A 576,716-nucleotide genomic window follows, 5' to 3' on the forward strand; every position below is an offset into this window, starting at 1 on the left:
ATTGATAATGGAACACTCGTTTGAATAATGGAAGTATTCCTATAGACAACAATAACAATAATGTTCAGTATGTGGACATTAATCAATATGAAAATGGTCAAAATGTATCTAACAATGATGGTTCATATTATAATGGAAATCAAGACATGAATCAGAATTCACAAGTGAATGACAATATCCTTCTTGTGCAATTTAATGCTATGCTATTCAAATCTTATGATTCAACATAGAACACACAAGTGGAACAACCAGCCAATGAGGAATTCTCTTTTCCATTTAGTTAGGATCTATATATTCAACTAGAAGAGATGTTTGTCTTTTAAAATGATAATCAAAATACATACAATATGTGGAGTCGAAAAGAGCCTATGACAGATGGAATTCCTCCAGCACTACAACCAGCTCCTCTTGATTTGAGAGCGAGTAATAATCTAGTACTAACTAGGCCCCCATATGGAGGACATCAAAATTAGAATCAGGGAAATGTACCAACAATCTTGAAAAATCCTACCTAGTCTACTGAAAAGTATAGTGCGGTGGAAGATTTGAAACAAACAAAGGCCAACATGTCCATGTTTGACATGTTTCAAAATTGTCCTCATTAACAAGAAGCACTAGTGAAAATTTTGGACCATACAAAGGTACCCCATAATATGAATATTGTTCCTCAAGAGATAGTATGTCAACAAGTCAATGCTTCAGAGACAATGCCAACTATGTTTAAAGACAAGGTTGAGGTGCCATAATTTTTTCTTAGCATCAGGATATATGGGAATGCATCATACAGTGATAGCTCTTCAAATGGTGGAGGTTTGTCTTCTTCTCCACTAGGAATGATCAAAGTCCAAAGAAGGAAACAATACATAAAAGGTCAAGGATGGACTTCCATAGTCATCTATCCAAAACCCAAAGTGGAGGAAATTACAAAATTGAATGGGGAAATTCAGGACAAAAAAGAAAAACATATGCCTCTTGTATCAAGGACTAAGAATGAAAAATCATCAAGTCCACCCTGTGAAAGACTACATTGGATCCCCAAGAAACAATCCTTTTTGGCCCAAGTGAAAGAAAAGCTATGGACAAATAAGCATAAGGTTAGAAAGCCCAAATAAGATCTAATCTAGACACTTTTCTTTGATGGTTCCAAATGTAAATTGAGAGCCGGTGCAGGCATTCAGTTAATCAACCTTAAAGGTAAGTATTTCTATGTAGCATATTGATTGTAGTTTAGATGTACTAATGATGTTACAGAGTACAAGCATTGATCTGAGGACTTCTTTTTGCATTGGAGAAAGGAATCACAACTCTCATTGTCGAGTGAGATTCTTTGTTAGTTATTAGACAAGTAAAATTTGTATACTCTTGCAATGATAGAAGGTTTCTTGCTTACATGAAAAGAGTATGGGATCTAATGGATTTTGAAGCATTCAACATAAAGTCCATTCCAAGGAGGAAAAAAATGGTAGAAGATGCTCTTGCTATTTCAGCTAGTGCATTACAACTAGTTGAAAGAACTAAATTGAAAAGATTCTCAGTGGAATTAGTTGTTGTCCCTTCCATCCCAGACAATATTACAAACTTCCAAGTTTTTTAGGATGATCAAAATATACTCAAATTTATCATGTGCAATGGCCACTTTAAAGAGCAAGAGATTGATGACACTCCAGAAGACAAACCTGAGGATGATGAAGTTGAACATGCAGATGGGATCCTGAACTTAAAAACCAATAGTATTTCTAAGAGAATGGTTAAGTTGGAACACATTTTTTATCATGATGAATCAATGCTTTATAGAAGAATGGTCAAAGAAAAGGGGATTGAGGAATTTGATTCATACAACTTAGTTACTGATGAAGATCCTAGAATGGTAAGGGTCAGAAAAGTATGTAATGCACAATAAAGGGAAGATATGCTCAAATTGCTCATTGAATATAAGAATTCCATTGCTTGGAGTTATTAAGAGCTCAAAACATATGATCCTGTGATCATTACACATGATATTCCTTTAAAACCAGATGCCAAATCCTTCAGTCAGAGGAAAAGACCAGTTAATCCCATTATTGAGCCCTCGATAATGAAGGAAGTTAACAAATTTCTTGATGCCAAGATCATCTTTCCCATTCACCATTCTACGTGCGTGGCTAATTTGGTTCTTGTGTGAAAAAAGACTGTAGAGATTCATCTTTGTGTGGATTTTCATAACTTAAACCTTGCATCTCAAAAGGACAACTATCCCTTGCCCTCATTTGATGAGGTTTTGCAAATTGTTAATGGTTCCAAGATGGTGTCTTTCTTAGATGGATATTTGGGATATAATTAGGTAATGGTTGATGAAGAGGATAGGCTAAAGATGACTTTCAGACTAAATGGGGAACCTTTTCTTTTAGAAGAATGCATTTTGGGCTGATTAATGTAGGGGCTACATTTCAATGAGCCATGGATGAAGCTTTTAAGGGATTAATAAACAAATGTATAGTCATCAACATGGATGATTTAGCTATCTTTTCAAAGGATCAAAGCACTCACATTGCTGATCTAAGACAAGTATTCAATAGATGTCATAAATATGATATATCACTCAATCCCAAGAAATGTTAGTTTGGGGTTACTAAAGGAAAGCTGCTAGGTCATATTATTTCTAAAGCTAGAATCTCCATTGATCCTCCTAAAATTGAAGCCATTCCGAAGTTGTCACATCCTCACAGTCAAAAAGAACTTAAATCATTCTTTGGGAAGATAAATTTTGTGTGAAAATTTGTAAGTAGATTTGTTGAGATAGTTTGTCCCCTTAATGATTTACTCAAAAAGGAAGCAAAAACAAAATGGATTCCAGAGATTAAGAAATCCTTTGAGGATATCAAAGTGGCCATTTCCATGACCCCAATACTAGTGAGTTTGGATTATGGGCTACCTTTCAAAATATATTCTTTTGCTTCAGAAAATTCATGTGTTAGGATTCTTACATAGAAGAAAGATAAGGAAGATGAAAATTCCATTGCCTTTATGAGTTACCCTTTGAAAAATGCTGAGTTAAATTATTCCAACCTTGATAAATAGTCTTTTTCTTTAATCAAAGTGGTAAAGAAATTTTTCCATTACATACTGAGGAGCAAGGTATCTGTGATTGTGCCTAATCCCATGGTTAAGACATTATTAATGCAAAATGAACTTGGTGAAAGATGAGGAAAATGGATGGCAATACTTCAAGAATTTTATTTAGAGATTCAATCCATGAAGCTAGTAAGAGGCCAAGGATTATCAAAACTGATAGCAAATAATCAAATTGAGGATGAAATGAAATTCATATTTGATGGTGAAGTAGATGTGGAAGATTAGAAGAAGATTGTAGTATCTCGAGTTGATATTGACTAGGGTTTATTAATAAATGTTTGGTACCATGATATTGTTTGCTATTTTTTACAATATCAGTACCCTAATTGGATGAATAGTTCACAGCATAGGGGACTCAAAATTAAGTGCAAATCCTATATGCTACATGATAAAAAATTATACAAAGGAACTATGAAGGGATTTACCTAAAGTGCTTGGGATGCAAAGAAGTAAAAGAAGTTTTAGAAAAATTTCATGATAAGTATGGTATAGGGCATGGTTTAGTAGAAGCTATTGCTCATATGATTTTAAGATCAGGTTATTTCTAGCCCATGATCTCCAAGGATACTTTTGAACATGTTCATACTTTCCATATTTTTTAGACTAGAGCTAATAGAGCAAGACATCCTATAATGCCATTACAAATAGTGTTCAAGGTACACCCCTTCGCAAAGTGGGGGCTAGATTTCATTGGTCCAGTGAACCCATTGTCATCAACTAGACATACTTTTGTTCTCATAGCTACTGATTACTATACACATTGGACAGAAGTTGAGACTTTCAGAAATTGCATAGCTAAGGTGGTTACAAACTTCTTGGAAGAACACATTGTTACCAGATTTAGGATGCCATTCTTTCTAAAGTGTGATAATGGATAAGCCTTTACATCAATATTTCTTACTCAATGGACACTAGAAAATCAAGTTATTATTAAGTTCTCTTCAAACTATTATCCACAAGGAAATGGTGTAGTTGAATCTACAAATAAGAACTTGATCATGGTAATAAGATGTTTGTTGAAGGAAAATCCTAGGGATTGGCACACTCAACTCAAATATGCGCTATGGATAGACTAAGTTAGAGTCAAGAAAACTTTGGGGACATCTCCATATTTTCTCATCTATGGACAAGAGCTAGTATTCCCGTTTAATCTTAGGATTCCTATTTTTAAATTCATGAGTGGGTATGCTGAAGATGCTAACAGAGTACAAATTGGGTTAATGAATCTTTTGGAGATGAATGAAAAACAAATAGCTGCTTTGGAGCATATGGATAAACATTAGGCTATCATGAAATGATGGTTTGACAAGAGGGCCATGATAAAGTCTTTTAGAATATTTGACCTTGTTCCACTCTAGGAAACAGAAAAAGAAAAGTCAGGCAGCCACACTAAGTTTTAACTCTTATGGATTCATCCTTATTAAATTGCAAAAATTCTAGGAGAAAATAATTTTAGGCTAAGTTCCTTATAGGGGGAATTGGTGATGCAGTGCAAGGTAGGGGAATCCCCAAAGGAGATGTCCTAGCCCCCAACTATAAAACCACATAGTAGAAACACAACAACAAGGAGCAATAATGCAAGATCTGATACCAAACTACAAAAATTTGTTCATAAAAGATAACTAATTACATGCAATATGCCCAACTATAAGGCCTTCTGGGTTAGGGCCAGATACAAGAAGTGAATTACAAAATCAATTATGCAAGATCCTAAAAGATCCAACTTACAACCAATCTTAGCTAGTCCAGACACACAATTGGATAAGAACACTAAGAAGAATCCACACTTGTACCCACAGGTCCACCTAGCGATCCTCTAGTTCTCAATCCACAACCCTAGCTCTTCAAAATTTGCATATACTGCTTTTCCAAAAAACTCCCCACCAAAAAGACTCAACAAGACCTTTATTTATACTTTCCAAAATGACTAACAAAACATTCTAGAACATGCAAAATAGGAAGGCCGACCCAAAAATGGTCAGGACACATCCCAAGAAAAGATCTTAAAATAAATATTGTGATCAAAATAAATCTCACAAGTTGGCTCACAGAAATCACATCCAAATGCTAATACTCAGCATAAATAGGAAATCTTGGCACACACTGGATAACTTGGTAGCAACTAGAACTTGGTAACAATTGGAACTCGGTAAAAACTAGAACTCGATAGCCACTAGAACTTAGTAGCAACTAGAACTTGATAACAACTGGAAACTGGAACTCTAGGTAACTTAGTAGCAACTGGAACTTGGTAATAACTTAAAATTGGAACTCGGTAACAATATGTAGGATTGCAAGAAAGCCTATCTTAGGTGTTTTCAAACCAAGTTTTAAGGTAGCAAGGGATAGTCCAAACCCTACTAGTTCAAATAGAAGAGTCTTCTCGAATGAATTGCTAAGATCGTTGTTTGGCATGAGAGTTTCTAAAAGGTTCTTAAAAGAGGAACACATGAGATGTTCACTAAAGATTGAATCTAAGAAATGACACCAATGTCTTGGCCACACAATCTAAGCTTGATCAGGGTACAAAATGAAAATAAAAAGAAAAGGTGTTGAGAATGAAAGATTCTACAAAGTTTTAGAAAAGTAATATGACTATAGGGATATGCACTCTAAATGAGCTATCAAGTATCAAAAAAATTACTTCATAGAAGAATAAAATGGTGACATTTTTAACTAAGTGAAGCAAGTATTTAGAAGATTACCCAGAACTTCAAATGAAAAGTGACAACCTGTTAAGAGCCCTCATAACTAATTCTCTCATCTAGTTAGACAAGGGATTAATAAACAACTATAATGAAGATTCCCAATGAATGGACCAAAAAGGGTGGAAGATTGTTTCCAAGTTGTCAATTTTTTTGATAGATTACATCCTGAGATGTCAAAGGAAATGGATACACGAAACACACACTAAACTTGGAGATTTGAGATTCTGATGTTTTGATTGAAAAGTGACTTGAAATACGCTTGGAATATTTAGGATTTAGTTGGTGTTTGACACATATTAGAGAAATATTTGTTGATGAAGAAATGCCTTTGTCATTATTAATGAAAAATGAACTTGGTGAAAGATGAGGAAGATGGATGGCAATCCTTCAAGAATTTAGAGATTCAATCCATGAAGCTAGTAAGAGGCCAAGGATTATCAAAACTAATAGCAGATAATCAAATCAAGGATGAAATGAAATTCAGATTTAATGGTGAAGTAGATGTGGAAGATTAGAAGAATATTGTAGTATCTCAAGTTGATATTGACCAGGGTATAATAATAGATATTTGATACCATGATATTGTTTACTATTTTTTACAAAATTAGTACCCCAATTGGATGAATAGTTCAGAACACAGAGGACTCAAAATGAAGTGTGAATCCTATATGCTACATAATAGAAAATTATACAAAAGGAACTATGAAGGAGTTTACGTAAAGTGCTTGGGACGTGAAGAAGTAAAAGAAGTTTTAGAACAATTTCATGATAAGTATGGTATAGAGCATGGTTTAGTAGAAGCTTCTACTCATATGATTTTAAGATCAGGTTATTTCTAGCCCATGATCTCCAAGGATACTTTTGAACATGTTCGTACTTTCCATATTTTCCAGACTAGTGCTAATAGAGAAAGACATCCTACAATGCCATTACAAACAGTGTTCGAGGTACGCCCATTCAGAAAGTGGGGGCTAGATTTCATTGGTCTAGTAAACACACCATCATCAACTAGACATACTTTTGTTCTCATAGCTACTAATTACTATACACATTGGACAAAAGCTGAGACTTTCAGAAATTGCATGGCTAAGGTGGTTATAGACTTCTTGGAAGAACACAGTGTTACCAGATTTGGGATGCCATTCTTTCTAGTGTGCAATAATGGATCAGCCTTTGCATCAATATTTCTTACTCAATGGACACTAGAAAATCAAGTTACTATTAAGTTCTCTTCAAACTATTGTCCACAAGGAAATTTTGTTGCCAAATCTACAAATAAGAGCTTGATCATGGTAATAAGATGTTTGTTGAAGGAAAATCCTAGGGATTGGCACACTCAACTCAAATATGTACTATGGATAGACTAAGTTAGAGTGAAGAACACTTCGAGGACATCTCCATATTTTCTCATCTATGGACAAAAACTAGTATTCCCATTTAACCTCAGGATTCCTATTTTGAAATTCATGAGTGGGTACGCTAAAGATGCTAATAGGGTACAAATTAGGTTAATGAACCTTTTGGAGATGGATATAAAATGGATAGCTGCTTTGGAGCATATGGCTAAACATTAGGCTATCATGAAAAGATGGTTTGACAAGAGGGCCATGATAAAGTCTTTTAGAATATCTGACTTTGTTCCACTCTAGGACAAGGCAAAAGAAAATTTAGGCAACCACACTAAGTTTTAATGCTTGTGGATTGGTCCTTATTAGATTGTGGAAATTCTAGGAGAAAATATTTTAGGATGAGTTTCTTAAAGGGGGAATTGGTTCTATTTCTAGTCAATAGAAAATTTCTAAAGCATTACTTTGAAGCCTAACACACACAAAAATAAATAAATAAAATTCATTTTCTACAAGTGTGTTTATTTCTGCAAGTGTGTTTCTTTTTGGTTGCATGTTTTCTTTTAGTTGTGTGTTTATTTTTAAATATGCATTAGTCCAGGGGTTAGGTGCCTTCAAGATTTTTTCTTGACATATTTCATTAAACCACTTTTTTGGTTTTGAATTTTTTGGAAGAGGTATTTCTTTGTCAAAATTTTTTAATGGTTTTGTTTCTTATACCAATTGAGGAATGGATGTTACTTATAGTAATAGTGGGGACTTTTAGTCTTGAATTCAAAATTGCAAATTGACAAGTTTTCAACACTTTACAAATTTAAAGATCGACTATCTTAGGCATTTTCAAACCAAGGTTGAAGGTAGCATGGGATAGTCCAAACCCTACCGATTCAAACAAAAGAGTCTTCTCGAAGGAATTACTGAGATCATTATTTGGCGTGAGAGTTTCTAAAAGGTTCTTAAAAGCGGAACACATGGGATGTTCACTAAATATTGAATCTGAGAAACAACACCAATGTCTTGGTCACATAGTCTAAGCTTAATCAGGGTTTAAAAGGAAAACAAAAAGAAAAGGTTTTAAGAATGAAAGATTGTACAAAGTTTTAGAAAAGTAATATGACTATAGGGATATGCACTCTAAATGAGCTATCAAGTATCAAAACAATTGCTTCATAGAAGAATCAAATGGCGACATTATGAACTAAGTGAAGCAAGTATTTAGAAGATTACCTAGGACTTCAAATGAAAAGTGACAACTAGTTAAGAGCACTCAAAACTAATTCTCTCATCTGGATGGACAAGGGATTGATAAACAACTATCATGAAGATTCCCAATGAATGGACCGAAAAGGGTGGAAGATTATTCTAAGTTGTCAATTTTTTTTGATAGATCGCATCTTGAGATGTTGAAGGAAATGGATACATAGAACACACACTGAACATGGAGATTTGAGATTCTAAAGTTTTGACTAAAAAGTGACTCGAAATAAACTTGGAGTATTCAGGATTCAGTTGGTGTTTGACACATATTAGAGAAATGTTTGTTGATGAAGAAATGCCTTTGTCATTTCTCCCTTTTTTCGGGGCTAATTGTTGTGGTTTCACAACACATGTCCCATTTTACCTAGAAATGGGGAACCCCTACTTTATTTTTTATCTTTTTAGACTACTAGTCTGGGGTCTGAGTTTTTTAAGGGTTTTTCCTAGGGTTTTTACCTAATTCAAGATCTTTACCTAGAAACCCAAAACCCTAGAAACTAAGTTCTAGAGTGGAAAATATCAAATTTTTCTAAAGAAAGAAATGTGCACTAGCACACTTAGCGCACCTCGCCAGGTGTGCTAGTGTGCCAAACCAAATTTTAGAGCACTTCACTATGGCAAGTGCATAGCTACCCACCTCCAAGAGGTGTGCTAAGCCCCAAGTCTATAAAACCCGAGGCCACCACCTCTTCCTCCATCATTTTTCTCTTCATTCTTGTTGCATCACATCACTACACCTCTTGAGTTGCCCATCTCCGCCCAACCACCCTTGCACCTACACACAAAGCACACAAAAAACTAAAGAACACCAAAGTAAAAGGTGTGCAGTTGTGCATTAACAAAGAAAGAAAAAAACATAAAACTAAAAAAATAAGCCTGCACTTTAAATAAGGTGCATAACTGAACACCTTATGCTAATCAAAAAAGCTTTTAAGGGATTAAAGGGTGTGCACTTGGCATACCCCAAAAGGTACTCGAAATACACACCCCCTTTGTTTATAAATTTCCTTTGTAAATTTTGGTTGTGCAACTAAGACACCCATTAGGTGTGCCAGATGCACACTTTGATTCTTAAAGGAAGCACACCTAGTGTACATTTGAGGTGGTTTAGGTTTGCTCTTTTTGCATTTTAGACTTAAAAATAGGTTTTTAAATCATTTTCATTAATTAGGGTTTCTATTTTTTGTGTCATCATTATGATTTGTATTAATCAATTTTTATTTGACTCTAAACTAATAGATGTTGATTTTGTGTAGATTCAATGGCTTGTTCATCATCCTTCCTTGCTACAAAGATTGTCCTAAAACCTATTATTTTCAAGTTCTAAGGTGTTCCAGAAAAGTCACACTTCCAAGATGATTATTCAGAGATCCAAGACACTAAACTTGGTCATACAGTCTGGAACACATACTTAGTGTTGTGCAACAAACTCACAGAAAGGTCCCCATTGATATTTTCTCTTATATGACCAGGACTAGTCAATGCAACATCACACCCAATATTGGTATAGTCCTTAGAATTAATCATAACACTAGTGGAGGATAGGGTCATAAAGAGTATAACTGGAGAGATTATGCTAGATCTCTAACCTATGAACAAAGAGAAGGTATTTCATCTTCCAAGAGCAGATCAATATATTAGATTAACCTATCACCAGGCAAAAAGATGGTATAGGGAACATGTAGAGGAAGTGTTTGAAATCATCTAGTCCTCATATCTCATTAAGAAGACTCCTATGTGACATAAAATAGGAAAAGTGGACATGAAAAGGGGTTATATGAAAGAGGATATTGGATATACTATAATACTTTTGAGTAGAATCATGGGGTTACTGGCATCAGGACACCTGAACATATGGATGGTGCACTTTATTGGGACTATCAAAACAACAAAGATGCCGATTGATTGGGCCTCCATTCTTTGTGAAAACTTGGATGAGCAGCTAGTGACAGTTAAGAACAACTGCAAGTTCTACATGAAATCCTATTTGGTGTACCTGATAGTGGCAAGGGCAATAAACTATCCAAGAATATTTAAAAAGGGAAATATGTAAGATGTAAATGCATGGTCATATATAGTATATCCCTAGTTGGTGAAGAAAAACCTTCTAGAGAACAAGGAATATAGGATAGTTAATGATGCTTTTATTTTTGCAATTATCTAGTTCATTGAAGGGGATTATGCGAAGAGGATGTCAGATGAGGCAGCGACAAAGATTTTAGAAGTTAGTGCCTATTACATCCAATATAGAACATTCACTTATTTGATGGTAGCAAGTACCACTATTAATCCCAAGAAGCTCCCTAGGTATCCATGTGACTGACTTATATTACTCGAGATCACTTGAAAACTCTTGTCTGCATATGATAGAGTTAGGAAGTAGCATAAGATAACTAGGTGTGGCCTATTACTATCACAGTGTTTAGTGTGGTCTGGAGATAGGATATTCCATCTTTTGAGCCTAAGTGGGATCAATATCCTTTGGATGAATATAAGTCTCCTCAGCCCTATTTTGATAACATTGGAAGAGTGTAGTACTTAGCAAGAAAAACATTCCAACATGAAGATGCAATTGAGGAACATTGGATGAACACACTAGATGACTACAATCTCCATATATGGGATTATTGTAGGATGACTCTATTTAGCAAGTAGTGTTTTGGAGATAAAGATTCCTTTAAAGGTAGTGCAACAAGATACTGAGGATGTCCTTGATCAATTGTATAATAGAGACAAGATTTTTGATTGACCTATTATGAATGTAGAGATTGATAAGGAAGAAAACTTAGACATCAATCATAGGGCTAGGAATTCCATCAAATTGACTAAGGATTAGATCAAAAGAGCTTTCAAACTAGATTGAATTCCTCAAGTGGTACTCTTCTATGATACAACCTACCCAGCAAAAGGTAGAGGAGCTAAGGTAACAGTGCCTACTTTTATAGCTTAGTCCCTAGTGAGGCCAAAAATAGTACACCAACTTGATAGAGAAGTTGGATATTATAGGGCTTAGAAGGGTAAAGGAAAGAGGAAGAGAACTTCACCTCAACAAGATAAGCTAGAACAAGGAATAGAGAATGTAGAAGTTGTGCAAGCCCAGTATAATTGTTAAGTATCACCAGTAGATCAAGGGCAAGGAGGAAGCAAGACACAAGTACAAGAAGTGTCTCCCCCTCAATATGAGGTGCAAACCTCCCCACCAAATCCTAAAATAAGAAAGATCAAGACTCCAATCAAGAGGAGACAAAAGGTGATCAAAATTTTTTTTTCCTTCTCCATCAGTCTCAAAAGTCATTCTAGAAGAGGAAGAAGAGGATGACAAAGACAAAGAAGATAACCTTCCTTTGAATTGAAGAACTCATTTTGCTAGAGAAATAGAGTTAGAGTGGAGAAGAAGCTCAACCATTACTCTATCATCCATTTTGAGTAGCCCATTTAGTCCATAACTTTCGAGAATGAGATGCAAAAATGGATTGATGAACAAGAGATTGAATGGACTGATGTTTTCAGATGTCAGATTTTGATTTCATGTTGGTTGGCACTAAACTAGTGGGAGATAAGATAAGGGATAATCGAACTAATCAACCTCAATAAGAGGATTGGAATCAGTTACCATCTCAACCACAAGGACCCAAAGTTGCTCCATCATTGCCAAATCAAGTTACATTTTTTGTGGATAAAGGTTCAGTTACTCCCCTCCCTTATAGAAATGAAGAAGAATAGGTTCATGTGGAATGAGAAGAAGAGACACAAAAAATACCCATCAATGAAGTGTCTAAGGAAGGGAAAATGTATGAAGAACCTTAGCAGACTTCCCATGACATAGAGGTCAGAACTATGGACTCTACAGATATAGAAACTCCTAATGTGGATCTCTCACAAAAGGAGAAGACTCCAAAGAGGAATGGTAAGGGGAAGAGCATAGCAGAACAAAATCCTTCATTTTCAAAAGGAAAATCTTCGATGGAACATATTTTGAGATGGTTGAGAAAGGAGATGATTAGAATTAAAAGGAATTGATATGATTCTAAGGAAGAAGGAATGAATGAATTTATTGAAGTTCTCAGGAAACCTAGGTCACCACTGAAAGATGCATGGACAAGGACCATGTTGAAGTGTGTGTGTGAAGTATGAGGCTACATTTTGCATATACATTCTTGGCGTCCACTGTGGGCCTAAGAAAAAAAATAGTTTTCTAGCCTCATTTATTTCATTTTGTATCATTTTTATTATTCCATCCATACTATTCTATACAAATTCTTGAATTTTTGCATGAGAAATTTCATTTTCACATGAATATTTGAAGGGTTTGGCACGTGTCTGAAAACTTTCTCGCACAAAAAATTGCTCGATTGTGCAATTCTTCACGTAGCATCTCATTTTCTTGGACGGGTTGGTGAAAGATTTCATGTGGTCCTGCGCAAGATTTCATGCAAAATTTTGAAACAACAAGGTTCATTTTGTTATTTTTAGCATGCTATTTGTTATCTTTTACTGACATGTTTTCCTCTGAAACATTATTGTTCTATTTTTCTGGTTTTCTAGAGCTTAATGGTTGTCTTCAAGACATTTGATGAAGATTCCTTTACATAAACCATTAAAAAATGAACTGACTATTTGTTGCAGGATGATTTTCAAAGATATTTCTTGTCGAAGATCAAATCTTAAAACCCACAAAACAATGTGTTTTCTTTTCTTCTTTCAAACCATAATCTAATTAGGGCTTGTGAACTTCCTAGGTGTAAGATAGAAGAATAATCGATTATGCTCTTCACCACTTGGAGGTCATGACCAAGGGTGAATTAGAAACCTAGATGCTTCTAAAAGATGACATTCTGAAGAAGTCAAGTAGCTTAGTGGTTCTCTATTGCTAATTCTTTTCTATGATGAGATGATGGTTTCCTTTCAAGGGAATCAAAATCTTTAGGAAGAATAAGTCTAGATTGATTAAGCTAAGTCAGTAATTAACCTATTCTGCATGTTTGGGTGAGAAAGTAAGGCAGAGGATTATGCTCTTTCCCCTTGAGGGAAATCAAAAACTTTGACCATTGCATTCAAACCACTAGTCCAAGTCAATCCTTTAGAGGGCCTACTAGAGTAATCCAACCTCTAGGAATGAACCAGGTGAGCACACTCCTTTCATTGGAGATTCCAACTCACTATAATCAAGATGCTTTGTAGAGTGAAAGACTACAAAGTCAGATTAATTTCTTTCCCTTGATTCTTGATATCACTTATCAAGGGGAAGCTTTTTCTGTTGCACTGGTTGGTGTTGGCCCCAATCTTGTTAAGCAAGTGTGCACACTCTTAGATGCTAGTGTAGGCCGTTGGTCTCAACTCTTCTTGTGGAGCTACTAGGGATTCATTCAAATGGAAGCTAAGTAAAAACCTCTTAGTTAGAAGCTACCCGGTTCACCTTCAAAAGGAAGCATAATCTTTGTACAAGAAGGGGGAAGAATCTCTCTTGTAGAACTCACCATAGGCATGCCACTAGATGTTGGAAGGTGGTATACACACTTTTCCCATGCCACAAGGGTGCTCATTTAGTGTATACTATTGAGTCCTTTGAATATACCAAAAACATGACTGCCCTCTAGGGGGTGACAAGGTTGTGTGAGGTACATGCATGTGCATAAGATGTAGGACAAAAGTTTTTCCTTCTCTACCATTTTATGTTTCTAGGGATAACACATGTTTTTTATCAAGTCATAAAATGTCCAAACCTATCTAAAACAAAAAAAAAGGTCAAGACTCCCCTATCCCTCTGAGTTGCTTTGCCCTCAGTTGGATTGTATTCGATAACTACTTGCTTCCTGCGTCCTGTTGAAAACAATTTGTCTTGTTTGAAATCCAACATCACTTTCACAAATCTAAAAAATCAACCATGCAATTTGTCTATTATCTATCAAATAAACCTACAATCTATCTAAAACTATCCAAAACTATTGAAAATATCTTTGAAATCCAACTCTATTGTTAGCCTGGTTTGGAATTTCACGCGCAATCTTGCAACATTTTGTGCGAGTAGTCACATCTTCACGAGGTCCTATCTAGTTCCGCATGTGAGAACTTGCATATGCCCATGTGAGATCTTGCCAAGTGTCTTTGTTTAATCTATCACTTCTTTGTGTAACCTATAGCAACTCTTCGTGCGAGTTTAAATTGTTTTTCTAATATTTTGCATCACCCAGTGTACTTCCTCACATGCCTCATAGAGAATAGTCAAATCAGCTCATTTGAGAAATCTATGATCTAAATCTAGTCTATTTTCTACCTCTATTTTTCTCTTCTCTATCTATAAATAGTCCCCAAATAGTGGCATTTAGCTTAACTGAAGATTTGTGATCTGTACTTTGACTAGTCTCATCCTTTAGTTATCTTGATTTTCATTCTTTAGTGCTTGTCATACTCTGTGTTATGATAGTCATAATATTTAGTTGTCCTAGCCTTCAAATCAAACTATTCATTCCTTACTATATATCACTCTTATCTTGTCCTATTGAGACTAAGTTCTAGTGTGGTCCTTGTCCAGGTTCTTGCTTCTTGTCCTTGTCTATGACTGTCACAACAAGGAGCGACAATGTGTTTTATCCTTTTAGACTTAGGTGAGGTCATGTTAGGGGTTGTAATCATAGTAGAGGTCACCTTACTTTTTTTACATGGTCTATATCTAGTTCATCTAGTTAGGCATCTTCATGATCTCCCTCACTCGTCAGGTCACCTTGAGTCTAGCAAACATTTTCCATAAACTTGCAACAAACTAGGAACCCTCTATATCAAGTAGATCCCAAGACTAGTAAAGGTCCCATATGCCCAAAAAAAATGTTGGACTTCCTTTTCAAGGCACCTTTCAAATCACAACATACTAAAACTGAACACGTTCCCGCAATGACTAATCGTGAACCTGAACATGGTAGTCACAACAGACATCAAGAACCACTTATGAATGAGAAAGAGAAAGACCATGACACCGATGAGGAATAGGAAGAGGTTGAAATACTTCCTAAACACATAGAAAAATGTTGAAGAGACAAAAAATTTCAAAAGGTCATGGGAATTCTACTCAACGAAGAGAAAGAAAGGTACTTTCTCCAACTTGCCCAAGAGGGAACTAAGCTACCCTCTCATTTCAATGTGGAAACCATCATCACACCTGAAGAGGAAACTGAGACTTCCAAACTCCAAAAACAACTAAAAATTATGCAATACCAGCTATCTTAGATGATGCAAGAAAAGGACAAGCCTACTAAAACATACACCTTAGATGCTCTTTGTCCATTTCCATTTGACAAGAGCATAAACATGCCTCCTTTCCCATGAGGAGTAGAAATACTTAAGTACAACAAGTACTTTGGCACTACTGACCCCCAAGATCACTTACAAGAATTTGGTTCCTTGTCCATGGAGTTTATGAATGACCAGATATATCTTATACATTTATTCCCTAGAAGTCTAGGTGGTCAAGCATTGGAGTGGTTCTCACACTTGCCTCCTGGTATCAAAAATTTTGATGAAATTGCTAACTTGTTTGTACAGTAGTATTCTCATAAAATTCAACACCCTATCAATATTTGAGATCTATGTAACCTTAAGTAGAAATTTGGGGAACCTTTCCTTATATTCCTCCAATGGTGGAGACAATTTTACAGTAAGTATTCATGCAAAATTCCAGAAATGGAAAAACTTGATATTTTCACTAATAATCTCCTACCTAATTTTGGGTATAGAGTCCAACTTAAAGGTCCATGTACCTTTGAAGACATGATCATATAGGCTATCCACATAGTGGAATTTATGGTCAAGAAGGGTGAACTTATTCTTCAAAAGGACACAAAACAAGGTTCCACCTCCAACAAGGATAAAACCAAATATGTCAACAACAACTAAGAAATTGTACATGATGGGGTTGTTGACAATGTCACTCCCAAACCTACTAAGGAAACATTTAATCTCACAGATGGTCTCAATGCAACCAAAAATGTTGAGAAGCATCCTCCTAACAATAAGACATCTAGGAAAAAACTGAGAAACTCATGGGCCACATGCCCTAAGTGAGAGTATACACCCCTGGGTGAACCTTTGGATGTGGTTTACAAAACATTGTTACAACACAAGCTTATTTCACCACTAGAAAACCCTCACTCCTATGATCCATAGCCACACCCACCATGGTGGAATGAAACCTCATTATGTGAGTATCACCAAAAAAAGGGTCACAAAACTAGCAACCGCATAAACTTGCACCACAAAGTCTAGGACATGATTGATACTGGTGAACTTGTGGTAGATGGACATAACAAGAACTCAGATCAAAAGGCCATCAAAGAGCCTTTCTTAGCTTATGAAAAAGGAGAGAGTTCAAAACCAAAGCCCAATGACAAGGTCAGCTATGCATATTCCAATGATGACAATGTGATCAACATGGTTGAACCTGTGGATTCTGAATACTGTGACATCATTACCATTAAGGGCAAAAAAGATAACAATAAACCCAAGACACCATTTGTGTTGAGGGGCCCTACTTCCAACACAAAAGATAACACATCTTCACAACACTATGCTAATGTTGTTACTTGCTCTCACACCAAGTTTGTGCTCAAAGGCCCTACGCCTTCGACTCTTGATCCTAAATGACATAAGGAAAAAACCCTTGTTGGTCCTTCTGGAAAAGGTGCAAAACTCACAACAAATTCAACAACAACTAGTTATAGTGTTCTTGATCAATTGAAATGAACTAATGCTCAAATCTCCATCTTTGAGCTACTTAAAATCTTGCCTACTCATAGGCATATTTTGGACAAAGCCCTCACCGAGGCAAACATTCCTCAAGATCTTGATCTTGAGCAATTTAAATCCATGGTGGGTCACCTATCCTCACCTTATTTTATGTCCTTCTCTAAGGAGGATGATAACTCACTGAGTCACCTAAAAAATTAACCTCTATACATCAAGGTCAAGATACATTAGACACATGTTCATCAGGTACTCATCGATAATGGCACTCGCTTAAAAATTGTCTCTATTTCTTTGCTTAGACAATTGAATTATTCTAAGGACTCTATTGATCCTGGACACAAGATCACTATCAAAGCATATGATGAAGTTGAACAAAAGTCTCTAGGTCTTGTGGTCTTACCCATTCGCGTTGGTCCTATAGAAAGCGATGTCACTTGTCAAGTGCTCAACATTCCCTTGGCCTATAACATTCTACTAGGATGGCCATGGATACATGAGATGAATTTTGTGCCATCCACATATCACTAATGTGTAAAATTCCCATTTCATGGCTCTGAGGTCACTATTCCTACCACTACTAGCTATACCTACAATATGCTCAAAGCTGCTGAAAATTTTGTCCCTGCTTATAGGGAGTCCACTGATTATCATGAAAATAAGTTAAAACAAATCGAGAAGTCATTCAAACTCAAAGAAACTAGCATGGGAGAGTACCATATTGAACCAATGATGTCATTAACATTTCTTCTAGAGTCTCCTCATCAATATGGGAGACCCTCAAAGGCAAAGAAACCATTTGTGGTGATGCCTCAAACCAAATAAAATGGCACTTTTGTCAAGGCTACAGTTCCCCTAAAGGATGAAAATGAAAACAGAGCCATTGTTGCATGGCTTTATAGAGAAGAAACTCTAGTAGACTTAATAGAGCAAGCTCAAGAAATCACTCCTCAGAAATATTGGCTTGGTCTTAGGCTCATGAAGTAGTTCAGCTACAAGGGAACTAGCCCTATTGGGTGCAATAACAATGACCTAATTAATCCCATCAAGGCAATAGCTCAAAGAAACAATGATACAACTAGATTAGGCTTTAAGAAAGTTCCCTTCCATTTGGGAGATAAAAAATTTATACTAGAACCTAAGAATTCATCTAGAAATGAGTCACAAGCTGAGTCAGATACTCAAGAGAAACAATCTAATGACAAGGATCCCTATCCTTATCCTATTCCTCATGATCTTGCTAAATTCTTTGCTAAGCCAGATGACTTTGTACCACGTATTAGCACTATGGATGATACTAGTGATTCTTCTGAGGACAATACTGATCAACCCAAAGATCACTCAGAAAAGCGAGAGTCTAGTCAGTCATTGCATATTGACTACCTGTGTAACAACCTAGATGATGAAGGCGAGTATGTCCCTATCACTGTTGGGGAGTTCTATAGTCTCTCACCATGCAGCACTGATTCTAAGTAATATGAGTTTGACTCTCTTTGAGAAGTGACTACTAATAAAGACTTTGACCAAGTTCATGTCTATGAAAAGAAAATCAAAGTGGGTGAAACGTCTAGGGTTAGGTTGGATGGGTCTAATCCAACTGGTGTCCTAGAGTCATCAATTGCTAATGTTAGTACTCAAAGACATTCGAACACACTTGTGGACAAAGTCGTCGCAGGTCTCAAATTTTTGGTCCAAGCACTTAATTACTATATTGTGAATGCAATCAAACCCATCACTACTCTTTCACTCACACATCCTGAGCTTATAGACTAGAACCCTAATGCATCTAGTGAAGTCCCCACATTCTAGAATGACTATGCTCTTGCCTACTACCTAAACACTATCAAACCTATAAAATCTTCCACCAATGAATATAGCATCAACATGACTGAAGCTGACATCAAATATCTTAGTCATACAATTAAAATGAAAAAATGAAAAAGGTCTAATGGTGAAAACCACATTGTGGTAGTGTTAGAACCCAAAAAATTAAAAACAAAAGACGTATCCAAGGGTGAAAACCTCTCTGAGGCACCCATGAATGAGATTTTTGATGCACTTCCAAGTCACTTTCAAGAGAGATCATCAACATTGATCAAGCTGACATAGCCAATCAACTTGAGTATAGAAGAACATCGTCATATGATACATCTGGCACAGTCACTATTGCTTGAAGAAAAGGAAGAGTTCATTGCCTTTTGTCAAGAAAAGAAGATAATTTTTTCTTGGACATATTCTTACATGCCAAGACTAGATCCTAATCTTACCATGCATTACTTGTCTATCCCATCGGGCATCAAACCAATTAAACAAAAACTTTAGAAAATGCATCCTCATGTTGCATTGCTCATCAAAGAAAAACTAGAGAAACTTTTGAAAGCAAGATTCATCCATGCAATTGATTATGCTGAATGGATATCCAACATTGTTCCAGTCTTTAAGCATGATAAATCTATTAGAGTTTGTACTAACTTCTATGATCTCAACTTGGCATGTCCTAAGGATGATTTTCCACTTCCCAACATTGATATGATAGTGGACATGATGGTAGGCTATGAGATTTACTCACTAATGGATGGGTTTTATGGTTACAATCAAATAAAATTGCGCCAGAAGATTAGGAGAAGACTACTTTTACATGTGCATGGGGAACTTTTTGTTGGAATGTAATGCTATTTGGCTTCAAAAATGTTTGTGTGACCTATCAGAGAGAAATAACTACAATCTTCCATGACATGCTGCATAAGACCATGGAGAATTACGTAGATGATACCTTGGTTAAAAGGACAAAATACAATACTCATCTGCAAGATTTGGGACTCATCATAGATTATATGGAAAAATTTAGTCTTTGACTGAATCCTAAGAAATGTGGATTTGGTGTCACATCAGGAAAGTTACTGGGGTACATCGTATCTGCAAAAGGAATTGAGGTGGATCTAGAGAAAGTCTAAGTAATTAAGGATGTCTCCACCTCAAAACATCAGCCAGATGAAAGGTCTACAAGGAAGACTCCAATCTATTCATAGGTTCATCTCATAGTTGGTAGATAGATCACAACCCTTCACAAAGACTTTACATAATGGTGTGAAATTTAACTAGAGTTAGGATTGTGAGCAAATCTTAACATAGATCAAACAATATCTTGCCAATCCACCAATCTTGATGCTTCCTATTGATGGAAAGCCTTTGATTTTGTACATTTCAACAACTGAAACATCTCTAGGAATTCTATTAGCTCAAGAGGAAAATGATAACAAGGAGAGAGCTATTTACTACTTGAGTCACACACTAATATCTTATGAGAGAAACTACAACATCATTGGGAAAGCTTTCTTGGTAGTTGTCTTTGCTTCCTAGAAGTTGAGACACTACATGCTTGCTCACACTATGTGGCTTGTGGCTAAAATAGATCCACTAAAGTACTTGCTCAGTAAGGCAGCTGTCACAGGAAGATTGGCTAAGTGGGTTATGATACTCAGCGAGTTTGACATTCAATATGTTGAATGCAAAGCTATCAAGGGATAGTCAATTTCAGATCAGCTAGTAGATGCACCTATGTAGAGTCTCCTACCAATGAAGATTTATTTCCCTAATGAATCAATTCTAACACTCACACACCAAATGTGGGTGATGTTCTTCGATGGGCCCTTCAGACAAAAGGGATCTAGTGCTAGATTACTCTTCATAACACCATAGAGATATTCATTGCCCAAAGCATACAATATTTTGTTCCCTTGTATAAAGAACATTGCTGAATACAAGGCTTTGATCAATGGCATGAAAATTATAGTTGAATGGAGAGTGGATTAGTTAGACATCTTTGTGGACTCTTAGCTTGTAATCAACTAGGTTAATGATGTGTATCAAACAAAGGATGAGAAATTAGTTCCTTACAAATGCATGGTTGATGACTTGAAGAAGTAGTTTGCACACATCACCTTCTAGTAGCTTCCTCAAGTAGATAATAAAGTGGTTGATGCTATGGCTACTTTTGCCTCCTTGCTATAGATGCCTAAAAATGATCTTCGACATGAGTTCTTGGTGGAAGTGTTACACTACCCAACCTACGACACCCCTGATTCTAGGATGATTTGTTCTATTGTAGGACAAGATTCACCCTGCTACCATCACATCTATTCCTATCTTCGTAATCAAACCATTTCGAAAGGTCTATCCTGGAATGAGAAATGTTACCTCATCCATAATGCTTCATGATATGTCATTATTGCTAATGACCTATATAGGAGAAGTCTTGACGAAACACTCCTTAGGTGTTTAGAACCCAAAGAGTCCAAATATGCATTAATTAATGTTTATGAGGGCATTTGCAGATCCCACTCAAATGGCTTGACACTAGCTTGCAAATTCATTATAGCTGGTTACTATTGGCCTAAAATGGAGCAAGAAGTAATCAAGAATGCTAGGTCCTACAAGTAGTGTTAGCTCCATGGGAATCTAATCCATGCTCTAGCTAGGGAGCTGATTCCCTCTACTACAAGATGACCATTTCAACAATGGGCCTTTGACTTGGTGGGTCATATTCACCCAACCTCTTCTAATGGACATAAGTTCATTATCATAGCTACAGACTACTTCACAAATTGGGTAGAGGCAGTACCTCTCATAGTCGCTAATGGAAAAACTATAGCTCTTTTATCACAAACTACATCATCTATAGGTATGGTGTACCATCCTCAATCATTATTGAAAATGGAGGATAGTTCAAAAATAAAGACCTCAAGGAACTATGAAAACAATTCAAAATCACACAACATTGGTCTTCTATCTATTACCCCTAGGGTAATGGCCAAGCTGAGGCATCTAATAAGGCAATCCTCAAGATCCTTCATCACATAGTCACCAAATTTGGGAGAGACTAGCACCTTTAGATTAATCTCACCTTGTGGGTGTATAAGACAAGCATCAGGACTCCAATGGGTACAATGCCCTTTGCTTTGGTTTATGGAGCGGATGTTGTGCTCCCAATAGAGGTTGAGATTCCTACCTTGAGAATCTCTATGAAGGGCCTTATTACTGGTGAAGATTATAGGATAGCTTAGCTTCAAGAGCTAGTGTTACTAGATGAATGTTGAAAGTGGTGTGTGATCATCTCTGAGCTTATCAACAAAAAATGTCAAAAAGCTACAATCAGAAAGTTAGGCCACGTGACTTCTAGCTGGGTGATCTCATCCTGAGAGAGAACCCTAAGAATCAACAATAGCAAGTCCAAAAAGGGAAGTGTGAACCAAATTAGCTTGGTCCTTACATCATTACTGCAATGTATGGATCCAGTGCTTACCAGCTTTCCACAATTAAGGGAGAAGTGCTCAAGGAACCTATCAACACTCTCCACCTGAAGTGGTTTTACAGTTGATCTGATCTTAGTAGCTCTTTGTACATATCTATACATCCTAGAAAAATCCTAAAACAATTGTTACCCTTGTGAAAACCTATCAATAGGCACCTTGGTAACACAAAAAAATTGAAAAATCCAAAAAAAATCCAAAAAAAATCAAAAAAGAGAAAAATACAAAAAATTGAAAAAACAATAAAAAGTACCATTAGTGAAAACCTAGAAATAGGCATCATGGTAGCAAAAAAAGAGAAGCTCTACCAAGAAGGTGAAAACTTAGTAAATAAGTGCCTCTTATTCCCACTGCTCCATCTTGTAGTGAATCTTCTGGCTCTTTGTATAGTTTCTTTACTACTTTTCCTGCTTTCCACTCATGTATCCATGGATTGAGTCCTATCACAGCTTGAGGGCGTTCCCCTTTAGTGTCACTCTTGCTTGAGATTCTCCCCATAGAATCTCTTACATGATAGTCACCAGTGGTCATCATTTCATCTTCCTACTATCACTAGTGTCACTCTTTTCAAGATTCTCCTTATAGAATCTCTTTTGCAACAGTCACCAGTTGTTTCAACTGTGTCTGACTACTATTGCTCGGGTCACATTTCTAGATTCCTTTATGGAAGATCTCTTTTGCATCAATCACTAGTCATCTTGGCTATGTCTATCTACTATCACTTGGTCCTTTTAAGTTCTTCACTTTGAAGATACCTCTTTGACCTCATATCACCGGTTGTGTTGGCTGCATCTATCTACTATTGTCATGCTAGTAAAGAGATTTCTTTCAAAGATGTTCTGGACACTGACACTTGACATCAATCCCAAAAACACTGAAGTCAAAATGACATACTTTTTTGAATATGTTGAGTATTTTCTTTGTTTGTTTCACTTTTCCTTTCATCTTGTCTCCTCAAGCAACTCAATGATGTAATTTCTAACTAGAGAAGTAATGATAGGGGGCATGATCTTTTCTTTTCTTTTTGTCTATGGTTTAGTTCCAATTAGTTGACATATTCCTATAAGAGAGGTGTCCACTATAAGAGCCTCCATCTTATATTGGATGGCTGGGTATACCTTGACTCCTTTTATACGAATACATCAATAACATTGGTTCTTCTCCTTGTCTGTTGGAGTGAACTCTTCATGCTATGGTACATATTGATACTCATCTTGTTAAGTGAATGTATGGGTCATTGCGAGTATATCTGGTATAGTTCTATCTTAGGTTACAAACATAAGGGTCATTGCAAACAAAATAAATACTAAGTGCTTAGCATAAGATGGATCTCTTATGTGTTTGGTGTGTCTGCCATGCAAGCAACATACTGGTCATCCTAGCATTTATGCTCTGATGCTTATGTTAACTTGCTACAATAAAAGGGACAAATGTTCTGGTCATTCTGGCTTCTTGTACCTCAAATACTTAGATTTAATCTTGAAAAACTTACAACATATGTTGTCTTCATATTCCCATGGTTGCAATGGCAGTACGAATTATATAACATATGGGATTTTGTCCTATGCTCAGTGATGACAAATTGTCGAGACTTGATAACAAAACCTAGGATTGCATTTAACATAGTCTTGCATTCCATACTTCACTTGCATGAGCACACGATTCAATTACAACTAAGTTTCCATCCTTCATGATGGAGGATGGTGAATTTCTTCAAATGTACAGGATTCTCCATGGCCCTACAAGCATTTGGTTCTTTGGTTCGTATTCACATGCTCCTCGAGGGGATACCTATCACTGTCAATCAAAAACATGGAACACTATGTGAGATGTCAATCCATTTACCTATGCATATCATTCATAATTCCATAAATCCATCTCATTACATAATCAAGTTACATCACATCAAAAATACATTCATGCAACCATTACATCATGTTTTGCATCTCATAATCATCATATAAACATCTCATGTACATCAAACACAAAGACAGACAATGACAATGAAATGAACACAATGAAACTTAGCTCCAAAATCTCATATATATATATATATATATATATCCCTAAGAATGTGTTGGTACAAAAAATAACCACTATTGATCAAAAATGATATAAAATGGTGCTGGCATACCCATCAATACATAGCCAGAATCAAAATTGGTGCTAAGCATATCATGTGACTAGCTGTGGCCCACACCATCACCTCCAGTAGGAGGAGGAGGAGGCGGCGGCATGTCTAGTCTCATTGGGCACCACTATCAAGTATGCTACAAAATAGTAGGCCACTCGGGCCATCTATAATTAGACCTCATCCTACAACATCTCTTCCCTCTGCTTAGCAGGCTACACTCGATCTTGTAACCTTTGAATCTCTTGATCTTCCTTAGAGATCTATGCATCCCTAACAACCACCTATATCTATAGCTCTCCAATCTATCGAGAGGCCTGGCGAATCTACTCTTTATCATTGTAGGGCATCTTGAAGTCCTATGGTAGGCTGCTACTACATCTCCTTGTCCATCATCTCAGATGCTTGCTCTATAGGTGCCTGCTCCTCCACCCTTGACCTCTATCATAGCCTTTGCTCTCTACCACTAACACCAACACCTAGATCCAACCCCATTTGGTATTGGGGGATCTACACTTGTCTGACCCTCTATCGAACCTTTGGTAGTGGACCCTAGGATGCTTGTTGCTGGGGTGCTTGCTACTACTATGCTAGCTTCTATACTGGTCCCTTTACTAGTGCCTATTGGGTAGATAGTGTTGCTCCCCCCAGAGGATCTGTGAAGTGTGGGAACGGGTGACTAATGAAATATGCCTGATATGCCGATAACACCCCTACATCTGATACCTCTAGAAGGTAATCCTACTATGCCACAACTAGATTATGCACATCAATCATAGATCTCCCAACATCTAATCTCATTGGCCATCCTTGTGTCAGGTCCTAGGCTACCCTCACATAGGCACAATACTTCTGGGAGATATCTTACTGCCTCCACACCTCTATGATAGCAAACCACTCAATGAACTATGTGGTCCTGCCCACTAGCAGTCACAAGTAGAGCATCCAACCTAGTTACCTGGGAGTGTCATCCCAATCCTTTATCTCTCGCCAGGGCCACTATACAATGGAGACTAGGTTATCTAGATAGGCCCTCCAATGATCTATCATACCCAGGCTAGCTTGGGTAATTTGGCCCCTATATTTCCATATGTATGGCTCTATAGGCTCGTAGGCATCCTAAAAAATGGGTCGTGTAATAGGTAGGTGCTCCCATGCCCAGATCTGAAGAACATAGACTCTAGTGGCAATGCTCTTCTGCTCATGATAAATGATCTCATGCATCTTGTAGAACATATGTGCCAGTATACACTGGTCCCATTTGAACCACTCAGGAGAATCAAGCATCCGCTGTAGCATGATCCCCCATCTACACTCTAACCCATGCTATCCTCTATTTGGTACTAGGAATAAATTGATAAATATGGCCAAAAACTAAAGCCAACCTATGTGTCTGACCATATGTATGAATGAGCTCATCCCATGTGATGGCTCACCCAATCACAAGCTATCTTTGGAAGATGGCACACAAAGCCTTTGTACCTACCCAAGGCACCGTGTCATAGACCACTCTCGGCCCATGGAAGGGGATCCATAGAATCTTGTAGATGTCCTCAGGGGTGAAGGTCATCTCTCCTTGGGGTAGGTGGAAGGTGTTTGTCTCCAAATGGAAATGCTCCACCAAAGCTGTCAATAAGCGATGATTCACTAGGACTATTGGGATTCGACATAGAGAATTGAGACCTAATCTGTCAATGTGGGCCATGTCTACTACATCAAGGCTCCACAACAGAGCTCCATATGGAAAATAATGTGATCTGAATGAGACATCACTGAATACCTCCTACACACACAATAAAAAATAATGCACAAACATTCAGTACTCACTTGGAAAGTTAAAACAATGACAAAATCAACAAAAAATTAAAGCTAAAACATGAAAAATGCAAGTTTTTATTCACATGTTGTACTAGATTTTCATGTGAAAATTTATTTCCTTGCACAAGAATTCATTTCTTTGAGCAAGATTGTGCATATTCACGTGAGAAATCAAGTCCTCACATGAAGATAGACATTCTCGCATGAAAAGTGATGACAACCTGAGAAAAGTTTGCCTAAATTCCCACACTTCGTGCATGAGAAGTGGATATCTCCCATGCAAGAATTCCCACTGATGCACATGAAGAAACATTGAGTTGGTAAATCTTCGCATGAAAAGAGATTGGCTTCACGTGAGAAAGGGCGGTCTCGCACGAAAGCCAATTGCTAACCTCCTAAAACATACTAAAAATGCAATAAATGACCTCAAAATGTGTAAAAATGAAAGTATAGAGTAAGGTTATCGACCACTCACCAGTGTTCCATAGTTTGCTAGATGGGTGTGTTGTTAGGAGTGCTTGAAACAATGATATCTCACATTGACTGCCATCTTCCTCTTAGAGCTCTTATTCACCAAAGACAAAGGGTTCAAATGATTTGAAAATGACCCCTTGGGCCCTTATATAGGGTTTGACCTAATTTTCCAAAGTTCTCTAATTTGCACGAAAATCACCCCCCAACTAATTTGACCATTTTGAATCAATTTTCGGGATCGAATTTGAAATATGACACGACTAAGTAGCTCAAAAATGCATTTTAAAATTTTGGGACTGATGCGATTGAACACTTGTGGAGCCCTTTTTTTTTGATACTTTGTGATTCTTGGAATCTTCTCAATTCAAAATTCATGTTTTCAAAATTTAGTTTGGAAAATGTCAACTATGGTCAGTTCTAGTCAACTTTTGGTCAAACTTGGTCTTCTAGACCTTCACATCACACTGATTTGACTTCGAACCTTCTATTGATCATTCTCATCCCTTCTACATTCTACTAAATCTCAAATTTCTTTTGGATATCTTTATCTATTGCTTTACATCATATTTCTAGTGTGTCATCTTTCAATTTCACTCCTGACAGGACATGATGATTACATCATTGAACTTGAATTTCAAATCAATCTGAATCTTCATCGCTTGGGGCATCTTGTTCCCTTCTTATGTCCTAATCACTTAGGGCATCTCATCACTTGGGGCATCTTGTTCCCCTCTATCTAGCATTCTTGTCATCTATTTAATCTTGTCATCGGTATTGGTATCAGACAAGTATTAGTAAAATCTGAACCTCCACTCCCGAGGATCAAGCCTCATTCTGGGGATGATTCTGTGGCTCATAATTTCAATCTTGCTATCTTTCATCAATCTCAGGTATCTAGATGTCCTATTTGGATCCTTAAACATTAAGCTTCATTCTAGAGATAATCTTTTAAATGCTATCAATTTTAGGTATCTAGAAGTTCTATCTAGATCCTTGAAGGTTAAGCTCTGTTCTGGAGATAATCTTTTAAATGCTATCAATTTCAAGTACCTAGATGTTCTATCTAGATCCTTAAAAGTTAAGCTTTGTTTTGGAGATAATATTTTAAATGCTATCAATCTCAGGTATCTAGATGTTATATCTGGATCCTTAAAGGTTAAGCTCCGTTCTAGAGATAATCTTTTAAATGCTTGTTAACTCTTAGGTATCTAGGTGTTCTATCTGGATCCTTAAAGGTTAAGCTTTGTCCTAGAGATAATCTTTTAAATGCTACCAATTTCAAGTATCTAGGTGTTCTATCTAGATCTTTAAAGGTTGAGCCCCATTCTAGAGATAATCTTTAAAATGCTATCAATATTAGGTATCTAGGTGTTCTACTTGGATTCCTTGGGATTAAGCTCCATTCTAGAGATGGTCCTTAAGAGCTCATCAATTGGTCTTTATGACATCAAATTTGGAACTAATCTTACTTATTGATTTCCATATCATGCTTTTTGATTTTCTTTAAATTGAATGTGATGCTCACACATTCATTCAAAGAGGGGCAAAATGTAATACTCCAAAATTAGCTCATTGCCATCATCACCAATTTTGGTCTATTCTAATCAATCCTAAGTCCTATGTCATTAGGCAATTCTTATTCTACTACTTGCTACTTGACTTAATTGTCAAATGTAGAAAACCATAAATCTACATTCATCATACTCTTTATTTAATTCCTAAAGTATTGACCCATATTAGTCACATTAAACCTACTAATTAAGATTTAATTTAATTTGAAGTATTTATACTTAAATTAAATTATACCCTAAGACTAATGTACTAGGGACTTAAAATATTTAATTTAAAATTATGCCCATTTTAATTAATTGAATTAGATTATTCAATTAAATGATAAAAGGTATTCGTGAGGTCATATCTCAACTATTAAATTAAATAATATCTTCAAAATCCTCTCTTCAGTTCTAAATGGAAATTCTGAGTGAACTACTTCTCAAAAATAGAATCAATCTAGTTAACTTGCTCTCACACTTATGACAAGTTCAGTTAACTACTCATCACACTTAGATTTGAAATAGTTCATTTCACCTCTACAAGGAAGTTTCCATCTTAAATCTTCTATCTAATCCTAACTGTTCATCTAGGTTGATCTTGACCGTTGATTCATTCTTGGATTCTATTTAAGGGACTCATAATTCCTTAGTATGGAGGTTGAATGGAATTGATACTAAATCTTTGATTAATCATGCACTCAATTGTTCATTACTCTTATAAGCTTTCATTTCTTAAATTAAATATCAATTAGATTTAATATGCATACATCTAGTTAATTTTACTTTATATGTTCTTAGATTAAGTGTATATCTCATATAGATTTAATTGCATTCTTTATACCCTTCATTCTAGAATGGTTTGGTTGCTTGCATCTCAACTCTGAGAGCATAAATAGGCAAAATCCTTCTGGATAGAAGGCAACAGGTCATCTTGCAGGACCCCTCTTGGGTGAACAATCTCATGTTTATTCCAGGATGAATTTGCATACAAGGACCATGTTGAAGTGTGTGTGTGAATTCTGAGGCCACATTCTGAATATACATTGGCAAGGACCTGCAAGCATTATAGTTGATCAAAGGTCAAAGGTATTAGATGTTAATGGATGTATATATATTGGAACAATTATATAAAATTGATGATTGGATAGAGAAGATCGTGGATGGTAATAAAGTAATGGAGACATCACACATAGATATTCATAAGCTCAAGGATCATACCCAAGAGAAAATTATGGAGGTAGAGAAACATTATAGTGATGCGTGTTTAGATATTTTTCAAGATGATTCAAGGGATAAATTGATAACTGTAGGGGTAGTTGTTGAACAATTTTGAAAAGCTATTGAAGAAGCTTCTAATGATGATGATATTAGACAAGCATTCAAGATTGAGGAAACTTTACTAGATTTGGATTTGAAACTCGGAGATTTTGTAGAGACTTTCATCGAGGTGGGAAATTATAGGCAAAAAGTGAAGGACAAATATGAAGCCTTAGATTTTCTAGATGCACCTCAAGTCACTAAGATTATTGAGAAATTCAAGAGCAAATACCCAAACATAGCTCTGGTATAAAGGGGAACAAAACCCATAAGCTAGAATTTCAATTTTGATACTTTGTAAAATTTTACTTTTTTTGAACCTACTTCTAAGGTTGTGTTGTCTTCTTTATTCAGTCAATAACTTGGTTCTAAAAACATAGCTCATGGATTGGACATCCAAAATGAGCAATTATCTTTCTAATAGAGAAGGTTCATTTAAATTGTCAACCTGAGGAGGTATACTTGAAACAAGTTTGCAAAGTATATGCATGATAAAAATCTCTAAGTTATTCTATCATTGCAAAATGACAATGCTGGAAATAAATCTAAATGCACAATAATGGCTAGAGGAAACTACAAGAAAATTGGACAATAATGGCTCTAGGAAATGTATATTATCTAATCTATCTATATCTCTATGTTTTTTTGCATATCAAATGTTTGATTACAATTTCTAACATATAAGATTATTGAATATCTCATAACCATCTAACAAGTGTCTCATCATTCCTTTAAAGAAGGAAGAGATTTATTACCAAACTTTTGACTATTGTGCTGATTTTATGTTCCACATTTTCAGCATCCACTCAAGTGCATGGTTCTCTTTTTTTTTTTTAATTATTTAAAATTTTTTTATCAAATTGTGCTCCTCATTTTTATATTTCAAAATCATTTTGAAGATATTAATTTCATTAAGAAATGTGGAAGTTATGATCATTTTACTAAAAGTGGCTTTATGTTGCCTGAAAACATGCTACCTTTTACTTAGTCAACTTCTGATCCATGGTTCTCAATAATTATTCCAAACTAACTCAAATTCCCAAAAGGGTTTGTGCACCTTACTTTCAGCTTTCCAAAACCATAAGACATTCTTAATTTTATTGATAATTGAGAGAGGTACGTCTATTTTACTGAAACTAACTTTTGACTTTTCTCCATTTCTCGCAACTGCTGAATGTTGACAAGTGTCAACTTGCTTCTCCTTCTTTCAAATTGCATGAATGATTCAAATATCTCCCAAACAATATTTTAATCACCTCAAGGTAATTATTATTCAATAATAACCATTTATCATAACAAATCATCACAATTTAGCCTCAACTAACTACACATACAAATGCTAATCAATAAATCATTTATCATAGTTAATTCTTCATAAATCAAGTTCATGTATGGAAATGGGTTGGAAATATATTGAAACCATGGGTAAAGTGCTATAATAAAAGGATATAAATATGACATTTTATAGGCTCATCATTCCCCCTAGATGAAATCTTGCTTGTCCTCAAGCAAGGGATAGGTATTAGATAGTCACAAAACCTATTATCATTCCATACTTTGTCCCCTCTCTTATCTGCATATTTTTTACCAAGAATATAGAAGATAGCCTAAAAATATTCATGAAAGGTCATCCTCGAATGGTCTATGAAAATAACACAAGGCATGTATGTGCTCCCCCCAACTAAAAGGTTGTTTGTCCTCAAATGATAATCTATGTATGAGGGTAGCATCAAATCACTCATGAAGCATATAATTACAATAATGATAATTTAAAAAAAAAATGCAATGCATAGATGATGAATTACTAAAAATGATAAATATTATGAATAAATGGAAATCATAAACAGAGTACCATTTGTGTTGTTGTGAGAAACTTCAAACTTTACAAATAGTTGAAAGTACAGGTCCCTCTATTATTGAAATTCAAGTTCCTCCAAGAGTATTGCATATTTAATATGAGTAACATCTTCATACTTTTTAAAAGTTGTCTTTTGGATCACATAATGGTTTCTATAGGATTGTCTATTGAATCAAAGAGCAGTGACTGGAAGACTATTTGTTAAAACTAGACAGTAGTTGCTACAGAACTGATTGTTACAACATGAAACCTATAGATAATACCAACTAGATACCATCATTGAATAGAACATTCTTGACATCATAAATACTCAACTACTCAATGAAACCTTTGGAAATATATGCAAAGACTCTCTTCCAGAATTAGAAAATTGACTCACTCACACCCTTGAAAAATAATTTGAAATATGACCAACCAACCAGTTGTGGACTCCTCCAAAATAGTCAATGAGACAAGAACAACCAAAAAACTAACTAAACTAGACAACTACTAACTCTAAGACACTATGTAACAACACTTATTGAATGAGAAACCTATTCTAACCTACACTAACTAGATTAGATGATCTGCTCAAACAAAACCATTCACTGGTTCTTTGAATTATCTTCCTCTTCTCAAAATCTTCCAATGCTTCTCATGCTTATGAGAAATTGGAAATAGTTGAAGCATCAATAGAAACTTCACAAAAAAACAATACTTTTGGAAATACATCAACAATTGATAAGTAGGAGATAATTTCCACATCAGGTCAAATTGTGATATTGCTATTAGGATTTAACTGTGTGATTTTTGAGTCAAACTCATTGACACATGTTTCATGAGTAGCAATTCAACATGAATCCATCTCTCACGAGAATAAATGGAACACTTAGCACTCATTGGATCTAGATGATGCTCACAGGGGTGAAGCACCAAGACTTCTTGGGAGGTCACCCATCCCAGTACTACTCTAGCTTGAGTGCACTTAACTATGGAGTTTCCTCCATGGTTAAACCCAAAGATTGCAACCCCATTTGCAAAACCTTCTACTTATCAACTGATAAACTTAAGGGTATTTCTATTGAACAATTCATAAGGCACAACACTTGGTGAAGGTTTTGAACATGGGGTTGCAAGCTTTGGGTTTAACTATGGGGGAAACTCCATAGTTAAGTGCACTTAGGCTAGAGTAGTATTGGGATGGGTGACCTCCTAGGAAGTCTCAGTGCTTCACCCCTATGAGCATCACTTAGATCCAATGAGTGCTAAGTGTTCCATTTATTCTCATGAGAGATGGATTCATGTTGAATCACTACTCATGAAACATGTGTCAATGAATTTGACTCAAAAATCACATAGTTAAATCCTGATAGCAATATCACAATACATCAACAGTCACTTATAACTTCATGTTGACAATATATATATATATATATTGCTATATTGAAGTGCATAAGTAAGCTGAAATGTTCCCCCTTTAGGTGTAGCTACATATGTAGCTTCGTCTTCTATTGTAAGTTCTTCCTTTGCTGCAACCATAGCTTGTGATAACATTTTTTCCTCCATATGAATGAGATGTCTAATAGGACACCCTCGTGAAAGAACAAATTTTGAACCCTCCTTGCTGGCTTTATGTAGATGAGCTACTTCTTCACCCTCTTCTTGACTTTTAAAGTTCAATTTGTGTGGCTGATTTGATAAAAGTACAGGGATTTCTACACCATCTTCATAAGACTCATAGTTTTCCTCTACAAAAGATGTCAATTTAACATCTAATGTTAAGAAAAAGTCCTCTAAATCATCCCAAAACTGATCTTCTTCAATATCTTCTTTACTTTTATGCATGAGAGAACTGATTTTCACTTTATTGCAACTCTCTTCTTGAAGTAGGAGCTTTGATTTAACATCACATCCATCATTACTAGCAACCTTGTGTATGGTGATTTCATCATTTTGCAAAACAAGGTTGTCTTGATTTGATTCTTCAAAAATCAACATTTTGTTATCAATATGTGAACAAAATTCCTCTATGAGGCAAGAGAACATGTCTTCATCGATTTCCAAACTTGTAGAAAATGATAATAGATCTTCATTCTTATTCTCCATGGATCTAAAACCCATTTTGTGTTGCTGCAAACTTTTCTAATCCTAAGTACTTTTAAAGGAAACTAAGATTCTAGGAAAAATGATAAAGAGCTGCTAAAAACTCAAAGAATCTCATAGCTTGACCTATCCCCGACAATGGTGCCAAAAATTTTGACTTCTCTATTCAATCAATAATTTGGTTCTAAAAATAAAGCTCATGGATTGGACATCCAAAATGAGCAGTTATCTTTCTAATAGAGAAGGTTCATTTAAATTGTCAACCTGAGGACGTATACTCGAAACAAGTCTATGAAGTATATGCACTATAAAAATCTCTAAGCTATTCTATCGTTGCAAAATAACAATGCTAGAAATAAATCAAAATACATAGTAATGGTTGCAAGAAACTACAAGAAAACTACATAGTAATGGTTGTAGGAACTGTAAATTATCTAATCTGTCTATATCTCTATGTGTTTTGTATATCAAATACTTGATTAAAATTTTGAATATATAATATTATTGACTCTCTAATAACCATCTAACAAGTGTCTCATCATTCCTTTAAACAAGGAAGAGATTTATTACAAAACTAATGACTATTGTGCTGATTTTATGTTCCACATTTTTAACATCCACTCAAGCACATGGTTCTCCTTTATTATTTCAAATTATAATGGTTCTCCTTTATTATTTCAAATTATATCAAACCATTTTACAAAATTGTGCTCCTACTTTTTCTCTTTCTAGATCATTTTGAAAATATTAATTTTATTAAGAAATGTGGAAGTTATGATCATTTTACTAAAAGTGGTTTTATGCTACCTGAAAATGTGCCACCTTTTACTCAGTCAACTTCTGATCCATGGTGCTCATTAACTACTCCAAACTAACTCAAACACCCAAAAAAGTTCCCAAAGCCATAAGCCATTCTTAATGTCATCAAGAATTGAGAGAAATATGCCTATTTTACTAAAACTAACTTTTAACTTTTCTCCATTTCTTGCAACTGTTGAATGTTGACAAGTGTCAACATGCTTCTCCTTCTTTCAAGCTACATGAATGATTCAAATATCTCACAAACAATATATTAATCACATCAAGGTAATTATTATTCAATAATAACTATTTATCATAATAAATCATCACAATTTAGCCTCAACTAGCTATAGATACAAATGCTAATCAATAAATCATTTATCATAGTTAATGCTTCATAAATCAAGTTCAAGTATGAAAATGGGTTGGAAATTTATTGAAACCATAGGGTGAAGTGTTATAATAAAAGGATATAAATATGACATTTTATAGGCTCATAAAGGTGCATAGGTGCACTTTTTCAGAGGTTCGCCAGAAGTTTTTGAAGAATTCAGAGGTGCGGTGACAGTTAACTGCCAGTTCTAAATTTAGAGCTTTCCATGCATCGAGAATGCATTCTAACAGTAGTTCAACTCCTATAGACACCTAGTGAAGATGGAGCTTCTATTTTTGGCATCTCCAGAGACTCCTACATCATCTAATGACTTTCTTCTTCTTATTTTCTCATGCTTTCTTTGTTTAAGACATTTAAAGGCTCATGCATCCATTTAATGATATAAATATGGATGGAGTCCTACTAAGCACTAGTTAGAGAGTTAGTTTGTACATAAATAGATTTGTTTTATTAGTTTAGAAGCATATGTTTTCATAAAGAGATCTCTCACTCTCACCACAAATTGAGGAGAGAATTTCTTATAAATTCAGGAATGTAACATGTATTCTAGGCCATTATTTTGATGCAGTAATATATGCTATTGGTGCTCGCATTTGGAGTGTAGTGATTCGTACCTAAGTATTTTATATTTTGTGAATGTATGTTCAAAAAGTGTAATTGAGCCAATAATTTTATTGTATTATTTTGATTGTTCAATCTTTTAACTCTGGTGTTTTCTATGGTTTTAAAAATTCTGCTAACGTACTTAGTTTGAGAAGAGATCACCATATTGTTCCTACATATATTTTTATCTCACATGAGCACACTTTTTGTGTCCTTGCAATCTAATGAAAAGTGAAACATCTTATGGTTATTGAATTCCAATCAATGATTGCATTAGTGGAATTAAGGAAGTGTTGCTCTTATTTTCATTGGTTACCTACCGATCTTTTCAAAGGCTTAACTCACAGATGTGTTGTTTATGTAACTTATGTCCATTAGGATTCTACTTTTTATGTTATTTTTTAAAACTTCTTGTTACCCTATCTGCGTTATTTTCTTGACTAACCCTTGGTTAATTTAGGAATTCATATAGTTGCATTGATAGATTGCATTCATTTTTAAAAATAATTTAAAAAAATACAAAAATATATTTCTTTTTGTGTGGTTATTCTTTTGAGATAGCAAGTAGATTTAAAATCTTATCTGAATCAGTCAGAACCAGCAAAGGCCTCCTCATGAACATTCACATTTATCTTCAACTGAGTAGATTCCAGTAGGTTGGAAGATAGCCTAGAACCTTGGAGTTGATCCTAGATCAAATTTTCAAGAGAGGAGTTCTAAAGGATTCTTATTGCACTGATATGTTTTTGGATTCGATTGTGTTAAGATTTTTACCATCAACATTTCGAATCACACTATGTGATCCATCATCAGGATGAAGAGCAAGAGATGCAAAAAACAATTCAAAATGATAGCTCAACATGTACCTCGATGATGTATTTAACTAGAGGTACTAGGATGAAGCCATGATCTTTTATTTTCTTTTGGTTTTCACTATTCTAATCCAATGATCCTTTGATTTTATTCATTATTGGTGTCCACTTGTAAGTGCCTCCTCTCATTTGGAAGGCCATGTGTACCTCGACTAGGTTTGCATGACATCTTAGGTGAGGTTCTTTATCTGACATGTGTTTATTTGCATGTTTTTTTTCATTGATTGCAACAACAACTTTTGTTCTTAATGATTATCATGTTCCACATGTACATTATTTGTTTTTGGTCATAATTCTTGGTGTGATAGAGTATTCATATTAACACAACCAAGCTAGTGGTAGTTGTACTATGTCACTTTTTATTTAAGAGCTCAATAATGATATTTAATTTTCATCTCTTTACATAATGTGATAGTTAGTTGCATCCATCTATTTTTCATTTCATCTTGGGTACCTAAAAAATAAATGGTTGGTACATAACTCGAGAATACACTAGCATACCTACACAACATCATCCAATGAATTGGTACCAAAACTAAGTTACAACTATCAAATGGCATACAAAAACATCAACATCACCATGAGTTTTTAACACTCAAGTATTATCCATTTTACATTATCATCATTTTTCATCACATTTTGTTCTTATTACATCCACCCATTTCATTCATTTTGGTCATCATTTCTAGTTTATCTTCTTTTCACGACATCTTTTTATTAAAGAACTTTCATTATCATTTGATTGATTATCCTATTTTGCATGTTATTTCATTATATCAAATTTTCATTCATACATTTCCTACATGTAACATACATTTCATTTCTACATTGATTATCCACATATCATGTCATTACATTAAGCATCTATCCACTACATTAATCATACACATAACTACATTAATCATCTGCATTACATCAATGACTATCATATAAATAAACTCACAAAATCATATACATCCATCCATGACATCATATATATAAAGTTTATGATACAAAAAGTACAAAAGTTTGAACATCAAAAAGCCTGAATAATCATCCATGAAAAAGATCAAATCATCATCATCATAAGGTCATCATAATACATGATACACATGATAAGACAATAAAATGCAATACAACATGATACATAGATAACCCATGTATCTCACCACATGCATAATCTCTATGCATCTACTTAGGAGGTGCCTGATCACTGGGTCACTCATCCCCTCTCGAGGAGCCTTCTCTACTGAATCTATACCCTCTATCCCAAGAATGGTTGAGGCCACCTAACTAGTCATCACCCCATCTATCCTCAGTGATGGTGGTTTGTGTCCCAATCAACCCAACCTTTGTTTCCATGACACTTATATGAGTCTCTCTATCTACTGGCCCACCTAATTTCATTGATGGTAGCTTTGGCACTACAAAAACCTATGGATGCACCTGTAGTTGCCCCTATGGTTGTGAGCTCTATACCCCTATGATAGGAACATGTATACATGACCTCTGTCTCCTAAAAAACTGAACCTCATCTGATAACATGGCCTTGGTATGAGCTAGCCTACATTTACCCAAATTAGTTGTCCTCTTTCTTGCCCATGTGCCACTATCTGTATCACCTCTCATCACCACCCCACCTCACACGTGAACCTCTCTAGGTCTATCTACTCTGACATCCCTTGCCATTTCAACTGGGCCTCATACAAGAATCCTTTATTGTGCTAATTTTATTTCCTTGCCTCAACTCCCATACCTCCCTTGCACTCTAGCTCCACCTCTAGCTTGACCTCTAACCCTACCTCTCCCTTGTCTATCACCATCATCATCCTCCCCCCCATTGCACTCCTCCTCTATCTTAGGTATCAACTCTATCAGATCTGTGTACCTTAGAAATGGATGCTCTCTGAACCATTAAGCATAATCTTCCTCCATCCCTGCATTGCCTCCCCATCCCTCAAATCCCATACTTGTGGAGTCTCTATTATCTGCATAAATGCCTCTCATTAGGCCTCATACTCCAATGTTAGACCCCATATGGGCCTCTCTGCCTGATCTTGAGAATAATGTGCCACTCCTTGGGGAATCTCCTGTCGATGACCGAACTATCAGACTACCCACATAAATAAGAATCTCTCAATCACCATAGGGACCCATTCAAGACAATATCGAGGAGCAAAGAAATAGACCACCTCATCATTAGCCTTTGTAAATCTATATGGTCACCACATGACCTCATCAAGGTCATCAAACATTTTCCACTAGTACTCTATCTTGTCTAGATTGGGCTGCATAATCACACCTAAATAAACATAAATATATGACATATCTTATGGCCGCTGATGCACATAGATTGGCTAGTTAATGGGAAGATGCTCCCATGTCCATATTTGTAACAATACAACCCCTGCTAATAGTGAAGTAGCCCCCGAATGCACCATCTGATGCAAATCATGATACAAGTGGGCTAATATGTAGCTCCCCCATGAATATCTCTGCAGTTAGTCGATCATATCCTAAATAATATGAGCCCATCCAATGGGACCTCTGTGCCCTCGTCTATATGGAAATAGAAATTCCCCTTTCAATCTAGCTAATACCACAAGAAATGGCTCATACTATAACATCTGAAACCATGGAACACTGTCATCCCCAATGTCATCATCCCCATATATATCTCTGAATGTTATCCCATCGATAGTCTAAATATAATAGACAAGATCCCCATAGTAGGGATCCTAAGAATCATGTATACATCCTTAGGAGTAATCATCATCTCTCCTAGGGCCATGTGAAAGGTTTTGTGTTCCAAATGCTACCACTTGACCATAGCTATTAATAATCTTCTGCTCACTCAGAATTGAGGCATCTCTAGAAGGTATGTGAACCCACATTTGTCAATCACCTATTGTTCAGCTATTGATAATCTATCATAGACTCCAATGGCCATAGGTACAATCCCCAAACCATGAGCTTTCACCCATGTAACTATTTCATCAAACATCCAAACAATGACATTAGTTTTTCATCACAAGTGATTATCCTACATCAATCAAAGACAAACATCTAGCTATCATGCTAATGATTCTATCTTGAACCTGTTATTCATTTCGCTCTATATCTAGAGATGAACATTTTAGTTTTAGGGGGGGAACCTTTTCCATCTATCCAATATCACCTAATTGGTCCTACATATCACTTTGTGACTACACATTCCCTATTGTTTAACTTGTTATGTGAACTAGTCGTTACAGAAACTCCAAACTCATCAATTCCACATTAGGATTCTATCCTATAATCTAAGAAATGTTATGCATATTTGACTCTACCAATCAAGACATTCTACTATTGACCAACCCTTAAACTAGCCATATGCACTATCCAAGACAACAGATTCATCATAAAAATTCTATGTACTATTTTATTTATGATTTGTGCTACTATACCAAATGTATGCACTAAAAAATCCATATGTGCTATTACTCGGATGAAATGCATTGATCCCTAACATAGATGTGCTAACATGGTTATAAGAACTACTAAAAATAGTGTATGGGCTAGTCAATAGACTAGATTCGCTATGACATATAAAGGTACTACTCCATTCATCGTATGCATTATGCAATCAAATGCATGCACTGCAAAAGACAAAAGTGCTAGGAAAACTAGCATATGTGCTACACAAAATGAATCTAAGTTGACATTTATCATCATTTAAAACCAACAAACCCTAACTATTAGATGCACTATTCTACCAGGTATATGCACTATAATGCATCTCATATGTGCTAAAAGACTTAAAAGTGCTATGCCATCGTGCATGTGCACTAGGTTTTATGATATGCATGTTATTTTGACAAACCTAGGTTCCTATAAAAGTGTTATTCCACATTGTCTATGTGCTATTCAAAGTCACAAATGCACTAAAACATTTCAAATGCACTAAAATAAACTTCAAATGCACTAAAAATCTAAACAATTCATGAAAAAATTCAAAAAAATTAAATAACAAAGGATCTCGATGACTTACTGGGGCACCATAGTCAACCAATTGCTCATATCAATGACCCCTCTTGAATCTATGCTCTCCTAATGGGACAACCATCCTCCCTGGTTTAGAGCTCCAAGACAAAAAGGTAACAAAGGAGTGTAACAATAATATGGAAAAAAAGTCTTTTTGACCTATTTAACCCTCCCTTTGGGCATTTTTATGACATTTTCAACATTCCACACCCAAATTCATGTCTTTTGACCCATTTCTTTGACCTGGGTATTATTCCATTTCGATTCAAACATTTTTGTCAACCCCAGTATACTATCTAACTTTATCATCAACATTTTTTAGAAATCAAATTGGAATCTCCCATATGGCCGACCACTTCTTTTCAGTTTAATTTATGAGGGGGAATTATAACCTACATCAAATCAAGGCATCATAACATTCCAAACATCAAAAAATTTCTTCCATAGCCAATTTCAACAATAATCAAATAAATTGGGGCATTTAAGAAAATTATTCTAAACAAAGGATTTCAAATAACACAATATCAACAATCAAACATCATACCAACTTCGAATCAGACATCATTTTAATGTCAACAATCAAACATCAAATCATCAACAATCAAGAAAACATCTTTGATCAGACACTCAAACAAAAAAATCTGGCTAAAAATTAGAAAATCAAGGCAATCTTTGAACTAATATACTTCGCATATTAGCTCAAATAGGGGCATTTGTAGACACCCTAAAATTGGCAACACCTAAAAAATGAGAATTTTGATCAAGCAATAAAAATTAAGGACAAAAATAAATAACAGACTTTCAAATCAATGGTAACATAAGTTCATTTGAATAATTAAATCAATCAATCACCTATCAAATCTAAAAGGACCAAAATTACTTTAAAAAGAGGAAAAACAATTCATAAAATCATAAAATAAAATAAAAAAGGTAAAAGTTAAACACAAAATTTGAAATTAAATGCAACATTTAATAAATCAACAAAAGCCATTTATCCTCTCAAAAGTGAAAATTCTCCTTTTTGAAATTAAAAGAATTGAAAAATCCTCATTTATCGTCACAAACTAAGTCTATTGGACTTTTCCTCTTGGTGCCTTATGCAATATTTCTAGTTTCACCATTACCCTCTAGTGAAAAGTAAAATCTTGATCCTTACCCCAACCCCCTCCTGAAATCCTATAAATAGGAGGGAAAATCAAGAGCAAAGGGACCCAAGTTTGTAGGCATCCATACTATAGGCATTTAGATTTATCATTTAGCATCATTATTGTTGAGAGTTAATGTCATGTTAGCTCCATTTTAGCATCATTTTGGTATCTATTTAGCATTGTTTAGCATGGTTTTAGTCTTATGCATGCACATGTTCTAGCATTCTAGTGTTATTATCTTCACATAATCAACATTTTTATATAGATCTCATATGACTTTGGTAGATCTGCATTCATAGCATACTCTAGTTCTAGAACTATCACTAAGATGTTGATCTAAGAGAAATTTTAGTAGTTGTAGTTAGGGAAACATGAGATGTTCATGGAGTCTTTATTGCGCAGTGATTTATTGGGTCTATATTAGTTCATTTTTATTTCGATTGCACTTTGCACTAAAGTCTCATGAATACATGATTCCACCATGTACAAGGGTATAAGTGGACACCTTTTTTTTGAAATCAGGTAAATTTGATGTTGGAAGACCCATTTAAGAGTCATGCACTCAAAATGAGAAAATGTGTATAGCTCAAAAATTGTAGTGTTCTAAATCTAATTTCCAAACTACTAAGATTTTTAAATAATGGATAATATTAAGAGGTTCAAACCCTATGCGCATGAAAAAATATTCCTATTTTTTGCTAAAAATCATAACATAGTTGTGCTTGTGCACTCAAAACATCATATAGTTATATTTAATATTCTGAAAAAGCATTTGGTAGGATGATAGGTAAGAGTGAGATCTAGAAGTTGTGTATTTTTTCATAATTTTTTGACGAGTAGTTTTTTTTCTAAAATTTTTTTAAGTGACTTCATCCTAAAATTTTGGTACCTCTTCATGTGTTGGGCATTAGTGTAACACCCCATTCGAAAACCCAAGATAAATAACCTAACATGATTCAATGTTTATTGAACTATTTATAAAAAAAAAAGTTTAAACAACACAAGATAATAGTGTGGAAGCAATATACACATATACACATAAGAAATTTCAAATATAGTTTTCATTCCTCAAGGGTTCCTTCACATTGAGTCACATATAAGAAGTTTATAATAATTAGTTTAAGTGTTTAGTACATGTTCATGATCATAAAGAAATAACAGATACATCATCTCATAAGAAAATCAATGAATTCAACTAATATAATGAAAAGACATCAAATGAAAAATGTCCACTACACATGTTGCAGGGTATGCAAGAATAGATACAAATACATTAATATACAATACACTATCTCATAGGATCTCAAAATACATGATACATAGATACATTAATGAATAGAAGTCTCTAAGATAAGAATAAGAATGATAATGGTAGAACTCCATCAACAAACATCCAACATCTACAAATCTGAGGGGGATCCAAATGGTAAGAAGACATGATCGCCTGACCATGTGGTCAACTAGTTAGGCTCTCACTTCCACTGTGTAAGAGAGATAATGTACGATCCACACACAGATAATCAAATCATAAAAAAAATCCTAGGGAAGGAATCTTGATAGCCAAAACTACCTCAAGGGTAACACAAACTACTAAAGAAGAACGGATAATTAAAAAAAAAAAGGATACTCATTTCAATACCAACATCACACACCAAGTCAACATCCATATACCAAATACAATACAATATCAAATCAAGATAAATTCAATGAAAGATATCCAACTTAATTCAAAGGCCACATGTCCAAGAACAATAATCAACTAATATGAATGGTCATCAATAAAAGTAAATCACCAACAATAAGAACATCCAACAATAAGTACACCACTAATAAATAGCCAACACTCATCAATAAAAGTCAACTATCAACAATAAAGGACATCCAATCAATGGGTGACAACTCACAATAAAAACACAATCAAAAGTATTATCAAATTTGGTTCCTTAACAAGCAATAGAAAAATAACCTTGGTTCTCAAAACTCAGGTTCTCATAAATGTGTTAGTCTCAAAATGATTTTAACATTTGAGTGCCAACACACTTAACCACTTTCTACATTGAAGCCAAGTACACTATGTATGCCGAGTTAGAATTTCAATAGGTGCCAAGTGATCTTCAGGTGCCAAGCAATCTTTAGGTGCTGAGTGAAGATCAAGTGCCAAGTGACTTCAAGTGCCGAGCATGATACAAGTGCCAAGTAATATTTAGGTGTCGAGTCACAGATGATGCCAAGCATAATAGAATCACTACATGAGCCAAGTGAGCTAGTTTCTTATATGTGTCGAGCATCAAGAATTAGAAAGTGTCGAGTAACACATAATGCACATATGAATTTGAGAAGGCATAAACTCAGATGTAAACCATTTTTATGGCTGACATATGATGAATCTCGAAGGATCTAAGTGATAAGATCAAATCTTTTTTATTTCCTATGCAATCTGCATGCAGCCAATAAGAAAAATAGAGAAGGCATGCAACCAATAATAAAATTGCAAGGAATGAGTGGGAAATAAAGATTCAATATGGATCGTAGATCCATACCTAACCTTGAGTCTTCAAAATTCTTTATAAGGAAGATGAAATCTCATTGTGCATATGAGAAAAGAAGTATATGGGAAGCTATAGTGAAATTTAGAGTGAAGAGTGAAAAGACTTATAGGAAAAGATCAGCAATTAGATATTCAATTGATCAGAACAAAGAAAGGGATATGAACAGAGATCAGATTTTAGAGAATCAAGATCAAAGAGAGCAGATCAAGTGCCTAAATTCAGCAATCAAGGATTGTAAGCTTTCAGGTTTATTATACCTAATACTCTCTAGCAACTGTATTAGAAAGGAAATCCTATGTTGATAGGTTAGCTTAACAGCTAGGTTGTAGATCCTTTGAAGAGGTGATTGAATCCTTTAATAGGGTGACACTTAATGAAAAGTGTTTGTAAATCATTTAACCAAGTCACTATTGATACAGTGCAAAGCCTTTAACAAGGTAGGCCTTTCATAGGGCAGACCATCAGAAGTGGTCAAAACAATTATTGTTGTAGTAATTTTGTGGGTATCATCCCCACCCCAGTTTTACCTTCTTATTCTTGGAGGGTTTCTAGGTTACCAAAATCTAGTGTTATGTATTGTTGATGCATGTGTTTACTTCATGTTTATTTCATATGTTTACATGCATGTAATATACTTTCAGTTAAAAGTTTTAATGGGTAAAGTGTAATACTTCTGATTCACCCCCCCACCCCCCATGCCCCCCCATCTTAGAAGTATTCTTCACATTTGAATATTCTAACAAAATGTTCATCAAAAGAAATCTTATAAAATAAATCTCAATTTGAATCATAAAATACATCATGACATCCAGTCAAATAATCATAAAAGAAATCTCAAAAATGTCTCTAGTGCACATCCTAAGTTGGCCAAGTAAACAACCCGCAAAAAAAACCATCATGAAAATAAATATCACAAGACTTTAAATAGAATATAAGAAAACACATAGTTTTCAGCCATATAATTTAATTCCATCAATAAGTTTTTCTTTTCAAAATCTATGACATAATTTTTTATCCAAAAATAATACAATAAATTAATAAGCATTATGCAAGCACCCATGACTTGACACAAAGTAGACAAATTTTTTAATAAAATTATACAATGGGTTTTCAAAGCCTACCTCAAAACCATAGCTAAAATCTGAGACAATTTGTGAATTCATGTAAATCCAAACCCTCTAAAACTTTCAATAATTCTTTTGATCCATTTCCAAAATTTTCCCCCAAAAACCCATGTCTCTCAAATGAACTACCAACCCCCATATAAAGAGCCATAACCCTAACTAGGGTTTCTATTCTCCAATATTTTAAAAGCCACTAACTTTATTAAATAATAATTATTTTAATTATTTAATCCTTTCATACACACTTAAAGAACCTTTCAATTAAATTTTTCTTTTATTTTCTTTTCTTCCACATTATTAATTAGTGTAAGCACTAATTAGTTATTTACCAAATAAACCACACAACAAAATCCACATGAAAGAAACATTACCAAAACTGACCAAAACTCAAATTTAAACAACACAAGAAAAGATAAACTCATGGGTTTAAAAAGATTGGAAAGTTAGATACATGTCCTTCTTCCTAGGACAAGTAATTAGGCTATGGTTGGGATTGGATCTGGACATTATCTCTCCATTCTTACCATTGAGTTATTGCAATAGGGGATGCTCATCCTGGTAATTTAGGGAAGTCTATGCACGGTACCTAAAAACTTGTATAAAAGATGAGGGTGTACATGTGCATATATATCTAAGCTAAATAGACAATGATGGGGAGTGATATATCATGTAAATCCCAACTACCAGGTGATTACGACTCCCTCCCTCAACCATATTAGGTGCATCTAACATAAATGTAAAGCATGCACACACACCACAATTGGGTAAGTATAACACTTAAATATAAATAACATCATATTCTAACATGAATATCTCATCATTGTGAGGACATAATAAATACCTTTCTAAGAAACATCATATGAAATCATCATAAAAGTAATTTCATTAACTAACTAAGGGCAATTAAAGCATCATCAATGCAAGTAGGAAATTGTTACAACCTAACATAATCAATTACTCAACATATCGAAGTATTTTATTTCAAATATCAATTAAGGGCTAACACATCTATAAAAGAGTCATATAGAACTTTAACAACTAAGTCTACAATGATAACAAAGGAGGGGTATTACAATAACTCACATCAAAATAATCTAAAATCAACACTTTTTTTTTTTTATAAAGTGTATAGAATCAAATGTAGAATATTAAAATGCAATTTAGTTTCCATTTGGTTAAGTGGATCAAATGGTATTAAAAAAATGGTAGATTTATGTCTCAGAGTGTAATGTCCCATTTTTGAATGTCCTTCAATCACTCTTGTTTCCAATTTAAAATCTTATAAATGACTCCAAATATTTGTTCAATACTTGGGAATATATAATTTTTATTTATTTTAAAAGATCTCCAATTTCTTGTATTATATATATATATATAAAATAATTTTTTTTATATAAAATAGAATATATGTTTAAAATTAGGATTCCCTCCCAATTAGAAGCCTCTCTTATTATTTATTTAATTGCTATCCAAGAGTATTTCCACTTATAATTAAAATCAATATAAATTAGTTTCATCAATCCAATTCTATTTTGTCCTTATTTATTCTTATATATTAATAATCTATTAGTAATGGTAACCACTTTATTGCATAAGGGAAGGATATGAGTCACCTAATATAATGTGTGGGGACAAGTATATATGTCACCACGTACACTACTACCGTACCCTATCAAAATTAATGTGAAACCCGACAAAGATTTCCATATTAGCTCCGACACTAACTCTCCTCATTCCATGTTTTTGATCTTGAAATATTTATAGGGTCTCCTTCTTAAATCTATCTCGGCCTTTGTATATTATCAACTTTCATCCCATAAACATGATACATTCTTCTTCCAACTTTAACTCTACATATATATTGCTATATTTGACTTGAATGGATGTGCCCCTTCTTTGACATCACATTAATACCGCTTCTCATGCTTAAGTGGATGTGTCTCCAAGATGTGATGGGTTAAATTATGAAGTGCTCATCGGTATACATTATGTTGTAAGTATTTATTAGTATGTTTTTTTGATTATGGTTATTAGATTTATGTTTAAATATCTATAATTCCATTGGTTAGGCATATTAATTTATTAATGGATATTACATAATAATAATAATTTATTAATGTAGATTACTAATAATAATAATTATTAGGAATAATATAAATTAATAATATTATGAATGATATATATATAATTACGTAGAATAAATGGATTATGGATATTTATCTACATAGTTGTCAATAATGTTTCTTTTGTGAAATAATTAATGATAGTATATATTTTAATCATATAATGCACTGTTATCATATAAGTTTATTCAGTTATACTTATAAGATTTCCTTTTAGAAGGGGTCATGACAATCTCCCTTTCTCAAAATTGCTTGTCCTCAAGCAATACACAAGCTCCTTCATAGATGCAAAATATATCTGCACACAAAAGGCCTAGAAGATTTATGAGATATACATCTTTAATAAATGAAAATATGAAGCAAACAAAAGTAGTCATATGAATGTATGAAGGCATGAAGCATACATGATGTGGACAAATGAAAACATGAAGCAGACACAATACAAACACATCATATATCTTTTATTGATACTTTATAATTTATTTCTCACAATAAAATAAAGAAAAAGGGAATGATTTACAAAATATAATTCCTTAGTGCATTTAATTGATCATGAGTCCTATAAAAAAAAGTAATCCTTAGCATGCACATGTATATAATATCTCTAAAGGAAAGACAACTCATGATAAATTAGTTCTAAACCAATATCCTACCAAGCCCAAGAGAAAAACTTTGGCCCCTTTGGCCTCAATGGAAGACATCAATCATCCAATGAGGTGGTCTACTTGGAAAATTCTTAATTGAATTAAGTTGACATGATGTCAATTTTTTCTTAACTTGACCAATCTAAGCCCAAGAATGAAATTTTGGCCCCCTTGGCCTTGATGGAAATGTTCTATCATTCTATCAAGGTGGTCTACTTAGATGTCCATCTTAACATTATTTTCCCAATCTAAGCCCAAGAGCAAAACTTTGGCCCTCTTGGCCTTGACAACAGCACTTGGCATCCATCAAGGTGGTCTAATTAGATGAAAATTCTTAGATATCCTACCTAAGCCCAAGAGCAAAACTTTGACCCTCTTGGCCTTTATGGCAGCACTTGACATCCATCAAGGTGGTCTACTTAGGTGGTAATTTGATTCACTAATTATTATAATTCATTTTATTACATATATATGTATTCCACTAAAATTGCAGTTGTCTAATTCTTGTCAGTCCTTCGCATCTTCATTACTCTCTTGATTATTTTTAGGTCTCTTGTTCATCTTTTAATCCCTCATCAAGTGTTGTGTCCATTTTTTGAACTTGGCTTCTCTTTCTACATATGTGTCCTAGTTCCCAACTTTCCTTGCAATGAAAGCATAATTTTTTTCTTTTTAGTTCATCACAATAGCTTTTTAGTTCTCTTCTACATTTATGGCCACGTTCCCATGGTTCCTACAATAGTAACATAACTCATCTTTCTAGAATTCCTTGGAGTGATTTCTTTCTTTTTCATAAATTCTAGAATGTGTGCTTGGTGCATGGTTGGACCTATCCCTTGTTGATTGTGTATGAAATTTTAACACCTTTTGGATTGCATCATCTAATTTTTTTGGTTCATGTGCTCCCACTGTGCTCTTCATTGATTCCTTCAACCCATCTATAAATAAATAGGTGAGTTTCTTTTGTGATATTCCAGGTACCATGGTTGATAACTTTTCAAATTCCCTAGCAAATTCCATCACTAATCCTTCTTGTCTAGGTTGGGTTAATCTTTTGAAGTATCATTCTATGTTTATTCAATCAAATCATTTTATGAGTTTTTGGGTGAATTCATCATAACTCTTTATTTGTTTATGTCCCTGGTTGTTAAGGTCATGTTGCCACCAATCTTGTGCTACTCCTCTTAAATGAAGGACATCAAATTGGATAGCACCTTTTTCTGTCATAGAATTTAAGGAAAGATATGTATCCAACAGTTGTACCCATGAGTGTGTTGCAATTCTTTTTTATTCATCAAATTTTGGGAGACTCACTTTATTTATCTCTTCTCTTAGTCCTTTCTCCTGTCTTACTTGTCTCTTTTTATTAGATAATTACTTCATCTGAGCATCACAATAGTCTTTAAATGGTATCTCCCTTCTAAGTTTAGGATCAACTCTAGAGTACTCATTTATAATGTCGTTTATATTATTTACTTCATTTATCCCATCCTCATCTTCTTGTTCTTCACCAAGTAGGAAGGGGGGTCTTGTGGGTCTATGCTCTGATTTTGGTATATGTAACTGATTATTATCATCTTCAAATTGATGAGAATTTGTATCTCTCCCATTTCTATTTATATCACGAAGGACTTCTAAGAGGAGTCAATTCATTTCACTTTGCTCGGTTATAGCTCAAGAATTTCTTTCAATTTTTTCCATGAGTGCTTGAGTAGTTTGATTTGTTTGTTCCATGAAATCTTTTAATTCATTACTTATTTGGTTGTTCATTTTGGTGGACTATTTCCTTCCCTCCCTTTGTAATGCTTTCTAATCCTTTTGGTGTTTTTGCATTAACTTTTTTCCACAAGCTGGCAAGAAAGATGCTTTGATACCACTTCTAATCTCTCATTTTTGGATGTCCTTCAATTGCTCTTTTTTCCAATTTAAAATCTTATAAATGACTCCAAATATTTTTTCTATACTTGAAAATATATATAATTTGTATTTATTTTAAAAGATCTCCAATTTCTTGTATTATATATATAAAATAACAATTTGTATGTAAGATAGAATATATATTTAAAACTAGGATTCCCTCCCAATTAGAAATCTCTCTTATTATTTATTTAATTTCTATCCAAGAGTATTTCCACTTATAATTAAAATCAATATAAATTAGTTTCATCAATCCAATTCTATTTTGTCCTTATTTATTCTTATATATTAATAATCTATTAGTACTGGTAACCACTTTATTGCATAAGGGGAGGATATGATTCACATTGTATAACATGTGGGGATAGGTATCTACGTCACCATGTACACTACTACTATACGCTTTCAAAATTGATGTGAAACTCGATGAAGATTTCTGTATCAACTCCAGTGCTGACTCTCCTCATTCCACGCTTTTGATCTTGAAATATTTATAGGGCCTCCTTAAATCTATCTTGGCCTTTGTATATTATCAACTTTCATCCCATAAACATGATATGTTCTTCTTCCAACTTTAACTTCACATATATACCACTATATTTGACTTGAATGGATGTACCCCTTCTTTGACTCCACATCAATACCGCTTCTCATGCTTAAGTGGACGTGTCTCCAAGATGTGATAGGTTAAATTATGAAGTGCTCATCGGTTAAGCATATTAATTTATTAATGTATATTTAATTTATTAATGTATATTACTAATAATTATTATTATTAGGAATAATATAAATTTATAATATTATGAATGATATATATATATATATATATATATATATATATATATATATATGCATGTATGTATGTATGTATGTATGTATGTATATATATGTAGAATAAATGGATTATGGATATTTATCTACATAGTTGTCAATAATGTTTCTTTTGTGAAATAATTAATGATAGTATATATTTTAATCATATAATGAACTATTATCATATAAGTTTATTCAATTATACTTATAGGATTTCCTTTTAGAAGGGGTCATGACATAGAGGACTATCTAGATAGTGATATATATAAAAAATCTTCACAATGCTAATCTTATCCAAAAATTTAAAACAATTATATGGTTAGAAAGGTAAGAAAATGTGTGAGATTATGGTTGTAATTTTAGAGATACCCACTTCACCATTTGCAAACTTGATGAAGTCAAAGATGAGAATTGCTCTTAGACGTTGAAAAAATGTTTAAACCAACAAAAAGTGGAGGGAAAACATCAACCAAATCCTTTGGATATTTATTTAGCTCTATTGCCAAGCTTATGTGATCATGTTTTTTTGTTAACATAACAAGACTACATTATTCTTTGTTTGACTAAATTGTCATACTAGACATAACGTGACCATGTTACTGTAGTACCTAGAAAATAGGCTAATGTCTAACATACTATGAGCAAATCACAAACTCAATCAACATATGTTAACACCCTCTAGTCTACCATGGAAGCCAAATGAATCAAAATAAGAAAGCAAATCTAAAACTCTCTCTTTCATTTATAGCTCTCATGTCCTTCTTTCTTCTCCATGTGATGTAGCTCCAAAATTGCCTATAGTGCACACAATATTGAAGAAAAAGTATATGATAATGATGGTGATATGAGAATACTTGAAGTTTTCATTTTAGTGTGAAAGAAAGAATGCAAGAGATGAGAAAAACTAGGGACTCAAGAACTCAAGAATCGGGACCGCAAATGAGAGAAAGAATGCTCATTTTATAATCAACATGGAAGATGAGAGCATTGGATTTATCACTCTTAGATATGTGACTTGGCACAAGATTCCTTTGAGAATCCATGACATATATGACACAAGATTCCAAGTGTAGGATTCTATGATGCTTAGAAGTCAAACTTGGCCAAAGAGGGAAGAGAATGTATAACGTGTCATATGACACCTCAAGCCCACTTAAAGCCAAGAATCTATGATGAAGGAGGCAAAATATGGACATGCATAAGAGAATAAGAATATTGGATTATGATATATCTTAGCCAAGTGTCAAAAGAGAATCTGCGAGGTGTCACACCCATGTGTCATGATGATGTCAATATTATGTGGAATATTTGAATTAAAAATCCTTTATTCCACAATATATAAATTAGTGAAAATGGGTTTAATGGTGGAAAATGTGACTTAGGAAATTAAGAATTTCCATGGTTTGTGAATGATAAATCAATTAATTAATAAAATTAATTAATCGATTGAGAATGACAATTAGGAAGAATAATTGGTGAAATGACATACGATTAAATTATGGTTTATTTAATCCTATAGAGAAAATTAGTAAAATGATTGGCCAATTCGATTAAATAAGTGCAACAGTATCCTTTGAAGAAAATGTGATGATAATATGGATTGAATAGGATGATGATAGGTAGACCAAAGCCATGGTCAAATTGATTGATTGATTATCATGCCAAGGACAGATGACGTGAATTAAGGATATGTAACACTTAACTGACATCGTAAATGCTACAAGACCGAGATTGATTGATAGGGTTGATCATAATAATATTGACAAATGTAGTCAACATTATTAAAATGGTTGACAATGCCATGATCTGACATTGAAAGACTAAAAAATGTCAAAGATTGGATGAAATGAATGATAGTTTGACCTAGCACTAAGAGCCATGACAGTACTAAGGTTAGATTGATAAGACTTGATAGATTGATAGGTTTCCAAGGCACTGAAAGCCACAAAAATAACTAGAATTGGAAAAATGATGATTGATTTTGGATGTTTGATATGTTCTAGGTTGATTAGGACTGATTCCAAGTGATTCTGAGTTGATTTGGGGTGATTTTGAGTTGATATGAAATTTTTTTGAGTTGATTTGAAAAGGTTGTGAGTTGATTTGATATGAATTCTGATGATGTTGAAATGGTTCCAAAATGATCTGAAATTTATGTGAAAGAGGATATGATGATGATAGACACTATTGAAATATGATATGGTTGGCCAAAATATTAGAGTTAGTGGAATGAGAAAATGGGATGAGTTAGTATGAAGAAGTGATGTCGATTTAGGGGCCCCAGAGTATTTTCAATGGTTACCACTCAAGATAGTGACCAAATAATGAAAATGGTAGCACAATTTTTTCTCAACAAAGATACAAATCCAACACAACTGATAGTTCAAAAATTAGAGTTGAAACGCAAAAGCTATGGCCTCTAGAGTGCAACATAGGGGTTCCAGGAGCAGTTCTGGGTATCCTACTGCCCCAAGTGCACCCAAAACTCACTCAAGTGCACCTAGTGTGCACATGGTAAGCCCAAGTGCACCATGACAGTACCAAGTGTTCCCATGGTGCACTTGGGAAGCCCAAGTGTGCTCAAAAAGTGTAGAATGTGCCCTAAAAGGATCTAGGGGCCTGAATTAGCCCGATTAGACTCAGAATGACCTAAAACTTTGTGTGAGTGCCCAAAATGGTGAAAAGAGGTTAGAACATGAATGAAATCAGTCAAACATGTTCACATTTGGTCAAAAAAAGGTTAGACCGAGGCTAGACTAGGTGGAAAGCCCTAGAAGGTTGACAAATAGTGTAGGATGATGTAAGAATGTAGGAATGCAAGATGAAGATGATTTGGTGTATCAAAACACATGATCATCGTGATGAATGAAGATATGAATGAAAGAGGACCAAAGAGATGAGATGAGTACCAATTGGAATGAGGTGAAGATTGTTGCTTTCAAAGAGTTCCCTATAAGTCAAATGGAACTTCGTTTTGATCAAACTATAGATGTGAACCATTTTTGAGCATCTATAGTTACATCTAATAGACATAAAGAGACCACATTATGTCTAGTATGACTTTACTAGAAATAACATGATTGTGTTATGTCTATGTAAAAGTATAGACAATTTTTTAGTGGCCTAATAGGCCCAAATAATAAGGAAACTACCTAAAAATGGATTAATTTTATCAAATAAATGATTAGATGGATGATGCATAGTGGGTTTTATGTAAAGTGTGTGGTGGAGGGAAAAATGCCAATTCTATCAAGGGAAGTTTAGCTTTTGGAAGTTAGACAGTAGGTCTTTGAATCATTCAATTTGTTGTTCATCGAAATGGTGACCCTTATAGGGTAGATGTAATTGTAATGTAATAATATAATGTAAGGTCATGATTAATGAGAGAGATTCTTGTGGTTGAACCAAAAGAAAAAATTTGAAACAAAAGAGATAAATTTTTCCATGACATTCTAGTAGTTGGAGGTGTCATCTTCATCACAAGTTTTCTATGACATCCTAGTAGTTACAAGTGTCATCTTCATCAGAAGTTTTTCATGACAGTCTAGTAGTTTTAAGCATCATCTTCATCACAAATTTTCCATGAAACTCTAGTAGTTGTAGATGTCATCTTCATCACAAGTTTCCCATGATATTCCATTAGTTGTAGGTGTCATCTTCATCACAATTTTTCTATGAGAGTCCAGTAGTTGTAGGTGTCATCTTCATCACACATTTTCCATGACAATATAGTAGTTATAGGTGCCATCTCCATCACAATTTTTCTATGACAATATAGTAGTTATAAGTGTCATCTTCATCACAAGTTTTCCATGATAGCCTAGCACTTGCAAGTTCATTATTCATCACAAGTTTTTCATGACATTGTAGTAGTTGCAATTGACATCCTCATCACAAGTTTTCCATGATATTCTAGTAGTTGTAGGTGTCATCTTCATCACAAGTTTTCCATGATAGTCTAGTAGTTATAGGTGCCATATTCATCACAACTTTTCTAAGTACATGTGCACTGAAGATATTTTTTCACTACTTGAGATACTAGTAGATGGTGAGTATTCATCATTATCATTTGACATAGGCTCACCTGCATATCATTTGTTAATTACAAACAACATGAATGTGAACTAGGTCTTCGTAGTCTCAACAATCTCATGAATCATTAGAGTCTTTTAATATGCCAACACCACTAGATTTGGATGACATGAAAATGCAACCATTTTTATCAGATGTGATAACTTAATTTCATATGTTGCAATCATTTTGTCACTTGTGAATATGAGCTTGCTTGAATTACAACAAATGTTTGTATAAGTATTTGGGTCTAAGTATGTAGTTATGACTCTGCATGTTAATGGGGTATGTAGAGCTTATCACCAAACTTATGATTTCTATTTTCATGTAGGTATTAGAAAAGGCCAAGGAGGACTAGTTGGGAGAAAGCTTGAAAACTGACATGACATCAATTGAGGTGAAAAATCTAAGATTATTGCCGATCCAATGGGTGTATCTCCTTCATTGACAAATATAAGTACTTCTAAAGACTTGTTGGCTCTAATGTATTGAAAAGGGTCATGAGGGGTCCTATGTGTTGAAAGAGACATTAGGACCCCTTAAGATCCCATAAAATCCCTCTAAATTTTTTTTCCTAGAACATGTGCACTAAAGACCTTCTGTCACTACTTGAGATACTAGTAGATGGCAAGTATTTGGTCATCATCGTCATTTGAAATCATAAGCCATCTTGATGCAAGAGCATCTTGGATGTAAGGGAAATCTTTCATAAACCAAGAATATTTCATTTTAGTTGTTTGAATAAGGGTTGTCTTAATGTAGAGTTATTTTTTGTGGATGCTTTCTACTAAGTAAGTTAGTCATACAAGCTCAGAATGTCCTAATTTTAGAGGTGGAGATTCATCTCAGTCATATCAGCCTCCCAGTTGAGGCTTAATGTCATATCATAAATAATAGTGAATTTATTATGGATTTTTAGTATAAAATTTTGGTACAAAAAATTTGGGCTTAGTTTTGAAGGCCTAAACATGCTTGGATAAGGGTTGAAAACTCAACAGATGCACTTATGCATAGTTAGGCCTCTAAATTAGAAGTTGATGATTCTGAAAAGGGGTTATAATAGAAAACTAGAGCAATAGTTTATAATTTATGTCCTTCCAAATTTGGGTGAACCAAAACTTCCAAAATAAATGTCAATGGTGTATTTGACCAAGTCTATATGTCTTGTTAGAGTCTGTCAGCCCTAGGTATTAAGTTTGAGTGTCTAGAACCTTCTCAGACAACATAAAATTACTTTTTAAAGAAATACACATAGATTGTCTAAGAGAATTCTAGGTGATCATTTGTATCTTTTTCTTGTAGATTACTGTAATGAAGGCACCTATGTAGGCTAGCATATTGTAATTTTGAATTCTATAGTTCCACATTTGTGGTGATAATAAGAAGCCAATATTTTGTTCTAACAAATTATTGTTATTTATTTGTTTCTATTATGTCCTTGAGGTATTAAGGGGAGCACCCTTCATCAAGTGGTATTAGAGAAGGATTTCCTAAGTGTGTAAGTAGATCATTGACTATGAGGTAGTTGTACTAGGATTGTGGCATGGGTTGTGTGTGTAAGCAAATCATCGACTATTAGGCAGTTTGCACTAGGGTTTCAATAGAAGGCAAAGAGAGCATGAAGGGAGAGTTGTAGGTGTTACACCTAAGGATTTTAGAGCCAAGAAGGTAGACCTATTGCTTATTTGAATGAGAAGTTCAATGATGCCGAAATAAAATATTATGTTCATGATTAGAAATTTTATGCTATAGTTTAGGCATTGAAGAAGTGCAAACACTATCTTCTTCCTAAGGAGTTTGTTTGTATATTGATCATCAAGATTTGTAATATATGAATAGTCAAGGAAAATTAAACCAAAGGCATTTGAAGTGAGTTGAATTTCTGCAGAGTTATATATTTATTTTGAAACATGGGAGTGGGAAGTCAAACCAAGTTGTAAATGCTCTTAGTAGAAGATAACCTTTGCTGACAGAAATGCAGATTTAGGTGGTTGGGCTCATGGAACTCAGCAATTTGTATCTAGAGGATCTTGATTTTGGTGAAGCATGGAAGGCTTGTACAAAACTTGTTACAATTGATAGGACAAAGTGGTTGGATTTAATAATCCAAGATGGTATGTTGTTCAAAGGAAGCCAAATGTGCATTCCAAGAAGTTTAATGAGAGAGAATCTCATCAAGGAGAATCATGGTGGAGGATTATCTAGAGATTTTGATTGAGATTAAATCATTGCTTTGGTTGTTGAGAACTATTATTAGTCATAGTTGCAATAAGATGTCAATAAGTTTGTATAGAGTTGCAAAGTATGTCAGATGATGAAAGTAGTGAAGCAGAATACGAAGTTGTATAAGCCATTACTTGTACTAGAGAAGTCATGGGAGGATGTCATCATGGATTTCATTCTAGTATTACCAAGGACTTAGTGAGGGAATTATTCTATTTTTGTGGTGCTTGAAAGGTTTTCAAAGATGACACATTTCATTCCCTACAAGAAGACTAGTGATGATGTTCATGTGGTAGAATTGTTTTTCAGAGAAGTGGTGAGACTACATGGTCTACCAAAGAGTATAGTTTTAGATCAAGATACCAAATTTGCTGGATATTTTTGGCATAAATTGTGGAAGAAATTGAAGACATATTTTGTAAGGAAACTCAGGTGCAGAAATAGCTTCCTACACTAATCTCATAAGGAAAGTATGGTGCAAATCCTTTTAAAATCTTCTACACTTACAGATTCAATATCATGTAAACAACATTATTGCAGCCAACCATGCATACAGAAATTAGACAGAGAAAGAACACATAACACAAAGATTTTTCGATGGGGAAAAACCTTTCGGTAAAACAATCCCACCCCTCTAGAACCTACACAATGTATTATCTTCAACACAAGATTACAATACACTTGCAATGCAAGTTCAACATTAATGATAGAAGATTCCAGTAGCACCTCAGTACCTGCAAACTTTCATCTATCACACTATTGCATTACAAAATGCTATACTCATTTTATGAACATCTTAAGACCCAACAAAATGCCCATAAAGGAATTTGGGCATTTTTCATGGCTCAACCATCAAGAAACATGCACAATGCCACATGTACATCCCATACCAAGAAAAGGGCATCCATCCCTTGAACAGGCAATGATAGCTTGTCATAGAATCTGCCAAAAATAGCAGTCACAAGAGAAGTGTAAGGGAATCTGTCATACCAACCTATTTTTGGCATATTCTCTTACACACACCAACCACTCATTCTTGGGCACCCAAATAGGCCTCATGTCATAAGATGCTCTTACACTTGTCATAGCTCATTCCTTAAATAGCTCTTACACATCATAGGAATCCGTCATAACCATTTCAGCCATGATCTCCTTCACACACTTCAAGATGCCGACACATGTAAGTGATCAACATGCCAACTAAACATGTACACTCACATTTACATATTATTTGCAAAAATACATTTTACAAAAAAAAAATAATAAGAATAGGAATTATACAAGGTTGAGACACCTTATTCCTAACATTCTCCCACTTTTCGAACACCTTGTAAGAGCAACAGGAACATAACAGGAACTAACCACTATAGGCCGAAAGGCCTATAGACTCCGAACACCATCTAAACTTCTTAGTGCCCACTAGTTTTGTTAATGCATTTGCAACATTCTTCATAGTATCTACCTTCTCCAAATTTACCTTTCCATCTTCCACCATATCTCTCACAAAGTGAAACTGCACATCAATGTGCTTCATTCTGGCATGGAAAGTTGGATTCTTCGCAAGGAAAATAGCACTCTGACTGTCACACCAAATAGTAATTTTTTCTACATCAACACCAACATCAAAACACAATCTCTTAATCAAAATGGCTTCCTTACAAGCATGAGTAGTAGCCATGTACTCAGCTTCTGTAGTGGACAAAGAAACCATAGGTTGTCGCTTACTCATCCAACTGATGGCACCACCAAACATAGTGAACACATAACCACTGGTGGATCTCCTGCGATCAATATCACCTGCCCAATCTGAATTCACAAACCCATGAATAAAAACTAAATGCAGAGATCTAGAAGAGTTACCTTGATAACATATGGAGTAATCTAATGTACCCCTCAAATATCTGAATACTCGCTTAACTGCATCCCAATGTACCTGTCCAAGATTAGCCATAAACTGACTTAGGACTCCCACTGCTTGGGCAATGTCTGGTCTAGTATAGACCATAGCATACATAAGACTACCAACTACACTAGCATAAGGTACTCTACTCATGTCCTCCACCTCACTAGGAGATTTTGGACAATGATCTACAGATAGCTTTGTTCCCACAGAAATAGGAACACATAGTGGTCTACAATCTGCCATGTTGAACCTGTCCAACACAGACTTCACATACTTACTCTGACTCAACCAAAGTTTTCTGTTAGACCTGTCTCTATTGATTTCCATACCCAAGATGTACCTAGCTGCCCCGAGATCTTTCATCTCAAACTGTGTTGACAACTAAGATTTAAAATCAGAAATCATACCCTTACCCTTCCCAAATAGTAACATATCATCAACATATAATGCAACAATAAGAAGGCGATCATTTTCAACTCTGAAATAAAAACAATGATCTGATTTTGATCTTACAAATCTAATTGACAACACAAAGGCATCAAACTTAAGGTACCACATCCTAGGAGATTGCTTCAAACCATATAGAGATTTCTTCAATCTACAAACAAAGGATTCTTTACCTTTAACAATGTAGTGCTCAGGCTGTGACATATAAATCTCTTCCTCCAAATCACCATGAAGGAAAGTTGTCTTCACATCCATTTGTTCTATCTCTAAATCATATGATGTAGCAAGAGATAATAGAAATCTAATGGATGTCAACTTTGCAACAGGAGAGAATATTTTACCATAATCTATTCTCTCTACCTGTGAATACCCCTTTGCAACCAATCTAGCTTTGTACCTTTCAACACTGCCATCTGCATAGAATTTCTTCTTGAACACCCATTTACAGCCAATAGGTTTTCTCCCTTTAGGCAAAGGTACAAGGTCCCATGTTTTGTTTTTCTTTAATGAAGCCATCTCATCATCCATAGCCTCAATCCAGGAACTTGCATCTTCCATGCCCAAAGCCTCTTTCACAGATCTAGGCTCATCAGTGTTAGTAATCAAAGCAAAAGCACAACTGGAATCTAACATAGAATAACCAAACCTTTCTAATTACTTTCTTTCTCACATGGATCTCCTCAAGGGCTGAGGTTGAGGTTGTTCTTCCTCTTCTTCTGAACTTTCAGAGCTTCTAGAGCTCTCCTCATCATTAGACCCAACATGGTCTCTCTATTCAGTCTTCTCAGGGGTAGGAGGCAACTGAACAACATCTTTTTTCTTTTCTTTTTCATCTGGTTGTAGCATAATAGGAGAATATGTTAGCTCTCTAAAAATAACATTTCTTCTATACAACACCTTACTAGTCACAGGATCCTAAAGCTTGTATCCTTTCGTGCACTAGCATTGTACCCGATGAAAATACATTTAACAACTTTGTTTTCCAACTTAGATCTTTTCTCCTTTGGAACATATGCATAAGCTTCAAAACCAAAAACACAAAGATGTCTAATTGAAGGCTTCTTACCAGACCACACCTCCATGGGTGTCTTACCAACAAGAGCTGATGTAGGAGATCTGTTAACTAGATAGCAAGCAGTGGCCATAGCTTTGGCCCAAAACCTTTGTTCTAAACCAGCTCCACTAAGCATACTCCTAGCCTTCTCCATCAGTGTCCTATTCATTCTCTCTGCAACTCCATTTTGCTTCAGGGTATAAGGAGTTGTCTTATGCCTCTTGATACCTTTTTCTTTATAGAACTGTTCAAACTCTGCTGAGCAAAACTCACCACCATTGTCAGTTCTCACACACTATATCTTCTTACTAGTCTGATTCTCTACAAGGGCTTTAAATTCCTTGAATTGACTAAAGACTTGTGTCTTACTTTTAAGGAAATAAATCCATGTCCTTCTACTATAATCATCTATGAAAGATACAAAAAATACAAACTTGGAGATCGAAGGAACTTTTATAGGACCAAATACATCAAAATGAATAAGATCCAAAACATCAGAAGATTTGTGAGAACTAGAGTAAAATTGAACACGATTTTGTTTACCATATACACAGTGTTCACAAAAGTCAAACTTGAGATCGTAATCATTTAACCCCTCAACAAGATTTTTGTTTTTCAGGGTTCTGAGACCCTTCTCACCAATGTGGCCAAATCTCATATGCCACAACATTGTCTTTTTTGCAGGAAGCTTTCCTTCCAAAGTGTTTGCATTGCCATCGGAACCAATAACCAAAAAATTCTTCACTGCTCATTCAGATGGTGAGGATGAAGAACTGTTACATAGAGGAATACATGCATCTAGCTGAAACAAAGTACCTCTCCTAGTACCCTTAGCAAGCACCATCGATCCTTTAATCATCTTACATCCTTCTTTTGAAAAACCAACTTGCACACCTACATCATTCAACATACTTATAGATAATAGGTTTCATGCTAGACCTGGAATGTGCATAACTCCATTGATTCCCTTTACTCATCCATCAAGAAATTTGATAGTGATCCTTCCGCGTCCAACTATCTTTAGGTGAGAATCATCACCCAAGTACACCTTTCCACCATCAAACTTTTCATATCTTGAGAACCAGTTTCAATGAGAGGTCATGTGAAAAGATGCACTCGAGTCAACCAACCACATATCATCAGATGCATGGGATGCCAAAGCTATGATGAATGCATCACCATCTTCTTGAGATTTTTCAGAACTAGAATCTGAGGCTTTCTTCTTCTTCTTAGGCTCTTTACAATCTTTATGGAAGTGCCCAATCTTTTCACAGTTCCAACATTTTGCCTTGGACTTATTGGAAGTCTTTGACTTCCCATGGGATTTGGATCTAACCTTATTGTCAGACTTATTGTCATTTTTCTTTCCTCTTTTCGTGGATCTCCCACGAACAGCAAGGGCTTCTTTTTCCAAAATGGAAGCCTTTCTCTGCATCTCCTCTGATAGCAGCGAAGACACCACATCATCCATTTTGAAGGTGACTAATGTGCTTTCAAGAGCCATCACAAGATGGTCCCATGAATCCGGTAAAGAACACAAAAGTGTGTAGCAACAATCCTCCTCCTCTAACTTGGCACCAGCAGATATCAACTGTGTAGCCAGCAAACTAAATGCATTTAAATGATCCGTTAAGGATCCACCTTCCTCCATTCATAGAGAATACAAATTCTTCCTCAGGAACAACTTGTTCACCAAAGATTTGGCCTGATACATGGCCCCAAGTCTCTCCCACAAACTACATGCGGTTTTCTCATCTAGAAAATTCAAAAGGACTGCATCGGTTAAACAGAGTCTTATGAGACCCTTAGCTTTACGATCTTTGATATCCCAATCTGCTTGAGTTATAGTTACTGGTCTTGTAGCACTTGTAGCCACTTCCCATAGGTCATGATCTTCTAACATGTCTTCCATCTTGAGTTTTCATAACTCAAAATTAGTGCCATTAAATTTCTCCACCTCCATTCTTCCATATGATGAACTTGCCATCTCAATTTGCAAATAAGATTTAGGATACTTTGCACAAGACTCCCACTCAACTTAAGATTAGCTCAAAAAACCCTACCCAACAACTAGGATCAAAAGTTGATCAAGCTTTGATACCACTTGTAAGGAAACTCAGGTGCGGAAATAGCTTCCTACACTAATCTCATAAGGAAAGTATGGTGCAATACCTTTTAAAATATTCTACACTTACAGATTCAATATCATGTAAACAACATTATTGCAGCCAACCATGCATACAGAAATTAGATAGAGAAAGAACACATAACACAAATATTTTTCGGTGGGGAAAAACCTTTCGGTAAAACAACCCCACCCCTCCAGAACCTGCACAATGTATTATCTTCAACACAAGATTAAAATACACTTGCAATGCAAGTTCAATATCAATGATAGAAGATTCTAGTAGCACCTCAGTACCTACAAAATTACAAAATTTCATCTATCACACTATTGCATTACAACATGCAATACTCATTTTATGAACATCTTAAGACCCAACAAAATGCCCACAAAGGAATTTGGGCATTTTTCATGGCTCAACCACCAAGAAACATGCACAATGCCACATGTACATCCTATACCAAGAAAAGGGCATCCATCCCTCGAATAGGTAATGATAGCTTGTCATAGAATCCACCAAAAATAGCAGTCACAAGAGAAGTGTAAGGGAATCCGTCATACCAACCTATTTTTGGCATATTCTCTTACACACACCAACCACTCATTCTTGGGCACCCAAATAGGCCTCATGTCATAAGATGCTCTTACACCCATCATAGCTCATTCCTTAAATAGCTCTTATGTGTCATAGGAATCCGTCATAACCATTTCAGCCATGATCTCCTTCACACACTTCAAGATGCTGACAGATGTAAGTGATCAACATGCCAACTAGACATGTACACTCACATTTACATATTATTTGCAAAAATACATTTTAAAAAACAAATAAGAATAAGAATAGGAATTATACAAGGTTGAGACACCTTATTCCTAACATATTTGAAGTTCAGTTCATTACATCATCCAAAGACAGATTGAGAGACAAAAGTTGTGAACTAAAGTTTGGGAACTTATTGAGATGTTTGGTTGGAGATAAACCAAAAGGATGGAATCTAATTTGACCATACGTAGAATTTTCATATAAAAATTCTTTCAATAGGAGCACTAGTAAATAAAAATTCTAGATTATATATGGGAGTAGTCCCATGAATGCTTTTGAATTGAGACAAGTTGGATAAAGGAGAAATAAGTAGTGCTAAAGTAGAAGATTTTACTGAACATTTGTAGAACATCTATGAGGAGGTGAGGAGATGGTGTCAAATAGTAGAGAAAAAAGAGGTGTATGTTTGAACTATCTTCTATTTTCATAGGTTTCAAATAGGAGAATGTCTATCCAAAAAAGATCTTTCGGAGTCTATAGCTTGTGAACCCAAGAACCCTTTATAGTTATCTACACTCTGACAATAATAACTGAAGATAATAAGACATAGCACATTACAATGGTTGTACATTCCTATGCATGTTGGAAAAAGACATCAAGAGGATTTTGATACTAAAATCTGATCCACACAATCAAAAGGAAAATATGTTCTTAGCAACCAAATTTGCTAAGGTAGTTGCAAAGTTTTAGACAAGAATTTTAAAATGTTAAAGAAGGCTCACCCAATTCTTTGAAGATTAGACTAGTAAGAATGCTATTCCCTTCAAAATCATTGGATAAAGAACAACTAGAAATTGGTTCAAGCCTTCATCTTATGAGGATGATGAGGAACTCATGTCTTAAAATGTTTATTATTTCAGAAGTTCTTGGTGCCAATGGAAACTGTCAAATAGTGTAATTCAAACTTGAAAATTTATTGGATGATATAGTTAGAATTGGGTATCTAATACTATTCTTCTACAAGATATAGATTTCAACTCTTTTGTGGATCTAAAGGCTCAATCATATACCTAAAGGATTGGAAAAGAGAAAACTATGATTATATATCAATTGATTACAAAATGTTGAATTTGTTGACATATCAATCAAGTTTGTTATTAGTGACATACACTTATTCAAATTGTAAGTATCTACTGAGCTTAGTGTATAGTTAATAGTGTTAACCAAGAATTTTAGTTGTTCCTGAGTTCTCTAGTTACTACCGAGTCCTTTGCACAAATTCTAGTGTACACCAACCAATTATAGTTATTGTGAAGATCAATAGTGTAAACCGAGCATTTCAGCTTATGCTGAGTTTACCAGTGGAAACTGAGCTATGCAGTTCTTACCAAGTTAATAGTTTATGTGATGTGAGTCTAGTGTTAGAACTTCACTGATTTAGTCTTCAAAACTTGAGTGTCTACACTTGAGCCACCTTTGTAATATTTGTGTAAACTTGTATTGTGGCTGACTTTGTAATTTGTATAATTGGATTAGTATATATGTAATGTATTGTATCACATCTAATGTGGAAATAAATGTACAAATATATGCATCAAATCAATGTGATAATCAAAAGAGCAGAAAGTATGAATTACAAAGGCTACAATAGTATAAGGAGCAGTAAAGATTCATCTATCACAACAAGGTGATTTGTACACTTAAAGGAATCTCATTCAGCAAACCAAGTTACAGGTCAGAGATCAGCTACTATTTCATCCTAATAGGTGGATCAATCAAATCCTTTAACAAGGTAGACCTAACCATCTTTTGTAAATCTCTTTACCAAGTGCATACTTCATTGTATGTTTGTAAATCTTTCACAAGGTGGACCTTGTAGTCTTTATTGCTCCTAATAGGGTAGATCATCAAAAGTGATCAATGTAAGCCTTAACAGGCCAACTTTATACCATAGTATTAAAGCTCGTGGGTATCATCCCCACCCCAATTTTACTTTCTATTTGGAAGGTTTTTGGGTCACCAAATATTTGTGTCAAAATGTTATGAATGCTTTCATGTTTTCAGTTTCTTATGCATACAATTAGATCAAATTATGTGTGAAGGATTGAAAGCTAATTGGATAGTTGGATTAAGAGTTAAAGTTGTAGAAGTTTTATAAGTTACTGATTCACCCCTCCCCTCTCAATAACTTAGCCTTTAAGAATATATCCAACAATTGGTATCAGAGTATTGTGGTTCTCAGGAGAAAGTTTAACAACTTGAGCAAAGTTCAAGGCCATGGAGATATTCAGGCTTGACAAAGCTATTGAAAATGAGAAGCTAGATTTGGAAATGGCTATTTCCTAACTCAAGAAAGCTAAGGAGAAACTCTCTCAATCCTTGAAAAGAAGGAAAGATCTTGCAATTAAAATGAATGATCATCTCTACATTGAAGAAAGAATTGAAGACCTTCATTCAACAAGCAGCTTAGATGAAGCAAATGAAGCAGCCAATGAACTCCTAGAAAATAATGGATTGCTACAAGAAAAAGTAAGAAAACTAAGAAGAGAGTAAGAAATTTAGTCAGTAAGACTATGTGAAGTTATGAAAGAGAAGAAAAAGATAAAAGAAGAGATAGAAGGAAAGAATAATCAAATCTAGCACCAATCCCTTAAGCAAGAAACCTTCCTTGATCACCTCTCCATTGCAAATGAAGAAATCATGAACCTAAGATCTGAAAATAAAAGATTGAAAAATGACCTAAACTCTGAAAGGAAAATCAATTAAAGAATGATGAAATACCAAGTAGACATGAATCAATTTAATGAGAAAAATAACTATAGGAAAAAAGGAAAAGTAGATTTTGGATATACAAAAGAAGGAGAATCATCCAAGCAAGGAGCTCAAAAGAATCAAAGACCTACTTGCAGTCATTGTGGTAAGATATGTCATACTTCAAACAAATATTGGAGCAATGGAAAAGAAAAATTTAATGGAAAGTGCTACAATTGTAATCAACATGGTCATAAGGCTAATGAATGCAAAGAAAAACCAAGATTTCAAGGCAAATGTCACAAATACAAGAAGCATGGGCACAAAACATTAGAATGCAAAACTGAGATATTAAATCCAGTAAAACAAATTGTGAAAGCTATATTTGGTTAGGACTACAACACCTAATGTAGATGTCATTACTATGGAGAATTTGGACACATTGGAATAAATTGTGTAAAGCATCATTTGAGAAAAGGAGATACTACCAAAAGATGTTACATTTGTATAGAACTTGGTCATGTTGCCAAGAACTACATGAATACTAGTAGAATTGAAGATTAGAAGAAGATAAAAGCTAATAACATCCAAAAATAGATGAGATAGAAATGGGTTGCAAAGTCTATCAAGAATGAAAGTCCAAACAATGATGAACAAGTCACTCAAGAATTTGGTGACTCCACAATCTCTACTTGATTTCTCAAAGGAGAAACTGGGACTAAGCTACCAAAGAAGACATTCAAATTAGTCCTAGATTGAAAAGATAGAAAATCCATATCTGTATTAAATTTTCAAAGGGATCACCGAGTGAAAAGAGTACCAGTCACTACTGAGTTACTTTCCTTACCGAGTGAGTTTCGGTCATAGACTTTACCAAGCAAGGTTAGGAGTAACTAAAGTTTCATATGGCTATAGAATGATGGAAGAATTTGCCAAGTAATCAATGTCAGGAAGTGGATGATAGTTTGTCAACTTGATCTACCATCCATATCGAGCACTTATAGAAAAATTTGATAAAAGGAATGAAATCAAAGTCATTTTCAACATAAATTTTAAAAAGCTATTGTGTAGTACGATCTTTAGAGCTTCCAAGTGATTTGAGAATATTTTTACTAAAAAAATTTGAGTTCTCTCAAACCCTACTGAGCGAAGATGGCATCCAATAGCAGCAAGGCAAAGCAAGGTTCTGACATGCTAGTTCATGGTGAATGGAAAGCTCCAAATTTCAAACTCACTCCTGCAATAGCCGAAACCCTAGATCCGAGTGGAGTGTAGTCTCAACTCCCTCCAAAGGTACTATTGATAAATGACATTCATTCTCACTTTAAATGCATGATTCAAGATATTGGCACTTTGGAAATGGATGAAGCCCTAGGACAATTGTGTGTTAATGGTATCTCAAAACTCGAGCATCAACACCTGGAGACCAAATGGTTGACACACATTCCTCATATGACCCATGAATTTCAAGTAAAATGGATTAGGTATATTCTTAGTTGGGTGCACAATGGTCAGTTATGATTGGAGAAGACCATTTTAATCATGAAGAAGATGATTCATAGAATCATTGGTCTCCCAATGTTGGCCAAGGCTAAAACAACCAAAACCCTAGGTTAGGTTGAACTTGAGAAGAAAACCTTAGCAGAATGGGATGGTAGAGGCATGAAGATAAGAAGTATGATTGATATGGAATTAAAATTTGATATTCATATCATAGCAAACAAGATCTATAGCTCTAGCTAGTTGAACATTGTGCCTTGTGAAGAATTTGACCTTGCTTACAATGTAGTCAAGAATAATCTTTCTTTTGACCTTGCTGAGCTACTATTGAAGAAATTTAACAAGAATATGGAAAGCATCTAGACAACCAAGAGCAACTCATGTGAGTTTAGTTCTCTATTGACCTATTGATTCTTTTATGTTTAGAACTTTTTCCCTTCAAAAGGATCAGTTGTATGGAGAAAAGATGTGCAAGTTCTCTACCAAATTAATGAGTATATTGATGAGATGGGAGAAAACTATGATAGTATCATGGATAACTATTTTGATGCATTTAGAGAAAAAATTAATAATAAATTTAGAATTCCAAGAAAACTAGTGGAAGACTACAAGGATGATGTATGTTTCATGGTAGATAGTGATAAGTTATACATTCAAGCAGTTAGGCCTAGAATTGCATGGCTGAAACCTCTTAGATATGAGGTTAATATTGATGAAACAAAGGATATCCCAAGGCTACATATTTTGGAACTTATGATGAAGCAAAAGCCAGGATAGAATTGGAGACCAAGCTCCCTCAAGCGGTAAACAAAGCCAAGAAAAGAATTGCCAAATTGAAAACTAGATCTACACTTTTGTTGACCAAGGGGAAATGTGAGGATGAAGAATAAAAGGATGAGGATGAATTAGAGGAAGAGAAACCTTTGAAGAAGAAGGGCAAGGTAATCATTACCAAGCCTACCAAGGCATCCACTATTGTATTTACCAGAAGATCTTCAAGAAAGAAAGATGATAAGGAAGGAGGTGATATAATATTCAAAAAACCTCCACCCACCTTCCAAGATAGACTAAAAGAACTATAGAAAGGAGTAGGTATAAAATTTTTTAAAGCATTAAAGTATGAAATTAGGACCAAGGAAGAAAAAAAATAGATTGAAAACTTGGTGATGGACAAAATGGGTAAGTGGAAATACTCACCAGACCAACTTACTTCTTAGCTCGCTAATGTTTTGTTGGATAAGATTAAGCCAAGATGGGAATTTTCCATGACAACTATAAAAGATATCTATGGGAAAATCCTAAAGAATCTTATTCCAAGCTTGACACACAAGGAGATTAAGGAATCTCTAAAGAAAAATGGGGAGAAACTAACTCTAAAGTTTAACACTTGTCTAGTTTTGATAAAAGATATTGCGCATGTTGTACAAAATGCAACACATACATGGAAGAATATATATCTTCTTCATAAACTAAATGATTTTATTGTTGAAGTAAAAGATGATGATGATGATGATGAGGAGGAGGAGAAAAATAAAGAGGAAAATGTTGAAGAAACAACACATTTTGATAACATTGATGATGAAGAGGAACACGAGCAAGAGGCTACTGAGGAAGAAACACAGGATGATGAAAAAAAATAACCCAATCAAGATTGTTGTAGCAGTTATAGCCTCACTTCCTCATTCTCCAAGCAAGATATTGACTACATCAAGCATGGAGATAGTCTTTGCAGGATTGATTCTGACCAGCACTCAAAGCAAAACTAGCCAATCAATCTTTGCACCAACTCATCTCAGTACATCATTAAATGAAGTGACCTCCACTTCATCTACTAAGCTATAGACTCTTCCCTATTTTACCATGTTGGCTACGTCAGTTTTGGATGCATTAGTTTTGAATACATCAATTTTGGCTACTCTAGGTATTACTTTAGGTATTTCTACAATAAGTGTAGTATCATTTTTTGTGGCTAGTCCTATTATGTCCACTATTGTTTCAATTCCTAGTGAGCAAGAAATAAGTGTAAGGATAGTTGAAACCAAGTCTCAACTAAGCACAAAATTTTTGGGCCATGGAAAAGAAAAGGAGGAGGAAACAAACCTTGATGAGGAAATAGTAATCCAAAACTAGGACATTTCCAAACTCAATCTAGATTAGATGCATACATTTGGTGAGCTTCTCCAAAAGAAGGCTAAGAGAGGAAAGGGACAAAGAACTCAAAATTATTGAAGATGCTAAGAATATTTTGGCAGAGGTGGCAAGTATAGAGGTTGATTCATCACAACCAATTTTGTATCAACTAGCAAAAGAAATTTAAAAGTTAAATGAAGATAAAGATGGACAAGATAAGTTACTATAGAAGGTAGAGAAGAAGTTTGAGAATAAAGTGCTAGAGCACATTGCTCAGCAAATTGCAATTTATCAAGTAGAACTCTCTACCATTTTGAGTTCCCTAGAAACTTCATGTACAAATGTATCAATACTTTTTGGTAAGCTATGTGATGTTTCAAATTTTACTAAGGAAATAAAGGACAAATTGTCCAAGATAGATGAATACCTCAAGGCAAGTACTCAACAGCTGCAGCTTGACCCTAGTTCAAGCCCTATACATTTCAATAAGATTAAATTCTTGACAAATTTACAAGTAGAATTTCTTAAGGAAGAGGCTAGAATTAGATTTACCTTAGTAGATATTCAGAATATGATTCTTCCCAACATGGATGCACTTTAGAAACATATTGCACATTCCAAAACCCTCATCCATGACAACAAATTCTCCATAGCAGACCACATGATTGAGTTGTTAGCAGAAGTACAGATTACACTTCACACATGTAAGGTCTTGTAGGATAATTGGGACAAAACGTTGGCTATAATACTCAAGGTACATTTAGAATTTTTGTCTCATTTTGGCATTAATATGTAATATATAGAATAAACCTTTGGCATTATTGTCAAAAGGGGGAAGAATATATGGGAGAAGATATAATAGAAAGGGGGAGAAGAAATAGAAGATATAGGAGGAGAAGATACAAAGAAGATATGGAAATAATGAGCTATGGAGGAGAAAATGTAAAGAATTGGTACACAAGTTGTAAAGGAAATGGGGGAGACAGATGTGTACAGAAAGTATATATTGTATATAGTAAGGAGATGTATTTAGATGTATAGTATACTGTATAGGAGCCTTATCATGTACCAATATATATCTTACAAAACCAATTTTGAAAAATAAAAAATATATACAGTATACTCTACCAAGCTAGTATTACAAGGTGATGGATAAATATATTCAAGAAACTTTTTGAATTTAGTTTTGACTGATAAGTGTTTTTGTCACTAATGCCAAAGGGGGAGATTGTTGACATATCAGTAAAGTTTTTTATTAGTGACATACACTTATTTAGATTGTAAGTATCTACCAAGTTGTTATACAGTTAATAGTGTTAACCAAGAATTTTAGTTGTTGTTGAGTTCTATAGTTGCTATTGAGTCCTTTAGACAAATTTTAGTGTACATCGAGTAGTTATAGTTATTGTGAAGATCAACGGTGTAAATTGAGTATTTCAGTGTATGCCAAGTTTACCAATGCAAATTGAGTTGTGAAGTGCTTATCAAGTTTGTAGTTTATGTGATGCAAGTCTAATGTTAACCAAGCTACTTAATGTTAACCAAGAGACTTAGTTTACTCCAAGCTCTTGATGATAGTGTTTATTGAGTCATGCAATGTAAACCAACAGACTTAGTTTAAATGACAAGTTTTGTAGTATTCACTAAGTCACTAGACTAGTTGGAAGTGATGTGTATGGACCAAGCTCCTATGTCTACTGAGTGCATGATAATGCCAAGCATTGACAGTGGATGTTGAGTATCAGAACTTCACCAAGTCAGTCTTCAGAACCTAAGTGTCTGCACTTGAGCTGACTTTGTAATATTTTTGCAAACTTGTATTGTGGCTGATTTTGTAATTTGTATAATTGGATTGGTTTATATGAAATGTATTGTATCATATCCAATGTGGAAATAAATGTATGAATATATGCATAGAATTAATGTGATCATCAGAAGAGTAGAAAATGTGAATTATAAAGGCTACAATAGTATAAGGAGTAGCAAAGATTCATCTATCACATCAAGGTGATTTGTACACTTAAAGGAATCTCATTTAGGAAACCAAGTTGTAGATCAGAGATCAACTATTGTTTCATCCTAATAGGTGGATCAGTCAAGTCCTTTAACAAGGTAGACCTAACAATCTTTTGTAAATCTCTTTATTGAGTGCATACTTCATTGTATGTTTGCAAATCCTTTCACAAGGTGGACCTAACAGTCCTTATTGCTCCTAATAGGGTAGATCATTAGAAGTGATAAATGTAAGCCTTAATAGGCCAACTTCATACTGTAGTACTAAAGCTTGTGGGTATCATCCCTACCCCAGTTTTACTTTCTATTTGGAAGGTTTCTAGGTCACCAAATCTTTGTGTCAAAATGTTATGAATTCTTTCATGTTTTTAGTTTCTTATGCATGCAATTAGATTAGATTATATTTGAAGGATCAAAGCTAATTGGAAAATTGGATTAAGAGTTAAAGTTGTAGAAGTTTTAGAAGTTATTGATTCACCCCTCCCCTCTTAGTAAGTTAGCCTTTAAGAATATTTCCAATAGAATTGAGGAGAAAATATTACAGCGATCAAGAATAAAACTAGCCATGGAGAATGGATTTTGTTAAGAATGAAACTATTAACCAATTACTTAATTTTAGCATGAATACTAATGATACTACATTATGGGAGTATCATGAGCATTAGAGAGTATTGATATGTTGCATTCATGACTATGTTTATCATTGATGTGAACATAGCATGGTTTCTATAAAGATTGGCAGAGTAGTAGATAGAGATCTTGATGGTACAGACAATGACTTGGTTGTCTAGAGATGTGTAGTTATGAAAATCTTTAGCATAGTGTCTTGATAGTGTGGTTAAGTCTGCAAAGTCTAAGTCAAAGATGTACAAGAGATATACCTAATTTACAAAGAGTAGTTTAGAGACAGAGTATTGGAAAAGCAGTTCTTGATGTTTGTTGGTTATCTTTCATTTGAGATGGAATGAAGAGTTGCATAGTCAGGTAGTGACAGAGGAAAGATAGCAGATGATCTTAGTGATTGTGCAAGCCTTAGTATCACACGTGTGAAGTTTAATATAGACTATGAGCTGATAGTGCTATTATAATTATATTTAACTAATTATCTTAAATTTTAATTAACTAGAAAAGCCTCAAGGCTAACTCAAGGAATTATTATGAAGATATGATATAAAGGAAAGATGTTTTCGTTGATTATAATGTGTGTGAAGTGTGAAAAGGAGAAAAGTGCTAGAGGAATGCATGTAAGCAATCTAAGGGATTATTGGATGTGAGATTCAAGATTTGGTTAGAATATTTGAAGGAGTAGAAGTCCAATTGACAGGACAAAGATAGAGGAAGGAAGTACAATTTAGTTCTATTATTCTAAAATTATTAATACAAAGATCATTTGGACAATGGGTTCATTGGTCTTTCCCTTGAAGCTGATTGGATAATGGGTCCATCTATCTTCCACAACTCCTAACAGGGATTCAAAGTCTCCTAGGGACTCATATGTACTAAATTTTGTAATAGACTCCTAATAGGGTATATCCTCTAACAAGAAATATGTATATTAGTACATCATCTTGTGGGTACCATCCCCACTAGGGTTTTCCCTCTAATCAAGGGTTTCCCTGGTTAACATAGCTAGTTTTATTGTGTATGAGTATCTTGTTGTGGTTTGAAATTATATTATTCATATGGTTAAGATTGTTTATAGTTGATAATTGTGATTATGTTTTATAACTAGTTCAACCACCCACACCCCCCCCCACCAGTTATATCAATGGACTATATATTCTTACAATTGGTATCAAATCTTTAGGTACTTGAAGGATAAGCTTAACACCTTTGGGAGATTGATGGTGAATCTTTTTAGAAAGGATAGTCCTAGATTTGATGGGATCAACTATGACAGTTGGAAGGAGATGAAGACACATATATTGTGCATTGGTTCATGATATTGTATCTTGACAAAGAGTAAGAAGGAAATTGTTAAAGAAGAAAGCTAGAAGATTGTAGTGAAGAAGAGAGAGAGAGAGAGCTATGCATGCATAACATGAGAGAAAGAGAAGCTCTACTATCATCTCTTCCAAAGAATGAGTACAATCAAGTAAAGTAACTTGAAACATCTCATGAAATTTGGAAAGCCTTAGAATCTACTTTTGAAGGTGATGATCATGCAAAGAGAATGAGATTATAGAATTGGATATGTGCATTTCAAGATGCTAGAATGATGGAAGATTAATCTGTAAGAAGTTATATTAGAAGAATAATAGAAATGGTTTTAGGAATTCAATCTCATCGTGGAACAAAAGAAGATGATGAAGTCATATGGAAGATCTTGAAAAGATTGACACCACCTTTCAACCCAATAGCTTAGATGATACAACTAGTAATTCCCTGCACTAAGGATTTCACAAAGGAAACATTGCCCTAAAGAATGAATCAATAGAAGTAGTTATGAGGTAGTTTGGAGAACTTGTGAGAGTCAAAAAAACTTTTAGTGCCCTAAACATTTGACCTAATGTGACAAGAAGTGCAAGCACACGTGGAGATTTTTTTGGTAGCAGTAGAGCTGATGAAGACAAGAAGATTGAGGAGGGAATAGCCATTCTAGTGAGAAGAGTAAAAGATGGTAAGAAAATATTTAAATTATGGACTTGTAATGAATTTGGTCATTATCCATCTAAATGTCCTAAGAGAGAGAAAATGTATAAGGGAAATATTATCCCTAGAAGAGATAGAGATAGAAATCATTTGTATGCAAATGAAGATGAAAAATCTGATGAGAAAGTGAAAGTGAAAGTGATGATGAATTAGGATTTGTGGCTATCAAGGAGGATGATCTTGATAGAGAAATTAGAGAAGAAAGAACTCTAGTTACCCAAGTAGAAGAGAAGTTTGATTCGACAATTGACAATGGTTGTTCACATCACATGACTAGTGATATGAATAAGTTTTTTAAGTTCACGAATCATGATGGAGGTATTGTTAGAGTTGGTAGCAATGTAGCCTATCATATAATAGGATTTGGATCCATTACTCTTGATCATAAAACTAAAATTGATGATGTCTATTTTGTTGATGGATTGAAGCATAACTTGTTGAGTGTTGGTTAGTTGGTGGAAAAGGGTTATCAGTTGTAGTTTACTGAGAAGACCTGCACTATCAAAGAGAGAGATGGTAAGATGATTGGAACTAGTACTAGATCCAGAGGTAATGTATTTCAGTTGAATCCTACTCAGATGGCATGTTTGGTAGCTAAAGTGGATAATAGTTGGTTGTAGCATAGAAGATTCTATCACATAAACTTTGAGAATATTGTGAAGGTTAGTAGCACTTTTGTAGTTAGAGACTTACCTAAGATTGTTAAGCCTACTAATGTTGTGTGTAAGGAATGTATATTGGCTAAGAAGAAGAAAGCATCACTCCCTAGTAAGAAGTTCACTACCATAGAGAAGTTGGAGATCATTCACACAGATCTGAGTGGTCCTTCTAGAACAAGAGGATTCTATGGTGAAAGGTATTTTATGAATTTTGTTGATGATTTCACTAGAATGATGTGGGTAGCATTTCTTAAAGAGAAATATGAAACTTTTGAGAAGTTTAAGATATTTAAGAATAGAGTTGAGAATAAATTTGGTGTTAAGATTAGGTGTTTAAGATCTGATAGAGGAGGAGAATTCACCTCTAGAGAATTTAACATATTTTGTGAAGAAAATGTAATCAAAACACATAGATCTACACCTAGAATACTTGAAAAAAATGGGATTGTTGAGAGAAGAAACAAGTCTATAGTAGAAGTAGCTAGAGTGATGTTATTTGAGAATGATATTTCTAAGATATTATAGAGAAAATAATTTAATACAACAATATATAGAACAGAGTACAAATCAAAAATGGTATGGAAAAGACACCTTATGAACTATGGTTTGGACATTCACCATCAGTCAAATATTTCAAGATATTTGGGAGCAAATGTTATACTAAGAGAGACAATGACATTGGTAAGTTTGATCCAAGAAGTGATGAAGGTATGTTTCGTGGCTATTCATTGAAAAGTAAGGCTTATAGATGCTTTAACTATATAACTAAGACAATAGTTGAATGCACAAATGTAAGGATTGATGAGAAGTTTGGAACTAAATAAAAGATGGTAGATTATAATTTAGATGAAGAAGAGGATAACTTCAGAATTGTTAGACAAAATGCTAAAGTTTTCTTTTAAGACTAACAATGACTTGCAGAATGATGCACAAATTGTTGAGCAAAGAGAAGAGGAGAGACCTGAACCTAGAGAAGAGATAAGAGTTGAGATATCTACCCCTAATAGGAATCTGACAAGGAATCACCCTCCTGAGAAAATAATTGGAAGCAAAGCTAAAGGCGTAATGATAAGGAATAGAGTAAATGAGGAGATATGTCTGATATCTCAAGTTGAACCCAAGTGTGCAGATGAAGTAGCCAAAGATAATAATTTGATCCAATAAATGAAGGAATAATTGGATCAAATAGTAAAGAATGATACATGGGAGTTAGTTCCTAGACCAAAATACAAGAATTTGATAGGAACAAAATGGGTTTTCAAGAATAAAATGAATGAACAAGGAGAAATTGTGAGAGACAATGCCAAACTTGTTTTTAAAGGTTATTCACAGCAAGAAGGCATTGATTATGAGGAAATATATGCACCAGTAGCAAGAAAGGAAGCAGTAAGGATGTTCATGTCTTATGTAGTGAACAAGGAATTCAAGGTTTATTAGATGGATGTTAAATCAACCTTTCTGAATGGAGAACTAGAAGAAGAGATTTTTATTGAGCATCTTGAAAGTTTCCTTGTATCAAAAGATAAAGACAATGTATGCAAATTAAAGAAAGCTCTTTATGGTCTTAAGCAAGTAGTGAGAACCTGGTATGTGAGGTTGGATAGTTACTTGGAAAAGCTTGGATTATATAAAGGTACGAGAGACAGTAGCTTGTATTTAAAAGAAATTGAAGAAGGTTTGTTGATTATTGTAATATTGGTTTCTTGGTTAAGTAAGAAGCAAGATTGTATCCCACAAAGCACTACGAGGTAGAGTATGTTGTAGTAGGAAATAACTGTAATCAAGTTATGTGGATGAAGTAGATGTTGAAGGATATCAGAATTGAGATTGAATAACCTGTTATCATATACTATGATAGCATAAGAATAGTGAGTATGTCTAAGAATCTTGTATTGCATTCTAAGACTAAGCATGTATCTATTAAGTATCATGTGTTGAGAGAGAAAGTAGTAGAAAATTGGATTAGATTAGAGTATGTACGTACTATAGATCATATTGTAGATATCTTTATGACGCCTTTGGCTAAAGATACATTTGAGTACTTGAGAGGTATGCTTGGGGTTATGCCCCTACCTACTTCTGACTAGGTGATGTAGAGAGTGCACTAGTCCAGTGGTACAAACAACTATTATTTGACTAGACTGGATGATGATGCTTCTTGTATGGGGGAGTATTTAGTATGTATTGAGTCATTGAGGATTCTTGGTATTTGGTATTTGGTATTTGGTATTGAATAGTGTCTGTGGACACTCAAGCTAGTTGATGTCTTGGAGTAGTTGATTAACAATTGGTATGTAACAATTGGTAACAATTGAGATTGAGACCTTTGACATTGATGTCAATGGGGGATAATATGCATGAAAAACATCTCCTAAGACATGGGGGAGAGTATGCATGAGAAGAAATACTAAGAAATGGGAGAGAGATATCTCTTTAGAAAGATTTAGAAAGAAGCAACAAAGAAACAAAATATTACTTGGTATTCTTGGAACTTAGATAGTTTTTCATCTATGTTGTCATCAATGCCAAAGGGAGACATTGTTAGCATGAATGTTAATGATACTACATTGTGGGAGTATCTTGAGCATTAGAGAGTATTGATATGTTGCATTCATGACTTTTTTTTCATTGATGTCAACATAGCATGGTTTTTCTAAAGACTAGAAGAGTAGTAGATAGAGATCCTGATGGTACGGATAATGGCTTGATTGTTTGGAGATTTGTAGTTAAGGACATGTTCAAAATAATGTCTTGATAACATGGTTAAGTGTGTAGATTTTGAGTCGAAGATGTACAGAAGATGTACCTTATTTACAAAGAGCAGTTAAGAGATACAGTATTAGGAAAGTAGTTTGTGATGTTTGTTGGCTATCTTTCATCTGAGATGGAATGAAGAGTTGTGCAGTCAGGCAGTGACAATGGATAATCACTGATGATGTTAGTGAGTATGCAAGTGTTAACATGTGAAGTTTTGTATAGACTATGTGTTGATAGTGCTATTATAATTGTAATTAATTAATTATCTTATTTTAATTAATTGGGAAAGCCTCTAGGCTGACTCAAGGAATTATTATGAAGATATGGTATAAAAGAAAGATGTTTTCCTTGATTGTAATGTGTCTGAATTATATCCATTATTTTAAGAAGTGTGAAGTGCAAAAAAGAGCAGAGAACTTGAGGAATGTGTGTAAGTGATCCAAGGGATTATTGGGTGTGAGATTTGAGATCTGGTTACAAGATCTAAAGGAGAAGAAGTCTGGTTGATAGGATAGAGATGGAGGAAGGAAGTACAATTCTATTCTATTATTCTACAAGGAATAATACAAAGATAATTTGGACAATGGGTTCATTGGTCTTTCCCTCGAAGTTGTTTGGGCAGTGGGTCTAGTTGTCTTCCACAACTCCTAATAGGGTTAGAATCTCCTAATAGGGATTCAAAGTCTCCTAATAGGGACTCATATGTATTGAATATTATAATAGACTCTTAACAAGGTCTATCCTCTAACAAGAAATATTTATATTAGTACACCATCTTGTGGGTACCATCGCCATTGGGGTTTTCCCTTTGATCAAGAATTTCCCTTGTTAACATATCTAGTGTTATTATGTATGAGTATCTTGTTGTGGTTTCATTTTATATTACTCATATGGTTAAGATTGTTTAAATTTGTTGATTGTGATAATAGTTGTATAACTAATTCACCTCCCTCCCCCCTCTCAGTTATATTAGTGGACTATATATTCTAATACTTAATATTAAGAGACAAATCCCACATGGTTAATGGAAAAGAGTGGGAAGAGCTTACTGGACACATGAAAAAAGGTACAAATAATGACCTGAAGAGTTAGAAAGGAGAAAGAAGCAAATGAAAGAAGTAAGCTATGCATGTGAGCCTATGTATGATGATGATGATAATAATGATGATGATGAATACTCACCATCTACTAGTATCTCCAGTAGTGACAGAAGGCCTTCAATGCACATGCACTCAAAAAATAAATATTCAAATAGAAAAGTGACAAGTGTTGTGGAATTAACCATAGAGAAACATGAACTCTCTCTCTCTCTCTCTCTCTCTCTCTCTCTCTCTCTCTCTCTCTCTCTCTCTCTCTCTCTCTCTCTCTCTCTTCCCATTTATCTCTCACTCCTCCCTTGCATCTCCTTCACCCCCCTCTCTCTATATATCTCTCTAATTGCTTATGTTTATTCTTAATCTAGTAGGGTTATAACACAATCACATTTTATTAAGCATAATATAATAAAAGTTAAATTTTTTTTTTTTTAAATTTATTGAGCCAAGACCCATTTTTAAATTTCATCAAAAGTACACATATCGATCACATTATGTGTCCTTTTGATTTTTTTTCATGGTGTCCACTTTTTGCACACCATCTTGGTGCATATGACCATATATCTTAGTTTTGTGTTTTCAGTTAAAAAACTTTTGTTAGATAAATTTAATAATTAGAAGTTTTTAAAAAATACTAGCTAGAAAATCTTAGTTAGAAAAGACTAGCTAGAAAACTCTAGTTAGAAAACCCTAGCTAGAAAGTCCTAGTTAGAAAGCCTTAGAAAATCCTAGTGAGAAGGGCCCCAAGTTACCAATATGCTATATGTTTCCTTATTACCTTCAACCAAGTATTTGATATTTAACCTACCTAAGAGGGTTATTTTATTATTAAAAAGAAACATAATGAATACCTAATAACTTGTATGATAAATGAGAGAGAATTAGTAAAACCTATTCCAAGGTATTTAATAAACTATTTTTTGATCTCATATTGGTTTTGACTAGTGACTATCTATACACTTAAGTCATTTACTTAGTTCATGTCAAAAAAGTAGTCTATTGTAAGAATAACATGTATAAGACAGTCAATGCCAAGTCAACAGTGAGTGCCAAGTCACTTAAGTGTCGAGAAGACGGTATATGCTGAGTGATTCAGGAGCTAAGAAAGTAGTGCATGTTAAGTCACAATATTGAAACTAGTATATGTTGGGCATTAGAGACTTCAGATGCCAAATAAAATAGTTTTGTCATAGTTGTTTGTATTAGCACAAACTACTATGTAAACCATTTTTGAGCTGACTTACAGATTGAATTAGAATATTTTGGTGATAAAGATGGATCTTAGTTGAAATCCCTATGAATTTCAATTAGGTAAAGGGAAGGTTTAAGAGGCAAAAAGGATCAATAATGAGACATTCTACTACGTGAATCAGTTAAATCTCTTAATAGAGTAGTCCTAATAGGTTGTATTGAAATCCTCTAACAAGGTTCTTACTTTATTGTGAGTTGAAGTCTTTTAACAAGACGCACTTTTAATAGGGTGTTGAAATCCTTTAACAGGGTAAGACTTAATAGTCTTTTTAATCCTTTTAATAGGGAAAACCTTTCATAGGGTAGATCATGTCTCATTATCAAACATTGTAACCTTCATTGGATACACTTTATTACTATAGTAGTGAAGATTTGTGGGTGTCATCCCTACCCCAATTTTACCTTCTCACTAGAGGGTTTCTGGGTAATCATATCTAGTGTCACATATGTGTGAATGCTTACTTGTTTACATGATTTAGATGTACATGCTTTACATGGTATTTCAATTTACTTATTGAATGTATGAGATGGATGTGTGGTGAATGTTTTATGGGTCAAAGTTTAAAGCATTGATACACCCTCCCTGCTTCTTAGAAGTTTACCTTTCCTATTGTAATTCCAACACTATTAATTACTTTAGCACTTGATTAAATTAAACATTACCTGTGAGATAGTTTGACAAAGTTGCTTCATCGAAAAAAACTCCTACAACCATCTCTCAAGCTATAAAAGGTATGGGGACAGGAAACAAGGAGGTGATTACTAGAAAAAAAAAATTGTGTGGAAAAACTTTAGTTGCATCTTGTATCTAAATTTTTAGGTATGAAAGAAAGAGGACCAAAAAATTAATTGAGATTAATTCTTTGGTGATATTGTGAGAACTCTAGTAGATAGTAGGAGGATGTGAGCATAAAGCATAGGTTGAGGGATTTGCAAGATATTGGAGTGCAAGGGACCAAGAAAAATCCCAACGGATTATATGTAAGACTCCAAGTAGGGCCTAAGACCAGGATCAAAGCTCATTTTGTGTTGTAAATTAAATATGGTTGTGTGTATGTTTTCTCAATGTTTGTTCTCTATTATTATCTTAACACTAAGAAATGAGAAAATACAAATTAGTAGATGTATTTAGGATATTTGCATTTGAATATATATTTTAGAATCATTCATGCTTAGTCAATCTATGCTGGGGGATGAGAATTTCAATGATTTCCTTTTTTTTACTGGTAATTGGTCAAAGCCTAGATTATTTATTATTGTTAATATTAATTATTATTATGTATTAATCTTGAGTAGGTTTGAACCCAAGACCTCATCGATGGGAGGCTTAGAATTTACTGATGTGGTGTAGTCTCTTTCCTAATCAATGGTTTCCTTTTTTGGGTATTTCTTTTAGTTTTAAAAACTTGGAAGAGAATGGACTCTCTGTAACTAATATTGATATTTTCTAGCCTTGTTTGAAGTTAGATGCACCAAACATGTTCCTTTATCATTTTTCTCCTCTACTTATCTCTAGGTTGTTTTGAGACATAGGCCCCATATGATGGACATTTTAGATGGGAAATGAGGAGATTTGCCGACGGTGTGCATAATTTTTTCTTCCTAGAACCCCTATCATGCCCAAATTATGTTATTGAAATAATCTAGAATTAGTTATTTTCCAAAATATAGTATACATAGACTATGGTGTTATTGTTTTTGTGTAGGTATCAGTTATTGCTCATAGGTGTTGTTTACACATGTACAAGTTGTTAGAAACAATAGTCCACCGATATAACTGGGGGGGGGGGGGGGGAGGTTATTTAGTTATGTGACAATTAAAACATTTATCCCCTTTAAACAATTTTGATCAATCAACCAGTGTGAAAAATAACCATAAAGAGATGCTCACACACAATTACACTAGATATGTTGACTAGGGAAACCCTTGATTAGAGGGAAAAACCTAGTGGGAATGATGCCCACAAAATGATGTACTAATATGAATATTCCTTTTTAGAGGATGGAACCTATTAGGAGTCCATTACAACATTCAGTACAAAGAGTCCCTATTAGGAGACTCTGAATCCCTAGTAGGAGATTCCAACCCTGTTAGGAGCCATGGAAGGCATATGAACCCACTATCCAAATAGCTTTAGGATCAGATCAACAAACCCACTATCCAATTGACCTCAATACTATTCCTTTTAGAATAATAAACCTGTAACAAGCTTTCTATTCTTCCTCTATCCAGTATGTCAAACTCCTTCACCTTCAAACCATGCAATCAGATCTGGAAGTCTGAACTTAGTAACAATAACCCTTAATGTCACTTACAAGCATAGGTAAATCACTCTTCTTTTGTATCACTTTGCTACTTAATAATTCACAAGTCTTCTCTGCTCCTCTTTTTATAAAACAAAGTAAACATCTTTCCTTTATACCATGTTTAATAACAAATCCTTGAGTTAGCTTTCCATACATTAATTAAATGAAATATACATTTAATTAGTGTTGTCGGCTCAAAGTTATACACAAACTTTCACACGTGTGACTTCCGTACATGCACACTCTTTGACATCATCAACGGTTAGTAAACTATCTCTAGTTCACTACACAACCCTTCACTACAATCATAACAAAATGTAGAAATCATGTAATAGGAACTACTTTCCTTATACTCTATTTCCATACAGTTCTCTGTATATCAATCATATCTTCTCTACACTGTCAATTCAGGTTCTATGTACTTAACCTTGTAAAAAATATACAATGTAGTATGTGTTGGTAACTATGCATCATCAAATAAGTAATATAATGTTCTTAATATAGAAATAATAGTATGCTACTCTATCAGTCTTTTACAAACTTATTGTTATGTTTTCATCAATGACAAACATAGTTATAAATACATCATGTCAATGTTCTACAATACTCCCTCATAGCATCAGCATCCATGCTACCAATCTCACCCTTTGGCATTGATGGCAACATAGATGAAAAAATCTAGTTCCAAGAATACCAGCAATTTTTTTCAAATCCTCTACATCAATCAAATCTTGCTTCATGCAGATCCTTTATTGCAATACTTCTCCCCCATAGTACAATGTTTTTCATGGCATACTTCTCCCCCATTGACATCAATGTCAAAGATAGTACACAAAAGGTTCAATTTTCTTTATCAGCATGACCACAAGCCAGTCTGTTGCTTTAAAACATTGTATATAAATTCATGAATAACTCAAGTGTCTAAAGAAACTATTGTATACCAATTACCAAGAGTCCTTTGCTGACTTTGTTCATCACAAATACTCCCCCATTGAGGAAGCATTAGCATTCAGTCCAGTCTATCAATGGTACTCTATTCCCTAGAGTGATGCACTTTTGCATCTTTTATTTTGAAATAGGCAGGGGCATAACCCCAAACATACCTCTTAGGTACTCAAACGTGTCTTTTTGTAAGGCCTTTATGAAAATGTCTACAATTTGTTCCTTAGTGTTAATGTACTCTAGTCTAATTTCTTTTTGTGCAACTTTCTCTTTCAACACATGATACTTTATAGAGACATGCTTAGTCTTAGAATGTAAAATAGGATTCTTAGACATGTTAACTATGCTTGTATTATCACATTAAATAATAACAGGTTCTTTGAATGCAATTCCAATATCCTTCATCACCTGCTTCATCGATATAACTTGATTACAGTTGTTTGTTGTTGCAAAATATTCTGCCTCTACAATACTTTGTGAAGTGCAATCTTTTTTTCTTTCTCAGCCAAGAAACCAATATTCCACCAAGAAAGAATGCTCCTCCATTGGTGCTTTTTCTATCATCTGTATCTCCAGCCCAATTAGCATCAATATAAGTGCAAAGGGTAAAATCATTAGTTCTATCATAACAAATGCCATAATCAGATGTCCCTTTTAGAAATCTGAATATCCATTTTACTGCTATGTAGTGATATTCTTTAGGTTTAGCCTAAAATCTTCCCACAATTAGATATTGCAATCCTCCAATCATAGATTTGTCAACTATGAGTTAGATACTGCAATCCTCCAATCATAGATCTTTACTTCTTTTGTTCAATAGTAGGTGTCTCATCCTTGCTTGATAGCTTGTGACCAATTACCATAGGAGTTCCAATAGGTTTATAATTTTCTAGTCCAAATCTTTTTAGCAAATCTTTCAAATACTTGGTCTAAGAAATAAAGATTCCTTCTTTGTTTTGAACAATTTGCAATCCTAAGAAGAATTTCATTTATCCTATCATGCTCATCTCAAATTCATTTTTCATATCTTTTACGAATTTGTTAATGGCTTCATCATTTCCTCCAAAAATGATGTCATCAACAAATACAATGATTATCAACAAACCATTTTCTATTTATTTCAAGTACAAGTTGTTATCTAATGTTCCTTTAGCAAATCCAAGACTTGCTAAGTATTTATCTAACCTCACATGCCAGGTTCTAGGTGCTTGCTTTAATCCATACAAGGCTTTCTTTAATCTATAGACAATATCCTTCTCTTCTAACAAAGGAAATCCTTCACGCTGCTCAATATGAACTTTTTCTTCAAGTTCTCCATTTAAGAACACTGACTTAACATCCATCTGATATACCTTGAAGTTTTTATTTGTTGCATATGCTAAGAACATTCTAACTGCTTCCATTCTTGCTACAGGTGCATATGTTTCCTCATATTCAATTCCTTCTTGTTAAGAATAGCCTTTGCATACCATTCTTGCTTTGTTTCTTCTTACTTCTCCTTGTTCATTCATTTTGTTTCTGAATACCCATTTTGTGCCAATCACATTTTTGTCCTTAGGTCTAGGGACTAGTTCCCATGTTTCATTCTTTATTATCTATTGAATTTCTTCTTCCATTTCTTTCATCCAATGATCATCCTTGATTGCTTCATCTGTGCTTTTCGATTCTACTTGAGATATTAGGTATAGTTCTTCATTGATTATGTTTCTTGTCATTACCCCCTTTTCTTTACTTTCCTATTATCTGACTAGCGGGATGATTTCTTGTCACATTCTTATTTGGGGTAGGAGATGCTTCTTTAATTCTTATTTCAGGTATTGTGCTCTATTCTTCTCTTACTTCTTTAGTTTGCACATTATTCTGCAAGTCATTGTTAGTCTTGAGAAATAATTCATTACATCTATTGGTCATCCTAGAGTGATCATCTCCATTAGAGTTATAATCCATCACTTTCTCTTTGGTGCCAAAATTTTCATCTATTCTCACATTTGTGCACTCTACTATAGTTTTTGTTCTATAGTTGAAACATCTGTAAGATTTACTTTTTAATGAATAGCCAAGAAACATACCTTCATTGCTCCTTGGGTCAAACTTACCGAAATCATCATGTCTTTTGATGTAACATTTGCTTCCAAATATTCTAAAATATTTGACTGATGGTGAGTATCTAAACCATAACTCATAAGGTGTTTTATCCATACCTTTTCTAATATATACTTTGTTTAGTGTGTATCCTGTTGTATTGACTACTTCTCTCTAGAAAATCTTTGGTACATCATTTTTGAATAACATAGCTCTTTTTGCTTCAGCAATTGATCTATTTCTTCTCTCAGCAATCCCATTTTTCTCAGGTGTATGGGTTGAAGATAGTTGTCTCCTGATTCTATGCTCTTCACAATAGATATTGAATTCTCTAAAAGTGAATTCTCCTCCTCTATTAGATCTTAAACTCTTGATTTAACTCTAGATTCATTTTCTAATTTGTTCTTAAATATCCTAAATTTCTCAAATGCCTCTAATTTTTCTTTAAGAAAAGCTATCCACATCATTCTGGTAAAATCATCAACAAAAATCATAAAATACCTCTCTCCATATAATCCTCTTGTTCTTGTGGGACCACTCAAATCTGTATGAACCAATTCCAGCTTTTGCGTAGTACCAAACTACTTGATAGGAAATGAAACTTTCTTTTGCTTAGCCAAGGTACATTCCTTATAGATAATGTCAGTTGGCTTACTGATCTTAGGTAAATCTCTCATAGTATTTGTGTTACTAGCTTTCACAATGTTATCAAAGTTTATATGAAAAAATCTTTTGTGCCATAACCAACTATTGTGAACTTTAGCTACTAAACATGTAATTTCAATGGTGTTTAATTGAAATACATTACCTCTAGTTTTTGTGCCAGTACCAAGCAATTTTCCTTCCTTGTCCTTGATGATGCATGTGTTATTACTGAACTGTAATTGGTAACCTTTGTCCATAAGTTTTCCAACACTTAACAACTTATTTTTTAGTCCATCAGCAAAATAAACATCATTAGTATTTGTTTTACCATCAAGTGTGATAGATCCAATTTTTGTAATGTGATAGGTTGTATTGTTCCCTACTCTAACAATTCTTCCACCATGGCTTCTAAATTTGACAAATTTTCTCATATCACCAGTCATGTGGTGTGAAAAATCACTATCGATGATCCAATCCTTTATTTCGACTTGTGAAATCAGTGCACTTTCATCTCTGATTTCTCTATCAAGATCCTCCTCCTTTATAGCTATGAATCCTAGTTCATCTTCACTTTTGTTTTGATCATATTCTTCTTCTTTTTCATCATTAGCATATAAAAAAATTCTAGTTATTCTAGATTTGAATCATCCCTTATACTTTCTTTCTCTTTTAGGATACTTAGATGCATAATGACCATATTCATTACATGGCCAACACTTAAAGATATTCTTACCATCCTTTTCTCTTTCCACAAGAAGAGCCACTCCTTCCTAGATCTTTTCCTCAATAGACTTGTTACTGATAGAAATGTCTCCTTGTGCTTTTGTGTTCCTTGCTAGACTAGGTTTAATATTAAATGTAAAAAATATTGTCTCAACTTTTGCTAATTCTCCAGATTATTTCATATCAAATTCTTCAACTTCCAATCTAACAAGCAATGTTTCTTTGGTGAAATTAGTAGTATAGGGTATCATCACTTGAATCATCTGTGTTATTGTCTTGAAAGGTGGTGTTAGAATTTTCAAGATTTTCCATATTAATTCATCATTAGATTCTTTCCACCAAGAGATATGATTCCTGAAACAATCTTAGATATTCTACCAATATAGCTTCTTATGGATTCATCTTCCATCATTTTAACATCTTGGAATGTGAAATATAGGTTTTGTAATCTAACTCTTTTTGCATGTGTATCACCGTCATAATTAGCTTCTAAGGTTTTCCAAATTTCATGAGATGTTTTGAGTTGTTTTACTTGGATATACTCACCTTAAGGTAGAGCTGACAATATTGCTTCTCTTTCCCTTATGTTGCACATAAATACTTCTATTTTCTCCTTAGTATAGCTTTCAAGATTGTCTTCTTCTGCAATATTTTTAGATGTCTTGGTTACAAGCCAATATCCTGGACCCATGCAAAAAATATGAGTCTTCATTTTATCCTTCTCAATATCATAATTTGTGCCATCAAATCTTGGACTTTCCTTTCTCAATATTTTTTCCATGGATCTCCCAAAGTTGTTAAAATTTTTCTTTAAGGACCTAAGGCTCTAATACCAATTGTTAGAAACAATAGTCCACCAATATAAATGAGAGGGGGGGTGGGGGTGAGTCAAATATGTGACAATTAAAACATTTATCCTCTTTAAACAACCTTGATCAATCAACCAATGTAAACAATAACCATAAAGAGATGCTTATACACAATTACACTAGATATGTTGACTAGGGAAACCCTTGATCAAAGGAAAAACCCTGGTGGGAATTATGCCCACAAAATGATGTACTAATATGAATATCTCTTGTTAGAGGATGGACCCTATTAGGATTTGTGGAAGGTAGTTGAACCCCCTATCCAAATAGCTTCAGGATCAAATCAACGAACCCACTATCCAATTGACCTCGGTATTATTCCTTTCAGAATAATAGATGTGTAACAGGCTTTCAATTCTTCCTCTATCTAGTACGTCAGACTCCTTCCCCTTTAAACTATGCAATAGATCTAGAACTCTGAACTTAGTAACAATAACCCTTAAGGTCACTTACATGCATAGGTAAGTCACTTTTCTTTTGTATCACTTTGCTACTTAGTAATTCACAAGTCTTCTCTGCTCCTATTTTTATAAAACAAAGAAACCATCTTTCCTTTATACCATGCTTAATAAAAAATCCTTAAGTCATCATTCCATATGTTAATTAAATGAAATACACATTTAATTAATGTTGTTGGCTCACAATTATACGTAGACTTTCATATGTGCAAGTTTCGTACATGCGTACTCTCTGACATCATCAACAATTAGTAAACTATCTCCAATTCACTATGCAACCCTTCACTACAATTGTAACAAATTGTAGCAATCATGTAATAGGAACTACTTTCCTAATACTTTGTTTCCATATGATTATCTATATATCAATCATATCTTCCATACAGTATCTATTCAAGTTCTGTGCACTTAACCTTGTAACACATATATAATATAGTATGCATTGGTAACTATGTATCATCAAATAAGTAATATAATGTTCTTAATACACAAATCATAGTTTGCTACTCTGTCAGTCTTTTACAAACTTATTGCTATGTTGTCATCAAAGACAAACACAATTATAAATACATCATATCAATATTCTACAATACTTCCTCATAGCATCAACATTCATGCTAACACAAGTGTTGTCAGAAGCATATGTACTATTTCACAATGCATAAATTATTTTGCACAAAAAATGTATAAGTGAAATAATTTTCCTTTCTTATGCCTTAATGTACATTTTTTCTTATACCTTTCATGTTGTTTAAGAGTGGTTTCAATCTCATAGGAGTTCAAATAAAAATCCTAGATTTTAAGGGTTTTGAGAAAGATAGCCAAATTTTAATAACCAACACGGTTTCTTCAATATGACCTATCGAGGATATGTTTATGGCTTTAAGTTAGTACTAGGGGGATTTATGGTCTTATTTTAGGTTTATAATATATGTTGATATTAGGTGTGGTGCAATTTAGATGTCTTTATATTTTTTGAGTAACCTAATGATATGTTAGGGTTTGGACTATCTTGTATATGTGGGATTTCATCAGGGTTCTAAAACCTATGGTTTTGTGTGTTCAAATTTTTTTTCCCTAGAAGATTTGACCAAGTAGGGTAAACTAGGTACACTAGGTGGATGAATTGCCATAACTATCATGGAACAAAGTGGTCACTCAAAGAATCAATTTTTGTGTTACCTCTAATAGTCCCTTTTATTTCATTATGTTTTCTTTGCCTTGTGCTTTCTTTGGGTAAGTGAATTTTTAGTGCCTTAGGTCCCTAGTGCTTGTGTGGACCTTAATTTTGTCCCCTAGGTTAGGGGAGTGGGCCTTTGTGGTTCCACGTGGTTGAGTGGAAATATCACAAGGTATTATTCATGGTTCCGTAAATGGCCTTGCTTTCATTCCTTTCTGGAAGTTATTAAAGTGCCTTCCATTATGTTTGACATTTAAAATTGATGTGTTACAAACATAATGCTCAATTATGTCAGTCTTGAAATGGTATTATGTAATGTAATTATTTATGTGATCTCCTTAAGGGAGACTTGATATCTATGTAGCTTGTAAAGAAATGAGAAAGGGAAAGGGTATCTCTAGGTGAAAAGAAAGGAAAAGAAAAACATGTATTTATAGATGAAAGATTACAGTGACAATATTACTTAAATTATTTCTTTATGTTTATAACAAAAGGAAAATAAATCTTAAGTATTGTATGTTGTGATGTTACAATGGAAATCATAGTCCTTACAAGAATGCCTAACTAAGTATTTCATATAATGAAATAAAGGGTTGCTTCAATGAATGTGGTAATAGATATAATAAGGAATTCATGTTGTGATCCTTATCCTATCTCTCTATTGTGTGTCACTTTCAAATGTAGATTTTGATATAAAGGCACTAATGCTTCTTTAATATAAAACTTAATCTATAAGGAAAATCAATTATATGTGTATTAAGAAAGAGAAGAATGATTATACATCTCTTTCCTTATCTCCTAAGAATCTGTTAAAGTGGAATAGAAATGTCTAACTCGTGATTAATTGCAAGTAGTTTATAAAACAATAAAGAAATATGCAATAAGAAAACCAAAAATGAAATTTGAATGTTTTTTTACTAAAGTAACTTATGTGATTATAAAACTTAGATTTGATTTATGTACTTGATAGTGTAGGTAAAGTAAATGAAGAAATATTTTACAATAATAATTATAGGTAATAATGTTAGGGAACCTAGAGAGATGTAGTATTACCTTATTATTTAAGATTTAGACCTAGATTAGAAATGTGATGTTTGTGTTGAAGTAAATAAGGTGAAAAAAAAATAGGCACATTTTTCCTTTGTCAATCTCCCAAGGATATGACAAGTACTATCTTTATGCTAGAGTGAGATAGATATTGAGTTTTTAACTTTCATTTTAGTCAAATTATACCATGTAAAATATGAAAGCTAATATTTTGTGATAATAAGTCTATTTTTAGAGTTCAATAGATCATTACCTAATATAAACTATTAAATCAATGCTAATTATAATTAAACAAATTAAAATTCTTTATAAATAGAAAATTATACCAAAATATGGTAGATGAACTTTTTGTTCTAATAATATAATAAAAAATAAATCATTTTAAAGACTCCATAAGGCATTGCTTAATAAAAAAAATTCATATTATATGAGCTCTATGATTATTTAAACAATTCATAAATTTTGGTAAGTTAAAATTCTTTAAAAAGGAGAAAATATTTATTTTTTAGGCCAATAGATCATTAGTTAATAGAAGTTATCATATTTAATGCTACTCTAGTAATACTTCAACAATTTTAAAACTTTTGAAAATTAAAATCTTAAAAAAAGAATTTATTTTTAATGCTTAATAGATCATTATTCAATTACAAATATCATACCTAAATTGGTTCTAATAACATTTCAACTAAGAAATTTTTGTACATTAAAATATATGAAAAAATGATTATATTTTTAGAGTTCAATAGATCATTACTTTAATGGGAACTATTATCTTTATACTATTTTTGGTAATATTTTAATTTAGAAATCCTTGTAAATTAAGATTTGTAAAAATACTAAATATATATATGGTGAAACATTATATCTATATTAATAATAACTGATTCAAAATAGCTCCCAAAGAAATGAACTAGAAAAGAAAAACTCTGGTCATTGCCTGATACAAAAAATATGCAAAATAAAAAGACAGAATATATTACTATTGCTTAAAGGAAACTATTATGTAGAAATTTTCATAATTTTTTAACAACTTAGAAATCCTTATCAATTAATATTTATATTCTTGGGAGCGATGGGGTTGATATTTCATCAACTTCAACATGGTATCAAAGCTCCAGATCTTCATGCCCCTATTTTTTTCTTGAAAGATTTTGCATTAGTTTTTAGATCCAAGCTTTCAACATTTCTTTTATTGAATCTAAGGGGTCACTGATCTTTGAGGCACTTTGAGCAAAAATGGACATCACTGTTGAGCTTAGAACACTCAAAAACCCTTGTTTCCATATAAAATACATCTAGTTGGGATGTTGTTGAAATCAGAGGCAAACATTTTTTGCACCCTGGGTGTTTTTTAACCTAGGCATGAAAATCAAGGCATCAAATTTTTTGTTTTTGCAGAAGATTTTGATTTTGTGCAGCCTTCTTTTTTAGGATCTAGTGTGTCTAATCAGCTACTTGCTAGTTCTTCCCAAATGATATTTTTTTCAAGCCCTACAAACAACCCTTTGTTAGAGCTCAAGCTTTTGGTGATCACTTTTTTTGTGGTGGCCTCTTTCATATCACTTTTGTTGGAAGTGTAGATGGGTCAGCATCTCCACATATCACCTATGGCAGCAAATTGTTGCCTTCTCATTGTGAGAGATGATGAAGAAATATGCTTTGTTATTTCGAGTGGAGAAATGTGTAAGGGCCTGTTTGGCTATGGGAATAGGAATAGGGGAATATGAATAGTTATTCTAGAATAGAAAATGGGAGTATGTATTCCTATTCTTTGTTTGGTTCAGCCAAAATTTGATGGGGAATTTGTGGACCTAAAAAATTATGTTTTCTAAAATAAATAAAACTGGAATAGGAATATGTATTCCAATTCTACCTTTTTGGGTGGAATTGTAAAACCTCATTTTTGGGCCAAAATTGGAATATGTATTCCAATTCTAATTTGGTGCATCCAAACAAAGAATTCAAAGTTTTAAGAATTTACATATGTGTATTCCACTTGTATTCCCATTGCCCAACGGGCCCTAAGGCCTTGTTTGGTTGTTGGAATTAGACAAGAATTGGTACACTAAATTCTTGAAATTTTCAAATCCATTGTTTGGGTGCACAAAATTGGAATTGGGATTTGAAGAAATGTGGATTTGGTATGTTAGGATTAAACCATAGACAAAAAATAACAATTACATGCAAATATAACCAATAACAGAAAAAGATAGATCACATAGAAAAGAACACAAGGCACCAAGATTTAACGTGGTTCACCCAATCCCTGGGCTATGTCCACCAAATAGCAAGTTCGATATTATTACGATCCAATGATTATAACCTGATTACAATCTATAATCCCTTACAGCTCAATACTACCACAAGAACCAATTTCACATCACAACTTAATGAAAAATACCTAACCCTAAGCCCTTTTATACAAGTAATTTTATGCCACTTTAGGGTTACAACATGTCAGCCATATGTCAACCACAACATCAGCCATGACCCCAAATTTTTTTTTTGAGGCGATGCCTCGAATCCCAAAGAATTTATGAACTATGTACAATACTTTCCTGATCAGTCACCACAAACTAACAATCTCCCACTTGGGGACTGATCAGACTCCATACTAGACAAAAATCTCCCACTTGGAGACTAATCCTATAGCAATACCACTACCACATGGGGCTCCCACTAGATCAAACCACCCTAGACTTTGTTGTTCTTTTATTCATGTTCTATCTATAAGACCAACTGAAGATGAAGAGGAGTTCAACTTCTCCTTTGGTACTACCTTTGTTAGCATATCTACTAGATTGTCATTTGTATGTATCTTCTTTAGCTTTAACTATCCATCCTACAAAACTGACTGAATGAAATGGTACCACAACTAGATGTGTTTGTCTTTGAATGCAGAGCTGAATTCTTTGCAAGATGAATGGCACTCTGACTATCTGTGAACAAATAATTATCCTTTTGAGAATGTCCCAATTCTTTCAAGAAGAACTAAAACCATATCATCTCCTTGGTTGCCTTTGTAGTAGCTACACACTCTGCCTCTGTAGTAGATAAAGCACTAACATTCTATAACCTAGAAACCCAACTCACGGATGCCCCACCAATAGTAAAGACATAACCTATAGTACTTCGTCTGGTATCAATATCCCCTACCAAATCTAAGTCAACATAGCCCTGTAAATCAGTAGTAGAGCCCCCAAAATGTAAACACTTGTTGGATGTTCCTCTCAAATATCTGAGAATCCATTTGACGGTATTCCAATACTCAATTCTTGGATGACTCATATACCTGCTAATGAATCCCATTACATGTGCAATATCTAGCCTAGTACATACCATAGCATACATCAAGCTTCCTATAGCTAAAGCATAGGTACCTTGGACATCTTATCCTCTTCTTCTTGTGTCTTGGGACACGTCTCCTTAGTCAACTTCAAATGACCAGGTAATGGTGTGCTGACAACTTTAGCATTCTCCATAGAGAAATGTTGCAACACCTTCTCAACATAGTCAGTGTGAGATAGCATCAATGTTTTGTTCTTCCTATCTCTGCAAATCTTTATACCAAGGATTTTTTTTGTTGCCCCCAAATTCTTCATAGAAAATGCATGTGCTAACTGGCATTTCAGCCCCTTAATATGATCCATGTTAGACCTAGCTACAAGCATATCATCAACATATAAACATAAAATAATGTAGTTGTCATCATCCAACCTCTTAAAGTAAACATAGTGATCTGAATGACACCTAGTGTAACCATGCTCATGCATAAAACTATCAAATTTCAGATACCATTGTCGAGGTGCTTTCTTCAAGCCATATAAACTTTTCTTCAATTTGCACACTAAGTTCTCCTTACCTTTGACCTCAAATCCCCGTGGCTGAGACATATATATCTCTTCATCCAAATCACTATGAAGGAAGGTTGTTTTAACATCAAGATACTCCAAATGAAAATCTTCAATAGCCACAAGACTTAAAATAGTACGGATACAAGTCATCTTAACAACAGGAGAAAATATCTCATCAAAATCAATGCCCTTTTTTTGTGCAAATCCTTTCACAACTAACCTAGATTTAAATCATTTCTTACCTCCTTCCTCTTCTTTCAACCTATAAACCCACTTATTATGTAAAGCTCTTTTACCTACAGGAAACTTGCACAAATCCCATGTCTTATTCTTCAGCAAAGAGTCCATTTCATCTCTCATGGCAGACTCCCATTGAATCTTAGTATCCACCTACACAGCTTCATCATAACATTCAGGTTCACTAGCATTACTAAGTAAAATTGAATACAAAGAGGGACATAATTTTTTTTGAGGTCTAATTTTCCTTGTTGACCATCTAACAGTCACTGGTGTGTGTGGTATTTGTTGTTACATTTGTTGCACATCATGAGGAATGGCTGGAACATTAGCTTTTGGAGTATCATCCAGCACTACATAATCATCTTCTTGCTTCTCATGTTGCTGCAATAGATCTTTGTACAACACTTTCTCATTGAATATGACATCCCTGCTTCTTACAATTTTCTAAATTTCAAAATCCCAAAGCCTATAAGCAAACTCATTAAATGCCATATCCAAAAAATACACATTTCTTTGACTTAGCTTCTAACTTGGTTTTATTTTCAAAATCTATGTGAGCAAATGCTTCATAGTCGAAGGTTTTGAGAAAAGAATAACTCACCTTCTTACTAGTCCATGCTTCCTCTAGAATACCACAACCCAAAGGAGTAGACAAACCTCTATTAATCAAATATATAACAGTATTGATAGCCTCCACCCACATGTGTAAGGGCAACCCAGCATGTAACCTCATGCTCCTTGCACGTTCCATTATAGTCTTGTTCATGTGTTCAGCCACTCCATTTTCCTATGGAGTCCTTGGAATAGTTTTCTATCTATGAATAACATTAATGGAGCAATAATCTTCAAATTCATGATTGCAATACTCACCACCATTATCAGATCTGAGACATTTTAATTGCTTACCAATCTCATTTTCAACCAAGCATTTCCATTTCTTAAAAGTTTGAATACATCATATTTCTGCCTAAGGAAATAAACCCATAGCTTTCTTGTTGCATCATCAATAAATGTAACATAATAATGAGAGCCTCCAAGGGAAGATACTTGAGTTGATCCCGATACATCTGTATGCACAAGCTTTAATTTCTCCTTTTTGTTTTCCTTCCTAGTCTTTAAAAAACTTAGTCTCTTTTGTTTTCCATACACACAACTTTCACAAAAATCCATATTAACACATTTTAGACCTGGTAAAACTTTCTTTGAATGAATTACTTTCATACCTTTCTCACTCATGTGCCCAAGTCTGTTATGCCACAATGTTGTATAAGAATTTATAGCAGCTATTTGTTCTCCCTGCTCAACTGCAACAATTGTTCCTGAATATGCATTTTCTCTGAAACAATTAAAGTAGAAGGAAAAATATGACCTGTACAAAGATATAAGGTGCCTACTTTCACACCTTTTACTACTATAAGGGAACCTTTTGAAACCTTCCAATTTTTATCATCAAAAGTAATTGCACAACCCTCATCACCGAGTTGCCCTACTGAAATTAAATTCCTACTTAGCCTTGAAACATGTCTTACCTCATGTAATAGACAATGATTCCCATTCTACAACTTAATCTTAATTTTTCCCTTTCCCACAATCTAGCAGGGTTCATTATCCCCCAAATAAACAAGTCCAAAATCCTCTTGGACATAATCAATGAAATAACCTCTATGAGGTGTAGCATGAAATGAAGCACCAGAATCTAAAACCCATTAATCATTAACACTTTCTAAAGATAGAAGCAAAGCATCCTCTTTGGATTTGTTACTTACCACATTTTCCTCCTTGTCTCCATCTAGTTTATCTCCTTCATTTTTCTTTCGATTCCAACAATATTTCTTTTTGTGCCTTGGTTTCCCATAGTACTAGCAATCATTCGGTCCTCTCGATTGAGACCTCCTCCTCTTTTACTTTCCTCTTGATTTCCCATGATTTCCAGAGTTACTTCCTCTCTTAGTCATTCTGCCCCTGCTTTGTCCATTCAAAGTACTTCCTAATGTAGATCCACTTGAGGTTTTCCTATGAGTTTCCTCACTCAAAACAACACCAATCACATCTTCATATTTTAGGGTACTAGATACAAGAACAAAATTACTCATAGCCATTACCAAGCCATTCCAACTTTTAGGAAAAAAACAAAAAATCAAGAGAACCCTAATTTTTTCATCAAAATTGATACCCATAGAAGATAACTAACTAGTAATAGTATTAAAGTTATTTAAATGATTTGCCAAAAATCCACCTTCTGCCATTTTCATATTAAATAAATGCTTCATGAGAAATACCTTGTTTGAAGCAGAGGGCTTTTCATATAGTTTCACTAGGGTTTGCATCAATTCTTCTGTCATCTTCAATTTTGTAATATTAAATGCCACTGATGGTGCTAGGCATAACTGAATGCTTTTGAGTGCCTTTCTATCTAAAAGATCCCATTTGTCATTTGACATAAATCCCTGATTCTTGGCTTTGCCTTCTAATGGCTTCCATAAATCCTTCTGATAAAGATAGTCTTCAATTTGCATCTTCCATAACTAGAAGTTCTTCCCATTAAACCTATCAACCCTCAGCTTACCCTCATCTACCATTGCTCCCACTCAACCATGAGACTCCCACTTAATTGTGAGACTTTCCTGTAGAGGATAACTGAAAAATAACCTCACTCTGATACCACTTGTTAGGATTAAACCACAAATAGAAAATAACAATTACATGCAAATATAACCAATAACAAAAAAAGATAGATCACATAGAAAAGAACACAAGGCACCAAGATTTAACGTGGTTCACCCAATCCCCAAGCTATGTCCACCAAATAGGAAGTCCAATATTATTACGATCTAGTGATTATAACCTGATTACAATCTGTAATCCCTTACAGCTCAATACTGCCACAAGAACCAATTTTGCATCATAATTTAATGAAAAATACCTAACCCTGAGCCCTTTTATACAAGTATGTACAATACTTTCTTGATTAGTCACTAGAAACTAACATGGTACTCCCATGACCCCAAAAACCAGCATTCCAAATTCCTTCAAAATAGTCGTTGTTTGGAATCCACATTTTAAATCCCATTTTTTCCAAAATGAGGATTCAAAATAAAGTGAAATTTAATTAGGTTTTAAATCCATTTTTTAATTGCTTTTGATTGATGCTTTTATCGATTGATCCATTAAAAGTCTGAAAATGGTCTCAGTAGAACTCTATGCATTAACATGATATCCACACATCATTGGATAGTGATGGAATCGAGCCATGAGACCATCAAAATGTGGCTAAGCAACTCTTTTTTTTAGGAGATTAGATTCCCAACTACTAAATTTTCTCTCATTTCTAGACACTCCATAGCAAATCAAAGAGATACCAAATTGGATGAAATTCTAGAATCTAAAGAAAGTATGAAGCATCTTGAGGTATTAGATATCTCAGACAGTGAATTAACACATGAAATCCTAGAGTCTTTAGCACATGCAATGTAGCTTGAAGCATTAAAACTATCAAATAACAAATTAAAAGGATAAATCCTAAAGTTTTCAAGAAAAAATGAAGACTTCGGACCTATCAAATAACAAATCGCATACACCATTCTAAACACGAAAAGCCATCTACAATACAAAAATTGCATACACCACTCTAAAGGGCAAAAGCCATTCTACAATATGTTGTTGTTTTTATAGCATGCTATGTACTTCTTTGTTTTCTGTGGACAAGGAATTTACATATGGAGGGGTTCAATCAAATGGTTTGTAAGATGCTTTAAAAGGTGCAGTATTCACAGATCTCGTACAAAGAGCTCCTCAAGGCAATTGATAGATTCAACAACTCCAATTTTCTACCAAGAAATAGCTTTGGGTTTGTGTATTCATGCAACTGATAGATTTATGTGTTATTCAAAATATTATTGTTTGATTCTCAATCTAGCTATGATATCCAAATCCAAGTTTTTGAATTTATTCCATTGGAAGCTATGGTTGAATGCAATGATCTTTGACTGAAATATAAAAACTATTCTTGGACGATTTTTCTTTCATTGAAATATGAGTCTAAACCAAACAGGTCTATGTGGTCCAAATGCGCTAATGGGGCTTTGTTTCCCTCATGTTTTGTGTTTATTTACATGTGGATGGTGATTGGTGAAGGATTTTTCAATCAATGGCATCTTCTTGGGAGCCAAATATGTGCCTTTCTCGACACATGGCCTCCTTCGGTGAAGTGTGGGGTGGCAAATTTTATTGGCCCTTATGTGCTATGGTTTTTTTTAATTGGAGGGCACTTTGTTTTTTTTGTCATGGAATAATTCAGCATAACATACATCACCAACATTTCAAATGTGGTCTTGATTATGGATTTTGGCTTGCAACACACCTATCTCATTACTCCATGTATTTGGTAGATGTCTCAATACTCCCTTTGTATATCTGGTACTTCTCCTCTCTCTATAGTCATAGAGGCAACACCTTTGATGATTATGATAACAAAAGACTCTCCTACAAATCATGGCATTCTTTGGCACTAATTATATTTTGGGAGTATTTTTTTGGTGCCTTTACCCATGATTTCTAACCCACCTTGGAGATTGAATGGAATGGGGGCTTCTTATTTGAAGAGTGCCTGAGAACTGCCTATGGGTGAATCTAATTACGTGCACCTCTAATGCGTAGTTGCTACACTTGGTTGATGAATGATATTGTCATGGCCATTACTCGCACGGACATCTTTGATTTCTTTTTGGACATTGTACCCATGTACATCCCAACTTCCAAGCATACTATGATTTTATTAGAGGAGAACATATTTTTTTGGGTGGTTTGCTAAATTTTTTGGTAATTTTTTGTTGGCCTTTGGTTGTTTGAGTTTTCATGCTTTGTCTACCCAATTGCCATCAAATGTGCATCATGTAGAGTTAATGGTCTTCATTCTAGAACTATTTGTTTGTCCCATTGGTAGTTTATGGTGATTATTTGTACAAGCGTACAGGTCTACAGTCACCCTGAGACTTCTTCCTCAGCAGTTTTTGACAACATCATCAAGGTCAGGTTCATTAATGGGTGAGGCAATTTATTATTTCTTCACCGAATTGTGCTTGGTGTAAATGACATTTTTTTTACCCCTTGATAGTACTTTTTTGGTACACATTGTGAATTGACATTTTTTTTCAATCACATGCTTGGTAGATTGTGGATATTTTTAGAAATGTGCAACCTTGGCCACCAATTTTTCATCTAGCACCAGCCCTTGGTTTTTCAGCATGCTTTTTGGCAGTTGGATTTTTTTCTGGCAGGGGTTTTTTTTAGGCATTTTTTTTCCATGATTGTCATTTGACTATCAAATTTGGCCTCATCACTTGCTGACATCAGTGCCACATCAGCATTGCATCACCACTTCATGTCATCTCCTCAGCCTTTGTTTGGACCTACCTTCACATTTTTTTTCATATCTCAGGCATATGAACTCTACTTTCCAAAAATGAGATATCATCAGAAAGCTAGTTCTAAGACCATCTCAGTGGTACATGATTTTTTAGTTTTGATGTTGATTTGATGGCTTTTATGCTATCAAAGTTTGGAGTATAGTTTTGCACTCCTAGAGACATATCTTGAGCATCCGATCTTTGATTTGGGAATTCTTTATATCATTAAAAAGGTCTTTCTGAGATCTTTCCAGTGATGCTAGTTGTTTAATCAAATTTTTCTCTAAGTACATTCTATTCAATCTTTTGCATTTTGGTGGATATCATGGTTGTTTAAGGTCCAGGGATCAATTTTCTTGCTTCAGATGATTCGTCATGACTTGTAATATCTATTATATTAGTATTATGTCTCTTCTGATCTATTTGGACATCATTTGTATGCATTATTACAAACACACTAAGAAATAGTGCCATATTGCATTTGTATTTTTGTTTCATTTTTTTTTCTTGTCTTGGCTCTGATTTGAGCAATGTCATCTAAGGACACTCATACAGATTATTGTTTTCTTGGGATTCACCATATCTTGTGCCTTATTGTACATGCACTACTCTAATAAAGTGCCATGGGGGGTTGATTTTTTTACTTTTTTTTCCATCTTCCTTTGTCCATTGCATGTCTCTTCCATGACATTAGCCTCATGACATGTCTAAAATTGATCACCTCAGTACACACATATGTACTCTTTTGTGCATCTTGATTGTGGTTCCTTGACATGTAATTCTTTCAGCCCACTTTTCTAGTTGCCTATTACCTCACCCTTGTCTGCATTAGGGGGGGTTCTTCTATTGTTTCTCATGCTTCCTTGGTTTGATTGATCAAATCTTCAAGATTTGGTGTTTCATGCCATCTATATCTTCGATTTTAGTTGTTTGTTTTTCTGTGCCTCTTGATTCGATGCAAATTATAGTCTTCTCTACCTTGTTAGGTTCTATTTTGGTGGAGGTTCTTCAAATCAACAGTTACTTTTGATAGAGCTTTGTAGCTTCTACATGCTTCAATGGTGTTCTTCATGATAATCTTTGTTCCTATCTTTTGGCACATTTCCTAGTTTGGAGGCTTCTTCAGTCCTTCACTAGTTTCTTTTCAGCATTATTTCCATCTCTTTTTGGAGTAGGGTTTTTCCCATTTGGTTTTCTCTATTTCTCCTCTTTTCAAAGATTTGTTTGTGCTTGGGTACCTCATCAGGCCTTGTTTGTCAGGACCCATTTCTACTTTCAGTAGTTTTTTAAGGTTTTTAGCTACTCCCTAAGTTTATCTTAAGGGGGGTGTTAGAGTAATTAGATATTTAAGTCAATTAACTCTAGTTTCTTAAGTTAAACTTTAGTCATATAATAATTAATTCTTTTATTAATTATTATTATGCAACCTAGATTACACCTTTTTAGGGTTTTGATCTTATAACTTGATTAATTCATTGTTGATTATAGCAATCTTGTTTTTTTCTCATCAAGAATGTCTTGTCTCTGGATCTAGCATTTTCTACCTCCATAGCTTTTTGCTTCTCTCTTCTATAATAGGTGTTTGCATACAGGTGATTCTTGGGAGATGTGGGCTTGATATTTTGTCAACTTCAAGAAATATTACTTCAATTTTTTCTTTATGTTCATAACAAAAAGAAAATAAAACTTAAGTATTGTATGTTGCACGATGTTACAATGGAAATCTCAGTCCTTAACAAAATGCCTAACTAAGCATTTTATATAATGAAATTTAAGGTTTCTTCAATGAAACAGATATAATAAGGAATTCATGTTGTGATTCTTACCCTATCTCTCTACCATGTGTCATTTTCAAATGTAGAATTTGATATTAAAGGCACGAATGATTCTTTAATATTAAAATTAATCTATAAGGAAAATGGACTATATGTGTATTAGGAAAGAGAAGAAATACTATACATCTCTTTCCTTATCTCCTACGAATAAGTTAAAGTGGAATAGAAATGTCTAACTCGTGTTTAATGGCAAGTAGTTTATAAAAGAATAAAGAAATATGGAATAAGAAAAACCAGCGGTGAAATTTGAATTTTTTTTACTGAAGTAACTTATGTGTTTATAAAACTTAGATTTGATTTATGTACTTGATAGTGTAGGTAAAGTAAATGAAGAAATATTTTATGATAATAATTATAGGTAACAATGTTAGGGAACCTAGAGGGATATAGTATTACCTTATCATTTAAGATTTAGAACTAGATTAGACATGTGATGCTTATGTCGAAGTAAATAATGTGGAAAAAAATAGTCACATTTTGCCTTTGTCAATCTCCCAAGGGCATGACAAGTACTATCTTTACACTACAGAGAGATGGATATTGAGTTGTTAACTTTTGTTTTATTCAAATTATACCATGTAAAACATGAAATATAATATTTTGTGACAATAAGTCTATTTTTAGAGTTCAATACAGCATTACTTAATATAAACTGTTAAATCAATTCTAATTATATTTAAACAAATTAAAAATCTTTATATAGAAAATTATACCAAAATATGGTTGATGAACTTTTTGTGCTGGTAATATAATTAAAAAGATGTCATTTTTAGGACTCCATAAGGCATTGCTTGATAAATAAAAATCATATTCATATAAGCTCTATGCTTATTTAAATAATTCATAAATTCTAGAAAGTTAAAATCATTACTTAATAGAAATTATTATATTTATAGCTACTTTAGTAATACTCCAACAATTTTGAAACCTTGGAAAATTAAAGTCTTTACAAAAGATTTTATTTGTAATGCTTAATAGACCATTATTGTATTTTTCGTCGGCTATACTATTGTAATAAGTTGAATTTAACTAGTTATTAATCTTTTCTATCTCAACCAATTAGATGCAAGTATTTTTAATATTTTTTATTTTTTATTTTTTAAATTTTATTTTACTTGAATTCTATTGACTTATACGTTTGGGGTCTTATAAGAGTGGATTTTGAGGAAGCACTACTGATATTTTAGAATGTAAAAATATTTTGTTATGTAAAACTATTAAACCTTGTACAATTATTTTAATAATATATTTTTCTTTTATAATATCTTATGATTATATTTTACGAATGACATTTTTTAGTTTAAATTAAATATTAATACTTTAAGATAGAACTTAATTATTTATAATAGTACCATGACATTTATATTTAATTAGAAAATATTTTTAATTATTTTTTTTAATTATTTTTTTTCAAATATTTAAATATTCAAAATAAAATAATGATTTTTAAATCTTTCTAAATTAAAAATTTTAATTTTAATGTAAAAGTATAATTTAATTTATTTAAATTAATCAAAATTTTAAATATTAATTAACTATTAATAAAATTATATTAAATTTTATCAAATTTTTAACTTTACTAAGAAAGTTTTGTAAATTAAAATATATGAAAAAATGTTTCTATTTCTAGAGCATGGGAAGTTGGGAACTATCATATTTATATTATTTCTAGTAATAGTTTAATTTAGAAATCCTTGTAAATTAATATTTGTAAAAATTAAATTTATTGCTATTACTTAAAGGAAACTATGATGTTAGATTTTAATAATTTTTTAAGAACTTAAAAATTTTAATAAATCAACATTTATATTAAAATGTATCAATTAAAATCTATTTGAAAAGATTTTATTTTATTGAATTTAATTGATCATTACTGAATGACAACATCATGTTTATATTTAGAAATCCTTGTAATTTAATATTTGTAAAAAGAAAATATATTGCTATTGCTTAAAGGAAACTATAATGTTAGATTTTAATAGTTTTTAATGAACTTAGAAATCTTTATAAATCAATATTTATAAATTAAAAAGTATCAATTAAAATCTATTTGAAAATATGTCAATTTATTGAATTCAATAGATCATTACTTAATGACAATGTCATATTTATATTTAGAAATTAAGATTTGTGAAAAGAAAATATATTGGTATTTCTTAAAGGAAACTATCATGTTAGATTTTAATAGTTTTTTAAGAACTTAGAAATCCTTATAAATCAATATTTATATTGAAAAGTATCAATTAAAATCTATTTGAAAATATTTTAATTTATTGAATTCAATAGACCATTACTTAATGACAACATCATATTTATATTTAGAAATCCTTGTAAATTAAGATTTGTAAAAGGAAAATATATTGCTATTGCTTAAAGGAAACTATCATGTTAGATTTTAATAGTTTTTTAAGAACTTAGAAATCCTTATAAATCAACATTTATATTAAAAAGTATTCATTAAAATCTATTTAAAATGATTTCAATTTATTGAATTCAATAGATCATTACTTAATGACATCATATTTATATTTAGAAATCCTTGTAAATTAAGATTTGTAAAAAGAAAATATATTGCTATTGCTTAAAGGAAACTATCATGTTAGATTTTAATAGTTTTTTAAGAACTTATAAATTCTTATAAATCAATATTTATATTAAAAAGTATCAATTAAAATCTATTTGAAAAGATTTCAATTTATTGAATTCAATAGATCTTACTTAATGACAACATCATATTTATATTTAGAAATCCTTGTAAATTAAGATTTGTAAAAAGGAAAATATATTGTTATTGCTTTGTTACCTAGATATCTTAGTGGGAGAGTTAGTTAAATTAATTTTAGAGATGGAGAGAGAGAGAGAGAGAGAGAGAGATTCCCCACTATTCAAAAAATCATATCTTACCACATACTACCTCTCTCCACATACTACCTCTCTCTACATACTACCTCTCTCCACGTACTAAAACTTCTAAAGAGAAGTTTAAATTTGGCTACCTCTCTCCACGTACTAAAATTTCTCTCTCATTATGTACTAAACATACTCTCTCTCTATGTACTCAAACTTTACAACCTAATCTTAACCTAAACTTTCCAACCCAAACTCCAACTTTAAAACAACCACGAACTGGAAATAAAGTTCACAAATATAATCCAAAAGATTAGTTTTATCTAGAGAGGAGACCATCCTTACAAAGTACATAGGTGCCATTTGGCACTCGTAGGCCAGTCATGGTGAGTTTGAAGGTGATGTGACTTCCATTCATTATTAATATGTATTTCCATCGATGCTTGGAATTTCACAGCAGTTTGACAAAAAAGTGAAAGCACTCAAAATGTTTGCCAGAATGTCTTTTGAGATTGCATAAGCATGGAAGCATAGATAGTGTTCCATTTGTTTGACCAATTTTCCTTGTTGGAGGGTGATGCCTCATATTCCAAACAAGACCATGCTTCTGGGTTGTTTGATAGAATGTTTCAATCTCTGACCTATGGTGTGCCACGACATGGGAGATAAGAGTCCAAGCAGCCAGGATATAATTCAATGAAACTCAATTTTTATGATGGGCATACATGTGTAAGGAATATACAAAGTGTACAAGCCATATTCGAAGTGAATGATCACTTGAAATAGTAGATGATTGTCAAGAGACAACTCAAGCCACTACCACGTGATCTACTTGACCAAGTGTCTATTACTCCTCACTCATCCACGACCTTTGCAGGAGTTGTTTGATCTTAGTTTTCCATTCTTAGCTTGACCATGAACCATGATGTGAACTATTTTATAGAATACCTCAATTGGTTTAGTTGGTGGCATGGCTATCTTCATTGACACTTGGTTTTATCAGTTAAATGCATAATTAGATAAATATAAGACCAACTCTCCACAATGCAAGAATAAAAATGGGGGCTTTCGAATAGATGAAGACGCATTCAATTGTTTGACTGAATGTCCAAAGGAAAAATGGTAGTCTCATTTAAAGTGACATGTGTATACAATATACAGAGCATGGAAGCATATCAAAAGGAGGAGCTTCAACCAATTTGAAATCATTGCCAATGCCAATCACCAAAGTATAGCTTGTGGACCTTTATAGATTGTGCATGCATGTCATGTTTGGATGCATTCAATGTCCCTACCACCCATGCCGATAAGAAATTATAGTTATGAACTAGATGAGGTATAGGAGCTATTCAAAATATTTTACATAATAATTTAGCTAAGGAAAATGCAACTAGGAGATGTAAGACCCAAGCCATCAAGTGTGAGCAGTAGGTTTTTAAGAATGATGAGTAGCAAAAGAAAATAGTAGGTGCAGGGCCCAAGTGATAATGGTTTTTGTTAAACATAAACAAGTACATGAAGTTTTTGATGTAATGTCTTCTGTATTCTCACATCCTCAACCTGAGTTATGTTGGATTAAAAGTGTATATGGAGATAAAACTTTGAAAATCATGAAGGAAAACTTTGATATGATACTTCAATTGAATTTGTATACTTTGAAGCCAATATTTTGAAAGTACGAAGACAGAGGAACATCAATTAAGGAATTTGGTAAGCAATACTATGAGGTATAAATTCCAAGGTAAAGAGCCTCCTATGATATTAACAAGAATGCTTCCCAAGATATTAGTTACAAAGACGAGACATATGGAAATTGTAGATTTTTGGAAGATGATGAGCAAAGAAGGTAGATCACCTCTAGCACAATGAACATTGGAAAGTGGTCTGGCCCATGCAGGAGGACATCCACTTGTAGTTTAGTGTGCGGAACTAATTTTGGAATGTGTCAAGGTGTATGATTAGAATTCTAGACACATCAAGACCTCAGGAGGTAATATCGTGGTGATGTTGATCTAGTATCTATCTCCATCACATTCAGATGGCCAGTAAGAGAAGAATTCATAAAAATTTCTATAGAGGGTGCCCAAGGATACTTCCATCAAAATAAGAAAACATGTTTGAATGTTATTGCTAGGAGTTGGCTGGATCAACCTAAAAGAGGAAAGTCACAGTTACCAAGAGTGCTACATAGAAATATCTTTAATGAAGACATTTTTGATATGATAATTCTCCTCAATAGGGTAGTGGGAAATCAGACTACTAAAGGTTTTTAGGATTTAATGTTTTTGTACATTAATACCATCACTAGTGGAAAACAATTTATAGATTGGGGAGAAATGATTAGTGATGCCCTTCATAACTAGTTAATTGAATTCAATGTGAGTCAGGGGTTTTACATGTCCTCATACCTAATGTATGCAATTGCTAGTATGAAATCATGGCCTAGTCTTAACCGTATGGGGAGTATAAATTAACCACACAAATTTATAATTATTACCCCTAGTTACAGTTTAAAAAAAGCAATGCACACTTCCACAGGGTGAATGATGTTCTTTCTATGCTCACAGCCAAAGAGCTACAGGGAGATATAGGACTCTAAATTTCTCCTGAAGTAGCTAGTCTCATCAATACTTATGGTAGCTTTTTCATACAATACCCTTGATTCACTTACATCTACATCGGAGGTTTTCAAGATTGTCCTCTTATGTTTCCTCGCTTTGTAGATGATAGGTTGGTGCATTCAGAAGTTTGCAAGCAAATTGGTTAGGTGAACAAAAATGTAGGAACAAAGGATCAATTCCTTTCCTAATCAGTATTGGGCACTACAGTTGTCTTTCTTCTTTAGATGCTCAAAATATCGAGAGATCCATGGTGAACATGAGTTTATACTCTTTCCACAGTCGCTTCTCATTTGATGGCAGCGGGTATGTTAAAAATAACTTTGTACTAGGACCTAGCTATCTCCATTTCCTTACAATGGAAGACTATTGGGCAAACTGTGAAAATGACTTCGAAGTGAGAAGAAGGGACTAGATGAGATTCACGGTACAACAAATCATTGATTACAAAATGGAGTGGGATGTGATAGGCTGATGTAGGAGCATTGAGCTTGGATTTTGGTAGAGTTATGCCTTTCATGGTTAGGGATGTTTTGGAGACACATTGGAAAACTTTCCTCATGATTGCAAAGAGATTGGATGGATTGAGTTGAAGTTTGAGTTATTCTACCTTGCTTCTGGAGATGTGTTTTTAGGTTCCTATTGCAGGCCATGTAACTAATTTTCCACAATGAGTTAGAGGATGAAAATTTTAGGGATTGAAGAGGGCCTACGGTACTAAATATTATTTGAAGTATGAGTTCTAATTCAATTGGAGCTAGGAGATATCACAATTATAAGTGGGTATCAATTTTTGGGTATTTGATTGTTGTTGGAGGTCAATTTTTGGTATTTAATTTATGTATGGGTATTTAATTTGTGTTCTAGGCAAACTTGTAGCTTAGATTGGTATAAGTAGTGGTTGTGGTGGAGTTTTTTATTCATTCATTCATGAAGTGATTCATTCATTTCAGAGGAGTCAGTCTAGAGAGTAGCTGAAGAGCGAGTTTTTTCTGAGACTATGGACAAAGCACTAAATGTGAGGAAGTTTACAATAGGATTATGATGGAATTTTGAGTGTGTGGACGGAGCACCAAATGTGAGGTAGTTCACACTTGGATCTTGGATAAAGTTTGAGAAGAGCTGGTAGTTGCAACTTGGAAAAAAAGAAGATTGCTTGATGGGCTTGCGAGCACAAGTTGAGATCTTTCTTGGAGGTTTCTACCAGAGTGTGGATCTAGACTAGCTAGTTTTTGGGTTGGATCTTGTGGAATCTTGCAAAACTATTATTGTAATTATTGTTTATATTTGGCCCTAACCCAAAAGGCCTTACAACGGGGCATATTGCATGTAAACAGTTATATTTTATGAATAAAGAATTGTGATTGGTATCAGATCTTGCATTGTTGTTGTGTTTCCATTGTGTGGTTATTTGTTGGGGGCTAGGACATCTCCTTTCGGGATTCTCCATACCCTACACTATGTTAGATGGTATCAAAGAAAAATTGTTCCTAAGTGTGTAGAGAGATCGCCGAAGTTGTGGTAGTTTGCACCAAGACTTGGGTGGAGAAGTAGATCCGAGTTGATCTTGACCTGGTGGTGGATTTTCTTTTTTTAATCCTAGATCTCTTGGTTGTGATGTGGTAGATCATGGTTCTAACTTGCAATTGAAGAGGGCTTGCAGATGGATTGATGGATGCAAAGATGGAAGGCTAATCTTGTTGAGGCATGATCATAGAGAGTTTGTGGATTGTAGATTCGTGGTCTTGGACTTGTGATGTTGTTCCTGATTGTTCCTGCAAGGTGGTAGGTTGTGATTTGACTTGCAAATAATTTGGGTTTTATCACAAGGAGTGTGGGAAGGATTTTTTGTAGAGGGTTTACGAAGATCTTGGGAGATAGCTCTGAGAGGATTGGACCCTAAGATGATTGTGAATCTCCATGATGTGGTGGAGAGGAATTTTTCTAAGATGTCTACTCAATTTGAATCTAGTTTGGTTGATCGAGCTAAGGAGGTAGTTTCTTAGTTTGAAACTAATTCAAATGATTGAGATAAGGATAGGATGAGGAAGGTAATCCTAGATGTTTGTGGAGCTAGAGTTTACTAATCTGGAAGAGAGTTGTTTGGCTAGTTAAGGGACTTATTTTTGAGAGTAGATGGCATAGCAAGGTTGAGGTGGAAGAGGTTGGTTTTGTTGATCAGTTTGTGAAGTTTGATATAGAACTTGTAGAGCAGCTAGAGCTTGTTGCTAAAGATATTCCTAACCTTGTTGATGTTGGGATAGACATTGGTTTTCATGATCAATCATTTGGATCTGACATGGAAATCATAGAACACTTGGTCATGGGTGATCCAATTGTTGTTGGTGATGAGTTGTATGTTGCAGAGCATCTTGTTGTGAGTCTAGCATGTGTTGATGGAGATCTACATATTATTTTTGATGTGGAGTTTGTTGCTGTTGATGTGGGGTTTGTTGTTGCTAGTGTGGATTCACTAGTTGTTGATGTGGATAAGGGTTTGTTGATGAAGCATTATGTTTAGTTTGTTCCTGTGAGTGAGCATGCCAATTGGATAATTGAGATTCTAGTATTTGACAAAATGATGTAGATATGGATGATGTGTAGATTGGTTTTCTTGTCCCTGTTAGAGTGGAAGCCTTTGGTGAAGATGAAGATGGTTGTTGCTCTTTCTTTAGGCTTCAAAGTGTGGGACACACTTTTCTATTTACCTAGGAAGCAAAAAAAAAAGAGTAGGATAACACGCCAACCTAGGATGCTACTACATCAGACACCCCAATTTGAAAAGATGTCTCAACAAGATAAATCTTCCATCTTTGCATCCATCAATCCATTTGCATGTCCTCCCAAGGTCCTGGTGTAAACTACCTCAACTTCGGTGATCTGTCGACACACTCAGGAACAACCTTTTCTCTGATACCATCTGACACAGTGCAAGGTAGGGAGAATCCCCAAAGGAGATGTCCTAGCCCCTAGCAAATAACCACATGACAGAAACACAACAAAAATGCAAGATTTGATACCAATCACAACTTTTTATTCATAAAATATAACTGTTTACATGCAATATGCCTAGTTGTAAAACCTTCTAGGTTAGGGCCAAATACAAACAAGAATTACAATAATAGTTCTACAAGATCCCACAAGATCCAACCCAAACACTAGCTAGTCTAGATCCACACTCTAGTAGAAACCTCCAAGAAAGATCTCAACTTGTGCTTACAAGCCCACCAAGAAATCTCCTTGTTTTCCAAGCCATAGCTACTAGCTCTTCTCAAACTCTATCCAAGATCTAAGTGTAAACTATGTCACAGTTAGTGCTCTATCCATACACTCACAATTCCATCATAATCCTACTATAAATTACCTCACATTCGGTGCTCTATCCACGGTCTTAAGAAAAACTCGCTCTTCAACTACACTCTAGACTCACTCCTCTAAAATGAATGAATCACTCCATGAATGAATGAATAAAAGACTCCACCACAACCCCTACTTATACCAATCTAAGCCACAAGTCAGCCTAGAACACAAATTAAATACCCATACATAAATTAAATGCCAAAAGTCAGTCTCCAATAATAATTAAATACCCAAAAATTGAAACCCGATTAAAATTGTAATATCTCCTAGCTCAAATTGAATTAGAACTCGTGCTTAAAACCATTGTTAGTACTCTATGCCCTCCTCAATCCCTTAATTTTTCATTCTTTAGATCATTGTGGAAAATTAGTTACATGGCCTGAAACAAGCACCTAAGAACACATTTTTGGAAGCAAAGTAAAATGACTCAAACTTCAACTCAATCCATCCAATCTCTACGCAATCATGTGGAAAGGTTCTCCAACATGTCTCCAACACATCCCCTAACCATGAAAAGAATAACTCCACCAAAATCCAAGCTCAATGCTTCTGCATCACAGCATAAAAGATGATGGATCAAACTTAATTGATCCTTTCTTCTTTGAGTAGATATAGCTGCTAGAATTGTCATATATTAATTGGTCCCTTCTAGAATTGAAAGACCTCAAGGAAAGAACCTTCTTTGTGATTCAACAAACTGAGAATTGGTTAAAGAATAAATTCAAAGAAGCCATGGCTACTAGATCAATAGGAAGAAGTAGTGCAAAGAAAAATAATAATTCCCAGGAAGGTACATCAGTTTCAGCCATTCCATCTTCTATCCCTATTGCTTTTGGTTCTTTACATAGCACAAAAGGTGGAGATGATGTTGAAGATCTAGATAAAGGAGTTGATCTAGTTTCAGCATGTGAGCTCAATGTAGTCACCAGGAAGAGGAGATCAAAACCTAAGGAGAAGACTTTAAAACCAATTCAAAAGATGATAGATGAAGCTCCTAAGATGAACACCTTACCAACATCATTCGTAGATGAGATGATTCATTCCATAACATCCCATGCATGCTCATTGTCTCTTGAAAATGTAGAAGCAACTCAAGAGGTGTTAGTTGTAGAGAATGTGAATAACTTGGATTTATCATCTATAGTCCTACAAGTTCCTTTAGTAATCAACTCTTCTGCCAATATCTCAACATCTTGGTTACAACAAAGTCTAGAGAGAAAGAAGAAAAGGATGATCTAATTGGAAGAACTGAATCTAGATGCCATAGTTGATTTAGTGCATAAAGGTACAAAGGTAAAGAAGACTAGAATAGATTCTAGACTAGTAGTAAATCCTACCTTAGGAAAACTATTTGTTGAAATTATACAACCAATCACAGAGAAGGACATACACGAGGCAAATAGAGCTGATTTTAGCATAGCTAAAGTGGATCTAGGCTAGACTACTCGTGAAGGAAGAGAGCATAATTTTTAAGTGTCAGTTGTTGTCCTGATGGAATAGTCAAGGATAGATAAACAAGCTAAGAATCAAATCAAATGTCAAGTTCAAGCCCTTTCTTCATGCATTCAATCAATGGTTGGTGATTTCTTTTTGAACCCTAAATCATCTACAGAAATAACAAGACATCCCGAGAAGATGTTTGATGAAGAAACCATTCAAGACACAGGAGAATGCCAAACTTATGGTAAGATGGTGAAAGCATGGATAAAATGCATGAAAGAAAAAGCATCAAACCTATTTCAAGAAGTTAAATTTACATATGCTAAGGAAAATCATATACATTCAAAAAGAGTTAACAACTATCAAGGAACAACAAACATTTTGGATAGAAATTGATGCTAATTTAGTAGAGATTAAAGGAGTAGACATCGATATAGTAAAATGATTGAAGTTAGTCACCAGTGGAGAAGTAGAGAAAATTGACATATGGCTGGAAAACATTAGATGGAAAAATGATAGCATTAATCAAAAATTGGATGAAGGAGAATAATTCTTAAACTCTTGCAAGCTACTGAAAAAGAAGGCCTTGGGGAATATACCAATGATTGTAAAAGGTATCCCCATTATTGAACACACTAAAGATCTAGGCATATCTTCTATTGTGGAATGCATAGAGGTAAAGATTAGCATCGAACTTGGCAGTAAACAAAGTTCAATTGCTAACATTATGACGAGATTGAGCAGTCTCTCAGTGGCATTGGACTCCTGTATTCAAAACTTACTAGGTTACATCTTAGAGTTGGATGAAGTTAGAAAGAGACACCATCTGAAAATGCAGAGTTTGATCATCATAAAAAATAAGGCTTTAGTACAAGTCATCAAATCATTTAGAGCATACAAGACAAACCTAACTCAGCTACTCATAACACCTACAAATAAAAAAGAAAGCACAAAAAATATCAGTGGTCATAGTTGAAAGTTAGAAGTGGATATGTCTAAATTTATCTTAGATTTTTGTTTATATATTTTGTAAAGAGGTCAACTTTAGAATCAATTTTGGTTTTGGTCAATGTCTTAACTTTTTCTAACTATAGTTAAGCATTGAAAGTTAGAGTTGGTTACAAACTATCTTTGGATTAGTCCAAACTCTAACTTTTTGAGTAGTTACAAACTCGAAAGGTTACTTATTCTAGAATAGCTATAAATTCATGGATCTAAATGTAATAAGGGACTTTTTGGACTTGGAGACAAGGGAACACTTATGTTTTGATAGCAAGACAGTTTTTGGAAAGTGTGTACAATTTTTGTTCTTGTAATTAGTCATTTCTTATGTTCTTGGTGATAAGAAATAAAAGAAAGTACATTTTGCATTCTCTTTTTTATTGAATCTAAATTGTTGGAGTGTTGATTAATCATCAGTATGATTATTTTCATGGTATGATATAAATATTCATGAATCATTGAATTAGCATTTGTGTTGATGATATATATGAATTGTAGTTCTTGTTCGGTTTCATTGGCAATCTACATCAATTTTATGGAAACATTGAAATTGTGTGGTGTATTCATCATCAATAGTTTCCTTTCTATTTTCTAAGTTGCAATCCTCTTTATTTAAAAATCAAAATTGAATCTTATGAGGGAGTTGCCCATCTAAATGTAGAGGAAGGTCAAATATCAAGGGCCTATCCAACTATTGAAGAAGTTGATTTGCCACACACTTCATTGGGCTAGAACACATATTTTCTAAGTGACAAACTTGTTTACCAACATACTTAAAGGAAACTATCGTATTAGATTTTAATAAATTTTTTAAGAACTTAGAAATCCTTATAAATCAATATTTATATTAAAATGTATCAATTAAAATCTATTTGAAAAGATTTCAATTTAATGAATAGACCATTACTCAATGACAACATCATATTTATATTTAGAAGTCCTTTAAATTGTGATTTGTAAAAAGAAAGTATATTGCTATTTCTTAAAGGAAACTATCATGTTAGATTTTAATAGTTTTTTAAGAACTTAGAAATCCTTATAAATCAGTATTTATATTAAAAAGTATCAATTAAAATCTATTTGAATGGATTTTAATTTATTGAATTCAATAGATCATTACAACATGTCAATTTTTTTATCAAATTGTCAATATCATACTTAAGTTTAGTCAAAATTCATTATAGATAATATTTTAAAATATACTATATAATTTTGTTTTACCAAGTTGAAATAATATCATGCAAAATATAAACTTAGAAATTTCCTTAAGTTGGCATATATTGTTGATTTATAATTACTTTCAAGAATTTTGTATTATTTTTAAAAATGTAGGGATTAATATGACCAAACTATCATGACGACAGTAGGAGTGACGTCAATAGTTTTTCAACAATTTACAAATCCTTGTAAACTAAAATTTCTATAAAAGAGTTTATTTGTATAGCTTAATAGATCTTTACTAAAATGAAACAATGAAAGTCACATCAGCTCTGGTAATAGTTCAATAACTTGGATTTTTTTGTAAATTTAAATTCTAAAATCTAAAAACACATCTAGAACTCTAATCAAATAATTATTTAATGGAAATTATTAATAGTTCTTGTAAATTTACATCTAGAACTCTGATCAAATAATCATTTTTAGAATTCAACACATTCATAATTTAATGTCAGCTATTACATATATATCTGCTCTAATAATATTTCAACATGTAAATTATAATTTGTATTAAAAAAGCTTCAATTGAATAATATTAACTCTAATAATATCTAAAATAAATTTTAAAGAACTTTAAAAGTTCTTTTATAGAGAAACAAACAATTCTCTATCTTAAAAACTTATCAAAAGCATTAAGAAATCTCCAGAAAATCATTGATTGCCTTTAATATTCATTTTAAAAAGTTGTTTCACGTCTTATGGACCTGGCTATGACTAGTATAGTAATATAAGCATAGGTTTCTAACTAACTAGTAATTTCTAAATTGTCTCTTACGAAAAGTATGGGAAAAAACCAGATTCTACCAATTCTCAATGTTCATTCTACGAGCATTAATCATAAACAAGCAAAAAGAAAAAAGGAAAAATAGAACTATCCATTTTTATGAAAAGTCAATTCATTCAATTTGGCTTGATATTCCTCAATTACTGTGTCATCATTCTCATCTAGTCATTCCTCAATGGTATTCAATACCTCCCTATTATCATTTGTGCAACACTCATCTCCAAGTTGGCTTGAGTTGGCCTAGTGGTGATTCATTGTGCTCTCCAATGAGAGGTACCTCCCAAATATGAGGTAGTCCCATACAATATCACCATATGTTAACCCATACACCTATGGCTAGTGTTGTTGACTATAAAAGCCCCCTTTCCCTTTCCCATCATCCCCCTACCCCTGGCCTCTATCACTCTACTTTTCATGTTGTAAATATAACATTCCAAAGTGTTTTTGGCCAAATGCTTCTTTTCCATATCTTCATCCTCTTTACAAAATATCTATGCATCAGGAACCATTCTATTAATCTCTTCTTTACCCAGTCTCTCGCACTCATTTGTAATAGTTACTTGATTTTTTCTCCCTGATCCCACATCCCAGGTCGAGGCTATGAGAATTCCCTCTACATCCAATTCAAAGAAAACTCTTATATCATGCACCCTATAATGGGCAGGTGGAATCCCATTTTTCACAACCTATTCCCTCAAACTAAATAAATCAGTGAACTTATTTCTATGTAGATTTTATTCTTAAAAAAATTCTTACTAATTATAAAATTAAAATTTGACATTATTTGTTGATTATTATTGTTAAAATGAATGTAGTTAATTTTCAAACCTATTAATTCTCACCATCTATAGAATTAGTTATGGGATTAGTTATGAATTGGGTCAGTTACAGTGCTGAAAGGAGAGGGGGGGTCATTGATTGAAGTCAAGACTTTAATGACAGAGATATGGCATGCACTTGAGATTTTATAATATTGGGTAAGTCTGGTCTGAGGCATGGTGCTCTGGTCCCCTAGTTCGTATGCACCTCCCATTATTTGTGGGGTCACCTTCATGAATGAGATGGAGAAACAAAATGGACCACTGGTCCCCAACTACAAGTAGAGTAACACAAATAATGAGATCATGGAGAGTGTGTACAAGTTAAGAAGTAAATCAAAGTGTCAGAATAATAGACATTGTGCAATGTTGTTTTGTTACTATTGTCTTGTTGTGGGGGATTGGCAACAGGAAAAAGAGGAACTATACTTTTGATGTGTGCCTGGAGGCATCGACTTGGAAAAGATAGAGAAAGAAAAGGGAAGGAGATAGCGAGGGTTGTGGAGATGTGGAGTTTTGTTCGGCTTGCAATTGGCTTTTAGAATCAGTGTTCAGCTCCTACTTTTTAAGGTTTCTTGCCTGAAATAGAGGTAGGCATCATTTTAACCATTATGTGTGTACATTTGAAATTCTACTACTACCTAGGAACATGTACAGTCTTGGTGTCGGTTGTGTATTTTTTCCTTATTTTTATGGGAGAATCGGTAAGATTAAGCTTTTTAGTTGTCAAGATTTTGTGTTCAAAACCTTAGACCTTGCCTCTCTTTGCCTACCGTAAGAAACCTAGGGTTCTTGACATGAGTAGCAATGTCAAATGTTTCTTTTTTTTTAAGAGTAGGAGAGTTGTCTTCATTCCATTCAACCTGGATATAACAAAACAACACATTTACTTTCTTAAACTATATCAATTCTTGTTTGGATTGTGGATATGTATTCCTATAACTATAAACTTGTATTCAAAGTTAAAATTAACCGTAACGTGTTAGGAGGCAGCCAAAATCTGTTCTACAGACAGAGTCCTTCACAACATTTTCTTACTGAATCTTGCTGTATTTTAAACATTCTTTATTCCTCAAAGACTAAACGTAGGCTTGTAAGCCTTAAGCAACTTTGGAAGAGCTCATAGCTAGAGATTTCTTAGTGATAATTGTAATTGGATTCCTTAAAGCTATTCCCATCTCTTTTCTTGGATACCTATAGCAATGAGTAGACCTTCTATTATTCTTCTTGCTTCAACTACCCAAAAAGCATTGAAAACTAGAAGATACCATTTTGTTGTTTAGGGTTATTACCCAAATATTGCAAACTAAATGTTGAACTACTCCTTCTAATTGTCCAGTATGCTGGTTGATGTTAACTTCCAAAACAAAACTCTTCTTAATGTGCAAAGCTTAGATTTAAACAAATGAAATGTGGCATGTGATGGTAGAAGTATAGTAAATGTTGAAATATATAGTAATTAGCAATAAGATAAATGTTTGGTAAATTGTTGATGTTTCGAAGAAATTCGGCTTCAAAATGTATTGTTGTCAATGTTATGATTTCGCCAATGAAATTCAATGTATTTAAGGTTAAGTAGATTTTGGTGCTTTTCATTCTTTTGTTCTTACATATGAGCGTTAAATACATTATTGTTGGGTGTTTGATGCCTAATTACAATATTGATATGTTTGACTGCAAAAAAGGATAAACTATTTTGATGTGATATCCAAATAAATCCCACATATTAGAATGTACTACTGCCTAAAACTTTTCAGAGTTCAAGATGGAAATATGTTTCTTGTGGTTTGATTGTGGAAGTTGTTACTTAATGCTAACTGTTATTACTATGGATATCCGTGTAAATGGACTACATCTTTTTCAAGGATATAAAATGTGTTTTAAATCTTATCTGACTACTCAAAGAATGAACACCATGCTTAATGACATAGACTGAATGTAAGCATCAAGGGTATGTACTTCTTAGCAACGTTGTTTTACTCGTATGCCTATATGTTGGTAGTGCATAGTGGAAGTAATGGTGTCATGTTTGTTGTGTATTTATGTTTTATGAGAGGAATTCAAGATAGGATAACATATTTTGAATACTAATTGATAGAGAAAAGGTTTCATCATTAGCTATGTGAATGGCTTAATATGTGCATAATTATAACATGTGTAAATAGAGAGTTGTTGGTAATACTTGTATTTCTCTTTGAAAGTTGGATTAAATTTCTTGCTAGAGATGAGCTAAGATGCTGTAATAAATTGATCCATGATTAATGGACTTTATGGTTATATCCTTGTATGTAGATGGGTATATGGAGCTTGATGGGGATAAACCTTGTCATATTTTTACTTATTATAAATGATGGCAAAGGGTCTGTGATACTGATGTGATACCTAACAAAATGTTATTTTCTATCTTGTTAACTGATTAATGTGTAGCACGATTCAATTACTCTTCTAAGTTTTACTTGTTTAGACTATTTCATTGTCGGGTTGGGTATCTTTCATGTCAAGAAAGATTTTTGGGAAGCTTAACAGCTTCATGGTAGGGTGGTAAAGCACTCCTACAATATTCTTGCCCTTATGTTCTTAGACAGGTTCTGGAGCTCATTTCAACTTAGTCATCATGGTTAGACAATCTGGTATCTAGTAATTGGTATCTGGTATTGGTAATCTGATAACAAAATTATAGTTCTTTTTAAAATGAGGATTTATGTATATGCATTATTTTTTGTTAAAGTTAATGATAGTTAATCAACTAATGTTGACTAGTCAATATTCAAAAAAAAAAAAAAAACTTTGACTCTCGTTGAATTTTTCCACATTTTATGGAGATTGCTGACGTGGCATTTATATTGCAAGGGCAATTTTTACACCATTTAAGTCAAATTCACCTAGCAAATTGTTGTGTGCAACCAAAGGTCTCTCGCCTTCATAAATTGAAAACCTAACACTTGTTTGGTTATCCTTCGGCGTGGTGACAGACGACTCTTTTTGAGCGGGAATGGGAGTATTGCAGAGAACTATTACTTTCATGACGCCATTCCAAGACTCAAAGGAGTGATGTCCACCAACACCAAGTTTATGTTTTCCTTGTTTAGTGCAGTTGCTTGCAGAGCTGCACCATAAGCAACTGCTTCATCTAGATTTACACTTTTGCAGAGCTCCTTTCCCTCAAAGAAATGACTTGGCAGTTCTTGCACCTTGGGTATGCATAAAGAACCTCCTACCAACACAACACCATTTATTTGGTGTCTACCCATCTTGGAGTCTTCCATGCATTGCTTCACTAATTTCATGCAATTTTCAAACAAGTCAGCGTTGAGCTCCTTGAACTTGGCCCTCCTGATCTTTGTGTGGAAATCTTGGCCTTCATTCAGGCAATCTATGTCGATTACAATCTCTATAGCTGAAGGAAAACTTCTTTTTTCCCTCTCACACTCTGAACATAGTCTTCAAAGAGCTTTTGGATTCGTACATATATCCATTTTGTATTTTTTTTGAACAAATGAACACAATAATTGAGCACCCTATTGTTGAAATCCCCACCCCCCCAATGCATGTCACCTCTAATAGTTTTTACTTGAATCTTACCTCTTTCATGAATTGTAACAATGGAGACATCAAATGTGCCTCCTCCTGTTAGAAGTAGTCAAACGCATGTGGCTGGTTAGTTACAACAAAACTGCCAGTCTGTCATACTTCCAGCCATTGACTGTTAGTGCTGTCAAAATAATACCAGATCCTCTGCAATGTATGAGGAAGTTAGTTTATTTTCAACAGAGAGAGAAAGAAATTGGTGACAACAGATAACAAAAATATTTCATTAATCTGACTGCACACAATGTGTTACAATTTCTCTCTATTTATAGAGACTTCCAACACCTATAGGTTTGTAGAGCTTCCCTGAATTCATGTTGAAAATAAACTAACTTCCTCATACATTGCAGAGGATCTGGTCTTATTTTGACAGCACTAACAGTCAATGGCTGGAAGTATGACAGACTGGCAGTTTTGTTGTAACTAACCAGCCACATGGGTTTGACTACTTCTAACATCCTCCCTTAATTTCTACCACTAAAAACTATTTCAGTGGGAGAAATTACAATAAGAAATTTAAACATGATAGGTCCTGACATTAAGCCTTTTGAGGTACCCATTTACAACATAGAAAATTTATTTTTCTTGTTAAGTGGTTTTAGCTTACCACAAACTCTTCGAAAAAAAATGCTTTAGGATCTTTCACCCAAACAAGTGGTTTTTGTTTACCACAAACCCTTCAAGACTTTTAGGTTTTTCACCTAAATAAGTGGTTTTGGCTTACCACAAACCGTTCAATAGATTTACTTAAACAAATGGCTTTGGATTACCACAAACCCTTCAAACTTCACAAAACCATTGATCCAATGATAGGTAAACCAACTCTAAACTTTTCTCTAGCATACTAATATTGAGTCCATATGAAAAATAATCCATCTACCGAGTCACATGGGTACCCAGCTGCTGTGCTCGCTAGTTCTCTAGGAACATTTTTCAGATACATGGTTCATCAATATAGTAAACAAATTTGAAGTGTCGGGTACAACCGATAGTACACCTCTTGCTACAACCATCACTATTGTGATCTTCATATTGCAAACATTGACTTCAATGATCAACCTTTCTTTTCATTTGACAACAACATATTTTCTCTAGCTTGCTCCAACTTGCATTTCCAGAACTCTTTTTCTCTATCAATTTGTTGAGGTTCCTCAATTTCTTTATTTACTAACCTCCATAAAGCCTTCTCTCTTAGAGCATTCTTGACTGCAATCTTCCAATCTGCAAAACCACTTCCATCAAAGATAGGCAAAACTTCATTTGAAGAACCCATGTTAGCAAAAAAATCAGCCTTCAAACAAATCTAGCAACATTCCAGCAGCATAACAACCCTGCAACCAAATATCACTCCAAAAAAAAAATCAGCCGTACAAACAAACCATTTCCAGCAATATATTTTCCTTCAACAAAACCCTCTAGCAATATTTCTAGCTGAACTTCTAAATGAATCTCCAGCTGAACTTGGCTAAACTTTGCTCTGATACCATATTAGAAAAAAAGAGAGAGAAAGAAATTGGTGCAGTCATATTAATGAAATATTTTTGTTATCTGCTGTCACCAATTTCTTTCTCTCTTTTTTTTTTCTAATACCTCCAAGGTCAAAAACTAGAACATTTATTGTTCCTTCCTCCAATGTGCCAAAGCCATAAGTTATTATTGCAGCTTGGGTTCATTGATGATACGCATCACATTTAGCCATGCAATTTTACCTGCATCTTTAGTTGCTCGCTTTTGCGAATCATTAAAGTAAGCAGGAACGGTAATTACATAATTCTTTACATCACTCTAGAGATATTGCTTGGCTATCATCTTCATTTTTACTAGGACCATGGACGAGATTTCTTTAGCTGCAAATAATCTTTTCTCACTCTTATAAGTAACTTCAACCATAGGCTTGTCATTCTTACCGAGAATGATTGTGAAAGGCCACAGTTGTTTGTCAGACTGCACAAAGGGATCACTGTATCTCCTTCTAATTAATCTCTTGACATCAAACACTGTGTTGGTAGGATTGGTTGAAATCTGGAACATGGCAACATTCCCAACGAGTCTTTCGTTGGAGGTGAAAGCAACCATGGAGGGAGTGGTTCTGTTACCCTGATCATTGGGAATAATTTCAACTTTGTTGTGCTGCCACACTCCCACACAGCTATAAGTTGTCCCCAGATCAATGTCAATATCCTTATCTTTGGCCTTTTGGTCCATGTTAATTCTGCAAGGAAGAACAATATTTACAAAATTTATAAAAGAAAGTGTTGTTGTCAACTCCTAGATGAAAAATAAAGCCCTCTCATAAATGCGCGCTCTATCCATTATATATTTTACATGAGAATAAGAAGAGAGTTTAGAAAATTTTCACTCAATGTGACTACTCTATTGTCAGTTCCTAATTGAAATATTTTTAGAATGCAAGCTTGGAAGTTTGCAAAAGCTTTATAAAATGAAGCGAAAAGGTATGGAGAAATCAAAGAATGGAACAGAAAGCAAAATAAATCATAGAAAAATCCAAATGATCATATATAAAAGTTAAAAAAATTACACAAACAGAGCTGTTGATTTTTATTGTGCATAGAAGAATAAGATAAAACAGAGACCTATTCGTTGGCTCCTCTAAATTACTGCTATAGTGAACTGTGGTATTCGCTTTCATACAAAAGGTGATTAATGACTTGGAAGACTTCCTATATATGCCCGCAAAGAGATAAATTAACGAGCATCATCGGTTGGAGAGAAAATCTGAGAATAAAGACTTTCCAATTAATTATTTGAATATGCCTGAATACAAAGATTGAAGAGTATTTGAGAGTGTGATATAAATGTTGCCCGCATGAATGGACGGACCATTTATGAACAAAACAGGGTAGACATAAGAGATTTTGGATTTTGCATGCTTGAATGGTCCATCCACTACAACGAGCAGACTGTAAAATTCAATGTAGTCAATCCACTGTTGCACAATACAGTGGCTTTGTTTCCATAAAGATGAATGACTATTTGGTTTAAAGCTATAATCCGTGAGTTTGTGCTTTCCACTTTGCTAGTGCGGTATAAGAACAATGTAAAATGTACATACTCTACAGTGATTTTTTTAGCGACGAATCTTCATCCATTGGATATTTCATCTTTGGGAAATTGCAATTTGGTGAATAAAACGTAGATATGGGGTCAACCACATCTTGAGATATTAAATAATTTGGGTTCAAATTTCAAGGTAATCGTTCATTAATTTACACATAATTGGTCTCAAATCCTGGTTCAATCACCAGTGTAATCTACATTTAGAATACAATTATTTTAAAATTTTCGCCAACCTTTCCCTAATGTTTTCTTATTGGACAATGTTATTTCGCCCTTTAAATAAAATAATATTTTCCGTCGGGTTGAGCATTGCCTACAATTTTACTGACAAGTGTCTCCAACTACCCATGTTTAGCCAACTATTTTGGTGTTTGGGACACGTGTCCTAATTTTGAGAACATTTAGACTTTACGGTATGGAGTTTAAAATTAGGCCCAAAATAGATCTGAAGCCATTGATCTATATTACATTGACGGTCCTAATTAATTCCTTTCACCATAAAAATGATAATATTAAAAGTGATGACGACTAAATTGACAATAAAAAAGGACACATTATTAATTGAATCTTAACGGATTGGCATGCTACAAGTACACTATACAATGTACACTTGACATGTGGGCCATAGACCACTTGTGACTCTGTAAATTCACCAAAAAATTAAATAATCTCTCTTTTGAAATTGACATATTAGCCAACTATATCAATATTTTGTGTTATATGAAATAATTAATTTCCTCTTACATTACGAAAATGTTTGACCAACAAAAAAATTGCCTACATTTATTTTCATACCAAAAACAATAAAAATAATTCACCACAGTTATTATTAAATTTTGATATGAAAAGGAAAATTTCACCAATAGAAAATAAATTTCTCCCTTGCCTCGAATGAAAAAATTGCCCTCGATTAGAAATTTTTCTTGCTATTTAATGTTGAATTTGCCAGCATTTTACATATTTTTCTTGTGAGGGGTTTCTCAAAGTTATCCCTGCTACTCTATTCTAGGTATTTCAAAAAAATTGTGCGACAGTTTTCTTCCTTAGTTGAAACAATGTTTTGTGAGATAATTTTAACTAGCCTGGTTACTTAAAATAAATAAATAATTTATGTAACCATGTAAAATTATTTGTGATGGGGATGTGCAACACCTTTTAAAAGATTTATAGAAACATATTTGCTAAGGATACAACTTATCTTTTTATATGTCATCTACAATTATATAATACTTAAGAACACAATATGTGAAGCACATTCTGAACCACTTTGTGATGGATTTTTTCTATTCTTGTTTTGGCTTCCATTTTCTGCCAACAATCCAATTTGAATCCAATCAAAAAAATAAAAAAGTGAAAAGTAATGATCACATACGCATCCCTATTCTTGTCTTCTACAGGGGTAGCTAGTAAAACATGCCCAATCCATCTACAGGAATGTTTTTCACTATTAACAAGAGCTCTTGGAGAGCTAGAGTTCTTGCCTAATGCAAAGTTTGAAATTGATTTAATTTAATATATATTTAATTTCATTTTGGAGAAATGCAAAAAAAATATCAATCCAAATTGATTTAATTTAATATATAAAGATTGAATCTTAGTTTGTACAAATTAAAGAATTCAAAGTCCCATAAGAGAGGCTTAAATTTGCAATTGTTAGGTGTATATGTGAAGCCCAACAGTCTTTCATCTGTGTGTGTGTGTGTGTGTGTGTGTGTGTGTGTGTGTGTGTGTGTGTGTTGGAGGTTCATTATTTATATTGTATTTTAAGAATTGAAGCTACAACTGTGATGTAAAGTTTAGACTGTAACATTAATAAGAGATCTTCCCTGCAGTGTGGACGTAGCCACAATTTGTGGTGAGCCATGATAAAATTGTGTGTTTGTATTTTTCCTCTTTGTTGTTGTTCTATTCTTTCTCAGTTTGCACTTTCAACGAACTTCACAGTTGGTATCAGAGCTTGGCATAGTTGTTGGAATTGATTTTGGTATTTGAAAATCTAGAGTCATGGAAGATTTGCGACTGCGAAAATTCTCAGGACAAAATTTTAGTTTGTGGAAAGTTCAGATGTATTTGTTGCTAGTCAAGCAAGACTTGGTGGTAGCAATTGATGGAAAAGCAAAGAAACTAACTATAATGAAGGATGAAGACTAGGACAAAACTAATGAGAAGGCAAAGGCAACAATTTGTCTTTCTTTATTGTAGAATGTTTTATTCAATCTACACAATGAATCTACAACCAAGGAAATTTGGGATAAACTTCAGAGTATGTACGAAATGCAAACAAAATATTCATCATGAAGAAGCTCTACAAGCTGAAAAGGAAGGATGGGACTGTGATGTCAAATCACATAAACAATTTGAACCTTTTATTATGTCAAGCAACCTTAGTTGGCATGACACAAGATGATGAATCTAAAGCTATCATCTTGTTGTGTTCATTACATGACAGTTGGGATCTCGTTGTTACAACAGTTAGTACATCTAGCTCCTCAAAGAACAAGCTGGTCTATGATGAAGTAATGGCAACTCTACTTAGTGAGGATGTGCAAAGAGGCAACAAGGAATCTTCATCTGGTGAAGCCTTGATGGTCGTTAGCATTGAAAATAGAGGAAGAAGCCAAAATAGGGGTAGAAACAATCATCATAGAAAATCAAAATCAGCTAGATGCTCGAAGTCAAAGGAGAGGAAAGGAGGAGGCTGCTAGTTTTGTGACAAAAGTGGTCATGTGAAAAAGGGCTGTAGAGGTTATAAAAGAGCACAAGAGCAAGTGTGGGAAAGTCAAGCCAAAACTGTCTATGAAAAAGATGATAGTGTATGAATTTTATCTACAATTGAGACTATTTTAGCCTCATGAGTTTTGGATTTTGATGCATCATTTCACACCTCTCCATGAATGAAATAATTCTCAAATTATCAAGAAGGTAAGTTTAGTGAAGTATACTTGGGTGATAATAAAGCATGTGAAATAGTAGGCAAAGGAAATATTTTATTATCTTTGAAAGGAGTTGTTAAATGGCTTTTAAAATATGTGCATCATGTTCCAAACCTAAAGAGAAATTTGATTTCTATAAGTTAGCTATATGCAGAAGGTTTTGTCACTTCTCTAACCATTTCATTGAAAGTCACAAAAGGATCCATGTTAGTTACAAAAGGAGACAAGGTTGGGAGTTTATATGTTGTAGAAAATATCGGTGAAGTGGGGGCTACAATGATAGTTGAAGATAGCAATTCAGAATTGTGGCATCAAAGGCTCGGTCATGTGAGTAAAAAGGGCCTTAATGTTATGCATAAAAGAGAGCAATTACCGGGGCTGAAATTAATTGACTCACAATTTTGTGAACATTTTCTCTATGGAAAATAGAAGTGGGTTAGCTTCTTAAGGACCAAACATGAAAACAAAGGCACACCTTTGACACTTGTGTATTCCGATGTGTTCAGACACATTGAGGAAAGCTCTATTGGAGGAGCAAACTTCTTCCTTACCTTCCTTGATGATTTTGAAATTCTTTTAGAATAACTGAGAAGGGGGGGAGGGGGGGTGAATCAATTATCCAAGGTCCAAATGTATAAATAAAACTTTTCACAACTTAGTGAACCCATAAAACATTCATATCCATGCATGCATCCATAAGAATATGCAATCACTAAAACTTGTAGGTTACTATCAAATCAACTTGCAAAAATGTAAAGCATAAAACATAACAGATTCATCAACACACTTGACACAATGATTTATGTGGAAACTCAATTTGAGAAAAACTATCAATAACATGCTACTCCTTTTCACTCTTCTGAAGTGATGCCCTGAGAAGGCCAACCCTATTAAAGGTTACAATACACACTGTTAAATGTGACCCAATTAAGGGATTTCAATCACCTTGTTAGGAGTGAGCCTTGTTAGAGGACTTTAGACCATTCACTTGGAATTCCACCTAGTTAAAAGATTTACAAATGACTGTTAGGTCAACATTAATCCAAAGGATTTACCCTAAACTAATACAATTGTTAGAGAGTAATAGTAGAGATTTGATTTGATACAATTTACAACTTCTATTGTAGATTACAGATCTCTATTTAGTCTTCAATTTTTCTTAGCCTTCATACTTTACAGCTTCGATAGCTTGTTCACCCTTCAAGCATTCATCTCCTTAAGCCTTCTTGCTTAATGTGTCATTGCAGATTCTTCTCTTAGGTCACTTGATGAAGCAAAACCCTTTTGAATCCTTATCTTTCTTAGGTTCTTACACATGAAAACTTTTCTTCATGACCAAACATTCCTATAAATAGAAAATTAAGATATTTTTCTACTCATGCTCCATTGTCCAAATTTGGGTACAATGTATCTACCCCATATCTCATATCTCTTCTAGAAACTTCTCCTAGAATCCATTTGAATTCACCTAAAAATGGTTTACATGAAATTCTATGCCATTAACTCATCATCCTTATCTTCCATCTAGTTTACAAAATCCAAGAAAACAAACTTGTCAACTTAGATTCAACAAATCTTTGATCTTTTAAATAATGCAATATCTCAAAATTATCAATCTTCTGATGCTTAGCACATATTGTGTTACTCGACATCTATTGTAAAATCACTCAACAGAAACTAAAGTTTATTGGTGCTCAACATCAACTAAACTTTACTCAGCAACAACTGTCTTGCTCAACATCCACTAGATTTTTCTTTTACTTGGCTCCAACTGACTTTCTACTTGGCTTGTATTGACTTTGTTTGGCACCTACTATCCACTCGGTCAAGTTTGGCAGAAAAAATTTGTTTAACTTGTTCTTCTAAACTTTCTCAGTGTAGCCAACATTTATAATCTTAAGTAGATTATCAATACATCATGTCATCACTATCTTAATTGATCCTTGTACTTCATTACATAATCATAACTCAACCTTTCCTCTAGGTGCTATTGTTACCTCTTATTGATAAAATCATCTTCATCAATCAACTAAGTGATAGTACTTGAATCTTATAAGAAATTTTTTTACCAGCAAATAACAAGTTCGACATCAATGACAAAACAATGATTGAAACACATAATCTTCTTCAATAATCTCCCTCTTTCAATTATCTCTCTTAGCAATGATCTTTTCAATCAGATCTCAACAATCTCTCTCTTTGGCATTGATGGAAAACAAAACTAATCAACTAAGTCAATCAAATTGATGAACATTGTGTTCAACCAAACTGACTAGGTTAAAATAGTAAGACAATACCAAAAGGAAAACTTGTATTGATATCTCTCCCTCTATTAGCAACTTTCATCCATCTTCTGATTAGGTTACAAAACTCACTCTTTCTTATAACTCCCTCTAAGTTCCTTTTTCTATGTCCCTCTTACTAGGTAGATTAGGATTTCTCCCTCTTTCTTATATTCTTCTCTATCTCCCTCATCATACATGTGCATTCTTCTAATCAGCAACATCAACAATTATCTAATCTCCCTCTGATAATGATCAATTTAATGTATTTTCTCCCTCTTTGACTACAATGTCAAAGACATATCATATTTTTATATTAAACATGTAGATATAGGCTTTTACATTTTCTTAAGTTTCTCCCTATGTCACCTTGCTTGTGACTGATTTAAAATTCTAGCTCTTTGATTATTTTAGACAGTTCTTAAAGTAGGATCCTCTGCATCAATGTGTAACATATGAATATCAGCTTGTCTAGTGCAGGACACTTCTCTTGTTACTTAGATAGCCTTTGACAGGGGTATCACCCCTAGTTTACCTCTTAGATACTCATGAGCATCCTTAGGTAATGGTTTTTTGAAGATATCAACAATTTTCTCCTTTGTGTTAACATATTCCATCTTCACCTCTTTATCTTGAACTAGCTCTCTCAAGTAATGATACTTGATTGCAATGTGTTTTGTCTTTGTGTGCATCACTAGATTCTTTGTTATATTGATAGCACTTGTATTATCACAATACAGTATCATTGGTTATGTGACTTCTTCCTTCATTCCTTTGAGTAGTTGCTTGATATATACAATGTTTGTGCAATTCAGAAAAACATCAGCATATTTAGCTTCAGCAGTAGATTGTGAAGTACAGCTTTGTTTCTTGCTAGTCTAAGTAACTAGTCTCTTGCCTAAGAAAAATGCTCCTCCACTGGTGCTCTTTCTATCATCAATGTTTCTAGCCCAGTCAGCATCAGTTTAGGCTCTCAATTCAAATTTTTCATTCTTCTTGTAGTATAGACCAAACTCTTCTGTTCCTTTTAGATATCTCATTATTTTCTTTACATCCATTAAGGGATTTTCCCTAGGATTATAAAAGAATCTTGCAACTATCCTTATAGATAATGCAATATTAAGTCTACTATGTACTACATATTACAATTTGCGAATCATAGACCTGTATAATGTTTGATTCACCTTAGCTGAATCATCATTATTTGACAATTTGTGTCCTGTCACCATAGGTGTGCTTACTAGTTTGGAATCCTCTAATCTAAAATTTTCTAATATTTCCTTGACATACTTTGACTAAGTGATGTATATATCATATTTCATATGATATACTTGCAAACCCATAAAAAATTTGATCTCTCCAAACATAGACATCTCAAATTCTTGCTTCATCTGATTTGAAAAATCCTTACATAAAGCATCTTGACCTCCAAATATGATATCATCAACAAATATTTTAGATAACAAAATGCTTTTTCCTTTTTCTACCTTTATGTATAGATTTTTGTTATCATCAGTCATTTCAAATCCAATCTTCATAAGATAATCATGAAGTCTCTCATACCATGCTCTTGGTGCTTGTTTCAAACCAGATTGAGCTTTGTGCAGTCTACATACCATGTTCTTATTGTTAACATTGACAAAACTTTCTGGCTATTCTATGTAAACTTCTTTCTCTAATATGTCATTCAAAAATGCAAATTTAACATCCATCTGATAAACTTTGAAACCTTTGTATGCAGCATAAGCAAGCAGATTTCTTACTCCTTCCAATCTAGCAACAGGGGCAAATGTCTCTCCATAGTTAATTCATTTTTCTTGTGCATATCCATTGTAAACTAATCTTGCTCTATTTCTTATGACTTCACCATTTTCATCTAACTTTTTTCTAAACACCCACTTGGTACCAATCACATTTTTGTCTTCTGGTCTAGGAACTAAACTCCATGTTTTTTTCTTCTCTATTTGTTCAATCTCTTCTTCCATGGCTTTGTACCAATCAACATTTGCTACTGCATCTTTTACTATTTTGGATTCCTTCAAGCTTAGCAAACATGTTTCATGTCTCAATCTATTTCTTCTCATTGGCCTGACATCTTTATCTCCAATGATTTGAGTACTAGGATGATGTCTTTTGACATATTTGGACAATCTTGGCTCAGCTCTTGTTTCTTCATTTTGTCTTTCAACTTTAGAATCACTGTGTATATCTCTGTCAAGTATCTTAGCATCTCTTTCATGTATACTAATTTCAGAATCAGAATGTGTATGCATTTCATTCTATAACTCAACATCGGAATGTGGCTTGATTCTTGAATACAACTCAACATTCACAAGATGTGACTCGATAGTCACTAAAACTTACTATTGGTTTGTAGCTTGATTTACATCATCTTCTTTAGCAGGCATACCTTCATAAAATTATACAAATAATTTGTATTCTTTTGGTTCTTTCATAGCTTCAACCTCCTATACTTTTGTATATTCATCAAAGTTCACATTTGCACTTTCCATAACTTTGTTAGTGTTAGTATTCAAACACTTATAAGCTATACTTCTTGTGGAATATCCAAGGAATATGCCTTCTTCACTTTTTGCATCAAGTTTACCATTCCTAAAATCTTTTAAAATGTAACACTTACTTTCAAATACCTTAAAAGTATTTTACATTGGGTGAGTATCCATACCATACCTCAAAAGATGTTGAATGAGTACCTTTCTTGATTTGCACATGGTTCAAGGTATAGATAGTTGTACTTACAACTTATCTCTAGTATTTTAGAGAAACATTCTTCCCCATCATGAGTGATCTAGCACAATCCATTATAGACCTATTTCTTCTTTTAGCAATCTCAATTTGTGGAGGGGTTTTGGGGGTAGATATCTATCTTTTGATTCCTTTGTCATTATAAAACATCTCAAACTCATTTAATGTGAATTATCCTCCTCTGTTAGATCTCAAACATTTTAGACTCTTACTTGTTTATTTTTCAACTCTTGCTAAGTACCACTTAAACATTTGAAAAGCATCAAATTTTTGTTTTAGAAACATAACTATCATCATTCTAGAATAATCATCGACAAACAACATAATGTACTTATCTCCTTTGTAGCTTTGCACTTTAATTGGTCCACACAAGTTAGTATGAACAATCTCTAGTATTTCTTTAGAGGTATAAATTTTACTCTTAAAGCTTAATTTTGTCATTTTGCCTAATTGACATTTTTTGCACATTGTATTATTAGGTTTCTTCAACTTAACCAAACCTTTAACTTTCTTCATGTTACTGATACACTTTATCAAAATTAACATGACATAACCTTGTGTGCCAAAGCCATACATCATCAAATTTTACAACAAGATAAGTATCATCATCTATATCAAGATAGAATAGATTACTTCTAGTTTGATCACCTTTTCCAATCAGTTTCCCATTTGTGTCATATATCTTAGCAATCTTGTTTTCAAATTGAACCTTGCATCCAAGATTGTTCAATTGTGACACACTCAAAAAGTTATAGTTTAGTCCTTCAACATAGTAAACATTATCACATAAAATTTTATTTGTAATTTTGATAGAACATTTCCTTTTATCAAACATGGTGCATCATTACCAAATCTCACACTATTTCCTTCATAACAATTTAAGGTAATGAACTTACTTTTGTCACTAGTCATATGATGTGAGCATCCACTATCAATGATTCATCTATCATTTTGTTGGCATTAAGTTAGTACTGCCATTAGTGACAACACTTATCCATATCAGTATAGCTACCAAGCTCAGCACTTAGTTTCCTACACTCACCGAGCATTCTAGTGTTAACCAAGCTTCGAAGAGTTTAGCACTTTACACTAAGTAGAACAGTGGCTATCGAATGAATTCAGGCAATGTGTAGACCAGTAATGTCTACTAAGCTTCATAGTGTCTATCGAGCAGTAAGTTTGTGCCATATAAATTTAGTGTAAATAGAACATTGGAAGAAGTAGTGTTTACTGAGTGAAGCAAGGTAAACTCAGTATGCAGTATCTACCAAGTGACACTACATCTACTGAGTCACTAGTGATCACCGAGTTTAGAACTACTTAGAGTGATTAGTATGGATTGATCCTTCACTTCTACCAAGTGTATGATGATGTCGTGTAATGCAGTAGATGTCGAGTATCAGAAGGTCACTGAGTCAGTTCAGTGAACCCAAGTTATTTACTATTGGGTCGACTTTGTAATGTGTTGTTCACTTTTATTTTGGCTAACCTTGCAGTTTTGTAAATTGGAAAGGTATATATGTAAGATGTATTGTAAGACATCATTGTATTGAAGTGTCATTATGTAATTTTGAGAAGTGCATGCGAAGAATTATCAGCAACAGTTTAAGGAATGCAGCAAGGTCAATACAGAAGCAGAAAATTCATATTTATCACATAAGGTGATCAGTACATAAAGGATCTTATCAGAAATTAGTTGTAAGTAGATCCACTACTTCATCCTAATAGGTGAATCAATTTCTAAATCTTTTAACAAGGTAGACTTAACAGTCTTTTTGTATAAATCTCTTAACCGAGTGCATACTTCATTGTATGTTTGTGAATCCTCTGACAAGGTGGACCTAGAAGTCTTTTGTGCTCCTAATAGGGTAGATCACCAGAAGTGGTCAATGTAAGCCTTAATAGGCCAACTTTGTGTTGCAGTAGTGAAGTTTTGTGGGTATCATCCCCACCCCAGTTTTACTTTCTATTTGGAAGGTTTCTAGGTCACCAAAATATTGTGTTCTTTTGTGTGATGAATATTTTATCTTCCAATACTAATGTATGAAGTAGTATAGATGAATTTATGATGAAAATTTTTGAAGTTATTGATTCACCCCTCCCCTCTCAGTAACTTGTCATATCTTGAATATTTCCAACAATTGGTATCAGAGCATTGTGGTTCTCAGGATAAATTTTAACAGCTTGAGCAAAGATCTAAGGACAAATGGAGATATTTAGACTTGACAAGGCAATTGAAAATGAAAGACTAGATCTGGAGATGGCCATAGCTTAACTCAAGGAAGCAAAGGAACATCTTTCCCAATCCCTAAAAACAAGGAAGGATACTACTATAAGGTGTTACACATGCATTGAACTCAGTCATATAGCTAAAAATTACATGAATATAAGAAAAATTGAAGATGAAAAGAAAGCAAGGGGTAACAACATAAGGAAACAAATGAGGCAGAAATGGATTCCTAAATCTATAGAGGATACAAGCTCAAATCATGGTAGTGAAGTCACTCAAGAAGTGGGTGACTCCATCCTCTCAAACAAAACTTCTAAGAATGTATTGGAGTTGTAATCAATAAGAAAATCATAAGAAATTCCAAAAAATATGAGGAATGCAAATGATACAATCAGTATCTCAGATACATAGGGATCACAAAAAGGTTATCTTTCATCAAGTTGCATCAGACTCCACTGAGGAAAGTTGGTTCAAGACCTTACCGAGTGAGGTTGGGAGTAAAGGAAATTTGGTTTTTTTTTTTGAGTTGATACTCTTGCCGAGTTAGGTCAGTGGATGATAGTTTGTCACGCACTATGTCATAATGGCGTTGAGCATTTATGAAATTTTTTCAACAAAAGGGGTAATTTTGACTTCATTTTTCACCGAATTCTTAGCATTTGAAGAGCAAAGTGATTTGAAAGAGCATTGTAGTGTTTGCAAGAAATTTAGCAGTGAGATCTTCATGAATTTTATCATTTATTGAGCAGCAATGGCATCTACCAATGGAAGTAGCACTAAACCAAAGAAGGGTTTTGAAATTCTGGTTAAGGGTATCAAATGGAAAGCACCATACTTCAAAATCATTCAAGCCATTGTTGAATCACTTGATCCTTACGGTGCTCAATCAAAAATACCACCAAAGGTGCTCCTAATTAACGACATAAGAACTCATTTTAAATGTATTGTTCAAGAATTAGGGACATTAGAAATGGATAATGCCCTAGCTAAAATGTGTGTTGATGAAGTTTTGAAACCCGAGCATAAAAATTTGGAAGCTAAAGGATTAACTCATGTCCCTCACATGCCTCAAAATTTCCAAGTAAAATGGATAAGATATATATTGATTCATTTCCATAGTGGTCAATTATGGTTGGAGCAATCCATTCTGATTACAAAGAAGATGATGCACAAGGTTACGAGTCTACCAATACTAAGCAGAGCTAAGTCAACCAAAACCCTAGGTCAGGAGGAACTACAAAAGAAAACCCTAGCTAAGTGGGATGGTAGAGATTTGAAAATAAATAATGTCACTAACATAGAGCTTAGGTTTGGGATCCACATCATTGCACATAAGATCTACTGCTCGAGTCGCTTGAACAATGTTCCTTGTGAGATAGTTGACCTAGCATACAAGGTTATAAAGAAGAATCTCAAATTTGATATGTCAGATGTGTTACTGAAGCAATTGAACAAAAACATTGAAAGTGTGAAGACTTCCAAGAATAATTCCTTCAAGTTCGGTTCATTGCTTGTTTGCTTATTCTTTTATGTTCAAAAATTATTTCCATCTAAGGGCACAATCATATGGAGGAAAGACACCCCTATTCTTTATCAGATAAATGAATTTATTGAAGAAAAGAGTGAAAACTTTGAAAGGGTGTTGGATAAGGCATTCAAGGAGAAAATGAACAATAGATTTTGTATCCCACCCAAGCTTGTAGAAGAATACAAATATGATATATGTTTCATGGTGGACTATGATAGAGTATACATTCAAGCAATCATACCAAGAGTGGCATGGGTAAAACCATTGCCTTATGAAATTAACATTGATGAAGCTAGAGACATGATTGAGGCATTAGTAAATGAGCCAACCAATCCTAATCTTCTTGCATTTGGTAGCCAAGAAGAGGATAGAGCTCAGTATCAAGATTCCTCAAGCTCTCAATAGAGGCAAGAAGAGAATTTTCAAATTGAAGACACTTAAAGGTCCTCTAATGCTTACTGAGGGCAAGGGTGAGGATGAAGAGGATGAATATGAAGAAGAAGAAGAATCAAAGAAAGAGGAACCAACGAGGAATAAAATTAGAGTGATTATCACCAAACCTCAAAAGAAACCAACTGCAGTGTTCTCTAGGAGAGGTAGGAAAGGTAAAACTGAACCTGTATTCATTCGCTCTCCACCTACATTTGAGGAAAGGATGAAACAGCTAAGAGTTGGAGTAGGAATCTATAACTTCAAAGTTCTCAAATATGAGACTCAGACTCTAGCTGAGCACAAAGAGATTGAGGACTTAGTCATGGAGAAGATGGGTATTTGGAAATACTCCCCTACACAAATTCAATCTTAAATCCATGTAGATCGTTTTGCCAAAATCCAAGTTAGATGGGAGAACATGGTACAAACTGTAAAAGACATCTTTGAACAATAGTTGAGATAGTTAGTACCAAATTTGAATAATGTAGAAGTGAAGAAGGTAGTAAAAGAGCATGAAGATAGAATGATTCTAAAGCTTAACACATGTTTCATATTAATGAATAACATTGAATTAGTGGTTAAGCATGCCTTAGATGTTTGGAGAGATGTATATCATCTCAACAAGCCATCAGATGAAACTATTGTAATTAAAGATGATGATAGTGATGATGATGATGATGATGACACTCCTTCCATCTCAGTTATTGCAAGAGAATTGCATGCTCTAATGGAGGAGAAGGAAGAAGAAGGAAAGGAGGATGAAGCAAAAGAGGAAGAAAAGGATGAAGATGATCTAGCGAGAATTGCAGCAGAATAAATTACATCTCTTCCTCACACTCCACCACATACTATCACATCTGTGGAGATAGCTTCTACTAGTGAGATTGTGAGCACAACAACAACATCAATTGCTCAATCTTCACTAGGCACCTCCTAGCTCTAAGTGTCTACAATGGAAGTGTCAAGAACTTCATCTACTGAGATGATTGTTACTTCTTCAACTACCAAGTTAGCTCCCTTTGCTCCTGCATCATCAATAAGTGCATCAATAAGTTCTACAATTTTGTTTTCATCAACTCTAGTAAGCTCTACAATTTTGTTTTCATCAGCATTGTCTACATCTACTTTGATTCTAGTTAGTTCAGACACTTCTATGGATATTCTACCAAGTGTGGCACCATTTTTGGGAAGTGTTTCAATTTTTGATCCTGTTAGTACTCCTATTAGCATTCAATCCTTAAGCCATATTCCATTTTTCACTGCTAGCCCTTCTATCTCTACTATTGTGTCTATTCTAAAGGTCAAACAAGCAATCACTGAGGTAAAACAAAGGCAACCATTAAAACTTTTGATCATTGGAAAAGAAATTGAAGAAGACATTGACTTAGACGCAGAGATAATAATACCTAAGATTGACTATGAGACTGCAACTATTGAAGAAATGAGGTTAGCTAGTCAACTCATAGAGAAGAAAGCTACATAGAAGTAGTTAAGGTATGAAAGGGATAAGGAGTACAAAATAATTGAAAATGCCAAGAATATAATTATAGATGCTATAGGTGTTGAAGTGGATTCCACTCAACATATTTTGATTCAGTTAGAAGAGGTTGTACAAGAGAAATTAATTGAAAAGGCTAAAAGGAAGTTTGATAACAAGGTGCTAGAGCATATTTCTCAGCAAATTGCAATCAAATAAGTGGAGTTGTCCACATTTTTGGGTAATTTTGAAAATTCTTTTAATAATGTTGCATCACTTTTTGCCAAACTTTGTAATGTCTATAGTTTTACCAATGGAATAAAAGAGAAGCTAAAGAAGATTGACATTGATATGCAATCAAGTGCATCAAATTTGTAGATTGATCCCTCTTCCAGGTCCTCTCATCACACCAAGGTGAAATATGTGGCAAACATGCATGTAGAACTTCTAAGATAAGAGCAAACTTGATTGATATTCAAAATATGGTTTTTCCAATAATGGATATAATGCATAAACATATTGCTCATTGCAAGACATTGGTCCAGGATCAAAATTTCTCAGTGGCTAATCACATGATCAAATTATCAATAAAAGTTTAGATTGTTCTCTCCACCTACAAAATTTTGCAAGAGAATTGGGATAACTCATTCACCCTCATCCTCAAGGTACATCAAGAGTTTCTATCTCATTTTGGTGTAATTATATAGATAGTATATGTAGCCCTTTGGCATTACTATCAAAAAGGGGGAGTGATATGTAATATTAGTATAAGTGAAAGGGGGAGATATCACTCAATAGAGTTATCATGTATATGTGAATATCTATGTACATAAGTATCTCGGTATATACATTATGTGTCATGAAGGAGATATATGTAAAAATGTATATGCAACAGCTTTACAAAGATCAATTTTGAAACATCAAAATTTAGTGAGTCAGATTATGTACATATGTTTTGGCTTTTAAGTTTTTTGTCACTAATGCCAAAGGGGGAGATTTTTGGCATTAAGTTAGTATTTCCATTAGTGACAACACTTATCCATATCAATATAGCTACCAAGCTTAACACTTAGTTTCCTACACTCATTGAGCATTCTAGTGTTAACCAAGCTTTGAAGAGTTCAGTAGTTTACACCAAGTAGAATAGTGGATACTGAGTGAATTTAGGCAATGTGTACACCAATAGTGTCTACCAAGCAATAATTTTTTGCCATGGAAATTTAGTGTAAACCAAGCATTGGAAGTTGTAGTGTTTACCAAGTGAAGCAAGGTAAACTCAATATGTAGTATCTATTGAGTGACACTACATCTACTAAGTCACTAGTGGTCACCGAGTTTAGAACTACTTTGAGTGATTAGTATGGACTGAGCCTTCACTTCTACCAAGTGCATGATGATGTCATGTAATGCAGTGGATGCCAAGTATCAGAAGGTCACCGAGTTAGTTCAGTGAACCCAAGTTATTTACTACTGGGCCGACTTTGTAATGTGTTGTTCACTTGTATTTTGGCCGACCTTGCAATTTTGTAAATTGGAAAGGTATATATGTAAGATGTATTGTAAGACATCATCATATTGAAGTATCATTATGTAATTTTGAGAAGTGCATGTGAAAAATTATCAGTAGCAGTTTAAGGAATGCAGCAAGGTCAATACAGAAGCAGAAAATTCATATCTATCACATAAGGTGATCAATGCATAAAGGATCTTATCAGAAATCAGTTGTAAGTAGATCCACTGCTTCATCCTAATAGGTGAATTAGTTTCTAAATCCTTTAACAAGGTAGACTTAACAGTCTTTTTTTATAAATCTCTTAATTGAGTGCATACTTCATTGTATGTTTGTAAATCCTCTAACAAGGTGGACCTAGTAGTCCTTTGTGCTCCTAATAGGGAAGATCACCAGAAGTGGTCAATGTAAGCCTTAACGGGCCAAATTTGTGTTGCAGTAGTGAAGTTTTGTGGGTATCATCCCCACCCCAATTTTACTTTCTATTTGGAAGGTTTCTAGGTCACCAAAACATTGTGTTCTTTTGTGTGATGAATGTTTTATCTTTCAATACTAATGTATGTAGTAGTATAGATGGATTTATGATGAAATTTTTTGAAGTTACTGATTCACCCCTCCCCTCTCAGTAACTTGTCATATCTTGAATATTTCCAACACATTTTTGTTCATACAATTCACAAGTGTAGTTGCCTCATCTTCATCAGCTTCATCCTTCATTGCAACATACACCACTTCATCATCATGTTCATCAAAATCATCCCTTGTTTCCTCTTCAGGAATGTAGCATGACTTCTTGCCTTTATCTTTGTAATCTTTGTTGTCATCTTCTCTTCTATTGTTGTACTTATCACCATCTCTATAGTTCTTTGTAAGAACCCCAAATAGGCTCTACGCTGATCACTGTTTGTTTCCCTGGGTGTAATAATTGTTTTTGGTTTGTTTTTGAATTTTTTAAGCTGTTTTTGGTTTTTTGAGTTGATGAAAAGAAAATACAAATATTGAAAACTAATCTACCTCAAATAATAACTCAAATCTGATCAAATTCATTTATTCAGATGGCTCCTAATGTTTGTACAATACTTATTGCTGGAGGCATACATTAAAAACATCATCATTAATAGTTGAAAAAAACCTGATTTTTGTCTCTGATACGCAACCATGCTACTGGTTGCTTCCTCCTTGGGCAACGCCTATCAAAAACCACAATATTAAATCTCTGATTCACTGTAGCGCTATACTATTCACAACACTGTAGCTGCTGTTATAACCCCTTCCAACCTGTAACAGATTCATCCAAATTCTTGCCTACTAAACACACTATTGACTCCAAAATGAAGTCAACTCACAGGCAAAGTTCAAGTGATATTTCACACCCTCAAATTGCATCAACTCTGAAGATACTATGTTCTCCACAGTCTAAATTCTTCTTAAACTTGTAGAAACCCTTGTTGCCACAACTTCAAGAAATTTCACAAGGCAAAGTTTTTAAGCAATTCTCATAACCTGCTCTTGAAGGAAGACAAGGTTTGTTTATAAGGACTTCTCAACTCCAGAATGAGTCTCCATGCTCAATGTGGGATAAAAGATATAATAATAACATAAAAAATGTTATTACATTAAAACTTAGAAAACCCCTTTTAATTTTTCCATAAGCTTGGACCCACAATTAATTGAAACGATGGCCCCTTTTATGATATCATGACCCTCACTTAAGTTATATATTATAACTTAACAATATAGGCTCAAAACCAATAATGTTTATTTTAACTAAATAAACATTAATATCTCCATTATTACTCAACATTTTTGAATGTCGTTTGGACTGGGAGCTAACATGATAGAACTGCATATGACCATACCCCTTTCTAAAAATAGCAGGGGTCTATCTTTATAACTCCAAAACTGCTAAAAATAGCCTGACCAAGCCAAACTCAAAGGAAAACTCATCATAAACAAACTCTGGCAACCCAGAAGAGTACTTTGCTCTAGTCCTTGGAGGATCTCCACACCAAGGTGACCCTCTATCCAATCTTATTAGCCTACGAGGGTCTCTGATAGGCTAATCACCAGCTAAAGTGATGTCTCTAGCTAGAAGGGGACATCATAGTCCGCCCTCCTTGAAATTGCTTGTCCTCAAGAAATCTCAACTCTGGATGCTGTAAAATCTCTTCGCTCTCCCAAGTAGCATCCTCTACCGAAAAATCCTTCCACTTCACCAAATATTCTCGGATGGTACGTTTCCTCAAGTTCCTCTCTCTAAAATCAATGATAGCCTCTGGTATCAAAAAAATTTTTCCCTCATCATCCAGGGGTGGTAGTACTGTAGAAGGCACAATATGATGCCCTAGTGCCTTTTTGAGGCGTGACACATGAAAAACATTGTGCACCTTGCTCTCCACCGGCAAGTCTAACTCATAAGCCACCTCTCCCACTTTCTTGATAATCCTAAATGGACCATAGTATCGTGGCTTGAGTTTCTTGGCACCACTCTTCTTGAGAGTGGATTGACGGTAAGGCTACAACATAAGATACACCATGTCTCCAACCTCAAAAGTCCGCTCAGTCCTCTTCTGATCTGCATACTGCTTTTGCTGATTTTGTGCCTTAGTTAGATTTTCCTTGAGAGTCTTAACAAGGTCTTGACTCTCCTGTAATAAATCACCTGCACTGGGCACTCTACTGTCACTCAAAAGCAGATCCATAAAATTGGGTGCCTCATACCCATACAGGGCCATAAAGGGTGACATCTGAATAGACATGTGATAAGTGGTATTGTAGCAGTACTCACAAAGATAAATCCACTTTACCCATGCCCTCTGTTGCCCTGCTATATAATTTCTGAGATATCCCTCCACCCATTTGTTTACTATCTCTGTTTGACCATCTGTCTGAGGGTGGTAGCTAGTACTCGGAGTGAGCTCTGTTGCACACAACCTAAATAGCTCCTACCAAAAGTGACTCATAAACCTACTGTCTCTGTCACTTACAATGCTCCGAGGTAAGCCATGTAATCTGAATATCTCTTTGAAGAACAACTCTGCCACTTGTGTAGCAGTGTATGTAGCAGTGATCGGAAAGAAATGTGCAAACTTCGTAAGGCGATCCATAACCACATATATGCAGTCTCTGCCTTGGGCTCTAGGTAGTCCTGTGATGAAGTCCATAGACAAACACTCCCACTTCCTATCAGGAATTGGAAGTGGCTGAAGTAAACCGGTTGGATAGGAGTGTTCTTGCTTATTCTGCTGGCAAGTGGGACACTCCCTAACATATTGAAGTACCTCTTCTTTGCCCTTTCCATGTGAATCGCTCTCTAATCTGTCGGTATGTCTTGTAGAAACTAGGATGTCCTGCCATAGGTGAATCATGAAAAGATTTCAAAACCAGCCTCCTCACTACTGATCCTAGGACCAAAAATATTCGTCCTTTGTAAATGATGAGCTCATTCACAAGGGTGTATCTACTGTCTTGAATAGCCCCATCTATGAATCCAGCTGCCCAAGTGTCCTTTGCATACTTTGCAAGGATCAAGTGTCTCCAATCCTCCGATATGTCTGTCAGTAAGCTCAAATGGGGCCTACGTGATAAGGCATCAGCAACTACATTCTGTGTCCCCTTAAAATATGTAATGTCAAAGTCATAGGACTGTAACTTGCTCACCCACTTTTGCTGCCTATCATTGAGATCTCGCTGCCCCAAAAAGTGTCTTAGGCTATTATGGTCAGTTTTGATACAAAATTTGCTACCTACCAAATATTGCCTGAATTTGGCCAAAGCATGCATAATGGCTAACATCTCCTTATCATATATGCTGAAGCTCCGCTCTGGCCCTCTCAATTTCTTGCTCTCATAAGCAATAGGGTGCTTCTCCTGCATAAGCACCACTCCAATGCCCTCTACGGAAGCATCACAATGTAGCTCAAAAGGTTTGCTGAAATCTGGTAATGTTAATACTGGACAAGAAGTCATCAACCCCTTAAATTTCTCAAAACACTCCTGTGCTTCAAGAGTCCACAAGAAAGCTCCCTTTCTCATCAAATCTATCAAGGGTGTCGCATGCCTAGAATATCCATCCACAAACCTTCTGTAGAAACCACATAGTCCTAGAAAGCCCCTCAACTGTGTAAGGTTCACCGGTGAAGGCCAATCCACAATGGCACGAATCTTTTTAGGATCCATGCACACGCCCTCTGCACTGATGATGTGACCCAAGTACAACAACTCTGTCATGCCCAAATCACACTTCGACTCCTTTACATACAAGGATTCTCTGTCCAATATACCCAGCACCGTGTCCAGGTGAACCAAGTGCTCCTCCCAAGATCTACTATATACCAAGATATCATCGAAGAAGACAAGTACAAATCTCCTCAACTAAGGATGGAAAACCCTATTCATTGTTGCCTGAAAAGTAGCAGGTGCGTTAGTTAGCCCAAATGGCATAACTACAAACTCAAAATGGCCACAATGACATCTAAAGGCTGTCTTCTCAATATCCTGCTCTTTAACTCTGATCTGGTGATAACCTGATCTCAAATCTATCTTTGAGAAGAAGCAAGCTCCATGAAGCTCATCTATCAACTCATCGATCCTGGGAATGGGGTATCTGTTTTTAATCGTCTTCCTATTAAGCACTCTATAATCAATGCACATCCTCAATGTCCCATCCTTCTTCTTTACTAACACCACTGAAGAAGAAAAAGGAGACTTACTTGGTCTAATGTGGCCCATAGCAAGTAACTCCTTTATGGTTTTCTCAATTTCATCCTTCAACCTCTTCGGATGCCTGTAAGGTGTAATCATGATGGGCTTAGCCCCCTCCTCTAACTCAATGATGTGCTCAATACCTCTGTCTAGTGGTCTACCTGGTGGAATGTCACTGAACACCTTAGAGTGTTTAACTCTAAGCTCCTGAATATCAGGAGGATATTCAATCTTATGCTGTCCCTCCTATGATGGCATCAACATGCACTCTGCTGCCCACTCTACCTAATCATGTCGAATCAATCTAGCCATTCTACGAAAAGAGACCATCCTGAGATCACTATCCCTGATTGCTTTAAGAATATGTGTCTTCCCATTCACTTTAAACCTCATCTCCATCTCCTTGAGGTTAAGAGTGAACTCACCAATATCGTGCAACCAACTCATCCCAAGAACTATATCTGTATCTCACATAGGTACAACATAAAAATCTACCTTAAAGTCATAATTATTAACTTTCAATGGGAGTCCAGTGATCCTACGATCACATTTGAGGACATAGCCATCCGCTACCCTCACTCTAATTCCCCCAAACTCCTCTATTTGTATGCCACGCTTCTCCACCATCCTAGCATCAATGAAATTATGAGTGGCACCTATATCAACCAAGGTTATGACTCGCTGTCCAGCAAGTACTCCTCTCATCTGCAATGACCCTTCTTGCTTAATACTAGTGAGACAAGCTTCCCTAAGTTGCCCATCTCCTTCCCCATCCTTGGACTCCATTTTAGAAAAGTTTTCAACCTTGTCTTCCTCTTTTTCACCATCTATTTCCTCTATATCAGACTGCTGATCTGAATTATCTGATTCTGATTCCTCATAGTATGCCCACATAACTCTGTTAGCTTTTCCCTTTGGCCTAAGAGGACAATCATGGTTTGTATCATAGGGTCCCTTACAGTAGAAACATAATTTTTTCTTCCTCAAATCGTTTAATGTTTCCTTGTCAAAAGGTGCTGGAGTTTTATCTTTAGAATCATTTTTAAAATCAGTCCTCTCTGGTTTTTTATAAAATGGTTTGTTATCCTTACTAGAAGATGCTCCTTTGGACTGAAATTTGTTTGTTGGGACTGCATGTTCCATACTTCTTGCCTTTTTCATCGCTTCCTATAAAGAAATAGGATCAAATGCCTTTATCCAACCTCTCAGTGGTTCGGATAGGCCCTCAATGAAAAGAACTATCAATCTATGCTCTGAAATGTTTGGCACCATGACTGCCAACCGTTGAAATTCACCAATGAAATACTCCAAGTTGCCTGTTTGTTTCAGCTATGCTAAGTCCTGGAAGTAAATCTCTGGATCTTTTCTGTCAAATCTTTCAACCAACCTATCCACGAAGTCCTGGTATTCTGTCACTTGGTTATGCTGAAGTGTTACCATATCATGGTACCACCAATCATGTGCTATTCCCTCCAAATGCAAGGTGGCATATTTGATAGCTTCAATCTCTGTCATTGGCCTCAGTGCCAAAAATGTGTCAAGCTTATGAATCCAAGCTTGAGCTGTCATCTTACCACTCCCATCAAATGTAGGCATAGTAAGCTTGCCTGTAGCCCTCTTCAGCTCACTATTTTGACCTCTAGGCCTCCTATCTTGTCTGAGTGACCTGTAATGCTCTCTCCTCTGATTTACAAAGCGTTCAAAGGTCATCCTCTCCTGAACCTGCGGAGCTAATAATTCCCATTCATCATTTGCAGCCATGAGTGCATCTACGAATATGGGGTCTCCTGTCGCCTCCTCTACCAGAGCTTCTTCTGGCTCCTCCAGAACAAATGTAGGGCATGTAGGCCTATCAACTATTCTGGAATGGGTCCGTTGTGGTCTCTAATTACCTGTAGCACTCCTGTTATCTCCCTGTTCTCCCGGCTCCCCATTTTGTCTAACAGGTGGGTTCATCCTTTCTACCATAGTAGTGAGTGCCTGTAATGCCTGTGCCATCTGCTGCTGCCCTGTAACCATAGCACGGTAGAATTCTCTGGTATCCTGATCATCATTATTCCTCCTGTTTCTAGGTGGACTACCATCATGCCTCTCTTCCATATTTCCTATTTCCTGTAACTGTTCTCTTTCAATCAGAGCTCTCCTATGAGTATGGTACCTGTGTGGTCCAATTTCCAGTGGCTGCATATGACTCCCCAAACCCTCAGGATGGTAGGAATGAGGCTCTGATACCAATGTAAGAACCCCAAATAGGCTCTATGCTGATCACTGTTTGTTTCCCTGGGTGTAATAATTGTTTTTGGTTTGTTTTTGAATGTTTTAAGCTATTTTTGGGTTTTTGAGTTGATGAAAATAAAATACAAATATTGAAAACTAATCTACCTCAAATAATAACTCAAATCTGATCAAATTCATTTATTCAAATGGCTCCTAATGTTTGTACAATACTTATTGCTGGAGGCATACATTAAAAACATCATCATTAATAGTTGAAAAAAACTTGATTTTTGTCTCTGATACGCAACCACACTACTGGTTGCTTCCTCCTTGGGCAACGCCTATCAAAAACCGCAATATTAAATCTCTGATTCACTGTAGCGCTGTACTGTTCACAGCACTGTAGCTGCTATTATAACCCCTTCCAACCTGTAAGAGATTCATCCAAATTCTTGCCTACTAAACACAATATTGACTCTAGAATGAAGTCAACTCACAGGCAAAATTCAAGTGATATTTCACACCCTCAAATTGCATCAACTCTGAAGATACTACGTTCTCCACAGTCTGAATTTTTCTTAAACTTGTAGAAACCCCTTTTGCCACAACTTCAAGAAATTTCACAAGGCAAAGTTTTTAAGCAATTCTCATAACTTGCTCTTGAAGGAAGACAAGGTTTTTTTATAAGGACTTCTCAACTCCAGAATGAGTCTCCATGCTCAATGTGGGATAAAAGATATAATAATAACATAAAAAATGTTATTACATTAAAACTTAGAAAACCCCTTTTAATTTTTCCATAAGCTTGGACCCACAATTAATTGAAACGATGGCCCCTTTTATGATATCATGACCCTCACTTAAGTTATATATTATAACTTAACAATATAGGCTCAAAACCAATAATGTTTATTTTAACTAAATAAACATTAATATCTCCATTATTACTCAACATTTTTGAATGTCGTTTGGACTGGGAGCTAACATGATAGAACTGCATATGACCATACCCCTTTCTAAAAATAGCAGGGGTCTATCTTTATAACTCCAAAACTGCTAAAAATAGCCTGACCAAGCCAAACTCAAAGGAAAACTCATCATAAACAAACTCTGGCAACCCAGAAGAGTACTTTTCTCTGGTCCTTGGAGGATCTCCACACCAAGGTGACCCTCTATCCAATCTTATTAGCCTACGAGGGTCTCTGATAGGCTAATCACCAGCTAAAGTGATGTCTCTAGCTAGAAGGGCACATCACATTCTTCTTCTGTGTACATCTTGTAGAAATATGACCAACCTCATTACAATTGAAACAAATGATAGGTAACTTACCTTTGAACTTGCCTTTGCCTCTGTGGAATCTTTTTTCTAGTGGTGCTTCCAGTTGTTCAAAATCTGCCTCATATGTATCACTATCACTAGATACATATTTTATCTTTCTCTTCTTCTTCTTCTTCTTTTTCTCATCAGAATCCTTCAATAACAACTTAACTTTTAAAGTAGATTCAAGGCTCTCAAATTTTTAATTGTCATAGTTAGATAGCTCAAAAGTAGTGACTCTAGCTACCAAACCTTCAAGGGTTAGATAATTTCCTAGGATACATCTCAGTTCTTGAATTATAGAAAATCTAATAGCATATATAGGCAGTAGTGTTCTCAAGACTTTGCTTAGCATAGTATCATCATCTATCTGACCAGTTGCTCCTTTCATTGCACTAACAGTTTTGTTTATTCTAGCAACATATTGAGCAATATTCTCACCTTCTTCCATTCTCATATCATGAAACTTACCTTTGAGACTCTCAAATTTGGTACTTTGGACATTTTTGTCTCCTCCATAGATAGTGTGTAGGGCATCCCACATTTTTTTTGCAGTGTCACAACCTTTGATATCATCAAATTTAGCATAACTTAGGGCAAAGGCAATCTCCAACATCACTTGATTGTGTTCTTTCTTTTTCTTCATATCTTCAGCAACTGCAACTCTAGCTAGATCAATATGTTCCACTCAAATGGTAGAGTTTGCATGATCTCCAAGTCCTCCAAGGTGTAGCTTCATCAAACTTTTCCATGTAGGAAAGTTATCTCTATTAAGCTTGGGCACATCTCTTTTTGACATCTTGATTTGTGTGCTTCTAGTACCTTCAAACTAGTCCTCTTAAGTAGATGGCTCTAATACCAATTGTTGGAATTCTTTTAGAATAATTGAGAGGGAGGGTGAATCTTATCCAAGGTGTATAATTGCAGAAATGTAAAGCATGAAACATAACAGATTCATCAATGCACTTGACACAATTATTTACATGGAAATCCAATTTGGGTAAAACCACTAGTAACATGCTACTCCTTTTCACTCTTCTAAAGTGATGCCCTATGAAAGGCTAACCCTATTAAAGGTTACAATACACACTATTAAATATGACTCAGTTAAGGGATTTCAATCACCCTATTAGGAGTGAGCCTTGTTGGAGGACTTTGGGCCATTCACTTGGAATGCCACCCGATTAAAGGATTTACAAATGATTGTCAGGTCAACCTTAATCCAAAGAATTTACCCTAAACTGATACAATTGAGTAACAGTAGAGGTTTGATCTGATACAACTTACAACTTCTTTTGGAGATTAAAGATCTTTGTTTAGCCTTTAATTCTACTTGGCCTTCATACTTTGAAGCTTTGATAGCTTTTTCACCCTTCAAGCATTCATCTCCTTAAGTCTTCCTGCTTAACATGCCATTGCAGACTCTTCTCTTAGGTCACTTGATGAAGTGAAACCCTTTTGACTCCTTGTCTTTCTTAGTTTGTTGCACATGACAACTTTGCTTCATGACCAAACATTCCTATAAATGGAAAATTAAGATATTTTTCCACTCATTATCCATCATCCAAATTAGGGTAAAATACATCTACCCCATATCTCATATCTCTTCTAGAAACTTCTCCTGGAATCAATTTGAATTCATCTAAAAATGGTTTACCTCAAATTCTATGTCACCAGCTCATCATCCTTGTCTTCCACCTAGTTCACAAAATCCAACAAAACAAACTTGTCATCTCAGATTCAGTGAATCTTTGATCTTTTAAATAATGTAATAGCTTGACACTATCAACCTTCTAATGCTCGACACATTCTGTGTTACTTGGCATCCACTATAAAATTACTTAGCATCAATTAAAGTTTACTGGAGCTTAGCATCAACTAAAATTTACTCAGTAGCAACTATCTTGCTCGACATCCACTAGAATTTTCTTTTACTTGGCTCCAACTAACTTTTTGCTTGGCTTGTACTGAGTTTGTTTGGCACCTACTATCCACTCGATCAAGCTTGATAGAAAAAATTTATTTAACTTGTTCTTCTAAACTTTCTTAGTGTAGCCAACATTTATAACCTTAAGTAGATTATCAATACATCATGTCATCACTGTCTTAACTAATCCTTGTACTTCATTACATAATCAAAACTCAACCTTTCCTCTAGGTGCTATTGTTACCTCTTATTGATCAAATCTTCTTCATCAATCAACTAAGTGATAGTACTTGAATCTTATAAATAATTATATTACCATCAAATAATAGGTTTGACATCAGTGACAAAACAATGATTGAAACACACAATCTTCTTCAAAAATCTCCCTCTTTGAATAATCTCTCTCAGCAATGATCTTTACAATCAGATCTCGACTAATGATTGCAAAAGAAAGGTATGTATTTACATATTACATATGAAATCTGATGTTTTCAACAAGTTTAAAGTTTTTAAGGCTTCAACAAGTTTCCACACCTATCAGATAGGCCATGTTGGAAAATATCATACCAATGATAGATAGAATGCCCCAAAATGTTTTGAATTGCACCTACTTGTTATTGAACTCTCATGGCATGAATGAGCTGATAGTCAATCGAGCAATGTTATCAGACCTACAAGGGAATTGGCTAACTCGTACTAAACCAAATCCACCTATGAGCCAACATGACTTACATCACAAGAGAATGCCCAAATTGGTGACTAATGGAAGTTATTTTAATTTCCCACAAACAAACTCTACATGGGAGCATTCCCTCACTAGTGCATTCAACCCTAAATTTTGGCCAAAATTTTTGACCAAATCTTTTAAATGGGTTGGTTGGTCAATTTATAAAGGAAACTTATTTTTTTTAATAACATGCCTATGTTGGTCGCAATTGCGAGCAATTATTTTGGTCTCAATTGCAATGCACATGGCAGCATAATTTTTTTTAAAAAGGGCAAAAATCACATTTCATTTGAGCACATGTCAATGTTGAGGGTTCCAGAGCATTCTAGCAAGTCGGTGTCAAGGGTTCTAGAGCATTCCAGCATTTTGCATGAGGGCATAGTGTATCTTGGCATTTGACTCATCCTCTATTACTTTCAACTTTGCAATTTTCTTATCCATTTCAACCAAGGTATCATCTTGAACTAACATTTTTTTTTTAGTTGCAACTAGATCATCCTTGGCATTGCTCTTAAACAATAATCTTTTCAATGTGATAATAGGTTTTCTTTACCATGTTAGAAATAAGAAATTTTTTTTGTGGGTTTATAAATCTCTCGAAAAGAGATGGGAAAAAAGAGATGCTCCCTGTGAAGGAGGGATTCCTCGATTTAGGACACAGCTTCGCTCCAAATATTTTGATACTGAACCAAAAAATCTACTGGGTTTCTTCAAATGGGGATTATATGTTTGTGTTTGATTTGAATGGAGATGGCATTGTCAAGAATATTTTGATTCCAGTGGGCAGGCAAGGTATATGGCACAAGACCTTGGGAATTTTTTATGTACAGGGGCAAAATTATATTGGTTTATAAAGGTGAGCCACTAGTATGTATAGATGCTCTCATTTTTAATGAGCTTGTTAAGCTTGATGGGAACTTGAGATTTAAATATGAAGTATTTGTGTCACCCAAAAAAAAATTTCTTAGAGTAACTTGTGTTGATAAGGATTGTATTTGGGGAATTCAAGAAAGAAAGGGTTATGGCAGCCATATAATTTGTTTAGATTTTGATAGTTTGAAACTATAAAAATGGTCAGCAGAAGATTACCCATTTATGTTGACAGCCAAAAATTGGCTATCCATGTCACTGAGCTTTTATCCATGCACTTAGACTTTTTGAATTTGTTGTTCTAGATGATTTCAAGATGTTATAGGGTATTGGAAATTACTTTCTGTGAATATTGCTATAGACAAAAGAGTTGTTAGGTTATATACAACCAAATAAACCTACCTTAAAATAGTTGAACAAACTTTTTTTAGACATTTAAAAGAGGTTAAGAGGTTTCATGAAAATGCTATATCAGTGAAAATAAAACCCGATTATCTAACTTTTGTCAAAGTTTCTTCAAGCATGTGTTATATATGTGAGGCATTTCATATTTTTCTCAAGAAAATGAGTGTGTGTCAAAATATGTTAGCAAAATGTCATCAAACTAATCTTTTGATGGAGTAAACTAAGAAATAGTTAGCAAAATGTGTTCCTTATATTTTGAAACAATCATTTGGAAATAATTTTCCAGTATTCATATGCAAGGGAAATTTAATTTGTTATCAACTTTACATCATAAACATAACATAATAGACTGAAAAAATAAGTAGTTTGTGGTCAGTTTAGGGGTAGTTACGATTGGTTGTCAATTTTAGGAGTTAGTATAAGTTTATAAAATTTTCAATGATCGATGACATGAGGAGCATGAATGTAAACTTGTTTTGAACAAATAAAGTATTGAATTTCCTGCATAATTCCTATATATTGACATTTTTGATAGTCTAATTCTTTTTTCATAGTTTTGTGTTGTGTTGCTAAAGATCCATTAGTATAGATGGTGGAGTATTGAATATCCATTGCTTTGGCATTTACAAGGATTAAGACCTTGTGATATTTGCAGAGATCAAATCATTTTCCTAGGAATTGTCAAAACCTTAATATAGGTTAAGTAAGAACATTATGAAATGTATTTTAACATTATCTTTCATGCAATAAGACCTAAAATTTGGGAAATAATATGGGGAAAGGTATATAATATCTATCCACAAGGATGCAAGATGTCATGCACAAACAAACATGTGCAAAAGGTGCAAGAAGGGTCTAAGAAAATCATCTTACTACTAAGAGGATGGAGACAAGAGTGAGTAGATGTGGATTTGTCCATACAAGACAATAGCAAAGCATTGTGATGGGTATCAAAAGAAGAATGTGGAGTCTAGAAGATATCCAAATATATGTGTATTCAAATCATGTTCAGTTCAAAGACTATTTGGAGGAGTAATCAACTACTTGTTTTGATAATAAAGAACATTCAACATTGTTCTTGGGTGAGAGATTTGTGATAGGTTAGGTTAATAAATATTGAGGTTAGTGTGGAAAATGTCTTGAAGTTGCAAGGGTTGAGTTCCCAAGGGCAAGGGGAAGAATACTATCTATGAGGATTAAAGGGCATAAAATCGCAATTATTCAATATATCAACACTTGATGCATTATTTGAAGAATTTTCTTTTGTGTGACCCCTTTTAGGATGATGATAAATATTTCTTTAAAGTTTATGACATTATGGTGGTTGCCACTACTTGTAAATCTATTCTTTCTTTAGTTAAGCCTATGCTAGATCAATCAAATACAACTCTACTTGTCTAGTTCTCTTGACTAAGATTTCAAAATCCAATATGGCAATTGGCCATGGACAAAATGGGAGCTTGAGAAGCTTAAGCCTATGCCAAGTCAATTAGATGGAACATCACTTATTCTAGTTTCTTGACTGAGATTTCAAAATTCAATAGTGCAAACAAATTGACCATGGCCAAAGTGGGAGCTTTAGATGATTTATCCAAGTATCCATCCTTAGGTCCTCAAGATGCAATAGAAGTTGTGATAGGGTTTAGGGTTCAGGGTACTATGATTAAAGCAATAAGTGCTGTTGTAAAGTTCAAAAGGCATAATCACCTGTACAAAATTAATATGGTCAGTGATCAATTGGAATACATAATCTCCATTTTCTCATTGGAATCTAGATACATGTTAACTATAGAACTTAGAAGGTATTAAGCTGGTATCTAAATTTTAGATTTATGTAGGCATCAAATTTAATGAGCTTTGACTACAAAACATCTTTGGGAAGGATCTCCAGTAAATATATCATAGATAATTAGTACTATAGTGTAATGTCCCAAGGTGATGTATTAGCTTATTTTGCTAAATTTTTAGAAATAGAATACAAATGATAACACATTTTTTTTGTTTTGATCATTGAGATCCCAATATGAGAAATTTGAGAATACACAGTAGCTAGGATGTGAAAAATAAATAATTTATTTAACTTACCCAGTTTGAACAAGTTAAGAGTGCATGGTAGTTGGGGTGTAAACAAGAAGAAATTTATTTTGCTTATTGGTATTAAGCTGCATAGTATATAGGCTAATCCAAAGAGTCAGAGACAACTGGTGGTGCACTAAAAATGTTGAAGTTATGATAATGCAAGAAGCAAACTAGAGTTGTCTCTCTCTCATTTTGTAGAAAAAGTTTGTCCACACATGCTTAGAAGAGAAATAGTTCATTAATTAGTGTGTAGTTTATAGGTAATCAACATAGATATATAATGGGTAGGAAAAGGAAATGAATGAGAGAAATAAGAATATTAAATGATTATTGAAGATCATAATGATGCAGTAAACAAAATGCGATGGCCTTTCACAATTTATACACTTACAGTATTTATATATCTTTATATACAAGTACAAACCATAACCTAATTCTCTCATGAAACTAGGCTATGGAAAGTAGGGGTTTCCCCTGCAGTAACAAAAAGAAAGCTATCACACACACACATAGTTAGTTAGTTAGTTTCCAGCATCATGATGGATAAATCTAGTTTCTTTCATCAAATAGTGGATGTTTAATATAGCCATCAACAATATACAAGTATGAATTAGTATAATAAAAGTGATGAATAAATATTGGAGAATATTATGATGCATAAAATATTTGCAGTCACCTCTCATCAAACAATTTTCCTTGTCTAAGTGTGCAAGTATGCTCACTGCACACACATGATGATAAAATTTTGTGAGAGATGATTGTAGTTTGTTATATGCATCATCACAGTTTTTAATGTTCAATCATTTTTTATTGCATTCAAAAATGTCTTAATTCTTATTTATTTTTGATAACTACATTCTTATAACCAACCATTGTTTGGTAAACTGCTACATTTTCAAAAACATATTTAGGCAATAGGCATAGACTTTCTTGATAGAAGACTTTGCACATTACAACGTTCTCATGTATTGATGAAACTTTCTTTCCTTAGGCACATGTTGTAGATTACATTGGTTATTAGTTTTATGTATTATACATATTTATGCATAATTTTTGGTAGTTTATATTATATATTTCATAATAAGTTATCAATTGTTGATAGTCTACACATCTTATAAACCACTAATTGTTTGAGCCATTTCTCTTGCTAAAGCATTCTAAGGAAATAATGACAGACTTTCTTGAGGCAAAAATTTGCATATTATAAAATTTTCTTTCGATCTTTCAAATTTGAGCCTAAGGATTGATGACTTTGCTCTTCTTAGGTACATCAAGCAGGTTTAATTGACTATTCTGTTTATATGCAAATTTAAGGTGGTTTTGTGGTACATTCTTTTAACATATAATCATTGATAGTCTAAACATGTATGTGTAGACTATCAAATTTGGAAGCACCATGCAAAATAGATCACATAAAATTTCTAAAAATGTGCATATAAAGATGTATGAGACAATCAATTATTGATCAAATAGAAGTAAGATGTCAAGAAAATTTTTATTTTAAGGACAACATTTTTAGGTAAACTTCAGCAACATAATAGGCATCTGTAAAAGAAAAGTGAGTTTTTCAAGTCACTGATAAGAGAGATTCATGACATTGATTGCAATATTAGGAAGTATTGATGGCATCATTCTTAGAGTGACAACTAACACTAAAATAGAAAAGTGTATTTGAACCTTAATTGAATCTGAATACAAAAAAAATCAATAAAAATTATAAGAAGCCTAGGGCTACAATAGGGTTTGGTATCATCTCTTGAAGTTTTTACTACTGATTGGCGAAGGGCTTTATATTGTTGAATATTATTTCTATATTGTATCAATCAAATATAGAACTCTAAATCAATCTAAAAGTAATATGCTCATCACTATTTCTGATGTTCATCAATTTTTTGTATGAGATGATCCACTTTTTTTATCCAAATGATGGCTTGATATAATGGCCAATCTAAAGTTTTTTATCCCTGTTTCTAATATTTAATCTTGTTTCTTATGTGATGTTCTTGTTAAGATCATCGTCTCTAATTGAGGCTATATGCACATGCAATCTTTATTTCTTACTAATGGTGGATTACTTCCACCCTCCTTAGTTGTTGTAAGGCTCTTGGAGTCCTCAGTATGCTACTAAAATAAGGTTTGATAACTAAGTCCAAATATTCATGTAACTTTGGGTTTCAATTTAAATGTTTCAAAAATTTCCAAAAATTAATGAAAGCTTCTAAAGCCAATTTGTTTATGGCTATTTAAACTCGTTCTATTTTATGTTAATATTAGGATTAAATGGAATTTATAGAAGCAGAAAGTACCATTTGACTTTTTGTTTCTTTATTTTTTTTGAAGTGTAACTTGCATTTCTTAGAAGTGTTCCACAACATAGATTTCCTTCAACAATATTATCTATGCTGGGCAATTGGTAACTTCTTTTCTTTCTATGGAAGATTGTAATTGACAAAATTTAAGACCTTTATAAATAATGTAATGAAGCTTTTAATGATATGATTTCTCATTGGATAAGTGGATTATTGAAACAAAAGACCAAAATATTGTTTGTTTTCATTTGGGTGGTGTTGGCTCCTAATTTAACAGTTTTGGAAATAACCAAGAAACCAAACCAATACATCTAAGGTTAGCAAATTCCTATGATGGATGCACTTGACTGTAGTCTTGGACCATCTATAAGGATAAATCCTTCTTCTTCAGGCTGAATTAGACCTAGGTAGGTGGACCTCAAATTCTTTATATGGTACATGTGTAAAGGCATACAACTAAATCTAAAAAATAGATAAAATCCCTTAATCTTCTATGTTTATACAAGCATTCATGGGTGAAATAGCTGATAACAAAGCACATGAACCTAATAAACTAAGTGAGGGAAAACTATTTTAACTCTTAAACACAAAAGGAAATATATTCAATTAAGATTTGTATCTCAACATCATCCAGGTATGCAACAACAGAGAACATTTATCCTTCAAGCTAACTAGTCCCCTATCCATTAGGCATCAACTAAAACTTTAACATGCAGATGGATACCTAAAATATACTCATATATTCAGGCATATGATCTATCTATTTGACTTGCAAATAGACATCAATCTTCATAACAACTCTCGTACTTATGATAATATCCTTCTGGTGTAACCTATAACCCTATCAGTATAAAAAAGCATTTACTTGGGTCTTTGTTCCAATAGCAAATCTATTCTGATATACAACCTTAAGGGATTGCAACTGAGTTCAAGCTCTTTGTTCTCAAACACAAAACATTATAGATAACAAAAGGAGACGAGAATCAGAATGAAACTAAGAAAGGTGAAGTTCTTGCATTAATTCCGTTGAAAATAATACACCATCTGCATATCAAAACTCAAAAAATACACAAAGAATGACTGTGTACTATGAAAATGCTTCAAAAGATATAAAATACTGATGTTCATAATAGAAAAAACACTGAGAAAATTAGCATCACAACTCTAAAAACTAGAGCCAACCTTGTGGTCTCACAAGTCCTAAAAATTGGAACCTTTACAAATAAGCAAAAGAGGAAGATATATAGGAGAGAAGATCTTTCAAAATCTAGAATATGAAATTGATATGTGTTCCATTGAAAGAGTCTTCAATCTGGAGTTGTTGAAAGTGAACTTCCTCATCTACATGCACTTGAAAACCATAAATGATGACAAAATATTTGATATATCCCCACTTAAAAATATGCAAATATCTCATGAAGAAATATCAAGAAATCATCACAATCTGTACTGAGGCTCCAAAAATCTGATCTCAAAATGCCACATTTGCTTTGCCATGAAATTCAACATTGTGCTGATGTTAAAAACATAACTGCTCCCAACTGCATAAAAAAAAAAATTAATTCATCCTTACAATTTCTAGAGAAGTCAAATCAAATGAAAATACATCTAAATCTGATTGCAATTTCATCTGCAACATTAAATTTGCACAATTCACTGTGCAGCCCTAGAAATCAAAAAAATTCCCTGTAGTTGCTACTAGCTGATACCTGCTCAAAATCTAACTTCAAAAATGGAAAATTCACTCTTTTTTAGTTTTGACAGTATATTACACTATGCATTTCTAACAAAAATTGCCCCTCTGAGACCATTCTAAAAATCAGGCTCCTGGGCTAAATAGAACATATAAAATTGAAATATTTAAAAAGTCATATAGTATGAACCATATAAACTTTAAAAATAAATCAAATATTCCCATTTGAAGTTCTAAGCATTCAAATCATTTTGGGTTCTAATTTTATAATCATTTTTTACTTCCCCTTATATCTCTATCTCACGAAGCCTTTAATATCATTTCCCGATCCTATGATTAAAACTCAATCGTAACATCGTTCCATTGAAAATTTGCACCTTTGACCACACAACAAGCATACTCCTCATAACATCTCAAAACTCTTTTAAGAGTTTTCCACCCGCACAATCAAATTTTTTATCCCAATATCATGATCACATCCACCACCTTTCCATAATCTTATGCAATTTCATAAGATCGTGGCCTCTGTCATTATGCCCAACAATCTTATGAGAGGCTCCTTGGATGTGCCACATGGCACTTATTCCTTTGCATTCACGTGGTCAAAAATTGACCCTTTTAATCTTACCATCATGTGATATTGCCACACCACAAATTGATCCCTTCGATCATATGACAAGGGTAAGACTCGTAGCATCGGAGAGGCTTGGAATTTCTCTCCTGATCCTATGACCATCATAGCATCAGGGCCATCTATTATTTCACCTACAATATTACAAATTCATCGAACCATCATTTAACCACAAAGCTCATCCCCTGACCACACGACATGGTTGTAATGCCACAAAGCCACATGTCAATCTCTATTTCATTGCTCATCACTCTGGCAAGCCCCTTGATGACTGGGGACACATATCATCAAATTGCTACCTTACTATGCATAACTTTTGCACATCTTTCTATAGCGAGTTAGCAATAACCACTGATTTTGCTTTGAACCTGTGGGAGAGATTTTATACAACCCTTAAGAGAACAATGGTGGGTCCCTCACTCGCTACCTCACTATACAAAACTTTTGAGCACCTTTCTATCACGAGTTAGCGAGTATCATTGATTTATGCTTGATCTGACGATTTAGAATCATTGACATGTTCTATACATGGGAGCGGGTCCAAGATACTATTGTTGCTGAGCTAGCCTAACATGCTGGCACACATATATATTATTTAATTTCTAATGACATCATTTTTCCTTGACTCTATCAAGTTTTTCATTTTCAGGCATGCTGCTACCTCACTACTGGCAAAAATCACAAACTTCCTGGTAGCGACATAGTGAGCTTCGATGGAGTCAAAACTTTCGGCCTATAAATGCTAAGTAGGATGCCACCGTGTCACTTAATTTGCACAACTCATTTATGATGAATCACTTTTTTAGGGCCCATTTCTTTTAAAATTTCCATTATATCACAACCTTCCAACCAGTCACTACCTCGCTACCGGCAAAAAACCAACTTCCCTGCTAGCGAGATAGCTAATCTTGACGGATTCATAATTCTAGTGATGGAGAACACAAAACACATTGATTGAAAATTCATCAATTAATACTAGTGTTAGAGAAGGTAATCATGCATATTTATGAACTTGCATGGAAATTTCCACAATCACATTAGTTTTTTGAAAAAAAGTTGTCGCTTCCTTTAAAATTTGGGCACTTGCTATGTTGCTACCGATAGGTCGCATAGATTTTTTGATAGTGAGTTAGCGAGTTTCTAGAGAAACTTCAATTCCGGTGACACCATTTGTAGATTCCTCCTCATTCATCCTTTCTGACACTGACAATCCTAGGAGATAGCATGTGACCATAATTTCCTTCATATTAATATAGTTTTTTTTTGTGATGGATGTCACTTTCAACACCAGGACATAGTTCTCTGATGGTCGCTACATCGCTATAGGAAACAACCTTGTATCTTTTTATAGTGAGTACGTGACATCTATTAATTCTAACAAGATCCAATAATGGGATCAAATTTTTCAAAAGGACTCAACAATGACCTCAACATAGGCGGGAAAGAATATTCAGTTACTATTAAGACTTTCACACTAAAATAAGATTCAAAAGGCAAGACCTAGGGTTTTAAAAGATATCAAAAATATGAGACCAAAACCTAAAACCCTAGGACCTAACAAAAGAAATCACATCTAATTTTTTCACCATGATTCTAAGAAAAATTAATATGTGAAAAATTAGACCAACAGTGGCTCTATCTAGGGATGATAGACTACTTGAGTCTATGCAAGAATTCAGAATCTTTGGGAGAGAAGACCACATACTTGGTACAGGGATGACAAATTTTTTAGACAGCATAGAGCAACACACAGAAACAAGAAACAAGCAACCAAACTATACAGAGAGACTATTTACAGGGATTTACAAAATATATAGAATGTACAAGAAAACCAAGAACCCTAAAACTATTGTTCATGGAAAACAAATACTTTTAAGAAAAGTACCTCTTCAAGAATTGTCCATGAACTAGAAATTCAAGAATACCTCTAATTAAATCCTTCAAAAAATATGAATCTCCTCCATTTTTATCACAAATGTTGTATGGGCCAAGCCAGATTGGGTCAAATTTACCATGATTTCCTTTTTCTTCCAATCTAGCATTCCACATCAGTACCAAGTCACCTATTTCAAATTTCCTCTCAATGGCTCTTTTCTCATACAAATGCTTAATTTGTGATTGTAACTTGGCATTTTGAATAGAAGACTCTCTCCTTGCTTCTTCTAGTTGCAAAATATCATCCATTCTGAGTTCCATCTCATCAATGATGTCATCTTCATATAGTTGAACAAATTTATACATCTCCTTTAGGTTATTTTGTGGAAGTCTAGCCTATATACCATAAACCAGATCAAATGGGACACATCTAATGGCCTTTTTCACAGTAACCATGTCAGCCCATAGGGCTAATGGAAACTTTAAATCCCAGTGCCTCTTGTTTTCCCCCAAAATCCTCTTGATGATTTTCAATATACTCTTATTACTAGATTCAGCTTGACCATTACCTTGAGGGCAGTAGGGTGATGATGTGTAATCTGTAATGCCATATCTTTTACAAAAATATTTATATTCCTCTAATCTGAAACACATGGAATTATCAATTACAATCTTCTGAGGACATCCAAACCTAATTATAATATTATTTAGGATGAAATTAATCACCACCTTGCTTGTTGAATTCCTAGGAGGGATTGCCTCAACCCACTTGGTGAAATAATCAATAGCCACCAAGATCCAAGAATGACATCAACTGGACTTATTTGTGATTTCGCCTATAAAATCAATTCCCCATTACTAGAAAGGTGCTTGCACCTCAACAGGTCTTACGAGCAGATTTTCAAAAAAAATCAACTTCCCACTAAATCTTTGACAATTATCATAAACCTTTACAAACTCATGAGTATCTCTAAAAAGTGTAGGCCACAAAAAACTAGCCCGAAGAATTTTATGAGTAGTGGTTTTAGCCATATAGTGACCACCACATACACCTTCATGCATTTCTTTTAGGATCCTTTTAGACTCATTTTCATCTACACACTTCAAAAGTATCCCTTCCATATTTCTCCACCATAATTAACCCTGTACTATAACATTCCTTATAGCCTGCAACTTGAGGGATCTTTTCTGGTTATTTGTTAACTCTGATGTAGATTTCATGTTTTGCAAATAATAAATTATGTTTTTGTACTAGTTAGAGATATGCATATCACAAAGATTCTCTTTGCAACTATCATCAAGTTGATTAATTTGGTTTTCCTCTAAATTAGTTTCTATCATCAATTTAGCCAAACCTTGACCCCTGACTAGTTTAGTAATATGAATATCAGTGTTAAACTCTTGTATCCTATTAATCCATCTACATCTTTTTCCAGATACCTCTTGCTATGAAAAGATGTCCTTCACAATAGCAGTAGGAACAAAAGCAATGACAGTAGCTCCCATTAAGTAACATCTAAAAGCCTTAACTCCTTTCACCAGTGCATATGCCTATTTCTCATTGATGTCATACTTAAGCTTTGCTGCTTGCAAAGAATTGTTGAAGAATGCAATAGGCTGCTCATAACCCTCCTCATTTTTCTATAACAGTACTGCAGGAATAGTGTGAAATGAGGCAAAAGAAAATATATGCATTGGTTTTTCATAATCAGGAGCTCTAAGAATAGGGGCATCTTTAATAGCTTGTTTAATTTTTTAAAATGCAATACTAGGTTCATCGTCCCATTTTATCTCAGATCCTTTCTTTAACATTCTTGATATAGGACTACTAATTTCTACAAAATTTGTCACAAATCTCCTAAGAAAATTGATTTGTCCAAAGAATGACTAAATGCCTCTAACACTCTTGGGTTTTTGAATCCTATCTATTGCTTATGCCCTTTTAAGGTCAATCCTAATAATTTTCCTTCAATGACACCAAAGTTACATTTCCTTAGATTTAAAGATATTCCATATTTAAGAGCCCTGATAAATACCTTTTCTAAGTGCATACAATGATCATTTTCATCCTTGGAGTAAGTAGTAAGGTCATCCTGATATACAACCATAAATTTGTCAATAATATCAACAAAAGCTACATCCACGGCCCTTTGAAAAGTAGCCCCAGCATTGGTAAGCCCAAATGGCATCCTGACATAAACATAAGTACCCCATGGAGTAGTGAAAGCAGTTTTAAACTGTTCTGATTCTTTAACAACTACTTGATTATAACTTGAAAATCCATCCATCATTGACATAAGCTCTAAACCAGTGACCCTTTGTAACATGGCTTCCATATTTGGCAATCCATAATTATCTTTTAAGGAAGATATATTGAGATTTCTAAAGTCAACACATAACCTTATGTCTCCATTTTTCTTCCTAACAGGAACTAAATTGGATACCCAAGAAGAATGTCTAATAGGCTTTATGATCTGAGCATCTCTTAACTTGATCAATTCTTCTTGCATTTTGCGAGCCAAGGTTGGGTTTTTTTGCCTTTGTTTTTGTCTGAAAGGCTTAGCATCTGGTTTCAAAGGGACTTCATGTTGAAAAATATCTTCCTTATAGGCCTTCAGATCATCATATGACCATACAAACACATGTCTATATTTCCTTAGTAGGTTTATTAAATCTTTCCTAATTTTAGGAGGCAATTTCTTACCAATATATATCTTTTTAGGTGTTTCCTAAGTTCCCAAGTTCACCTCCTCTAAATCCTTGGAACTATATCCATTAGTGTCCATTTGTGACCTATCTTGGTTGTCAAAAATAGTTTCTAAAACAACTAGACCCTTTGGAATTTTATTTGTCTTCAATTGCACAACTTCCTAACCAAAAATAGTTTTTTTCCATCTACATTTTCCACATAGGTTGCACAATCAATTTCTTGTCCTGACAACATATGCTCATAATTCAAAAATCTTAGAATATCCTTATCATATTTAAACACTTACCAATTTTGAACATTATCGGGGATAGAAGGTCTAGTTTGAATCTCAATTTTAGACACACCAGCAAATGTGATATCATCAGGTTTTATTGCTATATTTGCTAGTAAATCTGCAATTTTATTATTTGTCCTATCTTCCCAAATTATTCCAAATGCATCAAAACATTCAACCATGTCCCACACTGCATTTCTATACTGTTTCAATCTTTTATTCTTTGACACATAAGCATTTCTTACTTGGGATACCACCAATTCAGAATCTCCTACAATATGTAAACACTTTATCCCATGCTTATGAGCTAATTTAAGGCCTAACAACAAAGCCTCGTATTCTTCTATATTGTTAGTAAAAGGGAAACTTAAAGTAAAGAAAAATTTGTATGTTACCCCTACTGGAGATATTAGCAAAATGCCTGCACCAAATCCATCTTTGCAGCATGCACCATCAAAAAACATAGTCCATAGATCACCCTTGTCTATTTTTGTGTCAACTTCCACTTCTAACTAAGACTTATGCTTAGATTTCTTCAAAGTCAAAATCTCAGCTCTGAATGCATTAATGTTTGTATCCACAAAATTTGTCATGTTGTTATCTTCCTCTATCATGTATATACTCTTAGGTTCCCTATTGACTTTTATCAAATTTCCCTCAATATTTAAAGTAGCAAATGAAAAATCGCACTGTAAACTCTCACCCATGGCAGCACTCCACTTTCTTGATAACAACATGCCATATTGAGTTGGAATATCAACAACCAATACACTCATAGTAAGCTCTTTGTCAGGGTAGGTTGTTAATCTATATGGCAAAGAGTTTATAGTGCCTATGACTGTCACTTCTCTTTTATCTATAGCGCAACATCTTCCTTGAGTAGTATCCACTTTTAAGCCTAATTCCTTCATTATTTCAAAAGACATCACAGTGTTGGAAGCACTAGAGTCAATCATGCAATTTTTTAATGTTTTACCATTTACTATAATGCTTAAGAAAAATAGTTCAACATTTCCCAAACACTGATTTATAGAATTATCCAAAAAGATTTGAGGAATTTGAGACACAACTCCTTCAACTTCATTATCCTTTACCTTTTCTTTGCTACTTTCTTTGGGACTGTGAGTTTCATTACAACCCTGACTTACTTTTACATCAATATTTCCCAACCATGTTATAGCCTTATTTTAGTGCTCAAGAATTCTTAGCAATTCAGACAAAGGAACCTTAATAGTAATCTGAGACAAAACAACAAACATATCTATGGAAGAACCAAAAGGATTATCATCAGTCATATTCCCTTTCTCATATTGTTTATCCAAAATGTTCAGAGCATTTTGATGATTCTTATCATGTTTTGTGATGATCTTTGATACATTCTCATCTATTTTTTGGGGATATTATTTGAGAACTCCACATCTTTAGGATTTCCTCCTTTCTTTTGTTCCCACCTTCTATTAGTAATTTTAAACTTCACAGCAGAAGCTTCTTTAGGTTTCACAATTTCCCCCTTCTTAGGATTAGCCCCTTTTATGAAGATACTAGCTACCTTATTACTTTCATCTCTCTGAGTCATGTTTATAGTCTTAACCTAAGCTATCATATTAGTAGTAATTTGATCAATCTCTTCCTTAGAAGGTTTCCTTAGTGTTACTGCTTCCTTTGCATTTACCATGTTACACACATTGTCTTCCAGATCACTCTCATCAAAAAATACTTGCTATTGTATGACATTACAAAATTATCTTTGGTCATACAAATCTCTACCATAATAATCATAGTCAGAATAATGTGATTCAAACATATTGCATCCTACATCATCATTATTTTCTCCCTACTCATGACAGTTTTCTATTATAGCTTGATTTCCTGGGAATGACAATGCTACTGCACAAGATTCAGGAGAATGGGGTAATTGACATGCAAAGCACCATGTGGATTCAACAACGAACTCAGGATCATCTACCAAATTTACAAAAATTTTTGACAAAGGATCTGGGGTCACCTTATTCTTATTGTTCTTGGGAAGAGGGATACTAGGCTGACCATCCTTCCAAGTAGTGTTATAAGGGAAATTTTGTGGCCTATTTTGTCTATTGAAATTTGATTGATAAGGGATCCTATTATTAGTGGGGTTCCTATAATTCTTCATCTAAGGAAGATTCGGACCTTTTATAGCATTTAGAATCTGAGTCATTTCACTAGGCTCTTGCTTTTTTCCTCCTATGGCTTTATTCTCTTCCTTTCTATTCCCCTTATTCCCAAATAACCTAGGATCATCTCTTTTGTTTTCTAATCTCCCTGAAATCCTCAAATTATTTTCTATATTAATGGCCATCCTAAAAGCATCTCTTAAGGTCCTAGGCTCTTTATCCCTAAGTTGGTATGCCATTTTACCATCAAAAGCATTCAAATAAGTGATCAGACATACCTTGTCATCAATTCGCATGGCTTGCATTACCTTGTACATCCTTTTTTGAAATCTAGTGTTAAATTCAATGATAGATTCATTAGGCAACCTCTTAATATTATTAAATTCACTCAAGATATAGCTCTAATTTTTCTTGTCACCATATTGCTCTTTGAAACAATACTCTGTATCTCTCCAATCAACAATAGACAATTTAGGAAGTCTCTTGAACCATTCTCTAGAATCTTCAGTTAAAGACTAAACAAACAATTTCATAATGACATCTTTAGGTTCAACCTCATAATCACTCATCATATCAAGAAAACTCCTCAAATGGTCCTCACAAGAAACAACATTATTTCCATCAAATTTAGGCAATATTTTCCTCATTTCTTGTGGGATAGGATTTGGTAAACCAGGGATTCCATCAAAACATATTTTCCTATAGCCTTCTAATTGAACAGGTCTCCTTTGTAAATCAATCTTGGGGTGATTATCATTTTCTTTCTTAGTATTACTCATAGTATTACTAGTGCTAGCATCACCAATAGATTTTTTAAGATCTACTTTCTGTGAAGATGAAGACAAGAAAGAAATAGGTACTTTAGTAGTATTTTGATTCACATCATTAGATCCATCATCATCTTTAGGCATAGCCGTCAATTGCTTCTTGGTAATTTCCAAGAATTTGATCTTATTGTTCATCTTAGCTATGGCAGCCTTACTTTCTACAATCTCCAATCTCTTGGCTAAAGCATCCCTTTCATTTCTTCTCTTTTCCAATTCAATATCAAAAAGTGACATGGAATCATGCATTTGAACTATCTTCACTAGTTCATTGATCTTAATACCAATCTCCTTTTTTTTTCCTTTGTCCTTTGTACCTATAACAGGTTCCACATTTTTTACTCTATTGTTATCAACTTCTAGAGCAGTATAGTTCCTAATTTGTTGTATTACAGGTCCCTCTATATTCATTTTTTGAGTTTCCAACAAATTTTTCTCTTGCCTCTTAAGTTGTTCAACTTGTCCCAGAATCTCAAGCTGCCAAGCATTAGCTGTTATCTCATTTTTCTTCTTTAGAGTAGCAATTCGCCTAAGTAATTCTTTCTTTTCTTCATAAGCCTTCATGATCCTTTCTTCCCTTTCCTTTTGAAATCTTCTATTTATAGCTTCTTGCTTAGCAAGTTGTACTTTCAAATTTTCATTCTCATCAGGATCAGGGATAGTGAATCCAGACCTAGATGTTTTCTCATCATTAAAACTTTCAGGTTCTAAGTGTCTAGGTCTAACCTTTTCAGGGGAATAATCTGACATGAAAGGGTTTGTGCTACACTGGAAAATATTGTTACTAGTCCTATCCTCAAGACCAAATGTATGTGGTTGCACAACCTTTTCCTGACATATCATTTTAGGGGTATTATAGAAATCATCATCAGAAAAAAATAGATGAGATCTCAGGCCCTTGGAGAAAGGCATCTTTTTTGGTGAATGTTATCTTTCCCTACTATCTACTCTTGTGAAGAGCTTCCTTTTTGCATCTGATTTCCCTTCACAGCCCAGTTCTTTCTTCCTCTAGGAGGGAGATCAGTTTGTAACTTGATTCTCAAGTTTTTCCTCACATTTTCCTGTGTATTTTTCTTTTCCATATTTTGAAACAATAAATTCCTTAAATCTTGATACTAGTTAAACCCTTTTGAGTCGCCACCCACTCTAGCAAAATGGGAATAATTTCTAGATAGATCACAAACACTTTACTGATAATCTAGGAAAAGTGCAAATATCTTTCCAAAACCATGGGAAACTTCAGCATGAAACACTTACTTCAAACTCTACCCAAGCTAAACATAGATCTTAAATGATATAAATATTTTATGACAACATAGAGTGTAATCCTAGTAGAGTCACCATTTTTTGGCCCTGATTTAATAATTTTGTAAATAACCAAGAAACCAGACCAATACATCTAAGGTTAGAAAAATCCTATGATAGATGCACTTGACTATAGTCTTGGGCCAACTATAAGGATAAATCCTTCTTCTTCTTCAGGCTCTGTTAGACCTAGGCAGGTGGACCTCAAATTCTTTATATGGTACCAGTGTAAAGGCATACAACTGAATCTAGAAAATAGATAAAATCCCTTAATCTTCTATGTTTATGCAAGCATTGATGGGTGAAATAGCTGATAACAGAGCACATGAACCTAATAAACTAAGTGAGGGAAAACTCTTTTAACTCTTAAATAGAAAAGGAAATATATTCAATTAAGATTTGTATCTCAACATCATCCAGGTATGCAACAATAGATAACATGTATCCTTCAAGCTGACCAGTCCCTTATCCATTAGGCATCAACTAAAAATTTAACATGCAGATGGATACCTAAAATATACTCATATATTTAGCCATATGATCTATCTATTTGACTTGCAAATAGACATCAATCTTCATAACAACTCTTGTACTTATGATAATATCCTTCTAGTGTAACCTGTAACCTATCAATATAGACAAGCATTTACTTGGGTCTTTGTTCCAACAATAAATCTATTCTGATATACAACCTTAAGGGATTGCAACTGAGTTCAAGCTCTTTGTTCTCAAATACAAAACATTACAAATAATAGAAGAAGGAGATGAGAATCAAAATGAAACTAAGAAAGGTGAAGTTCTTGCATTAATTCCCTTGAAAATAATACACAATCTACATATCAAAACTCAAAAAATACACAAAGAATGACTGTGTAATATGAAAATACTTCAAAAGATATACAATATTGATGTTCATAATAGAAAAAATACAGAGAAAATTGGTATCATAACTCTAAAAACTAGAGCCAACCTTGTGGTCTCACAAGTCCTAAAAATTGGAACCCTTACAAATAAGCAAAAGAGGAACATATATAGGCGAGAAGATCTTTCAGAATCTAGAATATGAAATTGACATGTGTTCCACTGAAAGAGTCTTCAATGTGGAGTTGCTGAAAGTGAACTTCCTCATCTACATGCACTTGAAGACCATAAATGATGCCAAAATATCTGATATATCCCCACTTAAAAATATGCAAATATCTCATGAAGGAATATCAAGAAATCATCACAATTTGTACTGAGGCTCCAAAAATCTGATCTCAACATGCCACATTTGCTTTGTCGTGAAATTCAACATTGTGCTAATGTTAAAAACATATTGGCTCCCAACTGCATCAAAAAGAAAACATTCAATTCATCCTTACAATTGTTGCAGAAGTCAAATTGGATAAAAATATATCTAAATCTGATTGCAATTTCATCTGCAACATTAAATTTGCACAATTCACTATGCAGCCTCTGAAATCATAAAACTACCTATAGCTTCTACTGGCTAATACTTGCTGAAAATTTGACTTCAAAAATGGAAAATTCACTCTTTGTCAATTTTGACAGTATATTACACTATGCATTTCTGACAAAAATTGCCCCTCTAAGAACATTCTAAAAATTAGGCTCTCAGGCTTAACAAAACACATAAAATTGAAAAATTTAAAAAGTCATATAGTATGAACCATATCAACTTTAAAAATAAATCAAATATTTCCATTTGAAGTTTTGAGCATTCAAATCATTTTGGGTTCTGATGTTATAATCATTTTTTACTTCCCCTTATATCTCTATCTTGTGAAGCCTTTAATATTATTTCCGGATCCTACAATTAAAACTCAATCGTAACATCGTTCCATTCAAAATTTGCAACTTTGACCACATGACAAGCATACTCCTCATAACATCTCAAAACTCTTTTAAGAGTTTTCCACCCTCACGATCAAATGTATTATCGCAATATCGCAATCACATCCACCGCCTTTCCATGATCTTACACAATTTCATAAGATCATGGCCTCTATCATTATGCCCAACGATCTTATGAGAGGCTCCTTGGATGTGCCACATGGCACTTGTTCCTTTGCATTCACATGGTCAAAAATTGACCCTTTTAATCTTACCATCTCATGATATCACCACACCACAAATTGACCCCTTCGATCATACGACAAGGGTAAGACTCGTAGCATCAAAGAGGCTTGGAATTTCTCTCTTGATCATATGACTGGTCAGAATATTGAAGGACATCAAAATTTATGCCCCAATCCTATGACCATCATAGCATCAGAGCCATCGATTATTTCACCTATGATATTACGAATTCATCGAACCATCATATAACCACAAAGCTCATCCCCTGACCACATGACATGGTCATAATGTCACAAAGCCCCATGTCAATATCAGATTCATTTCTCATCACTCCAACAGGCCCCTTGATGACTGGGGACACATTTCATCAAATTGCTACCTCGCTATGCATAAGTTTAGCGATAACCACTGATTTTGCTTTGATCTTGTGGCGGACATTTGATACAACCCTTAAGAGAACAATGGTGGGTCCCTCACTCGCTACATGGCTATACATAACTTTTGAGTACCTTTCTATATTGAGTTAGTGAGTACCATTGATTTATGCTTGATCTAATGATTTAGAATCATTGACATGTTCTATACATGGGAGTGGGTCCAAGATACTACTGTCACTGAACTGGCCTAACATGCTAGCACACATATATATTATTTAATTTCTAATGACATCATTTCTCCTTGACTTTGCTAGTTTTTTCATTTTCAGGCATGTTGCTACCTCTCTACTGGTGAAAATCACAAACTTCTTGATAGCGACATAACGAGCTCCGACAGAGTCAAAACTTTCGACCTATAAATGCTAAGTAGAATGCCACCGTGTCAGTTAATCTGTACAACTCATTTATGACAAATCACTTGTTTGGGGCCCATTTTTTAAAAAAATTCCATTATATCACAACCTTCCGACCAGTCACTACCTCACTATTGGAAAAACACCAACTTCTTGGCTAGGGAGATAGTGACTCCCGACAGATTCATAATTTTGGTGACAGAGAACACAAAACACATTGATTAAAAATTTTCCAATTAATACTAGTGTTAGAGAAGGTGGTTATGCATATTTATGAGCTTGCATGGGAATTTTCAAGATCACATTATTTTTTTTAAAAAGAGTTTTCGCTTCCTTTAAAATTTGGGCACTTGCTATGTCGCTACCGGCAGGTCGCATTGATTTTTTGATGGCGACTTAGCGAGTCATCGGAGAAACTTCAATTCCAATAACACCATTTGCGGATTCCTCCTCATGCATCCTTTCTAACATTGACAATCCTGGGAGATAGCATGTGACCATAATTGCCTTCATATTAATACAATTTTTTCGGTGTCGGACATCACTTTCAGCACCAAGACATAGTTCTCTGATGGTCGCTACATCGCTATAGGAAACAACCTCGCATCTTTTTATAGAAAGTACATGACATCCGTTGATTCTAACAAGATCCAATGGTGGGATAAGATTTTTCAAAAGGACTCAACAATGACCTTGACGTAGGCAGGAAAGAATATCTAGTTGCTATTAAGACTTTTGTGCCAAAATAAGATTCAAAAGGCAAGACCTAGGGTTTTAAAAGATATCAAAAATACGAGACCAAAACCTAAAACCCTAGGACCTAACAAATTAAAGAAATCACATCTAATTTTTTCACCATGATTCTAAGAAAAATTAATATGTAAAAAATTAGACCAACAAGTGGCTTTGAAAATTAAATGTTATTTTAAAAATAATAACCTTATTTCTTGACAAGAGTATGTATATAACCATTAAAAATATCTAGAACTATATCTTGGATTAGAACTAAAATTAACATTCACATCTTCTTCTATTTCAAAATTTTGAATCTATAATATATGATTTTGATATCCTTCACAATCAAGGAATACCATAAATTTGTCTTCAACTCAATTTGGACTATTACTATAATTTTGTTCTACTTCTTTTTACATCAACTTATCTTGGAAATTATTATCAAATATTTATGGTATTATTTTTAAATAAATTGGATAAGTGGCACTGGTGGAAGTTAAATAATCAACAACTCTTTTCATTTCAAAATAGAGTTCAAGCTTCATTGCATCAAAATCTACTTAAATAATAGGAGCTAAGAAACTGAAGATAGTACCTATGCCTTTCGAACTCAAGTTGCACTATAAAATTTGACATATAATACCAAATTGAGCATATTGATATTTTGACTAGTCACTATAATTCTTTGTATCAAAATGTGTTACAAAGCTAGTAAGCATTCTATTTCTTTTAGAAAGTGAAATTCTCTTACCATATGCAACAAGACATCACCTTTGAATTGATTTCTCTAATGAATGGTCTTTAGAACCTTCTTGTTAAATTCAACCAAATCTAAATTAAGTTTATATTGTGTCTAATTATCACCAATGTTTATATTATGTCTAATTATCACCCTTTTTGCAAACAGTCAATTGACTATAGGTACATCGTCACCCCTTCTGTTGACGATCTTGCATTCCATATATAAGGTAAATTTGTTCATGTTTATGTGTATGATGTCATTTTTAGCTAACTTAAGATAAATGATTAACATATGTAGGAAATTTGACCCCTTTGGCATGGATCGTGCACAGTGACATGGATTAGTAGGTATGAGTCAATAAATAGACATAATTTTCTTATATTCTTCTTGTTTATCATTGAGCACATATGTTATAAATAGACATATTATATAATCATATAATGTATATATATACAAAGAAGGTCCATATAGAAATATAACTGTATAATCACTTTCAACTTACTACATTTTATATTTGTCACTTTCACTTTTCATTTGATGAATTACAGGACCCACCAAATAGGTACTTGTCAGATCTATCTACATTGAATGAGGGAAATGAGGAAATGGTAGATGAAAGCTCTACATGTAGTATGGATAAAATAGGGAGAAGAACTAGAGGTCAAAAGATTAGAAAAAATTTTGGTAAACACATGCAATTTTTCCTTGCTAATGGGGGGTAATGTTCTTATGATGATGAGAGCAAAGGTGAAATCAAGGTGCCCTTTCGATACACACACATTGAGAAAGAATGGGTACCCAATGAGCTACCTCCAATTAACATAGATTTTTGTGTTAATGAGAGGATATATTGCATTGCTCCATCCTCATTACATGGTTTGGGGCTATTTTCCATGGATGGGATAAAGGTATGTTACGAAAAAGTTGTCAAATTGTTCAAGTATGTCGGTCCATGTTACAATTACAATGATTGGATGTGGGTTGTTCGATATAAAAAAGTATTCATAGGTATGTGCTATCAGCTAATTATATATAACAGAAAGAAAATGATCAAAGAAAAAGATTTTCTATGTACATTGATGGGAGACCAAAAGAAATAGGTAATATTGTAGGTTTTATAAATAGTACGTGACCTTCCTCAACTAGTAAGCAACCCAATTGCATATTTGAGGCACATGAGGGGAATGAAGTTTTTGTTTGTGCAATAAAATCAATAAGTGCAAAGGAAGAACTACTAATAGATTACCATTTAAATCGCATAGATACAAACAAAGTTACTATCATGAGGGTTGTAAGTACTATATACCATTTTGTTAATAAGTCTTTTTTTGCTGTCTATTGCTTTCAGTTAGCTGAATTTTTTATGTTTAATCTTTGTGACAAGATGATATGGATCCGATAGATGATAGAGGCCACCAGGATGCTACTCCCACCCCTTCTTTAGTGAGGGTAAACCTTATTGAAATTGTACAAATTAGATATTTGAAAAATGTTATATTATTACATTATTTTATTTACAATTTTTGAGTTTTTATGATAGTTTTACTGATATTCCTCTCACAATTTGATGTTCAGGATAAGGGTAAAGCACCAGCAATAAGTACTGAGCCACTAGCTATGCCTTCTGATGAGGATATTGCTGAAACTCCTAATGTAACAAAAATGTTGAAGAATTTTTTTTTTAAATTAATTTAGAAATAATGAAAATTTTGGATGAGGCGAATATGGAATTCGAGGAGATGATGAAGAGGCTATCAGATTTGAGAGCGTAAGCTTGTCGTTATGAAGTAAGCAATAATGAATCTTTAGTTATAATAAAAGTTCAATAAAGCTTTATATTTTATAATCTTTTATGTTGTGAAGTAAAATATTTAATATGTGCAAAAATACTTTATTGATGCAATTTTTTTTAAAGAGTTGTAAGAAACTTTAACTACTAAATTCTTGTTATACAGAATTTTTTGGCAACTAATCCACAACCTGGTCAAGGACAACGCGTTAAAGCCCATAGTAGCAGAGCTCTAACTGCCACTGGTAAAATAATCTTTTAGTTGACAAGTTAGAAGGAATTTTTTATTTTGAACATTCAAAACTTCTTAACTTAACTCTTACTTTTATTATTTTAGAATGTCTTTGCTAACAATGTATTGTTCAAGTCATCTAGTGTAGGAGACTCCTACAAGGTTGATGGATGCCTGTATGAGATTGTTGACTACAATGTCGGCAACAAGGGGATGTCCAGCTGGTAAATCCTTGTTTTGCTATATTTGGTTTTTGTGTTAATTATGAGTTAATAATTTGTACTTTAATCTTGGGTGCATCACATAGTGTATTATTTTTTTTGTGGTAGGAGATGCACTGTCTAGTACACTGGTAGATGCAGATCATAGTGCATGTATTGGTGATAATTCACCATCATTTCCTAGAGCTACCCATGTTTCTAGCATGGGAGCTACATAGACATCATTGTTGATTAATGATGATGAATCAATGCCTTCGAAATGTCCTAAGATTCCAGGTACTTTAAATAATTATTTTTTATATTGTAATAAGAATTTTCTTACAAGATGTAAACATGACCTTCTTTAGTATTTCATATTGTGCAAGTTGTTTAATTATTCTGGAATTCCTTTTTATTAGGGGTTTGGTAAGATCATCTAAATTATCAATGACCTTTTGTCTATACCAGTAATTCTCTAGTTTAGTAATTCAATTTGAGTTATGAAGTATTTGATTCAGTACCCATGGTGGTTTTAATTTGGATTGCTCAAATGGTAATATTGTAGGTACTTCTTTTTTGGTCAATTTTGGTCAAGTTGACCCTCCAACCCTGAAATAGATCACTAAAAAGATGAAATGTATCTCATTTTATGTATTTTTTATTCACTATGAAAAGTATTTTTTGCATGATTCATTTTAATTGTTCTTACTATTAATTATCCCATGACATTTTTTGTAGGAAACGATAAATTTTATAGGAGGCTTTATGACCTCACATTGCAAAGATTTTGGCTCACCATATGTACAAGGTGGAACATCATAACTGAACTAATTTTATCCCACTATTTTTTTTTCATATCATTAAATGGTGCAACATTTTCCTTTCATTCAGATCTTTTCTTATACTAGGCTCTATATCTAACAATTTTGTGGTTTTTCTTAAAAGGTTGAACTTCCAAGATAAAAATTTAAAAGATGAGCTTATCAAAGATATAGAGCATGAGTTTGGTAGTAATATTTTTGATCATAAGAAATTGTTACAAAAATCTTGCAAACATATTAAGGTTGTGAGGGACTCATATAGAAAGAGTCTCATTATAAACTTAAAGTACAAGTGTCCTCCCTTTGTTTCAATGAGGGAGTGGAATGAGTTCATTTTGTATGCAAAGGAGAAAGGGGAAGGTCGAAAAGAAAGTACACCAGCAAATCTGAAAAGGTATGCAATAGTATTAACTACTAGTACATTAATGTAATAATGCACTAATTAGTACTAATCTTTATATCTATATCATCTAACATATTTCAAACTTTTCATATGTTGCAGGACACATCAAAGGCAACAAAGGCCAGGCTAGAAAAGGTTGGGCAGCACAAACTTGGCTCTGGGGGATATTCTAAAATCAAAGCACAAGTTGTAAGTAGCAATAAATGAATTGCAGAGAAAAAATATTTATAAAATGCAAATAATTTTGTTAATTAATAAAAAATGCAAGGCACTAATTTTAATCTAGAGGCCACAGAAGAACACAAAAGAATTGCCTTCAAGCAAGGTTATGCAGCCGTGCTTGAACACCTACAACAAGCTTCCATTGCCTTAAATGAATAGTCTCCTGCATCATGTGCATAGGTAAATATGCCAAAAAATATATTACAAATTTAATACTTTAGCAACAATCTATTTGATAATAATGTGCATGACATTGAAATGTAGCCTATTAATTGTGACATAGATCATACATAGCATCATGAAGCCCCTAATGTGCATTGTACTATCGATGGAGGTGCTCATTTGCTATTTAAAACTAATTATGTAATTATTAATACAATTTAACATCTTTAATTGAACTTGGTGTAACCTTTTTGTGTTGAGGATATAGAATCATGTCATGCTAAACAAGTGCTAGAGGATGTTCAGACTAATCAACAGGTAGATCATGTCGCACATTTAGGTAAAGAAAATCTATGTTTTGTTCTTTTAAATTAATTTTTTGATTTATAGTTCTTTTACTTAAATAAAAACTCATAATTAACTAATATAAAATGGTGTGAATTTAACTCATGAAGTACTTGTTATTGCAGCAGACCCCCCTTTGGTGCAGCAACCTCATGATGTTCCTGAATGGATGAGGAGGAGACATGTGTTAGAACTAGTAGAGGAGGGTGATGATGAGGACATTGATATTCCTCTTAGAAATTTTATGAAAAAAAGAAGAAGTAAGAAAGCCAAAAAGAAATGATTATTCATGAATGACTTACTCTTGAATTGAATATTGTTAATGAATTATTCATGAATGACTTACTCTTGAATGTTCTGTGTTAATGAATTTTATGTGTTAATGAATGTTATCATGTGATTATAATGATTGAATGTTATATTTCAAAAATGGAAGAATGAATGAATGTTATTAAATGTTAATGGGGAATTTAGAGTGATGTTGGGGGGAGTGGTGGGGGAGGGTCCAAATGAGCTTCCACCTTCACGTGGTTAGCCCTGTTTAGTAGAGAATATTTAACTATTCTCAAAACCAAGTGAAGCTCAAACTTCAAAGATAAGCTTATAGTTAATAGTGACAACCAATTAGCAAGTCAAAATGAAGTTCTTTGTTACAAGTACCTTTTTAGTTTTTAAAGCACGATGTCATGTTTTAATATTCTGTATTTTTTCTCTTAAGTTAAATTTTTATTTTACTATAACAACATAATTTATGACCATTTTAGTAACTATTCTAACATCGCTTTATGAAAAATCCTATTTTGGCAAAGATGTTGATATGTGGTGTTGTCTATTCCTTGGGAGATTGGATTGCATAGGTCTGTATCTCAAAATCATTTGCATGTGGTAGAAATGCATACTTACAACCATTTCATTTTGCATTTAAAAAAATTGATGATAATATTACTTGTTTTAATTTATATTTTTGTTTATAGTCATTATAAACGTTGCAACCTTAGTCAACTTTTATAGGCTATGAAGAACATAGTTGAATACTACAATAATTTTGTGGTTAAGCATTTGTGTTTTCCCTACTCATAGTCCAATTTATTTACAATTTGGAAGGGTATGATTAGTGCACAATCTACAATTTTATACTCATTCATATATTTATTTCATAATCAATTCTATCATTGAGTTTTCTTGAACTGATTTGTAATAATATCTTTAATCTAAGGGGCCTCTAATTTCAACTTCAATGGAAGAAAGAAGTTCAATACAAGAACACATTAGAAAGTCAAATCTATGAGTGTTGAAGATTCCTCCAATGTATTTAACCATATTACCTATTGTACTCTTTACATTTAACTATATATGTTGTTCTCTGATAACCACTCATCTTGTTATATGGTAGGCTGAGAAAGAGAACAGAGAGAACAAATCATTTGGTTTGATGTGCATAGATGATAATATTACAAGGATAAATATGTTATTCTTGGAAATTAAGAGAAGATATTCATCTCTTTCTGCTTATGATACAGGTTGGTCTTTAAATATTCTTTTATATAGTTTGATGATATTTTTATAATGATCATGTAAATGTAAGAGATATTTGTTTGTTGGTGCAGTGCTCAATACTTATCCTATCAATTTGATTCTTGGCCTCTCAATTGTAAATAATTTGGAGAGCTTGGGTATAGCAAGACATTTCAAACATGAGATAAAAGGGGTTCTAGATGATGTCTATAGGTAATTGGGAGATATTTTTCTGACTAATTGTAGTACATTTTATGAATTGATTTGCATATTGTTTGAAATAAATGTTCTTCTTGGGAAGATTTTGGATAGAGAATAAAATGGGTGAAGGAATGCCATCAACATCAGACATAATAACCATTTCTAATAGTTAAGTCTTAATTTCACATAATTCTTGTTTCTAGTATATTTTATTCTATTTTTTAAGTTGTTAAGAATTTTTGTTTATTTGTATAGAATTAGGTTCTTTTGGTAAAGTCAATTATATTCTTATTTATTTTCTTAGTTTATATATATAATATGAATTATGTTCAATTTAGAAGACCATGCCACTAGAAGACCATGTTCAATTTATATAACTAGTAAGTACCGAGCCACTAGCCACTAGTACTAAGCCACTAGCTACCCCTGAGACCATGCCTGTGTAAATGATTGGTAAAATAGTAAATATATACAATTTCTAGGCTCAGGTTCCTATTCATCATTGGGAGATTAACTTATATTTGGAGAATTCAATTTAGTAGAATAGGTCAGCAATCTATGCTTTCTAGTTGATGGAGCATTCTAACAACCTTTCAACCAATAGTTATCTCCAGCCGGTTGATTAGAATCAATTAAGGTTTTAAATGCTCAACTATTTAATACAAACAAGCTCAAATTTGGGAATGATTCATTCAAAGCTATGTATATGTTATTTCAATACGTTTTGGAAACATGTTAAGCTGCCTATTGCTTTGTCCTTTTTTGTTACCTCCCATGATGAGCAAAAATCATATTCTTGGGTATTTCCGTGATAAAATGAGTAAAAAAATATGAGGGTGTATTGATAGAGATAACAGAGATGTAGTTTGAAAGGAATGAAGAATATTTACTAAGAATCTCAACAATCAACAATCAGTAACAAATGATATAAAGAATAAACCTTTGTTCTAAACCTTACAAATTCTTTAGAAGAAGTGGTCTCTTCTTCTGAAAATGCATCTAAAAAGGACTCTAAAACTATATTTACTCTAGAGATCTGCATTATACAACTAGATTATGGTCAGGCCTTTCTATTTTAAAAGAGCAATTACAATTCTACAAGTGAAATGACTCTTTATATAGAGATGTGTGATAATCTACCTGGCTCTAACATTTGTGACTTTGAATCTGATCCCTTTGGATACTCCATGAAGGAGATGATGTTTCTACACATCATTTGTGAGTAGTTGCATCTTACTAAAATATATTTCCAACTTCATGAGTAAATCAACACATCATTTGTGAGCAGTTGCATCTTACAGCCACCCTCCCTGATCAATTATCACTGATACTATTTTTTCCAACATCATGAGTAAATCATAGATGGATCATTGGCAACCAAAAAAATAGATTTTGATAAATGTAATGGGTACAACAGATTCTTATATTTAGTATTATCTATGTAATTGTTTTTTGTTCATTGGTTTCAAACTTTCACCAATGCCAATTGTGCAGATTCAATAGATAATGTAAAAATGATAGCAGTGGCTACTTTTGGCCTCAGAGCATGAATTGTTTCATGGAGTAACAAGAAACAACAAACATTAACTCTTTCCTCCACTGAGCACGTCACAACTCCTATTCTCAAAGCTTAGTTTGGTTGAAAAGGTTGGTTGCTTAAATGCATGCCATTAAAATAGGGGAAGCATTAGCTCACTGTGACAATCAACATCTAGTAATATAAGTATGTTCCAATCTCTTAGTGTACACAATGCATAATTTGCATTAAACCAAATGAATCAACCAAATTGATGATAAAATTACTACTTCTCAACTCAATATAACAAACATTCCCTAAACGTATAGGTACATTTTCTGATTGCATGTTCCTTTTACACATCACTTTGTTAAGTGTATTAACCATATATTGCATTCATTACATTTTCATTGCACATATTTCATTTACATCACAGTTTCATTACATTACTATATCTCATTAGTGTTTCATATATCAATCACATAATATATAGTGCATAAATAAAAATACTATATTACATACATCACATATCATAAAGCATGTTATTGAAGTCCATAATATACATCAAATATATCATATCCATATCATCAATCATGGTTTAATTTGCAATTACATCCTATCATCACATGTACCCATACATTAATGTCATCATCCACATATTTCTATTTCATAAACCATTATAATCTTAATTATAACTATTTCATATCATATGCATCACATAACACATATCCTACATCACAAAAATAAGTACCATTAACATATACATCATAACAACATATACACATAGGTACATGCATGCATCAACATAAGAATCATGTAGAACTAATTGTATCATCATATAGAACATCAAAAAATATATATACGAAGTCCATAATATCCATAAAATGACCCATCAAAGTGCCAAATCATATATAATTGTATAAATATCATAATAACAAATTGAATGCTACATCTAAAAATATATCAAAATGCATACGTATTGACATAAATATCTTCCCATGGAGTCAAAATTATTTGTCACATGACTAGGTGGTATTAATATAGATAGCTAGGATGGACCTCCATCATGTCTTTTTGGTGGCATTGGTGGAATGCCCAATGAACCCTAGGATGCCTTGCTTATGCTCTGTAACTATATCTGCTTAGAGGATGGAGGCTTCCTCTATTTCTTTGTCACTTCTTGGTGTAGATTCCCATATAATAGGTTTCCTCTGATCTTTCTATACCTTCCTCTCATAGTGAAACAAAGGCATTGACCACCACCTATCTTACCCCTATAATTGTGGCTTCCTATTCAGTGCTTTGTTTCTCTTCTCTATAGGTATCTTTATTGTCTCTTCTATTCATCTCACTTTACCATTAGTATCTAGATCTTATTTCCAAAATCCTCATCCTCATCCTCTAGACCTACAATCACAATGTCATCCCACCCTAATAAAACTCTAACTCATCCACCCTCCTCTATAGATTTGGTAATGAAATCTCTAAACACACACTCTACATTGTCTTTACTTGCACACTAAAATACAAATTTTTCAAGTTTTTGAGAGATGTTTTTCTTGTGCCATGGCTTGCCATTGAAGTTATATATATATATATATATATATATAGTAGTTTAACCTCACAATAACCAATCCATTTTCTTGTTGGCCTAAAAATTTTGCCTCAATGGAAAGAGACAATACCCTACCACATCCCTAGTAAGTGAAATAAGTGTGTTTTAATTTCTCAGTGCACATACAATGCATACTGACATACATTTGCATCAAATCAAATGTATCACCCAAATTGACAATAGGATTACTATTGCTCAACTCAAAATAACACATTCACAAAACCACATTGACCAAAAAAGTTTGTCAAGTTTAGAGATATTTTTCTTGTGCAATGGCTCACCACTAAAGGAATCAATTTAAATATACATATTGGGCACGGTTGTTTAACTTCACATTAACCAATCCATTTTCATGTTGTCTTGAATTTGGCCTCTATGGGAGGAAACAATACCTTTCCACATTCTTAGTAATGCATATGTACAACCCATTAGCCAAACCAATTTGAAACAAATGCCTTCTTAATGCATCAATAATAGTAGACATTACCATGAGAAGTACAATGAATAGCATTAGGAATATTCAACAATATGAAAACATTATCATCAGTTCTAAGTAGCATCAACAATATTTGGAACATGGCTAGCAATGGTAGGCATTTACAACATCAAAATCAATCAAAAAAACCATAACATTAAAATCAGTGGGCAATGCATCAATACAACACCCTTCATATCTAATATTGTGCTCCAAAAGCCTTGGATTATCTTCAAACACTTGGTCTTTACCTCAGACTCTACACCATTATCCTTTTTGGAAGGAAAATATCCATTATGAAATTAGTCCTCTATGCTTGATAGGATTCATCAAAGCAGAAGTAAAATGGTGAAGATGAATGTCAATATAAAGACCATGAGTTAATAGGCCAATTCTACATGGTTCAATAGTCAATAAGCTTCTCATAATCATTGAGAAACTAGGCTTCACCAGAATCTGCTACAAGTGGTTTGATCTTGAAAGCCATCTGCATAGGCTTAGCCTAATCATGGTTTTTCTATTCTACAAGCATCAAAATATTATAAGGTATACAATATGACAAGCTAAGTTCAAATGTCCAAATTTGGAATAGTATTAAACATGAGTGTGGATCCAAAACCTAATTCCAACAAATGTGTTGTGTCTTGCATGTTGACATGCCTTGTTGGTTTCTTATATGGAAATCGAGTCAATTTTTGGCCAGTCAACCTTTTTGTTTGGACAACAATTAAGAAATATTTAAGCTATTTTTCTAGTTTTGTAACTTGACTGCATTAATTAAGATGAATCAATGATCAATTTAATGCATAGACTTATGATTATGAATTTGTATTTTATTTCTTATATGATTACGTCTTGTGATGTATGCCACTCATGATTATATTTAATGTTTATATCTAGTCATATTATCTTGGTTACTGAGTTGATATTTGTTATGAGTCTCTAAGTGGTTGCAGGACCTAACAGGATGAAAGTGTGGTTAAAGTAGATAGGGTTAGCCTCTCAGAAGGGGATGAACCAGATGATCTCATAGCCCACACACCACTTAGGATTTGATGCAAGTAATTGATGTAACATTTTACTCTAACCTAGTTCTTGTATGTTCTATGAGATATCATGAAATTGGTAATAATGTAGCATTTACAATAAGTAAATTGTTAGCATATTAATCATTTGCTTAACTGAATAAGTTATTCATGGCAATGAAAATATAGGATTTCATCTTGAAGATAACATAAATGCATTCAGATTTAAAATTCAATAATAATATTCACACATTATATACTTTTTTTATAGCCCTTCCTAACATAATAATAATAATAATAACAAATGACACTAACTTATTCGTTTCTTTCACATATAACTCTTTAGTTTTTCTTATGGAATTATAATTGGGTCAGTTATTTTCTCCCAATTTTTATAAAACAAAACAAAGGTGCATTCAAGGGTAATAATGGCTAGAGAAGGGAAGGTACTTGTTCAAGTTGTGAACAACATTGTTTTCAGGTTCTTCTTTCTCTTCCATGTGAAAACTTAAAAATGAGTCTTTGCTTTGACAAAAAACTATGTAAATGTTAAGGTACAAGTTTAGTCTAAATTTGGTATTTTTCTCTATTAAAGCTTCTTGAAAGAAATTGTTGCTTGATTAATTCTCTACACTATTCATTCATGCATAACACATCCTAAAAATAGTGTAGTTTGAGTATGAAACACAGAAGGAAGATAAAAAGAAAACAAAGGAAGATCCACTGCTTCAATTAACTTTCTATCACTTGATTTTGAAATCAATTGCAACTACTTAAGAATCATGAGATTGAACTAAGGTGTCTCTTTTATGGTGAATTGAATTACTTCGTCCTATTTTCTTCTTTTTCTCTTGACAATTCTCTGATCAAACATCTCTAATTTCCTCATACAAGCATAACATTGAAACGAGTATTGGATGCACACTAGATTTTGTCATTGAGACAATGTTGCAAAAGGTACACTTTCAAAGATATTGCTGAGATGTCACCCAAATGATACCACAAGTTGTTGCCCATCCAACAACACAAATATTTATGCTAGCAAAAATATAGGTACACTTTCAAAGGTATTCTCAAGAGATTCATCAATACCTTTCAAATGCTTCAAAAAGGGTTCAAATGGAATTTTCATTGGGCATTCATATGCGCAATTTCCTCCAAAGATGCCACAATGTTGTCCCAGCTACATACAATAATGGAATAGCTTAAAGAAAGTAACTAAAATTCCTATAGAAAAAGTTATGCATTGTGAAGTTTGGAAATATGTGCAAATGCCCCAAAGCCAGCAAAAATAATAGATTATATAAATTAATAATTTGAAACCTAGCAAGAAAATGCCAGATTAAATAAAGTGAAATATCACCAGCATGTGCTCATTTCTCTCAGGAGGTTATCTTTGCTGAAATAACACATGCTAATCTCTTATAGAATTTAGATCATGATGATAAGTACACCGCAATCATCATAGAAATCTACAACAAATCTATCCAAGTTTATGACCTATTATTATTATGAGCTTTATAAGTTTATATAGTTCATTTTCTATTAAAATTTGCTATTACATTTTGGTTTTCTTTGTGTTGTACATAATCAAAATTAAACCCATTTATTTCGTATTACAAGGCTGCATCATCCTTATGCTCAAAAAAGTAAGAGGAAGCCTCATGTTATAAGATTAGAACCACAAGAGCCATAGGAGAGTGTCAAAGATAGTCACCATGTGCCTATTAGTAATAGGCACATCGTGACTATCTTTGGCATTCTTCAATCGAGAATTCTCTTTTAGTTGAGCTCACAAGGGAGATCAGCTAGTAAAGATGCTCCGTTAGTGCCTTTAGAATCAACAAGAAAGTGGGGTGTGGGACCTCCTCGAGATAATGGTACCATTGGATCAGATCCAACATTAAGCAATCAAGGTTTATAATAACCAGCTCCAAGGTAGTTCATCATATTAGAACATGGAAAATGGTGCCTTGTACTACCTTTTTATGTTTATCACTTACCTATTTGCAACTCCACAATCAATATTGACAGTCTCTTGCCCTCACCATGCAACTGAACTATGAATGCTTCTTGTGTTCTTGAAAAATCATAAGCTTTCAACTTTTGTGAACCCATTATGGATGCAAATGAATAATTGGTGAGGTGTCAATTTTAAGGCAATTTTTTGTTTCTATAATGTACAATTCAATTGCTAGAAATATTTCATCTAGAGGTGTCAATTGATAGATTGTTAACTTTTCATGTCATTTTCTACTTTGGTTGGGTAGTTCTCCTTGCATTTGTAAATCTTGTTGCAGTCTTTAGCCTAATGACAGTTTGGTATTACATCCAGGGCAATAACATAGTTGACTTAAAACTTTGCATTAAAGAAAACATCAAGGGATAATATTTGAATTGTGGATATTTGTAAATTATGTTGGTTTTAGACATAGTTATAGTTATAGTTATAGTTATATATGCACTCTTATGATGATGTGATTGGGACTATAAGTTTTTTTGTCACGTTTATCTGTTTGAAAAATAAAGATTAGTTAGTGAAATTATTGGCTTTCATTCCTGATAAATAATTCTTTCCTAATTTTATTTTTCCCTGCAATCTTCACAAGAAATGGTGTCTCAAGAACCAAAATTTAGACAAGTTGTGCCAATTATTGCAAAGGCTTTGCTCTCATAGGAGCCTTTTAAACTGCCCAAAATTTGAGTTGTAAAGCATAATTGTTCAGTGGAGACTCAGGATATCATGCACATTTCTTCCTCCTTCCCATTGTTTTGTATGAAATAAATCATGTGATTAATGAAACAATAGTGTGGAGGTAGAAATGTGCACAATACCTTGACTCTCATGCACCGAGAAATTATGCTTTAGAATCAAATTTTGTGCAGTTTAGAAGGCTCCTATGAGAGCAAAGCTTTTACAATAATTGGCACAACTTGTCAAACTTTCTACCTATCATTGGTCTCAATTTTGATACACATGTCTTAACTTTGATGTCGAATGTATGGCACCAGCATAGAAAATTAAGGGGTGTTGGTTACAATTTTGATGCCAAATTGGTCAGGGTTTACGTCAAAATTTTGACTAGTGACGCCCGCAAATGGGAAAATAATAGTCTAGGTTGGACTAAGGAAATTGATGAAATTCGTATTGGTAAGTCCACATTTATGAAGTCAAAATTTTGACACAAAATGTTTGCATCAAAAAATTGACTAAAAAAGAGCGATAACAAGTTTAGTCACTAATTCGACCAACTCTAGTCATAATTTTGACCTTTTCATGTCAAAATTTAGGCCTAAATTTACTAGTGTCTGCAAAACATACCTACTTATAGGTTTGATTTACAATTGATAGGCTACACAAGATAGAAACATATCTTGGATAAAGATAGGGTCATTCAGAGGGAAGTTAATTCTCATGGCATTCAAACTATTATGTAAGCACTTACCACTCTGGTTGTGACTCATCATAGCACTCACACGAGTCAGATAATAGTGCCCGATAATCAATAGTCTCTACTATTCAACAAGGTAATATTTTTCCTCAGGCCCATGACATTTATGGTCATGAAACCCATATTCCTCTATCACATTCGAGAAGCCATAACATTTCAAAATCAGATCAACAATTTTTTAATGGACAGTGTGATTCTCATGTTCAAAAGAAGCATTACACTTCTTCAAAGGGTAGTGACTTTGAATTCCAAACACAAAACTCCCAAGATAAAGAAAAGGGACATTCTACTAATAATAAAAATACTCAAGGATGGAGGAAATCAACCAGATCGAGAAGGCTTCTTGCTAGATTCTTGAATTTTGAACTATTATATCCTGAAGAAGAAGAGCAAGAATGCTTGCTTTCAAACCAAGTTGAACCAACAAGCTTCAAAGAAACTCTCAAAGGATTAGATTCTCACAAATGGGAGAAAACAATGTAGGAAGAGATGGATTCTCTATTGCAAAGTAAATTTTAGGAGGGAAAACTTCAAGTCTTGAAGATTAACACCAAGGAGAATCTAGTTGATGCACTGACAAAGGTTGTTCCACGAGACAAGTTTGAGTTCTATCGAGCTTCTCTTGACATTGTAAAGAAATAATAGTAGGGGATTCAGGGGAGACTCATACATTACAGTAGTTGGACTTCAAGTGGGGGTTTGTTGGGTGTATATGTGAAGCCCAATAATCTTTCATTTATTACTTACATTTATTGTTGTTTCCCTCCAATTGTTTGTCTCTTCATTTCTCCTGAGACTCTATATATATATATATATGTATTAGAGGTTCATTATTTTATATTATATTCAAAGAGCTAAAGCTACAACTATGATGTAAAGTTTAGACTTTAACATTAACAAGAGATCTTCCCTGCAGTGTGGACATAGCCAAAATTTGTGATGAAGCACGATAAATCATGTGTTTTTATTTTTCCTCTTTCTTGTTAATCTGTTCTTTCTTAGTTTGCACTTTCAACAAACTTCACAACAATCTAGTTAAGTATTATATATTATGACTTCTTGCATTAACAAAAATTTAAAGTCAATACAATGTAAATACATACATTAAATTAAAAGTTTAATGTTATTTATTAAATAGTAAAAAATAAAAATAAATTTAGTAAATCTGAGTAAAGTTTATTAAATAATAATGAAAGTTAATATTATAAAAAATTAATTTCTTTTAATAGGAAAATTTATACTACTTGTACTATTTATTGTTAAAATAATTATGTTTATTTTAAATAGTAACCCCTGTAGACACCTAAATCCTTTAGAAAATAAAGTATTTTTATTTTCTGAAAAAAAAATTGATGACATCATCATTTATTAATTAATTATTTAATTAATTAATTAATTAATTTTTATGCCATTAAATCCCTTTATCTTAATTAAAAATATTTAATTAAGGAATCCCTCCCAAAAAATGTTTAAATCTTATTTAAACATTATTTCTTTATTTATTAATTATTTAATTAATAAATTGACCAAAAAATCCAAAATAAATAAAAAATTTATTTTTTGCCCAAAACTTGGCCAATTTCCTTAAGACCACTAACCTCTTCCAAAATCTTCTAATCCTTCTTTAATTTTGATTAAAGGCTAATCCCATCATTTCCTACCCCTAATCCCAACTCAAAATATTTAATTAAGATTAAATATTAATCCTCATGTTTATTAAAAAAGTTTTAATAAATATCTCCTCAACTCAAACCCTTGAAATAAATAAAACTTTATTTATTTCTTAAAAATCTAATTTATCCTCATCCTAAGAAGTTCTAGACTCTTCTAGAAAGTCTTCATCCTCGTCCTAGGAAGTTCTAGACTATTCTAGAAAGTCTTTATCCTCATCCAAAGTCTAGACTCTTCTAGAAGATGTATTTAAACCTAATCCTAATCCCCTCCTAACCTTGTCACATTCCCTAAACATGGGTTAAGACTTACTAACCCAAGCCAAAGTTAACAAATATCTCCTCCTTCACCCACCCTCATTAATTGCCATCCACTTGCCTATCCCTAAGCTAATCCTAAACCATCCTAATCCATCCTCTAATCATTTGCACAATACTAAGAAAGCTTAAAACCTTCCTAATCAAGACCAAGTCAAAATTCCTCTCATCTCCCTCAAAATATCCCAACCATAAAACTTTATGAAGCCCACTAGGCCATAAATGACTGTTCCAAGCCCTTTCATTGCTCTTACAAGCCATTATGAGGGTCTTTATGAAGATTTTATCCCTTGAGCCTCCTTTTTTGACTCATCCTTCACCTTTCCTCCATCCTCTCACCCTGTGACATGTGTCACTCCCTGATTGGTTGTAAGGAAGCACAATCCATGTGCTCTCCTCTCATGCAATCTGAGCCCTCCATGAGCTTTTCCCCATCCTTGCATCTTAGACCTCAATCCCTCAAGCCTCTTACCTATAAATTGGATCCTTCCCCTTTGCAAAAGAACACAATCCATGAAGTAAAGTCATAATGCCATTTTAAGAAGCCATTTTACATCAAAACCATACACTCACACCCAAATTCCAACTCCATTTGAAGCCCTTTTTGAAGCATAAGCTTGAGCATACATCATATCTATTTAGACAAAGCCACCCAACAAAAGAGCTTCTCATTGAGAGAGCCCACTAATGGCTCATATTCTCAATTGAGAGCTCATCTTAGTCTATCTTGAAGTTTATGAATTTTGTTTAGTTTGTAGAAGCTTTATTTAAATTTGGTTTCTATTAGCATACTAACATTGCTCATATACAACCCCTATTGTATAAAAGTAGAATTTTGTTTGTAATAATTAAGATTTTTTCTTTTGAAAAAAAGTCGATTTCAAACATTTGAAAATTTGAATTTAAAATCATATTATCCTACCCAATTCTTAAATTGAAATGAATAATCTATTTTATTAATTTTTATTAAATCAATATTAAGTATTATTGTGGTTTCACAATGCCTACTCCATTTCTCCAAGAAATGGGTACCCCCTAGTATATTTTTTATCTTTCTAGATCCCTAGTCTAGGGTCTACGTCTTTTTTAGGGTTCTACCTAGTATCTATGCCTTGTCTGACTCTTTGCCTGAAAACCCATTTTGCCAAGAATTAGAGTTTTGAGGTAAGTAAATGAATTTTGTAAGTTAAAGGGCAAACTAACACACTTAGTGCACCTAGTGCATCCCTCAAGGTGCGCTAGTGCACTAAGTTCACTAGTATGGGAGCACTTCACTTTGGAAGTGTGCACCTGTGCACATGCGCAAGTGCGCACCTCCAAAGGTGTGCTCTATCCCGTGCCTAGAAAGCCTAGGACCCCACCCCCCTTTCTCACTTCATTTTCTTCTCCTACACTCCAACAAGCTCACCTCTACACTTTGTGAGCTGCACCAATGTTCAAAGAACTTACACACACAACACATAAAACACTAAGTTAGAAGGTGCACACCTATCCAAGGTGCGCAAGGTGTGCACCTCTTTCACAAAAAATAAATAAAACTTAACAAAACTTTAAACAACCTTAGCAAAATTCACCTAGGTGAAAAGTGTGCATCTTTCAAAAAGCAAAAATTCTCCTATGTATTATAAGGGTGTGCACATAGAGCACCCCACAAGGTGCACTCTGTGTGCACCCTTTTTAACATAGACTATGTTTTGCATTGCAATGGTGCACAGCTAGTACACCCCTCAAGGTGTGCTATGTATGCACCCTTAGCTTTAAAAAAGGTTTCTCAAAAGGAAAGGCACACCTAGCGCACCCACAAGGTGTGCAAGGTGTGCCAGAGTTTTTGTCTTATAGAGTAAAAATAGGGTTTTTTGCAAGTTTTGTCATAGTTTTTCATTCTGGGTTTGTTTTTTATTGTAACTAGGGTTTTTTTAGGGCTTTTTTTTCAATCTTCCAGACTAATGGATTCCTATTTTTAGCAGATAAAATGGCTTCCTCCTCATCCTCCCTCACTACAAAGATGGCTCCAAAACTAGTGGTCTTCAAATTTCAAGGTGTTCCATTGAAATCATGCTTCTAGGATGCCCATTATAGATTTGAGACACTGAGTTAGACCATATTGATTAGAATGCATTCTTAGTTCTATGCAACAAACCAAATGAGAGGCCCCCAATGGTGTATGCACTCATCAGATCGGGGTTAGTAAACATTGCTTCACACCCCATTTCAGTATAGTCTTATGAGCTGGTTATGGCATTAGTAGATAATTATAGGTTATTGCACCACATGCAAAATAATAAAGACAAGTTGGTTTCTATATTGAACTAGGATTTTAAGTTGATGGATGAGATACATACCTAGTGTAAAGACCTGCAAGCATTACAATCAATAAAGGGTCAAAGGTATCAGATGTTGATGGATGTATATATGACAAATGAGTTAGATAAGTGTTAGTGAACAAATTTTCCTCCGAAGAAATACATACAAATTAACCCTAAATGCCCAAGTGAGAAGACTAATCAGCACTAATAGTTTGATAGGTTATTATTGGATTTATAACCTTCCTTTGAATTCTATCAGGTACAAATGCCTGTATATGATATACAATGAATTAAATATGGATGCTTTTAACTAGAAAGCATGAAAGGTTTACAAACATCTATATTTAAGCATGATATAGATGCAAAGAAATTAACTAATTGAATGGAAATAAATAGAAAATGACACCAATTTTGTTTGCCCAATCATTACGTTATAGAAGAAAAGTAGAAATAAAGATGAATGGTTCTTTCTAGATGTACGAATAACTAAGCCCAAAGTCTACAAGTAATCATAGCAACAATTTACATGTATCAAATCTGTATTCAGAGATAATCAAGGTAACTCAAAGATTAACATTAATTAGAAAATCAGCATGCAAACACAAAATATTGATATACTAAATTCTCCTCCTCTAAACAGAACAAAAATGCATAGACTTTCTGATTGACACACATAAAAATCACTATCTGAAAAAATATTCCCCTTCTCTTCTTGCATTACAATTTAAATCCAAAGCTATCATGTAGCACCCAGTCTACAACAAAGCCAAAAACAAAAAAATTGGAACGCCCCCTCCTCTTCTTCTTATATTTTGCAATTAATAGGTATGGATGGGTGTTGTTCAGTTTCCCTCTTCTCATGGCTTTTCAGTTACGTAATTGATTCTTGGAAACACTCTATTTACCTGCCTTCATATCATATTTACATAAAATTACATATCTTATTGCCTTTGGAATGATGAAGTGTCGAGGGTAATTATAATGTCTTATTAAACATTATAATATTGTTTTCCCTCTCCCAAATTTTCACTTACAACCACCTGTCATTTGAATGATCTAGTTTTAAACAAAATATTCAAGATGTTGGCGGCTTAGAAATAATTCTGACAGTAATGATAGGTCTGATTGTGGGGGGTGTAACTAATTATTTCACTGTTGGATCTTGCAAAATTTTGGATATGTTGTCACAATCCTAGCTTTCCACATTCTCACTGAAGCAATTTTGAAAATAATGTCTCAGTCAAAAGTTACAGGTCACTGTTTAAGGGTATATATGACTGTCATAAAATCAGAATTATAAAGTTGACAACAAGAGTCTTATATTTTTCATCTTTGATTGTATCAATTTGGTGGATTTATAATGCATTCCATTTGGTCTTGATTCATCATTCATGATTTCTGTCATATGAATTCCAGGCTTATCAAGCTTGAGCATTATGCCAAATAGTTAACATATATTGCCTATGTTACCAAATCAACATTTCCACTAAACTAATCATTTGACACTTCTTCATGTGAAACTTGTATATATGTTCTCATTCCAAACATTAAAGTTTAGATCTAGACTTTGCTTTAGTTTTTCCACCTTGAACCTTTTGAACTAAATTTTTGAATTTGTGAATTGACAAACTGCATCTTTGAACTAGAAATGAATCACCGAACCTAGGCCACTGAATTGAATATGTGAACCTCTTCAAAATAAACCACTAAACCCAAATTATGAACCAAGACTGAATTCAAATTTTAATCAGATCATGGATTATAAGCTTTCAAAGTCAATGAATCTACATTTTGAACCATGAGTTTGAACTTTGCTTGTGTTGAACCTACAGGATGGATCATTAGAACCACTGAACCACTGTGAATCTTCTTATGTATACTGAACCATTGAAATAATGCATTGAAGATTCCAACCATAACCTTGCACCTTTGATAACTATTCTCTGAACATGTCTATTATGCCACATTGAACCAAAAAACCTATAAAATCATTTGAACTTGTTCCAGTAAATTGAACCAGTTTGAACTGTTGAACTATTCTGAACCACCTTGAACTACTTCGAACTACTTTGAACTTCTTTGAACTACTTTAGTTCAAAGTAGTTCAAAAACATAAATTAAAAGTTTGAAAATCACATCCATAGTGGATATTAATAGGGGCTCTAACTATGTGACTATTTTTTATGCAAAAATAGAGAACTCCAACAATCTCTGGCAAAGACAAGTGCCTTATCCATTAGGAAAATAGAGTTAGAAAGAAGAGAAAATTGGGAGTTTCTTGTAGAGAGGGCGGAGGGGAGTAGGGAAAAACCAACAAACCCCAAAAACACCTAAGCTACTAGTAAACATGAAGCTCGCACATTATTTCAAGCTAACACTACACACACCAAAAACATATTTACAATATTTACAAAGGTAGGAAGAGAACCTACCATAAGAACTAGAAGAAAGAAGAAGTTGTGTGAATTCATTTACCAGCTGGGAGAAGTAGGAACCTTGTCGAAGAAGTAGGTTGTGCCTTAGTGGAGCAGCTCCAATCCATTTTCTACCAAAAACCTCATCAATACCAAACCTCAAACTGAATGCATGAATAAAAATGTTCACCAAGCATCTCTTCCCAAACAACCAAGTCATGTCATATACTTGTACTCTTTCTTGATCTTTTTGCACATCTTCTTTTAAATGGTTCCCAATTTCAAGCTGAAAAAGATGATGTCTAGAAACACCAACAAGGGAGGTTACATTCTCTTTGACATAAATGTTCCCAATATTATCATCTTTTACATAACCCCCAATATAATGACATAATTCAGCAAAGCAAAGTGTTTCATTAAGTACAAAATCTGCCCTTACAAGAATACTTACTTCACTTTGTGAAAGAAACACATCACCATTGTGCCCACCAAGCATCCCATCTTCTTCTTCATTTATCAAACTGTCTTGGTGTTCAAACCCATTTCTACATTCTGGAATTTTCCTAGCAAGGTCATTCTTTCTGATAGCTAATCTTTCTTGTGACTATGGCATCTCATATTCATGGTTATTTTTTTGTTTCATCTCAACATTCATATTGTAAAAGGAAATTTTAGAGTGAGATAAATCTTTATCATCAGCATATGTCATCTTACTCTCAGCACAAGTTCTAAAAGGAGAATATGATATGGCTTCATTATCACAAATAATAGATTCTTTAATTTGTTGATTACAAATTTTAGAATGCAAAGAATCGTCATTATTCATTCCTTCAATGAGACTAAAAGTCTTACACTTCTAAATTCTATTATGGAAATCTTTATTATTTGGACCACTTGAATCTAGATGATATTCCATACCTATGGATTTGAGAGATCTAGCCTCTAGACTGAAGAAATATTGTGATAAAACCTTGTCATCTGAATTTACGAGCTCTTTAGCATTGCTTTGCTTCTCCTCGTTTATTGACTCTGGTATATGGGGTTTCTTCTTGATGAGAATAGCACCATAGAAAGACTCCAACCAGCTCACTTGCTACTTCTTCCATAACTTCTCTAATGGGATTATCTTTGAAAGGTGGGATAAAGATGAAGATATTTGAGGTATCTTCATTCCTTGCTAGAACCCAATCTTTTAATATTTCATGATATAAAATGAAGGCCACCGGGTATCCTTCTTCAATAGAGCCACCAACCTCCATCCTAGGGGAGGTACATCGAATTCTAAAAATAAAATCACTGGACTCTTTAAAACAAAAGATTCTAAAAGTTTATAATAGAGTTGCCAATCTGTGTTGATAAAGATAACAATTTTAACTGAGGAAAGAAGAACACTAATCTATCATTTTTGATTCCCTAGTAGAGTCACCAAAAATTTGTTAGTGAATAGATTGTCCTCTGAAGAAATACATTCAAATTAACCTTGAATGCCCAAGTGAGAAGACTAATCAACACTAACAGTTGGATAGGTTATTATTGGATTAATAACCTTCCTCTGAATTCTATCGAGTACAACTCCCCATATATGATATAAAATGAATTAAATATGGATGCCTTTAACTAGAAAGCATGAAAGGTTTACAAACATCTATATGTAAGCATGATATAGATGCAAAGAAATTAACTAATTGAATGGAAATAAATAGCAAATGACACCAAGTTCATTTGCCCAATCATTACGTTATAGAAGAAAAGTAGAAATAAAGATGAATGGTTCTTTCTAGATGTACGAATAACTAATCCCAAAGTCTACAAGTAATCGTAGCAACAATTTACATGTATCAAATATGTATTCAAAGATAATCAAGGTAACTCAAATATTAACATTGATTAGAAAATCAGCATGCAAACACAAAGTATTGATATACTAAACTCTCCTCCTCTAATCACAAAAAACATCATAGACTTGTTGATTGACACACATAAAAATCACTATCTAGAAAAATATTCCCCTTCTCTTCCTACATTACAATTTAAATCCAAAGCTATCCTATCGCACCTAGTCTAAAAAAAAGCCAAAAACAAAAAAATGGAATCCCCCTCCTCTTCTTCTGATATTTTGCAATTAATAGGTATGGATGGGTGTTGTTTAGTTTCCCTCTTCTTGTGGCTTTTCAGTTACGTAATTGATTCTTGGAGACACTCTATCTGCCTACCTCCATATTAGATTTACATAAAATTACATATCTTATTGCATTTGGAATGATGAAGTGTCAAGGGTAATTATTATGTCTTATTAAACATTATAATATTGTTTTCCCTCTCCCAAATTTTCACTTACAGCCACCTGTCATTTGAATGATCTAGTTTTAAACAAAATATTCAAGATGCTACATGGATTATAAATAATTTTGATAGTAAAAATAGGTCTGATTGCGGGGAGCATAACTAATTATTGCACTGTTGGATCTTGTTTAATTTTGGATATATTGTCACAATCCTAGTTTTCCACATTCTCACTAAAGCAATTTTGAAAATAATGTCTCAGTCAAAAGTTATAGGTCACTGTTTAACAGTCTATATGACTGTCAGAAAATCAGATTTATAAAGTTGACAGCAAGAGTCTTATATTTTTCATCTTTGCTTGTATCAATTTGGTGGATTTATAATTCATTCCATTTGGTCTTGATTCATCATTCATAGTTTCTATCATATGAATTCTAGGCTTATCGAGCTGGAGCATTATGCCAAACAGTTCACATATATTGCTTACATTTCCATATCAACATTTCCACTAAATTGATCATCTAACACTTCTTCATGTGAGACTTGTATTCACATTCCCATTCCAAACATTAAAGTTTAGATCTGGGTTTTTCTTTAGTTTTTCCACCTTGAACCTTTTGAACTAAACCTTTGAATTTTTGAATTGACAAACTACATCTCTGAACTAGAAATGAATCACCAAACTTAGGCCACTGAATTGAATATGTGAACCTCTTCACAATAAACCACTAAACCCAAATTATGAACCAAGACTGAATTCAAGTTTTAATCTGATCATGGATTATAAGCTTTCAAAGTCAATTAATCTACATTTTGAACCATGAGTCTGAACTTTTCTTGTGTTGAACCTACAGGATGGATCATTAGAACCATTGAACCACTATGAATCTTCTTATGTAGACTGAACCATTGAAATAATGCATTGAAGATTCTAACCATAACCTTGCACCTCTGATAAGTTCTATTCTTTGAACATTTCTATTATGTCACATTGAACCAACAAACCTATAAAATCATTTGAACCTATTCTAGCAAGTTGAACCAATTCAAACTATTGAACTGTTCTGAACCACCTTGAACTACTTTGAACTACTTTGAACTTCTTTGAACTACTTTGAACTTTAGTTCAAAGCAGTTTGAAAACATAAATTACAAGTTTTAAAACCACATCCATATTGGATACTAAGAATAAGATAGATGATTGGATTGAAAAGATTGTGGATGGTAATAAAGTAATGGGAACATTACATGCGGATATTCATAAGTTGAGGGATCAAGCCCAAGAGTAGATTTTGGAAGCAGAGAAACATTATAGCGATGCTTGCCTAGACATTTTTGAAGATGAGTTAAGTGATAGAATTATGACTTTCCAAGTAGTTGTTGAACAATTTTGGAAGACTTTTGAAGAAGCTTCCACTAATGAGGATATTAGACAAGTATTTAAGACTGAAGAGGCATTGCTAGAATTGGATGTGAAATTGGGAGATTTTGTAGAGACTCGCATAGAGGTTGCAACTATCAATAAAAAGTAAAGGATAAATATGAAACTTTACATTTTCTGGATGCAACCCAAGTGATTTAGATTATAGATAAATTCAAGAGCAAATACCCAAACATAGCTCTAGTATGCAAGGGAAGAAAACCCAGAATCTAGAATTTTAGTTTTGACACTTAGTAAAATTTTATATTTTTTGAACTTGTCTCCAAAGGTGCACTTCTCCCAAGGCATACAAGGTGCACAAGGTGCACTTCTCCAAAGGTGTGTCAATTTTTTTTGAAGAAGTTAGAGGTGTACTGATAGTTAACTACCAATTTCAAATTTAGAATTTTTCATGCATTGAAAATGCATTCTAATGGTAGTTTAACTCCTACAAACATCCATAGAAGGTTGAGCTTCTATTTTTGGCATCTCTGGAGACTTCTCCATCATCTAATGGCTTTCTTCTTCTTATTTTCTCATGCTTTCTTTGTTTTAAGACATGTAAAGGCTCATGCCCCCATTAAATTATATAAACAAGGGTGGAGTCCTACTTAGCATTAGTTAGAGAGTCAGTTTGTACATAAATAGAATTTTTTTATTAGTTTTAAGCATATATTTGCATCAAGGAATCTCTCACTCTCAACACAAATTAATCTACTTGCTCAAAAAAATCGATCAGGACTAGCGCCTCCTCGTGAACACTCACATTTATCTTCTACTAAGTGGATTTTAGTAGGTTGAAAGATCACTCGAAACCTTGGAGTTGATCCCAAATTAACTTTTCAAGAGAGGAGTTCAAAAGGAGTCCTACCATTAAGCATTGTGAAAAATGATAGTTCAACAAAAGTGGTGCTAGAAGGAGGGCCCCAACCATTCGGATTAGAAGAAAACAACTTGCAATTTCAAAATTTTGCATTTTCACCGTTTAAATTTTTTTTATGAACTATCACTGTTCCAAGGTGCGCAAGGTGCTCAAGGTTCCAAGGTGTGCCATATTTTTGAGAAAGTATGATTCTACAAAGGTGTTCTTTTTCTAGAATTAACACAAATTGGAAGATCTTGATCCGTCATCTCCATTTCAATGAGCTTTAAGGTCTTCCCCTGGTACACACAAGTTACTCAAACTTAGCAACTTTCACAAGCCTCATAGTGACAAAGGATTCCCTTGAATTCTACCACTTTCATTCAACATTTCATCATCTTCTTTAGTTCCACCTCCACAACAACCACCTATTATTCCACCAAATCCTCCAATGGCCTTTTTCACAAATGTTGTAGATTCACCAATCAACTTGGTAGGAGTACTCAATGACCTTCCTAAGAATCCTGAGAAATTTTTCCCAAAGTTCATTTATGGAGAGACAAGAACAACCAAAGATCACATCAAGGTACTCAAGGAAATTTGCAACTGAAAGTAGATTGCTAACAAGAATGTGGTTTTTCACTTATTCCCATACTTGTTGGGAGAAGTTGCTTTTAATTGGTATGTCAATTTACCACTAGGATGTGTCAAAGATTGGGATACCTTCAAAAAATTATTCTTGGAACAATTCAAAACTTTCATCAACTTGACTACGATACATCATCAATTCATATCAATCAAAAGAGATCCAGCCGAACTGGTTTCATGCTTCAATCATCGCTATCATATGGCCTACTACAAGCTAGAAACACCATACACTATACTAGTTGAAGTAGCTATCCAAATTTATCTAAATTCTATGGACCATCTCACAACCATTTTTCTAAGAATACTTCTTGCCATAGATATCGATACATTGGGAAAAAAAATCTCGAGAGAGATTACTTTTACAAAGTAGGCCAATCCTAATGGAGGAGGATTGATGCCCCTAGCACAAGCTATTACTACAATACCGACATATCTTTTTGGAGCACCATCGATTCCTAGCTAGTTCATACCAATGAATCCAACTCCATTATAAAAGGCCCTTGCTCCACAAGTATCAACTTTAACATATCTAGGATATGAACCTCCAAAAGCTACCTTCTTTGAGCAAAAGGTAGCAAGATTTTCTGAAATAGAGAATAACGTTGCATCTAAGCTTGGCCAAATGAAGAAGACTATGTCTCAAATCGCTAATGAGTTCACCCATCAAGGTTGTTACAAGGAAAAAATAATAAATTTTAGGGGAAAAATCATGGTCCCTACAACAATAACAACTACAGTCAGAACTACAATAGGAATTTTAGTGGAAACAACAATGCAGGAAACAATTATAATCCTCCTAATTGCAACAATGACTTCCAAAGACAAAATTGACAATGGAATACTCATCCAAACAATGGAAATATTCTTGTAGCTAATAAAAACAACAATGCCCAGTATGTGAACATCAATCAATATGACAATAATCCGAATGTACCAAATGATGATGGTACATATTACAATGGAAATCAAAAATTAAATCAAAATCCAATGGGTAATAATGATAGGTCTCCCATGCAATTCAGTACTATGATGGTAGAATCTTATGATTCTTCACAAAATATAGGAATGGAACAACCAACCAATGAAGAATTCTCTTTTCCATTCAATTAGGAACTAGATATTCAACTTGAAGAAATGTTTTCCTTCTAGAATGATAATTGAAATACCTACAACTTGTGAAGTCAAAAGGAACCTATAACTGATGGTATTCCTCCTGAATTACAACCAACTCATCTAGACCCGAGAGAAACTAACAATCCAATACCTATCAGACCCTTGTATGGAGGCCGATAAAATTAGAATAAAGGAAATGTGCCTACAATATTCAAAAATCCCGCTTGGTCTACTGAAAAATATAGGGCAGTGGAAGATTTGAAATGAACGACGATCAACATGTCCATGTTTGACATACTGCAAAACTATCCTCATCAATGAGAAGCATTGATGAAAACTCTTGATCATACAAAGGCACTCCATAATACAAATATTGTTCCTCAAAATATAGTATCTCAATAGGTCAATGCTTCGAAGGCAATGCCAACTATGTTTAAAGATAAGGTTGAGGTGCCCCCATTTTCGCTTAGCATTAGAATATATGGGAAGAATCTTCATAATTACCTAATTGATTTAGGAGCTTCTTATAATGTTATGCCACTTTCGATAGCACAAAGGTTAGGAGTCACTCCTCATCCCTCTAATCAAATAGTGATACAATTGGATAAAATGAAAGTAAAGGTCATTTGTGTGTTGACAGATATTTGGATATAATTGAGAGTTGATCCCCAAATTAAAGACATCATTGATATACATGTGGTTGAGATTCTTGAAACATATGGATTGTTATTAAGCAGAGAGTGGATGAAATGTTTGAGAGGATGGTTTTCAATGAATTTTACTCAACTATGGTTACCTTGGAAAGGGTTGAACAATCAGATAAAGATTTATGCAAAGCCAAAATTAAAAATGATGATTACAGAATACAATGCACCAAATGAGGTGGCATTCATACAATCTAATTTAGGCTCTTACAAAGTAATGGCTTTTGATACAACTTCAACTAAAATACTAGATGATCAAGATGACAGATCCATGATTTCAATTCCAAAGCAAGAGATCATAACACAGTTCATAGATAACATAGTGACCAACTTACAATGCTTAGGAGAAGAGGCTGACCCCAGTATTTTGCTTCTCTCAGGATTTTGTAGATTGCATAAAGTTAGCCATTCAAAGTTCAAATTTTCACATTTCCAAGAAGTAATTGCTAAAGTATTGGCGTAGATAATGGAAATAAAGAGTGGTAATGTTCCAAAAGAAATATCCATAGAAAATCAAAGCTCTACAAACATATCTGAACTTGTGGAAAAATTTGGAGAGGAAATTGAAGATCTCAATGCATCATATAGTGATACCTCTTCATATGGTGGAGGTTTGCCTTCTCCTCCACTAGGAATGATCAAGGTCCAAAGGAGGAGACGATATGTACAGGGTCAAGGTTGGACTTCAATAGTCATTCATCCTAAACCCAAAGTGGATGAAATTATAGAACTAATTGAGGAAATTTAGGACAAACAAGAAAAACATATGCTTCCCGTATAGAGAAGTAACAATGGAAAACCATCAAGTCCACCCCAAGATAGATTATAGTGGATCCCCAAGAAACAATCCTTTTAGGCCCAAGTAAAGGAAAAGCTAAGGATGAACAAGCATGAACCTAGGAAGCCCAAAGAAGATTCAATCTGGACACTCTAGTTTGATGGCTCCAAATGCAAATTGGGAGCCAGTGCAGGTATTGAGTTAATAAACCCAAAAGGCAAGTCTTTCTACGCAGCATATTGATTACAGTTTAGACTGCTAATAATGTTGCAAAGTATAAAGCATTGATCCGAGGATTTCTTTTCACACTAGAGAAAGGAATCACAACTCTCATAATCAAGGGAGACTCCCAGTTGGTTATAAGACAAGTGAAATTGGTATGCTCTTGTAATGATAGGAGGTTTCTTTCTTAGAGGAAAAGAGTGTGGGATCTAATGGATGATTTTGAAGCTCTAAACTTAAATTCCATTCCAAGGAGTAAAAACATGGTAGTAGACGCCCTCGCTATTTCAGCTAGTGCATTACAGCCAGTTGAGAAAACAAGATTGAAAATATTTTCAATAGAATTGGTTGCTGCCCCATCTATCCTAGACAATATTACAAACTTCCAATTTTTTCAAGAGGATCAACATATACTCAAATTTATCATATGAAATGGCCACTTTAAAGGGAAAGAGATTGATGAAACTCCAAATGACAAACTTGAGGATGATGAACTTGAAGACAAATATGGGATTCTCAACTTGAAAACCAACACTATTCCTAAGGGAATGGTTGAGTTGGAGCACAATTTTGATCAAGATGATTCAACACTCAACAAGAGAATGGTCAAAGAAAAGGGGATTGAAGAATGCAACTCGTATAATTTGGGTACCAATGAAGATCCTAAAATGGTAAGAGTTGGTAAGGCATGCAATGATAAAGAAAGGGAAGATATGCTTAAATTTCTAACAGAATATAAGGATGTCATTGCTTGGAGCTATGAAGAGCTCAAAACATATGATTCTGAAATCATTACATATGACATTTCATTAAAACCAGATGCCAAGCCTTTTTGACAAAGGAAAAGACCTATTAATCTCATTATTGAACCATTGATAATGAAGGAAGTTAAGAAGTTTCTTGATGCCAACATCATCTTTCCCATACGCCAGTCTACATGGGTGGCTAATTTAGTCCCAGTGAGAAAAAAGATAGGAAAGATTCGTCTTTGTGTGGATTTTTATAACTTGAACCTAGAATCTCTAAAGGACAACTACCCTTTACCCTCATTGGATGTAGTACTACAAATTATCAATGGATCCAAGATGATGTATTTCTTGGATGGATATTTAGGAAACAACCAGGTAATGATCGAGGAAGAAGATAGGTTAAAGACTGCTTTGACAACTAAATGGGGGACTTTTTCTTATAGAAGGATGCCATTTGGGCTGATTAATGTAGGGGCTACATTTCAATGAGCTATGGATGAATATTTTAAGGGATTAATAAACAAGTGTATAGTCATCTACATGGATGATTTAATGGTCTTTTCAAAGGATCGAAGCACTCACATTGCTAATTTAAGACAAGTATTCAATAGGTGTTGTAAATATGGCATATCACTCAATCCCAAGAAGTGTTCGTTTGGGGTTACTAAAGGAAAGCTCCTTGGCCATATCATCTTTGAAGCCAAAATCTCCATTGATTCTAATAGAATTGAAGCTATTCTAAAGTTCTCACCTCCTCATAGTCAAAAGGAACTCAAGTCTTTCTTCGGGAAGATAAATTTTGTATGAAAGTTCATAAGCAGATTTGTAGAGATAGTTCACCCCTTAATGATTTACTCAAAAAGGGAGCAAAAATAGAATGGGTTCCAAAAATTAAGAAATCATTCGAGGATATCAAAGTGGCAATATACACAACCCCAGTGCTAGTGAGTCTAAATTATGGACTACCTTTCAAAATATACTATTTTGCTTCAGAACATTTAGGTGTTGGGATTCTTACACAGAAGAAGGATAATGAAGATGAAAGACCCATTGATTTTATGAGTTTCCCTCTTAAAAATGCCAAGTTAAATTATTCTAACCTCGATAAATAATCCTTTTCTTTGATTAAAGCAATGAAAAAATTCTGCCATTATATTTTAAGGAGCAAGGTATATGAGATTGTGCTTGATCCTATGGTTAAGACATTACTGATGCAAAATGAACTAGGTGAAAGGTGAGGAGAATGGATGGCAATCCATCAAGAATTTGATTTAGAGATTCAACCTGTGAAGTTGGTAAGAGGGAAAGGATTATCAAGAATGATAGCTAATAACCAGATCAGAGATGAGAAGAAATTTAGATTTGATGATGAAACAGATGTGGAAGATCAAAAGAAGATTGTAGTATCTCAAGTTGATGTTAACCAAGGTATGATAATAGATTTTTGGTACAAGGATATGGTTTACTATCTTTTACAAAATCAATACCCCAATTGGATGAATAGTTCACAGTGTAGGGGACTCAAAATGAAATGTTAATCTCCCATGTTGCAAGATAGGAAATTATACAAAAAAAACTATAAAGGGATTTATCTAAAGTGTTTGGGACAAGAAGAAGTAAAAGAGGTTTTGGAATAATTTCACGATAAATATGTTACAGGACATGGTTGAAATCTACTCCTAAAATGCAAGTTCTTGAGAGGTTAGATGAAATGAATTTGTTGATTTGATTCCAAACTAATACTTTATTTTAAGTATATGTAGGACCATGAATATTAATAATTATAAAGATGAGATTACTATTTATGCTTTTGCATTTCCCACTAATCTAGTTTGATTGAGAAGTGTTGGTTTGTAGACTAATCTTCCTAGGATCCTATACTAAAGCCATTCCACCTAAAGCTCTTTGCAATTCAACCCCAAATGATTTCCATAATTATAATTTTTTTTGTATACTTATCTATTTTTGTTTTACCTAATTTTGTTTCTTGAATTAAGATAAGACCATAATCAAAAGTTTTTAGACTTCTTTTTAGAAGTCATTTCTTGTTAGGGACATTTAATCCCCTAACATTCCATGTCGATATTTTCATTGATTTGTGGGAAGGTATTGCCCCTTCCCTACATGAAACATATTAGTAAGTTTGGATTAATTTTCTACTAGACCATATATTAACCTTAATTCTACTAGTAGTTGACCTTTATTCTACTAGTGGTTTCCTACCCCTTTTCTTCTTGTCTTTTTGTCACAATCGGTATTCCTAGGCCTTCAATGTTAGTTGATATTCCTAGTTTTTTGGTTGCTAAAAAGTAGTTATTATTTTTATTGTGGTATGTTATTTCTTGTTCAACTTCTTTATTTATAGAATTCCTTAATATTTTATGAAATTGTTCCCCTGATTTTAATTTAGAGGGAAACATTTTTGTCCTTTGGTTGATTATATCTTCTTGAATTTGATCTGTCAGGGAGTCTTGCATTAAAAAAATTTGGATATTGATTTCTTTGTTATTGAGGAAAACATCTTTAGAAGTGTGTTTCTCCTTTTTTAATCTTTGGTTTATAAGTTCTTCCCCAAACCCTTCAATCCAATCTTCATTATTTTCTTGACAAAGATCCTGATGTTCTTCAAAAATATTATTGATTTCTACAGGGATCATGACACTTTTATTGTTTGATGATATCTTTGATTGATTTTCATCCAAGATTTGAAATTGTTCACATACTTCTGCATGAATTGATGAAATGTCTTCCATTAGATTTCTCAGGGTTAACATATAAAGTGTTGATCACTAAGCCTATGTTGTCTATTAGTATTCAAATACTTACTTATTTACTAGGAATATTACACAATCATCAGTACAATTGAGTTATCTAGTTTAGACTAAGCATAGAAAGGTTATACTGAGTAGGATAGTGATTGCCAAGTATTTAGTTGAGACTGAGCACATGTATGGGCTGAGAAATATAGTTGGAACCGAGAACATTGACAAGTTAATGATTGTTGAGAAAGAAGGTATATAGAAGCCAAGTGACAACATGAAGGAGTCTACATGATTGAGCATCAGAGCATTCAAGTGCTAAGCAATTCAATTTTGTAGAGCCAGCTAAGAAGGTGATCACACGTCATTACAGAAGGTAATTTGATCCCAAGATATGCAATTCAACCAATTAGAAAATCAAATATAAATGACTAAAGATGATGAATTATAAAATTTTGATCAAGATCTAGAACCTTGACATAACATCTATTTAAGGAAGATTCTAACCCTAGAATCAATATGCATGAATGAAGGAATGACTAGGTGTATGCATGTGTGAAGAAGAGAAGACTAAGCTTGAAAGAAGATCATAAAGAGGGCAATTTGAGTAGTGAAGCATTGAACAAAGATGTTAGATTAGGAGATGAGATCATGGATATAGAAAAGAGGAGACCCAAGACCAGCTTACTAGAAAAATCAAGGGTCAAGTATTGAATTAGTTACTATTAATTGAGTCAGGGTAAATCTCTTAATAGAGTTGTTTTAAAAGACCTATGTAAGCCTCCTAATAGAGTCCTTACTTCAATTTGAGTGTAAAATCCTTTAACAAGGTGAGACCTAATAGTTTCTAAATATTTTAACAAGGTAGACCCCTCACAAGGTAGATCATATCTTATGATCAAACATTGTAACCCTAATAGGTTAACTTTATTGTTGCAACAGTGGAGATTTGTGGGTTTCATCCCCACCCTACTTTTACCTTCACATTAAAGTGTTTTTGGGTTACCAAATTGTTGTGTTATGTGTTGAATCTTTCATGGATGTGATGTATTTCATTTATGATTCAACATTATAGTTTTAATGGTAGATCTATTATATGAGATGAATTAGGTGTGAATTCAGTAACTTGGTTTTGAAGTTAAAAGTTTAAGATCTTGATTCAACCCCCCTTAGTATCGTGTTTCCCATTAACCATTTCCAACAATTAAGTTCAATCTTCTTGATGAAACTATCCACATCTCATGGATTTCCCAAATTAGGAGGTCTTACTTCCTTACTTTTCTTATTTCCTATTGTCGAGTCTACTATTGGTTTAATTTTTGTTATGGAACATATATATCCTTTATAGAGTTTTAGATGTAACACATATTTTGAGTGATTAGTGTATATTTTCAAGGACTGAAGTGATTGTTCTACTGGTTTGAATCTAATAAAAACTTCATATTATTTGATGTTTTATAATCCCTTTCAAACCCTGCAGTTCCTCCCAAAAGATCTCCAATCCTTTTTAGGATCATACTAGGCATTTGTTCTCCTAAGAAATTGGGAAGATAAACCCAGGTTACTTTAACTATTTTATTTTTTATCAAAATCTAGTGTTCATTTAAATAATTTAATCAGATGGCCTTCACAGAATAGTAAAGGTTCATCTAAAATTATATTCCTAATATCTTTACTATTACATTCTATATAAGAAATATTTATTGAAGGTAATATTTACTTGGAAGTCCAATGCTTCTTTTAGTGACCACTCCAGTAAGTTTAAAGTCCTAAGGTTGGGTCCCATGGAGGAAAGCTTCCTAAAAAATAGAGGGGGTGACTACTGAGATGTTTTAGAAGGTGAACAATACCATGAATTTTATGATATGTTTCAGCTTAAAAATATGGTGTAGGGAACCTCCCATTTATAGGTTTTTGAGAGTTGTTAATTAGGATTTGGTGTGTTTCCAATAAGTTCCAATGGTCCTTGGAATCCAACTTGTCCCAATGTGTTAGGAAAAAGTGAAAAACTGCTCATTAGGTCCTAGAGTGTCAAAAAGTTGTAAAATGGGTAAAAATTGCTAAGGATGAGAAACTAAGATGTTTGGTCAGTATTTAGGTACTAGGGATCCTAGCTAGGGTCCTAGAATAGACTTGGAGGTACCCATTTGATCACAAAGTTGTAAAGAGAAAAAAATTGCTCAAAAAGTGCAAAGTTGCTCAAAAGTTGCTTGAGCAACTTTTGCAATTTTTGCAAAAAGTTGCAAATGGAGGTTTGGGAAATTCTAGCTACTCATGCTTAGGTATTTGAGCATGGGAAGCATATTTTCGAAGGTTAGAATTTTGTCTAGTCATATCCCACATGTGTGAGCCAACTGTACGAACTATTATTGTATTTTACATTATTTTTGCAGAGCTTTAATGCCCTAGTATGACTGTGTATGGATTGGGATAGATGATTTGACTTCTACATTTTGTATTATAGTGTTTCACCTTTCTTTTTCATATTCAAACTTAGTTTGAAGTTGTAAGGTAGGAGAGTTGTGGTAGTTTTCTTGGTGACTGGTTTGTGATTCATATTCATACTGTTGTTGTCATTTTAATAGCTCTAAAATGATCATCCACAGTGGAAAATGTATGAAAACTTGTTGGGTGATAGGTTAGACTCTGTACATATTTTTTTTGTTTCTTTTTTCATTTTTATTATTGGTTACCAAGCTATGGAGTGATGCCCTAGGCTGACTGTTGGGAGTAGGTGAGCCAAGACATCAAGAAGTTGTTGTTGAAAAGCACACCCATGATCTGACACGCCCAACCTAATGGTATAGTTAGAAGACCTAGGATGCTACCTTGATGAATCAAGTGGTTGTGGAGGCTGTAGTGAAGTTTGAAGAGTTCTATAGGTCTTTTGGTGAAGACTGGTCTAGAGGCCTAAAAGATAGCCTACAAACTAGGGCTTGAGGGTGAACATGGTTGTGGGTGGTTTGAGACTCTGTAAGTTTGGATTCTATAAGTGATAGGTGATAGCTTTTAGAATTCTAGGATCTTCCATGGGGTTGTGTGGAAGAAATAGGAGAAACTAATTGAAACAATACTACTAGACCTAATGCAAATAGGCCTAATTAGCCCTATTTAAGCATACTAATTTTTTGGTGATTATGGATATGACCAAAAGAGATATAAAAGTTTTAGAAGGATATGGAGGGTATCTAAAATATCAGTAATAACCAAGGAAGTGATGGAATAATATCCTAAGCAAGGGTTTATGGTTCTAAGGGAAGGAAGGGCTAGTAGGACTAGTGCCTTAATTAAGCAATACTTAGTTCTACACCAATCCAACTATACCTAGGAGGTAAGTTGGGAAAAGGGTCTTGTAGGCCAAAGTTAGTGATAAGAACTATAAGCTAAGAACCATTGGATGGTTCAAAGATTAAAACCTTGATTAGTATTGGTTAGGTGTTGGAGCCCTAGACCCTCTGCATCAAAGTGGTATCAAAGCCAACTTTCAGTTTGGTGTATCAAATGTGGAAGATAGCCAAGAGGTTGATAGTATGTCACTCAAGGAAATGAGAAAGGTTGCCATAGTGGATTTGGTCAAGGATCTATTGGCCAAGGCCAATCAAGCAGAGACAAAGAGTAAGAATAAAATCACAGAATGGGGAGATGAGAGTAAGGAAGATGATGATAGTCAAATAGGGGAGACATCTAAAAAGGGAAAAGATCCAAAGATGGAGAAGGACCAAAAGGTGTTCTTGGATGCCTTTAAATCTCTTAACAAAAATAATATGGAGCATATCCCTTATTACAGTGGTAGCTTGAATGGAGAAATTTTTTAGATTGATTGGAGGCCATTGATAATCAGTTTGATTACAAAGAAGTACAAAAGGAGAAGAGATTTAGCTATGCCAAGGCTAGACTCAAGGGATTAAAATTAGTATGGTGGAATATGATGCAAGATGACAGTGTAACAATAGGGACGAAGAAAATAGTGTCTTGGGAAAGGATGAAGATTAGGTTGAGGGCACAATAACTACACACGGATTATGAAATACAAATATATCAAAGGTTGTAGAACCTAAGACAAAGGTATCTCATAGTGGGTACCTACACTGAAGAGTTCAACAAACTAAATTTAAGAGCAAGAAGACAAGAAGAGGAAGTGGAAAGAGTGGCAAGATACCTCAATGGATTGAGGAAAGGGATACAATATGAGAAAAAAATGATGGCTCCTGACAGTATGCATAAGTGTTTTCAATTAGCCTTGAGGGCAGAAGAGAAGGCTAGGAGAAGATATGACTCACAATAAAGAGGCAGAGGTAATGGAGGTTTCAGAGGTAGGGGAAACTTTCGTAGAGGAAAAGGGCCAAGTAGGTCAGAAGAGACTCAAAAAAATGAAAACAATGGGGGTAATAAGAATAAAGGCACATTTTAGAGAGGGGGATATAGATGAAGAGGGCCACCTACAGGGAGGTTTCAGTCCCAAGGTAGAGGAGATTCAATTTTTATTGGTAGGTGCTATAATTTCAACCAAGTAGGTCACACTATGGGAAGATGTCCTAAAAAGGGATCTACATCAACCATGGGGTAGAGGAGAACTCAATTGGTGTAGGAAGAAGACACCCAAAGTGTCACTTCACCAATCTCTAGGGTAGGGCCATAATTGGATGGAGAGAATCTTATGTTGAGAAGGACATGTTTGAAGATGCCAAATGTTGTGGAACCACCTCAAAGAAAGAGTTTGTTTAGGACCACTTGTACGTCACATGGGAAGATCTGTAGGGTGATAGTAGACTCTGGCTCCATAGAGAACATAGTGTCATTTGAGATGGTGGACAAGCTAAAACTTAGGAGGATACCCCATACCACACCATACACAGTGTCATGGTTGAGTAAGGGAAAACAAATATTGGTGGATGAGAAAACCTTGGTGGAGTTTGAAATTGTGGAATATAAAGACAAAATTCTATGTGATATAATGCTAATGGATTCTTTCAATCTCTTAGTAAGATGTCCATGGCAATTTGATGTCAAGGCCATTTATGATGGAGAGAAGAACACTTATGTGATTACTAAGAAAGGTGGGAATTATTAGATAGATCCTTTGGTAGAACCTAATAAAGAGAAGCATGTGGGATCTAGTGTGATGCTTTTGAGTGGAAAAGAGTTCCCTAAGGTGATGAAGAAGGAGAAAGGAGTGTGTTGTGCATTGATAGTGAAGCCTAGAGAGGAGACTAAGGGGAAGGTCAAGATGCCTCAAGAAGTACAACAACTATTGGAGAAGTATCATGAAGTGGTGGATAATGGACTACCTAATGCCTTACCACCTATGAGGGATATGAGTCATCAAATAGATCTCATACCGGGAGATAATTTACCTAATAAGGCAGCCTATAAGATGACTCCAAGTTAGAATGCTGAAATTGCAAAGAAAATATAATATTTATTGGAGAAAGGCCTTATAAGGAAGAGCTTAAGCCCTTGTGTTGTACCAACTATCCTTGCATACAAGAAATATGGCAAATGGAGAATGTGTACCAACTCTAAAGCTATCAACAAGATCACCATTAGATATAGATTCCCTATGCCCTAGATTGAGGATTTGTTGGATAATTTGGGAGGATCTTGCTACTTCTCTAAGGTGGATTTGAAATTAGGTTATGATCAGATTAGAGACAGGCCTAGTGATGAATGGAAGACAACCTTCAAGAAAAATGAAGGGTTGTATGAGTGGCTAGTAATGACCTTTGGCTTGAAAAATGCCCCTAGCACATTCATGAGACTCATGAATGAAGTGCTAGCTGATTTTATAGGTAAATTTGTAATTTTTTATCTTGATAACACGTTAATATATAGTAGATCTAAGGAGGAGCACATGAAGCACTTGGAGATGGAAATGAGGAGGCTACATCAAGAGAAGTTGATGATTAACCAAGAAAAATGTGAGTTTTTAAAAATTGAACTAGTCTATCTTGGGTTTTTAATTTCTAATGGATGTATTAAGATGGATCCTAATAAGGTCAAGACTAGACTAGAGTGGTCTTCACCTAGATCAATATGGGATGTAAGGAGCTTTCATGGACTAGCTTCCTATTATAGGAAATTTGTAAGGAATTTTAGCCATGTATGTGCACCTATCTTAAACACAATCAAAGGAGGAATTAAATGTCAGTTCAAGTAGATAGATGCAATAGGTAAGAGTTTTGATATGTTGAAGAAGAAGATAGCTGAGCTACCTACTCTTAGGTACCTTGAATTCAATCAATTATTTGTGGTGGAGTGTGAGGCCAACAAATTGGCCATTGGGGCAGTATTGAGTCAAGAGGGACATCCTATGGCATTCTTCTTTGAGAAGTTGAATGAAGCCAAGAAAAGGTATTCTACCTATGATCTAGAGTTATATGCAATGGTCCAAGAACTTAAAAAGTGGAGGCATTATATCTTACCCAAGGAGTTTGTAGTATACACAAATAAATATTATTTGAGCTTCTTGAATGGACAAGAAAAGTTGAACCAAAGACACCTAAAGTGTGTAGATTATCTACAAGCCTACACCTTTGTCATTAAGCACAAGAAAGGGGTCTGCAATAAGGTTGCAGATGCACTAAGTAGGAGAGTGTTAGCTATTCAAGAGATACAACTAAAAACTGTAGGGATGAATGATCTTAAAGATCTCTATAAGGAAGACAAAGACTTCAAGGAGGCATATGAGGTATGTGAAAAGTTCATGCAGGGCTTTAAGGTAGACTTTACTAATTATATGTTGCAAGAAACACTAGTGTTCATGGGACACTTGTTATGTATACCCCAATTCTCCATGAGGGAGAATATAATTAAGGAGAAACATCAAGGTAGTTTGGGAGGCTACTTTGGAGTGGATAAGACACTTGAGCAGGTAAATAGGCACTACTATTGCCCTAAGTTGCAGACAGAAGTGAGGAAGTTTGTGGAGCATTGTCAAGTGTGTCAAAGAGCCAAAGGGCATAGTAGTAATACTGGTTTGTATCAACCCCTATCCATACCACAAAGACCTTGGGAGTGCCTAAGCATGGATTTTGTTTTAGGATTGCCTAAGACATCAAGATGGCATGATAGTGTGTTTGTAGTAGTTGGCAGGTTCAACAAGATGACATACTTTATTCCTTGTAGGAAAATGAATGATGCTTCACACATTGCAAGAATTTTCTTTAGGGACATAGTAAGACTTCATGGATTGCCACTCAGCATTGTGAGTGATAGGGACAACAAGTTTGTGGGCCACTTTTGGAGAACTCTTTCAAAAATGTTGGGTACAAATTTTCCTTTTTCTTTAGCCTATCATCCTCAGTCTGATGGCCAAACTGAGGTGGTAAATAGGTCCCTAGGTAATCTACTAAGGTGCTTACCTAAGCAATATGGGTAGTCATGGGATCACATCATAGGACAAAAAAAATATGCATACAATGACTCCATTAATAGGAGTACTAGAAAGAGCCCATTTGAATAGTTTATGGGGTAACTCCAAGGGGAGTAATGGAATGAAGAGACCTCAACTTGCAAGATATGAGGAGTGCTCAAGGAGAGTCCTTTGTAGAGTAGATGAAAGAACTTCATGAACAAGTTCAGAGAACTTTTTAACACCAAGTGGAGAAGTAGAAAACTAAATCAAATAAAACAAGGAGGGATCTACAATTTAAGGTGGGAGATTTTGTGCTTGCTTATTTAAGGAAGGAGAGGTTACCAAAGGGGAAGCCAACTAAACTAATGATGAAGAAGATAGGACCTTTGAAAATTTTACATGAGTTTGGGAACAATGCTTATGAAGTGGAATTTCCTCTTGATTTGGGTATCTCACCCATTTTTAATGTATGTGATTTGTTCCCTTATAAGTGGAGTCATTCTAATACTGGTCAACACACCCTTATAGACTTGGAAGGAGCAGATTGGGTTCAATACTTGCTACCTCCCCAAACTTTGCAATTGGACAACATAGTGGACTCCTTGAAGGTGATTAAGAAGACTAGGAAGGGAAACTATACAACCTATCTAGTGAAATGGAGAGGAATACCAGATGTTGAAGCCACTTGGATGATTGAAGCTAACATTCTGAAGCACGGGGTTACCATTGAAGACCTCCTAACTCAAGGGACTTGAGTTCTTTGTCCTAGGGGAGTATGGTGCATGGAACCTCTTCTTTATTGGTTTTTGAGAGTTTTTAAGGGTTAGTTAGGAGTTGGTGTGTGTCTAATAAGTTCCAGTGGTCCTTGGAATCCAACTTGTCCCAATGTGTTCACAAAAATTTAAAAATTGCTCATTAGGTCCTAGAGTGTCAAAAAGTTATAAAATGGGTAAAATTTGCTATGAATGAGTAACTAAGATGTTTGGTTAGTATTTAGGTCCCAAGAATCCTAGCTAAGGTCCTAGAATAGGCTTCAAGGTGCCCATTTGATCACAAAGGTTAAAGAGAAAAAATTGCTCAAAAAGTGCAAAGTTGCAAATAGAGGTTTGGGCAGTTGCAACTACCCATGCTCAAGTATTTGAGCATGGGAAGAATTTATTTTTGAAGGTTAGAATATTTTCTAGTCATATCCCACAAGTGTGAGCCAACTGTACGAACTATTACTGCATTTTTTATTCTTTTTACAGAGCTTTAATGCCATAGTATGACTGTGCACGAATTGGGATAGATGATCCAACTTTTGGATTTTTTAGTGTAGTGTTTCACCTTTCTTTTGCATATTCAAACTTAGTCGAAAGTTGTAAGGTAGGAGAGTTGTGGTAGTTTTCTTGGTGACTGGTCTATAATTCCCACTCACAGGGTCGTTGTCACTTTAATGACTCTAACCTGATCATCCACCATGGAAAATATCTGAAAGCTTGTGGGATGATAGGTTAGATTCTATATATATGTTTTTTTTTTCATTTTGAATTTCTATGATTGGTTACCAAGCTATGGAGTGATGCCCTAGGCTGACTACTAGGAGTAGGTAAGCCAGGACAACAAGAAGAAGTTGTTGCAGAGCACACCCATGATCTGAAATGGCCAATCTAATGGCATGGTTAGAAGCCCTAGGATGGTACCTTGATGAATCAAGTGGTTGTGGAGGTTGTAGTGAAGTTTGAAGATTTCTATATAGGTATTTTGGTGAAGACTAGTCCAAAGGCATAAAAGATAGCCTAAAAACTAGGGCTTGAGGGTGAACAGGGTTGTGGGTGGTTTGAGACTCTATAAGTTTGGATTCTAGAAGTGCTAGGTGAAAAATTTCAAAATTCTATGGTCTTCCATGGGGTTGTGTTGAAGAAATAGGAGAAACTGATTAAAATAGTGCTACTAGACCTAATGCAAATAGGCCTAATTAGTGTTATTTGAGGATAGTGACATTTTGGTGATTGTGGATGTGACTAGAGGAGATAGAAAAGTTCTAGAAGGATATGGAGAGTATCTACAACATGAGTAAGAACCAAGGAAGTGAGGGAATACAATCCTAAGCAAGGGTTTAGGGTTCTAAGGGAAGGAAGGGCTAGTAGGACTAGTGCCTTAATTAAGCAAGACTTAGTTTTACACCAATCCAACTATACCTAGGAGGTAAGTTGGGACAAGGGTCTTGGAGGCCAAGGTTGGTGAGAAGAACTAGAAGCTAAAAACCATTAGATAGTTCAAGGATTAAAACCTTGATTAGTATTGGTTAAGTGTTGGAGCCCTAGACCCTCTACATCAAAATTTGAGCTCCTATATTTTTGGAAATTGGTGATCCCATGAAAAAGGCCAACTTAAGATTTAAAACTTAAAGTGATGAATTTATTTTTAAATAAATTAACTATTGACATATCAAATAAATTTCCTCCAATTTAGTTTAAACCATGGGGCTATTTCTACCCCCATTACATTTTCACCCACTCAATTCAAGAGGATTAAAAAGTAGGAGCTCCTATTTAGTAGGCCCTTAAAATGGGACCTTCCACTCTTTGAAAATAGAGCCCAAGCCCCCTCCATAGGATCCTGCCTAAGTTACATCACCTATGCTAGTTTACGGGAGATGAACCATTAGTTGAGTGGGGTCTAATAGTCATTCACGCTCTTGAATATTTTATCCAATATTCCCACATATTTTTACTATATATTGTAATTAATTGATCTATTTGTAAATTTTAAAAAAATCAAATGTTGGTAAAAAATAGACCAATACTTGAACACATGAAAACTTATAAATGTTATAGAAAAAATAAATCAAATGAATTCATTAATAGGTGAAATAAAAAACTTTTTGTGTCAAACAAAATATCATAGCTATCTAATACATGTGTGCCACTTAAAAAATAATATTCTCACTTTATAATATAAGATGCTCACTTAAATAAATATTGATATCTTAATGTACAAATACTAATCTTATGTGTACAATTATTGTGGTAGCAATGTATATGTGTAGAGTAAATCATATTAATAATATGTCTTATCACAAATATAAAAGGTGAATACTAATAAATGCCTAGTATTTTCTCATGAAATGTGTGAGATTATAAAAAACTTTTAGTATTCAACTTCTCCTCCATTTATGTTAGATATAGGTTGTATTTTATATAATAATGTGTCATATTTGTAACAAGAAGCAATTTTTTTTGTGTTGAAGTATTTGTCTTTTTGCATTTAATATAAAAGTTACATATAACAAATATTTATAATTAGTAATAAGTATTTGGTCCATTTAAGTTGCATTATCATATATAATATTTTATTAACAAGAAATGATACTTTTAAATTCAACTATTAGAAATTTTTAGATTAAACTTTGGTGGAATGTTTAAAAAGTCATTTTTCAGACACATTTCATTAGGTAGTTCAATGTTCATTTTACATTGCTAAAAAAAAAATGAAGGTCATACAATATCCCATGCAACAATTATAAGTTGACGAAGGTAGCCCTCTCTACTCATGAATTTTTTGATTGGATAAAATATTCACAAAAGGGTGAAAGACTATTGAATCTGCTCAACTATATTAGTTCATCTCCCTAGATACTTTTGCAGAGGTGGTTGAACATTTTTTTCTAGTTTTGAGGGTTTACAAAATTAGGATTTATTCCAATTTTTTTATTATTTGAGGATTTTTAAAGGTTTTTCCTCTCATAGTATCTTTGTTATTTTCCGAATTTCCGTTCTCAAAATTCTCAATAATATTGTTTCCTGTTTTTTTCCTAAGCAGGGCTTTGATGGATTTGGTCTGATTTGAATCGTTGGTATTTGTTGTCTGAAATTTGAATCCATGATTTCAAAAGCTTCAAATCTGTTTTTGGTGTCCACTACAGATTTTGTGTTTGAATGATGCTTCTGCTGCGAGTATGTCGATAAATAGATTCCTGCATCCTTCCGCTGCTTGCGCAAATCATATTGCTTTTTCTGCCAATTACGAGCCATTCGATCCAACAATTTTATAGTTAATATTTATTTGTTGACGGACTGTTGTTTGAACTGAACTCAGAGGAAATATCAAGCGAACTGATACATATCCTGTTTGCTGTGCAAATGAGAACAGTATTCATACCCTGTTCGACAGACACCGTGCGAGAATTCCACCCGCAACGAGAAAGGAATCTGTATTTGAGAATTACCGATGTCGCAGGTTCGTGAGTAGCAGAGCAGAATTTTATAATTTTTCTAATACAGAGCAGGTTCGTGAGTAGCAACAATTTAAAAATTCTTGTAAATTACAATTTGAATAAAATAAATTATTGTCAAAATTCAATAAAAAATCATCACTTAATTACATATTAGCTTTAATAATATTTGAACAACTTACAAATCCTCAAAATGTGTAAAAACGATCTTAGATTACTTGCGCAGAAATAATTTAGAACAATTCTCTTTCTTAAAAACTCATCCAAAGCATTGCATATCCATTTCACTTTTATCTTCCAGTAAGAAATCTCAAGAAAATCATTGAATGCCTTTAATGTTCATTTTAAAAAGCCGTTTCATGTCTGATTCAGCTCTCTCTGACTAGTATACTACTATAAGCATAGATTTACAACTAACTACTAATTTTTAAACAGTCTCTTACCAAAAGTACGGAAAATATTCAGCTCCTGCCAATGCCCAATGTTCTTTCTAAGAGCACTAAATCATAAAACAACAAAAGCCCTGACTATTTGCTTTTATGTCAAGCATCTACATATCGATGCCAAATCGTCCAATTTGGCTTGAAATTCCTCAATTGCCCCATCATCATTCTCATCCATCCATTCCTCAACAGTAGTCAGTGCCTCCCTGATATCATCTGCGACGCATGTCTCGATCGTTCCCCTGCTCTTGGCCTCTGTCACTCTACTTTTCATGTTGTAAATATAACATTCCAAAGTGTTTTTGGTCAAATGTTTCTTTGCCATATCTTCATCCTCTTTACGAAATATCTGTGCATCAGCCACCATTCTAACAATCTCTTCCGTACTCAGTGTGTCACGCTCATTTGTAACAGTTATTTGATTGTTTCTCCCTGATCCCACATCCCGGGCAGAGGCTGTGAGAATTCCCTCTGCACTCACTTCAAAACAAACTCTAATGTCTGGCACCCCAGATCGAGCAGGGGGAATCCGATGGAGGAAAAATTCACTCAATAAATTGTTGTGTACAACCAAAGCTCTCTCACCTTCATAGATTGGAAAACTTACAACAGTCTGATTATCAAGAATTGTGGTGATAAACGACTCTTTCAGAGTAGGAATGGGAGTATTGCGGGGAACTACTACATCCATGACACCATTGTTAATTTCAATTCCAAGGCTCAAAGGAGTCACGTCCATCAAGACTATGTTTATTTTTTCCTTGTTCAGTGAAGCTGCATGCAAAGTTGCGCCATAAGCAACTGCCTCGTCTGGGTTTACACTTTTGCAGAGCTCCTTTCCCTCGAAGAACTTGCTTAGCAATTCCTGTACCTTGGGTATGCGTGAAGAACCTCCTACTAACACAATGTCGTTTATTTGGTGTCTGCTCATCTTGGAGTCTTCCATGCATTGCTTCACCAATTGCATGCATTTGTCAAACAAGTCAGCGTTGAGCTCCTCAAACTTGGCCCTCCTGATCTTTGTGTGGAAATCTTGCCCTTCATAGAGGCAATCTATGTCGATTACAGTCTCTATTGCCGAAGACAAACTTCTTTTTGCCCTCTCGCACTCTGAACGTAGTCTTCGAAGAGCTTTGGGACTTTTACATATATCCATTTTATATTTTTTGTTGAATAGCTGAACACAATAATTGAGCATCCTATTGTCAAAATCCTCACCTCCCAAATGCATGTCGCCTCCAACAGCTTTAACTTCAACCTTACCTCTTTGAACTGTAACAATAGATACATCAAATGTACCTCCTCCAAGGTCAAAAACTAGAATGTTTCTTGTTGTTCCTTCCACCAATGTGCCAAAGCTATAAGTTATTGCTGCAGCAGTTGGTTCATTTATGATATGCATGACATTAAGCCCTGCAATCTTACCCGCATCTTTAGTTGCTCGCTTCTGCGAATCATTAAAATAAGCAGGCACAGTAATGACAGCATTCTTTACATCACTCTGGAGGTATTGCTCGGCTGTCATCTTCATTTTCACCAGCACCATGGACGAGATTTCTTCAGCTGCAAATAATGTTTTCTCACGTTTATAAGTCACTTCAACCATAGGCTTGTCATTCTTCCCTTTAACAATGGTGAATGGCCACAATTGTTTGTCTGACTGCACAGAGGGATCATTGTATCTCCTTCCAATAAGTCTCTTGACATCAAAAACAGTGTTGGTGGGATTGGTTGAGATCTGGAACTTGGCAGCATCTCCAACAAGTCTGTCATTATGGGTGAAAGCAACCATGGAGGGGGTTACTCTGTTACCCTGATCATTGGTGATAATTTCAACTCTGTCGTGCTGCCACACTCCAACACAGCTGTAAGTTGTCCCGAGATCGATACCAATAGCCTTATCTTTGCCCGCTCTGTCCATGGTAAATTCTGCAGGTAAATGCTGTTATTAATTCCAAAACGATACTTTTAGAACAGATTGCAACTGTCACTATGTGGGAGGCTTTGTCTTTGCCAGCACAAAGGGATTCGCTTTAACAGGCACCGAGGAGTTTCAATTAGTCAAATAATGTTTCAGCCAAAAGCATAGCAGTTTCAATGAGTCTATGTCAGTTAAAGAGGATGTCCTTAATCATTGGTAATCACCTTGTTCATAATCGTATGATTTATTTTAGGGTTAGTAGTTTAAAACAAAACAAAACAGCAGATTCAAAACCGAGAAACTAAACTTTAGCTACTATTGGTAATACTAATTACAAATATATAGATTCGTATCACTTCATCAAGATCTTATAATTATGCTAATACAAATGACAATAAACTAGATGTGACTGACAACTAATTGAAACTTATTATAAATGACAACAAATTAATGCAATTGACAACAAACTAGATGTGACTTACAACTAATTGGAACTTATTGACAACAAACTCAAACAAATCTACAATCTTATTTGATTTCTTTTCTAACTCTCTAACTATTGGAGTTGTTCTGTCATGCCAATAGCTTTTGGCCAATTCACTTAATATGAGATATGAACTGGTATTTGAAGTTGTAAAATTGAACGGTACTGCTGTTTTGACAGTAAGTGTCGTGAAAATCTCAATCTTACCTTGGATGCATGCTCAAGTTCCTCTGTTTTGGAAAACATTTCTGTTATAGAGCATCCTCCATATTTTGCTATATGTTTGTCTAGAGAATTTAGAGTCAAGATAGGAGGACATTTCTTTGATAGAGCTTCCTCCATATTTTGCTATATGTTTGTCTAGAGAATTTAGAGAATTTAGAGTCAAGATAGTATCTGCATTTCTTCCATATGTTGTTCAGGACCAGGTCTGGTACAAGAATCACTATCAAAGCTAAGCTAATTTCAAAAAATTGTGTTAAACTTTATGGAGTCGTCCAACTCTAATGTTTCTGTACAGCTGTTTAACTACAATGTCTGCTTAAATTTAGACGGTTTGTTCCCACCCAAAATTTCAATTATGAGAAAAGGATAAATCAAAATCTTTATCTATAGGCTATTATAGTGGAGCAGTTAAAATATAGGAACTGAAATTAAGCTTTGGGAAAGAGTGGGGGCTTAAAATAAATAGCAATTAAGCTAAGCAGTCGCATAGGAACCTAGAACAAAATAATGCTAGTTTTTTTCCTACTACACTTCAGAAGAAATTTCAGATGTTTGTGCTGATGAATGGGGTAATAATTTCCAGTTTGAGCCTTGTGATTTAGTGGAAAAACGATTAGACACCTATTGCATTTGCAGAGCGAATTCATTTATTTCCTATCTTATGAAACCTTAAAATGATGTTAAGGGTAACTGTGATGGTTAAATGATGCATGTGTAATGTTGGTTTCCCCCAACAATGGAAACTGCTATTTTGCTTTCAGATTTCACTTCTCTTGCACTATTTGGTCTCCATTCAGCGATTGCTAGTAGCACCAAAGAAAGGAGACAAATTGCTATAGGTATTTGAAGATAGTGAGATACCGGAACTTTTTCAAGTATAGAATATTTGACATACAATGCAGGGCTGATTTCCTAATAAAGCTATGCAAGCTCCACCATGATGAAGGCTCGAGCTAGGTTCGAGATTTCCTTGCAGGAGAAAATTTAGTGGAGGAGAGTGAAATAGACCAAAAGCTTAAAAGCATGGAGGCAGGACTACTTGCAATTTTTTATTCTTAGGGTAAATGCGGCGGAAGGAAGTAGGAGAGGAAGAGGTTTATCATTTTGATTTTAGTCTTGAAAGCGTAGAAAAGGTTTATTTGCAGTAAGGGCCATAGTAAAATTTGGTTCAGACTTTACAAGTAGTAGTATTAGTTTATGATGGAAGGCTTAAGTTTCTTAAGGCATTAAGGCATTATATATTATGTAGATTTATTATTATTATTATAATTCTGGTATTAGTCTTTTACTGATACTTTTAAATAAAAATAGTTTAGCTTGAAAAGTAAAAGTGAGTGTACAGATTCAAATTCAAAGAGTTAAAGATCTTTCAATAAATGAACAATGTATTGAAAATTTATGTATAACATGTATTTCCAACTTATATTGTTTAAATATTTATTTGTTATTTAAGAGGATATAGTCTTAGGTTCTACAATATTATATATAATACATTGTAAAAAAAGGTCAGAATTACTGAATTTTACTTTTTAACTTTCTTAAGATCCAGAGTTTAACCATACACAAAACAAGATCTGCTATGCAAACCCACTTTCAAAATTAATCTTATTCTCAAATTTAAACAGTTTGAAGAGAATACTCATACAAGGCACATTTTTCCTCTTTTCTAAATAGAAAATAGTTAATAATATTAATTGACATGTTTATCTTTATGTAATGGAGTATAGCATTATAAAGAAGCATGCATCTAAATTAAATATAGTTTTCAACTATTTTATGGTACTTGCTCAATACACTAAACAACAACCTTTCTATAAGATTTAGATTTTGGAAGATTTTAAGAGATAAGAATGTCAGGAAATAAAAAATTTCTAATAGACTAAACAAATAGTTGGAAAATCTACAGAACTAAATAAAATTAGGAAATCTTTTTACGTTATAAACAAATAAATGAATTTACAGCATACCTAACTTGCTAAGAAATAAAAAAGTTCACACTAAACTAAAACGAAACAAATAACATCAATATATCTATGAAATTCACAAAACAAAATATAATTTAGAAAATCCTTATATTTATGAATAAAAAATACATTAGAAACAAATAAATGAATTAAAGAGTTAAAAACCACAACACTAAATTTAGGCTTTCCTGCATATGCCTATCACTGCTGAAAAAACTAAAAAATAAATGAGAGAGAAGAAAGATACCTTAATAGCGGAATTCTGTGTAGGAAGCTTTCCACAGCAATAAAAATGGTAACCCAAGTTCAGACTTAAAAGCCAAATGCAGCCTTAAGAACGAAGGTATTCGTGATTTAACGGAAAAAATGACTTTTTCCCCGAAGAGAATAATAACTCTACTTTTGTTTCCTTTTGGGGAGTATAGAAGGCCAGTACTTCTCTTTTCCTTTCCCTTTAGTTTTTATAATATGTTAATGTAGGAATCAAATGGTGATTGATATAAATAAGGAATTGGAATTAAAAGATAATTAGTTCTTTTTAGAACATAAATTTGTAAAGTACTTTCATGTAGGAATCCTATAGGGATTGATATAAATAAGAAAGTGTAGTTAAAAACTAATTAATTCTTTTTAGAACATAAATTTGTGGAGTATATTTTTAGTAAGTAAAGTTTATTTAATTTTAATTTAATAAGAAAAATAATATTTTATGCATAAATTTAATGAGATTAAATACAAACTTAATAAAGATCAATGATAGATTTTTCTTGAAGGTATGTATATTTTAGAATTATAAATAAAGTTTATAAAATGAATGTGATAAATAGAATAATTTAGCCATGGTTTTATAAACTGATTTTTAAAAATAAATTATAGCGATGGGGCTCATTTTCACCATCATTGTTTTGTGAATGTGTGGATACCCATGTATTAGATTGAACCCTTAGATGTTGTAGCCCGACATTATCATCTTGTGAGTGTTTTTGGCCTCTTCCAACTGTCTTTCATACTAGTTACACATTATTCTTCCTTTCTTTATATTTTTAACTGTAAATTTTATAGTTTTCATATGGGTAAGTGCACCAAGATGGTGTGCAAAAAGGGGGTGTAGACACCCTAAAATTAGCAAGACCTAAAACAACGAGAATTTCGATCAAGCAATGAGAATTGTCTTTCATACTAGTTACACATTATTCTTCCTTTCTTTATATTTTTAATTGTAAATTTTATAGTTTTCGTATGGGTAAGTGCACCAAGATGGTATGTAAAAAGGGGGTGTAGACACCCTAAAATTAGCAAGACCTAAAACAACGAGAATTTCATCAAGCAATGAGAATTAAGGACAAAAACATATAACAAAGGAAAATAACAAACTTTCAAATCAATGGTAACATCGGGTCATTCGAATGATTAAATTAATCAATCACCTATCAAATCTAAAAGGACCAAAATCACTTTAAAAAGAGGAAAAATAATTCATAAAAACATAAAATGAAACAAAAAAAGGAAAAAGGTAAAGACAAAAGTTGAAAGTAAATGCAACATTTAATAAATTAACAAAAGCCATTTATCCTCTCAAAAGTGAAAATCTTTCTTTTTGAAATTAAAAGAATTTAAAAATCTTCATTTATCCTCACAAACTAAGTTTGGACTTTTCCTCTTGGTGCCTAATGAGATATTTCTAGTTTCACCATTACCCTCTAGTGAAAAGTAAAATCTTGATCCCAACTTCCTCCTAAAATCCTATAAATAAGAGGAAAAATCAAGAGCAAAGGGACCCAAGTTTTGCTGAGATAATGGGTGTTGCACACATTGCATAATATTGTTATATTTTATTATTTTATTTTATTATGTAATGTTGTCCCTAGATGGACGTGCAACATGTAAAGATTCCCATGGGATATACTTGATGAGTTGTATTGTAACATTGTAATAATATTTCATGTAATTATTTAATATTGGGGAAAAGAATTAAATGCCCAAGATTAAATGTGGGGTCAGTGGGTTAGGTAGCACATGGTTTTAACACATGGTTTATGTAATACCACTTAATGGTTTTGTGGGACTTGCTACTATATAAGCAACCACAAGGATAGTTGTTGTAGAGAGTAAGAGTGAGAAAGGCAAAAGTCAAGCGAGACAAGGCTTGACAGGTTAGCCAAGGGAGCATTTGTGAAGGCTGGAAGTATGGCATGGGATGTGTGGATTCATGCTTGTTCACATAGTTTTCTTGATTGTGGCTATGGCCATGAAGGCTTCCATAGTTGTATGACAATGGTATTTTTGTTGAATAATACATGGTGATGGATGCTTTTAGAGGCTGAGTTTTTCCTTCAATGAGGGTTTCCCAAGGTATATCTTGTGTCAAAATTTTGTGGGTATGTTGTCTATTCTCTTGCATGTGAATTTTAATTGCATAGTTATTTCAGATCTATTATGGATTATGTGGAAATAGTTATATTCTTTATTGCCAAGTTTCCTTAGAAGTGGTATCAGAGCTATGGTTTTATTATTGTAACCCTAGATTGAATCCATGGGAATGCATGAGAGGATAAAAGAAAGGGCAAGATATATGAATGATTTATTGCAGATTTAAAGGCTTTTGGTTTGCTATTATGATGGGATGTTAAAAGATTTGGGCATGTGAAATTGTTGGAGAAAATTTTTTTTTGGATGTTTCATTTAAATGAGGGTTTTAGGGGGAGCTTGCAGAAATGACCTCCTGGGTAAAAATAGACCTCACCATTGGATTTGGGTCAACATTTTTGTAAATTTTGATATATAATATGCCCTAGTTTGGCCATGTTCAGAGGAAATGAAAGAATTTTTTAGTTTCAGCCTATGATGGCTGTCAAATTTAATCTCATCAGAATTTTTGTCACAAAAAAATAAAAAATGAAAAATCACAATGAAAATGGTAAAAAGACTGTCTTAGAAAAATGACCATAACTTTCTATCAAAATATCAGATTTTAGAGTTCTTACAAGCGTTGAAAAGCTAATTCAGAGCACTATAACATGGTGTAGGTTTGGTTCTATGACTTTGAGATTTTTTCAGATTTTAAGAGCCCTAAAGTCAGATGTTATTTATTTTGAGCACGGATTATGGCATAACTTAGGCATATAGAGTCAGATTTTGGACTTCGAGTAGTCAACGGAAAGCTCTTGGAGAGCTCTACACATTGGTTCACATTTGGTGTAGGTTTGGCATGATTTATTTGTTGATATATTTATCTGAATAGTTTATGGTATATTTTGACTATGGTAACATTGTGAGTTTATGGCATTGGAGATTTAAGTTTTGATGTCATTGTATACTCAGTTCATATTTCAGATTGGTCTCATGATGATATGGTTATTAGTGTTTGGATTTGGATATGTATGATGACTTGTTGGATCTACAAGTTGTGCAGTGTTGTAAGTGGTCTATACTTACAAGTTGCATTTATGGCTTGGTTATGGGTTGTCTTTGCCCATTGATCTTTTATTATTGATGCATATTCAGATTGGTGGCTTGGATTTGGGTTGTCTATGCCCTAAGTTGCATAATTTTCTAATTTTTCTTTATGTAGAAGGGATGAAATGTTGTTACTAGGTACAGTCATTGTGGAGGATTGTGGTTGACTATTTTATGTTGACAAGTTCGACACTTTGAGAGATAGATGCTTAGTTCATGGATGTGATCATGGTGCCACAGATTTTTGACATGACATGATTGGTTGTATAGGTGCATCCTTCATGTTCATTAGCTTGGATTTTTTGATTCAGTTATGATGGTATATCTTCTTGGTTGAGGATCATGGTTATTTGGTTTCTTTTGAGGAGCTCATGACATACACTTTGAGTTCTTTGATGGTTTGATTCCTTGGTTGATTCTCATGGTTAGAGGATGGATTTTTTTCATCATGATGTCATAGATAGCTTGGATACACGGTTTAGTGGGAGCTTGTGACAATGATGGGGTAACAGTGTAGGATTAGTTCCTGATTTTGGTTTGGATCTTCATATAGGAGATGGATTTTATGATGCCATAAGTGACTTGGTAGCATAATTGAGTGGGAGTTTTTGGCATTGATATATTTATTGAGTGTTTGCAGATGTTGGAGGTTTGTCTTAGATCCTATTGTTGTAGAAGCGTCTTTGAGATTTGCATGGTGCACTTGTTATCTTCATGGTGTGTGGAGATGGTTCTTCATGGTATGTGGAGATGATTTCTTCTTCATGGTGTATGGAGATGGTTGCATCTTGAGGACTTATGAGGTTCTTGGTAAATGTACAGTTTATGCTTTTATTTGACATGTTATCCTTGGTATGAGGATGTGATGCAGGAGCATCTAGAGGTATAAGGGCAATCCTGTGTCACCCAAAAAAACTGTACTTAGACTTAGTTTCTTTTTCATGTCTTTACATTTTTGGATACCCATTTGGCTCAAATAAAGGTTCCAACTCTCATAGTTCAACTATCAATGCATTTTAAAATCCCAAAAAAATAGGAGCATGCAATTTGGCCATCATTTTGGTGACCTAGAAGGTGTGACTTGGCCAGATGAATGTAATTGAGATTTAGAGCATTCCAGAAAAAGAATCAGGTCAAAAGGCCTCACGGTTTGAAAGTTATTGCAGTTTTTCGGGTTTTGGAGACCTCCTAAGAATGCTTCAAAGTCAGGTTTGGGGCATTAAATGATCTCGAAAAGGGGCAAAAAATGGGGGACAAGAAAATCTTGTCCATAGGGCTATAGAGTGCTTCGAGAGCTTTCCGAAAATGTAAACGGTTCGTCAATCGGAGCTACGGTTCAAAAGTTATGCCTCCTGAAAGTTTGGCTACCGTTTCTGGATTCTTCTAGATTTGTACCGACTTCTAACGCGGCTTCTGGAACCTTCTATTTTGTCGGTGGATGCCTACTAGCACTTTCTAGAATGTACTCCTAGTCCTTAACCCTCCGGGGTCTATTTAAGGAGATTTTTGGCATTGTAAAAGGCAGTTCGGATTGGAGCTTGAGAGGAGGTGCTAAAAGGAGAAATATTCTCCAGATTTATGCTATTGTAAGCCCGTAGGGCATGTTTTGAAGTTTATTTTCTCTGTACTGTTTGTACTAGCTTATTTTCTCAGTTAATATAATTCCCCCTTTCTATTGTGTCTATTCTGTTGTTGGGTTGTGTCCCCATCAGGATGGTTTCATTATTATGTCATGGTATACTCTTGATATGCATTTAGAGTTGTGACATGTTATGGTGTGTTCATATGGAGCATGTTATCTCTTTGGTTGAGATGGTTAGATCATGTTGTCATGTTTATGTTCTTGAGGCCATGTTTGAAACTTTGACATTGATCTTGGTTTAGTTTTTTGGTATTGAGTACATTGGTCATAAGCTAGATACTTCATGATATTGCTATGTTGCATTTGGAGTTGGCATGGATTGATTGGCTACAGGTGCTCATGGATACTTAGAGATAGTGGTGATGCCGATTTATTTTAGATTAGAGGAGTATTTGTTGGGATGGTTGATGGTTTCAACAGGAAGTCCGAGGGGCAGTCACCTGATATGGACTTGAGAGGAGATTTTTCTTAGATGAGTCTTGGTTGGACACTTGGGTATCTTGATGAGCATTCTCATTCCCCACTCTTGGTCTACTCGGCGGTTTGCTACTTAAGAGGTATAGCCCATTATTTTTTCTCAGTTCCATTATATTTATGCTTGTCTTTCATGGATATGGATCTTGAGCTATGGTACATGAGTTAGTTCTAGAGGGTTCATTTGAGAGATGGTTTAGCATTGGTTATCTCCATGTGCATATGTTGTTATGTTGGTTGAGTTTGAGAGATGGTTTTATATTGGGCATATTCTTTGTTTTAGGAATGATTTATGTGTTTGATCTTCTTGTGATAGGCTTACATCCATGATTAGTTATATGTTATGGTTTGGGTGTTGTTGTGGCTTCTTGTTGGGGTTTTATGGAGGAGATCATACTTGCACAGTTTACATCTAGAGGTGTATGTAGAAGGACATGATACAGGTTATGATTTGCATGGTTTCTTCAGTCTTTGTTATCTTCCTGAATGTTCAGTTTTTCTTACATTGGATTTGAGATTGGTTAGATATTGTGATCACTAGTTTGTGCTCATGTATGTCATGTGAGAGATGACATGGTTATTCTTTTATCTCTTTCCTCTGTTGGTTGTAGAGAATTTGGGAGACTATTGGAGACTTGTTATGAGAGTTGTTCTTGTAGGATATCAGTTTATGTATTGCAGATGTCCTTGATACTACATGGATTCACTTATTTGAGATGTTGTGAGTGGATTGATTATAGATTTGACATTATCTTTTGTAGTGGGAGCTTCTTGGTATATATGTGGCAGGTATTGGTCTTGAGGCTTGTGATTGCAAGTTGTAGATTGGATATGTTGATGTGTGAGATTCACTTGGTATACCTTTGGAGGTATGGATAGTTGGATGGGTTTGGCACTTGCTGTGGGTGTTATTTCAACTATGGATATTTTGACAACTATGGATACATGTGATTAGGTTTTTTTTTGTGCTTGGAATTTCAGTTGGTACATCATTTTATGATCTTCTAATGCGACAAGTTGGGTGGCTTTCTCTTTGGATGGCTTCTATGTTTGCCCAGTGGTAGTGGCATAAGAGGAGGTGAGATCATTCATGTTTGAGATGCTAGATACTTTGATTTTGTTGTAGGTACTAGGATGGAGCACTTGGTTTATTTTGATCCATGATGGTGGATGTGTTGGGAGGGATTGTTCCCTTGTTCATTTATGTGGCTACAGATTGACCCTATGCAATGTATACAACAAGTGAGAGATTGTTGAGATAATGGGTGTTGCACACATTGCATAATATTGTTATATTTTATTATTTTATTTTATTATATAATGTTGTGCCTAGATGGACGTGCAACATGTAAAGATTTCCATGGGATATACTTGATGAGTTGTATTATAATATTGTGATAATATTTCATGTAATTATTTAATATTGGGGAAAAGAATTAAATGCCCAATATTAAATGTAGGGTCAGTGGGTTAGGTAGCACATGGTTTATGTAATACCACTTAATGGTTTTGTGGGACTTGCTACTATATAAGAAGCCACAAGGGTAGTTGTTGTAGAGAGTAAGAGTGAGAAAGGCAAAAGTCAAGCGGGACAAGGCTTGACAGGTTAGCCAAGAGAGCATTTGTGAAGGCTAGAAGCATGGCATGGGATGTGTGGATTCATGCTTGTTCAATTAGTTTGCTCGATTGTGGCTATGGCCATGAAGGCTTCCATGGTTGTATGGAAATGGTATTTTTGTTGAATAATACATGGTGATGGATGCTTTTGGAAGCTGGGTTTTCCCCTCAATGAGGGTTTCCCAGGGTATATCTTGTGTCACAATTTTGTAGGTATGTTGTCTATTCTCTTGCATGTGAATTTTAATTGCATATTTATTTTAGATCTATTATGGGTTATGTGGAAATGGCTATATTCTTTATTGCCAAGTTTTCTTACAAGTTTGTAGGCATCCATACTATAGGCATTTAGAGTTAGCATTTAGCATCATTGTTGTTGAGAATTAATGTCATGTTAGCTCCATTTTAGCATCATTTTGATATCTATTTAGCATTGTTTAGCATGGTTTTAGTCTTATGCATGCACATATTCTATCGTTCTAGTGTTATACTTGTGAGAAGTGTCAGATCCACGACAACCCCATTCATGCTCCAACCCAACAACTCAACCCATTACCCACACCATGGCCCTTTTATCAGTGGGGTTTTTAATTGATTGGTGCAATTCACCCACCTTCCTCCAATGGACACAAATGGATTATTATAGAAACTGAATACTTTACCAAATGGGTTGAAGCAGCAGCACCCATAGACTCCACCAGAAAAAAAATCTCTTCATTTAGCTTGAACCATATCATTTGTTGATTCAACATACCTCATACGATCTTAATAGATAATGCCTTGTACAAGTCAAAAACCAAATAGTTTTTGATCTATGTGAAATGTTTCACATCATCCACCATGCATCATCAATTTACTATCCCTGGGGCAATGGCCAAGCATAGGCCACCAATAAAAACATCATTTAAATCCTCAAAAGAACCATCAATGACACTGGTAGGGATTGACATTTATAGTTAAATCCTACCCTATGGGAATATAGAACAAGTGTTCAAATGCCTACAAGCACAACACCTAACTCTTTGGTGTATGACAGTGAAGCAATTCTCCCTTTAGAGTTTGAAATCCCATCTTTGAGAGTCATCCTCCATGATGTTATGTTAGATGAGGACTATAGAGTGGCTTAGTTAGAACAACTAGAATTCCTAGAAGAACATCAACACACAACACATGAACATCTTAAAGTGTATCAGAACAGACTCTCTAGACACTACAACAAGAAGCTGAAGCCTCATGTTTTCCAAAATGGAGATTTAGTCTTTCGAGAAAACCCCAAAAATCAGGCAATGCGAGAAAAGAAAGGAAAATGGGAGGCCAATTAGATTGGCCCTTATATCATCACAAAATCTTTTGGATAGGAACCTACAAGCTGTCCAATTGTGATGTAAAAGAACTAGTAGAACCCATCAACTTTATCCATCTCAAACAATTCTATGTTTAAATCCTTGAAGAACTACCTCATATCTGAAAATATAAAAAAATTCCAAAAAACCAATAAACATTCCAAAAAAGGGAAAAAGAAAATTGGGATAAAAGGAATGAGAGATAACACCTTTGATATAAAAGGAGCGATCACACCTTTGGACTTCCCTAAACAACACTAGTACCTCTATGTGAAAATACAATAGGAGAAGGCTACAACAACATTCTTTGAGCCAAACTTTGTTTGTTTGTGGCCTTTTCTTTTCATATCTCCACACTAGCTGACAAAATTGAGTTAATTTGACACATATGCAATTGAGAAACACTTGTGCACTACAGTTTAGTGGTTTCTTGGCATTAAAAGTAGTTTATAGAAAAGATGACCCATGAAGACAGAAACCAAGGGGAAGATGAGCAACTCAAAGGAAACATGGAGTTTGATTATGTTCTAAGATATCATAGGCATGAATTACAAAAAAATCAGTGCACATCTCAAATATCTATCACTACCAAAATTTCCCAATCTTCATTTTAGCCTTCATAAATTCCATTTGTAGTCCCAAAAATCCATTTCACCTCAATTATTCCAAATATAACTCTCCAAGCCCCCTTTTAGCCTTCACAACCCACTTTTGGTCTCCTTAACTCTTTATGTGCTCCGTAATGGCCACAACGATCTCCATATTCCAACAAATCTCACTTTCATCCTCCTTTTACTACAACTAGATAAAAAATCATCAAAAAGAGTTAGACATATCAAAAATCAACAAAAATAGTAAAAAATATCACAAAATCATCAAAAACAATAAAGAAAAAATCCAAAATCATAAAAAAAAAAAAACCAACAAAAAAATCACAAAAAAATCAAACGAGCGATCACAAACATGTCACAAATATTGTCTTCAATTTGACATAATTTATTTTTGTATTTTTCAATTTGATGATCCATTGATCTCATGTCAATTTGGTGTCCATCTATAATTGTTGCTCCTTCGGCATAGGTTTGTGTACCTCGACTGATTTTATGTGAAATCAATGATGAGGCCCCCTACATTGAAAAATATTTAAATATTTTATGGCATATTTCTTGCCCTATTACTTCCAACAAAGACAATAAACAAGTGCATCAATTAATTAAGAAGCAACATTGTTATGTCTTGAAACATATCTCAGGGCTTTAGAAAATCTGGCACAATGCAGATCGCTGAAGAATTCTTGCCTCTATCTCCCTCATAATGATATCAAACGGGTTTTTCAACCTTATTTATGTTGTAAAAATTACGTTTGATCTAGTACCATTCGACAAATATATCAATGCTATCCTGAAATGTCCTTATGATCTTATGACTCATCTTTACAATTTAAGTATATGTTAGTAATCTAAACACCATTTAGATTGCCATAGATATTCACCGCACTCTTTCATTGCCACTCAACACTATCACAGAATAAGTAAGTGTGCATTTGAGAGACCACAATGGCCTCGCCCACCTTTTTTGTCCCAAATGCCTTTTACAAGGCCCCGTTTCACCTTTTCAAGCCTAAATGCCTTTTTCAAGGCCCTGTTTCACCTTTTTAGACCCAAAGTTTTCAAGGCCCCTCTAGCACCTTTTTAGCCCATCAGAACCTCCAATAGGCCCAAATGCATTTTTCACAGGCACCATGAGTATCCGTCTCAACACACACCTAGAGAAAAATCTTGACTTTGGCCCTAAGCTTGTCTATAAAGGCTATCAATATACACAGAATTCTACACTTGTATTGCACTTGAAATTTGTGGTTTAGCACTTCCTACTTTTTCCACCTTGTGCACTTCTACTCTCCAATGTTAAACAAGTTTGTACTAATCTTTCATTGAGAGCCCACCTTGGCATTTAGTCATCACACATAAGTGAAGGTTAATCTTCCTCTACACATCCCATCACTCACATTTTTATGGATGTTGGAAACCTTCCAATAATTTTCAAAAATATCAAAAATATCCAAATAATTTCAAACCTACCAAAAATGTCCAAAAAATATCAACAAAATATCAAAAATAGAAATGACAATAAATATCAGATGTTTTCAATCACAGTGTTCATCAACATGAAATGAATGCCAGTCACCCTTTTTCCTTGCCTCAAACAACACACTTTCTTATTCTATTATGGCAACAAAAGCAATATTACATCCAAAGAAACATCTAGCAAATCATTTATTCCAACCTCCCTTATGAAGGTCACAAGTTAGGATTTTTGGCTGGGGGCATTTCCCCCATTCCAATCCCAAAAGATGAGGACCTTGGCATAGATCCCCCTTGCAACCAAACAACATCCATTGGTATCGGGAACCTCCCACTGTGCAATTTCATGTTCAACGATTGCATAAATTGTCTATCCACGAACTGGGACTCCCATCACCACTCCAAGGGGAACGACTGATAATATAGCCCCATATAATAGGAAGCTTCCTAGTGTACTTTCACAGTCCTTTATATATCCACAAACACATTATCCACCATCTTATTTATACCTGACACAGTAATCTCTTGTTGAGCCACGTTTTACTCTTGTTGCATCTTTTTGGTCACCATTCTCTAGTGCTCCACATCCTCTTTCATCTCATTTAGTCACTATTGCAACTATCTCACTTTTGACTCACTAATTGTTAACCACTCTTGTAGCTACAATGACATGGTGTTCATTTTTGACACCGCATCCCTAAAAGACTCTGATTACATTAGTAGTAACACCATTTCATTTTGCACACTTTCCAAAATTTCTTATGCTATCCTTAACAACTCCTGTAACCTTTGTGCCCATGCTCCCTCAACTTAGATTCCTACATCATTCCTCTCTGGTGGTGATCATTTCACCCATAGCTTAGCTTCCAATGATCACACTCGCACCCATTTTATATTCACCACTACTTGGGGTCATCGTGCTTTTGTCTGCGCTCCATCCTCACAAGCTTTATCTGTCAAACCCAACAAAAATGTGACTTCTTGTTTTGCATTTTTTTCCCAGACTCTCTCTACAACCAACATTTTCCATAAATCCCCCACTTCATTTATTGCTTGGACTCCACCCTTTGCCTCTAGCTGTGGCAACACTGCACTCAATACACCCACCTCCTCTCTCATTGATCTTTGTCCTGGGATTCTGAGGCTAATCAATAGACTCATTGCACTTGTCACCTCACCCTCACTGACATTCTTGATCACTCTTATATCTTTTTTTGTGGTCTTCCCTAGAGATTCCATCTCCCCTACCTCTGTCGCTACTTCAGACACTCTCTTTTTTCACCCCAGGAGGACTACTTTCTACCTACATCATCAGATTATCACTTAGTCCTTCCTACAACCTATGCTGCACTACACTCCATGACAACATCATCAATGCTAACAAATGAGTTTCTTCGACCCTGATTCCCAAACCCTCAGGATGTGCTTGTACCAACCCTACACAACTCGACTCGCCCTGCTCATGAACTAGCGCTTGAAGCTCATGTTGATACACTAGTTCACTTAACATATGTTGGATACACTTTTCCCTTTGTCCTTGCCATACCCATCCTCCTAGCTAACTTCCTCCATCTCTGCCTCTTGTTGTAACTAAACTGGTGAGCTTGACATGTTTTCAAATGTACACTTACTTCACCTCTCGAACAACTAAGTCTCCCAATAGTTGCACTACCTGTCCCTTCACCATGTTTCTTTTCATATGCACATACCCATCTATTTATATCCATCACTCAATAGACACTACACTTCACTCATCTTGCCACAAATTCACTCTCTACAACCCGTAGTACCAGTACACTTGTCATTCAGCTCTGACATTATGGTGCCTCGATCCCCACTGACACATATCTTCCAATACAATTACTATGCATTCCAATGCACAATTTCCACTAACACATCCCATGGCTTGTGACTAGAATCCTACAACAACTTTATCCATAGAGAATTGAACAAACTTGACACTATCACACACAATTGTCGGCACTACTGATCCACAAATACTGACTTTTCCACTATTATGAGCTTCTAGTATTGTTGTGGATTCACAACACACACCCCATTTCACCTAGAAATGGGGACCCCCTACTTTATTTTTTATCTTTCTAGACCACTAGTTCAGGGTCTGAGTTTTTTAAGGGGTTTGCGTAGTGTTTTTACCTGATTCAGGGTCTTTACCCATAAACCCAAAACCCCAAAAACTGAGTTTTGGAGAGGAAAAAATCAAATTTTACTAAAGGAAGAAATGTGCACCAGTGCACCTAGTGCACCTCCCTGGGTGCGCTAGTGCACCAAACCAAATTTTAGAGCACTTCACTCTTGGAAGTGTGCAACTGTGCACCTCCATAGCTATGCACCTCCAAGAGGTGTGCTAAGCCCTAGTCTATAAAACTCAGGGCCCCCACTACTTCCTCCATCATTTTTTTCTTTGTGCTCCCTACCTCACATCACCACACTTCTTGAGCTGTGCATATCTGCCCAACCACCCTCACACCTACGTGAAAAGAACTCAAAACACTAAAGAACACCTAAGTAAAAGTTGTGCAACTACACACCTTTATTTTCATATTCACTAAGAAAAAAAACATAAAACTAAAAACTAAGCCTACACTTAAATGCACACCTTATGCTAATTAACAAATCTTTTAAGGGATTAAAGGGTGCACACTTGGTGCACCCCAAAAGGTGTGCCAAATGCGCACCCTTTTTGTTTATAACTTACCTGTGTAAAGTTTGGGTGTGCACCTAGTGCACCCATTAGGTGTTCCAGATGCGCATTCTAATTGTTAAAGGAAAGTGCACCTAGCACACCTTTGAGGTGTGCCAGGTGTGCTCTTTTTTGCATTTAAGAATTAAAAATAGGTTTTTTAATAGTTTTCATTAATTAGAGTTTCTTTTTTGTGTCATCATTAGGGTTTTTATTAATCTATTTTTCTTCGACTCTAAGCTAATAGATGTTGATTTTGTGCAGATTCAATAGCTTCTTCATTGTCCTCCCTTGCTACAAAGATGGTCCCAAAACCTATTATTTTCAAGTTCAGAGGTGTTTCGGAAAAGTCACGCTTACAAGATGATTATTCAAAGATCTAGGACACTGAACTCAGTAATACAAACTGGAATGTGTTCTTAGTGTTGTGCAATAAACCCACATAAAGGTCCCCATTGATATCTGCTCTAATATAATCAAGACTAGTCAATGCAACATCACACCTAGTATCAGTACAATCCTCAGAATTGAGCATGACACTAGAAAAGAATTATTTCTCTAAGGAAAGGGTCATAAAGAGTATAACTGGAGAGATCATGCTAGATCTCTGACCTAAGAACATAAAGAAGGTATTTCATCTTCCAAGAGTAGATCAATATATCAGATTAACCTATCACCAGGTGGAAAGATGGTATAGGGAACATGTAGAGGAAACATCTGAATTCATCTAGTCCCCATATCTTATTGAGAAGACTCCTCTAGGATGTAAAGCAGGCAAAGTGGACATGGCAAGGTGTTATATGAAAGAGGATATTGGATATCCATAATACTTTTGAGTAGTGTCATGGGGTTGCCAACATTAGGTTACCTAACCATATGGATGGTGCATTTTATTAAGATTATATAAATAGCAAAGATGCCAATTGGTTGGGCTTCCATTCTTAGTGAGAACTTGGATGAGCAACTAGTGACAGTTAAGAATAACCACAAGTTCTATATGACATCCTATTTGGTGTACCAGTTAGCAGCAAGGGAAATGGACTATCCAGGAATATTTAAAAAGGGAAATATACAAGATGAAAATGCATGGGCATATATAGTGTATCCCTAGTTGGTGAATAAAAATCTTCTAGAGCACAACAAGGAATACTGTTGATCTCAGATTGATTTTGACAAGTGAGTGTCAACACACTTAAGTTATTTACTTAGTTCATGCCGAACAAGTATTACGTGTCGAGCACAACATGTATATTATAAAGCATGTTGAGTCCACAATGAGTGTCAAGCAACCCATATGTTGAGTCACTCAAGTGCCGAGTAGATAGCATATATCGAGTGATTTAGGAGCTGAGTGATATAGATGCTTAGTCACAATAGAAAGATTAGTGTATGTTAAGCATCAAAGACTTCATATGTTGAGTAAGATAAATTTGACATATTTTTTTGTAATGGCACAAACAACTATGCAAATCATTTTTGAGCCAACTTAAAGATGAATTACGATATTTTGGAGATAAGGACGAATCTTAGGTTGGATTTGCAATGCAATTACATTCAGCCCATCAAAAAATGGGAAGGATTAAGCGGCAAAATAAATGAATCTTAGCTATAGATTCATACCTAAGCCTAAGTTGCCTATGTCTTCTTAAGGAGGACAAACCCTAAAATTTTTATGAATGTGAAAGGAGCAAAGAGATTAGTTTGCATGCACAAACAAATCATTCATGGTAGCTAAGGAGTTATGAAGTGAGACTACATTGCAAAATCAGTTAGAGCAGAACAAAGGAAAGAAGAAAGCATACATCAAAGAGACATCTGATCAAGAAGGAGCAAGAAGAAATCACTTTAGAGGTGATCTGTCATTGGGAAAACAAGTGCTAATTGAAGGATCAATGTTGAGACATTATAACAGGTGATTTCAATCAAAATCTCTTAATAGAGTAGTCCTAACAAGTTGTAATGAAATCCTCTAACTAGGTGCTTACTTAGTTGTGAGTTAAAGTCCTTTAGCAAGGGTCACTTCTAACAGGGTGTTGAAATCCTCTAACAGGGTGAGACCTAATAGTTTTTGTAAGCCTTTAATAGGGCTAACCTTTCATAGGGTAGATCATGTCTCATTGTCAAAACATTATAAACTTAATTGGATACACTTTATTACTACAATAGTGAAGATTTGTGGGTGTCATCCCCACCCCAATTTTACCTTCTCATTTGAGGGTTTCTAGGTAATCATATTTGGTGTCATATGTGTGTGAATGTTTACTTGCTTACATATTTTAGATGTACATGTTTTACATGTTATTTTAGTTTACTCATTGAATGCATGAGATGGATGTGTGGTGAAAGTTTTATAGGTCTAAGTTTTAACTATTGATTCACACCCCCCCCCCCCCCCCACATTAGAAGTTTACCTTTCCTATTGTAATTCCAAAAATTGGTATCAGAGCTTTTTTCTCTGAAAGAGAAGCTTTGTAAATTTGAGGAAATATCTTGGAAATGGACGTCTACAAGTTGGTAAAGACTATTGAGAATTAGGAGATTGAAATACATTTCATTCTACATCAATTGAATCAAGCAAGCGAATATTTAAAGAAATATTTGAAGAGAAGGATGAGAAGAATGACACACAATATAGAGAGATAGACACTACTAAGCTATTTGTAGATGGAGAGTCAAATGAGTTTGATGTAACAGTTGCAGATCTAATGGAAAAGAATAGAGCCCAAGTAGAGGAAATCAAAAATCTCAAGTTAGAGCAAGAATCAGAAGCCATATTGCTATGTGAAATGACTGAATAGAAGAAGAAATCCATGGAAGACAAAGCTATGACTGAAGAAGACAAAAGAGTTTTGGCCAACATACTAGAAGAGAAATCATTAGAACTAACCAAGATTTCCAACATTCAATTGGATACTCTAATTCAAATGATGATGCAATGCAAGGAAGGAGAATCCCAAAAGAAGATGTCTTAGCCCCCAAAAATATAACCACATAGCAAAAACATGACAAAAAGAAGAAAAAATGGAAGATCTGATATCAAATTACAATAGTTTGTTCATAAAATATAACTGATTACATACAATATGCTCGGTTGTAAGGCCTTCCGAGTTAGGGCCAAATACAAAGAATAATTAAAAAATTAGTTCTACAAGATCCAGAAAGATCCAACTTACAAAACCAATCTTAGCTAGTCTAGATACACATTTGGATAAGAACACTAAGAAGAATCCACACTTGTACCCTTAGGTCCACCAAGAGATCCTCTAGTTCCTAAGCTGCAACTCTAGCTCTTCAAATTCCCATCTATCCTTAATTCCATACCAATTGAATCAATAAAAGACCCCAAAAGACCCCTAATTATACTAATCTAAGCCACAAGTTAGCCCAGAATGCTAAAAACTAAAATTAAATACTTGAAGAGCCACAAGTCAGCCTGCAACAACAATTAAATGTCTAAAAATTGATATCCAAGAAAAATTGCGATATCTCATAGCTCTGATTGGATTAGAACTCATGCTTTGAACCATAGGTAGTAATTTAGGTCCTCTACAACCCCATTAATGTGCAAAGGTTGATTCATTAGGGATATCTACACATCCATCTTAAAATTCACATACAACAAACTGTCACGCAAAACTTCCAAAAATTGATACTCCAGGAGAATTTTCATATGTCCTAATTATAATGAATGAGGACTTATGCCTTGGACCATAGATATTACTCTAGGCCCTATTCAATCCTTGAAATTTGCATCCTCTCATTCATTACAAAAAATTAGTTACATGGCCTGCAACAGGCACCCAGAAAATAGAAAACACAGTTCTAGTAGCAAGGTAAAAATGACTCAAACTTGAACTCAATCCATCTAATCTCTATGCAATCATGAGGAAAGGTTCTCCAATGCATCTCCAACACATATCTAACCATTAAAATCATAACTCCACCAAAATCCAAGCTTGATGCTTCACAAAACTTAACCAAAATCCCTCCAAACATGTAAGATTGCAATTAAACCCAAGATGCTCTTGCATCAGATACCCTAGGTTTGAAAAGATGTTCTAGTAATTGGAAGAACATCTTCTAGGATTCAACACATAAATCCCAAACTGGTTCTTTACATACATGTCCTCCAAGTCTTCAACTTGCACACTCTTTCCCTTATTTTTCTTCTTCTTCTTCACATCCACCACAAGTATTCCATGGGTCTGCTTTCCATGCTTATCTCCAACATTCTCATAATATACCAACTCAACCCAACTGCCAATACTCAGGCTCCTCCTATTGAGCCCTTCACCCTACAAAGGAATCAAATAACACTTCCTACCACCTTTCTCAATAGTAAACACATTCCTATCACAATCATGCACAACTCTGCAATCATACTGCCAAGTTTTACCAAGTAACACATGACAACTATTCATATCCACAATATCACACAACACTTGATCCTTATACTGCCCAATCTAGAAATCAACAAGGCATTGCTCCCTCACTTCTAAAGCATGCTTACCTTGCAACCAGCCAATTCGATAAGGATAAGGATGTCTCACTCTCTTCAAACCAAGCTTCTAAACCATCTCTTCAGCAACAAGGTTATCAGTACTACCACCATCTACAATCACCTTGAAAATTTTACCACCAGACTTACAATGAGTTCTAAAAAAACTAGTCATTTGACAAGAACCCAATGTCCTCTCACCAACCAATATTCACCAAGCCAATAAACTTTCTCCTTGCTTAGGCTGACTACCCTAGATTGCAACCTCATTCACAACAACAGTTGTCTTCACAATCAGACATTCAAAAGATCTATGCCCTTCTTGACCATACTTGAAACAATTACCTCTAAACCCACCTCCACCTATCCTTCTTTTCTATTCAACAGGTTTTGGTTCACCTTCTACCTTTGTTTTAGCTTGTGCCAAACTATCCTCCTTCTCCTGCCCTCGAGAACTACCTTGATTCTTCCTCTTTAGCTTCTCCTCTGCTCTCAAAGAATAATGATAAGAATCCTCAACTGAAGAAATATTTAGCATACCAACCTCATCCTAAATATTGAATTTCAAATCATTAATGTATCACACTACCTTCTCCTTTGACAATTCTCTATGCATAGACCAAATAGTCAACTTGTAGAACTCCTCAGTATAATCCTTCATAGTTATATCTTTCTATTTCAAATTCTATAACCTCTTAAACAAATCAAGTTCATAATTAGTAGGTATGAACTTAGCCTTCAACTTAGTTGCCATCAATCTCCATCTAGAGATCTTCATCTCACCTTCCTCTTCTCTATCTGTTTGTAGTTCTTTCCACCAAAGAGCAGTATGTCCCTTTAGCTTAGTTTGTGCCAACCTCACTCTGAGTGGATCATCAATATCCTCAAGCTCAAAGTAGTCTTCCAATTCACCAATCCAATCAATTAGGTCTTCAAATTCAAAGTACCTAAAAAATTAGAAATGTCATGTCCCCTATTCAAATAATTAAAAAAAAAAAAAAAACTTTGTTAAGGCAGGCAGGCTCCAAAAAGGTGAAATTTTGGAAAAAGGGGCTAATCTTTGAAAACCAATGGACTAATAAATAAAAATTATTATTAAATTATATTTTATTAACCCCTCTTGGACGTGAGTTAGGGTTATGCCCTCTTTAAAAGGGGTTTGGAGGCATTTTGGGCTCATTCTACATCTTGATTCTTGCTAATTTTCTTGTTGTTCTTCAGAGGCTGCCAAACCTGTGGAGAAGGAGACCCAAGAATGGGAGTTTGTAGGTTTCCAAGAAGGCTAAGGATGGGAGTTTGAAGCCATTCCATGTGCATGCTCATACAGAGTTTTCCTTTGTGCTGGATAGTGCCGATTTGGGTGTTTTCAGGGTTGTTTTTGGTTTGAGTTTGGGTTTTCAGTTGAGTGTTTCATATCAGTTTGGTTTGCTGCTGTATTTCATACTTTATGATGTTAAAATAGAGCTGAATATATGTATTGGGTCATGATTAAACTTCTGAGATAGTTTATGAGTGTTTTGTGATGTTTTCGGGCATTTTTGTGTTAATTTCGGGAGCCCGATTGAGCATAGTTTTGCCCTACATTTGTGAGCTGTTGTGTAAAGTCTATACAAATCTGGAAAAATCATTTTTTAGGCTGTTATGCTGCTTAAATTTCTGTAAAAATTTCCATTTTCAGATTTATTAATAATTTGTGAAGTTGTGAAGTTTTTGGCACTAATTTGGACATACCCGATTTGGGTTTTATTGAGAAATTGGCAGATCTTTGTAATATTGGTTGTTTGATTTTAAAGTTTTGATTTGAGGCTAGAAATATCAATAAAAATCAATAAAGGGACATTTTAGTGGTATCAGAGCCGTGATCTTGCCAGCCTGAGGGTTTGTAGAAGTTGCATGTCAATTTTAACAACTACCCAGATCTTGCATGTCAAGTTTTGATAACTACCTAGATCTTGCATGTCATATTTTATGATTGCATGCAACTAAGTGAAAGAGGAAAAAGATATTTGCAGCAAGAAAAGAATAAAAAAAATTTGATCAAACCCCCAGTTGAAAGCAAAAGTACAAAATCCAAGGAAGAAAAAAGTATGGCTGATCCAAATGAGATGGCAAAGAAATTCTTCCAAGACATCCAAAATACTCAGAAGCAAACAGTGGATGGTTTGGTGGAAACTAGAGAGGCTTTGCGAATATTTACAGAAAAATTACAAGGAATTGCATCTATTAATGAGAAAGGGAGCACTTCAGAGGAGCCAAGAAATGGGAGATCCACACCATCTAAATCAACCAAATCTATTTTCTTGCCTGCAGATGAGCCACCAGTACCAAATCTAGCCATTAATCCAGTGGAAGAGGTTATAGGTAATTTGACTATATTAAGAGCTACTTACAATGGCTTAGATGATGACTTTCGTAGTTCAGTTCCTTTTAGAGAATATGTGGATATGATGAACGCTTTGATGACCAAGAAAGAGAATAGGAGGGAGCATGACACAAGTGGAAGAGAGCTCAAAAATAAAATAAGCAAGTTTACAACACCTACTTTTGATGGAACAAATAAAATTTCAGCTAGAGCATGGCTACAAAAATTACAAACTTTCTTCACACTTAACCCCATGAAAGAGAGTGATGCTATTCAATTTGCAAGTCTACACTTGGAAGATGCATCCTATGATTGGTGGTATTATGGAATGACTACTCAAGGTCACGATCAGGTAACTACATTTGAAGATTTCAGTCAAAGGGTGATAGATAGATTTGACCTCAAGGATGATGAAGAGTACTTTAAAGAATTGTCAAAGTTGAAGCAAACAAAATCAGTTAATGAGTATATAGAAGAATTTCAAAAAGTGGCTGTTATGGTACCTGATATGAGTGAAAAGAGGATCGTTTATCTTTTTCTTGATGGTTTAGAAGATTCTGTTAAGGGTTTGGTTAAGGCTTTCTCACCCTCAACCTTACAGGAAGCTATCAAAAGAAGCTTGCAACTTGAAACTTGCGTGCCTATGAAATCAATCACTAATCAAAAACCCCCAAATCTTTGGCAGCATAAGGGAAATTTTCAGAAAAAGACTTTCCCAACACTACCACCAAAAGATGTGACAAATGTGGAAAAAAAGAAGGTAGATGAAGAGACTAGGAGTGGATTACGAAGGAAAAAGCTTTGTTTTACTTGTAGAGAACCATGGGTTCCAGGACACAGATGTTTGGGGAAAGGTCAAGTGCACTATATTGAAGTTGCTTCAGAATCTGATTAAGATGAGCATGAGGAATTTCATGATACTAAGGAGGAGGTAGAAGAAGAGAAAGTAAAAGAAATCAGCAAGGATGGCACTTTAGCAGCATTATCAGGAGTCCCAAGATACCATCCCTTCCGAATTCGAGGGGTACTAGTAGGGCAAAGGTTGACTGTTCTTCTTGATAGTGGGGCAACTCACAATTTTATTGACGAGGGATTTGTCATGAAAAGAGGGCTTAAAGCAAAAGATTTTGAGGGATTCAATGTTACTGTAGCTGATGGATTCACTATGCCTTGCACACGGGTGGTGAAACAACTCAAGATGACCTTAGGAGATTATGAGTTATGTGATGACTTCTATGTGGTTGGTATTGGGGAGACAGATCTTGTATTGGGTGTTCAATGGTTGCACTCTATCGGAGGCTATTACATGAACCATAAAACTATGGAGTTTAAATTTCATTCCAATGGGAAAGAAGTCATATTGAGAGGGTTATCGAATGGAGCACCTAAGGCAGTCTCTGCAAAGAGGATGGAGGGGACTTTTCAAAGAGGACAAGTAACATGGGCAGCAGGAGTCATAATCCAACCAAAAAGCTCTCCAAAGAATCAAGGTAATTTCTATTTTGAAATTCAAAATATTCTTGATAAGCATAGTATAGTTTTCAATGATTTGCCTCTAGGATTACCACTAGATAGAGGTTTTGAGCATGTTATAGAGTTAGAACAGGGTGCCAAACCAGTTATAACAACCCCATACCGCCATCCAAGAGGTTATAAGGAAGAAATTGAAAAAACTATTAAAGAACTCCTGGACATGGGATTCATAAGGCCTAGTTCTAGTCCATTTGCATCATCTATGGTACTTGTCAAGAAAAAGGATGGTACAATGAGAATGTGTATAGACTACAGGGCTCTAAACAAGAAGACCATAAAAAATAGGTATCCCATACCACGCATAGATGAACTCATTGATGAGTTACATGGTGTTGTATACTTCTCAAAAATTGACTTAAGATCAGGCTACCATCAAATCCGAATGAGGAGTGAAGATGTGGAAAAGACTGCTTTCAGATGTCACTATGGGCACTTTGAATTTCTTGTTATGCCATTTGGACTCACTAATGCACCTGCAACATTCCAATCTTGTATGAATAAGGTATTCAGTCAACATCTTCGAAAATTTGTTTTCGTATTTTTCGATGATATCTTGATATACAGTAAAACATGGGAAGAGCATCTAAAGCACATAGACACTATTTTGGGAATCTTGGAGCAGCAATCCTTCTATGCTAAGCTATCTAAATGTGAGTTTGGTTTGACAGAGATCCTATATTTGGGACATATTATAAGCTCTAAAGGAGTACAGGTTGATCAACAAAAAATCCAGGCAATTTTGGATTGGCCTCCACCCACTAATCTTACATAGTTGAGAGGTTTCTTCGGGTTGTGTAGCTACTATAGGAGATTTGCCAAGGGATTTTCTCAGCTTGCTGCCCCCTTGACTGATTTGACAAAGAAAGGAGCTTTTGTTTGGACAGAAGAGGCACAAAAAACATTTGATAAGCTTAAGGAGGTAATGAGTTCATGCCCTGTGCTTGCAATTCCAGATTTCTCTTTACCTTTTGTTGTTGAATGTGATGCTTCTGGAGAAGGTATAGGGGCTGTCCTAACTCAAAGGGGACATCCAATAGCATTTGAGAGTCAAAAATTAAATCAATCAGAGAAAGGGTACTCCATCTATGATAAGGAAATGTTGGCAATCATGCATGCACTTCATAAGTTTAGACAATATTTGGTATGTGGGAGATTCATTGTAAAGACAGACCATAATAGCCTCAGGTTCTTCTTGAACCAAAGGGATTTGAATGATCGTCAAAAAAAATGGGTAAGCAAATTGCAAGCTTATGATTTTGATATTGAATACATGAAAGGAAAGAATAATGTGGTTGTTGATGCTCTCTCAAGAAAGCCCACTTTGTGTTCCTTATCATCTATCTCTGCTGATTGGAAAGTCTCCATAATTTTAGAGTATGCTAAAGATTCATTTGCCACCAAGATTTTGGATAAGTTAGTGGATGATAACAGGTACAAGGTTGTTGAGGAATTGATTTATTACAAGAACGGGATCTTCTTAGTGCCAGGGTCAAAAACTAAGGATAGGATATTGAGGGCCTTTCATGACACACCTTTGGCTGGTCACCAGGGATACTTCAAGACATACAGGCAAATTCGAGAGCAATTTTCATGGAAGGGTATGAAGGAGGATGTCCTTAAACACATTAAGGAATGTATGCTATGCCAACAAAGCAAGAGTGAGAAAAATTTTCCTGCAGGGTTGTTGCAGCCACTTCCTATTTCCGAACAAAAATGGGAAAGTATTTCTATGGATTTCATCACTGGGTTGCCCAAGGTTCTATGTAAGGATTGCATATATGTGGTGGTAGATAGACTAACTAAGTATGCACATTTCTTTCCTATCACATCTGATTTCAAGGCATCACAAGTGGCCAAATTGTTCTTCAAGGAAAGTTTTAGATTACATGGTTTGCCTAGAAACATTGTTAGTGACCGGGACAGTAGATTCCTCAGCTCTTTTTGGAAGGAGCTCTTTCATTTGGTAGGAACTGAACTCACTCCCAGTACTAGCTATCACCCTCAAATAGATGGACAAACAGAGATAGTTAATAAATGGATAGAAGGATATTTGAGGAACTATGTTTCAAATCAACAACATGCTTGGGTGAAATGGTTACACCTAGGGGAGTATTGTTACTATACATCTCATCACATGTCTATTGGTATGCCTCCTTTTCATGCTCGTTATGATTATGATGCCCTTTCCTTTGTTGATCTAATACTTTCCGATAGCAGAGTACCCGCAGCAAGTGATTTCATCAAGCAAAGCCAAGACATAATAAGGTCCCTCAAGGATAATCTACAACATGCACAAAACCAACAAAAGATATATGCTGACAGGAAAAGGATTGAAAGATCTTTTGAGGTGGGAGATTTGGTATTTGTTAGGTTGCAGCCATATAAGCAAAGCACCTTGAAGAGAAGTGGGGCAGAGAAACTCAAGCCAAAGTTCTATGGGCCTTATAAAATCATCAAGAAGGTAGGAGAGGTAGCTTATGAATTGGAGCTCCCACCAAACAGCAAAATACATAATATTTTTCATGTATCTTGCTTAAAGAAGGTTCTAGGCCAGCAAACCATAGTATCTACAGAATTACCACCTCTTGATGATGAAGGAAAATTAGTTTTGATACCAGAAGAGATTTTGGATACAAGAGAGAAAAGGTTGAGAAATAGGAGCATCATAGAGCATTTGGTCAAATGGAAAGGATTACCACTAGAGGATGCAACTTGGGAAGGAGCACATATTCTTGAAAATTCCAACCTTCATTTCTTGAGGACAAGCAATATTTGGGAGGGGAGGACTTGTCATGTCCCCTATTCAAATAATTAAAAATAAAAAATAAACTTTGTTAAGGCAGGCAGGCTCCAAAAAGGTGAAATTTTGGAAAAAGGGGCTAATCTTTGGAAACCAATGGACTAATAAATAAAAATTATTATTAAATTATATTTTATTAACCCCTCTTGGACGTGAGTTAGGGTTATGCCCTCTTTAAAAGGGGTTTGGAGGCATTTTGGGCTCATTCTACATCTTGATTCTTGCTAATTTTCTTGTTTTTCTTCAGAGGCTGCCAAACCTGTGGAGAAGGAGACCCAAGAATGGGAGTTTTCAGGTTTCTAGGAAGGCTAAGGACGGGATTTTGAAGCCATTCCATGTGCATGCTCATACAAAGTTTTCCTTTGTGCTGGATAGTGCTGATTTGGGTGTTTTCGAGGTTGTTTTTGGTTTGAGTTTGGGTTTTCAGTTGAGTGTTTCATATTAGTTTGGTTTGCTGCTGTATTTTAGACTTTATGATGTTAAAATAGAGCTGAATATATGTATTGGGTTGTGATTAAACTTCTGAGATAGTTTATGAGTGTTTTGTGGTGTTTTCGAGCATTTTTGTGTTAATTTCGGGAGCCCGATTGAGCATAGTTTTGCCCTACATTTGTGAGTTGTTGTGTAAAGGCTATAAAAATCTGGAAATGTCATTTTTTAGGCTTTTATGCTCCTGAAATTTCTATAAAAATTTCCATTTTCAGATTTATTAATAATTTGTGAAGTTGTGAAGTTTTTGGCACTAATTTGGACATACCCGATTTGGGTTTTATTGAGAAATTGGCAGATCTTTGTAATATTGGTTGTTTGATTTTAAAGTTCTGATTTGAGGCTGGAAATATCAATAAAAATCAGTAAAGGGACATTTCAAGAAACCTCCATCTTATGCTTCATCTTCAACTAAGATCTAGGTCGAGCAAACTAACCAACCCTAATTCCAATAGGTCTCTCCACATAATCAATTCTATCCTCACCACTTGATCCAGCAACTTCAAAGTCTTTAGCAACTTCCTCATAACTGCCTTTAGTACTTGCATGCCTAGGTACACCACCTAAAATGCTTACAATGTCAACAATCATGTCACTCTTCATTAATGCAATCTCGGATCTAAACTCTACTCCTATCTTCTCTAAGATGCTTTCTTCCATAAAATCACTAAGATCGTCAATTTCCCTAGGGTCCAATCTTCTTGGAGGCATCTTCCAAAATTTTTGCAAACCCTAAGCAACAAATCCACCAATCCAGAAGATCAATCAGCCACAAGATCAACCTTCTTTGCAAATCCTAGTATAAACTGCCTTAGCTTCGACGATCTGTCAACACACTCAGGAACAACCTTCACTCTGATATCATCTGATGTAGTGCAAGGAAGTAGAATTTGCAAAGAATATGTCCTAGCCCCCAACAATAGAACCACATAGTAGAAACGCAATAGCAAGAAGCAACAATGCAAGATCTGATACCAAATTACAATAATTTGTTCATAAAATATAATTGATTACATGCAATATGCCCTTCTGTAAGGCCTTCCAAGTTAGGGCCAAAAATAAACAACAATTAGAAAATTAGTTCTGCAAGATTCAACAAGATTTAACTTACAAAACCAATGTCATCTAGTCTAGATACACAATTGGATAAGAACACCAAGAAGAATCCACACTTATACCCTCAAGGCCACAAAGAGATCCTCTAGTTCCTAAGCCACAACTCTAGCTCTTCAAATTCGGATCTATCTTTCATTCCATCTCAACTAAATGAATAATAGACCCCACAAGACCCCTAATTATACTAATCTAAGCCACAAGTCAGCCCATAATGCTAAAAACTAAAATTAAATACTTGAAGAGGCCCAAGTCAGTTTTTAGAAACAATTAAATGTCTAAAAATTGATATCCAAGAAAAATCGCGATGTCTCATAGCTTTGATTAAATTAGAACTGTTTATTCAAACTATAGGTAGTAATTTAAGTCCTCTAAAACCCCATAAATGTGTAAAGTCTAATTCATCAAGGATATCCATGCATCCATCCTGAAATTCATGTACAATAAATTATTGCACAAAAATGCTAGAAATTTGATACTCCGGGAGAATTGCCATATCTTCCAACTATAATGAATTAGTACTTGTGCCTCAGACCATAGATATTAATCTAGGACCTCTTCAATCTTTTAAATGCACATCCTCTCATTCATTGTACAAAATTAGTTACATGACCTACAACAGGCACCCAGAAACCAAAAAACACAGTTCCAGTAGCAAGGTAAAAATGACTCAAACTTCAACTCAATCCATCCAATCTCTATGAAATCATGAGGAAAGGTTCTCCAATGTGTCTCCAAAACATCCCTAACCATTAAAATAATAACTCCAATCAAATCCAACCTCGATGCTCCACAATAGTTAACCAAAATACCTCCAAACATGTAGGATTGTAATCAAACACAAGATGCTCTTGCATGAAATGATGAATGCCAACTATGAATTGAATGTCAAGGAAATTGAGATAACAACATTGAAGTTGCAAAATGAGTAGTTACAAAGTGACCTAAAAAGGGAAAAGGAATTTTTTGAAAGTTTCAATAAACCAAGTGAAGCCATCGAATACTTTGAGCAATTAATGAGATCCCCTAGATCTAATAATGACACATCAAGACTAGGATACACAAGCACTAAAGAAGGAGAATCATGCAAAAGTGCTAAAGAAAGGAGAAAGAAAGGTGAGAACTCCAAAACTACTTGTCATAATTGTGGTAAGAAAGGACATATTGTTAATATGTGCAAGAGCAAGACTACAAATCTAAATGTCAATCATAAGATCATGGTTCACTGTCATAAGTGCAACAAACAAGGTCATCAAGCACATGAATGCAAAACCAAGACCATGCACACACAAAGATTTGAAGGATATTGCTACAACTATTAGAAATATGGACATAGAGATTTTGAGTGTAGATCCAAGTCCATGTGGTCATCAAATAGGTAAGAAAAGGTAAGGAACAATAGAAACTCTTATAACTAGGATTATAATACAAGATATAGCTATCATTATTGTCAAAAATATGGACATGTTCTTGAGAATTATACTAGGACACACTTCAGAGGTGACTACAAAAGATGGTTGAGCCAAGCCACATATTTTAGCTATTTGAAGACTGGTCACATTAGTAGATATTGTCCAACAAAGTTAAAGGCACCAAGTTGTGAATTTGATAAAGGCAAAGGCAAGGCAGATGTAAAAATATTAGAAATGAAATGAACAAGACATGGAAGAAGAAAGATTATTGTAGCACATCAAATGGGGAAGGGATCACTTCACCCAATGGTTCAAGTGATCACACCTCATCAAACTAAGCAATCAAGAGGTATGTGGGACAGATATCTAAAGTTTATATCATACATGAGTTCCAAAAGGACTTAGTACTGAAAAGACTAAATTAGCATGAACAAAGATGCAAGACATTATTAGGAATCCACGTAAATTCTTTAAGTTTTTCATGTTACTTCCAAGCATGAAAAGTTTCCTATATGTGTGTTGGTGAATAGACTTGTCTTCACACAAAGAGATTACAAAAATGACTGAAGAATGCCCAAAATGAAGACACAATAATCTACCAATAGTTGGATCACTTTTCCATTATATTGAGCAAGCACCCTCTAAATTTTATAGGGTACATCTCCCCAATTAGATATGAAAAGAATAAGATTTACAATGCTTTTAACCTAAAAACGAAGGCAACCCTCACTATTCTTGGATAGCAAGAAAACAACTAAATAAATACAAAAGCAAAAATGCAATATTAATACTGCATGTAAAGAAAAGGAACAATCAAATCCTATAATAATATAGGAATGAACAAAGATCACATAAAGATTTTGGATAACCAGGAAACCCAAATGAAGTATGAATTCAATAATAGTAGTTAAACCCGTAATCTGGTCTATATTCAAATATGGATCATATACATGATTCATAAAATGCAATCTTTGAGCACAATATGAAGTTTTTCATTCTTTTAAAAGTAATTTCAAACAAACATAACTACTGAAATCTCATAAAATCTATAGATCCCTCCTCACTAAAAGATCACAATTTGATATAAATCAAAGAACAGCTCCCTCCTAAAACAGTCTATGTTCCCCCAAAATGCAGTACTAAGTCTACTCAAAAGTGGAACCTTCATGACTTTCCATTCCCAAAAAACAAGAAGAATACTCTTAGCCTCCTTTAGAAAAAGAAGAACCCTTTACAATTTCCTTTCCCCTCATATTTAACATTGGGCCATTCCCGTAACTTCTCACTTTTGTAGAAAAAAATGATTCTTGATTATCACCACTTCTTCCCATATCTTCTAAATTTTACAAACATTAAGTCTATAAAATGTTGTAATGAAGATAGTTGGCACATAATTTTAATAATGATTTATACCATCACTTAGGAGTGAATTTTAAACATGACCACCAAGCCACATATAATCTCATTTATATCTCTAAGAGTTTCTCATTTTTCAGTTTATCTATAACACTTGTATTCATTTGAAGGCACATATTGCTCTGCTTATGACACTCATTTAATGAACCTTCATTCCTTGATTAAAAAATTCCCAATTTTGTAGCCTTTGTATTTAGCATTGAATTTAATCACACCAGTGTGCAGGGATTTTGAATTTCATAGTTGAAGTCAAATGAGGAATTCTTGACCCCTTGTACTTTTCTCATTACTTCTAATAGTATTGACAATCTGTCAAACACTACACTAGTTTCTCTATCCTCTACCAAATGCTAACTCCATTATTCATGGCCTTTGGTTCAACAATTTTCAAGCTTCTCATGTATGTAGACTGACCTTGACCATCAAATCCATGATTGAAGAAATGGTGGAAGACTTCGGCAATGTAGATATGCCCGTTGGTATCCTGTCAAATAGCTTGCACATGACTATGTATCTTCTTGTGAGGTCACTTTGTATTTATGAACTTTAAAACCAGAGGTACTTGTAGACACCTAAATTTGATTACACCACTTTGGTAATCCTATTTAGCTATCTCTAAAAGCATCATTAATTAAATTCCTATTTAATTAATCCGTTGCCATCCCCTAGCTGATTAATTTAATTAATCATCTATAGTCCTAATTGATAAATCAAATAACCTATTATTTTTCAATTAATCCTATTCTCCTATCTAATTCCAAAAACCTCATTTATTAAATAAATCTATTTGATAAATAAAGCCCTAAAATCTAATAGCCCCTAACTTATCCCTAATCCTCCATATGGCATAAATCCACCCCATCCACCCATACTAACCTAGCTTAGCCACTAACTCACCCACCCTCATGAATGCCATCCACTTGCACATCTCTAACATCCTTAATCTAATCCTAACCCAAGCCTAATCCCCCCCCCCCAACCTTGTCACATTCCCTAAGTAAGCTTAAGACTTTCCTAAACCAAGCAAAGTCAACAATCTCAACTCCCTCAAAAATATCCCAACCATAAGCCTTCAATGCTCTTACAAAGCCATAAATGGCTCTTACATCCTCACTCATGACTCTTACTTTTTCAACCACCCTCATCAAGCCCTTGATCAACCCTTATCCTATTCTCTCACACTCATCCTCCTTGTGACAAGTGTCACCTCCCTATTGGTGCTAAACAAGCACAATCCATGTGCTCCCCTTTAGGTGCATCCTAGCCCTCCCTCACCATCTTGCCATCCTTCAAGCCCTTGGTCTATAAATTGAACCCCCTCCCTTCACTAAAAGAATCCATCCTCCATGCAAAGTTATAATGCTATTTTGAAAGCTCATAAACTACCAAAATACCATTATAATGGCAAAATCACTCCATGACTCCTTTGTTGAAACTTATCTTCATCCACTCCATCCATCCATCTAAAGCTTGAGCATACATGTGAGCATACATATTCAATTAGGGAAAAATCCTTCATATCATGTGTTATGCCATTAGGAGCCTACCATTCTTGGTTTGCTTCCTTTTGTGGTGATAACCCTTGGTCCTATCTTAAGTGTTAGCTTGCTTAGTATTGTTAATGCTTTCATTTAATAGTTAGTATTCAATTTGCACTACTAATCTAGGTGATACAGTACCCAAGCCCATATTTGACTTCATGGGAGGGAGATTGAGTCACTTTTGGGTCTTCACCAACAAGAATACATGGCATCTTTGTTTGCTAAACATAGACAATTCAAATAGATGATGACCCTGGCAATGGTCTCTCCTTGAGTGATCAATACTTTGGTCAAATCCACTTTAATTTTCCTCCAAAACTATGGCTCTCCATGGATGTCGATCTAATTAAAAATATGCCCTGCTCATGTAGATGGCTCATCATGATGGATGGGTATTACAATAAGAATTGTGTGTTCAAGATTCAAAATCTGACCACACCTCTAAAGTGGAATGTTGAGTTACCCAATAAGTATCTAGGATAAATCCAGTGCCAACATATCTTTGTTAGCTATCATTCTCAAATGATGTGAAACCCATGTCTAAAATATCTGCATATTCAAATTGCTAGATCGCAAACAGAATACAATTTGGCTCCTTCTTTATATTCATTGCTCCTAGATATTCTAAACATATCTCTCTTTCTTGAAACTGGCTATCAAGTGTGCATTGTGCTTGAAAATGATGAATTAATACTCCATTTCTATATGTTATGTGATATCAACTTCTTTTAATGCTTCCTTGGATTCCATTTAAAATTGAATGCCAAAGGTTCTTCTTATTCTCTCTTTGAGAATATTCAATGTCATTTCTCCAAATATCACAATGAATTCCCATGTTGTGTTCTTATTCTACATCTTATTTATATATTTCTTTGTATGGGAGTACTTGGGCTTTGCGGTATATGCATATTTTTGATATAAATTCCCACCTACTAGTAGGCCAACACTACACATATGTGATGTTGTGTAGTCTACACCATTGGTACATTGGAATGATGACATTAATTCTCTTCCTTTGTTGTTATGCTATCAACTGCATGATACTTCGAGTCATTGGGATGGTGTATAGAGAAGGGTTAGATTCACCTATGAAATGGCAAGATCATCTTTAGATTTCCTTTGATGCTTTTGAAAATCACTACTGATGGTGTTCATGATTCATGAATCCTTTCTATTCCATGCTACTGAGATTGATTTAGAAGCTTTGAGAGAAGTTTGAAGGTTTAGAGAGTGTGATCCTTGAAGACCACAACTCAAGCAATAACTTGACATGATGTACATGGGTGTCACTGCCAAGCAAGGATCCAACACACTAAAATGTGTGTGACCCATTCGAGCTTATGCTCTCAGTTTTGGAGAATTGGTTGAGCTCAAACATTCTATTAGAATGCTCCATGCATTTTCTATGCTCCTATGTGGAATAGCTTGGGTTCCCTCTCATTCTCTTAAATGGGAAATTTATCATCATTTAACTAAATGATTTGCAACCGACCTCTATCCATGTTGAGATGTGGTAGTTGGTGTGTGAAGCACTCAGCCTAAGTTTTTCATGACTATGGAATTTGATTCTTAAGACAACATCATAACTCCTTTAGACCTTTAGAATTAACCACACTTATTATTCCCCTTAAATAGATGAACTTAGGGATCTGACTGAAATTAAATGACTCTTCATGTTTCTTTTGCCACCAAATTCAAATTGAAGGAAATGAATGCTAGAACTTGAACCATGTATTTTGAAACTGAACTTGTAAATCCAAACTCACAATTTGAAATGACTCTAAAAATTAGATTTCACATCTCTCTTGAACCACTAAAATTTTACCCATGATCATGTCTTTGAACTGAACTCTCAATTTGAAATTGAACTTCAAACTAGGATATTAGAAACTACATACCAAAATCTGACTTGGATCTACATTTGAACTTCAAACTATTGAGCCATATCAAAACAATGAATCCATTTGAAAAGCATATTGAACCTTCGTACCCTTCATAACCTTTGTACCACTTGAACTATTTGAACCTTGTTCAAGTAGTTCCAAATTTATAACAGAAAACCTTAAACATGTGTGTTTGAGCATTTTGATCCATTATCATCAAACTTCATTTGGAACCTACTTTACACAACATTCCTTTACACAATATTTTCAATGTAAATCATAGGGGAAAACCAAGATTTTGAGGGAAAGTCATATTGGGAAGGATGGATTTCCAAGCTTAAAAGTTGAGTGACTAAAACTAGCTCTGACTGGGGAGCATGTGCTAAAAAGTGCATGAAGAATCTAGCATCTCTAGTCAAAGACTAGTTTCTAGTCCATTGGGTAATAAAGTCAAAGTGTGTGACCAAAAGAGGTTTGCTAATAGGGAGAGCAGGACAACAACAAAACAAGTCAGAAAGAAAAACAACCTACTCTAAGCACCCAAACTAGCAACAAGGAAGCAACAAACCAAAGAAAGGAAAGCTTATATACAAATATGTACTAGTGAGGAGACCTCACCACAAAGAATATGAATGAAAGAATGACTTACATAAAGCCATTCATTTGTTGAAAAAAGTAGGAGCCGCTTTTGAATAATGAATCATACTGGCATGAAAGAAACCAACCCCATTTATTTTGGATAAACTCTTTCTTGCTGCAAGTTAAATTGATGTGCAAAGATTTGGAAAAGTATGCATTTTTCCCAAAGAGCTGCGATTCATCATAAATTTTAGAATTCCCCAAGTTTTCTGACATAGAATCTTCAACATCATTAGTTGTTCCAAACTAAAAGGGTTCATACTCCAACATCAAGAAAGAAAATACCACATCACCTTCAAACTGATTATGAAGAACAACAACATTGTTAGAACCATATGTGCCAACACACATAACTCCTAAGCCTGGATGAAATATGACAAAACATTCATCTAGTGGGCCCCAAGACATACATTTAAAATCATCCATCTTGCTGATCCAAATGCTCAACTCTTCCACACACGAGGCATTGTGAAGGCTTTCTAGCATTACCAAGGGCTGCAATTTCTCATCATTGTCACCTCTAACACCGTCCTTCTTGGTTACAATTAAATCTAAATATTCTTGATCCATGTCTGAACCTTTTTTAAAACCCCTTTCAACATCATTTTCAATATCAACAATATCAAGAATATTTACTACTGTATTTACCTAAAAATGAAAAGATTCTAGAATAGGGCCTTCGCCATCATACACACATAAAGAGTCACCATTTTTATCATCTTTCATCACCTTAAAAGATTCATATTCTAGAAGGATATTATCAAAAAGTATTTTGATAGAATTTTTAAGGAAAGGATGCTTATCTCAGGTATCATATGTGACACTTTCTATATGAGGAGAAAATGAAATTTTAGACATTATTTCATCATTCTTGCTTACCACTTCTCTTGTGTTGACAAAGACATTTTAATCCTTTAAAACTGGATCAATAGGAGGCTGAAGTGACTTTGATTGAATTTCTTGTTCATTCATGACAAGGTGATTGAAGTAAATGGACAAAACTAAGATAATCAGAGCTTCTTCTCCATCATCTTTCAACTCTTCATTTAGTTGTGATACTCTTTTTTGGTATCCTTGCAAAACTTTATTATTTTCTTCTAGCTCTTTCAACTTGTGGAATTTGACACAAAGGCTTTTCCACAACAGCCAAGATGTGGAGTCCTCTTCCAAGTTTATGTTGTTCTTGATAGCTCAGGAAATGCTCTCTTTAAAACTATCCACAAACAATCACAACACTTTATCCTTCATCAAATAAAGTTCCATGAGAGAAGGGTCTGGCCTTGGCCTTCTCATAACTCTCACATTCAGCATGATCTTTATACAGAGTCACCAATCTTGCACAAATTTCACCAAGGAAATAATTAAATATAATGATCTTCACTTCTGATTGCCCAACTAAGTTGCCAAAAATCTTTTGGTGAACAAATTTGTCTTTGCACAAAGAGATTACAAAAATGACTCAAGAATGCCTAAAATGAAGAAACAATAATCTACCAATAGTTGGGTCACTTTTCCATTGTATTGAGCAAGTGACCTCTAAATTTTACAGAGTATAGTTCCCTAATTAGATATGCAAAGAATGAGATTTACAATGCTTTTAACCTAAAAGTGAAGGAAACCATCACTATTCTTGGATAGCAGACAAATAACTAAATAAATACAAAAGTGAGAATGCAATATTAATATTGCATGTAAATTAAAGGAACAATCAAATCGTATAATAATATAGGAATGAGCAAACATCACATAAAGATTTTGGATAACCTGGAAACCCACTTGAAGTATGAATTCAATAACAGTAGTTAAACCCACAATCTGATCTAGATTCAAATATGGATCATATACATGATTCATAAAACACAATCTTTGAGCAAAATATTAAGTCTTTCATTCATTTAAAAGTAATTTCAAACAAACATAACTACTGAAAAACTCATAAAATCTGCAAATCCCTCCTCACTAAAAGATCACAGTCTAATATAAATCAAAGAACTACTCCCTCCTAAAATAGTCTCTACGTTCCTGCAAAATGTAGCACTAAGTCTACTCAAAAGTGGAACCTTCATGACTCTCCATTCCTAGAAAAAGAAGAACCCTTTACAATTGCCTTTCCCCTCATATTTAACTCTAGGCCATTCCCATAACTTCTTGCTTGTGTAGAAATAACTGATTCTTGATTATCACCACTTATTCCCATATCTTCTAAGTTTTATAAACATTAAGTCTATAAAATGTCGTAATGAAGATAACTAGCACATAACTTTAATAATGATTTATACCATCCCTTAGGAGTGTATTTTAAACATGACCACTAAACCACATATAATCTCATTTATATCTTTGAGAGTTTCTCATTTTTTAGTTTATCTATAATACTTGTATTCATTTGAAGGCACATATTGCTCTGCATATGACACTCATTTAATGACCCTTCATTCCTTGATTAACAAATTCCTAATTTTTTAGCCTCTGTATTTAGCATTAAATTTAGTCACACTAGTGTGTAGGGATTTTGAATTTCATATTTGAAGTCAAATGAGGAATTCTTGACCCCCTATATTTTTCTCATTACTTCTGATAGTGTTGACAATCCGTCAAACACTACACCAGTTTCTCTATCCTCTACCAGATGCTAACTCCATTATTCATGGCCTTTGGTTCAACAATTTGCAAGATTCCCATGTGTGCAAACCAACCCTGACCATCAACTCTATGATTGAAGAAATGGTGGAAGACTTTAGCAATGTAGATATGCTCATTGGTATCTTGTCAAACAACTCACACATGATCATGTATCTTCTTGTGAGGTCACTTCATATTTATGACCTTTAAAACCATAGGTACTTGAGTCCATATTTGACTTCATGGGAGGGAGATTGAGTCACTTTCAGGTCTTGACCAACAAGAAGACATGGAATCTTCATTTGCTAAACATAGACAATTCAACTAGATGATGACCATGACAATGGTCTCTACTTGAGTGATCAATACTTTGGTCAAATCCACCTTAATTTTCCTCCAAAACCCATGGCTCTCCATGGATGTCGAACTAATTACAAATATAATCTGCTCATGTAGATAGCTCATCATGATGGATGGGCATTACAATAAGAATTGTGTGTTCAAGATTGAACATCTGGCCACACCTCCAAAGTGGAATGTTGAGTCACCCAATAAGTATCTGGGATGAATCCAATGCCAACATATCTATGTTAGCTATAATTCTCAAATGATGTGAAACTCATGTCTAAAACATCTCCATATTCAAATTGCTAGACCAAAAATAGAATACAATCTATCCCCTTCTTTATATTCATTGCTCCCATATATTCTGAACATATCTCACTTTCTTGACACTGGCTATTGGGCATGCATTGTGATCAAAGATCATGTTTTATGAATCATGTATATGATCCATATTTGAATCTAGACTAGATTGTGGGTTTAACTATTATTATTGAATTCATACTTCATGTGGGTTTTCTGGTTATCCAAAATCTTTATGTGATGTTTGCTTATCCCTATATTATTATAGGATTTTATTGTTCCTTTTCTTTACATGCATTATTAATATTGCATTCTCACTTACTTATTTATTTTACTACTATTCAAGAATATTGAGGGCTACCTTCACTTTCATGTTAAAAGAATTGTAAATCTCATTGTTTGCATATCTAATCGGTGAGTTGTACCCTATAAAATTTAGAGGGCACTTGCTCAATACAATGGCAAAGTGACCCAATTGTTGGTAGATTATTGTGTCTTCATTTTGGGTGTTCTTGAGTCATTTTTGTAATCTCTTTATGTGAAGACAAATCTGTTCACCAACAATGTGTCAAGTGAAATGCTAGAAGATGCCAAGCTAACAAACTAGCTAGTTGATGCCAAGCTCATAGCAGTTGTTGAGTGAATGAAATGTTAATGAATTCCTAGTGAGCCTGGAATTGGTTGATACCAAGCTTACAACTATGTAAGAACTCAACATTTATTGCAGGGTTTTAAAAGGGTATTTTATCAATTTTAGCTCATTTCACATCATTTAAAATTTGAGAAAGGGCAACAAAAGTAGAAGGTGATCTAGAAATCCATTCAAAGTAGTTGTAGAAGATTTTAGTAGTGATTCTACACCAGTTTGTTAGATCTAATAAGGTATTTATCAAGAGCTGAGCTACACAGTTTATATTTTTGTAAACCCTAGTTTTACAGAATGGCCTCTAGTTCAAAGAATATAGAGGGAAAGGAGGTTTAGAATGTCCAACTGGTTAGTAATGAAGTTAAGAAACTAATTTTCAAAGCTATTCCTGATATTGCTTACAAGAAAGAGCCTTCTAGTGTGTTATCCATGATACCATTGAATTTTTTAATGGTGCAAGATGTTAGGAAATGTTATAACTATAAAATAGGTAGCATTTGTGATATGGAGATCAGGGAAACATACAACAAACTCTGTGATAATAGTGTGTTAAAAGAAGAATTCAAAATTGTTGAGAGGAAAGGGTTAAGTTGTACCCTAGATTTCCCAAATGTGTTAAAGATAGAATGGATTAGGATAGTGCTTAGCCAAATTCATGATGGTTCACTATGGGTAGATAATGGACCTATCAAGATAACTAAAAGGATAATCCATAGGGTTACTAGTTACCTAAACCTAGATTAGCCTAAGATATTGAGAAGTGATTTGAAGGAGGTGATTGAGAAAAATATTAGAGCTGTATGGAACAAGAGGCATGACAATTGACACAATCACCGATCCTCTGATAGACTTTACTATAAGGGTTATATCCACAAGTTTTACCAATCTAGTAAATTAAATAGTGTGCCTTGTATGGCTGTGGATGTAGGATATACAATTGTTAAGAAAGATCACACATATGATCTAGTAGAGCTACAATTGCAATAATTGATGGAGAACCTAGGAGCTATATGAAAAACAAAGAGTGCACAATGTAAATTTGGTTTTTATTTTGCTATGCATATTCTTTTATGTTCAAAATGCTTTGCCTAAATTTGGCACAATTGGTTTGAAGAAAAATAGGTTAGTAGCAGTGCAAATTGGTGAATATATTGAACAATTAGGTGAGAATTTTGAATTTTTGATGACAAGCTATTTTGAAGACTTCAAATAGTCAATGAAGGAGAGATTGAGAATACCCATGTCACTAGTAGAGAAACACTATAATGATGTATGTTTTCTAGTGGATGTTGATTATACTTTTGTACAAGCTACTACACCAAGGGTGAGATGGTTAAGGCCAATTGGATATGAAATAAATATGGATGAGGCCTCTCTAGCTATAACTACATTACTTGCAGAAGAGATAGATAAAAATGCCAAGACATTTGGAAACTATGAAATGGAAAAGTCCAAAATCACAATGGAACTAAAGACTGCCTCAGTTATTAAGAAAAAGGACAAGTTAGTGAAGAAATTAGAGGCTAAATTTGGTGAGAGTGTTGAGTAGGAAGAAGAAGAAGAAGAAGAAGAAGAAGAAGAGGATGAAGAGGGAGAAGACTCTTAGGCACAAGCACCTCTTGAACTAACTTAGGGTATGGGAGAGGACCAACAAGAAGAGGAGGAGACTACAGTTACTAAAGGTTCTGAGGGAGTAGAAGCCAAGGAAGCACCTACTCCTATCGAGCCAAAGAAGAGGAAGGCTAAGGCCCAACTAGTAACAAAAGCTAAGAAAGTAGCCAAGCCGAGTCAGCCCAAGCCAACTACACCTACTACAAGGGCTAGTGCATGTGCAACTACACAAAAGGAAAAAGAGAAGACAAAACCTACAGAGTAGGGAGGTCAAGAGTAGAAGAGACCAAGAAGGAAATATGTTGCACAAGCTGATTCTGATGAGGAGAAAATAGAGTGAGATGAAAACAACCAATTTAAGGTGGTGAGTCACAATCCTTTATCATATCTTGAGAACCTTTGTGAAAATGTTAAGAGTAGTGTAGACTTATCAAGATTTACACATGTTGATTTTGATAATTTGGGTAAAGTGGAGAAAAATCAAGTGGAGGAGGCTGTATATGCCATGATGGAAAAATTAAAGACTACTCAATGCCAAAGATTTTATATCATAGAGCTGAGAAAAAATGGCACTATTGTCTAAACTTGGAGAGACAAATAAGAGAAACCTCACTTGCACAAGTGATGCCTAAACTTACTAAGACAGATTGCTAAGGCTATAAAGAAATATGTAGTTATCTTTGTATGTAAATATAGAGCCTTTAGCATTTTACAAATAATATTGAATATGTAGTTAAGAAGTCCACACAAATGTGGAAAGTAACATATGGACTTGCTATAGTAAAGGAAGGAGAAGAGGAACCCATAAAGGTTAAGGATGATGAAGAATATGATAAGAATGAAGGTGCTATTGAGGGAGGAATAGACATGCATATATATGACAAGGAAAAATGCTAAGCCAGAGTAGCAAGAAGAAAAAAGTGTGCAAGACACGCAATTGCCTAGTGTGAGTCCTCAACATGTCACAATTGAGAACATTAAAACAATCATAGTTAAGGATGGTTTTAATGTCACAGCTCAGAACATCAATCCCCTTATAGAGGAAGATCTCAAGAAGATACTAGATCAGTCCACACTACAAGAAAAACTTTGTGATAATCCTATATTGGTGAGTGTGGAAGAATTGTAGATGACAATGACTGATACAAAAAGGGTAGAGGTGAATCCACAAGAACCACCTTCTATCATCCCTCAAGTCATTCATGGAAAACCTTTGGACAAAACACCAGAAGCTACATCTAAAAAGGTTGATGCAATTACAAAGGATACAATGGAAATACAAGTCACTCCTGAAGAACAACAAGAAATAGGTTAGATAGATTTATCTGCACCTACAACACAAGATCAAGGTGCTTCACAAGTCATTGTGGAAGTCAAGGGAAAGCCTAAAGAGATAGAGCTATCACCTAAGGTGAAGGAGCAAGTTAACATCCAAGCCCCAGTAATCTTACCAACATTTGGCACTGCTTCCACTAACACTCTTTAGAAGTCGAGCACAGATGCAACACCACTGCAGATCTTAGTGCCAAGCTTGAGTTCATCAAAGGGAGAAAAAGTCATACAATATGGAGATTTGAGCCTTGATGAAGAATTTTTTCTACCCAAGTATGACTATGATACAATGGCTATAGAATAGAAGGGCATACTCCAACAAGCCCTAGCAAGGAAGAAGCATCGACAAATGCTTAGAAGGGATCACAAGCATAAGCAAGCATTGCAGGATATTAAAGACATCTTTTTAGATGCATTCAGTCTGTCAACTCCAGATGAGACCAAGCCACTGATTGAACAACTAATAGACATAGTGGAGAAGGTCAATGATGCAGGTCAATGATGCAAACCAAGATACAAATGAAAAATTACTAGAATGGTCAGAAAAGAAATTTCAATGCAAAGTGAATGAAAAGATATCAGGTGACATAGCACTAACACAAGTTGCATTGGCAACTAAGGTTGAGGATGTGAAGAAGGTACTTGAGAACATATTCTCATTGTACACTAAATTGTGTAATCCAACACTCTTCACCCAAGAAACCAAAAGTTGAATTTTGAGTTTGGAGAGCCAAATCAATTCATTAGGTACAAAACTACCTATGAATCTAGCTCAAAGTGAAAAGCACTTCAGGACATTACTACAAACCCAGAGTTAGTTAGCTGCATTGTCAGTAGATGAGGCCAACATAATGGCCAAACTGATTAACATCTAGACCACTCTAACCCCTCATATGGAAATTTTGCACAAGGAACTAGGCTATGCTAAAACCTTAATGAAGAAAAATGCAAATCTTTCTACACTAGATGGTATAGTCCAACTTGTCGTTGAGCTTTCTATCCAAATCAAGTCTTTGGATTTAGCATGTGAGAATTGGGATGTAGCTCTCAAGATAATCCTAGATGTCCATAAATCTTTTTTGGACAAACACACACTAAGTGTATAGCCCATTGACATAAGTTTCAAAAAGGGGGAGAATAAGGTAATGGGGGAGAGTAAGAAAAAGGGAGATATAAGGAGAGTATGAGAAAGGGGGAGTAATAAAGAGACAGAAAAAGGTCAGAGAAAAGATAGATTAAGCTAAGGAGGTGCAAGCCAAAAACAACATGAAGTCAAAGAGTATTAGTTGAGACATATTTACTCAGCAAAAGTACATAATTTTGGATATAGAACAAATGTATTAACTCAGGGGGAGTTATCAGATTTTGAGGTATCTAAGTTGCTACAAAATTTTGCAATTTTGAAGTTTTGTATATAATCCAAGTTAGAGACATGTTATACTCATGAAATTAAGGATATTAATGCATACTCAAGTGTTTTTGACACTCATGTCAAAGGGGGAGATTGTTGATGTTAGATTGGTTTTGACAAGTGAGTGTCAACACACTTAAGTTATTTACTTAGTTCATGTCAAAAAAGTAGTACATGCTGAGAACAACACATATATTATAGAGCATGATAAGTCCATAGTGAGTGATAAGCTGCTCATATGCCAAGTCACTCAAGTGTCGAGTAGACAGTGTAGGGAAAGTGATTCAGGAGCCAAGTGATATAGATGTTGAGTCACAATAAAAATATTAGTGTATGCGGAGCATCAGAGACTTCAAGTGCCGAGTAAGATAGTTTTGACATATTTGTTTGTAATGGCACAAACAACTATGTAAACCATTTTTGAGCTGACTTAAAGATGAATTACGATATTTTGGAGATAAGGACGAATGTTAAGTTGGATTCCCAATGCAATTACATGTAACCAATCAGAAAATGGGAAGGATTAAGCGGCAAAATGAATGAATCTCAGCCATAGATTCATACCTAACCCTAAGTTAACTATTTCTTCTTAAGGAGGAAAAACTCTAAAATTTATAAGATTGTGAAAAGAGTGAACAGAGTAGTTTGCATGCAAAAATAGAGCATTCATGGTGGATAGGGAGTTATGAAGTGAGACTACATTACATAATTAGTTAGAGACAAAAAAAGGAAAGAAGAAAGCATACAAGAAAGAGACATCTGATCAAGAAGAAATTAGTTTAGAGGTGATCTGTCACTAGGCAAACAAGTGATAACCAAAGGATCAATGCTGAGACATTCTGACAAGTGATTTCAATCAAAATCTCTTAACAGAGTAGTCCTAACAAGTTGTATTGAAATCCTCTAACAAGGTGCTTACTTAGTTGTGAGTTAAAGTTCGTTAGCAAGGCACACTTCTAATAGGGTGTTGAAATCCTCTAATAGGGTGAGACCTAATAGTCTTTGTAAGCCTTTAACAAGGCATAGCTTTCATAGGGTAGATTATGTCTCATGATCAAAACATTGTAACCTTAATTGAATAAACTTTATTACTACAGTAGTAAAGATTTATGGGTGTCATCCCACCCTAGTTTTACCTTCTCATTGGAGGGTTTTTTTGTAATCATAATTAGTGTTATATGTGTGTGAATTTTTACTTGCTTACATGTTTTAGATATACATACATTACATGTTATTTTAGTTTACTCATTGAATGCATGAGATGGATGTGTGGTGAAAGTTTTATAGGTCTAAGTTTTAACTACTGATTCACCACCCCTCCTCTTAGAAGGTTGCCTTTCCTATTGTAATTCCAAAAAATATAGGATAGTGAATGATGCTTTTATTTTCACAATTATCTGGTTCATTGAAGGGGATTAGATGTCAGATGAGGCAGCGACAAACATTTTAGAAGTTGGTGCCTATTACATCCAATATAGAACATTCAATTATTTGAGGGTAGCGAGTACCACTATCAATCCTAAGAGGCTCACTAGGTATCCAAGTGATAGACTTATATTGCTGGAGACCACTCGACAACTCTTGTCTATGTATGAAAAAGTTAGGAAGCAACATAAGATAACTTGGGTGTGGCTTATTACTATCAGAGTGTTTAGTGTGGTCCAAAGATAGGATATTCCATCTTTTGAGCCTAAGTGGGATCAATATCCTTTGGGTGAATATAATTCTCCTTGGCTTTATTTTGATAACATTGGAAGAGTGTAGTACTTAGCATGCAAAACATTCCAACATGAAGATGCAATTGAGGACCATTAGATGAACGCAATAGATGACTACGATATCTATATAAGGGATTATTGTAGGATGAATCTCTATTTGGCAAGTAGTATTTTGAATATAAAGGTTCCTTTAAAGGTAGTGCAACAAGATACTAAGGATGTCCTTGATCCATTCTATAATAGAGACAAGATTTTTGATCAACCTATTATGAATGCGAAGATTGATAAGGAAGAAAACTCAGACATTAATCATAGAGCTAGGCATGTGATCAAATTGAGTAAGGATTGAATCAAAAGAACTTTCAAACTAGATCCAATTCCTCAAGTGGTAGTCTTTAATGCTATAGCCTAACCAACAAAAGGTAGAGGAGCTAAGGTAATAGTGCCTACATTTATAGCTCAATTCCTTGTGAGGCTAGAAATAGTGCACCAACTTGACAGATAAATTGCATATTATATAGGTCTAAAAGGTAAAAGAAAGAGGAAGAGAACTTCACCTCAACAAGCTGAGCTAGAAGAAGGAACAATTCATGCACCACCACAAGAAGGGGTAGAAAATGTACAAAGAACAAAGAATGTAGAAGCTATGCAAACCCAAGACAATACTCAAGTACCACTAGCAGATCAAGGGAAAGAAGGAACTAAGATAGAAGTACAAGAAGTGTCTCCCCTTGAACAAGAGGTGCAAGCCTCCCCATCAGCTCCTAAAATAAGAAAGATCAAGGATCTAGAAAAGAGGAGACAAAAGGTGATCAGAAGAGTTATTCCTTTTCCATCAGTCCTGAAAGTCATTCCAGAATGGGAAGAAGAGGATCATGAAGATGAAGAAGATAACCTTCCTTTGAATCAAAGAACTCATCTTGCTAGAGAAACATAGTTAGAATGAAGAAGAAGCTCCACCATTACACCACCATTCATTCCCAAGTAGCCCATTTAGTCCACAAATTTTAAGAATGAGATCCAATAATGGATTTATGAACAAGAGATTGAAGGGACTCATGACTTTCAGATGTTATATTTTGATTTTATACCAGTTGGCACTAAACTAGTGGGGGATAAGATAAGGCATAGTCTGACTAATCAACCTCAACAAGAGGATTGGAGTTAGTTACCATCTCAGCCACAAAGACCCAAAGTAGCTCCACAATCCCCAAATCAAGTTACATTTTGTATGGATAAAGGTTCAGTCACTCCCCTCCCTCCTAGTAATGAAGATGAATAGTTTCATGTGGAATGAGAATAAGAGCCACAAAAAATAACTATCGATGAAGTGCTCAAGGAAGGGAAATTACATGAAGAACCATAGTAGACCTCCCATGACACAGAGGTGAGAATTATGGACTCTATAGATATAGAAACTGCCAATGTGGATCTCTCACAAAAGGAGAAGATTTTGGAGAGGATGATAAGGGGAAGAGCATAGAAGAACAAACTCCTTCGTCATCAAAATGAAAATATCTAATGGAACATATTCTAAGATGGTTGAGAAAGGAGGTGCTTAGAAACAAAAGGCAATGATATGATTCTAAGGAAGAAGGAATGAGAGAATTGATTGAAGTTCTCAAGAAACTTGAGTCACCACCAAAAGATGCACATGCATTGGCCTTTATTATGAGTGATTAGAATTAGGATTTATTTGATCATTTTGTTATCCCTCCTTCACATACATATATTGAGGAATTGAATCTAAAAGATTATTAGATTAGGGAGCTTGTGCATGGAAAACCCACATTGGACACTGCCAAGTTAATGGTGACAACTAGAATTAAAGAAGTGTTTAGGCACTTAGAACAAGATGACACAAAATTGATAACACTTTGGAAGTAGAATGAGATCCTAAAAGGATATTTGAATGAAGTGGTTGGTCCCTTAGATCCTAAAAATCCCAAGGAGACTTTGAATATGACACTAGAGAAAAGGGATAAAGAGACTCTGCAGCTAGACCCATTTTTGAAAGCTTGTCAGCAATGGTGAGAAAGTTTTGAAGAGAAAGATGGAAAATTATGGAAAATTATACAGGGAAATATTAAGCTACTACACCATATGTAGAATAATGTAGATAAGCTAGTGGCAATTTTGAATCAGGATTTTGATTTGATTGATGAAGTACATACCTAAGGCAAGGACCTGTAAGCACTACAATCAATTAAGGGTCAAAGGTATCAAATGTTAATGGATGTATATACAACAGATGAATTTGATAAAATTGATGATTGGATAGATAAGATTGTGGATGGTGATAAAGTAATGGAGATATTACATGCAGATATTCATAAGCTCAAGGATCAAACCCAAGAGAAAATTTTGGAGGCAAAAAAACATTTTAGTGATGCTTGTTTAGATATTTTTGAAGATGATCCAATAGATAAATTGATAAATATAGAGGTAGTTGTTGAATAGTTCCAATTTTTTTTTGAAGAAGCTTCTAATGATGATGATATTAGACAAGCATTTAGGACTGAGGAAGCCTTACTAGATTTGGATGTGAAACTCAGATATTTTGTAGAGACTCACATCAAGGTGGGCAATTATAGGTAGAAAGTGAAGGAAAAATATGAAGCCTTAGATTTACCAGATGTAGCTCAAGTCATTGAGATTATTAAAAAATTCAAGAGCAAATACCTAGACATAGCTCTGGTATAAAGGGGAACAAAACCCATAAAATTTTAGTTTTCTCATTTGGTGAAATTTTGCATTTTTTGGACCTACTTTTGAGGTGCGTAGGTGTGCCAGGTGTGCTTTTTCAAAGGTATGCTAAATTTTTTTGAAGAATTTAGAGGTGCACCGATAGTTAACTGCTAGTTCTAAATTTAGAGCTTTCCATGCATCAAAAATGCATTCTGACAGTAGTTCAACTCCTACAAACACCTAATGAAGAAGAAACTTCTATTTTTGGCATTGTTGTCACTTAGGTTTGCACCCTTGTCCAGAGCCTATGCATGAGGACAACCTAGTGAAACATGGAAACAACCTCCAAGCTATGGGACTTGAACTATGAGGTTGAGTCTCTAGAGAAGGCCGGCTTCCTTTTACTATTAGGGTGCACCTAACTACTCTTGGAGGGGAAAAGGGAGAAGGAGAGCATGAAACAAATCTACCTAGCCTAATCTAAAGAGGCAATGCACCAAAATAGAGTGTTCAGACCAATCTCTACCCATATATGCACTATTAAACTAGAATAAAACTAAGGATATACACATTCAGACTTGCTTTAATCAAATAACCACATGCAAATCAAGATGATCAAGATGAATGTTACAAGGAAAGAGAGATTCACTTATATACCATTCACAAGCCAACAGAGATATAGTCATGTAGATTATGGACTTTCACAAAACAATGGCGAAGGCAAAGAGTTCTTGCACTTTCATACCAATGGTTGAAGGAGATAAAATAGAGAATCATACAGTTCAGAGGCACAGGGGAATTTACACTAGAATTGCAGAGCAATAGTAGAGAAAAGCCAGAGAAAGGTTCAACCTCAACAAAATCTACAAAAGTTGCCTTTATAGTTTAGGCATAACTGCGATCTCTTCCAACTGAAGTGACTTTGCAGCTACCTTCCATTAAGTTTTGCAGAGAACAATCAAGGGGAAATCTGATTTGGATGCAGATCCAGATACAATGATTTGGAATAGGGCCTCAGAAGATAGAAATGGTGCCATAACTGCACTCTGACCCAGTAGATGGATCAAAAGATGGGTGGTGGAGTGTTCTTCTTGTTCTGCATTCATTTCATGGTAGTTGGAATTGATCATGAAGATCAGATCGTGCAACAAAATTGATTACCTTCTTTTTTTGGGTTGTGAATCAGCAGAGTCAGTGAGTCAACCTGTTTCTATAAGCAGGATGGACCACATGGACCAACAGCCTCTTTTTATTTTTCCACCTCGCGAAAGTCCTACATAGTTGACCATCTCTTCATCACTAACTGCGTGAACTCCTCAAACTCCAGCTGTGATGGTTACACTAACTATCATCTGTTAACTATCAACCTTGGCTGGGCCCACGAGACATGTGTCGCCAAGGTGCTATGTCACTATGGTTAAAATTCTCATAGTTCTCCATAGCAAGATAGTGCCCATCATTGATCTTTCTACCTGATATCTACCTAGCACAACTTGGCATCATCCTTGAGGTTCATGAGATAACACAGGCCCACCTTGCATGTGTCACTGAGGTGCTATGTCGCTATGGTATATAGTGTGCAACTTTTAGTAGTGTAATAACGCCAACCATCGATCTTCCTAAAATCTGACGATCATGAAGACTCATCGTAATACTATGCTTGTCCTTACCCGGGCCCATCATACTTGGCAACATCTTGGAAACTGCACCACACTCGAATGACACCTAGAAATCCTTGGCACACATACCTTGGCGAGACCTGGCCCCCTAATCCACATGGTGAAAGGGTGCTATGTCACTATGGTTAAAATTTTCGCAGTTCTCCATAGTGAGATAGCACCTACCATAGATCTACCTGAGATCTACAGTGGTACACAAAATTGTACAACTGCATCTCGAGCTGGCTGAATGGACCAATGAAAAAATGCCACTATATTCTAACTCGTCTAACAACTGCCACTCAGGATGAGATGTACTATCACTTTGAAGAAGGGTGGGCCCATTACGTCATCTATGCCACACGTCGTCGAGGTGTTATGTCACTATGGGTATCTATCATGTAACTCTCAATGGCGATATGACACCAACCGTGGATCAAACTCACATCTACGACACTCAAACTATTTGCAGGACTCCATACCTAGGACCCATTGACACGCGGCAAAAGGGCGCTATGTCGCTAACGGCGAGAAGCTTGGATTTTTTGATAGTGCCATGGCGCCCACCGTGGAACTAGCAAAACCTGGCACCAAAGAAATAATTGAGAAAAAGGGGACCCACCGAACACACAGAAGAAGGGCGCTATGTCACTAACGTATCCACCATGAAACTTCCCATGGTGAGATAGTGCCAACCATAGATATTCTTTAGATCTAATGATGGAAGACTTGTGGGCCACAGAACACATTATAAGGTTTGATCAAGTATTTAAAATAATATTAACTCTGCACACTAGTCGTTGGCAGGTAAAACATTTGAAATTTGAATCTTGGCAGGGCATAAAAAATGATAACAGGCATCTCAAGAGACTCCTACATCACCTAATGGCTTTCTTCTTCTTATTTTCTCATGCTTTATTTCTTTTAAGACATGTAATAGCTCATGCATCCATTTAATGATATAAATCTGGATAGAGTCCTACTAAGCACAAGTTATAGGGTTATTTTGTACATAAATAGATTTGTTTTATTAGTTTAGAAGCATATGTTTGCATAAAGAGATCTCTCACTCTCAACACAAATTGAGGAGATAATTTCTTATAAATTTAGGAATGTAACATGTATTCCAAGCCATTATTTTGATGCAATAATATATGCTATTGGTGCTTGCATTTGGAGTGTAGTGATTTTTGCCTAAGTGTGTTATATTTTGTGAATGTATGTTCATAAAGTGTAATTGAGCCAATAGTTTTATTGCATTATTTTGTTTGTGAAATCTTTTAATTTCAGTGTTTGATATGGTTTTACAAATTTTGGTAACATACTTAGTTTGAGAAGAGATCACCATATTATTCCTGCATAGCTTTTTGTCTCGCATGAGTACACTTTTTGTGGCCTTGCGATCTGATGAAAAGTGAAACATCTTATGGTTATTGAATTCCCATTGATGATTGCATCAGTGGAATTAAGGAAGCAATGCTCCTAGTTTCATTAGTTACCTACTAATCTTTTCAAAGACTTAACTCACAGATGTGTTGTTTCTATAGCTTATGTCTAGTAGGATTTTAATTTTCATGTTATTTTCTTAAACTTCTTGTTACCCTATCTTCATTATTTACTTTACTAACCCTTGGTTAATTTAGGAATTCATATAGGTTCATTGTTGGATTGCATTCATTTATAAAAAAGTTGAAAAAAAAACAAAAATATATTTCTTTTTTTGTGGTTATTCTTTTGAGATAGCAAGCAGATTTAAAATCTTATTTGAATCAGTCATAACCAACAAAGGCTTCCTTGTAAACATTCACATTTATCTTCAACTGATTAGATTCTAGTAGGTCACAAGATCACTTGGAACTATGGAGTTGATCCCAAATCAGCTTTTCAAGAGAGGAGTTTGAAAGGATTCTTGTCGTTAACCATCATGCAAAATGACAGCTCAACAGAAGTGGCACTAGAAGGAGGGCCTTGACCATTCAGAATCAAAGAAAACAACTTGAGATTTATTAATTCTAATTTTTTTTTACAAGTTCAGAATTTTTTTTGAGATTTTGACCTTTTGAGGTGTGCCAGGTGTAGGTGTGCTAGGTATGCTAGCTTCCAAGGTGTACCATATTTTTTATAAAGTCTACTTCTATAGTGGTGCACTTTTTCTAGAATTGATGCAAACTGAAAGATCCTAATCCATCATCTCCATTTTAGTGAGCTTTAAGATCTTCACCTAGTGCATAGGAGTTCCTCAAACTTAGCCATTTCCTTAAGCCTTGCAGTGATAAAGGATTCCCTTAAATTCCATCATTTCCATTCAACATTTTGTCATCTTCTTTAGTTTCACCTCCGCAACAACCACCTGTTATTCCACTAAATCCTTCAATGGCCTTTTTCACAAATGTTATAGACTCACCAACCAACTTGATAGGGGTACTCAAAGACTTTCCTAAGAATCCTAAGAAGTTTTTCCCAAGGTTCATCTATGGAGAGACACAAACTACTAAAGATCACATCAAAGTATTCAAGGAAATTTGCAACTGAAAGAAGATTTCTTACGAGAAAGTGGTTCTTCACTTATTCCCTTACTCTTTGGGAGAAGTTTCCTTTAACTGGTATGTTAATATACCACGTGGGTGTATTGGAGACTAGAATACTTTCATCAACTCAATCGTGATACATCAAAAATTCATATCAATCAAAAGGGATCTAGCTGAGATGATTTCACACTTTAACCATCACTTTCATATGGCATACCGCAAGCTGGAAACATCGTACACTATACCAATTGTAGCTATTATTCAGATTTATGTGAATGCTATGGATTATCTTACTACTATTTTCCTAAGAAGACTTCCTGCAATAAATATTGACACATTGGAAAAAGAATTCTCAGAAGCAATTACCTTTACTAAGCAAGTGAATCCTAATGGAGGAGGATTGACGCTTCTAGCTCAAGCTATTACAACGATGCCAACATATCCTATCGAAATGCTCGTGATGCCTAGCCAATTCATACCTATGAATCTAGTTCCATTACAATGGGAACCCACTCCACAAAACTTGGCTATAACATATCAAGGACATGAACTTCCAAAAGCTACTTTCTTTGAGCAAAAGGCAGTAGATTTCGTTGAGGCAGACAATAGCGTTTCCTTCGAGTTTGGTTAGATGAAGAAGACCATGTTACAAATGAACACTGAGCTTACTTGCATAAGATTTTCACAAGGATAGAATAAAATTTTTTAGAGGAACAACACTGGTCCTTACAAAAATAAAAAATTATAATCAGAACTATAATAGGAATTTTAGTGGAAACAACAATGCAGGAAACAATAATAGAGGAAACAATTTCAATCCTCCTGATCATAATAGTGTCTTCTAAAGACAAAATTGACAATGGAACACTTGTCTGAATAATGGAAGCATTCCTATAGACAACAATAACAATAATTTTTAGTATGTGGACATTAATTAGTATGATGATGGTCAAAATGTATCTAATAATGATGGTTCATATTATAATGGAAATCAAAACATGAATCAGAATTCACAAGTGAATAAAAATATCCCTCCTATGAAATTTAATGCTATGCTATTGGAATCTTATGATTCTGCATAGAACACATAGGTGGAACAACCAGCCAATGAGGAATTCTCTTTTCCATTTAGTTAGGAACCAAATATTCAACTGGAAGAGATGTTTGCCTTTCGAAATGATAATTGAAACACATAAAATCTGTGGAGTCACAAAGAACCTATGACAGATAGAATTCCTATAGCACTACAACCAACTCCTCTTGATCTGAGAGTGAGTAATAATATAGTACCAATTAAGCCCCTTTTTGGTGGACAACAAAATCAAAATCAAGGAAATGTGCCAAAAAATTTGAAAAATCCTGCCTGGTCTACTAAAAAGTATAGTACGGTGGAAGATTTGAAACAAACAATGGCCAACATGTCCATGTTTGACATGTTGAAAAATTATCCTCATCAATGAGAATCATTAATGAAAACTCTATATGATATAAAGGTACCCCATAATGCAAATATTGATCCTCATAATACAGTATCTCAACAAGTCAATGCTTTAGAGGCAATGCCAACTATGTTTAAAGACAAGGTTTAGGTGCCACCATTTTTCCTTAGCATCAAGATATATGGTAAGAATCTTCATAATTGCCTAATTGATTCAAGAGCCTCTTGTAATACTATGCCATTATCGATAGCACAATGGTTGGGAGTCACCCCCTAGCCTTCTAATCGAATAGTGATACAATTGGATAAGACAGAGGTAAATGTCATTGGTTTATTGAAAGACATTCAGATACAATTGACTATTGACCATTGAATTCAAGACATCATTGATATACATGTGGTTGATGTTCCTAAAACATATGGACTGCAACTAAGTAGAGAATGGACAAAATGCCTAAGAGGGTGGTTTTCTACAGATCGAATTTTACATAGTTATGGTTACCATGGAAAGGGTTGAATAATCAAATCAAGATAGATGTAGAGACAAAGTTAAAAAAAATGATTACAAAATATAATGCACCTAATGAGGTTGCATTCTTACAATCAAATTTGGGTTCTTATAAAATAATGGGTTTTGATACAACTTCAACCAAAATATCAGATGATTAAGATGAAAAGTCCAGGAATTCAATCCCAAAGCAAGAGGTCATAACACAATTCATAGACAACATGGTGGCTAACTTATAATGTTTAGGAGAAGAAGCTGACCCTAGTATCCTACTTCTCTTAAGATCTTGCAGATTGCATAAAGTTAGTCACTCTAAATTTGAATGTTTGAATTGCCAAGAAGCAGTTGCTAAGGCATTAACACAGATGATGGAAATGAAGAGTGGTAACATTCCAAAAAAGGAACCCGCAGAGAGTTCCAAGTTCTGCAAATATATCTGAATCTATGGAAAAAGTTGAAAAGGAAATTGAAGATCTAAATGCATCATATAGTGATACCTCTTCAGATGGTGGAGGTTTGTCTTCTCCTCTAGTAGGAATGATCAAAGTCCAAAGAAGGGGATGATACATAAAAGGTCAAGGATGGACTTCAGTAGTCATCCATCCAAAACCCAAAGTGGATGAAATTATAGAATTGATTGGGGAAATTTAGGACAAACAAGAAAAACATACACCTGTTGTATCAAGGACTAACAATGGAAAATCATCAAGTCCACCTTGCGAAAGGCTACATTGGATCCCTAAGAAATAATCTTTTCTAGCCCAAGAGAAAGAAAATCTAAGGATGAATAAGCATAAGGTTAGAAATCCCAAAGAAGATTTTATTTGGACACTCTACTTCGATGGTTCCAAATAAAAATTGGGAGCCAGTGCATGTATCAAGTTAATTAGCCTAAAAGGTAAGTCTTTCTAGATATCATATTTATTGTAGTTTAGATGTACTAATAATGTTGTATAGTACAAAGCATTGATCTGAGGGCTTCTTTTCACATTGGAGAAAGAAATCATAGCTCTCATTGTTGAGGGAGATTCTTAGTTAGTTATCAGACAAGTAAATATACTCTTACAATGATAGAAGGTTGCTTGCTTATAGAAAAGGAGTGGGGAATCTATTGGATGACTTTGAAGCATTGAACATAAAGTCCATTCCAAGGAGGAAAAACATGGTAGCAGATGCTCTCGCTATTTCAGCTAGTGCATTAAAACCAATTGAAAGAACTAAATTGAAAAGATTTTTAGTGGTATTGATTGTTGCCCTATCCATCCTAGACACTATTAAAAACTTCCAAGTTTTTTAGGATGATCAACATATACTCTAATTTATCATGTGTAATGGCCACCTTAAAGGGCAAGAGATTGATGAAACTCTAGATGATAAACCTGAGGATGATGAACTTGAAGATGTAGATGAGATCTTGAACTTAAAAACCAACACTATTCCTAAGGGAATGGTTGAGTTGGAATGAATTTTTGATCATGATGAATCAATTCTTAATAGAAGAATGGTCAAAGAAAAGGGGACTGAGAAATGTGATTCATACAACTTAATGGTAAGGGTCAAAAAAGCATGCAATGCACAAGAAAGCGAAGATATGCTCAAATTCCTCACTGAATATAAGCATGTCATTGCTTGGAGCTATGAAGAGCTCAAAACATATGATCCTAAGATCATTATGCATGATATCCCTTTAACACTAGATCCCAAACCCTTCTGTTAGAGGAAAAGATTGGTAAATCCCATTTTTGAGCCCTTGATAATGAAGGAAGTTAAGAAATTACTTGATGCCAAGATCATCTTTCCCATTTGTCATTCTATGTGGGTGGCTAATTTGGTTCCTGTGTGAAAAAAGACTAGAGAGATTCATCTTTGTGTGGATTTTTGTAACTTGAACCTCACATCTCAAAAGGACAACTATCACTTTCCCTCACTAGATCAGGTTTTACAAATTGTCAATGGTTCCAAGATAATGTCTTTCTTAGATGGATATTTGAGATATAATCAGGTAATGGTTGATGAAGAGGATAGGCTAAAGATGACTTTCACGACTAATTGGGGAACCTTTTCTTATAGAAGAATGCCATTTGGGTTGATTAATACAGGGGCTACATTTCAACAAGCCATGAATGAATCTTTTAAGGGATAAATAAACACATGTATAGTCATCTACATGGATGATATAACTATCTTTTCAAAGGATTGAAGCACTCACATTGCTGATCTAAGACATGTATTCAACAGATGTCGTAAATATAGTATATCACTCAATCCCAAGAAATGTTCATTTGGGGTTACTAAAGGAAATCTCCTAGGTCATATCATTTCTAAAGCTAGAATCTCCATTGATCCTGATAAAATTGAAGCCATTCTAAAGTTGTCACCTCCTCATAGTTGAAAAGAACTTAAGTAGTTCTTTAGGAAGATAAATTTTGTGCAAAAGTTTGTAAGTAGATTTGTGAAGATAGTTCATCCCCTTAATGATTTACTAAAAAAGGGAACAAAAATAGAATGAGTTCTAGAGATTAAGAAATCCTTTGAGGATATCAAAGTGGCCATTTCTACAGCCCCAGTACTAGTGAGTCCAGATTATGGGATACCTTTCAAAATATATTACTTTGCTTCAAAATATTCATGTGTTGGGATTCTTAAAGAGAGGAAAGAAAAAGAAGATGAAAGGCCCATTGCCTTTATGAGTTACCCTCTGAAAAATGTTGAGTTAAATTATTTCAACCTCGATAAGCAGTGTTTTGCTTTAATCCAAGTAGTAAAGAACTTTTTCCATTACATACTAAGGAGAAAGGTATATGCAATTCTATCTGATCTCGTGGTTAAGACATTATTAATGCAAAATGAACTTGGTGAAAGACAAGGAAAATGGATGGCAATCCTTCAAGAATTTGATTTAAAGATTCAATCCATGAAGCTAGTAAGAGGCCAAGGATTATAAAAAATGATAGCAGATAACTAGATCAAGGATGAAAAGAAATCTAGATTTCATGGTGAAGTATATGTGGAAGATCAGAAGAAGATTGTAGCATCTCAAGTTGATGTTGACTAGGGTATAATAATAGATGTTTGGTACAAGGAGATTTTTTACTATCTTTTACAAAAATTAGTACACCAATTGGATGAATAGTTCACAGCATAGGGGACTCAAAATGAAGTGTGAATCCTATATGCTACATGATAGAAAATTATACAAAAGGATCTATTAAGGGATTTATCTAAAGTGCTTGGGATGCAAAGAAGTAAAAGAAGTTTTAGAACAATTTCATGATAAGTATGGTACATGGCATGGTTCAATAGAAGCTACTACTCATATGATTTTGAGATCATGTTATTTCTGGTCCACAATCTTCAAGGATACTTTTGAACATGTTCATACTTGCCATATTTGCTAGACTAGTGCTAATAGAGAAAGACAACTTGCAATGCCATTACAGCTAGTGTTTGAGGTACGCCCCTTCACAAAGTGGGGGCTAGAATTCATTGGTCTAGTGAACCCACCATCATCAACTAGACATACTTTTGTTCTCAAAGCTACTGAATATTGTACATGTTAGACAAAAGTTGAGACTTTTAGAAATTGCATAGCTAAGGTGGTTACAGACTTCTTGGAAGAACACATTATTACCAGATTTGGGATGCCATTCCTTCTAGTGTCTGATAATGGATCAGCCTTTACATCGATATTTCTTATTCAATAAGTACTAGAAAATCAAGTTAATATTAAGTTCTCATCAAACTATTATCCACCAGGAAATGATGTAGCCAAATCTACAAATAAGAACTTGATCATGGTAGTAAGATATTTGTTGAAGGGAAATCCTAGGGATTGGCACACTCAACTCAAATATGTGCTATCGACAGACAAAGTCAGAGTCAAGAATTCTTTGGGGACATCTCAATATTTTCTCGTCTATGAACAAGAGCTATTTTTCCCACTTAACCTCAAGATTCCTATTTTGAAATTCATGAGTGGGTATGCTAAAGATGCTGATAGGGTACAAATAAGGTTAATGAATCTTTTGGAGATGGATGAAAAATGGATAGCTGCTTTGGAGCATATGGCTAAACATTAGGGTATTGTGAAAAGATGGTTCAACAAGAAGACTATGATAAAGTATTTCAGAATATCTGACCTTGTTCTACTTTAGGACAAGGCAAAAGAAAAGTCGAGCAACCACACTAAGTTTCAACACTTGTGGATTGTTCCTTATTAGATTGTAGAAATTTTGGGAGAAAATACTTTTAGGCTGAGTTCCTTATAGGGGGAATTGGTTCTATTGCTAGACAATGAAAAATTTATGAAGCATTACTTTGAAGCCTAACAAACATTTTTAAAAATTAAATTAAATTTTTAAAAAAAAACATCATTTTTTGCAAGTGTGTTTGTTTTTAGTTGCATGTTTTCTTTCAGTTGTGTGTTTATTTTCAAAGATGCATCAGTCCAGGGGTTAGGTGCATTCAATATTTTATCTTAACATATTTCATTAAACCACTTTTTTGGTTCTAACTTTTTTGGAAGAGGTATTTCTTTGTTAAAACATTTTAATGGTTTTGTTTCTTATACCAATTGAGCAATGGATGTTACTTGCAATAATAGGGGGGACTTTCAGTATTGAACTCAAAATTACAAATTGAAAAGTTTTCAACACTTTGTAAATTTAAAGATCAACTATCTTAGGTGTTTTCAAACCAAGATTGAAGGTAGCGAGGGATAGTCCAAACCCTACCAATTCAAATAGAAGGGTCTTCTCAAAGAAATTGCTAAGATTTTTGTTTGGCATGAGAGTTTCTAAAAGGTTCTTAAAAGAGGAATGCATGGGATGTTCACTAAAGATTGAATCTAAGAAACAACACCAATCTCTTGGCCACATAGTCTAAGTGTGATCAGGGTATGGAAAGAAAATAAAATGAAAAGGTGTTAAGAATGAAAGATTCCACAAAGTCAGAGAAAAGTAATCTAACTATAGGGATATGCACTCTAAATGAGCTATTTGGTATCAAAACAAGTACTTCATCAAAGAATCAAATGGTGACATTGCAAACTAACTAAAGAAAGTATTCAAAAGTTTACCTACGACTTAAAATGAAAAGTGACAACCCATTAAGATCCCCCAGAATTGATTCTCTCATCTAGTCAAACAAGGGATTGATAAATAGCTATCGTGAATATTCTCAATGAACGGACCAAAAAGGGTGGAAGATTGTTTCCAAGTTGTCAAATGTTTTTCATAGATTGCATCCTGAGATGTCAAAGGAAATGGATACATAGAACACAAACTAAACTTGGAGATTTGAGATTTTGAGGTTTTGATTGAAAAATGAATCGAAATATGCTTGAAGTATGTTGGTGTTTTGAAACAACACAGTTTCAAATTACCATTATGAGAACAAGATACATCTAGGGGCAGCTACTTCCCATATTCAACATACTCTTTTAGACATCGGGCCAACTATAAGGCTAGAACCTTCTTCTACTTTAGGTTCTAGAAAACCTAGGTGGGTGGATGTCATATTCACTTATATGGTACCAGTGCTAAAACATACACTTGAATCTAATAAAGCAGATAAAACCCTTAATCCTCTAACACTTATGCAAAGATCTCAGACATGGAATAGCTAATAACATGGTCAAAGAAATTGCTAAGCTAAGTGAGGGCATCCTTTTCAGTTCTTCAACATTAAAGGGAAAAATATTTGATTAATGATGTTGATTTCAACAAAACCCCAAACATGCAATCGTAAGAACAAGTTGATCCTGTAGCTAATCAATGCCTTATCTATTGGGAAATTCCACAAATGAAACACATACATCTGTGATACTAGTGAAATATTCCATACATCAAGGTATTTGATCTATCTTATCACCTTGTGAATCAGACATCAATTTTCATAAACACCTCATTCTCATGAAGTATCCTTCTCAAAATAGCCAACAACCTTGTCAAACACATCAAGCATTTACTTGGCCCTTTGTTCCAACAACAAAACATATCAAACATACAACTTTAAGGGGATGTAAATGGGTCTTATTTCTTTGTCCCTAAACCACATAATATTGAAAATTATAGAGATAGGGGACAAGAATCAAAATTAAACTAAGAGATTCCTGCTCATTTGTATTCATTTCTTTGAAACTATACATTCAAGTGCATGTAAAACAATTCATAAAAGCATTAAATAGATCAGAACTAGCTATATTATCTTAACTAATGTTGTTCATAAAAGAGAAATATGCTGAAGAATGTGCTATCATAGTGATGAAAACACATCAAAGCTTGAACCCTAGTCTCACAAATCTAAGAAAACTCAAGATTCAAACCAACATGGTATCAAAGCAGTGAGAAATTTTCTCCAAAACTAGAACCCTCACAATGAATCAAAAAGAGAGAGATATAGGAGAAGATTAAAATCTTGGATCTGATTTGGAAGTGACATGTGTCCAGTTGAATCTTCATTCTTTGTAGTTGTAAAACATCTCTCCTCTTTCTACCCCTGAGATCTGATTTGGTTTTCATCATTATTTTGTAACAAACCTGAAATATCTCTTCCTCAATGATGAAAATCTGTGTTATTAAAATATACCTTAAATGCATCATGGAATGCTAATAATATCTTGATTCAACTATCTTAGAGGTGACCAAACTTGACCCTAACCAAATTTTTATTATCTTTTACACACATTCAGTTCATTATCCTACTAGAAAACAAATCTGAACTTCAATACCTGAATGTGGTTGCAAATTGGGTATCTAGGACAAAACCTTGTCTAACCTAAGCAGATGGCTTCCTGTGCAAAAAAAAACTCCATAAATGGAAATTTTGTTCTCTCTTGATTCTAGCAATATATAATATAGCTATATTTACTTATCAGAAATACCCAGAATCCCATTTTGAAAAACATGCCCCTGTATCAGGTCTCTGGTTTGCACTTTGCCTTTTAAATTTTTATGCAAAAATTCAAAAATAAATTATAGTTCACACTTTAGGTTATATCCTTTTTTGAATTAATTTTATTTTTGCATGTGATTATTTCAAAATATTTTAAAAATCACTTTTAAATCATTTTTATTTTCCTGTCACCTATGAATCTGAGTCAAACATGTTTGACATTTTTTGCCACATGGCATGATGCCATTGGTCAGTGTCTACCACTGGGTGCCATGTAGCACCCTTTTATTTGTCCACCAGTTACTACCACATGACAGCTTCTCATTGGCTGTCCTACTACTCTATTAGTGCCACATCATCTGTTGACTTGTTCCACCATGTCACTACTGACTCGAGGTCCATTGTCGTGTGGCAGCTAGGCGCATTACCACATTCATAGTTAGCAACTACTGACTATGCATGTAAGGATGTGCCTTTGTGATATGTGTCCCCATTACGATGTCAGCATCTTGAAATCCACACCTAGTTTGAAGGTCTCTACCACTTGTCATCTCCTAGTTTGTTCTCGAGTTCCATGTTAGCATTGTTGGTTTGCGTGTGTTGGTCAAAATTTATGACAAGTCACCTACAGCTCGCCATCCATAGTGGGGTCCTTGTTCATGAGCTTGGGCTCACAAAAGCACTTGTCTTTTTAGACACTAAGCCTAGTGTGTTGAAAAGTAGTTAAATGATGAAAAAGGCCACTACCCACTTAATGTGGGATTAAAATTCTTATGATTTTCCTTCTTGCCGTGTTGGAACTCATGGCTCTCTTTTTTCTTATGACATACATGAATCTTCTATGGTATACCCGATGCCACATCGTTCTTGCAAAAAATTGGAATCTTTATCTCATGGAGAGAAAACTCCTCCTACATAGATGAAATTCAGGTTGTGCCTCTCCCTTTTTATACATTTCGGTGTGGATTGCCAACACCAATTTACCCAATCACTACACCTACTTTCTTCATTCTCTTTAGACTACCATTTCCTCCTAAAATTGATTCCCTCATGCATTGTTGAGTATTCAGATCATTGCATGTTTCTAAAAATGAGATCCTAGTCATCTCCATACTGCACCTTGCTTCTTCCTTACCTTTATGTGGTAGTGTATTTATGGTGGTGGCTCCCTTGATTTGGGCATTTCTTCTCCAATGACCTCCAACTCACTCCATCTTCTTGCTCATTCATGCCTTGCATCTGATGATTGTTCCTTCAAGCTACAACTACAAAAAAAATTTAATGGGCAAAAGAAAAACTTCAAAACATGAAGGGTACGCTTCCTTCTTTTTGCATGGGTGTTCTTTTCCTTTTGCTATTGACTTTTGGCATCATTCATTGATTTGAATATAATGGGGTATTGGAGCAAGCAATAGCTCATCCCTTCATCAATTTGTGCATTTATGTTTTAAAGTTTTCTTTTATTCTACTCAAAATCCCATCTCCTTGTGTTGAATATCCACTTAGAAGAATTGAAATGACAAATCTTATTTACACAAAATTTCATAAATAATGCCCTAGACAAAGCAAACCCTTCATCTTCTTTTGGCGATGCTTCAAATTTGCATAACTGGTAGACATCTTAGAGAGAAAAAATTGGCCAACAATGGAGACGAATGGATACATCACCATTTTGTCTTGAGGTGTGGACAAAGTAGAAATTTATTTTAGAAAAAGAGATAGACTCTTATCAAAAATTGATGCATGAATAGAATGAATGGAGTGTCTTGTGAAAGATCACCAATAACTCTTTGACCGGTGTAACTTCACAATCCATTAGAGTATGTGCCTAACTAGTAAGTATGCAACTATATTGCTAATTTTTATAGGCTTCCTACCACTAGTGTTGCTTCTCCTTAAATGCATCAATCAGGGCTGAAAAAGAGTGTATCTACTTTTCACACATGTACTGCCATGAAACTTCGTGGATAACCAATAAGTTAAAGTTTCACTCTTTAGGTGATCTTCTCATTTGGAAATTGGTGGTACAAAACTCTTTCTTCATAATACGATACCCTTTATAGTATGTCCTCTTCCAAATAATCTTTTACTTCTTTTAGCCTAGGTGTAATCTTAACCATCTTCCATTCCCAATGTCCTATTGATCTAATGAAATCAATCGGGCCTGAGAGTGGGTCTGACTAAAAAAAATTCATTTCCAAACAACTAAATTGTTGAATTGATCTATTAATCATCTGATAATTATCAAAATCAAAATCCATTGTTGAAGTGCCAAATAAAACTTACTTTATCATTTTCTACCAACTGTCAATTTCTTGTCAATGAGTCCACTGGCTAGCTTTAGAAATTGACCAAAACACCTAACTGGGTTTTGAAATCAAACACACTGATTCTCTATTCTACATACTTTTACCCTATCAAATCTCGTCTCATGATGAATTCTTAGTCAAAAGATACTGACTGTCAAAGTTTCCTATTTAGAACTTCCTGCAAGAAAACATGTCAGGAAACAATAAATCCCATTCTGTTTTGGCTTCGAAAATAAGGCAAATTGGCATTTGGGGAAAAAAAAAATTGGGGTGTTGGTTCATTGTCATGAGGAGAGTATAAATTTTGGATTAGGGCTCATGAAAAATAATTGGGAATATTTGGTGAGAGGTCAAAGTGGGCTTCTTAGATTTGTAGAACTGGAAACACTAGCTGAAAGGCATTTTTTTTGAATGGAATGGACCTGGGAATGTGTGTAGACAGATTCATCAAGATTTGAAAATTGGAATACTTAAAGTATTTTAAGAATTTAATGCAACAATACAATCCATTCAATCTCACCTATCATATATTTAGAGTTAGGACATCCCAAAAAGGGGTACCAACCAATCTACACTTTATGATACCAGTAAAACTTTACAAATTTCATATGGAATCACATTAGAAAACTTATCAAACAGATTTTTCATAAGATCAAAATTGAAATGTAACAAGTCTTTGACCTCTAGAATGCAATGCAAAAGGAATTTCCTCATTTCAATCAACTGTGTCAAAGTTATAACAAATCAAATAGTGCCTCCTAGAATTATGAACAATTTGCATCATCATGACAACAATAAATGACCAACTTTGAGGGATTCAAAATCTAGTTAAAACATATCAAAATGACTCAAAATATAAACATAGGTTCTATTATATGGATACTTAACACTCCCAAAGTGGTGAGTCATGAAACAGAACTAGGTGTAAGATATTCAATTGCAAACAAGGCCTCTTGTTCCTGTTTGAGACTTGGGCAAAAATGCAGATTTGGACATTACAATTTATACTTACTCAAAATGGTAATTTATACTAAATGTAAGGTGTTAGAAAAATTAAACACCTCTTAGGCCTCAAACAGATAGCTAGGTACACATGCATCAAAAAGCGCTTATAGAGCTTTAATTTTTTGAATGGTACTCAAAATCAAGGCTTCAATTTTGAGTCCCAACAGAGTATTCAAGATTTAGTTACTGTTTGACACATATTAGAGAAATTTTTGTTGATGAAGAAATTCCTTTTTCATATCTTCCTTTTTCTAAGACTATTTATTGTGGTTTCACAATGCATGCCCATTTCACCTAGAAATGGGGATCCCCTACTTTATTTTTTAGCTTTCCTGATCCCTAGCTGGGGGTTCAAGTTTTTTAAGGGTTTTGCCTGGTGTTTTTACCTTATTTAGGGTCTCTACCCAGAAACCAAAAACCCTAGAAACTAAGTTTTGGAGAGTAAAAATCAAATTTTTCTAATGGAAGAAATGCACAGTAGCACACCTAGCACACCTCCCCAAGTGTGCTAGTGTGACAAACCAAATTTTAAAGCACTTCACTCTTGGAAGTGTACAGCTACACATCTCCACAGTTGCGCACCTCCAAGAGGTGTGCTAAGCCTTGGGTCTATAAAACACAGGGCCCCCACCTCTTCCTCCATCAATTTTATCTTTGTGCTCCCCACCTTGCATAATCTCACATCTTGAGGTGCGCATCTCTGCCCAACCGCCTTCACAGCTACATACAAAGCACACAAAACACTAAAAAACACCTAAGTAGAAGGTGCACAGTTGTGCACCTATCCAAGGTGCATAGTTGCACACCTTTATTTTTGCATTAAATAAGAAAAATATATATATATATATAACTAAAACTAAAAACTAAGCCTGCACTTAAAATAAGGTGTGCAGTTGTACACCTATCTAGGATGCGCCGCTGCACACCTTATGCTAATTAAAAAACATTTTAAGGGATTTTCTGGTGTTTTTACACTATTAAGAAAAAAAATACTTAATACCGAGATAATAAAGATCACAAAAACCTAAGGATTAGCTATTTCCCATAAACAATTATATGTGCTTTAGATTTGGACCTAACTTCAACAAAATCAAAAAGATTTTTTTCTCTTTTGGCTATGCAAAACCAAGGTGGGTGCACCTAAGGGATGAAAGATTTACAACATGATACTACATACATATTTCACTCATTCCATGACATTTTATAACAATACACATCCCTTATAATAGACTGGTCACAATTCTTCTTAGATCTACAAATAATTTTAGGTAATAGAAACTAACTAAGACTCAGAGGTTAAACGTAAACAAGTGCTGACCAGCTTTGACATTAATTGTAATAGATTTCCACAATCCATGCTATTCTTATTTGTGTTTCTGGTGAGATTGTGTGTAATTTTTTTAGCATCAACATTTCAGATCATACTCTATGATCCATCATTAGGATGAGAGAGCTAAGAAAAAACATCCTAATGATGGATCATAGAGTATGATCTGAAATATTAATGTTGAAAAACTTACACACAATCTCACTAGAAACACAAATAAGAATAGATTTGACATTCTTCAAAACTTAAAGTAAAATTGATTTTGATTCTAAGCTTGATGCTTATTCATGGTTTCTCCAAAGTGAACTAGTTGATCAATGCCTCATCCATTGGGATTTAGAGTCTATTCAATTTTAGACCTAATTGACTACATTACAATCAATATTATCAACAATTCTCACTGAAACTCATCATTACACATATCCTCTCTAGTAACATGGAGATCTTATAATATTCACTAAATCGTTTACCTAATTCATTGAATTAAAAGCAATAGTGAAAATGATATACAACTTAGCCTAATTGCATTCAATTGAATAGGCATTGTTCATGCAATTTCAAGATAACCAGGTAATGAAAATGGAGACAAGATTCAGGAAGAAAAGATATGGGGACAACTTATCTTTATATTAATTTCCTTTGAAAATTGTATAAAAATTGTAATAGAACTCAAAATGACTCAAGATAAGACATCAAAATTCTATAATATCAATGTATCCTTAGATACTTGTAGAGAAAATACTTCATAAAGTTTGCATCAAGACTAGACCAAAAAAAACTTAGTAAAACTAAAACTATGCAATGACTCAAACTCCTTCTCTAGTCTTAGAATCTCACTTATATAGTGTGAGATGCAACAAGCTTCAAGCTTAGAAAATACTGACAACTATCCTTAAGACAAAAATATATTTACATTGTTATTGTCACAAAAAGATAAAATTTTGTGCAACAGAAAAACTTTATATTTAAAAATTCTTTTGGTGGGACCAGCTTTTGTTACACTTTAAAATGCTATAGATTTCATGATTGGATTTGTTGTTTTTGGTACTCCTTAGAAGATGTAGCCAATAAGTTTGTTTGTGATGTATCTGGCTTTGATTTCTATAGACTTACTTCAACTCAAGGATCTCCATTTACATCATCATGTATTGTTAATGCAATAGTTATATCTGATTCCTCAACTGCTACATCATCAATTAAGACCATTGTGCTTATCACTAAGGTTGGTTGTTCTATTTTGTCTTCTTCTACTGATGTATCAATTGTTTAATTCTCTTCCTAGTCCACATCATCTTCCTCTATTTCCATTTTCTTTGAATGTACAAAATCCTCCATCCATTTGTTGAAAATTGTGTCATTAGGCCAATGAAAACTCAAGACCTCATGCTACTTCTTAATCACAAAATCTCCTATTTTATTTATCTCAAAAAATTCTTCTCTAATAGAGTTATAGAATAACTAGACTTTAAAAAATTCCTCATTTTTCATTGCCCATAGTAAATGTCCCTTCTCATTTATGACTTCAATTATTCTTTGGCATAATATATCATCTAATTCTTCCCCCCACTCTTCCTTTCCTTTTATCTTATCAATCTTTTTAAGTGCCTTGGGAAAAAGATCAAATTTCTCACCTAAATATCTAGAAAGGCAAATCATTATTCTTTTTTGAACTACAACCCTCTTCTCATCAAACTCAGATAGATTATTAGTTATGTCAAAAGTTTTTTCTATATGTTCACAAGATAGACTAATAACTGAGACACACGAAAGGATGATATCTTTATCTCTTCCACCCCATTTAATTATGATAGGCTTTAAAGTATCCTCACTAATCCTTATTTCATTCCACATGTCCAATATTTTCACTAATTACTCATAAAATGTTGGCCAATCAATCTTATCTACTTGATATAAGATAGCTTTCCTGAGTTTATCTTCATACTGATCAGTTAGCTCAACATGAAAGGCCCACATCGTATTATTTTCTTCCTCAAAATCCTCATTAGTATAGAATTATGGCCTTTGTGCAGTATCAATCATCTCTACAATTGGAATTAACTTAAATGGCTCAATTGGGGGGCAAGGATAGACAATTATAGGCCTGCTAGACTCTCCCACTTTTCTTTTTCCTAGTTGCTTGTCCATCTAGGAAACTTGAGTCTCTAGCTGATGTATCTTATTCCCTCTCTCCTCATATGCTTTTAGTATTTCTTCAACTTGGCATTGAGTTCAAGGAATTTATTCTTATCTTTTCTAGCAACTACCACCCTAAAGTCCATCATTTCTTTGGTCATTTTAGAGACTTTCTCACTGTTTACTTCATCTAACCTATAAACAGTGATACTACCTATATGTTCAACACTCGAGCTTTCTTGTATTATGGTTTTGTTTCTTTTTTCAATAAACCAAATCACTAATTCTTGGTGATCATTGCTGTACTTTATTCCTCTATGTACTTGCAAAATTTCCTCAATTTTATATTGAATATCCTTTTCTTTCTTGACAAGGCCAAAAATCATAGCATTAGCTATGTCCCACTCATATAATATCAAAAATCCTAATTCTTTCAATAATTTTCTTCCCCCTTTAGGGGTCAATTATGAAAACTCCTTCATGAAGTTGGCCTTAACCTCCTCCTTAATCTCAGAGTCCAACTTATTTGGTTTATCTACTTTTATTGATTTGTATTATTCTCAAAATTGCCAATATTTCTTCTCCACAAAAATTGTGCAAAGGCTCTAGACTTTACAAAGTTTTTATCACTGATAAATTTTTGAGAGGGTTATGTAATTATAGGGCCTATCTCCCTACCTCTATAGTCTACAATAGTAAGGTCAAAAGATGGCATAGGAGGCTCTTAAGGTATTCCTCCTTCAATATTAGTAGTGCTAGTCACAATGTCCCTTTCCCCTCCAATTTGCCTCAACTATTCTCTCAAAGATGCTTCATCATCTATTCTACATTGAGTTTGGGATGGTTAGTATTCTCCTACATGATAAGATGATCCTTGTTACAACCTCTATTTCTTGGGGGTATTTGTGTTATTTGGGCTTTTTGATCTTGGTCTCTTGTATGGAGGAACATAATGTATATTCTGATCCACAACATATCTAGCCCTTCTTTGCAATGTATACTAACTTGGAGTCACGACCATCTTACTAGCTAAAATCCTCTCCACCTCAATAGGCCTATCTAGATAAGCTTTTTTATAACCTCTTTCTTCTCATTTACCGTTTGCATGATCCCAACAAAATTATTCATTAACACATCTATTTTCATTCCCCAATATTTTTTATTTGACAAGGGATCATATTTTGGCTCAAAAGCATTTATAAAGTCTAAGAGTTTGCTATAGACTATCCATTTTCTTTTCTGACCTCTTCTTCTTGTAAAGGGAACTTATTTCTAATTATATCCTTGGGAGAATATAAAAGTTGTGTCTAAATCTTAGCCTTACTCCTTTCCTTCAGGAGGTCATAGAATCCCTTTGAATCAACAAAATAGGCATGGGATTGGGCCATCTGATATTTGTCTAAGAATTTCCATAAACTAGTCATCCCTTCTTAACAAACGCAAAATGATGAATGCCAGTAACTACTAGAAAGAAAGTACCTTTTAATCTTCCTAATAAATCCATCTCATCAACATATTTAATTTGACATAGCAATTCTACAATTCCTACCTTCAAAGGCACCTAGTAAGGTAGCACATGGGGTTTTCCCAAGAAGCCATAAACTCTAAAAAATTTGTAGAAACAACATATGGGATGATATATCCCCAATTATGACTTACCAATAGCCCTTTGGCATAATCTTTATTTCTTATCAACTCCAATAAAGGCTTTGGTATTCTAGGGTCATCCCCTCTCAACAAAAATCTAATCCTTGAAGCAAAACATCAGTCAAATCTACCAAAACTAGCATCAGTGACCTCCCATGTCATGTCTGCACTCTACAATTGAATCGAGAGTCTTTTTCCATCTCTTTCCAATTCCAACTTCATCTTTTTGGAGAAAAAAGTAACTCCTTTATATAGGCAGATATACATTAACATTAAGTACTAGAAAAAAGGCCTATTAACCTTAGCCTCTACTATTCCAATTAGTCCATTATGAATTTCTTCAGCTAAGAAAGTAGTAAAATCTAGAATTGAACTCATTCCATATTGTAAAGTTTGAGCTGTAATAAGAATAATAGAGCCTTGAATATGATCTTACTCATCCATTCCAAAGATTTTTCAAAGAGAGAAATATAAGGTGTATGCCCTAGGATTAAAATACTTTTTCAACAAGGGTTCTAGGGTATTCAGTGTGACCAAAGGTAATGATCCAATCTTAACAAAATGTTTCTATAATGGCCCTCCCCTTAGATATGTCCATTGTGCATCATATCTAGCTTGAAGGTCTTCGATATCAATTTTCTCATGAACAACATGGTTAGGATTCATCTTGAATACTTCTCTGATCAATTTGGGTGAAACCCTAAAAGGGTTCTCCCCTACATGGTTCTTAACAACCCTAGTAATTGGATCATATTTTTTTACTATGTCTGCTAGTAAGTCACCATCAAAGAAGACTCCAGGGAGAATCAATTTTCCTATATCAAATTCCCATACATTTCTTATTAGAGTATCTAAATTCTATTCTACAAACCATTTCCTGAAAAGTTCTAAACCTCCCACAAAGACCTTTGCATCCCTCAAGTAATTTGCCTTATCATAGAAGCCCTCACTAACTAATAACCTAGGGTTTTTTGCAATAAATTCTCTACCCTTATTTAATTCATTTACTGATGGAGGAATTTGTTCCAAAAAATCATCATGAATAACTCTTTTCAAGTAATCTACCTTGCCAGAAAAATCTTTATGAGGCAATTTTTAGTTTACCCTAATATGATCACAATCTTTTAATTCTTAGAAGTTTTAGACAACTTACTCACCTTTTTCTATCTTATTTGCCTTTGCAAATCACTCTGTAAATCACTGAAAAACTTGAAAATTTCTTGCCCTAGCTTTAGAAACACTTGTACTATGGTATTTTTGTGATCTTCTGGCTCAAAAATGGTGAATTTGGAAATTTATTGTAGCATTAAGGTCACACAAAGTGGCACTAAACAGAATTAATGCTTCTAATAGTCAATTTTCTATTGGGATTAACCTGAGACAGAAATAAAAGTTACATGCAAATATAACCAATACCAAAAAATAGTAGATCACATAAAAGAGAACACAAGACACCAAGATTTACCATGGTTCACCCAATCCCTAGGCTACGTCGACTAACAACAAGTCCACTATTATTATTATCTAGTGATTACAACTTGATTACAATCCATAATCCCTTATAGCTCAATATGGCCATAATAAGCTACAATATCACCATTACATTATGAAATCCCTAACCTTAAGCCTTTTTATACAAGCTTTTGTCACTTAAAAAATTAGGGCTAGAATAATAAAAATATAGTAGCCAATGCCTTGTACAATATAAGGGCATTTTTGGTTTCAAGGGTGCTACCCTTGAAAACCCTAGCAGGGGCATTTCCTCTCCACTCCACCCTGTACTGCAATAGGGAGTGCACTTGGGGCACTACACCAGGACCCTGTAGGGGTGCTACCCCTTAACCCTATCTTGGGGGTGCTACCTCCAAACCCCCATCCCCAAACCCCCATAGAAATAATATAGGGAAAAAACCACACCAAATAAATCTTTGAGTCTGATTAGGCTCCACATCACAACATTTTCATGTTGCACCTTGAATTTTAAATTTCCTTCGTCGATCATAAAGCATCAAATGGCTTGAATTAAAAATAAAAAAATTTCATTGAAACTTTTGAAGACTTGCCATGTGTCAAGCAAGCACTTCCCCACTTTGACTAAAGTTCAGTCATTTTCATGAAGTGGTGAAGTGCTGATTATCAATCTTCCAAAGATCGACGATCACAAAACATCACTACAACTTTGCAATTATGGTTTTAGGATTATATCCTCACTAGTGCACGTATCTTCCAACTTAGTGAATAGATGTACTTTCTTACCAATCACTACTCTCTGTATCACCATGCTTTTCCACCCTAGTGTGACTCGACAATCTCCTTAATGACAAGTCCCACTTTGCCACATGGTGTGTAGGTGCTTTACCATTTTGATTAAAGTTCCTTCACTTTCATATTGTGAGTAAGCACTAGCCATTTATCTTCTCAAGATCAACAGTGCTATAAATCTTGCCCCTTTTGATCTAGTCAGCAAAATCTAACCAATAAATGCATGTCTTTTCTCCAACATATCTGACAGTTGCCAATTGCACATGCTATATTAATACCTTTCATAGTTGTGGGTTCATGACATCATCATATGCTATGTGTCTTGTAGGTGCTTGCTTGCATTACATAAACTTTGAGAAAATCCATATTGCGAGCATGCACTACCCGTTGATCTTCTCAAGATCAACAGTGTATAGATATTATGTCCTTTGAACTATATAGACTTCCTTTGTGATGTCATTAAAGACACATGTCATTAGGGCACTTTACCAGTTTGGTTAATATCTGCACATCTTCATGAAGTGGTGATATGCCCACCGTTGATCTTCCAAAGATCAATGGGTTAATGATATGGTAGCAAAAGTAACCCCACTACTCGGCTCAACTAATGATATTGCTAGAAAGTTGAATGTGTACTGACCATTACTAATAGCTCTTAAAAAGTTATAAAAAAGTACTAACAAGTTCTGATAAGTTCTAGGCTTTGCAACATATTGAAATCTTAACATCACCAAGTACTACGTGTCTTGCAGGCGCTTACCTAGATTACATAAACTTCAAGAAAATTTATCTTGCAAGCATGTGCCCACTGTTGATCTTCCAAAGATCAATAGTTGGCAGGAACAAGCCACCACAGTTAAAACATTTAGCCAAATTCTTAGGAAGTAACCATGGTTAGGGCATTTCTTAAAGTGAAAAAGTAATAAAATAATTATGGGAAAAATAAAACTTAGGATAATAGCCTCCAATGCAATTTTATTTAAAATATTATTTTCCATTACTTTGAGGGCAAGGGCAACACAAAACAAGGGTTTATGGAATACCAAAGATTTCATCTAAGGTTGTAACAAATTCCACAAAATTTTAAAACCCTAAACTAAGGTTATTCACTATAAGGTATAAAAAAACATAAAGGGTGAAAAATAAGGCCAATAGGATTAAAGTGCGCACCTCAAAAGGTGTGCCAAATGTGCACCCTTTTTATTTACAACTTACCTTTGTATAGTTTGGGTGCGCACTTGGCACACCCATTAGTTGCAATAGATACACACTCTAATCATTAAAGGAAAGCACACCTAGCATACCTCTGAGGTGCTCTAGGTGCACTTGTTTTTTCATTTTAGAGTTAAAAATAGGTTTTTTTAATAGTTTTCATTAATTAGGGTTTCTATTTTTTATGTCATCATTAGGGTTTGTATTAATCAATTTTTATTAGACTCCCGACTAATAGATGTTGATTATGTGCAGATTCAATGGCTTCTTCATCTTCCTTGCTTCCTACAAAGATGGTCCATAAACCCATTATTTTCAAGTTCCAAGGTGATTCGACAAAGTCATGCTTCCAAGATGATTATTCAGAGATCCTAGACACTAAACTTGGTCGTCCACACTGGAAGACATTCTTAGTACTGTGTAACAAACCCACCGAAAGGTCCTCATTGATATCTACTCTTGTACGATTAGGACTAGTCAATGTAGCATCACACCCAATATCAGTACAACCCTCAAAATTGTTCATGACATTAGCAGAGAACTATGTCTTTGAGGAAAGGGTTGTAAAGAGTATAACTGGAGAGATCATGCTAGATCTCTAACCTAAGAACATAGAGAAGATATTTCATCTTCCAAGAGCAGATCAATATATTAGATTAACCTATCACCAGGTGGAAAGATGGTCAAGGGAACATGTAAAGGAAGCATCTAAAATCAGCTAGTCCTCATATCTTATTGAGAAGAATCCTTAGGGATGTAAAGTGGGAAAAGTGGACATGACAAGGTGTTATATGAAAGAGGATATTGCATATTCTATAATACTTTTAAGTAGAGTCATGGGTTTACCAGAATTAGGACACCTAAACATATGGATGGTACATTTTATTGAGACTAACAAAACAACAAAGATTGCAATTGATTGGGATTCCATTCTTAGTGAGAACTTGGATGAGCAACTGGTGAAGTTAAGAACAACTGCAAGATCTACATGACATCCTATTTGGTGTACCTATTAGCGGCAAGGGCAATAAACTATCCAAGATTATTTAAAAGTGGCAATATGTAAGATGCAAATGCATGGCCATATATAATGTATCCCCAGTTAGTGAAGAAAAAGCTTCCAGAGCACAACAAGGAATATAGGATAGTGAATGATGCTTTCATTTTCACAATTATCTAGTTCATTGAAGGGGATTATGTGAAGATGATGTTGGATGAGGTAGTGGAAAATATTTTAGAAGTTGGTGCCTATTAAATCCAATATAGAACATTCACTTATTTGAGGGTAGCATGTACCACTATCAATCCCAAGAAGCTCCCTAGGTATCTAAGTGATAGACTTATATTGTTGGAGATTGCTTGAAAACTCTTGTCTGCATATAAAAAAGTTAGGAAGCTAATGGGGACACAACCCAAGAAAAAAATGGACACAATAGAAAAGGGAAATTATATTAACTAAGAAAATAAGCTAGTACAAATAGTACAGAGAAAATAAACTTCAAAACATGCCCTAAGGGCTTACAATAGCATAAATCTAGAGAAATTTCTCCTTTCAGTACCTCCTCTCAAACTCCACTCCGAACTACCTTTTACAATGCCAAAGATCTCCTTAAATAGACCCCAGAGGGTTAAGGACTAGGAGTACATTCTAGAAAGTGCTAGTAGGCATCCACTGACCAAATAGAAGGTTCTAGAAGCTGCGTTAGAAGTTGGTGCAAATCTAGAAGAATCCATAAAGGGTAACCAAACTTCTGGGAGGCATAACTTTTGAACCGTAACTCCGATTGATGAACCATTTACATTTTTGGAAAGCTCTCAAAGTGATCTATAGGCTTATGGACCAGCTTCACGCATCCCCCATTTTTTGGCCCTTTTTGAGGTCATTTAATGCCCCTAACCTGACTTTGAAGCATTCTTAGGAGGTCTCCAAAACCTAAAAAATTGCAATAACTTTCAAACCGTGGGGCCTATTGACCTAATTCATTTTTTGGAATACTCTAAATCACAATTACATTCATCTGGTCAATTCACACCTTCTAGGTCACCAAAATGATGGCCCAATTACATGCTCCTATTTTTTTGGGATTTTCAAACACACTGATAGTGGAACCGTGAGAGTTGGAAACTTTATTTGACCCAAATGGGTATCCAAAAATGAAAAATCATGGAACAAAAACTAATTCTAAGTATATTTTTTTGGGTGACATAGGATTGCCCTTATACCTCTGGATGCTCCTACATCAGACACCCACGGTAGATTGAAAAGTGACCCTATCACTTTATGAATGGTAGAGGAAATCCCAAATGGGAAACCTCAGCTACTGAAATCCAAGTTGAGTCCTCAATCGATCGTCCTTTCCATTTGACCAAATACTCTTCATACTGCCTGTTTCTGGTACTCCTACCCACACGATGATCTAGAATGTCTTCTATCTCCTCCTTCTTAGAAGCAAAAATTGGACATGGCTCTAACACCAGTTCCTCATCTACACCATCATCATGATACTCTATTAAATTTGTAATGTTGAAAATGGGAGAAATGTGAATACCATCTGGCAGCTCCACCTCATATGCATTTCCTGAGTCATGTTTCTTTAGAATTTTGCAGGGGCCAAATTTCTTCATTTTCAGCTTGTTGTAAGTACTAGCTGGAAATCTTTCTTTTCGTAAGGGTACCATGACTAAATCTCCTACTTGGAATTCCTTATGTCTTCTCCTTTGATCAGCCCTAGCTTTATACTCTTGATTCATCTTGGTAATGTGTGCTTGAACCTCCTCATGTAGACGATTGATATGTTCAGCAAATTCCTTAGCTTCAGCACTTTTCCTCTCCCTTTGTTCTATCTTCCTCAACTCTAGTGCAATCCTTGGGCTACTCCCATATACAATTTGGAATGGTGATTTTCTAGTACTCCTATTTACAGAGTTATTATAAGAAAACTTTTCCTATGGTAGAATCAAATCCCATCCCTTGGGCTTATCCCCAACTAAACATCTCAACAAATTTCCTAGACTTATGTTTACCACTTCTATTTGGCCATCAGTTTGTGGGTGATGCGTGGAACTAAATTTCAAGTCGGTTCTTAACTTTTTCCACAATTTCCTCCAGAAATACCCCACAAATTTAGTATCTCTATCAGAAACTATACTCCTTGGGAGACCATGTAGTCTCACCACCTCTTTGAAAAACAAGTCTACAATATGAACAACATCATGAGTTTTGTGCATGGAATGAAATGTGCCATTTTGGAGAACCTATCAACCACCACGAATACTGAGTCATTACCCCTTTGTGTCCTTGGCAATCCAAGAACAAAATCCATACTTATGTCCTCCCATGGCCTTGATGGAAAAGGCAATGGCTGATATAGGCCAGTATTGTGACTAAACCCCTTGGAAACTTGACAAACCTGGCAACTCTGTACAAACTTCTTCACATCCTGTGAAATTTGAGGCCAAAAATAATGTTCTCTAAGAATGGCAATGGTCTTATCTCAACAAAAATGTCCTGCCATCCCTCCACTATGTTTCTCCTTAATCAAATTTTCCCTCATGGAACTTCTTGGAATGCACAATTGACTACCCTTGAACAACATGCCATCCTGAATCAAATAGTCTAACCACTTGGTTCTATCTACAGCAACAGGTTCTTTACAAGCTTTCCATGCTTCAGCAAAATCAGGATCCTCGGGGTGCAAATTCTTGAGTTCATCCAACCCAACTACTTCAACCTGCATTACTGTAAGCAACAACTGTCTCCTACTTAGTGCATTTTCAACCCTATTAGATTTTCCACTTCTATGTTTCAACACAAATGTATAACTTTGCAAGAACTCTACCCAATTCATATGCCTCTGATTCAATTTACCTTGGCTATTTAGGTACTGTAATGCCTAATGATCAGTATACAAAACAAATTCTTTTGGCAATAAATAATGCCTCCATTTCTTTAAGGCCTGAACTATTGCATAGAACTCTTGATCATAAACAAAATACTTCTTCTTTGTATCATTCAATTTTTCACTAAAATATGCAATAGGCTTACCTTCTTGGCTTAATACGGCCCCAATAGCGCTACCACTGGCATCACAATCCACCTATAAAACCTTTCTAAAATTTGGAAGTGCCAACATAGGTTGTTCTGTTACCTTCTTCTTCAGCAATTCAAAACTTCTCACAGCTGCTACAGTCCATTTGAACTCTTTTCTATCCCCTCTTATTGTATTAGTTAGGGGTGCACATGTGCCACTGAAATTCTTAATAAACTTCCTGTAAAAACTAACCAGACCATGAAATGATCTTACCTCAGTAGAAGACCTTGGAGTAGGCCTTTCCAAGATGGCTTTTACCTTCTCTAGATCCATTTTGAGACCTTCAGGTTATATAACAAACCCCAAATAGACTCCCTTTTTGCAAAGATACATTTCTTCAGATTAATTAATAGTTTATCTTCCCTTAGCCTTTCAAGGACACTACAAATATGCAGTAAATTTTCTTCCAAAATCTTGCTGAAAATTAAAATATCATCCAAATATACAATAACAAATTTTCCCAAGAACTTCTTAAGTACCTCATTCATGAGCCACATGAAGGTGCTTGGGGCGTTCGTTAATCCAAAGGGCATGGCTAACCACTCATAAAGACCCTCCTTGGTCTTGAAGGCTGTTTTCCACTCATCTCCTTCTCGAATCCGTATCTGGTGATAACCACTTTTCAGATCTATCTTTGTGAAGTACTGAGCTCCACTCAAGCAGTCCATAAGATCATCCATCCTTGGCAAAGGAAATCGGTACTTGATGGTTATCCTATTTATAGCTCAAGACTCTGTACACATCCTCCACTCTCCATCTTTCTTTTGTGTGAGTACTACAGGTACTGCACATGGACTCAGGCTCTCTTGAATCAAGACCTTCCTCAATAGCTCCTGAACCTGTCTATTTAGCTCCTTTGTTTCAATAGGAGTCATCCTGTGAGCAGCCTTGTTAGGCAAACTAGCTGCTAGAATCAGATCTATCTGATGACTGATTTGCCTTATTGGTGGCAATCCATCTAGAACATTATCAGAGATAATATCTCCAAACTCCCCTTGTAAATCTAAAACTTCAAGTGGTATTTCACTACTACCTTCTTTATCTTTCCTAGGAATCAAAGCATAGTACATATGTTGATGTTTCATGCCATCTAAAAACTTCCTTCCATCAACAAGACAAATCCTAGCACTGCTACATACCTTTTCACCTTCCTTTTTCATGGGCTTCAATTTGTGGTGAACTCCATCCTTTGTCAGAGAGTATGTGTTTGCATGTCCATCATGTACTGCATGTCTATCAAACTACCATGGTCTACCCAACAATAGATGGCAAACATCCATCGAAATAACATCACAGTGAACTTCATCATGGTAACTCCCAATTTTGAATTTTACTAAACATTGTTCACTAACTAGGACCTTATGATCATCTTTTACCCAAGCAATCTAATAGGGCCAGGGATGTTTCTCCCTCTTGAGCTTCAGCTTAGATACCATCGCTTCTGATACCAAGTTATCAGTGCTACCACCATCAATGATCACATCACAACATTTATCCTTGCACTTGCATCTGGTACAAAACAAACTCCTCCATTGTCTTGGTTCAATCTCACCACTTAGTAGGACTCTTTCATTTACCAAGGTCTCTCATCTTTTTGCATCCTCTAAATGTGATGATTGTGCATCCTCATCCACATGAGCAACCCTAGCTTGGCCCTCAGCTCTCCTATCTGTCCTTCCTTGTCATTGAGGGCATTCAAAGGCACGATGACCTTCTTCATTGCAATGGAAACAGGTACCACAGAAGCCTCCTCTTCCTTGTCCATGTCCTCTACCTCTTCCTCTTTGATTTCCAAAGTCTTGATCATGGGAGCGGTTGAAACCCTCATTCCTCTGGTTCCTGCTAGTACCCACATCTTCATTTTTCTTTTGGGTTTCATTGTGGCCTCCAGATGATCTACTGCTTCCCCTTCCTCCTTGACCATGCCCTCTTTGTCTTCCTTCAAACCTTTTATTCATCTTCTCCTCAACTCGTAAGGAAAATTGGTATGCCTCTTCAACGCTGGTCATTCTTAGCAGACTTAATTCCTCCTGGATGTTTGGTCGCAACCCACTAATATAATGATCAACCTTCTCCTTATTTGCTTCTGCATGCCCCACTCTAATCAAGAGCTGGTAAAATTCCTCTATATATTCTTGGATTGACCTTCCTGCTTGCTTTAACCCAGGCATCTTCTTAAACAAATCAAGCTCGTAGTCCACAGGAATGAACTGCTTCTTCAATTTGTCCACCATGTGATCCCATCTTATAATCTTCTCCTTTCCTCTTCTGTTTCTTTCCAATTGTACTTCTTGCCACCAAATTTTGGCATGGCTTTTCAGTTTGGCCTTTGCAAACTTAACCCTATCTGGGTCCCTTATATCCTCATACTCAAAGTATTCTTCCAGTTCATTGATCCAATCGATCAACTCCTCTAGTTTTAGATTTTCTCAAAATACACCCACTTCAATTGTAGGTCTTTTCCAAAACTTAGTAATGGCCCTAAAAAGCCTTTCCTTTGCATGATTCAAAACTTCCCCATCAAATTCCCCTTATGGTTCCATTACTTCTTCTTCATTTTCATCCTCACTGTCGTCACCTGTGGCAACATTTGCTCCTCTACAGAGCTCCTCTTACAATGCTTGCACCTACCTTTGGAGGGCTCTAACCTCCTCAAGATTAATAGCTCTGGCCCTTCCACCACACTCTCTTCATGGAGGCATCTTCTAACTCGATCCCACAACCACACAATCCTGGTGCAAACTGCCTCACAGTTGGCGCTCTATCTACACACTTAGGAAAACTTGCTCTAATACCACTTGATGGGGACACAACCCAAGAATAGAATGGACACAACAGAAAAGGGAAATTATATTAACTAAGAAAATAAGCTAGTACAAATAGTACAGAGAAAATAAACTTCAAAACATGCCCTAAGGGTTTACAATAGCATAAATCTGAAGAAATTTCTCCTTTCAGTACCTCCTCTCAAACTCCACTCTGAATTTCCTTTTACAATGCCAAAGATCTCCTTAAATAGACCTCGAAGGGTTAAGGACTAGGAGTACATTCTAGAAAGTGCTATTAGGCATCCACCGACCAAATAGAAGGTTCCAGAAGCTACGTTAGAAGTCAGTGCAAATCTAGAAGAATCCAGAAACAGTAACCAAACTTTTGGGAGGCATAACTTTTGAACTGTAACTCCGATTGACGAACCATTTACATTTTTGAAAAGCTCTCAAAGTTCTCTATAGCCTTATGGGCCAGCTTCACTTGTCCCCCATTTTTTAGCCCTTTTTGAGGTCATTTAATGCCCCTAACCTGACTTTGAAGCATTCTTAGGAGGTCTCCAAAACCCAAAAAATTGCAATAACTTTCAAACCGTGGGGCCTATTGACATGATTCTTTTTTTGGAATGATCTAAATCACAATTACATTCATCTAGCCAATTCACACCTTCTAGGTCACCAAAATGATGGCCCAATTACATGCTCCTATTTTTTCAAGATTTTCAAACACACTGATAGTGGAACTGTGAGAGTTGGAACCTTTATTTGACCCAAATGGGTATCCAAAAATGAAAACACATGAAACAAAAAATAATTCTAAGTATATTTTTTTGGGTGACATAGGATTGCCTTTATACCTCTGGATGCTCCTGCATCAGAAGCAACATAAGATAACTTGGGTGTAGCCTATTACTATTGGAGCATTTAGTGTGGTCTAGAGACAAGATATTCCATCTTTTGAGCTTGAGTGCAATCAATATCTTTTGGATGAATATAAGTCTCCTTAGCCCTATTTTGATTACATTGGAAGAGTGCAGTACTTAGCGTGCAAAACATTTCAACATGAAGATGCAATTAAGGACCACTGAATGAACACAGTAGACCACTACAATATCCATATAAGGGATTATTATAGGATGACTCTCTATTTGGCAAGTATTATTTTGGAGATAAAAGTTCCTTTAAAGGTAGTGCAACAAGATACTAAGGATGTCCTTGATCCATTGTACAATAGAGACAAGATGTTTTATCAACCTATTATGAATGTGGACATTGATAAGGAAGAAAACTTAGATATCAATCATAGGCTAGGCATGTCATCAAATTGACTAAGGATTGGATCAAGATACCTTTCAAACTAGATCCAATTCCCCAAGTGGTAGTCTTCCATGCTACAACCCACCCAAAAAAAGGTAGAGGAGCTAAAGTAATAGTGCCTACTTTTATAGCTTAGTCCTCAGTGAGGCCAAAAATAGTGCACCAACTTGATAGAGAAGTTGGAAATTATAGGGCTTAGAAGGGTAAAGGAAATAGGAAGTGAACTTCACCTCAACAAGTTGAGCCAAAAGAAGGAACAATTTAGGCACCACCACAAGAAGGGACAAAAAGTGTACAAGGAACAAAGGATGTAGAAGCTATGTAAGCTCATGATAATACTCAGGTACCACTAGTAGATCAAGGGCAGGGATGAACTAGGACAAAAGTAAAAGAAGTGTCTTCCCCTCAACAAGAGGGGAAAGCCTCCCCATTGGCTCCTAAAAGAAGAAAGATCAAGACTCTGGTCAAGAGGAGACAAAAGGTGATCAGAAGAGTTATTCCTTTTTCATCAATCCCAAACATTATTCTAGAAGGGGAAGAAGAGGATGATAAAGATGAAGAAGATAAGAATGGAGACGAAGCTCCATCATTACACCACCATCCATTCTCAAGCAGCCCATTCAATCCATAACTTCTGAGGATGAGATGTAGCAATGTATTGATGAACAAGAGATTGTAGGGATTGATGTCTTTCAAATGTCAGATTTTGATTTTATGCATGTTGGCACTAAATTGGTGGGAGATAAGACAAGGGATAGTCTAACTAATCAACTTCAACTAGAGGATTGGAGTTAGCTAGTATCTTAGCCACAAGGACCTAAAGTAGCTCCACCATCACCAAATCAAGTTACATTTTGTGTGGATAAAGGTTTAGTTACTCCCCTCCCTCTTGGAAATGAAGAAGAATAGGTTCATGTAGAATGAGATGAAGAGCCACAAAAAATACCTACTGATGAAGTATCTGAGGAAAGGAAAATACATGAAAAGCCTCAGTAGACTTCCCATGGCACAGAGGTGGGAGATATGGACTCTAGAGATACAAAAACTCCCAATGTGGATCTCTCACAAAAGGAGAAGACTCTAGAGAGGAGTGATCATGGGAAGAGCATGGTAGAAAAAACTCCTTTATTGTCAAAAGGAAAATCTCTAATGGAACATATTCTAAGATGGTTGAGAAAGGAGGTGATTAGAAATAAAAGGCAATGATATGATTTTGAGGAAGAAGGTATGAGAGAATTGATTGAAGTTTTTAGGAAACCTGAGTCACTACCAAAAGATGCATGAGCATTAGCCTTTATTATGAGTGATTAGAATCAGGATTTATTTTCTCATGTTTCTATCCCTCCTCTACATATAGATATTGAGGAATTGACTCTAAAAAAATATTAGATCAAGGAGGTTGTGCTTGGGAAACCACATTGGATACTGCCAAGTTAATGGTGAAAACTAGAATTAAAGAAGTCTTTAGGCACTTAGAACAAGATTATAAAGAATTGATAACACTTTAGAAGTAGAATTAGATCCTAAAATGATATTTGGATGAAGTGGTTGGTCCCTTAGATCCTAAAAATCTTGAGGAGACTTCGAATGTGGCACTAGAGAAAAGAGATAAAGAGATTGTGCAACTAGACCCATTTTTGAAAGCTTGTCAGCAATGGTGAGAAATTTTTGAAGAGAAAGGTGTATAGATTATATAGGGAAATTTTAAGCTACTACACCATATGAAGAATAATGTAGATAAGCTAGTGGCCATTTTGAATCAAGATTTTGGTTTGATGGATGAAGTACATACATGGGGCAAGGACCTACAAGCACTGTAGTCGATCAAGGGTCCAAGGTATCAAATGTTAATGGATGTATATATAGTGGAAGAATTAGATAAAATTGATGATTGCATAGAGAATATTGCATATGGTAATAAAGTAATGGAGACATTACATACAGATATTCATAAGCTCAAGGATGAAACCCAAGAGTAAATTTTGGAGGCAGAGAGACATTATTGTGATGTGTGTTTACATATTTTTTAAGATGATTCAAGGGATAAATTGATAACTATAGAGGTAGTTGTTGAATAGCTCCAATATTTTTTTGAAGAAGCTCCTAATGATGATGATATTAGACAAGCATTCAAGACTAAGGAAGCCTTACTAGATTTGGATGTGAAACTTGGTGATTTTGCAGAGACTTGCATCGAGATGGGCAATTATAGGTAGAAAGTGAAGGACAAATATGAAGCCTTAGATTTTCCAAATTCAACTCAATTCACTGAGATTATTGAAAAATTCAAGAGAAAATACCTAGATATAGCTCTAGTATAAAGGGGAACAAAACCTAGAAGCTAGAATTTTAGTTTTGACACTTGTTGAAATTTTGCATTTTTTGAACCTACTTCTGAGGTGCCCAAGTGCACTTTTCAGAGGTGCACCAAATGTTTTTGAAGAATTCAAAGGTGTGCTGATAGTAAACTACCAATTTTAAATTTAGAGCTTTCCATGCATCATAAGCGCATTCTACAATTCAACTCCTACAAACACCTAGTGAAGATGAGCTTCTATTTTTGGCATCTCTAGAGACTCCTACGTCATCTAGTGGCTTTCTTCTTCTTATTTTATCATGCTTTTTTTTTAAGACATGTAAAGGCTCATGCATCCATTTAATGATATAAATATGGATGGAGTTCTACTAAGCAACGGTTATAGAGTTAGTTTTTACATAAATAGATTTGTTTTATTAGTTTAGAAGCATATGTTTGCATAAAGAGATCTCTCACTCTCAACACAAATTGAGGAGAGAATTTATTATAAATTTAGGAATGTAACATGTATTCCAGGCCATTATTTTGATGCAATAATATATGCTATTAGTGCTTGCATTTGGAGTGTAGTGATTCTTGCCTAATTGTGTTATATTTTGTGAATGTATGTTCATAAAGTGTAATTGAGCCAACAATTTTATTGTGTTATTTTGATTGTGCAATATTTTAATTCTGGTGTTTGCTATAGTTTTACAAATTTCTCTAACATACTTAGTTTGAGAAGAGATCACTATATTGTTCCAGCATAGCTTTTTGTCTCGCATGAGTGCACTTTATGTGGCCTTGCAATCTGATGAAAGGTGAAACATCTTACGGTTACTAAATTCCCATCAACGATTGCATCAATGAAATTAAGGAAGAATTGCTCCTATTTTCATTGGTTACCTACTAATATTTTCAAAGGCTTAACTCATAGACATGTTGTTTCTGTAGCTCATATCCATTAGGATTTTACTTTTCATGTTATTTTCTTAAACTTCTTTTTACCCTATCTTTATTATTTTCTTTACTAACCCTTTGTTAATTTAAGAATTCATATAGTTTCATTGTTAGGTTGCATTCATTTTAGAAAAAATAAAAGAAATACAAAAATATATTTCTTTTTGTATGGTTATTCTTTTGAGATAGAAAGCAGATTTAAAATCTTATCTGAATTAGCCAAAATCAATAAGGGCCTCCTCATGAATATTCACATTTATCTTCAACTAAGAAGATTCTAGTAGCTTGCAAGATCACCTATGATCTTGGAGTTGATCCCAAATCAGCTTTTCAAGAGAGGATTTTGAAAGGATTCAATTCATTAAGCATCGTGAAAAATGACAACTTGACAAGTACCTCGATGATGTATTTAACTAGAGGTACCTAGATGAGACCACGATCTTTTATTTTCTTTTGGTTTTCACTATTCTAGTCCAGTAATCCTTTGATTTTATGCATTATTTGTGTCCACTTTTAAGTGACTCCTCTCATTTGGAAGGCCATGTGTACCTAATCCAATTTTGCATGAAATCTCAGGTGAGGTTCTTTATCTGACATGTGTCTATTTGAATGTTTGTTTTCATTTATTGCAACAACAACTTATGTTCTTAAAGATTATCATGTTCCACGTGTACATTATTTGTTTTTGGTCATAATTCTTGGTGTGATAGAGTATTCATATTAACATAGCCAAGCTAGTGGTGGTTGTACTATGTGACTTTTTATTTAGGAGGTCAATAATGATAATTAATTTTCATCTCTTTACACAATGTGATAGATAGCTGCATCCATCTAGTTTGTATTTCATCTTGGGTACCTTAAAAAAAATGGTTGGTACATAACTCAGGAATACACTAGCATAGCTACACAACATCATGCAATGAATTGGTACCAAAACTAAGTTATGACTATCAAATGGCATACAAAAACATCAACATCACCGCAAGTTTTTAACACTCAAGTATTATTCATTTTACATTATCATCATTTTTCATCACATTTTATTTTTATTACATCCACCCATTTCATTCATTTTGGTCATCGTTTCTAGTTTATCTTCTTTACATGACATCTTTTTATTAAAACACTTTCATTACCATTTTTTTCCATTATCCTATTTTTCATGTTACTTCATTATATCACATTTTCGTTCATACATTTCCTACATACATTTCATTTCTATATTCATTATCCATATATCATGTAATTACATTAAGTATCTATCCAATACATTAATCATACACATAACTACATTAATCAATTGCATTACATTAATGACTATCATATAAATAAACTCACAAAATCATATACATCCATCCATGACATCAAATATATAAAGTTTATGATACAAAAAGTACAAAAGTCTAAACATCAAAAAGCTCGAATAATCATCCATCAAAAAGATTAAATCATCATACATGATAAGGTCATTATCATACATGACACACATGATAAGCCAATAAAATGCAATACAACATGATACACAAATCAACCATGTGTCTCACCACCTACTTTATCTCTATGTGTCTACTCAGGAGGAGCGTGATCACTAGGGACACTTATCCCCTCTCGAGGAGCCTTCTCTACTGAATCTATAGCCTATGTCCTAAGAATGGCTAAGGCCACTTGACTACTCATCACCCCATCTATCCTCAGTGATGGTGGTGGAGGTGGAGGCCTTGGTGTCATTGAGGTTATAAATGCATACTATACTGGCCAACAAGGTAATCTATGTCCCAATCAACCCAACCTATCTATCCATGACACTTATATGAGTCTCTATATCTGTTGGCCCACCTGATTTCACTGGTGGTAACTCTGATGCTACAAAAACTTATGGATGCACCTATAGCTACCCCTATGGCTATGAGTTATACATGCCTATGATAGGAACTTGTATAGTTGGCCTCTGTCTCCTAAAAAACTTAACCTCATTTGATAACATGGCCTTGGTATGAGCTAGCCTACCTGTACTCAAATTAGTTGTCCTCCTACTTGCCCATGCACCACTACCTATGTCACCTCTCATCACCACCCCACCTCACCCTCAAAACTCTTTGGTTCTTTCCACTCTGACATCCCTTGGCCTGTTAACTAGGCCCCATATAAGAGTCCTCTATTGTGGCAATGTTGCTGCCCTAACTTAGCTCCCATAACTCCCTCGCACTTTGGCTCCACCTCTAGCTCTACCTCTGGCTTGACCTCTAAAACTAACTCTCCCTCATCCACCATCATCATCATCCTCTCTACCACTAGACTCCTCCTCTATTTTAGGTATCAGCTCTACCAAATCTGTGTACCTAAAAAATGGATGCTCTCTGAATAATTAAGCATAATCTCCCTCCATCCCCTCATCTACCTCCCCATCCCTCAAAGCCCATACCTATGGAGTCTCTATTATATACATAAATTCCTCTCAATAGGCCTCTTACTCCAATGTTAGACCCCATATGTGCCTCTCTGTCTACTCTTGAGCATAATGTGCCACTCTTTGGGGCATCCCTTGTCTAAAACCAAACTATCAGACTACTCGACTAAATAAGAATCTCTCAATCACCATAGGGATATGGTCGAGAAAATATCAAGGAGAAAAGAAATAGACCATATCATCATCATCCTCTGCCCATGGCTCTATAAATCTATATGGTCACCACATGACCTCATCAAGGTCATCCAAAATACACCACTAGTACTCTATCTTGTTTAGATGAAGCTACACAACCACACCTAAATAAACATAAATATATGACATATCTTGTTGCCCCTGATGCACACATATGGGTTAGGCAATGGGAAGATTCTCCCATGTCCATATCTATAACAATACAACCCTTGTTGATAGTGAAGAAGCATCCAAATGCACCACCTAATGCAAATCATGATACAAGTGGGCTAATATGTAGCTCCCCCATGAATATCTTTGTGGTTAGTTGATCATATCCTAAATAATATGACCCTATCCAATGAGACATTTGCACCCTCATCTATATGGCAATAGAAACTCCTCTATCAATCTGACTAATACTGTAGGCAATTGCTTATATTGTAACATCTGAAACCATGGAACACTATCATCCCTAATGTTTTCATCCCCAAATACATCTCTAAATGTTGTCCCATCAGTAGTCTAATCATAATAGACAAGATCCCCCATAGTATGGATCCTGAGAATCCTGTATACATCCTCAGGAGTACTCATCATCTCTCCTAGGGCCATGTGAAAGTGTAGATGCTTAAAATCATCCCAAAAATCTATATTAATTTATTTAATATTTCCCTTGACATTGTAATTAATTATTTATTAATTGATTATATTTTCCATATTTTGCTACTTATTTAATTAAATTTATTTAATTAAATAAGTTCACTTTCCTAAGGTATTTAAATTTAATTTAAATACTTCCATCCTTAATGTGTTAAATTTATTTAATGCATGACCCTCCATAAATCCCCCTTTTAGATAGATCTTATTTATTTGATCCCCTCCATCTCATTGATTTCTCTAAACCTATGATTAAATTAAATCTTATTTAAATTAGTCTTAAACCTAGTCTACACCCATCACTCTCATCCTTCTAAGCCTATCCACTTCTTAATCCCACTTAATCATCCCAAACACCTTGCTAAACTCTCTTGTAATCCTAAGTGTGTGCTCACACGTGTGAGAAACACTCAAACTTCCCACACCCCTCACACTTCTCACACCTCTTACAACTTTGTCCCCCACTCCTCTCTTCAAGTTTGTTCACACGTGTGAGAAAACTTTGAATGTTGACCACTTGCATGACTTGCTCACATGTCTCCCATGTGGCACCTATTTGGATGCCACATAGATGCCACCTCACCAAGGCCTCTCTTAGGCCTATAAATAGAGCCCTTGTCTCAAGCATTTTCATCTCCTTCATATGCATTGTTGTCATGCTAGTTTGATCTTAGAGCTTGTTAGTGATTTTCATGCTTGCATACTAACCTTTGGTAGTTGATAGCTTTCATTGCATTTGCATTATTAGATTATCTTGATTCTTGAATTTCCATTCTCATTTCACTTGCATTGCTAGATTAGTTTCTTTCTTGCATTTCCACCTCCATATCCTTGAATGCTCTCAAGCATGGTTGGTTCCATAGCCATTATTTGAGGTGTTCTTCATTCATTTAGCATAGGATCATTATCATGCTTGCATTTTTATATCAAGAGGTTCAATATAGCTATATTTTTGGGAGAGCACATCAACATCCCTCCAATCTAAACACACCAACAAGGACTCTCATGGGTGTCTTTGTTGAGCTATTTGAGGTTGCTTGGGGATTTGGTCTTTTAGTTTCTTGGAGTTGCAAAACTCAAGCAAGTGTGTGTTAGCTTTTATTTTATTGTTTAACATTTGATGTATAGATATTGGTTAATGTTTTCTTGTTTACTCTTTTTCCCAACATGTCTAGTTTTCTTGCATACATTTTGGCATGCCCGATAAGACCCACGAGCCTATTTTCCTTTCAAAAATATGTCAAGAATTTCTAGTTTGTCATAAAAAAATTGAGCATTATTGTCTGTGCAACATGCAGTGTCATTTTCATTTTTTCATCTTCACAAACTAGCATCTACATAGATCAACATCTTTGTGCCATTGCATTAAACCCACCTATTCTGCATTGAAGTTTAGTTATGTCATCTGTGCAACTTAATTTTTCATTTGCATGATGGGTAGATTCAAATTACTAAAATATTCAAACTATCATTTGCACTAAAGACATTATCATTTTCATTGTGTGTGCTCTTGAACTTGTTGTAGAATGCAAATTGTTCTTTGCATTTACAAACTGTCATCTGTGCTCTGTACTTTTGTCATCTGTGTTGTGTGCTAGGTGTCTTTTGTCACCTACATGTTTTAGCATCTTTGAACCTTGAACTATCATCCATGCCTAAAAAAAGTAGCACTAGACTACAAGCCATACATTTTTACCTTTTGTTGTCAGTGAAGTTCATCGTTTGTGAATTTTGGCGTCTACACATTTCAGCATCTGCGAGTTGTATCGTCTGCACTTGTCAACTGTCATCTGTGATTTTTGGAAAAGTTATTAAATTTAGACACATTATTCATTGAGTATTTATTTGTAGATATTTTTAAAAAGTTTGCATGCAAGAAATAGACCTTGGAGGACTTAAAACAAACCAATAGTGATTTTTATCACTTAGGAAATTTGTAGCAATTTTTATCACTTTAGGATTAAAAGGTTAATGAACTCGCATGATATAACCACTTGTTTTTTGAATGCATGTTGTAAATTAACAAGTAAAATCTAAACACATTCTTGAATGCTTTAAAGGGAAAGCATTGCATCCAATCTTGAATGTCTTAAGGGAAATTTATTCACATTTTATTGAAATGGATGTTTAGGTAGTAAACACACTCTTGAATGCCATTAAATGAATGAACAATCTTTTCATTGGAATGCATGCTTAGGATAGCAAACATTTGGATTTGGTGCTGAGAATGAACTCCTAGACTCTTAAATGCCTTAAGAAAATTGACATGCATGTTTAGGATAACAAACATATGGGCTTGGTACTTAAAACAAACTCACACACTCTTGAATTCCTTAAGGAAATTGACATGAATGTTTAGGATAGAAAAAATATGGAATTGGTGCTTAAAATGAACTCACACAATCTTTAATGACTTAAGGGAATTGGTTTCATTTTCAAAAAATTTCTTATGTTCATGAGAAATTTACTTTCTTGTTGATTTATCTGTGCCTTTTATTTATGTTGACTACCATTTCAAGTTGGAAAGAACAATGTATACTTAAATGCATGTTTCTTCAAAGTAGATTACAAAACCTAAAGCTTCATTGGGAAAGAACAAGTGTCTTTTAAACCCCAAGGCCACTTATGTATTCTTTCCCCTCCCACCTTCAGGTGATCTTGGGTGCACAAGAAATAAGTGGTCTTGTTTTTCTTTTTTTAGGAGGCCTACTTGGATATTTTATCACCCCTTGGGATGACCTCAAATCCAGTGTTCCTAAAGAGTATAAGAATCGAGAGGTGAATTGAAAGGCACCTCTCTTGGAAGCAAAATCTTATCACTCTTGGCTAAGCCCCAAAGAACTTTATACCTTTGGGAAGTGAAGGTGGAGATTTGGGTTACCGTCTCCTCCCAAATATGTGGTATTATTTTCTTTCATCTATAGATATGAGCCTCATGTACCTTATGTATATTGAGGACACCCTTTAGATAATCCTTGTACATCCTAGTTGCAACCTTATTAGGATTGTTGGTGTGTTCTCCATGCCTATTTGTTTAAACATTCAAAACCAACACCAAACATCAAACAAGTACAAAAATGAGTGAAATTGTGAGCTAAACTTCAGTGAGTGAAATAGTGGTAAGTGGAGCCTCTTGACTCATGGTTACTTTCAAGAGTTCTATATTGATCTAGCAATTGAAATTGGTTGAGTCTAGTTATAGTTTCTACTTGAAATTGGGGTTTGTTTTGTTCCTTCCATGACCAAAAAAGTCAAACATAAGAAGGTGAAATTGTCCAAACCATTTGTCTACAAGGAAAGGAAGAACCTAGCACACAGTAATAAACAATTCCGATATGTTATCAAAGACATGCAAAAATAAGAAGCTAAAGAAGACCACTATGATAGAATTGAATACAATGCTAAACTTCAAAATTGGTCTACCTTCCCTGGAGTGAACCCAAGATTTTTGTTCCCTATAAGAGAGGATTGATTTAACCACATAAGTGACCACCACACCTTCATTTTAACCCCATTTCTCCCAAATTCCTAGTTTTCCATTTGTAAATTATCCTTTAGAGAGCTTGATCATTTGAACTTGAAGACTTTGGCATAAGAACACCTTCCAAGATCACAACACTAGACCTTTTATCCACAAGCAAGCATCTATCACTTATTTGGGATCACAAGTCCATCTCCAAATAGTGAGTAATCAATTTGGTATCATATCTTGCCTAAAGATCACTTGACCATCTTTGGTAGGAGAAAGATACTTTTATCTTATAATCTCACTTTGTTTAATAAACCAAGGTCTTTTGTTTACATTTAGGTTGTTGGCCCCATTTCTCACATAAGGTTCAGTAGCTCTCCCACACATCCTTCTCTTTCTTTCATAATCTTCCATCCATTGGTTTGGTCACTATTGTATGGTACATACACGATCTACTAGATTCACATTTAATCCCATGTCTCACTTGTTAGAATCATTAAGGAAAAAAGTGATGTAGAATCCTTTTCATCCACACACAACATCATTGGGAGGTACATTTCCCTCTAGTTAAAACTTTAGTATGCCTAGCTTAACATCCACACAAGAACTAGAAGATAATTTTTGCGAAACAACTTTGGGAAATAATGATGAAGAAGTATACCAAGAGGAAAACCCTATTGACAACAACAATATCCCTAATGATGTTTGAAAATTCCTTGTAGATCCATACAATGTGGAAATGATGGAAAACGCTATAAGGATAAACAAGACTGATATCTTCCTAACCTTGGTTAAAGATGGTGTTAATGTTCCTATGAGTTTTGATGAAACCACCTTGTTTAGATAGATTACGAAGGGTGGTGCTCCTGTATTGCCAAACACAACTCAAGCATCTAGCCAAGGACCCACAATGCCAACTAATGCTACATCCACATTAAGTGGCACCACACAACTAGAATTCCAACTAAGTGTGGAACATATCCAACAAATCATTAGTGCCATACCCAACACTACTATGCATGCTAGTATTCTATAGTCCACCTTAATGGGTGCAACTATAGGATGCTTAAACATTGGGCAAGTGCCTACTCAACAGATGGAAATTCCAACACAACTAGTGTATTCCACCACCTCATAATACATTTGGGACTCCCTACAATTTGGGAGGTGGATTTATGAATTTCCAAAAATCACAAATGCAACCAAATGAAGATTTAGCCCAACAGTTGCATGAACTTTGAAATTTAGTCCATACCATGAACAACAAAGGGGTGAAGGATTTCTCTTTTGAGGAAATTTGTCCCTTTCCATTTCATAGATCCATTAACATGATACCATTCCCACCCAACTTTGAGATTCCTAAATTTGACAAATACATGGGAGAAACATGCCCTATCACACATCTCAAGGAATTTTCCATTTTGTGCCAAGAAGTAGCCTATAGCGAGGATTATCGTAAGAGGCTCTTCATAAAAAGTCTTGGAGGCCTTGCACTAGAATGGCTAATGAATTTATCCAAGGGTTTCTTTACTTCTTTCAATGTTTTAATGGGAAAGTATGTAGCACAATACTCTTACACCATTGAACATCATGTCTCATTGAGTGATTTGTGCAACACAAAACAACAAAATGATGAAACATTTGCCAACTTTATATAATAGTGGAGACATCTTGCTAATCACATGCCATATAAAATTGAGGACTCCCACCTTGTGGATATATTTATCAAGGACTTGATACTAGATATGTCTTTCCACATGAAGATGGCTAGTCTCAAAGACTTTTTCACCTTAGTCAAGAAAGGCAAGAACATTGAAAATGGACTTTTAGACAAAAGTACCATTAAACATTATAGTTCATCATCCTTAAACAATGACACAAACAACAATAGAAAACCCAAATTCTAGTCTAAGAACAAAGGTGTCACACATGATGGTGTCATTGATGTTAAAAATGTACAAAACCTTCAAGGAGTGAACAACAACAACAAACTATTGCAATAAAAACAACAACAATTCAAACCATGATAAAAAAGAATCATGTAATCAAACACAATTTTTCCCGCGCAACAACAACAAGACCAATAGTAATTACAATCGTGACTATGATCAAAATAGAAAGTTCACTAACTTTCATGAACTCCTAGAAGCCATATTCCAAAAACTAGTGGATCACAATTTGATGGTATTTCCCAACACACAGACCTTTGATGAAAATCAACCCAAATCAAAATGGTATAGGGAAAATGAATATCACAAATACCATCACATCAAAGGACATGACACAAACAAGTGTATAAAACTCAAAGTCTTCATTCAAAATCTTGTTGACGATGGAGAAATTGAGGTAGAAGGAGGGCCATTTTCTAAAAATGCTAAGCTGAAGATATTCCAAAAGCCATTTCTTGATCAAACAATGACAATAACAACAATGAAAACAAAAATATGAACAATGAAAATTGATCTTCCACATCAAATGCATTACCCTATGACTATTCTACTAATCACATATCAAGATTTGACTCTTTGTGTGGTAAAATAGAAACCAATGATATATGTGGATTTGACTCCATGTGTGGTCGCATTGAAGAGGTAGACAATCATGTGAATACCCTTGTCCTACAAGTAGCTGATTGTGATGCAACCACTTGATGGGGAAGACTTACTTTGCAAGCTGCCACTCCTAACACCACTAATCCATTAGTTCCATATGCACCTACTGCACCATTCACCTCACAAAGGCCCACTTCTTGCTACGATGTATTGTCCCAGTTAGGTAAGAATCCTACACAAATATCCATTCTAGAGCTCCTAACCACATCACCCATCCAAAAATAAGTTTTGGAGAAGGCTCTTTTAGAGTCTCATGTTCTTGATCTCATTAACGCCTCCCAATTCACCACCATGATCGAAAAACTTTCTGCACAAAAACACCTTGTCTTCACAGATAAAGATATCCAAGGTCTTGATCCCCTTCATAATTTTTTGCTCCACATTAAAGTCCTTATACAATGACATAAGATTAAAAGAGTCCTTATAGATAATGGATCCAATTTGAACCTATGTACATTGGAGATGATTTGTTTCTTGGGACTTCGAGAAGACCATCTAGATGTCAATAAAAGGATAAAAATCAAAGCATATGATTAAAGAGAAATAGAATCAAAAGGAATCATTATGTAACCACTAAAGGTTGGACTAGCCATCATAAATACTGAATTCCATGTCCTAGACTTGGATTTTCCATACAACATTTTGCTTGGTCGACCTTGGATACATACATTGAAAGCAATACTATCTACCTATCATCAATGCTTGAAATTTCCTCACCAAAGAAGAGAGGTCATGATTCCAGGTGATCCCACACCTTTTGCCTTTTGTAAGAGATTGGAAGGTGCATCAAATTTTTTTTGTCCAATTAGTGAGTTTGCTAAAGTTATACCCAAGCCTCTCACAATAACAAAATCACCTTCCACAATAGTGCCAGAGTTATTCAATAATGATTTCAATTCCTACAAAGGAAAAGAAAAGGTGGAAGATACTAAGGTCAATACTATAGGGAAGAAGGTTACTTTTACTGATTTAGGAATGGGAGAGTATAAATTTGAAAATGCCTTGTGTGTTGGACAACTACCACTCCCCCCCATTCCTTTGGAAAATCTTCACAATTACCACCTCTTGCCAAAAATGATACTATGCATGTTAACAAGACAATATTTGAACATTGGGGTTCACTTAGTGATGAACATATGGAATTTAATATCCTAGATTGGATACATTTTGATGGAAAAGATGAACTCGTGGAGTTCCCCAAGGATAAGTATGTTAAAGCCCCTCCCATTATTAAAAACATGGGATATCATGGTACTAGCCTTGGACCTAAAGAAGATGATTTTAGACAACCCTTTGAAGCTAATAGCTATTCTAAAGGATGTGGTTTGGGCTCCATTAAACCCAAAGTATCCTTTGCTAACAACTATTGTATGGTTGACCCTAATTTTGAGATTGAAGAGGAGGAATTCTTCAAAGTACCCTTCCAATACATTAAGGATGATCTAGATAACCATATCCCTACAATTACCATAGCTAACCTTTCATCCACCGACCTACCTCTCACCAACCCTAACATGATAGACTGGGACCTTCAGGACACACCATCAGCTCTTGATATTTGTAAGTCTAATGAAGTAGTGATGGCACTCTTTGGCCTTAAGAATCTCCAAGATTATGACATGAGATCCAATACAATGAGGAAGCCTACTTTGGTAGCCAAGTAAACTCTCTTTGTCAAAAAAGTAAAAAATAAAATAAAAATAGAAAAATAGAAGAAACATCCTCTAGTGAAAACTCTTTTAGGGCACTTTTGGATGAAGAAAAAGATAAAATAAAGGATGCATATTTTGGTGAAAACCTCCTAGAGGTGCCAGAAGAGGGAGAGCTTGACTTTCCATTTAGATCTTTACCACTAGAAAAGTCATCTATTTTGAATGAGGACACAATTTTAGTCAACTTGGGTATAGAGGATAATCCACAAATCACCTAAATTGCAACTACCCTAAGTCCTGACAATGACTGAATTCTTGAAAAAGGTAAAATCAATTTTGCATGGACATATAGAGATATGCCTATTTTAGACACAGATTTGGTTTTGCATCACTTGACAGTAGATCCCAAGATTAAACCAGTGAAGCAAAAGTTGCACAAATGCATCCTAAGGTAGCACTTTTAGTCAAAGCAAACTTGAAGAAAATGTTAGAGGAAAAGTTTATCCATCCTATTGATTACCCTGAGTGGGTCTCCAAAATTGTTCCTATAGGGAAACCATCTGGGAGCATCCACGTTTATTCAAATTTTTGAGATTTAAAACTCACATGTCCTTAGGATGATTTTCCACTTCCTAACATAGACATCATATTGGATCTGATAGTTGGACATGAGATGTTGTCTTTGATGGATGGTTTCTCCATTTACAACCAAATCAAAATTGTAGAATAAGATCAACATAAAACAACATTTACCACCCCATGGAGAACCTTTTGTTATCAAGTCATACCTTTTGGCTTAAAGAATGTCGATGCCACTTATCAATACACAATGACTATAATATTCCATAATCTTCTACATGTCATAATGAAGGACTATGTTGATGACATCCTAGAAAAATCAAAGATGCACGAGTCCCACATTGATGTCCTCACCACCATTTTTGAAAGATTCGAGAAATATAAAGTGCACCTAAATCCTAAGAAATGTTTTTTTGTGGTTAAATCAGGCAAGTTGTTAGGCTATATTATGTCAAGAAGAGGTATTGAGGTAGATCCTGCCAGAGTAAAAGTCATCATGGAAATGCCTCCACCTACCACATTGAAACAACTCCATAGTTTTCAGGGAAAGTTACAATCCATCAGATGATTTGTGGCCCAGTTAGTAGACAAGTTCCATCCACTTCAATATTTGCTTCATAAAGATACTAAGTTTCAGTAGGACTATCTATGTCAGAAGACATTTGAAAAAATTAAGGTAGACTTGGCTAATCCTCTAGTTCTGGTCCCTCCAATTGCAGGACAACCATTGATCCTATACATTTCAGCCACTTCAGTTGCCTTAGGTGCCCTTTTGGCACAACTAGATGACAATGGTAATGAGAAAGCTATATACTATCTCAGTAGAACATTAGTTGGCTATGAGTTGAATTGCACTACTAATGAGAGAGCTTGTTTGGCCATAGTCTTTTGTACGTAGAAATTATGCCATTATATGTTGAATCATAGTACACATCTCATTGCCAAAATAGATCCACTCAAATATTTACTATCAAAAGCCTCCCTCACTGGTTGTGCTACAAAATGGATCTTGATTTTGAGTGAATTTGACATTGTTTATAAGGAGCATAAGGCCATTAAGGGACAAGTAATTATAGATCAGCTTGTTGAAGCTCCTCTTCCAGGAGACCATCCCATAGTAGCAGACTTTCCAGATGACACAATTATGATTTTTACCCCTAGTACACACTAGAAGTTATTTTTTGATGGTTCCTTCACACAAAAAGGATTGGGGGCTAGAATTTATTTGTTACACCTCTGGGAGATCTCATTCCTAAGTCTCATAAGATATCATTCCCTTGCACAAATAATATAGCTAAGTATGAAGGACTAGTCACCGGTTTACGTCGGGCTATCAGATGGAATATAAAAAACCCTCTTGTCTTTGGAGACTCACAATTGGTCATTAAACAAGTTATAGATGAATACCTCACAAAGGATTAAAAGTTGTTGCCATATTGCAGAATAGTTGAGGATCATAAACAACACTTCTCAGATATAGCCTTTTAGTAGATACCAAGGGCTAATAACAAAGCAACAGATGCTATGGCTACCATTGCCTCCATGATTGCCATGCCAAAATATAGTCCTAAATGTAAGTTTCTTGTTGAGAATATTTTTATTCCTACTTATGAGAAAAATGATTCAGAGTTGGTGTGTGAGATTGTTGGTCCTGAGTCTCCATGGTACACTGACATTTTTTCCTATCTACATTACAAAACCATTCCCATAACCCTCACTCTAAATCAAAGTAACACCTTCATCATTTGCACTGCCTGATATACTATCCTAGGTGACACACATTTCTGAAAACACTTTGATGGAACCCTCCTCTGATGTCTCAATTCAGACAAAGCTAGAACAATGTTAGAAGAGGTCCACCAAGGAATTTTGGTGCCCATTCTAGTGGCCTTATGTTAACAAAAAATATTTTTAGAATGAGTTACTATTGGCCTACTATGGAAGTAGATGCCTATCATTTTGTGAATAGATGTGTTCCTTGTCAGCTGCGTGGCAATTTGATATATGCCCCCACCCAAGACCTCCAACCCACCATTACACCGTGGCCCTTTTCCCACTAGGGATTCAATATTATTGGTCAAGTATACCCAAATTCTACAAATGGCCACAAGTATATTATCGCCGCCACTAAGTATTTCACAAAGTGGGTTGAAGCTATCCCATTAACCTACATCACCGAAAAACAAATTTTGAATTTCATCTTGAACTACACTATTTGTCATTTCGGTATACCTTAAGATATCATGACTGATAATGGAAGGCCTTTCAAAAATTAAGAAGTTGCCACATTGTGTAGGAAATTCAGAATCACACAACATTTTTCTACCAAATACTACCCCCTAGGCAATGGTCAAGCTGAAGCTACTAACAAAACCATTTTGAAAATCTTCAAGAAAACTGTTGATGCAGCTAGCCATGATTGGCACTTCCAAATTGCTCCCACCCTTTGGGCCCACTATACCTCCATCTGTACCCCCATAGGAGCCACTCTATTTTCCCTTGTTTGTGGTTCTGAAGTGATCTTACCCATCAAAATTGAGCTCCCTTCCCTTAGAATCTCTCTCAAGAATCTTATGTCCAAAGAAGAATATAGAGTTGCTCACTTGCAAGAGCTACAACTCCTCGATGAGAGACTCCTTAATGCCATAAACCACCTCCATATGTATCAAAATCAACTTCAACTTCAGTATCACAAGAAAGTCAAGCCACAGGAATTTGAGGTGGGTGACTTAGTTTTGCATCATAGCATGAAGAATCTCTAGAACCATGAAAAGAAAGGAAAATTTGAAGCTAATTGGCTTGGTCCATTTATCATTACAACCAAATATGGTTCTATGGCATATCAAATTGCCACTTCAGAGGGAGATCCACTCCCTGAACCTGTAAATATCCAACATCTCAAGCACTTCTATGCTTGAGTTTTGTAGTTCCTATACAATGTTCTTATAGTCCCACAAAAATACAAAAAAAATAGAAAACTCAAAAAAATTCAAAAAAATTCATAAAATGTTCCGAAGAAAAGACTAGAAAGAAGAAAAAGTTCCTTAAAAATGTATTTCGGTCCATTATCTATAAGGCTCGCCATTTTCATTTCCTTTTTGTGGAAAAGTTGTATCTAGCTTATATTTTTCATGCATCTAATAAAAGACCTCTTGTCTATGAGGCTTCACTTCACTCCCATTTTTCTAAAGACCTCTAGTCTATGAGGCATTTTTCCCATCGAGTGCTTGTTCAAATCCCATTACACTAAGCTTTTCCCACAATAGTGACTGGAGGAGGACACAAACAAAATCACCCTTGAGACTTAATGATTCAAGAAACTTGTTCTTTTTATAGCCCTTGCCAACAAATAAATTGCAATAACTAGCAACAAACAAGAGAAACTTGCATAGGATGAATCCTTCCTATATGTGACATTATGACATTCACCTTTTGGCTTTAAGTTTCTTGGCAAAAATTGTGGACTGAATGACTACTTGGTCACAAGGTTTCTTTTTGGTTGATTTCATTTTGTGTGTTAATAGAATCCTTTTATGGTTCACCTTAATCTTCCATATTTTTGTCGTACCTAAATCACTCTCATTAACTACATGTGTTGTTTCTAGTATGATCTATTTTGAGGCTTTAAAACATATATGTCCATTACAAGTTGTGTTTATGCATTACAAAATGGGGGCAACAAGTTAGTACACGTTCCACCAAAGATCCCTAAAAAGACTCTGGGTGTACCTAGACCTCTCTAGGGTGTATATGACATTTGTTCCATCATGACTATGCAAACTACACCTATGGTTCTAAAGTCTCTAGTCTACACAAAAGAGTCGTGTCATTTATGCTTCTATAGCATATAATGCATAAATTTGTTTGCAAAATCAAACTAAGGTGTGCTCTTTCATATAAAAACAACTAAATCTCTTGATATCATATAGTTAGGATTCATGTAGTATAGGGTTTCATTGTGCCATGCTTGAGACAAAGGTCTTGTTTATTCCCCCTTCCTATGCTACGCTACTTGGTTTCTACGAGTGAAGAGTTTTGATAGATGATCATTCCTTAGGTTCATTCATATTACATTTTCATTGTAGGTTGCATTCATTAGTGTCTTATTAGGATACATTCATTGTCATGTTTATTAGGCATTTTGTTCATTTAATTAGATTGCATCATTGGTTCATCACATTACTTACATGCATCCATTTTAGTCATCATGTCTAGTAGAATGTACATCCTAAAACATCTCACAATACATATAGTGCATCCATACATGAAAAATAACACAATGCATACATCTCATAATTGCCAACAACACCTGCATCATCCACACTTTAGGCATCATATATACATCATGAGAAACATCACATCACACACATCCTATAGCACAACTATCAGTATCCACACCATAGATATCATATGCGTAAACTCATCCATATACACATAGGGCCATCCAATCATGTCATATATACATATATATCAAAAGAATAATTTCTGTATAGTCCGTATACATACAATCATTTAGTAGCATGTACATATGCATCCTCAAAAAACTCGTTGCATTTGCACATGTTTATCAAAATTGCTCACTATACAAAATTTGGAAGTTGGCTATGAGGGCCCTACCCCCCTATGTCACCTCCTTGAGGAGGTTGGCCCTATCTTGCAAATTACTCTGATCTATCTCTACCCCTGGTAGTCCATGAGCTTGAGGCTACCTAAAAATTGAGCTACCGTTGATCGACAAGCACCACATCATGATATAGTGACCTACAATAGGCCACCTCCCACACTACCCATGTCTCTACTCGATGTGTTGACATGGCCTCCTGCATAACTACCATGACTACCCTAGGCTATAACATTTGTCTAGCTAGGTCCCGCTACTTGTAGTACTCATCTAGTTATGCCTAATGGGTGTCTTGCTCTGTCCATAAAGTGGCCACCTCTTGTCAGAGGGTATCTATCTCGATGAGCTCATCAACCTCCTCCTGCATCTAGAAGTCTACAAACTCATCCACATCCACCCATGCCTGTAAGGCTACTAGGGCCTCATGTACACTATATGCTCTAGCCCTTTATGCCTAAACCTCTACCTATAAGGTCACCATGGCTTGCTATACACTATCTACCTGGGCCTGCTCTGCCTATGCCACACCCTAGAGTTGGCCAACCTCCATCCAGAGACTATTCCACTCTACCTTAATCATATCTAGGTCCTTTGTTGGCCCCTATCCCTATCCACCTGGTAGCTCCTATATCTATGGCCCCTATGCCAGTGCTTGTGCTGGTGTTGGTGCCTATGTTGGAACCTGTATTGGTCCTAGTGCCCTCCTTGCATGGGCTTTGTGCCCCTATAGCCCCTACTATGCCTCCTACACTAGTGGTGGCATGACTACTGCCTGACCTTCATCCCCTACTCCTTTACCCTCTCCTCATACTTGCTCTACTAGAGGCAATGCTCCTGGCACTATTAGTCTGATAGGCTGGTGTGCTATCCACCATTGAGCATAAGCTAGTTTCATCCTAGCATCTTCCTAATCCTACCCATGTACCCAAGGCACTGGCTACATTGACACCCATAAAATCCATGCTAGTTGTAGGGTGGTCCCATGACCCCATAGCCTACCATACTCTTTTGATACTACAAGGTATAGAAACCTATCAAGAACTGCATCCTGCACTCGGCCAAACTACCTCTGCACCCTAGAGGGCATATAGCACATAATCACATGCATAGAGCACCTGATAATCCAGTAGTCTATCTACATATACAAAAGATATAGCTGGTCCTCTACATCATCCTCCCCTCCCACTACCAACAAAATGCCCCATCACTCCACTCCATCATATGAGGTCAAGTCAAACATAATGATCTCATCTATGCATCGACATCAAAAGCTCATAGACTCTATAGAGGTGTATTGGATGGGCAGCCTATATCTATAGGTGAATGGCTCATTGGGATGTCTAGTCTCCTATCTTATGATTGGCCTTGTGACACCAATATGCTCCTAGGACCATACCATCAGTAGTGCCAGTTCTGGCCCCATAGTCCTTTGTCTCCTATATGCACACATATGTAGATTGTGGTATAGCTTTGCTAGAATGGTCTTGCCCCAGTAGTAAACCACACCATCCACATGTAGTAGGGTGTTGATAACCTGTGTCCACCCAATAGGAAAACCATGCCTAGCATGGTTTTGTACTATCTTCCATATTAGTGATGCCAAGTACACAACTAATCTTGAAAATTGTTGCTCTAACACCTCTCACCATGTCAACCAGGGTCTTTGTATCGATAGCCTCTATCAGTGCCACCCAAAGCACTACTAAAGAAAGGGATCTACACCGTCTAGCATGTACTTTAGATACATCCCCTGAATGGGCACTTGCAATATCTACCACACATCAAGTAGTGTGACAGTCACCTCTCTAGTAAGCAGATGAAAGCTTAAGGTGGGCATGTGCCATCACTTGATTAGAACTGATAGTTGTGTTGAATGAGCTCTTAGATCCGGCCACTCATTCATGTGTTGTAGTCCACATAGCCTAACATGAGCCCACTCTACCTCTATCAATCTCTCCTCCAACACTATGGTTGGTGGATAGTGCTCCCTTGATCGAAATACCACTATCTCCTCTTGCACCATAGACATGCAGATGGTCAGTTTCTTTACCTTATGTCATTCTCTGAAGGGGACATCCTACCCTGTCCTCTACCAATTTGTCCCAATCAATGCAGACACTAATTTGTGGAGATGCTAATTAGTACAAATGACATTCCATGGAGATGCCATTTTGGCATCTCTGGTAGCTACGCAAATGATGATTTTCCATCAGTGGCTACCAGTTTGTTGTCTATGGAGATGACAATATGGAAATCATCATCTTTGCACCCCTTTTTGCCCTCCTTTTTCTTCTACGCAGATGACAAATTGAATCCTTTTTTCTTCATGGACCCCCTTTCCCTAGTTTGTTGTGTGCGAAGATGACAAGATAGATCCTATCATCTCTGCAGATGACATGGTCTCTATTTCATCATCTGCATAGACAACAAGGTGAAGACTGTCATCTTCGCCCCGACCACATTTTTTTCCCTTTTAGGGTGTCATAAATGTACTAACCTATTGAAATTGATTTTTTTGACAAAATAGGTTAGTTGACTCATCGATGGGCCCATGTTTGCTAATCACTAGTGCTCCCAGATGTACTCACCAAGCTATAATCGATCGATGGGGTCCATCCTCACTCTGGATTCAATGCTCTTTAGGTGTGAAAATGACCTTTCTTTGAGCCTGTTGGAGGCTTATATAGGCCCTCTAAGGCCACCTTTTGAGCCCATGTCTTTTTTGAGCCATGTTCATCCCCTATTTTCCTACAAGTCATACAATGTCTTTATTTATCCTCTTTTTCTCCTATTTTGTTTCTTCCAAAGACCTTTTTTCACAAAAATTGCCCAAAATTTATTTTTTGCTCTATTTTCACGAGGGGGCACCCTCCTCCTCTATCATTCCTCCTAGGACTCCTAACTTCTCTAGGGCAACCTATATTTTCTTTTCCTTGATATGATGTCATCTCAGCATCACATCAAAAAGGGGGAAAATGTAGATGCATACAATCATCCCAAAACACTATATTAATTTATTTAATATTTCCATTGACATTGTAATTAATTATATTTGTCATATTCTACCTTTTATTTAATTAAATTTATTTAATTAAATAAGTTCACTTTCCTAAGGTATTTAAATTACATTTAAATACTTCCATCCTTAATGTGTTAAATTTATTTAATGCATGACCCTTTGTAAATCTCCCTTTTAAATAAATCTTATTTATTTAATCCCCTCCATTTCATTAATTTTTCTAAACCTATGATTAAATTAAATCTTATTTAATTTAATCTTAAACCTAGTTTACACCCATCACTCTCATCCTTCTAAGCCTATCCACTTCTTAATCCCACTTAATCATCTCAAACACCTTGTTAAACCCCCTTTTTAATTCTAAGTGTGTGCTCACACATGTGTGAGGAATACTCACACTTCCCACACTCTTCACACTTCTCACACCTCTTACCACTTTGTCCCCCACCCCTCTCTTCAAGTTTTCTCACACATGTGTGAGCAAACTTTGAATGTTGACCACTTGCATGGCTTGCTCACATGTCTCCCATGTGGCACCTATGTGGATTCCACATAGATGTCACCTCACCAAGGCCTCTCTCAAGCCTATAAATAGAGCCCTTGTCTCAAGCATTTTCATCTCCCTCATATACATTGTTATCATGCTAGTTTTATCTTAGAGCTTGTTCGTGATTTTTATGCTTGCATACTAACCTTTGGTAGTTGATAGCTTTCATTCCATTTGCATTATTAGATTATCTTGTTTCTTGCATTTCCATTCTCATTTCATTTGCATTGTTAGATTAGTTTCTTTCTTGCACTTCCACCTCCATATCCTTGAATGCTCTCAAGCATGGTTGGTTCCATAGCCATTGTTTGAGGTGTTCTTCATTCATTTAGCATAGGATCATTATCATACTTGCATTTTTATATCAAGAGGTTCAATATAGTTGTGTTTTTGGGAGAGCACATCAACATCCCTCCAATCTAAACACACCAACAAGGCCTCTCATGGGTGCCTTTGTTGAGTTGTTTGAGGTTTCTTGAGGACTTGGTCTTTTGGTTGCTTGGAGTTGAAAAACTCAGGCAAGTGTGTGTTAGTTTTCATTTTATTGTTGAACATTTAATATATGCATATTGGCTAACATTTTCTTTTTTACTCTTGTTCCCAACAAGTCTAGTTTTCTTGCATATAGAAAGGTGTTATGTTTTGAGTGTGACCACTCAACCATAGTTTTCAATAATCCTCTACTCACTTAGAACTAAGGCATCTATAGAAGGTATGTGAACCCACATCTATCAATCACCTGTCGATCGACCGTTAATAATCTATCATAGACTCCAATGGCGATAGGTACAATCCTCAAAGCATGAGCTTGCACCCATGTACCTATTTCATCAAACATCCAAACAATGACATCAATTTTTCATCACAAGCGATTATCCTACATCAATCAAAGACAAACATCTAGCTATCATGCTAATAGTTCTATCTTGATCATGTTATTTATTCCACTTTGTATCTAGAGATGAACATTTTAGTTTTCCCTACTTTGTATCCTAAGAGACAGAACTTTCTATCCAATATCACCTAATTGGTCCTACACATGACTTTGTGACTACACATTCCCTATTGTTTGACTCATTATGTGAACTAGTCCTTATGGAAACTCCAGACTCATCAATTCCACATCAGGATTCTATCCTTTACTCAAGCAATGTTATGCATATTTGAATCTATCTATCAGGACATTCTACTATTGTCTATCAGGACATTCTACTATTGACCAACCCTTAAAATAGCCATATGTGCTATCCAAGACAAAAAATTTGTCACAAGAATTCTATGAACTATTTTATTCATGATTTGTGCTACTATACAAAAAACATGTGCTAAAAGATCTAAATGTGCTATTACTTAGATCAAATGCCCTGATCCCTAACACAGATGTGCTACCATGGTTATAAGTGCTACTAAAAATAGTATACGAGCTAGTAAATAGACTAGATGCACTATGAAATGTAAAGGTGTTATTCCATTCATCATATGTGCTATGCAATCAAATGCATGCACTACAAAAGACAAAAGCACTAGGAAAACTAACATATGTGCTACAACAAATGCATCTAACTTGACATTTATCATCATTTCGAACCAACAAACCCTAATTATTAGATGTGCTATTCTACTAGGTATACACACTAGAATGCATCTCATATGTGCTAAAAGACTTAAAAGTGCTATGACATCTTGTATATGTGCTAGGTTTTATGATATGTGCTATTTTGACAAACCTAGGTTCCTATAAAAGTGTTATTCCACATTGTCGATGTGCTATCCGAAGTCACAAATGCACTAAAACATTTCAAGTGTGCTAAAATAAACTTCATATAGGCTAAAATGTTCAATCTAAGAATTGGAACAAAGAGCCAAGTAAATGCTTATTTACCTTGATAGGGTTGTAGATTTCACCAGGAGGATATTCATTAAGTAATGAGAGTTTTTATGAAGATAGATGTCTATTTACAAGGTGAATGGATAGATTAGATACCTGAATATATGAGAATATCTCAAGTATCCATGTGTATGTTTTGACTTAGCTTGTGCCCAATGGATAAGGCATTGATCAGTTATACGATCAACTTGTTCTTACTACTACATATTTGGAGTTTTGCTGAAATCAACATCATTAATCAAAAGTTTTTCCCTTTAAATGTTTAAGGACTGAAATGTGATGCCCTCACTTAGCTTAGTAATTTCTTTGGCCATGTTATTAGCTATTCCATGTCTAATATTTGTACATAATTGTTAGAAGATTAAGGGAATTATCTATTTTTTCAAGATTCAAGTGTATGTTTAAGCACTGGTACCATATAAGTGAATCTGAGGTACACCCACCTAGGTTTTGTAGAGTTTGAAGTAGAAGAAGCATCTAGCCTTATAGCTAGCCTAGTTTTTGAAATGGTATATTAAAAGTGGAAAGTAGTTTCCCCTACATGTACCTTGTTCTCATCAAGATAATTTGAAACCATAGCATTTCAAAATACCAAAAAACCCATTTCTTCAACCTGGGTATTATTCCATTTCAACTCAAACATTTTTGTCAACCCCAATCTACTATCCAACTTTATCATCAACATTTTTTAGAAATCAAATTGGAATCTCCCACATGGTCGATCACTTATTTTCAATTTAATTTCTAAGGGGGGATTATAACCTACATCAAATTGAGGCATAATAACGTTCCAAACATTAAAATTGTTCTTCCCTAGCTAATTTAAATGACAATCAAATAAACTAGGTCATTTATGTAAATTATTCTGAACAAAGGATTTCAAATAACACAATATCAACAATCAAACATCATACCAACTTCAAACCAGACATTGTTTTAATGTTAGCAATCGAACATCAAATCATCAACAATCAAGAAAACATCTTTGACCAGACACTTAAACAACAAAATTTGGCTAAAAATTAGAAAATCAAGGTAGTCTATGAACTAATATACTTCGCATATTAGCTCAAAGAGGGGCATTTGTAGACACCCTAAAATTAGCAAGACCTAAAACAATGAGAATTTTGATCAAGTAATAAAAATTAAGGGCAAAAATAGATAACAGAGGAAAATAAATGACTTTCAAATCAATGGTAACATAAGGTCATTTGAATGATTAAATCAATCAATCACCTATCAAATCTAAAAGGACCAAAATTGCATTAAAAAGAGGAAAACAATTCATAAAATCATAAAATGAAATAAAAAAGGTAAAAGGTAAACACAAAAGTTGAAATTAAATGCAACATTTAATAAATCAACAAAAACCATTTATCCTCTTTAAAGTGAAAATCCTCCTTTTTGAAATTAAAAGAATTGAAAAATCCTCATTTATCCCCACAAACTAAGTCTATTGGATTTTTCCTCTTGGTGCCTTATGCAATATTTCTAGTTTCACCATTACCCTCTAGTGAAAAGTAAAATCTTGATCCTTACACCAACCCCCTGCTAAAATCCTATAAATAGGAGAGAAAATCAAGAGCAAAAGGACCCAAGTTTGTAGGCATCCATACTATAGGCATTTAGATTTATCATTTAGCATCAATGTTGCTTAGAGTAAATGTCATGTTAGCTCCATTTTAGCATCATTTTGGTATCTATTTAGCATTGTTTAGCATGGTTTTAGTCTTATGCATGCACATATTCTAGCATTCTAGTGTTATTATCTTCACATAATCAACATTTTCATATAGATCTCATATGACTTTGGTAGATATGCATTCAGAGCATACTCCCATTATAGAACTATCACTAAGATGCTGACTTGAGATCAATTTTAGCAGTCATAGTTAGGGAAACATGAGATGTTCATGGGGTCTTTATTAAATAGTGATTTCATGGGTCTATATTAGTTCATTGTTATTTTAATTGTACTCTGCACTAAGGTCTCATGAATGCATGATTCGACTGTGTACTGGGGGTATAAGTGGACACCTTTTTTTTGAAATTAGGTAAATCTGATCTTGGAAGACCCATTTGAGAATCATGCACTCAAAATGAGAAAATGTGTACAACTCAAAAATTGTAGTATTCTAAATCTAGTTTCTAAACTACCAAGATTTTTAAATAATGGGTAATAATAAGAGGATCAAACCCCATGTGCATGAAAAAATATTCCTATTTTTTGCTAAAAACCATAATATAATTGTTTCTGTGCACTCAAAAAATCATATAGTTATATTTAATATTTTGAAAAACCCTTTGGTAGGATGATAGTTGAGAGTGAGATCTAGAAGTTGTGTATTTTTTCATAATTTTTTGACAAGTAGTTTTTTTTTTCCTATAATTTTTTGAAGTGACTTCATCCTGAAATTTTGATACCTCTTCATGCATTAGGCATTACTATAATGACCCATTCAGAAACCCAAGAGAAATAACCTAACATGATTAAATGTTTATTGAACTATTTTTTAAAATAAAGTTTAAACAACAAAAGATAACAATGTAGAAGCAATATACATATATACACATAAGCAATTGCAAATACAATTTTCATTCCTCAAGGGTTCCTTCACATTGAGTCACATATAAGAAGTTTATAATAATTAGTTTAAGTCTTTAGTACATGTTCATGATCATAAAGAAATAACATATACATCATCTCATAAGAAAATGCATGAATTCAAATACTATAATGAGAACACATCAAATGAAAAACATCCACTACAAATGTCATAGGGTATGCAAGAATAGATACAAGTACATTAATATACAATACAATATCCCGTACGATTTCAAAATACCTGATACATAGATAAATCAATGAATAGAAGTCTCCAAGATAAGAATAAGAATGATAATGGTACAACTGCATCAATAAACATCCAACATCTACAAAATCTGAGGGGGACCCAAAAGGTAAGAAGACACTATCTCTTGACCGTGTGGTCACCTAGTTAGGCTCTCACTTCCACCATGCAAGAGAGATAATGTACGATCAACACACAGATAATCAAATCATAAAACAATCCTAGGGAAGGAATTTTGATAGCCAAAACTACCTCAAGGGTAACACAAACTACTCAAGAAGAAGGGATAATTAAAAACAAAAGGGCACTCATTTCAATACCAACATCACACACCAAGTCAACATCCATATACCAAATACAATCCAATATATCAAATCAAGATAAAGTCAATGAAAGATATCCACCTTAATTCAAAGGCCACATGTCTAAGAGCAATAATCAATTGATAACAATGGTCATCAATAAAAGTAAATCACCAATAATAAGAAGATCAAACAATAATTACACCACTAATAAATAGCTAACACTAATCAATAAAATTCAACTATCAACAATAAAGACATCCAATCAATGAGTAACAAATCACAATAAAAACACCATCAAAAGTAATACTAATCAAATTTAGTTCCTTAACATGCAACAAAAAAATAACCTTGGTGGACTCAAAACTCAAGTTCTCATAAATGCTCATCAAAAGAAATCTTATAAATTAAATCTCAATTTGAACCATAGAATGCATTATTACATCTAGTCAAATAATCATAAAAGAAATCTCAAAAATGTCTCTAGTGCACATCCTAAGTTGGCCAACTAAACAACCCATGAAGAAAACTACTGCAAAAATAAATATCATAAGACTATAAACAGACTATAAGAAAACACATAGTTTTCAACCATATAATTTAATTCCATCAATAAGTTTTTCTTTTCAAAATCTACAATATAATTCTTTATCCAAAAATAGTACAATAAATTAATAAGTATTATGAAAGTACCCAAGACTTGACACAAAGTAGACAAATCTTTCAATAAAATTCTACTATGGGTTTTCAAAGCCTACCTCAAAACCATAGCTAAAATTTGAGACAATTTGTGAACGCATGCAAATCCAAACCCTCTGAAACTTTCAACAATTCTTTTGATCCAATTCCAAATTTTGTCCCCAAAAACCCATACATCTCTCAAATGAACTACCAACCCTCATATAAAGAGTCATAACCCTAACTAGGGTTTTTATTCTCCAATATTTTAAAAACCACTAACTTTATTAAATAATAATTACTTTAATTATTTAATCCTTTCATGCACACTTAAAGAACCTTTCAATTAAAATTTTCTTTTATTTTCTTTTCCTCCACTTTATTAATTAGTGCAAGCACTATTTAATGTGTATTTTTTTAATTTAAATTAATAATAATAATTAAAGTTCATTACTAAATGCAACTCTAATTTAATTATTATTAATTAAATAGTTATAATAAAGAAATATCAAATCTTTAATCTTTTAGTATTTTAATTAAATTAAACTTTTTAATTAAATCTTTTAAACTAAAACACATATTTATTTAATTTATAATTAATTAAATATCATCATATTTTAATTTCTCTTTAATCAATTCTACAAATGAGACTTCTAAATTAAGTCTTTTAAATTAAAGCACATATTTAATTAAATATTCTCATATTTTAATATTTTCTTTTTAATCAAATAATATTTAATAATTCTCAATATTATATGAGTAACCCAAAAATATAATTAAATTATTTACCAAATAAACCACATAGCCAAATCCACATAAAAGCAACATTACCAAAATTGACCAAAACTCAAATTTAAACAACACAAGCAAATATAAACTTGTGGATTTAAAAAGAGTGGAAAGTCAAATACATGTCCTCCTTCTTAGGACAAGTAATTAGGCTGTGGCTGGGATTGGACCTAGACATTATCTCCTCATTCTTACCATTGAGTTATTGTGATAGGGCACGCTCATCCTGATAATTTAGGGAAGTTGATGCCCAGTACTTACAAACTTGTATAAAAGACGAGCATGTACATGTGCATATATATATCTAAGCTAAATAGATAATGATGGGGAGTGGTATATCGTGTAGATCCCGACTAGTAGGTGACTACAACTCCCTCCCTCAACCATATCAAATGCATCAAACATAAATGTAAAGCATGCGCAAACACCACAATGGGATAAGTATAATAGTAAATCTTAAATATAAATAACATCATATTCTAACATGAATATATCATCATTATGAGGACATAATAAATATCTTTCTAAGAAACATCATATGAAATCATCATAAAAGTAATTTTATTAACTAACTAAGAGCAATTAAAGCATCATCAATGCAAGTAGGAAATTGTTACAACCTGACATAATCAATTACTCAACATATCAAAGTATTGCACTTCAAATACCAATTAAGGGCTAACACGTCTATAGAAAAGTCATATAGAAATTTAACAACTAAGTTTACAATGATAGCAAAGGAACACTTTTTTTTATAAAGTGTATAGAATCAAATGTAGAATATTAATATGCACTTTAGTTTCTATTTGGTTAAGTGGATCAAATAGTATTAAAAAATGGTAGATTTATCTCTCAGAGGACTATCCAAACAGTGATATAGAAAAAAAAACATCTTCACAATTCTAATCTTGTCCAATTTTTTATTTTTTTTATTTAAAGTTAGAAAGGTAAGAAAATGTGTGAGATTATGGTGGTAATTTTAGAGATACCCACTTCACCATTTGCAAACTTGATGAAGTCAAAGATGAGAATTGATCTTAGAAGTTTAAAAAAAGTTTAAATCAACAAAAAATGGAGGGAAAACATCAACCAAAGCCTTTGGGTAGTTAAATAGCTCTATTGCCAAGCCTAAATGTGATCATGTTTTTTTTTAACATAACGAGATTGCATTATTCTTTGTATGACTAAATTGTCATACTAGACATAACGTGACCACATTACGTGTAATAGACATAAAGAGACCATGTTATGTCTAGTATGACTTTATTAGACATAACACGATTGTGTTATGTCTATGTAAAATTATAGACAAATTTTCAGAGGCATAATAGGCATAATTAGGCCCAATTAATAAGGAAACTACCTAAAATGGATTAATTTTATCAAATAAATGATTTGAGGGATGATGCATAGTTAATTTTATTCAAAGATTTTGGTGGAGGGATGGTGCATAATGGGTTTTATACAAAGATACAAATGCCAGTTCTATCAAGGAAAGTTTAGCTTTTAGAACTCAGACTATGGGTCTTGTAATAATTCAGTTTGTTGTTCATCCAAATAGAGGCCCTTATAGCGTAGACATAATTGCAATGCAATAATACAATGTAAGGTCATGATATATGAGAGAGGTTCTTGTGGTTGAACGAAAAGATAAAATTTAAAACAAAAGAGATAAATTTTCCATGACATTCTAGTAGTTGGAGGTGTCATCTTTATCATAATGTTTCTATAATAGTCTAGTAATTATAGGTGTCATTTTCATCACAAGTTTTCCATGACAGTCTAGTAGTTGTAGGTGTCATCTTCATCACAAGTTTTCAATGACACTCTAGTAGTTGTAGATGTCATCTTCATCAAAAAAATTCCATGATAGTTTAGTAGTTGTAGGTGTCATCTTCATCACAGGTTTTCTATGACAATCCAATAGTTGTAAGTGTCTTCTTCATCACAATTTTTCCATGATAGTCTAGTAGTTGCATGTGTCATCTTCATCAAAAGTTTTCTATGACAGTCTAGTAGTTGTAAGTGTCATATTCATCACAATTTTTCCATGATAGCCCAATAGTTGCAGGTTCATTTTTTATCACAAGTTTTCCATGACAATCTAGTACTTGCAAGTGCCATCTTCATCGCAAGTTTTCCATGATAGTCTAGTAGTTGCAGGTGCCATCTTCATCACAAGTTTTCTAAGTAAATGTGCACTGAAGAACTTTTATCACTTCTTGAGATACTATTAGATGGTGAGTATTCATCATTATCATCTAATATAGGCTCATGTGCATATCATGTCTTAATTGCAACCAAGGTGAATGTTAACTAGGTCTTCCTAGTCTCAACAATCTCAGGAATCATCAGAGTTTTTCAATATACCATCACCATTAGATTTAGAGGGCATGAAAATGAAACCATTATTATCACATGTGATAACTTAATTTTGTATGTTGCAATCATTTTGTCAATTGTAAATATGAGCTTGTTTCTATTGTAACAAATGTTTGTATAAGTATTTGGGTTTAAGTATGTAGTTATGACTCTGCATGTTAATGGGGTATGCAAAGCTTATCACTAAACTTCATATTTCTATTTTCATGTAGGTACTATAAAAGGACAAGGAGGACTAGTTGGGAGAAAGATTGCAAACAAAAATGACATCAATTGAGGTGAAATATATAAGATTATTGAAGATCCAATGGGTGTATCTCCTTCATTGACAAATATAAGTACTTCTAAAGACTTGTTGGCTCTAATTTATTGAAAGGGGTCATGAGGGGTCCTAGTGCTTTGAAAGAGACATAAGAACCCTTTAAGATCCCATAAAATCCCTCTAATTTATTTTTTCTAAGTACATGTGCACTAAAGACCTTCTGTCACTACTTGAGATACTAGTAGATGGTGAGTATTCATCATCATCATCTGACATCAGAAGCCATCTTGATGTGGGAGCATCTTGGGTGTAAGAGCATTCTTGCATCAACCAAAAATGTTTCATTTCAATTGTTTGAATAAGTGTTGTCTTAATGTAGAGTTGTTTTCTGTGGATGCTTTCTACTTAGTAAGTTGGTTATACAACCTTGGTATGTCCTAATTTCATAGGTGGAGGTTCATCTTAGTCATATCATCCTGCTAGTTGAGGCTTAATGCAATATCATACATATCAGTGAAGTTATTATGGATTTTTAGTATAAAATTTTGGTACAAAAACTATGGGTTCAATTTTGAAGGCCTAAACATGCTCTAATAAGGGTCAAAACCTCGACAAATGGGCACTTATTCAGATTTGGATGTGTAAATCAGAAGTTGATGATTCTGAAAGGGGTTATAATAGAAAATCAAAGCAATGGTTTATAACTTATGGCCTTCCAAATCTTGGCCAACCAAAACTTCCAAAATAAAAATCAATGGTGTATTCGGTCGACTCTATATGTCTTGTTAGAGTCTGTCAGCCCTAGGTATTAAGTTTGAGTATCTAGAACCTTCTCGAGCAACATAAAATTATTTTTTAGAGAAATACACAAAGATTGTCTAGGAGAGCTCTGGGTGATAGTTCACATCTCTGTCTTGCACATTACTATAATGAAGGTACCCCTACAGGTTAGTATATTATAATTATAATTTTTTTAGTTCCACATTTGCGGCAATAATAAGAAACCAATATTTTGTTCTCACAAACTGTTGTTATTTATTTATTTCAATTATGTGCTTAAGGTATTAAGGGGAGCACCCTTCATCAAGTTTTATTAGAGAAGGAGTTGCTGAGTATGTAAATAGGTCACTGACTATGAGGCAGTTGAACTAGGATTGTGGTTTGGGTTGTGCGTGTAAATAGATTGCTGACTTTGAGGTAGTTTGCACTAGGGTTTCACTAGAAGGTGAAGATTCCTCCACAAAGAGAGCATGGTGGGAGAGTAATAGGTATTACACTTAAAGGTTTTAGAGCCAAGAAGGTAGACCTATTACTTATTTCAATGAGAAGTTCAATGATGCTAAAATAAAATGTTATGTTTATGATCAAGAATTTTATGCTATAGTTCAAGCATTAAAGAAGTGGAGACTATCTTCTTCCTAAGGAGTTTTTTTTGTATACTGATCATCAAGATTTGCAATATTTGAATAGTCAAGAAAAATTGAACAAAAGGCATTTAAAGTTGGGTTGAGTTTTTGCAGAGTTATATTTTTTTTTGAAACACAGGAGTGGGAAGTCTAATAGAGTTGCAAATGCTCTTAGTAGAAGATAACTTTTTCTAACATAAATGTAGATTAAGGTGGTTGGACTCAGGGAACTCATTAATTTTTATCCAAAGGATCTTGATTTTGGTGAAGCATGGAAGGCTTTTAAAAAACCTATTACACTAGATAGGACAAAGTGGTTGGATTTAATAATCCAAGATGGTATGTTGTTCAAAGGAAGCTAGTTGTGCATTCCAAGAAGTTTAATGAGAAAGAATCTCATCAAGGAGAAGGATGGTGGAGGATTGGATAGACAATTGGTAGAGATAAAACCATTGCTTTGATTTTTGAGAACTATTATTAGCTACAATTGCAACAAAATTTCAAGAAGTTTGTACAAAGTTCCAAAGTATGTTAGATGGTGAAAGTAGTGAAGCAAAATGTGGGGTTGTATCAGCCATTAAAAGTACCAGAGAAGTTATGGGAGGATGTTAGCATGGATTTCATTCTTGGATTACCAAGGACTTAGCGAGGGCATTATTCTATTTTTGTGGTGCTTGACATGTTTTTAAAGATGATACATTTCATTCCTTGCAAGAAGACAAGTGATGATGTTCATGTGGTAGAATTGTTTTTCAAAGAAGTGGTGAGACTACTTCGTTTTCCAAAGAGTATAGTTTTAGATCAAGATACCAATTTTTTTTGGGTATTTTTGGCACACATTGTGGAAGAAATTGAAGACAAATTTGAAGTTTAGTTCATTACATCATCCACAGAGTGATGGACAGACAAAAGTTGTGAATCAAATTTTGGGATCTTGCTGAGATGTTTGGTTGGGGATAAACCAAAATGATGGGATCTAATTTTACTACAAGAAAAATTTGCATATAATAATTCTTTCAATAGGAGTACTAGTAAATCACCATTCCAAATTATATATGGGAGTAGTCCCAAAAATGCTTCTGAATTAAGACAAGTTGGATAAAGGATAAATAAGTAGTGCTAAAGTAGAAGATTTTACCAAACATTTGAAGATCATTCATGAGGAGGTGAGGAGAAGGTGTCAAATAGTAGAGAAAAAAGAGGTGTTTTTTTTAACTATCATCTATTTTCACATGCTTCCAATAGTAGATGGTCTATCGAAAAAAGGTATTTTGGAGTCTATAGCTTGTGAACCCAAAAACCCTTTCTAGTTATGTTCACTCTGACAATAATAAATAAAGATGATAAGACATAGCACATTACAATGGTTGTACATTCCTCTGCATGTTGGGAAAAAGACATCAGGAGGATTTTGATACTAAAATTTGATCCAAACAATCAAAAGGAAAATATATTCTTAGCAACTAAATTTGCTAAGGTAATTGAAAAATTTTAGACAAGTATTTTAAAATGTGAAAGAAATCTCACCCAATTCTTTGAAGATAGGCTAGTAAGAATGCTATTCCCTTCAGAATCATTGGATAAAGAACAACCAAAAATTAGTTCAACCTTCATCTTATCAGGATGATCAGGGATTCATGCCTTAAAATTCTTATTATTTCAAAAGTTCTTGGTGCCTATGGAAACTGTCAAATGGTGTCATTCAAACTTGAAATTTTATTGGGTGATGAAGTTTTAAAATTGGGTATCTAATACTATTCTTCTATGAGATCTAGATTTTAACTCTTTTATGGATCTAAAGGCTCAATCATATACCTAAAGGATTGGCAAAGAGAAAACTATGATTGTATATCAATTGATTATAAAATGTTCAATTGAGGAGAAAAGATTACAGCAATCAAGAATAAAACTATGGAGAATGGATTTTGTTAGGAATGAAACCATTAACCAATTACTTAATGTTAGCATGAATGTTGATGATACTACATTGTGGGAGTATCCTAAGCATTAGAGAGCATTGATATTCTACATTCATGACTGTGTTTTCCATTGATGTCAACATAGCATGGTTTCTACAAAGACTAGCATAGTAGTAGACAAGGATCCTGATGGTATGAACAATGGCTTGATTGTTTGGAGATGCACAGTTATGAACATGTTCAGCATAGTGTTCTAATGACATGGTTAAGTGCACAGAGTCTAAGTTGAATACATACAGAAGATGTACCTAATTTATAGAGAACAATTCAGACACAAAGTATTGGGAAAGTAGTTCTTGATACTTTTTGGCTATATTTCATCTGAGATGGAATGAAGAGTTGTATGGTTAGGTAGTGAAAGAGGATAGTTAGTTGATGATGTCAATGATTGCACAAGCCTTAGTATTGCACATGTGAATTTTTGTATAGACTATGAGTTGAAAGTGCTATTATAATTGTAATTATTTAATTATCTTATTTTAATTAATTGGGAAAGCCTCAAGGTTGACTCAAGGAATTATTATGAAGATATGGTATAAAGTAAAGATTTTTTCCTTGATTGTAATGTGTGTAAAGTGTACCTATTGTTGTAAGAGGTGTGAAGTTCAAAAAGGAGCAGAGTACTTGAGAAATGTGTGTAAGTGATCTAAGAGATTATTGGGTGCCAGATTCAAGATCTAGTTACAAGAGCTGAAGTAGCAGAACTTTGGTTGACAGGACGAAGATAAAGGAAGGAAGTGCAATTTAGTTCTATTATTCTGCAATGAATAATATAGAGATCATTTGGACAGTGGGTTCATTGGTCTTTCCCTTGAAGCTATTTGAGTAGTGGGTCCATCTATCTTCCACAACTCCTAATAGGGTTCAAATCTCCTAACAGGGATTCAAAGTCTCCTAACGAGGACTCATATGTACTAAATGTTGTAACAAAATCCTAATAGGGTCTATCCTTGAATAAGCAATATTTATATTAGTACATCATCTTATGGGTATCAATCTCACTAGGGTTTTCCCTCTAATCAATGGTTTCCCTAGTTAAATATCTGGTGTTATTGTGTATGAGTATCTTGTTGTGGTTTCAATTTATATTACTCATATGGTTGAGATTGTTTAAAGTTGATAATTGTGATAATAGTTGTATAACTAATTCACCCCTCCCCCTTAGTTATATAAGTGGACTATATATTCTAACATTTGGTATCAAATCTTCAAGTCCTTGAAGTATAAGATTAACAACTTTGGGATATCGATGGCGAATCTTTTTAGAAAGGATAGTCCTAGATTTGATGGGGCCAACTATGACAGTTGGAAGGAGAAGATGAAGACACATTTGTTGTGCATGGCTCCAAGATATTGGATCTTTACAAAGAGTAAGAAGGCAATTGTTGAAGAAGCAAAGCTAGAATATTGGAGTGAACAAAAGAGAGATCTATTCATGGGTAAGATGAGAAAAATAGAAGCTCTACTATTAGCTCTTCTAGATAATGAGTATAGTTAGGTAAAATTACTTGAAGCATCCCATGAAATTTGGAAAGCCTTAGAATATAATTTTGAAGGTGATGATCATGTAAAGAGAATGAGATTACTAAATTGGATATGTACATTTTGAGATGCTAGAATGATGGAAGATGAATCTATGATAAGTTATATTAGCAGAATATTAGAAATGGTTGCAAGAATTTGATCTCATTATGGAAAAAAAGAAGATGATGAAGTCATATGGAAGATCTTGGAAAGTTTGACACCACCTTTCAAACTAATAACTTGGATGATATAGCTAGTAATGCCTTACAGTAAGGTTTTCACAAATGAAAAATTGCTTGCAAGATTAAAATCAACATAAGTAAATCTAAGACACTCTGGAGAACTTGCAAGAGTTGAAATAGCTTTTAGTGCCTTGAACATTTGACCTAATTTGACAAGGAGTACAAGCACACATGGAGATTTTGTTGGCAGTAGATGAGCTAATGAAGACAAGAAGATTAAGGAAGGAATAGCCTTCTAGTGAGAAGAGAAAAATATGGTAAGAAAATCTTTAAATTTTGGACTTTTAATGAATTTGGTCATTAGGCATATAAATATCCTAAGAGAGAGAAAAAGTATAAGGGAAACTTTAACCCTAGAAGAGATAGAGATAGAAATTGTTTGTATGAAAATGAAGATGAAGAATTTGATGAGAAAGTTCAAAGTGAAAGTGATAATGAATTAGGATTTGGGCTATCAAGGAGGATGATCTTGATAGAGAAATTAGAGAAGAAATACCTCTAGTAACCCAAGTAGAAAAGAAGTTTGATTGGATAATGGATAGTGGTTGTTCACATCACATGACTAGTGATATGAATAAGTTTGCTAAGTTCAAGAATCATGATGGAGGTATTGTTAGAGTTGGTAACAATGCAACCTGTCATATAAAAAAAATTGGATCCATTACTCTTGATGGAAAAACTAACACTAATGATGTCAATTTTATTGATGGATTGAAGAATAACTTGTTGAGTGTCGGTCAGTTGGTGGACTAGGGTTATCAGTTGCAGTTTACTGAGAAGACCCACACTATCAAAGACATAGAAAGTAAGATGATTGGAACTGGAACTAGATCTAGAGGTAATGTATTTTAGTTAAATCCTATTGAGATGACATGTTTGGTAGTCAAAGTGGATATTAGTTGGTTGTGGCATAGAAGATTCTGTCACATAAAATTTGATAATATTATGAAGGTTAGTAGCACTTTTGTAGTTAGAGACTTGCCTAAGACTTTTAAGCCTACTAATGTTGTGTGTCAGGAATGTATATTGGCTAAGAAGAAGAAAGATCATTCCCTAGTAAGAAGTTAAAAACCATAGAGAAGCTAGAGATCATTCACATAGATCTAATTCATCCTTCTAGAACACATGGATTCTATGGTGAAAGGCATTTTATGATTTTTGTTGATGATTTCACTAGAATGATGTGGCTAGCATTTCTTAAAGAAAAATTTGAAGCTTATGAGGAGTTCAAGATATTTAAGAATAGAGTTGAGAATGAATCTGGTGTTAACACTAAGTTTTTGAGATTTGATAGAGGAGGAGAATTCACCTCTAGAGAATTTAACATATTTTGTGAAAAAAATGGAATTAAAAGAAATCTACACCTAGAAAACCTGAGAAAAATGGGATTCTTGAGAGAAGAAATAAGTCTATAGTAGAAGTAGCTAGAGTGATGTTATTTGAGAATGATGTTTCTAAGACAATCTAGAGAGAAGCAGTTAACACAACAGTATATACCCTAAACATAGTACAAATTAGAAAAGGTATGGACAATACAACTTATGAACTATGGTTTAGACATTCACCACCAATAAAATATTTTAGGATATTTGGGAGAAAATATTATATTCAGAGAGATGATGACATTAGTAAGTTTGATCCAAGAAGTGATGAAGGTATTTTTCTTGGCTATTCATTGAAAATAGAGGCAAAAAATGTTGTAAGTATAGAACTAAGACAATATTTGAATGAGAAAATGTAAGGATTGATGAGAAGTTTGGAACTAAATAAAAGATGGTTGATTATAATTTAGATGAAGAAAGGATAGCTCTGGAATTGTTAGACAAAAAGCTGAAGTTTTCTTTAACACTAATAATGACTTGTAGAATGATGTAGAAATTGTTGAGCAAAGAGAAGAGGAGAGATCTAAACCTAGAGAAGATATAAGAGTTGAGTTATCTACCCATAATAGGAAACTGATAAGGAATCTCCCTTCTGAGTAGATAATTGGAAGCAAAGACAAAGGTGTAATGACAAAGAATAGAGTAAATGCGGAGATATGTCTAATATCTCAAGTTGAACCCAAGTGCATAGATGAAGCAGTCAAAGATAATCATGGGATCCAAGAAATAAAGGAAGAATTGAATCAGCTAGTAAATAATGATACATGGGAGTTAGTTTCTAGACCAAAAGACAAGAATTTTATAGGAACAAAATGGGTTTGTAGGAATAAAGTGAATGAACAAGGAGAAGTTGTGAGAAAGAAGGCTAGACTTGTTTGTAAAGGTTATTCATAGCAAGAAGGCATTGATTCTAAGGAAACATATGAACCAGTAGCAAGAATGGAAGTAGTAAGGATTTTCCTAGCTTATGCATTGAAATAGAAATTCAAGCTTTATCAGATGGATGTTAAATCAACCTTTATGAATGAAGAAATAGAAGAAGAGGTTTATATTGAGAAGCCTAAAGGTTTTCCCTTATTAGAAGACAAAGACATTGTATGTAGATTGAAGAAAGCTCTTTATGGTTTGAAGCAAGCACCAAGAACCTGGTATGTGAGGTTGGACAGTTACTTGGCAAAAATTGGATTTGTTAAAGGTGTGATAGACAATAACTTGTATTTAAAAGAAATTGAAGAAGGTTTGCTAATTATTTTAATATGTGTTGATGATATCATTTTTGGACTTAATGATGAAGCTAGTGATAAATTTGCTAAGGAGATGAAAAATGAATTCGAAATGAGCATGATAGTAGAAATGTTTTTTCTCCTATGATTGCAGATTGTACAAAATAATAATGGTATATTCATTTCACAAGCTAAGTATCTGAAAGATTTGTTGAAAAGGTTTGGTTTGGAAAGTTGTAAACCTATTGGTACACCCATGATAACTAGTCATAAGTTATCCAACAAAGATGAGACACCTACAATAGAGGAGAAGAATTATAGATCAATGATTGGAGGTTTGTAGTATCTGACTCACACTAGACCTGATATACAAAATATAGTTGGGATTGTAGCTAGATTTCAAGTTGGTCCTAAGGAATATCATTTTGCAGTAGTGAAGAGAATATTTAGATATCTAAAAGGGACATCTAATTATGGAATTTCATATGACAAATTGAGTAATTTCACACTTTGTGCATATACTGATGCTAATTGGGCATGCATTATGGATGACAGAAAGAGCATCAATGGTGGAGCATTCTTTCTTTGAGGAATATTGGTTTCTTGGTTAAGCAAGAAGAAAGATTGTATCTTACTGAGCACTGCTGAGGTAGAGTATGTTGTAGCAACAAAAAACTATAATCAAGTTATGTGGATGAAGAAAATATTGAAGGATATCAAAATTGAGATTGAAGAACATGTTATCATTTACTATGATAACATAAGCATAATTAGTATGTCTAAGAATCTTGTATTACATTCTAAGACTAAGCATATATCTATTAAGTATCATGTGTTGAGAGAGAAAGTAATGGAAAAGGAGATCAGATTGGAGTATATAAGTACTAAAGATCAGATTGCAGATATCTTTATGAAGCCTTTTCCTAAAGATACATTTGAGTACTTGAGAGGTATGCTTGGGTTTATGCCCTTGCTTACTTCTAAGTAGGTGATGTAGAGAGTGCATCATTTTAGTGGTATAGATCACTATTATTTGACTGGACTGGATGTTGATGCTTCCCTTATGGAGGAGTATCTAGTATTTACTGAGTCATTGAGAACTCTTGGTATTTGGTATTTGGTATTGAAAAATGTCTTTGTGCACTCAAGCTAGTTGATTTCTTGGAGCAACTGATTAACAATTTGTATGTAACAATTGGCAATAATTGAGATTAAGACCTTTGAAATTGATGTCAATGAGGGAGAATATACATGAAAAACATCTCCTAAGGCATGGGTGAGAGTATGCATGAGAAGAGATCCTAAGCAATGGGAGATAGATATCTCTTTAGAGAGATTTAGAAAGAAGCAAAGAAGCAGCAACAGAATATTACTTCATATTATTGGAACTTAGATGGTTGTTCATCTATCTTGCCATCAATGCCAAAGGGGGAGATTGTTAGCATGAATTTTGATGATACAACATTGTGGGAGTATCCTAAGCATTAGAGAGTATTGATAAGTTTCATGCATGACTGTGTTTTTCATTGATGTTAACATAGCATAGTTTCTATAAAGATAGACAGAGTAGCACATAGAGATCTTGATAGTATAGACAATGGCTTGATTTTCTAGAGATGCATAGTTATGGATGTGTTCAGCATAGTGTCCTAATAGCATACTTAAGTGTGCAGAGTCTGATTCAAAGATGTACAAAAGGTGTACCCAATTTACAAAGAGTAGTTCAAAGACAAAATATTGGGAAAATAGTTCCTAATGTTTGCTGGCTATCTTTCATCTGAGATGGAACGAAGAGTTGCGCATTCAAGAAGTGATAGAGGACAGTCATCTGATGACGTCAGTGAGCCTGCAAGCCTTAGTATCACATGTGTGAAATTTTCTATAGACTGTAAGCCAACAGTGCTATTACAATTGTAATTAATTAATTATCTTATTTTAATTAATTGGAAAACCCTCAAGGAAAATTCAAGGAATTATTATGAAGATATGGTATAAAGTAAAGATGTTTTCCTTAATTGTAATGTTTGTGAAGTGTATTCATTGTTGTAAGAAGTGTAAAATGTGAAAAGGAGCAGAGTACTTGAGGAATGCATGTAAGTGATCCAAGGGATCATTGGGTGCTAGATTCGAGATCTAAAGGACCACAATTCTAGTTGACAGGATAGAAATAGAGGAAGGAGGTACAATTTAGTTCTATTATTCTGCAAAAAATAATATAGAGATCATTTGGATAGTGGGTTCATTGGTCTTGCCCTTGAATCTATTTGGGTAGTGGGTCTAGCTGTCCTCCACAACTCCTAATAGGGTTGGAATCTCCTAACATGGATTACAATGATAACAAAGGAGGGGTATTACAATGACTTGCATCAAAATAATCTAAAATCAACATTCTTTTTATAAAGTGTATAGAATCAAATGTAGAATATTAATATGCAATTTAATTTCCATTTGGTTAAGTGTATCAAATGGTATTAAAAAAATGGTAGATTTATGTCTTAGAGGACTATCCAGACAGTGATATAGAGAAAACATCTTCACAATGCTAATCTTGTCCAAAAAAAATTTAAAATTATATGTTTAGAAAGGTAAGAAAATGTGTGAGATTATGGTGGTAATTTTAGAGATACCCACTTCACCATTTGCAAACTTGATGAAGTCAAAGATGAAAATTGCTCTTAGAAGTTGAAAAAATCTTTAAACCAACAAAAAATGGAGGGAAAACATCAACCAAAGCCTTTGGGTAGTTAAATAGCCTTATTGCCAAGCATAAATGTGATCATGTTTTTTTGTTAACATAACAAGACCACATTATTCTTTCTATGACTAAATTTTCATACTAGACATAATGTGACCATGCTACATCTAATAGACATAAAGAGACCATGTTATGTCTAGTATGACTTTACTAGACATAACATGATTGTGTTATGTCTATGTAAAAGTATAGACAATTGTTTAAAGGCCTAATAGGCCCAATTAATAAGGAAACTACCTAAAAATGGATTAATTTTATCAAATAAATGATTGGAGGGATGATGCATAGTGGGTTTTATGTAAAGAGTGTGGTGGAGGGACAATGCACAATGGGTTTTATACAAAAATACAAATACCAATTCTATCAAGGAAAGTTTAGCTTTTGGAACTCAGACTGTGGGTCTTGGAATCATGCAATTTGTTGTTCATCCAAATGGTGACCCTTATAGGGCAGATGTAATTGTAATGCAATAATAAAATGTAAGGTCATGATATATGAGAGAGATTCTTATGGTTGAACCAAAAGAGATAAAAAATTTCACGACATTCTAGTAGTTGGAGGTCTCAGCTTCATCACAAGTTTTTGATGACAGTCTAGTAGTTACAGGTGTCATCTTCATCACAAGTTTTCCATGATAGTCTAGTAATTGTAGGCATCATCTTCATCACAAATTTTCCATGAAACTCTAGTAGTTTCAGATGTCATCTTCATCACAAGTTTTCTATGATAGTCTAGTAGTTGTAGGTGTCATCTTCATCACAGGTTTTCTATGAGAGTCCAATAGTTGTAGTTGTTATCTTCATCACACATTTTCCATGATAGTATAGTATTTATAGGTGCCATCTTCATCACAATTTTTCTATGAGAGTCCAGTAGTTTTCAGTTTCATCTTCATCACAAATTTTTCATGATAGCCCAGTAGTTGCACGTGCATTCTTCATCACAAGTTTTCCATGATAGTCTAGTAGTTGTAGGTGTCATCTTCATTACAAGTCTTCCATGATAGTCTAGTAGTTGTAGGTGCCATCTTCATCACAATTTTTCTAAGTACATTTTCATTGAAGACCTTTTGTCACTACTTGGGATACTAGTAGATGGTGAGTACTCATTATTATCATTTGACATAGGCTCACATGCATATCATGTGTTAACTAAAACTAACATGAATGTTAACTAGGCCTTCGTAGTCTCAAAAATCTCATGAATCATTAGAGTCTTTCAATATACCATCACCACTAGATTTGGAGGGTGATGCAGGAGCATCCTGGGTTGCCTTGTTATACTACTAATTCTGTTCATTTTTCATGTTGATGCAAAGTTACTAAAGCCCTAGTGGATGCCAAGTTACTGTAGCTCTAGTGGATGCCAAGTTACTATAGCTCTAATGGATGCCAAGTTATTGTAGAAAACTATTGTTGATCAAGTGTTCCTTCATGTGCTAGGTTACCTAGTGTATGCCAACTAACTCTTCATGTACTGAGTTACCCAGTGTATGCCAAGTGACTCTTCATGTGCTGAGTTACCTAGTGTATGCTGAGTGTCAACATTTGGACATGATTTCTGCAAGCTCACATGTGAGATTTATTTTGATTGTGACATTTATGTTAAGATCTTTTCTTAGGATGTGTCTAGACCATTGTTGGGTCAGCCTTCCTCTTATGTAATGTTCTAGAATAATTTGTAAGCTATTTTGGCAAGTATATATAGAGTGTTTAGGCTTAGAGTTAGGCAAGTTTTTGGAGAAGAGGAATTCTGAGAGTAGAATCGAAAGTGCAAATTTGCAGTTGGATCTTTGAATGTGAATATATTTGTAATTGTTCGTAACCCAAAAGGCCTTATAGTTGGGCATGCATGAAGATGTTTTGATGAATCAATAAAATTATTTCACTCTTCTTCCTCCATTGGTTTTTTGTTCTTTGTATTTGCTTCCATTGTGTTAACTCTTGTAGGGGGGTTTGGATAGCTAGGTGAGCCTTTGGCCCTAGTTATTCACCCTTTGCTTACATTAGCTGGTATTAGAGCTTGAGGTTCATCCTTGTGGGGATTGGATCATGTAGAACCCTAATTCAAATTTGGTTGTAGGGTTGCAGATCAATGGATTTGACCTATAACTTGAAGAGGGTTATGATCTTGTAGGAACCTGATTTGTAAAGATGGTTTGTGGTAGAAGAAATGTCGATGATGTTATATTGCATTAGTTGAGACAAGTTGCAGCCAGATTAGATGTTGTGGAGATAGCCCAAAGGAGAGGAGTACATCTTGATGATGTAAGTGATGATGAAGTAGCAGCACCAAACCCAATTCTAGAACCTGAAGAAGATCAAGATGAGGAAAGATTGTTGTGAGTGTTTTATAGGGAAAATTCAAAGCCTACTATAGAAGTTCCTTATGATGGAAAATTGGATACCAATGCTATTTTGGATTGGATCTCTGATATGGAGAAGTTCTTTGAGTATGAAAACACTCCTGATAATAGAAAGGTGAAGATTGCAATCACTAGGTTGAAAGGTCATGCATCACTATGGTGGGAGCACTTGAAAAATGATAGAAAAAGAAGAGCAAAAGAGGAGATCAAAACTTGGCCAAAGATGGTGAACAAGGTAAAGAACAAATTCCTCCCTGCTGATTACAAAATTAGATTGTTGAAAAATATACAAAATCTGAAACAAAAGGACATGACTATAAAAGAATATACTAAGGAATTCTATAGATTGGACATTAGATCTGGACATGTGGATGATGATTTTGAGAAAATTGTAAGGTACATTAATGGATTGAGATCTAGAATTCTAGATCAAATATATTTTATGAAGTTGGAAAGTGTAGAAGAAGCATATCAATATGCCTTGAAAGCTTAGGATATTTTGACAAAGAAGTGTGAACAAAGACAAAGAGGTAGAAGTGGTAGATTCCATAGAGGTAGAGGCAGATATTATGGTGAAGGTGGTAGATCTAACAATTTTGTGTAGGATAAAGGAAAATCTTAATGGAAGAATGATGACAAAGGCAAGACCAAATGGAAAAGTGGTAATTCTTATCGAGGAGGCACTAATTTTTTCCAAGGAAGAGGTAATTCCTATTCTAGAGGTGGATTTCATGGTAATTGTTTCAGATGTGGTAAAGAGGGACATAGATCTTTTGAATGTAGATCCTATAAAAGTGGGCAAAGTAATAGAAATGTTGTGATTTAAGGAGATGATGAAGGTTCACCAAGTGGACCTGAGGCTAGAGAAAATCTAATAGTGAGAAGAACCTTATATAATAAGAGAAGTGATGAGGAACCTATTTTAAGGAGAAGTCTTTTCAAGACCAGATGTAAGATGGCTGAAAAATACTGCAAAGTGATCATTGACAGTAGAAGTTCTACAAATCTGGCATCATAAGAGTTGGTTACCAAATTGCAGTTGTAGAGGCTGAAACATCCCAAACCCTATCGAGCATAAGATATTGGTAAGTGAGTAATGCCTTATGAAGTTCAAAATTGGACATTACATTGATGAAGTTTTGTGTGATATTATGCCCATGAATTGCTATCATATTTTGTTGGGTGGACCTTGGCAATATGATAGATATGTTGTACATGATGGAAGATTGAATCAATATACTCTTTGGGTAAATAGGAAGAAACAAACAATATTACCTTTGATTGAAAGTCTAGATGAGGTTAGTTGCACTACAATAAAAATTTTCATGGTTAATGGGAAACAATTTGAAAAGGAAGTGAAGAAGAATCAAGTCTATTTTGCCATAGTTCCTAGAGGACCACGTGTTGGTAGTAACAACTGAGCAGCAAAAGCTAGTAATGATCAAGTGACAGTAGATAGTAATAGCTGAGTACCATTAGAAATTACATAATTACTAAATGAGTATAAAGACATTATTGTTGATGATATTCCTAATGGTTTACCTCCAGTAGGAAGTATAAGTCATTGTATGGATCTAATTCCTAGAGCTAGTTTTCCAAACAAAGCACCATATAGATTGAAACCTACAGAGAATAAGAACTTAACAGACAAGTGCATGAGTTGTTGTAGAAAGGTTTGATTAGAGGAAGCTTGAGTCCATGTTTTGTACCTACTATATTAGAACCTAAAAAGAATAGAGAATGGAGAATGTGTACTGATTCTAGAGCCATTAACAAGATAATAGTGAAATATAGATTTCTATGCTGAGGATAGATGACATAATGGATTATTTGAGTGGAGCAAAGTATTTTACAAAGATTGATTTGAAGAGTGGCTATCATCAAATCAGAATTAGAGAAGGTGATGAATGGAAGACTGCTTTCAAGACAAAAGATGGTTTGTATGAATGGTTGGTTATGCCTTTTGGTTTGACTAATGCACCTAGTACTTTCATGAGGTTGATGAATGAAGTTTTGAAAAGATTTTTGGGTAAGTTTGTGATTGTTTATTTGGATGATATTATGATATTTATTAAGACTAAGGAAGAACATCTTGAGCATATTAGACAAGTATTACAGAGGTTGAAAGAGGAAAAGTTATTGATTAATATAAAAAAGTGTTCTTTCATGCAAGAGGAGATTATGTATTTGAGATTTGTGATTTTAGCTGATAGATTAAAGATGGATCCTAAGAAGGTTAAAGCAATTTTGGAATGGCCTACACTTAATAATGTGGGTGACATAAGATCATTTCATGGTTTGGCTAGTTTTTACAGAAATTTTATAAAGAATTTCAATGTTGTTTGTAATGCTATGACTGAAACAATGAGGGGAGATAAAAAGGAATTCAAGTGGACACATGGAGCTGATAAGAGCTTTGAGACTTTGAAACAAAAGGTTGTTGAATTGCCTATATTGGCTTTCCCTAATTTCAACAAAGTATTTCAAGTTGAATGTGATGCAAGTGGTAATGCAATAGGAGTTGTATTAGGTCAAGAAGGTAAACCTGTTGATTTCTTTAGTGAAAAGTTGAATGATGCTAGAAGGAATTATTCTATGTATGATCAAGAGTTTTATGCTATTGTTCAAGCATTGAAGAAGTGGAGACATTATTTAATTCCTAAGGAGTTTTTATTGTATACTAATCATAAAGCTTTACAATACTTAGGAAGTCAACATAAATTGACTTAGAGACATATGAAGTCGGTTGAATATTTGTAGAGTTTTACATTTGTCATTAAGCATAAGAGTGGAGTTACTAAAAGAGTTGTTGCTACATTGAGTAGAAGACATTTTTTGTTGATTGAAATGAAAGAGTTGTATGATGCTGATCCTAATTTTTATGAGGCATGGAGAGAGTGCAAAGCACCAAATCTAATAGATCACATAAGTAAGTATGATGAGTATTTCATTTAAGAAGGTATGTTTTTCAAAGGTATTTAGTTGTGTATTCTTATAAGTTCTATTAGGTTGAATCTGATTAAAGAAAATAATAGGGGTGCATTACTTGGATGGACATTTTGGAATTGATAAGACATTGAGTTTGCTAAAAGAGAAGTATTATTGGCCACAAATGTATAAGGATGTTCAAAAATTTGTAAAGAGTTGTGGAGTTTATCAAGTTGTAAAAGGGGTGAGTCAAAATACTAGTTTGTATACACCTATTACTATTCCTAAGAAACCTTGGACTAACATCGGTATGGATTTTATTCTTGGATTGCCTAAGACAGTGAAAGGGTATGATTCCATAGTTGTTGTAGTGGACATATTTTCTAAGATGTCTCATTTCATACCATGTAAGAAGACATCAGATGTTGAGAATCTTACTAAACTTTTCTTTAAAGAGATTGTGAGATTACATTGATTACCAAGAAGTATTATTTTTTATAGAGATAGAAAGTTTTTTGGTTATTTTTGGAAGACTTCGTGGAAGAAGATGGGTACCAAGTTGAAGTTTAGTTCTACATTCCATCCATAGACAGATGGACAAATAGAGGTTGTGAATTGAAGCTTGGGTAATTTGTTGAGATGTTTAGTTGGGAATAAACTAAGTAATTGGGAGATGGTATTGGCACAAGTTAAATTTGCATATAACAATTTTGTGAATAGGAGTATATGAAAGACACCTTTTGAGATTGTTACTGGAATGCATACTAGAGGAAAATTAGATTTGAGAGATGTTGCTAGTGAAGAAAAGAAAAGCAGTACAGGATAAGAATTTGCTAATTTTATGGAGTCTTTTCATAAGGAAGTGAAGTTGAGGTTGGAACAAAGTAATCAAAAGTACAAGGAGAATGCTGATCAGTTTAGAAGACACCATGATTTTCAAGTTGGTGATGAGGTGATGGTTCATCTAAAGAAAAGAAGATTCCTAGTTGGAACATATAGTAAGTTGAAGATGAAGAAATTTGGACCTTGTAAGATCTTGAAAAAGTTTGACAATGGTAATGCTTATGAAGTTGAGTTACCTGATGACATGGATATATCTCCTATATTCAATAATGTTGATTTGTATAAGTATCATGAGTTAGAGGATGAAGTTATTGTATTAGATGATTATCCTAAGAAGCAGATTGAAGAATTTGAATAGATATGGAATCAGAGAGTTGGCAAGAGTACAAGAAGAAAATATTACTATAAATATTTGGTGAAGTGGATAAATAGGCCTATTGAAGATGCTTCATGAATTTCTCAATCTGAGTTGGATTCAACTTAGATTGTGACATCTCAATGATTTAGGAGGATCATTTTTTTCAACCTTGGTTGTTTTTTGTAGGAGCACCCTAGGTTTCATTGTTATCCTACTCATTTTTTTCATTCTACATGTTGATATTGAGTTACTATAGCTCTAGTGAATGCCAAGTTACTATAGCTCTAGTGGATGCCAAGTTACCATAGCAATCTAGTGTTGACTGAGTGTTCCTTCATGTGCTAAGTTACCCAATGTATGCCAAGTGAGTCTTCATGTGCTGAGTTACCTAGTGTATACCAAGTGACTCTTCATGTTTTGAGTTACCCAATGTATGCTGAGTGTTAGCATTTGGATGTGATTTCTACGAGCCAATTTGTAGGATTTATTTTGATTGCAACATTTATGTTAAGATCTTTTCTTAGGATGCATCAAAACCATTTTTGGGTTGGCCTTCCTCTTATGTAATGTTCTACAATAATCTATACACCATTTTGGCAAGTATATATAGAGTGTTTAGGCTTAGAGTTAGGCAAGTTTTTGGAGCAGAGGAATTCTGAGAGCATAACCAAAGTGAAAATTTGCAGTTGGATCTTTGAATGTGAATGTATTTGTAATTGGTTGTAACCTAGAAGACCTTATAGTTGGGCATGTACGAAGATGTTTTGATGAATCAATGAAATTATTTCACTCTTCTTCCTCCTTTGGTTGCTATTCTTTATGTTTGCTTCCATTGTGTTAACTCTTGTAGGGTGGTCTGGATAGCTAGGTGAGCCTTTGGCCCTAGTTTTTCACCCTTTGCCTGCATTAAAGGGCATGAAAATGAAACCATTTTTATTACATGTGATAACTTAATTTCATATGTTGCAATCATTTTGTCACTTGTAAATTGAGCTTCTTTCCATTGCAACAAATGTTTGTATAAGTATTTGGGTTTAAGTATGTAGTTATGCCTCTACATGTTAATAGGGTATGTAAAGCTTATCACTCAACTTATAATTTCTATTTTTATCTAGGTACTATAAAAGGACAAGGAGGACTAGTTGGGAGAAAGCTTGAAAATAGACATGACATCAATTGAGGTGAAATATCTAAGATTATTATAGATCTAATGGGTGTATCTCCTTCATTGAAAAATATAAGTACTTCTAAATACTTGTTAGCTCTAATGTATTTAAAAGGTTCATGAGGGGTCCTAGTGTGTTGAAAGAGATATTAGGACCCCTTAAGATCCCATAAAATCCCTCTAAATTTTGTTTCCTAGTATATGTGCAGTAAAGACCTTCTGTCATTATTTGAGATACTATTAGATGGTGAGTATATTATCATCATCATCATTCGACATCAAAAGCCATCTTGATGCAGGAGCATCTTGGATGTAAAAGAAATCTTGCATAAACCAATAATATTTTATTTTAGTTGTTTGAGTAAGGGTTATCTTAATGCAGAGTTATTTTCTATGGATGCTTGGAATGTCCTAATTTCAAAGATGGAGATTCATCTCAGTCATATCAGCCTCCCAGTTGAGGCTCAATGTCATATCATAAATAATGGTGAAAATAATATGGATTTTTAGTATAAAATTTTGGTACAAAACTTTGGGCTCATTTTTGAAGGCCTAAACATGCTTAGATAAGGGCCGAAAACTTGACAGATGGGTGTTTATGCATTTTCAAGCATGTAAATCAGAAGCTAATGATTCTAAAACTGGGTTATAATAGAAAATCAAAGCAATGGTTTATAAGTTATGGCCTTCCAAATTTGGGCCAACCAAAACTTCAAAAGTAAATGTCAATGATGTATTTGGCTGACTCTATATGTCTTGTTAGAGTCTGTTAGCCTTAGGTATTAAGTTTGAGTGTCTAGAACCTTATCAGGTGGCATAATTTTTTTTTTAAAAGAAAAGCACATAGATTGTCTAGCAGAGCTCTAGGTGATCATTCACATCTTTGTCTTGCAAATTATTGTAATGAAGGCACCCATGTAGGTTAGCATATTGTAATTAAGAATTCTATAGTTCCACATTTACGGTAATAATAAGAAGCCCATATTTTGTTCTCACAAATTATTGTTATTTCTTTTTTTCTATTATGTACATAAGGTATTAAGGGGACCAACCTACATCAAGTGGTATTAGAGATGGATTTCCTGATGTGTAAATAGATCACTGACTATGAGGCAGTTGCACTAGGATTGTGGCTTGGGTTGTGCATGTAAACAAATAGCTGACTGTGAGTCAGTTTGCACTAGGGTTTCAATAGAAGGCAAAGAGAGCATGGTGGGAGAGTCATAGGTGTTACACCTAAGGATTTTAGAGCCAAGAAGGCAGACTTGTTTTTTATTTCAATGAGAAGCTCAATGATGCCAAAATAAAATATTATATTTATGATCAAGAATTTTATGCTATAGTTTAGGCATTGAAGAATTAGAGACACTGCCTTCTTCCTAAGGAGTTTGTTTTGTATATTGATCATCAAGATTTGCAATATTTGAATAGTTAAGGAAAATTAAACCAAAGGCATTTGAAGTGGGTTGAACTATTGTAGAGTTATATATATTTTTTGAAACACATGAGTGGGAAGTTTAATAGAGTTGCAGATGCTCTTAGTAGAAGATAACTTTTGCTGACAGAAATGTAGATTTAGGTGGTTGGGCTCAAGGAACTCATTAATTTGTATCCAGATGATCTTGATTTTGGTGAAGTGTGGAAGGCTTGTACAAAACCTATTACACTTGATAGGACAAAGTGGTTGGATTTAATAATCCAAAATGGTATGTTGTTCAAAGCAAGCCAAATGTACATTCCAAGAAATTTTTTGAGAGTGAATCTCATCAAGGAGAATCATGGTGGAGGATTGGTTGGAGTCTTTGGTAGAGATAATACCCTTGCTTTGGCTATTGAGAACTATTATTAGCCATAGTTGTAACAAGATGTCAAGAAGTTTGTATAGAGTTGCAAAGTATGTTAGATGGTGAAAGTAGTGAACTAGAATACAAGGTTGTATAAGCCATTACTTGTACTAGAAAATTCATGTGAGGATGTCATCATGGATTTCATTCTTGGATTACCAAGGACTTAGCAAGGGCACTATTCTGTTTTTGTGGTGCTTGAAAGGTTTTCAAAGATGACACATTTCATTCCTTACAAGAAGACTAGCAATGATGTTCATGTGGTAGAATTGTTTTTCAAAGAAGTGGTGAGACTACATGGTCTGCCAAAGAGTATAGTTTCAGATTGAGATACCAAATTTTTTGGGTATTTTTTGCATACATTGTCGAAGAAATTGAAGACATATTTGAAGTTTGGTTCACTACATCATCCACAGACCAATGTATAGATACAAGGTTTGAACCGAAGTTTGGGGAACTTGTTGAGATGTTTGGTTGAAGGTAAAAAAAAAGGATGGGATCTAATTTTATTATAGGAAGAATTTGCATATAAAAATTCTTTCAATAGGAGTACTAGTAAATCAACATTCCAGATTGTATATGGGAGTAGTCCTAGAAATGTTTTTAAATTGAGACAAGTTAGATGAAGGAGAAATAAGAAGTGGTAAAGAAAAAGATTTTATTGAACATTTGTAGAACATCCATGAGGAGGTGAGGAGATGGTGTCAAATAGTAGAGAAAAAAGAGGTATATGTTTCAACTTTCATCTATTTGCATAGGCTTCAAATAGGAGAATGTCTATCCAAAAGAGGTATTTTGGAGTCTATAGCTTGCGAACCCAAAAGCCCTTTCTAGTTATGTATGCTCTAACAATAATAACTAAAGATGATAAGACATAGCACATTACAGTGGTTGTACATTCATGTGCATGTTGGGAAAAAGACATCAAGAGGATTTTGATAATGAAATCTGATCCACACAATCAAAAGGAAAATATGTTCTTAGCAACTAAATTTGCTAATGTAGTTTCAAAATTTTAGATAAGCATTTTAAAATGTGAAAGAAGGCTCATCCAATTCTTTTGAGATAAGGTTGGTAAGAATGATATTCCCTTCAAAATCATTAGATAAAGAACAACCAAAAATTGGTTCAAGCCTTCATTTTATGAGGATGATGAGGGATTCATGCCTTAAAATGCTTATTATTTTAGACATTCTTGGTGCCAATGGAAACTATCAAATGGTGTCATTTAAACTTGAAAATTTATTAGGTGATGAAGTTTTACAATTTGGTATCTAATAATATTCTTCTACAAGATCTAGATTTCAACTCTTTTGTGGATCTAAAGGCTTAATCATATACCTAAAGGATTGGTAAAGAGGAAACTATGGTTGTATATCAAGTGATTACAAATGTTGAATTGAGGAGAAAACATTTCAGCGATCAAGAAGAAAACTAGCTATGGAGAATGGATTTTATTAAGAATGATACTATTAACCAATTACTTAATGTTAGCATGAATACTAATGATACTACATTATGGGAGTATCCTGAGCATTGGAGAGTATTGATATGTTGCATTCATGAATATGTTTATAATTAATGTCAACATAGCATTGTTTCTATAAAGAATGGCCAAGTAGCAAATAGAGATCCTGATGGTACGGACAATGACTTGGTTGTCTAGAGATGTATAGTTATGGAAATTTTTAGCATTGTGTCTTGATGGCATGGTTAAGTGTACAAAGTCTAAGTCAAAGATGTACAGGAAATGTACCTAATTTAAAAAGAGCAATTCAAAGATAGAGTATTGGGAAAGCAGTTCTTGATGTTTGTTGGTTGTCTTTCATCTGAGATAGAATGAAGAGTTGCATAGTCAGGTAATGATAAAGAAAATTCAATGGATGACATCAGTGAGTGTGAAAGCCTTAGTATCACACATGTGAAGTTTTGTATAGACTATGAGCCGATAGTGCTATTATAATTGTAATTAATTAATTATCTTATTTTAATTAATTAGGAAAGTCTCAAGGCTGACTCAAGGAATTATTATGAAGATATGGTATAAAGGAAAGATTTTTTCCTTGATTATAATGTGTGTGAAGTGTATCCATTGTTGTAAGAAGTGTGAAGAGTGAAAAGGAGCAGAGTACTTGAGGAATGGGTGTAAGTGATCTAAGGGATTATTGGGTGCAAGATTCAAGATCTGGTTAGAAGATCCAAAGGAGTAGAAGTTTTGTTCATAGGACAAAGATAGAGGAAGCAATTACAATTTAGTTCTATTATTCTATAATGAATAATACAGAGATCATTTGGACAGTGGGTTCATTGTTCTTGCCCTTGAAGCTATTTGGGCAATGGTTGCATCTGTCTTCCACAATTTCTAATAGGGTTGGCACAACTCCTAATAGGGATTCAAAGTCTCCTAATAGGGACTCATATGTGCTAAATGTTGTAATAGACTCCTAATAGGGTCTATCATCTAACAAACAATATTTATATTAGTACATCATCTTGTGGGTACCATCCCCACCAAGGTTTTCCCTCTAATCAAGGGTTTCCCTAGTTAACATATCTAGGTTTATTGTGTATGAGTATCTTGTTATGGTTTTAGTTTATATTAATCACATGGTTAAGATTATTTAAAGTTGATAATTGTGATAATAGTTGTATACCTAATTCACCCCCCCTAGTTATATCAATGGACTATGTATTCTAACAATTGATATCAAATATTTAGGTCCTTGAAGGATAAGCTTAACTTTGGGAGATCGATGGTGAATCTTTTCAAAAAAGATAGTCCTAGATTTGATGGGGCCAACTATGATAGTAAGAAGGAGAAGATGAAGACACATCTATTGTGCATGGGCTAGGATATTGGATCTTGACAAAGAGTAAGAAGGAAGTTGTTGAAGAAGCAAAGCTAGAAGAATGTAGTGAAGAAGAGAGATATATTCATGTGTAACATGAGAGTAAGAGAAGCTATATTATCATCTCTTCCAAAGGATGAGTACACTCAAGTAAAGTACCTTGAAACATCTCATGAAATTTGGAAAGACTCAGAATCTACTTTTGAAGCTGATGATCATGAAAATAGAATGAGATTACAGATTTGGATATGTGCATTTCAAGATGCTAGAATGATGGAAGATGAATCTGTAAGAATTAATATTGGTAGAATAATAGAAATGGTTGTAGGAATTTAGTCTAATGTTGGAATAAAAGATGATGATGAAGTTATATAGAAGATCTTAAAAAGTTTGACACTACCTTTCAAACCAATAGCTCAGATGATACAACTAGTAATTCCCTACAGTAAGGATTTTACAAAGGAAACATTGCTTGGAAGATTAGAATTAGTAGAAGTAGATCTAAGATAGTTTGGAGAACTTGTGAGAGTTGAAACAATTTTTAGTGCCTTGAACATTTGACCTAATTTGACAGTCAGTGCAAGCACATGTGGAGATTTTGCTGGCAGCAGCAGAGCTAATGAAGACAAGAAGGTTGAGCAAGGAATAGCCCTTCTAGTGAGAAGAGAAAAAGATGGTAAGAAAATAATTCTAGACTTGTAATTAATTTGGTCATTATGCATCTAAATTTCCTAAGAGAGAGAAAAAGTATAAAGGAAAGTTTAACCCTAGAAGAGATAGAGATAGAAATTGTTTGCATGCAAATGAAGATGAATAATATGATGAGAAAGGTCAAAGTGAAAGTGATGATGAATTAGGATTTGTGGCTATCAAGGAGGATGATATTGATAGAAAAATTAGAGAAGAAAGAGCTCTAGTTACCCAAGTAGAAAAGAAGTTTGATTAGATAATTAATAATGCTTATTCACATCACATGACTGGTGAGATGAATAAGTTTGTTAAGTTCAAGAATCATGATGGAGGTATTGTTAGATTTGGTATCAATGCAGCCTATCATATAATAGGAATTGGATCCATTACTCTTGATCATAAAACTAAAAATAATGATGTCTATTTTGTTGATGGATTGAATCATAACTTGTTGAGTGTTGGTCAGTTGGTGGACAAGGGTTATTAGTTGTAGTTTACTGAGAAGACTTGCACTATCAAAGATAGAGATAGTGAGATGATTGGAACTAGCACTAGATCCAAAGGTAATGTATTTCAGTTGAATCTTACTAAGATGACATGTTTGGTAGCTAGTAGTTGGTTGTAGCGTAGAAGATTTTGTGACATAAAATTTAATAATATTGTGAAGGTTAGTAGCACTTTTGTGGTTAGAGACTTACCTAAGATTGTTAAGCCTACTAATGTTGTGTGCAAGGAATGTATATTGGCTAAGAAGAAGAAAGTATCACTCCCTAGTAAGAAGTTCACTACCACAAAGAAGTTGGATATCATTCATACAGATCTGAGTGGTCCTCTTTGAACAAGAGGATTCTATGGTGAAAAATATTTTATGATTTTTGTTGATGATTTCACTAGAATGATGTGGGTATGATTTGTTAAAGAGAAATCTGAAGCTTTTGAGAAGTTCAAGATATTTAAGAATAGATTTGAGAATGAATATGGTATTAAGATTAAGTGTTTGAGATCTGATAGAGGAGGAGAATTCACCTCTAGAGAATTTAACATATTTTGTGAAGAAAATGTAATCAAAAGACATATATTTGCACCTAGAATACCTAAGCAAAATGGGATTGTTGAGAGAAGAAATAAGTTTGTAGTAGAAGTAGCTAGAGAGATGTTATTTGAGAATGATGTTTCTAAGACATTATGGAGAGAAGAATTTAATATAATAGTATATACCATGAATAGAGTACAAATCAAAAAAGGTATGGAAAAGACACCTTATGAACTATGGTTTGGATATTCACCATCAGTCAAATATTTTAGGGTATTTGGGAGCAAATGTTATATTAAGAGAGATGATGACATTAGTAAGTTTGATCCAAGAAGTAATGAAGGTATGTTTCTTGGCTATTCATTGAAAAGTAAGGCTTACAGATGCTTTAACTGTATAACTAAGACAATAGTTGAATGTGCAAATGTAAGGATTGACGAGAAGTTTAGAACTAAATAAAAGATGGTAAATTATAATTTAGATGAAGAAGAGGATTAATTTGGAATTGTTAAACAAAATGCTTAATTTTTCTTTAAGATTAAAAATGACTTGTAGAATGATGCACAAATTGTTGAGCAAAGAGGAGAGGAGAGATCCAAACTTAGAGAAGAGATAAGAGTTGAGATATCTACCCTTAACAAGAATCTAATAAGGAATCACCCTCCTTAGAAGATAATTGGAAGCAAAGACAAAGGCGTAATGATAAGGAATAGAGTAAATGAGGATATATGCCTGATATCTCAAGTTGAACCCAAGTGCACAGATGAAGCAGTCAAAGATAATCGTTGGATCCAAGAAACAAAGGAAGAATTGGATCAGATAGTAAAGAATGATACATGGGAGTTAGTTCCTAGACTAAAAGACAAGAATGTGATAGGAACAAAATGAGTTTTCAGGAATAAAATGAATGAACAAGGAGAAGTTGTGAGAAATAAGACCATACTAGTTTGTAAAGGTTATTCATAGCATGAAGGCATTGATTATGAGAAAAAGTACGTAATGGTAGCAAGAATGAAGCAGTAAGGATGTTCCTAGCTTATGCAGTGAACAAGGAATTCAAGGTTTATCAAATGCATGTTAAATCGACCTTTCTAAATGGAGAACTAGAAGAAGAGGTTTATATTGAGCAGCTTGAAGGTTTTCCTTTATTAGAAGACAAAGACATGGTATGTAGATTGAAGAAAGCACTTTATGATTTGAAGAAAGTAGTGAGAAATTGGTATGCAAGGTTTGATAGTTACTTGCCAAAGCTTTTATTATCTAAAGGTGAGATAGACAATAAATTGTATTTAAAATAAAATGAAGAAGGTTTGTGATTATTGTAATATTTTTTGATGATATCATTTTTGGAGGTAATGATGAAGCTAGTGATAAATTTTCTAAGGAGATAAAAAATGAATTTGAAATGAGCATGATAGGAGAAATGAAGTTTTTCCTAGGATTGTAGATTGTACAAAATAATGATGGTATATTCATTTGACAAGCTAAGTACCTGAAAGATTTGTTGAAAAGGTTTGGTTTGGAAAGTTGTAAACCTATTGGTACACCCATGATAACTGGTCATGAGTTATCTAGCAAAGATGAGACACCTATAGTAGAGCAAAAGAAGTATAGATCAATGATTGCAGGTTTGCAGTATCTCACTCACACCAGATCAAATATAGAAAATGCAGTTGATATTGCAGCTAGATTTCAAACTGATCCTAAGGAATATCATTTTTTAGTAGTGAACAAAATATTCAAACATTTGGAAGGGACATCTGATTATGGAATTTGGTATGACAAATCAAGTAATTTCACACTTTTTGCATATACTGATGTTGATTGGGTAGATCGTATGGATGATGGAAAGAGCACTAGTGGTGGAGCATTCTTTCTTGGAGGAATATTGGTTTCTTGGTTAAGCAAGAAGCAAGAATGTATCCCATAGAGCACTATGAGGCAGAGTATGTTGTAGCAACAAATAATTGTAATCAAGTTATGTGGATGAAGCAAATGTTGAAGGATATCAGAATTGAGATTGAAAAACCTATTATCATTTACTATGATAACACAAGCACAATGAGTATTTCTAAGAATCTTGTATTGCATTCTAAGACTAAGCATATATCTATTAAGTATGATGTGCTGAGAGAGAAAGCCACAAAAAAGGAGATCAAATTGGAGTATGTAAGTATTAAAGATCAAATTATAGATATCTTTATGAAGCCTTTGCCTAAAGATACATTTGATTACTTGAGAGGTATGCTTGGGGTTATGCCCCTACCTACTTTTGAGTAGGTGATGTAGAGAGTGCACTAGTCAACTGGTACATACCACTATTATTTGACTAGACTGGATGTTGATGCTTCCCATATGCGAGAGTATCTAGCATGTACTGAGTCATTGAGGAATCTTGGTATTTGGTATTTGGTATTGAACAATGTCTATGGACACTCAAGCTAGTTGATGTCATGGAGCAACTGATTAAAAATTGGTATGTAACAATTGGTAACAATTGGGATTGAGACCTTTGACATTGATGTCAATGGGGGATAATATACATGAAAAACATCTCCTAAGGCATGGGGGAGAGTATGCATGAGAAGAACTCCTAAGCAATGGGAGAGAGATATCTCTTTAGAAAGATTTAGAAAGAAGCAGCAAAGCAGAAGGAAAATATTACTTGGTATTCTAGGAACTTAGATAGTTTTTCATCTATGTTGTCATTAATGCCAAAGGGGGAGATTATTAGCATGAATTTTGATGATACTACATTGTGGGAGTATCCTAAGAATTGAAGAGTATTGATATGTTGCATTCATGACTATGTTTGTCATTGATGCCAACATAGCATGGTTTCTATAAAGACTAGCAGAGTAGCAGACAAAGATCATGATGGTACAGATAATGACTTGATCGTCTAGAGATGTGCACTGATGGACATGTTCAACACAGTGTCCTAATGATGTGGTTAAGTGCGCAGATTCTAAGTCAAAGACGTATAGAAGATGTAGCTAATTTACAGAGAGAAATTCAGAGACAAAGTATTAGGAAAATAGTTCGTGATGTTTGTTGGCTATCTTTCATTTGAGATGGAATGAAGAGTTGTATAGTTAGACAGTGATAGAGGACAATCATTTGATGATGTCAATGAGTACACAAGCCTTAGTATCACATGTCTAAAGTTTTGTATAGACTATGAGCCAACAATGCTATTATAATTGTAATTAATTAATTATCTTATCTTAATTAATTGGGAAAGCCTCAAGGCTGACTCAATGAATTATTACGAAGATATGGTATAAAGGAAAGATGTTTTCCTTGATTGTAATCTGTTTGAAGTATATCCATTATTGTAAGAAATGCAAAGTGTGAAAAGGATCAGAGTGCTTGTAAAATGCATGTAAGCAATCCAAGGGATTATTGGGTGCAAGATTTGAGATCTGCTTACAAGATCTAAAGGAGAAAAAGTCTAGTTGATAGGATAGAGATAGAGGAAAAAAGTACAATTTAGTTCTATTATTCTACAAGGAACTATAAAAAGATCATTTAGACAATGGGTTCATTGGTCTTTCCCTTGAAGTTGTTTGGGTAGTGGATCCAGCTGTCTTCCACAACTACTAATAGGGTTGGAATCTCCTAATAGGGATTCAAAGTCTCTTAATAGGGACTCATATGTACTGAATATTATAACAGCCTCCTAAAAAGGTCTATCCTCTAACAAGAAATATTTATATTATTACAGCATCTTGTGGGTACCATCCCCATTGGGGTTTTCCCTCTTATCAAGGGTTTCCCTAGTTAACATATCTGGTGTTATTGTGTATGAGTATCTTGTTGTGGTTTCAATTTATATTACTCATATGGTTAAGATTGTTGAAAGTTGATAATTGTGATAATAGTTATATAACTGATTCACCCCCCTCCCCCCCTCTTAATTATATCAGTGGACTATATATTCTAACACTTAATATTAAGAGACAAAGCCCACTTGGTTAATGGAAAGGAGTGGGAAGAGCTTATTGGACACATGGAAAAAGTTACATATAATGACCCAAAGAGCTAGAAAGGAGAAAGAAGCAAATGAAAGAAGTAAGGTATGCATGAAAGCCTATGTATGATGATGATAATGAATACTCACCATCTACTAGTATCTCAAGCAGGGATAGAAGGTCTTCAATGCACATGCACTCAAAAACAAAATTTTCAAATAGGGAAGTGACAAGTATTGTAGAATTATCCATATAGCAATGTGAACTCTCTCTCTCTCTCTCTCTCTCTCTCTCTCTCTCTCTCTCTCTCTCTCTCTCTCTCTCTCTCTCTCCTCCATTGCATCTCCTTCACCCCCTCTCTCTCTCTATATCTCTCTCATTGCTTGTGTTTCTTCATAACCCGATAGCATTGTAACACGATCACATTTTGTTAAGCATAACACAATAAAAGTTTAAATTTTTAAATGTTTTTTTATCAAGCCAAGACCCTTTTGAAATTTGATCAAAAGTACACATACTGATCACATTATGTGTCCTTTTGACCTTTTTTTCATGGTGTTTACTTTTTGCACACCATCTTGGTGCATATGCCCATATATCATAGTTTTGTGTTTTTAGTAAAAAAACTTTTGTTAGATAAATTAAAAATTATAATTTTTTAGAAAATACTAGCTATAAAATCTTAGTTAGAAAAGACTAGCTAGAAAGCTCTAGTTATAAAATCCTAGCTAGAAAACCCAACCTAGAAAATCTTAGTTAGAAAGCCTTACTTAGAAAATCTAGTGAGAAGGGTCCCAAGTTACCAATATGCTATATGTTTCCCTATTTCCTTCAAACAAGTATTTGATATTTAACCTACCTAAGAGGGTTATTTTATTATTAAAAAGAAACATAATGAATACCTAATAACCTGTATGATAAATGAGCAAGAATTTGTAAAAACTATTCCAAGGTATTTAATAAACTATTTTTTGATCTCATATTGGTTTTGACTAGTGAGGGTCCATACATTTAAGTCATTTACTTAGTTCATGAAGAACAAGTAGTATATTCCAAGCACAACATGTACAAGATAGTGCATGTCGAGTCAACAGTGAGTGTTGAGTCACTCAAGTGTCGAGCAGAAAGTATATGTCGAGTGATTCAGGAGTCAAGCAAGCAATGCATGTCGAGTCATTCAGATGCCGAGTCATAGTATTGAAACTAGTACATGCCAAGAATCAAAGACTTCAGATGCCAAGTAACATAGTTTTTTCATAGTTGTTTTTATTGGCACAAACTACTATGTAAACCATTTTTTAGCCAACTTATAGATTGAATTATGATATCTTGGTGATAAGGAAAAATATTAAGTTGGAATCCCTATGGATTACATGCATCTAATCAGGTAAATGGAAGGTTTAAGTGGAAAAATGGATGAATCACACCCATTGATTCATACCTAATCCTAAGTCACCTAGGTCTTCTTAAGGAGGAAAAACCCTAAACTTCTTATGAGCGTGAAAGGGAATGAATGAATGATCAAGGAGTGTTTTGCATGCGCAAACTAGGACATTCATGGTGAACAATGTATTATGATTTGAAATTGCATTGTAGAATTAGTTAAAGGAGAATAGAGAAAGGAAATAGTGAATGACAGAGAGACATCTAATCACGAAGGATCTAGAATACACTAGTTTAGATGTGATCCATCATCAAGCAACAAAGTTCTAACTACATGATCAATATTGAGACATTCTAATAGGTGAATCAGTTAAATATCTTAAAAGAGTAGTCCTAATAGGCTGTATTGAAATACTCTAACAAGGTGCTTACTTTATTGTGAGTTGAAGTCATTTAACAAGGCACGCTTTTAATAGGGTGTTGAAATCCTTTAATAGGTTAAGACCTAATAGTCTTTGTAAGCCTTTAACAAGGTAGACCTTCCATAGGGTAGATCATGTCTCATTATCAAACATTGTAACCTTCACTAGATATACTTTATTACTGCAGTAGTAAAGATTTTTGAGTGTCATCCCCACCCAAGCTTTACCTTCTCATTGGAGGGTTTTTGGGTAATCATATATGGTGTCATATATGTGTGAATGCTTACTTGTTTACATGATTTAGATGTACATGCTTTACATGGTATTTTAGTTTACTTATTAAATGTATGAGATGGATGTGTGGTGAATGTTTTATGGGTCAAATTTTATAGCATTGATTCAGCCACCCCCCACCTCCCTCTCAGAAGTTTATCTTTCCTATTGTAATTCCAACAATTGATATCAGAGCTTTGTTCTTTGAAAGTGAAGCTTTGCAGCTTTGAGAAAAGATCTTAGAAATGGAAGTCTACAAGTTGGGAAAGATTATTGAGAACCAGGAGATTGAAATACAACTCATTCTACATCAGTTGAATGAAGCAAGAGAAGACTTAAAGAAATCTTTAAAGAGAAGGAAGGAAATTGTTGTTGAGGAGAATGAAACACAATATAGAGAGATGGACATTACTAAGCTATTTGCTAATGGAAACTTGAATGAATTTGATGCAACGGTTGCAGATCTAATGGAAAAGAATGTAGCCCAAGTTGAAGAAATTAGAAATCTCAAGTTAGAGCAAGAATCACAAGCCATACGACTATTTGAGGTGACTGAATAGAAAAAGAAAGCTATGGATGACAAAGCCATGATTGAAGATGACAAAAGAGTTTTTACAAGCAGAATGGAAGAGAAATCATTAGCGGTAACTAGGATTACTAACATGCATTTGGATACTTTGGGTCAAATGATGAATGAAAACTATGAATTGAATGTCAAGGACATTATGTTGGAATTAACAAGTGGGAAGATTTACTACTGAGAGGGGGGGATGAATCATAAGTAAATAACTTTAACCTTTTCAAATTCTTTTAATTGAAACCATTTACATGCATCTAATTCATCTAATAAACATGAAAGTAATGACATGCATGAAAATAGATAACACACAAATTTCGTAACCCAGAAACCCTCCAAAATGAGAAGGTGAAACTGAGGTGGGGATGACACCCACAAAATATCACTGTAGCAATGTTCAATTGTTCAAGGTTACAATGTTTGACCACTTCCAATGGTCTACCCTATGAAAGGCCTATCCTGTTAAAGACTTTACAGCCTATAAAAAGTGACCTAGTTAAAGGATTTCACTACCTTACTAAAAGTAGGCCTGGTTAAAGGACTTTTGTACATCCACTTGGAATGCCACCCTATTAAAGGATTTACAAATGGCTACTAAGCCAACCTAAGTCCATAGGATTTCCATAACTAATACAATTTCTAGAAAGTATTAGAAAGCCTTGACCTGATTACTTGCAATCCTCAATTGCTTATTATAGATCCCTATTCTACTCTTACTGATTTGATCCTTATTTGATCTAATATGTTACTCTTTGAGGTTCAGATACTCTATTCTTAGTCAACTAAATTTTGCAATGCTACTTTGTTCTTCACTAAGTCTTTTAAAATCCCCTCTGAATTTTTCTATAGTTCACCCATACACTTCTCTCATTCACACATACAATGGGGTTTTGTCCTACTTTTAAAGATTTCAAAGACTTAGGGTTAGGTATTAATCTATGGTCAAATATTAAATCTTCATTTCTCACTTATTTCTTGCACTTTTCCTATTGGTTGCATGCCTTCTCCATTTTCCTTATTGGTTGCATGTTGATTGCATAGGTAATGCAAAAGATTCAATCTTATCTTCAAGATCCTTCAAGATTCATCCTATGTCAGCTCCAAAAATGGTTTGATCTGATTTTTTGATGATACAAACTCATATGTTGATTCTGTGTTACTCAACACATACTAGTTGTTGATGCTCGACACATGTAGGAAAACTAGCTCACTCGGCTCCTATAGCAATACTATTTCACTCGGCATCTATACTCTACTCGACATCTATATATCACTCGGCACCTAAAGATTGTTCAACACCTGAAGTTCACTTGGCACCTATTGAATTCTCTAGCTCAGCACATACTGTAGCTTGGCTTCCATATGATACTCAACATCAACTGAAGAATTGGTTGAGTGTGTTGACACTCAATTGTCAAAACCAATCTGAGACCAATAATCTCCCCCTTTGATATGACTGGCAAAAATCTTAACTTAAAAATTATAAATATGATCTCTACGAGTATACTACATACTGTTCAACATATGTACAAGACTTCAAAAATCTTATTCAAAATGTTGTATACCTCAAAATCTTGTATCTCCCCCTGAGCTGATGTGCCATTACCATTCTTGTAACTACAATTCTTGTGTTGAATATGTCTCATGCTGATATATCTGATACTCTTTGCCTTATCTACTTTTGTCTATATCTGTGTACCCTATTTCTACTTCCTGTACTCTATAACTATTTCTTGCCACATCTTCTTGTAGTTTTGCAGCCTTTTGGCTTTATTACTTCCTCAAAAATGTATAGTTGAATATCTCCCCATTTGGATATTCCTTATTACTTCCATCAAAGAATGTATTATGTAACCATTCTTATTCACATCTCCCCAAAAACTTTATATCTACATCTCCCATGAATATATTCTCCCCCTTTTTTATTTACACACTATATCCAAAACATTTTATCTCCCCCTTTTTGACACTTATGTCAAAAGGTCCTAAGGATAAATAGAATACTTTGCCAAAAATGTTTTATTTACCTCCATAATTATCTTGAGAGAAGCATCCCAATTATCTAAAGCAATCTCGAATGACTTGTGTTGGACGGTTGTCTCTGCTGCAAGATGTACAAGGCCTTCTAAAGTAGAAAGATTAGGATCTTTCTTTAGAACATTTTCTGCATAGGCCTATTCTTTATGGAGTACTTTCAAATGTGGGGTAATAGAAGATTGAATTTGCATCAATTCAGCCTTAATATTGGCCTCTTCAGTTGTCAACACAACTAACTCTTTCTGTGTGTGAAGTGTAGCTATAAAATGCTTCTCACTCTGAGTTGGATCTTTGGGTAGCTGAGTACTAGAAATCTTTAGATTTCATTCCAAGCTCATTATTCTTTGGCTGGTTTCCTATGTGAAATATGAGGAATTACACACCTTTTTGTACAATGAGAATACATTCTCAAGTACTTCACTTTTTCAATCTTCTTCTCCAATTCAACTTCTGAAAGTGCTATTTCACTTGATATTTTCTCATTTATTTTCATTTGAAACTTCTTTTTTGACCATTGTAATAATTTTACAGTTGTGTTAAGGTATTCATTCTATACCTGGTCCACAATATTGGACAATTCCTCCATGATGGGTTGGGTTTCATCAGGTATTTCCAAGCTAAATGCATCAAGAAATATGTCCTTGATTTCCACTAGTGCTTTCTTTTTCTTGTACTCATTTCTAAGTATCTCTTGTCTCTTCCTTCTCTCTAGTGCCTCTTGCACTTTATTTATCTATTGTAGGTTCATGGTTCTTGAGTCATAACTAGGTATGACTATTTCTTTATCAAGTGCAGGGTCTCCATAGTGAAGTACCCTTGCAACCTTTGTGGAGCTCGAGCTTGGTGCTGAAATTTGCAATGGTACTGCATCAGTGCTCAACTTCTTATTAGGAGTCCCTGAGGTAGGCAAGTTCACCAACATTTTTATTGCCTCCTACTCCTTAGGGGTTTTCTCTTCTTCTTTCTCCTCTTCTTTATTTCCTTGATCAATAATTATAATTTGAGGAGGTTCACCTTGACTTTGTGCAATAGGAACATCTTGCCTTATTTGTTCCTTTGCTTGCTCCTTAGCAATTGTTGGTACTTTTATTGTAGAATCAACCATAGCAATTTTTTCTTGTTCTTATTGCTCTTTGGGTTGATTTGTTGTAGCTATGGGAGGTTGTGTAGATTGGTCTTGTGTGCTTTCCTTCTCCCTTGTTATCTCTACTATAACTTTTTGTAACTCATCAACACTCACCAATATTGGATTTGTACAAAGTTGTTCTTGCAACATAGATTGGTGAAAGATCATTTTGAGATCCTTTGCAGTTAAAGGATTGATGTTCTAACCTAAGGTGTTAGGAACATCCTTTACAATTACTGTATCTATAGGTGTTGTATGTGGAGGACTTGGTGGTGGTAGTTGTGTGCCTTGGACACTCTGTTCAGTCTGTTGCTCTTTAGTTGTTGCCTCTTCACCATGTGTCTTCTCCACTATCTCTTTTTCTAGCTCTTTCTCTCCATCTTTTTCTTTCTCTCTTTCTTCCTCTTTCTCATTCTCTTCTTATTCTTCATCATTTCTACCCACAAATGGGTCTTCCTACCCTTCTTTCATAGTTGTCAAACCATATATTAATTTCCACATTTGTGTAGATTTTTGGACAACATCTTCTATTTGGTTTTGCAAAATTTTAAAGGCTCTATATTTGGGTGCAAATTTTCTCCCATGCCTTTTACTAGCCTTTGTTATTTGACCTTTAGTAAGGTTTTGCATTACATGAGCCAATGTAGACTCTCTTATTTCCTTCTCCATTTTGAGATAGTAATTCCATTTTTTCTCAACTACTGAGCTTAGCTCCTTAGGCATTGAATTATCTAGTTCAACTGGGGTAGTCTTAAACTTAGCCATCATAGTGTAGATGGATTCTTCCACTATGTTCTATTGTTCTTTTGACAACTTATTGAAATCTATGGTCTTTAGACTAGTTAAATCAGCATTGTCTTTAACATTATTACAAATTCTTTCCAATTTAGATGTGGTAGAATGGCTTACTAGTCTAATTCTGGGGGTGCAAAATACCTTCTTCTCTTCTACTCAACAAGCCCCTCTTGTTTTTTTTCCTTTTGTTTCCCCTATTCCTTTTCCCCTTGTGTTGTAGCCTTGGTTTCAGCCCTTGTAGTTGGCTTGGCTAGACTTGGCTTTGTAGCCTTCTTCTTTCCCTTGGGCTGTGTAGCTAGCTATTTTTGAGCTTTTCTCTTCTTTGGCTTAGCCTTTGGTGCTTCCCTCTCAGCACTTTCGTCTTCATCTACATCCTCCCCCATATCTTGGGTTAAGGCAAGTGGCCCTTGATCTTGTTCTTCTTCATCACTCTTGCTATCTTCAACTTCTTCTATAGTGCCTTCACCAAATTTAGCTTTTAGCTTCTTATTAAGCTTGTCCTTATTTTTCAAAGTGGAGGTAGTCTTCAAATTCATATCCACGTTTGATCTAACCATGTCATAAGTTCCAAAATGTGGGGCATCCTTATCTATTTCTTCTACCAATAATGCAGTTATTGCTACTAATGCTTCATCTATGTTAATTTCATACCCAAGAGGTCTCAGCCATCTCACTCTTGGTATGACAGCTTGAATGTATGTGTAACCAACATCTACAAGGAAACATACATCATTTGCATGTTTTTCTACTAAGGAAACTAGAATTTTGAGCCTTTGTTTCATTGTCTTCTTAAAGTCCTCAAAAAAACTAGTCATCAAGGTATCAAAATTAGCTCCCATCTGCTCTATGTATTCATTGACTTGAGCTATAATAGACCTAACAAATTTCCATGCAACTTTTTCAAATGAAGGAAATTCATTCTAAACATAAAAGAAAATACATATCAAAATGGTATCAAATTTACATTGGGCTCCCTTGGTTCTTCTAATAGCTACTAGATTCTCATTTATTTGTTGCAGTTGCAGCTCTGCAAGATCATAGGTATGATCTTTCTTCACCAATTTGTATCCTACATCCACTGCAATGCAAGGCACACTATTGAGTCTACTGGATTGATAGAATTTGTGTGCTATAACCCTAATAGAAAAGTCAACTAGAGGATCTTAGATAGTGTCAATTGTCATCCCTCTCTTATTCCACTTTGCATGAGTATTCTTCTCAATTGCCTACTTGGCATCACTTCTAAGAGTCTTCGGTCGATCTAGGGTTGAGTACCTTATTACTCTATGTACAATTCTCTTTGTAATTTTTATAGGTCCATCATCCAACCATAAGCTTCCATCATGCATTATGCTCAGTACTAGCCTAATCCATTCTGTCTTGAACACTATAGGAATTCTAGGGCACACGTTAAACCCTTATTTTCAACAATTTTGTACTCTTCTTTCAATATTTCATTTTCACACAATTTCTCTTATGTCTCCCTCATCTCCATGTCACCTATAGCTCCAATTTTGTAGTTATAGCATTTCCTTACATCTTGAACCATTACAATCTTAGGGGGTATGATAGTTTGATTGTTCTTATATGTAACTTCAAGTATTGGATGGAAATTGGGTTGTCTAAGCTCTATGGACACTAGCTAGACTTCAAATGATTCCTTCTCTTGAGTTTTTCTAGAGCTAGAAGCCATTTTACACAATCTAGGCTTTTAACATGAAGAAAACATGAAACTGCGTAGCTCAGTATAGCCGTAAATACCTTGAAATTGATAGAATTGTACTAGAGTGTTGTTGAAATATTCTTATACACTAGATTTTCTACTTTGGATTTTCTATGTGCTCTTTCTCATCTTTTCTCTTCGTTCGCGGTGAGGAAAAATGATTGAAAATATGATAATATACCCTAATTTCTTTCCATTTAATGCTTAGTATGTTTACAACTGTCCACTTGACTGCTAAAGGATTCTACATTACTCAGCTTCCATTGTCTTTCCACCACTCGGCATCCACTAGAGTATTCTTTACTCAGCTTCAACTAAATTTTCCTCTTTACTCAGCTTCGTTTATCAACTCGGCTCCTACTGATTATTTGGCTCCTATAGTCTTGACAACTAACTTGACATGTATTGAATTTTTACTCAGGTTCTAAGGGCATCTTGCCAACACTCATGAAATCTTGAAATTTTAACTTTGCATCTTTGTTCATGTTGATCTATTCTTTTTAGTACTTTCTTCTCTAGGAACTTTTGTATGATAAAACTTTGTAAATATGTCCCTTATGCATTCTCTTACTTAGTTTGATGAAGTGTGCTCACTCAACTTGTTATGTTAAGTGATCCCTTCATTTGATGTGCTACTCCCATATTTCTTCTTCCATGTCTTGTTCATTTCTCCTTTGATTTTTTCAACATCTACCTTCTCTTTACCTTTGTCATTCTTTGAGTTGGGTGTCTTTGACCTAGTTGGACAATTCCTGCTGATATGACCAGTCTTCAAGCAACTAAAACATGTGGTTTGGCTCAACCATCTATTATAGTTTCTTCTAAAATGTGTTATTATGCAATTTTTAGGAATGTGTCCATATCCTTGATAGTAATGATAGCTATACCTGGTGTTGTAGTCCCAATTGTAGTGATAACCATGGTTACCTTCCTTTGCTACTTGATTTGATGTCCACATAGGCTTTGATCTGCACTCAAAAGATCTATGTCCATACTTCTTACAATTGTAGCAGTGACCTTCAAATTTTGGTGTTTTGATAGTCCTAGTCCTGTAGTCATGTACTTGATGTCCTTGCTTTTTGTGCTTACGACAATGACTTGCATTCTTAGGTTTGTCATGTTGATGGACATTCTTGCTCTTGCATACATTAGAGGTATGTCCTTTTTACAATAGAAATGAAAAGTAGGTTTAGTGTTCTTACCTTTGTTACTCTTTTCTTTTGCACTCTTGGAGGACTCTCCTTGTTCAGTGCTAGTGTAACTTAGTCTTGAAGTGTCATTGCTTTCCCTAGGTGATTTCAGTAGCTATTCAAAGTACTTGATGGCCTCATTGGGTTTGTTGAATCTCTCTACAATCTCCTTCTCTCATTTTAAGTCATTTTTTAGTTATTCATTTTGCATCTTTAGTGTAGATATCTCATTGTCCTTGACATTCAATTCATGATGTGCATTCATCATCTGACTCAGGGTGTCTAGGTGCATGTTTGAAATTCTTGCTAGCTCAATTGACTTTTCTTACAGTCGATTAGCAAGGTTTCTCTTGTCATCTTCTAGCATACACTTGTCTTTAATGGCTCTTTTCTTCTATTTAGTTACTTCACAAAGAATCATGGTTTTTGATTCTTGTTCAAGCTTGAATATCCTGATTTCTTCTGCTTGAGCTCTATTCTTCTCCATTAGGTCTTCTATTGCTACATCATACTCCTTGGAATCTCCATTTGAAAATATATTTGAGGTGTAAATCTCCTTGTACTATGTGTCATTCTTAGCTATGGCAATCTCTTTTCTTCTCTTTAAGGATTTTTCTTAGTTCCTCTCTAGTTTCTTCCAAGGCATGTAAAGAAAGTTGTATATCAGCTGCCTAATTTTCTATGATTTTCCCAGGTTTGCAGACTTCTATTTCCAAAAATTTTCTCCAAGATGTGAGGCTCCTCCTTGTGTGAACTTAGCTCTAATACCAATTGTTGGAATTAACAAGTGGGAAGATTTACTACTAGGTAGGGGGGGGGGGGGGGGGGGGGGGGTGTGAATCAAAAATAAATAACTTTAACCTTTTTCAAATTCTTTTAATTGAAACCATTTACATGCATTTAATTTATCTAATAAACATGAAAGTAAAGAAATGCATGAAAATAGATAACACACAAACTTGGTAACCCAGAAACACTCCAAAATGAGAAGGTAAAACTAGGGTGGGGATGAAACCCACAAAATATCACTGCAACAATGTGTAACTATTCAAGGCTACAATGTTTGACCACTTTTGATGGTCTACCCTGTGAAAGGCTTGTCATGTTAAAGACTTTATAGCCTATAAAAAGTGACCTAGTTAAAGGATTTCACTACCCTACTAAAAGTAGGCCTAGTTAAAGGAATTTTGTACATCCACTTGGAATGCCACCTTGTTAAAGGATTTACAAATGGCTACTAATCCAACCATAGGATTTCCATAACTAATACAATTTCTAGAAAGTATTAGAAAGTCTTGACCTAATTACTTGCAATCCTCAATTGCCGATTACAGATCCCTATTCTGATCTTACTGATCTAATCCTTGCATGATCTGATATGTTACTCTTTGAGGTTCTAATACTCTATTCTTAGTCAACTAAATTCTGCAATGTTGCTCTAATCTTCACTAAGTCTTTTAAACTCCCCTCTGAATTTCATTATAGTTCACCCATACACTTCTCTTATCCACACATATAATGGGGTTTCATCCTCCTTTTAAATATTTTGAATACTTAGGGTTAGGTACGAATCTAAAATCAATATTAAATCTTCATTTTCCACTTATTTCTTGCACTTTTCCTATTGGTTGCATGCCTTCTCCATTTTCTTTATTGGTTGCATGTTGATTGCATAGGTAATGCAAAAGATTTGATCTTACCTTCAAGATCCTTCAAGATTCATACTATGTTGGCTCCAAAAATAGTTTACATCTGAGTTTGTGATGATACAAACTCATATACTAATTTTGTGTTACTCAACACATACTAGTTATTGATGCTTAGCACATGTAGGAAAACTAGCTTACTCAGCTCCTATAGCAATACTATTTCACTTAGCATCTATACTCTACTCGAAATTTATACATCACTCGGTACTTGAACTTCACTCGGCACCTAAAGATTTCTCGGTACCTGAAGTTCACTTGGAATCTATTGAATTCTTTGGGTCGGGACATATTGTAGCTTGACTTCTATATTATACTTGGCATCAACTGAAGAATTGGTTAAGTGTGTTGACACTCAATTGTCAAAACCAATCTAAGACCAACACATTGAGATAACAACATTGAAGATGTAAAGTGGGTAATTGAATAATGACCTAAAAAGGGAAAAGGAATTTGTTGAAAGTTTTAATAAACCTAGTGAAGCCATCAAATACTTTGAGCAATTATTAAGATCCCCTGGATCCAACAATGATACATCTAGATTGGAAAAAACAAGTACTGAAGAAGGAGAGTCATCCAAAAGTGCTAAAGAAAGGAGTAATAAAGGTAAGAATTCCAAACCTACTTTTCATAATTGTGGTGAGAAAGGACACACTGAAAATGAATGCAAGAGCAAGAATGTAAATCAAAATGTTAACAAAAGAGAATGAGTCACTATCATAAGTACAACAAACAAGGTCATCAAGCACATGAATGTAGAACTAATACCATGCACACTCAAAGATTCGAAGGATATTGTTATATTTTTCATAAGTATGGACATAGAGCTTTTGGGTGCATATCCAAACCCATGTGGTCATCAAACAAGAAAACAAAGGTAAAGAATAATGGAAACTCTTATAACTAGGATTATAATACAAGGTATACTTTTCACTATTGTAAAGAGTATGGACATGTTCTTGAGAATTTTATTAGAACACACTTCAGAAGTGACTAAAAAAGGTGGTTGAGTCAAACCACATGTTTTAGTTGTTTGAAGATTGGTCACATTAGGCGATATTGTCCAACAAGGTCAAAGGCACCAAGTTGTGATTTCAATAAAGGAAAAGGCAATGAAGATATTGAAAATACTAGAAATGAAATGAATAAGACATGGAAGAAAAAGGAGGATTGCAACACATCAAGTGGAGAAGGGATCACTTCACCCAATGGGTTAGGTGATCACACTGCATCAAAATAAGAAATCAAGAGGTATGTGGGACTAATATTCAAAAGTTATATCATATGCTAGTTCCAAAGAATTTAGTTCTAAAAATATTACATAAGCATGAATAAAGATGCAAGGTGTTATTAGGAATCAAAGAAAAATATTTAAATTTTTCATGTTACTGCCAAGCATGAAAATTTTCCTATGATTACTGAGTGAAATGCTAGAGGATGTCAAGCTAATAAACTTGTTAGCTATATCCAAGTTCATAATGGTTGTTGAATGAATGGAAATGCTAGTGGATGCCAAGTGAGCTAGAAATTAGTTGATGTTGAGCCTACAACTGTGTAAGCACTTAGCATTAATTACAATATTTCAAAGGGTTATTTGATTGATTTCTGCTCATTTAACATCATTCAAAATCAAGAGAGAGCAAGAAGAGCTAGAGGCAATCAAGAAATTCCATCCGAAGCATTTTTAGGAGATTTGAATAGCTATTTGACATCATTTCATCATATTTTTCAAGGTATTTATCATGTGTTGAGCTACATTGTTTCTAATTTCATAAACACTAGTTTTGTAAAATGGCATCTAGTTATTCAAAGGCAAAAGGTGTAGAGGGAAAAGAGGTTTTGAATGTTTATTTGGTTAGTAATGAAGTAAAGCAACCTTTTTTCAAAGCCATACTAGACATAACATATAAAAAAGATCCCTCTGGTGCACTATTTATGACACTAGTACAAGTTTTAATGATTTAGGATGTCAAAAAATGCTATAATTGTAAGATTGGGAGTATTGGTGACATGGAAATCAGAGAAGTATATGGAAAACTTTGTGAAAATGGTGTGTTAAGGGAATAATTCAAGATCTTAGAAAAGAAAGGGTTAACTCATGCCCTAGATTTCCCTAATGTTTTCAAAACTAAATGGATTAGGGTTGTTTTGAGTAGGATTCATGATAGTTCAATGTGGTTAGACAATGGGCCAATCAAAATATCAAAGAGAATAATCCACAGCTAATAGGGTATCCAACCCTAGATCAGCCAAAGACTATGAGAAGTGAATCCAAAAAATTTATGGAAAAGAACACAGGGGTTGTGTGGAATAAGTGGGGAATGACCATAAACACCATCATAGATCCTCTAATAGATTTTGCAATAAGGGTAATTGCACACAAGTTTTATCAATCAAGAAGATTGAATAGTGTTCGCTATATTATAGTAGATATGGGCTACAAGATTGAAAAGAAGGATCATACATATGATCTTGTCGAGCTACAACTACAACAATTGATTGAAAACCTAGGAGCAATAAGAAAAACAAAGAGTGCTCAGTGTAAATTTGGATCTATTTTGATATATATTTTCTTTTATGTTCAAAACACATTTCCTACATTTGGCACTGCGGCATGGAAGAAAAATAGGTCTATTGCAATTCAAATAGGAGAGTTCATTGAATATTTAGGTGAAAATTTTGAGTCAGTTATGACCAGTTACTTTGAGGACTTCAAACAATCCATTCAGAAGAGATTAAGGATTCTAGTATCATTAGTGGAAAAACATTATTATGATATTTTTTTCCTAGTTGATGTTGATTATACATTTGTTCAAGCAGCAACCCCAAGAGTAAGATGGTTGAGTCCATTAGGCTATGAAATTAATGTAGATGAAGCCTCTGCAACAATAACAAAATTACTTGCAGAAGAAATAGACAAAGATTCCAAAGCATTTGGTAACTATGAGATGGCCAAGTCTAAGATTACTATGGAGTTAATGACTACCTTTGTCATAAAAAAGAAAGAGAAACTGGTAAAGAAAATGAAAGCAAAATTTGGTGAAGGTGTCGAGTAGGAAGAGGATGAAGAGGAAGAAGACACTCAGATTCAAGCGCCACTAGAATTGACACAAGGAAAGGGTGAAGATTAGCAAGAGGAAGAAATAGAAACTACAGAAGGTGTCAAGGAAGAATAAGTCAAGGAAGCACCTATTCCTACTGATCAAAAGAAGAGAAAAGCTAAGGCACAAATAGTGACAAGACCCAAGAAGGTTACTAAACCAAGCCAGCCCAAACCTACAACACCTACCACAAGGGCTAGTGCACATGTCACTGTACAAAAGGCTAAAGAGATAGCCAAACCTATAGAGTAGGAAGGAGGAGCACAGAAAATACCAAGGAGAAAATACATTTCTCAAGTTGAATCTGATAAGGAAAGAACTAAATCTAATGACAACAACCAATTCAAACTGGTGAGTCATAATCTATCTTTAGATCTAGACAACCTATATGAGAGTGTTAAGAATAATGCAGATTTATCAGGATTTTCTCACATTGATTTTGAATATCTGGAAAAATTGAAAAGAATCAAGTAGAGGAGGCAATATATGCCATGATGGCTACTTTCAAGAAAGCTCCTCTAGAAATTTCCAACTCCATACCTAAAAGCATATATGAAATAGTTGAGCAAAAATGACACTATTGTTTAGATACTGAAAGGAAAATTAGAGAAATTTCCCTCGCTCAAGTTATGCTTGAACTTAGCAAGGCACAAATAGCTAAAGACATAAAGAAATATGTTGTTAGATCTATTCCTAAATATAGAGCATTCAAAATATTATAGAATAACATTAAAGATGTTGTAAAGAACACTTCACAGATGTGGAAAGTTACATATGGGCTAGCTATAGTCAAAGTAGGAGAACAAGAGCCTGTTGAGGTTAAAGATGACGAAGAAGATGAAAGCAATGGAGGCACAATTGAGGGAGGTACTGAAATGAATATAGATGACTAGGAAACAACTAAGAAAGAGTGACAACAAGAATAGAGTGTACAAGATACATAATTGCCAAATGTCAGCCCTCAACAAATAAAAAGTGTGAGTATTGAAACTATCATAGTAAGGGATATTTCTAATCTCACTACTTAGAACATCAATCCCCTAATAGAGGAAGACTTGAAAAAAATACTTGATCAATCTACACTACATGCTAAATTGTGTGACAACCCTATATTGGTGAGTGTAGATGAAATTCAGAAATTAGTGACTAACACTACAAGGGAGGAGGTGAAAACACAAGAACCACCTACAATTACCCCTCAAGTCACTAATGTACAATCTTTAGAGAAAGTACCAGAAGTTACACTAGAAAAGGTTGATACAATTGGAGAGGATAAAGTGGAAACTCAAGCCACTACTGAAATGTAGAGTCAAATAGGTCATATAGATTCATCTACACCTCTAGCACAAGCTCAAGGTGAAATTCAAGGTAATGTGGCAGAAAAGGACAAGCCTGAAGAGATTAAATTGACACCCAAGCCTAAGGAGCTTGCAGTAATTCAAGCACTAGAAACTTTACCAAAATCTGGCACTCCTTCCAGTCACACTCTTCAGAGGCTAAGCATAGATTCAACACCTTTGCAATTCTTAGTGCTGAGTCCAAGTTCATCAAAGGTAGAAGAGGTAATAACATTTGGATATGTAAGCCTAGATGAGGAAATTGTTTTGCTAAAATATGATTATGCCACAATGACAATTGAGTAGATGGGTATACTTCTAGAAGCCTTGGCTAGAAAGAAACATCAAGAACTACTCAGGAGGGGGCATAGGTAGAAGCAAGCTCTACTTGATATTAAAGATATCTTCTTGGATGCATTTAGTCTACTTACTCTAGATCAAACAAAGACACTTATTAAACAATTGAAAAATATAATGGAAAAGGTAAGTGATGCAGACCTTGATACTGATGCAAAATTATTAGAATGGTCTGAAAAAGAAATTTTAAAGTAAAGTGAATGATAAAATATCCAATGATATAGCATTTACACAAGTTGTACTAGCAACTAATATAGAAAGTGTGAAGAAGGTACTTGAGAACATTTTCTCTGTGTACACCAAATTGTGTAATCCTACACTCTTCACACAAGAGACAAGGATCACATTCTGAGCTTGGAAAGTCAAATAAATTCATCAGGTGCAAAATTGCTCATGACTCCAGCTCAAGTAAGAAACATTTTAGGACTTTATTGCAAACCCAAAGTCAATTAGTAGTATTACCTACAGATGAAGCCAACATAAGGGCCAAACTTATAAGTATCCAAACTACATTGACTCCTCACGTGGAGATTTTGCACAAGGAGTTAGGCTATGTAGAAACTCTTATGAAGAAAGACCCCAATATTTCTACATTAGATGGCCTAGTTCACCTTGCTACTGAGTTGGTCTTCCAAATTAAGTCTTTGGAGGTAGCTTATGAAAATTGGGATGCTGCTCTTAAGATCATTCCTGAGGTCCATAAAGCTTTCTTCAACAAACACACTATCAATGTATAACCCATTGACATCAGTGTCAAAAAGGGGGAGAAAGAGAGAAAAAAAAACAAAAGGGGAGAAAGAGAAAAAGAAAAAGGTGAGAAAGAGAGCTAGGCTAAGGAAGAGAAAGAGCATGGGGGAGCAAGAAAAGAACAAGCATAGCAATCAAGTAAAAGAGTATCAATTTAGGAACATCTACTCAGCAGGAGTAACATTTTGAGTATAGAACTAGATTTAACAACTTAGGGGGAGTTATAATATTTTAAGGTATAAGTTGTTACAAAATTTTGATATTTTGAAGTTTTGTATAGAAGCTGAATAAGAGTTATGTTATGCTCGTAAGAACAAAAGTATTAATGCTTGACCAAGTGTTTTTGAAACTCATGTAAAAGGGGGATATTGTTGATCTTAGATTGGTTTTGACTAGTGATTGCCTATACACTTAAGTCATTTACTTAGTTCATGCTAAAAAAGTAGTGTATGCCAAGCACAACATGTATAAGATAGTGCATGTCGAGTCAACAGTGAGTGCCAAGTCACTCAAGTGCTAAGAAAATAGTATGTGCCAAGTGATTCAGGAGTCGAGCAAGCAATGCATGCTGATTCATTCAGATGTTGAGTCACAGTATTGAAACTAGTATATGTTGAGCATCAGAGACTTTAGATGTTGAGTAACATAGTTTTGTCATAGTTGTTTGTATTAGCACAAAATATTATGTAAACCATTTTTCAGTTGACTTACAGATTGAATTATGATGTTTTGGTGATAAGGACAAATCTTAAGTTGGAATCCTTAGAAATTACATGCATCCAATTACATAAAGGGAAGGTTTAAGTGGCAAAATAGATTAATCATAGTCATTGATTCATACCTAACCCTAAGTCACCTAGGTCTTCTTAAGGAGGACAAACCCTAAACTAGTTATGAGCATGAAAGGAAATGAATGAATGATCAAGGAGTGTTTTGCGTGAGCAAACTAGGACATTCATGATGACCAAGGTATTATGATTTGAAATTGTATTATAGAATTAGTTAAACAAGAAAAAAGAAAGGAAATAGTGAATAGCAGAGAGACATTTGATCAAGAAGGATTAAGAATACATAAGTTTAGAGGTGATCTATCATCAAGCAACAAAGTCCTAACTATAGGATCAATACTAAGACATTCTAACAGGTGAATTGAGTTAAATCTCTTAACAGAGTAGTCCCAATAGGCTGTATTGAAATCCTCTAACAAGGTGCTTATTTTATTGTGAGTTGAAGTCTTTTAACAAGGCACACTTTTAATAAGGTGTTGAAATCCTTTAATAGGGCAGACCTTTCACAAGGTAGATCATATCTCCTGATCAAACATTGTAACCTTTATTGGATACACTTTACTACTATAGTAGTGAAGATATTTTGGTGTCATCCCCCCCTAGTTTCACCTTCTCATTGGAGGGTTTCTGGGTAATCATATATGTGTGAATGCTTACTTGTTTACATGATTTAGATGTACATGCTTTACATGGTATGTTAGTTTACTTATTGAATGTATGAGATGGATGTGTGGTGAATGTTTTATGGGTCAAAGTTTAAAGCACTGATTCAACCACCAACCCCCCCCCCAGAAGTTTACCTCTCCTATTGTAATTCCAACACTATTAATTACTTTAGCACTTGATTAAATTAAAATTTACCTTTGAGATAGTTTGACAAGTTGCTTCATCGAAAACAAATCCTCCAACCATCTCTCAACCTATAAGAGGTATGGGATTAGGAAAAAAGGAGGTGATTACTAGAAAGAAAATTTGCAAGGAAAAACTTAAGTTGCATCTTGTATCTAAATTTTTAGGTACAAAAGAAAGAGGATGAAAAAATTAATTGAGATTAATTTTTTGGTGATATTGTGAGAACTCTAGTAGATAGCAAGAGGATGTAAGCATAGGTCGAGAGATTCACAAGATATTGGAGTGAAAGGGACCAAGAAAAATCCCAAGGGTTTATATGTATGACTCCAAGTAGGGCCTAAAACCAAGATCAAAGCTCATTTTGTGTTGTACGTTAAATATGGTTGTGTGTATGTTTTCTCAATGCTTATTCTCTATTATTATCTTAACACTAAGAAATGAGGAAATACAAATTAGTAGGTGTATTTAGGGTATTTTCATTTGAATATATATTTTAGAATCATTCATGCTTAGTCAATCTATGTTAGGGGATGAGAGTTTCAATGGTTTCTTTTTTTTTATTGGTAATCGGTTGAAGCCTAGATTATTTATTATTGTTAAGATTAATTATTATTATGTATTAATCTCAAATACGTTCAAACCCAAGACCTCATCGATGGGAGGATCACAATTTACCGTTGTGTTGTAAGCTTTTTTCTAATCAATGGTTTCCTTTTTGGGGTATTTCTTTTAGTTTTAAAAACTTAGAAGAGAATGGACTCTTTGTAAATATTATTGATATTTTCTAGCCTTGTTTGAAGTGAGATGAACCAAAGATGTTATTTTAACATTTTCCTCCTCTACTCATCTCTAGGTTGTTTTGAGACATAGGCCCCATATGATGGACATTCTAGATGGGAAACGAGGAGATTTGCAGAGGGTATGCATAATTTTTACTTCCTAGAACCCCTATTGTGTCCAAATTATACTGTTAAAATAATCTAGAATTAGTAATTTTCCAAAATATAGTAGGGTATGTGCAGGATCATGGTGTACCAAGAGTGGAGATGTGAAAAAAATAGAGTTTGAAAATGTCTAAAAGCATTTCAAAATCCACTCTGACTTTTTTAACCCATCTTGATACCAAACCTAGAAAGTAAAGCCCAACACTTATCGAGTATTCAATTTTATATCAAATACCCGATATTATATTAGATATCTAATAATATCAAGTATCCGATATTATATTGGATACCCAATAATTGACAGTGTTATTAAAAAAAGCACAACCTACGGGTTGTGTTTCATAGCCATATATCAGATTCCCATTGACAGTGTTATTAAAAAAAAGAACAACCCATGGGTTGTGTTTCAAATTAATATATCATACACCTGATAATTGATAGTGTTATTTTTTAAAAAAGCACAACCCGCAGGTTGTGTTTCATAGTCATATACCGGGTTTATAGCGTGGATATTCATTTTTTAATTGGATACATGATAATAGGTTGGTTTTCTTTTTGTTTTTAATCAATTTTAATATAAATTTAATAAATTTTATTATAAAATTGTTAGTTTTAGTTGAATTTGTTATAATTTAGGGGTTTTTTGATAAAAATTGTTAAAATTTAGGTTTTTTTAATATAAATTATGTTTTACAAATTAATAGGAATGGCTAATCAAAATGATGACCATAAGGCAAGGAATAATATTCCTCGTAACCCCCCACAAACTGATCCAGTGCCCCCACAAAATCATCCACCAAATGATCCTTTACCCCCTCAAAACCCTCCTCAAATTGAGGATTTGATAATTGAAAATCTCAACAAATTGAGGGGTATGTGAAGAAAATTTAATAATGTACTTGCATTGGCTCCTATGTTATCCACATTAAACATCATAGTGGATAACATTGAAACCCTTACCAATGAAAAAAATGCTACTCTTCGTTGGCATGAAAAAGTGCATGAGATGTTTGATGATGGCTTGGACCATGATGAAGTTGTGGCCCTCAATATAACCAAAGATGATTTGATTAGCCTTTTCATGAACCCAAAAACTGCTTTACCAATTGATCACAAAAAACCCAAACTATTGATTAAATGGTTCACAAATGACGACATGCATGCAAAATTTTGGGATCATTGGTGGATGGTTTTTGATATCCCCTCACATAGCAATTTAGAGGTGCCATTTTATTTCCTTAAAAAATTGTATGAAAAATTTGTGTTGAAACTGAAAGTGAATTATTGGAGCATGAAGCCCAACATGGGTGTAGGACTAGGAGCTCCTCAGGATAGATCCTCTTCCTAGTGGAAGAAAGATGGCACTTTTGTCCCCCCTTCTGATGTATCCCTCCCTCCTTCAGTGCAACACCCTAATATTATCACAGAGGCTAGCTCTCAGACCATTAGATCCATTCATTGATTGAGTACTTAGCTTGTTGATATCTCAGACTAGGTCAATCCTACCTCCCCGTGTTGATGATACTGGTGCTAGTTCATCATCGACTAGCTCATCACACATTTGTGTGCCTCACACTTGCATTACATGAAAGAATATTTTCCTAGGTCCCATTGGTGATCTTCCTAAGTATCATTTTGTATTAGACGAGGATACACTAGATGCACATGCAGAGGCTATAGACCCTAATGCAAGAGAGGAGGGGAATGCAGAGGCATGGACTCCTTCTGTATCAATACCTGTATACATTTTTTTGTTATGACATATGAGATTTAAAGTTAATTTTTATAATAGAATTATTTTTATTTCTAAGCCATACTGACTTATACATGTATGTGATCTTCATTCATGTTTAGTTGATGACCGAGGAGGAGTTGAGATAGGTTGATTATGCCACACTCTTGGCCATTTCATTTGGCCTTGAGACATCTATGGTACATTATGTTGTGTTCTCATTGTTTTTTCTTTTTGATATTGTAGCATATATGGTTTCTAATCTTTCTTTTATCTTGCAGGTATCACCTGTCCCTGGGGGACAAAGTGCGGGGGATGAGTCAGCACCCATCGACAAAGGAAAGGTAATTAGGTGCTTTCTATTTGATTAAATAGTGATGTATTCTTGTAAAAAATTTATGGTAATAAAATTTAATTACATTCTTTATTGTATATAGGTCGTGGCTACTGGCAATGAGCCCATACAAATTTTGCGTCACAGACACTCAAGCATTTCCATTCGCATCAAGAGCCCTATTGTATGTATAAGTATCATTTATTTTTAATTTTTCTTATCTTCATAAATAAATTAAAAATTGAATCCCATGATATTAACAACTACTATTTTGTATCTCATAGGAAACTCCTAGTGCACATGAGGTTTGATGGGAGAGTTTTGTAGATTTGGTGATGTAGCCACTGTATCTTGAGGAGGAGCCTACACTAGTAAGTTGTAGCTTGAATTCATGATTAAATATGTTATAAATTAAGCATGCTATGAATTATAATGTTATAGTTTAAGTTGTAGATTCATCTGAAAAACATATTTGAACATACACAGGCCACAATCAGCGAGGTACAAGCATTGTCGAGGGCATACAAGAGGACTCTTGACTGGCATAGGAGGTCAATGAGAGAGGCATTTATTATGAAATTTTAATAGTATAATCTTCATTAAAAAAAAGATCATTATGCATTTGAGTAATTCAATGTTAGATACAAAGAATCATATAAATTTAGTAGTCTAACTTTGGGTTTTCCTTTTTTGTTTATGTAGAAGGCATCCGATCCACCTAGTGCAGCGAAGAGGCTACATTTTGATCATCCACCAACATCCTAGGATAGTATATTTGTCATAGGATGTTTCATGAGACATTTTGAGATTGCATATGCCACATTGTTTATAGAAACATTGATATTATACCCATTCTGATGGCATGATCAGCCACCTTTTATATATGGATCTATGTATTTTGATATATATATTTGTGTACTTTTTCTATGCATACATGATCTTTGATATATATTTGTGTAATTTTTCTATGGATACATATATTTTGATATATATTTTTGTCATTTATGTGCACAATGATATACATATTAATTTAGTATCTAGTATTGTTCAATTTATCGTGGATCGTGTGTATCGTTCATTTTTATGGAATATCACTAATTTTGATCATGTTTGTTATTTTTTATTCAAATGCAATAATTTGTGAATAACATTTTAACAACCTTTATTATCAAATTTGGATGCAATGTTTAATTTGAAGTGCCATTGTGACATAAACACACTTGTTAACCTCCTACACAAGGTTCACATAACCCATACTAATCCACTTAACAAAATTAACTTTACTAATGCATGCTATAATTTCACACCTTATATAGGTATTTCCAACCTTGTATGGTCGTGCTCAAACCCCTAACTGACACTTTGTACTCATTTTCACTTTGCAAGAAAAATTTTAAACAATTGAAATTTTGAACAATTTTTGTTAAAACTTTAATTCTTAATTAGATAAGTTCACCAAACTTGGTAAGGGGTTATCAATAGCCCTCACAAGATCTAAGTTATGACCCTTAGAAGATCAACCTCGAAACACACTTAGAACACCTTGGAGACTCCTCGATATGGGGTGGCCACGGATAATGGATGGTCTTCGTGGCCAGAACAAGGGTGTCACTAGGGTTCACTCGCCCATCCAAAGCTAATGGCACTAATGATTCAATGCCAAGATCAATGGTTTCAAAGTTAGGCTATGGTGCACCTATGAACTGAGGCACACTATGAGTTTTGGCACCGAGAGAGAGAGATCGTTGTGCCGAATCCAAATAGAATTTGATCTCTTGAAAGTGAGATAGGTTACTTTAGGCCATAGCATCACTGTCTTGTAGAATTCAACATTTCATCGATAGCCCTCATGAGGTCTGAGATATGACCCTCGAAAGATCAACCTCGAAATGCACTAAGAGCACCTTGGAGACTACTCAGTATAGGGTGATAGCGGATGATGGACGGTCTCTATGGCCAAAACAAGGGTGTCACTAGGGCTCACCCACCCATCTAGAGCTAATGGTGCTAACAATTCGATGTAAAGATTAGTGGTTTCAAAGTTACATTGTGGTGCACCTATGAACTGAGGCACATTGCAAGTTTTGGTATCCAGCGAGATCACTGTGTCAGATCCAAAAAAAATGTGATCTCTCAAAAATGAGATAGATTATTTTAGGCCTAAGCATCATTGTCCTATAGAATTTGGTGTTTCATCAATAGCCCTCACGAGCTCTGAGTTACGACCCTCAAAAGATTGACCTCAAAACGCACTTAGAGCACCTTGGAGACTACTCAGTAAGGGGTGGTCATAGATGATGGAGGGTCTTCGTGGCCAGAAGAAGGGTGTTACTAGAGTTTACCCGCCCATCTAAAGCTAATGGCACTGACGATTTGATGCCAAGATCAATGGTTTCAAAGTTACACTGTGGTGCACCTATGAACTGAGGCACATTGCAAGTTTTAGCATCGAGCAAGATTGTTGTGCCAAATCCAAATAGAATGTGATCTCTCAAAAATGAGATAGGTTATTTTAGGCCTTGACTTTAGCATCCTGTAGAATTTGATGTTTCATCGATAGCCCTCACGAGCTCTGAGTTATGACCCTCAGAAGATCTACCTCGAAATGCACTTAGAGCACCTTGGAGACTACTTAGTATGGGGTGGAAATGGATGATGGATGGTCTTCATGGCCACAAAAAGGGTGTCAATAGGGTTCACCTGCCCATCCAGAGCTAATGGCACTAACGATTCGATGCCAAGATTAGCGGTTTCAAAGTTACACTGTGGTGCACCTATGAACTGAGACACACTGCAAGTTTTGGCATCGAGTGAGATTGTTGTGTCGAATCCAAACAGAATGTAATCTCTAAAAAATGAGATAGGTTATTTTAGGCCTCAACATCAACATCTTGTAGAATTCAATATTTCATCGATAGCCCTCATGAGCTTTGAGTTACGACCCTCAGAAGATTGACCTTGAAATGCACTTAGAGCACCTTGGAGACTACTTAGTACGGGGTGGTTGTGGATGATGGAGGGTATCCTTGGCTAGAACAAGGGTCTCATTAGGGTTCACCTGCCCATTTGGAGCTAATAGCACTGACAATTCAATACCAAGATCAATAATTTCAAAGTTACACTATGGTGCACCTATGAACTGAGGTACACTACAAGTTTTGGCATTGAGCGAGATCGCTGTGCTGAATCCAAATGGAATATGATCTCTCAAAAATGAGATAGGTTATTTTAGGCCTCGGTATCACCATCCTATATAATTTGACATTTCATCAATAGCCCTCATGAGCTCTAAGTTACAACCCTCAGAAGATCGACCTCGAAATGCACTTAAAGCACCTTGGAGACTACTTGGTACGAGGTGGCCACGGATGATGAAGGATCTCTGTGGCTGAAAAAAGAGTGTCACTAGGGTTCACCCACCCATCCAGAGCTAATGGTACTGATGATTTGATGTCAAGCTTAGTGGTTTCAAAGTTACGCTACGGTGCACCTATGAACTGAGGCACACTACAAGTTTTGGCATTGAGCGAGATCACTATGCCAAATCCAAATGGAATGTGATCTCTCAAAAATGAGATAGTTTATTTTAGGCCTCAGCATCACCATCCTATAGAATTCAATGTTTCATCGATAGCCCTCATGAACTCTGAGTTACAACCCTCAAAAGATCAACCTCGAAATGCACTTAGAGCACCTTGGAGACTACTCGGTACAGGGTGGTTGTAGACGATGGAGGGTCTTCGTGGCTAGAACAAGGGTGTCACTAGGGTTCACTCACCCATCCGAAGCTAATGGCACTAATGATTCAATGCCAAGATTAGCAGTTTCAAAGTTACATTGTAAATTAGATAAATCTATTTTTAAGCCTCCTTACCAATTCCATCAGCAAGCTCCATATGTTTATTACCTATCCATCCCTTCTCAAGATTTATGTCATCCTACCAATATGTATCAACAACCCCATGAGAGCCAATTTATTTCCAACTAACATGATGATTTCAAGATCATCCCTCGCTTGTTGATAACATAAGAGGAGATGAGGAGTATTGATAGACAACAAGAGTATTACATGCATAATGATGAGTGTGCTTACCAAGATCAACAAAAAATGGATTGGCAGCAAAGGAAGTATGACAAATATCTTGCAAGAGAGATAATTATAAAATAAGAGTAGATGAGATTGCAATTTTCTCAATTTCAAGAGGTAAAGACCCAACCACCTTGTGTTCCTAGTCAATGAACCAACCCATTAAAGTGGAGGCCCTAAAAAATGAATTTCCAAGCTCTAGGCATGTTGATCCTCTACAATATCCAAGTATACCTCCTATTTTTGAGATTCCAAGTTTTAGGGGTCATAGCCTTGTAAAAGAAATAGAACAACCCCTATATGAGTCTGTACATGGTTAAATTATCAAATTAACATGGAGGCCTTCTTGGACCAACTATCCTGATTTTAAAATGCCATACCTTGTCAAAGTTGTCCCATGTGAATTGATACAAGATCAAAAGGTTGAAGGAAAAGATGATCTTGTTGGTTCTAAATTGGTAGAACCATTTGAGGAGGTTCAGGATCATAGACATGAGGATGAAAAGGAGTATGTTGTTGGTTCTAATTTATTTATTTACCTATAATGTTGAACATGATGATGAATAAATTTGATTGGCTACAAGGGAATAAGTTGAGGACTAAGTAGAGGTTACACCCATCTTTGAAGAATTACCCTCTTTTGTTGAGCAGAATTACCTTAGAAGATTATTTTTATAGTATTGTAAAAGTTTTTTGTGAGAACCTTGCTATTGAAAATTCAGAGTATATGCATTTTTCCTAATTATTCTAAGCATGAATGCAAGATGGATCCATTTCTCAAGAGCATTCAGCAAGTTGATAGTTGTTATGAACTTTGAGCTACCTTAACAAAAGGAGGGGACTCCTTGACCATGGGGGAAGAGTTGGCATGGTTGTAATAATGCATGGTAACCATGATGAACCAACAAAAAGGAGAAACACTATAGAAACCAGAAAATCAAACTTAAAGTTTGTGCTTTCAAGAGGCTATGCAATCGGATATTTTTCCTATCTCAAGTCAACAAAGGAGTCACCATTTAAACTAGCACTTGAACATGAAGATAATTATGGAGAGGATCAAATGCAACATGTTGATTCAGTCCCAAATGTTAATACTTTCAATCAATAATGTGAATTAAGTCACACCATTTTCATTCCTTAAAAGATGTTGCATCAAACGATTCAATATTGTTCATTTATCCATATTTTGGTATTTTCCTTTAAGCATGTTAATCATGGCACTTTTAAGAATAAAGTCAACTATTTTAGCCAACCAGTGAATGAATTTATTTAGCATTTATCTTGTTACTGGTTAGGCTAGAGTAGGTTAGTTTTCCAACTTGATACAAGTGTTACCTTTGGATAATACTTGTCAATTGTGGAGTGTACATTAAGCCTAAATTTGGCTCATTAATATCTTTCTTTTCTTGTACATAGATTCAATAGGAATTTTGAATTCTAGCTCAACATTTTTGGGTAAGTATGATGATGTGTCACTACCATCTTTCTCTTCTGATAAACCAACATGGAAAAAGGTTGAAAGGTGAAACATTTATTTTAATTTGACATATCTTTAGAAATGTTAATCCACCCCCCTTAGGATCATACAACCAATAGGCTTTACTAGAGTCATAATAACCAATAAGGATTAATTTTTCAATGTTATTATCATAATTCATTGTCTTTTCTTTTTGGGATATCTTAACCTTGGTTGACTAAGTCTAGAATAGGTTAACCTAGGCTGACTGGGTCTAGAATAGGTTAACCTGGGTCCAACTATTCTAAAATAGGATGACTCGGGTTGACCTATTCCGTAGGGACTTTGGGTCCTAGTGCAATTTTTTTCTTAGAGTTCTAAATTTGGAATTTGGGTGACTTGTAGGCTTGCTTTGTTTTTTTCCATTGTAAAATTTGAGCAATATAAATTCATGAAACCCTGAAGAACACATGTATGCAATAACTTGTCATAGATAGGTAAAGAGAAAAAAAGTCAAGGGTTTAACTTTGACAATATACAAGATCACATTATTAGAATAAAATAATGAGTGAAACATACAATGGAAACCTCACACTGTAAAAAGAAATGAAATGCATTGATAAGACTTGTAGTAAAAGGCTTACACAATATTAGCATCATAAAATCACTTCTTGTTTCAATGCCTCATTGCAAATGAGTATTCAAACTTATTAACACCATCCCTAAATTGTTTTTAAAGGAATCAAGTATTGTAATTGTTCATCCGTATTTTCTAGATTTGTCTTATTTGATTAGTTTGATAAAAATGGTTTTAATAATCATAATGTCAGCTCTATGTCAAATAAGAAAAAAGCCAAACTTGTAATAAGATATCCACAAGTAATTATCTTTCATTGTCTCCTTGCTTCAATACTCATATAGCTATAAATGCTCTTAAAATTTTCCTTATAGCCTTGTGTCACATGCAAATATGATTTGCAAGAACTTGTTCAATATCTTCCTCTTATAATTCCTTATAAAGAACCTACCAAAATACAAATTAGGATATGTAATTAATTTAACCTGTCTTTTTCATTATTACAAAAATCATATATAAAAAAATTCACATTTTACATCATAATACATCATAAATTTTAAGAATTCTCCCCAACACCTCCATGTACCTACATTCCAATATAATAAAAAATATTAGTAACTTATTGTATTAAACAAGATAATCATCAGTTCATTGAATCATTATGAAGAAAATAATATAAGAAGTAAATATACCTGGTCGAGTGTTCCAGTAGGGTCCTCTCTCTGTTTTAGGGTCTCCAACAGGGCTTCATGATCAACATTAGTAATAGTAAAAAGTTATTTTACTTTTGGTCTTCCTTGATGCTTCAACAACTTTACATTTGTTGCAAAAATAAGATGTGAATATATGAGAATTATTTTGTGCTTCTGATAGTCTTCGAATGTAGGAATCCCATTCCTTCTAAGCATGTATGTTTGCAGCCATGTTCCAATGACAACCACTAAACTAGTAGGATATGTGAAACCATCATCATCTATGATCGGTTGTGCAAGCTTTTGTTTACCTCTTACACAATGTGGTAAACAATAATTAGATTTCTTATCATTCCCCTATGGTGCAAACAATGCAAAGACATGTCCTGGCTGAAGAAGATCTGATAGATGGTTATGCTCAAGTGAACTTTCCATGTCATCATTTATGATAGAGGGTATGATAGACAATGGAGTAAGATAACGTGGAGCCCATGTGTCCACCCACTTACTCGACTGACAATGATCCCAATCACACTGAATATAACTAGGACAAAAGCAAGCTAGCTATCATGTCCAAATGGTCCATGTACTAGAATTAGAGCTCCAGAATGAATGTATTTTTGATGAGTCTCTCACTGTAGCACAATCTGATCTATCACCTATGGACCCTTCCTCAACCAACCAAAAGAACTTGCATACCACTGAATCAAGAGTTCCCCCCTGTGATAATGCTAAACTACACCAATCAACAATGCTCCGAGCATTAAGAAGCTTTGCTGCTGAAATCTTCAATTGCTTCTTAACTAGAGCTCTCTTCACATATTCCCCTACTCCTTCATGTTCCCCTTTCCCATGGTCGGACTCAAAAAAAACTCCAAATATGAGGCACCCCACTCTCTACGTGCATCCTACACAACCAATAAAACATGCAAGCATTCTTGAATTGACCTATACAGTTATCTAACCAAATGATGTGTCTATCCATAGCAATTGCATGCTCCTGTAAGAAATCAAAATAATTCTTGAAACAATGTTGCACAAACTTGTGAGAGTGAGATCTATCATCACTCATATAAAAATGATAGTCTCTAATAATGTTTCGATTATCTTCCGCACTATCAGAGGCATGTCTATATGTTATGTGGACGAAAATAGCAATCTAAATGTAGTTGTAATACTGAGATTATGTCTCATTTTGAGGTTGCAATGTGTAGTTCTCAGCAAAGTCAACAACTAATATAATAGTGTCAATGGGAAAAGTCTCCTTACACATTCTAAATTGTTGATCCAACCATTGAAACCTATGACTATGTCTTGCATACTTGTAGAAAAGATTTTTCTTGAAATCTAAAATAAAACTAGCCACATTGATTTCTTTTGCAACCAATTCACATCTAGAACCCTCACCCCCACTCTTCAATGTGTATTTCATTGTTTCATATACCTTTTCTTTTACTATTATCTTTCCAAGATCTTGTTTACACCCCTTATGAATACATGTGTCAAACTTGGATAAGCGACCACATTCTGAACACTTCTCAATTTAAGCAAGAATTTCTATAAAAGAAACAACCATCAACTCAATGACATAAAAATTGATCTAGCAAGTCTCTTGATGATTTTGGAAGCCCACTAGCACCAAAATTCTCCAACATTTATTTACTATGCAAAGTAGAATGGATGGATCATAATAGTTCATCATGCATAGAAAACTTGACATGATATTTGCAACAACATGTATTTCAAATTTTATGTGGCACACAATAAAATTGTTTCAAAGATTCAAAAACCCTTTGTGATATATGAAGATTTGGATGACTCTCTCTAAATTGTTTGAACAATATAGTTTGACTTACTTCCAAATAGTGTTTAGGATGTAGCGTGCGATCTCTGATGCCAATTCTCAACTTTAACTCATCTTTAGCATTGGGTGATACTCGTGAGCTAGAGTGCCAAAATTGTGTAATTTCTTCCTTCACATCATCAGATAGCTTCTTATCAAAATGTGGAAGTCTCCTACCAAAAGCTCATGTTTCATTTTGAAGAGGATCATCAATTATCTCTCATCTACTAAGTGCTCTTCTCAAAGTAGTATGATTTAGGTTCAAGTCAATACAAGGTTGTCTCATATATCTACCCTATGATGACTTACCAAGGAGGTTGTAATAACCCTTCAAGAAACTCTCTTATCCTTCTCCCTACTACTTTTCCGAATGATATTGAGAGCACTAAAAAGATTCTTCATAATAATGGCATTTCTTTCCACTTTTTAATTGACACGAATCTTCAATTTGGAAAGCATAGGTCTCATCTTTTGTATCTTTAATAAGTGTATAAAAAGTTGGCATTGCTCCACCATTGTTTTGTTACTGAAAAACATCTTATATAGTCTTGAAGCCCGTAACTGAATGGTTCTTTCTAATTTTTTTCCTTCCAAATTGGTAATAATCATTTCATCAATTTCAATTATCTATTTTGGTGTTTTAGAACCTTCATTTTGATTATAATTAGGAGATATGTAAGGTTCCTATGCATTGTCATGTTCGGCATAGTCAATTGTGCAATTTACATTATGACCTAGTAGCATTTCATTCTCCAAATTTTCATTCTCTAAATTTTCAATCCTGACATTATCATTTTCAATTGGTACATTTTCATTCCCCAACTACACATATCCATTATCTGACTCTATGATTTCACCTTCGACTAATTCATTGTCAACTTGACTCATACTTAACATACCTTGTCTTTTCCTTCGGTGATTTACTTTTTCCATTTCCCTCTATGCCACAATGTCTTCATTAGATTACTTCCTTTTGCATTTAGCCTATCAACAACTGTTGCTCCCCATTCATATGTCAATATCAGACACCTAATGATATATTATCAAACTTTTTTTGATCATTTGGGCCCCAGAATGGGACTTTAACCAAAATCCATGAAAATAGCCCACAAAAAGTGATGTTGTCGGGTCTGCAGTGACAGTAAATATTTCAGAAAAATCATGCCAATAAAATCGAGGATGCCAATAAAATCGGATATTCGATTTCATATCAGATATCTGATTTTAGATCGGATATCTGATATGGAAGCCAAAATTTTAGAGGAAAATAAGAATTAAGATTAAGGTTAAAATGTATAATGAGTTATCTATAATGAGTTATGAGTATATTAAATTATATTATTATTAAATTATATATTATGTATAATGAGTTATGGATTATGTATTAGATTATAATGTATTATTATATTATATTATTATTAAATATAATAATATATGTTGTTATTATTATTATAATCTATAAATATATAATATATATTAATATATATATATATGAAATTATTATATTATATTATTTTTACTATTATTATTAAATATAATAATGTAATTTATATGTTATTATTATTATTATCTATAAATATAATATATATATGATTATTATATTATATTATTATTATTTTTACAATATTATTATATTTTTACTATATTATTTTTATTTGTTACTATAACAATATATAATATTGTTGTTGTTATTATTATTATTATGACCTATGACCTAGGGACATATTAGAATCATTTATATGGGTTGAAAGGGGCCATAGGATGACCTATGACCCCTTTTGACACATTCCATAATGACATATGTCTCTAGGGGTCCTAGGACCCATAGGGATATATTATAATCGTTCATATGGGTCAAAAGGGGCCATAGGATGACCTATGATCCCTTTTGACACATTCTATGATGACATATGTCTCTAGGGGTCCTAGGATCCCTAGGAACATATTATATTCGTTTATATGGGTCGAAAGGGGCCATAGGATGGCCTATGACCCCTTTCGACACATTCCATGATGACATATGTCTCTAGGGGTCCTAGGACCCCTAGGGACATATTATAATTGTTTATATAGGTCGAAAGGGGCCATATGATGACCTATGACCCCTTTCGACAAATTTCATGATGACATATGTCTCTAGGGGTCCTAGGACCCCTAGGGACATATTATAAAAATTTATATGGGTCGAAAAGGGCCATAGGGATGACCTATGACCCCTCTCAACACATTCCATGACATATGTCTTTAGGGGTCTTAGGGCCCCTAGGGACATATTATAATTGTTTATATGGGTCAAAGGGGCCATCGGATGACTTATGACCCCTTTCGACACATTCCATGATGACATATGTCTTTAGGGGTCCTAGGACCCCTAGGGACATATTATAATCGTTTATATGGGTCGAAAGGGGCCATAGGATGACCTATGATCCCTTTCGACACATTCTATTACAACATATGTCTCTAGGGGTCCTAGGACCCCTAGGGACATATTATAATCATTTATATGGGTCGAAAGGGGCCATAGGATGACCTATGCCCCCTTTTTATGCATTCCATGATGACATATGTCTGTAGGGGTCCTAGGACCCATAGGGACATATTATAATCATTTATATAGGTTGAAAGGGGCCATAGGATGACCTATGACCCCTTTCGACACATTTTATTACAACATATGTCTGTAGGGGTCCTAGGACCCCTAGGGACATATTATAATTATTTATATGGGTCGAAAGGGGTCATAGGATGACTTATGACCCCGCTCGATGCATTCTATTACAACATATGTCTGTAGGGGTCCTAGGACCCCTAAGGACATATTATAATTGTTTAACTGGGTCGAAAGGGGGAATAGGATGACCTATGACCCCTTTCAACACATTTTGTTATGACATATGTCTCTAGGGGTCATAGGACCCCTAGGGACATATTATAATCATTTATATGGGTCGAAAGGGGGCCATAGGATGACCTATGATGCCTTTTGGTGCATTTTATTGTGACATATGTCTGTAGGGGTCCTATGACCCCTAGGGACATATTATAATCATTTATATGAGTCAAAAAGTGCCATAAGATAACCTGTGACCCCTTTCGACACATTCTATGACAACATATGTCTGTAGGGGTCCTAGGACCCCTGAGGACATATTATAATCGTTTATATGGGTCGAAAGGGGCCATAGGATTACCTATGACCCCTTTCGACACATTCCATGATGACGTATGTCTCTAGGGGTCCTAGAACCCCTAGGGACATATTATAATCATTTATATGGGTTGAAAGGGGCCAAAGGATGACCTATGACCCCTATGATACATTCCATGATGACATGTCTCTAGGGGTCCTAGGACCCTTAGGGACATATTATAGTTGTTTATATAGGTCGAAAGGGGCCCTAAGATGACCTATGACCCCTTTCAACACATTCCATGATGACATATGTCTCTAGAGGTCTTAGGACCCCTAGAGACATATTATAATTGTTTATATGGGTCAAAAGGGGCCATAGGATGACCTATGACCCCTTTCGACACATTCCATGATAATATATGTCTTTAGGGGTCCTAGGACCCCTAGGGACATATTATAATCATTTATATGGGTCAAAAGAAACATTTCATGATGACATATGTTTCTAGGGGTCTTAGAACCCTTAGGGACATATTATAATCATTTATATGGGTCGAAAGGGGACATAGGATGACCTATGACCCCTTTTGACACATTATATGATGACATATGTCTCTAACAGTCCTGGGACCCCCAAGGACATATTATAATCTTTTATATGAGTTGAAAGGGGCCATAAGATGACCTATGACCCTTTTCAACACATTTCATGATGACATATGTCTCTAGGGGTCCTAGCACCCCTAGGGACATATTATAATTGTTTATATGGGTCGAAAGGGGCCATAGGATGATCTATGACCCCTTTCGACACATTCCATGATGACATATGTTGCTAGGGGTTCTAGGACCCCTAGGGACATATTATAATCATTTATATGAGTCGAAAGGGGCCATAGGATGACCTATGACCCCTTTCGACACATTCCATAATGACATATGTCTTTAGGGGTCCTAGGACCCCTAGGGACATATTATAATCATTTATAAAGGTCGAAAGGGGCCGTAGGATGACTTATGACCCCTTTTGACACATTCCATGATGACATATGTCTCTAGGGGTCCTAGGACCCCTAGGGACATATTATAATCTTTTATATGGGTCGAAAGGGGCCATAGGATGACCTATGACCCCTCTCCACACATTTCGTCACAACCTATGTCCCTAGGGGTCCTAGGACCCCTAGGGACACATTTGGTTGGTTGCAATGCATCGAGAGGGTTCTCGATGCATTTCATGACAATGTATGTCCCTAGGAGCCCTAGGACCCCTAGGGACCGATTGGGAATATGTTGAAAGGGGTCACTAGAGGCCCTAGGGACATATGTTGTCATGAAATGTGTCGAAATGGGTCATAGGTTAACTTATGACCCCTTTTGATGCATTTTAGGACAATATTATATTTAATAATAATATAATATTGTATATTGTAATATAATAATAATATATTATTAGATAATATAAAAATAATAATCATATATATTACTAGATTATAGATTGAATAATAATAATAACTGTATATATTATTATATATAATAACAGTCATATAATATTACTATATATATTTAATAATAGTAATATTTATCATATATATTACTATATTATATTTAGTTATTATAATTATTATTATATTTGTAACTATATTATATTTAATAATAATAATCATATATATTATTATAATATAATAATAAATATAATCATATATAATAATAATATCAATGTCCACACTTCCCCCAAATAAATTACCCTATAAAACACTCTAAAGTTTCCCTCTCAAATTTATTTCCTCTTAAATTTCCCTCCCTCCATAATTGCAATTAGAATATCTTTCCTCTGAAATTTCCCTCCAAAATTTCAATTGAAAAATCATGAACCTAATCGGATACCCGATTTGATTTTGGGTATCCGATTAGGCTTGGTATTTACCAAGCCTATTTGGTCAACCCAAAAAATGTGTTTGAGAAGGGTTTCACTGACACTCAAACTTCGGGTAGCCATTTGACAATGTTATTTTCATCGAAATTGAATGAAACGAAAAATATTTTTTTATAACACTCTTGAGATTCCATTGATATAATTACTGTCAAATTCTAAGTTTGATAAGTATTTATTAGTTAATTTTTAATGAAGATGATTATAAAGTGTTGATTGACATACTAATTGAAAAATAGCTATAACTTTCAAACGGTATAACCTTTTTTAAATCCAAAAGTTGCATCACATTATATGCTTCGCCTAGTATAAAAAAAAATAATAATAATAATATTTGGTAAATTTTTCTATTAGTTAAGGTGGTCAGACATGGGAGTTTTTTTTCAGAAAAAGTTTTAGCAAAAAAATCATATTTAATTATTTATTTGGAATAAAAATACCCAAGAATATGCATCACATTCAGGCATGAGTCTACTTTTTATATCTATGATTATATTAAAAAATATTATCATTTGATTTTGATTAATGTGGTCAAACATACACCTACTTTTTATTTTCCCCTTGAAATTTTTGTAGTACTGCATTAAAATCCAAACTTTTGACCAATCAATTTTTTTTTTCTCGAGATAAGGCCTAGTAGTTTAGAAACTACATTCAATTTCCTATAGATTATTTTCTTACAATTTTTTGATATAAAGTCTAGAACCACTTTAAAATTATGTGTCAAGTTGACGTAACCCTGATTTGCTAGTTTTTCACTACCACTAAAGGCCATAGTTTGGTTGACCATGATCCTGCACATACCCAGTATACATAGGCTATGGTGTTATTTTTTTCTTATAGGTATCATTTATTTCTCATAGGTGTTTTTTACACATGTACAAGTGTTGTCAAGAGCATATGTATTATTTCACAATGCATAAATTGTTTTGCACAAAAGGTGTATAAGTGAAATAATTTTCCTTTCTTATGCCTTAATGTACATTTTTTCTTATATCTTTCAAATTGTTTGTGAGTGTTTTCAGTCTCATAGGAATTCAAATAAATATCCTAGAATTTTAGGGTTTTGAGAAAGACAACCAAATTTCAAGAACCAGCACAATTTCTTCAATATGACCTATCTAGGATATGTTTATTGCTTTAAGTTAGTACTAGGGGGATTTATGGTCTTATTTTAGGTTTATAATATATGTTGATATTATGTATGGTGCAATTTAGATGTCTTTATATGTGTTGAGTAACCTAATGATATGTTAGGGTTTCGACTATCTTGTATATGTACAATCTCATGAGGGTTCCCAAACCTATGGTTTTGGGTGTTCAAAAAAAATTCTTCCCTAGATGATTTGACTAAGTAGGGTTAACTAGGTACACTAGGTGGATGGATCGCCATAACTATCATGGACCAAAGTGGTCGCTCAAAGAATCAATTTGTGTGTTATCTCTAATAGTCCCTTTTATTGCATTATGTTTTCTTTGCCTTGTGCCTTATTTTGGTAAGTGATTTTTCAGTGCCTTAGGTCCCTAGTACTTGTGTGGACCTTGGTTTTGTCCCCTAGGTCAAGGGAGTGGGCATTTGTGGTTCCACGTGGTTGGGTGGAAATGTCACGAGGTATTGTTCATGGTTTCGTATATGGCCTTGCTTTCATTCCTTTCTAGAAGTTATTGAAGTTCCTTCCATTATGTTTGACATTTAAAATTGATGTGTTACAAACATAATGTTCAATTGTGTTAGTCTTGAAATGGTATTATGTAATGTAATTATTTATGCAATCTCCTCAAGGGAGACTTGATATCTATGTAGCTTGTAAAGAAATTAGAAAGGGAAAGGGTATCTCTAGGTGAAAAGAAAGGAAAGGGAAAACATGTTGTATTTATAGATGAAATTTTACAATGATAATATTACTTCAATTATTTCTTTATGTTCATAATAAAAAGAAAATAAAACTTAAGTATTGTATGTTGTGATGTTACAATGGAAATCTTAGTCCTTACAAGAATGCCTAGCTAACTATTTCATATAATGAAATTGAGGGTTTCTTCAATGAATATGGTAATAGATATAATAAGGAATTCATGTTGTGATCCTTATCCTATCTCCCTACCGTGTGTCACTTTCAAATGTAGATTTTGATATAAAGGCACTTATGATTCTTTAATATAAAACTTAATCTATAAGGAAAATAAACTATATGTCTATTAAGAAAGAGAAGAATGATTATACATCTCTTTCCTTATCTCCTAAGAATTTGTTAAAGTGGAACAAAAATGTCTAACTCATGATTAATTGCAAGTAGTTTATAAAACAATAAAGAAATATGCAATAAGAAAAACCAACAGTGAAATTTGATTTTTTTTTACTGAAGCAACTTATGTGATTATAAAACTTAGATTTGATTTATGTACTTGATAGTGTAGGTAAAGTAAATGAAGAAATATTTTACAATAATAATTATAGGTAACAATGTTAGGGAACCTAGAGAGATATAGTATTACCTCATCATTTAAGATTTAGACCTAGATTAGACATGTGATGTTTGTTTTGAAGTAAATAAGGTGCCAAAAAATAGTCACATTTTTCCTTTGTCAATCTCCTAAGGACATGACAAGTACTATCTTTATGCTAGAGTGAGATAGATATTGAGTTGTTAACTTTCATTTTATTCAAATTATAAAATGTAAAATATGAAAGCTAATATTTTGTGACAATAAGTCTATTTTTAGAGTTCAATAGATCATTACTTAATATAAACTATTAAATCAGTTGTAATTATATTTAAAAAAATTAAAATTCTTTATAAATAGAAAATTATACCAAAATATAGTAGATGAACTTTTTTGTGCTGATAATATAATTAAAAATAAATCATTTTTAAGACTCCATAAGGCATTGCTTAACAAAAAAATTCATATTATATGAGCTATATGATTATTTAAACAATTCATAAATTCTTGTAAGTTAAAATTCTTTAAAAAGGAGAAAATGTTTATTTTTTAGGCCAATTGATCATTACTTAATAGAATTTATCATATTTAATGCTACTCTAGTAATACTTCAACAATTTTAAAACCTTTGAAAATTAAAATCTTAAAAAAAAAAAGATTTTATTTTTAATGCTTAATAGATCATTATTTAGTTACGAATATCATACCTAAATTGGTTCTAATAACATTTCAACTAAGAAAGTTTTGTAAATTAAAATATATGAAAAAATGATTCTATTTCTAGAGCTCAATAGATCATTACTTTAATGTTATATTATTTCTAGTAATATTTTAATTTAGAAATCCTTGTAAATTAAGATTTGTAAAAGGGAAAAAAAATAGAATATATATCTATATGTATGTATGTATGTATGTATGTATGCATGTATGTATGTATAATGAAACATTATATTTATATTAATAATAACTAGTTCAAAATAGCTCCCAGAGAAAAGAACCAGAAAAGAAAAACTTTGGTCATTGCCTGATACAAAAAAATGCAAAAAAAGACAAAATATATTACTATTGCTTAAAGGAAACTATTATGTAGATTTTTAATAATTTTTTAACAACTTAGAAACCCTTATAAATTAATATTTATATTCTTGAGAGTTATGGGGTTGATACTTCATCAACTTCAACATGGTATGAGAGCTCTAGATCTTCATGCCCCTATTTTGTTCTTGAAAGATTTTGCATTGGTTTTCAGATCTGAGCTTTTAGTATTTCTTTTATTGGATCGAAGGGGTCACTAATTTTTGAGGCACTTTGAGGAAAAAAAGACATCATCGTTGAGCTCAAAACACTTGAAAATCCCCATTTCCATATAAAATACATCCAGTTTGGATGCTGTTGAAATTTGGGGCAAAATTTTTTTGCACCCAAGGTGTTTTTTACCTATGCATGAAAATTGAGGCATCAAAATTTTTGTGTTTGCAGAAGATTTTGATTTTGTGCAACCTTCTTTTTTGGGATCTGGTGTGTCTAATCAGCTGACTATGGTTCTTCCCAAATGATTTTTCTTTCGGGCCCTACAAATAACCCTTTGTTAGAGCTCAAGCTTTTGGTGATCACTTTTTTCATGGCGGCCTCTTTCATATCACTTTTTTTGAAAGTGCAGATGGGTCAGCATCTCCACATGTCACCCATGGTAGTGAATTGTTGCCTTCTCATTGTGAGAGATGAAGAAAGACGCGTTGTTATTTCGAGTGGAGAAATTTGTGAAGTATTTGCATGACACAGAGATTTTTAGCGAGGAAGATGAGTTATTTGAAAGTTTGGTGGTTGCACTTTTTTCCTTTCCTTGGCTTTTTGGGGAGATTTGGGCTTTCTTGTGCTATCCAAATCATCATACGTCTAACTTTTTTGGCTTCCCACACCAACAGTTTTGGGCTCCTCTTTCCTTGGATTTCGGAACTTGATTGCATGTTGTAGGACTCTACACTTTCTTAGCCTCCATGCGTTGATTTTGATCGCCAGCCATACCACAATCCAATGCTTGTGCACTCAGTGCTTTAGGCACTACATCCTCTCTCCACATCGGCCACAATTATTAGCGACATTAATTGTGGGGGTCTTCAGATATTTTGAAGGCACCCAATTTTGCCTTGGTCTACGTGGTCCAAATGCGCTGGTAGGGCTTTGTTTCCCCCATGTTTTGTGTTTATTTGCATGTGGATGGTGATTGGTGAAGGATTTTTCCATCAACGGTGTCTTCTTGGGAGCCAAATATGTGCCTTTCTGGCCACGTGGCCTCCTCTAGTGAAGTGTGGGGTGGCGGATTTTAATGGCCCTTGTGTGTTGTGATCTTTTTTAATTGGAGGGCACTTTGTTTTTGTTGTCACTGAATACTTCAGCATAACAGCCATCACCAACATTTCAAATTTCGAATGTGGTCTTGATTATGGATTTTAGCATATGTCTATATACTCCCTTTGTATATCTGGTACTTCTCTCTTTGCAGTCACAGAGGCAACGCCTTCTATGATTATGATCACAAAAGACTCTCCCACAAATCATGGCGTTCTTTGGCGCTGATTGTGTTTTGGGAGTATTTTTTTGGTGCCTTTACCCATGATTTCTAGCCCACCTTAGCGATCGAATGGAATGGGAGCTTCTTGTTTAAAGAGTGGCTAAGAACTACCCATGGGTGAATTTGATGATGGGCACCTCTGATGTGGAGTTGCTGGACTTGGTTGATGAATGATATTGTCACGGCCATTACTCGCACTGACATCTTTGATTTCCTTGTGGACATTGTGCCCATGTGCATCCCAGCTTCTAAGCGCACTATGATTTTATTGGAGGAGAACATATTGTTTTTGGGTGGTTTGCTGACACTTTTGGCAATTTTTTGTTGGCCTTTGGTTGTTTGAGTTTTCATGCTTTAGCTACCCAGATGCCACCAAACGTGCATCATATAGAGTTAATGGTCTTTATTCTAAAACTATTTGTTTGTCCCATGGCAATTTATGGTGATTATTTGTACAAGTGTACAGGCATACAATCACCTTGAGACTTCTTCCTTTGCAGTTTTTGACAACATCATCAAGGCCAAGTTCATAAATGGGTGGGGTGATTTATTGTTTCTTCACCAAACTATGCTCGGTGTAAATGACATTTTTTTCACCCCTTAATAGTAGTTTTTTTTCATGCATTGTGAATTGACATTGTTTTTCAATCACATGCCTGGCGGATTGTGGACATTTTTAGACATGTGTAACCTTGGCCACCGATTTTTAATCTGGCACCAGCCCTTGGTTTTCTGGCAGGGGTCATTTTTTAGGCATGTTTTTGCCTCGACGGTCATCTAATTGTCAAGTTTGGGCTCGTCACTTGCTGACATCAGTGCCGCATCAGCATTGCATCACCACTTCATGTCATCTCCTTGGCCTCTGTTTGGACCTACCTTCGCATTTTTGTTCATATCTCAGGCATACAGACTCCATTTTTCAAAAATGAAATATTGTTGAAAAGCTGGCCCTGAGACTGTCTTAGTGGTACAAGATTTTTAGAGTTTTGATGTTGTTTTGATGGATTTTTATGTTGTCAAAGTTTGAAGTACAATTTTGCATTCTAGGAGACATATTTTGCACATCCGATCTCTGATTTGGGAATTCTTTATATTGTTAGAAAGGTATTTTCGAGCTCTTTCTAGTGATGTTGGCTGTTTTTTCAAATTCTTCTCTAGGCACATTCTATTCAGTCTTTTGCATTTTTCATTCTAGTGGATATCGTGGTTGTTTCAAGTCCAAGGATTAATTTTCTTGCTTCAGATGATTCATCATGACTTGTACTATCTATTATATTAGTATTATGTCTTTTTTTTATCTATTTAGACATCATTTGTATGCATTCTTACAAATACATTGAGATAAAGTGTCATATTGCATCTATATTTTTGTTTCAGTTGTTTGCCTTGTTTTGCCTTCTAATTTGAGGAGTGTCATTTGAGGACACTCATACAAATTATTATTTTCTTGGGATTCACCATATCTTGTGCCTTATTGTACATGCATTACTCTAATTAAGGATCATGAGGGGTTGATGTTTTTCCTTTGTTTGCCATCTTCCTTTGTCCAGTGAGTGTCCCTTCCGTGACATTAGCCTCATGACGTGTTTAAGATTGATCACCTCAGTACACACATGTACTCTTTTGTGCATCTTGATCGTGGTTCCTTGACATGCAGTTCTTTTGCCCCACTTTTCCAATTGCTTGTCACCTCACCCTTGTCTGCATTAGGGGGGGTTCTTCTATTGTTTCTCATGTTTCCTTAGTTTGATTGATCAACTTTTCAAGATTTGGTGTTTCATGTCATTTGTATCTTTGAGTTTAGTTGTTTGTCTTTTTGTGCCTCCTGATTCGATGTAGATTACAGTCTTCTCTACCTGGTCAGGTTCTATTCAGTAGTTACTTTTGATAGAGCTTTGCAGCTTCTATATGCTTTAGTGGTGTTCTTCATGATCATCTTTCTTCCTATCTTCTGGGACATTCCCTAGTTTGGAGGCTTCTTTAGTCCTTCACTAGTTTTTTTCAGCATTATTTCCATCTCCCATGTGGTTTTATCTATTTCTCCTCTATTTAGAGATTTGGTTGTGATTGGGTACCTCATCAAGCCTTGTTTGTTGGGACCCATTCTACTTTTAGTAGATTTTTCTAAGTTTTTAGCTACTCCCTAAGTTTATCTTAAGGGGAGGTGTTAGAGTAATTAGATATTTACTAATTAACTCTAGTTTCTTAAGCTAAACTTTAGGCATATAGTAATTAATTATTTTATTAATTATTATTATGCAACCTAGGTTAGACCTTTTTAGGGTTTCGATCTCTTTTATAAAGATGATCTCTCTTTTTAATTATTATCAAAATTGAGAACTTGGTTTATTCATTGTTGATTATAGAAATCTCCTTTTTTGCTCATCAAGAATGTCTCGTCTATGAATCTGGCATTTTCTACCTCCACAACTTTTTGCTTCTTTCTTCTGTAATAGGTGTTTGCATGCAGGTGATTCTTGGGAGTTGTGAGGTTGATATTTCATCAACTTCAACAAATATTACTTCAATTATTTCTTTATGTTCATAACAAAAAGAAAATAAAACTTAAGTATTTTATGTTGTGATATTACAATGGGAATCTTAGTCCTTAACAAAATGCCTAACTATGTATTTCATATAACGAAATTTAAGGTTGCTTCAATGAATGTGGTAATAGATATAATAAGGAATTCATGTTTTGATTCTTACCCTATTTCTCTACCATGTTTCGCTTTCAAATGTAGAATTTTATATAAAGGCACTAATGATTCTTTAATATAAAAATTATTCTATAAGGAAAATGGACTATATGTGTATTAGGAAAGAGAAGAAATAGTATACATCTCTTTCCTTATCTCCTAAGAATTAGTTAAAGTGGAATAGAAATGTCTAACTTGTGTTTAATGGCAAGTAGTTTACAAAAGAATAAAGAAATATGGAATAAGAAAAACCAACATTGAAATTTGCAATTTTTTTTACTAGAGTAAATTATGTGATTATAAAACTTAGATTTGATTTATGTACTTGACAGTGTAGGTAAAGTAAATGAAGAAATATTTTACAATAATAATTATAGGTAACAATGTTAGGGAACCTAGAGGGATATAGTATTACCTTATCATTTAAGATCTAGACCTAGATTAGACATGTGATGCTTGTGTTGAAGTAAATAATGTGGAAATAAATAGTCACATTTTGCCTTTGTCAATCTCCCAACGGCATGGCAAGTACTATCTTTACACTACAGAGAGATGGATATTGAGTTGTTAACTTTTGTTTTATTCAAATTATACCATGTAAAATATGAAAGATAATATTTTGTGACAATAAATCTATTTTTAGAGTTCAGTAGATCATTACTTAATATAAACTAAATTAGTTCTAATTATATTTAAACAAATTAAAAATCTTTATAAATAAAAAAATTATACCAAAATATGGTAGATGAACTTTTTTGTGGTGTAATATAATTAAAAAGATATCATTCTTAGGACTCCATAAGGCATTGCTTAATAAATAAAAATCATAATCATATAAGCTCTATGATTATTTAAACAATTCATAAATTCTAGAAAGTTAAAAAAAGGAGAAAATATTTATTTTATAGGCCAATAGATCATTACTTAATAGAAATTATTATATTTATAGCTACTCTAGTAATACTTCAACAATTTTGAAACCTTGGAAAATTAAAATCTTTTTAAAAAAAAATTTATTTGTAATGCTTAATAGATCATTATTGTATTTGTCGTAGGCTATACTATTGTAATCAATTGAACTTAACTAGCTATTAATCTTTTATATCTCAACCAATTAGATTCAAGTATTTTTAGATTTTTAATTTTTAATTTGTAAAAAATTATTTTACTTGAATTCTATTGACTTATACATTTGGGGTCTTATAAGAGCAAATTTTGGCCCGATATTTTAGAATGTAAAAATATTTTGTTATTTAAAACTATTAAATTTCATACAATTATTTTAATAATATATTTTTCTTTTATAATATCTTGTGATTATATTTTATGAATAATATTTTATATAATATTCTTTTAGTTTAAATTAAATATTAATACTTTAAAATAGAACTTAATTAGTTATAATAGTACGATGACATTTATATTTAATTAGAATATATATTTAATTATAAATTTTTTTATTAAGTTTTTTTTTCAAATATTTAAATATTCAAAATAAAATAATGATTTTTTAATCTTTTGAAATTAAAAATTAAAATTTTAATGTAAAAGTATAATTTTTTAAAATTAATCAAATTTGAAATATTAATTAACTATTAATAAAATTATATAAAAAATTTAACTTTACTACTCTATATAATTAAGCTATTATAAATTACAGGAAATACATGCCACTATGTGGCACTTGTTCAATTACGAATATCATACTTAAATTGGTTCTAGTAACATTTCAACTAAGAAAGTTTTGTAAATTGAAATATATGAAAAAATGATTCCACTTCTAGAGCTCAATAGATCATTACTTTAATGGGAAGTTGGGAACTATCATATTTATATTGTTTCTAGTTAAGGCCTTGCTTTTGTAAATTTTTGCTGGAAAATTGTCAGCCCTTCTTATTTTTTATATTTTTTCAATATGTTTGTTGATAATAAAACTTATTATTTTATTTTTCACTTTTTAAATGTCACACTATACTATATATTTCTAATTTTATGTGAGAATTTTGCTCCCAATTTTTGTAAATTTTTGCTAGAAAATTGTCAACCCTTCTTGTTTTTTAAATTTTTTTAATATATTTGTGATAATAAAACTTACTATTTTGTTTTCCACTTTTTAAATGTCACACTATACTATATATTTTTAATTTTGTTTCCAATTTCTTTTTTTTTCTCCTAGTTTCATGGACTTTAATTAGCTTTTATTTATAAAAAATAAATTGTTTCCTTCAAAAATTTGTGCTTTCACCGAGAGTTAGGATTGAAATTTGTTGCAAGTATTTTACAATTTTTTCTCAATTTAACTTTTACCATGAAAATTAAAGAGACAAACAAATATTGCAAATAGATAAGGAATTATTTTAAGATAATTGAAAAATATAAAAAGTATTTTGATATGGAAACCTATATATTTATTCTCATTATTATTTTGATAAGTTTCTAAAGTGAACAATCTAAATGAATTAATTAAAGAGATAAGAAATATCATTTTTCATAAATTAAAATTTATTATAAATAAAAATTATCTAAATTAAAATATATTAAATATGCTTATTTTTCTTCCATTATACAAAATTTTAACAAAACATTACATCCATATTTATTTCTAAAAAAAATAGAATTTATTACCAACATAGAATAAAACAAAATTTAAATATATATAAAATACTTATTAATTATACTCTTTTTTCCTAATCTTATTTTCCATTTCTAATATATTTACTAAACTTTTAATTATGATAAAAATAAATTTTAAAAAATGAATATAGTAAGCAAATGAAGATTTTTATCTTAGATGAGAAAATTCAACTCTTAAATTATAACCAACATATCTATATAAGTTATATTGTGTTCTATTTGAAAACATGTACCACAATGTTATAATAACATAATCATTTAAGATCCAAGTTAAAGAATAGTGCAAAAATATTTTTAAAATATTTTGGTAGGGAAGATATATAGTTATTCACATTATTATTTAATTATTTTCAAAAGTAAGCAATATAAAAGAATTAATTGATAAGATAAGGAAAATTGCTTTAAAATATTCATAAATTAAAATTTAATATAAATCAAATTTCTATCTAAATTAAATTATACATGATATGCATATATTATTTTTCTTCTATTATAAAAAAATTTAACACATTTTATACATATTTATTTCCTAAAATAATAATAGAAATAATTACCAAAATTTTAGTAGAACTTTAATAGAACATAAGGTTGGATAAAGAATTGATTATAAACAAAATATTTCAATAAATAAAAACCACTTTTTATCTCTAATATATTTACTAAATCTCTAATTCTAATAAAAACATATTTTTAAAAATTCATATAATAAGTAATATATAACAAATGAATGTTTTCTTCTTAGATGATCCAATTTCAATTCTTAAATTACAACCAACATATTTATATAAGTTATATTGAAGTCTACCTTATTTTTTAAAAAGTTAATAATTATATTAATATTTTAGTTAAACATTTATGCAAAAAATAAAATAAAATGTTATTCTTAATAGAAAATAATTATTAATAAAAAATCATAGAATTTTATGTTGAACTTATTAATAGTTTATTTATTATTTAACAATTTTTAGGGTGTGAAATGTATATATTTCTATCGGCTTATTGTTGCATGTACACAAACATGCAACTACTAGTAATAGTTTAATTTAGAAATCCTTGTAAATTAATATTTGTAAAAAGAAAATAAATTGCTATTGCTTAAAGGAAACTTTTTTATTATTATTATCACTAAGAGGTCGAAACCAAAGTTAACTATTTATTATTATTATTTAACCTTTGAATAGATTCAAACCCAAGACCTCCTAATTAAGAGGCCTTAAAGGAAACTATTATGTTAAATTTTAATAGTTTTTTAAGAACTTAGAAATTCTTATAAGTCAATATTTATATTAAAAAGTATCAATTAAAATCTATTCGAAAAGAGTTCATTTTATTGAATTCAATAGATCATTACTTAATGACAACATCATATTTATATTTATAAATCCTTGTAAATTAATATTTGAAAAAAGAAAATATATTGCTATTGCTTAAAGGAAACTATAATGTTAGATTTTAATAGTTTTTTAAGAACTTAGAAATCTTTATAAATCAATATTTATATTAAAAAGTATCAATTAAAATCTATTTGAAAATATTTCAATTTATTGAATGATCATTATTTAATTACAACGTCATATTTATATTTAGAAATTAAGATTTGTAAAAATAAAATATATTGCTATTGCTTAAAGAAACTATCATGTTAGATTTTAATAGTTTTTAAGAACTTATAAATCCTTATAAATCAATATTTATATTGAAAAGTATCAATTAAAATCTATTTGAAAATATTTCAATTTATTGAATTCAATAGACCATTACTTAATGACAACATCATATTTATATTTGGAAATCCTTATAAATTAAGATTTGTAAAAAGAAAATATATTGCTATTGCTGAAAGGAAACCATCATGTTAGAATTTAATAGTTTTTTAAAAACTCAGAAATTCTTATAAATCAATATTTATATTAAAAAGTATCAATTAAAATCTATTTAAAAAGATTTCAACTTATTGAATTCAATAGATCATTACTTAATGACATCATATTTATATTTAGAAATCCTTACATTAAGATTTAAGATTCAATTTATTGAATTCAATAGATCGTTACTTAATGACAACATCATACTTATATTTAGAAATCCTTGTAAAAGGAAGAATTGCTTAAAGGAAACTATCATGTTAGATTTTAATAATTTTTTTAAGAACTTAGAAATCTTATAAATCAATATTTATATTAAAAAGTATCAATTAAAATCTATTTGAAAAGATTTCAATTTATTGAATTCAATAGATCATTACTTAGTGACAACATCATATTTATATTTAGAAATCTTTTAAATTAAGATTTGTAAAAAGAAAATATATTGATATTGCTGAAAGGAAACTATCATGTTAGATTTTAATAGTTTTTTAAGAACTTAGAAATCCTTATAAATCAATATTTATATTAAAAAGTATCAATTAAAATCTATTTAAAAAGATTTCAATTTATTGAATTCAATAGATCATTACTTGATGACATCATATTTATATTTAGAAATTCTTGTAAATTAAGATTTGTAAAAAGAAAATATATTGCTATTGCTTAAACGAAACTATCATGTTAGATTTTAATAAAAAAATTAATAACTTAGAAATCTTATAATCAATATTTATATTAAAAAGTATAAATTAAAATCTATTTGAAAAAATTTCAATTTATTGAATTCAATAGATCATTACTTAATGACCACATCATATTTATATTTAGAAATCCTTTAAATTAAGATTTGTAGAAAGAAAATATATTGCTATTGTTTAAAGGAAACTAAAACTATCATGTTAGATTTTAATAGATTTCTAAGAACTTAGAAATTCTTATAAATCAATATTTATAGTAAAAGATTTTAATTTATTGAATTCAATAGATCATTACAACATGTTAATTTTTTATAAAATCGTCAATATCATACTTAAGTTTAGTCAAAATTCATTATAGATAATATTTTAAAATATACTATATAAATTTGTTTTATCAATTTGAAATAATATTATGCAAAATATAACCTTATAAATTTTCTTGAAATTTGTAAAAACATAGGGATTAATATGACCAAACCGTATGATGACAGTAGTCAATAGTTTTTCAACAATTTACAAATCCTTGTAACCTAAAATTTCTGAAAAAATGAGTCTATTTGTTTAGCTTAATAAATCTTTACTAAAATGAAACAATGAAAGTCACATCAGCTCTAGTAATAGTTCAGTAACTTAGAGTTTTTTGTAAATTTAAAATCTAAAATCTAAAAACACATCTAGAACTCTGATCAAATAATTATTTAATGAAAATTATTAATAGTTCTTGTAAATTTAAAATCTAAAATCTAAAAATACATTTAGAACTCTGATCAGATAATCATTTTTAGAACTCAATACATCCATAATTTAATATAAGCTATTACATATATATCTGCTCTAATAATATTTCAACATGATGTAAATTATATTTTGTATTAAAAAAGCTTCGGTTGAATAATTTTAGTATCTGAAATAACCTTTAAATTCTTTTAAAGAACTTAAAAAGTTCTTATATACAGAAACAGACAATTCTCTTTCTTAAAAACTTACCAAAAGCATTTAGAAATCTCCAGAAAATCATTGAATGCCTTTAATATTCATTTTAAAAAGCCGTTTCACGTCTGATTCACCTGGCTGTGACTAGTATACTAATATAAGCATAGGTTTTTAACTAACTAGTAATTTCTAAATTGTCTCTTACGAAAAGTACGGGGAAAAAACCAGCTTCTAACAATTCCCAATGCTCATTCTAAGATCATTAATCATAAACAGCCAAAAAAAACGAAAAAACAGAACTATCTGTTTTTATGACAAGCACCTGCATTTCAAAGCCAATTCGTTCAATTTGGCTTGATATTCCTCAATTACTGTGTCATCATTCTCATCCAGCCATTCCTCAACGGTATTCAATGCCTCCCTGATATCATCTGCAACGCTCGTCTCCATCGTCCCCCTGCTCTTGGCCTCTGTCACTCTACTTTTCATGTTGTAAATATAACATTCCAAAGTGTTTTTGGCCAAATGCTTCTTTGCCATATCTTCATCTTCTTTACGAAATATCTGTGCATCAGCCACCATTCTATCAATCTCTTCCTTACCCAGTCTCTCACGCTCATTTGTCACAGTTATTTGATTGTTTCTCCCTGATCCCACATCCTGGGCGGAGGCTGTGAGAATTCCCTCTACATCCAATTCAAAGCAAACTCTTAAATCTGGCACCTCACAACGGGCGGGTGGAATCCCATCGAGGACAAATTCACCCAACAAATTGTTGTGTGCAACCAAAGGTCTCTCGCCTTCATAAATTGAAAACCTAACACTTGTTACGTTATCTTTCGGACTGGTGACAGACGACTCTTTTCGAGCGGGAATGGGAGTATTGCGGGGAACTATTACTTCCAAGACTCAAAGGAGTGACGTCCACCAACACCAAGTTTATGTTTTCCTTGTTCAGTGCAGCTGCTTGCAGAGCCGCACCATAAGCAACTGCTTCATCCGGATTTACACTTTTGCAGAGCTCCTTTCCCTTGAAGAACTGACTTAGCAGTTCCTGCACCTTGGGTATGCGTGAAGAACCTCCTACCAACACAATGTCATTTATTTGGTGTCCGCCCATGTTGGAGTCTTCCATGCATTGCTTCACTAATTTCATGCAATTTTCAAACAAGTCAGCGTTGAGCTCCTCGAACTTGGCCCTCCTGATCTTTGTATGGAAATCCTGGCCTTCATTCAGGCTATCTATGTCGATTACGGTCTCTACAGCGGAAGACAAATTTCTTTCTGACCTCTCGCACTCCGAACGTAGTCTTCGAAGAGCTTTGGGATTCGTACATATATCCATTTTGTATTTTTTATTGAACAACTGAACACAATAATTGAGGATCCTATTGTCGAAATCTTCACCCCCCCAATGCATGTCATCTCCAACAGCTTTTACTTGAATCTTACCTCTTTCAATTGTAACAATAGAGACGTCAAATGTGCCTCCTCCAAGGTCAAAAACCAGAAAATTTCTTGTTCCTTCCTCCAATGAGTCAAAGCCATAAGTTATTGCTGCAGCTGTGGGTTCATTGATGATTGTTAAAAATAATGTTTATTATAGTAGCTGGGCATTTAATGCACAGTCCAGAACTTTCTACTTGCTTCTTGGAGCCTCTCTCTTTGTGCAAAATTTGAATTTAAAATTATGTAGAAATCTCTAGAGTGCTTCCTTTCTTGAAGCTTCTCAAGAACCCTCTAGAAATATATGAGCTCTATAAATAGAGCATTCCTCTCAGCTGTAATAACAAGAAGAAACTTTATAGCTCTTTGATATATTTGAGTTTTGCTGCTCTGTTTTTAAGCTCTGTTTTTATGCTCTGCTTTTCTTTCTTTGTGCTGCTGTTTTAATTCATCATGGTATCAGAGCACTTTCAGTTCTTTGGGCTGTGAATATATGATGCTTTTGGAATGAATATATGTGTTTTCTTTGTGTGAATCTTTACATTTGCAGGCTGTAACTAAGGAGTGAACAGCAGTTTGGTTTGGGACAAAAAACTACATCAAAAGAAGGATATTGCAGCAAAAGAAAAAGTTTTTTCTTCAACAAATTGGTGAGATTTTTTCAATTTCAAGCTTGGGTGTTCAAGTTTTTAAATATCTTTCATTCTCATCCAAAAAAAGGGGAGAGAATTTAACAATGGAATCACTTAATGTGACTTTGCCTACAGTTAAATTAAATGAAAAAAATTATTATGATTGGGTATCTCATGTTGAAATCACTCTAACCCTTCAAAATTGTTATGATATTGTGACTGGTAGTGAACAAAGGCCTACGAATCCAGGAAATGATCAAGATAATTGGGATAAAAGGGACAAGAGGGCAGCAGCACTAATCAAGCTTACACTTTCAGAAGAAGTTTTTCCAGAAGTTCGTAATGAGAGAAGTGGAGTCAAAGTTTGGGAGATTTTGAAAGATTTATATCAAAATTCAGGTGATGTATGGATCTTATCTCTCACAACTGAATTATACAATTTGAAATTATCAAGCTCACAAGAGGTAGTCCCACATTTAAGTAAGTTAAAGGAAAAGAAAAATGAGCTTGCTTCTCTTGGAAAAGATATAGATGATAAAGATTTTGTGCAAATTATATTACAAAGTCTTCCAGGATCTTATCAATCATTTATAAGGGGTTTAGATACTGCAGATAAATTAAAAAGTATTAAATCAGAAGAATTGTGTGCTAAGTTGGTTCAAGAAGAGAAAAGACAAGTTAAAGAAAAAGAATCATTTGATGGTGAATCTCAAGCATTTGTAATGAAAGGAAAACAATATTATAAGAAGTCACAAGAAAATGAATCTAAAGAAAGAAATTGGAAGAATGAAAATAAGAGTATTTCATATATAGATCATAATAGAAGTAAATGGAAATGTCATTATTGTGGTAAAATGGGTCATAAGGCAAATGAATGTTTCAAGAAGAAAAGAGATGTAGAAAAGAAAGTAAATAATTATCCAAAATTAGGAGATTCTAAAAGAAATGCATTTTGTGTTGCACTTAAAGAAAATAATACTTTCAAAGAAGATTGGGTTATTGATTCTGGTGCTACACAACACATGTCTCATAATGAGAATCAATTTGAATCAATAAGTGAAAATAATATAGAGAAAATATATTTGGGGGATAATAGTGCTTTAGAAGTTAAAGGGACTGGTAATGTCAAAATTGATAATGGTTTGTTCAAAAATGTGAAATTAGTCCCTGAATTAAAAACAAATCTGCTTTCAGTATCTCAAATTGCAAGTCAAGGACATAAAATAGAATTCTACAATGATAAGTGCTTAATCAAGGATGTCAATGATAATTATAGAGTCATTGCAATTGGTAAAATGGAGAATGGATTATATAAATTTCAAGAATTTACTTCTAAATGTGGAGATAAACATATGTGTGCTATTGCTCAATATGATGATATGAGCAGGATATGGCATGAGCGTTTGGGGCACATCAATTTTCAAAGTCTCAAGCTTATGGAGAAATTACAAATGGTGCATGGGCTGCCAAAGATATCATTAAGCCCTAAGGTGTGTGAAGGATGTGCAATGGGAAAACAACATGTGGAAAGTTTCCCTCAAGGTAAATCATGGAGAGCAAAAACTCCTCTACATCTAGTCCATAGTGATGTAATGGGTCCTTTCAAAACATCATCAATTGGAGGATCAAGGTATGCCCTCACTTTTATAGATGATTATAGTAGAAGAATTTGGGTGTATTTTCTACAAAAGAAAGATGAAGTGTTTCAAAAGTTTAAAGAGTTTAAAGCTTTGACTGAAAAACAAAGTGGAAAGTACTTAAAGATACTAAGAACTGATAGAGGGACTGAATACATGAATAAAGCTCTTTTAGATTTTTGTAAAGAACATGGCATTAAAAAGGAATCAACTGTCTCTTATTCACCCCAACAAAATGGTGTTGCTGAAAGGAAAAATAGAACTATAATAGAAATGGCTAGGTGCATGCTTCATTCTAGAAATCTAGAAGCTAAATTTTGGGCTGAAGCAGTTCATACTGCCGTATATATCTTGAATAGAACACCTACTAAGGCAGTTTTGAACATAACACCAGAAGAGGCATGGAGTGGAAGAAAGCCTACAGTATCTCATTTTAGAATTTTTGGTTGTAAAGCATATGCTCACATTCCTGATGAAAGGAGGAGCAAACTTGAAAGGAAAAGCGAGAAGTGCATAATGGTTGGATATAGTGAGGAATCGAAAGGATATAGGTTATACAATCCTAGAACTAATGAAATCTATATTAAAAGAAATGTATGGTTTGATGAAGATGTTAAGAATGATAATTCTCCAACATTATCTTTCTTTCCAATTTTGATTGATGAAGAAAATTCTACTTCTACCAATAGTCAAAGTCAAGGTGTGCAAACCACTACATGGGATGAGACTCAAGAAAGTGATAATGAAAATCCAAAAAAATTTAGAAGCATCAAAGAAATTTATCAAGAAGGTCCTAGATATATATTTGCTAACTATGCTCTTATGACTAAGGTGATGCAGGTTGACACTCCAAACACATATGAAGAAGCAAAAGGAAAAGAAAAATGGGAAGAAGCTATGCAAGAAGAATACAATTCTTTGATGAAGAATGGAACATGGGAACTAACAACACTTCCAGAAGGCAAAAATGTGGTTGGTTGCAAGTGGACCTATAGAACCAAATTCACATCAGATGGAGCTATTGAAAAATACAAAGCAAGGTTAGTGGCTAAAGGTTTCTCACAAGAAGAAGGTATAGACTATATTGAAACCTTTGCTCCAGTAGCTAAGATGACTTCCATTCGTACAATAGTTGCTTTAGCTGCAAAGTTTGGTTGGAAAATTTTTCAAATGGATGTAAAAAGCGCATTTTTGCATGGTGACTTAAAAGAAGAAATTTATATGCAACAACCACCAGGATTTATTAAGTATGGAGAAGAGAATTTGGTGTGTAGATTAAGAAAATCACTCTATGGTCTCAAACAAGCACCAAGGGAATGGTACTCAAAAATTAATAAGTACTTCCTAGAAGTTGGATTTAAAAGAAGTAATGCTGATCCAGATGTGTATGTAAAATATTGTGATAATAAGGTTGTTATCATTGTATTGTATGTGGATGACTTGATTATTACAGGAAATCATGCACATGATATTGAGATAACTAAAAATCAACTCAAACAAGCTTTCGAAATAACTGATTTAGGACTAATGCACTATTTTTTGGGTATGCAAGTATGGCAAGAAGAAGGAAGAATCATGCTCTCTCAAACTAAATATGCTCTTGATGTACTTAAAAAATTCAATATGAGTGATTGTAAACCATGTAATACACCATGTGAAATAGGAGTAAAGTTAGGTGCTAACTCTACTCAAAAGAAAGTGGATGGAAAATTATATAGGCAGCTTGTTGGAAATCTTTTGTATCTTACTATAACTAGACCAGATATTGCATATGCAGTTGGTATTGTATCGAGATACATGGCAGATCCACACATTGAACACTGGAAAGCAGCTAAAAGAATATTAAGATATATTAAGGGTACTTACCAGCTTGGCATTGAATACAAATATGGAGGAGAACCTACTTTAGTTGGATATACAGATTCTGATTATGCAGGTGACATTGATGATAGAAAGTCAACTTCAGGATATATCTTCCATCTTGGATCGGGACCGATTTCATGGAATAGCAAGAAGCAATCAACAGTGTCACTCTCATCTACAGAAGCTGAATATATTGGTTTATCAAAGGCGTCTCAAGAAGCATTATGGCTTAGGAGGTTACTTGAAGAATTGCATCATCCACAAGACTCTCCAACAACAATATTTTGTGATAATCAAAGTACTATCAAGCTAGCAAAAAATCCGGTATATCATGCAAGGACCAAGCATATAGAAGTGCATCATCATTTTGTTCGAGATCTAATTGAAAGACAAGAGGTGGAGCTTCAATTTTGCGGAACAGAAGATCAACTTGCTGATATATTTACAAAAGCATTGTCTATCGTAAAATCTACGAAATTTAGAGATCTATTGCAGCTCAAAGATGTTCCTACTCTCTCCAAATAAACATTATGGGGGGGTGTTAAAAATAATGTTTATTATAGTAGCTGGGCATTTAATGCACAGTCCAGAACTTTCTACTTGCTTCTTGGAGCCTCTCTCTTTGTGCAAAATTTGAATTTAAAATTATGTAGAAATCTCTAGAGTGCTTCCTTTCTTGAAGCTTCTCAAGAACCCTCTAGAAATATATGAGCTCTATAAATAGAGCATTCCTCTCAGCTGTAATAACAAGAAGAAACTTTATAGCTCTTTGATATATTTGAGTTTTGCTGCTCTGTTTTTAAGCTCTGTTTTTATGCTCTGCTTTTCTTTCTTTGTGCTGTTGTTTTAATTCATCAATGATGCGCATAACATTAAGCCCTGCAATCTTACCTGCATCTTTAGTTGCTCATTTCTGTGCATCATTGAAATAAGCAGGCACAGTAATCACAGCATTCTTTACATCACACTTGAGGTACTGCTCGGCTATCATCTTCATTTTTACCAAGACCATGGACGAGATTTCTTCAGCTGCAAATAATCTTTTCTCACTCTTATAAGTGACTTCAACCATAGGCTTGTCATTCTTACCGGGGATGATAGCGATGTGAGAAATATAAAATTCAATTAAAACTCACAATTCTAAAACCTAAAACAACTTGCTCGGCACATCTTGCTCGGCACATCTCGCTCGGCACATGAAGGTGCCGAGTGATAGTTTGCTCGGCACTTGAAGGTGTCGAGTGACAGGCAATAGGTGCCGAGTTAGCTCGGCACAAGAGGAAGCCGAGTAAGCTCGGCACTCAAAGGCAATACTCGGCAATCACTAGAAAGTGATACACGACAAAAGAGGATGCCGAGTGTTTTGTTTCCTATACTTAATATTTTTGCCATTTTAACCAGAGAGGCGAAGTATGAAATTTTTCAAACAAACTTGTCAAATGCAATGAATAGAAGAAGAATCAATGGATTCAAGTATGCCTACTTGCTTTCTATTCAACTGAGATTAAAAACATTACAAAATCTGGGAGCATTCGGCTTCAGCCAGAAAATCCTAAAATAATCCTAAAACTTTAAACAACTTCAATACTTCAAACTTGCAGCTCTAATGGTTGCATACAATGGTGCCTGGAGCAATCACTGCTTCAACAAGACAAATCTAACAAATAACAAACTTACAAACTTACAAAATGAATAGAAGAAACACGTGCAACTAGACACGATGCAAACTTCCTTCTGTCTCTGCAACGACTGGATCTATTGATCACTTTCTTTCTACTTTGCTCTGGTTTGCAACTTCTCTCTAATTTGCTCTGTTGAACACACAAAATGAATCTAAAACATTCTATTTGCCACGCTTCCCAAATCATTTTCCCCCTCTTTCTTGATTTCAAAACTCACCTACCACATTTGTGTTGTGAGGTTTTCACACATCGCCCCAAAATCTTGGAGACCTCCTTTTTAATCGCCTTTAGGGCCAGTGGAGAAGGTTAGATGTATTTTTCACCCGGTTTCAACTTGATTTTCCAGAGCTATCAGTTCTATCCTTAGGCCGAATAAGTTCAAAATTGATTTCAACTTGGCAGGATAAGATTGTGAATTTTGTACTTAGACGATTTCTTTTGAAAATTTGGATTTAATTGTAAATTTGAATGATTTTCAAATAAGGAAATTTTTCGTTAGACTTAGGTTCTTGGAAAATCTTATTTTTTTTTGGTGAAATAGAATTTAATTTTGTAAGATGAAGTTAAATTGCAAAATCGATTTTTACTCTAGAGGCAATTTTATTTTTTGTCATAAAATTTTAATTATTTAGCAAAATCGATTTAGAGGAAAATTGCAAAAATTGGCTTTAATAGATTAAATTTGCCTTGAAAGCTTTTGGTTTAATGAAATTGGTAAATTAATATTAAGAAATGGATTTTGGTTAGCCAAAATTCAACTTCAAGGATGTATTAATTAGCAAACCCTCATTAAATAGAAATTTTTAGCATCCCCAAGGCACCATTCAATTTCGTTTTGCAATTTGTGGTTAATTAGTAAATTAAAAGTGCAGTTTTCATTTTAGAAAATTAAATTTTTGGCAAAGTATTTAAAGTGGGCCACTAACTTAGCTTTAATTTTGGTTTTTTTTTCCTCTATAGGACCAAGTCGGCCAGCCTGGGAGGAAGGTGAAAACTGCTATAAAGGGAGTCCCCTCCCATTTCATTTTCATCAATTCATTTGCTCCTCATGCTTGGGCGAATTTGAAGCAAGGGCAGATTTCCAGACTTGGGCGAAATTGGTGGAAGGCAGTTTTTTGGCGATTTTTGGGCAATTTCTCCATTGCCATTGTTGGGCGATTTGTCTAAGGGCCAGATTTTTTGCGTTTTTGGGGATTTTTGCTCCACTTTGTGGGCTGCGATTTGTGCCCTAGGTGGCAGAATTTACAAATTTTGCTCCTTCTTTGCTTGGCCGAATTTTGTGGAAGGGCAGATTTTTTTTTCATGCTTAGCCGAATTTTGTGGGGGCCGAAATTTGTGGAAGACAAAATTCTGATTTTCTAGAGGGGCTGCAATTTTTATATCAGATTTGGGCAATTTTGTTGGGAGAAGAGATACATATGAAAGTTTGATTTTTGCATAGAAGGCAAGTGTTGGATAAGCTTAGAGGCTTTGTTTCCTAATTTGCAAAGGGATTTGTAATTCTTTGATGTCATATCCCGGGTTCCGAAAAGTTGCTGTAAGATTATTAGTTAAGGTGAAAGTCATCATCTAGAGTTGCAAGGAGTGCTTAAGCTGACATCCATTCTTTCGCTCTTTTCTAAGAATTGCACTACTTGGTTCTTCTTGCCTTTTGGTCCACCACTCTACCATCCCGTAATAGGGCGACGAGCATGGAGGATGATAGTGCAAGTAAGAATCCCAAGCGGGCAAACGCTAAGAAAGACAAAGAGGATATGACGCCCAAAACTTCCTTCTTCTCGAAAATGAAGAAAATAACCGATACTAATATCGCTACAGTGGACATGATACGGATGAGGGACAGACTAAAGGAAGGAAAATCCCCCTTGGCAAAGAGGATATACAAGAGCGGAATTGTACATGCAGCAGCTTTTCCTCCTACTTTGCCTTGTCCGGAATTGATTATGGAGTGTGCATCCAGATTTGATCTAGACAGTAAATCCATCATTTTTGGCGAAGGGAAGAGAGTGTTGGCCAACATTGGCGAACAAGCAATTGAAGAGACATTTAATATTCCCCAGAGCAAGGGCATGACAGTTGTAATGGTGGATCAGGCGGCCAAATCATTTCAAGGTAACCAAGAGGCCTACTTCTCACATCTAAAGCGGAATTGGATACACGAAGGAAGGAAAGGAGTTAACAAATCAACAAGGCTTATAGTGGCAGATTTCAAGCCGGAATATGGCGATCTCATTGTTCTTCTCAGCCGGATCATGGGCCTAGCTCAAGCTATGCAATTCGAAAACTGGATGTACTTCTTCATTGATGAAATTGAAAAGGGAAAAGAAAAATTTGATTGGGCTAGGATCATAAGTGAAAATTTAGAGTTGCAACTTAGAACAGTTCAAAACCAAAGGCAATTCTACATGGGATCCTATCTGTTTTACTTAATTGCTAGATTGTATGAGAGTCTGGGACTTAGGGCCTTAGGAGAGATTGGTAATGGGCCGGGGCAATATTTGGTGCATGAATGCTATCCGCAGCTTCATTTGCACAATAACAAGGATTACAAGATGTTTTGCGATGCATTCGCCATGAAGACAGTAAGGGTATTACAAGGGGCGCATGCTAAGAGACTTTCATCAGAAGCAGAAGCAAGGATTAAGAAGTTTGGGAGTTGGTTCATCCAATTCCCGCAATTCACATACATTAGAGTGGCAGGAAGTACAGTTTGTCCCAAGAGGCTTCCAAGATACCCGCCCGACAAGGTAGTTTTGATGGAATTGGCTAGGCAGCTTGAGCACTATGATAGAGTAATGAGGAATGAGGGGAAAACAGGCGTTTCCTTCTCAATTATAATTGGCAATGATAGTTGCCCAAATCGGGCCACCTTTGAGGCTGCGGAAAAGGAATTGGAGTGGTATCATCTAGGATGGTACAGAGCAAGGCAAGGATTCGACCCTGTTGGTCTTATCAAGGCATCTCATGGAAGCGAATTTAAGCATGTTCCCACTATAGAAGACTTTTGGGCCAATGCAAAGGATGATTTTCACGTGAGAAAGCTAGCTTTCTCGAGATTGTCGGTGAACATGATGAGAGATATCAGATGGAGAGGCCTTGATATTCCCGATCAATTGGAGGATGATCGTAGTGTGTTGAGAGAAGACTATGAGACAGTAGTTGGAACAGAGTTGAATCCAGTGGATTGGGACGATCATCAGGATCCTTCCTTGGAGGCAGTCACAAGGACAGTAGATTTGCATACCGAGTCGTGGTATAATGCCAAGATGAGAAAGCTACAAAGACAAAAGGTTCTCCTTACTTATGAGATGATGAAACCGAAGGAAGGTCTAGTAGGATCAATCGGACAGAAGGGTGAAGGAAGTGGCCGGCAATCGGAGACAGTTAGAAATAGCAAGAAGAGGGCTTTGGAGGTAGAGAAAAGCCAAGAACGTTCAAAACCTCCAGCCAAGAGACAGCGAGCAGCGCCGTCAAGGGAGAGTATAACTAAGGCTAGAAGCCAAGAGGTCAATTCGAGTGATAAAGGGGCCGCAGTGGAGGTGAGCTCTGATTCGGAATCAAGTGGCTACAGTGAAAGTACGGAGTACTCCCCTCTCTCGGAGAACCAGCAAGGAAATATGGCAGAAACTAGTAGAGAAGAAGATGGGCCGATTGATATTGAAGAGATAAGTCAGGCGTCTAAGGCCGTTGGTGATGCTTTGTTGGTTGAACCGAATCCGGATTTGGGGAGATGCACTGCACCACTATGGTTAAGGCAAATGCTTATGCCGAGAGGCGAGGTGGTAATGGCTCACGCAGTTGATGATATCCAAGGACTAATAGAAAAGGATGATAGCGAGAACCAAAAATAGATGGCAAATACGGTGGCAAGGGTAATCAGAAGCCACAGTGATGGCCACCGAAGGGTTCAGATTGCTATACCAACAGTCAATGAGGCAGCGGATGAGATTGCAGCCCAGGAGTACGAAATAGTAGAACATAATTTGGGAAGAAATACAGATGATATGGAATGTGAGGAGGTTCAGGAAGGCATAGCATCAATCAGAGAAAGATTGAGGAAGGCAAACGAAAGGATAGTAAAGTTGGAGGCCGAAAACAAATATTGGAGAGATTGCCAGCCAATCCAACAGCTGCATCAGGCAGCCCTTCCTCAAGACAGCAGGAGCAATTCAGAAGAGGTATCAGCTCAGTTACATGAAGTAAGGGGTTGGATCTATGATACAATCCAAGATGGGCGAAATTTCTTGCCCTCCTTCATCTCAACATTCCAGTCATTGGTGACTGTTAGAAACAAATTCAGATTATTTGAAGAGGAATGGAAGAATTTTCTTCCCATCAAGGATTTGGTTATTCCTAGGCTGCAGGCGTTCATTAGGCTACCGGAGGCATATTTGGAAAGAGCCCGGTTGGTTGATGAGAGAGGATTGAGCATAGTTGAATCTTGGTATGTCGCATTGACTACCAGATTCAGAACACTTGAAGAAATTCATGATGAGATTGCACAACACGGCCCAAGCGTCGACACTTCCATTTCGACCATGATGAGCGACGTTGGGGTGGCGCTTGATTTTGAGGGTATTAGAGAGGAGGATGTCAGTGAGACAGGATTTGGATCGAGATTGGATGAGTTAGGAAAGGCTGCCGTCAAAAGGAAACATCTGAACACCCTTTCCTCACTCAATGCTTTTATTGGGTTCGCAAAGGAATATGAGAAGGATCACGAAAGGATACTACAAGCAGCAAACAGCGTGGCAAAGTCAGCAGAACTCCGAGCGAAGCACACACCTTGTCCTCCTATGGAAGAAGTTAACGAAAGGCTAGCTAAGTTCATTGCCTTAGCTAAAAGAACAAAAGAAAAAGGAAGAATTATATTAGAAGATCATCTTATGTAAGCCCAAGTGGCAACTTTCTCTTTCTTCTAGAATAGGACAAGTGTTTGTTTCTGATTGGCCACCATTTTGGTGCCTTCTCATTGGTTGCCACTTTTGCACTTTTTTCATTGGTCCATTGATGAGGTGGCATCTTCTCATTGGCCGATGGGGTGGCAACCCTAATTAGGGTTTTGGATCCAATCTGGATCATCGATCTTGTTTTGATCTCTACCGTCCATTGTATTTTGGACCTCTATATAAGGCCATTGGCTCTCATTTGTAAAGGAGGAGGGGTTGGAGAAATTGTTGCGAAAATAATACCGAAGTGCTCTCTTTTTCATTGCATGTTGACTAAGAAAATTGGGTGTTATTGCATGTTTTCTACTTCCACATAGTTAAATTTTCTTTTCAAGTTGAAGCAATTTCATTTCAAGTTGTTAGAGTAAGAGTAAAATAAAATGGATAGTTGCATGGTAGCTTTGGTAGATGTTTGATAGGGGTCAACACTAGGCCACTAGCATCCTAGCGGCTGGTTGGGAGGCTGTGTGGTGATCTAGTTTACTTTCCTTTGAAGCGTTGCATCTATGGAGGTAGGGCCGCTGGTTAGCCTTCATTAGATTCGATCCCCGTCCATCTGCTAACCTTCCATTCTTAGGAGTAGGAGTAGTTGAGTAGCCTAATTTCATGCTTAGAAGAGGTTAGTTAGAGAAGTAAACCAAAACATCGGCATTCTCACCTTCCATCGCCATTCACCCTACATCGCCATCATCGCGCCATCAACATCATCTAGCATTCACACCGAACCACCATCTCCATTTTCTCACCAAGATCCAAATTTTTCTCAAACAAGAAAACGTAAGGCCGCCTACGTGATTACCAGCAAATCACATTGATAAAACTGAGCGAGTATCCAACGGTGTAAGGAACATTGGAGTTATACTTATGTCCCATGAGAGATAACTTTTCAAGAGAGGAATTGTGTATTTGATATTCTGTATCAAGCATCCAATTACTAATATGTTATGTAGTGACACAAAACTCGCATCAACAATTTGTTGTGCAGGTTGTCAGGGATGGTAGGTGGGTGTTTGGCTCCAGGGGCAAACGACCTTTTGCATTTAATATTCCAACACTCCCCCTTTGTCCCAAGCCAAACAAACAAGGATCACTACTGATCCACCTCAACTACACCAAGATACTCTCTTAGGTGTACAAAACTTCCAATGCCTAATGGCTTGGTAAAAATGTTTGCTAGCTGCTGTTCAAACTTGCAAAATTCCATCTTGATATCCCCATTCTCCACCAACTCTCTGATGAAGTGATATCTGATCTCTATATGCTTGTTTCTCCCATGGAAGACTAGATTCTTGGACAATGCAATTGATGAGATGTTGTCACAGTAAATTGTGGTTCCATCCCCTTGCCTTTCATTCAAATCTGTCAAGATCCTTCTTAATCAAATAGCTTGACATGCTACTGCATTTGCTGCTATATATTCAACTTCTGTTATAGATTGAGCAACAATAGGTTGCTTCTTGGATGTCCATGAAATTGCACTCGATCCCATATGAAATACATATCCGGAAGTTCTCTTTCTATCATCTATACTTCTAGCTCAATCACTATCAATATAACCTATCAACTTAAATTCATTTGCTACAGTATACAAAATCCCAAATCCCTTGGTACCTTTCACATACCTTAGGATCATTTTTCCCACTTGCCAATGGGAATCTTTTGATGTTTCCATAAATCTAGAAATCAGATTTACTGCATGCATTAAGTCTAGCCGAGTTGTAGTCAAGTACATTAAACTTCCAACCGTACTCTTGTATAGTGTTGGATCCACTCTCTTGCTAGAGTCTTCCTTGCTCAACTTCAGACCTACTGCTGTTGGTGTTGGGGTTGCCTTACTGTTCTGCATTTTGAATCTCTCCAAAATTTGACCTACATATTTTTCTTGAGAGATGAAGATGCCATTATGCATTTGTTTTATTTCTATGCCTAGAGAATACTTCAAGAGACCAAGGTTTATCATCTCAAATTCATTTTTCATGGCCTCTTTGAACTCACCTATTAGAGCCTTGTCATTACCAGTAAAAATCAAATCATCTACATACAAGACAACAATCAACACATTTCCATTTGCCACCTTGATGTAGAGAGTAGGCTCACCATTGCTTTTGCTAAAGCCATTGCTCATCAAATATGAGTCAATCCTGTTGTACCATGCCCATGGAGCTTGCTTGAGCCCATAAAGAGCTCTCTTCAATCTATATACTTTGTGTTCTTCACCTGCAACTTCATAACTAGGTGGCTTCTTGATGGGGACACAACCCAAGAACAGAACAGACACAACAGAAAAGGGAAATTGTATTAACTAAGAAAATAAGCTAGTACAAACAGTACAGAGAAAATTGATGCAGGAGCATCTAGAGGTATAAGGGCAATCCTATGTCACCCAAAAAAATGTACTTAGACTTAGTTTTTGTTTCATGTGTTTTTATTTTTGGATACCCATTTGGGTCAAATAAAGGTTCCAACTCTCACAGTTTCACTATCAGTGTGCTAGAAAATCCCGAAAAAATAGGAGCATGTAATTGGGCCATCATTTTGGTGAACTAGGAGGTGTAAATTGGCTAGATGAATGTAATTGTAATTTAGAGCATTCCAAAAAAAGAATCAGGTCAAAAGGACCCACGGTTTGAAAGTTATTGCAGTTTTTCGAGTTTTGGAGACCTCCTAAGAATGCTTTAAAGTCAGGTTAGGGGCATTAAATGACCTCGAAAAGGGCTGAAAAATGGGAGACGAGCAAAGCTTGTCCATAAGGCTATAGAGCGCTTCGAGAGCTTTCCAAAAATGTAAACGGTTCGTCAATTGGAGCTACAGTTCAAAAGTTATGCCTCCCGGAAGTTCGGTTACCATTTCTGGATTCTTCTAGATTTGCATCGACTTCTAACGCAGCTTCTGGAACCTTCTATTTGGTCGGTGGATGCCTACTAGCACTTTCTAGAATGTACTCCTAGTCCTTAACCCTCCGGGGTCTATTTAAGAAGATTTATAGCATTGTAAAAGGCAGTTCGGAGTGGAGTTTGAGAGGAGGTACTGAAAAGAGAAATTATCTCCAGATTTATGCTATTGTAAGCCCTTAGGGCATGTTTTGAAGTTTATTTTCCTGTACTATTTGTACTAGCTTATTTTTTCAGTTAATATAATTTGCCCTTTTCTGTTGTGTCCATTTTGTTCTTGGGGTGTGTCCCCATCAAAAATAAACTTCAAAACATGCCCTAAGGGCTTACAATAGCATAAAGCTAGAGATAATTTCTCCTTTCAGTACCTCCTCTCAAACTCCACTCCGAACTGCCTTTTAAAATGCCATAAATCTCCTTAAATAGACCCCGGAGGGTTAAGGACTAGGAGTACATTCTAGAAAGTGCTAGTAGGCATCCACCGACCAAATAGAAGGTTCCAGAAGCTCCGTTAGAAGTCAGTGCAAATCTAGAAGAATCCAGAAATGGTAACCGAACTTCCGGGAGGCATAACTTTTGAACCATAGCTCTGATTGATGAACCGTTTACATTTTTGGAAAGCTCTCGAAGCACTCTATAGCCCTATGGACCAGCTTCGCTCGTCCCCCATTTTTCGGCCCTTTTCAAGGTCATTTAATGCCCCTAACCTGACTTTGAAGCATTCTTAGGAGGTCTCCAAAACTCGAAAAACTGCAATAACTTTCAAACCGTGGGGCCTTTTGACCTGATTCTTTTTCTGGAATGCTCTAAATTATAATTACATTCATCTAGCCAATTTACACCTCCTAGTTCACCAAAATGATGGCCCAATTACATGCTCCTATTTTTTCGAGATTTTCTAGCACACTGATAGTGGAACAGTGAGAGTTGGAACTTTTATTTGACCCAAATGGGTGTACAAAAATGAAAACACATGAAACAGAAACTAAGTCTAAGTACATTTTTTTGGGTGACATAGGATTTCCCTTATACCTCTGGATGCTCCTGCATCACTGCTCCACATAGATTTCTTCCTTCAATACACCATTTAGGAAGGCGGACTTCACATCCATTTGATATATCTTCCATTTGTGCTAAGCTGCAATTGCTATGACAGCATGCACAGTTTCCATTCTTGCAACTGAAGCATATGTCTCATCATAATCTTTGTCATACTGCTGTTTGTAGCCCTTGACTACCAGCCTTACCTTATGCCTATCAATCTTGCCTTCAACATTGCATTTGGTCTTGTAGACCCATTTCACCCCAATCACTTACTTCTTGGGAGGCAAATCAGTTAGCTCTCATGTCTCATTCCTTTCTATAGCATCTATCTCCTCATCCATGACCTTACACCATTTCTTCTCCTTAATAGCTTCTTCAAAATATATTGGATCACTGTGAGAAAATAATGCAAAATTAACACTCTCATTATAATCTTCATACCTTTCATTTTGGTATATCTCCCTAAGACTCTTGGTCTTTTTTGGTAACAGGGAGGAGAGTGTGGGATCAGAATCTTCACTGCTGCTGCTTTGCCGACCAGCTCGGTCTTCACTATTACTCAGCACTGACATTCGGTCATGCCTAGAGGAGCTCGGCAATGACTGAGGCTACTTGCCTCTTCTTCTATCTGCTCCTTCTTCTTGTTGTTCATTAGCATCTTCTTCACTCATAATTGACACTTTACTTGAAGTGCTCAGTGATTCATCAGTCGGTCCATACCATGACTGATTTTAAAAAAAATCCACATCTCTTGAGAGAATCATCTTGTTGTTCAATAGGTCATACAATCTGTATGCCTTTGATTCTGAGCTGTACCCTATGAAAATGCACTTCACACCTTTGTCATCTAATTTCTGCCTTTTCTCTTAAGGCACATGTGCATATGCAACACATTCAAACACCCTTAGGTGTTCAACTGTCCATCTTCCTCGTGACCATGCTTCCATTGAAATTCTATCACAGACTGCCTTTGTACGACACCTATTAATTAGGTAAACTGTTGTTGCCACAGCCTCTTCCCAAAATTCAGTTGGGAGACATTTCTCTTTCATCATGCTCCTTGCAATTTCAATAATGGTTCTGTTCTTTCTTTCAACCACTCCATTCTGCTGTGGTGTATAGTTGTCTGTGAGCTCTTTCTTTATACCATGTTTCTTGCAAAAATTTACAAAAAAATTGGAGGTATATTCCCCTCCTCTATCTGATCTTAGGACTTTGATATAGTGTCCACATTCTCTTTTAGCCTAGGCTTTGAACTCAAGAAACTTATCAAATGCTTCAGATTTAGATTTCAAAAAATAAACCCATGTCTTACGACTGAAATCATCAATGAATGTCATGAAATAAATACTCCCCCCAATGAAAGTAACTTGCATAGGACCGACTAGGTCAGTATGCACTAACTCTAATGGATATCTAGCCCTCCTAGAATTTTCAGTATTAAAGGGAAGCCTATGTTGCTTACCCAAAATACAAGCCTCACACTTGTCACATAAATTTCCTATTCGTGGCAAAACTTCTACCATTCTTTTATTTGACAACAAATTTAAACCAGCATAGCCTAAATGACCATACCTGAGGTGCCATAGTCCTAAGGGGTCTTCAATCACACTCCTTAGAGCTGATTGTGTGGGAGATGCAGCTCCAATTTGAGATGAGAAACATGTCTCTATCCTCAAGGGAAACATTCTGTTCTTTGTCATTTGAACTGCTGCAAGTAAGTTCTTGCTCCCATCCTTTTCATGAATGACACACATGTCATTCTCCATTAGCACTTTGTATTCATTTTGAATGAGCTGACCAATGCTCATCAAATTGTGCTTCATACCAGGGGCAAAATACACATTTTGTATTTCCTTCTTCTCACCTTGCTTGGTGCAGACCATAATAGATCCTTTGCCTACTACTAGTAGGGTTCCATTGTTACCCATTTTAATCTCAGATTTGAAACTCTTGTCAATGAATGAAAACAAGATTTCATTACCACTCATGTGGTTGCTACATCCACTATCAAGGTACCAAACCTCAGAGCTTCCTTCTTCACCAACATTACACATGATGAAGGCAGTGGCATTGTTTCCACTTCCCATGTTCACATCAACCACATTTGCTTGTCCTGACTGATCATTTTGCTTCTTCCAGCATTCACTTGCATAATGCCTATATTTATGACAATAGTAGCATTCTACATGACTCCTATTTGAGTTGTAGTTTTTCTTACCTCCTCTTGAAGTATTTTGTGAGCTACTTGCTCCATCTGCTCTTCCTGAACTTTTTGTTACAGCATTTTTTTGTCCTCCATTTCCTTGGCCTCTGCCTCTAGAGTTTCTGCCTGAGCTATTTCTTCCTCTCCCCCTTCCTCTTGGATTTGATTGAGCCTTGAATGCTTGCTCTTGGGAAGAAGAAGATGTATTTCTATTGATCATATGCTCATGGGTTTGAAGAATACCCATCAACTCATCCATTGTCAAAACAATGAGGTCTTTTGCCTCTTCTATGGTCATGACCAAATTGTCATATTTATGAAGTAAACTCCTCAATATCTTTTCCACTATCCTCTGCTCTTGATAGTCTTCTCCATTTGACTTCAGTTGGTTAATCACGTTGGAGGTCCTTGAACTGAAGTCTGCAATTGATTCATTTTCCTTCATCTGAAGGTTCTCAAACTCCCTTCTTATATTCTGTAACTTTACTGTACAGACTTTATCAGTCCCCTTGAAGTTTGTTTCAAGGATATTTCATGCTTCCTTTGCATAATTTGCTGCTGCAATCTTGAGAAAAACTGTTTCTGTCATTGCTGCTTCAATAAGACTTAATGCCTTAGCATCCTTCCTCCTTGACTCTTTCAAATGAGTCTTTTGATTATTGGTAAGAGCAGCATACTGAGCTGGGTCTGTCACATCATTGAACTCATTAATTACAAACTCCCACAAATCATTTGCAACCATTATGGTCTTCATCTTCTTTGCCCATGTTTCATAATTTTGCCCATTAAAGGATGGTGGCTGCTGCCATATCTTTCATGTATCTGCTGCCATGTCAAATATCCTAAGAAAATAAATGCCCTAACTCACTGTGGATGTGGGGCATCAAAGCTTTGATACCATGTGAGAAATATAAAATTCAATTAAAACTCACAACTCTAAAATCTAAAACAACTTGCTCGGCACATGAAGGTGTCGAGTGCTAGTTTGCTCAGCACTTGAAGGTGCCGAGTGATAGTTTGCTCGGCACTTGAAGGTGCCGAGTGACAGGCAGTAGGTGCCGAGTTAGCTGGACACAAGAGGAAGCCGAGTAAGCTCGACACTCAAAGGCAATACTCGGCAATCACTAGAAAGTGATACACGACAGAAGAGGATGCCGAGTGTTCTGTTTCATATACTTAATATTTTTGCCATTTTAACCAGAGAGGCAAAGTATGAAGTTTTTCAAACAAACTTGTCAAATGCAATGAATAGAAGAAGAATCAATGGATTCAAGTATGCCTGCTTGCTTTCTATTCAACTGAGATTAAAAATATTACAAAATCTAGGAGCATTCGACTTTAACTAGAAAATCTTAAAATAACCCTAAAACTTTAAACAACTTCAATACTTCAAACTTGCAACTCTAATGGCTACATATAATGGTGCTTGGAGCAATCACTGCTTCAATAGGACAAATCCAACAAATAACAAACTTACAAACTTACAAAATGAACAGAGGAAACATGTGCAACTAGAGACACGACACAAACTTCATTTTGTCTCTGCAACTACTGAATCTGTTGATCACTTTCTTTCTACTTTGCTCTGGTCTGCAACTTCTCTCTGATCTGCTCTGCTAAACACACAGAATGAATCTAAAACATTCATTTTGTCATGCTTCCAAAAACATTTTCCCCCTCTTTCCTGATTTCAAAGCTCACCTACCACATTTGTTGTGCAGGTCATTAGAGATGGTAGGTGGACGTTTGGCTGTAGGGGCAAACAGCCTTTTGCATTTAATATTCCAACAAGCGAATAGCAAAAACTGTTTGTCAGACTGCAGAGAGGGATCAGTGCATCTCCTTCCAATTAATCTCTTGACATCAAACACTATGTTGGTAGGATTGGTTGAAATCTGGAACTTGGCAGCATCCCCAACGAGTCTTTCGTTGGAGGTGAAAGCAACCATGGAGGGAGTGGTTCTGTTACCCTGATCATTGGGAATAATTTCAACTCTGTCATGCTGCCACACTCCAATGCAGCTGTAAGTTGTCCCGAGATCAATGCCGATAGCCTTAGCTTTGGCCTTCCTGTCCACGTTAAATTGTGCATGAATGTAAGAAGAATATTTGGAAAATAATTCAGGTTTTGAATCATGCAGGAAAATGGTGTTATTAATTCCGGAATGAATTACTTTAAGAACAGACTGCAACTGTTATTATGCGGGAGGCTTTGTCTTTGCCAGCACAAAGGGATTTCCTTTAACAGGCACCAAGGAGCTTCAATCGGTAAAATAATGTTTCAGCCAAAAGTACAGCAATTTCAATCAGTCTATGCCAATTAAAAGAGGATGTCCTTAGTCATTGCTAATCACCTTGTTCATAATCGTATGATTTATTTTAGGGTTAGCAGTTCTGTCATGCCAAATTGTTTTGGCCAGTTAGCCTAATATAAGGTATGAACTAGTGTTTAAAGGATTTGTAAAATTGGAAGGTACTGGTGTTAAGACAGTAGGAGTCGTCAAAATCTCAATCTTACCTTTTGGATAAGTTCCTCTGTTTCGGAAGACACTTCAGTTATAGAACTTTCCCCCATATTTTGCTATATGGTTGTCTAGAGAATTTAGAGCCAAAACAGGAGGATATTTATCTGCATTTGTTCCATATGTTGTACAAGAATCACTATCAAGGCTAAGCCAATTTCCAAAAATTGTGTTAAACCTTAGGCAGTTAGTCCAACTCTAAGCAATCAAAACTCCGCCATTTATAATCTAGAAGAAAACAGCGTTGGTTTTTTTTCCTATTATACTTCAGCAGAAATTTCAGATGTTTGTCCTGATGATTGGGGTAATAATTTTCAGTTTGAGCCTTGTGATTTGATGGAAAAAAGATTGGACACCTATTACATTTGCAAAGAAAATTCAATTATTTTGAATCTCATGAAACTTGAAAATAATGTTAAGGGTATGTTGTAGATGTACTGCGATGGTTCAAGGAGCAAGAATGGTATTGGTACGGTTGTAATGTTGGTTTCTTTCAACAAAGAAAACTGCTATTTTACCTTCAGATTTGATTTCTCATGTACTATTTATTTAGCTCAGAACGAGGTCTTCATTCAGCGATTGCTAGTAGCACCAAAGAAAGGAGTAAAATTGCTATAAGGATTTGAAGATAGTGAGATGTCCGTGAATGCAAATAGAGCTTAAAGTATAGCGAAGAATAGTCTTCTCAAGTTTTATAAAGGTAGAATATAGACTTTGAGGCACTTGGCATCTAGGGTGTTCCTAGAGAGCAAAACAAAGAGGTGGACAGCCTTGCAGCAGTTTGAGGGGAAATTTGAAAATAGTTCAAATTTTGATACAAAGAAGAAAATGCTATTGCAAAAACCTTCTACTATTCATAACCCTGTTTTTTCATTAGATTGTCCCATTAGCTCTTTATTCTTCTTGGTTCTAAGCTTAGGCTATGTTGACAACTACAATAATAGAGGAAATTTGGTATCCCTCTCACGTGAACTACTTCATACCATTCTTTAGCATTCGGTCCTAGTCCTCTTTGCTAGCAGCAGTAGAAGATCCAGTTTCAGGCATTGATGGTTGTCTGGTAGCTATTTAATAGTTGTTTCCCCTGGTTTAGAAATGGTGGAACCATTTTATTGAGTTTAAAGAGCAGATTAAACCACATCAAAGAGAAAAACTTAAATAAAAGCAAATGGAAATAGACACATAATGCAGTGAATTACGTGGCTGACCACATCATCTGTGCCATAGGTGGCTAAACTTTTGAATTTTATAAATAATAGAATTTCAGTTTATGTTTTGTGTATGTCAAATCTTATAATTTCAAAGCAATTTTGTTCGTGTTAAAAATGTGCTGAGTAATTAACAGTTAGTATTCAAGTGAAGATCATCATGGAAGTTAAAAGAGCGAAGGTAGTGTATAAACTGAATTTCTTCTATAATCTATTTTCAGCATTTTTATATTATTTGTAAATATATGTACATATTTTTATCCCTAAACAGAAGCCTTTTAAGCTGCCAAACACTATAATTTCAAATTTGCCATTTCTAACAGCCCAATGTAGGTAGGTACAAAGCCTACAAATACAATGACCTAGCGGGGTTTGAGCCTTGGTGACAGTCTCATCAATGAAGCATTTCTACCACTGCCTAGGAGAAGATATAAGGTAGTTAAAAGAGTTCTTTTATGTATAAAAAGAAATATTAAAGAGTATCTTTTGACTAAGAATATTGGGAAGTATAAAATCCATGCATAAATGTCAGACTCCAAAATTATGAGAAGTTTTTGTGAAGAGGAACATTTTCATATTGAATGTGGTATAATAGATGATAGATGAGCATGTCGTGTCAAATGTCATTAGGAAGAGACAACAGATGAGCTCCAAACTGATGGCAGTGGATAGACAAGAGCGACAGATGTTGTTAACATAGAAGCAAAAGGTCAGGAACCAAGAAGATGCAAAGAGATGTGAGCACTGGTTGATTGGTACCAAGAGATTGGAGATTGAAATTACAGAGTGAAAGCTGAATCAGATTGATGAATTCCCCAAATCATCTTGGATTTCTTGTTGTTTGAGTTAGTATATAGAGTGAAAAGTTGAATTAGATTGATGAATTCCCCAAATCATCTTGGATTTCTTCTTGTTTGATTTAGTTGACAGAGTGAAAAAAAGTTGAATTAGAACGATGATGCTCCAAATCATCTTAGATTTGTTGTTGTTTGATTCAGGTGTTATTGATGTTTATTTCTTTATAGACCAAAGAAGTTGTCGATTTAATGATCTAAAATTTTGTTAATTTAGCAATGTGCTGAGAAGTCAAATAGTTTAGTTCTGTACAGAGTAAACACAAAGAGTGTGGTAGTCTTTTTAGCAATGTTTCATCATGTGGATATGAGCGAAAGGGTGGTAGAGAAGATCTGCAAAAAGGCCTTTCTTTGAGACACGGCAAGAATTATTAGGAGCATAGATGACAACCTTGTGATCTCAAGGTAGAGGGATTGTGATATAGCCATACCAAACGGACACTCTTAAAAGATACCCGATCCTGGAAATTGAGGACCGGAACTTTTTCAATTATAGAATATTTGACATACAACGCAGGGCTGATTTCCTAATAAAGCTAGGTTCGAGATTTCCTTGGAGGAGAAAATTTAGTGGAGGAGAGTGAAATAGACCAAAAGCTTAGGAATATGGAGGCAGGACTACTTACTATATTTTATTCTTAGGGTCAATGCCGCTGAAGGAAGCAGGAGAGGAAGAGGTTAGGGAATTCCCTTTAGCATTTTGATTTTAGTCTTGAAAGCGTAGAAAAGGTTCATTTGCAGTAAGGGCCATAGTAGAATTTGGTTCAGACTTTACAAGTAGTAGTTTTAGTTTATAATGGAAAGCTTAAGTTTTTTAAGGCATTATATATATTATGTAGATTTATTTTTATTACTATTATTATCTGGCATTAGTCTTTTACTGATACTTTTAATAAAAAGTAGTTCAGTTTGAAAAGAAAAAGTGATTGTACAAATTCAACCAGTTAAAGATCTTTCAATAAATGAATAATGTATTGAAAATTTCTATATAATATATTTTCTGTATTTCCTTATACTATTTAAATATTTATTTGTTATTTAAGAGCATATAGTCTTAGGTTCTACAATATTATATATAATACATGGTAAAAAAGGTCAGAGTTGTCAAATTTTACTTTTTACTTTCTTAAGATCCAGGGATTAACTATACAGGAAACAAGATCTGCTATGCAAACCCACTTTCAAAATTAATCTTATTCTCAAATTTAAACAGAGTTTGAAAAGAATACTCATACAAGACACATTTTTCCTCTTTTCTAAATAGAAATTAGTTAATAATATTAATTGACATGTTTATCTTTGTGTAATGGTGTATAGCATTATAAAGAAGCATGCATCTAAATTAAATATATTTTTCGACTATTCTCTTGTACTTGCTCAATACACTAAACAATGACCTTTCTATAAGATTTAGATTTTGGAAGATTTTAAGAGATAAGAATGTCAGGAAGCAAAATCAGTAGAAATGACTGTGAAATCAAAAATTATAATAGACTAAACAGATAGCTGGAAAATCTACAGATCAAAATAAAATTAGAAAATCCTTTTACATTAGAAACAAATAAATGAATTTACAGCATACCCAGCTTACTAAGGAATAAAAAAGTTTACGCTAAACTAAAACCAAACAAATAACATCAATGTATCTATGAAATTCACAAGACAAAATACAATCTAGAAAATTCTTATATGTATGAATAAAAAATACATTAGAAACAAATAAATGAATTTAGAGCATACACGACTTGTTGAGTTAAAAAACACAACACTAAATTTAGAACCATTCAGGTTTTCCTACATACGCCTATCACTGCTGAAAAAAACTAAAACATAAATGAGAGAAGAAAGATACCTTAATAACAGTGAGTCGCTGGCAGAACTCTGTAGGAAGCTTTCCTCGGCAATAAAAATGGTGACCCAAGTTCAGACTTAAAAGCCAAATGCAGCCCTAAGGACGAAGGCATTCGGAAAAAGTGACTTTTTCTCTTAAGAGAATAATATCTTTAATACTTCCCTTTCCCTTTCGCCAATGTCTATGCCGGCAAAAGCGGCAATTTTTCATTTTTTAAAAATAAAATAAAAATCAATTTTGAACTGTATCTGAAATTTAAATTTATTTTAAAATGCCGTTTTGATGCCGGCATAGACCTCGCCTTCCCTTTCCCTTTAGTTTTTATGTTTTAATAATAATATGTTAATGTAGGAATGAAATAGTGATTGATATAAATAAGGAATTGGAATTAAAAGATAATTAGTTTATTTTAGAACATAATTTTGTAAAGTACTCTCTTAATGTAGGAATCCTATAGTGATTATATAAATGAGAAATTGGAGTTAAAAATAATTAATTCTTTTTAGAACATAAATGTGTGAAGTATATTTTTTACTAAGTAAAGTTTATTTAATTTTAATTTTGTAAGAAAATAATATACTGTGTATAATTTTAATTTAAATTAATTTAATGGGATTAAATATAAATTTAATAAAGATTAATGATAGTTTTTTCCTGAAGGTTTGTATATTTTAGAATTTTAAAAAAATTTATAAAATGAATGTGATAAATAGAATAATGTAGTCATGGGTTTATAAACTGATTTGTTTTTAATAAATTATAGTGATGGGGCTCATTTTAGTCATCATTGTTTTGTGAATGTGTGGATCTCCATGTGTTAGATTGAACCTTTAGATGTTGTAGCCCAACATCAACATCTTGTGAGCATTTTCAGCCTCTTCCAACTGTCTTTCATACTAGTTACACATTATTCTTCCTTTCTTTATATATTTAATTGTAAATTTTATAGTTTTCATATGGGTAAGTGCACCAAGATGATGTGCAAAAAGGGGTATAAGTGGACACCATTTTTTTGAAATTAGGTAAACCTGATCTTGGAAGACCCATTTGAGATTCGTGCACTCAAAATGAGAATATGTGTCCAATATAAAAATTGTAGTACTCTAAATCTAGTTTCTAAACTACTAAGATTTTTAAAGAATGGATAATATTAAGAGGGTCAAACCTCGTGCGCACCAAAAACTATTCCTATTGTTTGTTAAAAATCATAACATAGTTGTTTCCATGCACTCAAAAAATCATATAGTTATATTTAGTATTTTGAAAAACTCTTTGGTGGGATGATAGGGTAAGAGTGAGATCTAGAAATTGTGTATTTTTCCATAATTTTCGAACAAGTAGTTTTTTTTTTCTATAATTTTTTGAAGTGACCTCATCCTAAAATTCTAGTACCTCTTCATACATTGGGCATAACTATAACACCCCACTCAGGAACCTAGGACAAATAACCTAACATGATTCAATGTTTACTGAACCATTTATTTTTTAAAGTTTAAACATCACATGATAACAATGCAGAAGCAATATATATGTACACACATAAGCAATTACAAATAAAATTTGTATTCCTAAGGGTTCCTTCACATTGAGTCACTTATAAGAATTTTATAATAATTAGTTAAGTCTTCAACACATGTTCATGATCATAAAGAAATAATAGATACACCATCTCATCAGAAAATGCATGAATACAAATAATACAATTAGAACACATCAAATGAAAAATATCCACTGCACATGTTGTAGGGTATGTGAGAATAGATACAAGTACATTAATATACAATACAATATCCCGTAGGATCTCAAAATACATTATACATAGATATATCAAACAAATAAAAGCCTTCAAGATAAGAATAATAATGATAACGGTACAACTACATCACCAAACATCCAACATTTACAAATTTGAGGGGGGACCCAAATGATAAGAAGATGATAACTCCCGACCGCGTGGTCACCTAGCCAGGCTCCCACTCCCACCGTGCATGAGAGGTAATGTATGATCCACACAAATAATAAAATCATAGAACAATCCTAGGCAAGGAATCTTGATATCCAAAACTACCTCAAGGGTAACACAAACTACTCAAGAAAAAGGTATAACTAAAAACAAAAGGATACTCATTTCAATACCAACATTAGACACTAAGTCAACATCCATATACCAAATACAATACAATACCAAATTAGGATAAAGTCAATGAAAGATATCCACCTTAAGTCAAAGGCCACATGTCTAAGAACAATAATCAACCAATAACAATCATCATCAATAAAAGTAAATCACCAACAATAAGTACACCACCAATAAATAGCCAACTCTCATCAATAAAAGTCAACTATTAACAATAAGTGACATCCAATCAATGAGTAACAACTCACAATAAAAATACCATCAAAAGTAATACCAGGCAACCCAAAAATAACATTTGTTCTCAAAACTCAAGTTTTCATAAATGCTCATCAAAAGAAATCTTATAAAATAAATCTCAATTTAAATAATAAAATACATTATGAGATCTAGTTAAATAATCATAAAATAAATCTCAAAAGCACCTTTGGTGCACATCCTAACTTGGCCAACTAAACAACTCACAAAGAAAACCATCATTAAAATAAGTTACATCACAAGACTATAAATAAAATATAAGAAAACACATAGTTTTCAATTGTATTTCATCACTAAGTTTTTCTTTTCAAAATCTATGTCATAATTCTTTATCCAAAATTAATACAACAAATTAATAAGCATTATGCAAGCACCCAGGAAGACATAAAGTAGAAAAATCATTTAATAAAATTCTGCAATGATATTTCAAACCCTACCTCAAAATCACATCTAAAATCTGAAACAAATTGTGAATGCATGCAAATCCAAAACCTCTGAAACTTCCAACAATTCTTTTGATGCAATTTCAATTTTTTCTCCCCGAAACCTATGTGCCTTTCAAATGAACTACCAACCCCCTTATAAAGAACCATAACCCTAACTAGGGTTTTTGTTCTCCAATATTTTAAAAGCCACTAACTTTATTAAATAATAATTACTTTAATTGTTTAATCCTTTCGTGCACGCTTAAAGAACCTTTCAACTAACATTTTCTTTTATTTTTTTTCTTCCACTTTATTAATTAGTGCAAGCACTATTCAATGTGTAGTTTATTATTTAAATTAATAATATAATAATTATAGATCATTATTAAATACAAATATATTATTATTATTAATTAAATAGTTATAATTAAGCAATATCAAATATTTAATCTTTTAATCTTTTAATTCTATTTTTAATACAACTTCTTAAATTAGACTTTTAAAATAAATCTTCTAAATGAAGCACATATGTAATTAATTAAATATCATCATATTTTAATTTCTCTTTAACCAATTTTTCAAATTAGACTTCCAAATTAAGTCTTAAATTAAAGCACATATTTAATTAGTTTTCAATTAATTAAATATTCTCATATTTTAAAATTTTCGTTATAATCAAATAATATTTTATAATTATCAATATTATATGATTAACCAAAAAATATAATTAAATCATTTACCAAATAAACTACATAGCCAAATTCATATAAAAGCAACATTACCAAAACCAACCAAACTCAAATTTAAACAACATAGACAAAGATAAACTCATGGGTTTAAAAAGAGTGGAAAGTCAGATACATGTCCTCCTTCTCAAGACAAGTAATAGGGCTATGGTTGAGATTGGACTTGAACATTATCTCCCCATTCTTACCATTGAGTTATTGTGATAGGGCACACACATTCTGATAATTCAACAAAGTCGATGCCAGTACCTGCAAACATGTATAAAAGATGAGCATATACATGTGCATATATATCTAAGCTAAACAAACAATGGTGGGGAGTGGTACATCATGTAGATCTCAACTAGTAGATGACTACAACTCTCTCCCTCAACCATATTAGGCATGTCAAACATAAATATAAAAGATACACACACACCATACACATGCAAGTACGGGGTACAAGCATAATAGTAAATCTTAAATATAAATAATAGCATACTAATATGAATATCTCATCATTGTGTGCACATAATAAACACCTTTCTTAGAAAAATCATATGACATTATCATAAAAGTGATTTCATTAGCTAACTAAGAGAAATTAAAGCATCATCACTACAAGTAGGAAATTGTTACAACTTGACATAATCAATTACTCAACATATCGAAGTATTGCATTTCAAATATCAATTAAGGGCTAACACATCTATAGAAAAGTCATATAGAAATTTAACAACTAAGTCTACAATGATAGCAAAAGAGGGTTATTCCAATAACTCACATCAAAATAGTCTATTATCAACATTTTTTTTAATAAAGTGTATAGAATCAAGTGTAGAATAATAATATGTAATTTATTTTCCACTTGGTTAGGTAGATCACAAGGTATTAAAAATGGTAGATTTATGTTTGAGAGGACTATCAAGAATCTAATATAGAAAAAACAACTTCATAATCTAATCTTATCCAAAAATCTTTTTTTTAAAAATTATATGGTTAGAAAGGTAAGAAAATGTGTGAGATTATGGTGGTAATTTTAGAGATACCCACTTCACCATTTGCAAACTTGATAAAGTTGAAGATGAGAATTGATCTTAGAAGTTGAAAAAATGTTTAAACCAACAAAAAATGGAGTGAAAAAATCAACCTAAGCCTTTGGTTAGTGTTGGTAAACATATTGTTCTTTTATTCTACTCTTTGAATGCCCAATATTCTTGAACAATATCTGGTTACAATAGTTGAGAAATCATAACTAAGTGATTGACTTCCCTCTGAAATCATAGGTGCAACTCCCTCAGATTTGTGATTTGCAGTGAATCTTTTTTTATTCCTAAATCTAAATAGGGATTGTTTTTGTTCAAGTTGACAAATAATCAACTCACAGTTCCCAAGAATTGCTTGCATGCAAACACCTATTAGATTGTGGTGACTGATCAGGAAAGTACTGTACATACTTCATAAATAGTGGGGTTCGGGGCATCGCCCCGAAAAAAAATTTTTTTGGAAGTAGCCGACATGGTAGCCGACATATGGCCGACATGTTATAACCCTAAAGCGGTTTAATACTTGTATAAAAAGGGCTTAGGGTTAGGTATTTTTTATGTGTGGTGATACGAAATTGGTTCTTGCGGCGGTATTGAGCTGTAAGGGATTACGGATTGTAATCAGGTTGTAATCACTGGATTGTAATAAGATCGGACTTGCTGTTTGGTGGACGTAGCCCAGGGATTGGGTGAACCACGTTAAATCTTGGTGCCTTGTGTTCATTTCTGTGTGTTCTATTATTTTTGTTATTGGTTATATTTGCATGTAGTTTTTATTTCTGTCTGTGGTTTATCCTAACAACACCTGTTACAGAAGAGGGAAGCAAAAATATATGTAGGCTTGAATAGCTAGATCCACAGATGAGACATTCTTGATGAGCAAAAAAATGAATTGCTATAAAAAATGAATTATTTCAAGTTAATGTTTACAATGATCGTCCTTATAAAACATATCAAAAACCAAAAAGGTAACGTAAAACTCTTTAGGGTATCTAATAATTACTAGGTAATTATTAAATACAAGAAGAGTATTTAATCTAGGTATTTAATAATTACAAGATAATTATTAAATACAGGAAGAGAATTTAATCTAGGTTGTATCATAATAATTAATAAAAGAAATTAATTATTAGATACCTAAAGTTTAGCTTAAGTAAACTAGAGTTAATTAGAAAATATCTAATTACTCTAACACCCCCCCTTAAGATAAACTTAGGGAGTAGCTAAAAACCTAGAAACTACTACTGAAAGTAGATTTGAGTCCCAAAAAACAAGGACTGATGAGGCACCTAAGCACAACCAAATCTCTATGAAATGGAGAAATAGAGAAAACTCAGTGAGAAAAAATCTACTCCAAAAAGAGATAGCTAAAAACCTAGTGAAGGACTGAAGAAGCCTCCAACTAGAGGAATGTCCCAGAAGATAGGACCATAGAGTGATCATGAAGAAAACCACTAAAACATGAAGAAGCTACAAACTCTGTCAAAAGGAAACTATTGATCTATAGAACCTTCTCTGAAATAGAACCTGACTAGGTAGAGAAGACTATAATCTGCATTGAATCAGGAGGCAAACAAAGGCAAACAACTAAACTCAAAAATATAGATGGCATAAAATGTGAAAGCCTAAAGAGCTAATCAATCGAACCAAGGAAGGTTGTAACCAAAGTAGGAATGAAAAGAAGAGTGTCTATATGGTAGATGATCCATCTCATTGAAATGTATAGGTATCTAGCCACTACAATTGCCTAATACATAGGATCAAATACTGAATACATAGCTCACTCCAATGAACCAAGGAAGCATTGGAAACAATAGAAGAACCCCCCCCCCCCCCAATGTAGACAAGGTGAAGTGATAAGCAACTGAGAAAGTGGTTCAAAATTCTCCTACAAAAAGAACCAACAACATCGAGAGTGAGGAATAAGTACAAAAACCTATAAAGGCACGTGTCATCAACACATCATGGGGCTAATGTCATGGAAGGTACACTCACTTGAAAAAGGAAGAGAGCACTAAAAGGAAAACAACTATACCCTCATGGCACTTTATAATGTAGTGAGAGTACAATAAGTCACAATGATGAAAAAGATCCCGAAAAGCAAGGAGTGGCATTTTACCTTAGTGAAATATGCAAAAAATCTTACAAAAGGTCTCATCAAAGATTAGAAAGGGCATACGACTAATACAATAGATAGTACAAGTCATGACGAATCATTTGAAGTAAAGAAATTGATCCTCGGACCTGAAACAACCAAGTTATCCACTAGAATGAAAAAGTGTAGAAGACTTAATAGAATGTGCCTAGAGAAGAATCTAGAAAAACAACCAGCATCATTGGGAAGAGCTCGAAAAGAGCTTTCTAATGATATAAAGAATTCCCAAATTAGAGATAGGATGCTCAAGATATGCCTCACGAAGTGCAAAAAAGAACTCTGGACTTGGATAGCAAAAACCATCAAAACTAAAAACTTCCTATACCACAATGACAGGCTCAGAACTAACTTTTTGGCGATATCTCATTTGCAAAAAATGGAGTCTGTATGCTCGAGACATGAGAAAAAATATGAAGGTAGGTCCAAACAGAGGTCAAGGAGGTGACAGGGAGTGCTGATGTAATGTTGACATGGTTCTGATGTCAGAAAATGATGAGCCCAAATTTGATGGTCAAATGGCCATCGAGGCAAAAAATGTCATAAAATGACCCCTGTCAAAAAAAATCCAATTGTCAAAAACATAACAAGAGCAAAATACAGTATTGCCGAATCAAAGGGTCGGTGCTAGATTAAAAACTGGTGGCCCAAAGATAGATATATTTGCATTAAATATGTGCATCTCCACATCTCAAAGGAATTGTCCAAATCCCTCCATGTCATAAAAATACCATCAATCATGCCCAAAATCAAAGCTCCAATTCTATTGCTTATGTTGTTAATAGGGGCTAGCAAAGCAAGGGTCCCATTAAAATAACTATCAATGCATAGCAGTGTTGACATATCAGTCAATTTTGTTATCAGTGATACACACTTATTCATATTTTGTATGGCTACCGAGCTCATTGAACAAGTCTATAGTGTTTTCCATGTAATTTAGTAGCTACTGAGCACTACAGTTGTTACTGAGTCATTTGGACTAATTCCAATGGCTACCAAGTATTTTAGTGGTTACCGAGCATTGCAGTTTCTACTGAGCTAGTAGTTCACATAATATGAAGCTAGTGTTAACCAAGACTATGGTGATTAGTGTTTATTGAGTACAGTCATGGTAAACAAGTAATCCAATTTATGCCAAGTTACATAGTATCTATCAAGTCACTGGTGCAGACCGAGTTCAAGACTACTTTGAAGTGATCAATATGGACCAAGCCTCTACGTCTACCAAGTGCATGAAGATGTTGAGTAATGATAGTGGATGTTGTGTATCAGAACTTCACCAAGTTAGTCTTTAGAGCTCAAATGTCTTCATTTAGGCCAAATTTGTAATATGTGTGTTAACTTGTATGATGGGCAACCTTGTTATTATGTAAGTTGGATTGGTATATATGTAATGTATTGTATCACATCCAAGAGTAAGATTTTGAGTGTTTAAGAATATGAATGTGAATAATTCAAGCTAAGCAACAGTTAAAGAGTGAATTGTGAAGGCCGTATCAAAAAGGGAGCAACAGAGCCAAAGCTATCACAGAAAGATGATCAGTATATCAAGGAATCTCTATCAGAAATTTAGTTGTAAGTTAGAGATCTACTGTTTCATCCTAATAGGTGTACCAATCAAAATCCTTTAACAAGATAGACTTAACAGTCTTTCTTGAATCTCTTTATCGAGTGCATACTTCATTGTGTGTTTATAAAACCTCTAACAAGGTGGACCTAGCAGTCCTAATTGCTCCTAACAGGGCATATCATTAGAAGTGATCAATGTAAGTCTCAACAGGCCAACTTTATGTTGTAGTATTGAAGTTTGTGAGTATCATCCCCACCCCAATTTTACTTTCTATTTTTGGAAGGTTTTTGGGTCACCAAATCATTGTGTTCAAGTGTTATGAATGCTTTTATGTTTTTAGTTTCTCATGCATGAATTAGATTAGATATGATGAACTAAATGGTAATTGGAATATTGCAATTAAGATCTAAAATTGATAAAGTTTTAGAGGTTATTGATTCACCCCTCCCCTCTTAGTAACCTAGCATAGTCTTGAAAATTTCCAACAATTGGTATTAAAGATTTGTGGTTCTCAAGAGAAAGTTTGACAACTTGAGAAAAGATCAAGGATAATGGAAATATTCATACTTGACAAAGCTATTGACAATGAAAAGTTGGATCTAGAAATGGTCATTGCTCAACTCAAGAAAGCAAAGGAGCATCTTTTCCAATCTCTAAAAAGAAGGAAGGAACTTGCAAATCAGATGAATGATCATCAGTACATTAAAGAAAGAATTGAAGACTTTTTTCCTTCAAGTAGCCCAGATGAAGCAAATGATGCAATCAAAGAACTCTTAGAAAAGAATGGTTCCCTCCAAGAAGAAGTAAGGAAACTTAAAAGAGAACAAGAAATCCAGTCAATAAGATTATGTGAAGTCTTGGAATAGAGAAATAAGATAAAAGAAGAAATGGATAGAAGTAATAATGAAATTCAAAATCAATCCCTTTAGCAAGCAAACCTTATTGATCAACTCTCCAATGCAAATGAAGAAATCATGAGCTTAAGATCTGAAAATGAAAAGATAAGGAATGATTAAAATTCTGAAAGACAAATCAATCAAAGATTGAGGAATGATCTAATTTTTGAAAAGCAACTCAATGAAAGGATAATGAGATCCCAAGCAGACATGAATCAATTGAATCAGGTGAATGAACATAATCTCTATAGACAAAAGGGTAAATCAAGAATTGGATACAAAGAAGAAGGTGAATCCTCCAAGCAAGGTGCTCAAAAGAATCAAAAACCTAATTGCAATCATTATGGTGAGATAGGTCATACATCAAACAAATGTTGGAGTAATGGAAAAGTAAAATTCAATGGAAAATACTACAATTGTAGTCAGCATAATCATAGGGCTAATGAATGCAAAGAGAAACCAAAATTTGAGGGAAAGTGTCATAAATGCAAGAAAAAAGGACACAAGGCATCAAAATGCAAAACCAAGACATTCAATCTAGCAGAGAAAATTGTGAAAGCAATATTCAGTTGGGACTATAACACTTGGTGTAGATGTCATTACTATGGAGAATTTGGACACATTGGCATGAATTGTGTTAAACATCACATGAGGAGAAGAGATACCACCATAAGATGTTTCACTTGTACCAAAATTATTCATCTAGCCAAGAACTACATAAATATAGGTAGAATTGAAGATGAAAAGAAAGCAAAGGCTAACAACATCCAAAAGTAGATGAGACAACAATGGATTCCGAAGTCTACCAAGGATGCTAGTCTAAGCAATGATAGTCATATCACTCAAGAAGTGGGTGATTCCACCATTTCCAACTAAGTTTTCAAAGAATAACTGGAACTAGGTTATCAAGATCACATCCAAACAGTTCCAATTGAAAGGTGACAAAGATCCAAATCTATATTTAAGATACAAAGGGGTCACTAAGGAAGATGGGTATAAGTTATCACTAAGTTATCTTCTCTACTGAGTAAGGTCAGATCATGGACTCTACCAAGCAAGGTCAGGAGTAACAAGACACACATTGTTATTGAGTCACGAAGCCTTCACCAAGTAATCAATAGAATAGTGGATGACAACCTATCAAGCATGATGTCAACTCAGCTAGCTTTGTACCAAGCATTAATGGTGAAAACATTAACAAAAGGCATGGAATCAAATTCATTTCTCACTGTGAAATCTAAGTGCTATTGCAAAGAAGTGATTTTCTTTGTGATCAAGCTACCTGAATGAATTTTCAGCGAAGATATCAAAATTCTCACAATTTTACTAAGTAAAAATGGCATCAAGCAGTAGCAAAGTGAAGAAAGGTTCTGAGATGTTGGTCTGAGTCAAGTGGAAAGTGCCAAATTTCAAACTTGTTCTCGTGATTGTTGAAACCCTTGACCTAAGCAGAGCTCAATCAAAAATCACTCCCAAGGTACTCCTTATTAATGATATTCATACTCATTTTATGTGTTCTATCCAAGAAATTGGTACCCTAGAAATGGACGATGCCCTAGGTGAATTATGTGTTGATGGAACCCTTAAACTCGAGCATAAGCATTTGGAAGAAAAAGGTTTAACTCATATATGCCTTGAGGATTTCAAATTAAATGAATTCGATACATTCTAAGATGGGTGCATAATGGTCAACTATGGCTTGAGCAACCAGTTGTGATAACAAAGAAAATTATTCATCGTATCACTAGCCTTCCCATGCTTGCCAATGCAAAACTACAAAACCCTAGGTTGGGTAGAATTGGAAAAGAAAACCCTAGCTGAGTGGCATGGCAGAGGCATGAAAATAAGTAGTGTTACAAATGCAGAGCTAAAATTTGGGATTCATGTCATAACACATAAGATATATAGTTCAAGCCGTCTTAACAGTGTATCGTGTAAAGCTGTGGACTTGGCTTACAAAGTGGTGAAAAATAATATTCTGTGAAACTATGGACTTGGCTTACAAAGTGGTGAAAAATAATCTATCTTATGACTTAGTAGACCTATTGTTGAAGAAATTCAACAAGAATATGGAAAGTTTCAAGACATCAAAGAACAACCCCTATAAATTTGGTTCACTATTAACCTGTCTATTATTTTATGTCTAGAAGTTCTTCCCTTCCAAAGGCACAATAGTATGGAGAAAAGATGTTCCTGTATTGTACCAAATAAATGAATACATTGTAGAAATGGGTGAAAACTATGTTCGCATCATGGACAACTACTTCAATGTGCTCAAAGAGAAAATAAACAATAGGTTTAGGATACCTAAGAAGTTAGTTGAAGATACAAAGATGATATGTGCTTCATGGTGGATAGTGACAGACTATATATCCAGGCAGTGAAGCCTAGAATTGTATGGGTGAAACCTCTTCCTTATGAGGTGAATATTGATGAAGCAAATGATATCATTTAAGCACTTATCAATGAACTTGTTGATCCCAAATCTCCTTACTTTGGAACTTATGATGAAGCTAAGGCAAGAATAGAGCTAGAAATAAAGCTCCCTTAGGTGGTTAACAAAGGAAAGAGGAGGATAGCTAAACTAAAATCAAGCACACCTCTCATTTTAACTAAAGGCAAAGGTGAAGATGTAGAAGAAACAGAGGATGAGGAAGAGTCTGAAAAGGAATAAGAGCCTATGAAGAAGAAAGGCAAGGTGATCATCACCAAGCCACCTAAGCCATCCATTGTAGTTCTCACAAGAAGGTCAAGGAAAAAGGAAAATAAAGAAGGTGGTGATATCATATTTTTCTAACCTCCACCCACATTCTAAGATAGACTCAAGGAATTAAGAGAAGGAGCTAGTGTAACCAACTTCAAAGCTCTCAAATATGAGACTAGAGAAAAGGTTGAGTAGAAACAGATTGAAGACTTGGTCATGGATAAAATGGGTCAATAGAAGTACTCACTTGATCAACTAGCATCATAGATTCCTAGAGTCTTATTAGACAAAATCAAGATAAGATGGGAGCATACTGAGAAAACTGTCAAAGATATATATGTACAAACCTTGAGATAGTTGGTATCGAGCATGTCAAATGCTGAGGTGAATAAGTCATTGAAGGATAATGAAAACAAAATGACTCTCAAATTTAATACTTGTTTAATTTTGATGAAAGATATTGAATATGTTGTGAAGAATGACATGAACACTTGGAGAAATGTCTATCATCTTCACAAGCCTAGTGAAAATCTAGTTGAAATAAAAGATGATGATGATGATGATGAAAAGAATGAAGAAGATGATGAGGAATCAACTCAATTTGTCACAGTTGATTATAAAGAATTCAAGAAGGAAGAAGCTACCGAGGAATCTAAGAAAGAGGATGAGGAGACTAACCTAGTTAAGATAGTTGTGGTAGTCATTTCCTGACTTCTTCACTCTTCAGGAAAACTAGTAGCCACATCAAGCTCAGAGATAGCTTCAGCAAGTTTAGTTGTGACAACTACAGATACTTCAAATGTCCAATCACTCTTTGTCCCCACTCAACTTAGTGTATCATTGATAGAAGTGACTTCCACTTCATCTATCAAGCTACAACCTCCCTCTTCTTTAGCTACCAAGTTGGTATCATCAATCATGGATATAGCAATTTCTACAATTTTGAGTTCTTTAGCAATAAGCACTTTAGTTTTGGATACTTTAGTTATGACTTCTTTAGTTTTGGATTCCACAAGCATTCATGTTAGTATTCCATTCGTTAGTACTATATCAATTTTCACTGCAAGTCCTAGTGTACCAACTATTATCTCCATCCCAGACACAAAAGCATTAAGTACAAAGAAGGTTGAACCTAAGGCTCAACCAAGTACAATTTTTTTGGGTAAAGGAAAGGAGACAGAGGAGGAAATAGACTTAGATGAGGAAATAGTAATTCCCAAATGGGATATTTATAATCTTTCTATAGACCAAATGCACATAATTGGTGAACTCCTCTAGAAAAAGGAAAAGCAACAAAAATTAAGAGAGCAAAGAGATAGAGAGTATAAGATTATAGACAATGCCAAAAACATTTTGTATGAGGCAATAGGAATTAAGGTTGATTTTTATCAACCTATTTTGTTTCAATTAGCAAAAATAGTCCAAAAGTTCAATGAGGACACTAGTGGACAAGACAAGCTAATTGAGAAGGTTAAAAATAAATTTGATAATAAAGTGCTAGAGCACATTGCTCAACAAATTTATATTCATCAAGTTGAGCTTTCATCAATTTTGATCAATCTTGAGTCATCCTGTTCTAATGTGACATTTCTTTTTGGGAAGTTATGTGATGTTTCTGAGTTCACAAAGGAAATAAAGGGCAAACTATCAAAAATTGATTAGGATCTAAAAGCTAGTGCTTAGCAGTTGCAACTTGACCCTAGTTCAAGCTTTGCACATCACATGAAAATCAAATTTTTGTCAGACATGTAGGTAGAGTTGTTAAGAGAAGAAGTAAGGATCTAGTCAACATTGATTGATATTTAGGATATGATCCTTCCTATCATGGATACAATGCAAAAACATATTGTATACTCAAAAACCTTGATCCATGACAACAACTTCTCTATTACAAATCATACGATACAATTATCTACAAAGGTACAAATTGCAATTCATACTTCTAAGATTTTACCAAAAATTGGGATAAAACCTTGGCTATCACCCCAAAGGTACATTCTAGCTTTCTATCTCATTTTGGTGTCTCTATGTAGATAAGTTTTGAATAAATCTTTGGCATTACTATCAAAAAGGGGGAGAGACACTAAGTATGTTATATATGGAGAGACACATAGTATACTGTATGGAGGAGAAACATGCAAAGGGAGAGAATGTATATGACAGATGAGAATTTGTAGATATGTTGTATAGTATACCTTACAATGATAAATTTTGGAAAATATCAAAAACAGTATACCCTACCAAGCTAGTATCACATGGTGATGTATATAAGATTTTGGCTGATAAGTATTTTTGTCACTAATGCCAAAGGGGAGAGATTGTTGACATATCAGTCAAGTTTGTTATTAGTGACATGCACTTATTTAGATTTTTTATGGCTACCAAGCTCATTGAATGAGTCTACATTATTTTCCATGTAATTCAATAGCCACTAAGCACTACAGTTGCTACCAAGTCTTTTGGACTAATTCTAATGGCTACCGAGCATTTTAGTGGTTACCAAGCATTGCAATTCCTATTGAGCTAGCAGTTCATGTAATGCGAAGCTAGTGTTAACTGAGATTATGGTGATTAGTGTTTACTGAGTATAGTCATGGTAAACAAGTAATCCAATTTATGTTGAGTTGCACAGTATCTATCGAGTCACCAGTGCAAACTGAGTTCAAGACTACTTTGAAGTGATCAGTATGGACCAAGCCTCTATGTCTACCAAGAGCATGATGATGCTAAGTAATGATAGTGGATGTTGTGTATCAAAACTTCATCAAGTCAATCTTTAGAACCTAAGTGTCTTCATTTAGGGCAACTTTGTAATATGTGCATTAACTTGTATGATGACTGACTTTGTTATTATGTAAGTTGGATTGGCATATATGTAATGTATTGCATCACATCCAAGAGTAAGATGTTGAGTGTGTAAGAATGTGAATGTGAATAATTCAAGCTAAGCAACATATAAAGAGTGAACTATGAAGGCCATATCAAAAAGGGAGTAGCAGAGAAAAACTAGTCCTAGAAAGGTGATCAGTACATCAAGGAATTTGTATCAAAAAATTTAGTTGTAAGTTAGAGATCTATTGTTTCATCCTAATAGGTGAACTAGTCAAAATCCTTTAACAAAGTAGACTTAACAATCTTTCTTAAATCTCTTTAGTGAGTGCATACTTCATTGTGTGTTTATAAAACCTCTAACAAGGTGGACCTAGTAGTCCTAATTTCTCCTAACAGGGAAAATCATTAGAAGTGATCAATGTAAGCCTCAACAAGCCAACTTTATGCTGTAGTATTGAAGTTTTTGGGTATCATCCCCAACCCAGTTTTACTTTCTATTTGGAAGATGTCTAGGTCACCAAATCATTGTGTTCAAGTGTTATGAATTCTTTTATGTTTTCAATTTCTCATGAATGCAATTAGATCATATATGATGAACTAAATTGTAATTGGAGTATTACAATTAAGCTATGAAATTGATAAAGTTTTAGAGGTTACTGATTCACCCCTCCCCTCTTAGTAACCTAGCATAGTATTGAATATTTCCAGCAAGAAGATAGCCACGGGGCCTAAAATGAGCCACTCCACCCAAAAAAATGGGTATGGGTGCCGATTGGAAATGCTCAAAGAACAAGTCTTCTCCTAAGCATGAAAACTATATCCAAGTCAGACTTTTGATCTGATTCACTACTCTTTCTATTGAATCAATTAGACTCGTGATGGTTTGGTATAAAAAAGTCACACATACATGATTAGTGGAAGATAAAGGCCAAAAAAAGGTGCATGTAATACACACAATCAATGAACGCAAAACAAGGCACTAACAATCCAAGTTAAAACTAATTTAGTGGAGAAGCCCGAGGCATAGAAATGGGGCATGCTAAAAGGAGAAGCACCAACAAGTTTGAGATGGTAGATTCAAAAAACTTGCCACTTAAAAAGAATAAAAAATGCTCAAAAAACCTCCTCCACCAAAAATGTCAGCCCCATAAACTAAGAAAACTACCATCAATAGGAATTGAATCCCTATAATCATGGTTTGACATGTGAGGAAGCCTGCACATATCTCAAAATATAAATCATGCCAAAAAAATTCTAAAGAAGAATGCCACTAATGAGGGAGGATGTGATCCTAACAATCTTCTAGTTAAAAGAGAAGAAAGGTCACCAATGAATGCCTTAATCCACTCTTTTCATCTGTTGTTCCTTTCAAATTGTTGGTAAATACAGTAAACCTACCAAAAATGCAAGGCCCAATCAACACGATCTAAAAACCAATGTCAAATCTGATGCCAAATCTCTCACAAATAGAATAGGGGCATTAAGATCTGGAGCTCTTATACCATGTTGAAGTTGACAAATTATCAACCCCATAGCTCCCAAGAATCACTTGCATGTGAAAACCTATTATAAAAGAAAGAAGAAAAAAGCTATGGAAGCTTGAATAGCCAGATCCATAGATGAGACATTCTAAGAAAAAAAATGAATTTCTATAAAAAAAGAATTATCTCAAGTTAATGTTTACAATGAGAGATTGTCCTTATAAAGGAGATCAAAAACAAAAAAAGGTAATGCAAAACTCTTTAGGGTATTTAATAATTACTAGGTAATTATTAAATATAGGAAGAGTATTTAATCTAGGTATTTAATAATTACAAGATAATTATTAAATAAGGAAGATAATTTAATCTAGGTTGTATTATAATAACTAATAAAAGAAATTAATTATTAGATACCTAAAGTTTAGCATAAGTAGACCTAGAGTTAATTAGAAAATATCTAATTACTCTAACAATTTTTGACCAGAGAACAAGAGAGGCAAACCAAGTTAGGCCTGAATAGGAACTAAATTAGGCAAAGATTTGAGTCTTAAACTAATCAAGTTTGTGAACTTACACATCTTATGAACTTGCAGAAATTGGCAAAATGTTAGTGGATTCTATCTATGAATCAACTACTTAAATGAAAGCTTCTAACTCTAATAAAGAAGAGACTAACTTGAAAAACACAAAACAAAATATCTTTAAAATTTTGATAACACTATTATTATCTACAACTTGTTATATTGAATAGGGTAACAAAGCTTTGTTTATTCCTTAATTCAACAGAAAGAGGTATACTAAGCTATCACAAAATAATGGAACAGTAAATAATCAACAAAAAATACATTCAACTTGTCTTTGCAATATGAAGTATCTCATACCAAAAATTAGCTGACCTTCTATTAATCTTTCAATTAGGTACATATAGGATTCTAAGATGACCATTGCAAAATGAGACTCAATTTGGTTCATCTCCTCAAAATTGACAAATGTCAAGGATCCAATTGTCTATTACAATCATTACATCAAAATATGAAAGGGCAGGATAAGAATCACTTCGCCTTCTTTCCTTTTTATGACTTTTCCTTATAGGCTTTGGCAGAAACAATGATTGGGATCAACTCCTCATGTCTATGAACATGAATGTAAGTTTATCTTAAGAGCCACTTGGATTGCTCTTTGGCTAGATCTTTGATGGCATTCAACCACTCCTACATTTCCTCCACAACCATGTGTACACACCCACCAAGCTTTTGGAGCTCTAACACTCTATTTGATGATCAGAAGATTTCTCTGTTAAGCTATCCAGATAATTGGAGAAATTATTTTACATGATGTCAACTCCAACTATACCTTTCCCTTGTCACTAGCTTGGGAATCTGTATGTAGACCTCTTAGTAATTCATAGTCTCTATCCTAATCCTTTTTAAATTTAGCCTCCATTTCCTTTAATCCTTCTTCCGCCGATAGGATCATTTTAGATTTGAATTGCATACTCTATAGCCATTCAAATAAGGGCTCATCTCTCTTGGGTAGGATCTTTGCCTCTAAAGATTCCTTAGCCTTCATGTGGATGATCATTTTCAATAAGGGAATGCAATCCTTGCTCTTGGATTTCTCTGCTAACAAGGTAGCTCAGTTAACTGAGATATAATTACCTTTCTCAGTTTCAAGCCTTAGTACTGCATTACCAAGTTGCTCTATGATTGCAAATCCCTCAGACTTGAGTTTTCCACTCTAATCCTTACCAATATGCCCAAAGTTCTTGTCTTTTTGTAATTGGGAAATGATAGCCTGAATATTTGTAGCTATAGGATTGGTGGTGGTTGACACTCTCAAAATGCTTGTTAGTGGGGTGACCGATTTCCTGATGATGTAATTGAGCTCATGAATTTTCACCTTCATTATGACTTTATCCAGTTTGAGACTCTCAAGATACCCTTCTATCACATCAATTGTTGATTTCCATAAGGCCACCTTGGTATCATGTCTAACTTCTCCGAGGTCTATAGATTGCAATGTGAAGTCCTCTGAATTTAGCTCTTCAATTCTTCCCTCCTTGGTGAGCTTAGCAATTTCCATAGTTAAGTGTCATGTAGTTGGGTCTTGTCCAAGAATTTATAGGGTCTTCTGCTTCTTAACTTTACTCAAAGTTGATCTAGAATGGATAGCTAGAGATAAAGTTTCCTTGTTAGGGACTCCCTCTTCTTTCCTCGTCCTCTTTCTATCTAAAGTATCTTATAGCCATGATTCTATGCAATCACCTTAGATGTGGTCCCGAGCATATCTATGCTGAACATTTTCCTTTTGACTAGAGTTAATGTCTTCATAGCTAAAGAAAAGGGATTCTTTGGAGCTTGGGAAATAAATTTTGAAGCTTTATAACCCTTTGTTTTTTTATTCTTCTCTATAGCTTCATCGGACTTAGTAGATTCACTCTTGCTAATTCCACCATGTCCAAGATCCACCACTTGTATTTGGGGGCTACATGCTAGGAGTAAGGGAACATTTATTGATGGAATTAGACTATTGTGGGGTGAGAGAGCCACTGTAATTGCACTATCCTTCAGTTCTTTCACCTTATTCTTCTTGGCCTCTATTTTAGTTGTGATCATCAGTACTAAACAATCCTACCAAGTTTTATCAAGAGGGATAGTTTTGTTAAGATGTTGGTCACCTCCACTAGTTTCTTGAGTAGGCCCTTGAGTGATGGGAAATATTGTGCCTAAAACACCACTTTGAGAAGATGAGGTTGCCACTACATTTGGGGATGATTGGGTAGGTTTACCTATTTTGTTTCTTTACCGCGTTGTGGTCCATTCAACCCATTTTCCAATTCTATTATAGATTCTTGCCATCATCAAATCTATGTTTTCCACAACATCTTCATAAGGTTTTGAACTTATGGGAGTGTCCTTTAGCTTGGTCAAATAAGTATTGATGTACATATTCTGACCATTGTCTTCAACTCCTTCTATATCAATGTTAACCTTATACATCTTCACTTGGTCAACTATCAGTTTGGAAAAGGCTCAATCACAGCTTTCAAACTCGTCTTTACAGTTAGCCCAATAGTCCTCAATGGTAGTGATGTGCTTTATCATGCTCCCTATCTAAAAAACATCTCTGGCATACCCATTCGGGTCAAACATGGGCATTAATTCTTCATACATGTCTAGCTTATATTTCTTCTCAAACATCATCATCATGTTTTTGGTATTGAACTGGGTGTCATAGCTGAAGGCTCCAACTTTCATGGGGAATTTGTATCCTTTCTTCTTTAAGCTCCCACTTAGTATATTCACTTGTAGGGCTTGTCGTATGATCTCGATCAACAAGATCATGTCACTTGGATACCTTGGTAGATTTAAGGAAATCCATCAAATACTACAAGACAAAAATAAGAGAATGATGAGAATTGAATGAAGTAACGTCTAAATTGACTAGTGGTGGCCATGGATTCTAAGATTAATTTCCTTTTTGAGCATCCTTGTAGCTCCCTACAAATCCTCATTGTAAATGCATCATTCACCTTAACATAATCTGCATAACTATTTTGTAACTATAGACATGGATAGAACTCATAATATTTAACATCATCAGGGAAATCTTATAATCTTGGGAGGTTGGGCCATAACTACAATGAGGCCAACATGTAAATCAAGAAGGAAGACATGTAGAATGTATTATAGAACTTGGCTACCCAGAGAGCATTAGATAGAATTTTTCTTACCTCTTTCACCCTATCAATGTATTGGGTATTTGAGAAAATTACTTGAACTAAAAACAAGTACTACTCAATGAAATGTAAAGATTGTACCTCACCTTTCAACCTATGTAGGAGAACCAAAATTTCAATGATTTTAGGCTTGAGGTTGGTCCCAAACAAGGTTTTGGGAACTTTACTCTTATCACTCTATGGTTTATGGAACCATGTCCTCAGGATTTCTTTCTTTCCTCTAGATCATCTTCTTTGATGAGAATTTTGAGATGGCTCTACCAAAATCTAAATTGGAGAACTCCTCCTACTCTAGCATATGAAGGAAGTTCACCATAGTTTTCCTATCAATTGAGATTAACACCATATCATCAGGTAGCATAATTTTCTTGGTCTCTGGGTTGTAGTGATGAATGCATTCATAAATCAACTCAAGGGCTTGCACTATGATTGGGAAGCCAACAATCTTGACTAAAATGCATCCTCAGAGATTCTTAGTAATGGGATCAATTCATTTAGATCTCACTCTTTTCTAAAAGTCTACCATGTCAAAGAAGCAAAGAGAAGTATCAATGAAGTTTTGCAAATGGGACTTGATCCTAGTTAACCCATCAAAACCCATGAACTTGGTTTCCATGAGTTCGTGAACAAGATTTTGAATCAAGAAAGTGAATGAGACAAAGAATGTAATAGTCATAGGTTTTTCAAAAGTTATGTGTATTGATAGAAAGAAACATCAAAGAAAAGTGGTAACTTATTCAACTATTTGTTCATCTTTATATGAGAGCTTCAATTCACCTATTGATCTTCAGAACTCACGCCACATGAGTGAAAATTTAAGGAAATACCTATTGGATAGTAAATTCAAGAGTTCAATGGAAATCTAAGGTCTTTTCATTGTTCTATTGAACTCACCAGTAACTTTCTATATGCCCACTACTTACTTTACTATTTTCCTTTAAGTTTCAAAAAATTACCGTTAGGGTATCCTGTTGAGGAAAATTTGCCAAATGAGATTCTTGCTATATTTATTCTTTCTTAATGAGTTGATTCATTCCAATATCATTCTAACATTCTCTACATCTAGTATGAGGGTCTAATTTAATCATCAACTTGATTTTCTTGAAAAATTGGAAAACTATCTTCATGGGTTGGAAACCCATGGAGGAGAAGACAGTTTCCATTTTTTTGCCAATGCTTCCCTCTAGGTTGAATCTTCAACAATTACATTTTTGAAAGTTGGGAATCTTGGTTAAAGTGTTGAGACCCATTTGAGAATCATTTAACATATTTTTTTCACCTCAAGATGCTTTGCAAAAAATTGTCTTCATGGGTTGGGAACCTGTCGAGGAGAAGAAAATTTTAGGTTTTCCACTAGGGCTTAAATAAATGAATCTAGACCATGTTTGGAAATATTAATTCAGATTCAAACATTAATTTATTATAAAATATTTCACCCTTTGCATGTTTTTAAGTCATATGTGTCTTTAAGTGGTTATTTCAGGAAATCACCTTCATGGGCCAGAAACCCAGTGAGGAGAAGATGATTTTCAAATTTTTGCCAATGCTTATTTATCAAAGAGTGGTACACCATGAGTGAACATGGAGGATGATTGATCATCAAATGAGAAAATTCAATCTCTATCAGATTAGATACTAACTTACTTGACTAGTCACAAGGTAAAACAAACAGCCACCCAACAAGGTGGAAAAAGAAGGTGAAAATGAAAAATCTGATAGAGCTAACCTAACTTTTAGGACTCAAACCTTGACTCAAACCAAATAGAGTAGTTCAATCACTTCTCCTACTACACAATACTAACTTTTTCCAATTGGTTAGAAAATAAAAGGTGGGGCAAAAAGTAGTTAAATAGGCCTGTTGCCAAGCCTAAACATGATCACACTTTTTTCTTAACATAACATGATCACTTTATTCTTTGTATGACTAAATTTCCATATTAGACATAATGTGACCACATTATGTCTAATAGACATACATCGACCACATTATATCTAGTATGACTTTACTAGACATAACACAATTGTAGTATGTGTATGTAAAAGTATAGTCAATTGTTTAGAGGTCTAATTAAGCCCAATTAATAAAGAAACTACCTAAAAATGGACTAATTTTATCAAATAAATGATTAGAGGGATGATGCATAGTGGGTCTTCTGCAAAGAGTGTGGTAGAGGGATGATGTACAATGGGTTTTATACAAAGATTCAAATACCAATTCTATCAAGGAAAGTTTAGCTTTTGGAACTCAAACTGTGGGTCTTGGAATCATTCAGTTTGTTGTTTATCAAAATGGTGACCTTGATAGGATAGATGTAATTGTAATGCAACAATACAATGTAAGGTTGGGATATAGGAGAGAGATCCTTGTGGTTGAACCAAGAGATAAAATTTGAAACAAAAGAGATAGAATTTTCCATGACATTCTAGTAGTTGGAGGTGTCACCATCATGACAATTTTTCCATGACAATCTAGTAGTTATAGGTGTCATCTTCATCACACATTTTCCATGATAGTCTAGTAGTTGCAGGCATCATCTTCATCACAAGTTTTCCATGACAATCTAGTCATTTTAGGTGACATCTTCTTGACAAGTTTTCTATGATAATCTAGTAGTTGTAATTGTCATCTTCATCACAAGGTTTCAATGACAACATAGCAGTTGCAAGTTCCATCTTCATCACAAGTTTTCCATGATAGTCTAGTAGTTGTGGGTGTCATCTTTATCACAAGTTTTCCATGATTGTCTCGTAGTTACAAGTGCCATCTTCATCACAAATTTTCTAAGCACATGTGCACTAAAGACCTTTTGTCACTACTTGAGCTACTAGTAGATGGTGAGTATTCATCATTATCATCATTTGACATACGATCACATGCATATCATGTGCTAAGTACAACCAAGGTGAATGTTAACTAGGTGTTCCCAATCTTAGCAATCTCAGGAATCATCAAAGCCTTTCAATATACCACCACCACTAGATTTGAAGGGCATGGAAATGCAACCATTATTGTCACATGCGATGACTTAATTTCATATGTTGCAATTTTTTTGTCACTTGTAAATATGAGTTGCTTTCCATTGTAACAAATGTTTGTATAAGTATTTGGGTTTAAGTATGTAATTATGAATTTGCATGTTAATGGGGTATGTAGAGCTTATCACTAAACTTCATATTTCTATTTTCATGTAGGTACTATAAAAGGACAAGTGGGGCTAGTTGGGAGAAAGATTCAAAACTGACATGACACCAATTGAGGTGAAATATCTAAGATTATATCTCCTTCATTGACAAATATAAGTACTTCTAAAGACTTGTTGGCTCTAATGTATTGAAAGGGGTCATGAGGGATCCTAGTGTGTTGAAAGAGACATTAGGACCCCTTAAGATCCCATAAAATCCCTCTAAATTTTGTTTATGATTAAATGTGCACTAAAGACCTTTTATCACTACTTGAGATACTAGTAGATGGTGAGCATTCATAATCATCATCTGACATTAGAAGCCATCTTGATGTAGGAGTATCTTGGGTGTGAGAGCAATCTTGCATCAACCAAAAATGTTTCATTTTAGTTGTTTGAATAAGGGTTGCCTTAATGCAAAGTTGTTGTCTGGGGATGCTTTATTCTCAGTAAGTCATTCATACAAGCTCAAAATTTTCTAATTTCATAGTTGGAGGTTCATCTCAGTCATATCAGCCTGCCAGTTGAGGCTCAATGCCATATCATAAATATCAGTGAAGTTATTGTGGATTTTTAGTATAATTTTTTTGTACACAAACTTTGGGCTTAGTTTTGAAGGCGTAAACATGCCTAGATAAGGCCCAAAAAATAGATGGATTGGCACTTACATAAATCCAAGCCTGTACATCAGAATCTAGTGATTCCAAAAAGGGGTTATAATAGAAAATCTGAGAAATAGTTTATAAGTTATGGCCTTCCGAAATAAATTTCAAAGGTGTATTTAGCTGACTTTATATGTCTTGTTAGAGTCTGTCAACCCTAGGTATTATGTTTGAGTGTCTAGAACCTTCTTGGGTGGCATACCATTATTTTTTAAAGAAATGTTGCATGCAAAGTGTCTAGGAGAGCTTTGGGTGTTAGTTCCCAGCTTTGTCTTGCACATTATTATAATGAAGGTGCCCATGTGGGTAGCATATTGCAATTCTAAATTTTGTAGTTTTGCATTTGCAGTGTTAATAAGAAGCCCATATTTTATTCTTGTGAATTGTTGTTATTTCCTTGTTTCCATTATGTGTTTAAGGTATTAAGGGGAGCACCCTTCATCAAGTGGTTATAGAGCAGGAGTTCCTAAATTTGTAAATAGATCACCAACTGTGAGGCAGTTGCACTAGGATTGTTGTTTGGGTTGTGTGTGTAAACATATCACTGACTATGAGGTAGTTGACACTAGGGTTTCAATAGAAGTGCAAAGATTCCTCCATGTAGAGAGCATGGTAGGAGATTCATAGGTGTTAAACTTGAGGATTTTAGAGTCAAGACAATAGACATGTTGCTTATTTTAGTGACATGTTCAATGATGCCAAGTTTTTTATTTATTTTATGATTAGGAATTTTATGCTATAGTTCAAGCATTGAAAAAGTGGAGACACTATCTTATTCCTAAGGATTTCGTTTTATATATTGATTATCAAGATTTGTGATATTTGAATAGTCAAGGAAAATTAAACCAAAGGCATTTGAAGTGGGTTGAGGTTTTGCAGAGTTATACATTTGTTTTGAAATATATGAGTGGGAAGTCTAACAGAGTTGCAGGTGCTCTTAGTAGAAGATAACTTTTGCTAACAAAAATGCAAATTAAGGTGGATGGGTTCAAGGAACTCAATAATTTTTATCTAGAGGATCTTGATTTTGGTGAAGCATGGAAGGCTAGTACAGAACCTATTACACTTGATAAGACAAAGTGGTTGTATTTAATAATCTAAGATGGTATGTTTTTCAAAGGAAGCCATTTATGCATTAGTTCAATGAGAGAGAATCTCATCAAGGAGAAGCATTGTGGAGGATTGGTTGGACACTTTGGTAGGGATAAAATGATTTCTTTGGTTCTTGAGAACTATTATTAGCCACAGTTACAGCAAGATGTCAAAATTTTTGTATAGAGTTGCATAGTATGTCAAATGGAAAAATGGGTGAAGTAGAATACAGGGTTGTATGAGTCATTACTTGTACCTAAGAAGTCATGGGAGGATGTCAACATGGATTTCATTCTTAGATTACTAAGGACTTTGTAAGGGCATTATTCTATTTTTGTGGTGGTTGATAGGTTTTCAAAGATGACACATTTCATTCCCTGCAAGAAGACTAGTGATGATGTTCATGTGGCAGAGTTGATTTTTAGAGAAGTGGTGAGACTACATGCTCTATCAAAGAGTATAGTTTCAAATTGAGATACAAAATTTGTTGAGTATTTTTGGCATGCATTGTGGAAGGAATTGAAGATATATTTGAAGTTTAGTTAATCACATCACTCACAAACTAATAGACAAAAAAAAGTTGTGAATCACAGTTTGGGAAGCTTGTTGAGATGTTTGGTTGGAGATAAACCAAAAGGATGAGATCTTATTTTACCATAGGTAGAATTTGCATATAATAATTCAGTCAATAGGAGAACTCATAAATCACCATTCCAGATTGTATATGGAAGTACTCCTAGAAATGCGTTTGAATTGAGACAAATTGGATAAAGGAGAAATAAGTAATCCTAAAGTAGAAGATTTTATTGAACATTTGAAGAACATCCATGAGGAGGTGAGGAAGCACATTATAAAGATGAATACATAGTACAAGGCTACAAAAGATGTGAAAAGGAAGTATAAGGAAATTCATATTGGAGATGAAGTCATGGTTAATTTGACAAAGGAGCATTTTTCAATGGGTAAATATAATAAGCTGAAAATGAAGAAGTTTGACCCATGCAAAATAGTGAAAAGGCATGATTCTAGAATTTCCTATGAAGTTCAGTTGCCTACTAAATTGAATATTTCACCAAAATTTAAATTAGGTTTGACAAAGTATCATGAAGGAGGTGATGGATATGAAATTGTAGAAGTGTAGTGGAGTATTCCAATAGCTAGTTCAACTATAAAGGAGATTGGGGAGATACTGAACAATCATGTTGGCAAAAGTACAAGGAACAAAAATTATGAATAATACCTAGTCAAATGGAAAGGGAGGCAAGTAGAAGATTTATCATAGCTAGCAAGGGAGGAGGTTAACCATCTTGGGTTTCCTCTAAACACCTGAGATGTGACATGGTCACTTCTCAAATTATCTTAGGTGCCTAATGTAGGAGCATCCTAGGTGTAAGAGAAATCTTGCATCAACCAAAAATATTTCATTTGATTTGTTTGAATAAGGTTTTCTTAACGTAGATTTTTTGTTTGTGGAGGCTTTCTACTCAATAAGTTGATCATACGAGCTCAAAATTTCCTAATTTAAAAGGTGGAGGTTTATCTCAGTCATATCAACCTATTAGTTGAGGCTCAATGCCATATCATAAGTATCAGTGAAGTTATTGTGAATTTTTGGTACACAATTTTTTTGCTCAATTTTTAAGGCCTAAATGTGCCCAGATGAAGCCCAAAAACTCAATAGATGGGTGCTTGCATGGATCTGATGGATTTGAGCCTATGGATAAGAAGGTAAGGATTCTGAAAAGGGGTTATAATTGAAAATCAGATTAATGGTTTAAAAGTTATGGCCTTCCAAAGTTGGTCCGACCAAAAATTCCAAAATAAATGTCAAAGGTGTATTTGGCCAACTTTATATGTGTTGTTAAGGTCTATTGGCCCTGGGTATTAAGTTTGATAGTTTATAACTTTCTTGGGCAACATAAAATTACCTATTTAAAAAATGATCATAGATTGTCTAGGAGAGCTCTATGTGATAGTTTATAGTTTTTTCTTGCATATTACTATAATGAAGGTGCCCATGTGGGTTAGCATAGTGTAATTCTAAATTTTATAATTCAGCATTTGTGGCGATAATTTAAGAAATCCATATTTTTTTCTACCAAATTTTTTTTATTTCTTTGTTTCTATTACATTTTAAGGTATTAAAGGGAGCACCCTTCATCACATCTTCAACACAATATGATCACTAGACAAATTCTATGGTGGGATTTTTTCTTTCTTGTTTTATAAAGATGGATGATCCTTGGAATCCATATCGCATATATTACCATAGGTATCAAGTATCTATCACTACTTGAGCTACTAGTAGATGGTGAGTATTTATCATCATCACCTAATAGAGGCTCAAATGCATATCATGTATCAAGTGTAACCAAGCTGAATTTTAACTAGGTCTTCCCAATCTCAACAATCTTGGGAATCATGAGAGCTTGTTAATATGCCACCACTGCTAGATTTGGAGGGCATGAAAATGCACCCAATATGGGGTAAAACTCTTGTTTCTATGAAATATATATTTCTTTTGGATTTCTCATGAAGCTTATGTACAACCATTGAATTCTAATTCAAAAAATTCTTTAGAGTGGCAAGAGCAAGAACAAGAATATTGGTTGGGTCTAATGTGTCGAAAGGGGCCATGAGGGGTCCTAATGTATCGAAAGGGACATTAGGAGCCCTTAAGATCCCATAGCATCCCTTAAAATATATTTTCTAAGTACATGTGCAATTAAAACCTTCTATCACTACTTGAGCTACTACTAGATGGTGAGTACTCATCATCATCATCTGACATCTAGGCTCAATTGCATATCATGTATTAATTGTGACCAAGGTGAATGTTAACTAGGTCTTCCTAGTCTCAAAAATATTAGGAATAATCATAGCTTGTCAATGTATGAGACTCTTAGAGCTCAAGAACTATCACAGGAAGTAGAGAAAAAGGAGGTATCTATTTCAACTATCATCTATTTGCACAAGCTTCTAATAGGAGAAGATCTATCCAAAAAAGGTTTTTCGGAGTCTATAGCTTATGAACCAAAAAACCCTTTATGGTTATGTATGATATGACAACAATAATTGAAGATGATAAGATATAGCACATTACTATTGTTGTACATTCGTGTGCACATTGGAAAAAAGACATCAAGATGATTTTGATACTAAAGTCTAATCCACAAAATAAAAAAGAAAAGATATTCCTAGCAAGTGAATTTGCTAAAGTAGTTGCAAAGTTTTAGACAAGAATTTTAAAATTTGAAAGAAGGCTCACCCAATTCTTTGAAGATTATGCTAGAAGGAATTCTATTCCATTCAAAATCATTGGATAAGGAACAACCAAAAATTAGTTTAGGCCTTCATCTTATGAGGATGATGGGGGATTCATGCCTCAAAATGCTTATTGTTTCAAAAGTTCTTAGTGCCAATGGAAACTATCAAATTATGTCATTCAAACTTGAAAATTTGCTAGGTGATGAAGTTTTAAAATTGGGGATCTAATACTATTCTTCTATGAGATCTAGATTTCAATTCTTTTGTCAATCTAGATTGAAAACTGTGATTGCATATCAACTTATCACAAAATGTTCAATTGAGGAGAAAATATTGCAACAATCAAGAAGAAAACTAGCTATGGAGAATTTGGTTATGGATTTTGTTAAGAATGAAACTATTAACCAATTACTTATATGTTAGTGAATAGATTGTCCTTCAAAGAAATAAACACAAATATAACTCTAAATGCCCAAGTAGAAAGACTAATCAACACTAACAGTTGGGTCACTTCACTATTGAAAGAGTGTAACCACCCTATAAATTTATTTAGGTACAGATCCTTGTATATGATTTACAATGAATTTGAATATGGATGCTTTTAACCAGAAAGCACAAAAGGATTACAAACATCTACTTGTAAACACAAAGTAGATGCAAAAAAACTAAACAACTGCAAGAAAAGAAATGGAAAATGACACAAAGTCCATTTACCTCGACATATTACAAAGGATGAAATCAAGAAACACATTTTCCATCTTCTTAAGAAAGTGTAGAAACAAATTTATGAAGATATCTTGCAATCAGAATGTATACAAGAAACAATTATAGTTAAAGCACATCTTAGAGAAAACTAAAGTGACACAAAGATCATGATTAGTGGAAAGAGGATCGCTCAAACTCTAGGTTTTGATATGAAATCAACTTCCAAGTCTCTCTTCCCTAAAACATAAAAGATACAAGGACCTTATTACACATTTGCAATTACAGTCACCATTAAAGAAAGTTGAAGCTCCTTCTCTATATTACATAAACAAATCAAAACTCTTCTATTTTCTAACACAGTTCAGAAAAGAGAAAATAAACACTAGCTCTGCTTCCCCATAACCTTCACAAGAAAATGGAATAAATCTAAAACCTCTCCTCTTGCTATAGCTGACAATCTATAGTTTCAAAGAGAAAAAGATGGAACCACCTATTCTCGTTGCTGTTGGCTTATTTATTATCTTCTCATTTCTTGTGCAAACTTTTTAGTTTCCCTAATTGAATCTTGAAAAACTTTACAATTTCCCCTTTTTCATGTATTTATATCATTATAAACATTGTCTTATATCTTTACAAATATGAGGCCCCTATGATATATGCATGTATTTATATCATTATAAACATTGTCTTATACCTTTGCAAATACGAGGCCCCTATGATATATCCATGTTGATAGGTGACATTTTTGGATGTTTAGAAAGGAAATGGATTCATAAGAGATAGGTACTGCATGACCCCATATTTCTTTATGTAATATATCCCTAGACACAAATAAAATCCTCCATTATTCTTTTATGATCATCGGAATTAAATTTGACAAAGATTAAGATTTTGTTTTGTAGGTGAGTATTTTATCATTATCTCCATGTCAAGATTCTCTAATCTAATATGGGCCCTTGATGTTATAAACCATCAAACTCCATGGTTTCTACCTCATGCTCCAATATCTCTATTCACTTATTGCTATGTCTAAGTTTTTGTAGGGTTATGCTATTTATAGCTCTCAATTTATTCTTTCTTTTTAGAATAACTTCTTTGTATTGCTCAAACCAATATTTTTTTATGTTGATCTCATAGCATGAAAATTGAATCATTTTGATGACAAGTAGTTCCCTAGGACTTTTGTAAGTTCTCAAAGTAAATGATTTATTGAAGCAACTAAGAATAAAAGGTTCACAGTGCCATGTCATTTACTATCAAAATTGTTCTCGATTGTGAATTTTTTCTTTGCATGTTTCCAGGTCTCAAACTTTGAGGTAATCATGATCACAAGATTTTCATTTATTCCCTATCTAATACTTGAATGACTAGATTGAAGCGTTAATTGCACATGGGTTTGCAGTATGAATATTACATACTTTGCAAACAACCTGCAACCTTCTTATCTTTTGATGTGATTGGGTTAATGGGATGATGTTTTGATGTTGAGCATTCAAAACTATGGGTTGGTACAGTGTTGTGGCCTTTGGAGCTCCCAAAAGTATTCGATGCCTTGACTTGTGGCTTGCATTTCATATTTTCGATGAGTTTCATCATGAAGAGTTCAATGTTCCATGCTGAGAGGAAATGTGGGAATGTAGGTTCTGAAATCATGTTCATATCGAGCATGATAACTAACAAAAACATCTACGTAAGAGGTAGGTCTCCTTCCAATTTCATGGTCCATGCACAATTGCCCCTCCATGATATCCATGTGTGATTCCCCCTATACATGTTAATGCCTGATGCCTCTCCTTTCGACTGATATACTTTGTTAGACATCTTGCATAATTTTTGGATGCTCTCTATCTTAAGATTTGGGTGATGTATGTTTGGAAGTCAATGGTCATTTATGATCAACATTTGCTATTACTCATAAAACTCGATCATTTCAGCATGATTCTGAATGCTTAGTTTGATCCTTCATTGCACCTTACGATTTGGCAAGTGTGAAAACTTCATTTTTCACTTCATAACAACTTGGAAGTGAGTTTGGATATTCTATTTGATGATTATCACACTATTACCACACATTCACCATCGACTTGCAATTACCTTGATATTCTTATGCATGTTATCTGGGAGTTGGGCATCATGTCATGATCATTGCATATTTTGCAAACATTCTACAACTTCCTTCTTATCACTCCATGTGCTTAGGTCTCTTGCCAATATAAAGATGAGTTTTAGCTTTTTCCAACGCTTTTTTGCATGATTAAGATTTGTTGCAACCGGCTTTATTTGATCCAAATTTTGACCAATCTTAAGAAGCTTGGATCTCTTTGAGCTAGATCTTTGAGTTTGAATACTGAACCTCTGAATTAAAGAACTTTAAAGATTCACTATGATGGTATTTTATTCTTTGACTGAGGAGCATCTCCAAACTATGACCTCTAAACTTCTGCACTGACCTTGAATTATGAACTGAGGCTGGATTTTGAACTTTTTGAATTAACAAATCTACATTTGGAGTTATCAATCTGAATTTGAGGAACTGAAAATGCACTTTCAGAATTTGATTTGAATTTGCATTCAAACTTTAGACTGTTGAACCAATTTGAGCTACTTTGAATCATTTTGAACCAAGTTTGATGCAGTTCAAAGAGGTTGAAAACCTAAAATTGAAAGTTTAAAATCTGGGTCCATATGTGTAGTAGTAGGGGCTCTAGCTATGGGACTATTTTTGACTACAAAAATAGAGAACTCTAGAAACATCTGGACAAAGATGAGTGCCTTAACCATTGGGCAATAGAGTCAACAAGAAGAGAAAACCAGGAGCTTATTGCAGAGAGGGCAGAGGGGAGAAGGGTAAAGAAAACTAACAAAAGACCTAAATTACCAGTAAGCATGAAGCTTGCACATTATTCCAAACTAACACTACGCACACCCAAAAGACATATTTACAAAGTATATACAAAGGTAGGAAAAGGACCTACCATGAAACTAGATGAAAGAAAAGAGATCACGTGAAACCATTTATCGGCTGGGAGAAGTACTTGCCTTTCTGCAACAGCAAACCATGCCTTAACGAAGTAGCTCCAAACAATTTCCTTCTGGTAATCTCTTCAATGTTGAAAATCAAACTTATAGTATGCAAATTTTTGGCAACCTGACATTCCATACCAAACAACCAAAGCCCATTGTAGCATTCTTCATCTTCAAATGGCTTCTCTATATCATCTTTCTCATAGAATGTATGAGGCTTGGCTTCTAACTCATCAATCAACACATTATGACCAACTTTAAGGTCAACAAAGTAGATATCTATATCATTAGTTACAGGAATCAAAGGTACCAATTTGAAACTATGTTTTACCTCAGCCACACTTGTATGATTTTCATCATGTCTATTTGTAGTCTCTTGGAAATTACCAACCATTCCTCCTTTAGTTTCCTCAAATAACCATGAATCATTCATAGGAGAAGCCTTTGAAGGGCTGTCATTCTTTGAACATAGTTCCTTGCTAAAATCTTCCATGACTTCTATAGGTGAGCATACTATACTCCCACTGCTTTCTTGAGTATCAAAAGATGAACTATCCTCAATTTTTATTTGTTCATCAAGATGAGCGATGCCTTGTATTTCTTCACCATGAATTCTTTCTTGATGTTGTTGATCTAGAAAGTTTATTGGACCAACATCAATGGCTGGAAAGACATTAGAAACTACAAATGCAAAGATATCAAATGCTTGAAATGAAGAAACTATTGATAGATTTTTATTAACATTATCATCATCAAGCTCTTTTTAGTGGGGGAGTGGCTCCTACTATTCCATTTCATTCCACATAATAGCATGGTATCATCTATTTTAATTGCTTCTTTTCGAGCATCTCTTAGATTTTTCACATTTTGATACTTTAATAGGAATTTAATTTCAGTTTCTATTGCAACAACAAAAATACATAACTGATTATTTTTAGTTGGTTGGCATGCTAGAGGGATCTTTCCAACACATCTATTAAATCTATCAATAAAATCTCTTATAGAATCATCTTCCATTATTTAGATTTGCAAGAAATTTGATAACATCTTACCAACATCGACTGGAGGCCAAAATATTTCAATAAAATTCACTTTCAAGTCATCCCAACAAGTGATACAACCATACTGCAAGTTTTGAAACCAATTAGCAGCATTTTCAATGAGGCTCCCAGCAAACAATCTAATAAAGACATCCTCTTCTTACACACCAAGAATCCCGCATGTGACTATAACTGCTTTGATGTGGTCATCTAGATCCTATATTTTGTCTCCAAGAAACTTGGGAAGGTATTCCCATGATCTTTTAGGAAAGGCTGAATATTGGGCCAAGGCAAATGGTTTGATCCGAGCCCCTCATGGCTGAGCTGCAACCACTACCATAAAACACACTAGAACTCCAAAATCAAGCATTTAACAAGATTTTAACACAGAGTCACCAATCTCTTGTACACAGAGATAACCATAAAACTGAGGAAACAAATGTTAGGCAATGATCTTCGTTTTTGATCCCTGATAGAGTTACCAGCAATCTGTTAGTGAACAGATTGTCCTCCAAAGAAATAAACACAAATACAACTCTAAATGCCCAAGTAGGAAGACTAATCAACACTAATAGTTGGGTCATTTCACTATTGAAAGAGTGTAACCACCCTCTAAATTTATCTAAGTACAAATCCCCATATATGATTTATAATGAATTTGAATATGGATGCTTTTAACTAGAAAGCATAAAAGGATTACAAACATCTACCCGCAAACAAAAAGTAGATGCGAAAAAACTAAACAACTGCAAGAAAATAAATGGAAAATGACACAAAGTCCATTTACCCCAACATATTACAAAGGATGAACTCAAGAAAAACATTTTTCATCTTCTTGAGAAAGTGCATAAACAAAGTTATGAAGATATCTTGCAATCAAAATGTATACAAGAAACAACGATAGTTAAAGCACATCTTGGAGAAAACTAAAGTGACACAAAGATCATGATTAGTGGAAAGAGGATCACTCAAATTCTAGGTTTTGATATGCAATTAACTTCCAATGCTCCCTTCCCTAAAGCATAAAAGATACAAGGACCTTATTACACATTTGCAATTATAGTTACCATTAAAGAAAGATGAAGCTCCTTCTTTGTATTACATAAACAAATCAAAACTCTTCTATTTTCTAACACACACTTCAGAAGAGAGAAAGTAAACACTGGCTCTACTTCCCCATAACCTTCACAAGAAAATGGAATAAATCTAAAACCTCTCCTCTTGCTATAGCTCATAGTCTGCAGTTTTAGAGAGAAAAAGATGGAACCCCTTGTTCTCATTGCTACTAGCTTATTTATTATCTTCTCATTTCCCATGCAAAATTTTCAATTTCCCTAATTGAATCTTGAAAAACTTTACGATTTCCCCTTCTTCATGTATTTATATCATTATAAACATTGTCTTATATCTTTGCAAATATGAGGCCCCTATGATATATGCATGCTGACAAGTGGCATTTTTAGATGTTTAGAAAGGAAAATGGATTTCATAAGAGATAGGTACTGGTTAACCTCATATTTCTTTATGTAATATATCCCTAGACACAAATAAAATCCTCCATTATTCTTTTATGATCATTGGAATTAAATTTGGCAAAGATTAAGATTTTTCTCTACGGGTGAGCATTTTATCATTATCTCCATGTCGAGCTTCTCTAATCTAATATGGGCCCTTGATGTTATAAACCATCAATACTCCATGGTTTCTACCTTGTGCTTCAATATCTCTCTTTACTTATTGCCATGTCTAATTTTTTTAGGGTTATGCTATTTATAGTTCTCAATTTATTCTTTCTTTTTAGAATAACTTCTTCATATTGCCCCAACTAACATTTTTTTATGTTGATCTCATAACATGAAAATTGAATCGTTCTAATGACAAGTAGTTCCCCAAGAAGTTTTTAGACTCTCAGAGAAAATGATTTGTTGAAGCAATTGAGAATAACATACTTTGCGAACAACCTGTAACCTTATCCTTATCTTTTCACATGCTTGGGTTAATGGGATGATGTTGTGATGTCGAGCATTCAAAACCATGGGTTGGTATGGTGTTGTGGCCTTTAGAGCTCCCAACAGTATTCGATGCCTTGACTTGTGGCTTGCATTTCATATTTTCAATGAGTGCAGTCATGAAGAGTTCAATGTTCCATGCTGAAAGGAAATGTGGGAATGCAAATTTTGAAATCATATTCATATCGAGCTTGATAGCTAACAAAAAAATCTATGGAAGAGGTAGGTCTCCTTCCAATTTCATGGTCCATGCACAATTGCCCCTCCATGCTATCCATGCATGATTCCCCCCATACATGTTAATGCCCAATGCCTCGCCTTTCGATTGTTATACTCTATCAGACATCTTACATAATTTTTGGATGCTCTGTGTTTTTAGGATTTGGGTGATGTATGTTCAGAAGTCGATGGTCATTTATGATCAACATTTGCTATTACTCATAAAACCCAATCATTTTAGTATGATTATGAATACTTAGTTTGACCCTTCACTGTGGCTTATGATTTGACAAGTGTGAAATTTTTTTTTTTACTTCATAACAACTTAGAAGTGAGTTTGGATATTCTATTAGATGATTATCACACTATTACCACACATTTGCCATCAACTTGCCATTACCTTAATATTCTTATGCATGTTATCTAGGAGTTGGGCATCATTCCATGATCATTGCATATTTTGCAAACATTCTGCAACTTCCTTCTTTTCCCTCCATGTGCTTGGGTCTCTTTCCAATATAAAGATGAGTTTCAACTTTTTCCAACGCTTTTGTGCATCATTAAGATTTGGTGCAACCAACTTTATTTGATCCAAGTTTTAACCAATCTTAAGAAGATTAGATCTCTTTGAGCTAGATCTTTGAGTTTGAATATTGAACCTCTGAATTAATGAACTTTGAAGATTCACTATGATGGTATTTATTCTTTGACTGGGGAGCATCTCCAAACTATGACCTCTGAACTTCTGCACTAACCCTGAATTATGAATTGAGGCTAGATTTTGAACTTTTTGAATTAACAAATATGCATTTGGAGTTATCAATCTAAATATGAGGAATTGAAAATGTACTTTTAGAATCTGATTTGAATCTGCATTGGTACTTAAGACTGTTGAACCACTTTGAACTACTTTGAATCATTTTGAACCAAGTTCGAAGCAATTCAAAGAGGTTCAAAACTTGAAACTAAAAGTTTAAAATCTGGATCCATATGTGTACTAACATTATATTAAGAGAATAATATTACATGGTTAATGTAAAGGAGTGGGAAAAGCTTAGTGGACACATGCTAAAAGTTACAGTTAATGACCTGAAGAGCAAGAAAGAAGAAATCAGAAAATGAAAGAAGTAAGATATGCATGTGAACCTATGTCTATTGATGATGATAATGACAAAAATGAATACTCACCATCTACTAGTAGCTCAATTAGTGACATAAGGTCTCTAATGCACATGCACTCAAAAATAAAAAATTTAGATAGAGAAGTGACAAGTGTTTTGGAATTATCCATAGAGTGGTAAGAACTCTATCATCCCCCCTAGCCATCTCTCTCTCTCTCTCTCTCTCTCTCTCTCTCTCTCTCTCTCTCTCCCTCTCCCCTCCCTATCCACTTTTATCTTTCACTCCTCCCTTACATCTCCTTCACCCCCCTCCCTCTCTCTATATATATCTCCACTACAATATTTGGGGTCAAATTGTGATGACAATGTAATTTGTGGTCATTTTCATGTTTTTCTTTCACTCCTCCCTTGCATCTCCTTCATCCATCCTCCCTGTCTCTATATATATCTCCACTACAACATTTGGGGTCAAATTATGATTGCGATATAACTTGTGGTCATTTTCATTATATTTTTTGCAATTTTCCTCGACGATGTTTCAATACTGATGTTGGCATCATAATTGCGATACCCTCATGAGTATAAAATGAGGAAAAAAAAATACAATAATCATTTTACATTTGTTATTGTTTTGGAGAGAGTTGTGCATGAAAGAGGTGGAGAGGTATGAACTATGTTATGGTGCCCTTCTGATTGGTGCATTTGGTTGTTGTGCTATCATGATCTCTTAATTTTGCTATCATACCCTTGATCTGCAATTTCATTATCATGTTGTGCCCTTGCTTTGCAATTTCATTTTTGTGTCATGCCATTGTGATCTACATGCCCTAGCTCTACAATTTTCTTCAAGGGCAAGAAAGGGTATGTATGTTAAAAAAAAAAATCCTTGTAAACATATATGTCTTTATATTTCCTTCTAAACATGTATCTCTTTATATATTCAGAGAAATCTCTTTCAAGGTACTTATTACATGTATGTTCTAGTTGTATCTATATTCCAAAATCTAAATAATAAAATAATAAAACTCACTCAACCTGTGCTAAGTGACTTACCTCAAGATCCTACACAAAAATAATGTAGACCATGGAAAATGGGCTGAGTTCACAAGAAAGTTTACAAAAAATATCATAGAAGACATTTTAAGAAAGAAACAAGACATAAGCAATTAAAAGGGTCTAGTTGCTGATTAATTGGGTTGATATATACATATATTTAATTGGGTTATGGCATCTACAAGGGAATGAACCTTGTGATTGTGCATATGTGTTTGGTGCATTTCTTTCCTATGACATATCTCTACATTTCATTGTTGCCATTGCTCTATGATTTGGTTGCCATGCCCTTGTGATCTTTGTGTTTCATTGTCATGTCCTTGCTCTGTGATTTTGGTGGTGTGCCCTTGCTCTGCAATTTCATTTTTGTGTTGTGCCCTTGCTCTACAATTTTTTTATGATGCCCTAGCTCTATAATTTTCTTCAAGGGTATGTAAATGTTAGTTTCTTTTTCTTCTATATAGTTATCTCTTTATATCTCCTTTTGAAAATGTCTATCTAGAGATCCTTTTTAAGGTGCTTATTACAATTAGCTACACAACAAAAGAATTAATCCATCTACATACATATTCCAAAATCCAAAATCATAAAAAAAAAAAAAAACTCACTTGACCTATTCTAAGTGACTTACCTCAAGATCCTCCACAAAAATAATGCAGACTAGGAAAAAAGGTCAGAGTTCACAAGAAATTTTACAAAAACATATCATAGTAGATATTTTTAGAAAGAAACTAGCCATAATCATGAGGTTCATTCCCTTGCAAAAGCCTCTACCATAATGACATTACCTCTAAACCTTACAAAGGATGTTGATGTGGTTTCCAGCCTTGAAATACTCTTACAAGCATTTGATACTTGGGATTATCGCAGGGACATTGTTCCAATACTTTAAACACTCTTATAAGAATTTGATATTTGGAATGTAAATTCTCAAAGAAACTTGCAAGTGATTCCAATGTCGTATATAGTACCTACTGCAACACTTTCCTGGATTTTATCTAGTGGTTCCCATAATATCCTCTATGTTGTCTAGTTGTTGTTTTTGTCATGCAGTCTCTTTCTAAAGTCACTCCTTCTCATTCTCTTTCTAAAGCCGCTCCTTCTCCTTTTCTCTCATGCCTTAAATATTGATTATCAAACTTGTGAATATCTGCCTCTACCTTATCTAAAATCAACTTCATAATGTGTTGTAACTCTAGCATACGTGTTTGATCATCGATGGCTTTCATTTCAGCATTCAAGTTTTCAAGATTGGTCAACACCCTCACTTGTGGACCTCTTATGTCAAGAACTTTTGTACTATTTCAACACCATATTCTTTATTCTAAGCTAATAGTTCTTTAGATGCATTTTCTTATAAAACATTAATTTTGTTGAACAATTGTAAACTCTTCAAAAGTGCATTGTTGTTTTCATGTATGTATGTATGTATGTATATATATGTATGTATATATGCATGTACCATAGGCACCAAATATGTAGGGAAGTGTTTGACTCATGTTTAGGTCACCACTGTACCAATGCTGTTTGTTATCATCGAAGCGGGGACTAAAGTAGCTCCGGCCGGGGCTTACCTTGTATATAGATAGATATTTTGGATTATGGATTATAAAAAAAAAAAGAGAATTAAACATGACATTAATCATTCTCCTTTTTATTTATTGATTGTGGAGAGCTCTAAAAATTGGTGGATATCAATGGAGATCTAGTATTTTTTTGTCATTCCCTTGTGATATCTGGGCCCTTGCTCTACAATTTTCTTCAAAGGGAGAAAAGGTATAGTTTTCACAAAAAATTTCACCCTTTTCCAAAGTTTTTACCTAAGGAAAACCTTGTGAAACATGGAAACAATCTCCAAGTTGTGGGATTTGAACTATGAGGTTGAGTCTCTAGAGAAGGCCAGCTTCCATTACTATTAGGGTGCACCTAATTAAACTTGAAGAGGAAAAGGGAGAAGGAATACATAGAAAGAAAACCTACCTATTATAACCTAAGGGGTGATGCAACAAAATAGAGTGTTTGACCTTATCTCTTCCCATGAATGCATAGGTAACTAGTTATAACCTCAAGGAATATAGATTTAGACCTTGCTTGATTTCAACAACCACATGTAGATTGAACAACAAAAGAATGCTATAGGAAGAAACTTCACTTAATATCATTCAAATGATAAAAGTAGATACAATCATGCAGATTAAAAAATATTGACAAGAATACTAACCAGAGGCAATGAAATCTTGCATAGTGTGTTAGTGGCTAAAAGAGACTTAGAAGAGAATTAAAATTTCTTAGAGGCATGATAAATTATAGTAGTATGCATAGAAGCAATACTAGAGAATTAGAGAAAGATTCCCTTACAATGATTACAAAATCCGCCTTTAAATCTTAGACATAACTAAGATATTTCTAATTGAAGTTACTCCATAACCACTACCATTCAACTCTCAGTGAACAATCAAGATGATCCAAACTATAGATTTGATTTGGTACACTTGTAGAGGCATGAAAATCATAGAAACCCTAACTGGAGTAAACTAGGAAGTGGTGGAAATAGCACCAATCAATGCTAAAACTCCTCAAAATGGATGATCAGATAGTGGGAAGAATGTCCTTTGCATTGTTAAACGTATCACTAACTTAAAGTGGTTGGGATCAATCATAAAGATCAGATTGTGTAAGATAACCCAGTTTTCCTTCATTTCTGGCTTAAAAATTAGCAAGGTTAGTAGTCAAACAAAACCCTGCAACCAAGATGGGTCATGTGGACCAATAAAATTATTTGGTTTTTCCACCTCACAAGGTCTTCATAAGGTTGACTGCTCCATTGGCCAACTAACCGTGCCACCTTCTTAGCTTAACCATGATGGCTTTATGAAATTACCAACTTAAGAATTGTTAATTGTAGTGTTATTTCCTTAACTAGGCCCACTAGGACATGTGACCATTTGTTGCTTCCCTGCAATGCTTAAAGTCCTTTCAATTTTGTAATGTGGGAAATCATTGATCGTCGATCTACAAAAGATTGATGATTGTTAAAAATCTTCATTATTACTGCTCACTCTTAAAGCTTTTGGGCCCACTTAACACTTGACATCCACCTTTACAAATATGTAAACCCTTGACCAATTAGGAAAAATCAACTAACACATACTTTCCACCTGGAAACTACCTAGCATTCCTTTCCAACTCTGGTAGCCCACGCAAAAGAACAAACCCACATGTTCATATGTCAAAACCTCACTTTCTCACATTTTTAGAGAATCTGACAAAAAATGGAATGCAGGAAAGTGACTACCAATAGAATTCTACCCATATTCCAATTCACATTAGCATGTCAGCATAGTCAAAAGATGGCTCTCAAACAAGAAATAAGGCCCCACCCTAGATGCTTGGGAAAAGGTTGCTTCCCCACATTCATAAAAAACCTTACATCTTGATAAAGTGGGAAAGTTCCCACATTGATCGTGGTGGATCTGACAGTGAATGAAAACATGTGGGGGTTGAATCTAATCTAGGAAAACATGGAAATAATATAAGGCTCTTATTTAATTTATTTTGTATTTCCATGGAATTGTTTAATATTAAAGATTAGACATGATTGTTTAACATTCGAATTCAAAAGTGGCAATTTTGGTAGGAAGGCAAATGTAAGTAAACTTGGCAAGAAAGAATATAATCACCGTTTCCACATAACCCATAATAGATCTGAAATAAACACAAAAATTAAAATCCACATGCAAGAGAATAGACAACATACCCACAAAATGTGACACAAGATATACCCTAGGAAACCCTCATTGAGGGAAAAACCTAGCCTCCAAAAGCATCCATCACCATGTATTATTCAGCAAAAATACCATTGCAATACAACCATGAAAGCCTTCATGGCCATAGCCACAACTGAGCAAACTATGTGAAGAAGCATGAATCCACACACCCCATGCCATGCTTCCAACCTTCACAAATGCTCCCTTGGCTAACCTGTCAAGCCTTGTCCCGCTTGACTCTTGCCTTTTGTCTTCTCCTTGTCACTCTACAACAACTACCCTTGTGGCTGCTTATATAGTAGCAAGTCCCACAAAACCACCAAGTGGTATTACATAAAACATGTGCTAAAACCATGTGCTACCTAACCCACTGACCTCACATTTAATATTGGGTATTTAATTCTTTTCCCCAATATTAAATAATTACATAAAATATTTTCACAATGTTACAATACAACTCATCAAGAATATTTCATGAGAATCTTTACATGTTGCACGTCCATCTAAGTACAACATTACATAAAAATAAAATAATTAAATAACAATATTATGCAATCTGTGCAACACCCATTATCTCAACAATCTCCCACTTGTTGTATACATTGCATAGGGTCAATCCTTAGCCACATAAATGAACAAGGGAACAATCCCTCTCAGCACTTCCACCATCATGGATCAAAATACACCAAGTGCTCCATCCTGGTACCTGCAAAAAAATCAAAGTATCCAGCATCTCAAACATGAATGATCTCACCTCCTATTATGCCACTACCACAGGACATACATAGAAGCCATCCAAAGAGAAAAACACCCAACCTATCACATTAGAAGATCATAAAGTCCTGTACCAACTGAAATTCCAAGCACAAAAAACCTAATCCAAAGGTAATCACATGTATCCGTAGTTGTCAAAATATCCAAAGCTGAAATAGCACCCACAACAAGTGCCAAGCCCATCCAACTATCCATACCTCAAAGGTATAACAAGTGAATCTCATATCACCGACATATCCAATCTATATCCTACAATCACAAGCCTCAAGAGCAATACCTACCACATATATACCAAGAAGCTCCCACTGCAAAAGATAATCTCAAATCTATAACCAATCCACTCACAACATCTCAAAGAAGTGAATCCATGTAGTATCAAGGACATCCACAATACATAAACTAATATCCTTCAAGAACAACTCTCATAACAAGTCTCCAATGCTCTCCCAAGTTCACCACAACCAACAGAGGAAAGAGATAAAGGAATAACCATGTCATCTCTCACATGACATACATGAGCACAAACCAGTGATCAAAATCTCCAACCAATCTCAAATCCAATGTAGGAAAAAATTGAATATCCAAGAAGATAACCAAGACCAAGAGAAACCATGCAAATCATAACCTGTATCATGTCCTTCTACACACACCTCTAGATGTAAACTGTGCAAGTATGATCTCCTCCATAAAACCCCAACAAGAAGCCTCAACAACACCCAAACCATACCATATAACTCATCATGGATGTAAGCCTCTCACAAGAAGATCAAAATCAATAAACCATTCCTAAACCAAGGAATAACCATTCCTAATCCAAGGAAAATGCCCAATATAAAACCATCTCCCAAACTCAACCAACATAACAACATATGCACATGGAGATAACCAATGCTAAACCATCTCTCAAATGAACTCTCCAGAACTAACTCATGTACCATAGCTCAAGATTCATATCCATGAAATATAACCATAAATATAATGCAACTAAGAGAAAAAACAATGGGCTATACCTCTCAAGCAACAAACTGCCAAGTAGACCAAGAGTGGGGAATGAGAATGCTCATCAAGATACCCAAGTCTCCAACCATGACTCATCTAAGAATAATCTCCTCTCAAGTCCATATTAGGTGACTACCCCTCGAACTTCCTATTGAAACCATTAACCATCCCAACAAATACTTCTCTAATCCAAGAGAAATCAGCATCACCGCCGTCTCTAAGTATCCATGAGCACTTGTAACCAATCAATCCATGCCAACTCCAAATGCAACATAGCAATATCATGAAGTATCTAGCTTATGATCAATGTACTCAATACCAAGAAACTAAACCAAGATCAATTTCAAAGTTCCAACCATGGCCTCAGGAACATAAACATGACAACATGATCTTACCATCTCAACTAAAGAGATAACATGCTCCATATGAACATACTATAACATGTCACAACTCTAAACGCGTATCAAGAGTATACCATGACATAATAATAAAATCTACCTCACACCAAGGATAACATGCCAAATAAAAGCATAAACCACACCTTTGCCAAGAACCCTGTGAGTCCTCAAGATGCAACCATCTCCATACACCATGAAGAAAACCATCTCCACATACCAGGAAGAACCATCTCCATACACCATGAAGATAACTAAGAACTCCATGAGTCCTCAAGATCTAACCATCTTCATACACCATGAAGATAACAAGTGCACCATGCAAATGTCAAAGACGCTTCTATAGCAATAGGATCTAAGACAAACCTCCAACATTTGCAAACACTCAATAAATAAATCAATGCCAAAAAACTCTTTCATTTCCTCTAAACATGGCCAAACTAGGGCATATTATATATCAAAATTTATGGAAATGTCAACTCGGATCCTATGGTGAGGTCTATTTTTACCCAAGAGGTCATTTTTGCAAGCTACCCCCCAAAACCCTCATTTAAATGAAACATCCAAAAAAATCCTTTTGTCCAACAATTTCACATGCCCAAATCTTTTAACATCCCATCATAACAGCAAATCCAAAACCCTTAGATCTACAATAAATCATTCATATATCTTGCCCTTTTCTTTTATCCTCTCATGCATTCCCATGGATTCAATCTAGGGTTATAATAATAAAACCATAGCTTTGATACCACTTGTAAGGAAACTTGGCAAGAAAGAATATAACCACTATTTCCACATAACCCATAATAGATCTAAAATAAACATAGAATTAAAATCCACATGCAAGAGAACAGACAACATACCCACAAAATGTGACACAAGATATACCCTGGGAAACCCTCATTGAGGGAAAAAACTAGCCTCCAAAAACATCCATCACCATGTATTATTCAGCAAAAATACCATTGCAATACAACCATGGAAGCCTTCATGGCCATAGCCACAACCGAGCAAACTATGTCAACAAGCATGAATCCACACATCCCATGCCATGCTTCCAACCTTCACAAATGCTCCCTTGGCTAACCTATCAAGCCTTGTCCCGCTCGACTCTTGCCTTTTGTCTTCTCCTTGTCACTCTACAACAACTACCCTTGTGGCTGCTTATATAGTAGCAAGTCCCACAAAACCACCAAGTGGTATTACATAAAACATGTGCTAAAACCATGTGCTACCTAACCCACTGACCCCACATTTAATATTGGGCATTTAATTCTTTTCCCCAATATTAAATAATTACATAAAATATTTTCACAATGTTACAATACAACTCATCAAGAATATTCCATGGGAATCTTTACATGTTGCACGTCCATCTAGGTACAACATTACATAAAAATAAAATAATAAAATAACAATATTATGCAATGTGTGCAACACCCATTATCTCAACAACAAATTTGGCCAATAGGTACCTATGTAAATGTTCTTTTCTTTTCTTTCTAAACATGTATCTCTTGTTCATATATAATAGCTTTGGTCAAATTCAAGGATACTTGATTATGATGATTGTATGCATATGTGCATGTATGTAAGTAAATCAATTCACTATGTGAATTGCATTACATGCATATATACATAATTGTATAGTACTTGTGCTAAATTAAATTAATCATTCATGTCTTCGATTCACACAGGAAATTATCCTTGTATTCAAATGAATTTATTCATACCAAACTAAGTATGCAAAAATCTGTACTTGAAGATTATATTATCTCTTGGTGATTGAGTAAAGATCTCATGCATAATATTGTCTAGGTAATGATTAGATGCATTCATATTAATTCATAATAGGATTGAGAAAATTATCTATTTATGTTACTTCTTACTTGTTTTATTGAACATTTTGTTTAACATAATCAGTAATACTATAATTATGCGGGTACAACTAGTACTCTTGTTTATTTTATTTAATCATATGCATTTAAGACTATTATTTTTCTTAAAATTAGACTGTATATTTGTTATTTCTAAAACACAAATATAGATCTTTGATAGTAATCTTTTTTAATTTCAAGATCTTCATATTTAATGTGAAGAGTTTCCACTACTAGACAGTGGAATAGCCACAATGTGGAGCCACATAGCTCATGACTTTTTCGACCAAATTATATTTTTGTCCTTCAAAAATATTATAGGTGAACATTCTTCTAATTTTCCATATATTTAATAATTTTCACTTGTCGTTTATGAGATAGAGAAATCTATCATATGGATGGACATGCCAATTCTTATCATCTTGCTTTCAAAGTTGTTTCCCTTATCTAATTAATGAAACTACTTGCAACTGACAGCCTAATTTTTTACAACTTTCTCGATTATCCATTCACACAAATGAATCATCTCATATCCATAAATGCCATGTAATCTTCTATAAGTCTCTCTCCTTTAAAGATTCAATACATGGAGCCATTATCATCATGAGTAGACTCACTCTCCTCAAATGAATTCAATAAAAACTATTCATATATACTTACGAATTATATTATCTCTTGGTGATTGTGTAAAGATCAAATGCAATTTTCCAAGGTGATAAAATTTCATATCCATATGTATGTATGTATTTGTATATGTGTGTATGTATATATGTATCTCAACATCTCGTTGTCATGCCTTTGTGATCTTTGTATATGTATGTTTGTATGTATGGATATACATATACATTGATATATATGTGTGTGTGTGTGTGTGTGTGTGTGTGTGTGTGTGTGTGTGTGTGCATATATATAGATACATACACACATATGTATGTGTATATGTATATATACACACATACATATACATAAAGAGAAGCTTCTCTAATCACCTATTGGGGGAAATATAAAGAGATACATTTTTAGAAGGAAAAGAAAAGAATATTTACATAGTTACCTCTTCTCCCCTTGAAGAAAATCACAGAGTAGCACTACTACATTTGGGCCCAAATACCAAAAATTACACCACTAATAAAAATTATCATCTTAATTCGACCCTAAAAAATTTTAGTGCTGCAAAGGGCATATAGATCACAAGGGCACAACACAACAATCAAATCACAAAGAAAGGGCACGAAGATCACAAGGAAATGACAACAAAATATAGAGATCACAAGGGCATGACAAAAAAATCCTAGATCTCCATTGATCTACACCAAGGGCACAACAATGAAATGCAAAGATTAGAAGGGCACGACAACAAAATGCACTAATCACAAGGGCATAGTAATGGAATCTCCACCAATGTTCAGAGCTCTCCATCCTCTTTCGCATGCAACTCTCCACAACCAAAAAAAATGGGGAATGATTTATGTCATGTTTTCTTGTTTTTTTGTTTATATCTAAAATCAATTTCACATTGTGTTGTAATTCTTCCATAGGTATTTGATCCTCGATATCTTTCATTTCAGCATTTCAACATTCAAGTTTTCAAGTTTTCTCTTCATTATATATTGTTCCTGTCCACCCTAAAAACCATTTTGTTACTTCATTAAAATTAGGACTTGAACAAAGCCAATGATAAAACAAAGACCATATCCCATAATCCAAATAATAAAACAATAAAACTCACTCAACATGTGCTAACTGGCTTACCTTAAGATCCTACACAAAAGTAATGCAGAAAAGGAAAAATGGACAAGAAATTTTAGAAAAATATATCATAGCAGATATTTTTAGGAAAAAAAAAGCCATAACCTAGTTAAATTGGTCTAGTTGCTGATTAGTTGGATTGATTACAAATTCATGTAGAACTATCATCGGATTAGGTACAAATAAACTAACAATTAGTTGTTCCAGTGAGTAGGATCAAATACAATTTTCCAAGGTGATAAAATTGCATATACAGATGTATGTGTGTGTGTGTGTGTGTGTCTATATATATATATACATATATATATATATATATATATAGATATATATATATATATATATATACATATGTATATATATACATATATATGTATATATGTATATATATACATATATACATATATACATATATACATATATACATATATACATATATACATATATATATACATATATATACATATGTATATGTATATATATACATATGTATATATTTATATATGTATATGTGTGTAGGTGCACCAAGATGGTGTACAAAAAAGTGGACACCCCTCCAAAAAAAAAAATCAATAACTCGATCGGGTTTTCGTTATTTGAAAAGTGAAATGCTAGCCAGGCTTGGTATCCAAGCCTGACCATTATAGTTTACAAAACCCAATCAGGTTTTGTAAACTATATGTTTTTATTGTTGTCTGTGTTTGAGGGAATTTTTATACCCTCAAATGATAACAACAGTGTGAATTGCAAAGGAGACCAGCAAAACCTGATCAGGTTTACCATAATTTTTTATTTGAATGCATCTCCATCCATGACACCCTACAAACAAAGTAAGTCTTCATTCTTTTCATTCTTTATGTATTTTTTTATCAAATTTTATAATTTGGTTTTGTAATTTATAAGTTTTGTAATTGTTTTTATTTATTTTTAATATAGATGCATCAAGGAATCCAATAAAATGAGAGAGAGAAGAAAGAGCACCTCCTACACAATCAAATCCTCCACTCGTCATGACACGACCACAAAACACCCCCCCCATTGTGACACAACCAAAAAACCTTCCACCCATAGTGACACAACCAAAAAATGCTCCACTCAATATTCTCGTTCAATAACCATTGCCTCCTATAGACCCTCTACACATACAATTACATAATTTAACTACTACATAAGAGAAACTCATAAACTACCTCTCACAAGATAGTGCTAACATTATCCAAATGGTCAATAGGTTTCAGTCATCTACACTTGATCACCACTCAACCCTAGCGAATACACTTGAAAAAATGACCCAAAATTAAAATGATGTGTCTAGTGAGGTTATGAAATGGGGTACACAGAGGGATAGGTGTTGTGAATTTTATGCCAATGGGTTATCATATCAGCATGTGAAAGTTAAAGACATAAAGAAAGGTAGCATATGTTCTTTTTTCACCGATCCTATATCTAATAACTCCCTATTACACACAACCAATACTTTTCCTATTCATTGGTGCACTCATGCTAGGATGAGATCATGTTTTTGGGATAGGTGATATATGGTATTTGACCTGCCACCATGTAATAATTATGAGGTGCCTCTATATTTTTTGAGAAAGATATATTGTGAGTTCATCCTTGGCAAGAAGCCAATTTGCTTTGACATTCATCAATTCTGAGATAGAGGGAGAGGCTTTGCATAGGATAGACCTAGGGCTCATAAGGTGTTACCACAACATGAGAGGAGACATAAAACACAAAAAATCATGCCTCATGTTGTGCTCCCATCAATTGTAAAGGATTCTATAGATTTGTAGACTCTTCATGCGGTTGCATCATTGACATATGTTATCATTTAGCATGGCTCACAGTTAGGTGGTTTTCCTTCACCTATAGCACCCCAACCATCATAAAATGCACCTTTAGGGTCATCCCAACATGTGAAAACTCCATCATCATCACCTATGGAACCTCAGTCATCATAGCCTACAATAGCTCCATCATCATCACCTCCACCACCAGTGTCATTTCTTCTTGTGTCACCCGCACCCCTAGTGTCATCTCTACTTGTGTCACCTGCACCACCAGTGTCATTCTCACTTGTGCCACCTACATTGTCATCATGTGCATTATTATAGTCTTTGGGGCCCAATCAACATTCTAATTTTAGTTGTCAACACATGTGTGATTAGATAGATATATATGTGTCTCAGGATGGAGTATCATTTCATCCATGTGTACATTGTGGGCATACTTGTTATTTATATGGAGGTGGGGATTTCACATTCATAGATGATTTAATGGCGATGGTCTTTGGTGGACAGGGGACACAGGTTTTTTTGTTTGTTTGAGTTTTCACATGATAATATTTAATCACCTAAATATCTTAAAAGTGAAAAATATATTCTATAGATCACTCTAGATTGATATGTGAACAATATGAAATGTAGGGTGTAGCAAGCAATATGAGAACACCACAGAGCACTCGTTCTACTAGAGGTGTGAGGCTAGGAGAAAGAACACCTGAGGTAAAGTTTTTTAAATATTCTTAGAAGTACAATAATACAGTGGATTAAAAAAAATGTTTCTTAATTGGTATGACACTAACAACCCAATTATAAATCCTCTTCCATCTCCTACCATCATTGAAACCTTCTCATTCATCAAATCTATCCAATTCCCATTCACATCTCTTGCTACTAGCATTACCCAAACCCCATCTAATGAACCTCATTAGTTTTGACATGATATTATTTAGTCACCTAGAAATATTGTATAGAGAACTTTAGATTGACATGTTAAAAAAAATGCAATGCAGGGTGCAACAAGCGGTATGAGAACACCACATAGTACTCATTCTGCTAGAGATGCGAGGCTAGGAGAAAGAACACCTAAGGTAAAGTTTTTTAAATATTCTTAAAAGTACAATAATACATTGGATTTGAAATGTTATTTCTTAAAAGTACAATAATACCTTTCCATCTCCTACCATTTTTGAAACCCTCCCAAATTCATCAAATCCATCCAATTCCCATCCACATATCTTGCTCCTAGCATACCCAAACTCCATCTAATGAACCTCATGTGTGTTCATCCTCCATATATCCATCCACATCAAAGAACCTCCATATCACATAGGGTGTCTTGGAGGAGTGTTGAGATCATGAATCTCCACTTTTATTTCTTAACAAGGTGCCAAAAGTTCATTCGCATCTCTCTTTTCCTTCTTGGTCTCTTTGTTTTCAATTTCTAGGCCTTGTACTATCCTTCCAATACCGTCCTTCAAGTCCTTTTGTCTTCTTGCCCTCCTATGAACTTCTTGTTGTTATTGTGCTATCTTTTCATTTACAACATTATCTCATATTTATAACAATACCTTTTACTATTTTATAAGGCTTGTCGAGGATTGAAATTTCTCAAATTGATGATGCCATGATTTCTATCATTAACTTTGGCCTTGAGAGCTATGCGGTATCATAGCTTGCACACCTATAGAGTTTACAATTTGAGTTGAACTCATGATGTGTCTTATTGATTCCTCTTATGTTATATTTGTTTCTTCTTTAGGGTACTCCACATAGCTCAAGGTCTGGAGGAAAGGGAAAGAAATCAGCAAGAACACCAAAACAAAAAAATGTATTAAATACAAGTCAAGTTTATATTTTGAAATTTAATAAGAATGAATGTATATACATGTACTCAATATTGATGAACACGTGTTGACTTGTTTGTTGAATATATGTAGAAACAATTTAGTTTTTTAGAGTTGATGAATGCTCCCAAGACTACTGATGTTGAGGCAATGGAAGAGGTAAATTTTCATATTTTCCTTCTCATAAAATTTAGGTTATAGTATGCATTTGTTCTATATACATATTAAATAGTTGCATTTACAAATGAGTACATATTCTTTTTTTTTAGTTTTCTAATAATTATCGATAATTTATCTTATTAACATGTGTTATACATCTTTTTCCTACTATAGTAGTCTTTGAGTCTTCATGCAAAGCCTTTCACATTTCATTTTGTTAGGAGTGACGAGCATCAAAGACAGGGTCAAACACAACAGAGGCCATAGGTGTGTATGTTATCTTAGTTGAAGCCCTTTTGTGATCTCAACTTGGATTTCTTGTGTGTGTGATAGAAATCCCTAACACTTACTCTACAATTCTAACATTACACTTACCATATAGGTTGTGCCTCATAGCAACATTGATTCATCAGTGCTTGTACCTCCTGCTAGCACTAGAGATCTAGCTCAGGCTATAGTACATTTAAAAAAAAAAAATCTTTTTGTAATCCCTAATGCCACTCTATAATGCTAACATTTTATTGTTTATCGTACATGTTGTGCCTCATAGCAGCATTGATTCATCAGTGCTTGTACCTCCTACTAGCACTAGAGATCTAGCTCAGGCTGCAACACTTTTTTAATTTTTAACTCTATTTGTAATCCTTAATTCTACTCTATAATGCTAACATTTTATTGCCTATCATTTAGGTTGTGCCTCCCATGAGCATTGATTCATTGGTAGTTGTGTCTCCCATTGTCACTCTACCTCATCATTTTGTGAGGAGTCCCACCTATTGACGAAGGAGCCCATTATCTCTATCATTCATTTTAACTGTGGGACAAAGGGATGAGGTAATGAACAACTCAACTATCCATAATTTAGAACCTAAATTCTAGTTATTTTCATATTACGTATACATAAGATATTTGATAGTGTATTTTAATTTTTCTTTTGCAAACACTTGGTGAGCCACAAACTGCATCAAAGAGGCTCAATTTTGATGATTTTGTATAGTCATAGATATTGATAGTTATATACATATGTAGTTGTAGTCATCACATGACATTGACATATATTCAAATTTTGTATTGCATATATTTGAGATTTGTATTCTGCAAATTTGACACTTATATTATACACATTTGACATTTGTCGGGTTTTCAACTTTTGTATTGTATATATTTGATATTTGTATTGTGCATATTTGACATTTCTATTGTACACATTTGGCATTTCTTGGTTATTCAAATTTTGTATTGTATTGATGAGACATACCATCTTTTTGTAACTATATGATTGATATGACATAATATATTATTCATTTTGATATACATTAAACTTGGATTTCCATCCAACTTTCTCAATGTGTGCATACAAACTTGTATTTCACCTTACTTTCTTGCAATGAATCAAACACATGAATGTTCATTATTTTATATAGAAAATGTAACATATTTATAAAGTTCATTATAACAGTAATCATGTGTCACATACATTGATGTAATAAGACATTAAAAGTACAAAAATGTCATGATTTTTGTATTTGTGTCAAATATCACAGCCTGATGGTGCTTAGAGACCCTTAGGGATGCTTTCGTTCAATGTGGTTGATATCATTGAAGGGACATTGTGGCTGAAATGAGGTTGATCCTAGTCTAAAATTGACCAACTAGAGCTAATGGAGCAGCCAATTTGATCCTAGGATGAACAGTTTGAAATATACACAACCTTGCTCATTTTAACTGAGTAATATTGCAACTTTTAGCAATAGGCAAGATATGTGTGCCAAATCCAAACAAAGTAGAATGTCTAAAAATTGAGATAGGTTATTGTGGGCCTCAATGAAATAATCCTATGGCACCTAAGAATTCATCAATACCTTTGCATGAGCTTAGAGAAATACCCAATCAAAGATTATAGCCTGATGGTGCTCAAAGACCCTTAGAGATGCTTCCATTCAACCTGGTTGATACTGTCAGAGGGACATTAGGGCTGAAATGAAGTTGGTCCTACACTGACTAGCCAGAGCTAACAGAGTAGATGATTCAATCCTAGGACCAACGATTTGAAATATACACAACCTTGCTCATTTTAATTGAGCAACACTGCAACTTTTGGTAATAGGCGAGATAGTGGTGCCAAATCCAAATAAAGTCAAATCTCTAAAAAGTGAGATAGATTTTTTTGGGCCTAAGTAACATGATCTTGTAACACCTAACAATTTTTCAACATGTTTCATGATCTTGGAGAAATCCCCAATCAAAGATCATAGCCCAATAGTGCTTAGAGACCTTTAGGGATGATGTTGTTTAGTGTGGTTGATACTGTCAGAGGGATGTTGTGGCTAAAACAAGGTTTGTCCTAGCCTAAACCTAACTAGTTGGAGCTAATAGTGTAGACAATTTGATCCTAGGACCAACAGTTTGAAATATCCACAACCTTGTTCATTTTAACTGAGCAACATTGCAACTTTTGGCAATAGGCAAGATACGGGTGCCAAATCCAAACAAAGTAGAATCTCTAAAAAATGAGATAGGTTTTTGTGTGCCTAGATAACATTATCCTATAGCACTTGATAGTTTTTCAATACCTTGCATGAGCTCAGAGAAATGCCCAATCAAATATCATAGTCTAATGGTGATTAGAGACCCTTAGGGACACTTTCGTTCAGTGTGGTCGATACCGTGGGAGGGATGTTGTGGCTGAAATTAGGTTTGTCCTAGGCTAAACCTAACCAATTAGAGATAACAAAGTAGATGATTTGATCCTAGGACCAACAGTTTGAAATATACACAACCTTGCTCATTTTAACTGAGCAACATTGCAACTTTTTGCAATAGACAAGATATGGGTGCCAAATCCAAACAAAGTTGAATCTCTAAAAATTGAGATAGGATGTTTTGGTCATAGATAAAGTGATCCTATAGCACTTAATAGTCTATCAATACCTTGCACGATCTCAAAGAAATGCTCGGTCAAAGATCGCAGCCCGATTGTGCTTAGAGACCCTTAGGGATGCTTCTATTTAGTGTGATCAATACCATTAGAGGGATTTTGTGGCTTAAATGAGGTTGGTACTAGACTAAAATTGACAAACCTAAGCTAACAGAGTAGTTTTGGATTACTAGGAAAAGCCAAAATCGTTGATTAGGTCCTAAGTTGGTCAAAAGTTGCTCAATGAGCCAAAAGTTGTTGAATAGGTTAAAAGTTGTTAGAATGGGAAACTAAGGTATTAAATTACTTAATACATCCTAGGAATCTTAACTAGGGTCCTAGAATAGTCCTAGATGGACCCATTCAACCAAAAGATGTCAAGAGCAAAAATTGCTCAAAAGTTTCAAAGTTGCTTGAGCAACTTTTGCAATTTTTGCAAAATGTTGCAAATTGACCCTACCTTAAACTTAACTACAAACCTTAACTATGGTAAAAACCTAATCCTAAATCTTCAAGGACCCTATTGACCTCATGATGATATCATCATCATGCCTTGTGCCAATTAGAGGGTTATTTTAAGCCTAAAAGGGGTGACATAGTGTGACGGCAAGGACACGGTCCAAAACAACCCTATCCAAGTTTTTCATATGTTGTAGAGAAGCCAAATGGGTATCCAAATCTATAATTTATTTTCCTAGTATTTTGGAAAATTTGGAATAAAAATGCAAGAGGATGACAATCTAAATCCATATAAGTTGAAGATAATTAATTTTTTTTTAAGGATATCATCAAACCCATAAAAAAAATATATGGCATACAAATATGCACATGTTGCATATTTTCTATTTTTTAATACCAAATTTGGCATCTAAATATGTGCATGTGACATCTCTTATCAATTTTTTATACAAAATATGGCATACAAATATGCGCATGTTACATGTCTTCTCTTTTTGATATACAAAATTTGGCATCTAAATATGCACATGTGACATCTCTTATCAAATTTTTATTAAAAAAATGGCATAAAAATATGTACATGTTGCATGTCTTCTCTTTTTTATATACAAAATTTGGCATCTAAATATGCACATGTGACATCTCTTATCAAATTTTTATAGAGAATATGGCATACAAATATGGACATGTTACATGTCTTCTCTTTTCTATATACAAAATTTGGCATCTACATATGCACATTACTACAAAGTTGCAACATTTCGCATTACATATATACAAAAAAATTTAAAATTATTCTACCATATGTGGAATGATTTAGCTATATAGCACACAATCAATTTAGGAAACCTTCTGGATCAACTCTAACCCTTATTGTATCATGTATTCCCTTGTGATTAGATTCACGTACTTTCCACAACTTCTTTTTAAGAGGCCTATCAAAATATGGTATCAATTGAATATTTGTTGCAACAATAAGGATAGAGTAACAAAGAATATGTCTGTGTGTCTCAAAATCCTCAAATAACCACTTGGTAGAATTCTTGATAGGGTACCTACATTTAATTGTAAAGAAAATTTAAAGTCAGAATTGCAATATATTATACATGAAAAATTTACTTAAATAGATATTCATGGTAGGGGAAAAAATATAATACCTTCTAAGCCATGTGCCTATCACAACAATAGTTCCTATTGGGTACTCAATATCCTCACCATTAATGACTGCAGCTATCAGTTTCTTTTTGGGCTCAATACACCAAAATAGAAAGTAATATGCTCCTTCATCATTATTCTCATATGCAATAACTGCATATACATAAATTACATTATATAGAAGGATAAGTTAATGAAAAAATTGAAAGCAATATATTTTAACCAAGTATTAAATTGATAACTTAGTACTGGGTTCAACTAGGTTGGATACATGATCAAAATGTATTGATGCTTCAACCTAGTTGAGTTGTAGTGCTATAGGAAGTTGATATGAATCAATTGGATGTAAAAGTCTACAAGACCATTGGTCAACCCACTCTTTTGATTCACATTCATCCCATAAATGATTCATATATGAAGAGCAAAAGCATGCAAGCTTTCTAGTATAAATAGCTAGTGACGCTGCATTTGAACTTTGAAATAAATGCATCTCACTTGACCTTGTAAGTGTAAAAAAATCTTGCAAATTTTCAATTTTAGGTTCATGGATCAACCAAAAATATCTAGAAACCATAGACTTACCTATATTACCTAGTCCCATCATAGAATTGCACCATTGGACAATTATTTCAGCATTTTCTAATATTGTACCACCTTCATACTTTAATTCCTCTGTACTAAGGGCTCTTTTCACACATTCTCCAACACCATCATGCTCTCCCTTTCCATGTCCTTCTCAATGAAATTCGAAAAATGTTGTACTGAACTTGTCACATGCATCCTACTCAATCAATAGAACATCCTCGCATTCTTGAATTGTGTGGTGCAATTGTCTAACCATATAATGTGTTGATTGTATATTTCATCTCTTTAAATCAAATTGTCATAGAAAACTCTAAAACATCTTTGCACAAACTCTGATGAATGAGTTCAATCATCACTAATATAGAAGTGATACTCTCTTAATACTTTTCTATCATCCTCTGTGCTATTATGTGCATGGATATATGCTATATGTACAAAAATTGACACTTTTATAGAGTTGTAATACATTGGTTGCACTTCATTTTGAGGTTTTAGTGTATAGTTTTCAATGAAGTCAACAACTGACACAATTGTACCCAAGGGAAAAGTGTCCTTACACAACTTGAATTTCTCATCTAACCATCTAGCTCTATATGTATGACCTATGTAGTCATAAACTATTTTATCTTGAAATAATTTCATAAAATCAGCTACACATACATCACTTTTCATGAATTCACACTTCTTTAATTCTTTTCCATCTTTAACACCATATATAACTAATTTTTACTTTCCAAGATAAACTAGTGTCTTACCAATTTCATGTGTGCTATCTAGATGTAGGTATCTATGCAACTTTTGTAAACCACCACATTGAGGGAAACAACCTTTCAAACACATGGTCTTATAATAAATGCACCCATCATCTCATTTGCATAGGACACTTGCAATAAATTCTCTCAATGACTTAGGAGGTAATTGTAGACCACATTCCTACAATATTTTGTTAGTGTGCAAAGTATGACATATATAACAATAAATACCATATTGCATAGAAAACTCAACATGAACCCTACAACAAGATGTAGTGTGTGTATGATTTATCTTAACATAGAATGGTTCTGTCATCTCAAAAAACCTTTGGCTGATTTTAATTTGAGGAAATCTTTGAAGAAAGATTTCATAAAATTGTGTTTGAGTCATATCCAAATTTTTTTTTTTATGTGGCTCATGGTTTGTTTTTCCAATTTTTCTTTTTACAACATCTCTTTGGTTTGGTGAAGCCCTTGTGTTGTCATGCCAAAAGTTTTCTATTAATGATCTTAGTGCATCAACAATAACTTTATCAATACGTGGGAGTCTACCTTGGAATGACAAAAAAGAAGTCTCATTAGAATTCTTAATTTTCTCTTGCCTCACTAAGGCTTTGACTAACATTGTTCTACTTATCCTTAATGATTTACGTGTTTGGCTTACCATATGATTTTTTTCCATTTCCTTTCCCATTATGGTTGATGTGAGGACCTACCAAGTTGTATTAGCATCTTTACTACATGCTTTTGAACTAATGGATTTGTATGCATTAAAGAGATTTCTAACAATGGTTCTTTCACTACTATTTTTAGATGTTCTTAACCCAAAAATTCTCATTCTCTCTCTAGATTTGAGATTTTTAACCATTTCAACAACAAGTTGGCATCTTCAACTTTGATTTAAATTTTCAAAATAGTTATTCCAAATCTTTTGAACAATTCTCTTACAATTTCTTTATGACATTTTATCATGCATTGGCTTCAAAATATTTTCATCAATGTCAATTAGAAAATTTTGGTTTTCTAAAAATTATTCTAGGAGATGTTGATGTACATGCATGCTCTATATTTTGATTACTTCCATCATGTGCATTCATCATTTTGACTTGAGATGTCACGATAGGGGCATCATGTGACGTAAGTGTATTTGTCATAATCATTTCAATTGGGGTATGCTGAACATTTTTGTTTGTCAAATTAGGTGCATTTTTAACATCAACATCAATAGGTAGATTTTTATCACTTAGATTGGAGGCATTTGATGATGTACCTTCATGTAATCTCCTCATATTCTCCCTCTTTTTGCCTTTGTTGCCTCTCATTTTTTAATCATTCCTCTCTTGTTCTTTTCCATGATTGTAGATGCAAATTACCCTACAAAGAATAACATGAATCAAATAAACAATAAGATACTAATATGATTATTTTTATGCTCAATCATAAGATACTAACATAAAATAAGATGTTTGCACATGAAAAGTATCAAATTTAGCATATCGAACCACAAAAAAACTTAAACTTGCATACTTGGTATACAAATACATGTAAACAATATTAGGTTCTAGTCTAAACTACACTTAAACAACATATAACTATTGACATGTTTTATTTACAATTTTCAATAACTCATCGAGTTCTAATTGCATTGGACAAGTAACCTGATTGGGTTTTGTATAACCCAATTAGGTTCTAGTTTACTACTCCACAAAGGTAGATAATGAGATAGAAGGGGATAAAAAGAGGGAGAGTGAATAAGAGAGATGGAGAGTGAATGTGTGTGTGTGTGTGTGTGTGTGTGTGTGTGAGGATATGAGAGAGATAGAGAGATTATGGGATAGGAGGGATGGAGAGAGGAGGGATAGGAGGGATGTAGAGAGAGAGAGAGAGAGAGAGAGAGAGAGAGAGAGAGAGAGAGGATAGAAGAAAGAGAGAGGGGAGATATGAGAGACTATGTGTGTGTGAGAGAGAGGGGAGTTAGGAGATATAAGAAAGAGAGAGAGTGGATATGAGAGAGAGAAGGGGTTAGGGGATAGGAGAAAGAGAGAGAGAGAGAGAGAGAGAGAGAGAGAGAGAGAGAGGGTATATGAGAGAGTGTATGTGAGAGAGAGAGGTTAGGGGATAGGAGAAAGTGAGAGAGGGAATATGAGAGAGAGAGAGAGATGAAGGGAATGTGAGAGAGGGAGAGAAGGGGATAACAAAAAGAGAGGGAGGGATGAGAGAGAGAGAGAGAGAGAGAGAGAGAGAGAGAGAGAGAGAGATTAGGGGATATGATAGAAAGAGTGAGAGAGATAGAGAGAATGAGAGAGAGGGAGAGAAGGGGATAGTACAAAGAGAACGAGAGAGAGAGAGTATGGGATGGAGAGAGAGAGGGGGGGATAGGAAAAAGAGAGAATGTGTGTGTGAGAGAGATGATGGGATGGATAGAAGAATTAGAGGATATAATATAAAGAGTGAGAGAGAAGGGGATGAGAGAGGGGGGGGATATAAATGTGTGTGTGTGAGAGAGAGAGAGGATGGGATGGATAGAAGAATTATAGGATATTATAGAAAGAGTGAGAGAGAAGGGGATGAGAGAGAGAGAGGATGGGGTGGATAGAAGAATTAGAGCATATGATAGAAAGAGAGAGAGAAATTAGGGATACAATATAAAGAGTGAGAGAGATAAGGGGATAGGAGAAAGAGAGATAGGGATAGGATAAAGAGTCAAAATGAGAGAGACGGAGTGATGCAGAGAGAGGATGGGATGGAGACAAGGATATGATAGACACTTTTTTATTAGAATACATAACCTGATAGATCTCTCTCTCTCTCTCTCTCTCCTCTCTCTCTCTCTCTCTCTCTCTCTCTCTCTCTCTCTCTCTCTCTCTCTCTCTCTCTCTCTCTCTCTCTCTCCTCTCTCTCTCTCTCTCTCTCTCTCTCAATCTAACCTTGTAAGGTAGTAATATAAAACCCGATCAAGTTTTTGAATGCCATTTTTATTTTCATAACCCAATCAATTTTTTTGAATTCAAAAAACCCAATTAGGTTATGGCTTGGTGATAGCCTAAGAAAATGACCCAAAGGCTTAGGAGACTATTTTCCCTCCATTTTTTTCCCATTCGACATTTTTTCATCTTCTAAGATAAATTCTCATCTTTTCCTTCATCAAGTTTCCTAATGATGAAGTGGGTATCTCTAAAATCACCATCATAATCTTACATGTCTTCTTGGCTTTCTAAACATATAATTTTTTCTTTTTTGGACAACGTTAACATTGTAAAGTTTAATTACTTTTACCAATGCCTTGACATTCCTCAGAGATGTATGTCTACCATTTTTTTGAAATTTTTTTTATATACTTAACCAAATTCAAAATAAATTATATATTACTATTCTACACTTGATTCTATACACTTTAAAAAAAAAAATCATTTTTGATTACTTTGATGCAAGTTATGCTCAACACATGAACATGTACCAAAATTTCAAGATGTAGTCAGTTCAATAGTTCATAATTAAAAAAATATACTCATCATAAAATTACAAAAAGTTACACAACTTCTAGATATGACTCTTAGCTATCATCCTACCAAAGGGATATGCAAGATACTAAATATAACTTGGTCTTTTGTGCTGCATACAAAAATAACTATGATATGTTTTCTTAAAAAATCAAGAACTATTTTTTGGGTGCATAGGGTTTGACCCACCTAGTCTTTTCTATTTTGTAAAAACTCTATTAGTTTAAAAAGTGGATTCAGATTACTAAAATTTATATGTTTTACACATCTTGTCATTTTTAGTGGATGACCCTCAAATGTCTAATCCAAGTTCAGGTGTACCTAATTTTAGAAAAAAGGTGTCCACTTATACCCCCTTTTTGTACACCATGTTGGTGTACTCACCCATGTATGTATGTATGTATATAGAGAGAGAGATCTTGCGGATTGTGGTGATCAGTGGAGGTCTAGGATTTCATTGTCATTTCCTTGTGATCACTACATTTCATTGCCATGCCCTTATGATCTCTATATCTCATTGTTGTACCCTTGTGATCTTTGTATATGTATGTATGTATGTATGTACATATATATACATATTTATACATATATATGTATATATATGTGTGTATATGTATGTATGTATGTATATAAACAGAGAGTCACTCAACAAGTAGCATGGCCATGGGTATTGTCACAAGCTTTTAAACATAACTATATAAGGATTGAGGACATATATAGGTTAACCTCACATTAACTATAAACTACAACACAAAGGTTGCACCAGGGTATTACAATATTTTAATTATAGAAAACTACCTGATTCACTCGAGTGGGTGTATGATTGTGAAGAGTTGTATTAGGTGAGTAAAACTCAATAGTGATTATAGGAATATAGCTACATCAAAACAATTAGAAACTAGAACTACATATTCTTTACAATGAGTAGTTCAAAGGTCTTGATCCCGTGGATATGTGTATGTAGGCAACCTAGTAGGCTAAGTATGCCTCCAATGTGCAGATGCCTTGTACATAGTTAGGTAACACTTAACCATGTATGTATGCATGTAACTATTCTCCACTTAACTGTGTCATTCAAATGTGGGAAGGGTGGGGGGGGGGGAGGTGGTGGGGGAGGGGGTGCAGTTGAGCTTACACCTTCGAGAATACTTCATTTCCATTATTTGCACTCTCTGAATCAAAGCTATATAACTTTATCACTTGTAACTCCAATTTTCAAATATTAAAAACCACAATAGTTTCATATAATTTTATGGTTCTCTTTGTAAGTTTATAAAATTGAAGTTTAAAAATTAATTGCATTTATTATATCTTTTTCAAGTTTGATATTTCTCTTTTTCATGACTCATAGTCCAAGAATAATTTTTCAAAACACATACTGACCAGTTGGAGATTTAGCCAAAAAATTGTAAGAATGATTGTGCCAAAAGAGCTAAAAAAAATGATTGTGCACATTAATCATATTTTTATGATAATCATCTTTTTACATTCTTTTTTGCATAGTTTTTCTTACATTTTATGATTTTTGGTAAGAACAAAATTCCAAACTAATCAGGTAGGTAATAAGACTTGTGTCTTGTTATAAGACATGTTTCTTTGTTTAATAGGAATCCTAGAATATATCTAATTGAGTTGATTTTTATTTGGTTTTGGCTAATGCAAACTCTTATTTCAACTGTATGTTTTTTTTCCACTAACGAGAAAACCTAGCTGAAATATCATATAGAATCATAGAATATATCTAATTTTGTTAAGGGAAATCTATTCAACGTTTTAAAGAGAATCTGTATTTAATGATTGCTTTCTTTTGCAGTGGGGCTTGAAAAATGTTTACTTGTCGACACCTCTTAATTATAAATATGTTTTCTATCTACTTAAGAAATACAAGTTTTTGAAATTCCAATTTGACATGAATTAGATTCAGAAAAATTAGATACTTAAGACAGGGTATTAACAATATAGGAACATGTTGGGAGACTTAGTAGAATATGTTATTATTTTTTCTATGTTTTCTAGTAAATTTAATTAGAATGACTAGATCTAGAAGACTTGGTATTTTATGCCTATCTCATTAAAGGTTTAAAATAATTGTAGATAAATAACTTGATTTAAATTCTACGAGTTTTGAATTGTATAGGTACGCTCTCCTTGTGAGGAAACCAAGTATCTAATACTACTATTAATTTGGTCTAGTTGCTGATTAGCTTGGTTGATTAAAAAATCATGTAGAATTATCATCAGATTAGGTACAATAAAAGGAAGAATCAACATTATTTTTGTGCAAGATCTTGAGCTTAAGTCACTTAGCATGGGTTGAGTGAGTTTTATTATTTTATTATTTGGATTCTGGAATACGTATATAGCTAGATCAATTTTTTTTGTTGTGTAGCTAATATGTAATAAGCACCTTAAAAAAGATCTCTTTGTATACATACATACATGTATATATATATATATATATATATATATATATATATATATGTTTGTATGTATGTATGTATGTATATGTATGCATGTATATATGTATGTATGTATGTATGTAGGTATCATGTGGAGATCTAGGATTTTGTTGTTGTGCCCTTGTGATCTCTACATCCCAAGTATCTATTGTTGTTAATTTGGGCATCACTATATGATCTAGAATGTTATGAAGTACTAAAGTTGGTAGTAAATTCTCCCATATCTCTAGAAAATGTAGCATAGGTTCAAGATCCCTTGGCTCTTAGGAATTTGTAGCATCCATTCTCACTACTGGAAGAATAACTTTAGTGAAGAGTTGAGTGTAAGGAGTTGAAAAAGAAAGTTTTTACTCTATTTAAATACCATAATCACAAGGCTCATTCCTTTGCAGAAGCCATAACCTAGTTAAACATACATATATATCAATCCAACTAATCAACAACTAGACACATTTAACTAGGTTGTGGCTTGTTTCTTTCAAAAAGTATCTGCTATGATATGTTTTGTAAAATTTCTTGCGAACTCAGCTCATTTTTTCTTGGTCTACATTATTTTTATGGAGGATCTTGAGGTAAGTCACTTAGCACCTTAAAAATATCTATCTGTATATGCATGCATACATACATACATACATGTATGTATGTATGTATGTGCCCTTGTGATCACTACATTTCATTGTCGTGCCCTTGTGATCTCTGCATCTCATTGTTGTACCCTTGTGATCTATGTTTCTGTATGTATGTATATATATATGTATACATATGTATATGTATATATATGTGTGTATGTATGTATATAAATAGAGAGATCTTGGCACAATAGAAAAATAATAAAACTCACTCAATGGGTAGCATGGCCACAGATGCAATGGCAACACCTATTGGTAAGTAAATTCCTCTTTTTCTCTCTCATTTTTCATGTGTTTATTTCATTTTAACTATGTAAGAAGTGAGTTAGGATGTATATAGGTTAACCTTGCATTAACTATAAACTACAACACAAAGATTGCACCAAGGTATTACAATATTGTAATTATAGAAAACTATTTGATTCACCTAAGTGGGTGTATGGTGGTGAAGAGTTATATTAGGTTAGTAAAGCTCACCAATGGTTATAGGAATATAACTACATCAAACTAATCAGAAACTAGAACTACATATTCATTAGAGTGAGTAGTTCAAGGGTCTTGATCCCATGGATACAAGTATGTAGGTGGCCTGGTAGGCGAAGTATGCCTCTAATGTACATATGCCTTGGACATAGTTAGGTAGCATGTAACTATTTTAAGACATTATATGTTAACTCACGAGGCTCATTCCTTTCATAAGCCTCTTGCCAAATCACCCAAGATGGATAGATTATCTAGTTGAACAACTCCTATATTACTCAATTTCTTAAGTTCATCTCTGACATAATTTGGTTATGTATAAGAGGATTATATGTTTCTTCATTTTTGCCAATATCTATGTTCATTCTAAATATGTACTCTTTCTTGTTTTTAGCACATTATTTGACAACAATTTACCTTTCAGCTGTTGTTAGGGGCCTAAGCTTTGGAACCAATGTACGCTAATTTGCATGGTAGTAGAATTTATTGAATTTATTGACAGAATGCTAAGTGGAATATGAAAAAATTGCATTTTAATTCTCTATTGGGGACATAATTGTATTTTATTCCCTAATTTTGGATGTAGTAATGAGGGTTTTAGCTAAAGCCATGGGAGAGCAGTTGAGTTATGAACATAAAATTAGGAATGACTTATGTTGTATTTTCTTTTTTCTTTTTTATATCTAAACTCAACTTCACATTGTGTTGTAATTTTGGCATAGGTGCTTGATCCTCAATAGCTTTCATTTCAACATTTCAACATTTATGTTTTCAAGTTTCCTCTTCATTATATGTTTGGTTTATCAATGATTTCCTCTAGTTTGATTATAGTTCATCTCAACTAGCTGCTCCAATGATGCAATCACCCATCTATCTCCACATTATGAAAGAACTTGTTGATTTATACAATCTAGATAGATACTAAGAGTTCCAAAGCCATAAACCTAAAGATCATCATGTGTGCATCCCACTATAGGGAAAAATTGGATGTCATGTTCTTGTGCATATATTAAAATTACTCACTTCAAACTCAACTGAGGCATACCCATGAAATTATTCAAGTGAATCCCACTACCCATGAAAGTTGAGGCTTGTTGTTGAGAATATGTTGCTACTTCTTATTGTTGTTGAAGTGCCTCAAATTGGCATTGCTCCGTCACCCTAAGATAGCTTACATTCTCTCTAGCCCCATGTTATTCCATTTTCGTACCCTCTACAACTTGATTTATCATTTTAAGGGCTACATTTATTTGACTTCTTGTCCTCTCATTAGCAAGAAGATTGGGAAAAAATAGTCCTTTCAACCCTAAAAACCACTTTGTTACTTCATTAAAATCAACCAATGACACAAAACCTACTGCCACTTTTGAAACAATGTTTCCTCCAACATTGCAACCATAAGATAAATGGTAATAGCACAACTCAAGCCATAACTAAGTTAAATTGGTCTATTTGTCAATTAGTTGGGTATTGAAGTTAATTTGGGCATCACTATAGAGATCTTGGAGATTGTGGATTATGCATTATAAATAAAAAAGAAAAGAAAGCATGACATTAATCATTCCCCATTTGTATGTTTCTAAACAAAGAGATCTTGGCACAAACATAAAAATAATAAAACTCACTCAATAGGTTGTCATGCCCTTGTCATCTCTACTTCTTGTTATTGTGCCCTAGTGATCTATATGTATGTATGTGTGTATATATGGATATACATATATACACATATGCATATGTAAGTGTGTGTGTGTGTGTGTGTGTGTGTGTGTGTGTGTGTGTGTGTGTGTGTGTGTGTGTGTGTAAATAGAGAGATCTTGGCACAATAGAAAAAATATAAAACTCACTCAACAAGACACATGGCTACATATGCGATGGAAATGCCTATTGGTAAGTAGATTCCTGTTTCTCTCTATCATTTTTCATGTGTTTATTTCACTTGAACTATTATTTCTTACAGGGAATTTTCTAATATTGGATTCATTTTATGCACAAGGAAATGAGGACATTCTTGGATGGACCTGTGTGATGAATTTCTTGTGAGAAATGAAGATGGACTTCCCCTAAGTGTACCAAGAGGCAATGAGGACATTCTAGATACATTAAAGAGTGATTCTTTCTTAAAGATTTTAGATGTTAATGGGCAATTTAGATATTATGGGGCGGGGGGGGGGGGCGCAAATGAGCTTCCACCTTCACGTGGTTGGCCTTGCTTAGTAGAGAATATTAAACTATTCTCAAAACCAAGTGAAGCTCAACAATAATCTATGATTGTATGACAACTAATTGTGTGAATCTCTTGGTTTCAGGCAATGCAGAAAGATGCCATAGTTCAATATGCAATATCAATTCATATGCATACGGCATAAGGCAGAGCTAAAAAATGCAATAGGTTTACATTTTCATTAGAGGTCTTTAATTAGGTATTTTAAGTTATAGACCATCATGAACATTGTTCATAATGATGGTCTATAATTTTAAAAGCTTAATTGACCTATTAAATAAATGTAATTGTGTTGTATTTTATTAGCTCGGCCTACTATCCATGCATTTGAATTTAGCTGCACTAGCATTCTTGATTTAGAGTGGAAAAATCTTATTTTGGATGTGACAAAAAAATGACATGCACCATAAGATGGGCAAATGATGTCACTTTTGCAGGTCTCCAATCTTTTTTTGTACTTTAAAGATTGATTATTTCTTAAACATTTTAGATGTTAATAGGGAATTTAGATGTTGGGAGGTGGGGGGCGGGGGGTAAATGAGCTTCCATCTTCATGTGATTGGCCCTGATTAGTAGAAAATATTAAACTATTTTTGAAACCAAGTAAAGCTCAATATTAACCTATGATTACATCATAGCTATTCAACGTTTTTCACCAAAATTTTTTATCAACACAACATGCCATTGCAATTGCGATGGTTAGCAATCATTCCCATATCATTCTAGTCACACATCTATCCGAATTGTCATGAAGATTTTTGATAGCTTTTTGTGGGACTGATATATTTTTTCTCGCACGAACGTCACAATTGTGATGATGACTTCGACAGATTTTTATTGCAATGCTTACAATGAAAATAAATGGTTTGCTAGAATGATAGCCTAATTGACGACACCTATAGCTATCACAATTGCAATAGTAACCCTTGCCATCCCAACTTGGGATAAAAAATGTCAGATGCCCATCTAATAGAGCCAGTTTTGACTGATGTTGGTTGGGCGATGGGTTACTATCATAATTGCAGCTGCTTGCCATCACAATTCAGGCCCAAATTTAATAGTGCTCTCTCATTTCTTATGGTTCTTCATAACTTGATAGGGTTATAATGTGATCACATTTTGTTAAGCATAACATACAAAAGTTTAAATTTTTGAATTTTTTCTATCAAGCTAAGACCCATTTTGAAATTTGATCAAAAGTACACATATCGATAGCATTATGTGTACTTTTGACTTTTTTTTCATAGTGTCCACTTATTTGTACACCATCTTGGTGCATATGCCCATATATCTTAGTTTTTTGTTTTCAATACTTTTTTTTTTGTTACATAAATTTACAAATTAGAAGTTTTTAGAAAATACTAGCTAGAAAATCTTAGTTAGAAAAGCCTAGGTAGAAAACTCTAGTTAGAAAACCCTAGCTAGAAAATCCTAGTTAGAAATCCTTGGTTAGAAAATCCTAGTGAGAAAGGCCCCAAGTTACCAATATGATATATATTTCCGTATTACCTTCAACCAAGTATTTAATATTTAACCTACCTAAGAGGGCTATTTTATTATTAAAAAGAAACATAATGAATACTTAATAACTTGTATGATAAATGAGAGATAATTAGTAAAACCTATTCCAAGGTATTTAACAGAATATTAATTACTTTAGCATTTTATTCAATTAAACATTATCCTTGAGATAGTTTGAGAGGTTTCTTCTTCAAAAACAACTCCTCCAACCATCTCTCAAGCTATAAGAGGTATGGGGATAGGAAACAAGGAGGTAATAAAGTTAGAAAGAAAATTTGTGAGGAAAAATGTAAGGGTATGTGCAGGATCATGATCAACCAAACTATGGCCTTAAGTGGCAGTGAAAAATCAACAAATCAAGGTTATGTCAAATTGACACATAATTTTAAAGTGGTTCTGGACTTTATATCAAAAATTTGTAAGAAAATAATCTATAGGAAATTGAACGTAGTTTCTAAACTGCTAGGCCTTATTTGGAGAAAAAAATATTTGACTAGTGAAAAGTTTTTATTTTAATGCAGTACTATGAAAATTTTAGGGAAAAAAAGAGAGTAGGTGTATGTCCAACCACCTTAATCAAAATAAAATGATAATATTTTTTAATATAATTATAGATATAAAAAGTAGACTCATACTCGAATGTGATGCATATTTTTGGATATTTTTATTCCAATAAATAATTAAATATAAATTTTCTACTAATCTTTTTTTGCAAACAAAACTCCTATGTCTGACCACCTTAACTAATTGAAAACTTTACCAAATTACTATTTTTCCTTATACTAGGCGAAGCATAGAATGTGACACAACTTTTGGATTTAAAAAATGTTATACCATTTAAAATTTATAGCTATTTTTCAATCAATATGTCAATCAACACTTTAAAATCATCTTCATTGAAAATTAACTAATAAATACTTATTGAACTCAGAATTTGAAAGCAATTATATCAATGGAATCTTGAGAGTGTTATAAAAAAAAACCTTTTTGTTTCATTCAATTTCGATGAAAATAACTTTGTCAGATGGCTACTCAAAGTCTAAGTGTTAGTGAAACCCTTCTCAAACATTTTTTTGGGTTGACCAAATAGGCTTGGTAAATATCGAGCCTAATCGGATATCCGAAGTCAAATCAGGTATCTGCCCTATAATTGGATACCCGATATATTGGGTATCCGATTATTGTGAATTTTCAATTGCAATTTTGGAGGGAAATTTGACAGGAAAGTTTTAGAGGGAAACTTTAGAGGGTTTTAGAGGGAAATTTATTTAGGGAAAGTGTGGGCATTAATATTATTATTACATATGATTATGATTATTATTAACTATTATTATAATATATGATTATAATTATTATTATATATAGTAATATGTATGATTATTATAATTAAATTTAATATAGTTATAAATATAATAATAATAATTATAACTAAATATAATATAGTAATATATATGATTATTATTGTTATAAAATCTAATAATATATTATTATTAAAACTAATATTGTCATGCAAATCATCGAAAGGGGCCATAGGTAGCATAATGTGTACTTTTGACATTTTTTTCATAGTGTCCACTTTTTTGCACACCATCTTGGTGCATATGCCCATATATCTTAGTTTTTTTTGTTTTTAGTAGTTTTTTTTTTGTTAGATAAATTTACAAATTAGAAGTTTTTAGAAAATACTAGCTAGAAAATCTTAGTTAGAAAAGCCTAGTTTAGAAAACTCTACTTAGAAAACCCTAGCTAGAAAATCCTAGTTAGAAATCCTTGGTTAGAAAATCCTAGTGAGAAAGGCCCCAAGTTACCAATATGATATATGTTTCCTTATTACCTTCAACCAAGTATTTAATATTTAACCTACCTAAGAGAGCTATTTTATTATTAAAAAGAAACATAATGAATACTTAATAACTTGTATGATAAATGAGAGATAATTAGTAAAACCTATTCCAAGGTATTTAATAGACTATTAATTACTTTAGCATTTTATTCAATTAAACATTACCCATGAGATAGTTTGACAAGTTTCTTCTTCAAAAACAACTCCTCCAACCATCTCTCAAGCTATAAGAGGTATGGGGATAGGAAACAAGGAGGTAATTAAGTTAGAAAGAAAACTTGTGAGGAAAAATGTAAGGGTATGTGAAGGATCATGGTCAACCTGTTGGCATAAAGTTATTTGCCATTAGTCACAATACTCATCTCACAGTTCAAACCCAGCACTGAAGACACAGTTCAAACCGAGCACTGAAGACACAGTTCAAACCGAGCATCGAAGACACAGTTCTAACCGAGTGAAGAAGCACTTAGTGTTAACTGAGTGAAGTTGCACTTAGTGTTAACCGAGTAAAGATGCACTCAATATTAACTAAGTGAGGAAGTACTCAGTGATGACCGAGTGAAGAAGGACTCAGTGATAACCGAGCTTAGGAGGTTAACGAAGAAGTTAGTTTCTACCGAGTGACACTATATCTACCGAGTCACCAATGGTTACCGAGTTCCAAGCAATGTTGTATGACTAGTATGAACCAAGCCCCTACCTCTATCGAGTGCATGACGATGCCGAGTAATGTAGTGGATGCTGCGTATAAGAAGGTCATCAAGTTTGTCTAAAGAACCCGAGTTTATTTTACTATTTGGCCGACTCAGTTATATTTTGTTTACTTGTGTTTGGCCGACCTTGCATGAATAATTATTGGAATGGATATATATGTAATGTATTATATCATTCAAAAAATAGATACAAGGAAGATATACAAGATATAGAATATTGCACAAAAGAGGGACATAAGATATGATATGTGAATTCATCAGTAGTAAAGAATACTCAGCAAGGTCTATAAGGAGAAGAAATGATTTCATCAATCATAGAAGGTGATCTACAATAAACAATCCAGTCAAGTTGTAAGTTGATATGTTGGTTCATACTAACAGGTGAATCATTCTTGTAAATCCTTTAGCAAGGTAGACTAAACCATCTTTATTCAAATCTCCTAACAGAGTGCATACTTGTAAAGTATGTTTGCAAATCCTCTAACAAGGTGGATCTAGCAATCCTCTGTGCTCCTAACAGGGCAGATCACCAGAAGTGATCATTGTAAGCCTTAACCAGCCAACTTCATACTGCAGTAACGAAGCTTTGTGGGTATCATCCCCACCCTAGTTTTACTTTCTATTTTGGAAGGTTTCTGGGTCACCAAATCTCTGTGCATATATGGTTAATAGTTCTTTTATGAAGTAGGCTAGATGAGTAAATGTTGTATATGGTTATTCTGAATTGACTTAAAAGTTTTATTGTTACTGATTCACCCCTCCCCTCTCAGTAACCTATTATATCTTGAATATTTCCAACAATTGGTATCAGAGCTTTTTGGTTCTCAGGACAAAGTTTGATAGCTTGAGCAAAGATCTAAGTTATGGAGATATTGGAGAAAGTTACTAAAAATGAAAAGTTAGATCTAGAAATGGCCATGGTTCAACTCAAAGAAGCGAAGGAGCATCTTTATCAATCCCTAAAAAGAAGAAAGGAACTTGCAAGACAAATGAATGACCATCACTATGTTGAAGAAAAGATTGAAGATTTGTTACCATCAAGTAGTTCAGAAGAAGCTAACAAGGCAATCAAAGAACTTCTAGAAAAGAATGGATCTTTGCAAGAAGAGGTAAGAAAGCTTAAAAGAGAGCAAAAAATATAGTCAATTAGGCTATGTGAAGTTTTGGAACAAAGAAACAAAGCACAAGAAGAATTGGAAGATAAAAGCCATAAAATTCATAATCAATCCCATCAACATGAAGACCTTATAGACCAACTCTCTAATGCAAATGAAGAAATCAAGATTCTCAAAGTACAAAATGAAAGTCTATAGAATGATTTAAGAACTGAGAGACAAATCAATGAAAGCTTGGAAAATGATCTAATCTCTGAAAGGCAAGTCAATGAAAGAATGATGAAATCCCAAGCATATATGAATCAATTAAATCAACAAAATGAGGAAAATCTTTATAGACATAAAGGTAAAGCTGGTCTTGGATACAAGGAAGAAGGTGAATCCTCCAAATAAGGTGAACAAAGGAATCAAAAACCCACTTGTAATCACTGTGGCAAGTTAGGTCATACATCAAACAAATGCTGGAAAAATGGAAAAGAAAAATTCAATGGTAAATACTTCAATTGCAATCAGCATGGTCACAAAGCAAATGAGTGCAAAGAAAAACCAAAATTTGAAGGCAACTGTCACAAATGCAAAACACATGGTCACAAGGCATTCCAATGTAGATCCAAATCATTCAATCCAACTGAACAACTTGTCAAAGCCATATTTGGATGGGACTACAACACCTGGTGTAGATGTCACTATTGTGGAGAATATGGACATACTAGCATAAATTGTGCAAGACATCACCTAAGGAAGAAGGACACTACTATAAGGTGCTATACATGTACAGAACTTGGTCATATAGCTAGAAATTGCATGAATATAGAAATAATTGAAGATGAGAAGAAAATCAAAGCAGACAACATTCGGAAGAAAATGAAGCAACAGTGGATTCCAAAATCTACTGAACAAGATAAGTCAAGCAATGACAATATCACTCAAGAAATGAGTGACTCCACCATCTCCGATTAATATTCATAAAAGAAAGTATGGAACTACATCCTCCAAGAATTATCCTAAACAGTTCCACAAGAAGAAAGATGATCAGAATAGTATTTAGATACACTTTGATCCTAGACTTAACCGAGTTCGGTCGGGTGCAATAAAGTTTCATTTACCAAGTTATATCAATCAAGCAAGGTCGGTTCGTGACCTTATTGAGTTAGGTCGACACATCAATGGTTTCTTTTGATCACCGAGTTGATAGTATCTCCCAAGAAAGTGGATGACAACCTATCATTTCATCTACCGTGTACCAAGCATTTATGATGAATTTTTTATCAAAAAGGGAAAAGTTTGATCTCATTCTTCACTATGAACTTTGAGCTAAGTTATCTTCTGCGATTCCAGAGCAAGCTTAAAGCAATTTTGAGCAAATTTTAAAGGGCGAAGAATCTGTTTAGAATAAGTAGCAGCTCCAAGGCAAAGAGAGGCTCAGAAATGCTGGTTAAAGGTGTGGAATGGAAGGTGCCGAACTTCAAATTGGCACCAGAAATTGCATAATAACTTGATCCTAATGGTGCTCAGTCTCAAATTCCTCCAAAGGTACTCCTTATAAATGACATTCTCTCTCATTTCAAATGTTCCATTCAAGAACTTGGAACCTAGAAATTGATAATACCCTAGGAGAAATGAGCATAGATGGAAATTTGAAACTTGAGCATAAGCATCTTGAAACAAAAGGGTTAACCCACATTTCACATTTGCCAAGGAATTTTCAAGTTAAATGGGTTAGGTATGTACTCAGTCAGGTTCACAACGAGCAATTGTGGTTAGAGAAACCAGTGCTTATCACAAAGAAAATGATTAACAAGATTACTGACCTTCCCATGTTGAGCAAATCTAAGTCTACCAAAACCCTATGTCAGGAAGAATTGCAAAGGCTAACCCAAGCAGAATGGGATGGTAGAGGACTTAAGCTCAGTATAGTAGCTAACGCTAAATTAAGATTTGGTATTCACATCATTGCTCATAAAATTTACAGTTCGAGTCATCCAAATAGTGTACCTTGTGAAGCAGTAGATTTAGCATATAAGGTAGTAAAGAAGAATGTTGAGTTTGATCTGTCTGAATTGCTTTTGTCTCAATTTAATAAAAATATGGAAAGCATAAGGGCTTCAAAGAACAACTCCTGCAAATTTGGTTCACTTTTGATCTGTTTATTTTTCTATGTTCAAAAGTCTTTTCCATCAAAAGGATCAGTAGTATGGAGAAAAGATATTCTTGTTCTTTATCAAATAAATGAGTTCATTGCAGAGTTAGGTGAAAATTTTGACTATGTTTTGGATAATTACTTTGAATATTTTAAGGAAAGAATGAACAATAGGTTCTGGATTCCACCTAAACTGGTTGAGGAATACAAAGAAGATGTATGCTTTATGGTAGGTTGTGACAAAGTATACATACAGGCTGTTAGGCCTCGAGTTGCATGGGTGAAACCTCTTCCTTATGAGGTCAATATTGATGAAAATAGAGATATCATAGAAGCACTAGTGAATGAAACAGTAGACCCAAAGCAACCAGTCTTTGGAACTTATGATGAAGCTAAGGCCAGAATTGAGCTTCAAATCAAAATCCCTTAGGTCATTAGCAAAGGAAAGAGGAAGATTGCAAAGCTAAAAATAGAACTTGGTCCTCTAATGATTACTGAAGGGAAAGGAGAAGATGATGAAGAAGAGGAGGAAACCGAGTTAGAAAAAGTAGAGGAGCCTCAACAGAAGAAAGGTAAGGTGATTATCACCAAACCTAAAAAGCAAGCTATTGTAGTCTTCTCCAAGAGAACAAGATAGGGGAAGAAGGAACCTGTACTTGTCAAGCCTCCACTCACATTTGAGGCAAGGTTGAAGCAATTAGAAGAAGGTACTAGCTTCACAAACTTCAAAGCATTGAAGTTTGAAACAAGAACAAAACAAGAGAAAATGCAGATTGAGGAATTGGTATTGAGTAAAATGGGAAGATGGAAATACTCTCTAGATGAGATTGCCTCTCAAATCCCTAAAGAGCTATTGGAGAGGTATCAACCAAGATGGGAAATTGCAATCAAGACTGTCAAGGATATCTTTGAGCAAACCCTAAAAAATCTCCTGCCGAGTCTCACTGATGCAAAAGTGAAGAAATCATTGAAAGATCATGAAGGTAATATAATGATTAGATTCCACACTTGTTTGATACTGATCAAAGACATTGAGCATGTTGTAAATGATGCAACAAACATGTGGAAACATATCTATCATCTACATAAATCCAGTGAGGATATTGTTGAAATCAAGGACAATGACAATAGTGATGTTGATGATATTGAAGATATTCCAGGGGATCTGCATTCAATTATGATAAATGTTGAGGAAGAAGACAAGGAAGATGAAATGGAGGAAGAAGAAGTTGAACAAGCTAAGGAGGAAGATGATCCTGTAAAAATTGTAGCCAAAGTCATTGCATCTCTTCCTCACTCTCCACCTAAAGAAGCTACATCAACTATGGAGATAGCTTCTATTGGTGAGATTGTGTGCACAACAGCTTCATCAATTGCTCAATCTTCACCTGTCTCCTCTCAGCTCCGGGTACCATCTATGCAAGTGTCTACCACTTCATTAACCGAGCTGCAGCCATCTTCATTGCCTGAGTCATCATCAGCTATAGCAGTAATTTCATCAAGCATATCAACTTCTACTGCAGAGTGTACAGTAAATGTACCCACTGGTACTTCAATTTTGACAATTTCATCTGCTCCAATTTTTGCATCTGTTAGTTCTCCCATTCCAACTTGTACATCAATCTCGAGAGGAACATAAATCTTTGATACTGTTAGCACTTCTCTCAGTCTTCCTCTAGTTAGTCCTATTCTAGTTTTGTCAGCCAGTCCAGCCTCATCAACTATTGTTTTAGTTTCAAAGGGAAAAGGTGAAGTCACTACAAGAAAAGAAAAGAGATACATGTTTTCCAGCAAGGCAATGGATGAGGAAATAGACTTGGATAAGGACATTGTCATTCCTAAGATAGATCTAGATAATGCATCAGTCGATGAAATGAGAATGATCAGTCATCTATTAGATCAGAAGGCAAGGAAAAAATAACTGAGGCATGAGAGAGACCAAGAATATAGTATTATTGAAAGTGCTAAGAATATTCTAACAAAGGCTATAGGTGATGAAGTAGATTCTACTCAACACATTTTGATTCAATTAGAAGAGGCTGTATATAAATTCAATGAGGATACCTCTAGCCAAGAAAAATTGATTGAAAAGGCAGAGAAGAAATTTGACAATAAGGTACTTGAACACATTGCTCAGCATATTGCATTAAAACAGGTAGAATTGTCTACAATTTTGAGTAATTTTGAACATTCTTTTAATAATGTAACTTCACTTTTTGGAAAACTTTGTGATGCTACTATGTATACTAAGGAAATCAAAGAAAAGTTGAATAAAATTGATGAGGATATGAAGGTCTATGCTCAAATGTTGCAGCTTGACCACAGTTCAAGTTCATCCCATCATCTCAGAATAAGATTTTTGTCAGAGAAATAGGCAAAATTATTGACAGAGGAAGCAAGGATCAGGTGTACTCTGATTGACATCCAAAATATGATCCTTCCTATCATGGACACAATGCAGAAGCATATTGCCCATTCCAAAACATTGATTCATGACAAAAACTTCTCAATTGCAGATCATATGATTGAACTCTTTGCAAAAGTTCAAATAGCACTCTCCACCAGCAAAATTTTGTAATAAAATTGGGATAAGACATTGGCTCTTATTCTCAAGGTACATTATGAGTTTATCTCTCATTTTGGAATCTCTGTGTAAATATATATTGTTTAATTTGGCATTATTGTCAAAAAGGGGGAGATAGCACACTCCAAGAGATAATTGTGCAAGAAATATGTGTAATGACTTGTAAATACTGTGCATATTGTATGGGGGAGATACATGTAAGAAAGATATGTGTAATAAGACTTGCAAAGATCAACTTTGAAAATTCAGAACTGTATGTCAATTTTTGCACATAAACTTTGAATCATAATTTTTTTTTGTCACTAATGCCAAAGGGGGAGATTGTTGGCATAAAGTTATTTGCCATTACTGACAACACTCATCTCACAGTTCAAATCGAGCATTGAAGACACAGTTCAAACCGAGCACTGAAGACACAGTTCAAACCAAGCATCGAAGACACAGTTCTAACTGAGTGAAGAAACACTTAGTGTTAACCAAGTGAAGTTGCACTTAGTGTTAACTGAGTAAAGATGCACTCAGTATTAACCAAGTGAGGAAGCACTCAATGATGACCGAGTGAAGGACTCAGTGATAACCGAGCTCAGGAGGTTAATGAAGAAGTTAGTTTCTACCGAGTGACACTATATCTACCGAGTCACCAATGGTTACCGAGTTCCAGGCAATGTTGTATGACTAGTATGAACCGAGCCCCTACCTCTACTTAGTGCATGACAATGCCGAGTAATGTAGTGGATGCCGCATATCAGAAGGTCATCAAGTCTGTCTGAAGAACCCGAGTTTATTTTACTATTTGGCCAACTCAGTTATATTTTGTTTACTTGTGTTTGGTCGACATTGCATGAATAATTATTGGAATGGTATATATATGTAATCTATTATATCATTCAAAAAATAAATACAAGGAAGATATACAAGATATAGAATATTGCACAAAAGAGGGACATAAGATATGATATGTGAATTCATCAGCAGTAAAGAATACTCAGCAAGGTCTACAAGGAGCAAAAATGATTTCATCAATCATAGAAGGTGATCTACAATAAAGAATCCAATCAAGTTGTAAGTTGATTTGTTGGTTCATCCTAACAGGTGAATCATTCTTGTAAATCCTTTAACAAGGTAGACTTAACCGTGTTTATTCAAATATCCTAACAGATTGCATACTTGTAAAGTATATTTGCAAATCCTCTAACAAGGTGGATCTAGCAATCCTCTGTGCTCCTAACAGGGCAGATCACCAGAAGTGATCATTGTAAGCCTTAACCGGCCAACTTCATACTACAATAACAAAGCTTTGTGGGTATCATCTCCACCCTAGTTTTACTTTCTATTTTGGAAGGTTTCTGGGTCACCAAATCTCTGTGCATATATGGTTAATAGTTCTTTTATGCAGCAGGCTAGATGAGTAAATGTTTTATATGGTTATTCTAAATTGACTTAAAAGTTTTATTGTTACTGATTCACCCCTCCCCTCTCAGTAACCTATTATATCTTGAATATTTCCAACACAACCAAACTATGGCCTTGAGTGGCAGTGAAAAACCAGCAAATTAGGGTTATGTCAATTTGACACATAAATTTAAAGTGGTTCTGGACTTTATATCAAAAGGTTGTAAGAAAATAATCTATAGGAAATTGAACGTAGCTTCTAAATTACTAGGCCTTATCTGGAGAAAAAAATATTTGATTGGTGAAAAGTTTGTATTTTAATGCAGTACTATGAAAATTTTAGGGAAAAAATAAAAAGTAGGTGTATGTCTGACCACCTTAATCAAAATCAAATGATAATATTTTTTAATATAATTATAGATATAACAAGTAGACTCATACCTGAATGTGATGCATATTTTTGGGTATTTTTATTCCAAATAAATAATTAAATATAAATTTTCTACTGAATTTTTTTTGGAAACAAAACTCCTGTGTTTGACCACCTTAACTAATTGAAAACTTTACAAAACTATTATTTTTCCTTATACTAGGCGAAGCATAGAATGTGACACAACTTTTGGATTTAAAAAATGTTATACCATTTAAAAGTTATAGCTATTTTCCAATCAGTATGTCAATCAACACTTTAAAATCATCTTCATTGAAAATTAACTAATAAATACTTATCAAACTCAAAATTTGAAAGCAATTATATCAATGGAATCTCGAGAGTGTTATAAAAAAAACCCTTTTTGTTTCATTCGATTTCGATGAAAATAACTTTGTCAAATGGCTACCCGAAGTCTAAGTGTCAATGAAACCCTTCTCAAACATGTTTTTTGGGTTGACCAAATAGGCTTGGTAAATACCAAGCCTAATCGGATATCCGAAGTCAAATCAGGTTTCTACTCTATAATTGGATACCTGATATGAAATCGGGTATTCGATTATTGTGAATTTTCCAATTGCAATTTTGGAGGGAATTTGAGAGGAAATTTTTAGAGGGAAACTTTAGATGGTTTTAAAGGGAAATTTATTTGGGGAAAGTGTGGGCATTAATATTATTATTACATATGATTATGATTATTATTAACTATTATTATTATATATGATTATAATTATTATTATATAGTAATATGTATGATTATTATAATTAAATATAATATAGTTATAAATATAATAATAATTATTATAACTAAATATAATAAAGTAATATATATGATTATTATTGTTATATTATCTAACAATATATTATTATTATATTAAAATATATAGCATTATATTTTTATTAAAACTAATATTGTCGCACAATGCATCGAAAGGGGTCATAGGTAGCATAATGTGTACTTTTGACATTTGTTTTTGTAGTGTCCACTTTTTTGCACACCATCTTGATGCATATGCCCATATATCTTAGTTTTTTTGTTTTTAGTAGTTTTTTTTTTTGTTAGATAAATTTACAAATTAGAAGTTTTTAGAAAATACTAGCTAGAAAATATTAGTTAGAAAAGCCTAGTTTAGAAAACTCTACTTAAAAAACCCTAGCTATAAAATCCTAGTTAGAAATCCTTGGTTAGAAAATCCTAGTGAGAAAGGCCCCAAGTTAACAATATCATATATGTTTCCTTATTACCTTCAACCAAGTATTTAATATTTAACCTACCTAAGAGGGCTATTTTATTATTAAAAAGAAACATAATGAATACTTAATAACTTCAATGATAAATGACATAGCATTAGTAAAACCTTTTCTAAGGTATTTAATAGACTATTAATTACTTTAGCATTTTATTCAATTAAACATTACCCATGAGATAGTTTGACAAGTTTCTTCTTCGAAAACAACTCCTCCAACCATCTCTCAAGCTATAAGAGGTACGAGGATAGGAAACAAGGAGGTAATTAAGTTAGAAAGAAAATCTGTGAGGAAAAACATAAGGGTATGTGCAGGATCATGGTCAACCAAACTATGGCCTTAAGTGGCAGTGAAAAACTAGCAAATCAGGGTTATGTCAAATTGACACATAATTTTAAAGTGGTTATGGACTTTATATTAAAATTTTGTAAGAAAATAATCTGTAGGAAATTAAACGTAGTTTCTAAACTACTAGGCTTTATTTGGATAAAAAAATATTTGACTGGTGAAAAGTTTGTATTTTAATGCAGTACTACAAATTTTTTAGGAAAAAATAAAAAGTAGGTGTATGTCTGACCGCCTTAATCAAAATCAAATGATAATATTTTTTAATATAATTATAGATATAAAAAGTAGACTCATACCCGAATGTGATGCATATTTTTGGGTATTTTTATTCCAAATAAATAATTTAATATAAATTTTCTACTAAATTTTTTTTGGAAAAAAAAACTCCTGTGTCTAACCACCTTAACTAATTGAAAACTTTACCAAATTACTATTTTTCCTTATACTAGGCGAAGCATAAAATGAGACACAACTTTTGGATTTATAAAATGTTATACCATTTAAAAGTTATAGCTATTTTTCAATCAGTATCTCAATCAACACTTTAAAATCATTTTCATTGAAAATTAACTAATAAATACTTATCAAACTCAGAATTTGAAAGCAATTATATCAATGGAATCTCGAGAGTGTTGTAAAAAAACCCTTTTCATTTCATTCTATTTTGATGAAAATAACATTGTCAGATGGCTACCCGAAGTCTAAGTGTCAGTGAAACCCTTCTCAAAAATGTTTTTTGGGTTGACCAAATAGGCTTGGTAAATACCGAGCCTAATAAGATATTTGAAGTCAAATTAGGTATCTGATCTGTAATTGGATACCCGATATGAAATCAGGTATCCGATTACTATGAATTTTCCAATTGCAATTTTGGAGGGAAATTTGAGAGGAAAGTTTTAGAGGGAAACTTTAGAGGGTTTTAGAGGGAAATTTATTTGAGGAGAGTGTGGGCATTAATATTATTATTACATATGATCATGATTATTATTAACTATTATTATTATATATGATTATAATTATTATTATATATAGTAATATGTATGATTATTATAATTAAATATTATAATAATAATAATTATAACTAAATATAATATAGTAATATATATGATTATTATTGTTATATAATCTAATAATATATTATTATTATATTTAAATATATAGTATTATATTATTATTAAAAATAATATTGTCACACAATGCATCGGAAGGGATCATAGGTTAACCTATGACCCCTCTCGGTGCATTTCATAACTACATATGTCCCTAGGGCCCCTAGTGACCACTTTCAATGACTACCCAATGCGTCCCTAGGGGTCCTAGGGCCCCTAGGGACATATGTTGTCATGAAATACATTGAGAGGGTTCATAGGTTAACCTATAATACCTCTCGATGGATTGGAACCAACCAAATGGGTCCCTAGGAGTCCTAAGGCCCCTAGGGACATATATTGTCATGAAATGCATCGATAGGGGTGATAGGTTAACCTATGATCCATCTTAACACATTAAAATCAACTAAATACATCCCTAGGACCTCTAGGGACATACATTGTTATGAAATGCATCGACAGGGGTCATAGGTTAATCTATAACCCCTCTCGGTGCATTAAAACCAAAAAAATGCATCCCTAGGAGTCCTAGAGCCCCTAGTGACATATGTTGTTATGAAATGCATTGATAGGGGTTATAGGTTGACCTATGACCCCTCTCAATGCATTGGAACCAACCAAATGTGTCTCTAGGGGTGCTAGGGCCCTTAAAGACATACATAGTCATAAAATGCATCGAGAGGGGTCATAGGTTAAAGTATGACCCCTCTCAATGCATTAGAACCAAACAAATGCATCATACGTTGTCATGAAATGCATTGATAGGGGTCATAGGTTAACCTATGACCCCTCTTGATGCATTGGAACCAACCAAATGCATCCCTAGGAGCCCTAGGACCCCTAGGGACATATGTTGTCATTAAATGCTTTGAGAAGTGTCATAAGATAACCTATGACCCCTCTTGATGAATTCAAACCAACCAGATGTGTCCCTAGGGGTCCTAGGGCCCCTAGGGACATATGTTGTGATGAAATACATCGATAGGGGTCATAGGTTAACCTATGACCCCTCTCAATGCATTGGAACCAACCAAATGTATCACTAGGGGTCCTAGGGCCACTAGGGACATAAATTGTCATGAAATGCATCAATAGAGGTTATAGGTTAACCTATAACCCCTCTTGATGCATTAGAACCAATCAAATGTGTCCCTAGGGGTCCTACGACCCCTTAGGACATACATTGTCATGTAATGCATCGAGAGGGGTCATAAGTTAACCTATGACCCCTCTTGTTGCATTAAAACAAACCAAATGCATCCCTAGGACCCCTAGGGAACCCTAGCGACATATGTTGTTATGAAATATGCCGAGAGACATCATAGGTTAACCTATGATGCCTCTTGATGCATTAGAACTAACCAAATGCATCCATAGGGGTCTTAGGGCCCCTAGGGACATACGTTGTCATGAAATGCATCAATAGGGTCATAGGTTAACCTATGACCCATCTCAATGCATTGGAACCAACTAAATGTGTCTCTAGGAGCCGTAGGACTTCTAGGGACATATTTTGTAATGAAATGCATCAAGAGGGTTCATAGGTTAACCTATGACCCCTCATGACGCATTACAACCAAGCAAATGCATCACTACGAGTCCTAGGGCCCCTAGGGAAATATGTTGTCATGAAATACATTGATAGGACCTATGATCCTTCTCTGTGCATTGGAACCAAAAAAATGAATCCATAGGGGCCATAGGATGCCTGGGGACATACGTTGTCATGAAATGTATCGAGAGGGGTCATTTTTAAACCTATGACCCCTATCGACGCATTTGAACCAACCAAATACATCCCTAGGGGTCCTAGGGCCACTAGCGACATATTTGGTTAGTTTTAATGCATCGAGAGGGATCATAGATTAACCTATGACCCTTCTTGACATATTTCATGACAACGTATGTCCCTAGGGGCCCTAGGGCCCCTAGGGACATACGTTGTCATGAAATATGTCAAGAAGGGTCATAGGTTAATCTATGATCCCTCTCGATGCATTAAAACTAACCAAATATGTCCCTAGGGGTCCTAGGAACATACCATATCATGAAATGTGTTGAGAGGGGTCATAGATTAACCTATGACCTCTCTCAACACATTAGAAATAACCAAATGTGACCCTAGGGGTACTATGGCACCTAGGGACATACATTTTCATAAAATGTGTCAATAGGGGTCATAGGTTAACGTATGACCCCTCTCAACATATTAAAACTAACCAAATACATCCCTAGGACCCCTAAAGACTCCTAGGGATATACATTGTTATGAAATGCATCAATAGGGGTCATAAGTTAACCAATGACCCCTCTCAATACATTAGAACAACCCAAATGTGTCCCTAGGTGTCCTTGGTCCCCTAGGAAAATATGTTGTGATAAAATGCATTGATAGGGGTCATAGGTTAACCTATGGCCCCTCTAGATGCATTGGAACAAACCAAATGCATCCTTAGCGGTCCTAGGGCCTTTAGGGATGAACATTGTCATGAAATTCATTAAAACGGGACATAGGTTAACCTATGACCCCTCTCAACACATTAGAACCAACCAAATGCATCCCTAGGGGTCCTAGGGCCTCTAGGGACATACATCATAATGAAATGCATCGATAAGGGTCATAGGTTAACCTATGACCTCTCTAAATGCATTAAAACCAACCAAATGCATCCCTAGCACCCCTAGGGAACCCTAGGGACATACGTTGTTATGAAATGTGTCGTCTTGACTCATTAGAACCAACCTAATGTGTCCCTAGGGATCCTAGGGCAACTAGGGACATAAATTGTCATGAAATGCATCGATAGGGGTCATAGGTACACATTGGAACCAACCAAATTTGTCCCTAGGGGTCCTAGGGCCCCTAGGGACATACATTGTCATGAAATGCATCAAGAACCTATGACCCCTCTCAATGCGTTGCAACCAAAAAAATGCGTCCCTAGGGGTTTTAAGGCCCCAAGGACATACGTTATCATGAAATATGTTGATGAGGGTCATAGGTTAACCTATGACCCCTCTTCATGCATCAGAACCAACCAAATGCATTCCTAGGTACCCTAGGGCCCCTAGGGACATACGTCATAACCTGTGACCCCTATTGACACATTAGAACCAACCAAATGTGTCCTTAGGGGTCCTAGGGCCCATAGGCACATATATTGTGAATAAATGCATCGAGAGGGGTCATAGGTTAACCTATTAACTTATGATCCCTCTCAATGTATTTCATGACAACATATGTCCAACCAAATGCATCCCTAGGGGTCCTAGGGCCCCTAAGGACATATGTTGTCATGAAATGCATTGAGAGGGGTCATAGGTTCTTGATGCATTAGAACCAACCAAATGCGTCGGTAGGGGACCTAGGGTTTGTAGGGACATACGTTGTTATAAAATGCATTGAGAGGGGTCATAGGTTACCCTATGACCCCTCTCGACACATTAGAACAACCAAATGCATCCCTAGGGGTTCTAAGACCCCTAAGGATATATGTTTCCATGAAATGCATCAAGAGTAGTCCTAGGTTAACCTATGACCCCTCTTGATGCATTATAACCAACAAAATGCATCCCTAGGGGTTCTAGGGCCCTTAGGGACATATGTTGTCATGAAATGTGTCAAGAGGGGTTATAGGTTATAACCTCTTTTTATGCATTAGAACCAACCAAATGCATCCCTAGGTGTCCTAGGGCCCCTAAGGACATATGTTGTGATGAAATGCATTGAAAGGGATCATAAGTTAACTTATGACCCCTCTAGATGCATTAGAACCAACCAAATGCATCTTTAGTGGTCTTAGGGCCCCTAGAGACATATGTTGTCATAAAATGCATTGTGAGGGGTCATAGGTTAACCTATGACCCCTCTCGATGTATTAGAACCAACCAAATACATCCCTAGGGGTCCTAGGGCCCCTAGGGACATACATTGTCATGAATTGCATCGATAATTGTCTTAGATTAACCTATGACCCCTCTCGACACATTAAAACCAACCAAATGTGTCTTTAGGACCCCTAGGGACCCTTAGGAACATATGTTGTTATTAAATGCATCGAAAGGAGTCATAGGTTAAACTATGACCCCTCTTGACGCATTATAACCAACCAAATGTGTCCCTAGGAGTCCTAGGGCCCTTGGGGACATATGTTGTCATGAAATGCATTGATAGGGGTCATAGGTTAACCTATGACCCCTCTTGATGCATTAGAACCAACCAAATGCATCCCGAGAGGTCCTAGGGCCCCTAGGGACATATGTTCTCATAAAATACATTAAGAGGGGTCATAGGTTAAACTATGACCCTTCTCAACGTATTAGAACCAACCAAATGTGTCCCTAGGTGTTCAAGGGCACCTATGGACATACATTGTCATGAAATGTGTCGATAGGGGTCATAGGTTAACTTATGACACCTCTAGACATATTAAAACCCACCAAATACATCGCTAGGACCTCTAGGAACTCCTATGGACATACATAGTTATGAAATGCATCGACAGGGGTCATAGGTTAACCTATGACCCGTCTTGATGCATTAGAACCAACCAAATGTGTCCCTAGGGGTCCTAGGGCCCCTAGGGTCATATGTTGTCACGAAACATGTCGATAGGGGTCATATTTTAACCTATGACCCCTCTCGATGTATTGAAACTAACCAAATGCATCCGTAGGGGTTCTAGGGTCCCTAGGGACATACATTGCCATAAAATGCATCAAGAGGGGTCCCATCTCAATGCATTGGAACCAACCAAATGCATCCCTATGGGTCCTTGGGCCTTTAGGGACATACATTGTCATGAAATGCATTGATAGGGGTCATAGGTCAACCTATGACCCATCTCGATGCATTAGAACCAACCAAATGCATCCCTAGGGGTGACATATGTTGTCATGAAATGTGTCGAGAACCTATGACCCCACTGTATGCATCAGAACTAACAAAATGCATCTTTAGGTGTCCTATGGCCCCTAGAGACATATGTTGTCATGAAATGCATCGATAGAGACCTATAACCCCTCTTGGTGCACTGGAACATACTAGATGTGTCCCTAAGGGCCCTAGGGACATATGTTGTTATGAAATGCATCGAGAGGGGTCATAAGTTAACCTAATACTCGTATCAACACATTAGAACTAACCAAATGTGTTTGTAGGGGTCCTAGGGCCCCTAGGGACATATGTTGTCATGAAATTTGTTGAGAGGGGTCATAAGTTAACCTATGACCCCTCTCAACACATTAGAACCAACCAAATGCATCCGTAGGGGTCCTAGAGCCCCTAGGTATATATGTTGTCATGAAATGTGTTGAGACCTATGACCCCTCTCGACAAATTAGAACCAATTGAATACATCCTTAGGTGTCCTAGGGTCTCTATGGACATATGTTGTCATGAAATACATCGTTAGGGATCATAGGTTAACCTATGACCCCTCTCAATGCATTAGAACCAACCAAATATATGCCTATGGGTCGTAGGACCCCTATGGACATACATTGTGATGAAATGTGTCAAGAGGGGTCATAGGTTAACCTATGACCCCTCTTGATGCATTGGAACAAACCAAATGCGTTCCTAGGGGTCCTAGGGCCCCTAGTGACATACATTGTCATCAAATATGTCAATAGGGGTCATAGGTTAACTTATGACCCCTCTCGATGTATTGGAACCAACCAAATGCTTCCCTAGGAGCCCTAGGACCCCTACGGGCATACGTTGTCATGAAATGCATCAAGAGGGGTCATAGGTTAACCTATGATCCCTCTCGATGCATTTGAACCAACCAAATGCATCCCTATGGGCCCTAGCCCATATGGACATATGTTGTTATGAAATGCATCGATATGGGTCATATGTTAACCTATGACCCCTCTCGATGCATTCAAACCAACCAAATGTGTCCCTAGGGGCCCTAGGAACATATGTTGTCTATGATATATTTAATAATTATAGTAAAAATCATAATAATATAATATTATAATCATATATATATTAATATATTATATTTATAGGTCATAATAATAATAATAACATACATTACATTATTATATTTATAATAATAGTAAAAACAATGATAATATAATATAATAATCTTATATAATAATAATTATAAATAAATCATATATAATAATAATCCTATATATATTAATCATCATACATTGCCCATATTTCCCTCCAAAATTTGAGCATGAATATCTGATATCCAATCTGAAATCAAATATCTAATCTGAAATTAGATATCCAATTTATTATTGGGTATCTGATCTTAGATCGAATCCCCAATAAGCTAGCATGATTTTCCCAACATATTCCCTATCACTATAGGCTTGACAACATTTCTTTTTGTGAGCCATTTTCATGGATTTTGGGAAAACTAACTTTTTGGGGCCCAAACGATCGAAAAAGGTTTGGTAATATATCATTAGGTGTCCGATATTGTCATATGAATGGGAACAATAGTTGTTGAAAGGCTAAATGCAAAATGAAGGTATCCAATGAAGGCACTATGGCATATAGGGAAAGAGACAAAGTAAATTACTGAAGGAAAAGATAAGGTATGTTAAATGTGAGTCAAGTTGATGATGAATTGGTTGAAGGTTAAATCATAGAGTTAGATAATGAATATGTGCAGTTGGGGAATGAAAATGTACCAATTGATAATGATAATGTAGGGATTGAAAATTTAGAGAATGAAAATCTGGAGGATGAAATGCTACCAAGTCATGATGTAAATTGCATGATTGACCATGCCGAACATGAAATGCACGTGAACCTTACATATCTCCTAATTATAATTGACATGAAGGTTCTAGAATACCAAAATGGATAATTGAAATTGGTAAAACGATTATTACCAATTTGGAAGGTAACAAGTTAGAAAGAACCGTTCGGTTATGGGCTTCAAGACTATATAAGATGTTTTTCGACAATTAGACAGTGGTGGAGAAATGTTATCTTTTTATGCACTTATTAAAGACACAAAATATGAGACCTATGCTTTCCAAATTGAAGATTCATGTCAATAAAAAATTGGAAAGAAATTCCATTATTGTGAAGAATCTATTCAGTGCTCTCAAATTCATTGGAAAAAATAGCAGGGAGAAGGATAAGAGAGCTACTTGAAGGGTTATTAAAACCTCTTTGGTAAGTCATCATTTGAGAAATGGTAGATATATGAGAAAAACCTGTATTGACTTGAACCTAAATTGTACTACTTTGAGAAGATCACTTAGTAGACATGGGCTTTTGGTGGGAGACTTCCACATTTTGATAAGAAGCTATATGATGATATGAAGAAAGAAATTACACAATTTTGACACTCTAGCTTAAGAGTATCACCCAATGCTAAAGATTTTTTAAAGTTGAGAATTGGCATTATAGACCACACACCACATCCTAAAGATTATTTGGAGGTAAGTCAAACTATGTTGTTCAAACAATTTAGAGAGAGTCATCCAATTCTTCATATATCACAAAGGGCTTTTGAATCTTTGAAGCCATTTTATTGTGTGCCACTTAAAATTCAAAATACATGTTGCAAATATCATGTCAATTTTTCTATGCACCATGAACTATTATGTTCCATCCATTCTACTTTGCATAGTAAAGAAATGTTGGAGAATTGTGGTGCTAGTGGGCTTCCAAAATTATCAAGAAACTTGCTGGATCAATTTTTATGTTGTAGAGTTGATGGTTGTTTCTTTTATAAAAATGCTTGCTTAAATGAGAAGTGTTCAGAATGTGGTGACTTATCCAAGTTTGATACATGTATCCATGAGGGGTGTGAACAAGATTTTGGAAAAACAATAGTAAAAAAAAGGTATATGAAATGGTGAAATTCACATTGAAGAGTGGGGATGAGGGATCTAGATGTGAATTGGTTGCAAAAGAAATTTGCATGGATAGTTTTATTTTAGATTTCAAGACAAATCTTTTCTACAAGTATGCAAGACATAGTCACAGGCCTCAGTGGTTGGATCAATAGTTTAGAATATGTAAGGAGACTTTTCCCATTGGCATTATTATATTAGTTGTTGATTTTGCTGAGAACTACACATTGCAACCTCAAAATGAGACATAATCTCAGTATTAAAACTCTATTTAGATTGCTAATTTTGTCCACATAACATATAGACATGCCCCTGATAGTGCAAAAAATAATCGAAAGATTATTTGAGAGTATCATTTTTATATGAGTGATGATAGATCTCACTTTGATGAGTTTGTACAACATTGATTCAAGAATTATTTTGATTTTTTATAGGAGCATTCAATTGCTATGGATAGACATATCATTTGGTCATATAACTGTACAGGTCAATTCAAGAATGCTTGCATGTTTTATTGGTTGTATAGGATGCACATAGAGAGGGGGTGGCCTCATATTTGGAATTTTTTTGAGTCTAGCCATGGGAAAGGGGAACATGATGGAGCAAGGGCATGTGTGAAGAGAGCTCTAGTTAAGGAGCAATTGAAGATTTTAGGAGCAGAGCTTCTTGATGCTCATAGCATTTTTGATTGGTGTAGTTTAGCATTATCACAGGGGGGACTCTTGATTCAGTAGTACATAGGTTCTTTTGGTTGGTTGAGGAAGGGTCCATAGGTGAGATTAGATTGTGCTAAAATGAGAGACTCATCAAAAATGCATTCATTCCAGAGCTCTGATTCTAATACATGGACCATTTGGACATGACATCTAGCTTCATTTTGTCCTAGTTGTTTTTAGTGTCATTGGAATCACTATGAGTCAAGTGAGAGGGTGGAAACATGGGCTTCACATTATCTTAATTCATTTTCTATCATACCCTCTATCAAAAATGATGATATGGAAAGTTCACTTGAACATAACCATCTATCAGATCTTCTTTAGTGAGGACATGTCTTTGTATTGGTTGCACCATAGGGGAATGATGAGAAATTTGATTATTGGTTAGCATGTTGTGTAAGAGGTAAATAAAATCCTACACAACCAATCATAGATGATGATGGTTTCACATATCCTATTGGTTCAGTGGTTGTTACTAGAACATGGCTGGGGACATACATGCTTAGAAGGAATGGAATTCTTGCATTCAAAGACTATCAGAAGCACAAAATAATTCTCATATATTCACATCTTATTATAGCAACAATTGTAAAGTTTTTGAAGCATCAAGGAAGAACAAAAGTAAAATAAATTTTTACTATTACTAATATTGATCATGAAGCCCTATTGGAGACCATAAAATAGAGAGAGGACCCTACTGGAACACTCGACTGGCTATATTTACTTCTTATATTATTTTCTTCATAATGATTTAGTGAACCGATGATTATATTGTTTAATACAATAAGTTACTAATATTTTTAATGATATTGGAATGTAGGTAGATCATGAAGAGTAGCCATGCATGAAGATAAAAAGCTAAATAAGGAGCAGCATGAAGAAAATTCTATTCTATTTTTGACACTACGATTTTTGACAATACTTTTATTGACACTACAATTTTTGACACTACTATTTTTGACACTACAATTTTTTGTAGTTGTGTATTGATGTAATAATGATGAAATAATTGATATATTGTAAATGTAAACTTGTTGATTTAATGTAAGAAACAAAGATGATTTTACTTAATGCAATTAATGTGGTGGGACCTAAAAAATGATGATTTTAATACATATTAACACCAAACTTTCATTGTACCAAATGACAAAAACTCAAGAGAGGTAAAAAATAATATTTTCTCTTTTAATACTAACCCTATGACACCCTTGTTCCAGCCGCAGAGAGCCTTCATCATCCGTGGCCACCCCGTACCAAGGAGTATCCAAGGTACTCTAAGTGTGTTTCAAGGTCGATCTTCTGAGGATCTTAACTTGGATCTCATGAGGGCTATTGATGAAATGTCAAATTCTACATGATAGTAATGCCAAAGCCTAAAGTAACCTATCTCATTTTTGAGAGATCACATTCTATTTTGATTCGGCACAACGATCTCGCTCAATGCCAAAACTCATAGTGTGCCTCAGTTCATAGGTGCATCAATGTGAAACTTTTAAACTGCTAATCTTGGCATCAAATTGTTAGCACCATTAGATCTAGATGGGTGGGTGAACCCTAGTCAAACCCTTGTTCCAGCCGTGGAGAGCCTCCATCGTCTACAGCCATCTCGTACCGAGGATTCTCCAAGGTTCTCTAAGTGCATTTCAAAGTCAATCTTCCAAGGGTCATAACTTGAAGGTTGTGAGAGCTATCGATGAAACATCAAATGCTATAGGATGTTGATTCTTAGGGATAAAATAACCTATCTCATTTTTTAGGGATCACATTTTTTTTGTCTTCGGCATAGTTATCTTGCTCGATGTCAAAACTCACAGTGTGCCTCAGTTCATAGGTGCACCACAATATAACTTTGAAACTGTTGATCTTGGTATCAAATCATCAGTGCCATTAGCTCTGGATGGGTAGGTGAACCTTGGTGACACCCTTGTTTTGACCATGGAGAGCCTCCATCATCTGCGACCACACCATACCAAGGAGTCTCCAAGGTGTTCTAAGTGCATTTTGAGGTCGATCTTCTGAGGGTTGTAACTCAAAGCTTGTAAGGGCTATCGATGAAGCATTGAATGTTACAAGACAATGATGCCAAGACCTAAAATAACCTATCTCATTTTTAAGAGATCACATGCTATTTGGATTCAACACAATGATTTTTCTCAATGCCAAAACTTATAGTGTGCCTCAGTTCATAGGTGCACCACAATGTAACTTTGAAACTATTGATCTTGGCATTGAACCATTAGTGCCATTAGCTCTGGATGGGTGGGTAAACCCTAGTGACACCCTTGTTCCAACCATAGAGAGCCTCCATCATCCATGGCCACCCCATACCGAGGAGTCTCCAAGGTGCTCTAAGTGCATTTTGAGGTTGATCTTTCAAGGGTCATAACTCAGAGCTCATGAGGGATATCGATGAAACATTGAATACTATAGGATAGTCATGTCAAGGCCTAAAATAACCTATCTCATTTTTGACAAATCATATTTTTTTTGGATTCAGCACAATGATCTCCCTTGATGCCAAAACTTGCAGTGTGCCTTAGTTCATAGGTGCACAACAACATAACTTTGAAACAACTGATCTTGGCATTGAATCATTAGTGCCATTAGCTCTAGATGGGCATGTGAACCCTAGTGACACCCTCATGTTATTCTTAGAATGGTTTTGACATTTGAGTGCCAACACACTTAACCACTCTCTACATTGGAGCAGAGCACACTACATATGTCGAGCCACAACATGAGCCGAGTCAAAAAATCCAACAAGTGTCGACTGATCTTGAGGTGCCGAGAAGCCTTTAGGTACCAAGTGAAGATCAAGTGTTGAGTGACTTCAGGTGTCGAGCATGATACAAGTGCCAAGTAATATTTAGGTGCTGAGTCACAGACGATGCCGAGCAAAATAAAAACGCAACAGGAGACGAGTAAGCCTATTTGTTATATGTGTCGAGCATCAAGAATTAGTAAGTGCCAAGTAAAATAGAATGCACATATGAGTTTGTAACTTCACTAATTCAGATGTAAACCATTTTCATGGCTGACATATGATGAATCTCGAAGGATTTAAGTGATAACATCGAATCTTCTCTATTTCCTATGCAATCTACATGCAGCCAATAATAAAAATGGAGAAGGCATGCAACCAATAGTAAAAGTGCAAGAAATGAGTGGTAAATAGAGATTCAATATGGATCATAGATCCATATCTAACCCTAAGTCTTTGAATGTCTTTATAAGGAAGATGAAATCTAATTGAATTAAGGGTGATGGATGAAGGAGTGTAAGGAAAACTATTTCAAAGTAAAGAGTAAAAAGACTTAGAGGAAGAGAGCAACAGTTAAACATTTAGTTGATCAAAACAAAGCAAGGGATACAAATGAGTATAAGATCTCAGAGGATCAAGATCAAAGAAAGCAGATCAAGTGCCTGAATTCAGCAATCAAGGATTGTAAGCTATCAGGTTTATTATGCCTAATACTCTCTAGCCATTGTATTAGAAAGGAAACCCTATGTTGATAGGTTAGCTTAAAAAATATTTTGTAGATCCTTTAAATAGGTGATTAAATTCTTTAATAGGGTAACACTTCATGTAAAGTGTTTATAAATCCTTTAACCAGGTTGCTATTGACACAGTGTAAAGCCTTTAACAAGGTAGGCCTTTAATAGGGCAGACCATCAGAAGTGGTCAAACATTATTGGTACAGTCATTTTGTGGGTATCATCCCCACCCTAGTTTTACCTTCTTATTCTTGGAGATTTTCTGGGTTACCAAAATCTCAAGTGTTATGTGGTGATGCATATGTGTTTCTCATGATTGCTTAATGTTGATATGCATGCATGTTCATTTCAATAATATGTTATTAAGGGTTGAAAAATAGGTCAAAAGCTAGTACTTCTGATTCACCCCCCCCCTCTCAGAAGCATTCTTTCCATTAAGACATTCCAACAATTGGTGTCAGAGCCAAATTCTCTCAAGAAGAAGCCTAACAACTTGGAGGAAAAGATCTAAAGATGGAAGCTTTCAAACTTGGAAAGATCATTGAGAACCAGGTGGTAGATGTGCATCTCGCTCTACACAAGGTAGAAGAAGCTAGAGTGGAATTATGAAAATCCTTGAAAAGAAGGAAAGAGATAGCTATAGCTGAAAATGATATAAACTACAGGGAGATTGATACCACACAAGTTTTTTTCCAATGGAGACACTAAAGAGTTTGATGTAGCAATAGCATAACTCATGGAGAAAAACAAAGTTCAAGTAGAAAAGATAAGATCTCTCAAGATGGAACATGAATCACAAGCCATAATGTTATGTGAAATCACTGAACAAAAGAAAAGAGTAGTTGAGGATAGAGTCATGATGGAAGATGAAAAAATAAATCTTGCAAACAGACTTGAAGAAAAATGTACTGAATTAACAAGGATCTCAAACATGTAGATGGATACACTTGCCCAAATGATGAACCTTCATCATGAACTCAATATGAAAGATATTGAGATCTCTACTTTGAAGATGAAGAATGAAAAATTGTAAAATGAATTGAATAGAGAAAAAGAGATAGCAGAGAATCTCAACAAGTCAAGTGAAGCCATCAAGTACTTTGAATAGTGGATGAAATTCCCAAGATCTACCCATGATACATTAGGACTTGGATACAATAGCACTGAAGTTGGAGAATCATCAAAGAGTGGTGAGGAAAAAACTGACAAAGGTAAGGATTCTAAACTCACTTGTCATTACTATAATAAAAAAGGACATACTGCTAATATTTGCAGGAGTAGAAGAATCAATCCGCCAAACACACCCAAAAGCAACAAGTGCAACATGCAAGGACATATGAAACAAGATTGCAGATCCAAAGTCACAAGGACACAAAGATTTGATGGACATTGTCATAATTGTAAGAAGTATGGACATAGAGCATTTGAATGTAGATCAAAGCCTGTGTGGACATCAAATCAACCAGCAAAAAAAAAAGGGAATGAAAGTCAGTACCATTGGGATTACAACACTAGGTATAGCTATCATTATTGTGAGGAATATGGACATATACCCTAGAACTGCATAAGAACACATTTAAAGGGGAACTATAAAAGATGGTTGAACCAAAACACATGTTTTAGCTGCTTGAAAACTGGTCATATCAGTAGAAATTTTCTTACAAGGTCAAAGGAACACAAGACTAAAGTAAATAAGGACAAAGAAAAGATTGATGTGGAACACATCAGAACAAACATAAAGAAGACATGGCAGAAAAAGAATGAATCAAGTATATCCAATGGAAGGGTCACTTCACCCACAAGGTCAAGTGATCATTTCTTATCCAATTAATACAAGATGGGCCTATGAGGCTGATACATATAAGGAAGTATCATACATCAGCCCTAAACCATGAAGAAGCAATGCAAAGTATAAATATGCATGAGACAAGATGCCAAGACAAAATTTTAAATGATGATGCCGAGCTGTCTTTGGATGCCAAGTAAAATTCTAGTGGATGTCGAGTTCCTAACAGTGATCGAGTTGATAACTGATGCCGAGTTAAATAACTCCAATGGAAGTTGAGTGAAGTGGAAATGCAGTGCAAGCCAAGTAATGTTAAAAATCCTTCAGAAGCCGAGTGGGTAGTTGAGCATTTAATGCGATGGAAATAGGGTATATTATCATGATTTTAATCATTCTTCCTCATCACGATCAAGAAGAAAAGAAGAGATAGAGAGCAGAGCAAATTCATAGTAGAGAATCCAGTATTCCAAGCAGATTCCAGCCTCTTACAACACATTTTCATCGATCTTGAGGTATTTTCATTTGTGCCAAGCTACACAGTTTCATATTTCTATGTAAAGGAAACCCTAGTTTGCACAAATGGCTTCGAGCTCTAAGAAAACCCATGAAAAAGAGTTTTTTGAAGTCTAGCTAGTATCTAATGAGGTTAAGTAGCCTAATTTTCATCCCATCCCTAAAGTTGCATACAAGAATGATCCTGTCAGAGCCCTTTCTCACATACCCCCTAAAGTTGTAATGGTTCAGGACGTAAGAAGATGCTATAATTGTAAGATAGGATCCATAGGAGATATGGAAATAAGGGAAGCCTATGAGAAGTTGTGTGTAGATGGAGTTTTTAAGGATGAATACAAAATTATTGAAAGGAAGGGTTTAAAACAAGTTTTGAGTTTTCCCACCGTATTTAAGACAGAATGGATCAGACTTGTGTTAAGAAAAATTCATGATGGTAGTCTGTTGCCAGAAGATGTTCCCATCAAGATCATGAAAAGTATCATTCATAGGATAATTGGATATCCTACCCTAGATCAGTACAAGACCTTGAGAAGTAAATCCAAGGAGGTTATTAAGAAACACACAGGTGCCCAGTGGAATAAAAGGGGAATGAAAATTCACACCATTCAAGATCCTCTCTTTGAATTTGCTGTTAGAGTTATTGCCCATAAATTCTATCAATCTAGTAGACTCAATAGTGTACCATGTATTGTAGTAGATGTAGGCTACAAATTGGTGAAAAGGGATCATACTTATGATCTTGTAGAACTGCAACTACAAAAGATTAATGAAAACCAAGCAGCTATAAGAAGGAAAAAGGGTGCCCAATGCAAATTTGGAGCAATTTTGGTTTGTGTATTCTTTTATGTTCAGAATGAATTTCCTTCTTTTGTAAAATTTACATGGAGAAATGATAGAACTATCATAGCCCAAATTAATGAATATATAGAACAAATTGGAGATAATTTTTACACACTGATGACAAGCTATTTTGAGGATTTCAAGAAATCCATGAAGCAAAGGGTAAGAATACCAGTTTCCTTAGTGGAAAGACATACTAATGATATATGCTTCTTAGTTGATATTGATTTCACCTAAATCCAAGTAGCAGTTCCAAGGGTGAGATGGCTAAGGCCATTTGGTTATGAGATCAACATAGATGAAGCATTTGTAGCAATAACTGCATAATTGGTAGAAGAGACAAGCAAGAGTGCCCCACACTTTGGCACTTATGATATGGTAAGATCAAACATGAATATGGAGTTAAAGACTACCTCCATAATGAAGATGAAAGATAAATTGGTAAAGAAAATTAAGAAGAAATTTGGTGAAGGAATTGAGGCTGAAGCAGAAGAAGATGATGATGATGATGAGGATGAACAAAAGCAAGGCCAAATGGAATTGACTCAAGGCCTAGGTGAAGAAAAGGAGGAAGGTACTGAGGAAGAAGAAGCTGAGGAAGCACCAACCCAAGCCGAGCCAAAGAAAAGAAAGGAAATAGTACAGCCTCTAGACCAACCCAAAACAAACAAGGGTGCTAAGCCAACTCAAGACAAGCCACAAATACCAGTCACAAGGGCTACCACAAGGGCATCTTCACAAAAGGCCAAGGAACAAATCAAAGAGAAGAAGAAGGCTACTAAAAAGACTAGTGAAGTGCCAAGAAAAAGAAGAAAATATGTAGCACAACTAGATTCTGATGAGGAGGAAAGAATAGAGTAAGAAGATATTAAGCAATTCAGAGTGGTAAGTCATCCTCCAAAATCAGCCTTAGATAAAATTTGTGAAAATATTAAGAATGCAGATTTCACTGATTTGAAAAACATTGACTTCAACAAGCTCAATAAAGAAGAGCAAAATAGAGTAGAAGAATCAGTATATGCCATGATAGCTGAATTCAAGACTACATCTCTAGAGCTAGACAATACCATTCCTAGAGAATTATATGAGATAACTGAAAATAAATGGCATCATTGTCTAAAAATTGAAAAGGAGATAAGAGAATCTACCTTAGCATAGGTGATGCCTGACCTAACAAGAGGTCAAATAACAAAGGCTAATAAGAAATATAGTGGCAATTTCACACCAAAGCATAGAGCCTTTGATATCTTACAAAACAAGATTGAAAATGTAGTTAGTAAATCAACAAAAATATGGAAGTTTATATATGGCTTGACTACTGTCAAAGATGGAGAAGAAGATCCCCTTGAGGGACAAAACATAGAACATGAAGAGCCTAGTGAGAAAGAGGAGGAAGAAGTAAAGAATACAAAAAAAGGAGAAGAAGAGAAGAAGGAAGAAGAAAAGAAAGGAGAAGAAGAGAAGAAGGAAGAAGAAAAGAAAGAAGAAGAAGAGAAGAAGGGAGAAGAGAATAAATATGGAGAGGAGAAAGAAACAAAGGAGGAGGAGACACAAAACCAAGATGAAATGGAAAAAACTGAGCAGGAACATCAACAAGACTAGAGTGTGCAAGACACACAGTTGCCACCTTCTAGCCCTCCTCATGTACCCATCACACCTGTAGAAACTATAACTATACAGGATGTTCCTAACACTTCTTCTTAGAAGTTCAATCCTTTAAATGTAGAGGATCTTAAAAGAATCCTTGACCAATCCACACAATAAGAAAAATTATGTATAGATCTAGTATTGGTCAGTGTGGATGAATTACAAAAATTAGTAGAAGACATAGTTAGAAATAAGGTGAATCCACAAGAACCACCTTCCATCATCTCTACAGCTACTAGTGGTCAACTTCAAATGAAAATAGTTGTTTCATCAAGAATATTTTACACCATAGTACAGAAGCCGAGTGCAGTAGGAGACAAAGAAGCAGAACAAATAGGACAAATTGTTACATCTGATCCTACAGCACAAGCACAAGGTGCACTTCCTAAAATTTCTATAATTGATCAAGGTAGTAGATAGTAGGAGGAGAAAGTGGAGGAAACCCCTAAAGAGTAGGAGGGAATACAAACATTGATAAATTTTCCTACCTTGGGAACACCTTCAAAACAACCAAGCAATGATGCAATGCCATTGCAAATATAAGCACCAGAATCAAGTACTACAAAATTTGCAAGGGTACTTCACCATGGAGACCCTGAATTAGATGAGGAGATAGTCATACCAAGGTATGACTCAAAAAAAAAAAGCATTGATCAAATCAATGAGGTGCAGGAAGCATTGAATAGAAGAAAGAGGCAAGAGATACTCAGGAAGGGGTATAAACAAAAGCAAACATTACATGAGATTAAAGACATCTTTATGGATGCCTTCAGTTTGTAGTCACCAGATGACTCAAAGCATATAATGGAGCAATTATCAGATATTGTTGACCAGGTGACAAATAAAGACCAAGAAACAAATGTAAAACTTATGGAATGGTTTGAAAGGAAATTCCAAGGGAAAGTAAATGAGAAAATATCTAGTGAAATTGCATTTTTCCAGGTTGAATTGGAAAAAATGCTTGACAAAGTGAAAAAGGTACTTGAGAATATATTCTTATTATACACAAAGCTGTGTGACTTTTCATACTTCACATAGGAGACAAGCCAAAGAATAATGAGCCTGCAGAGGAATCTAAAGGTTTCAAGCATGCAATCACCCAAAGATCCAGCTCACAGTGAGAAGTACTTTAATTAAACACATCACACTCAAAAAGAAGTAGATATGTTAACAACAGAAGAGGCCACCATCAAGGCAAAATTGATACAACTACAATCCTCCATTACCCCACATTTGGAAGTACTCCATAAAGAACAGGTCTATGCTGAAACTGTTCTCAAGAAAGATCCTAATCTTTCTACTTTAGATGGACTTGTTCACCTTGCTGCAAAGACTACCATCCAACACAAGTCACTGGAAATTGCTTTGCATAATTGGGATGCATCTCTCAGGATGATTATGGAGGTAAATAGTACATTTTTGGTGAAATATGGTCTTAACCATTAAAGCCCTTTGACATAAGTGTCAAAAAGGGGGAGATTTATAAAGAAAATGGGGGAGAAAAGATAAAAAGGGGGAGCATGATATACAACATAAAATTTTGGTTACCAAGATACCATGGATAATGGCACAATCAACTCAGGGGGAGTTACAATAATTTTGAGGTATATATTGTAAGATTACAAAATTTTGATCAAATTTTAAAAACCTCTATATAGACCGAGCAGATTAGTGAATGTACTCATAAGGTTAGATAAATAATGCTTGGTTAAGTGTTTTTGACACTCATGTCAAAGGGGGAGATTGTTAGTCTCAAAATGGTTTTGACATTTGAGTGCCAACACACTTAACCACTTTTTACATTAGAGCCGAGCACACTACGTATGCCAAGCCACAACATGAGCCAAGTCAGAAAATCCAACAGGTGCCAAGTGATCTTTAGGTGCTGAGCAGCTTTCAGGTGCTGAGTGAAGATTAAGTGCTGAGTGACTTCAGGTGTTGAGCATGATACAAGTGTCGAGTAATATTTAGGTGCTAAGTCATAGATGATGCTGAGAAAATAGAAATGCAACAAGAGCCGAGTAAGCCAGTTTGTTATATGTACCGAGCATCAGGAATCAATAAGTGCCGAGTAACACAGAATGCATATATGAGTTTGTAACTTCACTAATTCAGACGTAAACCATTTTCATGACCGACATATGACAAATCTTGAAGGATTTAAGTGATAAGATCGAATCTTCTCTATTTCCTATGCAATCTACATGTAGCCAATAATAAAAATGGAAAAGGCATGCAACCAATAGTCAAAGTGCAAGAAATGAGCGATAAACAGAGATTCAATATGGATCGTAGATCCATATCTAACCAGAAGTCTTCAAATGTCTTTATAAGGAAGATGAAATCTAATTGAATTAAGGGTGATGGATGAAGGAGTGTAAGGAAAACTATTTCAAAGTAAAGAGTAAAAAGACTTAGAGGAAGAGAGTAGCAGTTAAACATTTAGTTGATCAGAACAAAGTAAGGGATACAAATGAGTATCAGATCTTAAAGGATCAAGATCAAAGAAAGTAGATCAAGTGCCTGAATTTAGCAATCAAGGATTGTAAGCTATCAGGTTTATTATGCCTAATAATCTCTAGCCATTATATTAGAAAGGAAACCCTAGGTTGATAGGTTAGCTTAACAACTATTTTATAGATCCTTTAAATAGGTGATTAAATCCTTTAACAAGGTAACACTTCATGTAAAGTGTTTATAAATCCTTTAAACAAGTCATTATTGACACAGTGTAAAGCCTTTAATAGGGTAGACCATTAGAAGTGATCAAACATTATTGCTGTAGTGATTTTGTGGGTATCATCCCCACCCTAGTTTTACCTTCTTATTCCTGGAGGGTTTCTGGGATACCAAAATCTCAAGTGTTATGTGGTGATGCATATGTGTTTCTCATGATTGCTTAATGTTGATATGCATGCATGTTCATTTCAATAATATGTTATTAAGGGTTGAAAAATAGGTCAAAAGCTAGTACTTCTAATTCACCCTCCCCTCTTAGAAGCATTCTTTCCATTAAAACATTCCAACACCTCATTTTGGCCACAGAGAGCCTCCATCATCCACAACCACCATGTACCAATCTTTTGAGGGTTATAACTTAGATCTCATGAGGGCTATTGATGAAACATCAAATTCTATAGGATTATCATGCCAAGGCCTACAATAACCTATCTCATTTTTGAGAGATCACATTCCATTTGGATTTGGCACAGCGATCTTGCTCAATGCCAAAACTCGCAGTGTGCCTCAGTTCATAGGTGCACCACAACATAATTTTGAAACCACTAATCTTGGCATTGAATTGGCAGTGCCATTAGCTCTAGATGGGTAGGTGAACCCTAGTGACACCTTTTTTCTGAGGGTCATAACTTAGAGCTTGTGAGGGCTATCAATGAGAGCTATCAATGAAATGTCCAATGACTCAGAGCTTGTGAGGGCTATCAATGAAATGTCTAATGCTACAGGACAGTCATGTCAAGGCCTAAAATAACCTATCTCATTTTCAAGAGATCACATTCTATTTGGATTCGGCACAACAACTCGCTCAATGCCAAAACTTGTAGTGTACCTCAATTCATAGGTGTACCATAGCGTAACTTTGAAACTACTGATATTGGCATCAAATTGTCAATGCCATTAGCTCAAGATGGGTGGGTGAAACCTAGTGACACCCTTGTTTTGGCTATAGAGACCCTCCATTGTCCATGGCCACCACATATTGAGGATTCTCCAAGGTGCTCTAAGTGCATTTCGAGGTCAATCTTCTGAGGGTCGTAACTCATAGCTCATGAGGGCTATCAATGAAATCTCAAATACTACAAGACGGTCATATTGATCCCTAAAATAACCTATCTCATTTTTGAGAGATCACATTCTATTTGGATTTGGTACAACGATCTTGCTCATTTCCAAAACTTGCAATGTGCCTCAGTTCATAGGTGCACCACAACGTAACTTTGAAACTGTTGATCTTGGCATCAAATCATCAGTGCCATTAGCTCTAGATGGGAGAGTGAACCATAGTGACACCTTGTTTTGTCCATGGAGAGCCTCCATCATCCACGACCACCCCATACTAAGGAGTCTCCAAGGTGCTCTAAGTGCATATCGAGGTCAATCTTTCAAGGGTCATAACTTGGAGCTCATGTGGGCTATTGATAACCCCTTACCAAGTTTGGTGAACTCATCTAATTAAGAATTTAAAGTTATAGAAAAAATTGCTCAAAATTGCAAAAGTTACAAAATTGCAATTTTGCAACTTTTGCAACTTTTTCTCTTGCAAAGTGAAAATGATGCAAAGAGTTAGTTAGGGGTTTGAGCACGACCATACAAGGTTGAAAACACCTATATAAGGTGTGAAATGATAGCATGCATTAATAAAGCTAGTTTACATAATGATAGAATGCATTACTCGATGGTTGGATGGAGGAAATGAAGTATGGTTCAAAAAGTTATGAATGATTATGTTTGGGTGTATACAAAGGACAACAAGAAGGTATGTTTTGGATGATTTGGTTCCTAAGTTTTGTTAAGTGGATCAGTATGGGTAATTTGATCAATGTGAGAAATGTATAGATGTTATTCATATGGATATGTTATTTTGGAACCAAGTTTGATCCAATCAAGTCTATTAAGTTGGGATATTTTGAGGTTATGTTGAAATTGAAAAGTTTTAGTATGAGGATAGTAACAAAGTGAAGGGTTAGTTATCAAAGATTATGAGTCTAGGAATGAGTTCATGGTTGGGAATAGGATCCATGGTTGATGAGTGGAGTCCTTTAGTGTGTTGAGATTAGATTTCAAGCCAAGAGTTAGTTTCTCAAGGTTGAAGGTGGAGTTTAGAATTAGATTTGGGGTTATGTGAACCTTGTGTAGGAGGTTAACAAGTGTGTTTATGTCATGATAGCACTTCAAATTAAACATTGCATCCAAATTTGATAATAAAGGTGTTAAAAATTTTATTAACACATTATTGCATTTGAATCAAATATAAAAAACATGATCAAAATTAATGATATTCCATAAACATGAACAATACACATGATCCACGATAAAGTGAACAATACTAGATACTAAATTAATGTGTATCATTGTGCACATAAATGAAAAAAATATATATCAAAATACATGTATCCATAGACAAATTATACAAATATATATAAAAGTTCATGTATCCATAGACAAATTACACAAATATATATCAAAATACATAGATCCATATACAAAATGTGGTTGATCATGCCATCATAATGTGTATAATATCAATGTTTTTGTAAAAAATGTGGCATATGCCATCTCAAAATGTCTCATAACACATCCTATGACAACTATACTATCCTAGGCTATTGGTGGATGATCAAAATGCAACCTCTTTATTGCATTAGGTGGATCAGATGCCTTCTACATAAACAAAAAAGGAAAACCCAAAGTTAGACTACTAAATTTATATGACTCTTTGTATCTAAAATTGAATTACTCAAATGAATAATGATATATTTTTTAATGAATATTTATAATATTAAACTTTCATCATAAATACCTTTCTTTTTGATCTCCTACATTGGTCAAGAGTCCTCTCATATGTCCTCGACAATGCTTGTACCTTGCTGATTGTGGCCTGTGTATATTCAAATATGTTTGTCAAATGAATCTACAACTTAAACTATAACATTATAACTCATAGCATGCTAAATTTATAACATATAATCAAGAATTAAAACTACAACTTACCTATGTTAGCTTCTCCTCAAGAGATAGTGGTTGCATCATCAAAGATACAAAACTCTCCTATCCAACCTCGTGTGCACTAGGAGTTTCCTATGAGATACAAAATACTAGTTGTTATTATCACAAAAATCAATTTTGAATTTATTTATGAAAATAAGGAAAATAAAAAATAAATGATACTTATACATATAATGAGGCTCTTAATGCAAATGGAAATGCCAGAGCATCTACGACGCAGAATCTGCATGGGCTCATTGCCAGTAGCCATGCCCTATAAATAAATAATGTAATTAAATTTCATTACCAAAAACATTTTAAAAGAATGCATCAATATTTAATCAAATAGAAAACACCTAATTACCTTTTCCTTGTTAATGGGTCCTGGCTCATCCCTCGTACTTTATCCCCTAAGGACAACTGGTACCTGCAAGAAAAAAGAAAGATTAGAAATGATATATGCTACAATATCAAATAGAAAAAATAATGAAAACACAACATAATGTACTATAGATGTCTCAAGGCCAAATGATATAGCCGAGAGCTTAGCATCATCAACCTGTCTTAGCTCCTCCTCAGTCCTCAACTAAACATGAATGAAGATCACATACATGTATAAGTCAGTATGGCTTAAAAACAAAAATTACTCTATTATAAAGATTAACTTTAAATAGCATATGTCATAAAAAAAATGCATACAAATACTGACACAGAAGGAGTCCATACCTCTGCATGCCCCTCCTCTCTTGCATAAGGGTTTGTAGCCTCTACATGTGCATCTGGTGTATCATTGTCTAATACAAATTGATACTTAGGAAGATCACTTATGGAACCTAGATAAATATTCTTGCACATTATGCAAGTATGGGGCACACAAACATGTGATGAGCTACCCGATGATGAACTCATGCTAGCATCATCAACATGGGGAGGCAACACTGACCTAGCCCAGGATATCAATAGGCTACTCAATCTTAGGATGACTCTAATAGTCTAAGAGCTAGCCTCTGTGATGATATCAGGATGCTATACTCGAGGAGGGGGGGAGACATCAATAGGGGGGACAAAAGTTCCATCTTTCTTCCACTGGGAAGAGGGTCTATGGTAAGGAGCTCCTCCTCCTACACCCATGTTGGGCTTCATGCTCCAATAGTTCACCTTGAGGCCCAATACAAATTATGCATGCAATTCTAAGGAAATAAAATGGCACCTCTAAACTACTATGTGGAGGGATATCAAAAATCATCCACCAACGATCCCATAAGTTCACACATATGGCATCATTTGTGCACCATTTAATCAATAGTTTGGGTTTTTTGCTGTTAACTGGTAAACCAATTTTTGGGTCTACAAAAAGGGCAAACAAATCATCCTTACTTATATTGAGGGCTAAAACCTCATCATAATCCAACCCATCATCAAGCATCTCATGCATTTCATCACACCATTGAAGAGTGGCATTTTGTTTTTTGGTAAGTGTTTCAATGTTATCCACTATGGTGTTTAAAGTGGATAGCATAGGAGCCAATGTGGGTACAATATTATATATTGTTCGCAAAGCCTTCAATTTGGTGAGATTTTCAAATATCAAATCCTCAATTTGAAGAAGGTTTTGAGGGGGTGAAGGATTATCTGGTGGATGATTTTGTAGGAGCACTAGATCATTTGGTGGGGGGTTACAAGGAACAATATTCCTTGGCTTAGTATCATCATTTTGGTCAACCATACCTATTAATTTGAAAAACATAATTTATATTAAAAAAACCTAAAATTTAAAAATTTCTATCAAAAAAGAATAAATTTTAACAAATTCAATTAATACTAACAAATTTATAATAAAATTTAATAAATTTATAATAGAATTGATTGAAAACATTAAAAAAAACCCACATTATCACGTATCCATTTTACAATTGGATATTTGAGCTAAAAAATGTGAAAACACTATCAAAATAGCAACCCTCAGTTTTTTTAAAAAAATAACAGAGCAGTTATCAGTTATTTGATTTGATTTCAGATACCTGATATTATCGGATATCTAATTTTATATTGGGTATCCAATATCAAATCAAATACCTGATAAGGCTTGGGGGCCTACTTTTCAGCTTTGGTATCAGGATGGGTCGAAAAAAGTTAAAGCAGATTTTGAAACACTTTTAGACATTTTCAAACTCTATTTTTTTCACATCGCCACTTTTTGGCACACCATGATCTTGCACATACCCATAAATTGATCTTGTATCTAAATTTTTAGGAATAAAAGAAAAAGGATGAAAAAATTAATTGAGATTAATTCTCTGGAGATTTTGTGAGAACTCTAGTAGATTGTAGGAGGATGTGAGCATAGAGCATAGCTCAAGGGATTCACAAGATATTAGAGTGTAAGGGACCACGAAAAATCCCAATGGATTATATATAAGACTCTAAGTAGGGCCTAAAACTAGGATCAAAGCTCATTTTGTGTTGTAAATTAAATATGTTTGTTTGTATGTTTTCTCAATGCTTGTAATCTATTATTATCTTAACACTAAGAAACAAGGAAATAAAATTTGGTAGATTTATTTAGGATATTTTCATTTGAATATATATTTTAGACTTACTCATGCTTAGTCAATCTATGCTAGGGAATGAGAATTTCAATGATTTCCTTTTTTTTATTGGTAATCGGTCAAAGCCTAGATTATTTATTATTGTTAAGATCAATTATTATTATGTATTAATCTAAAGTAGGTTTGAACCCAAGAGCTCATCAATGGGAGGCTCACAATTAATTGTTGCATTGTAGGCTCTTGCCTAATAAATAGTTTCCTTTTTTCGATTTTTCTTTTGGTTTTGAAAACTTCGAAGAGAATGGACACTCTATAACTATTATTCATATTTTCTAGCCTTCTTTGAAGTTAGATGCACCAAAGATGTTTTTTTATCATTTTTCTCCTCTACTCATTCTCTAGGTTGTTTTGAGACATAGGCCCCATATGATGGACATTCTTGATTGGAAATGAGGAGATTTGCAAAGGGTATGCCTAAATTTTCCTTCCTAGAACCCCTATTGTGCCCAAATCATGCTGTCAAAATAATCTAGAATTAGTAATTTTCCCAAATATAGTATATGTAGGCTATGGTGCTATTGTTTGCTTGTAGGTATCATTTTATTGCTCATAGGTATTGTTTACACATGTACAAGTGTTGTCTAGGGCATATGTACTATTTCACAATGCATAAATTGTTTTGCACAAAAAAGGTATAAGTGAAATAATTTTCCTTTCTTAAACTTTAATTTATATTTTTTCTTATACCTTTCATGTTGTTTGAGAGTGGTTCATTTTGTTTAGGAGTGGTTTCAGTCACATAGAAGTTCAAATAAAGATCCTAGATTTTAAAGGTTGTGAGAAAGACAACCAAATTCCAAGAACCAACATGGTTTCTTCAATATGACCTAGCTAGGATATGTTTATGATTTTAAGTTAGTACTAGGGGGATTTATGGTCTTATTTTAGGTTTATATTATGCTGATATTATGTGTGGTGTAATTTAGATGCCTTTTTTATGTCTTGAATAACCTAATGATATGTTAGGGTTTGGACTATCTTGTATATGTGGGATCTCATGAGGGTTCTCAAACCTATGGTTTTGGGTGTTCAAAAAAAATGCCCTAGATGATTTAACTAAGTAGGGTTAACTAGGTACACTAGGTAGATGTCTCGCCATAGTTATCATGGACCAAAGTGGTCGCTTAGAGAATCCTATAGGTGAGTTATTAATCAAGTGATACCATTACTAAAATGAAATGGAAAAGGTTTTCTGGTGGAATCAACACACTAAACAAGATAATGATATTGCTTAGTTTGCATAAGTTGTATGTGAGTACCAAGATCATGTTTATTGCTCAAAAAAGGCCTAGTGAAGAGGTAAAAAGTTCTATGACTACTCAGAAGGAACCCAACGAGAGAGATTATGCAATGACACTCACCTGGTATGTATCCTATAGCCCATAATCTCAATTTGTGTGTTACCTCTGATAGTCCCTTTTATTGCATTATGTTTTCTTTTCCTTGTGCTTTATTTTGGTATGTGAATTGTTAGCACCTTAGGTATTTCCTAGTACTTGTGCAAGCCTTGGTTTTGTCTCCTAGGTTGGGGGAGTTGGCCTTTGTGGTTCCACGTGGTTGGGTGGAAATATCTCAAGGTATTGTTCTAGTTTTATAGATTTCCTTGCTTTCATTCCTTTCTAGAAGTTATTGAAGTTCCTTCCATTATGTTTGACATTTAAAATTGATGTGTTACAAATATAATGTTCAATTTTGTTAGTCTTGAAATGGTATTATGTAATGTAATTATTTATGTGAGCTCCTCAAAGGAGACTTGATATCTATGTAGCTTGTAAAGAACTTAAAAAGGCAAAGGGTATCTCTAGGTGAAAAGAAAGGAAAAGGAAAACATGTTGTATTTATAGATGAAAGTTTACAATGACAATATTACTTAAATTATTTCTTCATGTTCATAACAAAAAGAAAAGAAAACTAAGTATTGCATGTTGTGATGTTACAATGGAAATCTTAGTCCTTAACAAAACACCTAACTAAGTATTTCATATAATGAAATTTAGGGTTGCTCCAATGCATGTGGTAATAGATATAATAAGGAATTCATGTTGTGATCCTTACCCTATCTCTCTACCACGTGTCATTATCAAATGCATAATTTGATATGAAGGCACTAATGATTCTTTAATATAAAATTTAATCTATAAGGAAAATAGACTACATGTGTGTATTAGGAGAGAGAAGAATGATTATACATCTCTTTCCTTATCTCCTAAGAATCTATTGAAGTGGAATAGAAATGTCTAACTAATGTTTAATGGGAAGTAGTTTATAAAAGAATAAAGAAATGTGGAATAAGGAAAAACAACAGTGAAATTTGAATTTTTTTTTTACTAAAGTAACTTATGTGATTATAAAATCTAGATTTGATTTATGTACTTGATAGTGTAGGTAAAGTAAATGAAGAAATATTTTACAATAGTAATTATAGGCAATAATGTTAGGAAACCTAGAGGGATATAGTATTACCTTATCATTTAAGATTTAGACCTAGATTAGACATGTGATGTTTGTGTTGAAGTAAATAAGGTGGGGAAAAAATAGTCACATTTTGCCTTTGTCGATCTCCCAAGGGCATGAAAAGTACAATCTTTAAGCTAGAGTGAGATGAATATTCACAAGTACTATCTTTAAGCTTGAGTGAGATGGATATTGAGTTGTTAACTTCCATTTTATTCAAATTATACCATGTAAAATATGAAAGCTAATAATTTGTGATAATAAGTCTATTTTTAGAGTTTAATAGATCATTACTTAATATAAAATATTAAATCAGTTCTAATTATATTTAAATGAATTAAAAATATTTATAAATAGAAAATTATACTAAAATATGGTAGATGAACTTTTTTGTTGATAATATAATTTTAAAAAATCATTTTTAGGACTCCATAAGGCAATGCTTAATAATAAAAAATCATATTCATATAAGCTCTATGATTATTTAATCAATTCATAAATTCTTGTAAGTTAAAATGGAGAAAATATTTCTTTTTTAGGCCAATAGTTCATTACATAATATAAATTATCATATTCATAGCTAATCTAGTAATACTTCGACAATTTTGAAACCTTTGAAATTAAAATCTAAAAAAAAGGAATTTATTTTTAACACTTAATAGATCATTATTCAATTACTAATTTCATACCTAAATTGGTTCTAGTAACATTTCAACTACTTATGGTAGTGTGACAAGGAGGTCGGCAATGGCAAACAAGCCATGGTGGTGCGTCAGGGAGGTCGGCAATGACAGATAGGGAGACTTGCAAGTAAGCAATTAGGTAGTGTGGATTGGGTTCATGAGTTTGAAGGATGGTGACTCAATCAGGGAGGATGTCAATGGTAGATAGGTAGATTTGCAAAAAAATTCTAGTTGATTAAGCAATCAAGTAAGGCAGATTGTAGTTTTGAGAAATCTTGGGATGAAATTTTCTGCAAAAGAGCTATCATATAGCTAGCAAAACCCTTTTTTAGAAACCCTAAGTTTTATATCAATACCAATGCCAAACCCAAGCAAAAGGTGCCTTTTGACATCTGTGAAAAAGAGATGCCATTCAATGGCCCTCTGCGGGAAATAGTTATTGAACACAGGGTTATGGATGGTGAGATCCCCATTTGGTAAGGTAAAAATTTTTCTTCTGTGCAAAATACAGTACCCATATTATCAAAAGAGCAAGATGCTATTGTAAATCCATAGGTGCATTCCTCTACTGTTGTAAGTTCCAATCAACAACTACAAGCACACTCTTTCTAGACAAGTAAGGGAACATGGGAGAAGGGAGAGAGTTCACTAAAAGGGATGCAAAGACAAATGATTTCCAAAGAGGTTAGGAAAGCTCCCATCAAACTAAAACCTCTAATGGCTAATACAAATTTTGGCAAATCAAAAAGGATTTGGAGGAAGAAGCACTCGGATAGTATTGCTCATGTAGATATTGCTCATGCAGACACTAGGTTCAAAGATTAGGCAGTAATGGAGATCACTATTCCAGAAAGGTTGATATCCCCACATGTTCAATTTTTGAGAAAGATAGCACTTAGGGTCTAGATCCAAACTCACAATCTATGTAAATCGGACATACAACAATGGATTCTTAGTAACTGGCCAGACACAAAAGAGGTATTATTCCATGTTCAAGTTTTAAACTATTTTATAGTTCTCTTTTCTTTAGTCCAGTCTAGGGATTGGGTACACAAATTCAAAGGGTGGTTTTGTATAGGTTTTGGCATCTTTACCTGCCCATTTTCCCCAAAATTTTTCCCCAATTCGAGTGATGTCATTTTTTTCCCTATTGATAGAATTACCAGATTTTCCACTTGAATACAGAGATACGGAAATTGTTGAATTGATAGCAAAGAAGGTGGGCATTTTTATCAGACATGATCTCATCCCTTTTGAATAAGTTTTTTTCCCAGTTAGGGTGTGTTTACTTCTGACTAGTCAGAAACCATTACCACAACATATAATTTGTCATTTTAAAAGGGGGGATTGGAAGAAAATTATTCATATTCAAGAACTAGAGGTAGTCGACAAAAATTCTTTGGTTTTTGGCCATTTTAATGTTGATTGCCAAGGTACTCATCCAGATCAAATTATGGTATGTGAGGACCATTCTTCATCACCTCGCAAATGAAAATTTAGGCAAATATATGAGAATATTATAGATCTTCATTGAACTTGTAATTTAGGCTTGGATTTTCCAAATGAGCCTTCACAAGATCATATCCTCCCTTCAAATTTGGAAATTGAGAGTAACAATCAATCTCGCTATTTAGACCTGTCACCCCTCTCTTTCTCAGGCCTCTACAATAGTGATAATCCTATAAAGGAGCTTCATATGAAAATTTAGATTAATTCTAGACTAAAACCACATATTTCTAATACTTCACAAAACTATCACAAGAAAATGGATAGAAGGGGCCTTGTGAAATGTCATTTTGCAAAATAATTTCCAATATATTTGCTAGTAGTAAGTTTTAAAAAACATTTGTTTTGATGGCACAAGCTCAAAAAATCCCCAACATTTCTTATCATCGAACAATTTGTAGGTAGTTGAATTACCATGATTTTTTGCTGCTTGATTGGAATAAACAAACTTGGTCTACAACAAATTTAGTCACACATCATGTTATGTTTAATTAATCCTCTTTGGGGATGAATTTCCTAACTTGTAAATAGACTATACAAGGCCTCAAGTTGGGCAGCAATGTGGAAGCCAAGCTACATCAATTAGCAAATGAGATTTCAGCATTTGTGGTATCAAAAACATTTTCATTTAATTGCAAATGAAGTTATGCAAGAAGATATATCCCAAAATTTAGGAGAAAATCTTGAGGAAGATCACAATCAACTTAAAGACTTCCAGCTTTATTAATGGAAACATTGGGTATGCGACCACTTTTGATTTCTCACAAACCCTTTCAATTATGATGTCACCTGGAGATCTCATTATGGCATCATCTACACCAAAGACTCGGGGTAGCAAGAGTAAAAGCACAAAAGCTAAAGAATAAATTATATTAAGCATTCAATCCACTTTGGAAGAGAAATTTCAATCAATAAAATGAGTCACCAAAAGGACTACAAGCCTTCTAGTGGAAGGATGAAGATCATTACATCGAATGTTAGGGGCATCGATGCCCCTGACAAAAGAAGCAGGATTAAAAAACTACTTGATGAGTCGAGAGGTGACATTATACTACTTTAGGAGAAAAATTTATTAGATGAAAAGTATGAGGAGTCAATTGCTAAATGGAAACATTGGAAATCTGTACATTGTCCTAGTTCTTGGGCATCAGGAGGTTTAACCGCTTTGTGGAATCTGAAAGTTCTTACTAGTAGCTTAATAGAGCAAGACTTGGGTTGGCAATGTTTTAAGTTTCAGCATTTTGAAAATTTGATGGTTATCTGTAACATTTATGGTCCTTCTAATATTTTAGATAATGCTAAATTGTGGAATGTCATTTCAGAAAAAATCAGATCTTTACCACAACAAAATTGTATCATAGCTAGTGATTTCAATGCAATTCGAAACAATAAAGAGAAACAGGGAGGAATTTTCCCATCTCCAAAAATTATGGAGGATTTTGATAACTTCATCACTATAAACAATTTTTTTGAAATTGAAACATCCAAGGATTCTGCACTTGGCACAATAGAAGAGGTGGTTTCCTACAAATTGCAAAAAAACTTGACAAATTTTTAGTTTCACAAGCCTGGAAAATATCACCTATCTTATTCTCGGAAAAAATTCTCCCTTTCCCGAGTTCGGATCACTTTCCTATTTCATTATCCTTAAATAATAAAGTGGACCAGTAGTCATCATGTTATAAATCTTCATTTGAATTTGAAACTATGTGTTTTAGACATCCATTGTTTCTCTCATTAATTAGACAATGGTGGGTCAGTGCTCCATAGGAAAAAGGTAATAGTATGTTTTAGTTCTATAAAAAAACTCCGATATCTTAAATTCAAAATTAGAGTCTAGAAAAAACAAGTTTTTAAAAATATTTTTGAAGAAAAAATGAAGGTGCAACAAGAACTTCAAGAAATTAATGAAGAAATAATTAGTTTTGGTTTGAATTTAATTTCATATTCTCATCAGAAAGAGAAGCAACTTCAATGGGCAGAGTTGTGTCATAGGGAGGAAGAATATTGGCAACAAAAATCTAGAGACTTATGGCTAACTGATGGTGACCATAACACAAAATTCTTTCATGCTTTAGCAAGTCAAAAAAAAAGGAAAATAAATCCATTTTTTCAATCAAGGAACAACTTATAGGAAATATATTATTAGATGAGGTAAGTATCAAAAGGGAAGGGGTCAGATTCTTTAAAGAACTTCTTGATCCATAACGGAAAATGGATATAAACAATCATCAACTTAATTCTTTCTTAGAGGTGGTCCTAAGAATTATATCAGACCAAGATAATGATGCTCTAAAGAAACCTTTCACTTTGGAGGAAATTCAAAAAATAGTTCAATCCCCGCCCCCAAATAAAGCACTTGGTCTTGATGGTTTTATAGATCTCTTCTTCTAGAAATGTTGGGATGTTTTGGGTTGGAATTTTTTAATGGCCCTTGAATCCTCTTGATCCAAGGGTTATATGTGTGGGAATTTTAATACTACTAATATTGTCATTTCCCAAGACTGGTGATCCCTAAACCTTTGCTGATTTCAAACCAATTTCATTATGTAACACTATATATAAAATTTTCACAAAGGAAATTTATTCTAGATTACAAGTCTTGTTGCCCAATATCATTTCTCCAAAACACGGTGGTTTTGTACTAGGCAAGGAGACATCGGAAGGGGCAATTGTTGCTCATGAAACTTTTTATCATATTAAAGAAAACCAAATCCCCACCTTTGTAATTAAACTTGACATGATGAAGGCGTATGATAGAGTTAATTAGTCCTTTCTTATCAAAGTTTTGGAGAAATTTGGATTCAGTAAAGCTTGGTGCAAATGGATCAAAGATTTTATTTTGGGGGCTACTTTTTTGGTTCTTATTAATGGCTCCTTGGAGGGGTTCTTCAAATCTTCTTAGGGTATCAGATAAGGTGATCCTCTTTCACCAGCCTTATTTATTCTAATGGAAGAAGCTTTTAGTAGGGCCATAATTCAATCTCAATGGCTAGAGCTTTGGAAAGGCATCTAGTTTGGAGGAAATGATCTAGTAGTCATAGATTCTCTCTTTGTAGACGACACTTTATTGTTTGGTTTTGCAAACATTAATGAAGCCAAGCACATTAAATATTTACTTGACCAATATTCACTATTTTTAGGTCAGAAGATCAGCATGGTTAAATCTAGAATCTTCTTTTTCAATATAGCTCCACCTATTGTACAAAGGATTAAAAAGATTCTTCAGTTTTAGGAGGATAAGTTACCATCTACATACTTGGGTTTTCCTTTTTTCATGGGCAGTAATAAAGCTTCATACTGGAAAAGCATAGTTGATAGAATTAAAGCCAAAACTATGGCTTGGAAGGTAAAATGGCTCTCTCTATCTGGTAAAATTCTTTTAGTCAAGTTTGTCTTATCAGCTATCCCAAAGTATTACTTCTCTATACTATTAGCACCCAGGCATATTATCAAGCAGATTGAAGGTATCATTTGGGATTTTTTATGGTTAGAAAATAAAATAGGTGATAGTAAAATCCCTCTCATATCATTAAAGGAAATGTCTTTAGAAAAATATCAAGGTGGGATTAATCTTCCCAGTCTGGCTTTAAGAAATATTGCTTTTGGAGGAAAATTAGTTTGGTCTTTGTATGAGAAAGTTGAGGCTAAATGGTGTAGGATTTTCAAGAGAAAATATTTAGATTCTCTTGACTCCTCTAGAATTTTTACTATGGAGCATTTGCCTAAAGGGTCAGTTGTTTGGAACTTCTTGGTGGAATCCCAAGATTTAGTTGCTATATATTTGACTTGGAAAATTAATAATGGTTCCAAGGCACTATTTTGGCAGGATTCATGGAATGGCCTCCCTCCGCTATGCAACACTCCATCTTTTGATAACTGGATTACACTTTTCTATGTTGAATGGGTTCCCTATGTTGTTGATTATTTCTAGTTTGTTGATCCTTTGTCAGGAAGAGTTACTTGGAAAAACCTAGATAAATTACCAATTCCTGATCAGATCAAAAAATAATTTGTTAATATTTGTAAATCAAGGATTGTTTTAGTATCTAATCTCCTAGATACATTGATTTGGGCCCTGCACCAAGAGGGAAAACACTCAATTAAATTGGGTTACCTAGCTGCCAAGAACATAGAAATTGGTTATAAATCATTTTGGGCTTTCAAATTTTGTTGGAATCCAATAGTCTTACCAAAGGCAGGAAACTTTTCTTGGTTAGCTTTGAAAAAGAGAATCTTCATAGGAGACAAGTTATCAAAATTGAACACTTTTCACAATATGCAATGTGTAATATGCATGGAGGAAGTGGAGAATGTTGATCACCTCTTTGTTTAGTGTAAATTAGCACATCAATGTTGGATCTTCATTCTTCAAAAATTAAATTACAGCATGCCCCTTCCTAACACCTTATGGGATATGTTTCATGACTGGCCAACCCCAAGTAACCACTCTTTTTACTCCTGTATTTGGAAATGTATCCTAGAAATAGTTAATTAGGCTATTTGGTGGGAAAGGAATAAAAGGATTTTTCAAAATCAACCCTCCACATTTGAATCTATGTTGTCAACATTAGAAGTTGCAGTTGAGGAAGTTGTACTAGCCTATGTCAGAAGAAATTCTGAACATCTTATTATCTTGGATTGGGATATTGCTTTGGCTAATAGATGGGCTTCTTTACCCTCTCCATCTTACCAACTAATTACTTTGGGAGGTCCTTGTGAGAAGCTTAATTGAAAGATGGTTAAATGGATTCCCCCTACTAGGGAAAATTGTAAGTTAAACTTTGATGGTTGCTCAAGAGGTAATCCTAGTGAATCGTGAGCTGGAGTGTGTATAAGAGATCATAATGGATAGGTGTTGGGTATGTTGGCTCAATAATTACTGATTGGTACAAATAATAAAGCTAAAGCCATGGCACTCTTACCTGGTTTAGAATTGACATTTCAACTAAGCATAGCTAATATTCACATTGAGGGGGATTCTTCAGTGGTTACTAATTCATGTGTCAAGAAAGAATCATAGAACTAGAAATTTGGTTATATTTTGGAAAAAGTTTGGGAAGTGATTGATAAATTTAAAGTGGCATCCTTCTCTCATACCCTTAGGGAGGGAAATCTGATTGCAGATAATTTATCTAATATTGGTTGCGACTTGAAGGCTACTGAGGTAATTATAGATTTTATACCTGCTAATTTTCCCTTTTTTTTTATCATAATCTAGAAAGAGAAAATTTTTTAATGCTAGATTGATCCATTTTTCATTTCTACTGAGTTAGAAGTTTTTGGGAGAATCTTGGGTTTACCATTTGCCGAGTGGTTGTAGTGACTACCAACTATCATGGTACAGAGCAGGTTGATTGTCACCATGAAGTGTTGACTCAACATGTTCAGATTCATTGATTACCACATTACTCAGTTCAAAGCTAATTGATTGACTTCATGTTGAGTTGACCAAGTGCGTTTGGGTCCATCAATTTCTACGTGATTCAGTATAAAGCTGCCTAATCTAGCTCTTGTAGAATGTATCGAGTTTGGTTGGGTTTGGTTGGGTTGATCGGATAATGACCCCATGCAGTATTTACTGAACATGGTTGGGTTTATTCATTACTAAATTACTCAGTTGAAAAGTGGATTGAATGACCCCTTGTAGAGTTGACTGAGTGTGGTCAGGTTCATTTGTCTACCGAGTGACTCAATTCAAAGCTAACCAAATTACCTTTCATAGAGTTTACCAAGTTTTCTCGAGTTTCATTGATCACTGTGTATTATGTAGTGTTGGCCGAGTGTGAAGGGGTATAGTGTTCACCGAGTCAATCAGTTAATGAAGGTCATATTACTTGGGTTTTCATTTTATCCAAGTATGGAACATTAATAGGAAGTTCATGTCAGTGTTTAATAAGGGTGATATAGATTTGATGTATTTAATTTCACACAAGTTAGTTCAATATTTGTTAGTAGATTTAGAGATTTATGAATTGCAAGTTGAGAGCTATGGTACATTATGTGGATGAATTTGGAAGATTCAGATCACCTCATGGCATTCAAAAGGTTCTTACTTGAGTTGGCTTTTGTGTAAGGTGGAAAAAGGTGGCTTTAGTTTTTCATTAATTACTATTGTCATGAATCTTGTTAAATACATAGCTCTTTCTAGAGTTTTCTTGGTGCATTGTGTATTTGTATGTATTTGGGGGTCATGGCAATTCAGGACAATATGCATAGCTACTATAGAGTGTTCATCTTGGGTAGAGAATGTGAACTCCCATGGTTTAGTAGTGTGCCTAAAAATGAGTTAAGGGAAACTTTGAATATCAATTGTGATGTTTGCATGCTTTGTTTTAGAGAAATTTTGGGTTCTGCAACTTTGTGTTCAATGCAGCCACATGTCTTTCTACTATCACATATTTTATCTCATTTCTTTATGTATGTTACTGACCTCCTCCAAGATTCTTGAGTATGGTGGAGCATATTGTAGACAGGCTTGGCTTTGGTATGGTACTCGGAATGGAAGGTATTAGAAGTGCTCTTCGTGAGTATGTATTAACAATGGGAGTGTTACCCTATGCAGGGGTAAGTGGTTTGATGCATGATAAGAGTAATTTAGACTTCCAAAATTTTGTGGTCTCCTTTTCCAAAGCTTTGGGAGCGGGTAATCTAGGAGAAGTGGAACATCTAATCTTGTGCTATAGAGGTAATTTATCACCTCAGGCTTATGAAGAACTAGGAGTTAAGGCTAGTGCAGTTGATGAACTCATTATGCATGATCATGATGTATTGGTGCAATCTAAAATGGTGGGGTCTTTAGTTTGACAACCTATCAACATCATGCAAATTGATAACCCCTTGAGCAGGATGGACATTTCAGTAGACTAGGAACCTTCTCAGATGGAGTGGGAACCATACTGACAGTTTACATTTTTGTTCATTTGGATTTTTGGAGTGCATTGTATTGGATTTAATATGATGCTGGTATAGTGGAGATGGTTCTATAATAACTTTTTGCATGCGATTTTGAGGCTATGGCTATTGGGCATTAAATTATTCATCTTCACAATTTTGTTCTTCGTGTCAATCAGTATTATTCATAAAAATATTTTTTTTAGCCAAGGTTATCAGTTTTGTTGAAATGTACATCAATATATTAGTTAACTTTTGTAATTTGGGTAAAGACTGAAGGGTTTCTTGTTGAGTTCTTCCCTTCATGATCCCTTGAACCAGCTTTATTAATATAAATATATTTATGGTGGCTTGCCACCTTTCAGCAAAAAAAAAAAACATTTCAATTACTTAGCAAGTTTTGTAAATTAAAATATATGAAAAAATGATTCTATTTCTAGAGCTTAATAGATCATTACTTTAATGAGAAGTATCATATTTATATTGTTTCTAGTAATATTTTAATTTAGAAACCCTTGTAAATTAAGATTTGTAAAAAAATTTTAAAAAATGCTATTGCTTAAAGGAAACTATTATGTTAGATTTAAATAGATTTTTTTAAATGAATATTCCTTTTCTATTAGTAAATAATATACTAAGATTACAATTCACAAAAAAAGGATTCGGGGATACAAGATCACCCCACAAAAAGTTCACATGGCCGCAACCGAAATCTTACACTATTCATCAAAAAAAGCATATATCCATGAAAGCATATAAAGCAACCTCAGGTGGCCAAAGTAGTGAGCTTGGAAATCCTTATAAATCAATATTTATATTTAAAAGTATCAATTAAAATCTTTTTGAAAATATTTCAATTTATTGGATTCAATAGATCATTACTTAATGACAACATTATATTTGAATTTAGAAATCCTTGTAAATTAAGATTTGTACAAAGAAAATATATTGCTATTGCTTAAAGGAAACTATTATGTTAGATTTTAATAGTTTTTTAAGAACTTAGAAATCCTTATAAATCAATATTTATATTGAGAAGTATTAATTAAATTCTATTTGAAAATATTTCAATTCATTGAATTCAATAGATCATAAGTTAATGACAACATCATATTTATATTTAGAAATCCTTGTAAGTTAAGATTTGTAAAAAGAAAATATATTGCTATTGCTTAAAGAAACTATTATGTTAGATTTTAATAGTTTTTTAAGAACTTAGAAATCCTTATAAATCAATATTTATATTAAAAAGTATCAATTAAAATCTATTTGAAAATATTTCAATATATTGAATTCAATAGATCAGTGCTTAATGACAACATCATATTTATATTTAGAAATCCTTTTTTTTATTAAGTCGATAGGCTTATATGTGGGAGCTTTGCTCCTAGATTTTATATTTTCTTGTCAAAATATTGTCAGCCCAACCATTAAAATTTATTTCCGACTATTAGCTTCTCAAATTTCCATTTTTTTCTTTTTTTTTTCTTTCTATTCTTGCTTCACATAAATTAAATAAACTAGCTAATATTATACTCCATATGTAAAATATGCCGAGATGCATCGAGGCGTTGAATTTTTTTTAATGCATATTAAAAATGAATAATGAAAAAAATTAATGCCTAGATGCATCTTGGCGTGTTTTACATATAGAGTATATATTAGCTAGTAGCAGTCGTGGTGCGCATAACACATTGAATAATTAATAATTTGATTATGTTTAAAATATACTTTACAATTTATATCATCGTTAGGTTTAGTATTAGGTTTACTATTACTATATATTTATTATTATTATAATTAGGGATAAGCTTTAGTGTTAATGTGTTTATGAATGGAAATATGCTTAGTGTTAATATTAAAGTTAGGGATAGTGTTAGGGTTAGGGCCTGGACTTATATTATCATTATGGCTATAGTTTATGTCACGATCAATAAATTAGCGATTAGGGTTAGGATAAAAGATTATGTTAATAGAATGGTTAATGTTATGACTATATCTAGAGTTGGTGTTAGGGTTAAAGTTTAACATTTAGGCCTAGAGTTAGGCTTGGGATTATGGCTAGAGTGTCTATTTAGATCATGGTTTGTATTATGGTTAGGATTGAAATTTTGATTAGGTTTGAGATTATAGCTTAGGATTAGGATTATCTTCAAGGTTAGGATTTACATCATGGTTAGTATTATGGTTAAGATTTAGGTTTCAATTAGAGTAAGATTAGGGCTTACAATTAAAGGATTAACATTAGGGTTAAGGTTTACACTATTTTAAGTATTAGTGTTAGAATTAGGATAAAGGTTTTAAGTTAATGGAATTGTTAGGGTCAATGTTGTATTTAGGATTATAATTTAGTATAATTTATGGGTTAATAGTTAGGTCCATAGTTAAGAATTTAGGATGAGGGTTTAGCATATAGGTTTATGATTTAGCTCAAGATTAGGGTTTAGGGTTTATAATTTATAATTAGGGCTTAGAAATAAATTTTAAGATCAAGGTTTATCTTGAGGATCCATGGTTATGGTTAGGGTTAAGGTTTGTGTATGCATTTATAATGGTTTTTAAGTATTATGGTTGCAGTTAGGGTTAGGGTTAATATTAGGGATTAAAATTTATAAATATAGTTAGGATTCAAATTTATCAATTTTAGGATTATAGTTAGATAAATGGTTTTAGGGTTAGTTTTTGAAATAAGGTTAGAGTTAGGGTGTACATCATGGTTAGGGATAGGGATAGGGTTATCATAAGGGTTAGGGTTAGTGGCATTATTAGGATGAAGGTTATAATTATGGTTAGTATAAGAATTATGATGAGGGTTAGGAGTAAGGGTATTTTCTAACTATGCTTTGGTTATGATTCAAATTGAGCTTTTGTTAGGATTCAAATTAGGGTATGGTTATCATGAATGTTAGGGTTGGATTAAAGGTTATGGTTATAGTTTAGATTAAATTATAGTTAGGATTAAAATAGGGATATATTAGTTTAATTAATGTTATGATTTAAGGAAAATTAAGGTTAGAGTTAAGGTTAGCTTAGGATAAGGTGCAAATTAGAGGGAAAATCTTTGATTTATAGTTAGGGTTGAAGATAACTTTAAAGTTGAGAGTTTGGTTATGGTTAGAGCTAATTTATTGTTAGGGTTTTATTATACTTTGGGGGCTACTAATAGAGTTCAATTAAGGTAATAAATTAATTATATTACTCTTAGGATAATGTTGAGGTTTAGGTTTCAAGTTGGGTTACATATCATTTAAAGCAAGGGTCATGCTTCATGTATGTGCATGTGTTTATGTATGCATGTATCTTAAATGTAATATTATAATTTAGGATTAGGGTCAACTTGTTTTAATTTTATGTAAGTTAGGCCTCGATTAGGTTTTGAAATAGGGTTTTAGTGTAAGGGTTATAATTAGGCTCAATTTTAGGGTAAGATTTAGGGTTATGACATTGTTAAGGTTTATACGAGTATAATTTAGCATTATTTAGGGGTCAATATTAAGGTCCATGGTTAAGAATTTAGGATAAGGGTTTAGCATATAAGTTTATGATTTGGTTCAAGATTATGGTTTAGGGTTTATCATTTATAATAAGGGTTTTGAAATTTAATTTTTTTGATCAAGGTTTATCTTAAGGATTCATGCTTATGGTCAGGGTTAAGGTTTGTGTATGTGTTTACAATGAATGGTTAGTATTATAATTCTAGTTATGATTAGGATTAATATTAGGGATTTGAGTTTATAAATATGGTTAGGATTAAGATTTATCAATTGTAGGATTATGGTTAGGTAAAGGGTTTCATGTTAGTTTTTGAAATAGGGTTAGAGTTAGGACGAGGGTTATAATTATGATGAAGGTTAGGACTAAGGGTATTGTTCTAACTATGCTTTGGTTATGATTCAAATGGAGATTTTGTTCGGATTCAAATTAGGGTCTGGTTATCATGAATGTTAGGGTTAGGCTAAAGTCTATGGTTACGCTTTAGATTAAATTATAGTTAGGGTTAAAATACAAATATATATGCCTAGTTAATGTTATGATCTAAGGAAAATTAAGGATAGATTTAAGGTTAGCTTAGGGTTAGGTGCAAATTAGAGGGAAAATATTTTATTTATAGTTAGGGTTGAAGATAACTTTAAAGTTAAGTGTTTGGTTATTGTTAGATTTAATTTATTATTAGGGTTTTATTATATTTTGGGAGAATATTAGAGTTCAATTAGGGTAATAAATTAATTATATTACTTTTAGGTTTAAGTTGAGGTTCAGGTTTCAAGTTGGGTTACATATCATTTAAAAGTAGGGTCATGTTTCAAGTATGTGCATGTGTTTACATATGCATGTATCTAAAACTTAATATTATACTCTATATGTTAAACACACTGAGATGCATCGAGGCATTGAATTTTTAAATGCATATTAAAAGTGAATGATCAAAAAATTCAACACCTCGATGCATCTTGGCGTGTTTAACATATAGAGTATATATTAGCTAGTAGCACCCACAGTGTGCGTAATACATTGAATAAATTAAATTGATTAGGGCTAACATTTAAGATTATAATTTATATCATGGTCAGGGTTAGGATTTATTGATAAGGTTGAGTTAGTGGTCATGGTTATGAGTAGAATTGTGGTTAAGGGTATGTGCAGGATCATGGTCAACCAAACTATGCTCTTAAGTGGCAATAAAAAATTAGAAAATTAAGGTTATGTCAACTTGACATGCAATTTTCTACTAGTTATTAACTTTATATCAAAAAGTTGAGAAAAAAGAATCTCTAGAAAATTGAATCTAGTTTCTAAACTACTGGGACTTATCTCAATTTTTTTTTTTTGATTAGTCAAAATTTTGAATTTTAATGCAATATTATGAAAATTTCAGAACAAAAATAAGAGGTAGACATATGTCTGACCACCTTAACTAATTAAAAACTATGCAAAATTCAATTTTTCATTTATTTTTCTTACAGTAGAAGAAACATAGAATGTGATGCATCTTTTGGATTTAAAAAATGTTGTACCATTTGAAAGTTATAGTTTTTTTTCAAGTAGTGTCTCAGTCAACACTTTATACATAACTCCATTAGAAAATAAGTAATAATTACTTACTCAACTGATAATTTGACAAACCTTACATTTATAGAAATATAAGAACATTCTTAAGAAACCCTTTTCATTTCATCAAAATTTGGTGAAAAAAAAGTCGTCAACTACATGTTTGAAGTAAAAATCACATAAAAACAAGCCAAGAGCACATTTTTAGGATGTTTTTAAAGTTGACCATATAGGTTTGGTATCAAAAGATATAGTAGACCTTATAAAGATATTAATTGTTTTCATTTAGTATCAGGGTGGGTGGGAAAAAAGTTGGAATAGATTTTGAAATGATTTGAGATATTTTAGAACTACAGATTTTTCAGATTACTACTTTTTGGCACACCATGATCTTGCACATACCCTTAAGGTTAGGGTTATTACTTTGTGATTATGGTATCACTTAAGATTAAATATTTAGTATTTATGGTTAGTATTATAGTTGGGGTTAGAATTTAGGGTTCATCTATATTAATTATACAAGATATTTTAATTATATAGAATTTAATATATTAGATTTTATATCGTGGTTAGGGAAAGAGTGAATGTTTAGGTTAGGCTTAGCATTAAGGTTTATTATTATGTTTGGGACTATGATTAGGGTTAGATGGTATACATAATGGTTTAGGTTAAGATTAGGGTAAACAAATAGAGTTAGAATGAGGTCTATTATGTAGTGTACACCATTTAGGGTTTCTTTAGGATTAGAAACTTAACTATACAATAGATAAATCTTAACTATAATAAGTAAAAAAAACTTAGTAATGATAGGTGATTAGGAGGTACTCTCCAACAAAGAAAAATTTGTGATATTTTTATCATGGGTCATTGAATTTCAATAAAAATATGTGCATAGTTGAAACTCAATAGCTAGGGCTATGATTTTAGGTATGGATAGAGTTTAAATATGGACTATGATTAGTGTTAGATTCATACTTATGATTTGGATTTGTATCATAGTTAATGATAGAGTTAGGATTAGGATTTAGAATATGATAAGAGGTGGGTTTAGCTTAGGATTTCAAGTATAGTTATCATTTCCTTATAATTATGCTTAAGATTAGAGTTAGAATAATGCTAAATATTTAGGGTTTAGGTTTAATTTGGAATTATTGTTAGAATTCTAGGGTTACCTCATTGTTAGGGTTATGTTTTGAGGCATGGTTAGGGTGAGGATTAGAAATAACATTACAATACGTATTAGAATAATGATTAAGGTTAGGGTTAAGGTTATGATTAGTGTTTAGATTAAAGTTTATTTTAGGTTTGTATTAGGGTACATGGATAGGGTTAAGGTGAGAGGAAAGTTAGGATAAAGTTTTCAAATAGAGTTTAAGGTTGAGGTTATGGTATTGTATATTGTTAAGGTTTAGGTTTGGGTATTTTTTATGGTCATGGATAAGGTTTAAAATTATGTTTATTGTTACAGTCAATTTCAGATTTCTCTCACATACAAAAAACTTCTCTCTCACAAACACATACACAACTTCTCTCTCTCTCTCTCTCTCTCTCTCTCTCTCTCACACACACACACACACACACACACACACACACACACACACAGAGCCTTCCCACCCCCTAATTCTATATTTATCTACCCTCTCTCCATTTCTATTTCCCTCCCACCCACAATCTCTCTCTCTCTCTACTTATTTACCCTCTCTCTATACTTCTATCACACTCCTCTCCCACCAACCCACCCATCCACCTACCTCTCTCTCTCTCTCTCTCTCACCCCCTAAATCTATACTTATTTTCTGTCTCTCTCCATTTCTATTTCTCTCCCACCCACCATATCTCCTTCTCCCTCTCTCTCACAACACTCACATCCCCTAATTATCTCTCTCTCTAACCTCTTTTTTTCTACTTATATCTTCTCTATCTGCTTCTATCACTCCCCTTCCCCACCTGCCCACCCCTCACCCAACCCCCTCTCTCCAACCTCTTTTTTCGTTGCTTATATCTCCTCTCTCTCTACTTCTATCACTCTCCTCTCCCATCCACCCACCCCCCCTCCCTCTCAATCTTTCACTCTACTTATATCTCCTCTCTCTTCACTTATATCAATCCCCTCTCCCACCCACACCTGCCTCTCTCTCAACCCTCCCACCCCCAAATTCTCATCTTTCCTCTCTCTCCACTTCTATTTCTTTCTCACCCACCATCTCTCTCTCTCACCCCCTAATTCTATACTTATCTACCCTCTCTCTCTATTTCTATTCTCTCCCACCCACCACCTCTCCCTCTCCCTCTCTCTCACAACCCTCACATACCCTAATTATCTCTCTCTCTCTCTCTCTCACCTCTTTTTTTTCTATTTATATTTCCTCTCTCTACTTCTATCACTCTCCTCTCCCACCCACTCACCCCCTACCTCTCTCTCTCTCTCAACCTTCTCACCCACCATCTCCTTCTTGCAACCCTCACATCCCCTTTATCCAACTCTCTCTCTCTCTCTCTCTCTCTCTCTCTCTCTCTCTCTCTCTCTCTCTCTCTCTCTCTCTCCCCCCCCCCCCCCCTTTGACTCTACTTATATCTCCCCTCTCTCCACTTCTATCAATATCCTCTCCCACCCTCTCTCACTCTCAACTCTCCCACCCCCTAATTCTGATCTCTCCTCTCTCTCCACTTCTATTTCTATCCCACCCACCATCTCTCCCTCTCTCCCTCTCTTCCTCCCTCCCCCTAATTCTATACTTATCTCTCTCCTCTCTATACTTCTATTTCTCTTCCACCCACCATCTCTCTCTCACTCCCCCATCTCTCTCACAACCCCCACATCCCCATATTATCTATTTATCTCTCCTCTCCCCCCCCCCCCCCTCTCTCTCTCTCTCTCTCTCACACACACACACACACACACACGCACACACACACACACACACACAAACATTAGGGTTATTAAATAATAATAAGAAATTCTTTGAATAATGACTAAATCTTAATTCTTACTTTTACTTCTATATGCTCAAAACTAATGAATATTCTATTAGAATGCCAAATTAAATAGTCTATTAGAATGTCAAATTATATTCTTAAACTTTTAAAATTGTAAAAAAAAAATATTGTACCCATGAAACAAATGCTATTCAATACCACTGGAATGTATTCACATTTACAATTGAATCCCTCATTCCTATTATAATTTTCCACTTAATCAATCCCTCATTTCATCATTTCTCATCATTTAAGATTGGAACATATCTTCTCTATAAGTGCTTCCTCTACTAAAGCCACATACAACTCAAATGGAAATTACTTGATTTTAAAATGCTAAAAAAATCATTACATAGAGAAATGGTGAATTGTATTTGTTGGTGTTTTTTTTAGATGTTAAAACAGTGCTAAAACTACTAAGCGACAAAAGGCTTAATACCTAGATATCAGTACATACACAACCTAAAGAATAGCCAATTCTCATTGTCACTTGCATATGCAAAGTACTAGGACCCAACTTCAACAAAACCTCAGATGGTTTTCTACTCTTTTGGCTCTGTAAAAACCAGGGCAGGTGTACCCAGGGATGGTTAAAAAATAGAACAATTGTATGAGAATTATTCTTAGTTTCATTTTGATTCTCATTTCTAAATCCTCAAACATATACATAACTCTTACCAAATTGGTAAACACATCCCTTGAATAGATATGGCCAAGAAATCTTCTATAGATCTGCAGATGTTTTCAACAGCAATGGCTAAATGAAGCTAAAACATTCCATGCAGGCAAGTGCTGGCCAACTTTGAATATCTTATAGGAAATAAAAGTAAAATTTGATTTTATGATGTATTTTGAAAAAATGAGTCATAATATACTTCTCTTTTGGCTGAAATACTTTCGATCAGTGCCTAATCCATTGGGGTTCAGAGTCTATAGTAAATTCTTAGATCTAATTTGTTGCTTTGCAACAAATTCTTATCAGCAATTCTTATCAGAATTTATCATTCAAAAATCCTTTTCAATACCTACGCAACCTCATCACATTCATCAGAGCCCTTATTTAATCCATTGAATTAATAGCAATAACAAATGGATGTACAACCCTACTATATTGCAATCAATTGCATAAGCTTTTACTCACACAACATCAAGGTAGCTAAGTATTTAAAAGGAGACAAAATTCAGAAAGAACTAATATGGGGACAGTTCATAATTTGTATTCATTTCCTTTGAAAATTGTATATCCTTTGCAATAGACCCAGAAAGACCTTCAGAAAAGAAGCAGAGTTCTTTCTACATTCATGTATTCTCGGAAATTTTGACAGAAAAGTATACTACAAACTTTCTTTTCAAATGTTTGGACCAAAAATAGGACTAAGCACAATACTTAGTAAAAATAGAATTCAGACCATTCTTTAGCCTTGGGATCTCACTTAAATAGTGTGAGATGCAACAAGCTTCAGGCTAAAGAAGGTGACAGGTGTCCTTTAAAAAGAAAGACAAAAACAAAATAACAGAAAGATTAACAACATTTCTTGGCGGGTCCCTTTCTGTTATGCTTCTGAATTGTTGAGACAAGAGCACGATCTGACCTTACAATCATTCTTCACTTTCAGAGTACATACCCATGAGGTCTGTAAGTGATGTATCATCTTCTGTTACCTGCAAACTCACTTTAACCTGGGGATTTTCCATGTCATCATTGCTGATTACAAGGGTAACTATTACTTTTGCATCTTCTTCCTCATTGTCTCCTGACATCTTTTCACTAAACTGATTTTTCCACTTATTAAAAGTATCATCATCTGGCCAATCAAAACTTAGAGTTTCTCTTTGTATCTTTATTAAAGAATTTGCATTTTCCTCTAAATCATCAAATTCTTTTCTCCTAGCAGTATAATACAATTGTACTTTTACCAACTCCTCGTTTGTCTTTGCCCAAAACCAATGGCCAGTCTCACTGATGATGTTTATTATTCTGTTATCGAATAATTTATCCATTTCCTTTTTCCATTTTTCTTTTTCCTTTACTGTATCAACAGATTTTAAAGCACAAGGAAATAGGGTGAATTTTTCAGCAAGATATTTTGAAAAACAGAGTATCAATCTTCTCTGTAAAGAATCTCTTTCATTCTCAAAATTTTCTAACTTATTCAATAAATCAAAAATCTTTTCAACTTGATGATAAGGCATTTGGACTACAGATATACATATAATTGTAATATCATTATTTCTCTGTCTCCATTTCTGTGCAAGAGAATTTAGTCCATCCTTTTCTTTATTCAACTCATCCATGAGGGTTACAATCCTTATCAACTGATCATAAAAAGTTGACCATTGTATTTTATCCCTCAAATATGTCACACCCTGCTTCCATTTTTCTTCCTGCTGATTTCTAAATTCTATCTGCCACTCATGCAATTTGGTTTTTTCTGCTTCAAATTCCTCTGCAGTATAGAATTGGGGTCCTTCAGGGGTGTCAGGTATTTCAATGATAGGGGTTAATCCAACAGATGACTCTGGAGGATATGCAATTCTCAGTGTATTGGATTCTCCCACTTTCCTTTTTCTAAGTATATTCTCCAATTGAGATACCCTGTTTTCCAGCTCAATTCTCCTTTTTACTTCTTGATTATAAGCATCCACCACTATTTCAAATTTACTGTGCATATCAATCATTTCCTTCTCTTCTCTTTCTGCAGTGGCCAAGACAAATTTAGAATAATCCACATTCATGTGGGCTGCCTATACATTTGAAGTATCAGCAACTCTCCTTACAATGATACTCCCTGTTAGTCCTGAATCATCAGGCTGTGATGAAGTAGTCCTGGATCCTCTTCTTAGGGACCACATAACAAGGGCAGCTTGATCATTGCTGAATGCTGTACCCAAGAATTCCTCTTTCTTTGGGTCCTGTAGTCCTAAATTATTTGATACAAAATTAAAAATTAATGCATCAGCAATATCCCAATTGGGCAATAACAAAATATTTTCATTTTTTACCATCTGTCTACCCTCATCAGGGGTTATATTCTGGAACTCTTGCATCATTTGTTCCTTTATTTGATTTTGAATGGAGGCCTCATCCATTTCTGGATGCTCTATTTTCATATTCTTACACCTTTGCTCAAAAATGTGCATGTTTACCCTCCATGCAAACTAATGGAAAGCCCTAGATCTTACAAAACTGTTATTAGAAAAAAAATGTTGACTGGCTTGTTCCAAAATAGGGTCCAACTCCCTTCCTCTAAAATCTGCTACAGTTAATTCAAAACTTGGCATAGGAGGTTCTTGGGGGTTCCCTTCATCAATTTCTTCTTCTGTAACAAAAATTTCTCCTTGTGACCCCATTTGTTCAAATTGCTCATTGGTGAGCTGCTCTGACTCAATTCTCATTGGAGTTTGAGAAGGTGAGTAACCTTCATCAGGAGATTCTTCTTCCCTTATTATTTTTCTTCTTTTGGGAGAAGGTTCAGGGGGTCTTTCTTCCAGGACAGTACTGGTAGATTCAACTACCTATTTTTCTTTGTGTACAATGGGCATCTACTGCCGAACTATAGTATATCCTGTCTTCTTTCGTACCACCAGTGGACCCATTCCAATGTTGGGGGTGAAACCCAATTTTCTCATAACCTCTCTGGCTTTATCTGGAAAAGAATCAATAAAATGTTGTTTCTTCTCATTCATTACTTCCATTATCTCAAAGAAAGTACTCATGAGCTTATTTATCTTATCTGCATTGGTTGTAGCATTACTAAGAGGACTGTAATCTTTGTCAAAACAATTAATAAACTCCAAAACTTTTGAATAGACTCTCCATTTTTCTTTCTTTATTTCTTGCTCATGGAGAGAATATTCATTTCTTATTATATCTTCAGGAAAATAGAATTCATGCTGAACTGGACGAAGCTTGATTCTAAGTCTAAGAGCAGAGTTAAAGAAACCTTCTGTATCACAAAAATGAGCATGAGACACTGCCATCTTATATTGATCCAAAATTTTGTGGAGAAAGATCCACCCTTCTTTAGTTATCACAAATTGGTGGGCTATAGTGCAAGTAGGAAAAATTGATCTTGTTCCCCTTTTGTGCAAAAAGGCCTCCTCCACTCCTCCCAACTGCCACAAAAATTCAGCTATCCCTACCTTTAAAGTTACCTGATAGGGTAGTACATGGGGTGTTCCTTTGAATCCATAGACCCTAATGACAGTTGAGACTGAATATGGGATAATATCTCCCCAATTATGTGAAACTTTTAGACTGTGGGGTTTTTCCATAGGCCTAACAAGATGCATTAGTTCCTTAGGAATTCTGGGATTATCACTCAATATGAGGCATCTTAGTTTGGAGGCAAAGTGCCTATCAAATCTAACAAAACTAGCATTTTCTGCCTCCCAAGTCATGTCTGCACTCCATAATTGGACTGGCAATGCCTCCCCCTCTTGTTCCCTATTTAAAACCATTTCTTTACCAAAATAAGTGGCCCCTTTAAAAAGAAACATATGCATCAATAGGGAGTACTGACCCCTTTAAAAAGAAACATATGCATCAATAGGGAGTACTGACCCCAAACCTTTTCCACCTTGCCCTTTGCAATCCCCACCAATCCCTGGTGAATCTCATTAGCCAAGTAAGATGCAAAATCAAAAATTATTTCCACACCAAAAGAGGAGATTTGAGTGATCATATACATGAAGCTCACCGAAATAAAATCTTCTTCGCCCTCTCTGAAGACTCTGCATAGGGTCCTATATGTCTCTACTACCCTGGCATTAAAGCATGATTTCTTGAATGGTTCTTTAGAATACGATGTTATGGTTGGGAGGCCTCCAATCCGGCCTATGTGGGCTTTCAGTGCACCTTGTCTAACTACATCCCTTTTGGACATATATTCTTTTTCTAACTCTATCAAATTAATGGGCACATGATACATAGTGAGAGGTCCCAGACTGAAAACTTTCCTAATCTCCTCGGGATTGATGGTAACTAAAGCCTCACCATCCATACTTCTCACTACCTTAGTGGCTTGGTCATAATTTTTTGCTATAGCTTCAAGCAGGTAAAAATCCATAAACACACTGGGGACAACAAGCTTTCCAAGATCAAAATTCCATATATTGGCATGAGGGGCATATAACTTCCTTTCTGCAAACCATTTTTTGAATAAACTCAAACCAGTTTGAGAAGTTTGAGCATCCTGAACCCAATTACCCTTATCATACAATCCATCAGCTATACTTAGCCTAGGGTTCAGTGAGGTTAACCTCTTAACTTGCACTGTTTCTACAGTAGACTCAGGAAGCAACTCAAGCAAATCATCATGGACATTTCTATCCAAGTAATTTATTGCACCTGAAAATCCCTTCTTCGGAGGCATCTTGGGCTATCTTTTTAGAACTTAAAAGCTTATGAAGATTATGGTAATATTACTTACTTGAATTCTGTCTCTGTTTTCCTCTGTATTCCTACAAATTTTCCACGAACATACAACTTGACAATTTTTATCAGACCTTGGCACGCTTTTCTTTCAGTAATGGCTTCTGCACAAGAATGGCTCCAAATCTTTGCTCGCATGAGATGAAACTGATGAAATCTCTCTGTATTATACTCTATTTTTCCTCATGGACAAAGCTTTCTTGTCTAATTAATACAGAGAGTGGCACTACATTTTTCATTTAAAACTGCGTCGTCAATCTTCAAAGATCCTACGATCATGTGGTGCAGAGAGAACAACTAGGAGTTGTATTTGCCATGTCAGTTATTTTACCCAATGAGAACTTGCCACGTACATAATTCTTTCTTTGATGGCACTTATATTTGGACCCACTGACGACTGAGAACACGAGTCAGCATATCGCTACTTCGTTATGCATAAAGAACAAGCACCTTTCCATAGCGAAGCGGCGACAATCGTTGATCTGATCCGAAAATGATCGAAAGATATGCTATAGGGCTTCTTAAGAAGGAAGGCGGCGGGCCCAACTTGCTATGTTGCTATAATTATCTCCCTTGCAACTCTTCATAGCGAGGACTCTTCATAGTGAGTTGGGCCCGCCACCTTCCTTCTTAAGAAGCCCTGTAGCATATCTTTCGATCATTTTCGGATCAGATCAATGATTGTCACCGCTTCGCTATGGCAAGGTGCTCATTCTTTATGCATAACGAAGTAGCGATATGCTGATACGTGTTCTCAATCGTCAGTGGGTCCAAATATAAGCACCATCAAAGAAAGAATTCTTTACGTGGAAAGTTCTCATTGGGTAAAATAACTGACATGGAAAATACAACTCCTAGTTGTTCTCTCTGCACCACATGATCGTAGGATCTTTGAAGATCGACGACGCAGTTTTAAATGAAAAATGTAGTGCCACTCTCTATATTAATTAGACAAGAAAGCTTTGTTCGTGAGGAAAAATAGAGTATAATACATAGTGATTTCATCAGTTTCATCTCACACGAGCAAAGATTTGGAGCCATTCTTGTGCAGAAGCCATTACTGAAAGAAAAGTGTGCCAAGGTCTGATAAAAATTGTCAAGTTGTCTATTTGCGGAAAATTTGCAGGAATACAGAGGAAAACAGAGACAGAATTCAAGTAAGTAATATTACCATAATCTTCGTAAGCTTTTAAGTTCTAAAAAGATAGCCCAAGATGCCTCCGAAGAAGGGATTTTCAGGTGCAATAAATTACTTGGATAGAAATGTCCATGATGATTTGCTTGAGTTGCTTCCTGAGTCTACTGTAGAAACAGTGCAAGTTAAGAGGTTAACCTCACTGAACCCTAGGCTAAGGATAGCTAATGGATTGTATGATAAGGGTAAATGGGTTCAGGATGCTCAAACTTCTCAAACTGGTTTGAGTTTATTCAAAAAATGGTTTGCAGAAAGGAAGTTATATGCCCCTCATGCCAATATATGGAATTTTGATCTTGGAAAGCTTGTTGTCCCCAGTGTGTTTATGGATTTTGACCTGCTTGAAGCTATAGCAAAAAATTATGACCAAGCCACTAAGGTAGTGAGAAGAATGGATGGTGAGGCTTTAGTTACCATCAGTCCCGAGGATATGAGGAAGGTTTTCAGTTTGGGACCTCTCACTATGTATCATGTGCCCATTAATTTGATAGAGTTAGAAAAAGAATATATGTCCAAAAGGGATGTAGTTAGACAAGGTGCACTGAAAGCCCACATAGGCCAGATTGGAGGCCTCCCAACCATAACATCATCTTCTAAAGAACCATTCATGAAATCATGCTTTAATGCCAGGGTAGTAGAGATATATAGGACCCTGTGCAGAGTCTTCGGAGAGGGTGAAGAAGATTTTATTCCGGTGAGCTTCATGTATATGATCACCCAAATCTCGTCTTTTGGTGTGGAAATAATTTTTGATTTTGCATCTTACTTGGCTAATGAGATTCACCAGGGATTGGTGGGGATTGCAAAGGGCAAGGTGGAAAAGGTTTCGGATCAGTACTCCCTATTGATGCATATGTTTCTTTTTAAAGGGGCCACTTATTTTGGTAAAGAAATGGTTTTAAATAGGGAACAAGAGGGGGAGGCATTGCCAGTCCAATTATGGAGTGCAGACATGACTTGGGAGGCAGAAAATGCTAGTTTTGTTAGATTTGATAGGCACTTTGCCTCCAAACTAAGATGCCTCATATTGAGTGATAATCCTAGAATTCCTAAGGAACTAATGCATCTTGTTAGGCCTATGGAAAAACCCCACAGTCTAAAAGTTTCACATAATTGGGGAGATATTATCCCATATTCAGTCTCAACTGTCATTAGGGTCTATGGATTCAAAGGAACACCCCATGTACTACCCTATCAGGTACCTTTAAAGGTAGGGATAGCTGAATTTTTGTGGCAGTTGGGAGGAGTGGAGGAGGCCTTTTTGCACAAAAGGGGAACAGGATCAATTTTTCCTACTTGCACTATAGCCCACCAATTTGTGATAACTAAAGAAGGGTGGATCTTTCTCCACAAAATCTTGGATCAATATAAGATGGCAGTGTCTCATGCTCATTTTTGTGATACAGAAAGTTTCTTTAACTCTGCTCTTAGACTTAGAATCAAGCTTCGTCCAGTTCAGCATGAATTCTATTTTCCTGAAGATATAATAAGAAATGAATATTCTCTCCATGAGCAAGAAATAAAGAAAGAAAAATGGAGAGTCTATTCAAAAGTTTTGGAGTTTATTAATTGTTTTGACAAAGATTACAATCCTTTTAGTAATGTTGCGACCAATGCAGATAAGATAAATAAGCTCATGAGTACTTTCTCTGAGATAATGGAAGTAATGAATGAGAAGAAACAACATTTTATTGATTCTTTTCAAGATAAAGCTAGAGAGGTTATGAGAAAATTGGGTTTCACCCCCAACATTGGAATGGGTCCACTGGTGGTACGAAAGAAGACAGGATATACTATTGTTCGGCAGCAGATGCCCATTGTACACAAAGAAAAATAGGTAGTTGAATCTACTAGTACTCTCCTGGAAGAAAGACCCCCTGAACCTTCTCCCAAAAGAAGAAAAATAATAAGGGAAGAAGAATCCCCTGATGAAGGTTACTCACCTTCTCAAACTCCAATGAGAATTGAGGAAGAGCAACTCACCAATGAGCAATTTGAACAAATGGAGTCACAAGGAGAAATTTTTGTTACACAAGCAGAAATTGATGAAGGGAACCCCCAGGAACCTCCTGTGCCAAGTTTTGAATTAACTGTAGTAGATTTCAGAGGAAGGGAATTGGACCCTATTTTGGAACAAGCCAGTCAACATTTTTTGTCTGATAACAGTTTTGTAAGATCTAGGGCTTTCCATCAGTTTGCATGGAGGGTAAACATGCACATTTTTGAGCAAAGGTGTAAGAATATGAAAACAGAGCATCCAGAAATGGATGAGGCCTCCATTCAAAATCAAATAAAGGAACAAATGATGCAAGAGTTCTAGAATATAACCCCTGATGAGGGTAGAAAGATGGTAAAAAATGCAAATATTTTATTATTGCCCAATTGGGATATTGCTGATGCATTAATTTTTAATTCTGTATCAAATAATTTAGGACTACAGGACCCAAATAAAGAGGAATTCTTGGGTATAGCATTCAGTAATGATCAAGCTGCCCTTGTTATGTGGTCCCTGAGAAGAGGATCCAGGACTACTTCATCATAGCCTGATGATTCAGGACTAACAGGGAGTATCATTGTAAGGAGAGTTGCTGATACTTCAAATGTACAGGCAGCCCACATGAATGTGGATTATTCTAAATTTGTCTTGGCCACTGCAGAAAGAGAAGAGAAGGAAATGATTGATATGCACAGTAAATATGAAATAGTGGTGGATGCTTATAATCAAGAGGTAAAAAGGAGAATTGAGCTGGAAAACAGGGTATCTCAATTGGAGAAGATACTTGGAAAAAGGAAAGTGGGAGAATCCAGTACACTGAGAATTGCATATCCTCCACAGTCATCTGTTGGATTAACCCCTATCATTGAAATACCTGACACCCCTGAAAGACCCCAATTCTATACTGCAGAGGAATTTGAAGCAGAAAAAACCAAATTACATGAGTGGTAGATAGAATTTAGAAATCAACAGGAAGAAAAATGGAAGCAGGGTGTGACATATTTGAGGGATAAAATACAATGGTCAACTTTTTATGATCAGTTGACAAGGATTGTAACCCTCATGGATGAGTTGAATAAAGAAAAGGATGGACTAAATTCTCTTGCACAGAAATGGAGACAGAGAAATAGTGATATTACAATTATATGTATATCTGCAGTCCAAATGCCTTATCATCAAGTTGAAAAGATTTTTGATTTATTGAATAAGTTAGAAAATTTTGAGAATGAAAGAGATTCTTTACAGAGAAGATTGATACTCTGTTTTTCAAAATATCTTGCTGAAAAATTCACCCTATTTCCTTGTGCTTTAGAATTTGTTGATACAGTAAAGGAAAAAGAAAAATGGAAAAAGGAAATGGATAAATTATTCGATAATAGAATAATAAACATCATCAGTGAGACTGGCCATTGGTTTTGGGCAAAGTCAAACGAGGAGTTGGTAAAAGTACAATTGTATTATACTGCTAGGAGAAAAGAATTTGATGATTTAGAGGAAAATGAAAATTCTTTAATAAAGATACAAAGAGAAACTCTAAGTTTTGATTGGCTAGATGATGATACTTTTAATAAGTGGAAAAATTAGTTTAGTGAACAGATGTTAGGAGACAATGAGGAAGAAGATGCAAAAGTAATAGTTACCCTTATAATCAGCAATGATGACATGGAAAATCCCCAGGTTAAAGTGAGTTTGCAGGTAACAGAAGATGATACATCACTTACAGACCTCATGGGTATGTACTCCGAAAGTGAAGAATGATTGTAAGGTCAGATCGTGCTCTTGTCTCAACAATTCAGAAGCATAACAGAAAGGGACCCGCCAAGAAATGTTGTTAATCTTTCTGTTATTTTGTTTTTGTCTTTCTTTTGAAAGGACACCTGTCACCTTCTTTAGCCTGAAGCTTGTTGCATCTCACACTATTTAAGTGAGATCCCAAGGCTAAAGAATGGTCCGAATTCTGTTTTTACTAAGTATTGTGCTTAGTCCTATTTTTGGTCCAAACATTTGAAAAGCAAGTTTGTAGTATACTTTTCTGTCAAAATTTCTGAGAATACATGAATGTAGAAAGAACTCTGCTTCTTTTCTGAAGGTCTTTCTGGGTCTATTGCAAAGGATATACCATTTTCAAAGGAAATGAATACAAATTATGAACTGTCCCCATATCAGTTCTTTCTAAATTTTGTCTCCTTTTAAATACTTAGCTACCTTGATGTTGTGTGAGTAAAAGCTTATGCAATTGATTGCAATATAGTAGGGTTGTACATCCATTTGTTATTGCTGTTAATTCAATGGATTAAATAAGGGCTCTAATGAATGTGATGAGGTTGCTTAGGTATTGAAAAGGATTTTTGAATGATAAATTCTGATAAGAATTGCTGATAAGAATTTGTTGCAAAGCAACAAATTAGATCTAAGAATTTACTATAGACTCTGAACCCCAATGGATTAGGCACTGATCGAAAGTATTTCAGCCAAAAGAGAAGTATATTATGACTCATTTTTTCAAAATACATCATAAAATCAAATTTTACTTTTATTTCCTGTAAGATATTCAAAGTTGGCCAGCACTTGCGTGCATGGAATGTTTTAGCTTCATTTAGCCATTGCTGTTGAAAACATCTGCAGATCTATAGAAGATTTCTTGGCCATATTTGTTCAAGGGACGTGTTTACCAATTTGGTAAGAGTTATGTATATGTTTGAGGATTTAGAAATGAGAATCAAAATGAAACTAAGAATAATTCTCATACAATTGTTCCATTTTTGAACCATCCCCGGGTACACCCGCCCTGGTTTTTACAGAGCCAAAAGAGTAGAAAACCGTCTGAGGTTTTGTTGAAGTTGGGTCCTAGTACTTTGCATATGCAAGTGACAATGAGAATTGGCTATTCTTTAGGTTGTGTATGTACTGATATCTAGGTAATAAGCCTTTTGTCACTTAGTAGTTTTAGCACTATTTTAACATCTAAAAAAAAACACCAACAGTATTCTCTTGTAAAAATCTCCAAGCTGCCAGAACATACTATTATGCTACCCAATAAGAATAATTGTTTGGAGAATAAATAGCCCTAGATCTCAAATAATCCAACCCCACTAATCTATTCTTAATGTAGATGAGTTGGAAAAAGGAAAACATCATTGCAAGTTGTGGGCTTTGGAGCAAATCAAATACTGTAAGAAGATATCATTCTGCTTCAATTTTTAATTAATAGTGTACACCATTTAGTAAGTTGAAATGCATATCAAACCAATTTTTAATTTTATTTTATTTAAAATGCATAGCTTATCTATATCTTGGGTAGTTATATTTGGTTGCATGGCCAAGCTCAACAACATCAATGATAGGTACCGCCAAATTATGTGCCACATAAAATGGAGGAATTTAATAAATGCAATAGCTGGTGATCATGAAAATACAGAATGCAAATGGTTTCTTTTTTTTTTTTACACGATTACATTCGCTGGCCTCCTATAGAGATCTGTTGCCATTGTAGAGTTACACCTGTTGGCGTGATTATAGAAGTAAATTGAAATTATAGAAATTATCTCTTTCTATTTCTATCAGATTTATTGTTTATTTCTCATTTTTTTAACACATATTTTTAATTTTTTCTACTCTCATTCAGATCATCACTGTCAAGGAAAATATGAAATGCATTAAGATCATTGTAAGGGTTTTTTTGTTTCTTAGAATTTTTTTCTATGTTTTTAAATATGAATTGCAAAATTGGTTATCTCTAGAGTAGAGAGAAAAAAATTTAAGCTTTTTAATTGACAAGAAAGTATTGTTTTTGTATATGTAGCAAAAGAGCTTGTATTATGAACAAGTATAGATTTAGTGGAGTAATACTTACAGTAGATGATTTTGTTTGAAACTTGAGATTTGATAAATTTATTTGTAGGTATATCAAATTAAGTTAAAGGATAAAGGTATATTGCTAGTACACTGGTAAGGTTGTATTGTTACTTGATTCCGTGAACTATCTTTTCCTGAATATTCCTCTCATTCTTGCTATTTGGAAGTTCTTAAAATATAGAAAATGATACATCTATGTACTAAAAATAAAATGAAAAGAAATATAGCACAAAATTTGGTTTTGGATTTCACCGGATTTTGATATTGAATGAGGGTCTCTTTTTGATTTTCTTTTTCCTTATCAAACAGTTTGCATGTGCATGCATAATTTATTTATTTCTCAATTTATTTATATTTAATAACTTATATTCCATTAGATTTAAGAAAATGCAAGTACATCAACACCCTATTTGTTTGTTACACTTGATATTAAGAGAAAAAATATTAAGAATAGATTTATACTTTCATTTGACTTATGCAAATATCAAATTAGATATAAAGATATTAACAATAGCTTTTTATTACTTGTTCCTAGAAATTTTCAATTTAAAGAAAATAACTATAAATATGATATATGTTCAATTGAAATTTATTTATTTATTTCTCAAATAATTCATCTTACATTGTGTGATGAGTGTCTATTGATAATATTGGATGCAGGGCTCGAATTGATGGTTGTAATGGCCATTTTCACACTTTTTAATCACATATGATAGTCTAGATTTTGTTTAGACTACTGACATGTTATATTCTTCTAAAACTGTCAATATGACACTTTAAGTTATTAATGAACTGTAAAAATTTATTATAAATAATATACTAATGTACTTTATAATATAAATATGTGCTATTTGTTTGTTTATGTATTTTAAAGTGATGGATATGAATATTCTATTTTAATGTGAATTTAGAAACTTACTCATTACTAATTAATATATTATTATAGAACATGTATTTTTTTATGTTTGCAATAAAATATGTAATGTAATGTTTCTATATTATTTATTTTATATTTATATTAACTTAGAATCTTTCTAAAATAAAATATACAAACATAGAATGTCTATTTAATTTGAGATTTTTGCATGTATTATTATTGTATAGTTATTTTTTAGTTTTAGTTTTTTCTTAAGAAATAATTTTTTTTTATATAATTTATATATAATATTATTATTTTATAATTTTTTGAACTAAGAAATTTGATATTAATTATTCAAAAACAAAAAAGTGACAATGAATTTTTTTCATATAATGTAAAATAAAAGGCATCAAAATGATCAATCGTCATTAAAAAATCATATGGCAGGTGGGGGTGATTGTCAAATTCTAGGCCTGATTGGGTGCATGTAAGCCATATCTTAAATTTTTGGTATGGTATTAAGATTATCTCTATTTCCATTTTAATTTCAAAACAATTAAAGCTTAGGGAAACTTTCTATTTTTTTATTTTTTATTTGGTAAAACTCTCTTTATGCTAATACATTATATTAATATTAAATATCATATTATTAAAATTTAATTTGTTGTAAGTATTTTACAATTTTTTGTCAATTTAATTTTTACCATGGAAATTAAAGAGAAAAATAAATATTGCAAATGCATAAACCATTTTCATGGGAATTATTTTAGAATAATTGAAAAATATAATTTTTTTTTTGATATGGAAACCTATATATTTATTCTCATTATTATTTTGATTAGTTTCTAAAGTGAACAATCTAAACAAATTATTTGAGGAGATAAGAAATATTTCTTTTTATAAATTAAATCTATTATAAAAAAAAAAAAAATTATCTAAATTAAAATATATCAAATATTCTCATTTTTCTTTTATTATACATAATTTTAACAAAAAATTACATCCATATTTATTTCTAAAAAAGTCATAGAATTTATTACCAAAACTTTAGTATAATATAAAATAAAATAAAATTTAAATATATAAAAAATACTTACTAATTATAGTCTTTTTTCATTTCTAATATATTTACTAAACCTCTAATTGTAATAAAAATAATTTAAAAAAAATAAATATAGTAAGAAAATGAACATTTACTTAGATGATTAAAAATTCAACTCTTAAATTACAACCAACATATCTATTTAAGTTATATTGTGTTCAATTTGAAGCGTGTTTTATTTCAAAACATTTATCACAATGTTATTATAACATAATCATTTGAGATCTAGGTTTAAGAATAGTACAAAAATAAAAAAAAATATTTTGGTAAGGAACATATATAGTTATTCACATTATTATTTTAATTATTGTCAAAAGTGAATGATATAAATGAATTAATTGATTAGGTAAGGAAAATTGCTTTAACATATTCATAAATTAAAATTTAATATAAATTAAATTTCTATCTAAATTAAATTATACATGATATGCATATCTTATTTTTCTTCTATTATAAAAAATATTTAACAACACATTTTATACATATTTATTTCCTAAAAAATTAATAGAACTTATTACCAAAACTTTAGTAGAAATTTAATAGAACATAACATTGGATAAATAATTGATTATAAACAAAATATTTAAATTTAAAAAAAACCACTTTTTTTTTTAAAAATCTCTAATATATGTACTAAACCTTAAGTAATATACAACAAATGAATGTTTTCTTCTTAGATGATCCAATTTCAATTCTTAAATTACAACGAACATATTTATATAACAATATAGGTTATATAAATATGTTATAGTAAGAATAATATTTATATTCATTTATTATTTTACAATTTTTAGGGTGTGACATGTATATATTTCTATCGGCTTATTGTTGCATGTACACAAACATGCAACTGCTAGTATTATATATGGATTGATAAAAAAGATAAGAACAAAAATGGGAGGAGAGGAGGGCCTCAACCCAACAAGTTTACATCATATTTATATTTAGAAATCCTTGTAAATTAAGATTTGTAAAAGAAAAAAATATTGCTATTGCTTAAAGAAACTACCATGTTAGATTTTAATAGTTTTTTTAATAACTTAGAAATCCTTATAAATCAATATTTATATTGAAAAGTATCAATTAAAATCTATTTGAAAAAATTTCAATTTATTCAATTCAATAGATGACAACATCATATTTATATCTAGAAATCCTTGTAAATTAAGATTTGTAAAAAGAAAATATATTGCTATTGCTTAAAGGAAACTATTTGAATTTATTTAAATTAAAATCTATTTGAAAAGATTTCAATTTATTTGAATATATATATTGTTGATTTATAATAACTTTCAAGAATTTTATATTATTTTTAAAAAAGTATGAATTTAAAAGGGTAGGGGTGACATCAATAGTTTTTCAACAATTTACAAATAATTGTAAACTAAAATTTCAGTAAAAAAATGGTCTATTTGTATAGCTTAATAGATCTTTTTTTTGTATTAAGTATAGAAGGATAAAAGAAGTACAAAAATGAATGGAATCAGTTTAGAGGAGGCCAAGCCTCACCAAAAGACGAAAGGAATTACATTTCAACCAAGCAAAAGAGAGAAGAGAAAGAGGGGCAACTAATGGAGAACATCAACATAAGTATCCATCCATGCTGTCCAACCTAGATTTCCTTCCATCCAAACTAGGTTTTTTTGATCTTGAATATGTTTCAGCATATAAATCATGTCACTAGTGAAGCTTTGAGGTGTTCTCTTGATCTCCTTTCTAATGGCTTGAATGGTCTGATTAAAGAGCTTGACATTGTCCAAATGTTGTCTCCAAATGTGTCCATCCTTAAGCTCGTTAGAAAAGAAGGTAGCATATCCATCCTTAAGAAGCCTTTTGAACTTGGACTTATTGGTTCTCATCGTGATTTGGACCTGTGAAATTTTTTTAAAATAAGTGAGACTTCGGAAAGACTCAGTAAGCAGCCTAGGTTTATTTTGGAACCTTTCTTCATTTCTGCATTTCCAAATTTGCCATAAAATGTTAGCTGAGAGAATATTCCAAAATATGTTAACATCCTTTTTAGCATTGCAGATAAAACCAGTAATAATCTCAAAAATAGTAAAGGAAGTAGGAATAGAGATACCAAACATAAGCCAAATTTCTTTAGCAAAAGTGCATTCAAATAAAATATGCCTACCTGTTTCAAGGACCCTACAAATGTTGCAGTAATCAACAGTAGAGAAAGAGTTCCTAATAGGAAGTTTGTTAAGAATAAGCAACCATTTAAAACATTTTATTTTTGGATCAATAGAGCTTTTCCATAGATAATCAAACTTTTTCATCCAAGCATGTTTGTCTAAATCAGTATACCAAATCTTATTAATATGACTTAAGATGTCTTCATTATGATTAATAACTTTGTATATATCTTTAGCTTTGATATTAAGAAGAGCAATACCACTAGGCCATTTAATTTTTAGATAACTATCGGAATCAACATAACATATAGTAGGGATGTTTTTACTAGCTTTAGCAATCATATTGTAAGTCCTCTTATGAACATCTGGAAGGTTAAATTTGGCTTTTAACTCCTCCCACTTAATAACAGAATCTTTCTCAAATATATCAACAAATTGTTTGATACCATTATTAGCCCAAATTTTGGCAGAACAACATTGAGTAAGAGCAAGGGGTTTATTTTCTAGCTTAAGGTTCCACCAAATGGACCTTTCACCATGAAGGGTATTTTTACCAAAAAAATCCTTATTGGTGATAAGCTACCTAACATAGTCCCAGGCTTTCCAAATAGACTTAAAAATAGTAGAGCCTTGAACTATGGTAGGGAACTCACCACAAATAAGGTCAGTAAGGGGGAGGTTCTTCCAAAACTTAGCCTTTTTAGGATAACCTCTTCCAATATTATTATGGATCAGAACCTTCCAAGGTTCCTCACCCTCCAAAGCATGAAAGGTCCATTTGGAGGCCAAAGCTATGCCACTTAACTTAAGGTCCTTAAGACCTAGACCCCCAAGCAGCTTGTCAGTGTGGCACCAAGTCCAGTTTATGGAGTGAGTTTTTTTATTACCTTTTCCATCAGACCACAAATAATTTCTAATGGATTTCTGAATTTCAAGAACTTGATAATCATTAAACATCTAGGTAGAGGCATAGTAAATATTATAGGAAGAAAGGATTTTTTGACACACTTGAATTCTGCTTGCAAGAGAAAGGGATCTATTGTGCCATTTGTTAAGCTTGTTGTGGATTTTATCCTTGACCCATCTCCACATTTCTTTTAATGAAGGGTCATCTGAAAAGGGAATACCAAGGTACTTAACGATCTTCGAGGGGCCACCCCATTGAAAACCAAATTTCTCAAACCAAATTGGGGGGTGGGTATTCCACCCAAGACAAATAGATTTAGACTGGGATAATCAAGCTCCAGATATTTTGAAAAAGAAGTTGAGTTTGCTAATCATATCATCAAAGTTTGACTCAGAGGCTTCAAAGAAGATGGTAGTATCATCAACAAATTGATAGTTAATAAGGTCATTATTATCTGGGAGAGTGATACCTTTAACAGTAGGGGACAGGGTATTGTCTCTAAGAATATAATAAAGAGCCTCAGAGGAGATAAAAAATAGGGCTGGAGCTAGGGGACATCCTTGTCTAATCGATCTACCTAGGGGGAAGGGAGCTGATAGGGATCCATTGACATCAACTTGGGTATAAGCATCTTTGAGGAGCATGTTAACAACATTACAGGAAAAAGGGGGAAATTCGAAAGCATCCAACATCATGATAATGAAGTTCCACTCAATTCTGTCATAGGCCTTTTCAAAATCTAAAAGGAACATAGCAGCATCTTGATTAGTATGATTAGCCCAGTTAAGAGCTTCCCAGCTAGTAATCAAAATTTCTAGAATAAACCTTCCTTTAACAAAGCCAGTTTGAGAGTGGCAAATGAACTTAGGAAGAATCTTCTCCAGCCTACGAGCCATAACCTTGACAAGAATTTTATAGGAAAGATTTAGCAGGGTTATGGGATGCCAATTTTTAATGAGGGATTTATCCCTTTCTTTGGGGATAAGTTTAATAATGCCAGAATTAATGTTCCTACCCAATGTACCAATATCAATAGCTTCATTGTACAAATCAACAAGAGAATTGCATATCCATTTGCTAGTAGCCTTATAGAATTCTGCAGGGAGCCCATCTGGACCAGGGGCCTTATTGTTATTAAAAGAATTAATGGAAAGCTCAATTTCTTCAATAGTTAAGGGTTGCTCAAGGAGAGAGGCATCATTATTCGAGATCCTATTGGGGATAAGGCCTCTACACTGGTCACAAAGAATATTAGCTTCCTGGGAATCCTTAGAAGTGAAAAGATTAGCATAAAAGTGGGAAAATTCATTTTTAATGGAATCCACATCAGTGTTCATCTCATTATTAATTAATAATTGATCAATATTTTCCTTAGCATGCTTTTGTTTAATCAGATTAAAGAAAAACTTACTACCTCTATCCCCAAACTGGAGCCAGTGGGCTCTGGATCTAATCTTCACCCCCATGGTCTTAAGTTGCTGATGCTTTCGGAGAGCATGTTTAGCATTAGCCAACTGAAGACAAAGATGGGGATCATCAACTTTATTTTGAATATCCATCTTAGCAGAATAGAGATTGCTATTTAACCGAGACTCGGTAGATCTAAAATCTTTTGCTTTCTTTTGACCCATAGTCATGAATAATTTTTGCCAGGCAGCCACATTCATCTTCCATCTATCGATGTGAGAGAGGGAGGGGTATTGCGAATTATTGATAAGCCTTATTATGGAAATAGCAGCAAGGATATCTTCATCTTTCAGAAGATTGGTGTTAAGCAAAAATTTATGGTAATCTTGTTTATTGTGGGCTTGGAAGGAGCCAAGGCTAATAGAGATAGAGATAGGATGATGGTCTGAAAGGGTAGAAGGGAAGATATTCACATTTCTATTATGCTCATTAGGAAGAGCAGAGAAGAAGTTACTACTGAGATAAAAATGATCAAGCCTGGAATAGATCCTGGCTTGACCTTTTTGAAAGTTACACCATGTGAACTAGAGGCCTAAGTTAGAGTTTTTGTTTCCACTTAAAGGATCAAACAAGGATTTAGAGATCTTGAAGTTATACCAAGTCTTTCTTTCTTGTTCTTTCTAGGAGAAAGGAAGACCTCCCATTTTGT

The 576,716-nt window shown here is 34.3% G+C and overlaps 1 protein-coding gene and 2 pseudogenes across 3 annotated transcripts; all 3 read right to left on the reverse strand.

Moving 5' to 3' along the window:
• Positions 1-115,427: 115,427 nt before the first annotated feature.
• On the reverse strand, positions 115,428-121,547 carry LOC149532491 (heat shock cognate 70 kDa protein-like; annotated as a pseudogene).
• Positions 121,548-214,042: 92,495 nt separating this feature from the next.
• LOC149532492 (heat shock cognate 70 kDa protein-like) lies at positions 214,043-432,118 on the reverse strand. Of its 3 annotated transcripts, none has more exons than XM_089807797.1 (2): positions 432,103-432,118; positions 214,043-216,109 (listed from the first exon to the last, which is right to left on the reverse strand). In XM_089807797.1, exon 2 carries the CDS (start codon positions 216,099-216,101, stop codon positions 214,275-214,277), a length of 1,827 nt encoding a protein of 608 aa, XP_089663923.1. In that variant the 5' UTR covers positions 216,102-216,109; positions 432,103-432,118; the 3' UTR covers positions 214,043-214,274. The 3 variants fall into 3 exon arrangements, with proteins under 3 accessions (XP_089663923.1, XP_089663921.1, XP_089663922.1); XM_089807795.1 differs by lacking the exon at positions 432,103-432,118 and adding an exon at positions 219,022-219,164; XM_089807796.1 differs by lacking the exon at positions 432,103-432,118 and adding an exon at positions 219,022-219,132 and having other exon boundaries at positions 214,043-216,211.
• Positions 407,398-408,933, reverse strand: LOC149532493 (heat shock cognate 70 kDa protein-like; annotated as a pseudogene).
• Positions 432,119-576,716: the final 144,598 nt, after the last annotated feature.

Source organism: Cupressus sempervirens, chromosome 10, assembly GCF_028749045.1.
Source record: "Cupressus sempervirens isolate cs-2001-9-10 chromosome 10, ASM2874904v1, whole genome shotgun sequence".
NCBI lineage: Eukaryota > Viridiplantae > Streptophyta > Pinopsida > Cupressales > Cupressaceae > Cupressus > Cupressus sempervirens.

Excerpts from the sequence above, each read along its gene's own strand:
- LOC149532492 (XM_089807797.1), bottom strand. The coding sequence starts at position 216,101 with ATGGACAGAGCGGGCAAAGATAAGGCTATTGGTATCGATCTCGGGACA.